Raw genomic sequence first — 576,716 nt, 5'->3', positions numbered from 1 at the left:
CAGGAATCTGTAGGAAGTTCTTGAAGAATCCGACTCCTCAAATCCACACTAAGAGTCATCAATGATAACACATGTCTCCTGCGACTCAAAGCATCTACCACCACATTCTCCTTACCCTGAATGTACTTAACCTCAAAATCATACTCGCATAGAAATTCCATCCATCGTCTCTAGCGAGCATTCAAATTAGGCTGAGTAAAAATATACTGAAGACTACGATGATCGCTATGTAGCTCAAACCTGTGCCCCAAAAAGAAATGTCTCCATCTTTTCAAAGCATGAACTACTGCTACTAACTCAAGATCATGCGTAGGATAATTTAACTCATGATCCTTAAGCTTGTGTGATTCATATGCAATCACTCGTTCATTCTGCATCAGCACTGCCCCAATTCCTTCAAGAGAAGCATCTGTACACACCATGAAATCACCTTTTGGATCAGGTACAGCTAAAATCGGTGCACTAGTCAAAAGCTCCTTGAGCCTCTGAAAAGCATCCTCACATTTCTCTATCCACACAAACTTCTTTCCTTTCCTATGAAGAGAAGTGATAGGATGTGCTATCCTGGAGAAGTTCTGGACAAATCTGCGATAATAATCAGCTAGGCCCATGAAACTATGAATCTCTAACACATTAGTCAGTATAGGCCACTCTATTATCACCTGAATCTTTGCAGGATCCACTGAAATACCATCACCTGAGATGAAATGCCCTAAATGTTGAATCTTCAATTTGAAGAATTCACACTTAGCTGCATATGCATAAAGCTGATTGTCTCTCAAACACTATAAAACTAACCGCAGGTGTTCCTCATGCTCCTTCTGAGTCTTAGAATATATCAATATGTGATCAAGAAAAACGAGAACAAACCTATCAAGATATGATCGAAAAACACCATTCATCAAACTCATGAACACTGATGGAGCGTTAGTCAACCCAAAAGGTACCACTGTGAACTCGTAATGCCCATAGCAAGTTGGAAAAGCGGTCTTGTGAATGTCTGCTTCCTTAATACGAAGCTGGTGGTATCCTGACTTAAGGTCACTCTTGGAGAATACTTTAGCTCCCTTGATCTGATCAAATAAGTCATCAATCCTAGGAAAAGGATACTTGTTCTTAATAGTCACCTTGTTCAACTATCTATAGTCGATACAAAGGCGTAAAGAACTATCTTTCTTCTTCACAAAGAGTACCGGAGCTCCCCATGGTGATACGCTAGGTTGAATGCTCCCTTTGGCTAGAAGTTCCTCTAGCTGAAGACATAGCTCACCCAATTCCTGAGTAGTCATACGATAAGGAGCTTTAGAGATAGGCTCCGCTCCAGGAATCAGATCAATACTAAAATCAATGTCCCTCTTTTGAGGCATGCCTAGAATCTCACTCGGAAAGACATCTACATACTCATAAAAAATTGGGTGATCTAAAGTCTTTCTCCTAGGATCTTCCTCATCAAGATCATTTACCATAACAACAAATATCTAACATCCCTTACGGAAACTCTGCTTCATTTGCATAGCAGAAATCATCTGCAGAGATATAGGCCTCAGTATCCCAACTATCTTCACATCATTCCCTTGGTCATCTTGGCACAAAATAATCTTCTTCCTGCAATCTATACTGGCTCTATGAGATCCAAGCCAGTCCATGCCTAAAACCACATCATAGGAACCAAGGGGTATGACTCGAAGATCCACTTTCTTATTAAAGCTTCCTAAGCTAAGCCCACACTTATGAACTACAGAGTCCGTGGAGACCTTTATGGCTGAGGCTAGTTCCACTTGCCAACCATGATCTTGCTTCACCGCATCCAACTTACACTTAGAAACTATAGATGGTGAAATAAATGAATCTGTAGCTCCTGAATCAAACAATACTGAAAGAGATATACCTCGAATAGCACCTGTGGTCTCAACCACTGTTCCCTAATAATCTGCTTGACGCTGATCAACTGCTGCAAAAACTCTATGAGCTCTACCTGCATCACCAACTATGGGTTCTGAAGCTGTACGTCTAGGTCCTAAAAACTAAGGTTCTCACTGTGGACACTGAGCTACATAATGTCCAATCTATCCACATGAAAAACATTCTGTATTCTTGCTAGATCCTCTTCCCATAGGTGGTACATTAGATTGCTGGCGACTGTTCCTCCTAACAAAAGATTGGCTACTCTGAGCTGGCTGATTGGGTTGATTCTATTTATTGCGTTGAGCATTACGGTTGTTCTTAAAGTTAGAACCTTTGCGACCACCTTGAGCTTGAGAATTCGATCCTTTCTACTGCTGCATCTTCTGAGACTGTTGCTGATACTATTTTCCCTTAGAAAAGAAAGGCTTCTTGTTACCAGCTGAATTGAAGTTGCCTTTAGATCCTGATGTTGCTGGTGCTCCTACAAAACCACCTTGACCAAGGTTGACACTTTTCTCAACAAGGATTGCTTAATGTACCACATCCTTGAGAGTTTTTGGCTCAAATACCTTGACACCCCCAATTATACGGTTATTCAAACCCCTAATAAAGTGTTGTGTCAACTGAGCTGAATTTTCATTGAACCCTGAAAAAGACATGAGCTCATAAAAATTACGCTCATACTCAGTCACTGACATAGTTTACTGCTTGAGATTATAAAACTCATCTGCCCTTTGCTACTTCCATTCCTCTGGTAGGAATCGTTCACGGAAACTCTCTAAGAATAGTTCCCATGTGACACTGCTCATATCGATTCCCAGCTTCTTCTCCTCAATCGTCCACCAAATGGCCCCAAAATTCTCCAAATTAGTGATCAAAAATCTTGCCTTAACATTGCTATCGAACTCCTGCATAACAAAAATCCTGTCGAGGGAAATAAGTCATTTCTCGGCCACATAACCAGAACTTTTCCCATTGAAAGGCTTGACCTTGGATCTTGACAATGGACCTCTAACGATCCTTCTAAGGACTCCTAGACCTGGGTCTATGCTCTTGTTCTGTCTGATGCACTTTAGGCTATTCTTGAACAGGAGGTAAATGTTCTAGAATAGTCTACATCATCTATCTCAAACTAACCTCATCCGACTCAGCTTGGTCCTCTCTTCGGGACTCTTCCTGCTGCCTACTAGAGTGCTCTTCCCTCCTTTCTACATGAGCTGATCCCTCATGGGCAGAATCATGGGCACTGACAGCTCTGCCACGACCACGACCTCTTCCACGGGCTCTACCATGGCCTCTAACAGAAGACCTAGTCCCAGATACCATCCTATAATAGTACAAAGTACTATTAAAAACCAAAAGACACATGTTTGCAATAGACTAAGTTCAATTCTATGTTTAGGTTTAAGTAAAATTTCCAGTTTTGAAAACTAAGTGTTGAAGTATGAAAAATATTCAAGTAACAGTTCAGGTTCTATTTTAGTTCACCTACTTTCAAGTTGAAGAGATACACTTAATAGTTCACAGTTCTAGTTGTTCCAAAATACCTAGAGCTCCCAATGTAGAAACTCAGGCTCTGATACCAAATGTAACACCCCGCCAAGGGATCCAAAGAATTAACCTAGAGTTTCACTAAGTTTGGTAACATTTTTTTTTTTTTTACATGAAAGCAAATACCATACATAACTTATTCACAATAACGGAAGCAATGGTAATATCCATCTGAAAGTAAACATAACATACATAACAAATTACATTCTTTAAAAATCCCTTAACGTTGAATTACATACAAGAATCCATCTAGTACAACATCCATATGATATAATAATGATAAGTCCAATGTTTGAACATTACATTTCCAAATGCTCAATCATCCTCTGTACATGTCACAAGGTATGACAAGCTCAAAGAATATACATAAGTAGAATAAGGTACATCATCCTATTCTAATCCATGATACATCAAAGTAGAGATAATCACATGATACATCCATCATAAAGATCAAACAAAATAAACTAAGTGCACGGTTCCTCCCAACCGTTAATAGCATCATTAGACCATCAAGGGCCCTAGCCATCCCTTCATGCGTAACATCCCAAATCATCGAAGAGATCATCGGTATTAACATAGTAGGAATGTCACTCCTAACATATACAACATCATATGTAGAAAGTAATATAACATGCAAATATAAGCATAAGATAACATCATCTAACATATGCTAATCATCAATGAAAGGATACATATCCACCATCATGAAAGATGCATCAGCCACGATGTCTCAATGAGTCTCAAATGATAAGAGTGGAAAATACACTACCACCCAACCGCGTGGTACCTAAGTGGTCCACTCCCACCGTGCTAAGGAGATAATCTCAAGTCCCAAACAAGTTGTCAAAATCTCATAGCATAAATCTCTATAGTCCAGGAATCTTAAAAGTATACTAACTCAAAGGTTCCAATCACAAACTGAAATCTAATCCCAGAGGCACACAATGACATGTAGGAACCTACTATGCAAGTGGAAAAGTGTCATCACATTTATCACGTACAAGTTACCCTGAAAGTTAGCTAAACTCCACGGGTCCATACTGATCTCATGCGGCCACTAGTATCCTCTCATATTGACAAGGCATACTATGGAATGCAAGGTTGCAACCATGCGTCTCACTACTCCCATCCTAGCCTATACAAGCGCTCAAGGCATGGGCAAGAACAAAACACTTATCATTTTAGGTTCATTCAGTTAGTATTAGGTGTGAATGTTATCACTTATTAATCCAACTTACAATTAGTTACCCTGGCAGCCTCTTAGGGCCCCGACCCCCATTGCAAGCCACTTCCCATCACTACATGCAGATATCCTACCCTAATGCTCATGGAATCATAAATCTCAAAATTAAAAAAGATAATCCATAAAATCATCAAATATCCATAAAAGCATCAAATCTCCATGAGTAAGCATCCATAGAAAATCATGACCACAACAACTCTCTATAGGCAACTGAAGTATCACTGATAATCAAAAGTATCCAATGGTTCTCAATAACCAAAATATATCTCAATCATATTGATCGAAGACTCCAAAAATGGTTGAGTCAAACATATCACAACATGACATCATTAAGAATAAATCCACATTTTAGTCTCATCATGGCGACTAGAAAATAACCAAGGATAACTTATCGATGACCAAAAATAATGGTTAATTCAAGTGTCTCATAAATAAAAAAAATATCGACTATAACAATCAGTATTCACATCCAGTATATAGAGCATTCCATTACATAACCATGGTTGGATTTATAAAGATTGAGATTAAAACATCATCATGACATCACAATCACATAACCCCCAAGCCTCTGGTAGACGTCCTATACTGGTCAACACTAGTCAACTTAAAACTCAAAACAATAGCATAAAGAATACACAATGTACACACATGTTTTGATTTTGCTAAGTTTTCAATTTTGAATTCGAATGCAAAAGTCTCGGTTTACGTTTCCCAAACTATATCAAGTGGAGAAATTTTACGTTTTACCTAACCCATGTATCTATTTGATAGATAAAAAGTTTCTCCATTAGAATCAATTTTCTAATTGATCTAATAATATTTTATTTATATAAACTCTGTTTGAAGATAGACATTTCCTATGAACAAAAGTTTGATTATTTATTCTAATAATTAATCTTAATTAAAACTAAGTTTAATTAAATTAATTATTAATATCTCTTCATAATTGACAAGCTTAATAGCAATATTTTAAATCATTAAAAAGAGTGACCCATTAATTGAGAACTTTATCATTAATTATATAAACATATATACTTATATACATATATATGTATATATATATATATATATATATATACATACATACATACATAAATATATATATATTTAATAGCATTTAATAATTAATAACATTTCAGCATTTAAAACAAAATTGAAACTCAAATCGCATATGAAATAACGTTGCGGATTAAATCTTATATAATCTGAAACCCACATATGACTCAACACGATTTAAAATCGTGCGGCTATTTAAAGTACCACACTGTAGGTACACTGCAGATTGCAGGTACACTACGGTCACAGGTACCCTGCGATCTCGCAGGCCTGCGGTGGGTGGCGTATATGATACTCACCCAACATTTACATATATATATTTTTTTAAACGTTTTCAATGTAACATTTTTTTATAACGTTTTTCCAAAACGAAATTGAAATCGCAAATGTGTTTTAATGAGTATTACTCCGATAACTCGCTCGACTTTCCAATTAATTAAATATATATATATATATATATATATATATATATATATATATATATATATATATATGTATATATATATGCATATGTATGTATATATATATATATATATATATATATACATACATATGCATATATATATACATACATATATATATATATATGTATATATGTATATATATATATGCATATGTATATATATATATAGATATATATATATATATATATATATATATATATATATATATCTATATATATATATACATATGCATATATATATATACATATATACATATATATATATATATGTATGTATATATATATATATATATATATATATATATATATATATATATATATATATATATATATATATATATATATATATATGTATGTATATATATATATATATATATATATATATATATATATATATATATATATATATATATATATATATATATATATGCAGGGTTTTATACAGTATAAATTTATATAAAAAAATACAGATCTGAACTATATATATATATTTTTTCACAAAGAATATATATATATATATATATATATATATAAGTTTCCTACAATTATTTACTCTCTAAATTTTCTCTGTAATTTTTTTTCAATGAATTTGGCTACAATTCAACCCTAGCCCCGTATTTTTTCAAATCTATGCATATAATATTCTCAAATAAATTAACTACCCATAGAGAATGCATACAATAACAATAGGAAATTCCTCAGAAGACATATGGAAGACACAAAGAAGACGGAGAAATGAAAGATACGGAAATAGCATAAATAAAATCACAAGAATCTACTCGGATTCTGATGCTAAATTTCTCTTCCTTAGAAAACCCGTAGAGCAAGCTCCCTTCTTCAGAACTCTCGAATCCTCCAATGCTCCAATTGCAGTCCAAACGCTATATATAAGCTTTTAGGAATGCCTGAATATAAAGAGCTCTCAGGAAACCTCTAGAATGCTTCTAGAAATAGCTAGAAGGTGTCACCAACTAAGCATGGGTCTTTTCAAACCTTCAAGATGAGCCATAGGGTTGTAGACACCATGTGCTTAATTAATGCACTAACCCCCATGTTGTTGACACATGAGAAATAGAAAAGTGCGTTAATTCCCATGCAAGCTTATAACTCCAATTTACTTTTTAAATAATTTCTATTTAAATTTTATAACTTTCATTTTAATTTTTATAACTTTTATTATTATTATTTTATTTATTACTTTATTATTATTTTATAATTATTATTTATTTTAATTTACTAATTTTCTTTTATTTAATTCTTTTTCCTCAATTAATTCTCATTTAATTAATTATAATCAAAATATCAAAGATCATGATATTTAATTTTCTCAAATAATTAATTTATTAATTGAATCTATTTATTAAGACTTAATTAATAGAAAATTCACCATGGACCTCCAAGATAAAATATGAAAACCCATCATAGAACAAATCATACAAAATCGGTCTAAAGGGTTAAAAATTATGAAATATGTCATCCGACACATTCGATGGGTATTCAACTCTGATACTTGTCCTAACTCACTAGGACAAATAGTTTTAGGGTTTGGGATTTAGACTTGAGAATTTATCTCCCTTCTCTTATCATTGAGATAGTATAATAGGTTACGCTCATCCTAGCAATTCAGAGAAGTCGATACCTAGTACCTGCAACCTAAAAAAAAACTATGCATGTACATACAATATATAATGCTAAGCTAAACAGACAATGGCAGGAAGTGGTGCATCATGTAGATCCTGACTAAGCAGGTGACTACGACTCCCTTCCTTAACCACATCAGAAATGCCATACAATAAGAAAACATGCACACCATACACATGCAATTAAGGGGTAAGTATCTATAATAAAACACATGAGATAATAAACCATCTAATTAATCATCATTAATAACTGAAAACAATATAATGATCATCATACATACATGAAATGTAAAGTCTAAATGATCTCATCATATATCAACTGAATCCATATCATAATATCTGATAGTGTCAAAACAATACTACTAAACCATCAACATAAAACTAGTCCATCAAAGTCTGATAATAATAGCAACAATAAGTCTAGAAAAGATGTGAATGAGGGTAGGCACTACATCAACCGTGGTTAAATCTGGTCAACTTTTGGTCAAACTTGATCTTTGCATATGTGAATATGAGCAAATGTGAGTATGAATTCCAGCAACAATTCGATGCAAATTCTCATTCAACCTTTCAAAATGAAAAAATGAGGGTCTCTTAAATAGACTTTCCTGCAATTCATCAATAGTTGAGATCGATTTTAATCAACAGTCAGGATTAAAGGTGAAGTTCAATTATAAAGGGAGATTTCCAAATTAAAAAGAGTTAAAAGATTTAATTTGAGTACAATAAGGAGTTAACTTATTCAATTTGAGTAGAAAAAGGAGTTAACTAATTTAACTCATTTTTTATCAATAGTGAACTGGAAATTTCCCTTTTTCAACTAAAGAGAGATTTTGTTGAAATATTTAATTTAATAAAATGAGATATGCACTCATAATTACTTTTTCTATTTAATTAAATAATCTTTAATTAATTAGAGACACATTTCTTATTTAATTAAATAACTTCATTTAATTAATTAGGAATGGCTTCTCATTTAATTAAATAACTTTGTTTAATTAATTAGAAGTACGTACTCCATTTAATTAAATATTTTCATTTAATTATTTCAAATTTTTTTTCAAAACTAGTCAACCATGGTTAAATTTGGTCAACTTTTGGTCAAACTTGATCTTTGCGTATGTGAATACGAGCAAATGTGAGTATGAATTCCAGCAACAATTCGATGCAAATTCACGTTCAACCTTTCAACATGAAGAGTTGAGGGTCTTTTAAATAGACTTTCCTGCAATTCATCAACGGTTGAGATCCATTTCAATCAACGGTCAGAATTAAAGGTGAAGTTCAGTCATAAAGGGAGATTTCCAAATTAAAGGGAGTTAACAGATTTAATTTGAGTAACATAAGGAGTTAACTAATTCAATTTGAGTAGAAAAAGAAGTTAATTGATTTAACTCATTTTTGATCAACAGTGAACTGAAAATTTCCCTTTTAGAACTGAAGAGAGATTTTGTTGAGATATTTAATTTAATAAAATGAGATATGCTCTAATAATTAATTTTTCTATTTAATTAAATAATCTTTAATTAATTAGAGACACTTTTCTTATTTAATTAAATAACTTCATTTAATTAAATAGGAATGGCTTCTCATTTAATTAAATAACTTTGTTTAATTAATTAGAAGTAAGTACTCCATTTAATTAAATAATTTCGTATAATTATTTCAAAATTCATTTCCAAATTAGTCAACTGAAGTCAACCGTGGTTAAATTTGGTCAACTTTTGGTCAAACTTGATCTTTGCGTATGTGAATATGAGCAAATGTGAGTATGAATTCTAGCAACAATTCGATGCAAATTTTCATTCAACCTTTCAAAATGAAGAGATGGTGGTCTCTTAAATAGACTTTCCTGGAATTCATCAACGGTTAAGATCGATTTCAATCAACAGTCAGGATTAAAGGTAAAGTTCAGTCATAAAGGGAGATTTCAAAAGTAAAGGGAGTTAACAGATTTAATTTGAGTAAAATAAGGAGTTAACTGATTCAATTTGAGTAGAAAAAGCAGTTAACTGATTTAACTCATTTTTGATCAATAGAGTACTGGAAATTTCCATTTTTGAACTGAAGAGAGATATTGTTGAGATATTTAATTTAATAAAATGAGATATGGTCTCATAATTACCTTTTCTATTTAATTAAATAATCTTTAATTAATTAGAGACAGTTTTCTTATTTAATTAAATAACTTCATTTAATTAATTAGGAATGGCTTGTCATTTAATTAAATAACTTTGTTTAATTAATTAGAAGTAAGTACTCCATTTAATTAAATAATTTCGTTTAATTATTTCCAATTTTTTTTGAAACTAGTCAATTCAAGTCAGTCGTGGTTAAATTTGGTCAACTTTTGGTCAAACTTGATCTTTGCATATGTGAATATGAGCAAATGTGAGTATGAATTCCAGAAACAATTCGATGCAAATTCTCATTCAACATTTCAAAATGAAGAAATGTGAATCTCTTAAATAGACGTTCTTGGAATTCATCAACGGTTGAGATGGATTTCAATCAACGGTTAGGATTAAAGGCGAAGTTCAGTCATAAAGGGAGATTCCCAAATTAAAGCGAGCTAACAGATTTAATTTGAGTAAAATAATCAGTTAACTTATTCAATTTGAGTAGAAAAAGGAGTTAACTGATTTAACTCATTTTTGATCAATAGTGAACCTAAAATTTCCCTTTTTGAACCGAAGAGAGATTTTGTTGAGATATTTAATTTAATAAAATGAAATATGTTCTCATAATTACTTTTTCTATTTAATTAAATAATCTTTAATTAATTAGAGACACTTTTCTTATTTAATTAAATAACTTCATTTAATTAATTAGGAATGGCTTCTCATTTAAATAAATAACTTTGTTTAGTTAATTAGAAGTAAGTAATCCATTTAATTAAATAATTTTATTTAATTATTTCAAAATTCTTTTCGAAATTAGTCAACTCAAGTCAACCGTGGTTAAATCTGGTCAACTTTTGGTCAAACTTGATCTTTGCATATGTAAATATTAGAAAATGTGAGTATGAATTCCAGCAACAATTCGATGCAAATTCTCATTCAACCTTTCAAAATGAAGAGATGAGTGTCTCTTCAATAGACTTTCCTGGAATTCATCAGCGGTTGAGATCGATTTTAATCAACGGTCAGGATTAAAGGTGACGTTCAGTCATAAAGGGAGATTTCCAAATTAAAGAGAGTTAACAAATTTAATTTGAGTAAAAGAGGGAGTTAACTTATTCAATCTGAGTAGAAAAAGGAGTTAACTGATTTAACTCATTTTTTATCAATAGTGAACTAAAAATTTCCCTTTTTGAACTGAAGAGAGATTTTATTGAGATATTTAATTTAATAAAATGTGATATGCTCTCATAATTACTTTTTCTATTTAATTAAATAATCTTTAATTAATTAGAGACACTTTTCTTATTTAATTAAATAACTTCATTTAATTAATTAAGAATGGCTTCTTATTTAATTAAATGACTTTGTTTAATTAATTAGAAGTAAGTACTCCATTTAATTAAATAATTTCGTTTAATTATTTCAAAATTCTTTTCGAAACTAGTCAACTCAAGTCAACCGTGGTTAAATCTAGTCAACTTTTAGTCAAATCTGATCTTTGCGTATGTGAATATGAGCAAATATGAGTATGAATTACAATAATAATTCGATGCAAATTCTCATTCAACCTTTCAAAATTAAGAGATGAGGGTCTCTTAAATAGAATTTCCTAGAATTCATCAACGGTTGAGATTGATTTCAATCAACGGTCAAGATTAAAGGTGAAGTTTAGTCATAAATGGAGGTTTCCAAATTAAAGGGAGTTAAAAGATTTAAGTTGAGTAAAATAAGGAGTTAACTGATTCAATTGGAGTAGAAAAAAGAGTTAACTGATTTAACTCATTTTTAATCAATAGTGAACTAGAAATTTCCCTTTTTGAACTAAAGAGAGATTTTGTTGAGATATTTAATTTAATAAAATGAGATATTCTCTCATAATTACTTTTTCTATTTAATTAAATAATTTCGTTTAATTATTTCAAATTTTTTTTCGAAACTAGTCAACTCAAGTCAACCGTGGTTAAATTTGGTCAAATTTTGATCAAACTTGATCTTTGTGTATGTGAATATGAGCAAATGTGAGTATAAATTCCAACAACAATTCGATGCAAATTCTCATTCAACCTTTCAAAATGAAGAGATGAGGGTCTCTTAAATAGACTTTCTTGGAATTCATCAACGATTGAGATCGATTTCAATCAATGGTCAGGATTAAAGGTGAAGTTCAGTCATAAAGGGAGATTTCCAAATAAAAGAGAGTTAACAGATTTAATTTGAGTAAAGTAAGGAGTTAACTGATTCAATTTGAGTAGAAAAAGGAGTTAACTGATTTAACTAATTTTTGATCAATAGTGAATTGAAAATTTCTTTTTTTGAACTAAAGAGAGATTTTGTTGAGATATTTAATTTAATAAAATGAGATATGCTCTCATAATTACTTTTTCTATTTAATTAAGTAATCTTTAATTAATTAGAGACACTTTTCTTATTTAATTAAATAACTTCATTTAATTAATTAGGAATGGCTTCTCATTTAATTAAATAACTTTTTTTAATTAATTTGAAGTAAGTACTCCATTTAATAAAATAATTTCGTTTAATTATTTCAAAATTGTTTTCGAAACTAGTCAACTCAAGTCAACCGTGGTTAAATCTAGTCAACTTTTGGTCAAACTTGATCTTTGCATATGTGAATATGAGCAAATGTGAGTATGAATTCCAGCAACAATTCGATGCAAATTCTCATTCTACCTTTCAAAATGAAGAGATGAGGGTCTCTTAAATAGACTTTCCTGGAATTCATCAACGGTTGAGATCGATTTCAATCAACGGTCAGGATTAAAGGTGAAGTTCAGTCATAAAGGAAGATTTCCAAATTAAAGGGAGTTAACAGATTTAATTTGAGTAAAATAAAGAGTTAACTGATTCAATTTGAGTAGAAAAAGGAGTTAACTGATTTAACTCATTTTTTTATCAATAGTGAACTGGAAATTTCTATTTTTGAACTGAAGAGAAATTTTGTTGAGATATTTAATTTAATAAAATGAGATATGCTCTCATAATTACTTTTTCTATTTAATTAAATAATCTTTAATTAATTAGGGACACTTTTCTTATTTAATTAGGAATGGCTCCTCATTTAATTAAATAACTTTGTTTAATTAATTAGAAATAAGTACTCCATTTAATTAAATAATTTTGTTTAATTATTTCAAAATTATTTTCGAAACTAGTTAACTCAAGTCAACTGTGGTTAAATCTGGTCAACTTTTGGTCAAACTTGATCTTTGCGTATGTGAATATGAGCAAATGTGAGTATGAATTCCAGCAACAATTCGATGCAAATTCTCATTCAACCTTTCAAAATGAAGAGATGAGGGTCTCTTAAATAGACTTTCCTGGAATTCATCAACGGTTGAGATCGATTTCAATCAACGGTCAGGATTAAAGGTGAAGTTCGATCATAAAGGGACATTTTGAAATTAAAGGGAGTTAACAGATTTAATTTGAGTAAAATAAGGAGTTAACTGATTCAATTTGAGTAGAAAAAGGAGTTAACTGATTTAACTCATTTTTGATCAATAGTGAACTGGAAATTTCCCTTTTTGAACTGAAGAGGGATTTTGTTGAGATATTTAATTTAATAAAATGAGATATGCTCTCATAATTACTTTTTTTATTTAATTAAATAATCTTTAATTAATTAAAGACACTTTTCTTATTTGATTAAATAACTTCATTTAATTAATTAGGAATGGCTTCTCATTTAATTAAATAAATTTGTTTAATTAATTAGAAGTAAGTACTCCATTTAATTAAATAATTTCATTTAATTATTTCAAAATTCTTTTCGAAACTAGTCAACTCAAGTCAACCGTGGTTAAATCTGGTCAACTTTTTGTCAAACTTGATCTTTGCGTATGTGAATATGAGCAAATGTGAGTATGAATTCCAGCAACAATTCGATGCAAATGTAGTGCCTACCCTCATCCACATCTTTTCTTGACATTTTTATTATTATCAGACTATGATAGACTAGTCTTATTTTGATGGATTAGTGGTATTGTTTTGACACTATCAGACATTATGTTATGGATTCAGTGGTTATATGATGAGATCATTTAGATTTTACATTTCATGCATACATGATAATCATTATACTATTTTCAGTTATTATTGACGATTAGATGAATGGTTTATTGTCTTATGTGTTTTATTATGGATACTTACCCCATACTTGCATGTGTATGGTGTGCGTGTTTTCTTATTGTATGGCGTGTCTGATGTGGTTAAAGAAGGGAGTCGTAGTCACCTGCTTAGTTGAGATCTACATGATGCACCACTTCCTGCCATTGTCTGTTTAGCTTAGCATTATATATATTGTATGTACATGCATAGTTTTTCTGCAGGTTGCAGGTATCGGGTATCGACTTCCCTGAATTGTCAGGATGAGCATACCATATTATACTATCTCAATGATAAGAGAAGGGAGATAAATTCTCAAGTCCAAATCCCAAACCTTTAAGCCAATTGTCCTAGTGAGGTAGGACAAGTATCTGGATATTTTACCCGCTGAATGTGTCAGATGACATAATTTGTGATTTTTAACCCTTTAGACTGATTTTGAGTGATTTTCTCTATCATGGGTTTTCATATTTTATCTTGGAAGTCTATAGTAAATTTTCTATTAATTAAGTCTTAATAAATAGATTTAATTAATAAATTAATTATTTGAGAAAATTAATATAAAATATCATGTTATTTAATATTTTGATTGTAATTAATTAAATGTGAATTATTGAGGAAAAATGAATTAAATAAAAAGAAACTAGAAATTAAAATTAATAATAATAATAAAATAATAATAAAGTAATAAATAAATAATAATAATAAAAGTTATAAAAGTTAAAATGAAAGTTACAAATATTTAAATAGAAATTATATAAAAAGTGAATTGGAGTTATAAGCTTGCATGGGAGTTAGCGCACTTCTCTATTTCTCAAGTGTCAACAACACGGGGGTTAGTGCATCAATTAAGCACATGGTGTCTACAACCCTATTGCTTATCTTGAAGGTTGGAAAAGACCCATGCTTAGTTGGTGACACCTTCTAGCTATTTCTAAAAGCACTCTAGATGTTTCTTGAAAGCTCTTTATATGCAGGCATTCATAGAAGCTTAGACATGGTGTTGGGAGAGAAATTGGAGCATTGGAGGACTCGAGAATTCTGAAGAAGGGAGGAGCTTGCTCTGCAGATTTTCTAAGGAAGAGCGATTTAGCATCAGAATCTGGGTAGATTCTAATGATTTTATTTATGCTATTTTCACATCATGCATTCCCTGTCTTCTTCGTGTCTTCCATATGTCTTCTAAGAAATTTCATATTTATATGCATTCTCAATATGGGTAGATTAATTTTATTGGAGAATCTGATATGCATTCTATAATGCAAATATTTTATTCTTAATTGTAGATATAATCTTTGTGGAAAAAAAAAAGAGCCATACATGGTTATATGTTTAGATCTGCATACATATATATATATATATATATACATATATATATATATATATATATATACATACATATATATATATATAGATACATATATATATATATACACATATATATATATAGATACATATATATATACCTATGTATATAATGCACCAAATTGAACGATTGATAAAATCGCAGTGGAGAATTTATTAAATCGCATCGTGATTCATATCGCATGAAACAACTATATATATTATATGCCCTGGGCACGATTCGTACCCCGTGCCGGCAGAAGGCAGAGACTTGCCGTCGCAGGTCTGCGACGACAGGGGTACTATGTACCTGCTTTCGACGCAGTGCCTACGATTGCAGGTACTACGTACCGCAACAAGTGTTTTGGGGGTTATTAATGTTAATGTGACGCAAGGAAAAACCATTTAGGTTAAAACATTTATAAACAATCGATTTCTCATTGCTATATAATATGAAGTCAATCAAAATTGTTAAATCGATTTTATGAAAACGTATTAATATATTTACATATGTATGTATGTATATATATATATATATTTAAATATATATATGTATGTGTGTGTGTGTGTGTGTGTGTAATATGTAAATATGTTATTTATAAATTTAAGTTATTTTTATTTGATAAATGATTTATATTGAAGGTTTATTTTCATAAGGTGACTCTTTAATAACTTTCAACTATTTAATAATTTAAATGTTTTAAATTATTAAATAAGGAATTGATAGTTGGGTGGGGGATGTATCAAACAAATGTTATTAATTGGAAAATGCATTTTTAGTTCTAATAAGGAAAACTTTTTATTTATCCAAAAACAATATATGTGTTCCTCCATTCATTCTTCAGACTTGGAAACATAAACTGAGATCTCTACATTTAAACTCAAGTTGTAAAACCAAAACATGTGTTTGCATTATGTATTCTTTATGCTATTGTTTTGGGTTTTGGTTGACTATTGTTGACTAGTATAGGACGTCTACCAGAGGCTTGGGGGTTATGTGATTGTGGAGACATGGTGATGTTTTCATCTCGATCTTTATAAACCCAACCATGGTTATGTGATGGAATGCTCTATGTATTGGTTGTGATTACTGATTGTTATAGTTGAGATTCTTATGTATGAGACACTTGACTTAACCATTATTTTTGGTCATCGATCAGTTATCCTTGGTTTATTTTCTAGTCGCCATGATGGGACTGAAATGTGAATTTATTTTTTATGATGTTTTGTTGTGACATGTTTGACTCAACCATTTTTGGAGTCTTCAATCAGTATGATTGATATATATATAAATATTGGTTATTGAGAACCATTGGATATTTGATTATCAGTGATAATTCAGTTGCCAATAGAGAGTTGTTGTGTTCATGATTTTCTATGGATGTTAGCTCATGGAGATTTGATGCTTTTATGCATATTTGATGATTTTATGGATTATCTTTTGTGATATTGAGATTTATGATTCCATGAGCATTAGGGTAGGATATCTTCATGTAGTGACAAGAAGTGGCTGTCAATGGAGGTCGGGGCCCTAAGAGGCTGCCAGGGTAACTCATTGTAAGTTGGATTAATAAGCGATAACATTCACACCTAATACTAACTGAATGAACCTAAAAAGATAAGTTTTTTGTTCTCGCCCATGCCTTGAGTGCTTGTATAGACTAGGATGGGAGTAGTGAGACACTTGGTTGCGACCTTGCATTCTGTAGTATGCCTCATCAGTATGAGAGGATACTAGTGGCCGCATGAAATTAGTATGGACCCGTGGAGTTTAGCTAACTACCAGGGTAGCTTGTACATGATAATTACGATGACACTTTCCCGCTTGCATGGTAGGTTCCTACATGTCATTGTGTGCCTTTGGGATTAGATGTCAAATTTTGTGTTTGGAACCTTTGAGTTAGTATACTTTTAGGATTCCTGGACTTATAGAGATATGTGCTATGTGATTTTGATAGCCTGTTTGGGACTTGAGATTATCTCCTTATCACGGTGGGAGTGGACCACTTATGTACCACGCAGTTGGGTGGTAGTGTATTTTCCACTCTTATCATTTTGAGATTCATTGAGACATTGTGGCTGTTGTGTCCTTCATAATGGTGGATATGTATCCTTTTTCATTGATGATTGGCATATGTTAGATGATGTTATCTTATGCTTTAAATTGCATGTTAGATTACTTCTATATATGATGTTGTATTTATTAGGAGTGACATTCCTACTATGTAATACCGATGATCTCTTCGGTGATTTGGAATGTTACGCACGGAGGGATGGCTAGGATCCACGATGGTCTAATGATGCTATTGACGGTTGGGAGACACTGTTCACTTAGTTTATTATGTTTGATCTTTATGATGGATGTATATGTTTTCTAATATGTTGTATCATGTGTATCATGTGATTATCTCTACTTTGATGTATCATGGATTAGAATAGGATGATGTACCTTATTCTATGTATGTATATTCTTTTGAGCTTGTCATACCCTGTGACATGTACAGTGGATGATTAAGTATTTGAAATGTAATGTATAAACATTGGACTTATCATTATTATTTCATGTGGATGTTGTACTAGATGGATTCATGTATGTAATTCAACATTAAGGGATCTTAAAGAATGTAATTTGTTATTTATGTTATGTTTAATTTTCAGATGGACATTGCTATTGCTTCTATTATTGTGCATAAGTTATATGTGGTGTTTACTTGTATAAAACAAAAATGCTACTAATCTTAGTGAAATTCTAGGTTAATTCTTTGGATCCCTTGGCGGGGCATTACATTTGGTATCAGAGCCTGGTTTCTACATTGGGAGCTCTGGGTATTTTGGAACAACTAGGACTATGAACTATTAAGTGTAACTTTCCAAACTTGATCTAGGTGAATTGAAATAGGACTCAAACTGTTACTTGAATATTTTTCATACTTCAACACTTAGTTTCAAAACTGAAAATTTTACTTAAACCTAGACATAGAACTAAACTTAGTACCTTTTACTATTGTAGGATGGTATCTAGGACTAGGTCTTCTGTTAGAGGCCATGGTAGAGGTTGTGGTAGAGGCTGTGGATGTGGCAGAACTATCAGTGTCCATGGGTCTGCCCATGAGGGATCGGCTCATGTAGAGAGCAAGGAAGAGCACTCTAGTAGGCAGTAGGAAGAGAGCCGTAGAGAGGACCAAGCTGAGTCTGAAGAGGTCGGTTTGAGGTAGATGATGTAGACTATTCTAGAACGTCTTCCTCTTGTTCAAGAACAGCCTAAAGTGCATCAGACAGAACAAGAGCACAGACCCAGATCTAGAAGTCCTAAGAAGGAACGTTAGAGGCCCATTGTGTCCACTCAGATGAAGGATCTTTCAAGATCCAAGGTTAAGCCTTTCAATGGGCAAGGTTCTGGTTATGTGGCCGAATAGTGGCTTATTTCTCTCGACAGGATTTTTGCCATGCAGGAGTTCGACAACAATGTTAAGGCAAGGTTTGCAATCACCAATCTAGAGAATTTTGGGGCCACTTGGTGGATGATAGAGGAGAAGAAGTTGGGAATTGATATGAACAGTGTCACATGGGAGTTATTCCTAAAGAGTTTCCGTGAATGATTCCTACCAGAGGAATAGAAACAACAAAGGGTTGATGAATTTCATAATCTCAGACAATACACTTTGTCAGTGATCGAGTATGAGCGTAAGTTTTATGAGCTTATGCCTTTTTCAGGGTTCGGTGAAAATTCAGCTCAGTTGACACAGCATTTTATTAGGGGTTTGAATAACCATATTATTGGGGGAGTTAAGGTATTTGAACCAAAAACCCTCAAGGATGCTGTGCATTGAGCTATCCTTGTTGAGCAAAGTGTCAACCTTGGTCAAGGTGGTTTTGTAGTAGCGCCAACAGCATCAAGATCTAAAAGCAACTACAATTCAGGTGGTAACAAGAAGTTTTCTTTCTCTAAGGGGAAATAGTATTAGCAGCAGTCTCAACAGACACAGCAACAGAAGGGCTCAAATTCTCAAGCTCAAGGCGGTGGCAAAGGTTCTAACACCAAGAACAATCGTAATGCTCAATGCAATAAATAGAATCAGACCAAACAGCCAGCTCAGAGTAGCCAATCTTTTGTGAGCAGGAACAGTCGTCAGCAATCAAATGTACCACCTATGGGAAGAGGTTCTGGCAAAAATACGAAATGCTTTTCATGTGGTCAGATTGGACATTATGCAGCTCAGTGTCCTCAATGAGCACCTCAGTTTTTAGGACCTAGACCTACCATTTCAGAGCCTACAGTTGGTGATGCCGGTAGAGCTCATAGAGTTTTTGCAGCAGTTGATCAGCGTCAGGCAGATCATCAGGGAATAGTGGTTGAGACCATAGGTGCTATTAGAGGTATATCTCTTTCAGTATTGTTGATTCAGGAGCTACAGATTCATTTATTTCACCATCTATAGTTTCTAAGTGTAAGCTGGATGTAGTGAAGCAAGATCGTGGATGGAAAGTGGAACTAGCGTCAGGCATTAAGGTCTCTGCAGATTCTGTAGTTCATAAGTGTGGGCTTAGTTTAGGAAGCTTCGATACAGTAGTGGATCTTCGAGTCATACCCCTTGGTTCTTATGATTTTGTTTTAGGTATGGACTGGCTTGGATCTCATAGAGCCAGTATAGATTGCAGGAAGAAGATTATTAGGTGTCAAGATGACCAAGGGAATGATGTGCAGATAGTTGGGATACCGAGGCCTATATCTCTGCGGATGATTTCTGCTATGCAATTGAAGTGAAGTTTCTGTAAGGGATGTCAGATATTTTTTGTTATGGTAAATGATCTTGATGAGGAAGATTCCATGAGGGAGACTTTAGATCACCCGATTTTGTAGGAGTATGCAGATGTTTTTCCAAGAGAGATTCCAGGCATGCCTCCAAAGAGAGACATTGACTTTAGTATTGATCTGATTCCTGGAGTGGAGCCTATCTATAAAGCTTCTTATTGCATGACTACTCAGGAATTGGGTGAGCTACGTCTTCAACTAGAGGAACTTCTGGCCAAAGGGAGCATTCGACCTAGTGTATCACCATGGGGAGCTCCAGTGCTCTTCTTGAAGAAGAAAGACGGTTCTTTGCGCCTTTGTATTGATGATAGACAGTTGAATAAGGTGACTATTAAGAATAGGTATCCTTTGCCTAGGATTCATGACTTATTGAATCAGCTCAAGGGAGCTACAGTATTCTCCAAGATTGATCTTAAGTTAGGATACCACCAGCTTCCCATTAAGGAAGCAGATATTCACAAGACTGCTTTTCGAACTTGTTATGGGCATTATGAGTTCACAGTGGTACCTTTTGGATTGACTAATGCTCCATTGGTTTTCATGAGTTTGATGAATGGTGTGTTTTGATCTTATCTGGATAGGTTTGTACTCATGTTTCTTGATGACATATTGATATATTCTAAGACTAAGAAGGAGCATGAGGAACACCTACGGTTGGTATTGCGGTGTTTAAGGGACAATCAACTTTATTCTAATGCGGCTAAGTGTGAATTATTCAAAATGGAGATTCAATATTTAGGGCATGTTATTTCAGGTGATGGTATTTTAGTGGATCCTGCAAAAATTCAGGAGATAATAGATTGGCTGACACTGACTAATGTGTCAGAGATTCATAGTTTCATGGGTTTAGTTGGTTATTATCGTAGATTTGTCAAAAACTTCTCTAGGATAGCACATCCTATCACTTCTCTTCAAAGGAAAGGAAAGAAATTCATATGGACAGAGAAATGTGAGGAATCTTTTCAGAAGCTCAAGGAGCTATTGACCAGTGCACTGATTCTAGTTGTACCTGATCCAGAAGGTAATTTCATGGTATGTACAGATGCTTCTCTTGAAGGGATTGGGGCAGTGTTAATGTAGAATGGACGGGTGATTGCGTATGAATCATGCAAGCTCAAGGATCATGAGTTAAATTATCCTACAGATGATCTTGGGTTAGTAGCAGTAGTTCATGGTTTGACAAGGTGGAGACATTTCTTGTTGGGGCACAGATTTGAGCTACATAGCGATCATCTTAGTCTTCAGTACATTTTTACTCAGCCTAATTTGGATTCTCTCTAGAGGCAATGGATGGAGCTTCTATGCGAGGATGATTTTGAGATTAAGTACATTTAGGGTAAGGAGAATGTGGTGGCGGATGCTTTGAGTCGCAGGAGACATGTGTTATCATCGATGACTCTTAGTGTGAATTTGAGGAGTCGGATTCTTCAGGCACTTACTATGGATTTTTGGTATCAGGAAGTGTGCAGAGAGATTGATTCAAGAAGATCTTTGGAAGGTAAGTTTGCAAGTTACGTTCGAGAGTCAAATGGTCTTTTGAGACATTCGGGGAGGATTTATATGCCATTTTCAGATGAGCTTCGCACCTTGATTTGAGACGTTTGTTCTTTTTCTCTGGGATGAAGCGAGATATTGCTGATTTTGTGGCTAGGTGCCTTGAGTGTCAGAGAGTTAAGGCAGAACATCGGCAGCCGGCTAGACTTTTGCAGACAATATATTATTCCTTCTTGGAAGTGGGATATCATCTCCATGGATTTTATTGTGGGATTACCTATGATAGCTCGACGTCATGATGCTATCATGGTCACCGTTGATCGGTTGACTAAGGTGGCACATTTTTCACCGATTAGGTCTTCCTACATAGCAACTTCTGTAGGTAATGTCTTTATGCATGATATTGTGAGGTTACATGGTATTCCTAGAAAGATCATTTCTGACAGGGATCTTGTATTCACATCTGCATTCTGGACATCGCTATAGCATGAGCTTGGAGCGCAGTTAAACTTCAGTTCGACATATCATCCAGAGACCGATGGTCAAACAGAGAGGGTGAATCAAGTTTTGGAGGATATGTTACAAATGTATGTGATGGATATGTAGACACATTAGGAGGACTATCTCTACTTAGTGGAGATTGCTTACAACAACGGGTATCATAGTTCTATTGGTATGACTCCATTTCAAGCATTATATGGGCGTCCTTATTATACACCATTGAGTTGGGACAGCCTTGAGGATTGCATCCTATTGGGTCCTAAGATGCTTCATGATATGGAGCAATAGGTAGTGTGTATCAGTGAGCATTTGACTACGGTACAGGATAGGCAGAAGAAGTATGCCGATGCTCATAGGACTGATAAGCAGTTTGATGTGGGTGATAAGGTTTTCTTGAGAGTGCGACTGTGAAAGAGTCTGATCTGATATGGAAAGGGTTCTAAGCTAGCACCTTGCTTTGTGGGACCATTCAAGATTTTGGAGAGGATTGGCTCGGTTGCTTACCGTCTTGCTCTACCACCCAGCCTAGCTTGCATTCATGATATTTTCCATGTTTCAGTGCTTTGGCAGTATATTCCTGATATTGTACATGTCCTTTATTGGAATGTGTTGCAGGTAGAGGACAGGTAGCTGGCTTTGGAGCCGGTTCGTATTCTGGAGCAGCGAGAATTGACCCTCAGGGGTCAAACCATTGAGCAGGTAAGGGTCCAATGGGACCCTACTGATGATTCTTCAGCTACTTGGGAGGATGCAGCTAGATTGAGGGAGTTATATCCCTACTTGTTTGTAGGCTTCCAGGAGTAAGCTTAACGCAAGGGGGGGTGGATGTAGTGCCTACCTTCGTCCACATCTTTTCTGGACATTGTTATTATTATTAGACTATGATAGACTAGTCTTATGTTGATGGATTAGTGGTATTGTTTTGACACTATCAGACATTATGTTATGGATTCAATGGTTATATGATGAGATCATTTAGATTTTACATTTCATGCATACATGATGATCATTATACTATTTTCAGTTATTATTGATGATTAGATGGATGGTTTATTATCTTATGTGTTTTATTATGGGTACTTACTCCATACTTGCATGTGTATGGTGTGCATGTTTTCTTATTGTATGGCGTGTCTGATGTGGTTAAGGAAGGGAGTCGTAGTCACCTGCTTAGTTAGGATCTACATGATGCACCACTTCTTGTCATTGTCTGTTTAGCTTAGCATTATATATATTGTATGTACATGCATAGTTTTTGTGCAGGTTGCAGGTACCGGATATCGACTTCCCTGAATTGCCAAGATGAACATACCCTATTATACTATCTCAATGATAAGAGAAGGGAGATAAATTCTCAAGTCCAAACCCCAATCCTTTAAGCCAATTGTCCTAGTGAGGTAGGACAACTATCTAGATATTTTACCCGCCGAATGTGTCGAATGACATAATTCATGATTTTTAACCCTTTAGACTGATTTTGAGTGATTTTCTCTATGATGGGTTTTCATATTTTTTCTTGGAAGTCTATGGTGAATTTTCTATTAATTAAGTCTTAATAAATAGAATTAATTAATAAATTAATTATTTGAGAAAATTAATATAAAATATCATGTTATTTGATATTTTGATTGTAATTAATTAAATGTGAATTATTGAGGAAAAATGAATTAAATAAAAGAAAATTAGAAATTAAAATTAAGAATAATAATAAAATAATAATAAAGTAATAAATAAATAATAATAATAAAAATTATAAAAGTTAAAATGAAAGTTATAAATATTTAAATAGAAATTATATAAAAAGTGAATTGTAGTTATAAGCTTGCATGGGAGTTAGCGCACTTCTCTATTTCTCAAGCGTCAACAACACGGGAGTTAGTGCATCAATTAATCACATGGTGTCTACAACCCTATGGCTTATCTTGAAGGTTGGAAAAGACCCATGCTTAGTTGGTGACACCTTCAAGCTGTTTCTAGAAGCATTCTAGATGTTTCCTGAAAGCTCTTTATATTCAGGCATTCATAGAAGCTTAGACATGGCATTGGGAGAGCAATTGGAGCATTGGAGGACTCGAGAATTCTGAAGAAGGGAGGAGCTTTCTCTGCGGATTTTCTGAGGAAGAGCAATTTAGCATCAAAATCCAGGTAGATTCTCATGATTTTATTTATGTTATTTTCGCATCATGCATTCCCTATCTTCTTCGTGTCTTCCATATGTCTTCTGAGAAGTTTCATATTTATATGCATTCTCAATATGGGTAGATTAATTTTATTGGAAAATCTTATATGCATTCTATAATGCAAATATTTTATTCTTAATTGTAGATATAATCTTTGTGGAAGAAAAAAAGAGACATACATAGTTATATGTTCAGATTTGCATATATATATATATATATTTATATTTATATTTATATATATGCATATGTATACATTTATTATGAATCAATTATAAAATTTGAATATATATATATATATATACATACATACACACACACACACACACACATATATATATACTGATACATATATATACATATATATATGTATATATACGTATGTATATAATGCACCGAATTGAGCGATTGATAAAATCGCAATGGAAAATTTATTAAATCGCATCGCGATTCATATCACATGAAACAAGTATATATATTATATTGCATGGGCACGATTTGTACTCCGCGCCGGTGGAAGGCAGAGACCTGCCATCGCAGGTTTGCGGTGACAGGGGTACTACGTACCCGCTTTCGGCGCAGTGCCTACGACCACAAGTACTGCGTATCGCAACAAGTGTTTTGGGGGTTATTAATGTTAATGTGACGCAAGAAAAAAATGTTTATGTTAAAATGTTTATAAACAATCGATTTCTCATTGCTATATTAATGTTTTAAATTATTAAATAAGGAATTGATAGTTGGGTGGGGGATGTATCAAACAAATGTTATTAATTAGAAAATGGATTTTTAGTTCTAATAAGGAAAACCTTTATTTATCCAAAAACAATATATGCGTTCCTCCATTCATTCTTCAGACTTGGAAACTTAAACTGAGATCTCTACATTTAAACTCAAGTTGTAAAACCAAAACATGTGGTTGCATTGTGTATTCTTTATGCTATTGTTTTGGGTTTTGGGTTGACTAGTGTTGACCAGTATAGGACGTCTACCAGAGGCTTGGGGGTTATGTGATTGTGGAGATATGGTGATGTTTTAATCTCGATCTTTATAAACCCAACCATGGTTATGTGATGGAATTCTTTATGTATTGGTTGTGATTACTGATTGTTATAGTTGAGATTCTTATGTATGAGACACTTGACTTAACCATTATTTTTGGTCATCAATCAGTTATCCTTGGTTTATTTTCTAGTCGCCATGATGGGACTGAAATGTGGATTTATTTTTGATGATGTCATATTGTGACATGTTTGACTCAACCACTTTTGGAGTCTTCGATAAGTATGATTGATATATATATATATATATATATATAGGTTATTGAGAACCATTGGATATTTGATTGTCAGTAATACTTCAGTTGCCAATAGAGAGCTATTGTGTTCATGATTTTCTATGGATGTTAGCTCATGGAGATTTGATGCTTTTATGCATATTTGATGATTTTATGGATTATCTTTTGTGATATTGAGATTTATGATTCCATGAGCATTAGGGTAGGATATCTGCATGTAGTGACGGGAAGTGGCTTGCAATGTGGGCTGAGGCTTGAAGAGGCTGCCAGGGTAACTCATTGTAAGTTGGATTAATAAGCGATAACATTCACACCTAATACTAACTGAATGAACCTAAAAAGGTAAGTGTTTTGTTCTCGCCCATGCCTTGAGTGCTTGTACAGACTAGGATGGGAGTAGTGAGACGCATGGTTGCGACCTTGCATTCTGTAGTATGCCTCGTCAGTATGAGAGGATACTATTGGCCGCATGAAATAAGTATGGACCCATGGAGTTTAGCTAATTGCCAGGGTAACTTGTACGTGATAATTGCGATGACACTTTCCCACTTGCATAGTAGGTTCCTACATGTCATTGTGTGCCTCTGGGATTAGATGTCAGATTTTGTGTTTGGAACCTTTGATTTAGTATACTTTTAGGATTCTTTGACTTATAGAGATATGTGCTATGTGATTTTGATAGCCTGTTTGGGACTTGAGATTACCTCCTTAGCACGGTGGGAGTGGACCACTTAGGTACCACGCGGTCGAGTGGTAGTGTATTTTCCACTCTTATCATTTTGAGATTCATTGAGACATCATGGCTGATGTGTCCTTCATAATGGTGGATATGTATCCTTTTTCATTGATGATTGGCATATGTTAGATGATGTTATCTTATGCTTTTATTTGCATGTTAGATTACTTCTATATATGATGTTGTATTTATTAGGAGTGACATTCCTACTATGTAATACCAATGATCTCTACGACGATTTGGAATGTTATGCACGGAGGGATGGTTAGGATCCACGATGGTCTAATGATGCTATTGACGGTTGGGAGGAACCGTGCACTTAGTTTATTATGTTTGATCTTTATGATGGATGTATATGTTTTCTATGATGTTGTATCATGTGTATCATGTGATTATCTCTACCTTAATCTATCATAGATTAGAATAGGATGATGTACCTTATTCTATGTATGTATATTCTTTTGAGCTTGTCATACCCTGTGACATGTATAGTGGATGATTAAGTATTTGAAATGTAATGTATAAACATTGGACTTATAATTATTATTTCATGTGGATGTTGTACTAGATGGATTCATGTATGTAATTCAACATTAAGGGATCTTAAAGTATATTTCTGTTATTTATGTTATGTTTAATTTTCAGATGGACATTGCTATTGCTTTCGTTATTGTGCATAAGTTATATGTGGTATTTACTTGCATAAAAAAAAAATGCTACTAATCTTAGTGAAATTCTAGGTTAATTCTTTGGATCCCTTGGCTGGGCATTACAGCAAATTTCATTCAACCTTCCAAAATGAAGAGATTAGGGTCTCTTAAATAGACTTTTCTGAAATTCATCAACGGTTGAGATTGATTTTAATCAATAGTTAGGATTAAAGCTGAAGTTCAGTCATAAAGGGAGATTTCAAAATTAAAGGGAGTTAACAGATTTAATTTGAGTAAAATAAGGAGTTAATTGATTCAGTTTGAGTAGAAAAAGGAGTTTACTGATTTGACTCATTTTTGATCAATAATGAACTGGAAATTTCCCTTTTTGAAATGAAGAGAGATTTTGTTGAGATATTTAATTTAATAAAATGAGATATTCTCTCATAATTAATTTTTCAGTTTAATTAAATAATCTTTAATTAATGAGAGACACTTTTCTAATTTATTTAAATAACTTCATTTAATTAATTAGGAATGGCTTCTCATTTAATTAAAAAACTTTGTTTAATTAATTGAAATTAAGTACTCCATTTAATTAAATAATTTCGTTTAATTATTTCAAAATTCTTTTCAAAACTAGTCAACTCAAGTCAACCGTGGTTAAATCTGATCAACTTTTGGTCAAACTTGATCTTTGCGTATGTGAATATGAGCAAATGTGAGTATGAATTCTAGCTACAATTCAATGCAAATTCTCATTCAACCTTCCAAAATGAAGAGATGAGGGTCTCTTAAATAGACTTTCCTAGAATTCATCAATGGTTGAGATCGATTTCAATCAACGGTCAGGATTAAAGTTGAAGTTCATTCATAAAGGGAGATTTCTGAATTAAAGGGACTTAACAGATTTAATTTGAGTAAAATAACGAGTTAACTCATTCAATTTGAGTAGAAAAAGAAGTTAACTGATTTAACTCATTTTTTATCAATATGAACTGAAAATTTCTCTTTTTGAACCGAAGAGAGAATTTTTTGAGATATTTAATTTAATAAAATGAGATATGCTCTCATAATTACTTTTTCTATTTAATTAAATTATCTTTAATTAAGTAGAGACACTTTTCTTATTTAATTAAATAATTTCATTTAATTAATTAGGAATGGCTTCTCATTTAATTAAATAATTTTGTTTAATTAATTAGAAGTAAGTACTCCATTTAATTAAATAATTTTGTTTAATTATTTCAAAATTCTTTTCGAAACTAGTCAACTCAAGTCAACCGTGGTTAAATCTGGTCAACTTTTGGTCAAACTTGATCTTTGCGTATGTGAATATGAGCAATTGTGAGTATGAATTCCAGCAACAATTCGATGCAAATTCTCATTCAACCTTTCAAAATGAAGAGATGAGGGTGTTTTAAATAGACTTTCCTAGAATTCATCAACGGTTGAGATTGATTACAATCAACGGTCAGGATTAAAGGTGAAGTTCAGTCATAAAGGGAGATTTCTAAATTAAAGGGAGTTAACAGATTTAATTTGAGTAAAATAAGGAGTTAACTGATTCAATTTGAGTAGAGCAAGGAGTTAACTGATTTAACTCATTTTTGATCAATAGTGAACTGGAAATTTCTGTTTTTGAACTGAAGAGAGATTTTCTTGAGATATTTAATTTAATAAAATGAGATATGCTCTCATAATTACTTTTTCTATTTAATTAAATAATCTTTAATTAATTAGAGACACTTTTCTTATTTAATTAAATAACTTCATTTAATTAATTAGGAATGGCTTCTCATTTAATTAAATAACTTTGTTTAAGTAATTAGAAGTAAGTACTCCATTTAATTAAATAATTTTGTTTAATTATTTCAAAATTCTTTTCGAAACTAGTCAACTCAAGTCAACCGTGGTTAAATTTTGAAACACACCACCATAAAAATGTGAACAAAGAATGAACAATGATTGCGATAATTTTTTTTTTAATTTGAAATCATCTTTGCGTATGTGAATATGAGCAAATGTGAGTATGAATTTCAGGAACAATTCGATGCAAATTCTTATTCAACCTTTCAAAATGAAGAGATGAGGGTCTCTTAAATAGACTTTCCTGGAATTCATCAATGGTTGACATCGATTTCAGTCAATGGTTAGGATTAAAGGTGAAGTTCAGTCATAAAGGGAGATTTCCAAATTAAAGGGAGTTAACATATTTAATTTGAGTAAAATAAGGAGTTAACTTATTCAATTTGAGTAGAAAAAAGAATTAATTGATTTAACTCATTTTTTATCAATAGTGAACTGGAAATTTTACTTTTTGAACTGAAGAGAGATTTTGTTGAGATATTTAATTTAATAAAATGAGATATGCTCGCATAATTACTTTTTCTATTTAATTAAATAATCTTTAATTAATTAGAGACACTTTTCTTATTTAATTAAATAACTTCATTTAATTAATTAGGAATGGCTTCTCATTTAATTAAATAACTTTATTTAAATTAATTAGAAGTAAGTACTTCATTTAATTAAATAATTTCATTTAATTATTTCAAAATTCTTTTCGAAACTAGTCAACTCAAGTACACCGTGGTTAAATCTGGTCAACTTTTGGTCAAACTTCATCTTTGCATATGTGAATATGAGCAAATGTGAGTATGAATTCCAGCAACAATTCGATGCAAATTCTTATTCAACCTTTCAAAATGAAGAGATGAGGGTCTCTTAAATAGACTTTCTTGGAATTCATCAACGGTTGAGATCGATTTCAATCAACGGTCAGGATTAAAGGTGAAGTTCAGTCATAAATCGAGATTTCCAAATTAAAGGGAGTTGACAAATTTAATTTGAATAAAATAAGGAGTTAACTGATTCAATTTGAGTAGAAAAAGGAGTTAAGTGATTTAACTAATTTTGGATCAATAGTGAACTGGAAATTTTCCTTTTTGAACTGAAGAGAGATTTTGTTGAGATATTTAATTTAATAAAATGAGATATGCTCTCATAATTACTTTTTCTATTTAATTAAATAATCTTTAATTAATTAGAGACACTTTTCTTATTTAATTAAGAATGACTTCTCATTTAATTAAATAACTTTGTTTAATTAATTAGAAGTAAGTACTCCATTTAATTAAATAATTTCGTTTAATTATTTCAAAATTCTTTTTGAAACTAGTCAACTCAAGTCAACCATGGTTAAATCTAGTCAACTTTTGGTCAAACTTAATCTTTGCATATGTGAATATGAGCAAATGTGAGTATGAATTCCAGCAACAATTCAACGCAAATTCTCATTCAACCTTTCAAAATGAAGAGATTAGGGTCTCTTAAATAGACTTTCCTAGAATTCATCAACAGTTGAGATCGATTTCAATCAACGGTCAGGATTAAAGGTGAAGTTCAATCATAAAGGGAGATTTCAAAATTAAAGGCAGTTAACATGTTTAATTTGAGTAAAATAAGGAGTTAACTAATTCAATTTGAGTAGAAAAATGAGGTAGCTCATTTAACTCATTTTTTATCAATAGTGAACTGGAAATTTCTCTTTTTGAACTGAAGAGAGATTTTGTTGAGATATTTAATTTAATAAAATGAGACATGCTCTCATAATTACTTTTTCTATTTAATTAAATAATCTTTAATTAATTAGAGACACTTTTTTGATTTAATTAAATAACTTCATTTAATTAATTAGGAATGGCTTCTCATTTAATTAAATAACTTTGTTTAATTAATTAGAAGTAAGTAGTCCATTTAATTAAATAATTTCGTTTAATTATTTCAAAAAAAAATTTGAAACTAGTCAACTCAAGTCAACTGTGGATAAATCTGGTCAACTTTCGGTCAAACTTGATCTTTGCATATGTGAAAATGAGGAAATGTGAGTATGAATTACAGCAACAATTTGATGCAAATTCTCATTCGACCTTTCAAAATGAAGAGATGAAGGTCTCTTAAATAGACTTTCCTAGAATTCATCAATGGTTGAGATCGATTTCAATCAACGGTCAGGATTAAAGGTGAAGTTCAGTCATAAAGGGAGATTTCCAAATTAAAGGGAGTTAACAGATTTAATTTGAGTAAAATAAGGAGTTAACTGATTCAATTTGAGTAGAAAAAGTAGTTAACTCATTTAACTCATTTTTTATCAATACTGAACTGGAAATTTCTCTTTTGCAACTGAAGAGAGATTTTGTTGAGATATTTAATTTAATAAAATGAGATATGCTCTCATAATTACTTTTTCTATTTAATTAAATAATCTTTAATTAATTAGAGACACTTTTCTTATTTAATTAAATAACTTCATTTAATTAATTAGGAATGGCTTCTCATTTAATTAAATAACTTTGTTTAAGTAATTAGAAGTAAGTACTCCATTTAATTAAATAATTTCATTTAATTATTTCAAAATTCTTTTCGAAACTAGTCAACTCAAGTCAACCGTGGTTAAATTTTGAAACACACCACCATAAAAATGTGAACAAAGAATGAACAATGATTGCGATAATTTTTTTTTGTTTTTGAAATCATCTTAATTCAAGTACCAATACATAGCCTTAACCCATCTTAATCTGAAAATCTGAATATGCAATAGGATGTCGTCCAAATACATAACCATTACAATAAGAATACAAAAAGAGTTCATTACAATCATGAAGTACAATTTCATCTCTAGACACCTATGTCCAACATAGGAACCCTAAATACTGATTCAATAAGTAACTTCAATAAACATCCTTAGCTACTTGAAACTCGGAGCACTTGAAAATCACACAGAATACAACATAACACAAACAAGGGCTCAGTACATACTGAGTTTAAAAGAGAAATCCATCTACGTACATGTTAGTACCAACATATAGATATCCAAAAGCAGATCTCTAATCCATCTAATGTAATGCCAATCTGATATTATTATGCAAGAAGTAAACAATTACTTAACAATGTAAAATTAAACTTGCACTAAGAATAACACGTAAATGAAACATATATATACTGAGGTGTCATCATTATGGCACTACGATTTTGCATCCATGTATGGTATGCTCATAGTCAACACATAACAGGTTTCTCTATTTTACTTGTCCATGACAGAATAGAGATAGACCTTGTACTCCATCCTTAATGATGGGGTACAACCCAACAACCAGAATAGACACAATAGAAAGGGGAAATTATATTAACTGAGAAAATAAGTTGGTACAAACAGTGCAGAGAAAATAACTCAAAACATGCCCTGCGGGCTTACAATAGCATAAATCTGGAGAATATTTCTCCTTTTAGCACCTCCTCTCAAGCTCCAATCCGAACTGCCTTTTACAATACCAGAAATCTCCTTAAATAGACCCCGGAGGGTTAAGGACTAGGAGTACATTCTAGAAAGTGCTAGTAGGCATCCACCGACAAAATAGAAGGTTCCGGATGCTGCGTTAGAAGTCGTTGCAATTCTAGAAGAATCCAGAAACGGTAGCCGAACTTCCGGGAGGCATAACTTTTGAACCGTAACTCCGATTGACAAACCGTTTATATTTTCAGAAAGCTCTCAAAGCGCTCTATAGCCCTATGGACCAGCTTCGCTCATCCCCCATTTTTTGACCCTTTTTGAGGTCATTTAATGCCCCAAACCTGACTTTGAAGCATTCTTAGGGGGTCTCCAAAACCTGAAAAACTGCAATAACTTTCAAACTGTGGGGCCTTTTGACCTGATTCTTTTTCTGGAATGCTCTAAATCTCGATTACATTCATCTGGCCAAGTCACACCTTCTAGGTCACCAAAATGATGGTCAAATTGCATGCTCCTATTTTTTCGGGATTTTTAAATGCACTGATAGTTGAACTATGAGAGTTGGAACCTTTATTTGAGCCAAATGGGTATCCAAAAATGCAAAGACATAAAATAGAAACTAAGTATAAGTACATTTTTTTGGGTGACACAGGATTGCCCTTATACCTCTGGATGCTCCTGCATCAGACACCCAGGGTAGATTGAAAAGTGACCCTGTCACTTTATGGATGGTAGAGGAAATCCCAAATGGGAAACCTCAGCTGCTGAAATCCAAGTTGAGTCTTCGATCGGTCGTCCTTTCCATTTGACCAAATACTCTTCATACTGCCTGTTTCTGGTACTCCTACCCACACGATGATCTAGAATGTCTTCTATCTCCTCCTTCTTAGAAGCAGGAATTGGACATGGCTCTAAAACTAGCTCCTCATCAGTACCATCATCATGATACTCTGTCAAATCTGCAATGTTGAAAATGGGAGAAATGTGAATACCATCTGGCAGCTCCACCTCATATGCATTTCCTGAGTTATGTTTCTTCAAAATTTTGCAGGGGCCAAATTTCTTCATTTTCAGCTTGTTGTAAGTACCAACTGGAAATATTTCTTTTCGTAAGTGCACCATGAAAAGATCCCCTACTTGGAATTCCTTATGTCTTCTCCTTTGATCAGCCCTGGCTTTATACTCTTGATTCATCTTGATAATGTGTGCTTGGACCTCCTCATGTAGACGCTTGATGTGTTCAGCAAAATCCTCAGCTTCAGCACTTGTTCTCTCCCCTTGTTCTATCTTCCTCAATTCTGGTGCAGTCCTTGGGCTATTTCCATATACAATTTGAAATGGCGATTTTCCAGTACTCCTATTTACAGAGTTATTATAAGCAAACTCTGCCTGTGGTAGAATAAAATCCCATCCCTTAGGCTTATCTCCAACTAAACATCTCAGCAAATTGCCCAGACTTCTATTTACCACTTCTGTTTGGCCATCAGTCTGTGGGTGATGCGTAGAACTAAATTTCAAGTCTGTTCTCAACTTCTTCCACAATGTCCTCCAGAAATACCCCACAAATTTAGTATCTCGATCAGAAACTATACTCCTTGGAAGACCATGTAGTCTTACCACCTCTTTGAAAAACAAGTCTGCAATATGGACAGCATCATGAGTTTTATGGCATGGAATGAAATGTGCCATTTTGGAGAACCTATCAACCACCACAAATACTGAGTCATTACCCCTTTGTGTCCTTGGCAATCCAAGAACAAAATCCATACTTATGTCCTCCCATGGCCTTGATGGAACAGGCAATGGCTGATATAGGCCAGTATTTTGACTAAACCCCTTGGCAACTTGACAAACCTGGCAACTCTGTACAAACTTCTTCACATCCTGTGTAATTTGAGGCCAAAAATAATGTTCTCTAAGAATGGCAATGGTCTTATCCCGACCAAAATGTCCTGCCATCCCTCCACTGTGTTTCTCCTTAATCAAATTTTCCCTCATGGAACTCCTTGGAATGCACAATTGACTACCTTTGAACAACATGCCATCCTAAATCAAATAGTCTAACCACTTGGTTCTATCTACAGCAACAGGTTCTTTACAAGCTTTCCATGCTTTAGCAAAATCAGGATCCTCGGGGTACAAATTCTTGAGTTCATCAAACCCAACTACTTCAACCTGCATTGTTGTAAGCAACAACTGTCTCCTACTTAATGCATCTGCAACCTTGTTAGATTTTCAACTTCTATGCTTCAATACAAATGTATAACTCTGCAAGAATTCTACCCACTTCATATGCCTCTGATTCAATTTACCTTGGCTATTTAGGTACTGTAATGCCTGATGATCAGTATACAAAACAAATTCCTTTGGCAATAGATAATGCCTTCATTTCTTTAAGGCCTGAACTATCGCATAGAACTCTTGATCATAAACAGAATACTTCTTCTTTGCATCATTCAATTTTTCACTAAAATATGCAATAGGCTTACCTTCTTGGCTTAATACAGCCCCAATAGCGCTACCACTAGCATCACAGTCCACCTGGAATACTTTTCTGAAATCTGGAAGTGCCAACACAGGCTGTTCAGTCACCTTCTTCTTCAGCAATTCAAAACTTCTCGCAGCTACTGCAGTCCATTTGAACTCTTTTCTATCCCCTCTTATTGTATCAGTCAGGGGTGCACATATGCCACTGAAATTCTTAATAAACTTCCTGTAAAAACTAACCAGACCATGAAATGATCTTACCTCAGTAGCAGACCTTGGAGTAGGCCATTCCAAGATGGCTTTTACCTTCTCTGGATCCATTTTGAGACCTTCAGGTGATATAACAAATCCCAAATAGACTAACTCCCTTTTTGCAAAGACACACTTCTTTAGATTAATTAACAATTTCTCTTCCCTTAGCCTTTCAAAGACACTACGAATATGCAGTAAATGTTCTTCCAAAGTCTTGCTGAAAATTAAAATATCATCCAAATAGACAATAACAAATTTTCCCAAGAACTTCTTAAGTACCTCATTCATGAGCCGCATGAAGGTGCTTGGGGCGTTCGTCAATCCAAAGGGCATGACTAACCACTCATAAAGACCCTCCTTGGTCTTGAAGGCTATTTTCCACTCATCTCCTTCTCGAATCCGTATCTGATGATAGCCACTCTTCAGATCTATCTTTGTGAAGTACTGAGCTCCACTCAAGTAGTCCATAAGATCATCCATCCTTGGTAAAGGAAATCGGTACTTGATGGTTATCCTATTTATAGCTCGAGAATCTGTACACATCCTCCACTCTCCATCCTTCTTTGGTGCAAGTACTGCAGGTACTGCACATGGACTCAGGCTCTCTCGAATCAAGCCCTTCCTCAACAGCTCCTGAACCTGTCTATTTAGCTCCTCTGTTTCAGTAGGAGTCATCCTGTGAGCAGCCTTGTTAGGCAAACTAGCTCCTGGAATTAGATCTATCTGATGACTGATTTTCCTTACTGGTGGCAATCCATCTGGAACATTATCAGAGATAATATCTCCAAATTCTCCTAGTAAATCTGAAACTTCAAATGGTATTTCACTACTACCTTCTTTATCTTTCCTAGGAATCAAAGCATAGCACATACGCTGATGTTTCATGCCATATAAAAACTTCCTTCCATCAACAAGACAAATCCTAGCACTACTACATACCTTTTCACCTTCCTTTTTCATGGGCTTCAATTTGTGGTGAACTCCATCCTTTGTCAGAGAGTATGTGTTCGCATGTCCATCATGTATTGCATGTCTATCAAACTGCCATGGTCTACCCAACAATAGATGGCAAACATCCATCGAAATAACATCACAGAGAACTTCATCATGGTAACTCCCAATTTTGAATTTTACTAAACATTGTTCACTTACTAGGACCTTATGATCATCTTTTACCCAAGAAATCCGATAGGGCTGGGGATGTTTCTCTCTCTTGAGCTTCAGCTTAGAGACCATCTCTTCTGATACCAGGTTATCAGTGCTACCACCATCAATGATCACATCACAACATTTATCCTCACACTTGTATCTGGTACGGAACAGACTCCTCTGTTGCCCTGGTTCATTCTCACCACTTAGTAGGACTCTTTCATTTACCAAGGTCTCTCCTCTTTCTGCATCCTCTGAATGTGATGATTGTGCATCCTCATCCACATGAGCAACCCTAGCTTGGCCCTCAGCTCTCCTATCTGTCCTTCCTTGTCATTGAGGGCATTCAAAGGCACGATGACCTTCTTCATTGCAATGGAAACAAGTACCACGGAAGCCTCCTCTTCCTTGTCCACGTCCTCTACCTCTTCCTCTTTGATTTCCAAAGTCTTGATCACGGGAGCGGTTGAAACCCTCATTCCTCTGGTTCCTGCTAGTACCCTCATCTTCATTTTTCTTTTGAGTTTCATTGCGGCCTCCAGATGATCTACCGCTTCCCCTTCCTCCTTGACCGCGCCCTCTTTGTCTTCCTTCAAACCTTTTACTTAGCTTCTCTTCAACTCGTAGGGCAAACTGGTATGCTTCTTCAATGTTGGTCATTCTTACCAGACTTAGTTCTTCCTGGATGCTAGGTCGTAACCCACTGATATAACGAGAAACCTTCTCCTTATTTGCTTCTACATGCCCCACTCTAATCAGGAGTCGGTAAAACTCCTCTGTATATTCTTGGACTGATCTTCCTGCTTGCTTTAACCCATGCATCTTCTTAAACAGATCAAGCTCGTAGTCCACAGGAATGAACTGCTTCTTCAATTTGTCCACCATGCGATCCCATCTTGTCATCTTCTCCTTTCCTCTTCTAAGTCTTTCCAGTTGAATCTCTTGCCACCAGATTTTGGCATGGCCTTTTAGTTTGGCCTTTGCAAACTTAACCCTATCTGGGTCCCTTATATCCTCATATTCAAAGTATTCGTCCAGTTCATTGATCCAATCGATCAACTCATCTGGTTTCAAATTTCCCAAAAATATACCCACTTCAATTATAGGTCTTTTCCCAAACCTAGAAATGGCCCTAAAAAGCCTTTCCTCTACAGGATTCAGAACTTCCCCGTCAACTTCCATTACTTCCTCTTCATTGTCATCCTCACTATTATCATCTGCGGCAATATTTGCTCCTCTACGAAGCTCCTCTTGCAATGCTTGTACCTGTCTCTGGAGGGCTCTAACCTCCTCAGGATCAACAGCTCTGGCCCTTCCACCATGCTCTCTTCGTGGAGGCATCTTCTAACTCGAACCCACAACCACACAGTCCTGGTGCAAACTGCCTCACAGTCGGCGCTCTGTCTACACACTCAGGAAAACCCGCTCTGATACCACTTGATGGGGTACAACCCAACAACCAGAATAGACACAATAGAAAGGAGAAATTATATTAACTGAGAAAATAAGCTGGTACAAACAGTGCAGAGAAAATAACTCAAAACATGCCCTGCGGGCTTACAATAGCATAAATCTGGAGAATATTTCTCCTTTTAGCACCTCCTCTCAAGCTCCAATCCGAACTGCCTTTTACAATGCCATAAATCTCCTTAAATAGACCCCAGAGGATTAAGGACTAGGAGTACATTCTAGAAAGTGCTAGTAGGCATCCACCGACAAAATAGAAGGTTCCGGATGCTGCGTTAGAAGTCGGTGCAATTCTAGAAGAATCCAGAAACGGTAGCCGAACTTCCGGGAGGCATAACTTTTGAATCGTAACTCCGATTGACGAACCGTTTACATTTTCGAAAAGCTCTCGAAGCGCTCTATAGCCCTATGGACCAGCTTCGCTCGTCCCCCATTTTTTGACCCTTTTCAAGGTCATTTAATGCCCCAAACCTAACTTTGAAGCATTCTTAGGGGGTCTCCAAAACCCAAAAAACTGCAATAACTTTCAAACTGTGGGGCCTTTTGACCTGATTCTTTTTCTGGAATGCTCTAAATCTCGATTAAATTCATCTAGCCAAGTCACACCTTCTAGGTCACCAAAATGATGGTCAAATTGCATGCTCCTATTTTTTCAGGATTTTTAAATGCACTGATAGTTGAACTATGAGAGTTGGAACCTTTATTTGAGCCAAATGGGTATCCAAAAATGCAAAGACATAAAATAGAAACTAAGTATAAGTACATTTTTTTGAGTGACACAGGATTGCCCTTATACCTCTGGATGCTCCTGCATCACTTAACCTTATAGGTTAAGTCATAGGTAAGGCCAATTATCTTATATGTAATTAACCCACCCAATTCATTTTATAATTTTCACTGAATTAATTAACTGAATAGGATAAACCGAATTCAGCCACCCCGATATACGTTCACCACAGCTATTCTTATAAATACACATCAAACAGATTTTCTAAGAATGTACATGCTTCAGTTATAATTCAGTATTCAACATGATACTACATGCTATAATCTATTTGAGCACATCTTAACTTGCCTATTTCCAAGGTAAATCTAGACTACTATAACAAAGTTGTCATATGGGTTTGAGTATTCATTCAATTCAATATGATTTCTTTTCTACTCATAAAAAAATTCTAAATTTAAATAAAATTTTACAACACAGTCATTTACACCATATAACTATCAGTAGAGACTATGTTCTCATTATAAAAAAAAATATTTCTTTTTTAAAACTTACAACACCATCCTACAACATTCCTTGCTGTTATCTCAATAACTAGCCTCTATTTTCTTCATCTTTACAATACTATATAGTCTACTGTTTATAAATGAGTGAAATAAAACTATCCAAAGAATCGACAATTATCAAATAAACAAAAACTATTGTTATATCAAATAAATCAAATATCAGCATTTTACTAATTGTCCTCCAATAATCACTGTCAACTAAAAGTTTCCCAATTATCATATGACTGTCAAATGATCATAAGCCGTTTTATATCCTATTCAATATAGAAAATGTTCAACTATCAGCTGGGGGTTTTAGCTATCATAGACAGTGAAATAATGAAGGAATGTTGTTTTGGACAGCTAATTTGAACATTCCAAATTGATAGTTCTTGCAAACTATCTCAACCAAATCCCTAGTTTCCCTAATCCAAAGAAACTACCATTCTTTACTAAAAACAACACATATCGACAGAGATACGACTGTTTGTCCAAACAGAACAAAAATCACAGAGTATGCAAATGGTTTTTCCATAATGACATTGTCAAAACCATATTACCGACTATCCACAATTTCCTATATTATGCAACCAAAGTAGAATTCTATACTATTTATCTCACAACAGTATAGTTTATGACAATAGAGTGATAAAATCATAAGATAACCCGAATTGCTAAACCTAGCATCTCATTGAAGCATCTTAAACCTTACTTCAAGCAAACTATATGACAAAATGACTATGCCAAGAATTCCATAAACATCCTTTTCTTAAGACTTAACCCTCGGTCTTATAAAGTTAACAATGTCAACATAACAAATCTAAAATACTGCATAAACATATAAACTATGGCAAATCTGAAACACATTACTAAATCTCCCATTTAGGTATGGGCACACATAGAGCTACGCCATAACATAGAGTCCAACTCTGCCTCTCCCCACTCATAAATGACAGACACTTCTACAATGTAACTAATAAACATGTGTGTACAACAAGACGAATTACAAATGCAAATAAAAAGAGAGTGAAGGGTAAGAAATTGCCCCTACGTGAGGTAAGAAGACACAACTATTCAACACAGTCCCTGCTATGCAACCTGATGCGAAGCCCAAAACGCCAAATCCGACCAAAGCTCAAAATACAGAGATGGAAGAGCTTGATAAACAAACTGGATGTGAGTAATATCTCAACGCTCAGCCTCATATACATGAAAATAGTTCCAACAAACACTTTCATGTTTCCAAAAATCACTGCAACTATGTTCACAAGTGTATGCCAAACAGAGCACGGCGGCCATGATTCTGGCCAAACTTTAACAGAAAACCCTCTTGCAAATGAAATGATCAACAGAACACCGAGTGCCATAATACCTCTTTAATATTGCTTTTAATGCTACAGTGACACATAGTGATACTGGGTACAATAAAACAGACCCATTACCACCGCCATTTTGGCATTTTAAAACAATGCGAAATTCACATCTTATAAGCATTAAAGACTAAATTACCAAAACAAAGTAATATGCATGTTCTATCATTTGCAGTTAGTAAGACCCTAACTTAAACAAGTGAACCATTGACATGAAACCAAAACCAATTTAGGGTAAGATGCAATAAAATATATTTAACCCTATTCAGAACATCTCCAAATATACCAAGTCAAAATCACCTCTAAGGAAGTAATTAATCTTTCAACTTTATATGCATAAACCTTGTAAAGTTTATCCTCATGAACACTTAATACCCTCACATTATAACTTCATATAATCATGTTTTCAAACCTTAAAAACTCAAATTAAATTAAGAATTTAAAACATTTACTCCTTCAAAGCAATCTAATATATGCAACTGAAAAAGTCAGGTATTTAAAACCTCTTAATAAAACATATTAAAATCATAAGTCATCTGTCATATCTAGATAAAGTAGTGCTGATACCGGAAACACACTCAACAAAAGTTTTATGTTCTGGCTAAACAGAATATAACCAAGTTCTGACTGAACAATCCACGTATCAAACTGGAAGCAATTAGATCACAGCTAAGTCGTAAAAATAGAATAACCAAAAGAAGGAGTCGGACATGACACATATGGTCAACTTTTAGTCAAACTTGATCTTTGCATATGTGAATATGAGCAAATGTGAGTATCAATCCCAGCAACAATTCGATGCAAATTCTCATTCAACCTTTCAAAATAAAGAGATGAGGGTCTCTTAAATAGACTTTTCTGGAATTCATTAACGGTTCAGATCGATATGAATCAACGGTTAGGATTAAAGGTGAAGTTCAGTCATAAAGGGAGATTTCCAAATTAAAGGGAGTTAACATATTTAATTTGAGTAAAATAAGGAGTTAACTGATTCAATTTCAGTAGAAAAATGAGTTAACTGATTTAACTCATTTTTGAACAATAGTGAACTGGAAATTTCCCTTTTTGAACTAAAGAGAGATTTTGTTGAGATATTTAATTTCATAAAATGAAATATGCTCTCATAATTACTTTTTCTATTTAATTAAAAAATCTTTAATTAATTAGAGACGCTTTTATTATTTAATTAAATAACTTCATTTAATTAATTAGGAATGGCTTCTCATTTAATTAAATAACATTGTTTAATTAATTAGAAGTAAGTAGTCCATTTAATTAAATAATTTCGTTTAATTATTTCAAAATTCTTTTCGAAAATAGTCAACTCAAGTCAACTCTGGTTAAATCTTGTCAACTTTTGGTCAAACTTGATCTTTGCGTATGTGAATATGAGCAAATGTGAGTATGAATTCCAGCAACAATTCAATGCAAATTCTCATTCAACCTTTCAAAATGAAGAGACGAGGGTCTCTTAAATAGACTTTCCTAGAATTCATCAACGGTTGAGATCGATTTCAATCAACGGTCAGGATTAAAGGTGAAGTTCAATCATAAAGGGAGATTTCTAAATTAAAGGGAGTTAACAGATTTAATTTAAGTAAAATAAGGAGTTAACTGATTCAATTTGAGTAGAAAAAGGAGTTAACTGATTTAACTCATTTTTGATCAATAGTGAACTGGAAATTTCCCTTTTTGAACTGAAGAGAGATTTTGTTGAGATATTTAATTTAATAAAATGAGATATGCTCTCATAATTACTTTTTCTATTTAATTAAATAATCTTTAATTAATTAGAAACACTTTTCTTATTTAATTAAATAACTTCATTTAATTAATTAGCAATAGCTTCTCATATAATTAAATAACTTTGTTTAATTAATTAAAAGTAAGTACTCCATTTAATTAAATAATTTCGTTTAATTATTTAAAAATTCTTTTCGAAACTACTCAACTCAAGTCAACCGTGGTTAAATCTGGTCAACTTTTGGTCAAACTTGATCTTTGCGTATGTGAATATGAGCAAATGTGAGTATGACTTCCAGCAACAATTCGATGCAAATTCTCATTCAACCTGTCAAAATGAAGAGATGAGGGTCTCTTAAATAGACTTTCCTCGAATTCATCAACGGTTGAGATCGATTTGAATCAACAGTCAAGATTAAAGGTGAATTCAGTCATAAACGGAGATTTCCAAATTAAAGGGAGTTAACAGATTTAATTTAAGTAAAATAAAGAGTTAACTGATTCAATTTGAGTAGAAAAAGCAGTTAACTGATTTAACTCATTTTTGATCAATAGTGAACTGAAAATTTCTCTTTTTGAACAGAATTTGTTGAGATATTTAATTTAATAAAATGAGATATGCTCTCATAATTACTTTTTCTATTTAAATAAATAATCTTTAATTAATTAGAAACAATTTTCTTATTTAATTAGGAATGGCTTCTCATTTAATTAAATAACTTTGTTTAACTAATTAGAAGTAAGTACTTCATTTAATTAAATAATTTCGTTTAATTATTTCAAAATTATTTTCGAAATTAGTCAACTCAAGTCAACCGTGGTTAAATCTGGTCAACTTTTGGTCAAACTTGATCTTTGTGTATGTGAATATGAGCAAATGTGAGTATGAATTCCAGCAACAATTCGATGCAAATTCTCATTCAACTTTTCAAAATGAAGAGATGAGAGTCTCTTAATTAGACTTTCCTAGAATTCATCAACGGTTGAGATCAATTTCAATCAACAGTCAGGATTAAAGGTGAAGTTCAATCATAAAGGGACATTTCCAAATTAAAGGGAGTTAACAGATTTAATTTGAGTAAAATAAGAAGTTAATTGATTCTATTTAATTAAATAATCTTTAATTAATTAGAGACACTTTTCTTATTTAATTAAATAACTTCATTTAATTAATTAGGAATGGCTTCTCATTTAATTAAATAATTTTGTTTAATTAATTATAAGTAAGTACTCCATTTAATTAAATAATTTCTTTTAATTATTTCAAATTCTTTTCTAAATTAGTCAACTCAAGTCAACCGTGGTCAAATCTGATCAAATTTTGATCAAGCTATATTTTTGCGTATGTGAATATGAGCAAATGTGAGTATGAATTCCAGTAACAATTCGATGCAAATTCTCATTCAACCTTTCAAAATGAAGAGATGAGAGTCTCTTAAATAGACTTTCCTAGAATTCATCAACAGTTGAGATCGATTTCAATCAACGGTCAACATTAAATGTGAAGTTCAGTCATAAAGGGAGATTTTCAAATTAAAGGGAGTTAACAGATTTAATTTGAGTAAAATAAGGAGTTAACTGATTCAATTTGAGTAGAAAAAGGATTTAACTGATTTAACTCATTTTTGATCAATAGTGAACTGGTAATTTCTCTTTTTGAACTGAAGAGAGATTTTTTTGAGATATTTAATTTAATAAAATGAGATATGCTCTCATAATTACTTTGTCTATTTAATTAAATAGTCTTTAATTAATTAGAGACACTTTTCTTATTTATTTAAATAACTTCATTTAATTAATTAGGAATGGCTTCTCATTTAACTAATTAACTTTGTTTAATTAATTAGAAGTACGTACTTCATTTAATTAAATAATGTTGTTTAATTATTTCAAAAAAAAATTTGAAACTAGTCAACTCAACTCAATCGTGGTTAAATCTGATCAACTTTTGGTCAAACTTGATCTTTGCATATGTGAATATTAGCAAATGTGAGTATGAATTCTAGCAACAATTCGATGCAAATTCTCATTCAACCTTTCAAAATGAAGAGATGAGGGTTTCCTAAATAGACTTTCTTTGAATTCATCAACTGTTGAGATCGATTTCAATCAACAGTCAGGATTAAAGGTGAAGTTCAGTCATAAAAGGAGATTTTTAAATTAAAGGGATTTAACTTATTTAATTTCAGTAAAATTAGGAGTAAACAGATTCAATTTGAGTAGAAAAAGGAGTTAACTGATTTAACTGATTTAACTGATTTTTGATCAACAGTGAACTGGAAATTTCCATTTTTGAACTGAAGAGAGATTTTTGTGAGATTTTTAATTTAATAAAATGAGATATGCTCTCATAATTACTTTTTCCATTTAATTAAATAATCTTTAATTAATTAGACACACATTTCTTATTTAATTAAATAACTTCATTTAATTAATTAGGAATGGCTTCTCATTTAATTAAATAACTTTGTTTTATTAATTAGAAGTAAGTACTCCATTTAATTAAAAAATTTCGTTTAATTATTTCAAAATTCTTTTAGAAACTAGTAAACTCAAGTCAACCGTGGTTAAATTTGGTCAACTTTTGGTCAAACTTGATCTTTGCGTATGTGAATATGAGCAAATGTGAGTATGAATTCCACCAACAATTCGATGTAAATTCTCATTCAACTTTTCAAAATGAAGAAATGAGGGTCTCTTAAATAGACTTTCCTGAAATTCATCAACGGTTGAGATCGATTTCAACCAACGGTCAGAATTAAAAGTGAAGTTCAGTCATAAAGGGAAATTTTCAAATTAAAGGGAGATAACCGATTTAATTTGAGTAAAATAAAGAGTTAAATGATTCAATTTGAGTAGAAAAAGGAATTAACTTATTTAACTAATTTTTTATCAATAGTGAATTGAAATTTTTCCTTTTTGAACTGAAGAGAGATTTTGTTGAGATATTTAATTTAATAAAATGAGATATGCTCTCATAATTACTTTTTCTATTTAATTAAATAATCTTTAATTAATTAGAGACACTTTTCTTATTTAATTAAATAACTTCATTTAATTAATTAGGAACGGCTCCTCATTTAATTAAATAACTTTGTTTAATTAATTAAAAGTAAGTACTTCATTTAATTAAATAATTTCGTTTAATTATTTCAAAATTCTTTTCGAAACTAGTCAACTCAAGTCAACCGTTGTTAAATCTGGTCAACTTTTGGTCAAAATTGATCTTTGCGTATGTGAATATGAGAAAAAATGAGTATAAATTCCACCAACAATTCGATGCAAATTCTCATTCAACTTTTCAAAATGAAGAGATGAGGGTCTCTTAATTAGACTTTCCTAGAATTCATCAACGGTTGAGATCAATTTCAATCAAAAGTCAGGATTAAAGGTGAAGTTCAATCATAAAGGGACATTTCCAAATTAAAGGGAGTTAACAGATTTAATTTGAGTAAAATAAAGAGTTAACTGATTCAATTTGAGTAGAAAAAGGAGTTAACTGATTTAACTTATTTTTGATCAATAGTGTACTGAAAATTTTCGTTTTTGAACTAAAGAGAGATTTTGTTGAGATATTTAATTTAATAAAATGAGATATGCTCTCATAATTACTTTTTCTATTTAATTAAATAATCTTTAATTAATTAGAGACACTTTTCTTATATAATTAAATAACTTCATTTAATTAATTAAGAATGGCTTCTCATTTAATTAAATAACTTTGTTTAATTAATTAGAAGTAAGTACTCCATTTAATTAAATAATTTCGTTTAATTATTTCAAAAAAAAATTTGAAACTAGTCAACTCAAGTAAATCGTAGTTAAATTTGGTCAACTTTTGGTCAAACTTGATCTTTGCATATTTGAATATGAGCAAATTGATAATGAATTCCAGCAACAATTCGATGCAAATTCTCACTCAACCTTTCAAAATGAAGAGATGATGGACTCTTAAATAGACTTTCCTAGAATTCATCAACGGTTGAGATTGATTTCAATCAACGGTCAGGATTAAAGGTGAAGTTCAGTCATAAAAGGAGATTTCTAAATTAAATTGAGTTAACAGATTTAATTTGAGTAGAATAAGGAGTTAACTGATTCAATTTGAGTACAAAAAAGAGTTAACTAATTTAACTCATTTTTTATCAATAGTGAACTGGAAATTTCCCTTTTTGAAACTAAGAGAGATTTTGTTGAGATATTTAATTTAACAAAATGAGATATGCTCTCATAATTACATTTTCCATTTATTTAAATCATCTTTAATTAATTAGAGACACTTTTATTATTTAATTAAATAACTTCATTTAATTAATTAGGAATGGCTTCTCATTTAATAAATAACTTTTTTTAATTAATTATAAGTAAGTACTCTATTTAATTAAATAATTTCATTTAATTATTTCAAAAAAAAATTTGAAACTAGTCAACTCCAGTCAACCGTGGTTAAATCTGGTCAACTATTTGTCAAACTTGATCTTTGCATATGTGAATATGAGAAAATGTGACTATAAATTCCAGCAACAATTCGATGCAAATTCTCACTCAACCTTTCAAAATGAAGAGATGAGGGTCGCTTAAATAGACTTTCCTGGAATTCATCAATGGTTGAGATCGATTTCAATCAACGGTCAGGATTAAAGGTGAAGTTCAATCATAAAGGAAAATTTCCAAATTAAAGCGAGTTAACAGATTTAATTTGAGTAAAATAAAGAGTTAACTGATTCAATTTGAGTAGAAAAAGGAGTTAACTGATTTAACTCATTTTTTATCAATAGTTAATTTGAAATTTCCCTTTTTGAACTGAAGAGAGATTTTGTTGAGATATTTAATTTAATAAAATGAGATATGCTCTCATAATTATTTTTTCTATTTAATTAAATAATCTTTAGTTAATTAGACACACATTACTTATTTAATTAAATAACTTCATTTAATTAATTGGGAATGGCTTCTCATTTAATTAAATTACATTGTTTAATTAATTAGAAGTAAGTACTCTATTTAATTAAATAATTTTGTTTAATTATTTCAAAATTGTTTTCGAAACTATTAAACTGAAGTCAACAGTGGTTAAATATGGTCAACTTTTGGTCAAACTTGATCTTTCTATATGTGAATATGAGCAAATGTGAGTATGAATTCCAACAACAATTCGATGCAAATTCTCATTCTAGCTTTCAAAATGAAGAGATGACGGTCTCTTAAATAGACTTTCCTAGAATTCATCAACGTTTGAGATCGATTTCAATCGACAGTCAGGATTAAAGGTGAAGTTCAGTCATAAAGGGAGATTTTCAAATTAAAGTGAGTTAACAAATTTAATTTGAGTAAAATAAGGAGTTAACTGATTCAATTTGAGTAGAAAAAAGAGTTAACTGATTTAACTCATTTTTTATCAATAGTGAATTGGAAATTTCCCTTTTTGAACTGAAGAGAGATTTTGTTGAGATATTTATTTTAATAAAATGAGATATGCTCTCATATTTACTTTTTCTATTTAATTAAATCATCTTTAATTAATTAGAGCCACTTTTATTATTTAATTAAATAACTTCATTTCATTAATTAGGAATGGCTTCTCATTTAATTAAATAACTTTTATTAATTAATTAAAAGTAAGTAATGCATTTAATTAAATAATTTCGTTTAATTATTTCAAAATTCTTTTCGAAACTAGTCAACTCGAGTCAACCGTGGTTAAATTTGGTCAACTTTTGGTCAAACTTGATCTTTGTGTATGTGAATATGAGCAAATATGAGTATGAACTCCAGCAACAATTCGATGCAAATTCTCACTCAACCTTTCAAAATGAAGAGATGAGGCTTTCTCAAATAAACTTTCATGGAATTCATCAATGGTTGTGATCGATTTCAATCAACGGTCAGGATTAAAGGTGAAGTTCAGTCATAAAGGGAGATTTCCAAATTAAAGGGAGTTAATAGATATAAATTGAGTAAAATAAGAAGTTAATTGATTCAATTTGAGTAGAAAAAAGAGTTAACTCATTTAACTCATTTTTTATCAATAGTTAATTGAAAATTTCCCTTTTTGAACTGAAGAGAGATTTTGTTGAGATATTTAATTTAATAAAATGAGATATGCTCTCATAATTACTTTTTCTATTTAATTAAATAATCTTTAGTTAATTAGACACACATTTCTTATTTAATTAAATAACTTCATTTAATTAATTAGGAATGGCTTCTCATTTAATTAAATAACTTTGTTTAATTAATTAGAAGTAAGTACTCCATTTAATTAAATAATTTTGTTTAATTATTTCAAAATTCTTTTCGAAACTATTAAACTGAAGTCAATAGTGGTTAAATCTGGTCAACTTTTGGTCAAACTTGATCTTTGCGTATGTGAATATGAGAAAATGTGAGTATGAATTCCAACAACAGTTCGATGCAAATTCTCATTCCACCTTTCAAAATGAAGAGATGACGGTCTCTTAAATAGACTTTCTTAGAATTCATCAACGTTTGAGATCGATTTCAATCAACAGTCAGGATTAAAGGTGAAGTTCAGTCATAAAGGAAGATTTTCAAATTAAAGTGAGTTAACAGATTTAAATTGAGTAAAATAAGGAGTTAACTGATTCAATTTGAGTAGAAAAAGGAGTTAACTGATTTAACTCATTTTTGATCAATAGTGAACTGAAAATTTCCCTTTTTGAACTGAAGAGAGATTTTTTTGAGATATTTAATTTAATAAAATGAGATATGCTCTCATATTTACTTTTTCTATTTAATTAAATCATCTTTAATTAATTAGAGCCACTGTTATTATTTAATTAAATAACTTCATTTAATTAATTAGGAATGGCTTCTCATTTAATTAAATAACTTTGTTTAATTAATTAAAAGTAAGTAATGCATTTAATTAAATAATTTCGTTTAATTATTTCAAAATTCTTTTCGAAACTAGTCAACTCAAGTCAACTGTGGTTAAATTTGGTCAACTTTTGGTCAAACTTGATCTTTTTGTATGTGAATATGAGCAAATGTGAGCATGAACTCCAGCAACAATTCAATGCAAATTCTCACTCAACCTTTCGAAATGAAGAGATGAGGCTCTATTAAATAAAATTTCGTGGAATTCATCAATGGTTGTGATCGATTTCAATCAACGGTCAGGATTAAAGGTGAAGTTCAATCATAAAGGGAGATTTCCAAATTAAAAGGAGTTAACAGATATAATTTGAGTAAAATAAGTAGTTAACTGATTCCATTTGAGTAAAAAAAAGAGTTAACTGATTTAACTCATTTTTGATCAATAGTGAACTGAAAATTTCCTTTTTTGAACTGAAGAGAGATTTTGTTGAGATATTTAATTTAATAAAATGAGATATGCTCTCATAATTGCCTGTTCAGTTTAATGAAATCATCTTTAATTAATTAGAGACACTTTTCTTATTTAATTAAATAACTTCATTTAATTAATAAGGAATGACTTCTCATTTAATTAAATAACTTTGTTTAATTAATTAGAAGTAAGTACTCTATTTAATTAAATAATTTTGATTAATTATTTCAAAATTATTGTTGAAATTAGTCAACTCAACTCAACTACGGTTAAATCTGGTCAACTTTTGATCAAACTTGATCTTTGCGTATGTGAATATGAGCAAATGTGAGTATGAATTCCAGCAACAATTCAATGCAAATTCTCATTCAACCTTTCAAAATGAAGAGATGAGGGTGGCTTAAATAGACTTTTCTGAAATTCATAAATGGTTCAAATCGATTTCAATCAACGGACAGGATTAAACATGAAGTTCAGTCATAAACGGAGACTTCCAAATTAAAGGGAGTTAACAGATTTAATTTGAGTAAAATAAGGAGTTAACTGATTAAATTTGAGTAGAAAAAGGGGTTAACTGATTTAACTAATTTTTGATCAATAGTGAACTGAAATTTTCCCTTTTTGAACTAAAGAGATATTTTGTTGAGATATTTAATTCAATAAAATGAGATATGCTATCATAATTACTTTTTCTATTTAATTAAATAATCTTTAATTAATTAGAGACACTTTTCTTATTTAATTAAATAACTTCATTTAATTAATAAGGAATGGCTTGTCATTTAATTAAATAACTTTGTTTAATTAATTAAAAATAAGTACTCCATTTAATTAAATAATTTCGTTTAATTATTTCAAAATTCTTTTCGAAACTAGTCAACTCAAGTCAACCGTGGTTAAATCTGGTCAACTTTTGGTCAAACTTGATCTTTGCGTATGTGAATATGAGAAAATGTGAGTATAAATTCCACCAACAATTCGATGCAAATTCTCATTCAACTTTTGAAAATGAAGAGATGAGGGTCTCTTAAATAGACCCTATTTGAATTCATCAACGGTTGAGATCGATTTCAATCAATGATCAGGATTAAAGGTGAAGTTTAGTCATAAAGGGAGATTTCATAATTAAAGTAAGTTAACAGATTTAATTTGAGTAAAATAAGGAGTTAACTGATTCAATTTGAGTAGAAAAAGGAGTTAACTGATTTAACTCATTTTTTATCAATAGTGAATTAGAAATTTTTTTTTTGAAATGAAGAGAGATTTTGTTGAGATATTTAATTGAATAAAATGAGATATGCTCTCATAATTACTTTTTCTATTTAATTAAATAATCTTTAATTAATTAGAGACACTTTTCTTATTTAACTAAATAACTTCATTTAATTATTTAGGAATGGCTTCTCATTTAATTAAATAACTTTATTTAATTAATTAGAAGTAAGTACTCCATTTAATTAAATAATTTCGTTTAATTATTTCAAAGTTCTTTTCAAAAATAGTCAACTGTGGTTAAATCTGGTCAACTTTTTGTCAAACTTGATCTTTGGGTATGTGAATATGAGCAAATGTGAGTATGAATTCCAGCAACAATTCGATGCAAATTCTCACTCAACCTTTCAAAATGAAGAGATGAAGGTCTCTTAAATAGACTTTCTTGGAATTCATCAACGGTTGAGATCGATTTCAATCAACGGTCAGGATTAAAGGTGAAGTTCAGTCATAAAGGGAGATTTCTAAATTAAATGGAGTTAACAGATTTAATTTGAGTAAAATAAGGAGTTAACTGATTCAATTTGAGTAGAAAAAAGTGTTAACTGATTTAACTCATTTTTGATCAATAGTGAACTGGAAACTTCCCTTTTTGAACTGAAGAGAGATTTTGTTGAGATATTTAATTTAATAAAATGAGATATGCTCTCATAATTACATTTTTCATTTAATTAAATCATCTTTAATTAATCAGAGACACTTTTCTTATTTAATTAAATAACTTTATTTAATTAATTAGGAACGGCTTGTCATTTAATTAAATAATTTTGTTTAATAATTAGAAGTAAGTACTCTATTTAATTAAATAATTTTGTTTAATTATTTTAAAATTCTTTTCGAAACTAGTCAACTCAAGTCAATCGTGGTTAAATCTGGTCAACTTTAGGTCAAACTTGATATTTGCGTATGTGAATATGAGAAAATGTGAGTACAAATTCCTGCAACAATTCGATGCAAATTCTCATTCAACCTTTCTAAATTAAGAGATGAGGGTCTCTTAAATAGACTTGCCTGTAATTAATCAACGGTTGATATCGATTTCAATCAATGGTCAGGATTAAAGGTGAAGTTCATTCATAAAGGGAGATTTCCAAATTAAAGGGAGTTAACAGATTTAATTTGAGTAAAATAAGGAGTTAACTGATTCAATTTGAGTAGAAAATGTAGTTAACTGATTTAACTCATTTTTTATCAATAGTGAACTGGAAATATTCCTTTTTCAACTGAAGAGAGATTTTGTTCAAATATTTAATTTAATAAAATGAGATACGCTCTCATAATTACTTTTTCTATTTAATTAAATAATCTTTAATTAATTAGAGACACTTCTCTTATTTAATTAAATAACTTCATTTAATTAATTAGGAATGACTTCTCATTTAATTAAATAACTTTGTTTAATTAATTAGAAGTAAGTACTTCATTTAATTATATATTTTTGTTCAATTATTTCAAAATTCTTTGCAAAACTAGTCAACTCAAGTTAACCGTGGTTAAATCTGGTCAACTTTTGGTCAAACTTGATCTTTGCATATGTGAATATGAGCAAATGTGAGTATGAATTCCAGCAACAATTCGATGCAAATTCTCACTCAACCTTTCAAAATGAAGAGATGAGGGTCTCTTAAATAGACTTTCCTGGAATTCATCAACGGTTGAGATCGATTTCAATCAACGGTCAGGATTAAAGGTGAAGTTCAGTTATAAAGGGAGATTTCTAAATTAAATGGAGTTAACAGATTTAATTTGAGTAAAATAAGGAGTTAACTGATTCAATTTGAGTAGAGAAAAGAGTTAACTGATTTAACTAATTTTTGATCAATAGTGAACTGGAAATTTCTCTTTTTGAACTGAAGAGAGATTTTCTTGAGATATCTAATTTAATAAAATGAGATATGCTCTCGTAATTACTTTTTCCATTTAATTAAATCATCTTTAATTAATCAGTGACACTTTTCTTATTTAATTAAATAACTTCATTTAATTAATTAGGAATGGCTTCTCATTTAATTAAATAACATTGTTTAGCAATTAGAAGTAAGTACTCTATTTAATTAAATAATTTCGTTTAATTATTTCAAAATTCTTTTCGAAACTAGTCAACTCAAGTCAACCGTGGTTAAATCTGGTCAACTTTAGGTCAAACTTGATATTTGCGTATGTGAATATGAGCAAATGTGAGTATGAATTCCTGCAACAATTCGATGCAAATTCTCATTCAACCTTTCTAAATGAAGAGATGAGGGTCTCTTAAATAGACTTGCCTATAATTAATCAACCGTTGATATCGATTTGAATCAACGGTTATGATTAAAGGTGAAGTTCATTCATAAAGGGAGATTTCCAAATTAAAGAGAGTTAACAGATTTAATTTGAGTAAAATAATGAGTTAACTGATTCAATTTGAGTAGAAAATGTAGTTAACTGATTTAACTCATTTTTTATCAATAGTGAACTGGAAATTTTCCTTTTTGAACTGAAGAGAGATTTTGTTGAGATATTTAATTTAATAAAATTAGATATGCTCTCATAATTAGTTTTTCTATTTAATTAAATAATCTTTAATTAATCAGAGACACTTCTCTTATTTAATTAAATAACTTCATTTAATTAATTAGGAATGACTTCTCATTTAATTAAATAACTTTGTTTAATTAATTAGAAGTAAGTACTCCATTTAATTATATAATTTTGTTTAATTATTTCAAAATTCTTTGCAAAACTAGTCAACTCAAGTTAACCGTGGTTAAATCTGGTCAACTTTTGGTCAAACTTGATCTTTGCATATGTGAATATGAGCAAATGTGAGTATGAATTCCAACAACAATTCGATGCAAATTCTCATTCAACCTTTCAAAATGAAGAGATGAGGGTCTCTTAAATAGACTTTCTTTAAATTCATCAACGGAGATCGATTTCAATCAACGGTCGGGATTAAAGGTGAAGTTCAGTCATAAAGGGAGATTTCAAAATTAAAGGGAGTTAAAAAATTTAATTTGAGTAAAATAAGGAGTTAACTGATTCAATTTGAGTAGAAAAAGGAGTTAACTAATTTAACTAATTTTTGATCAATAGTCAACTGGAAATTTCTCTTTTGGAACTGAAGAGAGATTTTGGTTAGATATTTAATTTAATAAAATGAGATATGCTCTCATAATTACTTTTTCTATTTAATTAAATAATCTTTAATTAATTAGAGACACTTTTCTTATTTAATTAAATAACTTCATTTAATTAATTAGGAATGGCTTCTCATTTAATTAAATAACTTTGTTTAACTAATTACAAATGAGTATTCCATTTAATTAAATAATTTCTTTTAATTATTTCAAAAAGAAATTTAGAACTAGTCAACTCAAGTCAACCATGGTTAAATCTGGTCAACTTTTGGTCAAACTTGATATTTGTGTATGTGAATATGAGAAAATGTGAGTATGAATTCCAGCAACAATTCGATGCAAATTCTCATTCAACCTTTCAAAATGAAGAGATGAGGGTCTCTGAAATAGACTTTCCTGGAATTCATCAACAGTTCAGATCGATTTCAATCAACGGTCAAGATTAAAGGTGAAGTTCAGTCATAAATGGAGATTTTCAAATTAAAGGGAGTTAACAGATTTAATTTGAGTAAAATACGAAGTTAACTGATTCAATTTGAGTAGAAAAAGGAGTTAACTAATTTAACTCATATTTGATTAATAGTGAACTGGAAATTTCCCTTTTTGAACTGAAGAGAGATTTTGTTGAGATATTTAATTTAATAAAATGAGATATGCTCTCATAATTACTTTTTCTATTAAATTAAATAATCTTTAATTAATTAGAGACACTTTTCTTATTTAATTAAATAACTTCATTTAATTAATTAGGAATGGCTTCTTATTTAATTAAATAACTTTGTTTAATTAGTTAGAAGTAAGTACTCTATTTAATTAAATCATGTCATTTAATTATTTCAAAATTCTTTTCGAAACTAGTCAGCTCAGGTCACTTGTGGTTAAATCTGGTCAACTTTTGGTGAAACTTGATCTTTGTGTATGTGAATATGAGCAAATGTGAGTATGAATTCCAGCAACAATTCGATGCAAATTCTCATTCAACCTTTCAAAATGAAGAGATGAGGGTCTCTGAAATAGACTTTCCTGGAATTCATCAACGGTTGAGATCGATTTCAATCAATGGTCAGGATTAAAGGTGAAGTTCAGTCATAAAGGGAGATTTCCAAATTAAAGGAAGTTAAAAGATTTAATTTGAGTAACATAAGAAGTTAACTGATTCAATTTGAGTAGAAAAAGGAGTCAACTGATTTAAATCATTTTTGATCAATAGTGAAGTGGAAATTTCCCTTTTTGAACTAAAGAGAGATTTTGTTGAGATATTTAATTTAATGAAATGAGATATGCTCTCATTATTACTTTTTCTATTTAATTAAATAATCTTTAATTAGTTAGAGACACTTTTCTTATTTAATTAATTAGGAATGGCTTCTCATTTAATTAAATAACTTTGTTTAATTAATTAAAATTAAGTACTGTATTTAATTAAATAATTTTGTTTAATTATTTCAAAATTATTTTCGAAACTAGTCAACTCAAGTCAACCGTGGTTAAATCTGGTCAACTTTTGGTCAAACTTGATCTTTGCGTATGTGAATATGAGCAAATGTGAGTATGAATTCTAGCAATAACTCAATGCAAATTCTCATTCAACCTTTCAAAATGAAGAGATGAGGGTCTCTTAAATAGACTCTCTTGGAATTCATCAACTGTTGAGATCAATTTCAATCAACGGTCAGGATTAAAGGTGAAGTTCAGTCATAAAGGTAGATTTCTAAACTAAAGGGATTTAACAGATTTAATTTGAGTAAAATAAGGAGTTAACTGATTTAATTTGAGTAGAAAAAAGAGTCAATTGATTTAACTCATTTTTGATCAATAGTGAACTGAAAATTTTTCTTATTGAACTGAAGAGAGATTTTGTTGAGATATTTAATTTAATAAAATGAGATATGCTCTCATAATTACTTTTTCTATTTAATTAAATAATCTTTAATTAATTAGAGACACTTTTCTTATTTAATTAAATAACTTCATTTAATTAATTAGGAATGGCTTCTCATTTAATTAAATAACTTTTTTTAATTAATTAGAAGTAAGTACTCTATTTAATTAAATAATTTCATTTAATTATTTCAAAATTCTTTTCGAAACTAGTGAACTCAAGTCAACCGTGGTTAAATCTGGTTAACTTTTGGTCAAACTTGATTTTTGCGTATGTGAATATAAGCAAATGTGAGCATGAATTCCAGCAACAATTCGATGCAAATTCTCATTCAACGTTTCAAAATGAAGAGATGAGGGTCTCTTAAATAGACTTTCTTGATATTCATCAACGGTTGAGATCGTGTAATGCCCGGCCAAGGGATCCAAAGAATTAACCTAGAATTTCACTAAGTTTGGTAACATTTTTTTTTTTTTAAACATGAAAGTAAATACCACATATAACTTGTACATAATAACGAAAGAAATAGAAATTTCCATCTAAAAGTAAACATAACATACATAACCAATTTCATTTTTTAAGAATCCCTTAACATTGAGTTACATCTAAACTAACTAATATACATGAATCCATCTAGTACAACATCCACATGAATAATAATGATTAGTCCAATGTTCATACATTACATTTCTAAATGCTTAGTCATCCACTGTACATATCATAAGGTATGAAGGCTTAAAAGAATATACATATGTGAAATAAAGTACATCATCCTATTCCAATCCATGATACATCAAAGTAGAGATAATCACATGATACATCATCATAGAAGACATATACATCTATCATAAAGATCAAAAAAAAAAAAAAACTAAGTGCATGGTTCCTCCCAACCATTAATAGCATCATTAGACCATCGTGGATCCTAGCCATCCCTCCATGCGTAACATTCGAAAGCACTGAAGAGATCATCGGTATAAACATAGTAGGAATGTCACTCTTAAAACATCCTACTAACATACAAAGTAACGCATGGGATACCATCATCTAACATATGCAAATCATCAATATAAGAAACATACCAATAAATACATTCATCATAAGGTATATCATCTATCATAATGCTGCAAGAGTGTAATGAAGATAAATACCAACCAAGAATGCTCCAACCACGATGTCTCAGACGGATCTCAAATGATAAGAGTGAAAAAATACTACCACCTGACCACGTGGAACCTAAGTGGTCCACTCCCACCGTGTTGAGGAGATAATCTCAAGTCCCAAATAGGCTATCCATAACACATAGCACAAATCTCTATAGTCCAGGAATCTTAAAATTATACTAACTCAAAAGTTTCCATCACACACAAAATCGACATCTAATTTCCAGAGGCACACAATGACATGTAAGAAACCTACTATGCAAGTGGAAAAGTGTCATCGCAATTATCACGTACAAGTTACCCTAGCAGTTAGCTAAACTCCACTGGTCCATACTGATCTCATGTGACCACTAGTATCCTCTCATACTGACGAAGCATACTACGAAATGTAAGGTCGCAACCATGCATTCTCACTACTCCCATTCTAGCCTATACAAGCACTCAAGGCATGGGCGAGAACCAAAACAATTATCTTTTTAGATTCATTTAATCCCCATTTAGTGTGTAAATGTTATCACTTATTAACCAAACTTACAATGAGTTACCTTGGCAGCCACTTAGGGCATCGACCTCCATTGCAAGCCACTTCCCAACACTACAAGTAGATTACCTACCCTAAGCTCATGGAATCATAAATTCACCATAGTCATGTACAAACAACTGTAAAGAAAATCCAAAAGATAATCCATAAAAAGAATCATCAAATATCCACAATAAAAGCATCAAATATCCATAATAAGAATCATCAAATCTCTAACATAAGAATCATCAAATCTCCATGAGCATCTAAAAAACATCCATAGAAAATCATGACCACAACAGTTCTCTATTGACAACTGAAGACATCACTGATAATTATAAGTATCCATTAGTTCTCAACAAGCAACCAAGAATATCTCAAAATCATACTGATCGAAGACTCAAAAATGGTTGAGTCAAACATGTCACAACATGACATCATCATGAAATAAATCAACATTTCAGTCCCATCATGGCGACTAGAAAGTAAACCAAAGATAACTGATCGATGACTCAAAAATGATTAGCTCAAGTGTCTCATACACATACATTTCAGCTTCACACATGAAGACTAAGGAACAAATACAAACAGTAAATACAAACATTTCATAGAGCACACGATCACATAACCATGGTTGGGCTTATAAAGATCGAGACCAAATAAGATCAACATGCCAACACATCTCATAACCCCCGAGCCTCTGGTCACAACCTAGGATTGTTCAACACTAGTTAACCCAAAATCCAAAACACGAAGCATATAGAATACATGATGCAAACACATGTTTTGGTTTTGCTATCTTACATAGTTGAATCAAGTGTAGAGGTTTCTAGTTTTCTGTTTGCAAGTATACTTTCAAGTGTCTTAAGTTCTATCATTTGACCTACAAGTCAACCCAATTATTCCTCGATAGCATTATCCTTCTATTATTTAAAATAATATTCTAAGAATAGCTTAAGGGTAAATATTAAATCATTTGACACTTAGTAAAATCATTCACTCAATGTTACAAATTGAATGACTCTTCTTAATGTTACTTCAACTTTTAACATAAATCAAGGATCATTAATCATCTAAATTATAAGAGAGCCAATTACTAATCTTCGAATAAGAAGATTATAACTTTATTAAAATAATCAATTAAATCCACCAATTAACTTAGGTACACAATTCCATGACCTAATATTTAATTATATGTTACTAAGTCTTCACCATTAGAATATCTAAAATCATAATTCAAGTCATAAGACTTATCAACTTCAATATAGATACTCTACAATCTCGTTAAAAGAATTATATTAAATAAATCTCTATTACATGACTTAATTATTAATTAAATCTAATTAACTATCATTAATTGATTTAGTTAATAATTGCATAACCATAGCAACGTTCCAATTAATATCAGTTGACTAATAACTAACAATGGTTCAAAGTTCACTATGATCCAATTCCCTTAATACTCATATTAATAGCTCAATAATGACTTGTTATTGTCTAATAACAAGTTACATTTGGAAATCTATAATGATCACATTCGTCATTCTTATATGAATACTAATATTTTCTTAATTAATCTGTATTATCAATAATCATTTAGATCATTATACTATTATTTATTAATAATTTGCTAGACCCAACAAACATTAAATAATAAACTCATCCAAAGCTATTATCACTCGATCTATAAAAAGTTCCATAACTATTTTTTGATGTATTCCAACTGATATAAAGTTAACTATCTCTCAATCTCATTACCTAATACCTATTTTACCCTTACGTCATATATCTCCCGAAATTTTGTCTAAACCAATTATTGATCTATAACTTATTGCTATACTTCAATTATTAACTATTCTCAACTTGAATTTAACTAAATTAATTAATAGTTATACTAACTATACTTATCGGTCATGAATAATTGCTAACCTTAACAATTATTAATAAATAATAAACCCATTAATAATTTCATTATTATAATGATCAATATTTAAATCAGATTCATCACTCATTCAATCATTCAATGAATATCAAGTAAATCTTAATATCTCTAAGAAGAATTGTTCTTTTAAAAATCATATATAATTTTCTCAACTAAATATCTCTTATGTTAGTTGATAAATAGATTAATTATACTTCTTCTACTATTAACTAATCTTAATTAAATTAGATTAGTATATAAAATTTTACTAAGGGAAGATTGCAATAATATCTTTAATTCATTCCATGCTTTGATATATTATTTTTGTGAAGTTTAAGCATAAAGAACTTTTGGTTATGAGAAATGGAGAAATATCTGTCTTTGAATAAAATAGTCTCAGTACGATGGTCATATCTCCCTAATGAACCGTTGGATCGGGCTGAAATTAAAATATGTTTGAGAGGGCCAAGTTGCGCCAATTCTGACCGAAGTGATTGAATAAATTCGATCACGATAAAAAGTTAGGGATGACTGAGTTTGGATCTATCTAAGGGGCAGCAATAGGACAATTTGTGATAAATTAAGAATTTTCTGTTAAAATAATTGTTCTCTAAATTTAACCATAAAAGGGTTTGTTCATATGCATCTAAAAATATAATTGATAGAAAGATTACATCTAATCATTCGAATTCTCACCATAAAATTTCTATTTCAATTCCAAATCTTATCTTTCTAATTTAATATAAATTCGAACTCAAACTCAATTCATATCTAATTATTTCTCCTTAATTGGATCTAAGGTTTTTCTATTTTTTTCTTCTCAACCAAATAAAATATTTAGATTCCAATTCATATCATAGATTCAATCATAAAGAAGATTCAAACACATATAATAGACACGATGAAGACATGAATGCATGATGCGGAAATAGCATAAGTAAAATCACAAGAATCTACCAGAGTTTTGATGCTAATTCGCTCTTCTTTAGAAAACCCAAAGAGCAAGCTCCCTTCTTCAGAGTTCTTGAGTCCTCCCATGCTCCAATTGCTCTCCACGCTATCTCTAAGCTTCTATGAATGCCTGAATATAAAGAGCTCTCAAGAAACCTTTGGAATGCTTCTTGAAACAGTTGGAAGGTGTCACCAACTAAGCATGGGTCTTTTCCAACTCTTTTGATGAGTCATAGAGTTGTAGACACCTTGTGCTTAATTGATGCACTAACCCCCATGTTGTTGACACATGTTAATTCCCATGCAAGATTATAACTCCAATTTACTTTACTCTTTCTAATTTAATTAATTAATTTATTAAGTCTCATTCACTAACTTTAATATCTCCACTTTTCAATCTTAATATATTTATATTTTAATCACATAAGATTTATAATCTTTTAATAATTTAAATATATTTTTCACTTTTAAATTTTAAAATAAATATCGTCACATTCCAAATTTAAACCTTTAACTTTTATTATTAAAATAAATATCGTCACATTCCAAATTTAAAGTTTAAACTTTTATTTTCAAATTTAATTATTTAATTTAATTAATTTCTCAATTAATTAAATAAAATAAATATTAAAATAACATATTAATTTTTTATTTAATTAAACCATTAATTAAATATTTTAATTAGGCTTAATTAATAGAAAATACTCCAAAGACTCACAAAGGTAAAAATACGAAAAACCCATCATAGCCAAAATACATACAAATCAAACCAAGGGGTTTATATCACGAATTACATCATTTGACGCATTCGGAGGGTACTCAAATTAGATACTTGTCCTAATTTTCTAATTATAACAAATGACTTAAAGGATTGAGATTTGGACTTGAGAATTTATCTCCCCTCTCTTATTATTGAGATAATGTGATAGGGTACGCTCATCTTAGCAATTCAGGGAAGTCGATACCCGGTACCTACAACTTGCATGAAAACTACGTATGTACAAGCACAATATATATTAAAATAAACAAGCAATGGCAGGAAGTGGTGCATCGTGTAGATCCCGACTAAGCAAGTGACTACGACTCCCTTCCTTAACCACATCAGACACGTCATACAAAAGCAAACACGCAAAGAAAACACACACACCATACACATGCAAGTATGGGGTAAGTATCCATAAAAAAACACATATGATAATAAATCATCTTACCAATCATCATTAATAACTACAAATACTGAAAATAATCATCATGTATACATGAAATACAAAATCTAAGTAATCTCATCATATAATAAACTGAATCTATAGCACAATAACAGATAATCTCAAAAGAATGTTGCTGACCAACAACATAAAACTAGCTCTCAAAGAGTTCAGCAATGATAACAAAATGCAAACAAGGGGTAGGCACTACAGATCGACTTCAATCAATGGTCAGGATTAAAGGTGAAGTTCAGTCATAAAGTGAGATTTTTAAATTAAAGGGAGTTAACAGATTTAATTTGAGTAAAATAAAGAGTTAATTGATTCAACTTTAGTAGAAAAAGGAGTTAACTAATTTAACTCATTTTTTATCAATAGTGAACTGAAAATTTCCCTTTTTCAACTGAAAAGAGATTTTGTTGAGATATTTAATTTAATAAAATGAGATATGCTCTCATAATTACTTTTTCTATTTAATTAAATAATCTTTAATTAATTAGAGACACATTTCTTATTTAATTAAATAACTTCATTTAATTAATTAGGAATGGCTTCTCATTTAATTAAATAACTTTGTTTATTTAATTAGAAGTAATTACTTCATTTAATTAAATAATTTCATTTAATTATTTTAAAATTCTTTACGAAACTAGTCAACTCAAGTCAACCGTGGTTAAATGTGTTCAACTTTTGGTCAAATTTGATATTTCCATATGTGAATATGAGCAAATGTGAGTATGAATTCCAACAACAATTCGATGCAAATTCTCATTCAACCTTTCAAAATGAAGAGATGAGGGTCTCTTAAATAGACTTTCCTAAAATTCATCAATGGTTGAGATCGATTTCAATCAACGGTCAGCCTTAAAGGTGAAGTTCAGTCATAAAGGGAAATTTCTAAATTAAAGGGAGTTAACAGATTTAATTTGAGTAAAATAAGGAGTTAACTCATTCAACTTGAGTAGAAAAAGGAGTTAACTGATTTAACTCATTTTTGATCAATAGTAAACTGAAAATTTCCCTTTTTGAACTGAAGAGAGATTTTGTTAAGAGATTTAATTTAATAAAATGAGATATGCTCTCATAATTACTTTTTCTATTTAATTAAATAAACTTTAATTAATTAGAGACACTTTTCTTATTTAATTAAATAACTTCATTTAATTAATTAGAAATGGCTTCTCATTTAATTAAATAACTTTGTTTAATGAATTAGAAGTAAGTACTCCATTTAATTAAATAATTTCGTTCAATTATTTCAAAATTCTTTTCGAAACTAGTCAACTCAAGTCAACCATGGTTAAATCTAGTCAACTTTTGGTCAAACTTGATCTTTGCGTATGTGAATATGAGCAAATGTGAGTATGAATTCTAGCAACAATTCGATGCAAATTGTCATTCAAACTTTCAAAATGAAGAGATGAGGGTCTCTTAAATAGACTTTCTTGGAATTCATCAACGGTTGAGATCGATTTCAATCAACGGGTAGGATTAAAGGTGAAGTTCAGTCATAAAGGGCGATTTTCAAATTAAAGGGAGTTAACAGATTTAATTTGAGTAGAATAAGGAGTTAACTGATTCAATTTGAGTAGAAAAAGGCGTTAACTGATTTAACTCATTTTTGATCAATAGTGAACTGAAAATTTCCCTTTTTGAACTAAAGAGAGATTTTGTTGAGATATTTCATTTAATAAAATGATATAAGCTCTCATAATTACTTTTTCTATTTAATTAAATAATCTTTAATTAATTAGAGACACTTTTTTTATTTAATTAAATAGCTTCATTTAATTAATTAAAAATGGCTTCTCATTTAATTAAATAACTTTGTTTAATTAATTAGAAGTAAGTACTCCATTTAATTAAATAATTTCGTTTAATTATTTCAAAATTCTTTTTGAAACTAGTCAACTCAAGTGAACCATGGTTAAATCTAATCAAATTTTGGTCAAACTTGATCTTTGCGTATGTGAATATGAGCAAATGTGAGTATGAATTCTAGCAACAATTCGATGCAAATTCTCATTCAAACTTTCAAAATGAAAAAATGAGGGTCTCTTAAATAGACTTTCTTGGAATTCATCAAGGGTTGAGATCGATTTCAATCAACGGTCAGGATTAAAAGTGAAGTTCAGTCATAAAGGGAGATTTCTAAATTAAAGGGAGTTAACAGATTTAATTTGAGTAAAATAAGGAGTTAACTGTTTCAATTTGATTCGAAAAAGGAGTTAACTGATTTGACTCATTTTTATCAATAGTGAACTGAAAATTTCCCTTTTTGAACTGAAGAGAGATTTTGTTGAGATATGTAATTTAAAAAAATGAGATATGCTCTCATAATTAGTTTTTCTATTTAATTAAATAATCTTTAATTAATTAAAGACAATTTTATTATTTAATTAAATAACTTCATTTAATTAATTAGGAATAGCTTCTCATTTAATTAAATAACTTTGTTTAATTAATTAGAAGTAAGTACTTCATTTAATTAAATAATTTCTTATAATTATTTCAAAATTCTTTTCGAAACTAGTCAACTCAAGTCAACCGTAGTTAAATTTGATCAACTTTTGGTCAAACTTGATCTTTGCATATGTGAATATGAGCAAATGTGAGTATGAATTCCAGCAACAATTCGATTCAAATTCTCATTCAACCTTTCAAAATGAAGAGATGAGGGTCTCTTAAATAGACTTTCCTAGAATTTCTTAATGGTCAAGATCGATTTCAATCAACGGTCAGGATTAAAGGTGAAATTCAGCTATAAAGAGAGATTTTCAAATTAAAGGGAGTTAACAAATTTAATTTGAGTAAAATAAGGAGTTAACTGATTCAATTTGAGTAGAAATCGGAGTTAACTCATTTAACTCATTTTTGATCAATAGTGAACTGAAAATTTCTGTTTTTGAACTGAAGAGAGATTTTGTTGAGATATTTAATTTAATAAAATGAGATATGCTCTCATAATTATTGTTTTTATTTAATTAAGTAATCTTTAATTAATTAGAGACACTTTTCTTATTTAATTAAATAACTTCATTTAATTAATTAGGAATGGCTTCTCATTTAATTAAATAACTTTGTTTAATTAATTAGAAGTATGTACTCCATTTAGTTAAATAATTTTGTTTAATTATTTCAAAATTCTTTTCAAAACTAGTCAACTCAAGTCAATCGTAGTCAAATGTGGTGAACTTTTGATCAAACTTGATCTTTGCGTATGTGAATATGAGCAAATGTGAGTATGAATTTCAGCAACAATTCGATGCAAATTCTCATTCAACCTTTCAAAATGAAGAGATGAGGGTCTCTTAAATAGATTTTCCTAAAATTCATCAATGGTTGAGATCAATTTCAATCAATGGTCAGGATTAAATGTGAAGTTCATTCCTAAAGGGAGATTTTCAAATTAAAGGGAGTTAACATATTTAATTTGAGTAAAATAAGGAGTTAATTGATTCAATTTGAGTAAAAAAAAGGAGTTAACTGATTTAACTCATTTTTTATCAATAGTGAACTGAAAATTTTCCTTTTTGAACTGAAGAGAGATTTTTTTAAGATATTTAATTTAATAAAATGAGATATGCTCTCATAATTACTTTTTCTATTTAATTAAATAATCTTTAATTAATTAGACACACTTCTCTTCTTTAATTAAATAACTTCATTTAATTAATTAGGAATGGCTTCTCATTTATTTAAATAACTTTGTTTAATTAATTAAAATTAAGTACTCTATTTAATTAAATAATATTTTTTAATTATTTCAAAAAAATTTTCAAAACTAGGTAACTCAAGTCAACTGTGGTTAAATCTAGTCAACTTTTGGTCAAACTTGATCTTTGCGTATGTGAATATGAGCAAATGTGAGTATGAATTCCAGCAACAATTCGATGCAAATTCTCATTCAACCTTTCAAAATGAAGAGATGGGGGTCTCTTAAATAGACTTTCGTAGAATTCATGAATGGTTGAGATCTATTTCAGTCAACGGTCAGGATTAAAGGTGAAGTTCAGTCATAAAGGGAGATTTCCAAATTAAAGGGGGTTAACAAATTTAATTTGAGTAAAATAAGGAGTTAACTAATTCAACTTGAGTAGAAAAAGGAGTTAACTAATTTAACTCATTTTTTATCAATAGTGAACTGAAAATTTCCCTTTTTGAACTGACAAGAGATTTTGTTGAGATATTTAATTTAATAAAATCAGATATGCTCTCATAATTACTTTTTCTTTTTAATTAAATAATCTTTAATTAATTAGAGACACTTTTCTTATTTAATCAAATAACGTTATTTAATTAATTAGGAATGGCTTCTCATTTAATTAAATAATTTTATTTAATTAATTAGAAGTAAGTACTCCATTTAATTAAATAATTTCATTTAATTATTTCAAAATTCTTTTCGAAACTAGTTAACTCAAGTCAACCGTGGTTAAATCTGGTCAACTTTTGGTCAAACTTGATCTTTGCGTATGTGAATATGAGAAAATGTGAGTATGAATTACAGCAACAATTCGATGGAAATTTTCATTCAACCTTTCAAAATGAAGAGATGAGGGTCTCTTAAATAGATTTTCCTAAAATTCATCAATGGTTGAGATCGATTTCAATCAATGGTTAGGATTAAAGGTGAAGTTCAGTCATAAAGGGAGATTTACAAATTAAAGTGAGTTAACAGATTTAATTTGAGTAAAATAAGGAGTTAACAGATTCAATTTGAGTAGAAAAAGGAGTTAACTGATTTAACTCATATTTTATCAATATTGAATTGGAAATTTCCCTTTTTGAACTGAAGAGAGATTTTGTTGAAATATTTAATTTAATAAAATGAGATATGCTCTCATAATTACTTTTTCTATTTAATTAAATAATTTTTAATTAATTAGAGACACTTTTCTTATTTAATTAAATAACTTCATTTAATTAATTAGGAATGGCTTCTCATTTAATTAAATAACTTTGTTTAATTAATTAGTAGTAAGTACTCTATTTAATTAAATAATTTCATTTTAATTATTTCAAAATTCTTTTCGAAACTAGTCAACTCAAGTCAACCGTGGTTAAATCTGGTCAACTTTTGGTGAAACTTGATCTTTGTGTATGTGAATATGAGCAAATGTGAGTATGAATTCTAGCAACAATTCGATGTGTGTCATGCCCAAAAACACCAACAAGTTAGGTTTTAAAATTTAGAGGTGATAATAGGATTAAATGTGATAAACAAGTATTCAAGTAAATTCACTTAACTTCCTCACGGACATGTATAATTAGAAAATTTAAACATGACTCAAAAGCAAATTTCTTTAACATAATTATCATTTGAACATATAAGGAACTTGAAAATTTACTCAATTAAACCATCATCAAATCATCTTATTCCTGATGTGCATCCATCTAATTTGAAATTATGATTAAATCATAAGATAAATAATTTTACTCAAACACCAATTTTATTGGCAAACCTGATTCAAAGGCTCAGCCGAGAAAGAATCAGAATGAAAACCCAGCTTCGTTGCCAATCCAACAAAGTTTGAAATACCAATTTACATAGGATATTAATCCCAAATTTCAACATTATAATTGAATTTTCTTCATGACCCTCATCAATGAATTTATAATATTTTTTGCAACACATCTCTAGAACCATGGAGGAAACAAATATCTGATCGGGTGACAACCAAGCATAACCAAGATACAATCAAACAAGCATAATCATAGATGGTTTACACAATAATATTCACAATGAATCAAAATTAGGGAAAGGTGGATTCTTCCAACTAGGAGAAGTCAAGCACAACAGCTAACAGATGCCCAATCGGGGCTATATACCAAAAACTTCCGTTGTTCCATTTCAACATACCATAATCATACAAGGTTTGTGCTGACAGGTAGGGGCCCCCTACACTTTCTCCCTCTTCTCATCCTGAGAAGAGACTCTACACTAGTTGGAGTCTGACTAAATAGACCTTTCTCAAAATTGGTCACTTCTGCCCTCTCCAAGGGTGAGTAATACCAAAACACCCATTTAAGAAAAATCTCAAAATTGCAAACATAAACATGAAAGAAAATCATCCAAAAAAAAAATGGTTTTCAAAGCTTTCCAACATACCCATAAGATACAAACATTGAAACAACAACAAGGTAGCATAAGCATGAAACAAGAATGAAATCTGAACAAGGGAGATGAGAATTCCTACCTGCACAAAGAGGTAATGGCAAATGAACAAGTTTGAGTAAAGCTTTTCCCTTCCTTACTTCAATCTTCCAAGACTCCTCTCTAAATGTAGAGATTGGGTAACAACCTAGACTACTCCAAGAAGGGCCTCTAAATAAGCCTCAAACTCACCCACCAAAAGGAGCAATAACTTCTCTCACCCACCTACAAATCTAGAAGCTCCTAACTCAACCCACACTATGGTTAACCACTAAGGGGAGTTGAGGTGATGCAACTCATGGTAGCCATAGTCAATGTTCGCACAAAGGCAAAAAGAGACTTTTTGAGTGCTCTCAAAAGTCAATAAAAGGGGCTTAGGGGTTGGAAAAGACCCCCAACCCAAACCCATACCCCTTGGGTATAAATATTTCATGTTTTAAAATCTTAGGAATAGGTTGAGAGCCAAACAAAAGCTAAGGATTAATTAGGACCAACTAACAACTCTAAAATGCAAGTTAAGCACTAATCTGGATTAAGGGTGTCTAAACTCGATTAAGAACCAAATTAGCAAAAGACACCAACCTAATTCGACTTAGGTCCAAAGGTTACATAGCGAACCCTAATAGCACACTGAAAAGCATGAACGAATTCACGAGTGTCAAGTGACACTATAAGAACACAGTTACGAACATTAACATGTACTGATCATAGAAAGATACATACATACATCTCACAATAAATTTAATTAAGAATAACAAGGTTTCTAAAATGAGCACATAGGGAACAGTTATGTTCCTCCGTCGGTTATCTGGGCTAAAATATCTGCACAGTAATTGCACACATTAGTAGTCCCGTATAATCACATGTACATATGTATATATGAATCAAAAATTCACATAAATTGAAACATACATTAATCAGGGTTTCTTTCATCCTACTTATATCCTTAATCATAAAGATTCCAAAATCAATGTGTTGATCCTAAATTTTTCTTAATTCATCAACATACATATACATAAAACCTTAAATTATGAATATCAAATATCTAAAAGTAACATCACACAACATGAGATAATAAAATATGTTCAAGCATCAGATAATGTCTCGACATCTTGAGTTGTGAGTATCTAAATAATAGTAATGTATCACTATGCTACGATGGATCAGAGAGAACTCAAAACATAATGCTTCAATTACTTAACTATTTAATTCATTTCTACTCACATTTAATCATCAAAAATTACATCATCAATATGACATATAACTTATTCATTAATTCAGATTAAATATGAGAATAATCATTGTTAGGCATGCATATACCTAAACATCATAACATCACCAGTAGTGAATATTGAACTATCTAAATGCATACAATCCTAATCATTGAGGTAACAAAATCAATAACATCATCATTAAGTGAAACACCATGCATTATTGTTAGTGAAATTTTATGTTTTAAATAGTCGAGACAACATAGTAATTCTCTAACTGTTAAGTATTAAAGCATGGATCTATCTATTGATCTCAATTTTCATTAGGACATCTAAAATCTACAACATTACTCCAAATCTATTCAAATCTCCTACAACAAATTTGACAGAGAAATTCATATTTAATAAATACGTGTGAGGAGGGACCTCACAATGCAAATTCTCATTCAACCTTTCAAAATGAAGAGATGAGGGTCTCTTAAATAGACTTTCTTAGAATTCATCAACGGTTGAGATCAATTTTAATCAACGATTAAAAGTGAAGTTCGGTCATAAAGGGAGATTTCAAAATTAAAGAAAGTTAACAGATTTAATTTGAGTAAAATAAAAGAATTAACTGATTAAATTTAAGTAGAAAAAGGAGTTAACTAATTTAACTCATTTTTTATCAATAGTGAACTGAAAATTTCTATTTTTGAACTGAAGAGAGATTTTGTTAAGATATTTAAATTAATAAAATGAGATATGCTCTCAAATTTACTTTTTGTATTTAATTAAATAATCTTTAATTAATTAGAGACACTTTTCTTATTTAATTAAATAACTTTATTTAATTAATTAGGAATGGCTTCTCATTTAATTAAATAACTTTGTTTAATTAATTAGAATAAGTACTTCATTTAATTAAATAATTTCATTTAATTATTTCAAAATTCTTTTTGAAACTAGTCAACTCAAGTCAACCATGCTTAAATTTGGTCAACTTTTGGTCAAACTTGATCTTTGCGTATGTGAATATGAGCAAATGTGAGTATGAATTCTAGCAACAACTCGATGCAAATTATCAATCAACCTTTCAAAATGAAGAGATGAGGATCTCTTAAATAGGATTTCCTGGATTTCATCAATGGTTGAGATCGATTTCAATCAATGGTTAGAATTAAAGGTGAAGTTCAGTCATAAAGGGAGATTTCTAAATTAAAGGGATTTAACAGATTTAATTTGAGTAAAATAAAGAGTTAACTGATTCAATTTGAGTAGAAAAAGGAGTCAACTGATTTAACTCATTTTTGATGAATAGTGAAATAAAAATTTCCCTTTTTGAACTGAAGAGAGATTTTGTTGAGATATTTAATTTAATAAAATGAGATATGCTCTCATAATTACTTTTTCTATTTAATTAAATAATCTTTAATTAATTAGAGACATTTTTCTTATTTAATTAAATAACTTCATTTAATTAATTAGGAATGGCTTCTCATTTAATTAAATAACTTTGTTTAATTAATTAGAAGTAATTACTCCATTTAATTAAATAATTTTGTTTAATTATTTAAAAATTATTTTCGAAATTAGTCAACTCAAGTCAACTGTGGTTAAATCTGGTCAACTTTTGGTCAAACTTGATCTTTGCGTATGTGAATATGAGCAAATGTGAGTATGACTTCCAGCAACAATTCGATGCAAATTCTCATTCAACCTTTCAAAATGAAGAGATGAGGGTCTCTTAAATAGACTTTCATGGAATTCATCAACTGTTGAGATCGATTTCAATCAACAGTCAGGATTAAAGGTGAAGTTTAGTCATAAAGGGAGATTTCCAAATTAAAGGGAGTTAACAGATTTAATTTGAGTAAAATAAAGAGTTAACTGATTCAAGTTGAGTAGAAAAAGGAGTTAACTGATTTAACTCATTTTTGATCAATAGTGAACTAGAAATTTCCCTTTTTGAACTGAAGAGAAATTTTGTTGAGATATTTAATTTAATAAAATGGGATATGCTCTCATAATTACTTTTTCTATTTAATTAAATAATCTTTAATTAATTAGAGACACTTTTCTTATTTAATTAGGAATGGCTTCTCATTTAATTAAATAATTTTGCTTAGTTAATTAGAAGTAAGTACTCCATTTAATTAAATAATTTTATTTAATTATTTCAAAATTCTTTTCGAAACTAGTCAACTCAAGTCAACCGTGGTTAAATATGGTCAACTTTTGGTCAAACTTGAACTTTGCGTATGTGAATATGAGCAAATGTGAGTATGAATTCCAGCAACAATTCGATGCAAATTCTCATTCAACCTTCTAAAATTAAGAGATGAGGGTCTCTTAAATAGACTTTCCTGAAAATCATCAACGGTTGAGATCTATAGTGCCTGCCCCTAGTTCGCATTTTTACTATCATTGTCAAATTCCTTAGGCTGATTTTATGCTTTGATTAGTTTTAGAGATACTAGAATTGTAATATTATGATATTATTTCATGTTTTGGATTACATATATACTTCTTGATTTCATTTCACATGACGTTAATGATGTCTTAATGATTCCTAATTAGTAAATATGGTTTCTTTTGTAACAATGTTAACATGATGTCTTTAGTGATGATTATGTTGTATTGATAGAGATGCATTATTATATGTACGCATTTGATGTTAGACTTGTGATTTTTATGATACCACATACTTGCATGTGTATGGTGCGCGTTTTTAATTTATCTTTCTCTCTGAAGTGTTTGATGTGGTTAAGGGAGGGAGTCGTAGTCACCTGCTAGTCGGGATCTACATGATGAACCACTCCCCACCATTGTCTATTTAGTTTAGATATAATTATATACATGTACATGCTCGTCTTTTATGCAGGATGCAGGTACCGGGCATCGACTTCCCTGAATTTCCAGGATGAGCATGCCCTATTTAATAAAATGAGAAATGCTCTCATAATTACTTTTTCTATTTAATTAAATAATCTTTAATTAATTAGAGACACTTTTCTTATTTAATTAAATAACTTCATTTAATTAATTAGGATTGGCTTCTCATTTAATTAAATAACTTTGTTTAATTAATTAGAAGTAAGTACTCCATTTAATTAAATAATTTCATTTAATTATTTCAAAATTCTTTTTGAAACTAGTCAACTCAAGTCAACCGTGGTTAAATTTGGTCAACTTTTGGTCAAACCTGAACTTTGCGTATGTCAATATGAGCAAATGTGAGTATGAATTTCAGCAACAATTCGATGCAAATACTCATTCAACCTTTCAAAATGAAGAGATGAGGGTCTCTTAAATAGACTTTCCTAGAATTCATCAACGGTTGAGATCAATTTTAATCAACGGTCAAGATTAAAGGTGAAGTTTAGTCATAAAGGAAGATTTCTAAATTAAAGGGATCTAACGGATTTAATTTGAGTAAAATAAGGAGATAACTAATTCAATTTGAGTAGAAAAAGGAGTTTACTAATTTAACTCATTTTTGATCAATAGTGAACTGGAAATTTCCCTTTTTGAACTGAAGAGAGATTTTTTTGAGATATTTAATTTTATAAAATGAGATATGCTCTCATAATTACTTTTTCTATTTAATTAAATAATCTTTTATTAGTTAGAGACACTTTTCTTATTTAATTAAATAATTTCATTTAATTAATTAGGAATGGCTTCTCATTTGATTAAATAACTTTGTTTAATTAGTTAGAAGTAAGTACTCATTTAATTAAATAATTTCATTTAAATTTTTCAAAATCTTTTTCAAAATTAGTCAACTCAAGTCAACCGTGGTTAAATCTGGTCAACTTTTGGTCAAATTTGATCTTTGCGTATGTGAATATGAGCAAATGTGAGTATGAATTCCAGCAACAATTCGATGCAAATTCTTATTCAACCTTTCAAAATGAAGAGATGAGGGTCTTTTAAATAGACTTTCCTGAAATTCATCAACGGTTGAGATCGATTTCAATCAACGGTCAGGATTAAAAGTGAAATTCAGTCATAAAGGGAGATTTCCAAGTTAAAAGAAGTTTAACAAATTTAATTTGAGTAAAATAAAGAGTTAACTGATTCAATTTGAGTAGAAAAAGGAGTTAAATGATTTAACTCTTTTTTGATCAATAGTGAACTGGAAATTTTCCTTTTTGAACTGAAGAGAGATTTTGTTGAGATATTTAATTTAATAAAATGAGATATGCTCTCATAACTATTTTTTCTATTTAATTAAATAATCTTTAATTAATTAGAGACACTTTTCTTATTTAATTAAATAACTTCATTTAATTAATTAGGAATAACTTATCATTTAATTAAATAACTTTGTTTACTTAATTAGAAGTAAGTACTCCATTTAATTAAATAATTTTGTTTAATTATTTCAATTTTTTTTCGAAACTAGTCAACTCAAGTCAACCGTGGTTAAATCTGGTCAATTTTTGGTAAAACTTTATCTTTGCGTATGTGAGCATATGTGAATATGAGCAAATGTGAGTATGAATTCCATCAACAATTCGATGCAAATTCTCATTCAACCTTTCAAAATGAAGAGATGAGGGTCTCTTAAATAGACTTTCTTGGAATTCATCAACTGTTGAGACCGATTTCAATCAACGGTCAGGATTAAAGGTGATGTTCAGTCATAAAGGGAGATTTCCAAATTAAAGGGAGTTAACCGATTTAATTTGAGTAAAATAAGGAGTTAACTGATTCAATTTGAGTACAAAAAAGAGTTAACTCATTTAACTCATTTTTGATCAATAGTGAACTGAAAATTTCCCTTTTTGAATTGAAGAGAGATATTTTTGAGATATTTAATTTAATAAAATGAGATATGTTCTCATAATTACTTTTTCTATTTAATTAAATAATCTTTAATTAATTAGAGACACTTTTCTTATTTAATTAAATAACTTCATTTAATTAATTAGGAATGGCTTCTCATTTAGTTTAATAACTTTGTTTAATTAATTAGAAGTAAGTACTCCATTTAATTAAATAATTTCATTTAATTATTTGAAAATTATTTTCGAAACTAGTCATCTCAATTCAATCGTGGTTAAATTTGGTCAGCTTTTGGCCAAACTTGATCTTTGTGTATGTCAATATGAGCAAATGTGAGTATGAATTCCAGCAACAATTCGATGCAAATTCTCATTCAACCTTTCAAATTGAAGAGATGAGGGTCTCTTATATAGACTTTCCTGAAATTCATCAACGGTTGAGATCAATTTCAATCAACGGTCAGGATTAAAGGTAAAGTTCAGTCATAAAAAGAGATTTCCAAATTAAAAGGAGTTAATGGATTTAATTTCAGTAAAATAAGGAGTTAACTGATTCAATTTGAGTAGAAAAAGGAGTTAACTGATTTAACTCATTTTTGATCAATAGTGAACTAAAATTTTCCCTTTTTGAATTGAAGAAAGATTTTGTTGAGATATTTAATTTACTAAAATGAGATATGATCTCATAATTACTTTTTCTATTTAATTAAATAATCTTTAATTAATTAGAGACACTTTTCTTATTTAATTAAATAACTTCATTTAATTAATTAGGAATGGCTTCTCATTTAATTAAATAACTTTGTTTAATTAATTAGAAGTAAGTACTCCATTTAATTAAATAATTTCGTTTGATTATTTAAAAATTCTTTTCGAAAGTAGTCAACTCAAGTCAACCGTGGTTAAATCTGGTCAACTTTTGGTCAAACTTGATCTTTGCATATGTGAATATGAGCAAATGTGAGAATGACTTCCAGCAACAATTCGATGCAAATTCTCATTCAAACTTTCAAAATGAAGAGATGAGGGTCTCTTAAATAGACTTTCTTAAAATTCATCAACGGTTGAGATCGATTTCAATCAATAGTCAGGATTAAAGGTCAAGTTCATTCATAAAGGGAGATTTCCAAATTAAAGGGAGTTAACAGATTTAGTTTGAATAAAATAAAGAGTTAACTGGTTCAAGTTGAGTAGAAAAAAGAGTTAACTGATTTAACTCATTTTTGATCAATAGTGAACTAGAAATTTCCCTTTTTGAACTAAAGAGAAATTTTGTTGAGATATTTAATTTAATAAAATGAGATATGCTCTCATAATTACTTTTTCTATTTAATTAAATAATCTTTAATTAATTAGAGACACTTTTCTTATTTAATTAGGAATGGCTTCTCATTTAATTAAATAACTTTGTTTAGTTAATTAGAAGTAAGTACTCCATTTGATTAAATAATTTCATTTAATTATTTCAAAATTCTTTTTGAAACTAGTCAACTCAAGTCAACCGTGGTTAAATATGGTCAATTTTTGGTCAAACTTGAACTTTGCATATGTGAATATGAGCAAATGTGAGTATCAATTCCAGCAACAATTCGATGCAAATTCTCATTCAACCATTCAAAATTAAGAGATGAGGGTCTCTTAAATAGACTTTCCTAAAATTCATCAACGGTTGAGATCTGTAGTGCCTGCCCCTAGTTCACATTTTTGCTATCATTGTCAAATTCCTTAGGCTGATTTTATGCTTTGATTAGTTTTAGAGATATTAGAATTGTAATATTATGATATTATTTCATGTTTTGGATTACATATATACTTGTTGATTTCATTTCACATGACGTTAATGATGTCTTATTGATTCCTAATTAGTAAATATGGTTTCTTTTGTAACAATGTTAACATGATGTCTTTAGTGACGATTATGTTTTATTGATGGAGATGCATTATTATATGTATGCATTTGATGTTAGACTTGTGATTTTTATGATACCACATACTTGCATGTGTATCGTGTGCATGTTTATTTTATCTTTCTCTCTGAAGTGTTTGATGTGGTTAAGGGAGGGAGTCGTAGTCACCTGCTAGTCGGGATCTACACGATGAACCACTCCCCGCCATTGTCTATTTAGTTTAGATATAATTATATACATGTACATGCTCGTCTTTTATGCAGGATGCAGGTATCGGGCATCGACTTCCCTAAATTTCCAGGATGAGCATGCCCTATTTAATAAATTGAGAAATGCTCTCATAATTACTTTTTCTATTTAATTAAATAATGTTTAATTAATTAGAGACACTTTTCTTATTTAATTAAATAAATTCATTTAATTAATTAGGATTGGCTTCTCATTTAATTAAATAACTTTGTTTAATTAATTAGAAGTAAGTACTCCATTTAATTAAATAATTTCGTTTAATTATTTCAAAATTCTTTTTGAAACTAGTCAACTCAAGTCAACCGTGGTTAAATCTGGTCAACTTTTGGTCAAACTTGATCTTTGCGTATGTCAATATGAGCAAATGTGAGTATGAATTTCAGCAACAATTCGATGCAAATACCCATTCAACCTTTCAAAATGAAGAGATGAGGGTCTCTTAAATAGACTTTCCTAGAATTCATCAACGGTTAAGATCAATTTTAATAAACGGTCAAGATTAAAGGTGAAATTCAGTCATAAATGAAGATTTTCAAATTAAAGGGAGCTAACGGATTTAATTTGAGTAAAATAAGGAGATAACTAAATCAATTTGAGTAGAAAAAGGAGTTTACTAATTTAACTCATTTTTTATCAACAGTGAATTGGAAATTTCCTTTTTTGAACTGAAGAGAGATTTTTTTGAGATATTTAATTTAATAAAATGAGATATGCTCTCATAATTACTTTTTCTATTTAATTAAATAATCTTTTATTAGTTAGAGACACTTTTCTTATTTAATTAAATAATTTCATTTAATTAATTAGGAATGGCTTCTCATTTAATTAAATAACTTTGTTTAATTAGTTAGAAGTAAGTACTCATTTAATTAAATAATTTTATTTAAATTTTTCAAAATCTTTTTCAAAATTAGTCAACTCAAGTCAACCGTGGTTAAATCTGGTCAACTTTTGGTCAAATTTGATCTTTGCGTATGTGAATATAAGCAAATGTAAGTATGAATTCCAGCAACAATTCGATGCAAATTCTTATTCAACCTTTCAAAATGAAGAGATGAGGGTCTTTTAAATAGACTTTCCTCAAATTCATCAACGGTTGAGATCGATTTCAATCAACGGTCAGGATTAAAAGTGAAATTCAGTCATAAAGGGAGATTTCCAAGTTAAAGGAAGTTTAACAGATTTAATTTGAGTAAAATAAACAGTTAACTGATTCAATTTGAGTAGAAAAAGGAGTTAAATGATTTAACTCTTTTTTGATCAATAGTGAACTGGAAATTTCCCTTTTTGAACTGAAGAGAGATTTTGTTGAGATATTTAATTTAACAAAATGAGATATGCTCTCATAATTATTTTTTCTATTTAATTAAATAATCTTTAATTAATTAGAGACACTTTTCTTATTTAATTAAATAACTTCATTTAATTAATTAGGAATAACTTCTCATTTAATTAAATAACTTTGTTTACTTAATTAGAAGTAAGTACTCCATTTAATTAAATAATTTTGTTTAATTATTTCAATTTTTTTTTTCGAAACTAGTCAACTCAAATCAACCTTGGTTAAATCTGGTCAATTTTTGGTAAAACTTTATCTTTGCGTATGTGAATATGAGCAAATGTGAGTATGAATTCCATCAACAATTCGATGCAAATTCTCATTCAACTTTTCAAAATGAAGAGATGAGGGTCTCTTAAATAGACTTTCTTGGAATTCATCAACTGTTGAGACCGATTTCAATCAACGGTCAGGATTAAAGGTGATGTTCAGTCATAAAGGGAGATTTCCAAATTAAAGGGAGTTAACCGATTTAATTTGAGTAAAATAAGGAGTTAACTGATTCAATTTGAATAGAAAAAAGAGTTAACTCATGTAACTCATTTTGATCAATAGTGAGCTGGAAATTTCCCTTTTTGAATTGAAGAGACATATTTTTGAGATATTTAATTTAATAAAATGAGATATGTTCTCATAATTACTTTTTCTATTGAATTAAATAATCTTTAATTAATTAGAGACACTTTTCTTATTTAATTAAATAACTTCATTTAATTAATTAGGAATGGCTTCTCATTTAGTTTAATAACTTTGTTTAATTAATTAGAAGTGAGTACTCCATTTAATTAAATAATTTCATTTAATTATTTCAAAATTTTTTTCAAAACTAGTCAACTCAATTCAATCGTGGTTAAATCTGGTCAACTTTTGGTCAAACTTGATCTTTGCGTATGTCAATATGAGCAAATGTGAGTATGAATTCCAGCAACAATTCGATGCAAATTCTCATTCAACCTTTCAAAATGAATAGATGAGGGTCTCTTAAATAGACTTTCCTGAAATTCATCAATAGTTGAGATTAATTTCAATCAACGGTCAGGATTAAAGGTAAAGTTCAGTTATAAAGAGAGATTTCCAAATTAAAAGGAGTTAACGGATTTAATTTGAGTAAAATAAGGAGTTAACTGATTCAATTTGAGGTGAAGTTCGGTCATAAAGGGAGATTTCCAAATTAAAAGGGATTTAACAGATTTGATTTGAGTAAAATAAGGAGTTAACTGAATCAATTCGAGTAGAAAAAAGAGCTAACTGATTTAACAAACTGATTCAATTTGAGTAGAAAATGGAGTTAACTGATTTAACTCATTTTTGATCAATAGTGAACTGAAAATTTCCCTTTTTGAATTGAAGAGAGATTTTCTTAAGATATTTAATTTAATAAAATGAGATATGCTCTCATAATTACTTTTTCTATTTAATTAAATAATTTTTAACTAATTATAGACACTTTTCTTATTTAATTAAATAACTTCATTTAATTAATTAGGAATGGCTTCTCATTTAATTAAATGACTTTGTTTAATTAATTAGAAGTAAGTACTCCATTTAATTAAATAATTTTGTTTAATTATTTTAAAATTCTTTTCAAAACTAGTCAACTCAAGTCAATCGTGGTTAAATCTGGTCAACTTTTGGTCAAACTTGATCTTTGCATATGTGAATATGAGCGAATGTCAGTATGAATTCCAGCAAGAATTCGATGCAAATTCTCATTCAAGATTTCAAAATGAAGAGATGGGGGTCTTTTAAATAGAATTTCTTGGAATTCATCAACGGTTGAGATCGATTTCAATCAACGGTCAGGATTAAAGGTGAAGTTCAGTCATAAATGGAGATTTCCAAATTAAAGGGAGTTAACGGATTTAATTTGAGTAAAATAAGGAGTTAACTAATTCAATCTGAGTAGAAAAAGGAGTTAACTGATTTAACTCATTTTTTATCAATAGTGAACGGAAAATTTCTCTTTTTGAGCTGAAGAGAGATTTTGTTGAGATATTTAATTTAATAAAATGAGATATGCTCTCATAATTACTTTTTCTATTTAATTAAATAATCTTTAATTAATTAGAGACACTTTTCTTATTTAATTAAATAACTTCATTTAATTAATTAGGAATGGCTTCTCATTTAATTAAATAACTTTGTTTAATTAATTAGAAGTAAGTACTCCATTTAATTAAATAATTTTGTTTAATTATTTCAAAATTCTTTTCGAAACTAGTCAACTCAATTCAACCATGGTTAAATCTGATCAACTTTTGGTCAAACTTGATCTTTGCGTATGTGAATATGAGAAAATGTGAGTATGAATTCCAGCAACAATTCGATGCAAATTCTCATTCAACCTTTCAAAATGAAGAGATGAGGGTCTCTTAAATAGACTTTCCTGAAATTCATCAACGGTTGAGTTCGATTTCAATCAACGGTCAGGATTAAAGGTGAAGTTTAGTTATAAATGGAGATTTCAAAATTAAAGGGAGTTAATAGATTTCATTTGAATAAAATAAGGAGTTAACTAATTCAACTTGAGTAGAAAAAGGAGTTAACTGATTTAACTTATTTTTTATCAATAGTGATGTAACGCCCCGCCAAGGGATCCAAAGAATTAACCTAGAGTTTCGTTAAGTTTGGTAACATTTTTCTTTTTAAACATGAAAGTAAATACCATACATAACTTATTCACAATAACGGAAGCAATAGCAATGTCCATCTGAAAGTAAACATAACATACATAACAGATTACATTCTTTAAAGATCCCTTAACGTTGAATTACATACAAGAATCCATCTAGTACAACATCCACATGATATAATAATGATAAGTCCAATTTTTAAACATAACATTTCCAAATGCTCAATCATCCTCTATACATGTCACAAGATATGACAAGCTCTAAGAATATACATAAGTAGAATAAGGTACATCATCCTATTCCAATCCATGATACATTAAAGTAGAGATAATCACATGATACATCATCATAGAAGACATATACACCCATCATAAAGATCAAACAAAATAAACTAAGTGCATGGTTCCTCCCAACCGTTAGTAGCATCATTAGACCATCGTGGGCCCTAGCCATCCCTCCGTGTGTAATATCCTAAATCACCGAAGAGATCATCGGTATTAACATAGTAGGAATGTCACTCCTAACATATACAATATCATATGTAGAAAGTGATCTAACATGCAAATATAAGCATAAGATAACATCATCTAACATATGCTAATCATCAATGAAAGGATACATATCCACCATCACAAAGGACGCATCAACCACGATGTCTCAATGAATCTCAAAATGATAAGAATGGAAAATACACTACCACCCGACTGCGTGGTATCTAAGTGGTCCACTCCCACCTTGCTAAGGAGATAATCTCAAATCCCAAACAAGTTGTCAAAATCTCATAGCATAAATCTCTATAGTCTAGGAATCCTAAAAGTATATTAACTCAAAGGTTCCAATCACAAACTGGCATCTAATCCCAGAGGCACACAATGACATGTAGGAACTTACTATGAAAGCAAGAAAGTGTCATCGCATTTATCACGTACAAGTTACCTTTTCAGTTAGCTAAACTCCATGGGTCCATACTGATCTCATGCGGCCACTAGTATCCTCTCATACTAACAAGGCATACTATGGAATGCAAGGTCGCAACCATGTGTCTCACTACTCCCATCCTAGCCTGTACAACCGCTCAAGTCATGGGTGAGAAAAACACTTATATTTTTGGGTTCATTTGGTTATTATTAGGTGTGAATGTTATCACTTATTAATCCAACTTACAATGAGTTACCCTAGCAGCCTCTTAGGGCCCCGACCCCCATTGCAAGCCACTTCCCGACACTATCTGCAAATATGCTACCCTAATAATCATGGACTCATAAATATCAAAATTATAAAAGATAATCTATAATAAAATCATCAAATATGCATAAAAGCATCAAATCTCCATGAGCAAACATCCATAGAAAATCATGAACACAACAGCTCTCTATTGGCAACTGAAGTATCACTGATAATCAAATGTATCCAATGGTTCTCAATAACCAAAACATATCTCAATCATACTGATCGAAGACTCCAAAAATGGTTGAGTCAAACATGTCACAACATGACATCATCAAGAATAATTCCATATCTCTCTCCCATCATGGCGACTAGAAAATAATCAAGGATAACTGATCGATGACCAAAAATAATGGTTAAGTCAAGTGTCTCATAAATAAGAACCTCAACTATAACAATCAGTAGTACAACCAATACATAGAGCATTCCATCACATAACTATGGTTGGGTTTATAAAGATCGAGATTAAAACATCATCATGACATCACAATCACATAACTCCGAAGCCTCTGGTAGACGTCCTATAACTGGTCAACACTAGTCAACCCAAAACCCAAAACAATAGCAGAAAGAATACACAATGTAAACACATATTTTGGTTTTTGCTAAGTTTTCAATTTCAAATGCAAAAGTCTCAGTTAATGTTTCCCAAACTCTATCAAGTGAAAAAATTTCACATTTTACCTAACTCATGTATTTGTTTGATAGATAAAAAGTTTCTCCATTAGACTCAATTTTCTAATTGATCTAATAATATTTAATTTATATAAACTTTGTTTGAAGATTGACATTTCCTATGAACAAAACTTCGATTATTTATTCTAATAATTAATCTTAATTAAAACTAAGTTTAATTAAATTAATTATTAATATCTCTTCATAATTGACAAGCTTAATAGCAATATTTTAAGTCATTAAAAAGAGTGACCCCTTAATTGAGAATTTTATAATAATCATTTATAATTAATTATATATACATATATACTTATATACATATATATTTATATATATATATATATATATATATATATATATATATATATATACTTAAATACATATATATATATATATATATATATATATACTTAAATACATATATATATATATATATATAAAATAGAATTTAATAATTAATAACATTTCAGCATTTAAAACAAAATTGAAATTCAAATCGCATATGAAATAACGTTGCGGATTAAACCTTATATAATTTGAAACCCACATATGACTCAACGCGATTTAAAATCGCACGGCTATTTAAAGTACCACACCGCAAGTACACTACAGATCGTAGGTACACTAAGATCGCAGGTACCCTGTGATCTTGCAGGCCTGCAGTGGGTGGGGTATATATTTCCCGCCCAACATTTACATATATATCTTTTTAAAATGTTTTCAATGTAACGTTTTCTTTTTATAACATTTTTCTGAAACGAAATTGAAATTGCAAATGCGTTTTAATGAGTATTACTGCGATAACTCACTCGGCTTTTCAATTAATTATATATATATATATATGTGTGTGTGTGTGTGTGTGTATATATATATATGTATATATATATATGCATATGTATGTATATATATATGTATATATATATGTGTGTGTGTGTATATATATATATATATATATATATATACAAATATACGCAGGGTTTTATATAGTATTAATTTATATATGAAAATACAGATTTGAACTATATATATATTTTTTCACAAAGAATATATATATATATATATTTATAAGTTTCCTACAATTATTTACTCTCTAAATTTTCTCTATAATTTTCTTTTTCAATGAATTTGGCTACAATTCAACCCTAGCCCCGTATTTTTTTTCAGATCTATGCATGTAATATTCTCAAATAAATTAACTACCCAATAAAGAATGCATACAATAACAATAGAAAATTCCTCAGACAACATATAGAAGACACCAAGAATACAGGGAAATGAAAGATGCAGAAATAGCATAAATAAAATCACAAGAATCTACCTGGATTTTGATGCTAATTCGCTCTTCCTCAGAAATTCTGCAGAGCAAGCTCCCTTCATCAGAACTCTCAAATCCTCCAATGCTCCAATTGCACTCCAAATGCTATATCTAAGCTTCTATGAATGCTTGAATATAAAGAGCTCTCAGGAAACCTCTAGAATGCTTCTTGAAATAGCTGGAAGGTGTCACCAACTAAGCATGGGTCTTTTCCAACCTTTTTGATAAGTCATAGAGTTGTAGACACCTTGTGCTTAATTGATGCACTAACCCCCGTGTTGTTGAAACATGTTAATTCCCATGCAAGCTTATAACTCCAATTTACTTTTTAAATAATTTCTATTTAAATTTTATAACTTTCATTTAAATTTTTATAACTTTTATTATTATTATTTTATTTATTACTTTATTATTATTTTATAATAATTATTAATTTTAATTTCTAATTTTCTTTTATTTAATTCCTTTCCTCAATAATTCACATTTAATTAATTACAATCAAAATATCAAAGATCGTGATATTTTATTAATTTTTTCAAATAAATAATTTATTAATTAAATCTATTTATTAAGACTTAATTAATGAAAAATTCACCATAGACCTCCAAGATAAAATACGAAAACCCATCATAGAAAAAATCATACAAAATCAATCTAAAGGGTTAAAAATCATGAAATATGTCATCCGACACATTCGGTGGGTATTCAACTCTGATACTTGTCCTAACTCACTAGGACAAATGGTTTTTAGGTTTGGGATTTGGACTTGAGAATTTATCTCCCTTCTCTTATCATTCAGATAGTTTAATAGGGTACGCTCATCCTGGCAATTCAGGAAAGTCGATACCTGGTACCTGCAACCTGCAGAAAAATAATGCATGTACCTACAATATATAATGCTAAGCTAAACAGACAATGGCAGGAAGTGGTGCATCACGTAGATCCTGACTAAGCAGGTGACTACGACTCCCTTCCTTAACCACATCAAAAATGCCATACAATAACAAAACACGCACACCATACACATGCAAGTATGGGGTAAGTAACCATAATAAAACACATGAGATAATAAACCATCTAACTAATCATCATTAATAACTGAAAACAATGTAATGATCATCATACATACATGAAATGTAAAGTCTAAATGATCTCATCATATATCAACTGAATCCATATCATAATATCTGATAGTGTCAAAATAACACCACTAAACCATCAACATAAAACTAGTCTACATAGTCTGATAATAATAGCAACAATAAGTCCAGAAAAGATGTAAACGAGGGTAGGCACTACTTCCACCCCCCCTTGAATTAGGCTTACTCCTGGAAGCTTACAAACAAATAGGGATATAACTCCCTCAATCTAGCTGCATCCTCCCAAGTAGCTGAAGAATCATCAGTAGGGTTCCATTGGACCCTTACTTGCTCGATGGTTTGACCCCTAAGGGTCAACTTCTGCTGCTGCAGAATACAAACTGGCTCCAAAGCCAGCTGCCGGTCCTCTACCTGCAATGCATTCCAATCAATAACATACACAATATCAGGAATATACTAACTAAGCACTGAAACATGGAAAACATCATGAATGCGAGCTAGGGTGGGTGGTAGAGCAAGATAGTAAGCAACCGGACCAATCCTCTCCAAAATCTCGAATGGTCCCACAAAATGAGGTGCTAGCTTAGAACCCTTTCCATATCGGATTGGACTCTTTCATGGTCGCACTCTCAAGAAAACCTTATCACCCACAGTAAATTGCTTATCTGTCCTGTGAGCATCGGCATACTTCTTCTGCCTATCCTGTATCGTAGTCAAATGCTGACGGATACACACTACCTATTGCTCCATATCATGAAGCATCTCAGGACCCAACAGAATGTGATCCTCGAGGTTGTCCCAACTCAATGGTGTACGACAAGGATGTCCATATAATGCCTGAAAAGGTACCATGCCAATAGAACTATGATACCCATTATTGTAAGAAAACTCCACTAGGTAGAGATAGTCCTCCCAATGTGTCTGCCTATCCATCACATACATCCATAACATATCCTCCAAAACCTGGTTCACCCTCTCTGTCTGACCATCAGTCTCTGGATGATATGCCAAACTGAAGTTTAGCTGTGCTCCAAGCTCATGCTGCAACGATGTCCAAAATGCAGATGTGAATACAAGATCCCTGTCAGAAATGATCTTTCTAGGAATACCATGTAATCTCACAATGTCACGCATGAAGACATTCGCTACAGAAGCTACTGGTGCTCCTATAAAACTACCTTGACCAAGGTTGACATTTTTCTCAACAAGGATTGCTTGATGTACCGCATCCTTGAGAGTTTTTGGCTCAAATACCTTGACACTCCCAATTATACGGTTACTCAAACCCCTAATAAAGTGTTGTGTCAACTGAGCTGAATTTTCACTGAACCCTAAAAAATGCATAAGCTCATAAAACTTACGCTTATACTCGATCACTGACAAAGTGTACTGCTTGAGATTATGAAACTCATCTGCCCTTTGTAGTTTCCATTCCTTTGGTAGGAATTGTTCACAGAAACTCTCTAAGAATAGTTCCCATGTGACACTGCTCATATCGATTCCCAGCTTCTTCTCCTCAATCATCCACCAAGTGGCCCCAAAATTCTCTAAACTAGTGATCACAAATCTTGCCTTAACATTGTTGTCAAAATCCTACATGGAAAAAATCCTGTCGAGGGAAATCAGCCACTGCTCGGCCACATAACCAGAACCTTGCCCATTGAAAGGGTTGACCTTGGATCTTGAAAGATCCTTCATCTGAGTAGACACAATGGACCTCTGACAATCCTTCTGAGGACTTCTAGATCTGGGTCTATGCTCTTGTTCTGTCTGATGCACTTTTGGCTTTTCTTGAATAGGAGGTAAATGTTCTAGAATAGTCTACATCATCTATCTCAGACTAACCTCATTAGACTTAGCTTGGTCCTCTCTACGGCTCTCTTCCTACTGCCTACTAGAGTGCTCTTCCCTACTCTCTACCCGAGCCGATCCCTCATGGGTAGACTCATGGGCACTGACAGCTCTTCCATGACCATCGCCTCTTCCTTGGCCTCTACCACGGCCTCTAACAGAAGACCCGGTCCCAGACACTATCCTAGTTTCAAGTTGAAGATACACACTTTATAGTTCAAAGTTCTAGTTGTTCCAAAATACCCAGAGCTCCCAATGTAGAAACTCGGGCTCTGATACCAAATGTAACGCCCCGCCAAGGGATCCAAAGAATTAACCTAGAGTTTCATTAAGTTTGGTAACATTTTTTTTTTTTTAACATGAAAGTAAATACCATACATAACTTATTCACAATAACGGAAGTAATACCAATGTCCATCTGAAAGTAAACATAACATACATAATAGATTACATTCTTTAAAGATCCTTTAACGTTGAATTACATACAAGAATCCATCTAGTACAACATCCACATGGTATAATAATGATAAGTCCAATGTTTAAATATTACATTTCCAAATGCTCAATCATCCTCTATACATGTCACAGGGTATGACAAGCTCAAAGAATATACATAATTAGAATAAGGTACATCATCCTATTCCAATCCATGATACATCAAAGTAGAGATAATCACATGATACATCATCATAGAATACATATACACCCATCATAAAGATCAAACAAAATAAACTAAGTGCACGGTTCCTCCCAACCGTTAATAGCATCATTAGACCATCATGGGCCCAAGCCATCCCTCCGTGCGTAACATCCCAAATCACCGAAGAGATCATTGGTATTAACATAGTAGGAATGTTACTCCTAACATATACAATATCATATGTAGAAAGTCATCTAACATGCAAATATAAGCATAAGATAACATCATCTAACATATGCTAATCATCAATGAAAGGATACATATCCACCATCACGAAGGATGCATCAGCCATGATGTCTCAATAAATCTCAAAATGATAAGAGTGGAAAATACACTACCACCCGATCACGTGGTACCTAAGTGGTCCACTCCCACCGTGCTAAGGAGATAATCTCAAGTCCCAAAAAAGTTGTCAAAATCTCATAGCATAAATTTATATAGTCCAAGAATCCTAAAAGTATACTAACTCAAAGGTTGCAATCACAAACTGACATCTAATCCCAGAGGCACACAATGACATGTAGGAACCTACTATGCAAGCGGGAAAGTGTTATCGCATTTATCACGTAAAAGTTACCCTGGAAGTTAGCTAAACTCCACGGGTCCATACTGATCTCATGCGGCCACTAGTATCCTCTCATACTGGCAAGGCATACTATGGAATGCAAGGTCGCAACCATGCGTCTCACTACTCCCATCCTAGCCTGTACAAGCGCTCAAGGCATAGGCGAGAAAAAAACTTATCTTTTTAGGTTCATTCAGTTAGTATTAGGTGTGAATGTTATCACTTATTAATCCAACTTACAATGAGTTACCCTGGCAGCCTCTTAGGGCCCCGACCCCAATTGCAAACCACTTCCCGACACTACATGAAGATATCCTACCCTAATGCTCATGGACTCATAAATCTCAAAATTACAAAAGATAATCCATAGTAAAATCATCAAACATGCATAAAAGCATCAAATCTCCATGAGCAAACATCCATAGAAAATCATGAACACAACAACTCTCTATTGGCAACTGCAGTATCACTGATAATCAAATGTATCCAATGGTTCTCAATAACCAAAATATATCTCAATCATACTGATCAAAGACTCCAAAAATGGTTGAGTCAAACATGTCACAACATGACATCATCAAGAATAAATCCACATATCTATCCCATCATGGCGACTAGAAAATAATCAAGGATAACTGATCGATGACCAAAAATAATGGTCAAGTCAAGTGTCTCATAAATAAGAACCTCAACTATAAAAATCAGTATTACAACCAATACATAGAGCATTCCATCACATAACCATGGTTGGGTTTATAAAGATCAAGATTAAAACATCATCATGACATCACAATCACATAACTCTCAAGCCTCTGGTAGACATCCTATAACTGGTCAACACTAGTCAACCCAACACCCAAAACAATAGCATAAAGAATACACAATGTAAACACATGTTTTGGTTTTGCTAAGTTTTCAATTTCAAATGCAAAAGTCTCGGTTAACGTTTTCCGAACTCTATCAAGTGGAGAAATTTCACGTTTTACCTAACTCATATATTTGTTTGATAGATAAAAAGTTTCTCCATTAGACTCAATTTTCTAATTGATCTAATAGTATTTAATTTATATAAACTTTGTTTGAAGATTGACATTTCCAATGAACAAAACTTCGATTATTTATTCTAATAATTAATTTTAATTAAAACTAAGTTTAATTAAATTAATTATTAATATCTCTTCATAATTGACAAGCTTAATAGCAATATTTTAAGTCATTAAAAAGAGTGACCCCTTAATTGAGAATTTTATAATAATCATTGATAATTAATTATATATACATATATACTTACACACACACACACACACACACACACACACACACACATACATACATATATATAGATATATTTAATAGCATTTAATAATTAATAACATTTCAGCATTTAAAACAATATCGAAACCCAAATCGCATAAGAAATAATGTTGTGGATTAAACCTTATATAATTTGAAACCCACATATGACTCAACGCGATTTAAAATCGTGGGGCTATTTAGAGTATTGCACTGCAGGTACACTATGGATCACAGGTACACTAAGGTCGCAGGTACCCTGCGATCTCGTAGGCCTGCGGTGGGTGGGGTATATTATTCCCGCCCAATATTTATATATATATATCTTTTTAAAACGTTTTCAATGTAACATTTTCTTTTTATAACATTTTTTCGAAACGAAATTGAAATCACAAATGCTTTTTAATGAGTATTACTGCGATAACTCGCTCGACTTTCCAATTATATATATTTGTGTGTGTGTGTGTGTGTGTCTATATATACAAATATACGCAGGGTTTTATACAGTATAAATTTATATACGAAAATACAGATCTGAACTATATATATATTTTCACAAAAAATATATATATATTTATAAGTTTCTTACAATTATTTACTTTCTAAATTTTCTCTATTTTTTTTTTTTTTCAATGAATTTGGCTACAATTCAACCATAGCCCCGTATTTTTTTTTCAGATCTATGCATGTAATATTCTCAAATAAATTGACTACCCAATAGAGAATGCATACAATAACAATAAGAAATTCCTCAGAAGACATATACAAGACACGAAGAAGATAGAGAAATGAAAGATGCGGAAATAGCATAAATAAAATCACAAGAATCTTCTCGGATTTTGATGCTAATTTTCTCTTCCTCAGAAATTCCGCAGAGCAAGCTCCCTTCTTCAGAACTCTTGAATCCTCCAATGCTCCAATTGCACTCCAAACGCTATATCTAATCTTCTAAGAATGACTGAATATAAAAAGCTCTTAGGAAACCTCTAGAATGCTTTTTGAAATAGCTAGAAGGTGTCACCAACTAAGCATGGGTCTTTTCCAACCTTTTTGATGAGCCATAGAGTTGTAGACACCTTGTGCTTAATTGATGCACTAACCCCCGTCTTGTTGACACATGTTAATTTCCATGCAAGCTTATAACTCCAATTTACTTTTAAAATAATTTCTATTTAAATTTTATAACTTTTATTTTAATTTTTATAATAATAATAATTATTATTTTATAATTATTATTAATTTTAATTTTTAGTTTTCTTTTATTTAATTCCTTTCCTCAATAATTCAAATTTAATTAATTACAATCAAAATATCAAAGATCATGATATTTTATTAATTTTCTCAAATAAATAAATTATTAATTAAATCTATTTATTAAGACTTAATTAATGAAAAATTCACCATAGACCTCCAAGATAAAATATGAAAACTCATCATAGAACAAATCATACAAAATCAATCTAAAGGGTTAAAAATCACAAAATATGTCATCCGACACATTCAATGGGTATTCAACTCTGATACTTGTCCTAACTCACTAGGACAAATGGTTTTTAGGTTTGGGATTTGGACTTGAGAATTTATCTCCCTTCTCTTATCATTGAGATAATATAATAGGGTACTCTCATTCTGACAATTCAGGTAAGTCGATACCTGGTACTTGCAACCTGCAAAAAAACCATGCATGTACCTATAATATATAATGCTAATCTAAACAGACAATGGCAGGAAGTGGTGCATCGTGTAGATCTCGACCAAGTAGGTGACTACGACTCCCTTCCTTAACCACATTAGAAACGCCATACAATAAGAAAACACACACACCATACACATGCAAGTATGGGGTAAGTAATTATAATAAAACACGTGAGATAATAAACCATCTAACTAATCATCATTAATAACTGAAAACAATGTAATGATCATCATACATACATGAAATGTAAAGTCTAAATGATCTCATCATATATCAACTAAATCCATATCATAATATCTGAAAGTGTCAAAAAAACACCACTAAACCATCAACATAAAACTAGTCTACATAGTCTGATAATAATAGCAACAATAAGTCTAGAAAAGATGTGAACGAGGGTAGGCACTACAAGTGAACTAAAAATTTCCCTTTTTGAACTAAAGAGAGATTTTGTTGAGATATTTAATTTAATAAACTAAGATATGCTCTCATAATTACTTTTTCTATTTAATTAAATAATCTTTAATTAATTAGAGACACTTGTCTTATTTAATTAAATAATTTCATTTAATTAATTAGGAATGGCTTCTTATTTAATTAAATAACTTTGTTTAATTAATTAGAAGTAAGTACTCTATTTAATTAAATAATTTCGTTTAATTATTTCAAAATTCTTTTTGAAACAAGTCAACTCAAGTCAACCGTGGTTAAATCTGGTCAACTTTTTGTCAAACTTGATCTTTGCGTATGTGAATATGAGCAAATGTGAGTATGAATTCCAACAATAATACGATGCAAATTCTAATTCAACCTTTCAAAATCAAGAGATGAGCGTCTGTTAAATAGACTTTCTTGGAATTCGTCAATGGTTGAGATCGATTTCAATCAATGGTTAGGATTAAAGGTGAAGTTCAGTCATAAAGGGAGATTTCCAAATTAAAGTGAGATAACAGATTTAATTTGAGTAAAATAAAGAGTTAACTGATTCAATTTGAGTAGAAAAAGGAGTCAACTGATTTAACTCATTTTTGATCAATAGTGAACTGGAAATTTCCCTTTTTGAACTGAAGAGAGATTTTGTTGAGATATTTAATTTAATAAAATGAGATATGCTCTCATAATTACTTTTTCTATTTAATTAAATAATCTTTAATTAAATAGAGACACTTTTCTTATTTAATTAAATAACTTTATTTAATTAATTAGGAATGGTTTCTCATTTAATTAAATAACTTTGTTTAATTAATTAGAAGTAAGTACTCCATTTAATTAAATAATTTCGTTTAATTATTTCAAAATTCATTTCAAAACTAGTCAACTATGGTTAAATCTAGTCAACTTTTAGTCAAACTTGATCTTTGCGTATGTGAATATGAGCAAATGTGAGTATGAATTCTAGCAACAATTCGATGCAAATTCTCATTCAACCTTTCAAAATGAAGAGATCAGGGTCTCTTAAATAGACTTTTCCTGAAATTCATCAATGATTGAGATCGATTTCAATCAACGGTCAGGATTAAAGGTGAAGTTCAATCATAAAGGGATATTTTCAAATCAAAGGGAGTTAACAGGTTTAATTTGAGTAAAATAATGAGTTAACTAATTCAATTTGAGTAGAAAAAGGAGTTAACTCATTTAACTCATTTTTGATCAATACTGAACTGAAAATTTCCTATTTTGAACTGAAGAGAGATTTTGTTGAGATATTTAATTTAATAAAATGAGATATGCTCTTATAATTACTTTATCTATTTAATTAAATAATCTTTAATTACTTATAGACACTTTTCTTATTTAATTAAATAACTTCATTTAATTAATTAGGAATGGCTTCTCATTTAATTAAATGACTTTGTTTAATTAATTAGAACTAAGTACTTCATTTAAATAAATAATTTCATTTAATTGTTTCAAAAAAAAATTTAAAACTAGTCAACTCAAGTCAACTGTGGTTAAATCTGGTCAACTTTTGGTCAAACTTGATCTTTGCGTATGTGAATATGAGCAAATGTGAGTATGAGTTACAGCAACAATTCGATGCAAATTCTCATTCAACCTTTCAAAATGAAGAGATGAGGGTCTCTTAAATAGACTTTCCAGGAATTCATCAACGATTGAGATCGATTTCAATCAACGGTCAGGATTAAAGGTGAAGTTCAGTCATAAAGGGAGATTTCACAATTAAAGGGAGTTAACAGATTTAATTTGAGTAAAATAAGGAGTTAACTAATTCAATTTGAGTAGAAAAAGGAGTTTACTGATTTAACTGAATTTTGTTCAATAGTGAACTGGAAATTTCCATTTTTGGACTGAAGAGAGATTTTTTTGAGATATTTAATTTAATAAAATGAGATATGGACTCATAATTAATTTTTCTATTTAATTAAATAATCTTTAATTAATTAGAGACACTTTTCTTATTTAATTAAATAACTTCATTTAATTAATTAGGAATGGCTTCTCATTTAATTAAATAACTTTGTTTAATTAATTAGAAGTAAGTACTCCATTTAATTAAATAATTTTGTTTAATTATTTCAAAATTCTTTTCGAAACTAGTCAACTCAAGTCAATCGTGGTTAAATATGGTCAACTTTTGGTCAAACTTGATGTTTGCGTATGTGAATATGAGCAAATGTGAGTATGAATTCCAACAACAATTCGATGCAAATTCTCATTCAACCTTTCAAAATGAAGAGATGAGGGTCTCTTAAATAGACTTTCCTGGAATTCATCAACGGTTGAGATTGATTTCAATCAACGGTCAAGATTAAAGGTGAAGTTCAGTCATAAAGGGAGATTTACAAATTAGAGGGAGTTAACGAATTTAATTTGAGTAAAATAAGGAGTTAACTGATTCAATTTGAGTAGAAAAAGGAGTTAACTGATTTAACTCATTTTTTATCAATAGTGAATAGAAAATTTCTCTTTTTGAACTAAAGAGAGATTTTGTTGAGATATTTAATTTAATAAAATAAGATATGCTCTCATAATTACTTTTTCTATTTAATTAAATAATCTTTAATTAATTAGAGACAGTTTAACTTATTTAATTAAATAACTTCATTTAATTAATTAGGAATGGCTTCTTATTTAATTAAATAACTTTATTTAATTAATTAGAAGTAAGTACTCCATTTAATTAAATAATTTCGTTTAATTATTTCAAAATTCTTTTCGAAACTAGTCAACTCAAGTCAACCGTGGTTAAATCTAGTCAACTTTTGGTCAAACTTGATCTTTGCGTATGTGAATATGAGAAAATGTGAGTTTGAATTCTAACAACAATTCGATGCAAATTCTCATTCAACCTTTCAAAATAAAGAGATGGGGGTCTCTTAAATAGACTTTCTTAGAATTCATCAACGGTTGAGATCGATTTCAATCAACGGTCAGGATTAAAGGTGAAGTTCAGTCATAAAGGGAGATTTCTAAATTAAAGAGAGTTAACATATTTTATTTGAGTAAAATAAGGAGTTAACTGATTCAATTTGAGTAGAAAAAGGAGTTAACTGATTCAATTTAAGTAGAAAAAAGAGTTAACTGATTTAACTCATTTTTTATCAATAGTGAACTGAAAATTTCCCTTTTTGAATTGAAGAGAGATTTTGGTGAGATATTTAATTTAATAAAATTTAGATATTTTCTTATAATTACTCTTTCTATTTAATTAAATAATCTTTAATTAATTAGAGACACTTTTCTTATTTAATTAAATAACTTCATTTAATTAATTAGGAGTGGCTTCTCATTTAATTAAATAACTTTGTTTAATTAATTAGAAGTAAGTACTCCATTTAATTAAATAATTTCATTTAATTATTTCAAAATTCTTTTCAAAACTTGTCAACTCAAGTCAACTGTGCTTAAATCTGGTCAACTTTTGGTCAAACTTGATATTTGCGTATGTGAATATGAGCAAATGTGAGTATGAATTCCAACAACAATTCAATGCAAATTCTCATTCAACCTTTCAAAATGAAGAGATGAGGGTCTCTTACATAGATTTTCTTGGAATTCATCAACGGTTGAGATCGATTTCAATCAACGGTAAGGATTAAAGGTGAAGTTCAGTCATAAAGGAAGATTTTCAAATTAAAGAGAGTTAACAGATTTAATTTTAGTAAAATAAGGAGCTAACTGATTAAATTTGAGTAGAAAAAGGAGTTAACTGATTCAACTCACTGTTTATCAATAGTGAGCTAGAAATTTCACTTTTTGAACTGAAGAGAGATTTTGTTGAGATATTTATTATAATAAAATGATATATTGTCTCGTATTTACTTTTTCTATTTAATTAAATAATCTTTAATTAATTAGAGACACTTTTCTTATTTAATTAAATAACTTCATTTAATTAATTAAGAATGGCTTCTCATTTAATTAAATAACTTTGTTTAATTAATTAGAAGTAAGTACTCCATTTAATTAAATAATTTTTTAAAATTATTTTAAAATTTATTTCGAAACTAGTCAACTCAAGTCAACCGTGGTTAAATCTAGTCAACTTTTGGTCAAACTTGATTTTTGCGTATGTGAATATGAGCAAATGTGAGTATGAATTCTAGCAACAATTCGATGCAAATTCTCATTCAACCTTTCAAAATGAAGAGATGAGGGTCTCTTAAATAGACTTTCCTGGAATTCATCAACGGTTGAGATCGATTTCAATAAACTGTCAGGAGTAATCGTGCATTTCAGTCATAAAGAGAGATTTTCAAATTAAAGGGAGTTAAATGACTTAATTTGAGTAAAATAAGGAGTTAACTGATTCAATTTGAGTAGAAAAAGGAGTTAACTGACTTAACTCATTTTTGATCAATAGTGAACTGAAAATTTCTGTTTTTGAACTGAAGAGAGATTTTGTTGAGATATTTAATTTAATAAACTAAGATATGCTCTCATAGTTAACTTTTCTATTTAATTAATTAATCTTTCATTAAATAGAGACACTTTTTTTATTTAATTAGATAACTTTTGGTCAAACTTGATCTTTGCGTATGTGAATATGAGAAAATGTGAGTATGAATTCCACCAACAATTCGATGCAAATTCTCATTCAACCTTTCAAAATCAATAGATGGGGGTCTCTTAAATAGACTTTCCAGAAATTCATCAACGGTTGAGATCGATTTCAATCAACGGTCAATATTAAAGGTGAAGTTCAGTCATAAAGGGAGATTTCCAAATTAAAATAAGTTAACAGGTTTAATTTGAGTAAAATAAGGAGTTAACTGATTCAATTTGAGCAGAAAAAGGAATTAACTGATTTAACTCATTTTTTATCAATAGTGAACTGAAAATTTCCATTTTTGAACTCAAGAGAGATTTTGTCGAGATATTTAATTTAATAAAATGAGATATGCTCTCATAATTACTTTTTCTATTTAATTAAATAATTTTTAATTAATTAGAGACACTTTTCTTATTTAATTAAATAACTTCATTTAATTAATTAGGAATGGCTTCTCATTTAATTAAATAACTTTGTTTAATTAATTAGAAGTAAGTACTCCATTTAATTTAAATAATTTTGTTTAATTATTTCAAAATTCTTTTCAAAATTAGTCAACTCAAGTCAACCATAGTTCAATCTGGTCAACTTTTGCTCAAACTTGATCTTTGCGTATGTGAATATGAGCAATTGTTAGTACGAATTCCAGCAACAATTCGATGCAAATTTTTATTCAACCTTTCAAAACGAAGAGATGAGGGTCTCTTAAATAGACTTTCTTGGAATTCATTAACGGTTGAGATCTATTTCAATCAATGGTCAGGATTAAAGGTGAAGTTTAGTCATAAAGGGAGATTTCCAAATTAAAGGGAGTTAAAAGATTTAATTTCAGTAAAATAAGGAGTTAACTGATTCAATTTGAGTAGAAAAAGGATTTAACTGATTTAACTCATTTTTGATCAATAGTGAACTGGAAATTTCTCTTTTTGAACTGAAGAGAGATTTTGTTGAGATATTTAATTTAATAAAATGAGATATGCTCTCATAATTATGTTTTCTATTTAATTAAATAATCTTTAATTAATTAGAGACAATTTTCTAATTTAATTAAATAACTTCATTTAATCGATTAGGAATGGCTTCTCATTTAATTGAATAACTTTGTTTAATTAATTAAAAGTAAGTACTCCATTTAATTAAATAATTTTGTTTAATTATTTCAATTTTTTTTCAAAACTAGTCAACTCAAGTCAACCGTGGTTGAATCTGGTCAACTTTTGGTCAAACTTGATCTTTGCGTATGTGAATATGAGCAAATGTGAGTATAAATTCCAACAACAATTCGATGCAAATTCACATTCAACCTTTCAAAATGAAGAGATGAGGGTCTCTTAAATAGACTTTCCTGAAATTCATCAACGGTGGAGATCGATTTCAATCAACGGTCAAGATTAAAGGTGAAGTTCAGTCATAAAGGGAGATTTCCAAATTAAAGGGAGTTAACAGATTTAATTTAAGTAAAATAAGGAGTTAACTGATTCAATTTGAGTAGAAAAAGGAGTTAACTGATTTAACGCATTTTTTATCAATAGTGAACTGGAAATTTCCCTTTTCGAACTGAAGAGAGATTTTGTTGAGATATTTAATTTAATAAAATGAGATATGCTCTCATAAAGATTTTTTCTATTTAATTAAAAAATCTTTAATTAATTAGAGACACTTTTCTTATTTAATTAAATAACTTCATTTAATTAATTAGGAATGGCTTCTCATTTAATTAAATAATTTTTTTAAATTAATTAGAAGTAAGTACTCCATTTAATTAAATAATTTCATTTAATTATTTCAAAATTCTTTTTGAAACTAGTCAACTTAAGCCAACAGTGGTTAAATCTTTTCAACTTTTTATCAAACTTGATCTTTGCGTATGTGAATATGAGCAAATGTGATTATGAATTCTAGCAACAATTCGATGCAAATTCTCATTCAACTTTTCAAAATGAAGAGATGAGGGTCTCTTAAATAGACTTTGCTTGAATTCATCAACGGTTGAGATTGATTTCTATCAACGGTCAGGATTAAAGGTGAAGTTCAGTCGTAAAGTGATATTTCCAAATTATAGGGAGTTAAGAGATTTAATTTGCGTAAAATAAGGAGTTAACTGATTCATTTTGGTTAGAAAAAAGAGTTAACTGATTTAACTAATTTTTGATCAATAGTGAACTAGAAACTTCTCTTTTTAAACTGAAGAGAGATTTTGTTAAGGTATTTAATTTAATAAAATGAGATATGCTCTCCTAATTACTTTTTCTATTTAATTAAATAATCTTTAATAAATTTGAGACACTTTTCTTATTTAATTAAATAACTTCATTTAATTAATTAAGAATGGCTTCTCATTTAATTAAATAACTTTGTTTAATTATTAGAAGTAAGTACTCCATTTAATTAAATAATTTTGTTTAATTATTTTAAAATTCTTTTCGAAACTAGTCAACTCAAGTCAACCGTGGTTAAATCTGGTCAACTTTTGGTCAAACTTGATCTTTGCGTATGTGAATATGAGCAAATGTGAGTATGAATTCCAGCAACAATTCGATGCAAATTCTCATTCACCCTTTCATAATGAAGAGATGAGGGTCACTTAAATAGACTTTCTTGAAATTCATCAACGGTTGAGATCAATTTCAATCAACAGTCAGGATTAAAGGTGAAATACAGTCATAAAGGGAGATTTTCAAATTAAAGGGAGTTAACAGATTTAATTTGAGTAAAATAAGAAGTTAACTGATTCAATTTGAGTAGAAAAAGGAGTTAACTAAATTAACTCATTTTTAATCAATAGTGAACTTGAAATTACCCTTTTTGAACTAAAGAGAGATTTTGTTGAGATATTTAATTTAATAAAATAAGATATGCTCTCATAATTACTTTTTCAATTCAATTAAATAATCTTTAATTAATTAGAGACACATTTCTTATTTAATTAAATAACTTTATTTAATTAATTAGGAATGGCTTCTCATTTAATGAAATAACTTAATTTAATTAATTAAAAGTAAGTACTCTATTTAATTAAAAATATTCGTTTAATTATTTCAAAATTCTTTTCAAAAGTAGTGAACTCAAGTCAACCGTGGTTAAGTCTGGTCAACTTTTGGTCAAATTTGATCTTTGTGTATGTCGATATGAGCAAATGTGAGTATAAATTCCAGTAACAATTCGATGCAAATTCTCATTCAACCTTCCAAAATGAAGAGATGAGGGTCTCTTACATAGATTTTCTTGGAATTCATCAACGGTTGAGATCGATTTCAATCAACAGTCAGGATTAAAGGTGAAGTTCAGTCATTAAGGGAGATTTCCAAATTAAAGGGAGTTAAAAGATTTAATTTGAGTAAAAGAAGGAGTTAACTGATTCAATTTGAGTAGAAAAATGAGTTAACTGATTTGACTCATTTTCTATCAATAGTGAACTGGAAATTTCCCTTTTTGAACTGAACAGATATTTTGTTGAGATAATTAATTTAATAAAATAAGATATGCTCTCATAATTACTTTTTCTATTTGAATAAATAATCTTTAATGAATTAGAGACACATTTCTTATTTAATTAGATAACTTCCTTTAATTAATTAGGAATGGCTTCTCATTTAATTAAATAGCTTTATTTAATTAATTAAATGTAAGTACTCCATTTAATTAATTAATTTCCTATAATTATTTAAAAATTCTTTGCAAAACCAGTCAACTCAAGTCAACCGTGATTAAGTCTGGTCAACTTTTGGTTAAATTTGATCTTTGCGTATGTGAATATTAGCAAATGTGATTATAAATTCTAGCAACAATTCGATGCAAATTCTCATTCAACCTTTCAAAATGAAGAGATGAGGGTCTCTTAAATAGACTTTCTTCGAATTCGTCAACGGTTGAGGTGGATTTCAAACAACAGTTAAGAGTAAAGGAGAAGTTCAGTCATAAAGGGAGATTTCCAAATTAAAGGGAATTATCAAATTTAATTTAAGTAAAATAAGGAGTTAAATGATACAATTTGAGTAGAAAAAGTAGTTAACTGATTTAACTCAATTTTTATCAATAGTGAACTGAAAATTTCCCTTTTTGAACTGAAGAGAGATTTTGTTGAGATATTTAATTTAATAAAATGAGATATGCTCTCATAATTACTTTTTCTATTTAATTAAATAATCTTTAATTAATTAGAGACACTTTTTTTATTTAATTAAATAACTTCATTTAATTAATTAGGAATGGATTCTCATTTAATTAAATAACTTTGTTTAATTAATTAGAAGTACTCCATTTAATTAAATAATTTCGTTTAATTATTTCAAAATTTTTTTCGAAACTAGTCAACTCAAGTCAACCGTCGTTAAATCTGGTCAACTTTTTGTCAAACTTGATCTTTACGTATGTGAATATGACCAAATGTGAGTATGAATTCCAGCAACAATTCGATGCAAATTCTCATTCAACTTTTCAAAATGAAGAGATGAGGGTCTCTTGAATAGACTTTTCTGGAATTGATTTCAATCAATGGTCAGGATTAAAAGTGAAGTTCATTCATAAAAGGAGATTTTCAAATTAAAGGGAGTTAATAGATTTAATTTGAGTAAAATAAGCAGTTAACTGATAAAATTTGAGTAGAAAAAGGAGTCAATTGATTTAACTCATTTTTTATCAATAGTGAACTGAAAATTTCCCTTTTTGAACTGAAGAGAGATTTTGTTGAGATATTTAATTTAATAAAATGAGATATGGTCTCATAATTACTTTTTCTATTTAATTAAATAATCTTTAATTAATTAGAGACGGTTTTTTTATTTAATTAAATAACTTCATTTAATTAATTAGGAATGGCTTCTCATTTACATAAATAACTTTGTTTAATTAATTAGAAGTAAGTCCTCCATTTAATTAAATAATTTCGTTTAATTATTTTAAAATTCTTTTCAAAACAAGTCAACTCAAGTCTACCGTGGTTAAATCTGGTCAACTTTTAGTGAAACTTGATCTTTGCATATGTGAATATGAGTAAATGTGAGTATCAATTTCAGTAACAATTCGATGCAAATTCTCATTCAACCTTTCAAAATGAAGAGATGAGGGTCTCTTAAATAGACTTTCCTAGAATTCATCAACGGTTGAGATCGATTTCAATCAACAGTCAGGATTAAAGGTGAAGTTCAATCATAAAGGGAGATTTCTAAATTAAATGGAGTTGACAGATTTAATTTGAGTAAAATAAGGAGTTAACTGATTCAATTTGAGTAGAAAAAGGAGTTAACTGAATTAACTCATTTTTTATCAATAGTGAACTGAGAATTTCCCTTTTTGAACTGAACAGATATTTGGTTGAGATATTTAATTTATTAAAATAAGAAATGCTCTCATAATTACTTTTTCTATTTAATTAAATAATTTTTAAAGAATTAGAGACACATTTCTTATTTAATTAGATAACTTCCTTTAATTAATTAGGAATGGCTTCTCATTTAATTAAATAACTTTATTTAATTAATTAAATGTAAGTACTCCATTCAATTAAATAAGTTGATTTAATTATTTCAAAATTTTTTACAAAACTAGTCAACTCAAGTCAACCGTGATTAAGTCTGGTCAACTTTTGGTCGAATTTGATCTTTGCGTATGTGAATATTAGCAAATGTGAGTATAAATTCTAGCAACAATTCGATGCAAATTCTCATTCAACCTTTCAAAATGAAGAGATGAGGGTCCCTTAAATAGACTTTCCTGAAATTCGTCAACGGTTGAGATGGATTTCAATCAACGGTCAAGATTAAAGGTGAAGTTCAGTCATAAAGAGAGATTTCCAAATTAAAGAGAATTAACAGTTTTCATTTAAGTAAAATAAGGAGTTAACTGATTCAATTTGAGTAGAAAAAGTAGTTACCTGATTTAACTCATTTTTTATCAATAGTGAACTAAAAATTTCCCTTTTTGAACTGAAGAGAGATTTTGTTGAGATATTTAATTTTATAAAATGAGATATGCTCTCATAATTACTTTTTCTATTTAATTAATTAATCTTTAATTAATTAGAGACACTTTTCTTATTTAATTAAATAACTTCATTTAATTAATTAGGAATGGATTCTCATTTAATTAAATAACTTTTTTTAATTAATTAGAAGTACTCCATTTAATTAAATAATTTCATTTAATTATTTCAAAATTCTTTTCGAAACTAGTCAACTCAAGTCAACCGTTGTTAAATCAGGCCAACTTTTTGTCAAACTTGATCTTTTTGTATGTGAATATGAGCAAATGTGAGTATGAATTCCAGCAACAATTCGATGCAAATTCTCATTCAACCTTTCAAGATGAAGAGATGAGGGTCTCTTAAAAGGACTTTGTTGGAATTCATCAACGGTTGAGATTGATTTCTATCAACGGTCAGGATTGAAAGTGAAGTTCAGTCATAAAAGGAGATTTTCAAATTAAAGGGAGTTAAAAGATTTAATTTGAGTAAAATAAGCAGTTAACTGATTAAATTTGAGTAGAAAAAGGAGTCAACTTATTTAACTCATTTTTGATCAATAGTGAACTGCAAATTTCCCTTTTTGAACTGAAGAGAGATTTTGTTGAGATATTTAATTTAATAAAATGAGATATGCTCTCATAATTACATTTTCTATTTAATTAAATAATCTTTAATTAATTAGAGACACTTTTCTTATTTAATTAAATAACTTCATTTAATTAATTAAGAATGGCTTCTCATTTAATTAAATAACTTTGTTTAATTAATTAGAAGTAAGTACTTTATTTAATTAAATAATTTCGTTTAACTATTTCAAAATTCTTTTCGAAACTAGTCAACTCAAGTCAACTGTGGTTAAATCTGGTCAACTTTTGGTCAAACTTGATGTTTGCGTATGTGAATATGAGCAAATGTGAGTATAAATTCAAGCAACAATTTGATGCAAATTCTCATTCAACCTTTAAAAATGAAGAGATGAGGGTCTTTTAAATAGACTTTTATAGAATTCATCAATAGTTGAGATCGATTTCAATCAATTGTCAGGATTAAAGGTGAAGTTCAGTCATAAAGGGAGATTTCCAAATTAAAGGGAGTTAACAGATTTAATTTGAGTAAAATAAGGAGTTAACTGATTCAATTTGAGCAGAAAAGGGAGTTAACTAATTTAACTCATTTTTTACCAATAGTGAACTGGAAATTCGATCAACAATTCGATGCAAATTCTCATTCAACCTTTCAAAAGGAAGAGATGCGGGTCTCTTAAATAGACTTTCCTAGAATTCATCAATGGTTGAGATCGATTTCAATCAACGGTCAGGATTAAAGGTGAAGTTCAATCATAAAGGCACATTTAATTTGAGTAAAATAAGGAGTTAACTGATTCAATTTGAGTAGAAAAAGGAGTCAACTGATTTAACTCATTTTTGATATATAGTGAACTGAAAAATTTCTTTTTTGAATTGAAGAGAGATTTTGTTGAGATATTTAATTTAATAAAATGAGATATGCTCTCATAATTACTTTTTCTATTTAATTAAATAATCTTTAATTAATTAGACACAATTTTCTTATTTAATTAAATAACTTCATTTAATTAATTATGAATGGCTTCTCATTTAATTAAATAACTTTTTTTAATTAATTAGAATTAAGTACTCCATTTAATTAAATAATTTCGTTTAATGATTTCAAAATTCTTTTCGAAACTAGTCAACTCAAGTCAACCGTCGTTAAATCTGGTGAACTTTTGGTCAAACTTGATATTTGTGTATGTGAATATCAGCAAATGTGAGTATGAATTCTAGCAACAATTCGATGCAAATTCTCATTCAACCTTTCAAAATGAAGACATGAGGGTCTCTTAAATAGACTTTATTAGAATTCATCAACGGTTGAGATCGATTGCAATCAACGGTCAGGATTAAAGGTGAAGTTCAGTCATAAAGGGAGATTTTCAAATTAAAGGGAGTTAACATATTTAATTTGAGTAAAATAAGGAGTTAACTGATTCTATTTGAGTAGAAAAAAGGAGTCAACTGATTTCACTCATTTTTGATCAATAGTGAACTGGAAATTTCCCTTTTTGAACTGAAGAGAGATTTTGTTGAGATATTTAATTTAATAAAATGAGATATGCTCTCATAATTACTTTTTCTATTTAATTAAATAATCTTTAATTAATTAGAGACACTTTTCTTATTTAATTAAATAACTTCATTTAATTAATTAGGAATGACTTCTCATTTACATAAATAACTTTGTTTAATTAATTAGAAGTAAGTACTCCATTTAATTAAATAATTTCGTTTAATTATTTCAAAATTCTTTTCAAAACTAGTCAACTCAAGTCAACCGTGGTTAAATTTGGTCAACTTTTGGTCAAACTTGATTTTTGCGTATGTGAATATGACCAAATGTGAGTATGAATTCCAGCAACAATTCGATGCAAATTCTCTTTCAACCTTTCAAAATGAAAAGATGAGGGTGTCTTAAATAGACTTTCCTGGAATTCATCAACGTTTGAGATCGATTTCAATCAACGGTCAGAATTAAAGGTGAAGTTCAGTCATAAAGGGAGATTTCCAAATTAAAGGGAGTTAAGAGATTTAATTTGAGTAAAATAAAGAGTTAACTGATTCAATTTGAGTAGAGAAAAAAGTTAACTAACTTAACTCATTTTTGATCAATAGTAAACAGGAAATTTCCCTTTTTGAACTGAAGAGAGATTTTGTTGAGATATTTAATTTAATAAAATGAGATATGCTCTCATAATTACTTTTTCTATTTAATTAAATAATCTTTAATTAATTAGAGACACTTTTCTTATTTAATTAAATAACTTCATTTAATTAATTAGGAATGGATTCTTATTTAATTAAATAATTTTGTTTAATTAATTAGAAATAAGTACTCCATTTAATTAAATAATTTCGTTTAATTATTTTAAAATTCTTTTTGAAACTAGTCAACTCAAGTCAATCGTGGTTAAATCTGGTCAACTTTTGGTCAAACTTGATCTTTGCGTATGTGAATATGAGCAAATGTGAGTATGAATTCCAGCAACAATTCAATGCAAATTCTTATTCAACTTTTCAAAATGAAGAGATGAGGGTCTCTTAAATAGACTTTCTTGGAATTTATCAATGGTTGAGATCAATTTCAATCAACAGTCAGGATTAAAAGTGAAGTTCAGTGATAAAGGGAGATTTCCAAATTAAATGGAGTTAATATATTTAATTTGAGTAAAATAAGGAGTTAACTGATTCAATTTGAGTAGAAAAAGGAGTTAACTGATTTAACTCATTTTTTATCAATAGTGAACTGAAAATTTCCCTTTTTGAACTAAAGAGAGATTTTGTTGAGATATTTAATTGAATAAAATGAGATATGTTCTTATAATTACTTTTTCTATTTAATTAAATAATCTTTAATTAATTAGAGACACTTTTCTTATTTAATTAAATAACTTTATTTAATTAATTAGGAATAGCTTCTCATTTAATTAAATAACTTTGTTTAATTAATTAGAAGTAATTACTCCATTTAATTAAATAATTTCGTTTAATTATTTCAAAATTCTTTTCAAAACTAGTCAACTCAAGTCAACCGTGGTTAAATCTGGTCAACTTTTGGTCAAACTTGATCTTTACGTATGTGAATATGAGCAAATGTGAGTATGAATTTCAGCAACAATTCGATGCAAATTCTCATTCAACCTTTGAAAATGAAGAGATGAGGGTCTCTTAAATAAACTTTCCTGAAATTCATCAATGGTTGAGATCGATTTCAATCAACGGTCAAGATTAAAGGTGAAGTTCAGTCATAAAGGGAGATTTCCAGATTAAATGGTTTAACAAATTTAATTTGAGTAAAATAAGGAGTTAACTGATTCAATTTGAGTAGAAAAAGGAGTTAACTGATTTGACTCATTTTTTATCAATAGTGAAATGAAAATTTCCCTTTTTGAACTGAAGAGAGATTTTGTTGAGATATTTAATTTAATAAAATGAGATATGCTCTCATAATTACTTTTTCTATTTAATTAAATAATCTTTAATTAATTAGAGACACTTTTCTTATTTAATTAAATAACTTCGTTTAATTAATTAGGAATGGCTTTTCATTTAATTAAATAACTTTGTTTAATTAATTAGAAGTAAGTACTCCATTTAATTAAATAATTTTATTTAATTATTTCAAAATTCTTTTCGAAACTAGTCAACCGTGGTTAAATCTGGTCAACTTTTGATCAAACTTGATCTTTGCGTATGTGAATATGGGCACATGTGAGTATGAATTTCAGCAACAATTCGATACAAATTCTCATTCAACTTTTCAAAATGAAGAGATGAGGTTCTCTTAAATAGACTTTTTTGGAATTCATCAATGGTTGAGATCGATTTCAATCAATGGTCAGGATTAAAGGTGAATTTCAATCACAAAGGGAGATTTCCAAATTAAAGGGAGTTAACAAATTTAATATGAGTAAAATAAGGAGTTAGCTGATTCAATTTGAGTAGAAAAAGGAGTTAACTGATTTAACTCATTTTTGATCAATACTGAATTGGAAATTTTCCTTTTTGAACTGAAGAGAGATTTTGTTGAGATATTTAATTTAATAAAATGAGATATGCTCTCATAATTACTTTTTCTATTTAATTAAATAGTGTTTAATTAATTAGAGACAATTTTCTTATTTAATTAAATAACTTCATTTAATTAATTAGGAATGGCTTCTCATTTAATTAAATAACTTTGTTTAATTAATTAGAAGTAAGTACTCCATTTATTTAAATAATTTCATTTAATTATTTCAAAATTCTTTTCGAAACTAGTCAACTCAAGTCAATCGTGGTTAAATTTGGTCAACTTTTGGTCAAACTTGATCTTTGTGTATGTGAATATGAGCAAATGTGAGTATGAATTCCAGCAACAATTCGATGCAAATTCTCATTCAACCTTTCAAAATGAAGAGATGAGGGTCTCTTAAATAGACTTTCTTGGAATCCATCAACGGTTGAGATCGATTTCAATCAACGATCAGGATTAAAGGTGAAGTTCAATCATGAAGGGAGATTTCCAAATTAAAGGGAGTTAACAGATTTAATTTTTGTAAAATAAGGAGTTAACTGATTCAATTTGAGTAGAAAAAGGAGTTAACTGATTTTGTCATGCCCAAACTACGAGGGCAAAAACACACAAATATATATATATATATATGTATATATATATATATATATATATAATAATTAATAATTAGAAAAGCTCTAGGTTTGGAAAGGTTGAGTTTAAAATCAAATGGTATGATTAGATCGTCAAAATTAGGTCTAATTATTTTGAAACTTTTGTACTAAAAGATATCATTTGATTAAAATAACCTTTCATCCACCATAAAACTCAGATTAAGATTTCAATTTTATTTACATCTATTCTTAAATATAATACATACTTAAACTTTATTTCTAAATAAAAATATCAATTCATTTTGTAATCTAAACAAAATCAACTATACTAACATTACTAGATACAGACATAAACATACTAATTACAATATTGCGTAAAACTATACTTCATTAGAGATTAAAAAGGACTTCCTAAAGTCAAAGTAATTAACTATTAAAGATCACGTCGATCAAAATTATAAATTAGTCATAAAGATATAATTACATTTAAATTTACAATCTAGCTTAATCTAGTCATTTAATAAAACACAACTCATATTAACAACTACTAACATACATACTAAACAACTGAACTATTATTATCTTAATTTAAATATTTAATAATCAAAAAATGAAAACAAATAGAATAAAACCAAACATACTACTAAACCTCATCTATCTCTATTCCTAACCCTGCCTAACACCACTAAGTTAAAACATTTAAAAATGGCCCAAACAAAACTTAAAATAATAGCACATAAACTAAACCTATACCTAACAGCTACTAACTACCTATACTAACCCAAAACCAAAACCTAACCACTAAACATCATCTTAACCCCTCCTGCCATGCGTCCCATCAGCCTCCTCTCAGCCTACACTTCCCCAAGCGCTTGATAGACGCACTGGCCTTAGTACTGACCTTGCGTCAGTACCTCTATCCCAAGGTGGCCGCCCAAATACATAACACTTGGTTTATTTTTCATTTGAAATTTCAAGCACTACTACCCAAAACCAAAGTCTGTGAATTATATGGAGGGACAGAGGATGATGTCATCTGCTATGATGACAAAAGACTTTTCAAATCTGACGTCTACCAAGGGTGAGGAAAAAACATTAATGTTATAAAGTTTAATAGATAGCAAAGATGGATATTTATAAAAGTTATTGCATAAAGTTTAGTTGATAGGAATTAGATTTTTTTTTTTGAATTGATTTATTCAAAATGTATTTAATTCTATTTTGTTTAATCTAAACTTTAAATAAAAAGAATCATTTAAGGAATATTCCCTGTTGCTCAAACCCGTTTAATTTCTACTCCCATACAAAAGGCAGAGAGTTTTACTCTCTTGCAACACACATTTTTTTTTTTTTGATGAAAATCTTTCTAAGTATAGAAATTACCAGGCAAGCAAAATATATATATATTTTTTCAAGGTGTATATTTTTTTGAGAGGCTTTAAACATTGATACAATGGTTTATGTCTAAAAAAAATACATGATTAAATTTGCTCTCCTAACATCCTGAATAGAACTATTACTATAATCCTCTTTTCTTTCCTTAATATAAATTTTCATTTTAATCATATAATGAACATATAAAGAACTTGAAAATTTTCTCAAATCAACTGAATCTACATCCATGGTATAATTTTCGTTTTCAACATAAAGGAAAACCTTGAAATTTTTACAAAATTGAACATCATCAATTCCATCCAAATTTTAAGATTCATCCATCTAAATTTAAAATTTACAATTAAATCACATGACAAGCAATCATACTCAACACCAATTTTATTGGCCAACCTGATTCAAAGGCTCAGTCGAGAAAGAATCAGGAAGAAAACCCGGCTTCATTTCCAATTACAACAAGGTTTAAAATACAATTTACAGTAGGATCTCAATCCCAAATTTCAACAATTTAATCAAATTTTCTTCATGACCCTAATCAAGGGATTTATAATGTTTTCTACAACTCATTTCTAGAACCATGGAGGGAACAGAATCTGATCAAGTGACCAAAAGCATGACCAAGAACAATTCAAAAACATGCATAATTATACAAGCTTTTCATAAGAAGATCTACAATAAATCAACACTAGGGAAAGGTGGATTCTTCCAACCAAGAGAAGTCAAGCACAACACCACCAGATGCCCAATCGGGGCTATAAACAAGAACTTTTATTCTTCCATTTAAACATGCCATACTCATACGAGGTTTGTGCTGACGGGTAGGGGCCCATAACACCCTAACCGCTCTCCCTCTTCTCATCCTGAGAAGAGACTCTACACTGGTTGGAGTCCAACTAAACAGACCTTTTCCAAAATTGGTCACTTTTGCCCTCTCTAAGGGTGAGTAATACCAAAACACCCATGCAAGAAAAAATCTCAAAATTGCAAACATAAACATGAAAGGAAAACATCCAAAATAACATGGTTTTCAAATCTTCCCAACATACCCACAAACATACAAACATTGAAACAACAACAAGGTAGCAAAAGCATGAAACAAACATGAAAACTGAATAAGGGAGATGAGAATTTCTTACCTTCACAAAGAGGTAATGGCAATGAACAGATTTGAGTAGAGTTTTCACTTCCTTCCTTCAATTTTCAAGAACTCCTCTCTAAATGTAGAGATTGGGTAACAAACCCCACAAGTCCAAGAAGGGCCTCTAAATAGGCCTCCAACTCAACCACCCAAGGGCTCAATAACTACCCCCACCCACTTGCAATTCTAGAAACTCCTAACTCAACCTACACTATGATTAAACCCTAAGTGGAGATGAGGTGAAGTAACTCAAGATAATCATGGTCAATTTTCGCACAAAGACAAAAAGAGACTTTTTGAGTGACCTCAAAAGTCAATAAAAGGGGCTTAGGGGTTGGAAAAGACCCCTAACCCATACCCATACCCTTTGGGTATAATTATATCAAGTTTTAAGCCTTAGGAAAAAGTTTAGAGCCAAACAAAATCTAGGAATAAAATAGGACCATCTAACTACTCTAACATTGCAGATTAAACACTAATCCAGATTAAGGGATGAATAATCTCGATTAAGAACCCAATTAGCAAACTGACACCAACTAAACCAACTTGGGTCCAAAGGTTAAACAACTAACCCTAAACAGCACACTGAAGCACATAAACACTTTACGAGCGTCAAGCGACACTAAAAGAACATAATTATGAACATCAACATTCACTGAACAAAGAAGATACATACATACATCTCACAATACAATACGTGAATCACAAACAACAAGGTTTCCAAAAATAACACATAGAGATCAGTTATGTTCCTCTGTAGGGTTTCTCGGCTAAATATATGCACACTCATTGCACACATCAGTAGTCCCGTAAAATCACATGTACATAATTGTATACGTATCAGAAATTCAAATAAATTAAAACATACATCAATAAGGGTTTCTTCATCCTACTTAATTCTAAATCATTTAAAATCTCTTAAATCAAAGTCTCAATCCTACATTTACTGATTTCATCAACATACATATACATGAAACATTAAATGACAATCATCAAATATATCTGAGAGTAACATCACACAACAGGAAATAATAAAGTATGTTCTAAGCATCAGATAATGTCTCGACATCTCGAGTCGTGAATATCAAAATAATAGTAATGTATCACTATGCTATGATGGGTCAAGGCGAGGCCTCACAGATTTAACTCATTTTTTATCAATAGTGAACTGAAAATTTCCCTTTTTGAACTGAAGAGAGATTTTGTTGAGATATATAATTTAATAAAATGAGATATGCTCTCATAATTACTTTTTCTATTTAATTAAATAATCTTTAATTAATTAGAGACAATTTTCTTATTTAATTAAATAACTTCATTTAATTAATTAGGAATGGCTTCTTATTTAATAAAATAACTTTGTTTAATTAATTAGAAGTAAGTACTCCATTTAATTAAATAATTTCGTTTAATTATTTCAAAATTTTTTTCGAAACTAGTTAACTCAAGTCAACTGTGGTTAAATCTGGTCAACTTTTGGTCAAACTTGATCTTTGCGTATGTGAATATGAGCAAACGTGAGTATGAATTCTAGCAACAATTCGATGCAAATTCGCATTCAACCTTTCAAAATGAAGAGATGAGGGTCTCTTAAATAGACTTTCCTGGAATTCATCAACAGTTGAGATCGATTTCAATCAACGGTCAGGATTAAAGGTGAAGTTCAATCATAAAGGGAGATTTCCAAATTAAAGGGAGTTAACAGATTTAATTTGAGTAAAATAAGGAGTTAACTAATTCAATTTGAGTAGAAAAAGGAGTTAACTGATTTAACTAATTTTTGATAAATAGTGAACTGGAAATTTCCCTTTTTGAACTGAAGAGAGATTTTGTTGAGATATTTAATTTTATAAAATGAGATATGCTTTCATAATTACTTTTTCCATTTAATTAAATAATCTTTAATTAATTAGAGACACTTTTCTAATTTAATTAAACAACTTCATTTAATTAATTAGGAATGGCTTCTCATTTAATTAAATAACTTTGTTTAATTAATTAGAAGTAAGTACTACATTTAATTAAATAATTTCGTTTAATTATTTCAAAATTCTTTTCGAAACTAGTCAACTCAAGTCAACCATGGTTAAATCTGGTCAACTTTTGGTCAAACTTGATCTTTGCGTATGTGAATATGAGCAAATGTGAGTATAAATTCTAGCAACAATTCAATGCAAATTCTCATTCAACCTTTCAAAATGAAGAGATGAGGGTCTCTTAAATAGACTTTCCTGGAATTCATCAACGGTTGAGATCGATTTCAATCAACAATCAAGATTAAAGGTGAAGTTCAGTCATAAAGGGAGATTTCCAAATTAAAGGGAATTAACAGATTTAATTTGAGTAAAATAAGGAGTTAACTGATTCAATTTGAGTAGAAAAAGGAGTTAACTGATTTAACTCATTTTTTATCAATAGTAAACTGGAAATTTCCCTTTTTGAACTGAAGAGAGATTTTGTTGAGATATTTAATTTAATAAAATGAGATATGGTCTCATAATTACTTTTTCTATTTAATTAAATAATCTTTAATTAATTAGAGACACTTTTCTTATTTAATTAAATAACTTCATTTAATTAATTAGGAATGGCTTCTCATTTAATTAAATAACTTTGTCTAATTAATTAGAAGTAAGAACTCCATTTAATTAAATAATTTCGTTTAATTAATTCAAAATTCTTTTTGAAACTAGTCAACTCAAGTCAACCTAGGTTAAATCTGGTCAACTTTTGGTCAAACTTGATCTTTGCGTATGTGAATATGAGCAAATGTGAGTATGAATTCCAGCAACAATTCGATGCAAATTCTCATTCAACCTTTCAAAATGAAGAGATGAGGGTCTCTTAAATAGACTTTCCTGGAATTCATCAACGGTTGAGATCGATTTCAATCAGTGGTCAGGATTAAAGGTGAAGTTCAGTCATAAAGGGAGATTTCCAAATTAAAGGGAGTTAACAGATTTAATTTGAGTAAAATAAGGAGTTAACTGATTCAATTTGAGTAGAAAAAGGAGTTAACTGATTTAACTCATTTTTTATCAATAGTGAACTGAAAATTTCCCTTTTTGAACTGAAGAGAGATTTTGTTGAGATATTTAATTTAATAAAATGAGATATGCTCTCATAATTACTTTTTCTATTTAATTAAATAATCTTTAATTAATTAGAGACACTTTTCTTATTTAATTATGTCATGCCCTAAATTTACCCTAAATGTACATTAAGCACAATTTTTTTTTTTTAAATTATTATTATTATTATTCTTAATTAATTAATTTCATAAGCCTAAATAACCTCCAAAATACATATGTGTGTTACAACTATATCATCACTAAGTTGGACATCCCTCTGACATCTACTGACCTAGGGTTTGGAAAGAGAATACTCATACCTACTACTTCAATCTGTACTCCACATTTCAATGTCATCTTTACTAATTTGTCATATGAGTTAACATTTCTTCAATGCATGTAACCCTCGATTAGCCATCCATTAGAGCTATCATCAACTTTGATGCCAACTATGCTACTCTAGGCAATCGATTCAAATAACAATATATACATAATTAACACTCTTCTAGAGTATTTAAAAAGTTCCCAAAATCAATGGGTGTATATTTTTATTTTTTCATATCACAACTTACATCTTTCATTGACATAGTTATTAAGATTGAATTATCTATTTATTATTCATATTATATCTCTAATGCAAGCGACATCACATTTTAATATTAGGGTCAATACCTACTACAATTGAAATTGTAGTGAAAAGAATGATCAATTCATTTATATAAACATATATCATAAAAGAATGATTTTAAAAGATAATCTATCCTTACTAATACTAAGGTAACAAAATGAATGCATATGAACATATTAACTATCCATCTATCTAAAATACCCTATTAGTCATAGTCCATTAACTTGACCCCACTCACATTTCTTTTAAGAAGATGAAATACTTTTTCTCTAACAAAGTTCCAAATCACCCTACTACCCACGCACCACTACCCCATAATCTTCTCCACTTACCCATAGACCAAGTGAATTCCTTGGGTTTCTCTCCATGGTGGACTCACTTACCAAAGTTTTGGCCAAGACAAGCATAGGCGCCTTTTCCATGAGTCAAATCCTATTAATTTTGAGCTAGAAGATATGCATTACGAATTCCCATGTTAAATCGACTTGCTACTTGGTCCCATATTGTTGGTAGCATGGAGTTTATCCTAGTCTTAATTAGGTGGGTGAAGAAAGACATATAAAATGCCATAACTTCTTCCAAGGTAAATCAAGGCATCAAGGACAAAATGGAAGCCATTCCCTCTTGTCAGAATTATGTCATAAACTTGCACGGTATTCCAATATAATATTTGAAGGCACAAAGTGCCTAGGGAATAGGTGGATGAAATAAGTCTTGGTCATGTCAGAGAAATTAAATGCCTTGGTCTCCATAGCATATTAAATTGTTTTCTCATTCATCAAACCATGCTAGCCTAGGGTAGATAATATAGTAGGTTGTTTCTCAAGCTATGTCTTGTTTAAAATATTACTTGGTGCTAGTTTAGGTTTGTTTAACATGAGCATTGTATATATATTTTTTAAAGAGTTTCTTTTGATTTGATAGGGTGTTGACTCAAGTTATGTGTCTCATCTGAGGTCCCTTCTAATGCAATTAATATTATGGTTAGTTTATTATGTTAAAATATGCTTTATAGGTTATAGGGTCCTAGGAGTCTAAGGAATACTCTTGAATATTTTAATGTCTTTATTAAGAGAAGAGATTTATTTTACTTTTTCATAAATTTTCCAGAGGATAAAATGTGCACCTACAACAAGCTTATGTCTTAAGTCTTGTATATTTTATATCATCACTTGATTTTCTTCTTCTATAATCTAGGATATTCAAGGTAAGTTATTGCAAGGATAATTAGGAGATAATTATAAACTAAGTATAGTTTTAAAATTGTGATTCATTTAGCACTCAAAACATTAACTTAATCCAATAACTCAACATTTCATGACAAGACTTTATATGAAGTTATCTGAATTATCCCTATTTATGAATTATGAAATTTAGAAACCATTTTCTCAACATTATATTCTTATGCAGATCTAGATTTGAATGTACATTCACAATTGGTAAACAATGGAACTAAAATGATAATAGCAATCCACCAGGATAATCCTTCCTATGAATATGATCTCTTCTATGATATCAAATTTATTTTGTATTCCACTCAAGAGCATCAAGTAATTTGGATCTCTGATTGGTGTTACCATCCAATAAAACAACAATATTATTACAATGAATTATCTTCAGTGATACCCTCATGATACACAAAAAGATGGTGAAGTCAACATATCATAATATACACAATGGAAAATACTTTTACTACACATGAGCACGCACAACCTTTCCATTGACAATCAAATCAAGACAGTAGCTTTCTCTTAGAATAAATTTAGGCTCACATAACAAAATGGAGTTTTTCTCTCTATCTCATCTCAATGCAATATTGTCTTCTCCTCCTATGCACATGGAAGATAACAAGGACTCCAAGTTTCCAAGATTTTTCTCTAAGAACTTGCAAATGCATCACAACAAAACAACAAGGACCATGGGTGCTTTCCACCCAACCATAGGCCTCAAAGAGACCACCCCCATGCTAGGGGAGCAAGGCTCAAACAAAATCCACATACACACTTGTAAGAAACATATACACCACATAACAAAACTGCAACAAATCCCATCCCAAGGATATTTCACAAAGGCTCACCATTGGAACCTTGAACATAGGGTGAAGGTGGAAACACAAGGAGGTTTACCATTTCATATCATATTTGCCATAAAACTCATGCCCTTTCGGGGCTAAATCAACAAAATACAAGGCCCTTTCGAGGCTTCATAATATCATGCCCTTTTGGGGCTTCATAAACATCTTCCACCACACACACTACCAACACAACATCCTCCACCACACACAACCAACAGCTTTAGCTTCCTACAAACCCATACTTTAGTTACTTCCTTGCTCACCATTTTTTTTTTTTTCTTATCCTCCCCCAAGGAAAAATATGAATATGACAATGGCATACAATGGAGCCCATACTCCAAGGTCCTCAACTATGCAATCCAACTGCTACTCGTTCACCCTGGACTTCTCTTCCCTTCCCACAAGGGTGAGTGTAAGTCCCACACCCATAAGAACACTCAAGCACAATAAGAAAACAAAACCAAGTAGCAATAAAATAATAGATTTTCAAGAGCACATCACATTATCACAACACAATATCAACACCCATAATGCAACAAAGAAATAGAGGAAATCCAAACCTCATACTCACAATACTCCACACAATACAACAAGATGCACAATGGTGTCACACTAATCTACATGGAATGAACACCATTCAAACACTCACATGAATGCTACTCCACAATGCAATGCAATGCATACTCCATTGATAAAATCCACACTTGCAGATTGGCTTAACCATGCTAAAAGAAAGAAAAAGGAAAGGAAGCAAGCTTGAGATACCAACCTTGGTCCAAGCTAGGGTAAGGATAGTTGCAGTAGAGCTACCCTCCTCTTGTTGCAAAACCTAACTGTCTCTAAAATTAAAGAGTGGCCAAGTGGTTTCTCATTTAGCCATACCTCTATTTATATATCCTTCTCATTTTCGGATTCCATAAAGAATGTCATTTTCATGGGGTCTCCTAGGTCCACTAGACACCCTAGAGGTCATTAATAGCTCCCTAGCCTATAGTACTAACATGGGTGGGGTTAATTTTAATCCCAACTTACCTTAAAGTTACTTTATGACCCTCCCAAAGCTAGGTGATTCAAATTTCAAATTCTCCAAGGTGATAACCTTGTCCTTTTACTGACTAAGGCAATAATCAAATTCCTCAATTGAGGCATTTATCATGGAATAAGGTGGCCACATGATCCATTGATGAATAACATGTCATATCACATAACAAGCACAAGTGTCAAGTGACACACACACAAAATATCACATTATATTTAAAAAAATGACTTGTTTTACAATAATACATGAACTAGGCTACTACGCACACATACAATTCGCATATACGAAATAAAACACATTACAATTAGGTTTGTATCTTTTCCACTGATTCAACCTTGGTTATGTCATGTTTGTAGTAGGTTGAGCCTTAATTCCCCTTTAACCCATGGTCAATTTCCTACACACTAAACTCGACCATCAGTAGTCCAAGAAAATCATATAAGCATATGTAAAATAAATCATTATCTCATTCAACATTAGACTTGCATATATTTCATCATCTCAAATTAACTTTTCCTTTCTTAATCATTTCAAATATAACCTTAAAAATATTAAAATATCAAAACTTACATATCACACTCGACATTTGAGTTCCATACTTCATTCCTTATAATTACATTACTTCTTCTAACAATTTCCATGTAAAATATTCAAAATACTATAAAACTAAACTTTACTTATCAACATAACATGGTCAATTTAATATTCTGAATAACTTCATATTCTACGACAAGATGCTGAATCCATAACTATTGAATCCCTAGGTATGCAGGTTAGGTCTCAATGCATAACAAAATTTATCTTTTAACTCTAATTTCCATTTCAACATTACCTTCTTATATTACAAGCATTTCTACCATTCAATTTCTATTAAAGAAATGTCAATAGCTTACAACATGAAATAGAATCATTAAATGCATCAATTAGGTCATAATATGCAGAGGTAATTATGGATCATCACAATGCAGATATTAAAATGACATAACCCTACAATCTTAAAAGTGTATCAAACATAGGATTAAAATCACCATAATGCAATTATCTCATTGGTACTATGACAAATTGGGTGAGGCCGCACATCTTGAAACATGAGTACAAACCTGTCCAGATAAGATCGAAACACACCATTTGTCAAACTCATGAAAACCGATGGAGCATTAGTCAATCCAAAAGGTACCACTATGAACTCATAATGCCCGTAGCGAGTTCGAAAAGCAGTCTTGTGAATATCTGCTTCCTTAATGCAAAGCTGGTGGTATCCTGACTTAAGATCAATCTTGGAGAATACTGTAGCTCCCTTGATTTGATCAAATAAGTCATCAATCCTAGGTAAAGGATACCTGTTCTTAATAGTCACCTTATTCAACTGTCTATAGTCAATACAAAGCTACAAAGAACTATCTTTCTTCTTCACAAAGAGCACTGGAGCTCCCCATGGTGATACACTAGGTCGAATGCTTCCTTTGGCTAGAAGCTCCTCTAGCTGAAGACATAGCTCACCCAATTTCTAAGTAGTCATGCGATAAGGAGCTTTAGAGATAGGCTCTGCTCCAGGAACTAGATCAATACTAAAATCAATGTCCCTCTTCGGAGGCATGCCTGGAATCTCACTTGGAAAAACATTTGCGTACTCCTACAAAATCGAGTGATCTAAAGTCTCCCTCATGGAATCTTCCTCATCAAGATCATTTACCATAACAGCAAATATCTGACATCCCTTACGGAAAATTCACTTCAATTGCATAGCAGAAATCATCCGCAGAGATATAGGCCTCGGTATCCCAACTATTTGCACATCATTCCCTTGGTCATCTTGGCACATAATAATCTTCTTCCTGCAATCTATACTAGCTCTATGAGATCCAAGCCAGTCCATGCCTAGAACCACATCATAGGAACCAATGGGTATGACTCAAAGATCCACTTCCGTATCGAAGCTTCCTAAACTAAGCCCACACTTATGAACTACAGAATCTGTGGAAACCTTAATGCCTGAGGCTAGTTCCACTTGCCAACCATGCTCTTGCTTCACCGCATCCAGCTTACACTTAGAAACTATACTGACAAGGCATACTACGGAATGCAAGGTCGCAACCATGCATCTCACTACTCCCATCCTAGCCTATACAAGCACTCAAGGCATGGGCGAGAACAAAACACTTATCTTTTTAGGTTCATTCAATTAGTATTAGGTGTGAATGTTATCACTTATTAATCCAACTTACAATGAGTTACCCTGGCAGCCTCTTAGGGCCCCGGCCCCCATTGCAAGCCACTTCCTGTCACTACATGTAGATATCCTACCCTAATGCTCATGGAATCATAAATCACAAAATCACAAAAGATAATCCATAACAAAATCATCAAATATGTATAAAAGCATCAAATCTCCATGAGCTAATATCCATAGAAAATCATGAACACAACAACTCTCTATTGGCAACTGAAGTATCACTGATAATCGAATATCCAATGGTTCTCAATAACCAACATATATATATATATATATATATATATATATATATATATATATATATATATCAATCAAATTGATCGAAGACTCCAAAAATGGTTGAGTGAAACATGTCACATCATGACATCATCAAAATAAATCCACATTACAGTCCCATCATGGTGACTAGAAAAATAACCAAGGATAACTGATCGATGACCAAAAATAATGGTTAAGTCAAGTGTCTCATACATAAGAATCTCAACTATAAAAATCAGTAGTCACAACCAATACATTTGTTTGATACATCCTGCACTCAACTATCAATTCTTTATTTAATAATTTAAAATATTTAAATTATTAAATAGTTGAAAATTATTACAGAGTCACCTTTATGAAAATAAACCATCAATATAAGTCATTGATCAAATAATAACTTAAATTTATAAATAACATACATACATACATACATACATACATACATACATACATACATATATATATATATATATATATATATATATATGTATGTATGTATATATATATGTATACATATACATATATATATATATGTATATGTATACATATATATATGTATACATATATGTATATGTATATGTATACATATATATATATATATATATGTATACATATACATATACATATATGTATACATATATATATGTATACATATACATATACATATATGTATACATATACATATATATATATGTGTATACATATACATATATATATATATATGTATATGTATACATATATATGTATATATATATATATAAATAAATATATATACATACATACATATTTAAATACATTTTCATAAAATCGAATTAACAATTTTCGATTGACTTCATATTACATAGTAATGAGAAATTGACTGTATATAAACGTTTTAACATAAACATTATTATTATTTTTTTGCATAACATAAACATCAATTAAAACCCCCCAACTCTTGTTGCGGTACGTAGTACCTATGGTCACAGACACTACGCCGACAGCGGGTACCTAGTACCCCTGTTGTTGCAAACCTGCGACGGCAGGCCTCTGCCTTCCGCCAACGCAGGGTACAAAATGTGCCCACGGCATATAATATATAAACTTTGTTCCATGTGATATAAATCGCGATGCAAATTAATAAATTTTCCATTGCGATTTAATCAATCACTCAATTCGATGCATTATATATATATATATATATATATATATATATATATATATATATATATATATATATATATATATATATATATATATGTATGTATGTATGTATGTATATATATATTCGAATTTTATAATAGATCCATAATAAATGTATACATATGCATATATATAAATATATATTTATATATATGTATATGTACGCAGATCTGAATATATAACCATGTATGTTTTTCACAAAGATTATATCTATAATTAAGAATAAGATATTTGCATTATAGAATGCATATAAAGTTCTCCAATTAAATTAATCTACCCACATTGAGAATGCATATAAATATGAAACTTCTTAGAAGACATATGGAAGACACGAAGAAGACAGGTAATGCATGATGCGAAAATAGCATAAGTAAAATCACAAGAATCTACCCGAATTTTGATGCTAAATCGTTCTTCCTCAGAAAATCCATAGAGCAAGCTCCTCCCTTCTTCAGAATGCTCGAGTCCTCCAATGCTCCAATTGCTCTCCAAACGCTATGTCTAAGCTTCTATGAATGCCTGAATATAAAGAGCTTTCAAGAAACATCTAGAATGCTTCTAGAAATAGCTGGAAGGTGTCACCAACTAAGCATGGGTCTTTTCCAACCTTCAAGATGAGCCTTAGGGTTGTAGACACCATGTGCTTAATTGATGCACTAACCCCCCTGTTGTTGACACTTGAGAAATAGAGAAGTGCGTTAATTCCCATTCAAGCTTATAACTCCAATTCACTTTTTATATAATTTTTATTTAAATATTTATAACTTTCATTTTAACTTTTATAACTTTTATTATTATTATTTATTTATTACTTTATTATTATTTTATTATTATTATTAATTTTAATTTCTAATTTTTTTTTATTTAATTCATTTTCTTCAATAATTCACATTTAATTAATTACAATCAAAATATCAAATAACATGATATTTTATATTAATTTTCTCAAATAATTAATTTGTTAATTAAATCCATTTATTAAGACTAAATTAATAGAAAATTCACCATAGACCTCCAAGATAAAATATGAAAACCCATCATAGAGCAAATCACTCAAAATCAGTCTAAAAGGTTAAAAATCGCAAATCATGTCATCTGACACATTTGGTGGGTAAAATATCCAGATACTTGTCCTACCTCACTAGGACAATTGGTTTAAAGGTTTGGGATTTGGACTTGAGAATTTATCTCCTTTCTCTTATCATTGAGATAGTATAATAGGGTACACTCATCTTGGCAATTTAGGCAAATCGATACCCGGTACCTGCAACCTGCAGAAAAAACATCCATGTACATACAATATATATAATGCTAAGCTAAACAGACAATGGCAGGAAGTGGTGCTTCATGTAGATCCCGACTAAGCAGGTGACTACGACTCCCTTCCTTAACCACATCAGAAATGCCATACAATAACAAAATACGCACACCATACACATGCAAGTATGGGGTAAGTATCCATAATAAAACACATAAGATAATAAACCATCCATCTAATCATCAATAGTAACTGAAAATAGTATAATGATCATCATGTATGCATGAAATGTAAAATCTAAATGATCTCATCATATAACCACTGAATCCATAACATAATGTTTGATAGTGTCAAAACAATACCACTAATCCATCAACATAAGACTAGTCTATCATAGTCTGAAGATAATAACAATGTCCAGAAAAGATGTGAACGAGGGTAGGCACTACATCTCAGAAGGAAACATATGCTTACACAACCTTACTATAGAAATATCGTTTATCAATGATTCAATTTAACATCCTATCCTTGAGTGTAAGAATGATATCTATAAAGTAACATGTAAATTCTTTTTGAAACCTAGATTCCCAATTTGAATTGTGTCCAAATGGATGTGCCTAAATAAGTAATTATCTAGCTTATCCAACATGTACACTGCCCTAATTTATATGCTATATTTTTATGACACCTAGACCCTTCAGCACTATTATTAATGATGATCAATTATAATTGTCATATATGTACAATTAATCATAAATAGTTAATGTTGTTAGTTATAGGAATAGTATTAAATTGGATCATAATATAATGGATAGTATACCTTGTATTTTTATATTTGTAATACCTCAAATTGGTCTCAAAAACTAACTTACTCCTAATCTTTCTAATTATCAACAAAATCCTAATTTATTAGGCATTTCTAGTCCTAATTGACTCTATTTGATTTAAATATCAATTGTAGAAAATCATTAATCTACAAAAATCACTATAAGAATTAATAAAGAAATAAATATAAATAAAATAATAAGCTCATGAATATTGACATCTTGGCTATTAAATCCACTAAATCAATTAATTTAATTAAATTTTCCTAATACTTTGATTATATTAATTTTGATATTTTCTAAAATTACATGCAAAATGAATTTATTAATTATTTGAATTAAATATCTACATATATATATTATTTGAATTTAAATATTCAAAATATGAGACACAATTTTAACAAAATCTCCAAAATCTTCTTTTGATTTGTTTTTATACAAAAAAATGGAAACATTGAGTGATTTTAAAAAGAACAAGGAAACAAATCAATTAACTCTCTCTTAAATGGAAACTTCCATTTCAAAGTGAACATTCATTCAATCTCCACCATTCATCTAATTGATATACACCATTGATTTATTTTGGATTTCTCTATAAATTGGAAACTTATGTCTCTCATTTGAGAGGATGAAATTTGTGAATGAATAAACTCTATCAGTTTGAGTACTCCATTTTTGTGCTTTTTAAAACAGTTTATTACATTCTCATTCAATACTTTCATTTTACATGTTCTAGCTTCAATGTTTTCTTACTAACTCTTAGATTAAATTTTTATTTCATCTAGTTTATATTCATTTACTTGCATAGAAAATCTTAGATAAATCTTGCATTTATTTTCTTTACAATTCCTTCATTCTAGTTCAATCTATGGTCACTAAGCCCTCTTACATGCAGTGTATAGGAACATTTTTGACACATAATATTAACTTAGTATTCCTTTATCAATGGAATGAGTAAAGAAATACAAGTTTAGCTAATGTTAGTTAAAAGCAAAACTGTATAGATTATATTTATTTATTTTTAAAAAAAGAGTAAAATCTTATAAAATAAATTTAATCTTTTAATTGAAATTCAATTCTTGTTTATTGTTGATTTCTTTCTTTTCTTATTTTCACTATAATGATATTAGTAGTGCCTCAGAAAGATCTTTCATCTAGGAATGTTAGAGGTAAATGTTTTTATATATGTCTTATCTTGAAGTTGAGAACGACACTAATGATAGATCATTGTTCACCTATGAGATAAGGAAAATGCTAGCTCCTTGATGCTATCTATATAACTTTTTAGATCTATATGTAAGTCCTTATTTATAGTAATTTTATGAGAATGGCTTGTACTAAATCTATAAGTAGTGAGAGAAGGGTTTGGTGAATGTATTATTAGGGTTAATTATTTTATTTTAGTATTAATGAAATTATTATTATGATGATGAACAAAGTTACCTAGTACTAGGAGAATTATATTGGTTAGTATCATTTAGAATAATCTATTTAATATGATTAAAAGTCATTTATAAAAAAAGTTGGTCAAAGGTTATCTTATCAACAGGTCAAGAACAATAAAGGTGTTATGCTTTAGTTGACTCTCTCATAGCAAATACTAGCTTAAAAGATGAGTCAATTGAAGTTTTTCTCTTTTAAAGGTAACATTTAAATTTTACATTTATTTATGGACCCATCAATGCCCAGTGCTTCAACTAGACTCTGATACCAAAATGTCATGCCCTAAATTTACCCTAAATGTACATTAAGCGCAAATTTTTTTTAAAAAATTATTATTATTATTATTATCATTATTATTATTCTTAATTAATTAATTTCATAAGCCTAAATAACCTCAAAAGACATATGTGTGTTACAACTATATCATCACTGAGTTGGACATCCCTCTGACATCTACTGACCTAGGGTTTGGAAAGAGAATACTCATACCTACTACTTCAATCTGCACTCCACATTTCAATGTCATCTTTACTAATTTTTCATATGAGTTAACATTTCTTCAATGCATGTAACCCTCGATTAACCATCCATTAGAACTATCATCAACTTTGATGCCAACTATGCTACTCTAGGCAATCGATTCAAATAACAATATATACATAATTAACACTTTTCTAGAGTATTTAAAATGTTCCCAAAATCAATGGGTGTATATTTTTATTTTTTTCATATCCCAACTTACATCTTTCATTGACATAGTTATTAAGATTGAATTATCTATTTATTATTCATATTATATCTCTAACGCAAGCGACATCACATTTTAATATTAGGGTCAATACCTACTACAATTGAAATTGTAGTGAAAAGAATGATCAATTCATTTATATAAACAAGCATAGGCGCCTTTTCCATTAGTCGAATCCTATTAATTTTGAGCTAGAAGATATGCATTTCAAATTCCCATGTTAAATTGACTTGCTACGTGGTCCTATATTGTTGGCAGCGTGGAGTTTATCCTAGTCTTAATTAGGTGGGTGAATAAAGACATATAAAATGCCATAACTTCTTCCAAGGCAAATCAAGGTGTCAAGGACAAAATGGAAGCCATTCCCTCTTGTCAGAATTATGTCATAAACTTGCACGGTATTCCAATATAATATTTGAAGGCACAAAGTGCCTAGGGAATAGGTGGATGAAATAAGTCTTGGTCATGTCAGAGAAATTAAATACCTTGGTCTCCATAGCATATTAAATTGTTTTCTCATTCACCAACCCATGCTAGCCTAGGGTAGATAATATAGTAGGTTGTTTGTCACGCTATGTATTGTTTAAAATATTATTTGGTGCTAGTTTAGGTTTGTTTAACATGAGCATTGTATATATTTTTTTTTTAAAGTTTCTTTTGATTTGATAGGGTGTTGACTCGAGTTATGTGTCTCATATGAGGTCCCTTCTAATGTAATTAATATGATGGTTAGTTTATTATGTTAAAATATGCTTTATTAGTTATAGGGTATTAGGAGTCTAAGGAATACTCTTGAATATTTTAATGTCTATATTAAGAGAAGAGATTTATTTTACTTTCTCATACATTTTCTAGAGGATAAAATGTGCACCTACAACAAGCTTGTGTCTTAAGTCTTGTATATTTTATATCATCACTTGATTTTCTTCTTCTGTAATCTAGGATATTCAAGGTAAGTTATTGCAAGGATAATTAGGAGATAATTATAAACTAAGTATAGTTTTAAAATTTTGATTCATTTAGCATTCAAAACATTAACTTAATCCAATAACTCAACATTTCATGACAAGACTTTATATGAAGTTATCTGGATTATCCCTATCTATGAATTATGAAATTTAGAAACCATTTTCTCAACATTATCTTCTTATGCAAATCTAGATCTGAATGTACATTCACAATTGGTAAACAATGGAACTAAAATGATAATAGCAATCCACTAGGATAATCCTTCCTATGAATATGATCTCTTCTATGATATCAAATTTCTTTTGTATTCCACTCAAGAGCATCAAGTAATTTGGATCTCTGATTGGTGTTACCATCCAATAAAACAACAATATTATTACAATGAATTATCTTCAGTGATACCCTCATGATACCCAAAAAGGTGGTGAAGTCAACATATCATAATATACACAATGGAAAATACTTTTACTACACATGAGCACTCACAACCTTTCCATTGACAATCAAACCAAGACAGTAGCTTTCTCTTACAATATATTTAGGCTTACATAACAAAATGGAGTTTTTCTCTCTATCTCATCTCAATGCAATATTGTCTTCTCCTCCTATGCACATGGAAGATAACAAGGACTCCAAGTTTCCAAGATTTTTCTTTAAGCACTTTCAAATGCATCACAACAAAACAACAAGGACCATGGGTGCTTTCCACCCAACCATAGGCCTCAAAGAGACCACCCCCGTGCTAGGGGAACAAGGCTCAAACAAAATCCACATACACACTTGTAAGAAACATATACACCACATAACAAAATTGCAACAAATCCCATCCCAAGGATATTTCACAAAGGCTCACCATTGGAACCTTGAACATAGGCACAAGGAGGTTTACCATTTCATATCATATTTGCCATAAAACTCATGCCCTTTTGGGGCTAAATCAACAAAATACAAGGCCCTTTCGGGGCTTCATAATATCATGCCCTTTTGGGGCTTCATAAACATCTTCTGCCACACACACTACCAACACAACATCGTCCACCACACACAACCAACAGCTTTAGCTTCCTACAAACCCATACTTTGGTTACTTCCTTCCTCACCATTTCTTTTTTCTTTTTTTTCTTATCCTCCCCCAAGGCAAAATATGAATATGACAATGGCATACAATGGAGCCCATACTCCAAGGTCCTCAACTATGCAATCCAACTGTTGCCTGTTCACCCTGGACTTCTCTTCCCTTCCCACAAGGGTGAGTGTAAGTCCCACACCCATAAGAACACTCAAGCACAACAAGAAAACAAAACCAAGTAGCAATAAAACAACAAATTTTCAAGAGCACATCACATTATCACAACACAATATCAACACCTATAATGCAACAAGGAAATAGAGGAAATCCAAACCTCATACTCACAATACTCCACACGATACAACAAGATGCACAATGGTGTAACACTAATCTACATGGAATGAACACCATTCAAACACTCACATGAATGCTACTCCACAATGCAATGCAATGCATACTCCATTGATAAACTCCACACTTGCAGATTGGCTTAACCATGCTAAAAGAAAGAAAAAGGAAAGGAAGCAAGCTTGAGATACAATCCCTAGTCCAAGCTAGAGTAAGGATAGTTGTAGTAGAGCTCCCCTCCTCTCCCTCCAAAACCTAACTGTCTCTAAAATTAGAGAGAGGCCAAGTGGTTTCTTATTTATCCATAACTCTCTCTCTCTCTATATATATATATCCTTCTCATTTTCGGATTCCATAAAGAATGTCATTTTCATGGGGTCTCCTAGGTCCACTAGACACCCTAGAGGTCATTAATAGCTCCCTAACCTATAGTACTAACATGGGTGGGGTTAATTTTAATCCCAACTTACCTTAAAGTTACTTTATGACCCTCCCAAAGCTAGGTGATTCAAATTTCAAATTCCCCAAGGTGATGACCTTGTCCTTTTACTGACTAAGACAATAATCAAATTCCTCAATTGAGGCATTTATCATGGAATAAGGTGGCCACATGATCCATTGACGAATAACATGTCATATCACATAACAAGCACAAGTGTCAAGTGACACACACACAAAATATCACATTATATTAAAAAAAATGACTTGTTTTACAATAATACATGAACTAGGCTACTATGCACACATACAATTCACATATACGAAATAAAACACATTACAATTAGGTTTGTATCTTTTCCACTGATTCAACCTTGGTTATGTCATGTTTGTAGTAGTTTGAGCCTTAATTCCCCTTTAACCCATGGTCAAATTCCTGCACACTAAACTCGAGCGTCAATAGTCCAAGAAAATCATATAAGCATATGTAAAATAAATCATTATCTCATTCAACATTAGACTTGCATATATTTCATCATCTCAAATTAACTTTCCCTTTCTTAATCATTTCAAATATAACCTTCAAAATATTAAAATATCAAAACTTACATATCACATTCGACATTTGAGTTCCATACTTCATTCCTTATAATTACATTACTTCTTCTAACAATTTCCATGTAAAATGTTCAAAATACTATAAAACTAAACTTTACTTATCAACATAACATGGTCAATTTAATATTCTAAATAACTTCATATTCTACGACAAGATGCTGAATCCATAACTATTGAATCCCTAGGTATGTGGGTTAGGTCTCAATGCATAACAAAATTTATCTTTTAACACTAATTTCCACTTCAACATTGCCTTCTTATATTACAAGCATTTCTACCATTCAATTTCTATTAAAGAAATCTCAATAGCTTACAACATGAAATAGAATCATTAAATCCATCAATTAGGTCATAATATGCAGAGGTAATTGCGGATCATCAAAATGCAGATATTAAAATGAAATAACCCTACAGTCTTAAAAGTGTATCAAACATAGGATTAAAATCACCATAATGCAATTATCTCATTGGTACTATGACAAATTAGGTGAGGCCTGACAAATTAAATAAATTCATTTAATTAATTAGGAATGGCTTCTCATTTAATTAAATAACTTTGTTTAATTAATTAGAAGTAAGTACTCCATTTAATTAAATAATTTCGTTTAATTATTTCAAAATTCTTTTTGAAACTAGTCAACTCAAGTCAACCGTGGTTAAATTTGGTCAACTTTTGGTCAAACTTGATCTTTACGTATGTGAATATGAGCAAATGTGAGTATGAATTCGAACAACAATTCGATGCAAATTCTCATTCAACCTTTCAAAATGAAGAGATGAGGGTCTCTTAACTAGACTTTCATAGAATTCATCAATGGTTGAGATCGATTTCAATCAACGGTCAGGATTAAAGGTGAAGTTCAGTCATCAAGGGAGATTTTCAAATTAAAGGGAGTTAACAAATTTAATTTGAGTAAAATAAGGAGTTAACTGATTCAATTTGAGGAGAAAAAGGAGTTAACTGATTTAACTCATTTTTGATCAATAGTGAACTGGAAATTTCTCTTTTTGAACTGAAGAGAGATTTTGTTGAGATATTTAAATTAATAAAATGAGATATGCTCTCATAATTACTTTTTCTATTTAATTAAATAATCTTTAATTAATTAGAGACACTTTTCTTATTTAATTAAATAACTTCATTTAATTAATTAGGAATGCCTTCTAATTTAATTAAATAACTTTGTTTAATTAATTAGAAGTAAGTACTCCATTTAATTAAATAATTTCATTTAATTATTTCAAAATTCTTTTCGAAACTAGTCAACTCAAGTCAACCGTGGTTAAATCTGGTCAACTTTTGGTCAAACTTGATCTTTGCGTATTTGAATATGAGCAAATGTGAGTATGAATTCCAGCAACATTTCGATGCAAATTCTCATTCAACCTTTCAAAATGAAGAGATGAGGGTCTCTTAAATAGACTTTCTTGGAATTCATCAACGGTTGAGATCGATTTCAATCAACGGTCAGGATTAAAGGTGAAGTTCAGTCATAAAGTGAGATTTCCAAATTAAACGGAGTTAATAGATTTAATTTGAGTAAAATAAGAAGTTAACTGATTCAATTTGAGTAGAAAAAGGAGTTAACTGATTTAACTCATTTTTGATCAATAATGAACTGGAAATTTTCCTTTTTGAACTGAAGAGAGATTTTGTTGAGATATTTAATTTAATAAAATGAGCTATGCTCTCATAATTACTTTTTCTATTTAATTAACTAATCTTCAATTAATTAGAGACACTTTTCTTATTTAATTAAATAATTTCATCTAATTAATTAGGAATGCCTTCTCATTTAATTAAATAACTTTTTTTAATTAATTAGAACTAAGTACTCCATTTAATTAAATAATTTTGTTTAATTATTTCAAAATTCTTTTCAAAACTAGTCAACTCAAGTCAACCGTGGTTAAATCTGATCAACTTTTGGTCAAACTTGATCTTTGCGTATGTGAATATGAGCAAATGTGAGTATGAATTCTAGCAACTATTCGATGCAAATTCTCATTCAACCTTTCAAAATGAAGAGATGAGGGTCTCTTAAATAGAATTTCCTGGAATTCATCAATGGTTGAGATCGATTTCAATCAACGGTCAGGATTAAAGGTGAAGTTCAGTCATAAAGGGAGATTTCCAAATTAAAGGGAGTTAATAGATTTAATTTGAGTAAAATAAGAAGTTGACTGATTCAATTTGAGTAGAAAAAGGAGTTAACTGATTTAACTCATTTTTTATCAATAGTGAACTGGAAATTTTCCTTTTTGAACTGAAAAGAGATTTTGTTGAGATATTTAATTTAATAAAATGAGATATGCTCTCATAATTACTTTTTCTATTTAATTAAATAATCTTTAATTAATTAGAGACACTTTTGTTATTTAATTAAATAACTTCATTTAATTAATTAGGAATGACTTTTTATTTAATTAAATAACTTTGTTTAACTAATTAGAAGTAATTACTCCATTTAATTAAATAATTTCATTTAATTATTTCAAAATTCTTTTTGAAACTAGTCAACTCAAGTCAACAGTGATTAAATCTGGTGAACTTTTTGTCAAACTTGATCTTTGCGTATGTGAATATTGTATATGAGCAATGTTAGTATGCTAATAGAAACCAAATTTAAATAAAGGTTCTACAAACTAAACAAAATTCATAAACTTCAAGATAGACTAAGATGAACTCTCAATTGAGAATATGAGCCATTAATGGAATCTCTAAATGAGAAGCTCTCTTGTTGAGTGGCTTTGTCTAAATAGATAGGATGTATGCTCAAGCTTACGCTTCAAAAAGGGCTTCAAATGGAGTTGGAATTTAGGTGTGAGTTTATGGTTTTGATGTAAAATGGCTTCTTAAAATGGCATTATGACTTTACTTCATGGATTGTGTTGTTTTGCAAAGGGGAAGGATCCAATTTATAGGCAAGAGGCTTGAGTGATTGAGGGCTAAGATGCAAGGATGGGAAAAATCTCGTGGAGGGCTCAGATTGCATGAGAGGAGAGCACATGGATTGTGCTTCCTTATAGCCAATCAGAGAGTGACACATGTCACAGGGTGAGAGGATGGAGGAAAGAGGAAGGATGAGTCAACAAAGGAGGCTCAATGGGATAAAATCTTCATAAAGACCCTCATAATGGCTTGTAAGAGAAATAAAAGAGCTTGGAAGAGTCATTTATGGCCTAGTGGGCTTCATAAAGTTTTATGGTTGAGATATTTTGAGGGAGATGAGAGCAATTTCGACTTGGGCTTGATTAGGAGGTTTTTAAGCTTGCTTAGGATTGTGCAAATGATTAGAGGATGGTTTAGGATTAGCTTAGGGATAGGCAAGTGGATAGCATTTAATGAGGGTGGGTGAAGGAGGAGATATTTGTTAACTTTGGCTTGGGTTAGTAAGTTTTAACCCATATTTAGGAAATGTGACAAGGTTAGGAGGGGATTAGGATTAGGTTTAAAGACATCTTCTAGAAGAGTCTAGACTTTGGATGAGGATAAAGACTTTCTAGAATAGTCTAGAATTTCCTAGGATGAGGATAAATTAGATTTTTAGGAAATAAATAAAGTTTTATTTATTTCAAGGGTTTGGGTTGAGGAGATATTTATTAAAACTTTTTTAATAAACATGAGGATTAATATTTAATCTTAATTAAATATTTTGAGTTGGGATTAGGAGTAGGAAATGATGAGATTAGCCTTCAATCAAAATTAAAGAAGGATTAGAAGATTTTGGAAGAGGTTAGTGGTCTTAAGGAAATTGGCCAAGTTTTGGGTAAAAAATAAATTTTTAATTTATTTTTGATTTTTTGGTCAATTTATTAATTAAATAATTAATAAATAAGGAAATAATGTTTAAATAAGATTTAAACATTTTTTGGAGGGATTCCTTAATTAAATATTTTAAATTAAGATAAAGGGATTTAATGGCATAAAAATAAATAAATTAATTAAATAATTAATTAATTAATAAATGATGATGTCATGAGAAATTTTTCAAAAATTAAAAGTACTTTATTTTCTAAAGGTTTTTAGGTGTCTACATTTTGCCCCTCTTTGATGTGATGCCGCAAGTGGCATGGCATCAAAGATAAGAAAATAAGATGCCCAAGGCTAGAGCAAAAAAGGAGAGAATGGACTGCAAGATGCCCCCTCAAGGAGGTGGCAGGAGCAAGGACAATACGACTGAACACATCATGATAGGTTTGGGATTTCATGTTTTGATGATGAGTCAGATGGGGATGGGGTCTTGCATATGGATGAACACAGAAGCTCATGGTTGGATTTGGATTAAGCGCAGATTTTGGATTGGCTGATGAAGGATTTCCTAGGGAGAGTCAAAGCCGTATGATAGACCTAAGGAGGATTGGCTGGAGATTTTTGGCTTTCCCTGTGGATAGAAGACTTCAAGGGCATGCTGTCAAAAAGTGAGAGTTTTGCTTTCCTATGTGCTGGAGTAGTGGAGATTGTGTCAACTTAAGGATAAATTAATGATCCTATGGGCATGACATGAGATTGACCACTTGTGGATCCCAACCTTTAGCTCAAGGTGATGAGGGATAACAAGTGACAAAGCTAGATTACCCTAGACAAAGCTCTATCAAAGGGATAACCTTGGTGAGGCTGGTGGATTGGTCAGATTGATTGGATAGCAAATTCTAGCAGAATGACAACTCTCTAAAGGCTTGGGTGTGATTTTGGATTGGGTTGCTAGCTAGCTGGGGGGATGATTTGGAGAGACTATGCTAAGCATGCCTTGAGTTGGGAGATTTCTGCATTTTTTGGATTTTGACCAAAGTTGGCAAACATTCATTCAAAAGCTATGAACAAACAAGTAGACAAAATTTTGGAGCAAGCATGTCAAACACACCAACATCCTAGGAAGCTTTCTACAAGGATGGAATTTGTTATAGCTAGGGAGTCCTCGATATACACAAGGTACATGAGGTCCAAATCCATAGATGAAACCAAAAAGATGTCACACAGCCGAGAGGAGCGGTAACCCACTTCTCCTCTTTCACTTCTCAAGTGTATAAAGTTCCTTAAGGCTTAGCCTGAGTGACAAAATCTTGATTCCAAGAGAGGTGTCTTTGGATTCACCTCCCAATTTTTATACTCCGTCGGAATGCTGGAGTTGAGGTCGTCCCAACGGGTGATGAAATCCCCAAGCAGGCCTCCTAAAAAGTGTAAAACAAGACCACATACATGATCTTGGGCTTTAAAAGACACACGTTTATTCCAATTGATGATTTAGATTTTGTAAGCTATGATTGAAGACACTTGTGATTATGACATACAATGTTCATTCCAATTTGACAGCATCGTCAGCATAATGAAAGTCGAGAGATCGTCAACATAAGAAATGCGAGCTTCATTGAAAATGTGTCCAAACCATGCAATGTTCATTGATTGTTAGGCATTCAAGATTGAGTGTGAGTTTTTTTTAAGCCCAAAACAAAGATGTGTGAAACTTGATTTCCAAGCGTGCGCCCGGAGGCCCTCCACGTCAAGATTTGTCCAATTTTTATGCCCAAATGAAGTGTTAGTGAGACTAATGCGCATTCAACAAATTTTCTAACTTAGAAAAACCACTAAAAACCCAAGTGAGTGGAGTTTGATTTGTGTGGAGCACTTAACACCCTCTTAGGTGGACCCATCCCCATAGATGGCACTGAGATTGCAACCAATGGTTAAATTGATGGGTGATTAAAGAGGGTGAGTCCAACGACAAACTCACTCAAAGTGTTTTTATTTGTTTTTATAACTTAAAAGATTACAAAAATGTGGATTCTTTTTATGCCCCAAAAGATGATTATTTGATCTATGGCATTCAAGATTGGATTTGTTGTTTTAATCATGCATTCAAAAAAAATTTGATTTTAATCCATGGCATTCAAGAGCGTGTTTAGCAACATGCATTCAAAGACAAGTGATTAAACATTCAAGTTTTTTCCTTTGAACATTCAAGATTGAGATTTTGTGTATTGTTTTAAGAACTTTGAAGTGCTTTGTTTTAACCTTAGATCATTCAAGATTTTTTTGGACTCAAAAGTGAAAATGACTCTTTGGACTTTGGTTTTCATTCAAGATTTTGTGTTTTAGTTTGCATATTTTAAGCCCAAAAATGATATTCCTAGATTGTTTTGATGCATGAAAAACCTAAGAAACATTCAAGATTTTGCAACAAGACATTTGTTTGGAACAAATAACAAAGCTTTTAGGACAATTTTTTGGCAACCATTTAGGACTCTTAGTTTTCATGAAATTTTTAAAAGAACTTTAAAATATTCGCAAATGAGGTTCATTTTATCCTTGATTGATACTTTGAGTTTGATTTAGATTTTAGTGTGCATTTAGTGTTGATTTTGAACCTTTTGAAATGGAAACTTGAAGTTCTTTTTAAATTTCCAAAAATGAAGTGTTCCTAACTTTGCATGAATGCATCTAAAATCTTGATGTTGCAAGGATGCAAATGATTGAATTGATTTTTTTTTTGCAAATTTTTAGTTTTTAATGGATTTAAGTATGATTTAGGGGTTCATTTTAAGCACTAAAAAGAAGAGTGTATGATTTTGCTTCCTTCAAAAAAAAATGGCCAAGATCTCCTAGAAGAAGAAGAAGAAGAAGTAGATGGAATAAGAAGAATATAGACAAGAAGAGGAAGAAGTATTCCAAGTGCTTTGTCCACCTATAAGCTTGAAAAATCTGCAAACACTATGAGATAGATTATGAGTTCTTTTGTCTTTTTCATGCTCATGTGGACCTACAAAACCAATTTATACAATCCTACCAATCACAAAAATAAACAAAATTAGCCAAAATTAGCAAATGACATACAAAACTTGAGTAAAAAAGCTAATGAAGATGACCCATGCGGGGTCCCATCGGGCGTGCCAAAATGCATATGAGCAATGTTAGTATGCTAATAAAAACCAAATTTAAATAAAGCTTCTACAAACTAAACAAAATTCATAAACTTCAAGATAGACTAAGATGAACTCTCAATTGAGAATATGAGCCATTAATGGACTCTCTCAATGAGAAGCTCTCTTGTTGAGTGGCTTTGTCTAAATAGATAGGATGTATGCTCAAGCTTATGCTTCAAAAAAAGCTTCAAATGGAGTTGGAATTTGGGTGTGAGTGTATGGTTTTGATGTAAAATGGCTTCTTAAAATGGCATTATGACTTTACTTCATGGATTGTGTTGTTTTGCAAAGGGGAAGGATCTAATTTATAGGCAAGAGGCTTGAGGGATTGAGGGCTAAGATGCAAGGATGGAAAAAAGCTCATGGAGGGCTCAGATTGCATGAGAGGAGAGCACATGGATTGTGCTTCCTTACAGCCAATCAGGGAGTGACACATGTCATAGGGTGAGAGGATGGAGGAAAGGGGAAAGATGAGTCAACAAAGGAGGCTCAATGGGATAAAATCTTCATAAAGACCCTCATAATGGCTTGTAAGAGCAATAAAAGAGCTTGGAAGAGTCATTTATGGCCTAGTGAGCTTCATAAAGTTTTATGGTTGAGATATTTTGAGGGAGATGAGAGCAATTTCAACTTGGACTTAATTAAGAGGGTTTTAAGCTTGCTTAGGATTGTGCAAATGATTAGAAGATGGGTTAGGATAGTTTAGGATTAGCTTAGGGATAGGCAAGTGGATAGCATTTAATGAGGGTGGGTGAAGGAGGAGATATTTGTTAACTTTGGCTTGGGTTAGTAAGTTTTAACTCATGTTTAGGGAATGTGACAAGGTTAGGAGGGGATTAGGATTAGGTTTAAAAAAATCTTCTAGAAGGGTCTAGACTTTGGATGAGGATAAAGACTTTCTAGAATAGTCTAGATTTTTTTAGGATGAGGATAAATTAGATTTTTAGGAAATAAATAAAGTTTTATTTATTTCAAGGGTTTGGGTTGAGGAGATATTTATTAAAACTTTTTTAATAAACATGAGGATTAATATTTAATCTTAATTAAATATTTTGAGTTGGGATTAGGGGTAGAAAATGATGGGATTAGCCTTTAATCAAAATTAAAGAAAGATTAGAAGATTTTGGAAGAGGTTAGTGGTCTTAAGTAAATTGGCCATGTTTTGGGCAAAAAATAATTTTTTTATTTATTTTGGGTTTTTTGGTCAATTTATTAATTAAATAATTAATAAATAAGGAAATAATGTTTAAATAAGATTTAAACATTTTTGGGAGGGATTCCTTAATTAAATATTTTAAATTAAGATAAAGGGATTTAATGTCATAAAAATAAATTAATTAATTAAATAATTAATTAATTAATAAATGATGATGTCATCAAATTTTTTTCAGAAAATAAAAATACTTTATTTTCTAAAGGTTTTTAGGTGTCTACATTTTGCCCCTCTTTGATGTGATGCCGCAAGTGGCATGGCATCAAAGATAAGAAAATAAGATGCCCAAGGCTAGAGCAGAAGAGGAGAGAATGGACTGCAAGATGCCCTCTCAAGAAGGTGGCAGGGAGAGAAAGATAGGCTCGACAACTTTTTGAAAAGTACAAGAATCTGAAATGAGCAACAAGACTCAGATTGTCTTAAGAGAAGAGGTTTAGTTAGCTCAAACTCTCACTACGGGAGAATGATAAAGGAAGAATTAGAGGCACAAGAGGAAGAAAGCTTCAGTTCTCAGGGATTGCAGAATATGAAGGAGTGGAACACTATAAAAGGAATCCAGGATGGGGAGATGGATCAGGGGATTAAAAAGCTGATGCAATAGGATTTGAAAGAGTAAGATTGGTGGAAGATGGGTTTCAGAGATCCCTAGGACTAGGATTGTGGATCTCGAAAGATGAGGCTTGGTGGATTGATTGGATTGGTGGATCCCTAAGACTAGGATTGTGGATCCCTAAAGCTAAGAGTGATGATTGATTCTGAGAGATACATTTGCACAAGCTAGGGTAGGAGAGACAAATGTTGGATATGGATGGGGGATAATAGAGATGAAGAGATTCCATTGAAACTTTTTGAGCAGGGGGATACTTCAAAGAGAAGTACCACCATGTAGTTGAGCACTAAATTTGCTATAGGACTATTGGTTAATTTCCAAGGTTACCAAGAACATCAAGGCCATGTCACCAACCATCCAGAGGACTGACAGACTCACTCGAAACAAACACACAAGGATTGTCGCAGCATCACACATGAAACCCGGAGGAAACAGTGTGGAACTGACACTGGGTAACCCACAAGCAAAAAATAAACAAACGAAAGACTTGATCAAAATTGTACGCTCAGAGTACCCCATTCGTAGCATACCATGATATGGAAGATCATGGCAACCTTGAGGAGGGAACAAAAAGATTGCTTGGAAAAGATACTTCAACACCCAAAAGGGAAGATTTCAAATCAAAAGAAAGTGAAAATCCAAAAGAGAACCGTTTGCCAACGAGATGAGTAGGACGAGATACTAACAGACCAAGATCAGACATGAGGAAAGCTATATCCTACAAGGATCTATCAGAGAGCACCTAAGCCGATGGATCTGGGTGAGTGATGCGTCTAGCAAGCTGAACTAAGAAGGATAACACTTTGGTGACAGGAGATCTAGCTAAAGGATACATTTGAGTAGAAAAAGCAGTTAACTCATTTAACTCATTTTTTATCAATAGTGAACTGAAAATTTCCCTTTTTGAACTGAAGAGAGATTTTGGCGAGATATTTAATTTAATAAAATGAGATATGCTCTCATAATTACTTTTCTATTTAATTAAATAATCTTTAATTAATTAGAGACACTTTTCTTATTTAATTAAATAACTTCATTTAATTAATTAGGAATGGCTTCTCATTTAATTAAATAATTTTGTTTAATTAATTAGAAGTAAGCACTCCATTTAAGTAAATAATTTCATTTAATTATTTTAAAATTCTTTTCGAAACTAGTCAACTCAAGTCAATTGTAGTTAAATTTGGTCAACTTTTGGTCAAACTTGATCTTTGCATATGTGAATATGAGAAAATGTGAGTATGAATTCCAGCAACAATTCGATGCGAATTCTCATTCAACCTTTCAAAATGAAGAGATGAGGGTCTCTTAAATAGACTTTCCTAAAATTCATCAACAGTTGAGATCAATTTCAATCAACGATCAGAATTAAAGGTAAAGTTCAGTCATAAAGAGATATTTTCAAATTAAAGGGAGTTAACAGATTTAATTTGAGTAAAATAAGGAGTTAACTGATTCAATTTGAGTAGAAAAAGGAGTTAACTGATTTAACTCATTTTTGATCAATAGTGAACTGAAAATTTCCCTTTTTGAACTTAACAGAGATTTTGTTGAGATATTTAATTTAATAAAACGAGATATGCTCTTATAATTACTTTTTCTATTTAATTAAATAATCTTTAATTAATTAGAGACACTTTTCTTATTTAATTAAATAACTTCATTTAATTAATTAGGAATGGCTTCTCATTTAATTAAATAACTTTGTTTAATTAATTAGAACTAAGTACTCCATTTAATTAAATAATTTTGTTTAATTATTTCAAAATTCTTTTCGAAACTAGTCAACTCAAGTCAACCGTGGTTAAATCTGGTCAACTTTTGGTCAAACCTGATCTTTGCATATGTGAATATGAGCAAATGTCAGTATGAATTCCAGCAACAATTTGATGCAAATTCTCATTCAACCTTTCGAAATGAAGAGATGAGGGTCTCTTAAATAGACTTTCTTGGAATTCATCAACGGTTGAGATCGATTTCAATCAACGGTCAGGATTAAAGGTGAAGTTCAGTCATAAAGGGAGATTCCCAAATTAAAGGGACTTAACAGATTTAATTTGAGTAAAATAACGAGTTAACTAATTCAATTTGACTAGAAAAATGAGTTAACTGATTTAATTCATTTTTGATCAATAGTGAACTGAAAATTTCCCTTTTTGAACTGAAGAGAGATTTTGTTGAGATATTTAATTTAATAAAATGAGAAATGCTCTCATAATTACTTTTTCTATTTAATTAAATAATCTTTAATTAATTAGAGTCACTTTTCTTATTTAATTAAATAACTTCATTTAATTAATTAAGAATGGCTTCTCATTTAATTAAATAACTTTGTTTAATTAATTAGAAGTAAGTAATCCATTTAATTAAATAATTTCGTTCAATTATTTCAAAAAAAAATTTGAAACTAGTCAACTCAAGTCAACCGTGGTTAAATCTGGTCAACTTTTGGTCAAACTTGATCTTTGCGTACGTGAATATGAGCAAATGTGAGTATGAGGGTCTCTTAAATAGACTTTCCTAGAATTCATCAACGGTTGAGATCGATTTCAATCAATAGTTAGGATTAAAGATGAAGTTCAGTCATAATGGGAGATTTCCAAATTAAAGGGAGATAATAGATTTAATTTGAGTAAAATAAGGAGTTAACTGATTCAATTTGAGCAGAAAAAGGAGTTAACTGATTTAACTCATTTTTGATCAATAGTGAACTAGAAATTTCCCTTTTTGAACTGAAGAGAGATTTTGTTGAGATATTTAATTTAATAAAATGAGATACGCTCTCATAATTACTTTTTCTATTTAATTAAATAATCTTTAATTAATTAGAGACACTTTTCCTATTTAACTAAATAACTTCATTTAATTAATTAGGAATGGCTTCTCATTTAATTAAATAACTTTGTTTAATTAATTAGAAGTAAGTACTCCATTTAATTAAATAATTTTGTTTAATTATTTCAAAATTCTTTTCAAAACTAGTCAACTCAAATCAATCGTGGTTAAATCTGGTAAACTTTTGGTCAAACTTGATCTTTGCGTATGTGAATATGAGCAAATGTGAGTATGAATTCCAACAACAATTCGATGCAAATTCTCATTCAACCTTTCAAAATGAAGAGATGAGGGTCTCTTAAATAGACTTTCTTGAAATTCATCAGCGGTTGAGATCGATTTCAATCAACGGTCAGGATTAAAGGTGAAGTTCGGTCATAAAGGAAGATTTGCAAATTAAAGGGAGTTAATAGATTTAATTTGAGTAAAATAAAGAGTTAACTGTTTCAATTTGAGTAGAAAAAGGAGTCAACTGATTTAACTCATTTTTTATCAATAGTGAACTGAAAATTTCTCTTTTTGAACTGCAGAGAGATATTGTTCAGATATTTAATTTAATAAAATGAGATATGCTCTCATAATTACATTTTCTATTTAATTAAATAATCTTTAATTAATTAGGAAGGGCTTCTCATTTAATTAAATAACTTGGTTTAATTAATTAAAAGTAAGTACTACATTTAATTAAATAATTTCTTTTAATTATTTAAAAATTCTTTTTGAAACTAGTCAACTCAAGTCAACTGTGGTCAAATCTGGTCAACTTTTGGTCAAACTTGAGCTTTGCATATGTGAATATGAGCAAATGTGAGTATGAATTTTAGCAACAATTCGATGCAAATTCTCATTTAACCTTTCAAAATGAAGAGATGAGGGTCTCTTAAATAGACTTTCCTGAAATTCATCAATGGTTGAGATCGATTTCAATCAACGGTCAGGATTAAAGGTGAAGTTTAGTCATAAAGGGAGATTTTAAAATTAATGGGAGTTAACAGATTTAATTTGAGTAAAATAAAGAGTTAACTGATTCAATTTGAGTAGAAAAAGGAGTGAACTGATTTAACTCATTTTTTATCAATAGTGAACTAGAAATTTCCCTATTTGAACTGAAGAGAGATTTTTTTGAGATATTTAATTTAATAAAATGAGATATGCTCTCATAATTACTTTTTCTATTTAATTAAATAATCTTTAATTAATTAGAGACACTCTTCTTATTTAATTAAATAACTTCATTTAATTAATTAGGAATGGCTTCTTGTTTAATTAAATAACTTTGTTTAATTAATTAGAAGTAAGTACTTCATTTAATTAAATAATTTTCTTTAATTATTTCAAAATTCTTTTCGAAACTAGTCAACTCAAGTCAACCGTGGTTAAATCTAGTCAACTTTTGGTCAAACTTGACCTTTGCGTATGTGAATATGAGCAAATGTGAGTGTGAATTCCAGCAACAATTCGATGCAATTTTTCATTCAACCTTTCAAAATGAAGAGATGATGGTCTCTTAAATAGACTTTCCTGGAATTCATCAACGGTTGAGATCGATTTCAATCAACGGTCAGGATTAAAGGCGAAGTTCAGTCATAAAGGGAGATTTTCAAATTAAAGGGAGTTAACAGATTTAATTTGAGTGAAAGAAGGAGTTACCTGATTCAATTTGAGTAAAAAAAAGAGTTAACTCATTTAACTCATTTTTGATCAATAGTGAACTGGAAATTTCCCTTTTTGAACTGAAGAGAGATTTTGTTGAGATATTTAATGTAATAAAACTACATATGCTCTCGTAATTACTTTTTCTATTTAACTAAATAATCTTTAATTAATTAGAGACACATTTTTTATTTAATTAAATAACTTCATTTAATTAATTAGGAATGGCTTCTCATTTAATTAAATAACTTTGTTTAATTAATTAGAAGTAAGTACTCCATTTAATTAAATAATTTCGTTTAATTGTTTCAAAATTCTTTTCGAAACTAGTCAACTGAAGTCATCTGTGGTTAAATCTGGTCAACTTTTGGTCAAACTTGATCTTTGCGTATGTGAATATGAGCAAATGTGAGTATAAATTCCAGCAACAATTCGATGCAAATTCTCATTCAACCTTTCAAAATGAAGAGATGAGGGTCTCTTAAATAGACTTTCCTGGAATTCATCAACAGTTGAGACCGATTTCAATCAACGGTCTGGATTAAAGGTGAAGTTCAATCATAAAGGGAGATTTCCAAATTAAAGGGAGTTAACAGATTTAATTTGAGTAAAATAAAGAGTTAGCTGATTCAATTTGAGTAGAAAAAGGAGTCAACTGATTTAATTCATTTTTTATCAATAGTGACCTGGAAATTTCCCTTTTTGTACTGAAGAGATTTTTTTTTTAGATATTTAATTTAATAAAATGAGATATGCTCTCATAATTACTTTTTCTATTTAATTAAATAATCTTTAATTAATTAGAGGCACTTTTCTTATTTAGTTAAATAACTCGATTTAATTAATTAGGAATGGCTTCTCATTTAATTAAATAACTTTGTTTAATTAATTAGAAGTAAGTACTCTATTTAATTAAATAATTTCCATTAGTTATTTAAAAAAAAATTTGAAACTAGTCAACTCAATTCAACTGTGGTTAAATCTGGTCAACTTTTGGTCAAACTTGATCTTTGCGTAAATGAATATGAGCAAATGTGAGTATGAATTTCAGCAATAATTCGATGCAAATTCTCATTCAACTTTTCAATATGAAGAGATGAGAGTTTCTTAAATAGACTTTCCTGAAATTCATCAACGCTTGAGATCGATTTCAATCAACGGTCAGGATTAAAGGTGAAGTTCATTCATAAAAAGAAATTTTCAAATTAAAGGGAGTTAACAGATTTAATTTGAGTAAATTATGGAGTTAACTATTTCAATTTGAGTAGAAAAAAGAGTGAACTGATTTAACTCATTTTTGATCAATAGTGAATTGGAAATTTCCCTTTTTGAAGTTAAGAGAGATTTTGTTGAGATATTTAATTTAATAAAATGAGATATACTCTCATAATTACTTTTTCTATTTAATTAAATAATCTTTAATTAATTAGAGATACTTTTCTTATTTAATTAAATAACTTCATTTAATTAATTAGGAATGGCTTATCATTTAATTAAATAATTTTGTTTAATTAATTAGAAGTAAGTACTCCATTTAATTAAATAATTTTATTTAATTATTTCAAAATTCTTTTTAAAACTAGTCAACTCAAGTCAACCGTGGTTAAATTTGGTCAACTTTTGGTCAAAATTGATCTTTGCGTATGTGAATATGAGCAAATGTGAGTATTAATTTCATTAACAATTCGATGCAAATTCTCATTCAACCTTTCGAAATGAAGAGATGAGGGTCTCTTAAATAGACTTTCCTGAAATTCATCAACGGTTGAGATCGATTCCAGTCAATGGTCAAGATTAAAGGTGAAGTTCAATCATAAAGGGAGATTTCCAGACTAAAGGGACTTAACAGATTTAATTTGAGTAAAATAAGGAGTTAACTGATTCAATTTGAGTAGAAAAAAGAGTTAACTCATTTAACTCATTTTTTATCAATAGTGAACTGGAAATTTCCCTTTTTGAACTGAAGAGAGATTTTGTTGAGATATTTAGTTTAATAAAATGAGATATGCTCTCATAATTACTTTTTCTATTTAATTAAATAATTTTTAATTAATTAGAGGCACTTTTCTTATTTAATTAAATAACTTCATTTAATTAATTAGGAACCGCTTCTCATTTAATTAAATAACATTGTTTAATTTATTAGAAGTACTCCATTTAATTAAATAATTTCATTTAATTATTTCAAAAAAAATTTGAAACTAGTCAACTCAAGTCAACTGTGGTTGAATCTAGTCAACTTTTGGTCAAACTTGATCTTTGCGTATGTGAATATGAGCAAATGTGAGTATGAATTCCAGCAACAATTCGATGCATATTCTCATTCAACCTTTCAAAATGAAGAGATGAGGGTTTCTTAAATAGACTTTCCTGGAATTCATCAACGGTTGAGACTGATTTCAATCAACGGTCAGGATTAAAGGTGAAGTTCAATCATAAAGGGAGATTTCCAAACTAAAGGGAGTTAACAGATTGTATAGTAGTTTTCACTTTTCAAACTTCTTTCTGCTCCGTGTCTTTTGCATGTGATGTTTTTTTTTTCTGGTATGCAAATATTTGTTCTTGATTGAGAAATATCTATACATGGATTTAGATGGATACGTAACTGAGTTTACTTTAGAGGGTTGTATTCTAAAATAAATAAGATTTTATAAGAAATCAGACAAATACGAGAATCTATTGGATATTAAAATCAAGCTTGAGATTTAAAAGCTAAACATTGTCCATTTTCAATAGATTTTAAGAACAAAAAATTAATTTGAGAAAAAGTTTGATATAAAAAGATAATTTTGAATTAGAAATTTGAATGGTTAAAATTAGTTTTCCTATTAGAATAATGATGTAAACGTTATAAAAAAAAAAAAAAAAAAAAAAGTATTATTGTGAGATTTATTGAAACTAATATTATAAATTTTAATAAAATAAAAATTATAAATTTATAAAACAATTTTGAAATGTCTTATATAATAATTTTTAAACATATGTATTAATCATACTGAATTTGAAAAGTAATTAAATTTTTTATTTTTTTTTAAATAAATATAATTATAATCAAATGGAAAGTGGGGGCCACGACCTCCCCCACCCCCACAGCGTACGAGCCGTCGACAGTCCTATTGACGTAGGTACTGCGCAGGCGAGCTGCCGCAGGCCCTACGTCAGCAAGCCTACCATCGGCAGTAGCCTTTTATTAAGGCTTGCGATTATGCAAAAGCAAATCGTAGTAAATTAAATTTTTTTAATTTTTTTTGTTAGTAATAAATTTTATTAAATATATATTATTAATTAAATTAAATCATTTTTGTTGTTAATTCTTACTAAGTTTGAATTAGATTAAATTTATATTATTGATTATTAATAATATATTAAAATTCTATTATGAAATTATATTTATAATTAGATAAACTATTAATGAGTGAGATTTAGTAAATGATTATTAATTAGATTAATTAAAATTTTGATTTAATTAAGAATGATTAATACGAAGGTTATGTAACAATGTGTAATTTTATTGAATGTGTAAATTTAATAAAATTGTAAACATTTTATTTAAGTTAGTAAAATGTCACTTTTATAACTTAAATAAATAATCGATTATCTTTAGATAATTCTTTTAGGAAAAATGACTTTTATTATGAAAGTAATTTTACATATTTAAGTCAGACAAATAAATGGGGGTAATTTTATAGAGTTGACTTGTGGAATAAACTGAGAATTCATTCACGTGAAACATACATTGAACACAAAACTGAAACTTTATTTTTGACCTTATTGTGTAATGTCAAATCAAACCCAAACTATGAACTATACTGTTTTCTTGTACTATCTATGCTTTTGGATTTTGGAGTCGATTAGATGTTGACTAGTCTAAGATGTACACCAGAGGCTTGGTCGGATTTCTTTGATACCATTTATGTGGTTGGATGTCATGATGTGTTTTGTGATTCAAATTGAGATTATATTTATGAGGTTACTTTATGGAGCATTTATGTGTACTTGAATGGGAGAACCATCTTATTATCAGATTGCCTCTTAAAGAATCGAATTAATCCTTATGAGTGTTGTGGTATGGGACACAACTGTGGATTATGTGCTTAGGAGAGGTTGTCTAGGTATGTGACTTGGGAGTGGCTTGCAATAGGGGTCCGAGAATCAATGTGGTCAGTGCCAGGGTAACCTAATGCAAGTTATGTAATAAGTGATAATCTTGTAATTAAAACTTTTGGGGGGAAAACACACTAAAAAGATAAGTTAGAGATTTTGATCTACGCATGCCTTGAGTGCTTGTATAGACTAAGGATGGGAATGGGATGAGTGCCTCGTCTTCTTGAGAGGGCTTTCTAGCTTCCACATGTGTGACGTTGAGAGTCTAGAGTTCAGAGTAACCAGTCTAGCGTAACTCAACACTTGAGGGTCTGGGGTCTATTAAGAGGTCAGTCCAGGGTAACTCAAGCAGCCATGTGATGACACTCCCTAGTATGTAGTCTGAGTCTCCTCTATAGATTTGTGTACCTTTGGTGGTGTACTTATTGTTGGTGGTGTATCTATTGTCAGATGTGTTTATTATGGTTATTTACTTTCATTGATGATGATTGGTGACTCGTGGATGATGTACTTTTGACATGTGGCTTTTGACTTGAGGTGATTGTCTTTTGTTGACTTTATCTTGTGATCTTGGTATTTGGTTTATACTTAGTTTGTGTATAATGTTTGGTTATATGGTGTCGGTATTGGATGGAGTGTTCTTTCTTTCTGGATTATTTTATCTTCTTGAGTAGCATGTGTTACCTTTGAGGTAGTTTTGGATATTAGGGGTACCTTGCCTAGGAATGTTTTATGTTTGATAGTCGTATTTGGATCATTCATTATCTTCCCTGCACGGTGGGAGTGGAAGCCTGACTAGGTAACCACACGGTCAGGAGGTAGTTCCTTCTTACCATTTGGGTTCCCCTCACATTGCCAGCTGTTGGATGTTCATTGCAAAAGATGTACCTTTATCATTCATTTTTCATATCTCAGAGACTTCTTTTCAGATGATGTATATATGTTATCATGTATTCTGATGTATTGTATCTATTCTCACATACCCTACGACATGTGCAATGGTTGTTATTTATTGGATGTACTTTCATTATATTAGTTATACTTATGCTTTGCTTATGCGATTATGTATCTGTTATTTTTTTATGATCTTGAGACATTGTACCTGGAACTTAAACTAATTAATTTAAAATTATTAAATGTGACTCAACGTAAAGGAACCCTTGAGGAATTGAAACTATATATGTAATTGATTATGTGTATTTGATATGTATGTTCATGTTGCTTCCGCATTAATGTTATCTTCATGTTGTTTAAACTTTAAAAAAAAAAAAAATAGTTCAGTAAACATTCTAACATGTAGCGGGGCGTTACAAGCAACAATTAGATGCAAATTCTCATTCAACCTTTCAAAATGAAGAGATGAGGGTCTCTTAAATAGAGTTTCTTAGAATTCATCAACGGTTGAGATCGATTTCAATCAACGGTTAGGATTAAAGGTGAAGTTCAGTCATAAAAGGAGATTTCCAAATTAAAGGGAGTTAACAGATTTAATTTGAGTAAAATAAGGAGTTAACTAATTCAATTTGAGTAGAAAAAGGAGTTAACTGATTTAACTCATTTTTTATCAATAGTGAACTGGAAATTTTTTTTTTTGAATTGAAGAGAGATTTTGTTGAGATATTTAATTTAATAAAATGAGATATGCTCTCATAATTATTTTTTCTATTTAATTAAATAATCTTTAATTAATTAGAGACACTTTTCTTATTTAATTAAATAACTTCATTTAATTAATTAGGAATGGCTTCTCATTTAATTAAATAACTTTATTTAATTAATTAGAAGTAAGTTCTCCATTTAATTAAATAGTTTTGTTTAATTATTTCAAAATTCTTTTCGAAGGTAGTCAACTCAAGTCAACCATGGTTAAATCTTGTCAACTTTTGGTCAAACTTGATATTTGCATATGTAAATATTAGTAAATGTGAGTATGAATTCCAGCAACAATTCGATGCAAATTCTCATTCAACCTTTCAAAATGAAGAGATAAGGGTCTCTTAAATAGACTTTCTTGGAATTCATCAACGGTTGAGATCAATTTCAATCAACGGTCAGGATTAAAGGTGAAGTTCAGTCATAAAGGGAGATTTCCAAATAAAAAGGAGTTAACTGATTTAATTTGAGTAAAATAAGGAGTTAACTGATTCAATTAGAGTAGAAAAAGGAGTTAACTAATTTAACTAATTTTTTATCAATAGTGAACTAGAAATTTCCCTTTTTGAACTGAAGAGAGATTTTATTGAGATATTTAATTTAATAAAATGAGATATGCTCCGGTAATTACATTTTCTATTTAATTAAATAATCTTTAATTAATTAGAGACACTTTTCTTATTTAATTAAATAACTTCATTTAATTAATTAGGAATGGCTTCTCATTTAATTAAATGACTTTGTTTAATTAATTAGAAGTACTCCATTTAATTAAATAATTTCATTCAATTACTTCAAAAAAAATTTTGAAACTAGTCAACTCAAGTCAACCATGGTTAAATTTGGCCAACTTTTGGTCAAACTTGATCTTTGCGTATGTGAATATGAGCAAATGTGAGTATGAATTCTAGCAACAATTCGATGCAAATTCTCATTCAACCTTTCAAAATGAAGAGATGAGGGTCTCTGAAATAGACTTTCTTGAAATTCATCAACGGTTGAGATCGATTTCAATCAACGGTCAGGATTAAAGGTGAAGTTCAGTCATAAAGGGAGACTCCCAAATTAAAGGGAGTTAACAGATTTAATTTGAGTAAAATAAGGAGTTAACTGATTCAATTTGAGTAGAAAAAGGAGTTAACTAATGTAACTCATTTTTTATCAATAGTGAACTGGAAATTTCTCTTTTTGAATTGAAGATAGATTTTTTTGAGATATTTAATTTAATAAAATGAGATATGATCTCGTAATTACTTTTTCTATTTAATTAAATAATCTTTAATTAATTAGAGACATTTTTCTTATTTAATTAAATAACTTCATTTAATTAACTAGGAATGGCTTCTCATTTAATTAAATAACTTTGTTTAATTAATTAGAAGTAAGTACTCCATTTAATTAAATAATTTCATTCAATTACTTCAAAAAAAATTTCAAAACTAGTCAACTCAAGTCAACCATGGTTAAATTTGGCCAACTTTTGGTCAAACTTGATCTTTGCGTATGTGAATATGAGCAAATGTGAGTATGAATTCTAACAACAATTCGATGCAAATTCTCATTCAACCTTTCAAAATGAAGAGATGAGGGTCTCTTGAATAGACTTTCCTGGAATTCATCAACGGTTGAGATCGATTTCAATCAACGGTCAGGATTAAAGGTGAAGTTCAGTCATAAAGGGAGACTCCCAAATTAAAGGGAGTTAACAGATTTAATTTGAGTAAAATAAGGAGTTAACTGATTCAATTTGAGTAGAAAAAGGAGTTAACTGATTTAACTCATTTTTGATCAATAGTGAACTGGAAATTTCCCTTTTTGAACTGAAGAGAGATTTTGTTGAGATATTTAATTTTATAAAATGAGATATGCTTCGGTAATTACATTTTCTATTTAATTAAATAATCTTTAATTAATTAGAGACACTTTTCTTATTTAATTAAATAACTTCATTTAATTAATTAGGAATGGCTTCTCATTTAATTAAATAACTTTGTTTAATTAATTAGAAGTAAGTACTCCATTTAATTAAATAATTTCATTCAATTACTTCAAAAAAAATTTTGAAACTAGTCAACTCAAGTCAACCATGGTTAAATTTGGCCAACTTTTGGTCAAACTTGATCTTTGCGTATGTGAATATGAGCAAATGTGAGTATGAATTCTAGCAACAATTCGATGCAAATTCTCATTCAACCTTTCAAAATGAAGAGATGAGGGTCTCTTAAATAGACTTTCCTAGAATTCATGAACGGTTGAGATCAATTTCAATCAACGGTCAGGATTAAAGGTGAAGTTCAGTCATAAAGGGAGACTCCCAAATTAAAGGGAGTTAACAGATTTAATTTGAGCAAAATAAGGAGTTAACTGATTCAATTTGAGTAGAAAAAGGAGTTAACTGATGTAACTCATTTTTTATCAATAGTGAATTGGAAATTTCCCTTTTTGAATTGAAGATAGATTTTTTTGAAATATTTAATTTAATAAAATGAGATATGATCTCGTAATTACTTTTTCTATTTAATTAACTAATCTTCAATTAATTAGAGACACTTTTCTTATTTAATTAAATAATTTCATCTAATTAATTAGGAATGGCTTCTCATTTAATTAAATAACTTTGTTTAATTAATTAGAAGTAAATACTCCATTTAATTAAATAATTTCGTTTAATTATTTCAAAATTCTTTTCGAAACTAATCAACTTAAGTAAATCGTCATTAAATCTGGTCAACTTTTGGTCAAACTTGATCTTTGCGTATGTAAATATGAGCAAGTGTGAGTATGAATTCTAGCAACAATTTGATGCAAATTCTCATTCAACATTTCAAAATGAAAAGATGAGGCTCTCTTAAATAGATTTTCTTGGAATTCATCAACGGTTGAGATCGATTTCAATCAACGGTCAGGATTAAAGGTGTAGTTCAGTCATAAAGGGAGATTTTCAAATTAAAAGGAGTTAACAGATTTAATTTGAGTAAAATAAGGAGTTAACTGATTCAATTTGAGTAGAAAAAGGAGTTAACTGATTTAACTTATTTTTGATAAATAGTGAACTAAAAATTTCCATTTTTGAACTAAAGAGAGATTTTGTAGAGAGATTTAATTTAATAAAATGAGATATGCTCTCGTAATTACTTTTTCTGTTTAATTAAATAATATTTAATTAATTAAAGACACTTTTCTTATTTAATTAAATAACTTCATTTAGTTAATTAGGAATGACTTCTCATTTAATTAAATAACTTTGTTTAATTAATTAGAAGTAAGTACTCCATTTAATTAAATAATTTTGTTTAATTATTTCAAAATTCTTTTCGAAACTAGTCAACTCAAGTCAACCGTGGTTAAATCTGGTGAACTTTTGGTCCAACTTGATCTTTGCGTATGTGAATATGAGCAAATGTGAGTATGAATTCCAGCAACAATTTGATACAAATTCTCATTCAACTTTTCAAAATGAAGAGATGAGGGTCTCTTAAATAGACTTTCCTGAAATTCATTAACAGTTGAGATCGATTTCAATCAACGATCAGGATTAAAGGTGAAGCTCAGTCACAAAGGGAGATTTCCAAATTAAAGGGAATTAACAGATTTAATTTGAGTAAAATAAGGAGTTAACTAATTCAATTTGAGTAGAAAAAAGAGTTAACTGATTTAACAAATTTTTGATCAATAGTGAACTGGAAATTTCCCTTTTTGAACTGAAGAGAGATTTTGTTGAGATATTTAATTTAATAAAATGAGATATGCTCTCATAATTTCTTATTCTATTTAATTAAATAATCTTTAATTAATAAGAGACACTTTTCTTATTTAATTAAATAACTTCATTTAATTAATTAGGAATGGCTTCTCATGTAATTAAATAATTTCATTTAATTATTTCAAAATTCTTTTCGAAACTAGCCAACTCAAGTCAACCATGGTTAAATCTTGTCAACTTTTTGTCAAACTTGATCTTTGTGTATGTGAATATGAGCAAATGTGAGTATGAAATCTAGAAACAATTCGATGCAAATTCTCATTGAACTTTTCAAAATGAAGAGATGATTCTCTCTTAAATAGACTTTCTTGAAATTCATCAACGGTTGAGATCGATTTCAATGAACGGTCAGGATTAAAGGTGAAGTTCAGTCATAAAGAGAGATTTTCAAATTAAAGGGAGTTAACAGATTTAATTTGAGTAAAATAAGGAGTTAACTAATTCAATTTGAATAGAAAAAAGAGTTAACTGATTTAACTCATTTTTTATCAATAGTGAATTGGAAATTTCCCTTTTTGAACTGAAGAGAGATTTTGTTGAGATATTTAATTTAATAAAAAGAGATATGCTCTCATAATTACTTTTTTTGTTTAATTAAATAATTTTTAATTAATTAGAGTCACTTTTCTTATTTATTTAAATAAATTCTTTTAATTAATTAGGAATGGCTTCTCATTTAATTAAATAACTTTGTTTAATTAATTAGAAGTAAGTACTCCGTTTATTAAATGATTTCATTTAATTATTTCAAAATTCTTTTCAAAACTGGTCAACTCAAGTCAACCGTGGTTAAATCTGGTCAACTTTTGGTCAAACTTGATCTTTGCGTATGTGAATATGAGTAAATATGAGTACGAATTGCAGCAACAATTCGATGCAAATTCTCATTCAACCTTTCAAAATAAACAGATGAGGGTCTCTTAAATAGACTTTTTTTTGAATTCATCAACGGTTGAGATCGATTTCAATCAAGGGTCAGGATTAAAGGTGAAGTTCAGTCATAAAGGGAGATTTCCAAATTAAAGGGAGTTAACAGATTTAATCTGAGTAAAATAAGGAGTTAACTGATTCAATTTGATTAGAAAAAGGAGTTAACTGATTTAACTCATTTTTTATCAATAGTGAACTGGAAATTTCTCTTTTTGAACTGAAGAGAGATTTTTTTGAGATATTTAATTAAATAATCTTTAATTAATTAGAGACACTTTTTTTATTTAATTAAATAACTTCACTTAATTAATTAGGAATGGCTTCTCATTTAATTAAATAACTTTGTTTAATTAAACAGAGGTAAGTACTCCATTTAATTAAATAATTTTGTTAAATTATTTTAAAAGTCTTTTCGAAACTAGTCTACTCAAGTCAACCGTGGTTAAATATGGTCAACTTTTGGTCAAACTTGATATTTGCGTATGTGAATATGGAAATTGTGAGTATAAATTCCAACAACAATTCGATGCAAATTCTCATTCAACCTTTCAAAATGAAGAGATGAGGGTCTCTTAAATAGACTTTCCTGGAATTCATCAACGATTGAGATCGATTTCAGTCAACGGTCAAGATTAAAGGTGAAGTTTAGTCATAAATGGAGATTTCCAAATTAAAGGGAGTTAACACTTTTAATTTGAGTAAAACAAGGAGTTAACTGATTCAATTTGGGTTGAAAAAAGAGTTAACTGATTTAACTCATTTTTTATCAATAGTGAACTGGAAATTTCCCTTTTTGAACTAAAGAGAGATTTTGTTGAGATATTTAATTTAATAAAATGAGATATGCTCTCATAATTACTTTTTCTATTTAATTAAATAATCTTTAATTAATTAGAGACACTTTTCTTATTTAATTAAATGACTTCATTTAATTAATTAGGAATAGTTTCTCATTTAATTAAATAACTTTGTTTAATTAATTAGAAGTAAGTATTCCATTTAATTAAATAATTTTGTTTAATTATTTCAAAATTCTTTTCGAAACTAGTCAACTCAAATCAATCGTGGTTAAATCTGATCAACTTTTGGTCAAACTTGATCTTTGCGTATGTGAATATGAGCAAATGTGAGTATGATCTCCAACAACAATTTGATGCAAATTCTAATTCAACCTTTCACAATAAAGAGATGAGGGTCTGTTAAACAGACTTTTCTAGAATTCATCAACGGTTGAGATCAATTTCAATCAACGGTCAGGATTAAAGGTGAAGTTCAGTCATAAAGGGAGATTTCCAAATTAAAGGGAGTTGACACTTTTAATTTGACTAAAATAAGGAATTAACTGATTCAATTTGAGTAGAAAAAGGAGTTAACTGATTTAACTCATTTTTTATCAATAGTGAACTAGAAATTTCCCTTTTTGAACTAAAGAGGGATTTTGTTGAGATATTTAATTTAATAAAATGAGATATGCTCTCATAATTACTTTTTCTATTTAATTAAATAATCTTTAATTAATTAGAGACACTTTTCTTATTTAATTAAATAACTTCATTTAATTAATTAGGAATGGCTTCTCATTTAATTGTATAACTTTGTTTAATTATTTACAAGTAAGTTCTCCATTTAATTAAATAATTTCGTTTAATTATTTCAAAATTCTTTTCGAAACTAATCAACTCAAGTAAATTGTCGTTAAATCTGGTCAACTTTTGGTCAAACTTGATCTTTGCATATGTGAATATGAACAAATGTGACTATGAATTCCAACAACAATTCGATGCAAATACTCATTCAACCGTTCAAAATGAAGAGATGAGGCTCTCTTAAATAGACTTTCTTAGAATTCATCAACGGTTGAGATCGATTTCAATCAACGGTCAGGATTAAAGGTGTAGTTCAGTCATAAAGGGAGATTTCCAAATTAAAAGGAGTTAACAGATTTAATTTGAGTAAAATATGGAGTTAACTGATTCAATTTGAGTAGAAAAAGGAGTTAACTGATTTAACTCATTTTTGATCAATAGTGAACTAAAAAATTCCCTTTTTGAACTATAGAGAGATTTTGTAGAGAGATTTAATTTAATAAAATGAGATATGCTCTCGTAATTACTTTTTCTGTTTAATTAAATAATCTTTAATTAATTAGAGACACTTTTCTTATTTAATTATATAACTTCATTTAGTTAATTAGGAATGGCTTCTCATTTAATTAAATAACTTTATTTAATTAATTAGAAGTAAGTACTCCATTTAATTAAATAATTTCGTTTAATTATTTCAAAACTAGTCAACTCAAGTCAACCGTGGTTAAATCTGGTCAACTTTTGGTCAAACTTGATCTTTGCGTATGTGAATATGAGCGAATGTGAATATGAATTCGAGCAACAATTCGATGTAAATTTTCATTCAACCTTTCAAAATGAAGAGATGAGGGTCTCTTAAATAGACTTTCCTGGAATTCATTAGCGGTTGAGATCGATTTCAATCAATGGTCAGGATTAAAGGTAAAGTTCAGTCATAAAGAGAGATTTTCAAATTAAAGGGAGTTAACAGATTTAATTTGATTAAAATAAGGATTTAACTGATTCAATTTGAGTAGAAAAAGGAGTTAACTGATTTAGCTCATTTTTTATCAATAGTGAATAGGAAATTTCCCTTTTTGAACTGAAGAGAGATTTTGTTGAGATATTTAATTTAATAAAATGAGATATGCTCTGATAATTACTTTTTTTGTTTAATTAAATAATCTTTAATTAATTAGAGACACTTTTCTTATTTAATTAAATAACTTTTTTTAATTAATTAGAAGTAAGTACTCCGTTTATTAAATGATTTCATTTAATTATTTCAAAATTCTTTTCGAAACTAGTCAACTCAAGTCAATCGTGCTTAAATCTGGTCAACTTTTGGTCAAACTTGATCTTTTCGTATGTGAATATGAGCAAATGTGAGTACGAATTCTAGCAACAATTTGATGCAAATTCTCATTCAACTTTTCAAAATGAAGAGATGAGGGTCTCTTAAATAGACTTTCTTGGAATTCATCAACGGTTGAGATCGATTTCAGTCAAGGGTCAGGATTAAAGGTGAAGTTCAGTCATAAAGGGAGATTTCCAAATTAAAGGGAGTTAACAAATTTAATTTGAGTAAAATAAGGAGTTATCTGATTAATTTTGAGTAGAAAAAGGAGTTAACTGATTCAACTCATTTTTTATCAATAGTGAACTAAAAATTTACCTTTTTGAATTGAAGAGAGATTTTGTTGAGATATTTGATTTAATAAAATGAGATATCCTCACATAATTACTTTTTCTATTTTATTAAATAATCTTTAATTAATTAGAGACACTTATCTCATTTAATTAAATAACTTCATTTAATTAATTAGGAATGGCTTCTCATTTAATTAAATAACTTTATTTAATTAAATACAGGTAAGTACTCCATTTAATTAAATAATTTTATTTAATTATTTCAAAATTCTTTTCGAAACTAGTCAACTCAAGTGAACCGTTGTTAACTCTAGTCAACCTTTCATCAAACTTGATCTTTGCGTATGTGAATATGAGCAAATGTGAGTATGAATTTCAGCAACAATTTGATGCAAATTCTCATTCAACCTTTCAAAATGAAGAGGTGAGGGTCTCTTAAATAGACTTTCTTGGAATTTATGAACGGTTGAGATTGATTTCATTCAACGGTCAAGATTAAAGGTGAAGTTCAGTCATAAAGGGACATTTTCAAATTAAAGAGAGTTAACAGATTTAATTTGAGTAAAATAAGGAGTTAACTGATTCAATTTGAGTAGAAAAATGAACTAACTGATTTAACTCATTTTTGATCAATAGTGAAATGAAAATTTCCCTTTTTGAACTGAACAAAGATTCTGTTGAGTTATTTAATTTAATAAAATGAGATATGCTCTCGTAATTACTTTTTCTATTTAACTAAATAATCTTTAATTAATTAGAGACACTTTTCTTATTTAATTAAATAACTTCATTTAATTAATTAGGAATGGCGTCTCATTTAATTAAATAACTTTGTTTAATTAATTAGAAGTAAGTCCTCCTTTAATTAAATAATTTCGTTATATTATTTCAAAAAAAAATTCAAAACTATTCAACTCAAGTCAACCATGGTTAAATCCGGTCAACTTTTGGTCAAACTTGATCTTTGTGTATGTGAATATGAGCGAATGTGAATATGAATTCCAGCAACAATTCGATGCAAATTCTCATTCAACATTTCAAAATGAAGAGATGAGGGTCTCTTAAATAGACTTTCCTGGAATTCATCAACGGTTGAGATCGATTTCAATCAACGGTCAGGATTAAAGGTGAAATTCAGTCATAAAGAGAGATTTCCAAATTAAAGGGAGTTAACAGATTTAATTTGAGTAAAATAAGGAGTTAACTAATTCAATTTGAGTAGAAAAAGGAGTTAACTGATTTACCTCATTTTTGATCAATAGTGAACTGTAAATTTCCCTTTTTGAACTGAACAGAGATTTTGTTGAAATATTTAATTTAATAAAATGAGATATGCTCTCGTAATTACTTTTTCTATTTAACTAAATAATGTTTAATTAATTAGAAACACATTTCTTATTTAATTAAATAACTTCATTTAATTAATTAGGAATGGCTTCTCATTTAATTAAATAACTTTGTTTAATTAATTAGAAGTAAGTACTCCATTTAATTAAATAATTTCGTTATATTATTTCAAAAAAAAATTCAAAACTGGTCAACTCAAGTCAACCGTGGTTAAATCTGGTCAACTTTTGGTCAAACTTGATCTTTGCATATGTGAGTATGAGCAAATGTGCATATGAATTCCAACAACAATTCGATGCAAAGTATCATTCAACCTTTCAAAATGAAGAGATGAGGGTCTCTTAAATAGACTTTCCTGGAATTCATCAATGGTTGAGATCGATTTCAATCAACGGTTAGGATTAAAGGTGAAGTTCAGTCATAAAGGGAGATTTCCAAATTAAAGGGAGTTAACAGATTTAATTTGAGTAAAATAAGGAGTTAACTTATTCAATTTGAGTAGAAAAAGGAGTTAACTCATTTAACTCATTTTTTATCAATAGTGAATTGGAAATTTCCCTTTTTGAACTGAAGCGAGATTTTGTTGAGATATTTGGTTTAATAAAATGAGATATGTTCTTGTAATTACTTTTTCTATTTAATTAAATAATCTTTAATTAATTAGAGACTCTTTTCATATTTAATTAATTAAGAATGGCTTCTCATTTAATTAAATAACTCTATTTAATTAATTAGAAGTAAGTACTCCATTTAATTAAATAATTTCGTTCAATTATTTCAAAATTCTTTTTCAAACTAGTCAACTTAAGTAAACCGTGGTTAAATCTGGTCAACTTTTGGTCAAACTTGATCTTTGCGTATGTGAATATGAGCAATGTGAGTATGAATTTCAGCAACAATTCGACGCAAATTCTCATTCAACCTTTCAAAATGAAGAGTTGAGGGTCTCTTAAATAGACATTCCTAGAATTCATCAGCGGTTGAGATCGATTTCAATCAATGGTCAGGATTAAAGGTGAAGTTCAGTCATAAAAGGAGATTTCCAAATTAGAGGGAGTTAACAGATTTAATTTGAGTAAAATATGGAGTTAACTTATTGAATCTAGTCAACTCAAGTTAACCGTGGTTAAATCTGGTCAACTTTTGGTCAAATTTGATCTTTGCGTATGTGAATATGAGCAAATGTGAATATGACTTCCAGCAACAATTCGATGCAAATTCTCAGTCAACCTTTCAAAATGAAAAGATGAGGGTCTTTTAAATAGACTTTCTTGGAATTCATCAACGGTTGAGATAGATTTCAATCAACGGTCAGGATTAAAGGTGAAGTTCATTCGTAAAGGGAGATTTTCAAAATAAAGGGAGTTAACAGATTTAATTTCAGTAAAATAAGAAGTTAACTGATTCAATTTGAGTAGAAAAAGGAGTTAACTGATTTAACTCATTTTTTATCAATAGTGAACTGGAAATTTTCCTTTTTGAACTGAAGAGAGATTTTGTTGAGATATTTAATTTAATAAAATGAGATATGCTCTCAGTATTACTTTTTCTATTTAATTAAATAATCTTTAATTAATTAGAGACACTTTTCTTTTTTAATTAAATAACTTTATTTAATTAATTAGGAATGGCTTCTCATTTAATTAAATAACTTTGTTTAATTAATTAGAAGTAAGTAATACATTTAATTAAATAATTTTGTTTAATAATTTCAAAATTCTTTTCGAAACTACTCAACTCAAGTCAACTGTGGTTAAATCTGGTCAACTTTTGGTCAAACTTGATCTTTGCATATGTGAATATGAGAAAATGTGAGTATGAATTCTAGCAATAATTCGATGCAAATTCTCAGTCAACCTTTCAAAATGAAGAGATGAGGGTCTTTTAAATAGACTTTCCTGGAATTCATCGACGGTTGAGATCGATTTCAATCAGCGGTCAGGATTAAAGGTGAAGTTCAGTCATAAAGGGAGATTTCCAAATTATAGGGTGTTAACAAATTTAATTTGAGTAAAATAAGGAGTTAATTGATTCAATTTGAGTAGAAAAAGGAGTTAACTGATTTAAGTCATTTTTGATCAATAGTGAACTGGAAATTTCCTTTTTTGAACTGAAGAGAGACTTTGTTGAGATATTTAATTTAATAAAATGAGATATGCTCTGATAATTACTTTTTCTATTTAATTAAATAATATTTAATTAATAAGAGAAACTTTTCTTATTTAATTAAATAACTTCATTTAATTAATTAGGAATGGCTTCTCATTTAATTGAATAACTTTATTTAATTAATTACATGTAAGAACTCCATTTATTTAAATAATTTTGTTTAATTATTTCAAAATTCTTTTCGAAACTAGTCAACTCAAGTCAATCGTGGTTAAATCTGGTCAACTTTTGGTCAAACTTGATCTTTGCGTAGGTGAATATGAGCAAATGTGAGTATGAATTCCAGCAACAATTTGATGCAAATTTTCATTCAGCTTTTAAAAATGAAGAGATGAGGGTCTCTTAAATAGCCTTTCCTAGAATTCATCAAAGGTTGAAATTGATTTCAATCAACGGTCAAGATTAAAGTTGAAGTCCAGTCATAAAGGAAGATTTCCAAATTAAATTGAGTTAACAGATTTAATTTGAGTAAAATAAGGAGTTAACGGATTCAATTTGAGTAGAAAATTGAGTTAACTGATTTAACTCATTTTTTATCAATAGTGAACTAAAAATTTCCCTTTTTGAACTAAAGAGAGATTTTGTTGAGATATTTAATTTAATAAAATGAGATATGCTCTCATAATTACTTTTTCTATTTAATTAAGTAATCTTTAGTTAATTAGAGACACTTTTCTTATTTAATTAAATAACTTTATTTAATTAATTAGGAATGGCTTCTCATATAATTAAATAACTTTTTTTAATTAATTAGAAGTAGGTACTCCATTTAATTAAATAATTTTGTTTAATTATTTCAAAAAAAAATTCAAAACTAGTCAACTCAAGTCAACCGTGGTTAAATCTGGTGAACTTTTCGTCAAACTTGATCGTTGCGTATGTGAATATGAGCAAATGCGAGTATGAATTCTTGCAACAATTTGATGCAAATTCTCATTCAACCTTTCAAAATGAAGAAATGAGGGTCTCTTAAAAAGTCTTTCTTGGAATTAATGAACGATTGAGATCGATTTCAATCAACGGTCAGGATTAAAGGTGAAGTTCAGTCATAAAGGGAGATGTCCAAATTAAAGGGAGTTAACAGATTTAATTTGAGTAAAATAAGGAGTTAACTGATTCAATTTGAGTAGAAAAAGAATTTAACTGATTTAACTCATTTTTTATCAATAGTGAACTGAAATTTCCCTTTTTGAACTGAAGAGAGATTTTGTTGAGATATTTTATTTACTAAAATGAGATATGCTGTCATAATTACTTTTTCTATTGAATTAAGTAATCTTTAATTAATTAGAGACACTTTTTTTATTTAATTAAATAACTTCATTTAATTAATTAGGAATTTCTTCTCATTTAATTAAATAATTTTTTTTAATTAATTAGAAGCAAGTACTCCATTTAATTAAACAATTTCGTTTAACTTTTTTTTTTAAAAATTCGAAACTAGTCAACTCAAGTCAATTGTGGTTAAATCTGTCAATTTTTTATCAAACTTGATCTTTGCATATGTGAATATGAGCAAATGCGAGTATGAATTCTAGCAACAATTCGATGCAAATTCTTATTCAACCTTTCATAATGAAGAGATGAGGGTCTCTTAAATAGACTTTCCTAAAATTCATCAACGGTTGAGATCGATTTCAATCAATGGTAACGATTAAAGGTGAATTTCAGTCATAAAGGGAGATTTCCAAATTAAAGAGAGTTAACAGATTTAATTTGAGTAAAATAAGGTGTTAACTTATTCAATTTGAGTAGAAAAAGGAGTTAACTAATTTAACTCATTTTTGATTAATAGTGAATTGGAAATTTTCCTTTTTGAACTGAAGAGAGATTTTGTTGAGATATTTAATTAAATAAAATGAGATATGCTCTCATAATTACTTTTTATGTTTAATTAAATAATCTTAAATTAATTAGAGATCCTTTTCTTATTTAATTATATAACTTCAGTTAATTAATTAGGAATGGCTTCTCATTTAATAAAATAACGTTGTTTAATTAATTAGAAGGATGTACTCCATTTAATTAATTAATTTTGTTTAATTATTTCAAAATTCTTTTCAAAACTAGTCAACTCAAGTCAACCGTGGTTAAATCTGGTCAACTTTTGATCAAACTTGATCTTTCCATATGTGAAATGACCAAATGTGAGTATGAATTCTAGAAACAATTCGATGCAAATTCTCATTCAACCTTTCAAAATGAAGAGATGAGGGTCTCTTAAATAGACTTTCTTGGAATTCATCAACGGTTGAGATTGATTTCAATCAATGGTTAGAATTAAAGGTGAAGTTCAATAAGAAAGGGAGATTTTAAAATTAAAGGGAGTTAACAGATTTAATTTGAGTAAAATAAGGTGGTAACTGATTCAATTTGAGTAGAAAAAGGAGTTAACTGATTTACTTCATTTTTGATCAATAGTGAATTGGAAATTTCCCTTTTTGAACTGAAGAGAGATTTTGTTGAGATATTTAGTTTAATAAAATGGGATATCCTCTCGTAGTTACTTTTTCTATTTAATTAAATAATCTTTAATTAATTAGAAACACTTTTCTTATTTAATTAAATAACTTCATTTAATTAATTAAGAATGGCTTCTCATTTAATTAAATAACTTTGGTTAATTAATTAGAAGTAAGTACTCCATTTATTAAATGATTTTGTTTAATTATTTCAAAAAAAAATTCGAAACTAGTCAACTCAAGTCAATCGTGCTTAAATCTGGTCAACTTTTGGTGAAACTTGATCTTTGCGTATGTGAATATGAGCAAATGTGAGTACGAATTCCAACAACAATTCGATGCAAATTCTCATTCAACTTTTCAAAATGAAGAGATGAGGGTCTCTTAAATAGACTTTCTTGGAATTCATCAACAGTTGATATCGATTTCAATCAAGGGTCAGGATTAAAGGTGAAGTTCAGTCATAAAGGGAGATTTCCAAATTAAAGGGAGTTAACAAATTTAATTTGAGTAAAATAAGGAGTTAACTGATTCAATTTGAGTAGAAAAAAGAGTTAACTGATTCAGCTCATTTTTTATCAATAGTGAACTGAAAATTTCCCTTTTTGAATTGAAGAGAGATTTTGTTGAGATATTTAATTTAATAAAATGAGATATGCTCTCATAATTACTTTTTCTATTTAATTAAATAATCCTTTATTAATTAGAGACACTTTTCTTATTTTACTAAATAACTTCATTTAATTAATTAGGAATGGCTTCTCATTTAATTAAATAACTTTGTTTAATTAAATAAAAGTAAGTACTCCATTTAATTAAATAATTTTGTTTAACTATTTCAAAATTCTTTTCGAAACTAGTCAACTCAATTCAACCATGGTTAACTCTGGTCAACTTTTGGTCAAACTTGATCTTTGCGTATGTGAATATGAGCAAATGTGAGTATGAATTTCAGCAAAAATTTGATGCAAATTCTCATTCAACCTTTCAAAATGAACAGATGAGGGTCTCTTAAATAGACTTTCCTAGAATTCATCAACGGTTGAGATTGATTTCAATCAATGGTCAAGATTAAAGGTGAAGTTCAATCATAAAGAGAGATTTCCAAATTAAAGGGAGTTAACAGATTTAGTTTGAGTAAAATAAGGAGTTAACTAATTCAAGTTGAGTAGAAAAAGGAGTTAACTGATTTAACTCATTTTTTTATCAATAGTGAACTGGAAATTTTCCTTTTTGAACTGAATAGAGATTTTTTTGAGATATTTAATTTAATAAAATGAGATATGCTCTCGTAATTACTTTTTCTATTTAATCAAATAATCTTTAATTAATTAGAGACAATTTTCTTATTTAATTAAATAACTTCATTTAATTAATTAGGAATGGCTTCTCATTTAATTAAATAACTGTGTTTAATTAATTAGAATTACGTACTCCATTTAATTAAATAATTTCGATATATTATTTCAAATTTTTTTTTGAAACTAGTCAACTCAAGTCAACCGTGGTTAAATCTCATCAACTTTTGGGCAAACTTGATCTTTGTGTATGTGAATATGAGCAAATGTGAGTATGAATTCCAGCAATAATTTGATGCAAATTCTCATTCAACCTTTCAAAATGAAGAGATGAGGGTCTCTTAAATAGACTTTCCTGGAATTCATCAACGGTTGAGATTGATTTCAATCAACGGTCAGGATTAAAGGTGAAGTTCAATCATAAAGAGAGATTTCCAAATTAAAGGGAGTTAACAGATTTAGTTTGAGTAAAATAAGGAGTTAACTAATTCAAGTTGAGTAGAAAAAGGAGTTAACTGATTTAACTCATTTTTTATCAATAGTGAACTGGAAATTTCCCTTTTTGAACTTAAGAGAGATTGTTTTGAGATATTTAATTTAATAAAATGAGATATGCTCTCGTAATTACTTTTTCTATTTAACTAAATAATCTTTTATTAATTAGAGACACTTTTCTTATTTAATTAAATAACTTCATTTAATTAATTAGGAATGGCTTCTCATTTAATCAAATAAATTTGTTTAATTAATTAGAAGTAAGTACTCCATTTAATTAAATAATTTCGTTTAATTATTTCAATTTTTTTTTTAAACTAGTCAAATCAAGTGAACCGTAGTTAAATCTGGTCAACTTTTGGTCAAACTTGATCTTTGCGTATATGAATATGAGCAAATGTGAGTATGAATTCCAGCAACAATTCGATTCAAATTCTCATTCAACCTTTCAAAATGAAGAGATGAGGGTCTGTTAAATAGACTTTCCTAGAATTCATCAATGGTTGAGATCGATTTCAATCAACGTGTAACACCCCGCTCAGGAACCCAAGAGAATTAAACCTAACATGTTACAATGTTTACTGAACTATTTTTTTTTTTAAAGTTTAAACAACATCAAGATAACATTAATGCGGAAGCAACATGAACATACACATCAAATACACATAATCAATTATAGATATAGTTTCAATTCCTCAAGAGTTCCTTTACGTTGAGTCACATTTAATGATTTTAAATTAATTAGTTTAAGTTTCAAGTACAATGTCTCAAGATCATAAAGGAATAACAGATACATGATCGCATAAGCAAATGCATAAGTATAAACAATACAATGAAAGTATATTCAATTAATAACATCCACTGCACATGTCGCAGGGTATGAGAAAATAGATACAATAAATCAGAATACATGATAACATATATACATCATCTGAAAAGAAGTCTTTAAGATAAGAAATAAGAATAATAAAGGTACATCTCCTGCAACGAACATCCAACAGCTAGCAATGTAAAGGGGAACCCAAATGGTAAGAAGGCACTACCTCCCGACCGCGTGGTTACCTAGTCAGGCTTCCACTCCCACCGTGCAGGGAAGATAATGAACGATCCACAAACGGCTATCAAATATAAAATATTCCTAGGCATGGAATACCTACTAGCCAAAACTATCTCAAAGGTAACACATACTACTCAAGAAGATAAAATAACCCAAAGAAAGAACACTCAATCCAATACTGACACCACATAACCAAACATCATACACAAACCAAGTATAAACCAAATACCAAGATCATAAGATAAAGTCAACGAAAGATAATCATCTCAAGTCAAAAGCAACATGTCAAAAGTACAACATCCATGAATCACCAATCATCACTAATGAAAGTAAATAACCATAATAGACACATCTGAAAATAGATACACCACCAGAGGCACACAAAATTCACAAAGATCTACAGAGGAGACTCAGGTTACATACTAGGGAGTGTCATCACATGGCTGCTTGAGTTACCCTGTACTGATCTCTTAATAGACGCCGGACCCTCAAGTGTTAAGTTACCCTGGACTGGTTACTTTGAACCCCAGACCCTCAACATCACACATATGGAAAACTAGAAATCCCTCTCAAGAAGATGAGGCATTCATCTCATTCCCATTCTTAGTCTATACAAGCACTCAAGGCATGGGTGGATCAAATCTCTAACTTATCGTTTTAGTGTGTTTCCCCCCATAAATTTTAATTACTAGATTATCACTTATTACATAACTTGCATTAGGTTACCCTGGTACTGACCACTTTGGGTCCCAAACCCCTACGCAAGCCATGCCCAAGTCATGTACCTAGACAACCTCTCTTAAGCACATAAAAACACAGTTGTGTCCCATACCACAACACCCATAAAGATCAAACTCGGTTCCTTAACAGGCAACCTGATAACAAGAAGGTTCTCCCATTCGAGTACACATAAAAGCTCCACAAATAAAACTCATAAATATAATCTCAAATATGAATGTCAAAACACATCATGACATCCAATCACATAAATGGTAAAACAGAAATTTGACAAAGCCTCTGGTGTACATCCTAAACTGGTCAAACTAGGTCAACTCCAAAATCCACAAGTAAAGACAATACATAGAAAATAGTACAAATTCATAGTTGGGTTTGATTTGAAAAGACATAAAAAAAAGTCAAAAGTAATGTTTTCAATTTGCATTACAATGAACGTTCAAGTGTAGGAGATTCTCGGTTTATTCTACCCATTAACCCATTCATTATTCGACTTAAATATGTAAAATTACCATCATAATAAAATTCATTTCCTAGTAGAATAATCTAGAATAATCGTTTTATTCCATTTAGGTTATTAGAAGAAAATAACAGTTCATTGATTTTAAATAAAATAACCATAATTTTAATAAAATCAATATTATTAAATATGATAAATTAATAACCTCATTAACTAATTCTTATCGTTAATAGATCCTAATTAAATCAAGTTTAATTAGATTAATTAATAATTAATAAAGTTATTTAATTTTATTTAATTACAAAACATTTATATAAATTAATAGTTAAAAATTAATAAATAATTATAAAATTTAATAATACAAAAAAGTTATTAAATTATAAAGTAAATTTATTACAATGTAATTTAAATACATTTTAAAATGTATTAAAATTGAATTAAATAAAAAAAAACAAAATATAAATATTTACATGTTTCAGCGTGTTTAAAGGCCCGTCGGCCTGGTACCTGCGACAGCAGGTAACCTGCTGCGCACAGCAGCAGTTGTACTGCTGCCTGCGGCAGCAGCGGTAGCGGCTGCCGCGGCAGACTCTGCCAGCAGCAGGTACGAGGGGGGGGGGGTATGTCCCCACCCTATAAATTTTATATATTATATTTTTAAAATTTTTAAAATTATAAAATTTCAAACAAACGATTTTTTAGTAATATATAAATATTTTAAACAATCCAAATACATTATAATAAATTAATATTATTTTTAAATATATTTCTTTTAAAAATAATAACAATTTATATATATAAAATAAAACCTCTTTCTTTCTTCTCATTATTTAATTTTTTTATTTTTAAATACTATCTGCAAATATAGTATGGTAGAGAGGACACAACAAATCATTCGAATTTCTAATTTTAAATATTCTTTTCCTTCAAACCCTACATGATTTAATTAATTTCCTCAATGATTCTTCTATATGAATAATGAGAGACTAATTTTAACCAATCAGATCTTGAAAACAATTGAGATGATAAACAAAATTTCAATCACCCAACAATCACGAAGCAAACAGATATTTCCGATTAAAATTGCATTCACGAGATTTCAAAACCCTACCTCGTACTGATGCTAAAACTCTAACAGCTGGATGAAAATTTCTACTGCAAGCAATATCCTTCAAGCTACGAAAAATTCTTTCTTCTCCAAACCCCCTGAATTGCTCTCCAAACCTGTGGATGCCTTTTTTTAAACTTGTGTCTGAAAAACTCCCCCTAAATAATGACCCCAAAACCCTCTAATATAGAATCTAATTACCCTTTAGGGTTTCTGTCACCACCACTTCTAAATTAGAATAATTTTATTTAATTAATTCATTCATGCACAATTAATTTTTTTTTTTTTTAATTAAGATATTCTTTTATTAATCCTACATGCACTTTAAGTGAATCATTAAATTACTTTATTTAACTATCCACTTTACTTCATTTTAAGTTAATTTATTAACTTTAATCTCATGCGCACTAATAAAATATCTTAATCAAGTTCACATATTTTATCTTTTAAATTAATCTCTTATATTTAAAACTCATTCATGCGAACTTAAATCTTTTCGATAAATTAATATCTTTTTCCTTTTTAATATATTTTGAACGTTTAATTTGATAAATATTTATTAACTTAAATAACAATAATATTTAACATTTATTTAAAAATGAACTCTAAATATATTATTATTAAATTAAATTAATATTATCATGTTCTAAATTTAATCTTAAAACTTTTATCTTCCAATTCAATTTTTTATATTTAATTAATTTCTCAATTAATTAAATATAATTAAATATTCAAAAAGTCATAATAATTCTCTATTAAATTAAATTATTAATTTAATCTATTAATTAGACTTAATTAATAGAAATTCATCAAAGACTCACAAAACAACATACGCACAAAAGACTCACGGATTTAAAAAGGGTAGACAGTCTGTTACGAGTCCTCCTTGCAAGACAAGTATTATAGGCTTATGGCTAGGATTGAACCTGATCATTATCTTCCCATTCTCACCATTTGAGTATTTGTAATAGGGCACGATCATCCTGGCTATTCAGGGAAGTCAATGCCCGGTACTTGCATCCTGCATAAAAGACAAGCATGTACATGTATATAATATATCTAAACTAAACAGACAATGGCAAGGAGTGGTTCATCGTGTAGATCCCGATTAGCAGGTGACTACGACTCCCTCCCCTAACCACATCAAACACTTCAGACAGAAAGATAAAATAAATACGCGCACCATACACATGCAAGTATGGGGTAAGTATCATAAAAATCACAAGTCTAACATCAAATGCGTACATATAATACTGATTCAATTTGAGTAGAAAAAGAAGTTAACTGATTTAACTCATTTTTGATCAATAGTGAACTGAAAATTTCCCTTTTTGAATCGAAGAGAGATTTTTTTGAGATATTTAATTTAATAAAATGAGATATGCTCTCGTAATTACTTTTTCTATTTAATTAAACAATCTTTAATTAATTAGAGACACTTTTCTTACTTAATTAAATAACTTCATTTAATAAATTAGAAATGGCTTCTCATTTAATTAAATAACTTTGTTTAATTAATTAGAAGTAAGTACTCCATTTAATTAAATAATTTTTTTAAATTATTTCAAAATTCTTTTTGAAACTAATCAACTCAAGTAAACCGTGGTTAAATCTGATCAACTTTTGGTCAAACTTGATCTTTACGTATGTGAATATGAGAAAATGTGAGTATGAATTCCAACAACAATTCGATGCAAATTCTCATTCAACCTTTCAAAATGAAGAGATGAGGGTCCCTTAAATAGGCTTTCTTGGAATTCATCAACAGTTGAGATCGATTTCAATCAACGGTCAGGATTAAAGGTGAAGTTCAGTCATAAAGGAAGATTTCCAAATTAAAAGGAGTTAACAGATTTAATTTGAGTAAAATAAGGAGTTAACTGATTCAATTTGAGGACAAAAATGATTTAACTGATTTAACTCATTTTTTATCAATAGTGAACTGAAAACTTCCCTTTTTGAGCTGAAGAGAGATTTTGTTGAGATATTTAATTTAATAAAACGAGATATGCTCTTGTAATTACTTTTTCTATTTAATTAAATAATCTTTAATTAACTAGAGACACTTTTCTTATTTAATTAAATAACTTCATTTTATTAATTAGGAATGGCTTCTCATTTAATTAAATAACTTTGTTTAATTAATTAGAAGTAAGTACTCCATTTAATTAAATAATTTCGTTTAATTATTTCAAAATTATTTTCAAAACTAGTCAACTCAAGTCAACCGTGGTTAAATCTGGTCAACTTTTGGTCAAACTTGATCTTTGCGTATGTGAATATGAGCAAATGCGATTATGAATTCCAGCAACAATTCGATGCAAATTCTAATTCAACCATTAAAAATGAAGAGATGGGGGTCTCTTAAATAGACATTTTTGGAATTCATCAACGGTTGAGATCGATTTCAATCAACGATCATGATTAAATGTGAAGTTCAGTCACAAAGGGAGATTTCCAAATTAAAGGGAGTTAACAGATTTAATTTGAGTAAAATAAGGAGTTAACTGATTTAACTCATTTTTGATCAATAGTGAACTGGAAATTTCCCTTTTTGAACTGAAGAGAGATTTTGGTGAGATATTTAATTTAATAAAATGAGATATGCTCTCATAATTACTTTTTCTATTTAATTAAATAATCTTTAATTAATTAGAGACACTTTTCTTATTTAATTAAATAACTTCATTTAATTAATTAGGAATGACTTCTCATTTAATTAAATAACATTGTTTAATTAATTAGAAGTATGTACTCCATTTAATTAAATAATTTTATTTAATTATTTCAAAATTCTTTTCAAAACTAGTCAACTCAAATCAATCGTGGTTAAATCTGGTCAACTTTTGGTCAAACTTGATCTTTGTGTATGTGAATATGACCAAATGTGAGTATGAATTCCAGAAACAATTCGATGCAAATTCTCATTCAACCTTTCAAAATGAAGAGATGAGGTTCTCTTAAATAGACTTTCTTGGAATTCATCAACAGTTGAGATCAATTTCAATCAACGGTCAGGATTAAAGGTGAAGTTTAGTCATAAAGGGAGATTTCCAAATTAAAGAGAGTTAACAGATTTAATTTGAGTAAAATAAGGAGTTAAATGATTCAATTTGAGTAGAAAAAAGAGTTAACTGATTTAACTCATTTTTGATCAATAGTGAACTGAAAATTTCCCTTTTTAAACTGAAGAGAGATTTTGTTGAGATATTTAATTTAATAAAATGAGATAAGCTCTCGTAATTATTTTTTCTATTTAATTTAATAATCTTTAATTAATTAGAGACTTTGCTTATTTAATTAAATAATTTCATTTAATCAAATTAGGAATGACTTCTCATTTAATTAAATAACTTTGTTTAATTAATTAGAAGCAAGTACTCCATTTAATTAAATAATTTCGTTTAATTATTTCAATTTTTTTTTCAAAACTAGTCAACTCAACTCAACCGTGGTTAAATTTTGTCAACTTTTGGTCAAACTTGATCTGTGCGTATGTGAATATGGCAAATGTGAGTATCAATTCCAGCAACAATTCGATACAAATTCTCATTCAGCCTTTCAAAATGAAGAGATGAGGGTCTCTTAAATAGAATTTCTTGGAATTCATAATCGATTGAGATCGATTTCAGTCAACGGTCAGGATTAAAGGTGAAGTTTAGTCATAAACGGAGATTTCCAAATTAAAGGGAGTTAACACTTTTAATTTGAGTAAAATAAGGAGTTAACTGATTCAATTTGAGTAGAAAAAGGAGTTAACTGATTTAACTCAATTTTGATCAATAGTGAACTGGAAATTTTCCTTTTTGAACTAAAGAGAGATTTTGTTGAGATATTTAATTTAATAAAATAAGATATGCTCTCATAATTACTTTTTCTATTTAATTAAATAATCTTTAATTAATTAGAGACACTTTTCTTATTTAATTACGTGACTTAATTTAATTAACTAGGAATGGTTTCTCATTTAATTGAATAACTTTGTTTATTTAATTAGAAGTAAGTACTCTATTTAATTAAATAATTTCGTTTAATTATTTCAAAATTCTTTTCGAAACTAGTCAACTCAAATCAACCGTGGTTAAATCTGGTCAACTTTTGGTCAAACTAGATCTTTGCGTATGTGAATATGAGCAAATGTGAGTATGAATTCCAACAACAATTCGATGCAAATTCTCATTCAACCTTTCAAAATGAAGAGATGAGGGTCTCTTAAATAGACTTTCCTAGAATTCATCAATGGTTGAGATCAATTTCAATCAACGGTCAGGATTAAAGGTGAAGTTCAGTCATAAAGGGAGATTTTCAAATTAAAAGGGGTTAACACTTTTAATTTGAGTAAAATAAGGAGTTAACAGATTCAATTTGAGTAGAAAAAGGAGTTAACTGATTTAACTCATTTTTGATCAATAGTGAACTGAAAATTTCCCTTTTTGAATTGAAGAAAGATTTTTTTGAGATTTTTAATTTAATAAAATGAGATATGCTCTTGTAATTACTTTTTCTATTTAATTAAATAATCTTTAATTAATTAGAGAAACTTTTCTTAATTAAATAACCTCATTTAATTAATTAGGAATGGCTTCTCATTTAATTAAATAACTTTGTTTAATTAATTATAAGTAAGTACTCCATTTAATTAAATAATTTCTTTTAATTATTTCAAAATTCTTTTTGAAACTAATCAACTCAAGTAAACCATGGTTAAATCTGGTCAACTTTTGGTCAAACTTGATCTTTGGGTATGTGAATATGAGCAAATGTGAGTATGAATTTCAGCAAGAATTCGATGCAAATTCTCATTCAACCTTTCAAAATGAAAAGATGAGGGTCTCTTAAATAGACTTTTTTGAAATTCATCAATGCTTGAGATCGATTTCAATCAACGATCAGGATTATAGGTGAAATTGAGTCATAAAGGGAGATTTCAAAATTAAAGGGAGTTAATAGATTTAATTTGAGTAAAATAAGGAGTTAACTTATTCAATTTGAGTAGAAAAATGAGTGAACTGATTTAATTCATTTTTTATCAATAGTGAACTGGAAATTTTCTTTTTTGAACTGATGAGAGATTTGGTTGAGATATTTAATTTAATAAAACGAGATATGGTCTCGTAATTAATTTTTCTATTTAATTAAATAATCTTTAATTAATTAGAGACACTTTTGTTATTTAATTAAATAACTTTATTTAATTAATTAGGAATGGCTTCTCATTTAAGGAAATAATTTTATTTAATTAATTAGAAGTAAGTACTCCATTTAATTAAGTAATTTACTTTAATTATTTCAAAATTCTTTTCGAAACTAGTCAACTCAAGTCAACCGTGGTTAAATCTGGTCAACTTTTGGTCAAACTTGATCTTTGCTTATGTGAATATGAGCAAATGTGAGTATAAATTTTAGCAACAATTCGATGCAAATTCATATTCAACTTGTCAAAATGAAGAGATGAGGGTCTCTTAAATAGACTTTCTTGGTATTTATCAACGGTTGAGATCGATTTCAATCAACGGTCAGGATCAAAGGTCAAGTTCAGTCACAAAGGTAGATTTTCAAATTCAAGAGAGTTAACAAATTTAATTTGAGTAAAATAAGAAGTTAACTGATTCAATTTGAGTAGAAAAAGGAGTTAACTTATTTGACTCATTTTTTATCAATAGTGAACTGGAAATTTTCCATTTTCAATTGAAGAGAGATTTTTTTGAGATATTTAATTTAATAAAATGAGATATACTCTCCTAATTACTTTTTCTATTTAATTAAATAATCTTTAATTAATTAGAGACACTTTTCTTATTTAATTAAATAACTTCATTTAATTAATTAGAATAGCTTCTCATTTAACTAAATAACTTTGTTTAATTAATTATAAGTAAGTACTCCATTCAATTAAATAATTTCGTTTGATTATTTCAAAATTCTTTTCGAAACTTGTCAACTCAAGTCAACTGTGGTTAAATTTGCTCAACTTTTGGTGAAACTTGATCTTTGTGTATGTGAATATAAGCAAATGTGAGTATGAATTTCAGCAACTATTCGATGAATATTCTCATTCAACCTTTCAAAATGAAGAGATGAGGGTCTGTTAAATAGACTTTCTTGGAATTCATCAACGGTTGAGATCGATTTCAATCAATGGTCAGGATTAAAGGTGAAGTTCAGTAAGAAAGGTATATTTTCAAATTAAAGGGAGTTAACAGATTTAATTTGAGTAAAATAAGCAGTTAACTGATTCAATTTGAGTAGAAAAAGGAGTTAACTGATTTACTTCATTTTTTATCAATAGTGAATTGGAAATTTCCCTTTTTGAACTGAAGAGAGATTTTGTTGAGATATTTAATTTAGTAAAATGAGATATGCTCTCGTAATTACTTTTTCTATTTAATTAAATTATCTTTAATTAATTAGAAACACTTTTCTTATTTAATTAAATAACTTCATTTAATTAATTAGGAATGGCTTCTCATTTAATTAAATAACTTTGTTTAATTAATTAGAAGTAAGTACTCCATTTAATTAAATAATTTCATTTAATTATTTTAAAAAAAAATTCAAAACTAGTCAACTCAATTCAACCATGGTTAAATCTGATCAACTTTTAGTCAAACTTGATCTTTGTGTATGTGAATTTGAGCAAATGTGAGTATGGATGCCAGAAACAATTCGATGCAAATTCTCATTCAACCTTTCAAAATGAAGAGATGAGGTTCTCTTAAATAGACTTTCTTGAAATTCATCAACGGTTGAGATCAATTTCAATCAACGGTCAGGATTAAAGGCGAAGTTCAGTCATAAAGGAAGATTTCCAAATTAAAGGGAGTTAATAGATTTAATTTGAGTAAAATAAGTAGTTAAATGATTCAATTTGAGTAGAAAAAGGAGTTAACACATTTAACTCATTTTTTATCAATAGTGAACTGGAAATTTCCCTTTTACAACTAAAGAGAGATTTTTTTGAGATATTTAATTTAATAAAATGAGATATGCTCTCGTAATTACTTTTTCTATTTAATTAAATAATCTTTAATTAATTAGAGACACTTTTCTTATTTAATTAAATAACTTTATTTAATTAATTAGGAATGGCTTCTTATTTAATTAAATAACTTTGTTTAATTAATCAGAAGTAAGTACTCCATTTAATTAAATAATTTTATTTAATTATTTCAATTTTTTTTTAAAAAACTAGTCAACTCAAGTAAACAGTGGTTAAATCTGGTCAACTTTTGGTCAAACTTGATCTTTGCGTATGTGAATATGAGAAAATGTGAGTATGAATTCCAGCAACAATTCGATACAAATTCTCATTCAATCTTTTAAAACGAAGAGATGAGGGTCTCTTAAATAGACTTTCTTGGAATTCATTAACGGTTGAGATCGATTTTAATCAACGGTCAGGATTAAAGGTGAATTTAGTCATAAAGGGAGATTTTCAAATTAAAGGGAGTTAACATATTTAATTTGAGTAAAATAAGGAGTTAACTAATTTAATTTGAGTAGAAAAAGGAGTTAACCGATTTAACTCATTTTTGATCAATAGTGAACTGAAATTTCCCTTTTTGAACTGAAGAGAGAATTTTTTTTGAGATATTTAATTTAATAAAATGAGATATGCTCTCTTAATTACTTTTTCTATTTGATTAAATAATCTTTAATTAATTAGAGACACTTTTCTTATTTAATTAAATAACTTCATTTAATTAAGTACGAATGGCTTCTCATTTAATTAAATAACTTTGTTTAATTAATTAGAAGTAAGTACTACATTTAATTAAATAACTTTGTTTAATTAATTAGAAGTAAGTACTCCATTTAATTAAATAATTTTGTTTAATTATTTCAAAATTCTTTTCGAAACTAATCAACTCAAGTAAACCGTGGTTAAATTTGGTCAACTTTTGGTCAAACTTGATCTTCGTGTATGTGAATATGAGCAAATGTGAGTATGAATTCCAGCAACAATTCGATGCAAATTCTCTTTCAACCTTTCAAAATGAAGAGATGAGGTTCTCTTAAATATACTTTCTTGGAATTTATCAACGGTTGAGATTGATTTCAATCAACGGTCACGATTATAGGTGAAGTTCAGTCATCAAGGGAGATTTCCAAATTAAATGGAGTTAACAGATTTAATTTGAGTAAAATAAGGAGTTAACTGATTCAATTTGAGTACAAAAAGGAGTTAACTAATTTAAGTCATTTTTGATCAATAGTGAACTGGAAATTTCCCTTTTTGAACTGAAGAAAGATTTTGTTGAGATATTTAATTTAATAAAATGAGATATGCTCTTGTAATTACTTTTTCTATTTAATTAAATAATCTTTAATTAATTAGAGACTTTTCTTATTTAATTAAATAACTTCATTTAATCAATTAGGAATGGCTTCTCATTTAATTAAATAACTTTGTTTAATTAATTAGAAGTAAGTACTCCATTTAATTAACTAATTTCTATTATTTATTTCAAAATTCTTTTCGAAACTAATCAACTCAAGTCAACCGTGGTTAAATCTGGTCAACTTTTGGTCAAACTTCATATTTGCGTATGTGAATATGGCAAATGTGAGTATGAATTCCAACAACAATTCAATGCAAATTCTCATTCAACCTGTCGAAATGAAGAGATTAGGGTCTCTTAAATAGACTTTCCTTGAATTCATCAATGGTTGAGATCGATTTCAATCAACGGTCAGGATTAAAGGTGAAGTTCAATCATAAAGGTAGATTTTCAAATTAAAGAGAGTTAACAGATTTAATTTGAGTAAAATAAGAAGTTAACTGATTCAATTTTAGTAGAAAAAGGAGTTAATTGATTTGACTCATTTTTTATCAATAGTGAACTGGAAATTTCCCTTTTTGAACTGAAGAGAGATTTTGTTGAGATATTTAATTTAATAAAATGAGATATGCTCTCCTAATTACTTTTTCTATTTAATTAAATAATATTTAATTAATTAGAGACACTTTTCTTATTTAATTAAATAACTTCATTTAATTAATTAGAAATCGCTTCTCATTTAATTAAATAACTTTGTTTAATTAATTAGAAGTAAGTACTCCATTTAATTAAATAATTTCGTTTGATTATTTCAAAATTCTTTTCGAAACTAGTCAACTCAAGTCAACCGCGGTTAAATTTGGTCAACTTTTGGTCAAACTTGATCTTTGCGTATGTGAATATGAGCAAATGTGAGTATGAATTTCTGCAACAATTCGACGCAAATTCTCATTCAACCTTTCAAAATGAAGAGATGAGGGTCTCTTAAATAGACTTTCTTGGAATTCATCAACGGTTGAGAATGATTTCAATCAATGGTTAGGATTAAAAGTGAAGTTCAGTAAGAAAGGGAGATTTTCAAATTAAAGGGAGTTAACATATTTAATTTGAGTAACATATTTTTCAATAGTGAATTGGAAATTTCCCTTTTTGAACTGAACAGAGATTTTGTTTAGATATTTAATTTAATAAAATGAGATATGCTCTCGTAAGTACTTTTTCTATTTAATTAAATAATCTTTAATTAATTAGAAACACTTTTCTTATTTAATTAAATAACTTCATTTAATTAATTAGGAATGGCTTCTCATTTAATTAAATAACTTTTTTTAATTAATTAGAAGTAAGGACTCCATTTAATTAAATAATTTTGTTTAATTATTTCAAAATTGTTTTCAAAACTAGTCAACTCAAGTCAACCGTGGTTAAATCTGGTCAACTTTTGGTCAAACTTGATCTTTGTATATGTGAATATGAGAAAATGTGAATATGAATTCCAGCAACAATTCGATGCAAATTCTCAGTCAACCTTTCAAAATGAAGAGATGAGGGTCTCCTAAATAGACTTTCCTGGAATTCATCAATGGTCAGGATTACAGGTGAAGTTTAGTCATAAAGGGAGATTTCCAAACTAAAGGGAGTTAACAGATTTAATTTGAGTAAAATAGGGAGTTAACTGATTCAATTTGAGTAGAAAAAGGAGTTAACTGATTGAACTCATTTTTGATCAATTGTGAACTGGAAATTTCCCTTTTGAACTGAAGAGAGACTTTGTTGAGATATTTAATTTAATAAAATGAGATATGCTCTCATAATTACTTTTTCTATTTAATTAAATAATATTTAATTAATTAGAGACACTTTTCTTATTTAATTAAATAACTTCATTTAATTAATTAGGAATGGCTTCTCATTTAATGAAATAACTTTGTTTAATTAATTAGAAGTAAGTATTCCATTTAATTAAATAATTTTGTTTAATTATTTCAAAATTCTTTTCGAAACTAGTCAACTCAAGTCAACCGTGGTTAAATCTGGTCAAGTTTTTGTCAAACTTGATCTTTGCGTATGTGAATATGAGCACATGTGAGTATGAATTTGTAACACCCCGCCAAGGGATCCAAAGTATTAACTTAGAGTTTCTTTAAGTTTGGTAACATTTTTTTTTTTTTTACATGAAAGTAAATACCATACATAACTTATTCACAATAACATTTTTTTTTTTTACATGAAAGTAAATACCATACATGAAATAATAATGATAAGTCCAATGTTTAAACATTACATTTCAAAAGGCTCAATCATCCTCTGTACATGTCACAGGGTATGACAACCTCAAAGAATATACATATGTAGAATAAGGTACATCATCCTATTCCAATCCATGATACATCAAAGTAGAGATAATCACATGATACATCATCATAGAAGACATATACATCCATCATAGAGATCAAACAAAATAAACTAAGTGCACAGTTCCTCCCAACCGTTAATAGCATCATTAGACCATCATGGATCTTAGCCATCCCTCTGTGCGTAACATCCGAAATCACCAAAGAGATCATCGGTATTAACATAGTAGGAATGTCATTCCTAACGTATAGAACATCATATGTAGAAAGTAATCTAACATGCAAATATAAGCATAAGATAACATCATCTAACATATGCTAATCATCAATGAAATGATACATATCCACCATCACGAAGGATGCATCAGCCACGATGTCTCAATGAGTCTCAAATGATAAGAGTGGAAAATACACTACCACCCGACTGCGTGGTACCTAAGTGGTCCACTCCCACCGTGCTAAGGAGATAATCTCAAGTCCCAAACAAGCTATCAAAATCACATAGCACATATCTCTATAAGTCTAGGAATCTTAAAAGTATACTAACTCAAGGTTCCAATCACAAAGATGACATCTACTTTTCAGAGGCACACAATGACATGTAGGAACCTACTATTCAAGCAGGAAAGTGTCATCGCATTTATCACGTACAAGTTACCCTAGCAGTTAGCTAAACTCCATGGGTCTATACTGATCTCATGCGGCCACTAGCATTCTCTCATACTGACAAGACATACTATGGAATGCAAGGTCACAACCATGCATTCTCACTACTCCCATCCTAGCCTATACAAGCACTCAAGGTATGGGTGAGAACAAAAAACTTATCTTTTTAGGTTCATTCAGTTAGTATTAGGTGTGAATGTTATTACTTATTAATCCAACTTACAATGAGTTACCCTGGTAGCCTCTTAGGACCCCGGCCCCCATTGCAAGCCACTTCCCATCACTACATGCAGATATCCAACCCTAATGCTCATGGAATCATAAATCTCATAATCACAAAAAATAATCCATAATAAAATCATCAAATATGCATAAAAGCATCAAATCTCCATGAGCAAACATCCATAGAAAATCATGACCACAACAGCTCTCTATTGGCAACTGAAGTATCACTGATAATCAAATATCCAATGGTTCTCAATAATCAAAATATATCTCAATCATACTGATCGAAGACTCCAAAAATGGTTGAGTCAAACATGTCACAACATGACATCATCAAGAATAAATCCACATCTCAGTCCCATCATGGCGACTAGAAAATAATCACGGATAACTGATCGATGACCAAAATAATGGTTAGGTCAAGTGTCTCATACACAAGAATTTCAACTATAACAATCAGTAATCACATCCAATACATAGAGCATTCCATCACAAAGCATGGTTGGGTTTATAAAGATCGAGATTAAAACATCATCATGAAATCACAATCACATAACCCCCAAGCCTCTGGTAGACGTCCTATACTGGTCAACACTAGTCAACCCAAAACCAAAAATAATAGCATAAAGAATACACAATGTAAACACTTTTTTTGGTTTTGCTAAGTTTTCAAATTTGAATTTAAAAGTCTCAGTTTACGTTTTCCCAAACTATATCAAGTGGAGAAATTTCACATTTTTTCTAACCCATGTATTTGTTTAATAGATAAAAGTTTCTCCATTAGACTCAATTTTCTAGTTGATCTAATAATATTTTATTCATATAAACTTTGTTTGAAAAATGACATTTCCATTGAACAAAATTTGCATATATCAAAACTTATATCACATTCTAATAATTAACCTTAATTAACTAAATTAAGCTAATTATTATTATCTCCTCATTATAATTATTAATTGTATTCTTTTAATCTTTTATCTTTACAAAATGATCCATTTATATAAATCATTTTAAATAAAATAATTATTTATAACTATTATACATATACTTATATATATATATATATACATACATAAATATATATTTATATATGAATATCAATTGATAATAACATTTTTTTAAAAATTATATAAAAATCGATCACAATTTATAACCAAAACCAAAAGCAATTTATATGTTTTGAATCACCACCGATGACGTGCGATCATACCTGTCGCGGGTACCCTGCGACCACTGCCGTATGGCAGTTCTTTTGTTGCGGGTACACTGCGTTGCAGGTACCCTACGACCCATCAATATAAATATCGGTGGATAGATAAAGGTGGGGGGGGCACATACCCGCCCAGACATATTTATTTATTATTATTTTTTAAATATGTATTAAAAAAATCATAGTATATATATATATATATATATATATATATATAATTGCATATATATATAAGTATGTATAAGCAAATTTATGAATACAATCTTCAATTTTCAGAATTTCTTTATAAACCTTTGATTTCCAAAATTTCCAATAATTAATCTAATGGGTTTGACTATGAATTTCAACCCTAGCCCTGTTTTCCTTTTTGATCTATGCATATAAAATTTTCAAATAAATTTAATTGCCCAAATTGAGAATGCATACAATAAAAATATGAAATTCCTCAAAAGACATATGGAAGACACAAAGAAGACAGGGAAAGCAAGATGCAGAAATAGCATAGTAAAATCATGAGAATCTACCTCGATTCTGATGCTAAATCACTCTTCCTCAGAAAACCCGCAGAGCAAGCTCCCTTTTTCAGAACTCTCGAATCCTCCAATGCTCCAATTGTACTCCAAACACTATGTCTAAGCTTCTAAGAATGCTTCAATATATAGAGCTTTCAGGAAACATCTAGAATGCTTCTAAAAATAGCTGGAAGGTGTCACAAACTAAGCATGGGTCTTTTCCAACTTTCAAGATGAGCCATAGGGTTGTAGACACCATGTGCTTAATTGATGCACTAACCCCCGTGTTGTTGACACATGAGAAATAGAAAAGTGCGTTAACTCCCATGCAAGCTTATAACTCCAATTTACTTTTTAAATAATTTCTATTTAAATTTTATAACTTTCATTTTAATTTTTATAACTTTTATTATTATTATTTTATTTATTACTTTATTATTGTGATATGAATATCAGGATTTAACTGTGTGATTTTGAGTCAAACCCGATGACCCATATTTCATGAGTAGTGATTCAACATGAATCCATCTCTCATGAGAATAAATGGAACACTTAGCACTCATTGGATCTAGGTGATGCTCACAGGGGTGAAGCACCGGGATTTCCCGGGAGGTCACCCATCCCAGTACTACTCCAGCCTGAGCGCGCTTAACTACGGAGTTTCCTCCTTAGTTAAACCCAAAGCTTGCAACCACATTTGCAAAACCTTTACCAAGTGTTGTGCCTTATGAACCGTTCATTAGAAAGCCCCTTAAGCTCATCAATTGATAAGTAGGAGATAATTTCCACAGCTAGTCAAATTGTGATATGAATATCAGGATTTAACTGTGTGATTTTGAGTCAAACTTGATGACCCTTATTTCATGAGTAGTGATTCAACATGAATCCATCTCTCATGAGAATAAATGGAACACTTAGCACTCATTGGATCTAGGTGATGCTCACAGGGGTGAAGCACCGGAACTTCTCGGGAGGTCACCCATCCCAGTACTACTCCAGCCTGAGCGCGCTTAACTATGGAGTTTCCTCCTTAGTTAAACCCAAAGCTTGCAACCCCATTTGCAAAACCTTCACCAAGTGTTGTGCCTTATGAGTGCTAAGTGTTCCATTTATTCTCATGAGAGATGGATTCATGTTGAATCACTACTCATGAAATATGGGTCATCGAGTTTGACTCAAAATCACACAGTTAAATCCTGATATTCATATCACAATTTGACTAGCTGTGGAAATTATCTCCTACTTATCAATTGATGAGCTTAAGGGGCTTTCTAATGAACGGTTCATAAGGCACAACACTTGGTGAAGGTTTTGCAAATGGGGTTGCAAGCTTTGGGTTTAACTAAGGAGGAAACTCCGTAGTTAAGTGCGCTTAGGCTGGAGTAGTACTGGGATGGGTGACCTCCCGGAAAGTCCCAGTGCTTCACCCCTGTGAGCATCACCTAGATCCAATGAGTGCTAAGTGTTCCATTTATTCTCATGAGAGATGGATTCATGTTGAATCACTACTCATGAAATATGGTTCATCGAGTTTGACTCAAAATCACACAGTTAAATCCTGATATTCATATCACAATTTGACTAGCTGTGGAAATTATCTCCTACTTATCTACTTTATTATTATTTTATAATTATTATTAATTTTAATTTACTAATTTTCTTTTATTTAATTCTTTTTCCTCAATTAATTCTCATTTAATTAATTATACTAAAAATTTCAAAGATCATGTTATTTTATTAATTTTCTCCAAAATAATTAATTTATTAATTAAATCTATTTATTAAGACTTAATTAATGAAAAATTCACCATAGACCTCCAAAATAAAATATGAAAACCTATCATAGAAAAAATAATACAAAATCAGTCTAAAGGGTTAAAAATCACGAAATATGTCATCCGACATATTCGATGGGTACTCAACTCCGATACTTATCCTAACTCACTAGGACAAATGGTTTAAGGGTTCGGGATTTGGACTTGAGAATTTATCTCCCTTCTCTTATCATTGAGATAGTATAATAGGGTATGCTCATCCTAGCAATTCACAAAAGTCGATACCCGGTACCTGCAACCTACAGAAAAACCATGCATGTACATAAAATATATAATGCTAAGCTAAACAGACAATGGCAGGAAGTGGTGCATCGTGTCGATCACGACTAAGCAAGTGACTATGACTCCCTTCCTTAACCACATCAGAAATGCCATACAATAAGAAAAAATGCACACCATACACATGCAAGTATGGGGTAAGTAACCATAATAAAACACATGAGATAATAAACCATCTAACTAATCATCATTAATAACTGAAAACAATATAATGATCATCATACATACATGAAATGTAAAGTCTAAATGATCTCATCATATATCAACTGAATCCATATCATAATATCTGATAGTGTCAAAACAATACCACTAATCCATCAACATAATACTAGTCCATCAAAGTCTGATAATAATAGCAACAATGAGTCTAGAAAAGATGTGAACGAGGGTAGGATCTACATCCACCCCTCCTTGGATTAGGCTTACTCCTGGAAGCCTACAAACAAGTAGGGATATAACTCTCGTAATCTAGCTGCATCCTCCCAAGTAGTTGAAGAATCATCAGTAGGGTCCCATTGGACCCTTACCTGCTCGATGGTTCGACCCTTGAGAGTCAACCCCCGCTGTTCCAAAATATGAACCGACTCTAAAGCCAGCTGCCTGTCCTCTACCTGCAACCCATTCCAATCAAGAACATGCACAATATTAGGAATATACTGCCTAAGCACTGAAACATGGAAAACATCATGAATGCGAGCTAGGCTAGGTGGTAGAACAAGACGGTAAGCAACCAGGCCAATCCTCTCCAGAATCTTGAATGGTCCCACAAAACGAGGTGCTAGCTTAGAACCCTTTCCATATCGGATCGAACTCTTTCGCGGTCGCACTCTCAAGAAAACCTTATCACCCACAACAAACTACTTATCTGTCCTATGAGCATCGACATACTTCTTCTGCCTATCCTGTGCCGTAGTCAAATGCTCATGGATACACACTACCTGTTGCTCTGTATCACGAAGCATCTTAGGACCCAATAGAATGCGATCCTCGAGGCTATCCCAACTCAATGGTGTATGAAAAGGATGTCCATATAATGCCTAAAAATGTGCCATGCCAATAGAACTATGATACCCATTATTGTAAGCAAACTCCACTAGGTAGAGATAGTCCTTCCAATGTGTCTGCCTATCCATCACATACATCTGTAACATATCCTCCAAAACTTGGTTCACCCTCTCTGTCTGACCATCAGTCTCTGGATGATATGCCGAACTAAATTTTAGCTGCGCTCCAAGCTCATGCTGCAACGATGTCCAGAATGTGGATGTAAATACAAGATCCCTGTCAGAAATGATCTTTCTAGGAATACCATGTAATCTCACAATGTCACGCATGAAGACATTCACTACAAAAGCTACTGTGTAGGAAGACCTGATTAGTGAAAAATGTGCCACCTTAGTCAACTGATCAATGGTAACCATGATAGCATCATGACGTTGAACTGTCATAGGTAATCGTACTATAAAATCCATGGAGATGAGATCCCACTTCCAAGAAGGAATGAGATTTGGCTGCAAAAGTCCATCCGGGTGCTGGTGTTCTACCTTGACTCTTTGACACTCAAAACACCTAGCCACAAAATCAAAAATGTCTCGCTTCATCCTAGACCAAAAGAACAAACATCTCAAATCAACATGCATCTTCTTGACACCTGGATGTGCTGAGTAAGGTGTACGATGGGCTTCTGCCAGAATCAAGGTGCGAAGCTCATCTAGTAATGGCACATAAATCCTCCCCAAATGTCTCAAATGACCATTTGATTCTCGAACATAACCTGAAAACTTACCTTCCAAGGGTATTCCTGAATCTATCTCTCTGCACACTTCCTGATACCAAGAATCCGTAGGAAGTTCCTGAAGAATCCAACTCCTCAAATCCAAACTAAGAGTCACAGATGATAACACATGTCTCCTGTGACTCAAAGCATCTGCCACCACATTCTCCTTACCTTGAATATACTTAACCTCAAAATCATACTCGCATAGAAATTCCATCCATCGTCTCTGGCGAGCATTCAAATTAGGTTGAGTAAAAATGTACTGAAGACTACGATGATCGCTATGTAGCTCAATCCTATGCCCCAACCAGAAATGTCTCCATCTTGTCAAAGCATGAACTATTGCTGCTAACTCAAGATCATGCGTAGGATAATTTAACTCATGATCCTTAAGTTTGCATGATTCATACGCAATCACCCATCCATTCTGCATCAACACTGCCCCAATTCTTTCAAGAGAAGCATTTGTACACACCATGAAATCACCTTCTGGATCAGGTATAGCTAAAATTGGTGCACTAGTCAAAAGCTCCTTGAGCCTCTGAAAAGCTTCCTCACATTTCTCTGTCCACACAAACTTCTTTCCTTTCCTCTGAAGAGAAGTGATAGGATGTGGTATCCTAGAGAAGTTCTGGACAAATCTGTGATAATAACCAGCTAGGCCCATGAAACTATGAATCTCTGACACATTAGTCAGGGTAGGCCAATCTATTATCGCCTGAATCTTTGCAGGATCCACTGAAATACCATCACCTGAAATAACATGCCCTAAATACTGAATCTCCAATTTGAAGAATTCACACTTAGCTGCATTGGCATAAACCTGATTGTCTCTCAAACACTGCAAAACCAACTGCAGGTGTTCCTCATGCTCCTTCTGAGTCTTAGAATATATCAATATGTCATCAAGAAACAAGAGAACAAACCTATAAAGATATGATCGAGAAACACCATTCATCAAATTCATGAACACTAAAGGAGCGTTAGTCAACCCAAAAGGTACCGCTGTGAACTCATAATACCCATAGCAAGTTCAAAAAGCAGTCTTATGAATGTCAGCTTCCTTGATGCGAAGCTGGTGGTATCCTGACTTAAGGTCAATCTTGGAGAATACTGTAGCTCCCTTGATCTGATCAAATAAGTCATCAATCCTAGGCAAAGGATACTTGTTCTTAATAGTCACCTTATTCAACTGTCTGTAGTCAATACAAAGGCGCAAAGAACCATCTTTCTTTTTCACAAAGAGCACTGGAGCTCCCCATGGTGATACACTACGTCAAATGCTCCCTTTGGCCAGAAGTTCCTCTAGCTAAAGACGTAGCTGACCCAATTCTTGAGTAGTCATATGATAAGGAGCTTTAGAGATAGGCTCCGCTCTAGGAATTAGATCAATACTAAAATCAATGTCCCTCTTTGGAGGCATGCCTGGAATCTCACTTGGAAAAACATCTGCATACTCCTGCAAAATTGAGTGATCTAAAGTCTTCCTCATAGGATCTTCCTCATCAAGATCATTTACCATAACAACAAATATCTAACATCTCTTATGGAAACTCTGCTTCATTTGCATAGCAGAAATCATTTGCAGAGATATAGGCCTTGGTATCCCAACTATCTTCACATCATTCCCTTGGTCATCTTGGCACAAAATAATCTTCTACCTGCAATCTATACTGGCTCTATGAGATCCAAGAAAGTCCATTCCTAAAACCACATCATAGGAACCAAGGGGTATGACTCGAAGATCCACTACAGTATTAAAGCTTCCTAATCTAAGCCCACACTTATGAACTATAGAATCTGTGGAGACCTTAATCCCTGAGGCTAGTTCCACTTGCCAACCATGATCTTGCTTTACCGCATCCAGCTTACACTTAGAAACTATAGATGGTGAAATAAATGAATCTATAGCTCCTGAATCAAACAATACTGAAAGAGATATACCTCGAATAGCACTTGTGGTCTCAATTACTGTTCCTTGATGATCTGCCTGACATTGATCAACTGCTGCAAATACTCTATGAGCTCTACCTGCATCACCAACTGTGGGTTCTGAAGCTATAGGCCTAGGTCTTGAAAACTGAGGTGCTCACTGTGGACACTGAGCTGCATAATGTCCAATCTGTCCACATGAAAAACATTCTATATTCCTACCAGATCCTCTACCCATAGGTGGTGCATTAGATTGTTGGCGATTGTTCCTGCTAACAAAAGACTGGCTACTCTGAGCTGGCTGATTTGGTTGATTCTGTTTATTGCGTTGAGTATTGCGGTTGTTCTTAAAGTTAGAACCTTTGCCACCACATTGAGCCTGAGAATTCGATCCTTTCTGTTGCTGTGTCTATTGAGACTGCTGCTGATACTGTTTTCCCTTAGAAAAGAAAGGCTTCTTGTTACCACCTGAATTGAAGTTGCCTTTAGATCTTGATGTTGTTGGTGCTCCTAAAAAACCACCTTGACCAAGGTTGACAATTTTCTCAACAAGGATTGCTTGATGTACCGCATCCTTGAGAGTTTTTGGCTCAAATACCTTGACAACCCCAATTATACGGTTACTCAAACCCCTAATAAAGTGTTGTGTCAACTGAGCTGAATTTTCAATGAACTCTAGAAAAGACATGAGCTCATAAAACTTATGATCATACTTAGTCACTTACATAGTGTACTGCTTGAGATTATGAAACTCATCTGCCCTTTGCTGCTTCCATTCCTCTGGTAGGAATCATTCACGAAAACTCTCTAAGAATAGTTCCCATGTGACACTGCTCATATTGATTCCCAGCTTCTTCTCCTCAATCATCCACTAAGTGGCCCCAAAATTCTCCAAATTAGTGATCACAAATCTTGCCTTAACATTGCTATCGAACTCCTACTTAGAAAAAATCTGTCGAGGGAAATAAGCCACTACTTGGCCACATAACCAGAACCTTGCCCATTGAAAAGCTTGACCTTGGATCTTGAAAGATCTTTCATCTGAGTGGACACAATGGACCTCTAACGATCCTTCCGAGGACTCCTAGACCTGGGTCTATGCTCTTGTTCTATCTGATGCACTTTATGTTGTTCTTGAATAGGAGGTAAACGTTCTAGAATAGTCTGCATCATCTGTCTCAGACTAACCTCATCAAACTCAGCTTGGTCCTCTCTATGGCTCTCTTCCTGCTGCCTACTAGAGTGCTCTTCCCTGCTCTCTACACGAGCTGATCCCTCATGGGCAGACTCATGGGCACTGAAAGCTCTGCCACGACCACGGCCTCTAACAGAAGACCTAGTCCCAGATATCATCCTACAATAGTACAAAGTACTATTAAAATCAAAAGATGCATGTTTGCAATAGACTAAGTTCAATTCTATGTTTAGGTTTAAGTAAAATTTCCATTTTTGAAAACTAAGTGTTGAAGTATGAAAAATATTCAAGTAACAGTTCAGGTTTTGTTTCAGTTCACCTAGTTTCAAGTTGAAGAGATACACTTTATAGTTCAAAATTCTAGTTGTTCCAAAATACCTAGAGCTCCCAATGTAGAAACTCGGGCTCTGATACCAAATGTAACACCCTGCAAGGGATCTAAAGAATTAACCTAGAGTTTCACTAAGTTTGGTAACATTTTTTTTTTACATGAAAGTAAATACCATACATAACTTATTCACAATAATGGAAGCAATAGCAATGTCCATTTGAAAGTAAACATAACATACATAACAGATTACATTCTTTAAAGATCCCTTAACATTGAATTACATACAAGAATCCATCTAGTACAACATCCACATGAAATAATAATGATAAGTCCAATGTTTAAACATTACATTTCCAAATGCTCAATCATCCTCTGTACATGTCACAGGGTATGACAAGCTCCAAGAATATACATATGTAGAATAAGGTACATCATCCTATTCCAATCCATGATACATCAAAGTAGAGATAATCACATGATACATCATCATAGAAGACATATACATCCATCATAGAGATCAAACAAAATAAACTAAGTGCACGGTTCCTTCCAACCATTAATAGCATCATTAGACCATCATGGATCCTAGCCATCCCTCTGTGCGTAACATCCCAAATCATCGAAGAGATCATCAGTATTAACATAGTAGGAATGTCACTCCTAACATATACAACATCATATGTAGAAATTAATCTAACATGCAAATATAAGCAGAAGATAACATCATCTAACATATGCTAATCATCAAAGAAAGGATACATATCCACCATCATGAAGGATGCATCAACCACGATGTCTTAATGAGTCTCAAATGATAAGAGTGGAAAATACACTACCACCTGACTGCGTGGTACCTAAGTGGTCCACTCCCACCGTGCTAAGGAGATAATCTCAAGTCCCAAACAGGCTATCAAAATCACATAGCACATATCTCTATAAGTCTAGGAATCTTAAAAGTATACTAACTCAAGGTTCCAATCACAAAGCTGACATCTACTTTCCAGAGGCACACAATGACATGTACGAACCTACTATGCAAGTGGGAAAGTGTCATCGCATTTATCACGTACAAGTTACCCTAGCAGTTAGCTAAACTCCACGAGTCCATACTGATCTCATGCGGCCACTAGTATCCTATCATACTGACAAGGCATACTATGGAATGCAAGGTCGCAACCATGCATTCTCACTACTCCCATCCTAGCCTATACAAGAACTCAAGGCATGGGCGAGAACAAAACACTTACCTTTTTAGGTTCATTCAGTTAGTATTAGGTGTGAATTTTATCATTTATTAATCCAACTTACAATGAGTTACCCTAGCAGCCTCTTAGGACCTCGGCCCCCATTGCAAGCCACTTCTCATCACTACATGCAGATATCCTACCCTAACGCTCATGGAATCATAAATCTCATAATCACAAAAGATAATCCATAATAAAATCATCAAATATGCATAAAAGCATCAAATCTCCATGAGCAAACATCCATAGAAAATCATGACCACAATAGCTCTCTATTGGCAACTGAAGTATCACTGATAATCAAATATCCAATGGTTCTCAATAACCAAAATATATCTCAATCATACTGATCGAAGACACCAAAAATGGTTGAGCCAAACATGTCACAACATGACATCATCAAGAATAAATCCACATCTCAGTCCCATCATGGTGACTAGAAAATAATCAAGGATAACTGATCGATGACCAAAATAATGGTTAGGTCAAGTGTCTCATACACAAGATTCTCAACTATAACAATCAGTAATCACATCCAATAGATAGAGCATTCCATCACAAACCATGGTTGGGTTTATAAAGATCGAGATTAAAACATCATCATGACATCATAATCACATAACCCCCAAGCTTCTGGTAGACCTCCTATACTGGTCAACACTAGTCAACCCAAAACCCAAAACAATAGTATAAAGAATACACAATGTAAACACATGTTTTGGTTTTGCTAAGTTTTCAAATTTGAATTTAAAAGTCTCAGTTTACGTTTTTCCAAACTATATCAAGTGGAGAAATTTCATGTTTTTTCTAACCCATGTATTTGTTTGATAGATAAAAGTTTCTCCATTAGACTATATTTTCTAATTGATCTAATAATATTTTATTCATATAGACTTTGTTTGAAAAATGACATTTCCATTGAACAAAATTTGCATATATCAAAACTTATATCACGTTCTAATAATTAACCTTAATTAACTAAATTAAGTTAATTATTATTATCTCCTCATTATAATTATTAATCGTATTCTTTTAATCTTTTATCTTTACAAAATTATCCATCTATATAAATCATTTTAAATAAAATAATTATTTATAACTATTATACATATTCTTATATATATAAATATATAGATATATATATATAAATATATATATATATATATATATATATATATAAATATATATATATATATATATACATCCATAAATATATATTTATATATTAATATCAATTGATAATAGCATTTTTTTTAAAATTATATAAAAATCGATCACAATTTATAACCAAAGCAGAAATCAATTTATATGTTTGAATCGCCACCGATGACGTGTGATCATACCTGTCGCGGGTACCCTGTGATCACTGTCGTATGGCAGTTCTTTTGTCGCGGGTACACTGCGTTGCACATACCCGCCTAGACATATTTATTTATTATTATTTTTTAAACAGCATTTTTAAAATGCTTTTCGCAGAGATAAATTGCGATGCAATTTCTAATTTATATATATTATATATATACATATGTATATATATATATATATATATATATATATATGTAAAGGTATATGTGTATATATATATATATATACAAAATTAAAAACATCATAGTATATGAACATATATATATATATATATAATTGCATATATATATATATATATATATATATATATATATATATATATATATATATATATATATATATATATATATATATATATATATATATATATATATATATATATATATATATATATATATATATATATATATATATATATATATATATATATATATATAAGTATGTATAAGCAAATTTATGAATACAATCTTTAATTTTCAAAATTTATTTATGAACCTTTGATTTCAAAAAATTTCAATAATTAATGTAATGGGTTTGACTATGAATTTCAACCCTAGCCCCGTTTTCCTTTTTGATCTATGCATATAAAATTCTCAAATAAATTTAATTGCCCAAATTGAGAATGCATACAATAAAAATATGAAATTCCTTAGAAGACATATGGAAGACACAAAAAAGATAGGGAAAGCAAGATGCGGAAATAGCATAGTAAAATCATGAGAATCTACCCCGATTCTGATGCTAAATCGCTCTTCCTCAGAAAACCCGCAGAGCAAGTTCCCTTCTTCAGAACTCTCGAATCTTCCAATGCTCCAATTGTACTCCAAACGCTGTGTCTAAGCTTCTAAGAATGCTTCAATATATAGAGCTTTCAGGAAACATCTAGAATGCTTCTAGAAATAGCTAGAAGGTGTCACCAACTAAGCATGGGTCTTTTCCAACCTTCAACATGAGCCATAGGGTTGTAGAAACCATGTGCTTAATTGATGCACTAACCCCCGTGTTGTTGACACATGAGAAATAGAAAAGTGCGTTAACTCCCATGCAAGCTTATAACTCCAATTTACTTTTAAAATAATTTTTATTTAAATTTTATAACTTTCATTTTAATTTTTATAACTTTTATTATTATTATTTTATTTATTACTTTATTATTATTTTATAATTATTATTAATTTTAATTTACTAATTTTCTTTTATTTAATTCTTTTTCCTTAATTAATTCTCATTTAATTAATTATACTCAAAATATCAAAGATCGTGTTATTTTATTAATTTTCTCCAAAATAATTAATTTATTAATTAAATCTATTTATTAAGACTTAATTAATGAAAAATTCACCATAGACCTCCAAAATAAAATATGAAAATCCATCATAGAAAAAATCATACAAAATCAGTCTAAAGGGTTAAAAATCATGAAATATGTCATCCGACATATTCGATGGGTAGTCAACTTTGATACTTTTCCTAACTCATTAGGCCAAATGGTTTAAGGGTTTGGGATTTGGACTTGAGAATTTATCTCCCTTCTCTTATCATTGAGATAGTATAATAGGGTATGCTCATCCTGCCAATTCAAAGAAGTCGATATCCGATACCTGCAACCTGTAGAAAAACCATGCATGTACATACAATATATAATGCTAAGCTAAATAGACAATGACAGGAAGTGGTGCATCATGTAGATCCCGAGTAAGCAGGTGACTACGACTCCCTTCCTTAACCACATTAGAAATGCCATACAATAAGAAAACACACACACCATACACATGCAAGTATGGGGTAAGTAACCATAATAAAACACATGAGATAATAAACCATCTAACTAATCATCATTAATAACTGAAAACAATATAATGATCATCATACATACATGAAATGTAAAGTCTAAATGATCTCATCATATATCAACTGAATCCATATCATAATATCTGATAGTGTCAAAACAATACCACTACTCCATCAACATAATACTAGTCCATCAAAGTCTGATAATAATAGCAACAATGAGTCTAGAAAAGATGTGAACGAGGGTAGGCACTACATCTACCCCCCCCTTGGATTAGGCTTACTCCTGGAAGCCTACAAACAAGTAGGGATATAACTCTCATAATCTAGCTGTATCCTCCCAAGTAGATGAAGAATCATCAGTAGGGTCCCATTGGACCCTTACCTGCTCGATGGTTCAACCCCTGAGAGTCAACCCTCGTTGTTCCAGAATATGAATCGACACCAAAGCCAGTTGCCCGTCCTCTACCTGCAATGCATTCCAATCAAGAACATGCACAATATCAGGATTATACTGCCTAAGCACTAAAACATGGAAAACATCATGAATGCGAGCTAGGCTAGGTGGTAGAGCAAGACGGTAAGTAACTGGGCCAATCCTCTCTAGAATCTTGAATGGTCCCACAAAATGAGGTGCTAGCTTAAAACCCTTTCCATATCGGATTGGACTCTTTCGCGGTTGCACTGTCAAGAAAACCTTATCACCCACAACAAACTGCTTATCTATCCTATGAGCATCGGCATACTTCTTCTGCCTATCCTGTGCTGTAGTCAAATGCTCACGGATATGCACTACCTGTTGCTCCATATCACGAAGCATCTCAGGACCCAATAGAATGCGATCCTTGAGGCTATCCCAAGTTAATGGTGTACGACAAGGACGTCCATATAATGCCTGAAAAGGGTCCATGCAAATAGAACTATGATACCCATTGTTGCAAGAAAACTCCACTAGGTAGAGATAGTCCTCCCAATGTGTCTGCCTATCCATCACATACATCCGTAACATATCCTCCAAAACTTGGTTCACCCTCTTTGTCTGACCATCAGTCTCTGGATGATATGCTGAACTAAAGTTTAGCTGCGCTCCAAGCTCATGCTGCAATGATGTCCAGAATGCGGATGTGAATACAGGATCCCTGTCAGAAATGATCTTTCTAGGAATTCCATGTAATCTCACAATGTCACGCATGAAGACATTCGCTATAGAAGCTGCTGTGTAGGAAGACCTGATCAGTGAAAAATGCACCACCTTAGTCAACCAATCAACGGTAACCATAATAGCATCATGACGCCGAACTGTCATAAGTAATCCTATTATAAAATCCATGGAGATGATATCCCACTTCCAAGAAGGAATGAGATTTGGTTGCAAAAGTCCAGTCGGGTGCTAGTGTTCTACCTTGACTCTCTAACACTCAAGACACCTAGCCACAAAATCAGCAATGTCTCGGTTCATCCCAGACAAAAAGAACAAACGTCTCAAATCAGCATGCATCTTCTTGACACCTGGATGTGCTGAGTAAGGTGTACGATGGGCTTCTGCCAGAATCAAGTTGTGAAGCTCATCCAATAATGGCACATAAATCCTCCCCAAATGTCTCAAACAACCATCTGATTCTCGAACGTAACCTGTAGACTTGCCTTCCAAGGGTCTTCCTGAATCTATCTCTCTGCACACTTCCTGATACCAAGAATCTGTAGGAAGTGCCTGAAGAATCCGACTCCTCAAATCCACACTAAGAGTCACAGATGATAACACATGTCTCCTACGACTCAAAGCATCCGGCACCACATTCTCCTTACCCTGAATGTACTTAACCTCAAAATCATACTCGCATAGAAATTCCATCCATCGTCTCTGGCGAGCATTCAAATTAGGTTGAGTAAAAATGTATTGAAGACTACGATGATCGCTATGTAGCTCAAACCTGTACCCCAAGAAGAAATGTCTCCATCTTGTCAAAGCATGAACTACTGCTGCTAACTCAAGATCATGTGTAGTATAATTTAACTCATGATCCTTGAGCTTGCGTGATTCATATGCAATCACTTGTCCATTTTGCATCAACACTGCCCCAATTCCTTCAAGAGAAACATCTGTACACACCATGAAATCACCTTCTGGATCAGGTACAGCTAAAATTGGTGCACTAGTCAAAAGCTCCTTGAGCCTCTAAAAAGCTTCCTCACATTTCTCTGTCCACACAAACTTCTTTCCTTTCCTCTGAAGAGAAGTGATAGGATGTGGTATCCTAGAGAAGTTCTGGACAAATCTGCGATAATAACCAACTAGGCCCATGAAACTATGAATCTCTGACACATTAGTCAGGGTAGGCCAATCTATTATCGCTTGAATCTTTGCAGGATCCACTGAAATACCATCACCTGAAATAACATGCCCTAAATACTGAATCTTCAATTTGAAGAATTCACACTTAGCTGCATTGGCATAAACCTGATTGTCTCTCAAACACTACAAAACCAACTGTAGGTGTTCCTCATGCTCCTTCTAAGTCTTAGAATATATCAATATGTCATCAAGAAAAAAGAGAACAAACCTGTCAAGATATGATCGAGAAACACCATTCATCAAACTCATGAAAACTAAAGGAGCGTTAGTCAACCCAAAAGGTACCACTGTGAACTCATAATACCCATAGCAAGTTCAAAAAGCGGTCTTATGAATGTCAACTTCCTTGATGTGAAGCTGGTGGTATCCTAACTTAAGGTCAATCTTGGAGAATACTGTAGCTCCCTTTGATTTGATTAAATAAGTCATCAATCCTAGGCAAATGATACCCGTTCTTAATAGTCACCTTATTCAACTATCTGTAGTCAATACAAAGGTGCAAAGAATTGTCTTTCTTCTTCACAAAGAGCACTGGAGCTCCCCATGGTGATACACTACGTCGAATGCTCCCTTTGGCCAGAAGTTCCTCTAGCTAAAGACGTAGCTCACCCAATTCCTAAGTAGTCATACAATAAGGAGCTTTAGAGATAGGCTCCGCTCCAGGAATCAAATCAATACTAAAATCAATGTCCCTCTTTGGAGGCATGCCTGGAATCTCACTTGGAAAAACATTTGTGTACTCCTGCAAAATCGAGTGATCTAAAGTATTGCTCACAAGATCTTCCTCATCAAGATCATTTACCATAACAGCAAAAATCATCTGCAGAGATATAGGCCTTGGTATCCCAACTATCTTCACATCATTCCCTTGGTCATCTTGGCACAAAATAATCTTCTTCCTACAATCTATACTGGCTCTATGAGATCCAAGCAAGTCCATGCCTAAAAATACATCATAGGAACCAAGGGGTATGACTCGAAGATCCACTACAGTATTAAAGCTTCCTAATCTAAGCCCACACTTATGAACTATAGAATCTGTGGAGACCTTAATCCTTGAGGCTAGTTCCACTTGCCAACCATGATCTTGCTTCACTGCATCCAGCTTACACTTAAAAACTATAGATGGTGAAATAAATGAATCTATAGCTCCTAAATCAAACAATACTGAAAGAGATATACCTCAAATAGTAGCTGTGGTCTCAAGCATCACCAACTGTGGGTTCTAAAGCTATAGGCCTAGGTCGTGAAAACTAAGGTGCTTGCTGTGGACACTGAGTTGCATAATGTCCAATCTGTCCAGATGAAAAACATTCTATATTCTTGCCAGATCCTCTACCCATAGGTGGTACATTAGATTGTTGGCGATTGTTCCTGCTAACAAAAGACTGGCTACTCTGAGCTGGCTAATTTGGTTGATTCTTTTTATTGCGTTGAGCATTGTGGTTGTTCTTAAAGTTAGAACCTTTTCCACCACCTTGAGCCTGAGAATTCAATCCTTTCTGCTGCTGCGTCTGCTGAGACATCTGCTGATACTGTTTTCCCTTAGAAAAGAAAGGCTTCTTGTTAACACCTGAATTAAAGTTGCCTTTAGATCCTGATGTTGCTAGTGCTCCTACAAAACCACCTTGACCAAGGTTGACACTTTTCTCAACAAGGATTGCTTGATGTACCGCATCCTTGAGAGTTTTTGGCTCAAATACCTTGACACCCCCAATTATACAGTTATTCAAACCCCTAATAAAGTGTTGTGTCAACTGAGCTGAATTTTCACTGAACTCTCAAAAAGACATGAGCTCATAAAACTTACCCTCATACTTAGTCACTGACATAGTGTACTGCTTGAGATTATGAAACTCATCTGCCCTTTGCTGCTTCCATTCCTCTGGTAGAAATCGTTCATGGAAACTCTTTAAGAATAGTTCCCACGTGACACTGCTCATATTGATTCCCAGCTTCTTCTCCTCAATCGTCCACCAAGTGGCCCCAAAATTCTCCAAATTAGTGATCGCAAATCTTACCTTAACATTTCTATCGAACTCCTGCATAGCAAAAATTTTGTTGGGGGAAATAAGCCACTGCTTGGCCACATGACCAAAACCTTGCCCATTGAAAGGCTTGACCTTGGATCTTGAAAGATCTTTCATCTGAGTGGACACAATGGACCTCTGACGATCCTTCTGAGGACTCCTAGACCTATTTCTATGCTCTTATTCTATCTGATGCACTTTAGGCTATTCTTGAACAGGAGGTAAACATTTTAGAATAGTCTACATCATCTATCTCAGACTAACCTCATCAGACTCAGCTTGGTCCTCTCTATGGCTCTCTTCCTACTGCCTACTAGAGTGCTCTTCCCTGCTCTCTACACGAGCTGATCCATCATGGGCAGACTCATGGGCACTGACAGCTCTACAACGACCATGGCCTCTTCCATGGCCTCTAACAGAAGTCCCAGATACCATCCTACAAAAGTACAAAGTACTATTAAAATCAAAATACGCATGTTTGCAATAGACTAAGTTCAATTCTATGTTTAGGTTTAAGTAAAATTTCCAGTTTTGAAAACTAAGTGTTGAAGTATGAAAAATATTCAAGTAACAGTTCAGGTTCTGTTTCAGTTCACCTAGTTTCAAGTTGAAGAGATACACTTTATAGTTCAAAATTCTAGTTGTTCCAAAATACCTAGAGCTCCCAATGTAGAAACTCGGGCTCTGATACCAAATGTAACACCCTGCCAAGGGATCCAAAGAATTAACCTAGAGTTTCACTAAGTTTGGTAACATTTTTTTTTTACATGAAAGTAAATACCATACATAACTTATTCACAATAATAGAAGCAATATCAATGTCCATTTGAAAGTAAACATAACATACATAATAGATTACATTCTTTAAAGATCCCTTAACGTTGAATTACATACAAGAATCCATCTAGTACAACATCCATATGAAATAATAATGATAAGTCCAATGTCTAAACATTACATTTCCAAATGCTCAATCATCCTCTGTACATGTCACAGGGTATGACAAGCTCAAAGAATATACATATGTAGAATAAGGTACATCATCCTATTCCAATCCATGATACATCAAAGTAGAGATAATCACATGATACATCATCATAGAAGACATATACATCCATCATAGAGATCAAACAAAATAAACTAAGTGCACGGTTCCTCCCAACCATTAATAGCATCATTAGAGATAATCACATGATACATCATCATAGAAGACATATACATCCATCATAGAGATCAAATAAAATAAACTAAGTGCACGGTTCCTCCCAACTGTTAATAGCATCATTAGACCAGCATGGATCCTAGCCATCCCTCCATGCGTATCTAAGTGGTCCACTCCCACCGTGCTAAAGAGATAATCTCAAGTCCCAAATAGGCTATCAAAATCACATAGCACATATCTCTATAAGTATAGGAATCATAAAAGTATACTAACTCATGGTTCCAATCTCAAAGCTAACATCTACTTCCCAGAGGCACACAATGACATGTAGGAACCTACTATGCAAGCGAGAAAGTGTCATCACATTTATCACATACAAGTTACCCTAGCAGTTAGCTAAACTCCACGGGTCCATACTGATCTCATGCGGCCACTAGTATCCTCTCATACTGACAAGGCATACTATGGAATGCAAGGTCGCACCATGCATTCTTACTACTCCCATCCTAGCCTATACAAGCACTCAAGGCATGGGCGAGAACAAAACACTTATCTTTTTAGGTTCATTCAGTTAGTATTAGGTGTGAATGTTATCACTTATTAATCCAACTTACAATGAGTTACCCTGGCAGCCTCTTAGGACCTTGGCCCCCATTGCAAGCCACTTCCCATCACTACATGCAGATATCCTACCCTAATGCTCATGAAATCATAAATCTCATAATCACAAAAGATAATCCATAATAAAATCATCAAATATGCATAAAAGCATCAAATCTCCATGAGCAAACATCCATAGAAAATCATGACCACAACAGCTCTCTGTTGGCAACTGAAGTATCACTGATAATCAAATATCCAATGGTTCTTAATAACTAAAATATATCTAAATCATACTGATCGAAGACTCCAAAACTAGTTGATTCAAACATGACATCATCAAGAATAAATCCACATCTCAGTCCCATCATGGCGACTAGAAAATAATCAAGGATAACTGATCGATGACCAAAATAATGGTTAGGTCAAGTGTCTCATACACAAGAATCTCAACTATAACAATCAGTAATCACATCCAATACATAGAGCATTCCATCACAAACCATGGTTGGGTTTATAAAGATCGAGATTAAAACATCATCATGACATCACAATCACATAACCCCCAAGCCTCTGGTAGACGTCCTATACTGGTCAACACTAGTCAACCCAAAACTCAAAACAATAGCATAAAGAATACACAATGTAAACACATGTTTTGGTTTTGCTGAGTTTTCAAACTTGAATTTAAAAGTCTCAGATTACATTTTTTATAACTATATCAAGTGGAGAAATTTCACGTTTTTCCTAACCCATGTATTTGTTTGATAGATAAAAGTTTCTCCATTAGATTCAATTTTCTAACTGATTTAATAATATTTTATTCATATAAACTTTGTTTGAAAAATGACATTTCCATTGAACAAAATTTGCATATATCAAAACTTATATCATGTTCTAATAATTAACCTTAATTAACTAAATTAAGTTAATTATTATTATCTCCTCATTATAATTATTAATCGTATTCTTTTAATCTTTTATCTTTACAAAATGATCCATCTATATAAATTATTTTAAATAAAATAATTATTTAGAACTATTATACATATACTTATATATATATATATACATACATACATACATACATACATACATACATACATACATACATACATACATACATATATATTTATATATTAATATCAATTGATACTAACTTTTTTTAAAAAATTATATAAAAATCGATCACAATTTATAACCAAAGCTGAAAGTAATTTATATGTTTGAATCGCCGCCGATGACGTGCGATCACACCCGTCGCGGGTACCCTGCGACCACTGCAGTATGGCAGTTCTTTTGTCGCGGGTACACTGCGTTGCAGGTACCCTGCAACTCGTCAATATAAATATTGGTGGACAGATAAAGGTGGGGGGGGTACATACCCGCTCAAACATTTTTTTTTTTTTTTTTTTTTAAACAACATTTTTAAAACGCTTTTCACAGAGATAAATTGCGATGCGATTTCTTATTTATATATATTATATATATACATATGTATGTATATATATATATGTAAACGTATATGTATATATATATGTATGTATGTATGTATGTATGTATATATATATAGAATTAAAAACATCATAGTATATGAACATATATATATATATATATATATATATATATATATATATAAGTATGTATAAGCAAATTTATGAATACAATCTTCAATTTTCAGAATTTCTTTATAAACCTTTGATTTCCAAAATTTTCAATAATTAATCTAATGGGTTTGACTATGAATTTCAACCCTAGCCCCGTTTTCCTTTTTGATCTATGCATATAAAATTCTCAAATAAATTTAATTGCCAAAATTGAGAATGCATACAATAAAAATATGAAATTCCTCAGAAGACATATGGAAGACACGAAGAAGACAGGGAAAGCAAGATGCAGAAATAGCATAGTAAAATCAAGAGAATCTACCCCGATACTTATGCTAAATCGCTCTTCCTCAGAAAACCTGTAGAGCAAGCTCCCTTCTTTAGAACTCTCGAATCCTCCAATGCTCCAATTGTACTCCAAACGCTTTGTCTAAGCTTCTAAGAATGCTTCAATATATAGAGCTTTTAGGAAACATCTAGAATGCTTCTAGAAATAGCTGGAAGGTGTCACCAACTAAGCATGGGTCTTTTCAAAAATTCAAGATGAGCCATAGGGTTGTAGACACCATGTGCTTAATTGATGCACTAACCCCCGTGTTGTTGACACATGAGAAATAGAAAAGTGCGTTAACTCCCATGCAAGCTTATAACTACAATTTACTTTTTAAATAATTTCTATTTAAATTTTATAACTTTCATTTTAATTTTTATAACTTTTATTATTATTATTTTATTTATTACTTTATTATTATTTTATAATTATTATTAATTTTAATTTACTAATTTTCTTTTATTTAATTCTTTTTTCTCAATTAACTCTCATTTAATTAATTATACTCAAAATATCAACGATCATGTTATTTTATTAATTTTCTCCAAAATAATTAATTTATTAATTAAATCTATTTATTAAGAATTAATTAATAAAAAATTCACCATAGACCTAAAAAATAAAATGTGAAAACCCATCATAGAACAAATCATACAAAATCAGTCTAAAGGGTAAAAAATCACGAAATATGTCATCCGACATATTCGGTAGGTACTCAACTCTGATACTTGTCCTAACTCACTAGGACAAATGGTTTAAGGGTTTGGGATTTGGACTTGAGAATTTATCTCCCTTCTCTTATCATTGAGATAGTATAATAGTTTACGCTCATCCTGACAATTCAGGGAAGTCGTTACTCGGTAGCTGCAAACTGCAGAAAAACCATGCATGTACATACAATATATAATGCTAAGCTAAACAGACAATGGCAGGAAGTGGTGCATTGTGTAGATCCTGACTAAGCAGGTGACTATGACTCCCTTCCTTAACCACATCAGAAATGCCATACAATAAGAAAACAAACACACCATACACATGCTTGAGTATGGGGTAAGTAACCATAATAAAACACATGAGATAATAAACCATCTAAATAATCATCATTAATAATTTAAAATAATATAATGATCATCATACATACATGAAATGTAAAGTCTAAATGATCTCATCATATATCAACTGAGTCCATATCATAATATCTGATAGTGTCAAAACAATACCACTAATCCATCAACATAATACTAGTCCATCAAAGTCTGATAATAATAGCAACAATGAGTCTAGAAAAGATGTGAACAAAGGTAGGCACTACAAAATTCTAGCAACAATTCGATGCAAATTCTCATTCAACCTTTAAAAATGAAGATATGAGGGTCTCTTAAATAGACTTTCCTCGAATTCATCAACGGTTGAGATCGATTTCAATCAGTGGTCAAGATTAAAGGTGAAGTTCAGTTATAAAGGGAGATTTCCAAATTAAAGGGAGTTAACAGATTTAATTTGAGTAAAATAAGGAGTTAAATGATTCAATCTGATTAGAAAAAGAAGTTAACTTATTTAACTCATTTTTGATCAATAGTGAACTGGAAATTTCCCTTTTTGAACTGAAGAGTTATTTTGTTGAGATATTTAATTTAATAAAATGAGATATGCTCTCATAATTAAATTTTCTATTTAATTAAATAATCTTTAATTAATTAGAGACACTTTTCTTATTTAATTAAATAACTTCATTTAATTAATTAGGAATGGCTTCTCATTTAATTAAATAACTTTTTTTAATTAATTAGAAGTAAGTACTCCATTTAATTAAATAATTTTGTTTAATTATTTAAATTTTTTTTTCGAAACTAGTCAACTCAAGTCAACCGTGGTTAAATCTAGTCAACTTTTGGTCAAACTTGATCTTTGCGTATGTGAATATGAGCAAATGTGAGTATGAACTCCAACAAAAATTCGATGCAAATTCTCATTCAACCTTTCAAAATGAAGAGATGAGGGTTTCTTAAATAGACTTTCCTAGAATTCATCAACGGTTGAGATCAATTTCAATCAGCAGTTAGGATTAAAGGTGAAGTTCAGTCATAAAGGAAGATTTCCAAATTAAAGGGAGTTAATAGATTTAATCTCAGTAAAATAAGGAGTTAACTAATTCAATTTGAGTAGAAAAAGGAGTTAACTCATTTAACTCATCTTTTATCAATAGTGAACTGGAAATTTCCCTTTTTGAACTCAAGAGAGATTTTGTTGAGATATTTAATTTAATAAAATGAGATATGCTCTCATAATTACTTTTTCTATTTAATTAAGTAATCTTTAATTAATTAGAGACACTTTTCTTATTTAATTAAATAACTTCATTTAATTAATTAGGAATGGATTCTCATTTAATCAAATAACTTTGTTTAATTAATTAGAAGTACTCCATTTAATTAAATAATTTCGTTTAATTATTTCAAAAAAAATTTTGAAACTAGTCAACTCAAGTCAACTGTGGTTAAATCTGGTCAACTTTTGGTCAAACTTGATCCTTGCATATGTGAATATGAGCAAATGTGAGTATGAATTCCAACAACAATTCGATGCAAATTCTCATTCAACCTTTCAAAATGAAGAGATGAGGGTCTCTTAAATAGACTTTCCTAAAATTCATCAACGGTTGAGATCAATTTCAATCAGCGGTCAGGATTAAAGGTGAAGTTCAGTCATAAAGGAAGATTTCCAAATTAAAGGGAGTTAACAGATTTAATTTGAGTAAAATAAAGAGTTAACTGATTCAATTTGAGTAGAAAAAGGAGTTAACTGATTTAACTCATTTTTAATCAATAGTGAACTAAAAATTTCCTTTTTTGAACTCAAGAGTGATTTTGTTGAGATATTTAATTTAACAAAATGAGATATGCTCTCATAATTACTTTTTCTATTTAATTAAGTAATCTTTAATTAATTAGAGACATTTTTCTTATTTAATTAAATAATTTCATTTAATTAATTAGGAATGGCTTCTCATTTAATTAAATAACTTTGTTTAATTAATTAGAAGTAAGTACTCTATTTAATTAAATAATTTTGTTTAATTATTTCAAAATTCTTTTTGAAACTAGTCAACTCAAGTCAACCATGGTTAAATCTGATCAACTTTTGGTCAAACTTGATCTTTGCATATGTGCATATGAGAAAATATGAGTACGAATTCCAGCAAAAATTCGATGCAAATTCTCATTCAACCTTTCAAAATGAACAGATGAGGGTCTCTTAAATAGACTTTCCTCGAATTCATTAACGGTTGAGATCGATTCCAATTAACGGTCAGGATTAAAGGTGAAGTTCATTCATAACGAGAGATTTCCAAATTAAAGGGAGTTAACAGATTTAATTTGAGTAAAATATGGAGTTAACTGATTTAATTTGAGTAGAAAAAGGAGTTAACTCATTTAACTCATTTTTTATCAAGAGTGAACTGAAAATTTTCCTTTTCGAATTGAAGAGAGATTTTGTTCAGATATTTAATTTAATAAAATGAGATATACTCTCATAATTGCTTTTTCTATTTAATTAAATAATCTTTAATTAATTAGAGACACTTTTCTTATTTAATTAAATAACTTCATTTAATTAATTAGGAATGGCTTCTCATTTAATCAAATAAATTTGTTTAATTAATTAGAAGTAAGTACTCCATTTAATTAAATAATTTCATTTAATTATTACAATTCTTTTTTTGAAACTAGTCAACTCAAGTCAACCGTGGTTAAATCTGCTCAACTTTTGGTCAAACTTGATCTTTGCATATGTGAATATGAGCAAATGTGAGTATGAATTCCAGCAACAATTCGATGCAAATTCTCATTCAAGTTTTCAAAATGAAGAAATGAAGGTCTCTTAAATAGACTTTCCTAAAATTCATCAACAGTTGAGATTGATTTCAATCAGCGGTCAGGATTAAAGGTGAAGTTCAGTCATAAAGGGAGATTTCCAAATTAAAGGGAGTTAACAGATTTAATTTGAGTAAAATAAGGAGTTAACTGATTCAATTTGAGTAGAAAAAGGAGTTAACTCATTTAACTCATTTTTAATCAATAGTGAACTAGAAATTTCTCTTTTTGAACTGAAGAGAGATTTTTTTGAGATATTTAATTTAATAAAATGAGATATGCTCTCATAATTAGTTTTTCTATTTAATTAAGTAATTTTTAATTAATTAAAAGACACTTTGCTTATTTAATTAAATAACTTCATTTAATTAATTAAGAATGGCTTCTCATTTAATTAAATAACTTTGTTTAATTAATCAGAAGTAAGTACTCCATTTAATTAAATAATTTTGTTTAATTATTTCAAAATTCTTTTCGAAACTAGTCAATTCAAGTAAACCACGGTTAAATCTGGTCAACTTTTTGTCAAACTTGATCTTTGAGTATGTAAATATGAGCAAATGTGAGTATGAATTCTAGCAACAATTCGATGCAAATTCTCATTCAACCTTTCAAAATGAAGAGATGAGGGTCTCTTAAATAGACTTTCCTAGAATTCATCAATGGTTGAGATCGATTTCAATCAGCGGTCAGGATTAAAGGTGAAGTTCAGTCATAAAGGGAGATTTCCAAATTAAAGGGTGTTAACAAATTTAATTTGAGTAAAATAAGGAGTTAACTGATTCAATTTGAGTAGAAAAAGGACTTAACTGATTTAACTCATTTTTGATCAATAGTGAACTGGAAATTTCCCTTTTTGAACTAAAGAGAGATTTTGTTGAGATATTTAATTTAATAAAATTAGATATGCTCTTATAATTATTATTTTTGTTTAATTAAGTAATCTTTAATTAATTAGAGACACTTTTCTTATTTAATCAAATAACTTCATTTAATTAATTAGGAATGGCTTCTCATTTAATTAAATAACTTTGCTTAATTAATTAGAAGTAAGTACTCCATTTAATTAAATAATTTCATTTAATTATTTTAGAATTTTTTTTGAAACTAGTCAACTCAAGTCAACTGTGGTTAAATATGGTCAACTTTTGGTCAAACATGATCTTTGCGTATGTGAATATGAGCAAATGTGAGTATGAATTCCAGCAACAATTCAATGCAAATTCTCATTCAACCTCTCAAAATGAAGAGATGAGGGTCTCTTAAATAGACTTTTTTGGAATTCATCAACAGTTGAGATCGATTTTAATCAGCGGTCAGTATTAAAGGTGAAGTTTAGTCATAAAGGGAGATTTCCAAACTAAAGGGAGTTAAGAGATCTCATTTGAATAAAATAAGGAGTTAACTGATTTAACTCATTTTTTATCAATAGTGAATTGGAAATTTCCCTTTTTGAACTGAAGAGTGATTTTGTTGAGATATTTAATTTAATAAAATAAGATATGCTCTCATAATTACTTTTTCTATTTAATTAAGTAATCTTTAATTAATTAGAGACATTTTTCTTATTTAATTAAATAACTTCATTTAATTAATTAGGAATGGCTTCTCATTTAATTAAATAACTTTGTTTAATTAATTAGAAGTAAGTACTCCATTTAGTTAAATATTTTCGTTTAATTATTTCAAAAAAAAAATTTGAAACTAGTCAACTCAAGTCAACCGTGGTTAAACCTGATCAACTTTTTGTCAAACTTGATCTTTGCGTATGTGAATATGAGCAAATGTGAGTATGAATTCCAGGAACAATTCAATGCAAATTTTCATTCACCCTTTCAAAATGAAGAGATGAGGGTCTCTTAAATAGACTTTCCTGGAATTCATCGGCAGTTGAGATCGATTTCAATCAGCAGTCAGGATTAAATGTGAAGTTCAGTCATAAAGGCAGATTTCCAAATTAAAGGGAGTTAACAGATTTAATTTTAGTAAAAGAAGGAGTTAACTGATTCAATTTGAGTAGAAAAAAGAGTTAACTCATTTAACTAATTTTTGATCAATAGTGAACTGGAAATTTCTCTTTTTGAACTGAAGAGAGATTTTGTTGAGATATTTAATTTAATAAAATGAGATATGCTCTCATAATTACTTTTTCTATTTAATTAAGTAATCTTTAGTTAATTAAAAGACACTTTTCTTATTTAATTAAATAACTTCATTTAATTAATTAGGAATGGCTTCGCATTTAATTAAATAAATTTGTTTAATTAATTAGAAGTAAGTACTTCACTTTGTAGAACTAGAATATTAGTATGCAGGGAACATTAACATTAAAAAAAGCATTCACAAACTAAAACTAAGTTCACATATATGCTTAGACAAAGAAAAAAAACAAGAGGTGCAAACTTCTAAAGAGAAAACACTCCATGCTTTCTTGATTTTGTAGATGTGTGCTTTGATGTGAATGTATGCTCAATTGCTTTCCCAATTGCTTCAATGGTGGACATGGGTAATGGCAAATTGGTAGCCTTGTGAGCTCTCAATTTTGCATTATAAGGTTAAGATTGATGACTTTGGTTCTCAAAATAGCATGGTAACTTTAGCTCAAAGATTGTTGATGAAATGGCTTGGGATGGGATTCAATTTATAGGCCAAGGGGTAGAGGGGTGGAGGGCTTAGATGCAAGGATAGGGAGATAGTTAAGGAGGGCTAAGATGCACTCAAATGGGAGCACATGGATTGTGTTTGTTTAGCAAAAATGGGAAGGTGACAGTTGTCACAAGGAGGATGAGTGTGAGAGGGTAGGTTAAAGGGTTGGTTAAAGGCATGATGAGTGGGGTTGAGTATGTAAGAGAGATGTAAGAGGAATGAATGTGGAAGAGGGAAGAGTGTGGAAGATGGATGTAAGAGTCATGAGTGGACTTGTAAGAGTTTTTTATGCTTTGTAAGAGCACTCATAACTTGGTGGTTGGGATTTTTGAGGGGAGACTTTGATTTGATTTAGGAAAGTCTTAAACTTTTTTAGGGAATGTGACAACATTAGGGGGTGGATTAGGCTTGGGTTTAGGATTAGATTAGGGATGTTAGAGATGTGCAAGTGGATGGCATTAATGAGGGTGGGTGAGTTAGTGGCTAAGCTTGGTTAGTATGGGTGGATGGGGTTGATTAGGCTAAATGGAGGATTAGAGATAAGTTAAGGGTTTTTAGATTTGAGAATTTTATTTATCAAATAGATTTATTTAATAAATGGAGATTTTTGGAATTAGATAGAAGAATAGGATTTAACTGATAAATAATAGGATATTTCATTTATCAAATAGGACTATAGATGATTAATTAAATTAATCAGCTAGGGGATAACAAAGGATTAATTAAATAAGAATTTAATTAATGATGCCTTTAGAGATGGCTAAATTAGATTACCAAAGCGGTGTAATCAAATTTAGGTTTCTACGTTTTGCCCCTCTTTGACATAGTGTTGAGACAACACTATTTCAAAGAAGTTTGAATGAAGACAACATGAGGAAGATGTTTTAGCAACAAGGTTGCCCTAGTCTTGGATAAGAACAGGAGAGACTAGACTTAGATGATGCCCCCTCAATAAGGCGGCATGGGGAGAAATGAGGCTCGACGACTTCTTGAAAAGCATAAGAAATTGAGATGAGCTGAGACATAGGTTGGTAAAGAGAAGGGGCTGAATTAGCTCAAACTCTCACTACGGGAGAATGATAAAGGGAAATCAGGGGCACAAAAGTAAAGCAAGCTTAAGACTTTCTAGGATTGGGGGGGGATATGGAGGAGAGAAGCGCTATAAAAGGAATCCATGGTAGGGAGATGGATGATGGAATGATAAAGCTGATGCAACAGGATTTCAAAGAGTCAGATTGGCAGAAGATGGGTTTTCGGAGATCCCTAGGACTAGGATTGTGGATCTCAAAAGATGAGGCTTGGTGGATTGATTTGATTGGTGTATCCCTAAGACTAGGATTGTGGATCCCTAAAGCTAAGTGTGAGGAGTGATCCAAAGAGATACTGATGCATAAGTTGGGATAGGTGTTGGATATGGACAGGGAATGAAGGGAATCCACTGAAGCTTTTTGAGCAGGGGGATACTTCAAGGAGAAGTACCACCATGTAGTTGAGCACTAGATTTGCTATAGGATTGTTGGTTAATTGCCAAGGTTACCAAGAACATCAAGGCCTTTTCACCAACTGTCCAGAGGACTGACAAACTGACTCAAAACAAACACGCAAGGATTTCCCCAGTATCACACATGAATCCCAGAGGAAGCAGCGTGTAAATGACACCAGGTAACCCGCAAGAAAAAAAAGAAAACAAGAAAAAGACCTGATCAAGACCTTATGCTCTGATTGCCCCATTCGCAGCATACCATGATATGGAAGATCGTGGCAACCTTGAGGAGGGAAAAAGGAGATTGCTTGGAAAAGATATTTCAAAACCCAAAAGGGAAGATCCCAAATAAAAAGAAAGTGAAAATCCAAAAGAGAACCATTTGCCAACAAGATGGGTAGGACGAGGTACTAACAGACCAAGATCAGACATGAGGAAAGCTATATCCTGCAAGGACCTATCGAAGAGTACCTAGGCTGGTGGATTTGGATGAGTGATGCATCTGGCAAGCTGAACTAAGAAGGATAACACCTTGGTGACAGGAAATCTAGCTAAAAGATGCATTGGAATAGCTAACCAAGGTGTGCGATGTGTGCAAGATGTTGATCAAGGATGAACTGACACAAAAGCTGGATAGATACAATGGTACTAAGCTAAAGAGGATGTACAAGCTAACAGACCAAGATATGTTACAAATGTAAAAATTTCTTCATGTTTGGGGTTTGTGAGATAAAAATATTTGTGAAGGGTGGGATGTCTATAATAGTTGATAGGTGGATAGGTAGATGGTTTGTGAAAAGCTTAAGTGAAAATGGGGTTCTTTGTGTGCATGTGATGGGATACAAGCTAGGATACAAGATTATTTACAAGCTAGAATATGGTACAAGCTTTGGACAAGATTTGGATATACAAGGTATGGTACAAGATTTACAAGGTATAATACAAGCTTTGGTACAAGATTTTACAAGCTGAGGTACAGGATTTACAAGATAAGGTACAAGATTTACAAGTTGTACAAGAGGTATTTACAAGCTCCATTAGATTTTGGATATTTGTTTGGAACACCAGGGGAACAAGCAGGTGTGTTATGGGATGGTGAATGGATGGATGAGGGATAGGATAGTGATAGATAATGGATTAGTCTTAGTACACAAGGTACCTAAATTACCAGGTTTTCACCAAAGTACCTATCCAAGGTGCTTGAATTGCCAAGTTTTCACCATTGGACGCTTATTTCTCTTTACTTTTTTTTTTGTATTTTTCAAAAGCTGGGTATACCAAGGATCTTCAAGCATAGAACTTCTTGAGATGAATGATGTTAGTAGGATCATTCAAGAGTTCTCCTTCTAGTGTAGATAACTGATAGGCTCCAGAGCCAAAGGATGCAGTGACAACATAAGGACCAAGCCAGGTAGGTTCAAACTTGCCTTTCTTTTCTCGATCCGCTTGGACTTTCATATTTTCTTTGAGGACCATGTCACCTGGCTGAAAGTGTTGTGGGAGCATGTTCTTATTGAAATTCTTTTTGAGATGAGTTTGGTAGACTATGAGATGGTCATAGGCTTGTTGTCTCTTCTCGTCTAAGAGATCTAACTGGGTGAGCCGAGCTACTCTATATTCTTCATCTGATATTTGCCCTCGCAAAGATATGCGTAGTGAGGGAAGTTCAACTTCTATAGGTAATACCGCTTTGGCACCATAGACTAGGGAGTATGGAGTTGTGCCTGTGGATGTATGGAAGGAAGTTTGATAAGCCCATAGGGCTGGATTTATTTGTAGGTGCCAATCACGGCCGGAATCATTGACAACTTTCTTTAGGATTTTGAGGAGGGTTTTGTTAGTTGCCTCTGCCTAGTTGTTACCTTGTGGGAAATATGGGCTAGAAAAGCGGTGATGGATGCGTAGGGAAGTGCACAATTCTTCCATGTTGAGATTTTCAAAGTTACCTCCGTGGTCAGTGAAGATGGTGGATGGGATGCTGAAGCGGCAAACAATGTGGTATACGATGAACTTGGAGACCTGAACTCCTGTAGCTAAGACTAGGGGGACTGCTTCCACCCATTTAGTGAAATAGTTTGTAGCTGTTATTATCCATTTATGTCCATCAGATGAGAGAGGTGTGATAGTTCCAACTAGATCAAGGCCCCAACAAGAAAAAGGCCAAGGTGGTGAAATAGGCTGTAGATCTTGTGCTAGAGCGTGCACAAGATTTGTGTGCTACTGACATGGGAGACACTTTTTGACAAAGTCACAGGAGTCTTCTTCAATGGTAGGCCAATAGTAACCCACTCTAAGGATTTGTCATGCTAGGACAATACCACTTGTGTGGGCACCACAAAGTCCAAAGTGTACTTCTTTTAACGCCATCGCGGCCTCATTTTTATCTAAACATCGAGAGAGAGTATCATGATAACCCCGACGATATAGGGTATTGGCTATGATAACACAGCGAGATGATTTTTGGATAAGGTTTTGGCGTTGGGTGCATGTGAGGTGAGGGGATATGATACCATCTTGTAAGTAAGCATGAATTTCATGGTACCAAGGGGATTGGGGACCAACCAAGATACAAACACGGTTTGAATCCTCATTCGCATAAGCGGGTGTGAGGAGCTGCTTGACTAAAAACTCATACTGCGTAGCTTCTTAGGGAATTTCCAAGAGCGAGCCGATAGTGGCCATGGCATTTGCTGCCTTGTTCTGCATTTGTGGCACTTGTGTAAACTGAATCTTTGTAAAATGTTGAGTTAGCTGATCAACTAGCTCTTTGTAGGGTAATAGCTTTTCGTCTTTGGTTTGATATTCATTTAGGACTTGCTTGATGACGAGCTAAGAATTGCCAAAGATTTGTAACTCAGTGATATTCCATTCTGCAACTATCTTTAATCCTACTACAAGAGCTTCATATTCTGCTATATTGTTGGTGCTAGGGAATTGTAGCTTGAAGGCTTTTGGAATGTAATCTCCTTGAGGTGTAACTAATAATATTCCTGCCCCTGATCCATGAGATGTGTATGAGCCATCAAAATAAAGCTTCCATGGGGGTTGTTCTTCAATTAGGAAAATATGCTCGTCTGGGAATTCTGTGAGCAAAGGATATGCATCTAATAGAGGTGTATCAGCTAGGTGATCTGCTATAGCTTGCCCTTTGATTGCCTTTCTATCCACATACTGGATGTCAAGCTCACTTAGTAGCATAACCCACTTTGCTAGCCGACCTGTGAGTGCTATTCTAGAGAGCATATACTTGAGAGGATCAATCTTGGAGACTAGTTGGATGGTATGACTTAGCATGTAGTGGCGAAGCTTTTGAGTTGAGAAAACAACTGCCAAACAAGATTTTTCCATAGGAGTATAATTGAGTTCATAACCAACTAGGGTTCTACTAATATAGTAGATGGCTCTTTCTCTGCTATAATCATCATGTTGTGCTAGAAGTGCCCTTAGAGCAGTAGGTGTTTCTGATATGTACAAGATCAAGGGACGACTAGGAACTGGTGGGACCAAGATAGGGGGATTAGCTAGATACTGCTTGAGCTGATCGAAGCTACACTGACATAAAGGATCTCACTTGAAGTTCTCATCCTTCTTTAGTAAATGTGAAAATGGTGTACACTTATCTGCAAGCTGGGAGATGAAGCACCGGACGGATTGAAGCTTTCCCTGAAGAGAGCAAAGCTGTCACAGTGTCTGGGGAGGAGGCATGTCTAAGATAGCCTTGACCTTTTTGGGGTCGATCTCTATACCTCGTTTAGAAACTATGAAGCCCAGAAGCTTGCCAGATGTGACCCCAAAGACACACTTCTTGGGATTTAACATGAGATGATATTGGGCTAACCTATCAAAGACTTTCTCTAGGTCAGCGAGATGATCCATGAAGGTGTGAGATTTGACTAGGATATCATCCACACAATCCTCCAAAATGCTATGGATAAGATCATTGAAAATGGCTGTCACAGCTCTTTGATAGGTAGCCCCAGCATTCTTTAGGCCAAAAGGCATCATGGTGTAGCAAAAGGTTCCCCAAGGGGTAGTGAATGTTGTCTTATGTTGATCCTCTTCTGTAATCTTGATCTGATTATACCTAGAAAATCCATCCATAAGGGATAGAATTTCATGTCCAGCTGTAAGATCTACAATCATATCTATGTTGGGTAAGGGAAAATCATCTTTTGGGAAAGCTTTGTTTAGATCTCTAAAATTAGTGCAGATTCTGATGTCACTGGAAGGCTTAGTGACAGGGACCATGTTGGAGATCCACTCTGAGTAGTCGATAGGTCAGATAACCTTAGCAGCTAACATTCTTTCTAATTCATCTTTGACCAGTAATGCCACCTTGGGGTGCATTTTTCTAAGCTTTTGTATGACGGGCTTGATCTTTGGATCAACTGCAAGATGATGAACTAAAAGCTTTGGATCAAGTTTTGGTATGTCCTGATATGACCATGCAAATCAACCAATGTTCTCACGTAAGACCTCAAAGAGGAGATCAGCTTGGTCTTGTGATAGGGATGCATCAATGTGAACAAGTCTGGGGATCTCTGAAGAATTGATGTTGACTTCTCTAGTATCCTCTATTAGAATAGATGACACCTTTGGCCGATTATCTTGAGGAGGCAATACTAAATCCTCATGTTCTGCTTGTGGCTCTGGATTTTCTTGCTTAGGGGTTCTCTTCGCTACCTTAGCTAGTCCCAGATTCACCTTAGTTCCAGTTTTGGGTGTATTGAAACTAGGTTGGGGATTTTCTCCAAAATACCCCTTGGGATCTAGCTTATAGATATAGGTAGAATCTAGCTTTGTCTGCTTGTGAGGTGTTTCAGCTCCCATGAATCTTAGAAGCACTTCCTCTGATGCAAACTCATCAATGTGTATGACGCTTGGTTGGTCCCAATCTATGAGTTGTGGATGAGTGAGTGGTAGGTCAATGAGATGGATGGATAGTTCTTGGAGAACAAAGTCTCCTAGGGAGATTTGGTCTGGGATATCATCGTAGGCTCTCTTTTCAACTTCTTCAAGAATGTCTTTGATTTCGACAAGGTCGCGATGGATGTTCGAAAAAGTTTGATCGTTCTTGTTGGTGCCCCCAGTTGTGGGTATGCCAAAGCCAAGACCTGACTTTATTTCCCACTTATGTGCTTCGATGGGACATTGCATCCCCCTTTCTTCTGGTCCTAGTCCACCACCTTGATAGTTCCATTTTTTAGTGATGAGCTTATGTTCTTGGGGATACTTCTGGCTGAAGTGATCAAGGCGTGCTTGATTTCTTGGAGGTGCATCCTTATGTAACCAATTGTTGATATCTGGAGTGAGCTCCTTATGAAGAGGGGTTTTTGAGGATACAAAGGTTGTTGGGCCAAACTGTTTGTATCAAGGAGGTGGAATCTCCTTAGCTTTGTGATATGTTGGTCATCCATGGGTATGTGGATCAAGTGGGATTGCTCCAACAATAAATGCATCTAATAGACTATATTCTCCACAGCCTTTGTTGTTGATCTTTACGGTAGATAGGGTGGAGGCGAGGATGGTTTCTGCGTCATTACAAGTGTGGGATGAGCTGGCAATGGCTGTGCCGATGTCTATTCTAGGGCAATGGTTTGTATATGAAGCTTCAACCGCATTGCAGTAAGCAAAGGGTTCTGGATCGACATGGATGGTAACCTCAATGCCTTGATGCGAAAATTTGATGCACTGATGGTAGGTGGATGGAACGACCTTCATAGCATGAATCCATGGGCGATCGAGGAGGATGTTAAATGGTAGGTTTAGATCAACAACATGGCAAACTATCTCTTGGATGACCGGCCCAACCTTGATTGGTAGAAAAATAGTCCCTTCTGTGGTTCTTTCCAAGTTATCATAAGCTTTGATGGTGATAATCTCACTGATCATATCTGCCTCAGTATACCCAGCTTGTTTTATGAATTTTAGGGTGTAAATGTTCAAGGCTGATCCATTATCTATCATTACTCTTTTCACGAAAAAATTGGATACCATGATGGCTATGCGAAGTGGAAGGGTGTGATCTAGCTTGACCGCAGGTATGTCGGTGGGTTTGAATGATAGGGCACATGAGGAGGATACGTGTCGAATGAGATTATGAAAATCAGTAGCATTGATATCAAAAGGGACACGGGATTCTATGAGATCACTGTCAAGGATGTCTTTGTACACAGGACTAGTGCGAAGAAGGTCTAAAATGGAGATTTGGGTTGGCATGTTCCCAAGGTGTTCCAAGATATTGTACCAACTTTTCGATGGAGCTAATGGTGCTGATGAAACTAGTGGTCCTACGATGTTAAATCACGCTCTTCGAGTGGTAACTGCACACTCATTGTCTGGTCCTCGGATATTGATAACATTGACAGAAGGCTCTTTCTCGGATATACAACCTATAAGACTACCATAGTCTATATAGGATGAAGTGTGGTCATTGTTCTTCCCATGCTGTTGGTTTGGCTGGCAGTTGTTGGTGTTGTTTTGGATAGGTTCTTTTCCAGGATTTTGGTTGTTGTGTGGAGGAAAAGCATTTTGATAAATCTGTAAGCCTGCATTGGGAGAGGTTTGGGCACCAACAGTGATTTATTTCTAATCAATGAGGTCCTGCACATAATCTTTCAGTTTCATGCATCTGAGGGTGGTGTGACCATTTACCCTATGGAACTTGCAATACTCATTGTCCTTATACCATGCAGCTTTGGATTGGCTTGGATCAATTTGCTGGGTAGGAGGAAATTTGATGAGGTTTTCCTTAGCCAATTTCTCAAAAATGACATCCAATAGATCACCAAGGGGTGTATAGTTTCTAGGTGTGGGTTGGAATCTGAGTTTTTGCCCTGCAGCTACATTGATGGCGTTAGCTTGATTGTTAGACCCTTGAAAGTTGGGTCTTGTATTGTGGTTTTGATAGCTTTGGTTACTCCATTGTTGGTAATTGATAGCTTGTTGGTTGTTTTTTTGATATGGTGGGTTAGACTAATTTTGGGAAGGACCACCAATATTCACATGTCTGGTGTCACTAACCCCATCTGTTGCAACATGCTTGTTTTTATTCCAATACTTAGACTTGTTATTGGAATGTGATTGATTTTGGTTGGCCTCTTTGTAAATCTTGACCACACCATCTTTAATGAGTCCTTGCTCAAGGATCATTCCTTTCTCTTTGATATCCTTATAGGTCTACAAACAGTTCATGGTCATGTGCTGAGCCAAGTTGGGATGTGCATTATCAATTAACATTTTCACCACATGGAGTTCTAGCAAGGTGCAGGATATGTGGGTGGTAAGGGTTTTCCATCTTTGCAGGTATTCAGCAAGGCTTTCTCCACCTTTTTGCTTGGTGTGGACAAGATCAACTATTGATAGCTCTGTTTCAACAAGATGGGCATATTGGGCTATGAATGCCTCAGTTAATTCAGCAAAGTTTTTAATTGTGCCATAGGGGATTCTCTAAAACCGTTCAAGAGCTGGTCCAGCCAAGCTTTTGGAAAAAAGACGCAAGAGGAAGATATCATTATATGCCACGTCCTAGCAGTGCATGTAAAATTCTTTGATATGTGTGATAGGGTCTCCTTTTCCTCTGAATTTGTCAAATTTGGGTACCTCAAAGTGTTTGGGAAATGGTGTCATGGTAATGGCTCTGTCAAATGGGTAAGGACACACATTCTCAAACTTGAATGTCTTCTGATCATTCCCTTCTTGGATGGCTTTCAGAGCTGTCTTCATTTGCTCCCATTCTGAATTGATAGGTGATGGCTGGGGTGCCCCCAATGTAGGAGTGCCTTGAGGTAGGTATGCACTAGATGGGGCCACTAAATATGGATGGCTATGAGGGATTTGCTGATAGGGATTGTACATTGTTTGGGCAGTTGCATGGTGGATGACAGGTTGCTGAGGGGGAGGTGGCGCATATTGCTACATGTGCTGCGAGGCTTGCTGTTGATATGGGATTTGAGGTTGGGATTGAGGAACATAAGCTGGCTATGGGATAAATGGATTGCTTTGTGGAGGTAAGGTATAAGATGGTTGTGAGGCTTGGGGAAAGGATCGAGGGGCTTGTGGGGTTTGACCAATATATGTGGGTTGTACCCCCATTTGGGATGGTACTTGCAAATAATTGGTGGTTGGCTGGATTGCTGGGTTACCTCCTAGAAGTGGCATTGAAAAGTAGTTGGTAATAGGAGGTAATGGATTAGTTGGTGGTGGAGGTGGTGGGAGTTGAAAGCTTGGAAATGGAACTGATGGGGTTTGATAACTTTGTGGCTGGATTTGGAAGCTTGGTAGAGTGGTGACGGGAGCTAGGGTCACTTGGGAGCTTGGCAGAAAATTGGTAGTAGCTTGTGGGATTTGATAGCTTTGTGGAGTGAGGGTAGTAGCTTGTGGATTTGTGGCTGATGGTATTGAGCTCCCAAGACCTAATGGAAATGATGGGATTGTGCTTTGGGCTATGGTGAACAAGCTGGGGGTGATGAAAGGTTGATTACTTGGCCCCATGGGTGGCATCCCTGTTGTATATTGCTGAGGTTGGCCAAAGATGCTAGCACTAATTTGGGAGATGGGTGGATTTGGAAGGCTGGGTTGGGGAGCAGTAGCAGCAATAGTGAAGGGGGTGAACGGTGAGGTATTTTGGGTGAAGGGGGTTTGGAGTGGAGAGGTATGAACCAAGGGTGGAGTGGTGGTGGTTGGGTTGGCTTGCGGCATGGAGATTTCAACTTGGGTGGATGATGGTATGTTTGGGTCTGTTGGATCATATGGATTGGCTAGAGGCTCTTCTTTTGGCATATATTGAGGATAATTTGGATCATAAGAGCCTATGGGTGGTGGTAGCTGCCCAAACAATGGGTGAGATGGATCTGATAATGGAGGGGTTCTTCCAAAGTCAAAGGTTCCTACATTGTCCCTTCAAAAATTAGCCATGATTATCTCTTTGTTCTTGTCTATAATGGCGTTTACCAATACTGCATTTCCTGGTTGGTTCATGAAAGCTTCAATGTCAATAGGTGATGACATAGCTTTTTCTAGGCTGAAGGATGGCTGAGTGCTCAAGGGGAGTGATGTTGTTCAGTCCAAATGATAGGGCTCCATTGTTTCTTTCTTCTTGGCTAAGCGAGTGACGGGTGGCATGAAGATGCAGAATGTTCCTAGGGATGAGATGCAACAAATTCTGGTGGATGCAAAAGGGGGGAAGGCTTTTCTATGCAAATGATTTCCTAGGTTGAGGCAAAGCTATATGATAAAACCTAAGGAGGATTGGGTTGGGGATTCTAACTTCAAAGATATGCTGCCAAAGCATGAAAGGTCTGCTTTCCTATGTGCAAGCTTGGTGGTTATTGTGTCAACTTAAGGATAGACTGATGATCCTTTAGGAAGAACACGAGATTGACCACTTGTGGATCCCAACCTTTAGCTCAAGGTGATGAGGGATAACAAGTGACAAAACTAGATTACCCTAGACAAAGCTCTATCAAAGGGATAACCTTGGTGAGATTGGTGGATTTGGAAGATTTTAGGAATGGCAAACTTTTGGCAAGGTGACAACAAATTTTGAAGGCTTGGATGTGAATGTTTTTGGAGTGCTGGCTAGATGGTTTGATTCTCAATGAGATGGATGAGCTAAAATGCTTAAGGGGAAGACTAAAGATGGTTGGCTTTGCTACAAAGATGACTCTAAAGTGAAACTTATCCAAGAAGATGTGGAGAAACAAAGGTGTCTAATCATAGAAATCATGCCTAGTTGGTAAGGCATAAGCAGGATTAACTCCTGGATGTTGGCTGAATTTGATAGTGCACTCTAACCAGGCCTCTTGAAGTGCTTTGTCGGTAGCTTTGTCCTCTGCTTTGTGGAGTTTGGCAATCCGCGAGCTTGGTGTTATTTCTTTTCTCTTGGCTAAAAATTCTTGGTATGCCAGAGATGGCTTGAGTTTGACTTTGTGAAACTTCTATTTGGGTTTGGGTTGTTCCGACATAAATTCTTGAATTTGCTTGGCTTTGAGAGATCTCAGTTGTTTTGTTTTGACTCGTTCAACTTCTAAAATAGGTAGTGACTACGCTAAGTGTGCCCTAAGCTAAGATTGACCAAGTTTGGCAAACATTCATTCAACAAGTAAAATAAAATCAAGCAATAGATAGGAACAACCAGATAGAAGTTTGTGGTTCTCAGAATGTGATACTTGCGCCGAGGACTGTGTATGTTCTACAAATGTTTCGATCAATCACTTCAAACACATTAACATCCTAGATGGTTGTCTATAAGGCTGACAGTTGGTTTAGCTAGGGAGTCCTCGATATACACAAGGTACGTGAGGCCCAAATCCGTAGATGAGACCAAAAAGATGTCACACAGCCGAGAGGAGCGGTAACCCACTTCTCCTCTTTCACTTCTGAAGGGTATAAAGTTCTTTGAGGCTTAGCTCGAGTGACAAAATATTGATCCCAAGAGAGGTGTCTTTCGATTCACCTCCCGATTCTTATACTCCGCCAGAACGTTGGAGTTGAGATCGTCCTAGGGGTGATGAAATCCCCAAGCAGGCCTCCTAAAAAGAAACAAGGTTTTGGATCCTAATATTATGCACCCAAGATGGCCTCGAAAGACGACAAGGGGAGAGAAGACTTGGATGACCTTGGGCTAAAAGACATGCTTGTTCTTTTACCGACTCTAATGTGTACTAATCTAGACTTTGTAAGCACTCATGTTTAAGAGACAATGTTCAATTCCAACTTGAAGCGCCAACAAAAGTAAATCGATCGAAGAATGCAAACAAAAAGAAGAGTTAGGGTCAAAAAAAGCAAACTTGCGCGCCCGGAGGCCCTCCACGTCAAGTATTGATTAATTTTCTTTAAGGCATTCAAAATTGAGTGTGAGTTTGTTTTAAGCCCAAAACAAAAGTGTGTGAGATTCAATTTCAAGCGCGCAACAGGAGGCTCTCCACATCAGTTGTTGTTCAATTTTAGTGCCCAAACTTGAAGTGTGATCGATTTAATCTAGAGTTTTGGTCATTTAAGAATTTTGATAAAGTTAAAGCAAATGTTCAAAGACCAAGTGAGTTAGTTAGATTGTGAAAACATTTAACACCTTTTTCAAGTAGACCCATCCCCATAAATGGCGCTGAGATTGCAACCAATGGTTGAATTGATGGGTGATTAGAAAAGAGGTGAGTCCAAGGAACTACTCAAATTGATTTTTGCAAATTTGTATATAACCTAACAAAGTTTCTTAATTGTCCAAAAATCAAACTTTACTTAAATTGCATGTGAAAAAGAGATTTGTTTTGTTCAATTTTAGAAGCTCCAAATGAAGTGTTTGATATTGCAATGGTTAATTGATCCTTGACATTCAAGATTGGATTTTTTGTTTTAAGCATGCATTCTAAGGAAAATTAATTTTAATCCATGGCATTCAAGAGTGTGTTTTGAGCAATAATCATTCAATAGAAAATGTGTTTAACCATTCAAGTTCATTTTAGCAACATGCATTCAAAGACAAATGGTTAAACATTCAAGTTTATTTTTTAGCAACATGAGAACCTGCAAGAAACATGGTTAGTGGTTCCATATGTGCTCCAACCTGCAATGAGACAAAAAAAAAAAACAATTTAGTTAGTTACCCAAAATTTTAAAAAATGAGAGCTTAACTATGGGAATTTTTTTTTTAACTGTTTTTGTTGTTTTTCCTCGAATTCATCAACGGTTGAGATCGATTTCCATTAGCAGTCAAGATTAAAGGTGAAGTTCAGTCATAAAGGGAGATTTCCAAATTAAAAGGAGTTAACAGATTTAATTTGAGTAAAATAAGGAGTTAACTGATTCAATTTGAGTAGAAAAAAGAGTTAACTGATTTAACTCATTTTTTATCAATAGTGAATTGGAAATTTTCCTTTTTGAACTGAAGAGAGATTTTGTTGAGATATTTAATTTAATAAAATGAGATATGCTCTCATAATTACTTTTTCTATTTAATTAAGTAATCTTGAATTAATTAGAGACACTTTTCTTATTTAATAAAATAACTTCATTTAATTAATTAGGAATGGCTTCTCATTTAATTAAATAACTTTGTTTAATTAATTAGAAGTAAGTACTTCATTTAATTAAATTATTTTGTTTAATTATTTCAAAATTCTTTTCGAAACTAGTCAACTCAAGTCAACCGTGGTTAAATTTAGTCAACTTTTGGTCAAACTTGATCTTTGCGTATGTGAATATGAGCAAATGTGAGTATGAATTTCAGCAATAATTCGATGCAAATTCTCATTCAACCTTTCAAAATGAAGAGATGAGGGTCTCTTAAATAGACTTTCTTCGAATTCATCAACGGTTGAGATCGATTTCAATCAGCGGTCAGGATTAAAGGTGAAGTTCAGTCATAAAGGAAGATTTCCAAATTAAAGGGAGTTAAGAGATTTAATTTGAGTAAAATAAGGAGTTAACTGATTCAATTTGAGTAGAAAAAGGAGTTAACTAATTAAACTCATTTTTGATCGATAGTGAACTAGAAATTTCCCTTTTTGAACTGAACAGAGATTTTGTTGAGATATTTAATTTAATAAAATGAGATATGCTCTATAACTTCATTTAATTAATTAGGAATGACTTCTCATTTAATTAAATAAATTTGTTTAATTAATTATAAGTAATTACTTCACTTTGTAGAACTAGAATCTTAGTATGCAAGGAACATTAACATTAAAAAAAGCATTCACAAACCAAAACTAAGTTCACATATATGCTTAGACAAAGAAAACAAACAAGAGATGCAAACTTCCAAAGAGAAAACACTCCATGCTTTCTTGATTTTGTAGATGTGTCCTTTGATGTGGATGTATGCTCAATTGCTTGCCCAATTGTTTCAATGGTGGAGATGGGTAATGGCAAATTGGTAGCTTTGTGAGCTCTCAATTTGGCATTATAAGGTTAAGATTGATGACTTTGGTTCTCAAAATAGCATGGTAAATTTAGCTCAAAGATTGTTGATGAAATGGCTTGAGATGGGATTCAATTTATAGGCCAAGGGGTAGAGGGATGGAGGGCTTAGATGCAAGGATGGGGAGATGGTTAAGGAGGGCTAAGATGCACTCAAAGGGGAGCACATGGATTGTGCTTGTTTAGAAGCGATGGGAAGGTGACAGTTGTCACAAGGAGGATGAGTATGAGAGGGTAGGGTAAAGAGTTGGTTAAAGGCATGATGAGTGGGGTTGAGTATGTAAGAGAGATGTAAGAGGAATGAGTGTGGAAGAGGGAAGAGTGTGGAAGATGGATGTAAGAGTCATGAGTGGGCTTGTAAGAGTTTTTTATGGTTTGTAAGAGAACTCATGACTTGGTGGTTGGGATTTTTGAGGGGAGACTTTGATTTGGTTTAGGAAAGTCTTAAACTTGTTTAGGGAATGTGACAACATTAGGGGGTGGATTAGGCTTGGGTTTAAGATTAGATTAGGGATGTTAGAGATGTGCAAGTGGATGACATTAATGAGGGTGGGTGAGTTAGTGGCTAAGCTTGGTTAGTATGGGTGGATGAGGTGGATTAGGATAAATGGAAGATTAAGGACAAGTTAGGAGTTTTTAGATTTGAAAATTTTATTTATCAAATAGATTTATTTAATAAATGGGGATTTTTGGAATTAGATAGAAGAATAGGATTTAATTGATAAATAATAGGATATTTGATTTATCAATTAGGACTATAGATGATTAATTAAATTAATCAGCTAAGGGATGGCAAAGGATTAATTAAATAGGAATTTAATTAATGATGCCTTTAGAGATGGCTAAATTAGATTGCCAAAGCAGTGTAATTAAATTTAGGTGTCTACACACTTAATTAAATAATTTCGTTTAGTTATTTCAAAATTCTTTTCGAAACGAGTCAACTCAAGTCGAACGTGGTTAAATCTAGTCAAATTTTGGTCAAACTTGATCTTTGCGTATGTGAATATGAGCAAATGCTAGTATGAATTTCAGCAACAATTCGATGCAAATTCTCATTCAACCTTTCAAAATGAAGAGTTGAAGGTCTCTTAAATAGACTTTCCTGGAATTCATCAACGGTTGAGATGGATTTCAATCAACGGTCAGGATTAAAGGTGAAGTTCAGTCATAAAGGGAGATTTGCAAATTAAAGGGAGTTAACAGATTTAATTTGAGTAAAATAAGGAGTTAACTGATTCAATTTGAGTAGAAAAAGGAGTTAACTAATTTAACTCATTTTTTATCAATAGTGAACTAGAAATTTTCCTTTTTGAACTGAAGGAAGATTTTGTTGAGATATTTAATTTAATAAAATGAGATATTCTCTCATAATTACTTTTTCTATTTAATTAAGTAATCTTTAATTAATTAGAGACACTTTTCTTATTTAATTAAATAACTTCATTTAATTAATTAGAAATGGCTTCTTATTTAATTAAATAACTTTGTTTAATTAATTAGAAGTAAGCACTCCATTTAAATAAATAATTTCATTTAATTATTTAAATATTCTATTCAAAACTAGTCAACTCAAGTCAACCATGGTTAAATCAGGTCAACTTTTGGTCAAACTTGATCTTTGCGTATGTGAATATGAGCAAACATGAGTATAAATTTCAGCAACAATTTCATGCAAATTCTCATTCAACCTTTCAAAATGAAGAGATGAGGGTCTCTTAAATAGACTTTACTAGAATTCATCAATGGTTAAGATCGATTTCAATCAGCGGTCAGGATTAAAGGTGAAGTTCAGTCATAAAGGGAGATTTCCAAATTGAAGGGAGTTAACAGATTTAATTTGAGTAAAATAAGGAGTTAACTAATTCAATTTGAGTAGAAAAAGGAGTTAACTGATTTAACTCATTTTTGATCAATAGTGAACTGGAAATTTCCCTTTTTGAAATGAAGAGAGATTTTGTTGAGATATTTAATTCAATTAAATGAGATATGCTCTCATAATTGCTTTTTCTATTTAATTAAGTAATTTTTAATTAATTAGAGACATTTTTCTTATTTAATTAATTAACTTCATTTAATTAATTAGGAATGACTTCTCATTTAATTAAATAAATTTTTTTAATTAATTAGAAGTAAGTACTCCATTTAATTAAATAATTTCAAAATTCTTTTCGAAACTAGTCAACTCAAGTCAACTGTGGTTAAATCTGATCAACTTTTGGTCAAACTTGATCTTTGCGTATCTGAATATGAGCAAATGTGAGTATGAATTCCATCAACAATTCGATGCAAATTCTATTTCAACCTTTCAAAATGAAGAGATTAGGGTCTCTTAAATAGACTTTCCTGGAATTGATCAACGGTTGAGATCAATTTCATTCAGCAGTCAAGATTAAAGGTAAAGTTCAGTCATAAAGGGAGATTTTCAAATTAAAAGGAGTTAACAGATTTAATTTGAGTAAAATAAGGACTTAACTAATTCAATTTGAGTAGGAAAAAGAGTTAACTCATTTAACTCATTTTTGATCAATAGGGAACTGAAAATTTCCCTTTTTGAACTGAAGAGAGATCTTGTTGAGATATTTAATTTAATAAAATGAGATATGCTCTCATAATTACCTTTTCAATTTAATTAAATAATCTTTAATTAATTAGAGACACTTTTCTTATTTAATGAAATAACTTCATTTAATTAATTAGGAATGGCTTCTCATTTAATTAAATAACTTTGTTTAATTAATTAGAAGTAAGTACTCCATTTAATTAAATAATTTCGTTTAATTATTTCAAAATTCCTTTCGAAACTAGACAACTTAAGTCAACCGTGATTAAATCTGGTCAACTTTTCGTCAAACTTGATCTTTGCGTATGTGAATATGAGCAAATGTTAGTATGAATTCCAGCAACAATTCGATGCAAATTCTCATTCGACCTTTCAAAATGAAGAGATGAGGGTCTCTTAAATAGACTTTCCTGGAATTCATCAACGGTTGAGATCGATTTCAATCAACGGTCAGGATTAAAGGTGAAGTTCAGTCATAAAGGAAGATTTTCAAATTAAAGGGAGTTAATAGATTTAATTTGAGTAAAATAAGCAGTTTATAGATTCAATTTGAGTAGAAAAAGGAGTTAACTGATTTAACTCATTTTTTATCAATAGTGAACAGGAAATTTCCATTTATGAACTCAGGAGAGATTTTGTTGAGATATTTAATTTAATAAAATGAGATATGCTCTCATAATTACGTTTTCTCTATAATTAAGTAATCTTTAATTAATTAGAGACACTTTTCTTACTTAATTAAATATCTTCATTTAATTAATTAGGAATGGCTTCTCATTTAATTAAATAACTTTGTTTAATTAATTAGAAGTAAGTACTCCAGTTAATTAAATAATTTTGTTTAATTATTTCATAATTCTTTTCGAAACTAGTCAACTCAAGTCAACCGTGGTTAAATCTGGTCAACTTTTGGTCAAACTTGATCTTTGCGTATGTGAATATGAGCAAATGTGAGTATGAATTCCAGCAAAGTTTCGATGCAAATTCTCATTCAACCTTTCAAAATGAAGAGATGAGGGTCTCTTAAATAGATTTTTCTGGAATTCATCAACGGTTGAGATCGATTTCAATCAACAGTCAGGATTAAAGGTGAAGTTCAGTCATAAAGGGAGATTTCCAAATTAAAGAGAGTTAACAGATTTAATTTGAGTAAAATAAGGAGTTAACTGATTCAATTTGAGTAGAAAAAAGGAGTCAACTGATTTAATTCATTTTTTATCAATAGTGAACTAGAAATTTCCCTTTTTGAACTGAAGAGAGATTTTGTTGAGATATTTAATTTAATAAAATGAGATATGCTCTTATAATTACTTTTTCTATTTAATTAAATAATCTTTAATTAATTAGAGACACTTTTCTTATTTAATAAAATAACTTCATTTAATTAATTAGGAATGACTTCTCATTTAATTAAATAACTTTGTTTAATTAATTAGAAGTAAGTACTCCATTTAATTAAATAATTTCATTTAATTATTTCAATAAAAATTTTGAAACTAGTCAACTCACGTCAATCGTGTATAAATCTGGTCAATTTTTGGTCAAACATGATCTTTGCGTATGTGAATATGAGCAAATGTGAGTATGAATTTCAGCAACAATTCGATGCAAATTCTCATTCCACCTTCCAAAATGAAGAGATGAGGGTCTCTTAAATAGACTTTCCTGGAATTCATGAACGGTTGAGATCGATTTCAATCAACGGTCAGGATTAAAGGTGAAGTTCAGTCATAAAGGGAGATTTCCAAATTGATGGGAGTTAACAGATTTAATTTTAGTAAAATAAGGAGTTAACTGATTCAATTTTAGTAGAAAAAGGAGTTAACTCATTTAACTCATTTTTTATCATTAGTGAACTGGAAATTTCCCTTTTTGAACTAAAGAGAGATTTTTTTGAGATATTTAATTTAATAAAATGAGATATGCTCTCATAATTAAATTTTCTATTTAATTAAATAATCTTTAATTAATTAGAGACACTTTTCTTATTTAATTATATAACTTCATTTAATTAATTAAGAATGGCTTCTCATTTAATTAATTTACTTTATTTTATTAATTAGAAGTAAGTACTCTATGTAATTAAATAATTTCATTTAATTATTTCAAAATTCTTTTCGAAACTAGTCAACTCATGTCAACCGTGGTTAAATCTGGTCAACTTTTGGTCAAACTTGATCTTTGCATATGTGAATATGAGCAAATGTGAGTATGAATTCCAGCAACAATTCGATGAAAATTCTCATTCAACCTTTCAAAATCAAGAGATGAGGGTGTCCTAAATAGACTTTCCTGGAATTCATCAACGGTTGAGATCGATTTCAATCAACGGTCAGAATTAAAGGTGAAGTTCAGTCATAAAGGGAGATTTCCAAATTAAAGGGAGTTAAGAGATTTAATTTGAGTAAAATAAGGAGTTAACTGATTCAATTTGAGTAGAAAAAAGAGTTAACTAACTTAACTCATTTTTGATCCATAGTGAACAGGAAATTTCCCTTTTTGAATTGAAGAGAGATTTTGTTGAGATATTTAATTTAATAAAATGAGATATGCTCTCATAATTACTGTTTCTATTTAATTAAATAATCTTTAATTAATTAGAGACACTTTTCTTATTTAATTAAATAACTTCATTTAATTAATTAGGAATGGCTTCTCATTTAATTAAATAACTTTGTTTAAATAATTAGAAGTAAGTACTCCATTTAATTAAATAATTTTGTTTAATTATTTCAAAATTCTTTTCGAAACTAGTCATCTCAAGTCAACTGTGGTTAAATCTGGTCAACTTTTCGTCAAACTTGATCTTTGCGTATGTGAATATGAGCAAATGTGAGTATGAATTTCAGCAACAATTCGATGCAAATTCTCATTCAACCTTTCAAAATGAAGGGATGAGGGTCTCTTAAATAGACTTTCCTGAAATTCATCAACGGTTGAGATCGATTTCAATCAACGATCAGGATTAAAGGTGAAGTTCAGTCATAAAGGGAGATTTCTAAATTAAAGGGAGTTAAGAGATTTAATTTGAGTAAAATAAAGAGTTAACTGATTCAATTTGAGTAGAAAAAGGAGTTAACTGATTTAGCTCATTTTTTATCAATAGTGAACTGGAAATTTCCATTTTTGAACTGAAGAGAGATTTTGTTGAGATATTTAATTTAATAAAATGAGATATGCTCTCATAATTACTTTTTTTTATTTAATTAAATAATCTTTAATTAATTAGAGACACTTTTCTTATTTAATTATGTCATGCCCTAAATTTACCCTCAATGTACATTAAGCACAAATTTTTTTATTTTTTTAATTATTATTATTATTATTATTATTCTTAATTAATTAATTTCATAAGCCTAAATAACCTCCAAAAGACATATGTGTGTTACAACTGTATCATCACTGAGTTGGACATCCCTCTGACATCTACTAACCTAGGGTTTGGAAAGAGAATACTCATACCTACTACTTGAATCTGTACTCCACATTTCAATGTCATCTTTACTAATTTGTCATATGAGTTAACATTTATTCAATGCATGTAACCCTCAATTAACCATCCATTAGAACTATCATCAACTTTGATGCCAACTATGCTACTCTAGGCAATCGATTCAAATAACAATATATACATAATTAACACTTTTCTAGAGTATTTAAAATGTTCTCAAAATCAATGGGTGTATATTTTTATTTTTTTCATATCCCAACTTACATCTTTCATTGACATAGTTATTAAGATTGAATTATCTATTTATTATTCATATTATATCTCTAATGCAAGCGACATCACATTTTAATATTAGGGTCAATACCTACCACAATTGAAATTGTAGTGAAAAGAATGATCAATTCATTTATATAAACATATATCATAAAAGAATGATTTTAAAAGATAATCTATCCTTACTAATACTAAGGTAACAAAATGAATGCATATGAACATATTAACTATCCATCTATCTAAAATACCCTATTAGTCATAGTCCATTAACTTGACCCCACTCACATTTCTTTTAAGAAGATGAAATACTTTTTTCTCTAGCAAAGTTCCAAATCACCCTACTACCCACGTGTTACTACCCCATAATCTTCTTCACTTACCCATAGACCAAGTGAATTCCTTGGGTTTCTCTCCATGGTGGACTCACTTACCAAAGTTTTGGCCAAGACAAGCATAGGCGCCTTTTCCATGAGTCAAATCCTATTAATTTTGAGCTAGAAGATATGCATTTCGAATTCCCATGTTAAAGTGACTTTCTACTTGGTCCCATATTGTTAGCAGCGTGGAGTTTATCCTAGTCTTAATTAGGTGGGTGAAGAAAGACATATAAAATGCCATAACTTCTTCCAAGGCAAATCAAGGCGTCAAGGACAAAATGGAAGCCATTCCCTCTTGTCAGAATTATGTCATAAACTTGCACGGTATTCCAATATAATATTTGAAGGCACAAAGCACCTAGGGAATAGGTGGATGAAATAAGTCTTGGTCATGTCAGAGAAATTAAATACCTTGGTCTCCATAGCATATTAAATTGTTTTCTCATTCACCAACCCATGCTAGCCTAGGGTAGATAATATAGTAGGTTGTTTGTCACGCTATGTCTTGTTTAAAATATTACTTGGGGCTAGTTTAGGTTTGTTTAACATGAGCATTGTATATATATATTTTAAAAAGTTTCTTTTGATTTGATAGGGTGTTGACTCGAGTTATGTGTCTCATATGAGGTCCCTTCTAATGCAATTAATATGATGGTTAGTTTATTATGTTAAAATATGCTTTATAGGTTATAGGGTCCTAGGAGTCTAAGGAATACTCTTGAATATTTTAATGTCTGTATTAAGAGAAGAGATTTACTTTACCTTCTCATACATTTTCCAGAGGATAAAATGTGCACCTACAGCAAGCTTATGTCTTAAGTCTTGTATATTTTATATCATCACTTGATTTTCTTCTTCTGTAATCTAGGATATTCAAGGTAAGTTATTGCAAGGATAATTAGGAGATAATTATAAACTAAGTATAGTTTTAAAATTGTGATTCATTTAGCATTCAAAAAATTAACTTAATCCAACAACTCAACATTTCATGACAAGACTTTATATGAAGTTATCTGGATTATCCCTATCTATGAACTATGAAATTTAGAAACCATTTTCTCAACATTATCTTCTTATGCAGATCTAGATTTGAATGTACATTCACAATTGGTAAACAATGGAACTAAAATGATAATAGCAATCCACTAGGATAATCCTTCCTATGAATATTATCTCTTCTATGATATCAAATTTATTTTGCATTCCACTCAAGAGCATCAAGTAATTTGGATCTCTGATTGGTGTTACCATCCAATAAAACAACAATATTATTACAATGAATTATCTTCAGTGATACCCTCATGATACACAAAAAGGTGGTGAAGTCAACATATCATAATATACACAATGGAAAATACTTTTACTACACATGAGCACTCACAACCTTTCCATTGACAATCAAACCAAGACAATAGCTTTCTCTTACAATACATTTAGGCTCACATAACAAATGGAGTTTTTCTCTCTATCTCATCTCAATGCAATATTGTCTTCTCCTCCTATGCACATGGAAGATAACAAGGACTCCAAGTTTCCAAGATTTTTCTCTAAGAACTTGCAAATGCATCACAACAAAACAACAAGGACCATGGGTGCTTTCCACCCAACCATAGGCCTCAAAGAGACCACCCCTGCGCTAGGGGAACAAGGCTCAAACAAAATCCACATACACACTCATAAGAAACATATACACCACATAACAAAATTGCAACAAATCCCATCCCAAGGATATTTCACAAAGGCTCACCATTGGAACCTTGAACATAGGGTGAAGGTGGAAACACAAGGAGGTTTACCATTTCATATCATATTTGCCATAAAACTCATGCCCTTTCGAGGCTAAATCAACAAAATACAAGGCCCTTTTGGGGCTTCATAATATCATGCCCTTTCGGGGCTTCATAAACATCTTCCACCACACACACTACCAACACAACATCCTCCACCACACACAACCAACAGCTTTAGCTTCCTACAAACCCATACTTCAGTTACTTCCTTCCTCACCATTTCTTTTTTTTTTTTTTTTCGTAGCCTCCCCCAAGGCTAAATATGAATATGACAATGGCATACAATGGAGCCCACTGCTGCCCATTCACCCTGGACTTCTCTTCCCTTCCCACAAGGGTGAGTGTAAGTCCCACACACATAAGAACACTCAAGCACAACAAGAAAACAAAAAAAAGTAGCAATAAAACAACAGATTTTCAAGAGCACATCACATTATCACAACACAATATCAACACCTATAATGCAACAAGGAAATAGAGGAAATCCAAACCTCATACTCACAATACTCCACACAATACAACAAGATGCACAATGGTGTCACACTAATCTACATGGAATGAACACCATTCAAACACTCACATGAATGCTACTCCACAATGCAATGCAATGCATAATCCATTGATAAACTCCACACTTGCAGATTGGCTTAACCATGCTAAAAGAAAGAAAAAGGAAAGGAAACAAGCTTGAGATACCAACCTTGGTCCAAGCTAGGGTAAGGATAGTTCTAGTAGAGCTCCCCTCCTCTCCCTCCAAAACCTAACTGTCTCTAAAATTAGAGTGGCCAAATGGTTTCTTATTTAGCCATACCTCTATATATATATCCTTCTCATTTTCGGATTCCATAAAGAATGTCATTTTTATGGGGTCTCCTAGGTCAACTAGACATGCTAGAGGTCATTAATAGCTCCCTAGCCTATAATACGAACATGGGTGGGGTTAATTTTAATCCCAACTTCCCTTAAAGTTACTTTATGACCCTCCCAAAGCTAGGTGATTCAAATTTCAAATTCCCCAAGGTGATCACCTTGTCCTTTTACTGACTAAGGCAATGATCAAATTCCTCAATTGAGGCATTTATCAAATTCCTCCATTTAATTAAATAATTTTGTTTAATTATTTCTAAATTCTTTTCGAAACTAGTCAACTGTGGTTAAATCTGGTTAAATTTTGGTCAAACTTGATCTTTGCGTATGTGAATATGAGCAAATGTGAGTATGAAATCTAGCAACAATTCTATGCAAATTCTCATTCTAGGGTCTCTTAAATAGACTTTCCTGGAATTCATCAACGGTTGAGATTGATTTCAATCAACAGTCAGGATTAAAGGTGAAGTTTAGTCATAAAGAGAGATTTCATAATTAAAGGGAGTTAACAGATTTAATTTGAGTAAAATAAAAAGTTAACTGATTCAATTTGAGTAGAAAAAGGAGTTAACTGATTTAACTCGTTTTTGATAAATAGTGAACTGGAAATTTCCCTTTTTCAACTAAAGAGAGATTTTGTTGAGATATTTAATTTAATAAAATGAGATATGCTCTCATAATTACTTTTTCTATTTAATTAAATAATCTTTAATTAATTAGAGACACTTTTTTTATTTAATTAAATAACTTAATTTAATTAATTAAGAATGGCTTCTCATTTAATTAAATAACTTTGTTTAATTAATTAGAAGTAAGTACTCCATTTAATTAACTAATTTCATTTAATTATTTCAAATTTTTTTCGAAACTAGTCAACTCAAGTCAACCATGGTTAAATCTGGTCAACTATTGGTCAAACTTGATCTTTGCGTATGTGAATATGAAAAAATGTGAGTATGAATTCTAGCAATAATTAGATGCAAATTTTTATTCAATCTTTCAAAATGAAGAGATAAGGGTCTCTTAAATAGACTTTCCTGGAATTCATCAACGGTTGAGATCGATTTCAGTCAACGGTCACGATTAAAAGTGAAGTTCAATCATAAAGGGAGATTTCCAAATTAAAGGGAGTTAACATATTTAATTTGTCTAAAATAAGGAGTTAACTAATTCAATTTGAGTAGAAAAAGGAGTTAACTGATTTAATTCATTTTTGATCAATAGTGAACTGGAAATTTCTCTTTTTGACCTGAAGAGAGATTTTGTTGAGATATTTAATTTAATAAAATGAGATATGCTCTCATAATTACTTTTTCTATTTAATTAAATAATCTTTAATTAATTAGAGACACTTTTCTTATTTAATTAAATAACTTCATTTAATTAATTAGGAATGGCTTCTCATTTAACTAATAACTCTGTTTAATTAATTAGAAGTAAGTACTTCATTTAATTAAATAATTTCATTTAATTATTTCAAAATTCTTTTCGAAACTAGTCAACCGTAGTTAGATCTGGTCAACTTTTGGTCAAACTTGGTCTTTGCGTATGTGAATATGAGCAAATGTGAGTATGAATTCCAGCAACAATTCGATGCAAATTCTCATTCAACCTTTCAAAATGAAGCGATGAGGGTCTCTTAAGTAGACTTTCCTAGAATTCATCAACGGTTGAGATCGATTTCAATCAACGGTCAGGATTAAAGGTGAAGTTCAGTCATAAAAGGAGATTTTCAAATTAAAGGCAGTCAACAAATTTAATTTGAGTAAAATAAGGAGTTAACTAATTCAATTTGAGTAGAAAAAAGAGTTAAATGATTTAACTTATTTTTTATCAATAGTGAATTGGAAATTTTTCTTTTTGAACTGAAGAGAGATTTTGTTGAGATATTTAATTTAATAAAATGAGATATGATCTCATAATTACTTTTTCTATTTAATTAAATAATCTTTAATTAATTACAGACACTTTTCTTATTTAATTAAATAACTTCATTTAATTAATTAGGAATGGCTTCTCATTTAATTAAATAACTTTTTTTAATTAATTAGAAGTGAGTACTTCATTTAATTAAATAATTTTGTTTAATTATTTCAAAAATCTTTTCAAAACTAGTCAACTCAAGTCAATTGTGGTTAAATCTAATCAACTTTTGGTCAAACTTGATCTTTGCGTGTGTGAATATGAGCAAATGTGACTATGAATTCCAGCAACAATTTGATGCAAATTCTCATTCAACCTTTCAAAATGAAGAAATGAGGGCCTCTTAAATAAACTTTCTTAGAATTCATCAATGGTTGAGATCGATTTCAATCAACGGTCAGGATTAAAGGTGTAATTCAGTCATAAAGGGAGATTTCCAAATTAAAGGGAGTTAACAGATTTAATTTGAGTAAAATAAGGAGTTAACTGATTCAATTTGAGTAGAAAAAGGATTTAACTGATTTAACTTATTTTTGATCAATAGTGAACTGGAAATTTCCCTTTTTGAACTTAAGAGAGATTTTGTTGAGATATTTAATTTAATAAAATGAGATATGCTTTCATAATTACTTTTTCTATTTAATTAAATAATCTTTAGTTAATTTGAGACAGTTTTCTTATTTAATTAAATAACTTCATTTAATTAATTAGGAATGGCTTCTCATTTAATTAAATAAATTTGTTTAATTAATTAGAAGTAAGTACTCCATTTAATTAAATAATTTTGTTTAATTATTTCAAAATTCTTTTCGAAACTAGTCAACCATGGTTAAATCAGGTCAACTTTTGGTCAAACTTGATATTTGCGTATGTGAATATGAGCAAATGTGAGTATGAATTTCAGCAACAATTTGATGCAAATTCTCATTCAACCTTTCAAAATGAAGAGATGAGGGTCTCTTAAATAGACTTTCTTGGAATTCATCAACGGTTGAGATCGATTTCAATCAACGGTCAGGATTAAAGGTGAAGTTCAGTCGTAAAGGGAGATTTCCAAATTAAAGGGAGTTAAAAGATTTAATTTGAGTAAAATAAGGAGTTAACTGATTCAATTTGAGTAGAAAAATGAGTTAACTCATTTAACTCATTTTTGATCAATAGTGAACTGGAAATTTCCCTTTTTGAACTAAAGAGAGATTTTGTTGAGATATTTAATTTAATAAAATGAGATATGCTCTCGTAATTCCTTTTTCTATTTAATTAAATAATCTTTAAGTAATTAGAGACACTTTTCTTATTTAATTAAATAACTTCATTTAATTAATTAGGGATGGCTTCTCATTTAATTAAATAACTTTGTTTAAGTAATTAGAAGTAAGTACTCCATTTAATTAAATATTTTTGTTAAATTATTTCAAAATTCTTTTCGAAACTAGTCAACTGAAGTCAACCATGGTTAAATCTGGTCAACTTTTGGTAAAATTTGATCTTTGCGTATGCGAATATGAGCAAATGTGAGTATGAATTCCAGCAACAATTCGATGTAAATTCTCATTCAACCTTTCAAAATGAACAGATGAGGGTCTTTTAAATAGACTTTCCTGGAATTCATCAACGGTTGAGATCAATTTCAATCAACGGTCAGGATTAAACGTGAAATTCAGTCATAAAGGGAGATTTCCAAATTAAAGGGATTGAACAGATTTAATTTGATTAAAATAAGGAGTTAACTGATTCAATTTGAGTAGAAAAAGGAGTTGACTGATTTAACTCGTTTTTGATCAATAGTGAACTGGAAATTTCCCTTTTTGAACTGAAGAGAGATTTTGTTGAGATATTTAATTTAATAAAATGAGAAATGCTCTCATAATTACTTTTTCTATTTAATTAAATAATCTTTAATTAATTAGAGACACTTTTCTTATATAATTAAATAACTTGATTTAATTAATTAGGAATGGCTTCTCATTTAATTAAATAACCTTGTTTAATTAATTAGAAGTAAGTACTCCATTTAATTAAATAATTTCATTTAATTATTTTAAAATTTTTTTTGAAACTAGTCAACTCAAGTCAACCGCGGTTAAATCTGGTCAACTTTTAGTCAAATTTGATCTTTGCGTATGTGAATATGAGCAAACGTGAGAATGAATTCCAGCAACAATTCGATGCAAATTCTCATTCAACCTTTCAAAATGAAGAGATGAGGGTCTCTTAAATAGACTTTCCTATAATTCATCAATGGTTGAGATCGATTTCAATCAACGGTCAGGATTAAAGGTGAATTTCAGTCATAAAGGGAGATTTCAAATTAAATGGAGTTAAAAGATTTAATTTGAGTAAAATAAGGAGTTAACTGATTCAATTTGAGTAGAAAAAGGAGTTAACTGATTTAACTTATTTTTTATCAATAGTGAACTGAAAATTTCTCTTTTTGAACTGAAGAGAGATTTTGGTGAGATATTTAATTTAATAAAATGAGATATGCTCTCATAATTACTTTTTCTATTTAATTAAATAATCTTTAATTAATTAGAGACACTTTTCTTATTAAATTAAATAACTTCATTTAATTAATTAGGAATGGCTTCTCATTTAATTAAATAACTTTGTTTAATTAATTAGAAGTAAGTACTCCATTAAATTAAATAATTTCATTTAATAATTTCAAAATTCTTTTTGAAACTAGTCAACTCATGTCAACTGTGGTTAAATCTGGTCAACTTTTGGTCAAACTTGATCTTTGCATATGTGAATATGAGCAAATGCGTGAATGAATTCCAGAAACAATTCGATGCAAATTCTCGTTCAACCTTTCAAAATGAAGAGATGAGGGTCTCTTAAATAGACTTTCTTGGAATTCATCAACTGTTGAGATCGATTTCAATCAAAGGTCTAGATTAAAGGTAAAGTTTAGTCATAAAGGGAGATTTTCAAATTAAATGGAGTTAACAGATTTAATTTGAGTTAAATAAGTAGTTAACTGGTTCAATTTGAGTAGAAAAAGGAGTTAACTGATTTAACTTATTTTTGATCAATAGTGAACTGAAAATTTCCCTTTTTGAGTTGAAGAGAGATGTTGTTGAGATATTTAATTTAATAAAATGAGATATGCTCTCATAAATACTTTTTCTATTTAATTAAATAATCTTTAATTAATTAGAGACACATTTCTTATTTAATTAAATAACTTCATTTAATTAATTAGGAATGGCTTCTCATTTAATTAAATAACTTTGTTTAATTAATTAGAAGTAAGTACTCCATTTAATTAAATAATTTTGTTTAATTATTTAAAAATTCTTTTCGAAACTAGTCAACTCAAGTCAACCGTGGTTAAATCTGGTCAACTTTTGGTCAAACTTGATCTTTGAGTATGTAAATATGAGTAAATGTGAGTATGAATTCCAGCAACAATTCGATGCAAATTCTCATTCAACCTTTCAAAATGAAGAGATGCGGGTGTCTTAAATAGACTTTCCTAGAATTCATCAACTGTTGAGATCAATTTCAATCAATGGTCAGGATTAAAGGTGAAGTTAAGTCATAAAGGGAGATTTCCAAATTAAATGGAGTTAACAGATTTAATTTGAGTAAAATAAGGAATTAACTAATTCAATTTGAGTAGAAAAAGGATTTAACTTATTTAACTTATTTTTGATCAATAGTCAACTCAAGTCAACCGTGGTTAAATTTGGTCAACTTTTGGTCAAACTTAATCTTTGGGTATGTGAATATGAGCAAATGTGAGTAAGAATTTTCAAATAATTAAATGAATATATTTAATTAAATGGATTACTTACTTCTAATTAATTAAACAAAGTTATTTAATTAAATGAGAAGCCATTCCTAATTAATTAAATGAAGTTATTTAATTAAATAAGAAAAGTGTCTCTAAGTAATTAAAGATCATTTAATTAAATGGAAAAAGTAATTATGAGAGCATATCTCATTTTATTAAATTAAATATCTTAACAAAATCTCTCTTCAGTTCAAAAAAGGAAATTTCCAGTTCACTATTGATAAAAAATGAGTTAAATCAATTAACTCTTTTTTCTACTCAAATTGAATCAGTTAACTCCTTAGTTTACTCAAATTAAATTTGCTAACTCTCTTTAATTTGAAAATCTTCATTTATGACTGAACTTCACCTTTAATTCTGACCATTGATTGAAATCGATTTGAACCGTTGATGAATTCTAGGAAAGTCTATTTAAGAGACCCTCATCTCTTCATTTTGAAAGGTTGAACTAGAATTTGCATCGAATTGTTGCTAGAATTCATACTCACATTTGCTCATATTCACATATGCAAAGATCAAGTTTGACCAAAAGTTGACCAGATTTAACCACGGTTGACTTGAGTTGACTAGTTTCAAAAAGAATTTTGAAATAATTAAACAAAATTATTTAATTAAATGGAGTACTTACTTCTAATTAATTAACCAAAGTTATTTAATTAAATGAGAATCCATTCTTAATTAATTAAATGAAGTTATTTAATTAAATAAGAAAAGTGTCTCTAATTAATTAAACATTATTTAATTAAATAGAAAAAGTAATTATGAGAGCATATCTCATTTTATTAAATTAAATATCTCAAAAAAATATCTCTTCAGTTCAAAAAGGGAAATTTTCAGTTCACTATTGATCAAAAATGAGTTAAATGAGTTAACTCCTTTCTCTACTCAAATTGAATTAGTTAACTCCTTATTTTACTCAAATTAAATCTGTTAACTGCTTTTAATTTGGAAATCTCCCTTTATAACTGAACTTCACCTTTAATCCTGACCGTTGATTGAAATCGATCTCAATCGTTGATGAATTTTAGGAAAGTCTATTTAAGAGACCCTCATCTCTTCATTTTGAAAGGTTGAATGAGAATTTGTATCGAATTGTTGCTGAAATTCAAACTCACATTTGCTCATATTCACATACGCAAAGATCAAGTTTGACCAAAAGTTGACCAAATTTAACCACAGTTGACTTGAATTGACTAATTTCGAAAAGAATTTAGAAATAATTAAAAAAAAGTATTTAATTAAATGGAGTACTTACTTCTAATTAATTAAACAAAGTTATTTAAATAAATGAGAATCCATTCTGAATCAATTAAATGAAGTTATTTAATTAAATAAGAAAAGCGTCTCTAATTAATTAAAAATTATTTAATTAAATTGAAAACGTAATTATGAGAGCATATCTCATTTTATTAAATTAAATATCTCAACAAAATCTCTCTTCAATTCAAAAAGGGAAATTTCCAGTTCACTATTGATCAAAAATGAGTTAAAACAGTTAAATCCTTTTTCTACTCAAATTGAATCAGTTAACTCCTTATTTTACCCAAATTAAATCTGTTAACTCCCTTTAATTTGGAAATCTCCCTTTATGACTGAACTTCACCTTTAATCCTGACCGTTGATTGAAATCGATCTCAACCGTTGATGAATTCCAGGAAAGTGTATTTAAGAGACCCTCCTCTCTTCATTTTGAAAGGTTGAATGAGAATTTGCATCGAATTGTTGCTGAAATTCATATTCACATTTGCTCATTCACATACGCAAAGATCAAGTTTGACCAAAAGTTGACCAAATTTAAACACAATTGACTTGAGTTGCTAGTTTCGAAAAGAATTTTGAAATAATTAAACGAAATTATTTAATTAAATGGAGTACTTACTTCTAATTAATTAAACCAAGTTATTTAATTAAATGAGAAGCCATTCCTAATTAATTAAATGAAGTTATTTAATTAAATAAGAAAAGTGTCTATAATTAATTAAAGATTATTTAATTAAATAGAAAAAGTGATTATGAGAGCATATCTCATTTTATTAAATTAAATATCTCAACAAAATCTCTCTTCAATTCAAAAAGGGAAATTTCTAGTTCACTATTGATCAAAAATGAGTTAAATTAGTTAACTCCTTTTTCTGATTAAATTGAATTAGATAACTTCTTATTTTACTCAAATTAAATCTGTTAACTCCTTTTAATTTGGAAATCTCCCTTTATGACTGAACTTCACCTTGAATCCTGACCGTTGATTAAAATCGATCTCAACCGTTCATGAATTCCAAGAAAGTCTATTTAAGAGACCCTCATCCCTTAATTTGTCAAGGTTGAATGAGAATTTGCATCGAATTGTTGCTGGAATTCATACTCACATTTGGTCATATTCACATACGCAAAAATCAAGTTTGACCAAAAGTTGACCAGATTTAACCACGGTTGACTTGAGTTGACAAGTTTCGAAAAAAAATTTCAAATAATTAAATAAAATTATTTAATTAAATGGAGTACTTACTTCTAATTAATTAAACAAATTTATTTAATTAAATGAGAAGCCATTCCTAATTAATTAAATGAAGTTATTTAATTAAATAAGAAAAGTGTCTCTAATTAATTAAAGATCATTTAATTAAATAGAAAAAGTAATTAGGAGAGCATATCTCATTTTATTAAATTAAACATCTCAACAAAATCTCTCTTCAGTTCAAAAAGGGAAATTTCTAGTTCACTATTGATAAAAAATGAGTTAAATCAGTTAACTCCTTTTTCTACTCAAATTGAATCAGTTAACTCCTTATTTTACTCAAATTAAATCTGTTAACTCCCTTTAATTTGGAAATCTCCCTTTATGACTGAACTACACCTTTAATCCTGACCGTTGATTGTAATCGATCTCAACCGTTGATGAATTTCAGGAAAATCTATTTAAGAGACCCTCATATCTTCATTTTGAAAAGTTGAATGAGGATTTCCATCGAATTGTTGTTGGAATTCATACTCACATTTACTCATATTCACATGCACAAAGATCAAGTTTGACCAAAAGATGACCAAATTTAACCATGGTTGACTTGAGTTGACTAGTTTCAAAAAGAATTTTGAAATAATTAAACAAAATTATTTAATTAAATGGAGTACTTACTTCCAATTAATTAAACAAAGTTATTTAATTAAATGTGAAGCCATTCCTAATTAGTTAAATCAAGTTATTTAATTAAATAAGAAAAGTGTCTCTAATTAATTAAAGATGATTTAATTAAATAAGAAAAGTAATTATGAGAGCATATTTCATTTTATTAAATTATATATTTAAACAAAATCTTTCTTCAGTTCAAAAACGGAAATTTCTAGTTCACTATTGATAAAAAATGAGTTATATCAGTTAACTCGTTTTACTACTCAAATTGAATCAGTTAACTCCTTATTTTACGCAAATTAAATATGTTAACTCCCTTTAATTTGGAAATCTTCTTTTATGACTAAACTTCACCTTTAATTCTGACCGTTGATTGAAATCGATCTCAACCGTTGATGAATTCTAGGAAAGTCTATTTAAGAGACCCTCATCTCCTCATTTTGAAAGGTTGAATGAGAACTTGCATCGAATTGTTGCTGGAATTCATACTCACATTTGCTCATATTCACATATGCAAAGATCAAGTTTGACCAAAAGTTGACCAGATTTAACCACGGTTGACTTGAGTTGACTAGTTTCAAAAAAAATTTTGAAATAATTAAACAAAAGTATTTAATTAAATAGAGTACTTACTTCTAATTAATTAAACAAAGTTATTTAATTAAATGAGAAGCCATTCCTAATTAATAAAATGAAGTTATTTAATTAAATAGGAAAAGTGTCTCTAGTTAACTAAAGATTATTTAATTAAATAGAAAGAGTAATTAAGAGAGCATATCTCTTTTTATTAAATTAAATATCTCATCAAAATCTTCCATCAGTTCAAAAAGGGAGATTTTCAGTTCACTATTGATCAAAAATGAGGTAAATCAGTTAACTCCTTTTTCTACTCAAATTGAATCAGTTAACTCCTTATTTTACTCAAATTAAATCTGTTAACTCTCTTTAATTTGGAAATCTTCCTTTATGACTGAACTTCACTTTTAATCCTGACCATTGAATTAAATCGATCTAAACCGTTGATGAATTTCAGGAAAGTCTATTTAAGAGACCCTCATCTCTTCATTTTGAAAGGTTGAATGAGAATTTGCATCAAATTGTTGCTGGAATTCATACTCACATTTGCTCATATTCACATACGCAAAGATCAAGTTTGACCAAAAGTTGACCAGATTTAACCATGGTTGACTTAAGTTGACTAGTTTCAAAAAAAAAATTGAAATAATTAAACGAAATTATTTAATTAAATAGAGTACTTACTTCTAATTAACTAAACAAAGTTATTTAATTAAATGAGAAGCCATTCTTAATTAATTAAATGAAGTTATTTAATCAAATAAGAAAAGTGTCTCTAATTAATTAAAGATTATTTAATTAAATAGAAAAATTAATTATGAGAGCATATCTCATTTTATTAAATTAAATATCTCAACAAAATCTCTCTTCAGTTCAAAAAGGGAAATTTCCAGTTCACTATTGATAAAAAATGAGTTAAATCAGTTAACTTTTTTTTTACTCAAATTGAATCAGTTAACTCCTTATTTTAGTCAAATTAAATCTGTTAACTCTCTTTAATTTGGAAATCTCCCTTTATGACTGAACTTCACCTTTAATCCTGACCATTGATTGAAATCGATCTCAACCATTGATGAATTCTAAAAAAGTCTATTTAAGAGACCCTCATCTCTTCATTTTGAAAGGTTGAATGAGAATTTGCATCGAATTGTTGCTGGAATTCATACTCACATTTGCTTAAATTCACATACATAAAGATCAAGTTTGACCAAAAGTTGACCGGATTTAACCACGGTTGACTAGTTTCGAAAAGAATTTTGAAATAACTAAACAAAATTATTTAATTAAATGGAGTACTTACTTCTAATTAATTAAACAAAGTTATTTAATTAAATGAGAAGCCATTCCTAATTAATTAAATGAAGTTATTTAATTAAATAAGAAAAGTGCCTCTAATTAATTAAAGATTATTTAGTTAAATAGAAAAAGTAATTATGAGAGCATATCTCATTTTATTAAATTAAATATCTCAACAAAATCTCTGCTCAATTCAAAAAGGGAAATTTCGAGTTCACTATTGATAAAAAATGCGTTAAATGTGTTAACTCCTTTTTCTACTCAAATTGAATCAGTTAACTCCTTATTTTACTCAAATTAAATCTATTAACTCCCTTTAATTTGGAAATCTTCGTTTATGACTGAACTTCATCTTTAATCTTGACCGTTGATTGAAATCGATCTCAACCGTTGATGAATTTCAGGAAAGTCTATTTAAGAGACCCTTATCTCTTCATTTTGAAAGGTTGAATGAGAATTTGCATCGAACTGTTGCTAGAATTCATACTCAAATTTGCTCATATTTACATACGCAAAGATCAAGTTTGACCAAAATTTAACCAGATTTTACCACGATGGACTTGAGTTGACTAGTTTCAAAAAGAATTTAAAATAATTAAATGAAATTATTTAATTAAATGGAGTACTTACTTCTAATTAATTAAACAAAGTTATTTAATTAAATGAGAAGCCATTCCTAATTAATTAAATAAAGTTATTTAATTAAATAAGAAGTGTTTCTAATTAATTAAAGATTATTTAATTAAATAGAAAAAGTAATTATGAGAGCATATCTCATTTTATTAAATTAAATATCTCAACAAAATCTCTCTTCAGTTCAAAAAGGGAAATTTCCAGTTCACTATTGATAAAAAATTAGTTAAATCAGTTAACTCCTTTTTCTACTCAAATTGAATCAGTTAACTCCTTATTTTATCCAAATTAAATCTGTTAACTCCCTTTAATTTGGAAATCTTCCTTTATGACTAAAGTTTACCTTTAATTTTGACCGTTGATTGAAATCGATCTCAACCGTTGATGAATTCTAGAAAATTCTATTTAAGAGACCCTCATCTTTTCCTTTTGAAGGGTTGAATGAGAATTTGCATCAAATTGTTGTTGGAATTCATACTGACATTTGCTCATATTCGCATACGCAAAGATCAAATTTCACTAAAAGTTGACCATATTTAAACATGGTTGACCTCAGTTGACTAGTTTCGAAAAGAATTTTGAAATAATTAAACAAAATTATTTAATTAAATGGAGTACTTACTTCTAATTACTTAAACAAAGTTATTTAATTAAATGAGAAGCCATCCCTAATTAATTAAATGAAGTTATTTAATTAAATAAGAAAAATGTCTCTAATTACTTAAAGATTATTTAATTAAATAGAAAAAGGAATTACGATAGCATATCTCATTTTATTAAATTAAATATCTCAACAAAATCTCTCTTCAGTTCAAAAAGGGAAATTTCCAGTTCACTATTGATAAAAAAGGAGTTAAATGAGTTAACTCATTTTTCTACTCAAATTGAATTAGTTAACTCCTTATTTTACTCAAATTAAATCTTTTAACTCCCTTTAATTTGGAAATTAAATCTCTCTTCAGTTCAAAAAGAAATTTTTTTAGTTCACTATTGATCAAAAAAGTAATGCCCCGCCAAGGGATCCAAAGAATTAATCGAGAATTTCACTAAGTTTAGAAACAAATTTTTTTTTTTTTTATGATAGTAAACATTACATATAACTTATGCACAATAACGGAAGCAATAGCATTGTCCATCTGAAAATAAACATAACATAAATAACAGATTACATTCTTTAAGATCCATTAACGTTGAATTACATACATGAATCCATCTAGTACAACATCCACATGAAATAATAATTATAAGTCCAATGATTACACATTACATTTCAAATACTCATTCATCCACTGTACATGTCACAGGGTATGACAAGCTCAAGGAATATACATACATAGAATAAGGTACATCATTCTATTCTAATCCATGATACATCAAAGTAGAGATATTCACACTATACAACTTCATAGAGAACATATACATCCATCATAAAGATCAAACATAATAAACTAAGTGCACGGTTCCTCTCAACCATTAATAGCATCATTAGACCATCGTGGGCCCTAGCCATCCGTCCGTGCGTAACATCCCAAATCAATGAAGAGATCATTGGTATTAACATAGTAGGAATGTCACTCTTAACATATACAACATCATATGTAGAAAGTAATCTAACATGAAAATATAAGCATAAGATATCATCATCTAACATATGCTAATCATCAATGAAATGATACATATCCACCATCACGAAGGACGCATCAGCCATGATGTCTCAATGAGTCTCAAATGATAAAAGTGGAAAATACACTACCACTCGACCGCGTGGTACCTAAGTGGTCCACTCCCACCATGCTAAGGAGATAATCTCAAGTCCCAAACAAGTTCTCAAAATCTCATAGCATAAATCTCTATAGTCCAGGAATCTTAAAAGTGTACTAATTCAAAGGTTCCAATCACAAACTGACATCTAATCCCAGAGGCACAGAATGACATGTAGGAACCTACTATGCAAGCGGAAAAGTGTCATCGCATTTATCACGTACAAGTTACCCTGGCAGTTAGCTAAACTCCATGGGTCCATACTGATCTCATGCAGCCACTAGCATCCTCTCATACTGACAAGGCATACTATGGAATGCAAGGTCGCAACCATGCGTCTCACTACTCCCATCCTAGCCTATACAAGCGCTCAAGGCATGGGCGAGAAAAAAACACTTATCTTTTTAGGTTCATTCAGTTAGTATTAGGTGTGAATGTTATCACTTATTAATCCAACTTACAATGAGTTATCCTGGCAACCTCTTAGGGCCCTGGCCCCCATTGCAAGCCACTTCCCGTCACTACATGCAAATATCCTACCCTAACGCTCATGGACCCATAAATCTCAAAATTACAAAAGATAATCCATAAAATCATCAAATATGCACAAAAGCATCAAATCTCCATGAGCAAACATCCATAGAAAATCATGACCACAACAGATCTCTATTGGCAACTAAAGTATCACTGATAATCAAAAGTATCCAATGGTTCTCAATAACCAAAATATATCTCAATCATACTGATCGAAGACTCCAAAAATTGTTGAGTCAAACATGTTACAACATAACATCATCAAGAATAAATCCACATTTTGGTCCCATCATGGCGACTAGAAAATAACCAAGGATAATTGATCGATGACCAAAAATAATGGTTAAGTCAACTGTCTCATAAATAAAAAAATCTCAACTATAACAATCAGTATTCACATCCAATACATAGATCATTCCATCACATAACCATGGTTGAGTTTATAAAGATCGAGATTAAAACATCATCATGATATCACAATCACATAACCCCCAAGCCTCTGGTAGACGTCCTATACTTGTCAACACTAGTCAACCCAAAACCCAAAACAATAGCATAGAGAATACACAATGTAAACACATGTTTTGGTTTTGCTAAGTTTTCAATTTTGAATTCAAATGAAAAAGTCTAAGTTTACGTTTCCCAAACTATATCAAGTAGAGAAATTTCACATTTTACCTAACTCATGTATTTGTTTGATAGATAAAAAGTTTCTCCATTAGACTCAATTTTCTAATTGATCTAATAATATTTTATTTATATAAACTCTGTTTGAAGATAGACATTTCCTATGAACAAAACTTTGATTATTTATTCTAATAATTAATCCTAATTAAAACTAAGTTTAATTAAATTAATTATTAATATCTCTTCATAATTGACAAGCCTAATAGCAATATTTTAAATCATTAAAAAGAGTGACCCATTAATTGAGAAATTTATCATTAATTATATATACATATATACTTATATACATACATACATATATATATATATATATATATATACATACATAAATATATATATATTTAATAGTATTTAATAATTAATAACATTTCAACATTTAAAACAAAATCAAAACTTAAATCGCATATGAAATAACGTTGCGGATTAAACCTTATATAATCTGAAATCCACATATGACTCAACGCGATTTAAAATCGTGCGGCTATTTAAAGTACCGCACCGCAGGTACACTACGGATCGCAGGTACCTTGCGATCTTGCAGGCTGCAGGTACGAAATTGAAATCGCAAATGCTTTTTAATGAGTATTACTGCGATAACTTGCTCGGCTTTCCAATTAATTATATATATATATATGCATATGTATGTATATATATATATATGTATATATATGTGTGTGTGTGTGTGTGTGTGTGTGTGTGTGTGTGTGTGTGTATACAAATATACGCAGGGTTTTATACAGTATAAATTTATATACGAAAATATAGATCTAAGCTATATATATATATATATATTTGTTTTTTTTCATAAAGAATATATATATATATATATATATATATATATATATATATATATATATATATATATAAGTTTTCTACAATTATTTACTCTCTAAATTTTCTCTATAATTTTTTTTTCAGTGAATTTGGCTACAATTCAACCCTAGCTCTGTATTTTTTCAGATCTATGCATATAATATTCTCAAATAAATTAACTATCCATAGAGAATGCATACAATAACAATAAGAAATTCCTGAAAAGACATATGGAAGACACGAAGAAGACAGGGAAATGAAAGATGCGGAAATAGCATAAATAAAATCACAAGAATCTACCTAGACTCTGATGCTAAATTGATCTTCCTCAGAAAACTCGCAGAGCAAGCTCCCTTCTTCAGAACTCTCGAATCCTCCAATGCTCCAATTGCACTCCAAACGCTATCTCTAAGCTTTTAGGAATGCCTGAATATAAAGAGCTCTCAGAAAACTTCTAGAATGCTTTTAGAAATAGCTGGAAGGTGTCACCAACTAAGCATGAGTCTTTTTCAACTTTCAAGATGAGTCATAGGGTTATAGACACCATGTGCTTAATTAATGCACTAACCTCCATGTTGTATACACATGAGAATAGAAAAGTGCATTAATTCTCATGCAAGCTTATAACTCCAATTTAATTTTTAAATAATTTCTATTTAAATTTTATAACTTTCATTTTTATTTTTATAACTTTTATTATTATTATTTTATTTATTACTTTATTATTATTTTATAATTATTATTATTTTTAATTTACTAATTTTCTTTGGGTTATTATCATACTAAATCAGTCTAAAGGGTTAAAAATCATGAAATATGTCATCCGACACATTCGGTGGGTATTCAACTCTGATACTTGTCCTAACTCACTAGGACAAATGGTCTTAGAGTTTGGAATTTGGACTTGAGAATTTATCTCCCTTCTCTTATCATTGAGATAGTATAATAGGGTACGGTCATTCTAGCAATTCAGAGAAGTTGATACCCGGTACTTGCAACCTGCAGAAAAAATATGCATGTACATACAATATATAATCCTAAGCTCAATAGACAATGACAGGAAGTGGTGCATCATGTAGATCCAGACTAAGCAAGTGACAATGACTCCCTTTCTTAACCACATCAAAAATGCCATACAATAAGAAAACATGCACACCATACACATGCAAGTATGGAGTAAGTATCCATAATAAAACACATGAGATAATAAACCATCTAACTAATCATCATTAATAACTGAAAATAATATAATGATCATCATACATACATGAAATGTAAAGACTAAATGATCTCATCATAAATCAACAAAATCCATATCATAGTATCTAATAGTGTCAAAATAATACCACTAAACAATCAACATAAAACTAGTCCATCAAAGTTTGATAATAATAGCAACAATAAGTCTAGAAAAGATGTGAACGAGGGTAGGCACTACAAAAAATGAGTTAAATAAGTTAACTCCTTTTTCTACTCAAATTGAATCAGTTAACTCATTATTTTACTCAAATTAAATCTGTTAACTCCCTTTAATTTTGAAATATTTTTTGAAATATATTAAATGAAATTATTTAATTAAATGGATTACTTCTAATTAATTAAACAAAGTTATTTGATTAAATGAGAAGCCATTCCTAATTAATTAAATGAAGTACTTTAATTATCTCTAATTAATTAAAGATTATTTAATTAAATAGAAAAAGTAATTATGAGAGCATATCTCATTTTATTAAATTAAATATCTCAACAAAATCTCTCTTCAGTTCAAAAAGAGAAATTTCCAATTCATTACTGATCAAAAATGAGTTAAATCAGTTAACTCTTTTTTTTACTCAAATTGAATCAGTTAACTCCTTATTTTTTTCAAATTAAATCCGTTAACTCCCTTTAATTTGGAAATCTCCCTTTATGACTAAACTTCACCTTTAATCCTAACCGTTGATTGAAATCGATCTCAACAATTGATGAATTCCAGGAAAGTCTATTTAAGAGACCCTCATCTCTTCATTTTGAAAGGTTGAATGAGAATTTACATCGAATTGTTGTTGGAATTCATACTCACATTTGCTCATATTCACATACGCAAAGATTAAGTTTGACCAAAAGTTGACAAAATTTAACCATGGTTGACTTGAGCTGAATAGTTTCGAAATTTTTTTTGAAAAAATTAAACGAAATTACTTAATTAAATGGAGTACTTACGACTAATTAATTAAACAAAGTTATTTAATTAAATGAGAAGTCATTCCTAATTAATTAAATGAAGTTATTTAATTAAATAAGAAAAGTGTCTCTAATTAATTAAAGATTATTTAATTAAATAGAAAAAGTAATTATGAGAGCATATCTCATTTTATTAAATTAAATATCTCAACAAAATCTCTCTTCAGTTCAAAAAGGGAAATTTCCAGTTCACTATTGATCAAAAATGAGTTACATGAGTTAACTCTTTTTTCTACTCAAATTGAGTCAGTTAACTCCTTATTTTACTCAAATTAAATATGTTAACTCCCTTTAATTTGGAAATCTCCCTTTATAACTAAACTTCACCTTTAATTCTAATCATTGATTGAAATCGATCTCAACTGTTGATGAATTCTAGGAAAGTCTATTTAAGAGACCTGCATCTTTTCATTTTAAAAGGTTGAATGAAAATTTGCATCAAATTGTTGCTAGAATTCATACTCACATTTGCTCATGTTCACATACGCAAAGATCAAGTTTGACAAAAAGTTGACCAAATTTAACCACAATTGACTTGAGTTGACTACTTTCGAAAAGAATTTTGAAATTTAAAAAAAAAAATATTTAATTAAATGGAGTACTTATTTTTAATTAATGAAACAAAGTTATTTAATTAAATGAGAAGCCATTCTTAATTAATTAAATGAAGTTATCTAATTAAATAAGAAAAGTGTCTCTAATTAATTAAAGATTATTTAATTAAATAGAAAAGGTAAATATGAGAGCATATCTCATTTTATTAAATTAAATATCTTAACAAAATATCTCTTTAGTTAAAAAAGGGAAATTTCAAGTTCACTATTGATAAAAAATGACTTAAATGAGTTAACTCTTTTTTCTACTCAAATTGAATCAGTTAACTCCTTATTTTACTCAAATTAAATCTGTTAACTCTCTTTAATTTAGAAATCTTCATTTATGACTGAACTTCACCTTTAATCCTGATCGTTGGTTGAAATCGATCTCAACCGTTGATGAATTCTAGGAAAGTCTATTTAAGAGACCCTCATCTCTTCATTTTGAAAGGTTGAATGAGAATTTGCATCGAATTGTTACTGAAATTCATACTCACATTTGCTCATATTAACATATGCAAATATAAAGTTTGACTAAAAGTTGACGAGATTTAACCACGGTTGACTTGAGTTGACTAGTTTCGAAAAGAATTTTAAAATAATTAAACGAAATTATTTAATTGAATAGAGTACTTACTTCTAATTAATTAAACAAAGTTATTTAATTAAACGAGAAGCCAATCCTAATTAATTAAATAAAGTTATTTAATTAAATAAGAAAAGTGTCTCTAATTAATTAAAGATTATTTAATTAAATAGAAAAACTAATTATGAGAGCATATCTCATTTTATTAAATTAAATATGTCAACAAAATCTCTCTTCAGTTCCAAAAGGGAAATTTCCAGTTCACTATTGATAAAAAATGAGTTAAATCAGTTAACTCCTTTTTCTACTTAAATTGAAATAGTTAACTCCTTATTTTACTCAAATTAAATCTATTAACTCTCTTTAATTTAAAAATGTCCCTTTATGACTGAACTTCACCTTTAATCCTGATCCTTGATTGAAATCGATCTCAACAGTTGATGAATTTCAAGAAAGTCTATTTAAAAGACCCTCATCTCTTCATTTTGAAAGGTTGAATGAGAATTTGCATCGAATTGTTTCTGGAATTCATACTCACATTTGCTCATATTGACATATGCAAATATCAAGTTTAACCAAAAGTTGACCAGATTTAACCACGGTTGACTTGAGTTGACTAGTTTCAAAAAGAATTTTGAAATAATTAAACAAAGTTATTTAATTAAATGAGAAGCCATTCCTAATTAATTAAATAAAGTTATTTAATTAAATAAAATAAGTCTTTCTAATTAATTAAAGATTATTTTATTAAATAGAAAAAGTAATTATGAGAGCATATCTCATTTTATTAAATTAAATATCTCAACAAAATCTCTCTTTAGTTAAAAAAGGGAAATTTTCAGTTCACTATTGATCAAAAATGAGTTAAATCAGTTAACTCCTTTTTCTACTCAAATTGAATCAGTTAACTCCTTATTTTACTCAAATTAAATCTGTTAACTCCCTTTAATTTGGAAATTTCTCTTATATGACTGAACTTCACCTTTAATCTTGACCGTTGAATGAAATCGATCTCAATCGTTGATGAATTCAAGGAAAGTCTATTTAAGAGACCCTCATCTCTTCATTTTGAAAGGTTGAATAAAAATTTGCATCGAATTGTTGTTGGAATTCATACTCAGATTTGCTCATATTCACATATGCAAATATCAAGTTTGACCAAAAGTTGACCAGATTTAACCACGGTTGACTTGAGTTGACTAGTTTCGAAAAGAATTTTGAAATAATTAAACAAAATTATTTAATTAAATAGAGTACTTACTTCTAATTAATTAAACAAAGTTATTTAATTAAATGAGAAGCAATTCCTAATTAATTAAATGAAGTTATTAAATTAAATAAGAAAAGTGTCTCTAATTAATTAAAGATTATTTAATTAAATAGAAAAAGTAATTATGAGAGCATATCTCATTTTATTAAATTAAATATTTCAACAAAATCTATCTTTAGTTCAAAAAGGGAAATTTCCAGTTCACTATGGATAAAAAATGAGTTAAATCAGTTAACTAGTTTTTCTACTCAAATTGAATCAGTTAACTCCTTATTTTACTCAAATTAAATCTGTTAACTCTCTTTAATTTGGAAATCTCCCTTTATGACTGAACTTCACCTTTAATCCTGACCGTTGATTGAAATCGATCTGAACCATTGATGAATTCCAAGAAAGTCTATTTAAGATACCCTCATCTCTTCATTTTGAAAGGTTGAATGAGAATTTGCATCGAATTGTCACTGAAATTCATACTCACATTTGCTCATATTCACATACACAAATATCAACTTTGACCAAAAGTTGACTAGATTTAACCACGGTTGACTTGAGTTGACTAGTTTCGAAAAGTATTTTGAAATAATTAAAGAAAATTATTTAATTAAATGGAGTGCTTAATTCTAATTAATTAAATAAAATTATTTAATTAAATGAGAAGCCATTCCTAATTAATTAAATGAAGTTATTTAATTAAATAAGAAAAGTGTCTCTAATTGATTAAAGATTATTTAATTAAATAGAAAAAGTAATTATGAGAGCATATCTCATTTTATTAAATTAAATATCTCAACAAAATCTTTCTTCAGTTCAAAAAAGGAAATTTTCAGTTCACTATTGGTCAAAAATGAGTTAAATTAGTTAGCTCCTTTTTCTACTCAACTTGAATCAGTTAACTCTTTATTTTACTCAAATTAAATCTGTTAACTCCCTTTAATTTGGAAATCTCCCTTTATGATTGAACTTCACCTTTAATCCTGACCATTGATTGAAATCGATCTCAACCGTTGATTAATTTCAGGAAAGTTTATTTAAGAGACACTTATCTCTTCATTTTGAAAGGTTGAATGAGAATTTGCATTGAATTGTTGCTAGACTTCATACTCATATATGCTCATATTCACATAGGCAAAGATCAACTTTGATCAAAAGTTTACTAGATTTAACTAAGGTTGACTTGAGTTGACTAGATTCAAAAAGAATTTTAAAATAATTAAATGAAATTATTTAATTAAATGGAGTACTTACTTCTAATTAATTAAAAAAAGTTATTTAATTAAATGAGAAGCCATTCCTAATTAATTAAATGAAGTTATTTAATTAAATAAGAAAAGTGTCTCTAATTATTTTAACATCATTTAATTAAATAGAAAAAGTAATTATGAGAGCATATCTCATTTTATTAAATTAAATATCTCAACAAAATCTCTCTTCAGTTCAAAAAGGGAAATTTCTAATTCACTATTGATCAAAAATGAGTTAAATGAGTTAAGTCCCTTTTCTTCTCAAATTGAATCAGTTAACTCCTTATTTTACTCAAATTAAATCTGTTAACTCCCTTTAATTTGGAAATCTTTGTTTATGACTGAACTTCACCTTTAATCCTGACTGTTGATTGAAATCAATCTAAACCGTTGATGAGTTCCAGGAAAGTCTATTTAAGAGACCATCATCTCTTCATTTTGAAAGGTTGAATGAGAATTTGCATCGAATTGTTGCTGGAATTCAGAATCACATTTGCTCATATTCACATACGCAAAGATAAAGTTTGACCAAAAGTTGACCAAATTTAACCACGGTTGACTTGAGTTTACTAATTTCGAAAAGAATTTTGAAATAATTAAACAAAATTATTTAATTAAATGGAGTACTGACTTCTAATTAATTAAATAAAGTTATTTAATTAAATGAGAAGCCATTCCTAATTAATTAAATGAAGTTATTTAATTAAATAAGAAAAGTGTCTCTAATTAATTAAATATTATTTAATTAAATAGAAAAAGTAATTATGAAAGGACATCTCATTTTATTAAATCAAACATATCAACAAAATCTCTCTTCAGTTCAAAAAGAAAAATTTCCAGTTCACTATTGATCAAAAATGAGTTAAATCAGTTAACTCTTGTTTCTACTCAAATTGAATCAGTTAACTCCTTATTTTACTCAAATTAAATCTGTTAACTCTCTTTAATTTGGAGATCTCCCTTTATGACTGAACTTTACCTTTAATCCTGACCGTTGATTGAAATCGATCTCAATTGTTGCTGAATTCTAGGAAAGTCTATTTAAGAGACCCTCATCTCTTCATTTTGAAAGGTTGAATGAGAATTTGCATCGAATTGTTGTTGGAATTCATACTTACGTTTGCTCATATTCGCTTATGCAAAGATCAAGTTTGACCAAAAGTTGACCAGATTTAACCACGGTTGACTTGAGTTGACTAGTTTAGAATTTTTTTTTGAAATAATTAAGTGAAATTATTTAATTAAACAGAGTACTTACTTCTAATTAATTAAGCAAAGTTATTTAATTAAATGAGAAGTCATTCCTAATTAATTAAATGAAGTTATTTAATTAAATAAGAAAAGTGTCTCTAATTAATTAAAGATTATTTAATTAAATAGAAAAACTAATTATGAAAGCATATCTCATTTTATTAAATTAAATATCTCAACAAAATCTCTCTTCAGTTCAAAAAGAAAAAATTTCAGTTCACTATTGACCAAAAGTGAGTTAAATGAGTTAACTCATTTTTTTACACAAATTGAATCAGTTAACTCTTTATTTTACTCAAATTAAATATGTTAACTCCCTTTAATTTGGAAATCTCCCTTTATGACTAAACTTCACATTTAATCCTGACCGTTGATTGAAATCAATCTCAACCGTTGATGAATTCTAGGAAAGCCTATTTAATAGACTCTCATCTCTTCATTTTGAAAAGTTGAATGAGAATTTGCATCGAATTGTTACTGGAATTCATACTCACATTTGCTCATATTCACAAATGTAAAGATCAAGTTTGACCAAAATTTGACAAGATTTAACCACGGTTGACTTGAGTTTACTATTTTTGAAATGAATTTTAAAATAATTAAATGAAATTATTTAATTAAATGGAGTACTTACTTTTAATTAATTAAACAAACTTATTTAATTAAATGAGAAGCCATTCCTAATTAATTAAATGAAGTTATTTAATTAAATAAGAAAAGTGTCTCTAATTAATTAAAGATTATTTAATTAAATAGAAAAAGTAATTATGAGAGCAGATCTCATTTTATTAAATCGTATATCTCAACAAAATGTCTCTTCAGTTCAAAAAGGAAAATTTCCAGTTCACTATTGATCAAAAATGAGTTAAATGAGTTAACTCTTTTTTTTACTCAGATTGAATCAGTTAACTTCTTATTTTACTCAAATTAAATCTATTAACTCCCTTTAATTTGGAAATCTCCCTTTATGACTGAACTTCACCTTTAATCCTGACCGTTGATTGATATCGATCTCAACCGTCAATGAGTTTCAAGAAAGTCTATTGAAGAGTCCCTCATCTCTTTATTTTGAAAGGTTGAATGAGTACTTGCATCGAATTGTTGCTGGAATTCATACTCACATTTGCTCATATTCACATACGCAAAGATCAAGTTTAAACAAAACTTGATCAGATTTAACCACGGTTGACTTGAGTTGACTAGTTTCGAAGAAAATTTTGAAATAATTAATGAAATTATTTAATTAAATAGAGTACTTACTTCTAATTAATTAAACAAAGTTATTTAATTAAATAAGAAGCCATTCCTAATTAATTAAATAAAGTTATTTAATTAAATAAGAAAAGTGTCTCTTTTTAATTAAAGATTATTTAATTAAATAGAAAAAGTGATCATGAGAGCATATCTCATTTTATTAAATCAAATATCTCAACAAAATCTCTCTTCAGTTTAAAAAAGGAAATTTTCAGTTCACTATTGATCAAAAATGAGTTAAATGAGTTAACTTCTTTTTCTACTCAAATTGAATCAGTTAACTCCTTATTTATTTCAAATTAAATCTGTTAACTCCATTTAATTTAGAAATCTCCCTTAATGACTGAACTTCACCTTTAATCCTGACCGTTGATTGAAATTGATCTCAACCATTGATGAGTTCTAGGAAAGTCTATTTAAGAGACTCTCATCTCTTCGTTTTGAAAGGTTGAATGAGAATTTGCATTGAATTGTTGCTAGAATTCATACTCACATTTGCTCATATTCACATACGCAAAGATTAAATTTGACCAATAGTTGACCAGATTTAACCACGGTTGACTTGAGTTGACTAGTTTCAATTTTTTTTTAAAATTATTTAATTAAATGGTGTAGTTACTTCTAATTAATTAAACAAATTTATTTAATTAAATGAGAAGCCATTCCTAATTAATTAAATGAAGTTATTTAATTAAATAAGAAAAGTGTCTCTAATTAATTAAAGATTATTTAATTAAATAGAAAAAGTAATTATGAGAGCATATCTCATTTTATTAAATTAAATATTTCAACAAAATCTCTCTTCAGTTCAAAAAGGCAAATTTTCAATTCACTATTGATCAAAAATGAGTTAAATCAGTTAACTCCTTTTTCTACTCAAATTGAATCAGTTAAATCCTTATTTTACTCAAATTAAATTTGTTAACTCTCTTTAATTTGGATATCTCCCTTTATGACTGAACTTCACTTTTAATCCTAACCGTTGATTGAAATCGATCTCAACCGTTGATAAATTCCAGGAAAGTCTATTTAAGAGACCCTCATCTCTTCATTTTGAAAGGTTGAATGAGAATTTGCATCGAATTGTTGCTAGAATACATACTCACGTTTGCTCATATTCACATATGCAAAGATCAAGTTTGACGATAAGTTGACCAGATTTAACCACGGTTGACTTGAGTTGACAAGTTTCGAAAAGAATTTTGAAATAATTAGATAAAATTATTTAATTAAATGGAGTACTTCTAATTAATTAAACAAAGTTATTTAATTAAATGAATTTATTTAATTAAATAAGAAAAGTGTCTCTAAATAATTAAAGATTATTTAATTAAATAGAAAAAGTAATTATGAGAGCATATCTCATTTTATTAAATTAAATATCTCAACAAAATCTCTCTTCAGTTCAAAAAGAAAAATTTTATAGTTCACTATTGATTAAAAATGAGTTAAATTAGTTGACTCATTTTTCTACTCAAATTGAATCAGTTAACTCTTTATTTTACTCAAATTAAATCTGTTAACTTTCTTTAATTTGAAAACCTCCCTTCATGGTTGAACTTCACCTTTAATCTTGACAGTTGATTGAAATCGATCTCAACCGTTGATGAATTATAGGAAAGTCTATTTAAGAGACCTTGATCTCTTTATTTTGAAAGGTTGAATGAGAATTTGCATCGAATTTTTGCTGGAATTCATAGTCACATTTGCTAATATTCACACACGCAAAGATAAAGTTTGACCAAAAGTTGACCATATTTAATCACGGGTGACTTGAGTTGACTAGTTTCGAAAAGAATTTTGAAAAAATTAAATTAAATTATTTAATTAAATGGAGTACTTACTTCTAATTAATTAAACAAAGTTATTTAATTAAATGAGAAGCCATTCCTAATTAATTAAATAAATTTATTTAATTAAATAAGAAAAGTGTTTCTAATTAATTAAAAATTATTTAATTAAATAGAAAAAGTAATTATGAGAGCATATCTCATTTTATTAAATTAAATATCTCAACAAAATCTCTCTTCAGTTCAAAAAGGGAAATTTTCAGTTCACTATTGATAAAAAATTAGTTAAATCAGTGAACTCCTTTTTCTACTCAAATTGAATCAGTTAACTCCTTATTTTACCCAAATTAAATCTGTTAACTCCCTTTAATTTGGAAATCTTCCTTTATGACTGAACTTTACTTTTAATTCTGACCGTTGATTGAAATCGATCTCAACCGTTGATGAAATCTTAGGAAGTCTATTTAAGATACCCTCATCTCTTCATTTTGAAGGGTTGAATGAGAATTTGCATCGAATTGTTGCTGGAATTCATTCTCACATTTGCTCATATTCACATACGTAAAGATCATGTTTCATCAAAGGTTGACCAGATTTAACCACGATTGACTTGAGTTGACTAGTTTCAATTTTTTTTTTGAAATAATCAAATAGAATTATTTAATTAAATGGAGTACTTACTTCTAATTAATTAAACAATGTTATTTAATTAAATGAGAAGCCATTCCTAATTAATTAAATGAAGTTATTTAATTAAATAAAAAAAGTTTTTTTAATTAATTAAAGATTATTTAATTAAATAAAAAAAGTAATTATGAGAGCATATCTCATTTTATTAAATTAAATATCTCAACAAAATCTCTCTTCAATTGAAAAAGGGAAATTCCAGTTCACTATTGATAAAAAATGAGTTAAATCAGTTAACTCATTTTTCTACTCAAACTGAATCAGTTAATGCTTTATTTTACTCAAATTAAATCTGTTAACTCGCTTTAATTTAGAAATCTCTCTTTATGACTGAACTTCACCTTTAATCCTGACCGTTGATTGAAATCGATCTCAACCATTGATGAATTCTAAAAAAGTCTATTTAAGAGACCCTCATCTCTTCATTTTGAAAAGTTGAATGAGAATTTGCATCGAATTGTTGCTGAAATTTATACTCACATTTGCTCATATTCACATACGTAGAGATCAAGTTTGACCAAAAGTTGACTAGATTTAACTATGGTTGACTTGAGTTGACTAGTTTCGAAATTTTTTTTGAAATAATTAAAGAAAATTATTTAAATAAATAGAATACTTACTTCTGATTAATTAAACAAAGTTATTTAATTAAATTAGAAGCCATTCCTAATTAATTAAATGAACTTATTTAATTAAATAAGAAATGTGTCTCTAATTAATTTAAGATTATTTAATTAAATAGAAAAATTAATTATGAGAGCATATCTCATTTTATTAAATTAAATATCTCAACAAAATCTCTCTTCAGTTCAAAAAGGGAAATTTCTAGTTCACTATTGACAAAAAATGAGTTAAATGAGTTAACTCCTTTTTCTACTCAAATTGAATCAGTTAACTCCTTATTTTACTCAAATTAAATATGTTAACTCTCTTTAATTTGGAAATCTCTCTTTATGACTGAACTTCACCTTTAATCCTGACCGTTGATTAAAATCGATCTCAGTCGTTGATGAATTCTAGGAAAGTCTATTTAAGAGACCCTCATCTCTTCATTTTGAAAGGTTGAATGAGAATTTGCATCGAATTGTTGCATCACTTATTAACCAAACTTACAATGTGTTACCCTGACAGCCACTTAGGGCTCTGGCCCCCATTGCAAGCCACTTCCTAACACTACAAGTAGATTACCTACCCTAAGCTCATGGAATCATAAAATCACCGCAGTCCTGTACAAGCGACTGTAAAGAAAATCCAAAAGATAATATAAAAAGAATCATCAAATATCCACAATATAAGCATCAAATATCCATAATAAGAATCATCACATCTCCAAGATAAGAATCATCAAATCTTCATGAGCATCTGAAAAGCATCCATAGAAAATCATGACCACAACAGTTCTCTATTGGCAACTGAAGGCATCACTGATAATCATAATAATCATTTGTTCTCAATAACCAAAATATATCTCAAGATAAATAAAAACATCCATTGGTTCTCAACCAGCAACCAAGAATATCTCAAAATCATACTGATCGAAGACTCCAAAATGGTTGAGTCAAAACATTCACAACATGACATCATCAAGAAATAAATTCATATTTCAATCCCATCATGGTGACTAAAAAATAATCCAAAGATAACTGATAGATGACTCAAAAATAATTAGCTCAAGTGTCTCATACACATACATCTCAGCTTCACACATGAAGACTGATAAACAATAACAATCAGTAAATACAAACATTTCATAGAGCATATGATCACATTACCATGGTTGGGCTTATAAAGATTGAGACCAATTAAGATCAATATGCCAACACATCTCATAACCCCCGAGCCTTTGGTCACAACTTAAGGCTGGTCAACACTAGTCAACCCAAAATCCAGAACAAAAAGCATATAGAATACACGATGCAAACATATCTTTTAGTTTACTAAATTCACATAGTTGAATAATGTGTAGGGGTTTCCAATTTTCTGTTTACAAGTATACTTTCTAGTGTCTTAAGTTTCATCATTTGACCTACAAGTCAACCCAATTGTTTCCTGATAACATTATCCTTCCATTATTAAGAATTACATTCTAAGAATAACTTAAGGATAAATATTCACTAAACTGATCATCATTGACTTTTAATTAAATTGCCCTCTATATTTAACTATGATCCATATTCTAATTGATTAACTCTTCTTTAATGTTACTTCAACTTTTCAACATAATCAAAGATCATTATTCATTATATTATAAGAGGACCAATTATCATTCTTCGAATAAGAGATTATAACTTTATTAGAATGATCAATTAATATCGGTTCATAATCTTTGACCTTTTATCATCTTAATAATTCTCAATTATATATTACTAAGTCTACACCATTAAAATATCTAAAGTCATTATTCAAGTCATCGGAATAAGACCTATCAACTTTGATATCAGTATTTGTACAATCTTATTAAAAGAATTATATCAATTAAATCTATATTACATAACTTAATTATTAATTAAAATCCAATTAGCTCTAGTTAATTGATTTAATTAATAATTTCACAACCAAACCATCAACCCAATGAGTATTAGTGGACTAACAATAGTTTGTACGTCAAAGTCAACTTCAATCCAATACACAAATATTAATATTTTAATAATAATAATATTAATAAGTTATTTTAGAAATCTTATCCATAATGACTACATTCATCTTTCTTAACGATTTCGTATTAATGATAATCATTTCAAGTTAAAACTCTATCACATAATATAATTATATTGACAACTCAATGAATATCAATTGATTAAAATCAATTATAATTCAACTCCAAAAATTATTATCTTTTACAAAACTTCAATCAATAAATAATCTACACTAGATTAATTCTAATCAAATTTGTTGATATCTATTTAAACCATTATTTATTAATAGTTTGTTAGTCCTTACAAATATTAATAAATAATAAACTTCTCAAACTATAAATACTTGATCTATAGAATCTTTCCATAAACTCATTAGTTAATATTTGGCTAACTGTTAACTTCATTAAGGTATTCAAACGCATTAACCAATAACATAATAATTCAGTCTTAATCCAATATCATTTATAGTTTTTAAATTTAAATCAACATAATATAAATTATCATCTTACAAGTATTTAATCAATATTAAAATCAACCATTAGACTCCATTTTCTAATTGTTTTAATAATATTTTGTCTATATAAACATTGTTTGAAAAAGATCCCTATTACAAACTAATAAGACTTATTGTAGATTTTAACATGAATAATCTTCAAATTTTTAACATTATCATCTTCATTAAACAATTCTAAAATTGTTTAATATATATTAAATAGTATTCAATATATATTATAAAAAGTCCACTATATAAACTATATTAAAATATATTTTTTTTAAATTTCTTCTCATTTGAAAATCTATTTACTTAGATTGACTAATAATTAATTACACTTCTTCTACTATTAACTAATCTTAAATAAATTTGATTTAATTAGATTAGATAATAAACTATATAAAACTAATGCATATTAATAAGATTCTAATAAGGGAAGATTGCAATAATATCTTAATTCATTCCATGCTTTGATATATTATTTTTGTGAAGTTTAAGCATAAAGAACTTTTGGTTATGAGAAATGAAAAAATATCTATCTTTGAATAAAATAGTCTCAGTACGATGACCATATCTCCCTAATGAACTGTTGGATCAAGCTAAAATTGAAATATATTGGAGAGGGCCAAGTTGCGCCACTTCTGACCGGAGTGATCGAATAAATTTGGTCACGATAAAAAGTTATGAGTGACTGTGTTCGGGTCTATTCAAAGGGCAGCGATAAGACATTTTTTGATGAAGTAAGAATTTTCTCTTAAAATAATTGTTTATTAATTTCTAAATAGGTTTGACTATAGATTAAGAAATCCTTTTTTCAAATCTATTTATCAATTTGATTCTAATTCAAACTCAAACCCGTTTAGATCTAATTTCTTCTTTAATTGGATCTAAGGTTTTCTAATGTTTTCTTTGCAACTCTACATATCTAGATTCCAATTTAATTGTAGATTCATTCACAAGAGTATACAAACACATATAATAGACATGATGAAGATAGGAAGAGAAATAGTGCAAAGAGAATATGTGATTATCACGAGTGTACCTGGACACTGATGCTAATCCGCTATGCCTTAGAAGTCCATAGAAAATCCCTTCTTTCTCCATCATTCACAATTCCTCCAAGATCCAAGCCAACCGAATCCTCTAAGTGACTAGAAGTGCTAGAAGAAGCATAGAAGCATGTAGCAAATATATGAGCATGTAGAAGCATATGATCTTCTCAATGAATATAAGCTTTGAAGCTTCCATTTTAGCTTGAAGCTTGTAGCTTGCAGCTTCCATTCATCTTGTCCAAACACACTAGGAGAGCCTCTATTTAAAAGCCTCTAAGATGCATCTAGAGTTTCTCTAGAAACAATTAGAAGATAAGCATGACAACCAAGCACGAGTCTTCTCCAACCTTCTAAATGAGTCATAAGGTTGTAGACACCATGTGCTCAAATAAAATGCTAACTCCTAAGTGTTGACAACTTATGCATTCTTAGAGTGCAAACTCCTGTGTTGTCTATATGACATCTTTCGAGAATTTGCCAACTCCTATCTGAACAAATATTAATATAATGCACATTAATTAATTTAATATTTACTTTTACTCTTTCCAATTTAATTTATTTATATATTAAATCTCATGCACTTACTTTAATAATTCCACTTTTCAATCTTAATATATTTATATTTTAATCACATCAAATCTAAAATCTTTTAATAATTTTAAAAATATTTTCCACTTTTAAATTTCATTTTCAAAACTTAATAGCTAAAATATTTGTTAGCTTTAATAATAATATTATTTAGTCATTTATTTAAAAATGAACTCCAAATATATTATTATTAAAATAAATATTGTCACATTCCAAATTTAAACTTTTAACTTTTTATTTTCAAATTTAATCAATTTTTTAATTTATTAAATAAAATAAATATTAAAATATCATATTAATTTTTTATTTAATTAAACTATTAATTAATTTTTTTTAATTAGGCTTAATTAATAGAAAATACATTAAAGACTCATAAGGTAAAAATGTGAAAACCCATCATAGCCAAAATACATACAAAATCAAACCAAGGGTTTAAATCACGAATTATGTCATCCAACGTATTCAGAGGGTACTCAACTCAGATACTTGTCCTAATTTTTCAATTAGAACAAATGGCTTAAAGGGTTGGGATTTGGACTTGAAAATTTATCTCCCCTCTCTTATCATTGAGATAGTGTGATAGGGTATGCTCATCCTAGCAATTTAGAGAAGTCGATACCCGGTACCTGCAATCTACATAAAAACTATGCATGTACAAATATAATATACTAAACTAAACAGGCAATGGCAAGAAGTGGTGCATCGTGTAGATCCCGACTAGCAGGTGACTACGACTCCCTTCTTTAACCACATCAGACACGTCATACAAAAGCAAACACGCAAAACAAACACGCACACCATACACATGCAAGTATGGGGTAAGTATCCATAAGAAAACACATATGATAATAAATCATCTTACTAATCATCATTAATAACTGCAAATACTAAAAATAATCATCATGCATACATGAAATGCAAAATCTAAGTAATCTCATCACATATCAACTGAATCCATAGCACAATATCTGATAGTCTAAAAACAATGCTACTAATCAACAACATAAAACTAGCTCTAAAAGAGTTCAGCAACGAATACAAAATGCGAACTAGAGGCAGACACTACATTTGAAATAATTAAATGAAATTATTTAATTAAATGGAGTACTTACTTCTAATTAATTAAACAAAGTTATTTAATTAAATGAGAAGCCATTCCTAATTAATTAAATGAAGTTATTTAATTAAATAAGAAAAGCATCTCTAATTAATTAAACATTATTTAATTAACTAGAAAAAGTAATTATGAGAGCATATCTCATTTTATTAAATTAAACATCTCAACAAAATCTCTCTTCAGTTCAAAAAGAGAAATTTTCAGTTCACTATTGATAAAAAATGAGTTAAATCAGTTAACTCCTTTTTCTACTGAAATTGAATCAGTTAACTCCTTATTTTACTCAAATTAAATCTGTTAACTCTTTTTAATTTGAAAATCTCCCTTTATGACTGAACTTCACCTTTAATCCTGACCGTTGATTGAAATCGATCTCAACCGTTGATGAATTTTAGGGAAGTCTATTTAAGAGACCCTCATCTCTTAATTTTGAAAGCTTGAATGAGAATTTGCATCAAATTGTTGCTGAAATTCATACTCACATTTGCTCATATTCACATACGCAAAGATCAAGTTTGACCAAAAGTTGACTAGATTTAAACACAGTTGACTAGTTTTGAAAAGAATTTTGAAATAATTAAACAAAATTATTTAATTAAATGGAGTACTTACTTCTAATTGATTAATCAAAGTTATTTAATTAAATGAGAAGTCATTCCTAATTAATTAAATGAAGTTATTTAATTAAATAAGAAAAGTGTCTCTAATTAATTAAACATTATTTAATTAAATAAAAAAAGTAATTATGAGACCATATCTCATTTTATTAAATTAAATATCTCAACAAAATCTCTCTTTAGTTCAAAAAGAAAAATTTTCAATTCACTATTGATCAAAAATAAGTTAAATCAGTTAACTCTTTTTTGTACTCAAATTGAACCAGTTAACTCCTTATTTTATTCAAATTAAATCTGTTAACTCTCTTTAATTTAGAAATCTCCCTTTATGACTGAACTTCACCTTTAATCCTGACCATTGATTGAAATCGATCTCAACCGTTGATGAATTCCAAGAAAGTCGATTTAAGAGACCCTCATCTCTTCATTTTGAAAGATTGAATGAGAATTTGCATCGAATTGTTGCTGAAATTCATACTCACATTTGCTCATATTCACATACGCAAAGATCAACTTTGACCAAAAGTTGACATGATTTAACCATAGTTGACTTGAGTTGACTAGTTTCAAAAAACATTTGAAATAATTAAACAAAATTATTTAATTAAATGTAGTACTTACTTCTAATTAATTAAATAAAATTATTTAATTAAATGAGAAGCCATTCCTAATTAATTAAATGAAGTTATTTAACTAAATAAGAAAAGTGTCTCTAATGAATTACAGATTATTTAATTAAATAGAAAAAATAATTATGAGAGCATATCTCATTTTATTAAATTAAATATCTCAACAAAATCTCTTTTCAGTTCAAAAAGGGAAATTTTTAGTTTGCTATTGAGCAAAAATGAGTTAAATCAGTTAACTCCTTTTTCTACTCAAATTGAATTAGTTAACTCCTTATTTAGTTAACTCCTTATTTTACTCAAATTAAATATATTAACTCCCTTTAATTTTGAAATCTCCCTTTATGACTGAATTTCACCTTTAATCCTGACCGTTGATTGAAATTGATCTCAACCGTTGATGAATTCTAGGAAAGTCTATTTAAGAGACCCTCATCTCTTCACTTTGAAAGGTTGAATAAGAATTTGCATCGAGGTGTTGCTGAAATTCATAGTCACATTTGCTCATATTTACATATGCAAATATCAAGTCTGACCAAAACTTGACCAGATTTAAATACGGTTGACTTGAGTTGACTAGTCTCGAAAAGAATTTTGAAATAATTAAACAAAATTATTTAATTAAATGGAGTACTTACTTCTAATTAATTAAACAAAGTTATTTAATTAAATGAAAAGCCATTCCTAATTAATTAAATGAATCAGTTAACTCCTTATTTTATTCAAATTAAATATGTTAATTCCCTTTAATTTGGAAATCTCCCTTTATGACTGAACTTCACCTTAAATCCTGACCGTTTATTGAAATCGGTCTCAATCGTTAATGAATTCCAGAAAAATCTATTTAAAAGACCCTCATTTCTTCATTTGTAAAGGTTGAATGAGAATTTGCATCAAAGTGTTGCTGGAATTCATACTCACATTTGCTCATATTCACATATGCAAAGATCAAGATTGACCAAAAGTTGACCAGATTTAACTGGGATTGACTTGAGTTGACTAGTTTCGAAAAGAATTTTGAAATAATTAAACAAAATTATTTAATTAAATGAAGTACTAACTTCTAATTAATTTAAAAAAATTATTTAAATAAATTAGAAGCCATTCCTAATTAATTAAATGAAGTTATTTAATTAAATAAGAAAAGTGTCTCTAATTAATTAAAGATTATTTAATTAAATAGAAAAAGTAATTATGTGAGCATATCTTATTTGATTAAATTAAATATCTCAACAAAATCTCTTTTCAGTTCAAAAAGGGAAATTTCTAGTTCACTATGATAAAAAATGAGTTAAATCAGTTAACTCCTTTTTCTACTCAAATTGAATCAGTTAACTCCTTTTTTTACTCAAATTAAATCTGTTAAGTCTCTTTAATTTGGAAATCTCCGTTTATGACTGAACTTCACTTTTAATCCTGACCGTTGATTGAAATCGATCTCAACCGTTGATGAATTCCAGAAAACTCTATTCAAGAGACCCTCATCTCTTCATTTTGAATGGTTGAATGAGAATTTGCATCGAATTGTTGCTGGAATTCATACTCACATTTCCTCATATTCACATACGCAAAGCTTAAGTCTGACCAAAAGTTGACCAGATTTAACCATGGTTGACTTGAGTTGGCTAGTTTTAAAAATAATTTTAAAATAATTTAACGAAATTATTTAAATAAATGGAGTACTTCTAATTAATTAAACAAAGTTATTTAATTAAATGAGAAGCCATTCCTAATTAATTAAATGAAGTTATTTAATTAAATAAGAAAAGTGTCTCTAATTAATTAAAGATTATTTAATTAAATAGAAAAAGTAATTATGAGAGCAGATCTCATTTTATTAAAATAAATATCTCAACAAAATCTCTCTTCAGTTCAAAAAGGGAAATTTCCAATTCACTATTGATCAAAAATGAGTTAAATCAGTTAACTCCTTTTTCTACTCAAATTGAATCAGTTAACTCATTATTTTACTCAAATTAAATCTGTTAACTCTCTTTAATTTGGAAATCTCCCTTTATGATTGAACTTCACCTTTAATCCTGACTGTTGATTGAAATCGATCTCAACCGTTGATGAATTCTCGGAAAGTCTATTTAAGATACCCTCATCTCTTCATTTTGAAAGGTTGAATGAGAATTTGCATCGAATTGTTGCTGAAATTCATACTCACATTTTCTCATATTCACATACACAAAGATTAAGATTGACCAAAAGTTGACCAGATTTAACCACAGTTGACTTGAGTTGTCTAGTTTCGATTTTTTTTTGAAATAATTAAATGAAATTATTTAATTAAATGGAGTACTTACTTCTAATTAATTAAACAAAATTATTTAATTAAATGAGAAGTCATTCCTAATTAATTAAATTGAGTTATTTAATTAAATAAGAAAAGTGTCTCTAATTAATTAAAGATTATTTAATTAAATAGAAAAATTAATTATGAGAGCATATCTCATTTTAATAAATTAAATATTTTAAGAAAATCTCTCTTCCGTTCAAAAAGGGAAATTTCCAGTTCACTATTGATAAAAAATTAGTTAAATCAGTTAACTCATTTTTCTACTCAAATTGAATTGGTTAACACCTTATTTTACTCAAATTAAATCTGTTAACTCCCTTTAATTTGGAAATCTTCCTTTATGAACGAACTTCACCTTTAATCCTGACCGTTGATTGAAATCGATCTCAACCATTGATGAATTCCAAGAAAGTCTATTTAAGAGACCCTCATCTCTTCATTTTGAAAGGTTGAATGAGAATTTGCATCGAATTGTTGCTAGAACTCATACTCACATTTGCTCATATTCACATACGCAAAAATCAAGTTTGACCAAATGTTGACCAAATTTAACCACAGTTGGCTTGAGTTGACTAGTTTCGAAAAGAATTTTGAAATAATTAAACGAAATTATTTAATTAAATGGAGTACTTACTACTAATTAATTAAAGAAAGTTATTTAATTAAATGAGAAGCCATTTCTAATTAATTGAATGAAGTTATTTAATTAAATAAGAAAAGTGTCTCTAATTAATTAAAGATTATTTAATTAAATAGAAAAAATAATTACGAGAGCATATCTCATATTATTAAATTAAATATCTCAACAAAATCTCTCTTCAGTTCAAAAGGAGAAATTTACAATTCATTATTAATAAAAAACTATTTAAATCAGTTAACTCCTTTTTCTACTCAAATTGAATCAGTTAACTCCTTATTTTACTCAAATTAAATCTGTTAACTCCCTTTAATTTGGAAATCTCCCTTTATGACTGAACTTCACCTTTAATCCTGACCGTTGATTGAAATCGATGTAAACTGTTGATAAATTCTAGGAAAGTCTATTTAAGAGACCCTCATCTCTTCATTTTGAAAGGTTGAATGAGAATTTGCATCGAATCGTTGTTAAAATTCATACTCACATTTGCTCATATTCACATACGCAAAGATCAAGTCTGACCAAAATTTGACCAGATTTAACCACGGTTGACCTAAGTTAACTAGTTTCGAAAAAAATTTGAAATAATTAAATGAAATTATTTAATTAAATGGAGTACTTACTTCTAATTAATTAAACAAAGTTATTTAATTAAAAGAGAAGCCATTCCTAATTAATTAAATGAAGTTATTTAATTAAATAAGAAAAATGTTTCTAATTAATTGAAGATTATTTAATTAAATAGAAAAAGTAATTAAAAGAGCATATCTCATTTTATTAAATTAAATATCTCAACAAAATCTCTCTTCATTTCAAAAAGAAAAATTTCCAATTGACTATTGATAAAAAATGAGTTAAATCAGTTAACTCCTTTTTCTACTCAAATTGAATCAGTTAACTCATTATTTTACTCAAATTAAATCTGTTAACTCCATTTAATTTGAAAATCTCCCTTTATGACTGAACTTCACCTTTAATCCTGACCGTTGATTGAAATCGATCTCAACTATTGATGAATTCCAGGAAAGTCTATTTAAGAAACCCTCATCTCTTCATTTTGAAAGGTTGAATGAGAATTTGCATCGAATTGTTGCTGGAATTCATACTCACATTTGCTCATATTGACATACGCAAAAATCACTTTTGACCAAAAGTTGATCAGATTTAACCAGGGTTGACTTGAGATGACTAATTTTGTAAAGAATTTTGAAATAATTAAACAAAATTATTTAATTAAATGGAGTACCTACTTCTAATTAATTGAAGAAAGTTATTTAATTTAATGAGAATCCATTCCTAATTAATTAAATGAAGTTATTTAATTAAATAAGAAAAGTGTTTCTAATTAATTAAAGATTATTTAATTAAATAGAAAAAGTAATTATGAGAGCATATCTAATTTTATTAAATTAAATATCTCAACAAAATCTCTCTTCAGTTCAAAAAGGGAAATTTCTAGTTCACTATTGATCAAAACTGAGTTAAATCAGTTAACTCCTTTTTCTACTCAAATTGAATCAGTTAACTCATTATTTTACTCAAATTAAATCTGTTAACTTCATTTAATTTGAAAATCTACCTTTATGACTGAACTTCACCTTTAATCCTGACCGTTGATTGAAATCGATCTCAACTGTTGATGAATTCCAAGAAAGTCTATTTAAGAGACCCTCATCTCTTCATTTTGAAAGGTTGAATGAGAATTTATATCGAATTGTTGCTGAAATTCATACTCACATTTGCTCATATTCACATACGCAAAGATTAAGTTTAACCAAAATTTGACCTGATTTAACCACGGTTGACTTGAGTTGACTCGTTTCAATTTTTTTTTGAAATAATTAAACGAAATTATTTAATTAAATGGAGTACTTACTTCTAATTAATTAAACAAAGTTATTTAATTAAATGAGAAGCCATTCGTAATTAATTAAATGAAGTTATTTAATTAAATAAGAAAAAAATCTCTAATTAATTAAAGATTATTTAATTAAATAGAAAAATTAATTATGAGAGCATATCTCAATTTAATAAATTAAATATCTCAACAAAATCTCTCTTCAGTTCAAAAAGGGAAATTTTCAGTTCACTATTGATAAAAAATTAGTTAAATCAGTTAACTCCTTTTTCTACTCAAATTGAATCAGTTAACTCCTTATTTTACTCAAATTAAATCTTTTAATTCCATTTAATTTAGAAATCTTTCTTTATGACTGAACTTCACCTTTAATCCTGACCGTTGATTGAAATCGATCTGAACCGTTGATGAATTCCAGGAAAGTCTATTTAAGAGACCCTCATCTCTTCATTTTGAAAGGTTGAATGAGAATTTGCATCGAATTGTTGCTGAAATTCATACTCACATTTGCTCATATTCACATACGCAAAGATCAAGTTTGACCAAAAGTTGACCTGATTTAACCACGGTTGACTTGAGTTGACTAATTTTGAAAAGAATTTTGAGATAATTAAATGAAATCATTTAATTAAATGGAGTTATTACTTCTAATTAATTGAGAAAACTTATTTAATTAAATGAGAACCCATTCCTAATTATATAAATGAAGTTATTTAATTAAATAAGAAAAGTGTCTTTAATTAATTAAAGATTATGTAACTAAATAGAAAAATTAATTATGAGAGCATATCTCATTTTATTAAATTAAATATCTCAACAAAATCTCTCTTTAGTTCAAAAAAGGAAATTTCAAGTTCACTATTGATAACAAATGAAATAAATCAGTTAACTCCTTTTTCTACTCAAATTGAACCAGTTAACTCCTTATTTTACTCAAATTAAATCTGTTAACTCCCTTTAATTTGGAAATCTCCCTTTGTGACTGAACTTCACTTTTAATCCTGACCGTTGATTGAAATTGATCTCAACTGTTAATGAATTCCAAGAAAGTCTAGTTAAGAGACCCTCAGCTCTTCATTTTGAAAGGTTGAATGAGAATTTGCATCGAATTGTTGCTAGAATTCATACTTACATTTGCTCATATTTACATACGCAAAGATCAAGTTTGATCGAATGTTGATCAGATTTAACCATGGTTGACTTGAGTTGACTAGTTTCGAAAAGAATTTTGAAATAATTAAGTAAAATTATTTAATTAAATTGAGTACTTACTTCTAATTAATTAAACAAAGTTATTTAATTAAATGAGAAGTCATTCCCAATTAATTAAATGATGTTATTTAATTAAATAAGAAAAGTGTCTCTAATTAATTAAAGATTATGTAATTAAATAGAAAATGTAATTACGAGAGCATATCTCATTTTATTAAATTAAATATCTCAACAAAATCTCTCTTCAATTCAAAAAGAAAAATTTTCAGTTCACTATTGATAAAAAATGAGTTAAATCAGTTAACTCCTTTTTCTACTCAAATTGAATCAGATAACTCCTTATTTTACTCAAATTAAATCTGTTAACTCCCTTTAATTTGGAAATCTCCCTTTATGACTGAACTTCACCTTTAATCCTAACCGTTGATTGAAATCGATCTCAACCGTTCATGAATTCCAGGAAAGTCTATTTAAGAGACCCTCATCTCTTCAATTTGAAAGGTTGAATGAAAATTTGCATCGAATTGTTACTGGAATTCATACTCACATTTGCTCATATTCACATACACAAAGATCAAGTTTGACCAAAAGTTGACCAGATTTAACTACAGTTGACTTGAGTTGAGCAGTTTCGAAAAGAATTTTGAAATAATTAAACGAAATTATTTAATTAAATGGAGTACCTACTTTTAATTAATTAAACAAAGTTATTTAATTAAATGAGAAGCCATTCCTAATTAATTAAATGAAGTTATTTAATTAAATAAGAAAAGTGTCTATAATTAATTACAGATTATTTAATTAAATAGAAAAAATAATTATGAGAGCATATCTCATTTTCTTAAATTAAATATCTCAACAAAATCTCTCTTCAATTCAAAAAGGGAAATTTTCAGTTCGCTATTGATAAAAAATGAGTTAAATCAGTTAACTCCTTTTTCTACTCAAATTGAATTGGTTAACACCTTATTTTACTCAAATTAAATCTGTTAACTCCCTTTAATTTGAAAATCTCCCTTTATGACAAAACTTCACCTTTAATCCTGACCGTTGATTGAAATTGATCTCAACCGTTGATGAATTCCAAGAAAGTCTATTTAAGAGTCCCTCATCTCTTCATTTTGAAAGGTTGAATGAGAATTTGCATCGAGGTGTTGCTGAAATTCATACTCACATTTGCTCATATTTACATACACAAATATCAAGTTTGACCAAAATTTGACGAGATTTAAGCACGGTTGACTTGAGTTGACTAGTTTCGAAAAAAAATTTGAAATAATTAAATGAAATTATTTAATTAAATGGAGTACTTACTTCTAATTAATTAAAAAAAGTTATTTAATTAAATGAGAAGCCATTCCTAATTAATTAAATAAAGTTATTTAATTAAATAAAAAAAGTGTCTTTAATTAATTAAAAATTATTTGATTAAATAGAAAAAGTAATTATGAGAGCATATCTCATTTTATTAAATTAAATATCTCAACAAAATCTCTCTTCAGTTCAAAAACGGAAATTTTTAGTTTACTATTGATCAAAAATGAGTTAAATCGGTTAACTCTTTTTTCTACTCAAATTGAATCAGTTGACTCGTTATTTTACTCAAATTAAATCTTTTAATTCCATTTAATTTGAAAATCTCCCTTTATGACTGAACTTCACCTTTAATCTTGACCGTTGATTGAAATCGATCTCAACCGTTGATGAATTCTAGGAAAGTCTACTTAAGAGACCCTCATCTCTTCATTTTGAAAGGTTGAATGAGAATTTGCATCGAATTGTTGCTGGAATTCATGCTCACATTTTCTCATAATCACATACGCAAAGATCAAGTTTCACCAAAAGTTGACAGATCTAACCACAGTTGACTTGAGTTGACTAGTTTCGAAAAGAATTTTAAAATAATTAAACGAAATTATTTAATTAAATGGAGTACTCACTTCTAATTAATTAAACAAAGTTATTTAATTAAATGAGAAGTCATTCCTAATTAGTTAAATGAAGTTATTTAATTAAATAAGAAAAGTGTCTCTAATTAATTAAAGATTATTTAATTAAATAGAAAAAGTAATTATGAGAGCATATCTCATTTTATTAAATTAAATATCTCAACAAAATCTCTCTTCAGTTCAAAAAGGAAAATTTCCAGTTCACTATTGATTAAAAATGAGTTAAATCAGTTAACTCCTTTTTCTACTCAAATTGAATCAGTTAACTTCTTATTTTACTCAAATTAAATCTGTTAACTCCCTTTAATTTGGAAATCTCCCTTTATGAAAGAACTTCACATTTAATCCTAACTATTGATTGAAATCGATTTTAACCGTTGACGAATTCTAGGAAAGTCTATTTAAGAGACCCTCATCTCTTCTTTTTGAAAGGTTGAATGAGAATTTGCATCGAATTGTTGCTGGAATTCAAACTCACATTTGCTCATATTCACATACGCAAAGATCAAGTTTGACCAAAAGTTGACCAAATTTAACCACGGTTGACTTGAGTTGAGTAGTTTTGAAAAGAATTTTGAAATAATTAAACGAAATTATTTAATTAAATGGAGTACTTACTTCTAATTAATTAAACAAAGTTATTTAATTAAATGAGAAGCCATTCCTAATTAATTGAATGAAGTTATTTAATTAAATAATGAAATTGTCTCTAATTAATTAAAGATTATTTAATTAAATAGAAAAAGTAATTATGAGAGCATATCTCATTTTATTAAATTAAATATCTCAACAAAATCTTTCTTCATTTAAAAAAGTGAAATTCCTAGTTCACCATTGATAAAAAATGAGTTAAATCAGTTATCTCCTTTTTGTACTCAGATTGAATCAGTTAACTCCTTATTTTACTCAAATTAAAAATGTTAACTCCCTTTAATTTGGAAATCTCTCTTTATGACTGAACTTCACATTTAATCCTGACCGTTGATTGAAATCAATCTCAACCATTGATGAATTACAAGAAAGTCTATTTAAGAGACCCTCATCTCTTCATTTTGAAAGGTTGAATGAGAATTTGCATCAAATTGTTGCTAGAATTCATACTCACATTTGCTCATATTCACATACGCAAAAATTAAGTTTGACCAAATGTTGACCAGATTTAACCACGATTGACTTGAGTTGACTAGTTTTGTAAAGAATTTTGAAATAATTAAACGAAATTATTTAATTAAATGGAATACTTACTTCTAATTAATTGAACAAAGTTATTTAATTTAATGAAAAGCCATTCCTAATTAATTAAATAAAGTTATTTAATTAAATAAGAAAAGTGTCTCTAATTAATTAAAGATTATTTAATTAAATAGAAAAAGTAATTATGAGAGCATATCTCATTTTATTAAATTAAATATCTCAACAAAATCTCTTTTCAGTTCAAAAAGGGAAATTTCCAGTTCACTATTGATCAAAAATGAGTTAAATCAGTTAACTTCTTTTTCTACTTAAATTGAATCAGTTAACTCATTATTTTACTCAAATTAAATCTGTTAACTCCCTTTAATTTGGAAATCTCCCTTTATGACTGAACTTCACCTTTAATACTGACCGTTCATTGAAATCGATCTCAACTGTTGATGAATTTCAGGAAAGTCTATTTAAGAGACCCTCATCTCTTCATTTTGAAAGGTTGAATGAGAATTTGCATCGAATTGTTGCTGAAATTCATACTCACATTTTCTCATATTCACATACGCAAAGATCAAGTTTGACCAAACGTTGACCAAATTTAACCATGGTTGACTTGAGTTCACTAGTTTCAAATTTTTTTTTAAAATAATTAAACAAAATTATTTAATTAAATGGAGTACTTACTTCTAATTAATTAAACAAAGTTATTTAATTAAATGAGAAGCCATTCCTAATTAATTAAATGAAGTTATTTAATTAAATAAGAAAAGTGTCCCTAATTAATTACAGATTATTTAATTAAATAGAAAAAGTAATTATGAGAGCATATCTCATTTTAATAAATTAAATATCTCAACAAAATCTCTCTTCAGTTCAAAAAGGGAAATTTCCAGTTCACTATTGATAAAAAATGAGTTAAATCAGTTAACTCTTTTTTCTACTCAAATTGAATAAGTTAACACCTTATTTTACTCAAATTAAATCTGTTAACTTCCTTTAATTTGAAAATCTCCCTTTATGACTGAACTTCACCTTTAATCATAATCATTGATTGAAATCGATCTCGACCGTTGATGAATTCCAAAAAAGTCTATTTAAGAGACCGTCATCTTTTCATTTTGAAAGGTTGGATGAGAATTTGCATCGAATTATTGTTGGAATTCATACTCACATTTGCTCATATTCACATACACAAAAATCAAGTTTGACCAAAAGTTGACCAGATTTAATCACGGTTGACTTGAGTTGACTAGTTTCAAAAAAAAAATTGAATCATAAATCTCAAAATCACAAAAGATAATCCATAATAAAATCATCAAATATGCATAAAAGCATCAAATATCCACAATAAGAATCATCAAATCTCCAAGATAAGAATCATCAAATCTCCATGAGCATCCGAAAAGCATCCATAGAAAATCATGACCACAACAGTTCTCTATTGAAAACTGAAGGCATCACTGATAATCATAAGTATCAATTGGTTCTCAATAACCAAAATACATTTCAAAATAAATCATCATATCCATTGGTTCTTCAACAAGCAACCAAGAATATCTCAAAATCATACTGATCGAGGACTCCAAAATGGTTGAGTCAAACATGTCACAACATGACATCATCAAAAAATAAATCAACACTTTAGTCCCATCATGGCGACTATAAAGCAATCGAAGGATAACTGATTGATGACTCAAAAATGGTTAGCTCAAGTGTCTCATACACATACCTCTCAGCTTCACACATGAAGACTGATGAAAAAATACAAACATTTCATAGAGCATACGATCACATAACCATGGTTGGGCTTATAAAGATTGAGACCAAATAAGATCAACATGCCATCACATCTCATAACCTCCGAGCCTCTGGTAACAACCTAGGACTGGTCAACACTAGTCAACCCAAAATCCAAAATAAGAAGCATAGAGAATAGACGATGCAAATACATATTTTAGTTTTGCTAAAATCTCATAGTTGAATCAAGTGTAGGGGTTTCCAATTTTCTGTTTGCAAGTATACTTTCAAGTTTCTTAAGTTTCATCATTTGATCTACAAGTCAACCCAATTGTTCTCCAATAGCATTATCCTTCCATTATTAAGAATTATATTCTAAGAATAACTTAAGGATAACTATTTACTCATTAAACTGATCATCATTAAATTTTCTTAATTTATTTATGATTCATATTCTAATTGATTAACCTTTCAAATTTTCTAGGATCATTATTCATTATATTATAAGAGGACCAATTATCATACTTCGAATAAGAGATTATAACTTTATTAAAATGATCAATTTAATCTACCAATTAATATAGGTACACAATCCATGACTCTTTAACATTCTAATGGTTCTCAAGTAAAACTTATCTAAATACTACTAAAGTTTGAGCCTTTTAATTTAATCATTATAATAATTAAATCATCACTAATAACCATTAAAATATCTAAGTCATTAGAATAAGACTTATTAACTTGATATCAATATTTTTACAATCTCATTAAAAGAATTATATCAATTAAATCTCTATTACATAAATTAATTATTATTTAAATCCGATTAGCTCTAGCTAATTGATTTAATTAATAATTTTACAACCAAACCATCAACCCAATGAGTATTAGTTGACTAACAATAGTTTGTATGTCAAAGTCAACTTCAATCCAATACACAAATATTAATATTTTAATGATAATAATATTAAAAAGTTATTTTGAAAATCTTATCCATAATGATTACATTCATCTTTCTTAACGATTTTATATTAATGATAATCATTTCAAGTTAAAATTCTATCGCACGATATAATCATATTGACAACTCAATGAATATCAATTGATTAAAATCAATTATAATCCAACTCCAAAGATTATTATCTTTTACAAAACTTCAATCAATAAATAATCTCCACTAGATTAACTCTAATCAAATTTGTTGATATCTATTTAAACCATTATTTATTAATATTTGCTAATCCTTACAACATTAATAAATAATAAACTCCTCAAACTATAAATACTCAATCTATAGAATCCTTCCATAAACTCATTAGTTAATATTTGGCTAACTCTTAACTCCATTAAGGTATTCAAATGTATTAACCAATAACATAATAATTTAGTCTTAATCCAATATAATTCAGAGTTTCTAAATTTAAATCAACATAATATAAATTATCATCTTACAATTATTCAGTCAATACTAAAATCAACCATTAGACTCCATTTTCTAATTGTTCTAATAATATTTTGTCTATATAAAAATTGTTTGAAAAAGATTCCTATCACAAACCAATAAGACTCATTGTAGATTTTAACATGAATAATTTTCAAATTCTTAGCATTATCATCTTCATTAAACAACTCTAAAATTGTTTAATAGTATTCAATATACATTATAAAAAGTTTACTATATAAACTATATTAAAATCTCTTTTCTTTTAATCTATTTACTTAGATTGACTAATAATTAACTACACTTCTTCTACTATTAACTAATCTTAATTAAATTTGATTTAATTAGATTAGATAATAGACCATATAAAACTAATTCATATTAATAAGATTCTAATAAGGGAAGATTGCAATAATATCTTTAATTCATTCCATGCTTGATATATTATTTTTTTGTAAAGTTTAAGCATAAAGAACTCTTGGTTATGAAAAATGAAGAGATATCCGTTCTTGAATAAAACAGTCCCAGTACGATGGCCATATCTTCCTAATGAACCATTGGATCAGGCTGAAATTTAAATATGTTGGAGAGAGCCAAGTTGCGTCAATTCTGACCAGAGCAATCGAATAAATTATATCATGATAAAAAGTTATGAATGACTAAGTTCGAGTTTATCCAAGGGGCAGCGATAGGACAATTTATGATGAATTAAAAATTTTCTGTTAAAATAATTGTTCTCTAAATTTAACCATAAAAGAGTTTGTTCATATGCATCTAAAAATATAATTGATAGAAAGATTACATCTAATCATTCGAATTTTCACCATAAAATTTTTATTTTAATTCCAAATCTTGTCTTTCTAATTTAATATAAATTCGAACCCAAACCCGATTAAAATCTAATTTCTTTCTCATTTGAAACTAGAGTTTTTCTATTATTTTCTTCTCATCCAAATAAAATATCTAGATTTCAATTTCAAATAGTAGATTCAATCACAGAGAGTATTCAGACACATAAAATAGATATGATGAAGACAGGAAAAGAAAGAGTGCAAAGAGAATATGAGAATATCACGAGTGCACCTGGATACTGATGCTAATTTGTCATGCCTCATAGAAAATCCTTTCCTTCTCCATCATTTGCAATTCTTCCAAGAATCCAAGCCGATCGAATCCTCCAAGTGATTAGAAGTGCTAGGAGCATATAAGCAAGTAGAAAATATATGAGCATATGAATCTTCTCCCATGCATGTAAGCTTTGAAGCTTCTATTTTTTGCTTGTAGCTCATGGCTTCCATTAAGCTTGTAGCTTTCATTAAACTTGTAGCTTCCATTAAGCTTTTTCCTTTAAGCTTCTATGAATGCCTGAATATCAAGAGTTCTCAAGAAACCTTTGGAATGCTTCTTGAAATCGCTGAAAGGTGTCACCAACTAAGCATGGGTCTTTTCCAATCTTTTTTTGATGAGTCATAGAATTGTAGACACCTTGTACTTAATTGATGCACTAACCTCCATGTTGATGACACATGTTAATTCCCATGCAAGCTTATAACTCCAATTTACTTTACTCTTTCCAATTTAATTTATTTATTTATTAAGTCTCATGCACTAACTTTAATATCTCCACTTTAAAATTTCATTTTCCAAAACTTAATTGCTAAAATATTTATTAGCTTTAATAATATTATTATTTAGTCATTTATTTAAAAATGAACTCCAAATATATTATTATTAAAATAAATATTGTCACATTCCAAATTTAATATTATAACTTTTATCTTCCAATTTAATTATTTTATTTAATTAATTTTTTAATTAATTAAATAAAATAAATATTAAAATATCATATTAATTTTTCATTAAATTAACCATTAATTAAATCTTTTAATTAGGCTTAATTAATAGAAAATACTCCAAAGACTCACAAAGGTAAAAATACGAAAAACCTATCATAGCCAAAATATATACAAATCAAACTAAGGGGTTTAAATCACGAATTAAATCATCTGACGCATTCAGAGGGTACTCAACTTAGATACTTTTCTTAATTTTTCAATTAGAACAAATGGCTTAAAGGGTTGAGATTTGGATTTGAAAATTTATCTCCCCTCTCTTATCATTGAGATAATGTGATAGGATACACTCATCTTGGCAATTCAGAGAAGTCGATACCCGGTACCTGCAACCTGCATAAAAAATCATGCATGTACAAGCACAATATATACTAAATTAAATAGGCAATGACAGAAAGTGGTGTATCGTATAGATCCTGACTAGTAGGTGACTATGACTCCCTTCCTTAACCACATTAGACACACCATACAAAAGCAAACACACAAAGCAAACATGCACACCATACACATGCAAGTATGGGGTAAGTATCTATAAGAAAATATATATGATAAAAAATCATCTTACTAATCATCATTAATAACTGCAAACACTGAAAATAATCATCATATATACATGAAATGTAGAGTTTAACTAATCTCGTCACATATCAACTAAATCCATAGCATAATATCTGATAATCTCACAATAATGTTACTAACCATTAACATGAAACTAGCTCTAAAAGCATTCAACAATTATAATAAAATGTGAACCAGGGGCAGGCACTACACTATTGATCAAAAATGAGTTAAATCAATTAACTACTTTTTCTACTCAAATTGAATCAGTTAACTCTTTATTTTATTCAAATTAAATCTCTTAACTTCCTTTAATTTGGAAATCTCCTTTTATGACTGAACTTCACCTTTAATCTTGACCGTTGATTCAAATCGATCTCAATCATTGCTGAATTTCAAGAAAGTCTATTTAAGAGACCCTCATCTCTTCATTTTGAAAGGTTGAATGAGAATTGGAATCGAATTGTTGCTGAAATTCATACTCACACTTGCTCATATTCACATACGCAAAGATCAAGTTTGAACAAAAGTTGATAAGATTTAACTAAAGTAGACTTGAGTTGACTAGTTTCAAAAAAAATTTGAAATAATTAAATGAAATTATTTAATTAAATGGAGTACTTACTTCTAATTAATTAAACAAAGTTATTTAATTAAATGAGAAGCCATTCCTAATTAATTAAATAAAGTTATTCAATTAAATAATAAAAGTGTCTCTAATTAATTAAAGATTATTTAATTAAATAGAAAAAGTAATTATGCGAGCATATCTCATTTTATTAAATTAAATATCTCAACAAAATCTCTCCTCAGTTCAAAAAGGGAAATTTCCAGTTCACTATTGATAAAAAATGAGTTAAATGAGTTAACTCCATTTTCTACTCAAATTGAATCAGTTAACTCCTTATTTTACTCAAATTAAATCTGTTAACTCCCTTTAATTTGGCAATCTCCCTTTATGACTAAACTTCACCTTTAATCCTAACAGTTGATTGAAATCGATCTCAACTGTTGATGAATTCCAAGAAAGTCTATTTAAGAGACCCTTATATCTTCATTTTGAAAGGTTGAATGAGAATTTGCATCGAATTGTTGCTGGAATTCATACTCACATTTGCTCATATTCACATATGCAAAGATCAAGTTTGACAAAAAGTTGACTAGATTTAACCACGGTTGATTTGAGTTGACTAGTTTCGAAAAGAATTTTGAAATAATTGAACAAAATTATTTAATTAAATGAAGTACTTACTTCTAATTAATTAAACAAAATTATTTAATTAAATGAGAAGCTATTCCTAATTAATTAAATGAAGTTATTTAATTAAATAAGAAAAGTGTCTCTAATTAATTAAAAATTATTTAATTAAATACAAAAAGTAATTATGAGAGCATATCTCATTTAATTAAATTAAATATCTCAATAAGATCTCTCTTTAGTTCAAAAAAGAAAATTTCTAGTTCACTATTGATAAAAAATGAGTTAAATCAGTTAACTCCTTTTTCTACTCAAATTGAATCAGTTAACTCCTTATTTTATTTAAATTAAATCTGTTAACTCCCTTTAATTTAGAAATCTCCCTTTATGACTGAACTTCACCTTTAATCCTGACTATTGATTGAAATCGATCTTAACCGTTGATGAATTCCAGGAAAGTCTATTTAAGAGACCCTCATCTCTTCATTTTGAAAGGTTGAATGAGAATTTGGATCGAATTGTTGCTGGAATTTATACTCACACTTACTCATATTCACATACGCAAAGATCAAGTTTGACTAAAAGTTGACCAGATTTAACCATGGTTGACTTGAGTTGACAAGTTTCAAAATAAATTTGAAAATAATTAAATAAAATTATTTAATTAAATGGAGTACTTACTTCTAATTAATTAAACAAAGTTATTTAATTAAATGAGAAGCCATTCCTAATTAATTAAATAAAATTATTTAATTAAATAGAAAAAGTAATTATGAGAGCATATCTCATTTTATTAAATTAAATATATCAACAAAATCTCTCTTCAGTTCAAAAAGAAAAAATTTCGCCTCACTATTGATTAAAAATGAGTTAATCAGTTAACTCCTTTTTCTAATCCAATTGAATCAGTTAACTCCTTATTTTACTCAAATTAAATCTGTTGACTCCCTTTAATTTGAAAATCTCCCTTTATAACTGAACTTCACCTTTAATCCTGACCATTGATTGAAATCGATCTCAACCATTGATGAATTCTAGGAAGGTCTATTTAAAAGACCCTCATCTCTTCATTTTGAAAGGTTGAATGAGAATTTGCATCGAATTGTTGCTGCAATTCATACTCACATTTGCTCATATTAACATACGCAAAGATCAAGTTTGACCAAAAGTTGACCAAATTTAACCACGGTTGACTTTAGTTGACTAGTTTCAAATTTTTTTTTGAAATAATTAAACGAAATTATTTAATTAAATGGAGTACTTACTTCTAATTAATTAAACAAAGTTATTTAATTAAATGAGAAGACATTCCTAATTAATTAGATGAAGTTATTTAATTAAATAAGAAAAGTGTCTCTAATTAATTAAAGATTATTTAATTAAATAGAAAAAGTAATTATGAGAGCATATCTCATTTAATTTAATTAAATATCTCAATAAAATCTCTCTTCAGTACAAAAAGAGAAATTTCCAGTTCACTATTGATAAAAAATGAGTTAAATCAATTAACTCCTTTTTCTACTCAAATTGAATCAGTTAACTCCTTATTTTATTCAAATTAAATCTGTTAACTCCTTTTAATTTGGAAATCTCCCTTTATGACTGAACTTCACCTTTAATCCTGACCGTTGATTGAAATCGATGTCAACCGTTGATGAATTCCAAGAAAGTCTATTTAAGAGACCCTCATTTCTTTATTTTGAAAGGTTGAATGAGAATTTGCATCGAATTGTTACTAGAATTCATACTCGCACTCGCTCATATTCACATATGCAAAGATCAAGTTTGACCAAAAGTTGATCAAATTTAACAAAGGTTGACTTGAGTTGACTAGTTTTAAAAAAATTTGAAATAATTAAGTGAAATTATTTAATTAAATGGAGTACTTACTTCTAATTAAATAAACAAAGTTATTTAATTAAATGAGAAGCCATTCCTAGTTAATAAAATAAACTTATTTAATTAAATAAGAAAAGTGTCTCTAATTAATTAAAGATTATTTAATTAAACAGAAAAAGTAATTATGAGAGCATATCTCATTTTATTAAATTAAATATCTCAACAAAATCTCTCTTCAGTTCAAAAAGGGAAATTTTCAGTTCACTATTGATCAAAAATGAGTTAAATCAGTTAACTCTTTTTTCTTCTCAAATTGAATTAGTTAACTCCTTATTTTACTCAAATTAAATCTGTTAACTCCTTTTAATTTGGAATTATTCCTTTATGAATGAACTTCACCTTTAATTTTGACCGTTGATTGAAATCGATCTCAACTGTTGATGAATTCCAGAAAAGTCTATTTAAAAGACCCTCATCTCTTCATTTTGAAAGGTTGAATGAGAATTTGCATCGAATTGTTGCTGAAATTCACTCACATTTGCTCATATTCACATACGCAAAGATCAAGTTTGACAAAAAGTTGACCAAATTTAACCAACGTTGACTTGAGTTGAATAGTTTCGAAAAGAATTTTGAAATAATTAAATGAAATTATTTAATTAAATGGAGTAATTACTTCTAATTAATTAAACAAAGTTATTTAATTAAATAAAAACCCATTCCTAATTAATTAAATAAAGTTATTTAATTAAATAAAAAAAGTGTCTCTAATTAATTAAATACTATTTAGTTAAATAGAAAAAGAAATTATAAGAACATATCTCATTCTATTAAATTAAATATCTCAACAAAATCTCTCTTTAGTTCAAAAAGGAAAATTTTCAGTTCTCTATTGATAAAAAATCAGTTAAATCAGTTAACTCCTTTTTCTACTCAAATTAAATCAGTTAACTCCTTATTTTACTCAAATTAAATCTGTTAACTCCCTTTAATTTGGAAATCTCCCTTTATGAATGAACTTCACCTTTAATCCTGACCGTTGATTGAAATCAATCTCAACTGTTGATGAATTTCGGAAAAGTATATTTAACATACCCTCATCTCTTCAATTTGAATGGTTGAATGAGAATTTGCATCGAATTGTTGCTGAAATTCATACTCACATTTGCTCATATTCACATATGCAGAGATCAAGTTTAACCAAAAGTTGACCAGATTTAACTACGATTGACTTGAGTTGACTAGTTTCAAAAAGAATTTTGAAATAATTAAACGAAATCATTTAATTAAATGGAGTACTTACTTCTAATTAATTAAACAAAGTTATTTAATTAAATAAGAAGCCATTCCTAATTAATTAAATAAGAAAAGTGTCTCTAATTAATTAAAGATTATTTAATTAAATAAAAAAAGTAATTATGAGAGCATATCTCAATTTATTAAATTAAATATCTCAACAAAATCTCTCTTCATTTCAAAAAGATAAATTTCTAGTTCACTATTGATAAAAAAATGAGTTAAATCAGTTAACTCCTTTTTCTACTCAAATTGAATCAGTTAATTCCTTATTTTACTCAAATTAAATATGTTAACTGCCTTTAATTTGAAAATCTCCCTTTATTACTAAACTTCACATTTAATCTTGACCGTTGATTGAAATCGATCTCAACTGTTGATGAATTCTAGGAAAGTCTATTTAAGAGACCCTCATCTCTTCATTTTGAAAGGTTGAATGAGAATTTGCATCGAATTGTTGCTGGAATTCATACTCACATTTGCTCATATTCACATACGTAAAAATCAAGTTTGACCAAAAGTATACCAGATTTAACCACGGTTGACTTGAGTTGACTAGTTTTGAAAAGAATTTTGAAATAATTAAACGAAAATATTTAATTAAATGGAGTACTTATTTCTAATTAATTAAACAAAGTTATTTAATTAAATGAGAAGTCATTCCTAATTAATTAAATGAAGTTATTTAATTAAATAAAAAAAGTGTCTCTAATTAATTACTGATTATTTAATTAAATAGAAAAAGTAATTATGAGAGCATATCTCATTTTATTAAATTAAATATCTTAACAAAATGTCTCTTCAGTTCAAAAAGGTAAATTTACAGTTCACTATTGATAAAAAATGAGTTAAATGAGTTAACTCCTTTTTCTACTCAAATTGAATCAGTTAACTCCTTATTTTACTCAAATTAAGTCTGTTAACTCTCTTTAATTTTGAAATCTGCCTTTATCACTGAACTTCACCTTTAATCCTGACCGTTGATTGAAATCGATTTCAATCGTAGATGAATTCCAAGAAAGTCTATTTAAGAGACCCTCATCTCTTCGTTTTGAAAGGTTGAATGAGAATTTGCATCGAATTATTGCTGGAATTCATCCTCACATTTGCTCATATTCACATACGCAAAGATCAAGTTTGACCAAGAGTTGACCAAATTTAACCAGGGTTGATTTGAGTTAACTAGTTTCAAAAAGAATTTTGAAATAATTAAACGATATTATTTGATTAAATGAAGTACTTACTTCTAATTAATTCAACAAAGTTATTTAATTAAATGAGAAGCCATTCCTAATTAATTAAATGAATTTATTTAATTAAATAAGAAAAGTGTCTCTAATTCATTAAAGATTATTTAATTAAATACAAAAAGTAAATATGAGAGCATATCTCATTTTATTAAATTAAATATCTGAACAAAATCTCTCTTCAAGTCAAAAAGGGAAATTTCTAGTTCACTATTGATAAAAAATGAGTTAAATCAATTAACTCCTTTTTCTACTCAAATTGAATTGGTTAACTACTTATTTTACTCAAATTAAATCTGTTAACTTCCTTTAATTTGAAAATCTCCCTTTATAACTAAACTTCACCTTTAATCCTAACCGTTGATTGAAATCAATCTCAACCGTTGATGAATTCTATGAATGCCTATTTAAGAGACCCTCATCTCTTCGTTTTGAAAGGTTGAATGAGAATTTGCATCGAATTGTTGCTAGAATTTATACTCACATTTGCTCATATTCACATACGCAAAGATCAAGTTTGACCAAAAGTTGACCAGATTCAACCACGGTTGACTTGAGTTCACTAATTTTGAAATTTTTTTTGAAATAATTAAACGAAATTGTTTAATTAAATGGAGTACTTTCTTCTAATTAATTTAACAAAGTTATTTAATTAAATGAGAAACCATTCCTAATTAATTAAATGAAGTTATTTAATTAAATAAGAAAATTATCTCTGATTACTTAAAGATTATTTAATTAAATAGAAAAAGTAATTATGAGAGCATATCTCATTTTATTAAATTAAATATCTCAAAAAAAATTAACTTCAGTTCAAAAAGGGAAATTTCCAGTTCACAATTTATCAAAAATCAGATAAATCAGTTAACTCCTTTTTCTACTCAAATTGAATTAGTTAACTCCTTATTTTACTCAAATTAAATCTGTTAACTCTCTTTAATTTGGAAATCTTCCTTTATGATTGAACTTCACCTTTAATCCTGACAGTTGATTGAAATCGATCTCAACCGTTGATGAATTCCAAAAAAGTCTATTTCAGAAACCGTCATCTCTTCATTTTGAAAGGTTGAATGAGAATTTGCATTGAATTGTTGCTAAAATTCATACTCACATTTGGTCATATTCACATACGCAAAGATCAAGTTTGACCAAAAGTTGACCAGATTTAGCCACAGTTGACTTGAGTTGACTAGTTTCGAAAAAAAATTGAAACAATTAAATGAAATTATTTAATTAAATGGAGTACTTACTTCTAATTAATTAAACAAAGTTATTTAATTAAATGAGTAGCCATTCCTAATTAATTAAATGAAGTTATTTAATTAAATAAGATAAGTGTCTCTAATTAATTATAGATTATTTAATTAAATAGAAAAAGTAATTATAAGAGCATATCTCATTTTATTAAATTAAATATCTCAACAAAATCTTTCTTCAGTTCAAAAAGGGAAATTTCTAGTTCACTATTGATAAAAAATGAGTTAAATCAGTTAACTCCTTTTTCTACTGAAATTGATTCAGTTAACTCCTTATTTAACTCAAATTAAATCTGTTAACTCCCTTTAATTTGGAAATCTCCCTTTATAACTAAAGTTCACCTTTAATCCTGACCGCTGATTGAAATCAATCTCAATCGTTGATGAATTCCAGAAAAGTCTATTTAAGAGACCCTCATCTCTTCATTTTGAAAGGTTGAATGAGAATTTGCATCGAATTGTTGCTAGAATTCATACTCACATTTGCACATATTCACATACGTAAAGATCAAGTTTGACCAAAAGTTGACCAGATTTAACCACGGTTGACTTGAGTTGAGTAGTTTCGAAAAGAATTTTGAAATAATTAAAAAAATTTATTTAATTAAATGGAGTACTAAATTCTAATTAATTAAACAAAGTTATTTAATTAAATGAGAAGTCATTCCTAATTAATTAAATGAATTTATTTAATTAAATAAGAAAAGTGTCTCTAATTAATTAAAGATTATTTAATTAAAAAGAAAAAGTAATTATGAGAGCATATCTCATTTTATTAAATTAAATATCTCAACAAAATCTCTCTTCAGCTTTAATCCTGACCGTTGATTGAAATCGATCTCAACCATTGTTGAATTTCAGGAAAGTCTATTTGAGAGACTCTCATCTCTTCATTTTGAATGGTTGAATGAGAATTTGCATCAAATTGTTGCTGGAAATCGTACTCACATTGGCTCATATTCACATACTTAGAGATCAAGTTTAACCAAAAGTTGACCAGATTTAACCATGGTTGACTTGAGGTGACTAGTTTCGAAAAGAAACTTGAAATAATTAAACGAAATAATTTAATTAAATAGAGTAGTTACTTCTAATTAATTAAACAAAGTTATTTAATTAAATGAGAAGTCATTCTTAATTAATTAAATGAAGTGACTTAATTAAATAAGAAAAGTGTCTCTAATTAATTAAAGATTGTTTAATTAAATAGAAAAAGTAATTATGAGAGCATATCTCATTTTATTAAATTAAATATCTCAACAAAATCTCTCTTCGGTTCAAAAAGAAAAATTTCCAGTTCACTATTGACCAAAAATGAGTTAAATCAGTTAACTCTTTTTTCTACTCAAATTGATTCAGTTAACTCGTTATTTAACTCAAATTAAATCTGTTAACTCGCTTTAATTTGGAAATCTCTCTTTATGACTAAACTTCACCTTTAATCCTGACCACTGATTGAAATCGATCTCAACCGTTGATGAATTTTAGAAAAGTCTATTTAAGAGACCCTCATCTCTTCATTTTGAAAGGTTGAATGAGAATTTGCATCGAATTGTAGCTAGAAATCATACTCACATTTGCTCATATTCACATACACAAATAATAAGTTTGACCAAAAGTTGACTAGATTTAACCACGGTTGAGTTGAGTTGACTAGTTTTGAAAAAAAAATTGAAATAAATAAACAAAATTATTTAATTAAATGGAGTACTTACTTCTAATTAATTAAAAAAAGTTATTAAATTAAATGAGAAGCCATTCCTAATTAATTAAATGAAGTTATTTAATTAAATAAGAAAAGTGTCTTTAATTAATTTAAGATTATTTAATTAAATAGAAAAAGTAATTATAAGAGCATATCTCATTTTATTAAATTAAATATCTCAACAAAATCTCTCTTCAATTCAAAAAGGGAAATTTCTAGTTCACTATTGATAAAAAATAAGTTAAATCAGTTAACTCCTTTTTCTACTCAAATTAAATCTGTTAACTCTCTTTAATTTGAAAATCTCCCTTTATGACTGAACTTCACCTTTAATCCTGACCGTTGATTGAAATCGATCTCAACCGTTGATGAATTTTAAGAAAGTCTATTTAAGAGACCCTCATCACTTCATTTTGAAAGGTTGAATGAGAATTTGCATCGAATTATTGCTGAAATTCATACTCACATTTGCTCATATTCACATATGCAAACTCAAGTTTGACAAAAAGTTGACCAAATTTGACCACGGTTGATTTGAGTTGACTAGTTTCGAAAAGAATTTTGAAATAATTTAACGAAATTATTTAATTAAATGAAGTACTTACTTTTAATTATTTAAAAAGAGTTATTTAATTAAATGAGAAGCCATTCCTAAGTAATTAAATGAAGTTATTTAATTAAATAAGAAAAGTGTCTCTAAGTAATTAAAGATTATTTATTATATAGAAAAAGTAATTATGAGAGCATATCTCATTTTATTAAATTAAATATCTCAACAAAATCTCTCTTCAGTTCAAAAAGAGAAATTTCCAGTTCACTATTCATAAAAAATGAATTAAATCAGTTAACACATTTTCTACTCAAATTGAATCAGTTAACTCCTTATTTTACTCAACTTAAATCTGTTAACTCGCTTTAATTTGGAAATCTCCATTTATGACTGAACTTCACCTTTAATGCTGACCGTTGATTGAAATCGATCTCAACCGTTGATGAATTCAAAGAAAGTCTGTTTAAGAGACCCTCATATCTTCATTTCGAAAGGTTGAATGAGAATTTGTAACGAATTGTTGCTGGAACTCATACTCACGTTGGCTAATATTCACATCCGCAAAAATCAAGTTTGACCAAAAGTTGACCAGATTTAACCATGGTCGACTTGAGTTGACTAGTTTCGAATTTTTTTTTTGAAATAATTAAACAAAATTAATTAATTAAATGGAGTACTTACTTCTAATTAATTAAACAAAACTTATTTAAATAAATTAGAAGCCATTCCTAATTAATTAAATGAAGTTATTTAATTAAATAAGAAAAATGTCTCTAATTAATTAAAGATTATTTAATTAAATAGAAAAAGTATTTATGAGAGCATATCTCATTTTATTAAATTAAATATCTTTACAAAATCTCTCTTAAGTTCAAAAATGGAAATTTTCAATTCACTATTGATAAAAAATGAGTTAAATCTGTTATCTCCTTTTTGTACTAAAATTGAGTTAGTTAACTCCTTATTTTACTCAAATTAAATCTGTTAACTCCCTTTAATTTGGAAATCTCCCTTTATGACTGAACTTCACCTTTAATCCTGACCGCTGATTGAAATCAATCTCAACCGTTGATGAATTCCAGAAAAGTCTATTTAAGAGACCCTCATCTCTTCATTTTGAAAGGTTGAATGAGAATTTGCATTGAATTGTTGCTTGAATTCATACTCACATTTGCTCATATTCACGTACGCAAAGATCAAGTTTGAACAAAAGTTGACCAGATTTAACCATGGTTGACTTGAGCTGACTAGTTTTGAAAATAATTTTGAAATACTTAAACGAAATTATTTAATTAAATGGAGTACTTACTTCTAATTAATTCAACAAAGTTATTTAATTAAATGAGAAGCCATTCCTAATTAATTAAATGAAGTTATTTAATTAAATAAGAAAAGTGTCTCTAATTAATTAAAGATTATTTAATTAAATAGAAAAAGTAATTATGAGAGCATATCTTATTTTATTAAATTAAATATTTCAACAAAATCTCTCTTTAGTTCAAAAATAGAAATTTCCAGTTCAATATTGATCAAAAATGAGTTAAATCAGTTAACTCCTTTTTCTACTCAAATTGAATCAGTTAACTCCTTATTTTACCAAAATTAAATCTGTTAACTCCCTTTAATTTGAAAATCCCCCTTTATGACTGAACATCACCTTTAATCCTGACCTTTCATTGAAATCAATCTCAACCGTTGATGAATTTCAGGAAAGTCTATTTAAGAGACCCTCATCTTTTCATTTTGAAAGGTTGAATGAGAATTTGCATTGAATTGTTGTTGAAATTCATACTCACATTTGCTCATATTCACATACGCAAAGATCGAGTTTGACATAAAGTTGACTAGATTTATACACGGTTGACTTGAGTTGACTAGTTTAGAAATTTTTTTTGAAATAATTAAATGAAATTATTTAATTAAATGGAGTACTTCTAATTAATTAAACAAAGTTATTTAATTAAATGAGAAGCCATTCCTAATTAATTAAATGAAGTTATTTAATTAAATAAGAAAAGTGTCTCTAATTAATTAAAGATTATTTAATTAAATAGAAAAAGTAATTATGAGAGCATATCTCATTTTATTAAATTAAATATCTCAACAAAATCTCTCTTCAGTTCAAAAAGGGAAATTTCTAGTTCACTATTGATAAAAAATGAATTAAATCAATTAACTCCTTTTTCTACTCAAATTGAATCAGTTAACTCCTTATTTTACTCAAATTAAATATGTTAACTCCCTTTAATTTGGAAATCTCCCTTTATGGCTGAACTTCACCTTTAATCCTGACCGTTGATTGAAATCGATCTCGACCGTTGATGAATTCTAGGAAAGTCTATTTAAGAGACCTTCATCTCTTCATTTTGAAAGGTTGAATGACAATTTGCATCGAATTGTTGCTGGAATTCATACTCACATTTGCTGATATTCACATATGCAAAGATCAAGTTTGACCGAAAGTTGACTAGATTTAACCACGGTTGACTTGAGTTAACTAGTTTTGAAAAGAATTTTGAAATAATTAAACAAAATTATTTAATTAAATGGAGTACTTACTTCTAGTTAATTAAACAAAGTTATTTAATTAAATGAGAAGCCATTCCTAATTAATTAAATGAAGTTATTTAATTTGTGAGGCCTCACCCAATTCGTCATAGTACCAACGAGATAATTGCATTACGGTGATTTTAATCCTATGTTTGATACACTTTTAAGACTTTAGGGTTATGTCATTTTAATATTTGCATTTTGATGATTCGCAATTACCTCTGCATATTATGACCTAATTGATGCATTTAATGATTCTATTTCATGTTGTAAGCTATTGACATTGTTTTAATAGAAATTGAATAGTAGAAATGCTTGTAATATAAGAAGGTAATGGTGAAGTGGAAATTAGAGTTTAGAGATAAATTTTGTTATGCATTGAGACCTAACCCGCATACCTAGGGTTTCAATAGTTATGGATTCAGCATCTTGTCGTAGAATATGAAGTTAGTCAGAATATTAAATTGACCATGTTATGTTGATAAGTAAAGTTTAGTTTTATAGTATTTTGAACATTTTACATGGAACTTATTAGAAGAAGTAATGTAATTATAAGGAATGAAGTATGGAACTCAAATGTTGAATGTGATATGTAAGTTTTGATATTTTAATATTTTGAAAGTTATATTTGAAATGATTAAGAAAGGGAAAGTTAATTTGAGATGATGAAATATATTCAAGTCTAATGTTGAATGAGATAATGATTTATTTTACATATGCTTATATGATTTTCTTTGACTACTGACGCTCGAGTTTAGTGTGCAGGAATTTGACCATGGGTTAAAGGGGAATTAAGGCTCAAACTACTACAAACATGACATAACCAAGGTTGAATCAATGGAAAAGATTTAAACCTAATTGTAATGTGTTTTATTTCGTATATGTGAATTGTATGTGTGCATAGTAGCCTAGTTCATGTATTATTGTAAAACAAGTCATTTTTTTTAATATAATGTGATATTTTGTGTGTGTCACTTGACACTTGTGCTTGTTATGTGATATTACATGTTATTCGTCAATGGATCATGTGGCCAGCTTATTCCGTGATAAATGCCTCAATTGAGGAATTTGATTATTGCCTTAGTCAGTAAAAGGACAAGGTCATCACCTTGGGGAATTTGAAATTTGAATCACCTAGCTTTGGGAGGGTCATAAAGTAACTTTAAGGTAAGTTGGGATTAAAATTAACCCCACCCATGTTAGTACTATAGGCTAGGGAGCTATTAATGACCTCTAGGGTGTCTAGTGGACCTAGGAGACCCCATGAAAATGACATTCTTTATGGAATCCGAAAATGAGAAGGATATATATATAGAGGTATGGCTAAATGAAAAACCACTTGGCCACTCTCTAATTTTAGAGACAGTTAGGTTTTGGAGGGAGAGGAGGGGAGCTCTACTGAAACTATCCTTACCCTAGCTTGGACCAAGGTTGGTATCTCAAGCTTGCTTCCTTTCCTTTTTCTTTCTTTTAGCATGGTTAAGCCAATCTGGAAGTGTGGAGTTTATCAATGGAGTATGCATTGCATTGCATTGTGGAGTGGCATTCATGTGAGTGTTTGAATGGTGTTCATTCCATGTAGATTAGTGTGACACCATTGTGCATCTTGATGTATTGTGTGGAGTATTGTGAGTATGAGGTTTGGATTTCCTCTATTTCCTTGTTGCATTATGGGTGTTGTTATTGTGTTGTGATAATGTGATGTGCTCTTTAAAATCTGTTGTTTTATTGCTACTTGGTTTTGTTTTCTTGTTATGCTTGAGTGTTCTTATGAGTGTGGGACTTACACTCACCCTTGTGGGAAGGGAAGAGAAGTCCAGGGTGAACAGGCAGCAGTTGGATTGCATAGTTGAGGACCTTGGAGTATGGGCTCCATTGTATGCCATTGTCATATTCATATTTTGCCTTGGGGGAGGATAAGAAAAAAAAAAAAAAAAATGGTGAGCAAGGAAGTAACTGAAGTATGGGTTTGTAGGAAGCTAAAGCTGTTGGTTGTGTGTGGTGGAGGATGTTGTGTTGGTAGTGTGTGTGGTGGAAGATATTTATGAAGCCCCGAAAGGGCGTGATATTATGAAGCCCCAAAAGGGCCTTGTATTTTGTTGATTTAGACCTGAAAGGGCATGAGTTTTATGGCAAATATGATATGAAATGGTAAACCTCCTTGTGTTTCCACCTTCACCCTATGTTCAAGGTTCCAATGGTGAGCCTTTGTGACATATCCTTGGGATGAGATTTGTTGCAGTTTTGTTATGTGGTGTATATGTTTCTTACAAGTGTGTATGTGGATTTTGTTTGAGCCTTGTTCCCCTAGCGCGGGGGTGGTCTCTTTGAGGCCTATGGTTGGGTGGAAAGCACCCATGGTCCTTGTTGTTTTGTTGTGATGCATTTGCAAGTTCTTAGAGAAAAATCTTGGAAACTTGGAGTCCTTGTTATCTTCCATGTGCATAGGAGGAGAAGACAATATTGCATTGAGATGAGATAGAGAGAAAAACTCCATTTTGTTATGTGAGCCTAAATGTATTGTAAGAGAAAGCTACTGTCTTGGTTTGATTGTCAATGGAATGGTTGTGAGTGCTCATGTGTAGTAAAAGTATTTTCCATTGTGTATATTATGATATGTTGACTTCACCACCTTTTTGTGTATCATGAGGGTATCACTGAAGATAATTCATTGTAATAATATTGTTGTTTTATTGGATGGTAACACCAATCAGAGATCCAAATTACTTGATGCTCTTGAGTGGAATGCAAAAGAAATTTGATATCATAGAAGAGATAATATTCATAGGAAGGATTATCCTGGTGGATTGCTATTATCATTTTAGTTCCATTTTTTACCAATTGTGAATGTACATTCAAATCTAGATCTGCATAAGAAGATAATGTTGAGAAAATGGTTTTTAAATTTCATAATTCATAGATAGGGATAATCCCGATAACTTCATATAAAGTCTTGTCATGAAATGTTGAGTTATTGGATTAAGTTAATGTTTTGAATGCTAAATGAATCACAATTTTAAAACTATACTTAGTTTATAATTATCTCCTAATTATCCTTGCAATAACTTACCTTGAATATCCTAGATTACAGAAGAAGAAAATCAAGTGATGATATAAAATATACAAGACTTAAGACATAAGCTTGGTGTAGGTGCACATTTTATCCTCTGGAAAATGTATGAGAAAGTAAAATAAATCTCTTCTCTTAATATAGACATTAAAATATTCAAGAGTATTCCTTAGACTCCTAGGACCCTATAACCTATAAAGCATATTTTAACATAATAAACTAACCATCATATTAATTGCATTAGAAGGGACCTCATATGAGACACATAACTCAAGTCAACACCCTATCAAATCAAAAGAAACTTAAAAAAAAAAAAAAACTACAATGCTCATGTTAAACAAACCTAAACTAGCACCAAGTAATATTTTAAACAAGACATAGCGTGGCAAACAACCTACTATATTATCTACCCTAGGCTAGCATGGGTTGGTGAATGAGAAAACAATTTAATATGCTATGGAGACCAAGGTGTTTAATTTCTCTGACATGACCAAGACTTATTTCATCCACCTATTCCCTAGGCGCTTTATGCCTTCAAATATTATATTGGAATACCATGCAAGTTTATGACATAATTCTGACATGAGGGAATGGCTTCCATTTTGTCCTTGACGCCTTGATTTTCCTTGGAAGAAGTTATGGCATTTTATATGTCTTTCTTCACCCACCTAATTAAGACTAGGATAAACTCCACGCTGCCAACAATATGGGACCAAGAAGCAAGTCGATTTAACATGGGAATTCAAAATGCATATCTTCTAGCTCAAAATTAATAGGATTTGACTCATGGAAAAGGCGCCTATGCTTGTCTTGGCCAAAACTTTGGTAAGTGAGTCCACCATGGAGAGAAACCCAAGGAATTCGCTTGGTCTATGGGTAAGTGAAGAAGATTATGGGGTAGTAGCACGTGGGTAGTAGGGTGATTTGGAACTTTGTTAGAGAAAAAGTATTTCATCTTCTTAAAAGAAATGTGAGTGGCGTCAAGTTAATGGACTATTACTAATAAGGTATTTTAGATAGATGGATAGTTAATATGTTCATATGCATTCATTTTGTTACCTTAGTATTAGTAAGAATAGATTATCTTTTAAAATCATTCTTTTATGATATATGTTTATATAAATGAATTGATCATTATTTTCACTACAATTTCAATTGTAGTAGGTATTCACCCTAATATTAAAATGTGATGTTGCTTGCATTAGAGATATAATATGAATAATAAATAGATAATTCAATCTTAATAACTATGTCAATGAAAGATGTAAGTTGAGATATGAAAAAAATAAAAATATACACCCATTGATTTTGGGAATATTTTAAATACTCTAGAAAAGTGTTAATTATGTATATATTGTTATTTGAATCGATTGCCTAGAGTAGCATAGTTGGAATCAAAGTTGATGATAGTTCTAATGGATGGTTAATCGAGGGTTACATGCATTGAAGAAGTGTTAACTCATATGAAAAATTAGTAAAGATGACATTGAAATGTGGACTACAGATTGAAATAGTAGGTATGAGTATTCTCTTTCCAAACCCTGGGTTAGTAGATGTCAGAGGGATGTCCAACTCAGTGATGATATAGTTGTAACACACATATGTCTCTTGGAGGTTATTTAGGCTTATGAAATTAATTAATTTAGAATAACTATAATAATAATTTAGAAAAAAATAAAATTGTGCTTAATGTACATTTAGGGTAAATTTACGGCATGACATAATTAAATAAGAAAAGTGTCTCTAATTAATTAAAGATTATTTAATTAAATAGAAAAAGTAATTATGAGAGCATATCTCATTTTATTAAATTAAATATCTCAACAAAATCTCTCTTCAATTCAAAAAGGGAAATTTTCAGTTCACTATTGATAAAAAATGAGTTAAATCAGTTAACTCCTTTTTCTACTCAAATTGAATCAGTTAACTATTTACTTTACTCAAATTAAATCTATTAACTCCCTTTAATTTGGAAATCTCCCTTTATGACTGAACTTCACCTTTAATACTAAGCGTTGATTGAAATCGATCTCAACCGTTGATGAATTCCAGGAAAGTCTATTTAAGAGACCCTCATCTCTTCATTTTGAAAGGTTGAATGACAATTTGCATCAAATTGTTGTTAGAATTCATACTCACATTTGCTCATATTCACATATGCACAGATCAAGTTTGACCAAAAGTTGACCAGATTTAACCACGGTTGACATGAGTTGACTAGTTTTGAAAAGAATTTTGAAATAATTAAACAAAATTATTTAATTAAATGGAGTACTTACTTCTAATTAATTAAACAAAGTTATTTAATTAAATGAGAAGTCATTCCTAATTAATTAAATGAAGTTATTTAATTAAATAAGAAAAGTGTCTCTAATTAATTAAAGATTATTTAATTAAATAGAAAAAGTAATTATGAGAGCATATCTCATTTTATTAATTTAAATATCTCAACAAAATCTCTCTTCAGTTCAAAAAGGTAAATTTCTAGTTCACTATTGATAAAAAATGAGTTAAATCAGTTAACTCCTTTTTCTACTCAAATTGAATCAGTTAACTCTTTATTTTACTCAAATTAAATCTGTTAACTCCCTTTAATTTGGAAATCTCCCTTTATGACTGAACTTCACCTTTAATCCTGACCGTTGATTGAAATCGATCTCAACCGTTGACGAATTCCAGGAAAGTCTATTTAAGAGACCCTCATCTCTTCATTTTGAATGGTTGAATGAGAATTTGCATCGAATTGTTACTGGAATTCATACTCACATTTACTCATATTCGAATACGCAAAGATCAAGTTTGACCAAAAGTTGACCAGATTTAACCATGGTTGACTTGAGTTGACTAGTTTCGAAAAGAATTTTGAAATAATTAAACAAAATTATTTAATTAAATGGAGTAATTACTTCTCATTAATAAAACATAGTTATTTAATTAAATGAGAAGTCATTCCTAATTAATTAAATGAAGTAATTTAATTAAATAAAAAAAGTGTCTCTAATTAATTAAAGATTATTTAATTAAATAGAAAAAGTAATTATGAGAGCATATCTCATTTTATTAAATTAAATATTTCAACAAAATCTCTCTTCAGTTCAAAAAGAGAAATTTCCAGTTCACTATTGAACAAAAATGAGAAAAAAAAACTTATCTTTTTAGGTTCATTCAGTTAGTATTAGGTGTGAATTTTATCGCTTATTAATCCAACTTACAATGAGTTACCCTGGCAGTCTCTTAGGGCCCCGGCCCCCATTTAAAGCCACTTCCTGTCACTACATGTAGATATCCTACCCTAATGCTCATGGAATCATAAATCTCAAAATAACAAAAGATAATCCATAAAATCATCAAATATGCATAAAAGCATCAAATCTCCATGAGCAAGCATCCATAGAAAATCATGACCACAACAGCTCTCTATTGGCAACTGAAGTATCACTGATAATCAAAAGTATCCAATGGTTCTCAATAACCAAAATATAACTCAATCATACTGATCGAAGACTCCAAAAATGGTTGAGTCAAACATGTCACAACATGACATTATCAAGAATAATTCCACATCTTAGTCCCATCATGGCGACTAGAAAATAACCAAGGATAACTGATCGATGACAAAAAATAATGGTTAAGTCAAGTATCTCATAAATAAAAAATCTCAATTATAACAATCAGTATTCACATCCAATACATAGAGCATTCCATCACATAACCATGGTTGGGTTTATAAAGATCGAGATTAAAACATCATCATGACATCACAATCACATAACCCCCAAGCCTCTGGTAGACGTCCTATACTATTCTACACTAGTCAACACAAAACCCAAAACAATAGCATAAAGAATACACAATGTAAACACATGTTTTGGTTTTGCTAAGTTTTCAATTTTGAATTCAAATGCAAAAGTCTCGATTTACGTTTCCCAAACTATATCAAGTGGAGAAATTTCACGTTTTACCTAACCCATGTATTTGTTTGATAGATAAAAAGTTTCTCCATTAGACTCAATTTTCTAATATGATACCCGCCCAACATTTACATATATATATATATATATATATATATATATATATATATATATATATATATATATATATATATATATATATATATATATATATATATTTCAAATGTTTTCAATGTAACGTTCTTTTATAACATTTTTTCAAAACGAAATTGAAGTCGCAAATGCATTTTAATGAGTATTACTGCGATAACTCGCTCAGCTTTCCAATTATAGATATATATAGATATATATGTATGTATGTATGTATGTATGTATGTATGTATGTATGTATGTATGTATATGTGTGTATATATATATATATATATATATATATATATATGTATGTATGTATGTGTATATATATATACAAATATACGCAAGATTTTATACAGTATAAATTTATATACGAAAATACAGATATGAACTATATATATATTTTTACAAAGAATATATATATATATATATATAAGTTTCCTACAATTATTTACTCTCTAAATTTTCTCTATAATTTTTTTTTCAATGAATTTGGCTACAATTCAAACCTAGCCTTGTATTTTTTCAGATCTATGCATATAATATTCTCAAATAAATTAACTACCCATAGAGAATGCATACAATAACAATAGGAAATTCTTCAGAAGACATATGGAAGACACGAAGAAGACAGGAAAATGAAAGATGTGAAAATAGCATAAATAAAATCACAAGAATCTACTCGGATTCTCATGCTAAATCGCTCTTCCTCAGAAAACTCGCAGAGCAAGCTCCCTACTTCAGAACTCTCAAATCCTCCAATGCTCCAATTGCACTCCAAACGCTATGTCTAAGCTTCTAAGAATGCCTGAATATAAAGAACTCTCAGGAAACCTCTAGAATGCTTCTAGAAACAGCTGGAAGGTGTCACGAACTAAGCATGGGTCTTTTCCAACCTTTTTGATGAGTCATAGGGTTGTAGACACCATGTGCTTAATTAATGCACTAACCCCCGTGTTGTTGACACATGAGAAATAGAAAAGTGCGTTAATTTCCATGCAAGCTTATAACTCCAATTTACTTTTTAAATAATTTCAATTTAAATTTTATAACTTTTATTATTATTATTTTATTTACTACTTTATTATTATTTTATAATTATTATTAATTTTAATTTACTAATTTTCTTTTATTTAATTCTTTTTCCTCAATTAATTCTCATTTAATTAATTATAATCAAAATATCAAAGATCATGATATTTAATTTTCTCAAATAATTAATTTATTAATTGAATCTATTTATTAAGACTTAATTAGTAGCAAATTAACCATAGACCTCCAAGATAAAATATGAAAACCTATCATAGAACAAATCATACAAAATTAGTCTAAAGGGTTAAAAATTACGAAATATGTCATCCGACACATTCGGTGGGTACTCAACTCTGATACTTGTCCTAACTCACTAGGACACATGGTTTTAGGGTTTGGGATTTGGACTTGAGAATTTATCTCCCTTCTCTTATCATTGAGATAGTATAATAGGGTACGCTCATCCTGGCAATTCAGGGAAGTCGATACCCGGTACCTGCAACCTGCAAAAAAAACTATGCATGTACATACAATATATAATGCTAAGCTAAACAGACAATGGTAGGAAGTGGTGCATCGTGTAGATCTCGACTAAGCAGGTGACTACGACTCCCTTCCTTAACCACATCAAAAATGCCATACAATAAGAAAACACGCACACCATACACATGCAAGTATGGGGTAAGTAACCATAATAAAACACATGTGATAATAAACCATCTAACTAATCATCATTAATAACTGGAAACAATATAATGATCATCATACATACATGAAATGTAAAGTCTAAATGATCTCACCATATATCAACTGAATCCATATCATAATATCTGATAGTGTCAAAACAATACCACTAAACCATCAACATAAAACTAGTTCATCAAAGTCTGATAATAATAGCACCAATAAGTCTAGAAAAGATGTGAAGGAGGGTAGGCACTACATCCACCCCCCTTTGGATTAGGCTTACTCTTGGAAGCCTACAAACAAGTAGGGATATAACTCCCTCAATCTAGTTGCATCCTCCCATGTAGCTGAAGAATCATCAGTAGGGTCCCATTGGACCCTTACTTGCTCGATGGTTTGACCCCTAAGGGTCAACCCCCGCTGCTCCAGAATATGAACTGGCTCCAAAGCTAGCTTCCCGTCCTCTACCTGCAACACATTCCAATCAAGAACATGCACAATGTCATGTCCCCTTTTCAAATAATTAAAAAATAATAATCTTTGCTAAGGCAGGCAAGCCCAAGAAGGTGAAGTTTCGGAAAAAGGGGGTTAATCTTTGGAAACCGTTGGACTAATAAATGAAAATTATTATTAAAATATGTTTCATTAACCTCTCTTGGACATGAGTTACGGTTATTCCCTCTTTTAAGGGGTTTGGAGGCATTTTGGGCTGATTCCAGAACTTGATTTTGCTCACTTTCTTTGTTATTCTTCAGAGGCTGCAAAACCTGTGGAGAAGGAGACCTAAGAACGGGAGTTTACAGGTTTCTAGGGAGACCCAAGAATGGGAGTTTGTAGGTTTCCAAGAAGGCTAAGGATGAGAGTTTGAAGCCATTCCATGTGCATGCTCATACAGAGTTTGCCTTTGTGCTGAACAGTGTAGATTTGTGGGTTTTGGGGTGTGTTTTTTGTATGAGTTTGGTGTTTTCAGTTGTGTATTTCATATCAGTTTGGGTTGTTGCTGTATTTCAAAATTTAAGGTGTTAAAATAGAGCTAAATATATGTATTGGGACATGATTAAACTTCTGAGATAGATTATTAGTGTTTTTGTGGTGTTTCCGGGCATTTTTGTGTTAATTTCGGGAGCTCGATGAGCATAGTTTTTGTCCTACATTTGAGAACTGTTGTGTAAAGGCTATACGGATCTAGAAATTTCATTTTGTAGGCTGTTATACTGCTGAAATTTCTGTAAAAATGTCCACTTTTAGATTTATTAATAATAGGTGAAGCTGTGAAGCTTTTGGCACAATTTCTGACATACCCGATTTGGGGTTTCTTGAGAAATTTGTTGGATCTTTGTGATATTAGTTGTTTGATCTTGAAAATATGATTAGAAGTTGGAAATATCATAAAAAATCAGAAAAGGGACATTACAGTGATATCAGAGCCATGATCTTGCCAGCCTGAGGGTTTGTAGAAGTTTTCATGTTAGTTTTGACAACTACCCAGATCTTGCATGTCATAATTTATGGTTGCATGTTGCTTCTAATCAGTTGCATGTCAAAATTTATGGTTGCATTCTACTTCTAATAATTTTCATGTTAGTTCTTGGTGAATTTGGTGGTTGTAGAAGTTTGCATGTCAGTTTTGACAACTACCCAAATCTTGCATGTCAGTTTTGACAACTACCCAGATCTTGCATGTTAGTTTTCACAACTACCCAGATCTTGCATGTCAGTTTTGATAACTACCCAAATCTTGCATGTCAAAATTTATGGTTTAATTCTACTTCTAATCATTTGCATGTTATTTCTTGGTGAATTTGGTGGTTGCATGTTGCTTCTAATCAGCTGCATGTCAAAATTTATGGTTGCATGCAACTAAGTGAAAGAGAAAAAAGATATTTGCAGTGAGAAAAGAATAAAAAAAATTTGATCAAACCTTCAGTTGAAAGTAAAAGTACAAAATCCAAGGAAGGGAAAAGTATGGCTGATCCAAATGAGATGGCAAAGAAATTCTTCCAAGACATCCAAAATACTCAGAAGCAAATAGTGGATAGTTTGGCAGAAACTAGAGAGGCTTTGCGAATATTGACAAAAAAAATACAAGGAGTTGCATCTATTAATGAGAAAGGAAGCACTTCAGAGGAGCCAAGAAATCTGAAATCCACACCATCTAAATCAACCAAAACTATTTTCTTGCCTACAGATGAGCCACCAATACCAAATCCAGCCATTAATCCTGTGGAAGAGGTTACAGGTAACTTGATTACATTAAGAGCTACTTATAATGGCTTAGATGATGACTTTCATAGTTCGGTTCCTTTTAGAGAATATGTGGATATGATGAACACTTTGATGCCCAAGAAAGAGTACAGAAGGGAGAATGACATAAGTGGAAGAGAGCTCAAAATTAAAATAAGCAAGTTTATAGCACCTACTTTTGATGGAACAAATAAAATTTCAGTTAGAGCATGGCTACAAAATTACAGACCTTCTTCACACTTAACCCCATGAAGCAGAGTGATGTTGTTCAAATTGCAAGTCTACACTTGGAAGATGCATTCTATGATTGGTGGTATCATGGAATGACTACTCAAGGTCATGATCAGGTAACTACATTTGATGATTTTAGTCAAAGAGTGATAGATAGATTTGACCTCAAGGATGATGATTATGAGGATGTTGTTGTGCATGATGGTGAGATACCTGGTGGAGATGAGCAGACATTGAGCATTCATGACTTTTTTGAGAGAGAGTATCAGGCACAGTTAGATGCTTCGTCACATGAGGTTGAGGCTAGTAGTACTTCACATGATTTATCCCGCCAGCTGAAGGTGAGTGAAGACAGTATTGTGACTACATTATCTCATCATGATAGGAGCTTATCCGATGTTGGTATTAGTTTTTATACACCGGTGTTGGGCTTTGTTCATATATCCAGTCGACCATACTTGCTAAAATGTGTTGATGATATTTCATATTTGGCAGTGTGTACAGATGAGTCCCAGGATCATATTGGCATTGATGACATCCAGGAGAATGTAGTGGGCAGTTTTGAAGACTTAGTTTCCTTGGGTAAAGAGGAGTTGGACAGCAGTGCTAATGTTTTTGATACTCCATATGTTGATATGAGCTTTAGATTTGATTCATAGGGTATGGATTGTAATACTCTAGAGACTAGTGACTTTGAGGATACTCCTTTAGACAGTGCATCAGAGGAGGTTTGTAGGAGATAGTCGAGCCAGTGCCATCATGTGTCTAATTAGTTAAGAGTTAGTGACCCAGACATTGCTATCACTTGCCAACATTTTGATGCTGCTCGTCAGTTGTTAGCAGTTTATGGATGGGGTTCTCCTACTAGTGATGAGCAGGAAGGAAGTTATCTTTCCTTGACAGAGATCCACTCTTTATGGGAGGCTATTCAAATTTTGAGACAGAATTATATGCAGTTGGTAGCTGATAGAGATTATCTTATGGAGTGGGGTAGTACAACATATGATGCATTGTTGGCCAAGGAAGATGAGGTGAGTGAGCTTACTAAGCAGCTTGAGGTGACTTCTGAGATTCTTGAGAGTACATAGTTGGCTTTCAAGGAGTCACAGTTTCATTTGGCTAAGGTGACCATGGAGTTAGAGCGGCTACAGTCTTTACCTAATTCTATACAGTCACAAGCTATGGTGTTTGGTGATCCGAGGATGTCCATGGCCGAGATTGTCAAAGATAGTGGAGATGGGGATTCATCCATCCTTGATAATAACATTGGCATATCAGGTTCATTCCCACTAGAGTCAAGTTCAGTTGAGTTGGGTGTTGTAGCAAATTGTTGTATGCCTGACATGGTGGTGGCCTCTAGTACTAATGGCACAGAGCCTAGAGATGTATCAAAGATCATGTGTGATGTTGGTGAGTTGACAGTTGGCATGGTTCCTACTAGTAATACTACTCCCTTGGTGATATCTTCGGAGGTAGTAGTCAGTTCCAACATGGTTAATGATCAATTGCAGTTAGTTTCATCTGGATTACAGTTTTAGCCACTGACTGAGATTGGTGCATTCTATCAGCATTACACTATGAGGTACACTCATCAATTTACCTTTGATGACCATGTTGATGAGATTATGATACAGAGATGTACTTTGGTTCCTAGTGCTTATCATCAGTTATGGAATAGTTTGATGCCTCGGGATAAGAGTTGTGATGGGCACGAAATGGTGATAGGTCCTGCAGTTGATAGCTTGATAATACATGACTTAGAGTAGGAGTTTTGGAGTGATGCTTCAGCAGGTGTTGTTATTGATTCTACTCCTTTGGCTATGACATCTCCTAACTTAGCTAGTGATCAGTCACAGTGGGTTGTATCACTTGTTCATGGTGAGCTGTTGACTGAGGTTGGTTTTTTTAATCAACATTATATTGCAGGGTATGTACATCAGTTAGCAATTGATCCTTGTGTTGAGGAGTTGATGGCAGGAAAATTTGGTTTGGATTCCATTTCTTACTCTTTATCTTGTAATGTCTTTTCACCATCAACAGTGCATGGGAGTTATGGTTATGAGATAGTGGCTGGTGATTTGCAGAGTTGTATTGACTGCAAGAGTTGTACAGTGTGTGGATTCTCCATACTTGGTACAGTTTCATTCGAGAGCGTTAACCATTATTGCAGATTTGGATTGTACATTCTGTATAGGTCAGTGGGATGCGTTGATGGTGTTTACTATGTTGGTAGTTTGATTTGTCTAGTTTACTTGGGTTCTGGTATTCTAAGAGTTTGTGTCTTATGGGTTTTTGACTGTGGTAGTGGTGATTTTGGAGTTTGGTTGAGCTATAATTGTCAGTTTGATTATGGATTCCTCTTGGTCATATTGCAGAGGATATTGCAGGAGCCTATGTTAATTGGTAGTAGTATAGTTCATGACTACATTTGGGATCTAGGTGGATTGATTGGTTTATTGTTCAGCCATTGCTTGAGGACAAGCAATGTTTGGGAGGGGAGGACTTGTCATGTCCCCTTTTCAAATAATTAAAAAATAATAATCTTTGCTAAGGCAGGCAGGCCCAAGAAAGTGAAGTTTCGGAAAAAGGGGGTTAATCTTTGGAAACCGTTGGACTAATAAATAAAAATTATTATTAAAATATGTTTCATTAACCTCTCTTGGATGTGAGTTATGGTTATGCCCTCTTTTAAGGGGTTTGGAGGCATTTTGGGCTGATTCCAGAACTTGATTTTGCTCACTTTCTTTGTTATTCTTCAGAGGCTGCAAAACCTGTGGAGAAGGAGACCCAAGAATGGGAGTTTACAGGTTTTCAGGGAGACCCAAGAACGGGAGTTTGCAGGTTTCCAAGAAGGCTAAGGATGGGAGTTTGAAGCCATTCCATGTGCATGCTCATACAGAGTTTGCCTTTGTGCTGAACAGTGCAGATTTGTGAGTTTTGGGGTGTGTCTTTTGTATGAGTTTGGTGTTTTCAATTGTGTATTTCATATCAGTTTGGGTTGCTTCTATATTTCAGACTTTAAGGTGTTAAAATAGAGCTGAATATATATATTGGGATGTGATTAAACTTCTAAGATAGATTATTAGTGTTTTTGTGGTGTTTCCGAGCATTTTTGTGTTAATTTCGGGAGCCCGATGAGCATAGTTTTTGTCCTACATTTGAGAACTATTGTGTAAAGGCTATACGGATCTGGAAATGTCATTTTGTAGGCTGTTATGTTGCTGAAATTTCTGTAAAAATTTCCACTTTCAGATTTATTAATAATAGGTGAAGTTGTGAAGCTTTTGGCACAATTTCTGGCATACCCGATTTGGGGTTTCTTGAGAAATTTGGTGGATCTTTGTGATATTAGTTGTTTGATCTTGAAAATCTGATTAGAGGTTGGAAATATCATACAAAATTAGAAAAGGGACATTACACACAATATCAAGAATATACTGCCTAAGCACTGAAACATGGAAAACATCATGAATGTGAGCTAGGCTGGGCAGTAGAGCAAGACGGTAAGCAACCGGGCCAATATTCTCCAAAATCTTGAATGGTCCCACAAAATGAGGTGCTAGCTTAGAACCCTTTCCATATCGGATTGAACTCTTTTGCAGTTGTCCTCTCAAGAAAACCTTATCACCCACAGCAAACTGCTTATCTGTCCTATAAGCATCGTCATACTTCTTCTGCCTATCATGTGTCGTAGTCAAATGCTCACGGATACACACTACCTGTTGCTCCATATCATGAAGCATATCAGGACCCAACAGAATGTGATCCTTGAGGTTGTCCCAACTCAATGGTGTACGACAAGGACGTCCATATAATGCCTAAAAAGGTGCCATGCCAATAGAACTATGATAACCATTGTTGTAAGAAAACTCCACTAGGTAGAGATAGTCCTCCCAATGTATCTGCCTATCCATCACATACATCCGTAACATATCCTCCAAAACCTAGTTCACCCTCTCTGTCTAACCATCAGTCTCTGGATGATATGCCAAACTGAAGTTCAGCTGCGCTTTAAGCTCTTGCAATGATGTCTAGAATGTGGATGTGAATACAGGATCCCTATCAGAAATGATCTTTCTAGGAATACCATGTAATCTCACAATGTCACGCATAAAGACATTCGCTACAGAAGCTACTATGTAGGAAGACCTGATCGGTGAAAAATGTACCACCTTAGTCAACCGATCAATGGTAACCATGATAGCATCATGACGTCAAATTGTCATAGGTAATCCTACTATAAAATCCATGGAGATGATATCCCACTTCCAAGAAGGAATGAGATTTGGCTGCAATAGTCTAGCTGGGTGTTGATGTTCTGCCTTGACTCTCTAACACTCAAGACACCTAGCCACAAAGTCAGCAATATCACGCTTCATCCCAGACCAAAAGAAAAAATGTCTCAAATCAGCATGCATCTTCTTGACACGTGGATGTGCTGAGTAAGGTGTACGGTGGGCTTCTGCTAGAATCAAGGTGCGAAGCTCATCCACTAATGACACATAAATCCTCCCCAAATGTCTCAAAAGACCATCTAATTCTCGAATGTAACTTGCAAACTTACCTTCCAAGGGTCTTCCTGAATCTATCTCTCTGCACACTTCCTGATACTAGGAATATGTAGGAAGTGCTTGAAGAATCCGACTCCTCAAATCCACACTAAGAGTCATCGATGTTATCACATGTCTCCTGTGACTCAAAGCATCTGCCACCACATTCTCCTTACCCTAAATGTACTTAACCTCAAAATCATACTCGCACAGAGATTCCATCCATCGTCTCTGGCGAGCATTCAAATTAGGTTGAGTAAAAATATACTGAAGACTATGATGATCGCTATGTAGCTCAAACCTGTGCCCCAACAAGAAATGTCTCCATCTTGTCAAAGCATGAACTACTACTGCTAACTCAAGATCATGTGTAGGATAATTTAACTCATGATCCTTAAGCTTGTGTGATTCATATGCAATCACCCATCCATTCTGCATCAACACTGCCCCAATTCCTTCAAGAGAAGCATCTGTACATACAATGAAATCACCTTCTAGATCAGGTATAGCTAAAATCGGTGCACTAGTCAAAAGCTCCTTGAGCCTCTGAAAAGCTTCCTCACATTTCTCTGTCCACACAAACTTCTTTCCTTTCCTCTGAAGAGAAGTGATAGGATGTGCTTATCCTAGAGAAGTTCTAAACAAATCTGCGATAATAACCAGCTAGGTCCATGAAACTACGAATCTCTGACACATTAGTTGGTATAGGCCACTCTATTATCACCTGAATCTTTGCAGATCCATTGAAATACCATCACATGAGATGACATGCCCTAAATACTGAATCTTCGATTTGAAGAATTCACACTTAGCTGCATTGGTATAAAGCTGATTGTCTCTCAAACACTGTAAAACCAACCACAGGTGTTCCTCATGCTCCTTCTGGGTCTTAGAATATATCAATATGTCATCAAGAAACACGAGAACAAACCTATCAAGATATGATCAAAAAATACCATTCATCAAACTCATGAACACTAATGGAGCGTTAGTCAACCCAAAAGGTACCACTGTGAACTCGTAATGCCCATAGCGAGTTCGAAAAGTGATCTTGTGAATGTCTACTTCCTTAATAAGAAGCTGGTGGTATCATGACTTAAGGTCAATCTTGGAGAATACTGTAGGTCCCTTGATCTGATCAAATAAGTCATCAATCCTAGGCAAAGGATACCTATTCTTAATAGTCACCTTGTTCAATTGTCTATAGTCAATACAAAGGTGCAAAGAACCGTCTTTTTTCTTCACAAAGAGCACTGGAGCTCCCCATGGTGATACGCTAGGTCGAATGCTCCTTTTGGCCAGAAGTTCCTCTAGCTGAAGACGTAGCTCACCCAATTCCTGAGTAGTCATAGGATAAGGAGCTTTAGAGATAGGCTCCGCTCTAGGAATCAGATCAATACTAAAATCAATGTCCCTCTTTGGAGGCATGCCTGGAATCTCACTTGGAAAGACATCTGCGTACTCCTGCAAAATTGGGTGATCTAAAGTCTTCCTCACAGGATCTTCCTCATCAAGATCATTTACCATAATAGAAAATATCTGACATCCCTTACGGAAACTCTGCTTCATTTGCATAGCAGAAATCATCCGCAGAGATATAGGCCTCGGTATCCCAACTATCTTCACATCATTCCCTTGGTCATCTTGGCACAAAATAATCTTCTTCCTGCAATCTATACTGGCTCTATGAGATCCAAGCCAGTCCATGCCTAAACCACATCATAGGAACCAAGGGGTATGACTCGAAGATCCACTATCATATTAAAGCTTCCTAAGCTAAGCCCACACTTATGACCTATAGAGTTTGTGGAATCCTTTATGCCTGAGGCTAGTTCCACTTGCCAACCATGATCTTGCTTCACCGCATCCAGCTTACACTTAGAAACTATAGATGGTGAAATAAATAAATTTGTAGCTCCTAAATCAAAAAATACTAAAAGAGATATACCTTGAATAGCACCTATGGTCTCAACCACTGCTCCCTAATGATCTACCTGATGCTGATCAACTACTGCAAAAACTCTATGAGCTCTACCTGCATCACCAACTGTAGGCTCTGAAACTGTAGGCCTAGGTACTGAAAACTAAGGTGCCCACTGTAGACATTGAGCTGCATAATGTCCAATCTGTCCACATGAAAAACATTCTGTATTCCTGCTAGATCCTCTTCCCATAGGTGGTACATTAGATTGCTGGCGACTGTTCCTGCTAACAAAAGACTGGCTACTCTGAGCTGGCTGATTGGGTTGATTCTGTTTATTGCATTGAGCATTGCGTTTGTTCTTAAAGTTAGAACCTTTGCCACCACCTTGAGCCTGAGAAATCGATCCTTTTTGCTGCTGCATCTGCTAAGACAACTGCTAATATTGTTTTCCCTTAGAAAAGAAAGGCTTCTTGTTACCACCTGAATTGAAGTTGCCTTTAGATCCTGATGCTTCTGGTGCTCCTACAAAACCACCTTGACCAAGGTTGACACTTTTCTCAACAAGGATTTCTCTATGTACCGCATCCTTGAGAGTTTTTGGCTCAAATACCTTAACACCCCCAATTATATGGTTATTCAAACCCTTAATAAAGTGTTGTGTCAACTGAGTTGAATTTTCACTGAACCCTGAAAAAGACATGAGCTCATAAAACTTACACTCATACTCGATCACTGACATAGTGTACTGCTTGAGATTATAAAACTCATTTGCCCTTTGGTTCTTCCATTCCTCTAGTAGGAATCATTCACAGAATCTCTCTAGAATAGTTCCCACGTGACACTACTCATATCGATTCCAAGCTTCTTCTCCTCAATCGTCCACCAAGTGGCCCCAAAATTCTCCAAATTAGTGATTGCAAATCTTGCCTTAACATTGCTATCGAACTCCTGCATAGAAAAAATCCTGTTAAGGGAAATAAGCCACTGCTCGGCCACATAACTAGAACCTTGCTCATTGAAAGGCTTGACCCTTGATCTTGAAAGATCTTTCATCTGAGTGGACACAATGGACCTCTGAAAATCCTTCTGAGGACTCCTAGACCTGGGTCTATGCTCTTGTTCTGTCTGATGCACTTTAGGTTATTTTTGAATAGGAGGTAGATGTTCTAGAATAGTTCGCATCATTTATCTCAGACTAACTTCATCAGACTCAGCTTGGTCCTCTCTATGGCTCTCTTCCTGCTGCCTACTAGAGTGCTCTTCCCTACTTTCTACATGAGTTGATCCCTCATGGGTAGACTCATGGGCACTGATAGCTCTGCCATGACCACGGCCTCTACCACGGCCTCTAACAAAAGACCTAGTCCCAGATACCATCCTACAATAGTACAAAGTGCTATTAAAATCAAAAGACACATGTTTGCAATAGACTAAGTTCAATTCTATGTTTAGGTTTAAGTAAAAATTTTAGTTTGTAAAACTAAGTGTTGAAGTATGAAAAAATATTCAAGTAACAGTTCAGGTTCTATTTCAGTTCACCTAGTTCCAAGTTGAAGAGATACACTTAATAGTTCACAGTTTTAGTTGCTCCAAAATACCCAGAACTCCCAATGTAGAAACTCAGGCTCTGATACCAAATGTAACGCCCAGCCAAGAGATCTAAAGAATTAACCTAGAGTTTTACTACATTTGGTAACATTTTTTTTTTACATGAAAGTAAATACCATACATAACTTATTCACAATAACGAAAGCAATGGCAATGTCCATCTAAAAGTAAACATAACATAAATAACAGATTACATTCTTTAAAGATCCCTTAACATTGAATTACATACAAGAATCTATCTAGTACAACATCCACATGATATAATAATGATAAGTCCAATGTTTAAACATTACATTTCCAAATGCTCAATCATCCTCTGTACATGTCACAGGGTATGACAAGCTCAAAGAATATACATATGTAGAATAAGGTACATCATTCTATTCCAATCCATGATACATCAAAGTAGAGATAATCACATGATACATCATCATAGAAGACATATACACCCATCATAAAGTTCAAACATAATAAACTAAGTGCACGGTTCCTCCCAACCGTTAATAGCATCATTAGACCATCGTGGGCCCTAGCCATCCCTCTATGCGTAACATCCCAAATCACCGAAGAGATCATCGGTATTAACATAGTAGGAATGTCACTCCTAACATATACAACATCATATGTAGAAATTAATCTAACATGCAAATATAAGCATAAGATAACATCATCTAACATATGTTAATCATCAATGAAAGGATACATATCCACCATCACGAAGGACGCATCAGCCGCGATGCCTCAATGAGTCTCAAATGATAAGCGTGGAAAATACACTACCACCCGACCGCGTGGTACCTAAGTGGTCCACTCCCACCGTGCAAAGAAGATAATCTCAAGTCCCAAACAAGTTAACAAAATCTCATAGCATAAATCTCTATAGTCCAGGAATCCTTAAAGTATACTAACTCAAAGGTTCCAAACACAAATTGACATCTAATTCCCAAAGACACACAATGACATGTAGGAACCTACTATGCAAGCGAGAAAGTGTCATCACATTTATCACGTACAAGTTACCCTGGCAGTTAGCTAAACTCCATGGGTCCATATTGATGTCATGCGGCCACTAGTATCCTCTCATACTGACAAGGCATATTGTGGAATGCAAGGTCACAACCATGCGTCTCACTACTCTCATCCTAGCCTATACAAGCGCTCAAGGCATGGGTGAGAACAAAACACTTATCTTTTTAGGTTCATTCAGTTAGTATTAGGTGTGAATATTATCACTTATTAATCCAACTTACAATGAGTTACCCTGGTAGCCTCTTAGGGCCTCGGCCCCCATTGCAAGCCACTTCCTATCACTACATGCAGATATCCTACCCTAATGCTCATGGAATCATAAATCTCAAAATTACAAAAGATAATCCATAAAATCATGAAATATGCATAAAAGCATCAAATCTCTATGAGCAACCATCCATAGAAAATCATGACCACAATAGCTCTCTATTGGCAACTGAAGTATCACTAATAATCAAAAGTATCCAATGGTTCTCAATAACCAAAATATAACTCAATCATACTGATCGAAGACTCCAAAAATGGTTGAGTCAAACATGTCACAACATGACATCATCAAGAATAAATGCACATCTCAGTCCCATCATGGCGACTAGAAAATAACCAAGGATAACTGATCGATGACCAAAAATAATGGTTAAGTCAAGTGTCTCATAAATAAAAAATCTCAATTATAACAATCAATATTCACATCCAATACATAGAGCATTCCATCACATAACCATGGTTGGGTTTATAAAGATCGAGATTAAAACATCATCATGACATCAAAATCACATAACCCCCAAGCCTCTGGTAGACGTCCTATACTGGTCTACACTAGTCAACCCAAAACCCAAAACAATAGCATAAAGAATACACAATATAAACACATGTTTTGGTTTTGCTAAGTTTTCAATTTTGAATTCAAATGCAAAAGTCTCGGTTTACGTTTCCCAAACTATATACAGATCTGAACTATATATATATATATATATATATATATAAGTTTCCTACAATTATTTACTCTCTAAATTTTCTCTATAATTTTTTTTTTCAATGAATTTGGCTACAATTCAAACCTGGCCTTGTATTTTTTCAGATCTATGCATATAATATTCTCAAATAAATTAACTACCCATCGAGAATGCATACAATAACAATAGGAAATTCCTCAGAAGACATATGGAAGACATGAAGAAGACAGGAAAATGAAAGATGTGGAAATAGCATAAATAAAATCACAAGAATCTACTCGGATTCTCATGCTAAATCGCTCTTCCTCAGAAAACCCGCAGAGCAAGCTCCCTACTTCAGAACTCTCAAATCCTCCAATGCTCCAATTGCACTCCAAACGCTATGTCTAAGCTTCTAAGAATGCCTGAATATAAAGAACTCTTAGGAAACCTCTAGAATGCTTCTAGAAATAGCTGGAAGGTGTCACGAACTAAGCATGGGTCTTTTCCAACCTTTTTGATGAGTCATAGGGTTGTAGACACCATGTGCTTAATTAATGCACTAACCCCCGTGTTGTTGACACATGAGAAATAGAAAAGTGCGTTAATTTCCATGCAAGCTTATAACTCCAATTTACTTTTTAAATAATTTCAATTTAAATTTTATAACTTTTATTATTATTATTTTATTTATTACTTTATTATTATTTTATAATTATTATTAATTTTAATTTACTAATTTTCTTTTATTTAATTCTTTTTCCTCAATTAATTCTCATTTAATTAATTATAATCAAAATATCAAAGATCGTGATATTTAATTTTCTCAAATAATTAATTTATTAATTGAATCTATTTATTAAGACTTAATTAATAGAAAATTCACCATAGACCTCCAAGATAAAATATGAAAACCTATCATAGAACAAATCATACAAAATCAGTCTAAAGGGTTAAAAATCACAAAATATGTCATCCGACACATTCGGTGGGTACTCAACTCTGATACTTGTCCTAATTCACTAGGACACATGGTTTTAGGGTTTGGGATTTGGACTTGAGAATTTATCTCCCTTCTCTTATCATTGAGATAGTATAATAGGGTACGCTCATCCTGGCAATTCAGGGAAGTCGATACTCGGTACCTGCAACCTGCAGAAAAACCATGCATGTACATACAATATATAATGCTAAGCTATACAGACAATGGCAGGAAGTGGTGCATTCTGTACATCCCGACTAAGCAGGTGACTACGACTCCCTTCCTTAACCACATCAAAAATGCCATACAATAAGAAAACACGCACACCATACACATGCAAGTATGGGGTAAGTAACCATAATAAAACACATGAGATAATAAACCATCTAACTAATCATCATTAATAACTGAAAATAATATAATGATCATCATACATACATGAAATTTAAAGTCTAAATGATTTCATCATGTATCAACTGAATCCATATCATAATATCTGATAGTGTGAAAACAATACCACCAAACCATCAACATAAAACTAGTCCATCAAAGTCTGATAATAATAGAAACAATAAGTCTAGAAAAGATGTGAACGAGGGTAGGCACTACACTATAATTTTAAATGGAGTACTTACTTCTAATTAATTAAAGAAAGTTATTTAATTAAATGAGAAGCCATTCCTAATTAATTAAATGAAGTTATTTAATTAAATAAGAAAAGTGTCTCTAATTAATTAAAGATTATTTAATTAAATAGAAAAAGTAATTATGACAGCATATATCATTTTATTAAATTAAATATCTCAACAAAATCTCTCTTCAGTTCAAAAAGGGAAATTTCGAACTCACTATTGATAAAAAATGAGTTAAATCAGTTAACTCCTTTTTCTAGTCAAATTGAATCAGTTAACTCCTTATTCTACTCAAATTAAATCTGTTAACTCCTTTTAATTTGGAAATCTCACTTTGTGACTAAACTTCACTTTTAATCTTGACCATTGATTGAAATAGATCTCAACCATTGATGAATTCCAGGAAAGTCTCTTTAACAGACCCTCATCTCTTCATTTTGAAAGTTTGAATGAGAATTCGCATCAAATTGTTGCTAGAATTCATACTCACATTTTCTCATATTCGCATAAGCAAAGATCAAGTTTGACCAAAAGTTGACCAGATTTAACCACGATTGACTTGAGTTGACTAGTTTTGAAAAAAAAATTGAAATAATTAAACAAAATTATTTAATTAAATGGAGTACTTACTTCTAATTAATTAAACAAAGTTATTTAATTAAATGAGAAGCCATTCCTAATTAATTAAATGAAGTTATTTAATTAAATAAGAAAAGTGTCTCTAATTAATTAAAGATTATTTAATTAAATAAAAAAAGTAATTATGAGAGCATATCTCATTTTATTAAATTAAATATCCCAACAAAATCTCTCTTCAGTTTAAAAAGGAAAATTTCCAGTTCACTATTGATCAAAAATGAGTTAAATCAGTTAACTCCTTTTTCTACTCAAATTGAATTAGTTAACTCCTTATTTTACTCAAATTAAATCTGTTAACTCCATTTAATTTGGAAATCTCCCTTTATGACTTAACTTCACCTTTAATCCTGACCGTTGATTGAAATTGATCTCAATCGTTGCTGAATTTCAAGAAAGTCTATTTAAAAAGCCCTGATCTCTTCATTTTGAAAGGTTCAATGAGAATTTGCATCGAATTGTTGCTGGAATTCATACTCACATTTGTTCATATTCACATACGCGAAGATCAAGTTTGACCAAAAGTTGACCAGATTTAACCACGGTTGACTTGAGTTGACTAGTTTCGTAAAAAATTTTGAAATAATTAAAAGAAATTATTTAATTAAATGGAGTACTTACTTCTAATTAATTAAATAAGAAGCCATTCCTAATTAATTAAATGAAGTTATTTAATTAAATAAGAAAAGTGTCTCTAATTAATTAAAGATTATTTAATTAAATAGGAAAAGTAATTATGAGAGCATATCTGATTTTATTAAATTAAATATCTCAACAAAATCTCTATTCAGTTCAAAAAAGGAAATTTTCAGTTCACTATTGATCAAAAATGAGTTAAATCAGTTAACTCATTTTTTAACTCAAATTGAATCAGTTAAATCCTTATTTTACTCAAATTAAATCTGTTAACTCCCTTTAATTTGAAAATCTCCCTTTATGACTGAACTTCACCTTTAATCCTGACCATTGATTGAAATCGATCTCAACCGTTGATGAATTCTAAGAAAGTCTATTTAAGAGACCCTCATCTCTTCATTTTGAAACGTCGAATGAGAATTTGCATCGAATTGTTGCTTGAATTCATACTCACATTTGCTCATATTCACATACGCAAACATCAAGTTTGACCAAAAGTTGACCAGATTTAACCACGGTTGAGTTGAGTTGACTAGTTTTGAAAAGAATTTTGAAATAATTAAATGAAATTATTTGATTAAATGGAGTACTTACTTCTAATTAAATAAACAAAGTTATTTAATTAAATGAGAAGCCATTCCTAATTGATTAAATGAAGTTATTTAATTAAATAAGAAAAGTGTCTCTAATTAATTAAAGATTATTTAATTAAATAGAAAACGTAATTATGAGAGCATATCTCATTTTATTAAATTAAATATCTCAACAAAATCTCTCTTTAGTTCAAAAAGGTAAATTTTCAGTTCACTATTGATAAAAAATGGGTTAAATCAGTTAACTCGTTTTTCTACTGAAATTGAATCAGTTAACTCCTTATTTTACTTAAATTAAATATGTTAACTCCGTTGAATTTGGAAATCTCCCTTTATGATTGAACTTCACCTTTAATCCTGACCGATGATTGAAATCGATCTAAACCGTTGATGAATTCTAGGAAAGTCTATTTAAGAGACCCTCATCTCTTCATTTTGAAAGGTTGAATGAAAATTTGCATCGAGTTGTTGCTAGAATTTATACTAACATTTGCTCATATTCACATACGCAAAGATCAAGTTTGACAAAAAGTTGACCAAATTTAACCACAGTTGACTTGAGTTGACTAGTTTCGAAAAGAATTTTGAAATAATTAAACAAAATTATTTAATTAAATGGAGTACTTACTTCTAATTAATTAAACAAAGTTATTTAATTAAATGAGAAGCCATTCCTAATTAATTAAATGAAGTTATTTAATTAAATAAGAAGCGTTTCTTTAATTAATTAAAGATTACTTAATTAAATAGAAAAAGTAATTATGAGAGCATATCTCATTTTATTAAATTAAATATCTCAACAAAATCTCTCTTCAGTTCAAAAAAGGGAAATTTCCAGTTCACTATTGAGAAAAGATGAGTTAAATCAGTTAACTCCTTTTTCTACTCAAATCGAATCAGATAACTCCTTATTTTACTCGAATTAAATCTGTTAACTCCCTTTAATTTAAAAATCTCTCTTTATGACTGAACTTCACCTTTAATCCTGACCGTTGATTGAAACCGATTTAGACCGTTGATGAATTCTAGGAAAGTTTATTTAAGAGACCCTCATCTGTTCATTTTGAAAGGTTGAATAAAAATTTGCATCGAGTTGTTGCTGGAATTCATACTCATATTTACTCATATTCACATATGCAAAGATCAAGTTTGACCAAAAGTTGACCAGATTTAACCACAATTGACTTGAGTTGACTAGTTTCGAAAAGAATTTTGAAATAATTAAACGAAATTATTTAATTAAATAGAGTACTTAATTCTAATTAATTAAACAAAGTTATTTAATTAAATGAGAAGTCATTCGTAAATAATTAAATTAAGTTATTTAATTAAATAAGAAAAGCGTCTCTAATTAATTAAAGATTACTTAATTAAATAGAAAAAGTAATTATGAGAGCATATCTCATTTTATTAAATTAAATATCTCAACAAAATCTCTCTTCAGTTCAAAAAGAGAAATTTCTAATTCACTATTGATCAAAAATGAGTTAAATCAGTTAACTCCTTTTTCTACTCAAATTGAATCAATTAACTCCTTAGTTTACTCAAATTAAATCTGTTAACTCCCTTTAATTTGGAACTCTCTCTTTATGACTGAACTTCACCTTTAATCCTGACTGTTGATTGAAATCGATCTCAACTATTGATGAATTCTAAGAAAGTCTATTTAAGAGACCCTCATCTCTTCATTTTGAAAGGTTGAATGAGAATTTGTATCGAATTTCTACTAGAATTCATATTCACATTTGCTTATATTCACATACGCAAAGATCAAGTTTGACCAAAAGTTGAACAGATTTAACCACAGTTGACTTTAGTTGACTAGTTTCAAAAAGAATTTTGAAATAATTAAACGAAATTATTTAATTAAATGGAGTACTTACTTGTAATTAATTAAATGAGAAGCCATTCCTAATTAATTAAATGAAGTTATTCAATTAAATAGGAAAAGTGTCTCTAATTAATTAAAGATTATTTAATTAAATAGAAAAAGTAATTATGAGAGCATATCTCATTTTATTAAATTAAATATCTCAACAAAATCTCACTTCAGTTCAAAAAGCGAAATTTCCAGTTCGCTATTGATAAGAAATTAGTTCAATCAGTTAACACGTTTTTCTACTCAAATTGAATAAGTTAACTCATTATTTTACTCAAATTAAATCTGTTAACTCCCTTTAATTTGAAAATCTTCCTTTATGACTAAACTTCAGCTTTAATCCTGACCGTTGATTGAGATCGATCTCAACCATTGATGAATTCCAAGAAAGTCTATTTAAGAGACCCTCATCTCTTCATTTTGAAAGGTTGAATTAGAATTTGCGTCGAATTCTTACTGGAATTCATACTCACATTTGCTCATATTCACATACGCAAAGATCAAGTTTGACCAAAAGTTGACCAAATTTAACCATAGTTGACTTGAGTTGACTAGTTTCAAAAATGATTTTAAAATAATTAAACGAAATTATTAAATTAAATTAAACATCTCAACAAAATCTCTCTTCAGGTCAAAAAGGGAAAATTTCAGTTCACAATTGATCAAAAATGAGTTAAATCAGTTAACTCCTTTTTCTACTCAAATTGAATCAGTTAACTCCTTATTTTCCTTGAATGAAATCTGTTAACTCCCTTTAATTTGGAAATCTCCCTTTATGACTAAACTTCACCTTTAATCCTAACCGTTGATTGAAATCGATCTTAACCATTGCTGAATTCCAAGAAAGTCTATTTAAGAGACCCTCATCTCTTCATTTTCAAAGGTTGAATGAGAATTTGCATCGAATTGTTGCTAGAATTCATACTCACATTTGCTCATATTCATATACGCAAAGATCAAATTTGACCAAAAGTTGACCAGATTTAACAATGGTTGACTTGAGATGACTAGTTTTCAAAAGAATTTTGAAATAATTAAACAAAATTATTTAATTAAATGAAGTACTTACTTCTAATTAATTAAACAAAGCTATTTAATTAAATGAGAAGCCATTCCTAATTAATTAAATGAAGTTCTTTATTTAAATAAGAAAATTGTCTCTAATTAATTAAAGATTACTTAATTAAATAGATAAAGTAATTATGAGAGCATATCTCATTTTATTAAATTAAATATCTCAACAAAATCTCCTTTCAGTTCAAAAAGAGAAATTTCCAGTACACTATTCATCGAAAATGAGTTAAATCAGTTAACTCCTTTTTCTACTCAAATTGAATTAGTTAACTCTTTATTTTACTCAAATTAAATCTATTAACTCCATTTAATTTGGAAATCTCTATTTATGACTGAACTTCACTTTTAATCTTGACCGTTGATTGAAATCGATCTCAACTGTTGATGAATTCCAGGAATGTCTTTTTAAGAGACCCTCATCTCTTCATTTTGAAAGGTCAAATGAGAATTTGCATCGAATTGTTGCTGAAATTCATACTCACATTTGCTCATATTCACATACGCAAAGATCAAGTTGACCAGATTTAACCTTGGTTGACTTGAGTTGGCTAGTTTCGAATTTTTTTTTGAAATAATTAAATGAAATTATTTAATTAAATGGAGTACTTACATCTAATTAATTAAACAAAGTTATTTAATTAAATGAGAAGCCATTCCTAATTAATTAAATGAAGTTATTCAATTAAATAAGAAAAGTGTCTCTAATTAATTAAAGATTATTTCATTAAATAGAAAAAGTAATTATGAGAGCATATCTTATTTTATTAAATTAAATATCTCAATAAAATCTCTATTCAGTTCAAAAAGGGAAATTTCCAGTTCATTATTGATTAAAAATCAGTTAAATCAGTTAACTCCTTTTTCTACTCAAATTGAATCAGTTAACTCCTTATTTTATTCAAATTAAATATGTTAACTCTCTTTAATTTGGAAATCTCCCTTTATGACTGAACTTCACCTTTAATCATGACCGTTGATTGAAATCGATCTCAACCGTTGATGAATTCCAGGAAAGTCTATTTAAGAGACCCTCATCTCTTCATTTTGAAAGGTTGAATGAGAATTTGCATCGAGTTGTTGCTGGAATTCATACTCACATTTGCTCATATTCACATATGCAAAGATCAAGTTTGACCAAAAGTTGACCAGATTTAACCATGGTTGACTTGAGTTAACTAGTTTCGAAAAGAATTTTGAAATAACTAAACAAAATTATTTAGTTAAATGGAGTACTTACTTCTAATTAATTAAACAAAGTTATTTAATTAAATGAGAAGCTATTCCTAATCAATTAAATGAATTTTATTTAATTAAATAAGAAAAATGTCTCTAATTAATTAAAGATTATTTAATTAAATAGAAAAAGTAATTATGAGAGCATATCTTATTTTATTAAATTAAATATCTCAATAAAATCTCTATTCAGTTCAAAAAGCGAAATTTCCAATTCACTATTGATCAAAAATGAGTTAAATCAGTTAACTCTTTTTTCTACTCAAATTGAATCAGTTAACTCCTTATTTCACTCAAATTAAATTTGTTAACACCCTTTAATTTGAAAATCTCCCTTTATGACTGAACTTCACCTTTAATCCTAACCGTTGATTGAAATCGATCTAAACCGTTGATGAATTTTAGGAAAGTCTATTTAAGAGACCCTCATCTCTTCATTTTGAAAGGTTGAATGGGAATTTGCATCGAATTGTTGCTGGAATTCAAACTCACATTTGCCCATATTCACATATGCAAAGGTCAAGTTTGACCAAAAGTTGACCAGATTTAACCACCGTTGACTTGAGTTGACTAGTTTCAAAAAGAATTTTGAAATAATTAAACAAAATTATTTAATTAAATGGAGTACATACTTCTAATTAATGAAACAAAGTTATTTAATTTATTGAGAAGCCATTCCTAATTAATTAAATGAAGTTATTTAATTAAATAAGAAAAGTTTCTCTAATTAATTAAAGATTATTTAATTAAATAGAAAAAGTAATTATGAGAGCATATCTCATTTTGTGAAATTAAATATCTCAACAAAATCTCTCTTCAGTGCAAAAAGGGAAATTTCTAGTTCACTATTGATAAAAAATGAGTTAAATCAGTTAACTCCTTTTTCTACTCAAATTGAATTAGTTAACTCCTTATTTTACTCAAATTAAATCTGTTAACTCCCTTTAATTTAGAAATCTATCTTTATGACTGAACTTCACCTTTAATCGTGACCGTTGATTTAAATCTATCTCAACCGTTGATGAATTCCAGTAAAGTCTATTTAAGAGACCCTCATCTCCTCATTTTGAAAGGTTGAATGAGAATTTACATCAAGTTGTTCTTGGAATTCATAGTCACATTTGCTCATATTACCATACGCAAAGATCAAGTTTGACCAAAAGTTGACCAGATTTATCCACGATTGTCTTGAGTTGACTAGTTTGAAAAAGAATTTTTAAATAATTAAAGGAAATTATTTAATTAAATGGAGTACTTACTTCTAATTAATTAAACAAAGTTATTTAATTAAATGAGAAGCCATTCCTAATTAATTAAATGAAGTTATTTAATTAAATAAGAAAAGTGTCTCTAATTAATTAAAGATTGCTTAATTAAATAGAAAAAGTAATTATGAGAGCATATCCCATTTTATTAAATTAAATATCTCAACAAAATATCTCTTTAGTTCAAAAAGGAAAATTTCCAGTTCACTATTGATAAAAAATGAGCTAAATCAGTTAACTCCTTATTTTACTCAAATTAAATCTGTTAACTCCCTGAAATTTGGAAATCTCCCTTTATGACTGAACTTCACCTTTAATTCTGACCGTTGATTGAAATCAATCTCAACCGTTGATGAATTTCAAGAAAGTCTATTTAAGAGAACCTCATCTCTTCATTTTGAAAGGTTGAATGAGAATTTGCATCGAGTTGTTGCTTGAATTCATACTCACATTTGCTCATATTCACATATGCAAAGATCAAGTTTGACCAAAATTTGGCCAGATTTAACCACGGTTGACTTGAGTTGACTAGTTTCGAAAAGAATTTTGAAATAATTAAACGAAATTATTTAATTAAATGGAGTACTTACTTCTAATTAATGAAATAAAGTTATTTAATTAAATGAGAAGCCATTCCTAATTAATTAAATGAAGTTATTTAATTAAATAAGAAAAGTGTCTCTTATTAATTAAAGATTATTTAATTAAATAGAAAAAGTAATTATGAGAGCATATCTCATTTTAATAAATTAAATATCTCAACAAAATCTCTTTTCAGTTCAAAAAGGGAAATTTCCAGTTCACTATTGATCAAAAAAGAGTTAAATCAGTTAACTCCTTTTTCTACTCAAATTGAATCAGTTAACTCCTTATTTTACTCAAATTAAATCTGTTAACTCGCTTTAATTTGGAAATCTCCCTTTATGACTAAACTTCACCTTTAATCTTGACTGTTGATTGAAATCGATCTCAACCGTTGGTGAATTCCAGGAAAGTCTATTTAAGAGACCCTCATCTCTTCATTTTGAAAGGTTGAATGAGAATTTGCATCGAGTTGTTGTTAGAATTCATACTCTCATTTGCTCATATTCACATACGCAAAGATCAAGTTTGACCAAAAGTTGACCAGATTTAACCACAGTTGACTTGAGTTGACTAGTTTCAAAAAGAATTTTGAAATAATTAAATGAAATTATTTAATTAAATGGAGTACTTACTTCTAATTAATTAAATGAAGTTATTTAATTAAATGAGAAGCCATTCCTAATTAATTAAATGAAGTTATTTAATTAAATAAGAAAAGTGTCTCTAATTAATTAAATATTATTTAATTCAATAGAAAAAGTAATTATGATAGCATATCTCATTTTATTGAATTAAATATGTCAACAAAATCTCTCTTCAATTCAAAAAGAGAAATTTCTAGTTCACTATTGATAAAAAATGAATTAAATCAATTAACTCCTTTTTTCTACTCAAATTGAATTAGTTAACTCCTTATTTTACTCAAATTAAATCTGTTAACTCCCTTTAATTTGGAAATCTCTCTTTATGACTGAACTTCACCTTTAATTCTGACCGTTTGTAATGCCCTGCCAAGGGAACCAAAGAATTAACGTAGAATTTCACTAAGTTTAGTAGCATTTTTTTTTTCGTGAAAGTTAACATCACATATAACTTATGCACAATAATGGAAGCAATAGCATTGTCCATTTCAAAGTAAACATAACATAAATAACAGATTACATTCTTTAAGATTCCTTAACGTTGAATCAAAAACATGAATCCATCTAGTACAACATCTTCATGAAATAATAATGATAAGTCTAATGTTTACACATTACATTTCAAATGCTCATTCATCCACTGTGCATGTCATAGGGTATGACAAGCTCAAAGATATACATACATAGAATAAGGTACATCATCCTATTCTAATCCATGATACATCAGAGTAGAGATAGTCACATGATACAACATCATAGAGAACATATACATCCATCATAAAGATCAAACATAATAAACTAAGTGCACGATTTCTCCCAACCGTCAATAGCATCATTAGACCATCGTGGATCCTAGCATTCCCTCCATGCGTAACATTCCAAATCACCGAAGAGATTATCGGTATTACATAGTAGGAATGTCACTCCTAATAAATACAACGTCATATGTAGAAGTAATCTAGCATGCAAATAAAAACATAAGATAACATCATCTAACATATGCCAATCATCAATGAAAAAGGATACATATCCATCATCATGAAGGATGCATCAGCCACGATGTCTCAATGAATCTCAAAATGATAAGAGTGGAGAATACACTACCACCTGACCGCATGGTACCTAAGTGGTCCACTCCCACCGTGCTAAGGAGATAATCTCAAGTCCCAAGCAGGCTATCAAAATCACATAGCACATATCTCTATAAGTCCAGGAATCCTAAAAGTATTCTAACTCAAAGGTTCCAAACATAAAATCCGACATCTAATCTCCAGAAGCACACAATGACATGTAGGAACCTACTATGCAAGCGGGAAAGTGTCATCGCAATTATCACATACAAGTTACCCTGGAATTTAGCTAAAATCCACGGGTCCATACTAATTTCATGCGGCCACTAGTATCCTCTCATACTAATGAGGCATACTACGGAATGCAAGGTCACAACCATGCATCTCACTACTCCCATCCTAGCCTGTACAAGCACTCAAGGCATGGGCGAGAACAAAACACTTATCTTTTTAGGTTCATTCAGTTAGTATTAGGTGTGAATGTTATCACTTATTAATCCAACTTACAATGAGTTACCCTGGCAGCCTCTTAAGGCCCCGGCCCCCATTGCAAGCCACTTCTCGTCACTACATGCAGATATCCTACCCTAATGCTCATGGAATCATAAATCACAAGATCACAAAAGATAATCCATAAAAAAATCATCAAATATGCATAAAAGCATCAAATCTCCATGAGCTAACATCCATAGAAAATCATGAACACAATAGCTCTCTATTGGCAACTGAAGTATCACTGATAATAAAAAGTATCCAATGGTTCTCAATAACCAAAATATATATATCTCAATCAAATTGATTGAAGACTCCAAAAATGGTTGAGTCAAACATGTCACATCATGACATCATCAAAATAAATCCACATTACAGTCTCATCATGGCGACTAGAAAAATAACCAAGGATAACTGATCGATGACCAAAAATAATGGTTAAGTCAAGTGTCTCATACATAAGAATCTCAACTATAATAATCAATAATCACAACCAACACATAGAGCATTCCATCACATCACCATGGTTGGGTTTATAAAGATCGAGATTAAAACATCATCATGTCACCACAATCACATAACCCCCAAGCCTCTGGTAGACGTCCTATACTGGTCAACACTAGTCAACCCAAAACTCAAAACAATAGCATAAAGAATACATGATGTAAACACATGTTTTGGTTTTATAACTTGAATTTAAATGTGGAGATCTCAGTTTAAGTTTTCAAGTTTGAAGAATGAATGGAGGAACACATATATTATTTTGAATAAAAGTTTTCCTTATTAGAACTAAAAAAAAAATCCATTTTCCAATTAATAACATTTGTTTGATACATCCCCCGCTCAACTATCAATTCCTTATTTAATAATTTGAAACATTTAAATAGTTGAAAATTATTAAAGAGTCACCTTTATGAAAATAAACCATCAATATAAGTCATTATCAAATAATAACTTAAATTTATAAATAACATATTTACATAGTACATATTTATATATATATACATACATACATATGTAAATACATTTTCATAAAATTGAATTAACAATTTTTGATTGAATTCATATTACATAGTAATGAGAAATCGACTGTATATAAACGTTATTTTTTTTTTTTTGCTTAACATAAACATCAATTAAAACCGCCCCAACTCTTGCCGTGGTACGCAGTACCTGCGGTTGCACGCACTGGGCCGACAGCGGGTACGTAGTACCCCTGTCGCCGCAGACCTATGACGGCAGGCCTCTACTTTTCGCCGGCGTGGGGTACGAAATGTGCCCACGACATATAATATATATAAACTTTGTTCGATGCGATATAAATCGCGATGCAAATTAATAAATTTTCCACTGCGATTTAATCAAGCACTCAATTCGATGCATTATATATAATTATACATAGGTATATATATGTATTAGTGTATATATATATATATTCAAATTTTATAATAGATCCATAATAAATGTATACATATGCATATATATAAATATAAATGTATATATATGTATATGTATGCAGATCTGAATATATAACCATGTATGTTTTTCACAAATATTATATCTACAACTAAGAATAAGATATTTGCATTATAGAATGCATATAAAGTTCTCCAATTAAATTAATCTACCCACATTGAGAATGCATATAAATATGAAACTTCTTAGAAGACATATGGAAGACACGAAGAAGACAGGGAATGCATGAGGCGAAAATAGCATAAGTAAAATCACAAGAATCTACCCGAATTCTGATGCTAAATCGCTCTTCCTCAGAAAATCTACAGAGCAAGCTCCTCCCTTCTTCAGAATGCTTGAGTCCTCCAATGCTCCAATTGCTCTCCAAACGCTATGTCTAAGCTTCTATGAATGCCTGAATATAAAGAGCTTTCAGGAAACATCTAGAATGCTTCTAGAAACAGCTGGAAGGTGTCACCAACTAAGCATGGGTCTTTTCCAACCTTCAAGATGAGCCTTAGGGTTGTAGACACCATGTGCTTAATTGATGCACTAACCCTCGTGATGTTGACACTTGAGAAATAGAGAAGTGTGTTAATTCCCATGCAAGCTTATAACTCCAATTACTTTTTATATAATTTTTATTTAAATATTTATAACTTTTATTTTAACTTTATAAATTTTATTATTATTATTTATTTATTACTTTATTATTATTTTATTATTATTAATTTTAATTTCTAATTTTCTTTTATTTAATTCATTTTGCCTTAATTAATTATAATCAAAATATCAAATAATATGATATTTTATATTAATCTTCTCAAATACTTAATTTATTAATTAAATCCATTTATTAAGACTTATTTAATAAAAAATTCACCATAGACCTCCAAGATAAAATATGAAAATCCATCATAGAGCAAATCACTCAAAATCAGTCTAAATGGTTAAAAATCACGAATCATGTCATCCGACACATTCGGTGGGTAGAATATCCAGATACTTGTCCTACCTCACTAGGACAATTGGTTTAAAGGTTTGGGATTTGGACTTGAGAATTTATCTCCCTTCTCTTATCATTGAGATAGTATAATAGGGTACGCTCATCCTGGCAATTCAAGGAAGTCGATACCCGGTATCTGCAACCTACAAAAAAACTATGCATGTACATATAATATATATAATGCTAAGCTAAACAGACAATGGCAGGAAGTGGTGCATCGTGTAGATCTCGACTAAGCAGGTGACTACGACTCCCTTCCTTAACCACATCAGAAATGCCATACAATAAGAAAACACGAACACCATACACATGCAAGTATGGAGTAAGTATTCATAATAAAACACATAAGATAATAAACCATCCATCTAATCATCAATAATAACTTAAAATAGTATAATGATCATCATGTATGCATGAAATCTAAAATCTAAATGATCTCATCATATAACCACTGAATCCATAACATAATGTCTGATAGTGTCAAAACAATACCACTAATCTATCAACATAAAACTAGTCCATCATAGTCTGAAAAAATAACAATGTCCTCAAAAGATGTGAACGAGGGTAGGCACTACATCCACCCCCCCTTGGGTTAGGCTTACTCTTGGAAGCCTACAAACAAGTAGGGATATAACTCTCTCAGTCTAGCTGCATCCTCCCAAGTAGCTGAAGAATCATCAGTAGGGTCTCATTGGACCCTTACCTGCTCGATGGTTTGACCCCTGAGGGTCAACTCCTGCTGCTCCAGAATATGAACTGGCTCCAAAGCCAGCTGCCCATCCTCTACCTAAAACGCATTCCAATCAAGAACATGTACAATATTAGGTATATACTGTCGAAGCACTGAAACATGGAAAACATCATAAATGCGAGCTAGGCTAGGCGGTAGAGCAAGGCGGTAAGCAACCGGGCCAATCCTCTCTAGAATCTCGAATGGTCCCACAAAGCAAGGTGCTAGCTTAGAACCCTTTCCATATCAAGTCAGAATCTTTCGCGGTCGCTCTCTCAAAAAAACCTTATCTCCCATAGCAAACTGCTTATCAGTCCTATGAGCATCAACATACTTGTTCTGCCTATCTTGTGTTGTAGTCAAATGCTCACGGATACGCACTACCTATTGCTCCATATCGCGAAGCATCTCAGGACCCAATAGGATGCGATCCTCAAGACTGTCCCAACTCAATGGTGTATGACAAGGACACCCATATAATGCCTAAAATGGTGCCATACAAATAGAACTATGATACCAGTTGTTGTAAGAAACTCCACTAGGTACAGATAATCCTCCCAATGTGTCTGCCTATCCATCACATACATCCATAACATATCCTCCAAAACCTCATTCAACCTCTCTGTCTGACCATCAGTCTCTGGATGATATGCCGAACTGAAGTTTAACTACACTCCAAGCTCATGCTGCAACAATGTCCAGAATGCAGATGTGAATACAGGATCCCTGTCAGAAATGATCTTTCTAAGAATACCATGTAATCTCACAATATCACACATAAAGACATTAGCTATAGAAGTTGCTATGTAGGAAGACCTAATCGGTGAAAAATGCGCCACCTTAGTCAACCGATCAACGGTGACCATGATAGCATCATGACGTCAAATTGTCATAGGTAATCATGCAATGAAATCCATGGAGATGATATCCCACTTCCAAGAAGGAATAAGATTTGGCTGTAAAAGTCCAGCCGGGTGCTGATGTTCTACCTTAACTCTCTGACACTCAAGGCACCTAGCCACAAAATCAGCAATATCTCGCTTCATCCTAGACCAAAAGAACAAACGTCTCAAATCAGCATGCATCTTCTTGACACCTAGATGTGTTGAGTAAGGTGTACGATGGGCTTCTGCCAGTATCAAGGTGTGAAGCTCGTTTGAAAATGGCACATAAATCCTCCCCAAATGTCCCAAAAGACCATCTGACTCTCGAACGTAACCTAAAAACTTACCTTCAAAGATCTTCCTGAATCAATCTCTCTGCACACTTCTTGATACCAGGAATCCGTAGGAAGTGCCTGAAGAATCTGACTCCTCAAATCCACAATAAGAGTCATCGATGATAACACATGTCTCCTGCGACTCAAAGCATCCGCCACCACATTCTCCTTACCCTGAATGTACTTAACCTCAAAATCATAGTCACATAGAAACTCCATCTGTCGCCTCTAGCGAGCATTCAAATTAGGCTGAGTAAAAATGTACTGAAGACTAAGATGATCACTATGTAGCTCAAATCTGTGCCCCAACAAGAAATGTCTCCACCTTGTCAAGGCATGAACTACTGTTTCTAACTCAAGATCATGTGTAGGGTAATTTAACTCATGATCCTTGAACTTGCGTGATTCATACGCAATCACTCGTCCATTCTGCATCAATACTGCCCCAATCCCTTCAAGAGAAGCATCTGTACATACCATAAAATCACCTTTTGGATCAGGTATAGCTAGAATCGATGCACTGGTCAAAAGCTCCTTGAGCTTCTGGAAAGCTTCCTCACATTTCTCTATCCATACGAACTTCTTTCCTTTCCTTTGAAGAGAAGTGATAGGATGTGCTATCCTAGAGAAGTTCTGGACAAATTTGCGATAATAACCAGCTAAACCCATGAAACTACAAATCTCTGACACATTAGTCGGTGCCGACCAATCTATTATCGCCTGAATCTTTGCAGGATCCACTAAAATACCATCACCTAAAATAACATGCCCTAAATACTGAATCTCCATTTTGAAGAATTCACACTTAGCTGCATTAGCATAAAGTTGATTGTCTCTCAAACACTACAAAACCAACCGCAGGTGTTCCTCATGCTCCTTTTGAGTCTTAGAATATATCAATATGGCATCAAGAAACATGAGTACAAACCTATCTAGATAAGATCGGAACACACCATTCATCAAACTCATGAAAATCGATGGAGCATTAGTCAATCCAAAAGGTACCACTGTGAACTCATAATGCCCATAACGAGTTCAAAAAGCAGTCTTGTGAATATCTGCTTCCTTAATGCGAAGCTGGTGGTATCCTGACTTAAGATCAATCTTGGAGAATACTGTAGCTCCCTTGATGTGATCAAATAAGTCATCAATCCTAGGTAAAGGATACCTCTTCTTAATAGTCACCTTATTCAACTGTCTATAGTCAATACAAAGGCGCAAAGAACTGTCTTCTTCACAAAGAGCACTGGAGCTCCCCATGGTGATGCACTAGGTCGAATGCTCCCTTTGGCCAAAAGTTCCTCTAGCTGAAGACATAGCTCACCCAATTCCTGAGTAGTCATGCGATAAGGAGCTTTAGAGATAGGCTTAGCTCTAGGAATTAGATCAATACTAAAATCAATGTCCCTCTTCGGAGGCATGCCTGGAATCTCACTTGAAAAAAAATCTGTGTACTCCTGCAAAATCAGGTGATCTAAAGTCTCCCTCATGGAATCTTCCTCATCAAGATCATTTACCATAACAGAAAATATCTAACATCCCTTACGAAAACTTCGCTTCAATTACATAGCAAAAATCATCCGCAGAGATATAGGCCTCGGTATCCCAACTATCTGCACATCATTCCCTTGGTCATCTTGGCACATAATAATCTTCTTCCTGCAATCTATACTAGCTCTATGAGATCCAAGCCAGTCCATGCCTAGAACCCAATCATAGGAACTAAGGGATATGACTCAAAGATCCACTACCATATCGAAGCTTCCTAAACTAAGCCCACACTTATGAACTATAGAATCTGTGGAAACCTTAATGCCTAAGGCTAGTTCCACTTGCCAACCACGATCTTGCTTCACCGCATCCAGCTTACACTTAGAAACTATAGATGGTGAAATAAATGAATCTGTAGCTCCTGAATCAAACAATACTGAAAGATATATACATCTAATAGCACCTGTGGTCTCAACCACTGTTCCCTGATGATCTACCTGACACTGATCAACTGCTACAAAAACTCTATGAGCTCTACCTACATCACCCACTATAGGCTCTGAAATGGTAGGTCTAGGTCCTAAAAACTAATGTGCTCATTGTGGACATTGAGTTGCATAATGTCCAATCTGACCACATGAAAAGTATTCCATATTTCTGCCAGAACCTCTTCCCATAGGTGGTACATTAGATTGTTGGTGACTGTTCCTGCTAACAAAAGACTGGCTACTCTGAGCTGGCTGATTGGTCCGATTCTGTTTATTACGTTTAGCATTGCAGTTGTTCTTGGTGTTAGAAACTTTTCCACTGCCTTGAGCTTGAGAATTTGAGCCCTTCTGTTGCTGTGTCTATTGAGACTGCTACTGATACTATTTCCCCTTAGAGAAAGAAAACTTCTTGTTACCACCTGAATTGTAGTTGCTTTTAGATCCTGATGCTGCTGGCGCTCCTACAAAACCACCTTGACCAAGGTTGACACTTTTCTCAACAAGGATAGCTCGATGCACCGAATCCTTAGGGTTTTTGGATCAAATACCTTAACTCCCCCAATAATACGGTTATTCAAAGCCCTAATAAAATGTTGTGTCAACAGACCTGAATTTTCACTGAACCTTGAAAAATACATCAGCTCATAAAACTTACGCTCATACTTGGTCACTGACAAAGTGTACTGTCTGAGATTATGAAATTCATTAGCCCTTTGTTGTTTCCATTCCTCTGGTAGGAATCATTTATGAAAACTCTCTAGGAATAACTCCCATGTAACACTGCTCATATCGATACCCAACTTCTTCTCCTCAATCGTCCACCAAGTGGCCCCAAAATTCTCTAAATTAGTGATCACAAACCTTGCTTTAACATTATTGTCGAACTCCTGCATGGCAAAAATCCTGTCCAGAGAAATAAGCCACTGCTCAGCCACATAACCAGAACCTTTCCCATTGAAAGTCTTAACCTTGGATCTTGAAAGATCCTTCATCTGAGTGGACACAATGGACCTCTGACGTTCCTTCCGAGGACTTCTAGATCTAGGTCTATGCTCTTGTTCTGTCTGATACACTTTGGGTTGTTCTTGAACAGGAGGTAGACGTTCTAGAATAGTCTACATCATCTGCCTCAAACCAACCTCTTCAAACTCAGCTTGGTCCTCTCTATGGCTCTCTTCCTGCTGCCTACTAGAGTGCTCTTCCCTGCTCTCTACATGAGCCGATCCCTCATGGGTAGACTCATGGACACTGATAGTTCTACCATGACCACGACCTCTACCATGGCCTCTACCACAGCCTCTAATAGAAGACCTAGTCCCAGATACCATCCTACAACAGTACAAGGTACTAAGTTCAGTTCTATGTCTAGGTTTAAGAAAAAATTTCAGTTTTGAAACTAAGTGTAGAAGTATGAAAAATACTCAAGTAAAAATTTGAGTTCTGTTTCAATTCACCTAGATCAAGTTTGGAAATTTATACTTAATAGTTCAAAGTTCTAGTTGTTCCAAAATACCCAGAGCTCCCAATGTAGAAACTCAGGCTCTAATACCAAATGTAACGCCCCGCCAAGGGATCCAAAGAATTAACCTATAATTTCACTAAGTTTAGTAGCATTTTTTTTTTCATGAAAGTAAACATCACATATAACTTATGCACAATAATGAAAGCAATAGCATTGTCCATTTGAAAGTAAACATAACATAAATAACAGATTACATTCTTTAAGATCCCTTAACGTTGAATTACATACATGAATCCATCTAGTACAACATCCTCATGAAATAATAATGATAAGTCCAATGTTTACACATTACATTTCAAATGCTCATTCATCCACTGTACATGTCACAAGGTATGACAAGCTCAAAAATATACAGACATAGAATAAGGTACATCATCCTATTCTAATCCATGATACATCAGAGTAGAGATAATCACATGATACAACATCATAGAGAACATATACATCCATCATAAAGATCAAACATAATAAACTAAGTGCACGGTTCCTCCCAACCGTCAATAGCATCATTAGACCATCATGGATCCTAGCCATCCCTCCGTGAGTAACATTCCAAATCACTGAAGAGATCATCGATATTACATAGTAGGAATGTCACTCCTAATAAATACAACATCATATGTAGAAGTAATATAGCATGCAAATAAAAGCATAAGATAACATCATCTAACATATGCCAATCATCAATGAAAAAAGATACATATCCATCATCATGAAGGACGCATCAACCACGATGTCTCAATGAATTTCAAAATGATAAGAGTGGAAAATACACTACCACCTGACTGCGTGGTACCTAAGTGGTCCACTCCCACTGTGCTAAGGAGATAATCTCAAGTCTCAAGCAAGCTATCAAAATCACATAGCACATATCTCTATAAGTCCAGGAATTCAAAAAGTATTCTAACTCAAAGGTTCCAAACACAAAATTTGACATCTAATCTCCAGAGGCACACAATGACATTTAGGAAGCTACTATGCAAGCGGGAAAGTGTCATCGCAATTATCACGTACAAGTTATCCTGGCAGTTAGCTAAACTCCATGGGTCCATACTGATTTCATGCAGCCACTAGTATCCTCTCATACTGACGAGGCATACTATGGAATGCAAGGTCGCAACCATGCGTCTCACTACTCCCATCCTAGCCTGTACAAGCACTCAAGGCATGGGCAAGAACAAAACACTTATCTTTTTAGGTTCATTCAGTTAGTATTAGGTGTGAATGTTATCACTTATTAATCTAACTTACAATGAGTTACCCTGGCAGCCTCTTAGGGCCCCGGCTCCCATTGCAAGCCACTTCCTGTCACTACATGCAGATATCCTACCCTAATGCTCATGGAATCATAAATCACAAAATCAAAAAAGATAATCTATAAAAAAATCATCAAATATGCATAAAAGCATCAAATCTCCATGAGCTAACATCCATAGAAAATCATGAACACAATAGCTCTCTATTGGCAACTGAAGTATCACTGATAATCAAAAGTATCCAATGGTTCTCAATAATCAAAAAATATATATCTCAATCAAATTGATCGAAGACTCCAAAAATGGTTGAGTCAAACATGTCACATCATGAAATCATCAAAATAAATCCACATTACAGTCCCATCATGGAGACTAGAAAAATAACCAAAGATAACTGATCGATGACAAAAAATAATGGTTAAGTCAAGTGTCTCATACATAAGAATCTCAACTATAACAATCAATAATCACAACCAATACATAGAGCATTCCATCACATAACCATGGTTGGGTTTATAAAGATCGAGATTAAAATATCATCATGTCACCACAATCACATAACCCCCAAGCCTCTGGTAGACGTCTTATACTGTTTAACACTAGTCAACCTGAAACCCAAAACAATAACATAAAGAATACATGATGTAAACACATGTTTTGGTTTTACAATTTGAATTTAAATGTGGAGATCTCAGTTTAAGTTTTCAAGTTTGAAGAATGAATGGAGGAACACATATATTGTTTTGAATAAAAGTTTTCCTTATTAAAACTAAAAAAAAATCCATTTTCCAATTAATAACATTTGTTTGATACATCACCCACTCAACTATCAATTCTTTATTTAATAATTTGAAACATTTAAATAGTTGAAAATTATTAAGAGTCACCTTTATGAAAATAAACCATCAATATAAGTCATTATCAAATAATAACTTAAATTTATAAATAACATACATATATATATACATACATATATATATATATATACATACATATATATATATATATACATATATATATATATATATACATATATATATATATGTATGTATATATATATACATATACATATATATACATATACATATACATATACACATATATATATATATACATACATATATATATACATACATATATATATACATATATATATATATATATATATATATAGATACATATGTAAATACGTTTTTATAAAATTGAATTAACAATTTTCGATTGACTTCATATTACATAGTAATGAGAAATCCACTGTATATAAATGTTTTAAGATAAACATTATTATTATTATTTTTGCTTAACATAAGCATCAATTAAAACCTCCTCAACTCTTGCTATGGTACGCAGTACCTGCGGTCGCAGGCACTGCGCCGATAGCAGGTACGTAGTACCCCTGTCGTCGCAAACCTGCGACAACAGGCCTCTGCCTTCCGTTGGCGCGGAGTACAAAATGTACCCATGGCATATAATATATATAAACTTTGTTCCATGTGATATAAATTGCGATGCGAATAATAAATTTTCCACTACGATTTAATCAATCGCTCAATTCGATGCATTATATATAAATATACATATATATATACATACACACATATATATATATATAGATATATATATATATTAGTATATATATATATGTATGTATGTATATATATATTCAAATTTTATAATAGATCCATAATAAATGTATACATATGCATATATATAAATATATATCTATATATATGTATATGTATGCAGATCTGAATATATAACCATGTATGTTCTTCTCAAAGATTATATCTACAATTAAGAATAAGATATTTGCATTATAGAATGCATATAAAGTTCTCCAATTAAATTAATCTACCCATATTGAGAATGCATATAAATATAAAACTTCTCAGAAGACATATGGAAGACATGAAGAAGACAGGGAATGCATGAGGCGAAAATAGCATAAGTAAAATCACAAGAATCTACTCGGATTCTGATGCTAAATCGCTCTTCCTCAGAAAATCCATAGAGCAAGCTCCTCCCTTCTTCAGAATGCTCGAGTCCTCCAATGCTCCAATTGATCTCCAAACACTATGTCTAAGCTTCTATGAATGCCTGAATATAAAGAGCTTTCAGGAAACATCTAGAATGCTTCTAGAAACAGCTAGAAGGTGTCACCAACTAAGCATGAGTCTTCTCCAACCTTCAAGATGACCCTTAGGGTTGTAGACACCATGTGCTTAATTGATGCACTAACCCCTGTGATGTTGACACTTGAGAAATAGAGAAGTGTGTTAATTCCCATGCAAGCTTATAACTCCAATTACTTTTTATATAATTTTTATTTAAATATTTATAACTTTTATTTTAACTTTATAACTTTTATCATTATTATTTATTTATTACTTTATTATTATTAATTTTAATTTCTAATTTTCTTTTATTTAATTCATTTTTCCTTAATTAATTCCATTCAATTAATTATAATCAAAATATCAAATAACATGATATTTTATATTAATCTTCTCAAATAATTAATTTATTAATTAAATCTATTTATTAAGACTTATTTAATAGAAAATTCACCATAGACCTCGAAGATAAAATATGAAAACCCATCATAGAGCAAATCACTCAAAATCAGTCTAAAGGGTTAAAAATCATGAATCATGTCATCCGACACATTCGGTGGGTAGAATATCCAGATACTTGTCCTACCTCACTAGGAAAATTGGTTTAAAGGTTTGGGATTTGGACTTGAGAATTTATCTCCCTTCTGTTATCATTGAGATAGTATAATAGGGTACACTCATCCTGGCAATTCAAAGAAGTTGATACCCGGTACCTACAACTTGCAAAAAAATTATGCATGTACATACAATATATATAATGCTAAGCTAAACAGACAATGGCAGGAAGTGGTGCATCGTGTAGATCTCGACTAAGTAGGTGACTACGACTCCCTTCTTTAATGACATCAAAAATGCCATACAATAAGAAAACACGCACACCATACACAAGCAAATATGGGGTAAGTATCCATAATAAAACATGTAAGATAATAAACCATCCATCTAATCATCAATAATAACTAAAAATAGTATAATGACCATCATGTATGCATGAAATGTAAAATCTAAATGATCTCGTCATATAACCACTAAATCCATAACATAATGCCTGATAGTGTCAAACCAATACCACTAATCCATCAACATAAAACTAGTCTATCATAGTTTGAAAATAATAACAATGTCCTAAAAAGATGTGAACGAGGGTAGGCACTACACCGTTGACTGAAATCGATCTCAACCGTTGATGAATTCTAGGAAAGTCTATTTAAAAGACCCTCATATCTTCATTTTGAAAGAATGACCGAGAATTTGTATCGAGTTGTTGCTGGAATTCATATTCACATTTTCTCATATTCACATACGCAAAGATCAAGTTTGACCAAAAGTTGACCAGATTTAACCACGGTTGACTTGAGTTGACTAGTTTCGAAAAGAATTTTGAAATAATTAAACAAAATTATTTAATTAAATAGAGTACTTACTTCTAATTAATTAAACAAAGTTATTTAATTAAATGAGAAACCATTCCTAATTAATTAAATGAAGTTATTTAATTAAAAAAAGTGTCTCTAATTAATTAAATATTATTTAATTAAATAGAAAATGTAATTATGAGAGCATATCTCATTTTATTAAATTAAATATCTCAACAAAATCTCTCTTTAGTTAAAAAAAGGAAATTTCTAGTTCACTATTGATCAAAAATGAGTTAAATCAGTTAACTGCTTTTTCCACTCAAATTGAATCAGTTAACTCACTATTTTACTCAAATTAAATCTGTTAACTCCCTTTAATTTGGAAATCTCCCTTTATGACTGAACTTCACCTTTAATCCTGACCGTTGATTGAAATCGATTTCAACCGTTGATGAATTCCAAGAAAGTCCATTTAAGAGAACCTCATCTCTTCATCTTGAAAGGTTGAATGAGAATTTGCATCGAATTGTTGTTGGAATTCATACTCACATTTGCTCATATTCACATATGCAAAGATCAAGTTTGAACAAAAGTTGACCAGATTTAACCACGGTTGACTTCAGTTGACTAGTTTCGAAAAGAATTTTGAAATAATTAAACGAAATTATTTAATTAAATGGAGAACTTACTTCTAATTAATTAAACAAAATTATTTAATTAAATGAGAAGCCATTCCTAATTAATTAAATGAAGTTATTTAATTAAATAAGAAAAGTGTCTCTAATTAATTAAAGATTATTTAATTAAATAGAAAAAGTAATTATGAGAGAATATCTCATTTTATTAAATTAAATATCTCAACAAAATCTCTCTTCAGTTCAAAGAGGAAAATTTCCAGTTCACTATTGATCCAAAATGAGTTAAATCAGTTAACTCTTTTTTCTACTCAAATTGAATCAGTTAACTCCTTATTTTACTCAAATTAAATATGTTAACTCCTTTTAATTTGGAAATCTCCCTTTATGACTGAACTTCACTTTTAATCCTGACCGTTGATTGAAATCGATCTCAACTGTTGATGAATTCCAATAAAGTCTATTTAAGAGAACCTTGTCTCTTCATTTTGAAAGGTTGAATGAGAATTTGCATCGAGTTATTGCTGGAATTCATACTCACATTTTCTCATATTCACATACGCAAAGATCAAGTTTGACCAAAAGTTGACCATATTTAATCACGGTTGACTTGAGTTGACTAGTTTTGAAAACAATTTTGAAATAATTAAATGAATTTATTTAATTAAATGGAGTACTTACTTCTAATTAATTAAATAAAGTTATTTAATTAAATCAGAAGTCATTCCTAATTAATTAAATGAAGTTATTTAATTAAATAAGAAAAGTGTCTCTAATTAATTAAAGATTATTTAATTATATAAAAAAAGTAATTATGAGAGCATATGTCATTTTATTAAATTAAATATCTCAACAAAATATCTCTTCAGTTGAAAAAGGGAAATTTTCGGTTCACTATTGATAAAAAATGAGTTAAATCAGTTAACTCCTTTTTCTACTCAAATTGAATCAGCTAACTCCATATTTTACTCAAATTAAATCTGTTAACTCCCTTTAATTTGGAAATCTCCCTTTATGACTGAACTTCACCTTTAATCTTGACCGTTGATTGAAATCGATCTTAACCGTTGATGCATTTCAAGAAAGTCTATTTAAGAGACCCTCATCTCTTAATTTTAAAAGGTTAAATGAGAATTTGCATCGAATTGTTGCTGGAATTTATACTCACATTTGCTCATATTCACATACGCAAAGATCAAGTTTGACAAAAAGTTGAGCAGATTTAACAACGGTTGACTTGAGTTGACTAGTTTCGAAAAAAAATTGAAATAATTAAACGAAATTATTTAATTAAATGGAGTACTTCTAATTAATTAAACAAAGTTATTTAATTAAATGAGAAGCCATTCCTAATTAATTAAATGAAGTTATTTAATTAAATAAGAAAAGTGTCTCTAATTAATTAAAGATTATTTAATTAAATAGAAAAAGTAATTATGAGAGCATATCTCATTGTATTAAATTAAATATCTAACAAAATCTCTCTTCAGTTCAAAAAGAGAAATTTTAAGTTCACTATTGATAAAAAATGAGTTAAATCAGTTATATCTTTTTTCTACTCAAATTGATTCAGTTAACTCCTTATTTTACTCAAATTAAATCTGTTAACTCCCTTTAATTTGGAAATCTCCCTTTATGACTGAACTTCACTTTTAATACTGACAATTGATTGAAATCGATCTCAACCATTGATGAATTCCAAGAAAGTCTATTTAAGAGACCCTCATCTCTTCATTTTGAAAGGTTGAATGAGAATTTGCATCGAATTGTTGCTGGAATTCATACTCACATTTGCTCATATTCACATACGCAAAGATCAAGTTTGACCAAAAGTTGACAAGATTTAACCACGGTTGACTTGAGTTGACTAGTTTCAAATTTTTTTTTGAAATAATTAAACGAAAATATTTAATTAAATGGAGTACTTACTTCTAATTAATTAAACAAAGTTATTTAATTAAATGAGAAGCCATTCTTAATTAATTAAATAAAGTTATTTAATTAAATAAGAAAAGTGTCTCTAATTAATTAAAGATTATTTAATTAAATAGAAAATGTAATTACGAAAGCATATCTCATTTTATTAAATTAAATATCTCAACAAAATCTCTCTTCAGTTCAAAAAGGGAAATTTTCAGTTCACTATTGATAAAAAATGAGTTAAATCAGTTAACTTATTCTTTTACTCAAATTGAATCAGTTAACTCCTTATTTTACTCAAATTAAATCTGTTAACTCTATTCAATTTGAAAATCTCCTTTTATGATTGAACTTCACCTTTAATCCTGACCATTGATTGAAATCGATCTCAACCGTTGATGAATTCCAGGAAAGTCTATTTAAGAGACCCTCATCTCTTCATTTTCAAAGGTTGAATGAGAATTTGCATCGAGTTGTTGCTGGAATTCATACTCACATTTGCTCATATTCACATACGCAAAGATCAAGTTTGACCAAAACTTGACCAGATTTAACCACGATTTACTTGAGTTGACTAGTTTTGAAAAGAATTTTGAAATAATTAAACAAAATTATTTAATTAAATGGAGTACTTACTTCTAATTAATTAAACAAAGTTATTTAATTAAATGAGAAGCCATTCCTAATTAATTAAATGAAGTTGTTTAATTAAATAAGAAAAGTGTCTCTAATTAATTAAAGATTATTTAATTAAATAGAAAAATTAATTATGAGAGCATATCTCATTTTATTAAATTAAATATCTCAACAAAATCTCTCTTCAATTCAAAAATGGAAATTTTCAATTCACTATTGATCAAAAATGAGTTAAATCAGTTAACTCCTTTTTCTACTAAAATTGAATCAGTTAACTCCTTATTTTACTCAAATTAAATCTGTTAACTCCGTTTAATTTGGAAATCGCCCTTTATGACTGAACTTCACCTTTAATCCTGACCGTTGATTGAAATCGATCTCTACCGTTGATGAATTCAAGGAAAGTCTATTTAAGAGATCCTCATCTCTTCATTTTGAAAAGTTTAATGAGAATTTGCATCGTGTTGTTGTTGAAATTCATACTCACATTTGCTCATATTCACATACGCAAAGATAAAGTTTGACCAAAAGTTGACCAAATTTAACCATGGTTGACTTGAGTTGACTATTTTTGAAAAGATTTTTGAAATAATTAAACAAAATTATTTAATTAAATGGAGTACTTCTAATTAATTAAAAAAATTTATTTAATTAAATGAGAAGCCATTCCTAATTAATTAAATGAAGTTATTTAATTAAATAAAAAAAGTGTCTCTAATTAATTAAAGATTATTTAATTAAATACAAAAAGTAATTATGAGAGCATATCTCATTTTATTAAATTAAATATCTCAACAACATCTCTCTTCAGTTCAAAAAGAAAAATTTCGAGTTCACTATTGATAAAAAATGAGTTAAATCAGTTAACTCCTTTTTCTACTCAAATTGAATCAGTTAATTCCTTATTTTACTCAAATTAAATCTGTTAACTCCCTTTAATTTGGATATCTCCCTTTATGACTGAACTTCACCTTTAATCCTGACCGTTGATTGAAATCAATCTCAACCGTTGATGAATTCCAAAAAAGTCTATTTAAAAGACCCTCATTTCTTCATTTTGAAAGGTTGAATGAGAATTTGCATCAAGTTGTTGCAGGAATTCATACTCACATTTGCTCATATTCACATACGCAAAGATCAAATTTGACCAAAAGTTGACCAGATTTAACCAAAGTTGACTTGAGTTGACTACTTTCAAAAAAAATTGTGAAATAATTAAATGAAATTATTTAATTAAATGGAGTACTTACTTCTAATTAATTAAATAAAGTTATTTAATTAAATGAGAAGCCATTCCTAATTAATTAAATGAAGTTATTTAATTAAATAAGAAAAGTGTCTCGATTTAATTAAAGATTATTTAATTAAATAGAAAAAGTAATTATGAGAGCATGTCTAATTTTATTAAATTAAATATCTCAACAAAATCTCTTTTTAGTTCAAAAAGGGAAATTTCCAATTCACTATTGATCAAAATGAGTTAAATCAGTTAACTCATTTTTGTACTCAAATTGAATCAGTTAACGTCTTATTTTACTCAAATTAAATTTGTTAACTCCCTTTAATTTGAAAATCTCCCTTTATGACTGAACTTCACCTTTAATCTTGACCATTGATTGAAATCGATCTCAACCGTTGATGAATTCCAAGAAAGTCTTTCTAAGAAACTCTCATCTTTTCATTTTGAAAGGTTGAATGAGAATTTGCATCGAGTTGCTGCTGGAATTCATACTCATATTTTCTCATATTCACATACGCAAAGATCAAGTTTGACCAAAAGTTGACCAGATTTAACCACGGTTGACTTGAGTTGACTGGGTTCAAAATTTTTTTTGCAATAATTAAACGAAATTATTTAATTAAATGGAGTACTTACTTCTAATTAATTAAACAAAGTTATTTAATTAAATGAGAAGCCATTTCTAATTAATTAAATGAAGTTATTTAATTAAATAAGAAAAGTTTCTCTAATTAATTAAAGATTATTTAATTAAATAGAAAAAGTAATTATGAGAGCATATCTCATTTTTATTAAATTAAATATCTCAATAAAATCTCTCTTCAGGTCAAAAAGGAAAATTTCCAATTCACTATTGATCAAAAATGAGTTAAATGAGTTAACTCTTTTTTCTGCTCAAATTGAATCAGTTAACTAAGGATTTTACTCAAATTAAATCTGTTAACTCCATTTAATTTGGAAATCTCCCTTTATGACTGAACTTCAACTTTAATCCTGACCGTTGATTGAAATCGATCTCAACCGTTGATGAATTCTAAGAAAGTCTATTTAAGAGACCCTCGTCTCTTCATTTTGAAAGGTTGAATAAGAATTTGCGTCATGTTGTTGCTGGAAATCATACTCACATTTTCTCATATTCACATACGCAAAGATCCAGTTTGACCAAAAGATGACCAGATCTAACCACGGTTCACTTGAGTTGACTAGTTTCGAAAAGAATTTTGAAATAATTAAATAAAATTATTTAATTAAACGGAGTACATACTACTAATTAATTAAATAAATTTATTTAATTAAATGAGAAGCCATTCCTAATTAATTAAATGAAGTTATTTAATTAAATAAAAAAAGTGTCTCTAATTAATTAAAGATTATTTAATTAAATAGAAAAAGTAATTATGAGAGCATATCTCATTTTATTAAATGAAATATCTCAACAAAATCTCTCTACAGTTCAAAAAGGGAAATTTCCAGTTCAATATCGATAAAAAATGAGTTAAATCAGTTAACTCCTTTTTCTACTCAAATTGAATCAGTTAACTCCTTATTTTACTCAAATTAAATCTATTAACTCCTTTTAATTTGAAAATCTCTCTTTATGACTGAACTTCACCTTTAATCCTGACCGTTAATTGAAATCGATCTCAACCGTTAATGAATTCTAGGAAAGTCTATTTAAGAGACCCTCATCTCTTCATTTTGAAAGGTTGAATGAGAATTTGCGTCGAGTTGTTGCTGGAATTCATGCTCACATTTGTTCATATTCACATACGCAAAGATCAAGTTTGACCAAAAGTTGAGCAGATTTAACAACGGTTGACTTGAGTTGACTAGTTTCGATATTTTTTTTAAAAATATTTTTAAAAAATTATTTAATTAAATGGAGTACTTACTTCTAATTAATAAACAAAGTTATTTAATTAAATGAGAAGCCATTCCTAATTAATTAAATGAAGTTATTTAATTAAATAAGAAAAGTGACTCTAATTAATTAAAGATTATTTAATTAAATAGAAAAAGTAATTATGAGAGAATATCTCATTTTATTAAATTAAATATCTCAACAAAATCTCTCTTCAGTTCAAAGAGGAAAATTTCCAGTTCACTATTGATCAAAAATGGGTTGAATCAGTTAACTCTTTTTTTTACTCAAATTGAATCAGTTAACTCCTTATTTTACTCAAATTAAATATGTTAACTCCTTTTAATTTGGAAATCTCCCTTTATGACTGAACTTCACCTTTAATCCTGACCATTGATTGAAATCGATCTCAACTGTGGATGAATTCTAGGAAAGTCTATTTAATAGACCCTCATCTCTTCATTTTCTAAGGTTGAATGAGAATTTGCATCGAGTTGTTGCTAGAATTCATACTCACATTTTCTCATATTCACATACGGAAAGATCAAGTTTGACCAAAAGTTAACCAGATTTAATCACGATTGACTTGAGTTGACAAGTTTCAAAAAGAATTTTGAAATAATTAAATGAAATTATTTAATTAAATGAGAAGTCATTCCTAATTAATTAAATGAAGTTATTTAATTAAATAAGAAAAGTGTCTCTAATTAATTAAATATTATTTAGTAAAATAGAAAAAGTAATTATGAGAGCATATCTCTTTTTATTAAATTAAATATCTCAACAAAATCTCTCTTCAGTTCAAAGAGGAAAATTTCCAGTTCACTATTGATAAAAAATGAGTTAAATCAGTTAACTCTTTTTTCTACTCAAATTGAATCAGTTAACTCTTTATTTTACTCAAATTAAATATGTTAACTCCTTTTAATTTGGAAATCTCCCTTTATGACTGAACTTCACCTTTAATCCTGACCGTTGATTGAAATCGATCTCAACTGTTGATGAATTCCAAGAAAGTCTATTTAAGAGAACCTCGTCTCTTCATTTTGAAAGGTTGAATGAGAATTTGCATCGAGTTGTTGCTAGAATTCATACTCACATTTGCTCATATTCACATACGCAAAGATCAAGTTTGACCAAAAGTTGACAAGATTTAACCACGATTGACTTGAGTAGACTAGTTTCGAAAAGAATTTTGAAATAATTAAATGAAATTATTTAATTAAATAGAGTACTTACTTCTAATTAATTAAATAAATTTATTTAATTAAATGAAAAGCCATTCCTAATTAATTAAATGAAGTTATTTAATTAAATAAGAAAATTGTCTCTAATTAATTAAAGATTATTTAATTAAATAGAAAAAGTAACTATGAGAGCATATCTCATTTAATTAAATTAAATATCTCAACAAAATCTCTCTTTAGCTCTAAAAGGGAAATTTATAGATCACTATTGATCAAAAATGAGTTAAATCAGTTAACTCCTTTTTCTACTCAAATTGAATCAGTTAACTCCTTATTTTTCTCAAATTAAATCTGTTAACTCCTTTTAATTTGAAAATCTCCCTTTATGACAGAACTTCACCTTTAATCCTGACCGTTGATTGAAATCAATCTCAGCTGTTGATGAATTCCGAGAAAGTCTATTTAAGAGACCCTCATTTCTTCATTTTGAAAGGTTGAATGAGAATTTGCATCGAGTTGTTGCTGGAATTCATCCTCACATTTGGTCATATTGACAAACGCAAAGATCAAGTTTGACCAAAAGTTGACCAGATTTAACCACGGTTGAGTTGAGTTGACTATTTCAAAAAGAATTTTGAAATAATTAAATGAAATTATTTAATTAAATGAGAATCCATTCCTAATTAATTAAATGGAGTTATTTAATTAAATAAGAAAAGTGTCTCTAATTAATTAAAAATTATTTAATTAAATAGAAAGAGTAATTAGGAGAGCATATCTCATTTTATTAAATTAAATATCTCAACAAAATCTCTCTTCAGTTCAAAAAGGAAAATTTCCAGTTCACTATTGATAAAAAATGAGTTAAATCAGTTAACTCCTTTTTGTACACAAATTGAATCAGTTAACGATTTATTTTACTCAAATTAAATTTATTAACTCTTTTTAACTCAGAAATCTCCCTTTATGATTGAACTTCACCTTTAATCCTCACCGTTGATTGAAATTGATCTCAACCGTTGATGAATTCCAAGAAAGTCTTTTTAAGAGACCCTCATCTCTTCATTTTGAAAGGTTGAATTAGAATTTGCATCGAATTGTTGCTGGAATTCATACTCGCATTTGCTCATATTCAAATACGCAAAGATCAAGTTTGACCAAAAGCTAGCCAGATTTAACCACAGTTGACTTGAGTTGACTAGTTTCAAAATTTTTTTTGAAATAATTAAACGAAATTATTTAATTAAATGGAGTACTTACCTCTAATTAATTAAACAAAGTTATTTAATTAAATGAGAAGGCATTCCTAATTAATTAAATGAAGTTATTTAATTAAATTACAAAAGTGTCTCTAATTAATTAAAGATTATTTAATTAAATAGAAAAAGTAATTATGAGAGCATATCTCATTTTATTAAATTAAATATCTCAACAAAATCTCTCTTCAGTTCAAAAAGAAAAATTTCCAGTTCACTATTGATCAAAAATGAGTTAAATGAGTTAACTCCTTTTTCTACTCAAATTGAATAAGTTAACTCCTTATTTTACTCAAATTAAATCTGTTAACTCCCTTTAATTTGAAAATCTCCCTTTATGACTGAACTTCACCTTTAATCTTGACCGTTTATTGAAATTGATCTCAACCGTTGATGAATTCCAGGAAAACTATTTAAGAGACCCTCATCTCTTCATTTTGAAAGGTTGCATGAGAATTTGCATAGAGTTGTTGCTGGAATTCATACTTGCATTTGCTCATATTCACATACGCAAAGATCAAGTTTTACCAAAAGTTGACCAGATTTAACCACGGTTTACTTGAGTTGACTAGTTTCGAAAAAAAATTTGAAATAATTAAACAAAATTATTTAATTAAATGGAGTACTTACTTCTAATTAATTAAACAAAGTTATTTAATTAAATAAGAAGCCATTCCTAATTAATTAAATGAGGTTATTTAATTAAATAAGAAAAGTGTCTCTAATTAATTAAAGATTATTTAATTAAATAGAAAAGGTAATTATGAGAGCATATCTCATTTTATTAAATTAAATATCTCAACAACATCTCTCGTCAGTTCAAAAAAGGAAATTTCCAGTTCACTATTGATAAAAAATGAGTTAAATGAGTTAACTCCTTTTTCTACTCAAATTGAATCAGTTAACTCCTTATTTTACTCAAATTAAATCTGTTAACTCCTATTAATTTGAAAATCTCCCTTTATGACTGAACTTCACCTTTAATCCTGACAGTTGATTGAAATCGATCTCAACCATTGATAAATTCCACGAAATTCTATTTAAGAAACTCTCATCTCTTCATTTTGAAAGGTTGAATGAGAATTTGCATTGAGTTGTAGCTGGAATTCATACTCACATTTGCTCATATTCACATATGCAAAGATCAAGTTTGACCAAAAGTTGACTAGATTTAACCACGATTGACTTGAGCTGACTAGTTTCGTAAACAATTTTGAAATAATTATACGAAATTATTTAATTAAATGGAGTACTTACTTCTAATTAATTAAAATAACTTATTTAATTAAATGAGAAGCCATTCCTAATTAATTAAATGAAGTTATTTAATTAAATAAGAAAAGTGTCTATAATTAATTAAAAATTATTTAATTAAATAGAAAAAGTAATTATGAGAGCATATCTCATTTTATTAAATTAAATATCTCAACAAAATCTCTCTTCAGTTCGAAAAGGAAAATTTCCAGTTCACTATTGATAAAAAATGAGTTAAATCTGTTAACTCCTTTTTTTACTCAAATTGAATCAGTGAACTCATTATTTAACTCAAATTAAATCTTTTAGCTCCCTTTAATTTGGAAATCTACCTTTATGACTAAACTTCACCTTTACTCCTGACCGTTGAGTGAAATCAATCTCAACCGTTGATGAATTCCAGGAAAGTCTATTTAAGAGACCCTCATCTCTTCATTTTGAAAGGTTGAATGAGAATTTGCACCGAGTTGTTGCTGGAATTCATACTCACATTTGCTCATATTCACATACGCAAAGATCAAGTTTGACCAAAAGTTGACCAGATTTAACCTCGATTGACTTGAGTTGACTAGTTTCGAAAAGAATTTTGAAATAATTAAATGAAATTATTTAATTAAATGGAGTAATTACTTCTAATTAATTAAACAAAGTTATTTAATTAAATGAGAAGCCATTCTTAATTAATTAAATGAAGTTATTTAATTAAATAAGAAAAGTGTCTTTAATTAATTAAAGATTATTTAATTAAATAGAAAAAGTAATTATGAGAGCATATCTCATTTTATTAAATTAAATATCTCAACAAAATCTCTCTTCAGTTCAAAAAGGGAAAATTTCAGTTCACTATTGATCAAAAATGAGTTAAATTAGTTGATTCTTTTTTCTACTCAAATTGAATTAGTTAACTTCTTATTTTATTCAAATTAATTCTGTTAACTCCCTTTAATTTGAAAATCTCCCTTTATGACTGAACTTCACTTTTAATCCTAACCGTTGATTGAAATTGATCTCAACCGTTGATGAATTTTAAGAAAATCTATTTAAGAGACCCTCATCTCTTCATTTTGAAAGGTTGAATGAGAATTTGCATCGAATTGTTGCTAGAATTCATACTCACATTTGCTCATATTCACTTACGGAAAGATCAAGTTTGACCAAAAGTTGACTAGATTTAACTACAGTTGACTAGTTTCAAAAAAAATTTTGAAATAATTAAACGAAATTATTTAATTAAACGGAGTACTTACTTCTAATAATTAAACAAAATTATTTAATTAAATGGGAAGCCATTCGTAATTAATTAAATGAAATTATTTAATTAAATAAGAAAAGTGTCTCTAATTAATTAAAGATTATTTAATTAAATAGAAAAAGTAATTATGAGAGCATATCTCATTTTATTAAATTAAATATCTCAACAAAATCTCTCTTTAGTTCAAAAAGGGAAATTTCCAGTTTACTATTGATCAAGAATGAGTTAAATCAGTTAACTCATTTTTCTACTCAAATTGAATCAGTTAACTCCTTATTTTACTCAAATTCAATCTGTTAACTCCTTTTAATTTGGAAATCTTCCTTTATGACTAAACTTCACCTTTAATCCTGACTGTTGATTGAAATCGATCTCAACCGTTGATGAATTCCAGGAAAGTCTATTTAAGACACCCTCATCTCTTCATTTTGAAAGGTTGAATGAGAATTTGCATTGAACTGTTGTTGAAATTCATACTCACATTTGCTCGTATTCATATACGCAAAGATCAAGTTTGACCAAAAGTTGAACAAATTTAACCACGGTTGACTTGAGTTGACTAGTTTCATAAATAATTTTAAAATAATTAAACAAAATTATTTAATTAAATGGAGTACTTACTTCTAATTAATTAAACAAAGTTATTTAATTAAATGAGAAGCCATTGCTAATTAATTAAATGAACTTATTTAATTAAATAAAGAAAGTGTCTCTAATTAATTAAAGATTATTTAATTAAATAGAAAAATTAATTATGAGAGACTATCTCATTTTATTAAATTAAATATCTCAACAAAATCTCTCTTTAGTTCAAAAAGAGAAATTTTCAGTTCATTATTGATAAAAAATGAGTTAAATCAGTTAACTCCTTTTTCTACTCAAATTGAATCAGATAACTCCTTATTTTTCTTAAATTAAATCTATTAACTCAATTTAATTTGAAAATCTTCCTTTATGACTGAACTTCACCTTTAATCCTGACCGTTGATTGAAATCGATATCAACCGTTGATGAATTCCAGGAAAGTCTATTTAAGACACTCTCAGCTCTTCATTTTGAAATGTTGAATGAGAATTTGCATCGACCTGTTGTTTAAATTCATACTCACATTTGCTCTTATTCACATACGCAAAGATCAAGTTTGACCAAAAGTTGATCAGATTTAACAACGGTTGACCTGAGTTGACTAGTTTCGAAAAGAATTCTGAAATCATTAAATGAAATTATTTAATTAAACAGACTACTTACTTCTAATTAATTAAACAAAGTTATTTAATTAAATGTGAAGTCATTCCTAATTAATTAAATGAAGTTATTTAATTAAATAAGAAAAGTGTCTCTAATTAATTAAAGATTATTTAATTAAATAGAAAAAGTAATTATAAGAGTATATCTTATTTTATTAAATTAAATATCTCACCAAAATCTCTCTTCAGTTGAAAAAGGGAAATTTTCAGTTCACTATTGATAAAAAATGAGTTAAATCAGTTAACTCCTTTTTCTACTCAAATTGAATCAGTTAACTACTTAGTTTACTCAAATTAAATATGTTAACTCCCTTTAATTTGGAAATCTCCCTTTATGACTAACTTCACCTTTAAATCCTGACCGTTGATTAAAATCGATCTCAACCGTTGATGAATTTCAAGAAAGTCTATTTAAGAGACTCTCATCTCTTCATTTTGAAAGGTTGAATGAGAATTTGCATTGAACTGTTGCTGGAATTCATACTCACATTTGCTCATATTCATATATGCAAACATCAAGTTTGACCAAAAGTTGACCAGATTTAACCACGGTTGACTTCAGTTGACTAGGTTCAAAAAAAAATTTGAAATAATTAAATAAAATTATTTAATTAAATGGAGTACTTACTTCTAATTAATTAAACAAAGTTATTGAATTAAATGTAAAGCCATTCCTAATTAATTAAATGAAGTTATTTAATTAAATAAGAAAATTGTCTCTAATTAATTAAAGATTATTTAATTAAATAGAAAAAGTAAGTATGAGAGCATATCTCATTTTATTAAATTTAATATCTCAACAAAATTTCTCTTTAGCTCAAAAAGGGAAATTTATAGATCACTATTGATCAAAAATGAGTTAAATCAGTTAACTCCTTTTTCTACTCAAATTGAATCAGTTAACTCCTTATTTTACTCAAATTAAATATGTTAACTCTCTTTAATTTGAAATCTCCCTTTATGACTAAACTTCACCTTTAATCCTGACCGTTGATGGAAATCGATCTCAACCGTTGATGAATTCAAGGAAAGTCTATTTAAGATACCCTCATCTCTTCATTTTGAAAGGTTGAATGAGAATTTGCATCGAATTGTTACTGGAATTCATATTCACATACGCAAAGATCAAGTTTGACCAAAAGTTGACCAGATTTAACCACGGTTGACTTGAGTTGACTAGTTTCGAAAAAAAATTAAAATAATTAAACAAAATTATTTAATTAAATGGAGTACTTACTTTTAATTAATTAAACAAAGTTATTTACTTAAATGAGAAGCCATTCTTAATTATTTAAATGAAGTTATTTAATTAAATAAGAAAAGTGTCTCTAATTAATTAAAGATTATTTAATTAAATAGAAAAAGTAATTATGAGAGCATATCTTATTTTATAAATTAAATATCTCAACAAAATATCTCTTCAGTTCAAAAAGGGAAATTTCCAGTTTACTATTGATAAAAAATGAGTTAAATCAGTTAACTCCTTTTTCTACTCAAATTGAATCAGTTAACTCATTATTTTACTCAAATTAAATCTGTTAACTCCCTTTAATTTAGAAATTTCCCTTTATGACTGAAGTTCACTTTTAATCCTGACAGGTTATTGAAATCGATCTCAACCATTGATGAATTCCAGGAAAGACTATTTAAGAGACTCTCATCTCTTCATTTTGAAAGGTTGAATGAGAATTTGCATTGAATTGTTGCTGGAATTCATACTCACATTTGCTCATATTCACATACGCAAAGATCAAGTTTGATCGAAAGTTGACCAGATTTAACCACGGTTCACTTGACTTAACTAGTTTCAAATTTTTTTTGAAATAATTAAATGAAATTATTTATTTAAATGGTGTACTTACTTCTAATTAATTAAACAAAGTTATTTAATTAAATGAGAAGCCATTCCTAAGTAATTAAATGAAGTTATTTAATTAAATAAGAAAAGTGTCTCTAATTAATTAAAGATTATTTAATTAAATAGAAAAAGTAATTATGAGAGAATGTCTTATTTTATTAAATTAAATATCTCAACAAAATCTCTCTTCAGTTCAAAAAAGGAAAATTTTCAGTTCACTAGTGATAAAAAATGATTTAAATCAGTTAACTCCTTTTTCTAATCATATTGAATCAGTTGACTCCTTATTTTACTCAAACTAAATCTGTTAGCTCTCTTTAATTTGAAAATCTTCCTTTATGACTGAACTTCACCTTTAATCCTGACTGTTGATTGAAATCGATCTCAACCATTGATGAATTCCAGTAAAGTCTATTTAAGACACCCTCATCTCTTCATTTTGAAAGGTTGAATGAGAATTTGCATTGAATTGTTGCTGGAATTCATACTCACATTTGCTCATATTCACATACACAAAGATTAAGTTTGAGCAAAAGTTGACCAGATTTAACCACGATTGACTTGAGTTGACTAGTTTCGAAAAAAAATTTAAAATAATTAAATGAAAGTATTTAATTAAATGGAGTACTTACTTCTAATTAATTAAACAAAGTTATTTAATTAAATGAGAAGCCATTCCTAATTAATTAAATGAAGTTATTTAATTAAATAAGAAAAGTGTCTTTAATTAATTAAAGATTATTTAATTAAATAGAAAAAGTAATTATGAGAGCATATCTCATTTTATTAAATTAAATATCTCAACAAAATCTCTCTTCAGTTCAAAAAGGGAAATTTCCATTAAACTATTGACCAAAAATGAGTTAAATCAATTGACTCCTTTTTCTACTCAAATTGAATCAGTTAACTTCTTATTTTATTCAAATTAAATCTGTTAACTCCCTTTAATTTGGAAATCTCCCTTTATGATAGAACTTCACCTTTAATCCTAACCGTTGATTGAAATTGATCTCAACCGTTGATGAATTTTAGGAAAATCTATTTAAGAGACCCTCATCTCTTCATTTTGAAAGGTTGAATGAAAATTTGCATCGAATTATTGTTGGAATTCATACTCACATTTTCTCATATTCACATACGCAAAGATCAAGTTTGACCAAAAGTTGACTAGATTTAACTACGGTTGACTAGTTTCGAAAAAAAATTTGAACTAATTTAGAGAAATTATTTAATTAAATGGAGTACTTACTTCTAATTAATTAAACAAAGTTATTTAATTAAATGAGAAGCCATTCTTAACTAATTAAATGAAGTTATTTATTTAAATAAGAAAAGTGTCTCTAATTAATTAAAGATTATTTAATTAAATAGAAAAAGTAATTATGAGAGCCTATCTCAATTTATTAAATTAAATATCTCAACAAAATCTCTCTTCAGTTCAAAAAGGGAAATTTCCAGTTCACTATTGATAAAAAATGAGTTAAATCAGTTGACTCCCTTTAATTTGGAAATCTCTCTTTATGATTGAACTTCACCTTTAATCCTGACCGTTGATGAATTTCAAGAAAGTCTATTTAAGAGACCCTCATCTCTTAATTTTGAAAGGTTGAATGAGAATTTGCATCGAATTGTTGCTAGAATTCATACTCACATTTGCTCATATTCACATACGCAAAGATCAAGTTTGACCAAAAGTTGACCAGATTTAACCAAAGTTGACTTGAGTTGACTAGTTTCGAAAAGAATTTTGAAATAATTAAACGAAATTATTTAATTAAATGGAGTACTTACTTCTAATTAATTAAACAAAGTTATTTAATTAAATGAGAAGCCATTCCTAATTAATTAAATGATGTTATTTAATTAAATAAAAAAAGTGTCTTTAATTAAATGAGAATTTGCATCGAATTTGCCGCTGTAGCATGTAGAGTGTGTTTACACATGATTTGTCTCTTAATAACACCTTATAAAAATAGATAAAAGGTAGAGAAATATAAAACATTTTGAGCGGATGGCTCATCCCATGAACATGTCTATGCACATAGTTTCAAACTCTGCTTTATGAGCATTCATGTCCACTTGGACCAATAGAAACGAGGAGAGAATTGATGCAAATATCTAGAATACCATTGAACGATAGTAATGGTATGGAAGAGTTATCAAATATGACCTGGCAGGGATGTGTTGAGGTATGAAAGAGATGTCTTTCTCCGCTCGTAATCGTGAGCTTTAACGTATGGCTTTATTGGCTGCTTGTCAGCGCTTACAACAGTATTTAACTTCTGATAAAAACTTAAAGTGGAATAGCAAAAATTGCAAATGAGAAAGGAGAGAAATGCCCTGAGTGGGACACACTCTTTTCGATTGGTTGTAGGCTTGGTGCTTGTCACATTCTACTTTGTGAACCTGGTTCTCGCCATGGTTTGCAGAAATTACAATTAAACTTCTAACATAAAGAGCAAGACATATATCAAAAGAGCACAAAGTTTCTAATAAGGAAAATCCTTTGGTGGCAAGCCTTCCAAAGGGGGTTAGATGAAAACTAATAGAAAATAAGAATTAACCTACACAAATTAGAGCAAACAAAAGTTAATCGAGTTTGGCAGTAAACCAGCCAAATCCAAAAAAAAAAAAAAAAAAAAAAATTTCGTCCAACTTAAGAAAATTAAAAAAGAAATTAGTGAAATCTCTCTCAAGAGTATCCTTTGAATTGTACCTTCATGCAAACACTCAAAACAAAGATTAAATGGCTCTGATACCATGTTAGAAATGGAAAAAGAAATATGAAAATAAGCAATACCAGGAAAGAATCTAAGAGAGTTAATGCATGAAAGGATATTATAATAAAATAGGAGATATAAAGCTTCAAGATCCAACACCATGAGACAAGATATTTGGAAAGGGGAAAGCAAAGAAAACCTCTTGTGACATTATGAATGAGGCATGAAAAGCCTAAGAAGAGAGAGAGAGAGAGAGAGAGAGAGAGAGAGAGAGAGAGAGAGAGAGAGAGAGAGAGAGCAATCGCTCATACAATAATTGAGAAGAGGAAGAAACCTCATTGTGAAATGAGAGAAGAGGGTCATCTCTTAAATAGAGATGAGAGAGAGGAGTTAGAATGTAACTCCCACGTCTATAAATGCCACCATTCATAAGTGTGTGAGGCCAAGTGTGAGATTTCTCTTAAGGAGGAATAATCTAAAATTAGAAATTACAATAAATATTTGTCCTCACATATTCCACTAGATGACAAAATAAGATGTAGTGGAAAAAGAACAAAAAAGAAATATATTAAGATACCTTGACTTATATCCTAAGTATATTATAACAATAAAGAAAGGAGTTCTAACCTTGGTTTATAAATACACCAAGGAAAGATTACAACATCTAACACTAATTAATTAAATAAAGTTATTTAATTAAATAAGAAAATTGTCTCTAATTAATTAAAGATTATTTAACTAAATAGAAAAATTAATTATGAGAGCATATCTCATTTTATTAAATTAAATATCTCAACAAAATCTCTCTTCAGTTCAAAAAGGGAAATTTTCAGTTCACTATTGATCAAAAATGAGTTAAATCAGTTAACTCCTTTTTCTACTCAAATTGAATCAGATAACTCCTTATTTTACTCAAATTAAATCTGTTAACTCCATTTAATTTGAAAATCTCCCTTTATGACTGAACTTCACCTTTAATCCTGACCGTTGATTGAAATCGATCTCAACTGTTGATGAATTCCAGGAAAGTCTATTTAAGACACCCTCATCTCTTCATTTTGAAAGGTTGAATGAGAATTTGCATCGAATTGTTGTTGAAATTCATACTCACATTTGCTCGTATTCACATACACAAAGATCAAGTTTGACCAAAAGTTGACCAGATTTAATCACAGTTGACTTGAGTTGACTAGTTTCGAAAAGACTTTTAAAATAATTAAACGAAATTATTTAATTAAATGGAGTACTTACTTCTAATTAATTAAACAAAGTTATTTAATTAAATGTGAAGCCATTCCTAATTAATTAAATGAAGTTATTTAATTAAATAAGAAAAGTGTCTCTAATTAAATAAAGATTATTTAATTAAATAGAAAAAGTAATTATGAGAGCATATCTTATTTTATTAAATTAAATATCTCAACAAAATCTCTCTTCAGTTGAAAAAGGGAAATTTTCAGTTCACTATTGATTAAAAATGATTTAAATCAGTTAACTCTTTTTTCTACTCAAATTGAATCAGTTAACTCCTTATTTTACTCAAATTAAATCTGTTAACTCCCTTTAATTTGGAAATCTTCCTTTATGATTGAACTTCACCTTTAATCCTGACCATTGATTAAAATCGATCTCAACTGTTGATGAATTTCAGGAAAGGCTATTTAAGAGACCCTCATCTCTTCATTTTGAAAGGTTGAATGAGAATTTGCATCGAATTGTTGCTGGAATTCATACTCACATTTTCTCATATTCACATACGCAAAGATCAAGTTTGACCAAAAGTTGACTAGATTTAACCACGGTTGACTTGAGTTGACTAGTTTTGAAAAGAATTTTAAAATAATTAAATAAAATTATTTAATTAAATGGATTACTTACTTCTAATTAATTAAACAAAGTTATTTAATTAAATGAGAAGCCATTCCTAATTAATTAAATGAAGTTATTTAATTAAATAAAGAAAGTGTCTCTAATTAATTAAAGATTATTTAATTAAATAGAAAAAGTAATTATGAGAGCATATCTCATTTTATTAAATTAAATATCTCAACAAAATCTCTCTTCAGTTCAAAAAGAGAAATTTCCAATTCATTATTGATTAAAAATGAGTTAAATCAGTTAACACCTTTTTCTACTCAAATTGAATCAGTTAATTCCTTATTTTATTCAAATTAAATCTGTTAACTCCCTTTAATTTGGAAATCTCTCTTTTTGACTAAACTTCACCTTTAATCCTAAGTGTTGATTGAAATCGATCTCAACCGTTGATGAATTCCAGGAAAGTATATTTAAGAGACCCTCATCTCTTCATTTTGAAAGGTTGAATGAGAATTTGCATCGAATTGTTGTTGAAATTCATACTCACATTTGCTCATATTCACATATGCAAAGATCAAATTTGACCAAAAGTTGACCAGATTTAACCACAGTTAACTAGTTTCGAAAAGAATTTTGAAATAATTAAACAAAATTATTTAATTAAATGGAGTACTTACTTATAATTAACTAAACAAAGTTATTTAATTAAATGAGAAGCCATTCCTAATTAATTAAATGAAATTATTTAATTAAATAAGAAAAGTGTCTCTAATTAATTAAAGATTATTTAATTAAATAGAAAAAGTAATTATGAGAGCATATCTGATTTTATTAAATTAAATACCCCAACAAAATCTCTATTTAGTTCAAAAAGGGAAATTTTCAGTTCACTATTGTTAAAAAATGAGTTAAATCAGTTAACTCTTTTTTCTACTCAAATTGAATCAGTTAACTCCTTAGTTTACTCAAATTAAATCTGTTAACTCCCTTTAATTTGGAAATCTCCCTTTATGACTGAACTTCACCTTTAAATCCTGACCGATGATTGAAATCGATCTCAACCGTTGATGAATTCTAGGAAAGTCTATTTAAGAGACCCTCATCTCTTCATTTTGAAAGGTTGAATGAGAATTTGCATCAAATTTTTGCTGGAATTCATACTCACATTTGTTCATATTCACATACGCAAAGATCAAGTTTGACCGAAAGTTGACCAGATTTAACCACGGTTGACTTGAGTTGACTAGTTTCAAAAAGAATTTTGAAATAATTAAACAAAATTATTTAATTAAATGGAGTACTTACTTCTAATTAATTAAACAAAGTTATTTAATTAAATGTGAAATCATTCCTAATTAATTAAATGATGTTATTTAATTAAATAAGAAAAGTGTCTCTAATTAATTAAAGATTATTTAATTAAATAGAAAAAGTAATTATGAGAGCATATTTTATTTTATTTTATTAAATATCTCAACAAAATCTCTTTTTAGTTCAAAAAGCAAAATTTTCAGTTCACTATTGATAAAAAATGAGTTAAATCAGTTAACTCTTTTTTCTACTCAAATTGAATCAGTTAACTCCTTATTTTACTCAAATTAAATCTGTTAACTCCCTTTAATTTGGAAATCTCCCTTTATGACTGAACTTCACCTTTAATCCTGACCGTTGATGAAAATCGATCTCAATCGTTTGTGAATTCCAGGAAAGTTTATTTAAGAGACTCTCATCTCTTCATTTTGAAAGGTTGAATGAGAATTTGCATCGAATTGTTGCTGGAATTCATACTCACATTTGCTCATATTCACATACGCAAAGGTCATGTTTGACCAAAAGTTGACCAAATTTAACTACAGTTGACTTGCGTTGACTAGTTTCAAAAAAAAAATTGAAATAATTAAACAAAATTATTTTATTAAATGGAGTACTTACTTCTAATTAATTAAACAAGGTTATTTAATTAAATGAGAAGTCATTCCTAATTAATTAAATGAAGTTATTTAATTAAATAATAAAAATGTCTCTAATTAAATAAAGATTATTTAATTAAATAGAAAAAGTAATTATGAGAGTATATCTCATTTTATTAAATTAAATATCTCAACAAAATCTCTCTTCAGTTCCAAAAGGGAAATTTCTAGTTCACTATTGATAAAAAATGAGTTAAATCAGTTTACTCTTTTTTCTACTCAAATTGAATCAGTTAACTCCTTATTTTACTCAAATTAAATCCACTAACTCCCTTTAATTTGGAAATCTCTCTTTATGACTGAACTTCACCTTTAAATCCTGACCGTTGATTGAATTCAATCTCAACCGTTGATGAATTCTAGGAAAGTCTATTTAGGAGACCCTCATCTCTTCATTTTGAAAGGTTGAATGAGAATTTGCATCGAATTGTTGCTAGAATTCATACTCACATTTGCTCATATTCACATATTCAAAGATCAAGTTTGACCAAAAGTTGATCAGATTTAACCACGGTTGAGTTGAGTTGACTAGTTTTGAAAAGAATTTTAAAATAATTAAATGAAATTATTTAATTAAATGGAGTACTTACTTCTAATTAATTAAACAAAGTTATTTACTTAAATGAGAAGTCATTCCTAATTAATTAAATGAAGTTATTTAATTAAATAAGAAAAGTATCTCTAATTAATTAAAGATTATTTAATTAAATAGAAAAAGTAATTATGAGAGCATATCTCTTTTTATTAAATTAAATATCTCAACAAAATCTCTCTTCAGTTCAAAAAGGGAAATTTCCAGTTCACTATTGATCAAAAATGAGTTAAATCAGTTAACTCCTTATTTTACTCAAATTAAATCTGTTAACTCCCTTTAATTTGAAAATCTCCCTTTATGACTGAACTTCACCTTTAATCCTGACCATTGATTGAAATCAATCTCAACCGTTGATGAATTCCAGGATAGTCTATTTAAAAGACCCTCATCTCTTCATTTTGAAAGGTTGAATGAGAATTTGCATCGAATTGTTGCTGGAATTCATACTCATATTTGCTCATATTCACATACTATCAGAGCCTAGTTTTCAACACTAGGAACCTTAAACCATTGCGCTTCCTAATCTTAACTCAAACTTTTAATTTTATAGATGTCGCTTGTTACTCGTAGCCGGCGAGGCAGAGGTCATAGGGCTAGGGGTGGTAGAGTGGGACAGGAGGATGGACCACCTCCACCACCACCACCTCCACCACTACTGAACCTGAACCAGGACATTATAGAGGCACTTCAGACTTTGATCTGTGTAGTTTAGCACAGAGTAGTACCTGTAGTTCAGCCAGTTCAGCAGATTCCAGTAGTGGAAGCAGAGAGACCCAAAGGAGGCGGGCCTAGAGTCAGAGAGAGGACTAGGAGTCACCCATCGAGGTAGTTAGAGGGTCAGGGTGAACACGAGGAAGAGTCCATACACCAAAGAGGACCCCCATTTGACAGACCTCCTAGACATGTAGGAGATGATATCAGGGAATTGATTCGACTTGGGCCACCATTATTTATTGGTTCTACTGAGAGAATAGTAGCAGAGGCATGGTTGCAGAGCCTACAACAGTGCTTTGGGTTATGCCCTTATGGGAGTAATCTAAAAGCACGCCCAGCAATTCATCAGTTGAGAGGGGATGCCTCCAACTGGTGGCATCAGGAGGAGATCATAGGTGGAATGGGGATGGACACCCTCACATGGGAATCTTTCCTAGAAAGATTCCAAGAGAGGTACTTGTCAGAGCATTTTTGACAAAAACAAATTGAGAAGTTCCATTCTCTTTATCAGAGAGGCCTTACAGTGGCACAGTACGAGAGCAGGTTTCTCGAGCTCCTTCCTTATGTGGAATACATGAAGGACGAGAAACTACGAGTGCATCACTTTATCATGGGGCTGAATTTCTCTCTTTAGGGACCAGTTCGGATGGCCTTCCCTACCACCTTTAAATAGGCAGTGGAGATAGCACTAGTTGCTGAGGATACTCGAGGTAGGCAGGAGTCATGGGATTGGTCTTAGAACCAAAACTCCTCACAGCAGAAACACCCTTGGAAAGGGAATCAGAACTATACAGCAGGGTCCTCTAAGGGCCAGTAGTCTCAGCAGCCAAAACCCCAGCAGCAGTAGTAGTAGAAACCTTCTCAGGGTTATCAAGGCTCCAAGCCCAAGCAGTGGTAGTCACAGGGACCTAGGAAGGATCAGAAAGTACAAGCCCCATAGTCATAGTCAGTGAAGACTCGGCAGTCTTCTAGGGGTGGATATAGCAGATCTAGTAAGTCAGGAGGCCCACAACAGTCTAGGTCACAGGCTGCACGATCTTATACTCACGAGCCATGCTACACTTGTGGTGGTATGGGTCAGTAGCTAGGGAGTGTCCACAGGGACAGGCATCCAGTGGTCAAAGCAGGGCTTTTTCAGAGCCGACAGTTGGTGACATGGGTAGATCCTATAGAGTTTTTGCAGCAGTTGACAACTGCCAGGCTGAGCATCAGGCCACAGTTATCGAGGCTATAGGTATTATACAGGGCCATATGGTTGTAGTTTTATTTGATTTTGGGGCTACTGACTCTTTTATATCTCCATTTGTGATGGAGCGTTGCGGGCTAGTGGTAGTTAGATAGGATGTTAGTTGGGAGGTAGAGTTAGCCTCAAGAGCCAAAGTGTCAGTTAGTTCCTTGGTGCAGAGTTGTCAGATGTAGATTGGAGACATGTCCACGAGGATTGATCTATGCATTACCCCTCGAGGTTCTTATGATGTTGTTCTTGGCATGGATTGGCTTTATGCCCACAGTGCCAAGATGGATTGTCGATAGAAGAGGGTGGAATGTGTGGATGATGATGGCATCTTTAGGGAGATCTTCGGAGGGAAGAGGCCAATGTCCCTTCGTATGATTTCCGCTATGCAACTTAGACGGTGCATACGAAAGGGTTGTCAGTTGTTTGCTATCACTATTAGTGACAAAGAGGAAGATTCAGAGAGGGAGCCATCCCTTGATGATTTTCCAATCCTTCAGGAGTTTGTAAATGTGTTTCCTTCAGAGCTTCCTGGTATGCCTCCACCTCGAGCAGTAGATTTTCATATAGACCTAGTGCCAAGAGCCAAGCCAGTTTTGACTGCACTGTACAAGATGACTAATCATGAGCTTAGTGAGATAAAAGCTCAGTTCAAGGAACTCTTAGAGAAGGGGCATATTCAACCTAGTGTGTCACCTTGGGGTGCACCAGTGATCTTTGTCAAGAAGAAGGATGGATCACTTAGGTTGTGTATCGATTATCGACAATTGAACAAAGTGACCATCAAGAACCGATATCCTCTTCCCAGAATCGATGACCTCTTTGATCAGTTGCAGGGTGCCCGAGTATTTTCAAAGATTGACCTAAAGTGGGGTTACCATCAGTTGAGGATTGTGCATAGTGATATCCCCAAGACAGCTTTTCATACTAGGTATGGCCACTACGAGTTCATCGTGGTACCTTTTGGGCTTACGAATGTTCCAGCTATATTCATGGGCCTCATGAATGGAGTATTTCATACCTTTTTGGATAAGTTTGTGGTTGTGTTTCTTGATGACATTCTAATTTATTCTCATAATGAGAGAGAGCATGAAGAGCACCTAAGACAGGTATTGCAGAGGTTAAGAGAGAATCAATTGTTTGGCAGCTTGTCGAAGTGTGCATTCTTCAGACCCGAGATACATTATTTGGGTCATGTCATATCAGGTGATGGTGTCTCAGTAGACCCATCAAAGATTAGGGCTATCATGGATTGGCCAGCACCCACCAGTGTTATTGAAGTGAGGAGCTTTATGAGGCTAGCAGGATATTATCGACGCTTCATTTCAGGATTCTCTAGATTGGCACACCCCATCACATCTCTTTATAAAAAGGGGAAGAAGTACGAGTGGACAAAAAAGTGTGATAGAGCTTTTCAAGAGCTCAAGACAGTACCAGATCCTATTCCAGATTTTGTGGTGTGCACCGATGCATCTTTAGATGGTTTAGGGGCAGTCCTTATGCAGGAAGGATGACCTATTTTCTTTGAGTCTAGGAAGTTGAAGACTCATGAACTCAATTATCCTACTCATGACCTAGAACTAGCGGCAGTGGTTCATGCCTTGGTGAGATGGCGACATTTCCTTCTGGGTCATAGATTCGAGCTTCATTCCAATCACCAGAGCTTGCAGTACATATTTTTTTAGCTGAATCTTAATGCTAGGAAAAGAAGGTGGATGGAGTTCCTGTATGAGTATGATTTTGATGTTCATTACATCAAGGAAAAGGAGAATTTGGTTGCAGATGCCTTAAGCAGAAGATGCCATGAGCTTTTATTTGTGACTACTTGCACTGACTTAAGAGAGCAGATCTTACAGCACTTACCAACTGATGAGCTTTATGCAGAAGTTAGTCAGTTAGTACTTTCTCAGAGACCCTTGGAAGGGAAGTTTACAGAGTATTCCTTAGAGTTCAATGGACTTTTGCGTCATAGAGAACGTATGTATGTACCTTCCATTGGGGGTTTGCGCGAGCTCATTGTACTTGAGGCTCACAGAGCATCTTATGTAGCGCACCCCAGTGTTAAGAAGTTACACGCAGATTTGAGAGAGTTGTATCATTGGCCAGGCATGAGAGTGTAGATTGCTAGCATAGTTGTGAGATGCCTTGAGTGCCAGAGGGTGAAGGTGGAGCATCGTCACCCTAGTGGGCTTTTCCAGTCACATGAGATTGTAGTGTGGAAATGGGACACTATAGCTATGTATTTTATTGTTGGTCTTCCTATGTCATCTCATCGCCATGATGCTATTTTAGTGATAGTTGACACATTGACCAAGGTTTTCCATTTCTCACCCGTGCGTACTACATTCACAGCACGAGATATAGCTCAAGTGTTCTTGCGGAACATTGTTAGACTTCATGGTGTTCCCCGTAAGATCATCTCCAATAGAGACTCATTGTTCACTTCTTCATTTTGGAGAGAGTTGCAGTCGGCTTTGGGCACTAGGCTCAATTTTAGTACAGCATACCATCCTCAGACTGATGGCCAGATCGAGCGAGTGAATCAAGTTTTGGAGGACATGCTACATATGTATGTGATGGATCATTAGGTCAAATGGGAGGAATACCTACATCTTGTTAAGTTTGCCTATAAAAATGGGCATCATTCTTCCATAGGTATGCCGCCTTATGAGGCCTTGTATGGGAGACTGTGCAGAGCACCCTTGAGTTGGGACAGGATCGAGGATCGAGTATCTATTGGTCCCCAGTTAGTAAAGGAGATGGAGCAGCAGGTGACCCTGCCTAAGAGAGGCACAGGATAGGCAGAAGAAGTATGCTGATGCGAAGAGGACAAATCAATAGTATCAGGTTGGTGATAGAGTGTTCTTGAGGGTGCGACCACACAAGAGTCCAATTTGATTTGGAAAGGGCTCTAAGTTGGCACTCTATTTTTTTGGGCCGTTCGAGATCCTTGAGAGGATAGGACCTATTGCATACCATTTAGCTTTGCCACCTAGCCTGTCACACATCCACGATGTGTTTCATATTTCAGTACTTAGAGGATACATTTATGATGAGTCTCATATTATAGATTGGGATGCTTTATAGGTGGAGTCGGACGAACAGCTAGCACTGAAGCCTATCTGCATTATTGCTCGACGGACCCTAGCACTTCAAGGCTGAGAGCTAGACCAGGTTAGGGTCCAATGGGATTGTTACGATGAGGTCACGGCTTCATGGGAGGATGTAGCGCAAATGTGATCTCAGTACACGTATCTTTTTGATGAACTCCAGGAAGAAGTTCATGCCTAGTGGGGGAGGATGTGAGGCCTTGCCCTGACCCATCGTAGCATAGTGATACATTACTATTATTTTGATATTCATGACTCGAGATGTCGAGACATTATATGATGCTTAGAACATACTTTATTATTTCATGTTGTGTGATGTTACTTTCAAATATATTTGATGATTGTCATTTAATGTTTCATGTATATGTATGTTGATGAAATCAGTAAATGTAAGATTGAGACTTTGATTTAAGAGATTTTAAATGATTAAGAATTAAGCAGGATGAAGAAACCTTTATTGATGTATGTTTTAATTTATGTAAATTTCTGATACGTATACATTATGTACATGTGATTTTACGGGACTACTGATGTGTGCAATGAGTGTGTAGATATTTATCCAAGAAACCCTACGGAGGAATAGAACTGATCTCCTTGTGCTAATTTTGGAGACCTTGTTGTTCGTAATTCACGTATTGTCTTATGAGATATATGTATGTATCTTTTTTGTTCAGTGAATGTTAATGTTCGTAATTATGTTCTTTTAGTGTTGCTTGACACTCGTAAAATGTTTATGTGCTTTAGTGTGCTTTTTAGGGTTAGTTGTTTAACCTTTAGACCCAAGTTGGTTTAGTTGGTGTCAATTTTCTATTGGGTTCTTAATTGAGGTTAGTCATCCTTTAATCCGGATTAGTGTTTAATCTGCAAAGTTAGAGTAGTTAGATGGTCCTATTTTATTCCTAGATTTTATTTGGCTCTAAACCTCTTTCCTAAGGCTTAAAACTGGATATAATTATACCCAAAGGGTATGAGTATGGGTTAGGGGTCTTTTCCAACCCCTAAGCCCCTTTTATTGACTTTTGAGGTCACTCAAAAAGTCTCTTTTTGCCTTTGTGCGAAAATTGACCATGGTTATCTTGAGTTACTTCACCTCATCTCCACTTAGGGTTTAATCATAGTGTAGGTTGAGTTAGAAGTTTCTAGAATTGCAAGTGGGTTTGGTAGTTATTGAGCCCTTGGGTGGTTGAGTTGGAGGCCTATTTAGAGGCCCTTCTTGGTCTTGTGGAGGTTGTTACCCAATCTCTACATTTAGAGAGGAGTTTTGAAGATTGAAGGAAGGAAGTGGAAACTCTACTCAAACTTGTTCTTTGCCATTACTTCTTTGTGAAGGTAGAAAATTCTCATCTCCCTTATTCAGTTTTCATGTTTGTTTCATGCTTTTGCTACTTTATTTTTGTTTCAATGTTGTTATGTTTGTGGGTATGTTGGAAAGATTTGAAAACCTTGTTATTGTGGATGTTTTCCTTTCTTGTTTATGTTTGCAATTTTGAGATTTTTCTTGCATGGGTGCTTTGGTATTACTTACCCTTGGAGAGGGCAGAAGTGATCAATTTTGAGAAAGGTCTGTTTAGTTGGACTCCAACCAGTGCAAAGTCTCTTCTCAGGATGAGAAGAGGGAGAAAGGGTAGGGTGTTATGGGCCCCTACCCGTCAACACAAACCTCGTATGAGTTTAGCATTTTTAAATGGAAGAACAAAAGTTCTTGGTTAATAGCCCCAATTAGGCATCTGATTTGGTGTTGTGCTTGACTTCTCCTAGTTGGAAGAATCCACCTTTCCCTAGTGTTGATTTATTGTAGATCTTGTTGTGAAAACCTTGTATAAATATGCATGTTTTGAATTGTTCTTGTTCATGCTTTTGGTCACCTGATCAGATTATGTTCCCTCCATGGTTCTAGAAATGAGTTGCAAAAAATATTATAAATCCCTTGAATAGGGTCATGAAGAAAATTTGATTTAATTGTTGAAATTTGGGATTGAGATCCTATTGTAAATTGTATTTTAAACCTTGTTGTAATTGGCAATGAAGTCGGGTTTTCTTCCTGATTCTCTTCAGTTCAAAAAAAGAAATTTCCAATTCATTATTGATCAAAAATGAGTTAAATCACTTAACTCCTTTTTCTACTCAAGTTGAATCAGTTAACTCCTTATTTTACTCAAATCAAATCTGTTAACTCCCTTTAATTTGGAAATCTCTCTTTTTGACTGAACTTCACCTTTAATCCTGACCGTTGATTGAAATCGATCTCAACTGTTGATGAATTCCAGGAAAGTCTATTTAAGAGACCCTCATCTCTTCATTTTGAAAGGTTGAATGAGAATTTGCATCGAATTGTTGCTAGAATTCATACTCACATTTGCTCATATTCACATACGCAAATATCAAATTTCACCAAAAGTTGACCAGATTTAACCACGGTTGACTAGTTTCGAAAAGAATTTTGGAATAATTAAATGAAATTATTTAATTAAATGGAGTACTTACTTCTAATTAATTAAACAAAATTATTTAATTAAATGAGAAGCCATTCCTAATTAATTAAATGAAGTTATTTAATTAAATAAGAAAAGTGTCTCTAATTAATTAAAGATTATTTAATTAAATAGAAAAAGTAATTATGAGAGCATATCTCATTTTATTAAATTAAATATCTCAACAAAATCTCTCTTCGGTTCAAAAAGGGAAATTTCCAGTTCACTATTGATAAAAAATGAGTTAAATCAGTTAACTCCTTTTTCCACTCAAATTGAATCAGTTAACTCCTTAGTTTACTCAAATTAAATTTGTTAACTCCCTTTAATTTGGAAATCTCTCTTTATGACTGAACTTCACCTTTAATCCTGACCGTTGATTGAAATCGATCTCAACTATTGATGAATTCTAGGAAAGTCTATTTAAGAGACCCTCATCTCTTCATTTTGAAAGGTTGAATGAGAATTAGCATTGAATTGTTGCTGGAATTTATACTCACATTTGCTCATATTCTGTAGTGCCTACCCTCGTTCACATCTTTTCTGGACGTCGTTGTTATTATCAGACTATGATGGACTAGTTTTATGTTGATGGATTAGTGTTATTATTTTGACACTATCAGACATTATGTTATGATGAAATGTCCCTTTTCTAATTTTGTATGATATTTCCAACCTTTAATCAGATCTTTAAGATCAAACAACTGATATCACAAAGATCCACCAAATTTTTTAAGAAACCCCAAATCGGGTATGTCGAAAATAGTGACAAAAAGCTTCACAGCTTCACCTGTTATTAATAAATCTGAAAGTAGAATTTTTTACAGAAATTTGAGCAGCATAAAATCCTATAAAATTTCATTTTCAGATCTATATAGCCTTTACAAAATAGCTCACAAATGTAGGACAAAAACTATGCTCATCGGGCTCCCGAAATTAACACAAAAATGCCCGGAAACACCACAAAAACACTAATAAACTATCTCAGAAGTTTAATCACGTCCCAATACATATATTCAACTCTATTTTAACAGCTTAAAGTCTGAAATACAGCAGCAACCAAAACTGATATGAAATGCTAACTGAAAACACCAAACTCATGCAAAAAACCACACCCAAAAACCCACAAATCTACACTGTTCAGCACAAAGGCAAACTCTATATGAGCATGCACATGGAATGGCTTCAAACTCCCATCCTTAGCCTTCCTGGAAACCTACAAACTCCCATTCTTGAGTCTCTCTGGAAACCTGCAAACTCCCGTTCTTGGGTCTCCTTCTCCACAGGTTTGGCAGCCTCTGAAGAATAACAAAGAATGCGCAAAAATCAAGTTCTGGAATGAGCCCAAAATGCCTCCAAACCCCTTAAAAGAGGGCATAACTTTAACTCACGTCCAAGAGAGGTTAATGAAACTTATTTTAATAATAATTTTCATTTATTAGTCCAATGATTTTCAAAGATTAACCCCCTTTTTCCAAAATTTCACTTTCTTGGGCCTGCCTGCCTTAGCAAAGATTTTCTTTTTTAATTATTTGAAAAGGGGACATGACATATGAATTCAAAGGTTATGAGATGAGATCATTTAGACTTTACATTTCATGCATACATGATGATCATTATACTGTTTACAGTTATTATTGATGATTAGTTGATGATTATTATCTCATGTGTTTTATTTTGGATACTTACCTCATACTTGCATGTGTATGGTGTGTGTGTTTTCTTATTGTATGGCATTTTTGATGTGTTTAAGGAAGGGAGTCATTGTCACCTGCTTAGTCGAGATCTATACGATGCACCACTTTTTGCCATTGTCTATTTAGCTTAGCATATATATATATATATATATATATATATATATATATATATATATATATATATATATATATATATATATATATATATATATATATATATATATATATATATATATATTGTATGTACATGCATGGTTTTTTTGCAGGTTGCAGGTACCGGGTATCGACTTCCCTGAATTGCCAGGATGAGCATACCCTATTATACTATCTCAATGATAAGAGAAGGGAGATAAATTCTCAAGTCCAAATCCCAAACCCTTAAACCAATTTTCCTAGTGAGGTAGGACAAGTATCTAAATATTTTACCCACCGAATATGTCAGATGACATAATTCATGATTTTTAACCCTTTAGACTGATTTTGAGTGATTTTCTCTATGATAGGTTTTCATATTTTATCTTGGAAGTCTATGGTGAATTTTCTATTAATTAAGTCTTAATAAATATATTTAATTAATAAATTAATTATTTGAGAAAATTAATATAAAATATCATGTGTCAACAACACGGGGGTTAGTGCATCAATTAAGCACATGGTGTCTACAACCCTATGGCTCATCTTGAAGGTTGAAAAAGACCCATGCTTAGTTGGTGACACCTTCTAGCTATTTCTAGAAGTATTCTAGATGTTTCCTGAAAGCTCTTTATATTCAGGCATTCATAGAAGCTTAGACATAGCGTTGGGAGAGCAATTGGAGCATTGGAGGACTCGAGAATTCTGAAGAAGGGAGGAGCTTGCTCTGCGGATTTTCTTAGGAAGAGCGATTTAGCATTAGAATCTGGGTAGATTCTTGTGATTTTAATTATGCTCTTTTCGCATCACACATTCTCTATCTTCTTCGTGTCTTCCATATGTCTTCTGAGAAGTTTTATATTTATATGCATTCTCAATATGGGTAGATTAATTTATTGGAAAATTTTATATGCATTTTATAATGCAAATATGTTATTCTTAAATTGTAGATATAATCTTTGTGAAAAAAAAAATACATGGTTATATATTCAGATCAACATACATATACATATATATATATATATATATATATATATATATATATTTATATATATGCATATGTATACATTTATTATGAATCTACTATAAAATTCGAATATATATATATAATACGTCGAATGAGCGATTGATAAATCGCAGTGGAGAAATTTAATAAATCACATCGCGATTCATAACGCATGAATCAATGTATATAATGAAATGTTGTGGGCACGAATTGTACCCACACCTGCGGAAGGCAGAGACCTACCGTCACAGGTCTGCGGCGACAGGGGTACTACGTACCCGCTGTCAGCGCAGTGCCTGCGACTGCAGGTACTGCGTACCGCAACAAGTGTTTGGTGGGGTAAATTAATGTTAATGTGATGCAAAAAAAATGTTTATGTTAAAATGTTTATAAACAATCGATTCTCATTACTATATAATATGGTGTCAATCGAAATTGTTAAATTGATTGTATGAAAACGTATTAACTATTTATATATTTACATATGTATGTATGTATGTATGTATATATATATATATATATATAATATGTAACATGTTATTTATAAATTTAAGTTATTATTATTTGATAAATGATATATATTGAAGGTTTATTTTCAAAAAGGTGACTCTTTAATAACTTTCAACTATTTAATAATTTAATTGTTTTAAATTATTAAATAAAGAATTGATAGTTTGGTGAGGAATGTATCAAACAAATATTATTAATTGGAAAATGGATTTTTTAGAGTTCTAATAAGGAAAACTTTTATCCAAAAACAATATATGTGTTCCTCCATTCAAACTTGGAAACTAAAACTGAGATCTCTACATTTTGTAAACTTGGTATAACCAAAACATGTGTTTGCATTGTGTATTCTTTAAGCTATTGTTTTCGATTTTGGGTTGACTAGTGTTGATCAGTATAGGATATCTACCAGAGGCTTGGGGGTTATGTGATTGTGGTGACATGATGATGTTTTAATCTCGATCTTTATAAACCCAACCATGGTTATGTGATGGAATGCTCTATGTATTGGTTGTGATTACTAATTGTTATAGTTGAGATTTTTATGTATGAGACACTTGACTTAACCATTATTTTAATCATCGATCAGTTATCCTTGGTTATTTTCTAGTCACCATGATGGGACTGTAATGTGGATTTATTTTTGATGATGTCATGTTGTGACATGTTTGACTCAACTATTTTTGGAGTCTTCGATGAGTATGATTGACATATATATTTTGGTTATTGAGAACCATTGGATATTTGATTATCAATGATACTTCAGTTGCCAATAAAGAGCTGTTGTATTCATGATTTTCTATGGATGATAGCTCATGGAGATGTGATGCTTTTTATGCATATTTGATGATTTTATTATAAATTATCTTTTGTGATTTTGAGATTTATGATTCCATGAGCATTAGGGTAGGATATCTGCATGTAGTGATGGGAAGTGGCTTGCAATGGGGGTCGGGGCCCTAAGAGGCTACCAGGGTAACTCATTGTAAGTTGGATTAATAAGTGATAACATTCACACCTAATACTAATTGAATGAACCTAAAAAGATAAGTGTTTTGTTCTCGCCCATGCCTTGAGTGCTTGTACAGGCTAGGATGGGAGTAGTGAGATGCATGGTTGCGACCTTGCATTTCGTAGTGTGCCTCGTCAGTATGAGAGGATACTAGTGGCCACATGAAATCAGTATGGACTCATGGATTTTAGCTAACTGCTAGGGTAACTTGTACGTGATAATTGCGATGACACTTTCCCGCTTGCATAGTAGGTTCCTACATGTCATTGTGTGCCTTTGGGATTAGATGTCAGATTTTGTGTTGGAACCTTTGAGTTAGTATACTTTTAGGATTCCTGGACTTATAAAGATATGTGCTATGTGAATTTGATAGCCTGATTAGGACTTGAGGTTATCTCCTTAGCACGGTGGGAGTGGACCACTTAGGTACCACGTGATCGGGTGGTAGTGTATTTTCCACTCTTATCATTTTGAGATTCATTAAGACATCGTGGATGATGCATCCTTCATGATGGTGGATATGTATCTTTTTTCATTGATGATTAGCATATATTAGATGATGTTATCTTATGATTTTATTTGCATGTTAGATTACTTCTACATATGATGTTGTATTTATTAGGAGTGACATTCCTACTATGTAATACCGATGATCTCTTCGATGATTTGGAATGTTACGCATGGAGGGATGGCTAGGATCCACGATGGTCTAATGATGCTATTAACGGTTGGGAGGAACTGTGTACTTAGTTTATTATGTTTGTTCTTTAAGATGGATGTAAATGACTTCTATGATGATGTATCATGTGTATCATGTGATTATCTCTACTTTGATGTATCATGGATTACAATAGGATGATGTACCTTATTCTATGTATGTATATTCTTTTGAGCTTGTCATACCCTGTGACATGTACAGTGGATGATTGAGTATTTGAAATGTAATGTATAAACATTGGACTTATCATTATTATTTCATGTGGATGTTGTACTAAATGGATTCATGTATGTAATTCAACAGTAAGGGATCTTAAAGAATGTAATCTGTTATTTATGTTATCTTTATTTTCATATGGTAATTACTATTGCTTCCGTTATTGTGCATTAGTTATATGTGGTATTTTCTTTCAAAAAAAAAAAAAAATGCTACTAAACTTAGTGCAATTCTAGGTTAATTCTTTGGATCCCTCGGCGGGGCATTACATTTGGTATCAGAGCCCGAGTTTCTACATTGGGAGCTCTAGGTACTTTGGAATAACTAGAACTTTGAACTGTTACGTGTAACTTTTTAAACTTGATCTAGGTGAATTGTTACTTGAATATTTTTCATACTTCAACACTTAGCTTCAACACTGGAAATTTTACTTAAACCTAGACATAGAACTAAACTTAGTGCCTTGTTCTGTTGTAGGATGGTATCTGGGACTAGGTCTTTTGTTAGAGGCCGTGGTCATGGCAGAACTATCAGTGTCCATGAGTCTTCCCATGAGGGATCGGCTCATGTAGAGAGCAGGGAAGAGCACTCTAGTAGGCAGCAAGAAGAGAGCCGTAGAGAGGATCAAGCTGAGTCTGAAGAGGTCGGTTTGAGATAGATGATGCAGACTATTCTAGAACATCTACCTCCTATTCAAGAATAGCCTAAAGTGCATCAGACAAAACAAGAGCATAGACCCAGATCTAGAAGTCCTCGGAAGGATCGCCAGAGGTCCATCATGTCCACTCAGATGAAGGATCTTTCAAGATCCAAGGTTAAGCCTTTCAATGGGCAAGGTTCTGGTTATGTGGCCGAGCAGTGGCTTATTTCCCTCGACAGGATTTTTGCCATGCAAGTGTTCAACAAAAATGTTAAGGAAAGATTTGCAATCACTAATTTAGAGAACTTTGGGGTCACTTGGTGGATGATAGAGGAGAAGAAGTTGGGAATCGATATGAGCAGTGTTACATGGGAGCTATTCCTAGAGAGTTTTCGTGAACAATTCCTACCAAAGGAATGGAAACAGCAAAGGGCTGATGAATTTCATAATCTCAGATAGTACACTTTGTCAGTGATCGAGTATGAGCATGAGTTTTATGAGCTTATGTCTTTTTCAAGGTTCAGTGAAAATTTAGCTCAGTTGACACAACATTTTATTAAGGGATTAAATAACTGTATTATTGGGGGAGTTAAGGTATTTGAGCCAAAAACCCTCAAGGATGCGGTGCATCAAGCTATCCTTGTTGAGCAAAGTGTCAACCTTGGTCAAGGTGGTTTTGTAGGAGCACCAGTAGTATTAGGATCTAAAAGCAACTACAATTTAGGTGGTAACAAGAAGTTTTCTTTCTCTAAGGGGAAACAGTATCAGCAGCAGTCTCAGCAGACACAGCAACAGAAGGGCTCAAATTCTCAAGCTCAAGGTGGTGGAAAAGGTTCTAACAACAAGAACAATCACAATGCTCAACGCAATAAACAAAATCAGACCAATCAGCCAGCTCAGAGTAGCCAGTCTTTTGTGAGCAGGAACAGTCGTCAGTAATCTAATGTACCACCTATGGGAAGAGGTTTCGGCAGAAATATGGAATTTTTTTCATGTGGTCAGATTGGACATTATGAAGCTCAGTGTCCTCAGTGAGCACCTCAGTTCTTAGGACCTAGACCTACAGTTTCAGAGCCTACAGTGGGTGATGCAGGTAGAGCTCATAGATTTTTTGCAACGATTGATCAGCATCAGGCAGATCATCAAGGAATAGTTGTTGAGACCACAGGTGCTATTAGAGGTATATCTCTTTCTATATTGTTTGATTCAGGAGCTATAGATTTATTTATTTCACCATCTATAGTTTTTAAGTGTAAGCTAGATGCGGTGAGGCAAGATCGTGGTTGGCAAGTGGAACTAGCCTTAAGCATTAAGGTTTCCACAGACTTTGTAGTTCATAAGTGCGGGCTTAGCTTAGGAAGCTTTGATACGGCAGTGGATCTTCGAGTCATACCCCTTGATTCCTATGATGTGGTTCTAGGCATGGACTGGCTTGGATCTCATAGAGCCAGTATAGATTGCAGGAAGAAGATTATTATGTGCCAAGATGACCAAGGGAATGATGTGCAGATAGTTGGGATACCGAGGCCTATATCTCTACAAATGATTTTTGCTATGCAATTGAAGCGAAGTTTTCGTAGGGGATGTCATATATTTGTTTTTATAGTAAATGATCTTAATGAAGAAGATCCCATGAGGGAGACTTTGGATCACCCGATTTTGCAGGAGTACGCAGATGTCTTTTCAAGTGAGATTCCAGGCATGCCTCCAAAGAGGGACATTGACTTTAGTATTGATCTGATTCCTAGAGCGGAGCCTATCTCTAAAGCTCCTTATCCCATGACTACTCAGGAATTGGGTGAGCTACATCTTTAGCTAGAGGAACTTCTATCTAAAGGGAGCATTCGACCTAGTGTATCACCATGGGGAGCTCCAGTGCTCTTTGTGAAGAAGAAAGATGGTTCTTTGTGCCTTTGTATTGATTATAGACAGTTGAATAAGGTGACTATTAAGAACAGGTATCCTTTACCTAGGATTGATGACTTATTCGATCAAATCAAGGGAGCTACAGTATTCTCCAAGATTCACCTTAAGTCAAGATACCACCAGCTTCGCATTAAGGAAGCGGATATTCACAAGACTGCTTTTCAAACTCATTATGGGCATTATGAGTTCACAGTGGTGCATTTTGGATTAACTAATGCTCCATCGGTTTTCACAAGTTTGATGAATGGTGTGTTCCGATCTTATCTAGATAGGTTTTTACTCGTGTTTCTTGATGAAATATTGGTATATTCTAAAACTCAAAAGGAGCATGAGGAACACCTGTGGTTGGTATTACAGTGTTTGAGAGACAATCAAGTTTATGCTAATGCAGCTAAGTGCGAATTCTTCAAAATGAAGATTTAGTATTTAGGGCATGTTATTTCAGGTGATGGTATTTCAGTGGATCCTGCAAAGATTCAGGCGATAATAGATTGGCCTACATCGACTAATATGTGAGAAATTCGAAGCTTCATGGGCTTAACGGGTTATTATGCAGATTTGTCCAGAACTTCTCTAGGATAGCACATCTTATCACTTCTCTTCAAAGGAAAGGAAAGAAGTTCATATGGACAAAAAAATGTGAGGAAACTTTTCAAAAGCTCAAAGACCTTTTGACAAGTGCACCGATTCTAGCTGTACCTAATCCAGAAGGTGATTTCATGGTATGTACAAATGCTTCTCTTGAAGGGATTGGGGCAGTGTTGATGCAGAATGGACGGATGATTGCCTATGAATCACGCAAGTTCAAGGATCATGAGTTAAATTATCCTACGCATGATCTTGAGTTAGCAACAGTAGTTCATGCTTTGACAAGGTGGAGACATTTCTTGTTGGGGCACATATTTGAGCTACATAGCGATCATCGTAGTCTTCAGTACATTTTTACTTAGTCTAATTTGAATGCCCACTAGAGGCGATGGATGGAGTTTCTATGCGAGTATGATTTTGAGGTTAAGTACATTTAGGGTAAGGAGAATGTGGTGGTGGATGCTTTGAGTCGCAGGAGACATGTGTTATCATCGATGACTCTTAGTGTGGGTTTGAGAAGTCAGATTCTTCAGGCACTTCCTACAGATTCCTGGTATCAGGAAGTGTGGAGAGAGATTGATTTAGGAAGATCTCTGGAAGGTAAGTTTGCAGGTTATGTTCGAGAGTCAGATGGTCTTTTGAGACATTTGGGGAGGATTTATGTGCCATTTTTGGATGAACTTTGTACCTTGATACTAGCAGAAGCCCATCGTACACCTTACTCAGCACATCTAGGTGTCAAGAAGATGCATACTGATTTGAAACGTTTGTTCTTTTAGTCTGGGATGAATCGAGATATTGCTGATTTTGTGGCTAGGTGCTTTGAGTGTCAGAGAGTTAAGGAAGAACATCAGCACCCAGCTGGACTTTTGTAGCCTAATCTTATTCCTTCTTGGAAGTGGGATATCATCTCCATGGATTTCATTGTGGGATTACCTATGACAGTCTGACGTCATGATGCTATCATGGTCACCATTGACCGGTTGACTAAGGTGGCGCATTTTTCACCGATTAGGTCTTTCTACACAGCAGCTTTTGTAGCTAATGTCTTTATGTGTGATATTGTGAGGTTACATGGTATTCCTAGAAAGATCATTTCTGACAGGGATCCTGTATTCACATCTGTATTCTGGACATCGTTGTAGCATGAGCTTGGAGCGCAGTTAAACTTTAATTTGACATATCATCTACAGACTGATGGTCAGATAGAGAGGGTGAATCAGGTTTTGGAGGATATGTTACAGATGTATGTGATGGATAGGCAAACACATTGGGAGGATTATCTCTACCTAGTGGAGTTTGCTTACAACAACGGGTATCATAGTTCTATTGGCATGGCACCATTTCAGGCATTATATGGACATCCTTGTCATACACCATTGAGTTGGGATAGTCTTGAGGATTGCATCCTATTGGGTCCTGAGATGCTTCGTGATATGAAGCAACAAGTAGTGTGTATCTGTGAGCACTTGACTATAGCACAAGTTAGGCAGAAGAAGTATGCCGATGCTCATAGCATTGATAAACAGTTTTCTATGGGTGATAAGGTTTTCTTGAGAGTGCGACCGCAAAAGAGTCTAATCTGATATGGAAAGGGTTCTAAGCTAGCACCTTGCTTTGTGGGACCATTCAAGATTTTGGAAAGGATTGGCCCAGTTGCTTACTGCCTTGCTCTACCGCCCAGCCTAGCTCACATTCATGATGTTTTCCATGTTTCAGTACTTCGGCAGTATATTCTTGATATTGTATATGTTCTTGATTGGAATGCGTTGCAGGTAGAGGACGGGCAACTGGCTTTGGAGCCAGTTTGTATTCTGGAGCAGCGGGAGTTGACCCTCAGGTGTCGAACCATCGAGCAGGTACGGGTCCAATGGGACCCTACTGATGATTCTTCAGCTACTTGGGAGGATGCAGCTAGATTGAGGGAGTTATATCTCTACTTATTTGTAGGCTTCCAGAAGTAAGACTAACCCAAGGGGGAGTGGATGTAGTGCCTACCCTCATTCACATCTTTTCTGGACATTGTTGTTATTATCAGACTATGATGGACTAGTTTTATGTTGATGGATTAGTGGTATTATTTTGACACTATCAGACATTATGTTATGGATTCAGAGGTTATGAGATGAGATCATTTAGACTTTACATTTCATGCATACATGATGATCATTATACTGTTTACAGTTATTATTGATGTTTAGTTGATGATTATTATCTCATGTGTTTTATTATGGATACTTACCCCATACTTGCATGTGTATGGTGTGCGTGTTTTTTTATTGTATGACGTTTCTGATGTGGTTAGGGAAGGGAGTCGTAGTCACCTGCTTAGTCGGGATCTACACAATGCACCACTTCCTGCCATTGTCTGTTTAGCTTAGCATATATATATATATATATTGTATGTACATGCATGGTTTTTTTGCAAGTTGCAGGTACCGGGTATCGACTTCCCTGAATTGCTAGGATGAGTGTACCCTTTTATACTATCTCAATGATAAGAGAAGGGAGATATATTCTCAAGTCCAAATCCCAAACCCTTAAACCAATTGTCCTAGTGAGGTAGGACAAGTATCTGAATATTTACCCACTGAATGTGCCGGATGACATAATTCGTGATTTTTAACCCTTTAGACTGAATTTGAGTGATTTTCTCTATGATGGGTTTTCATATTTTATCTTGGAAGTCTATGGTGAATTTTTTATTAATTAAGTCTTAATAAATAGATTTAATTAATAAATTAATTATTTGAGAAAATTAATATAAAATATCATGTTATTTGATATTTTGATTATAATTAATTGAATGGGAATTAATTGAGGAAAAATAATTAAATAAAAAAAAATTAGAAATTAAAATTAATAATAATAATAAAGTAATAAATAAATAATAATAATAAAAGTTATAAAAATTAAAATAAAAGTTATAAATATTTAAATAGAAATTATATTAAAGTGAATTGGAGTTATAAGCTTGCATGGGAATTAACGCACTTCTCTATTTCTCATGTGTCAACAACACGGGGGTTAGTGCATCAATTAAGCACATGGTGTCTACAACCCTATGACTCATCTTGAAGGTTGGAAAAGAACCATGCTTAGTTGGTGACACCTTCCAACTGTTTCTAGAAGCATTCTAGATGTTTCTTGAAAGCTCTTTATATTCAGGCATTCATAGAAGCTTAGACCTAGCGTTGGAAGAGCAATTGGAACATTGGAGGACTCGAGAATTCTGAAGAAGGGAGGAGCTTGCTCTGCGGATTTTCTGAGGAAGAGTGATTTAGCATCAGAATCCGGGTAGATTCTTGTGATTTTAATTATGCTATTTTCGCATCACACATTCCCTGTCTTCTTTGTGTCTTCCATATGTCTTCTGAGAAGTTTCATATTTATATGCATTCTCAATATGGGTACATTAATTTATTGGAGAATTTTATATGCATTCTATAATGCAAATATTTTATTCTTAAATTGTAGATATAATCTTTGTGAAAAAAAAAAAAATACATGGTTATATATTCAGATTAGCATACATATACATATATATATATATATATATATATTTATATATATGCATATGCATACATTTATTATATAATGAAATGCTATGGACACAAATTGTACCTACACCTATGGAAGGCAAAGACCTATCGTCGCAGGTCTGTGGCGACAGGGGTATTACATACCCGCTGTCAGCGCAGTGCCTACAACCGCAGGTACTATGCACCACAACAAGTGTTTGAAGGGGTAAATTAATGTTAATGTGATGCAAAATTTTTTTATATGTTAAAACGTTTATAAGCAATCGATTCTCATTGCTATATAATATGGTGTCAATCAAAATTGTTAAATCGATTTTATGAAAACGTATTAACTATTTATACATTTACATATATATATATATATATATATATATATAATATGTAAACATGTTATTTATAAATTTAAGTTATTATTATTTGATAAATGATTTATAATGAAGGTTTATTTTCATAAAGGTGACTCTTTAATAACTTTCAACTATTTAATAATTTAATTGTTTTAAATTATTAAATAAAGAATTGATAGTTTGGTGGGGAATGTATCTAACGAATATTATTAATTGGAAAATGGATTTCTTTTAGTTCTAATAAGGAAAACTTTTATCCAAAAAAAATATATGTGTTCCTCCATTCAAACTTGGAAACTAAAACTGAGATCTCTACATTTTGTAAACTTGGTATAACGAAAACATGTATTTGCATTATGCATTCTTTAACCTATTGTTTTGAGTTTTGGGTTGACTAGTGTTGACCAGTATAGGACATCTACCAGAGGCTTGGGGGTTATGTGATTGTGGTGACATGATGATGTTTTAATCTCGATCTTTATAGACCCAACCATGGTTATGTGATGGAATGCTCTATGTATTGGTTGTGATTACTGATTATTATAGTTGAGATTTTATGTATGAGACACTTGAGTTAACCATTATTTTGGTCATCGATCAGTTATCCTTGGTTATTTTCTAGTCGCCATGATGGGACTGTAATGTGGATTTATTTTTGATGATGTCATGTTGTGACATGTTTGACTCAACCATTTTTGGAGTCTTCGATCAGTATGATTGAGATATATATTTTAGTTATTGAGAATCTTTGGATATTTGATTATCAGTGATACTTCAATTGCCAATAGAGAGTTGTTGTGTTCATGATTTTCTATGGATGATAGCTCATGGAGATTTGATGCTTTTTATGCATATTTGATGATTTTATTATGGATTATCTTTTGTGATTTTGAGATTTATGATTCCATGAGCATTAGGGTAGGATATCTGCATATAGTGACGGGAAGTGGCTTGCAATGGGGGCCGGGGCCCTAAGAGACTGCCAGGGTAACTCATTGTAAGTTGGATTAATAAGTGATTACATTCACACCTAATACTAACTGAATGAACCTGAAAAGATAAGTGTTTTGTTTTCGCCCATGCCTTGAGTGTTTGTATAGGCTAGGATGGGAGTAGTGAGACGCATGGTTGCGATCTTGCATTCTGTAGTATGCCTCATCAGTATGAGAGGATACTAGTGACCACATGAAATCAGTATGGACCCGTGGAGTTTAGCTAACTGCCAGGATAACTTGTACGTGATAATTGCGATGACACTTTCTCGCTTGCATAGTAAGTTCCTACATGTCATTGTGTGCCTCTAGGATTAGATGTCAGATTTTTTGTTGGAACTTTTGAGTTAGTATACTTTTAGGACTCCTGGACTTATAAATATATGTGCTACGTGAATTTGATAGCCTATTTAGGACTTGAGGTTATCTCCTTAGCACGGTGGGAGTGGACCACTTAGGTACCACGCGGTCGGGTGGTAGTGTATTTTCAACTCTTATCATTTTGAGATTCATTGAGATATCGTGGTTGATGCCTCCTTCATGATGGTGGATATGTATCCTTTTTCATTGAAGATTAGCATATGTTAGATGATGTTATCTTATGCTTTTATTTGCATGTTAGATTACTTCTACATATGATGTTGTATTTATTAGGAGTGACATTCCTACTATGTAATACCGATGATCTCTTCGATGATTTGGAATGTTATGTACGAAGGGATGGCTAGGATCCACGATGGTCTAATGATGCTATTAACGGTTCGGAGGAACCGTGCACTTAGTTTATTATGTTTAATTCTTATGATGGATGTATATGACTTCTATGATGATGTATCATGTGTATCATGTTATTATCTCTACTTTGATGTATCACGGATTAGAATAGGATGATGTACCTTATTCTATGTATGTATATTCTTTTGAGCTTGTCATACCCTATGACATGTACAGTGGATGATTGAGTATTTGAAATGTAATGTATAAACATTGGACTTATCATTATTATTTCATGTGGATGTTGTACTAAATGGATTCATGTATGTAATTCAACGTTAAGAGATCTTAAAGAATGTAATCTGTTATTTATGTTATGTTTATTTTCAGATGGACATTACTATTGCTTCCGTTATTGTGTATTACTTATATGTGGTATTTGCTTTCAAAAAAAAAAAAATGCTACTAAACTTAGTGAAATTCTAGGTTAATTCTTTGGATCCCTTGGCGGGGCATTACATATTCACATACACAAAGCTCAAGTTTGACCAAAAGTTGACCAAATTTAACCACGGTTGACTTGAGTTGACTAGTTTTAAAAAGAATTCTAAAATAATTAAACGAAATTATTTAATTAAATGGAGTACTTACTTCTAATTAATTAAACAAAATTATTTAATTAAACAAGAGAAGCCATTCCTAATTAATTAAATGAAGTTATTTAATTAAATAAGAAAAGTGTCTCTAATTAATTAAAGATTATTCAATTAAATAGAAAAAGTAATTATGAGAGTATATCTCATTTTATTAAATTAAATATCTCAACAAAATCTCTCTTCAGTTCAAAAAGGGAAATTTCCAGTTCACTATTGATTAAAACTGAGTTAAATCAGTTAACTCCTTTTTCTACTCAAATTGAATCAGTTAACTCCTTATTTTACTCAAATTAAATCTATTAACTCCCTTTAATTTGGAAATCTCCCTTTATGACTAAACTTCACCTTTAATCCTGACCGTTGATTGAAATCGATCTAAACCGTTGATGAATTCCAAGAAAGTCTATTTAAGAGACCCTCATCTCTTCATTTTGAAAGGTTGAATGAGAATTTGCATCGAATTGTTGTTGGAATTCATACTCACATTTGCTCATATTCACATATGCAAAGATCAAGTTTGACCAAAAGTTGACCAGATTTAACCACGGTTGACTTGAGTTGACTAGTTTCGAAAAGAATTTTGAAATAATTAAACGAAATTATTTAATAAAATGAAGTACTTACTTCTAATTAATTAAAAAAAAGTTATTTAACTAAATGAAAAGCCATTCCTAATTAATTAAATGAAGTTATTTAATTAAATAAGAAAAGTGTCTCTAATTAATTAAAGATTATTTAATTAAATAGAAAAAGTAATTATGAGAGCATATCTCATTTTATTAAATTAAATATCTCAACAAAATCTCTCTTCAGTTCAAAAAGGAAAATTTCCAGTTCACTATTGATCAAAAATGAGTTAAATCAGTTAACTCCTTTTTCTACTCAAATTGAATCAGTTAACTCCTTATTTTACTCAAAATAAATCTGTTAAGTCCCTTTAATTTGGAAATCTCCTTTTATGATTGAACTTCACCTTTAATCCTGACTGTTGGTTGAAATCGATCTCAACCGTTGATGAATTCCAGAAAAGTCTATTTAATAAACCCTCATCTCTTCATTTTGAAAGGTTGAATGAGAAATTGCATCGAATTATTGTTGGAATTCATACTCACATTTGCTCATATTCAACTATGCAAAGATCAAGTTTGACCAAAAGTTGACCAGATTTAACCACGATTGACTTGAGTTGACTAGTTTCGAAAAGAATTTTGAAATAATTAAACGAAATTATTTAATTAAATGGAGTACATACTTCTAATTAATTAAACAAAATTATTTAATTAAATGAGAAGCCAATCCTAATTAATTAAATGAAGTTATTTAATTAAATAAGAAAAGTGTCTCTAATTAATTAAAGATTATTTATTTAAATAAAAAAAGTAATTATGAGAGCATATCTCATTTTATTAAATTAAATATCTCAACAACATCTCTCGTCAGTTCAAAAAGGGAAATTTCCAGTTCACTATTGATCAAAAATGAGTTAAATGAGTTAACTCCTTTTTCTACTCGAATTGAATCAGTTAACTCCTTATTTTACTCAAATTAAATCTGTTAACTCCCTTTAATTTGAAAATCTCCCTCTATGACTGAACTTCACCTTTAATCCTGATCGTTGATTAAAATCGATCTCAACCGTTGATGAATTCTAGGAAAGTCTATTTAAGAGACCCTCATCTCTTCATTTTGAAAGGTTGAATGAGAATTTGCATCGAATTGTTGTTGGAATTCATACTCACATTTGCTCATATTCACATAGGCAAAGATCAAGTTTGACCAAAAATTGAGCAAATTTAACCACGATTGACTTGAGTTGACTAGTTTCAAATTTAAAAAAAAAATAATTAAACGAAATTATTTAATTAAATGGAGTACTTACTTCTAATTAATTAAACAAAGTTATTTAATTAAATAAGAAGCCATTCCTAATTAATTAAATGAGGTTATTTAATTAAATAAGAAAAGTGTCTCTAATTAATTAAAGATTATTTAATTAAATAGAAAAGGTAATTATGAGAGCATATCTCATTTTATTAAATTAAATATCTCAACAACATCTCTCGTCAGTTCAAAAAGGGAAATTTCCAGTTCACTATTGATAAAAAATGAGTTAAATGAGTTAACTCCTTTTTCTACTCAAATTGAATCAGTTAACTCCTTATTTTACTCAAATTAAATCTGTTAACTCCCATTAATTTGAAAATCTCCCTTTATGACTGAACTTCACCTTTAATCCTGACCGTTGATTGAAATCGATCTCAACCGTTGATGAATTCCAAGAAAGTCTATTTAAGAGACACTCATCTCTTAATTTTGAAAGGTTGAATGAGAATTTGCATCGAATTGTTGCTGGAATTCATACTCACATTTGCTCATATTCGCATACGCAAAGATTAAGTTTGCCCAAAAGTTGACCATATTTAACCATGGTTGACTTGAGTTGACTAGTTTCGAAAAGAATTTTGAAATGATTAAATGAAATTATTTAATTAAATGGAGTACTTACTGCTAATTAATTAAACAAAGTTATTTAATTAAATGAGAAGCCATTCATAATTAATTAAATGAAGTTATTTAATTAAATAAGAAAAGTGTCTCTAATTAATTAAAGATTATTTAATTAAATAGAAAAAGTAATTATGACAGCATATCTTATTTTATTAAATTAAATATCTCAACAAAATCTCTTTTCAGTTCAAAAAGGAAAATTTCTAGTTCACTATTGATAAAAAATTAGTTAAATCAATTAACTCATTTTTCTAATCAAATTGAATCAATTAACTCCTTATTTTACTCAAAATAAATCTGTTAACTCCCTTTAATTTGAAAATCTCCCTTTATGACTGTACTTCACCTTTAATTTTGACCGTTGATTAAAATCGATCTCAACCGTTGATGAATTTCAGGAAAGTCTATTTAAGAGACCCTCATCTCTTCATTTTGAAAGGTTGAATGAGAATTTGCATGGAATTGTTGATGAAATTCATACTCACATTTGCTCATATTCACATACGCAAAGATCAAGTTTGACCAAAAGTTGACCAGATTTAACCACGGTTGACTTAAGTTGGCTAGTTTCGAAAAGAATTTTAAAATAATTAAACGAAATTATTTAATTAAATGGAGTACTTACTTCTGTAGAACCAGAATCAGTATGCAAAGAACATTAACAAATGAAGTAAACATTCACAAACCAAAAACTAAATTCACATATATGCTTAGACTAAGAAAGAAAATAAGAAGTGCAAACCTCACAAGAGAAAACACTCCATGCTTTCTTGATTCTGTAGATGTGTCCTTTTGCTGTGGATGTATGCTCAAGATGCTCAAAAGCTGCTTCAATGGAGATGGGTAATGGCAAATTGGTAGCTTTGTGAGCTCTCAATTTGGCATTATAAGGGTATGGTTGATGGCTTTGGTTCTCAAAATAGCATGGTAACTTTAGCTCAAAGATTGTTGATGAAATGGCTTGGGATGGGATTCAATTTATAGGCTAAGGGGTAGAGGGATGGAGGGCTTAGATGCAAGGATGGATGAAGGCTTAAGGAGGGCTAGGATGCACTCAAAGGAGAGCACATGGATTGTGCTTGTTTAGCACCAATGGGAAGGTGACACTTGTCACAAGGAGGATGAGTGTGAGAGGGTAGGGTTAAGGGTTGGTTAAAGTCATGATGAGTGGGGTTGAGTATGTAAGAGGGATGTAAGAGGAATGAGTGTGGAAGAGGGAAGAGTGTGGAAGATGGGTGTAAGAGTCATGAGTGGGCTTGTAAGAGTCTTTATGTTTTGTAAGAGCACTCATGACTTAGTGGTTGGGTTTTTTTGAGGGGAGACTTTGGTTTGGATTAGGAAAGTCTTAAATTTGTTTAAGGAATGTGACAACATTAGGGGGTGGATTAGGCTTGGGTTTAGGATTAGATTAGGGATGTTAGAGATGTGCAAGTGGATGGCATTAATGAGGGTGGGTGAGTTAGTGGCTAAGCTTGGTTAGTATGGGTGGATGGGGTGGATTAGGCTAAATGGAGGATTAGAGATAGGTTAGGGGTTTTTGAATTTGAGGATTTCATTTATCAAATAGATTTATTTAATAAATGGGGATTTTTGGAATTAGATAAAAGAATAGGATTTAATTGATAAATAATAGATTATTTGATTTATCAATTAGGACTATAGATGATTAATTAAATTAATCAACTAGGGGATGACAAACGATTAATTAAATAGAAATTTAATTAATAATGCCTTTTTAGATAACTAAATAGGATTACTAAAATAGTGTAATCAAATTTAGGTGTCTACATTTTGCCCCTCTTTGACATAGTGTTGAGACAACACTATTTCAAAGAAGTTTGAATGAAGACGACATGAGGAAGATGTTTTAGCAACAAGGTTGCCCCAGTCTCGGATAAGAAGAGGAGAGACTAGACTTAGATGATGCCCCCTCAAGAAGGCGACGGGGAGAGAAATGAGGCTTGACGACTTCTTGAAAAGTACAAGAAATTGAGGCGAGCTGAGACGCAGGTTGGCGAAGAGAAGGGGCTGAATTAGCTCAAACTCTCACTATGGGAGAATGATAAAGGGAAATCAGAGGCACAATAGTAAAGCAAGCTTAAGACTTTCCAGGATTGGGGGGGGGAGATGGAGGAGCGGAGCGCTATAAAAGGAATCCATGGTAGGGAGATGGATGATAGAATGATAAAGCTGATGCAACAAGATTTCAAAGAGTCAGGTTGGCGGAAGATGGGTTTCGGGGATCCCTAGGACTAGGATTGTGGATCTCGAAAGATGAGGCTTGGTGGATTTCTAAAGCTAAGCGTGAGGAGTGATTCAAAGAGATACTAATGCATAAGCTGGGGTAGGAGCGACAGATGTAGGATATGGATAGGGGGGATAATGGAGATGAAGGGAATCCATTGAAGCTTTTTGAGCGGGGGGGATACTTCAAAGAGAAGTACCACCATGTAGTTGAGCACTAGATTTGCTATAAGACTGTTGGTTAATTGCCAAGGTTACCAAGAACATCAAGGCCTTTTTACCAACCATCCAGAGGACTGACGAAATGACTCAAAACAAACACACAAGGATTGCCCCAGTATCACACATGAATCCCAGAGGAAGCAGTGTGGAAACGACACTAGGTAACCCACAAGCAGAAAAAGAAAACAAGCAAAAGACCTGATCAAGACCTTATGCTCTAATTGCCCCATTCGCAGCATACCATGATATGAAAGATCATGGCAACCTTGAGGAGGGAACAAGGAGATTGCTTGGAAAAGATATTTCAAGACCCAAAAGGGAAGATCCCAAATCAAAAGAAAGTGAAAATCCAAAAGAGAACTGTTTGCCAACGAGATGGGTAGGACGAGGTACTAACGGACCAAGATCAGACATGAGGAAAGCTATATCCTGCAAAAATCTATTAGAGAGCACCTAAGCTGATGGATCTGGATGAGTGATGCGTCTGGCAAGCTGAACTAAGAAGGATAACACTTTGGTGATAGGAGATCTAGCTAAAGGATGCATTGGAATATCTAAGCAAGGTGTGCGATGTGTGCAAGATGTTGACCAAGGATGAACTAACACGAAAGTCGGATAGATACAATGATACTAAGCTAAAGAGGATGTACAAGCTGACAGACCAAAATATGTTACAAATGTACAAGTTTGTTCATGTTTTGGTTTTTTGTGAGATGGAAATGTTTGTGAAGGATGGGGTGTCTATAATAGTTGATAGGTGGATAGGTAGATGGTTTGTGAAAAGTTTAAGGAAAATGGGATTCTGTGTGTGCATGTGATAGGATACAAGCTAGGATATAAGATCATTTACAAGATGGAATATGGTACAAGCTTTGGACAAGATTCGGATATATACAAGGTATGGTACAAGATTTACAAGGTATAATACAAGCTTTGGTACAAGATTTACAAGCTGTACAGGAGGTATTGACAAGCTCCATCAGATTTTGGATATTTGATTGGAACACCAAGGGAACAAGCAGGTGTTTTATGGGATGGTGGGTGGATGGATGAGGGATAGGATAGTGATAGATAATGGATTAGTCTTTAGCACACAAGGCGCCTGAATTACCAGGTTTTCACCAAGGTACCTATCCAAGGCGCTTGAATTGCCAAGTTTTCACCATTGGACGCTTATTTCTCTTTACTATATTTTTTTTTTTTGTATTTTTTCAGAAGCTGGGTATACCAAGGATCTTCAAGCATAAAACTTCTTGAGATGAATGATGTTAGTGGGATCATTCAAGAGTTCTCCTTCTAGTGTAGATAATTGATAGGCTCCAGAGCCAAAGGAGGCAGTAACCATATAGGGACCAAGCCATGTAGGTTCAAACTTGCCTTTCTTTTCTCGATCTGCTTGGACTTTCATATTTTCTTTGAGGACCATGTCACCTGGCTGAAAGTGTCGTGCGAGCACCTTCTTGTTGAAACTCCTTTTGAGATGAGTTTGATAGACTGTGAGATGGTCATAGGCTTGTTGTCTCTTCTCGTCTAAGAGATCTAGCTGGGTGAGTCGAGCTACTCTGTATTCTTCATCTGAGATTTGCCCTCGCAAAGATATGTGTAGTGAGGGAAGTTCAACTTCTATAGGTAATACCGCTTCGGCACCATAGACTAGGGAGTATGGAGTTGTGCCTGTGGATGTACGGAAGGAAGTTCGATAGGCCCATAGAGCCGAGTTTATTTGAAGGTGCCAATCACGGCTGGAATCATTGACAACTTTCTTTAGGATTTTGAGGAGGGTTTTATTAGTTGCCTCTGCCTGGCCATTACCTTGTGGGAAATATGGGCTAGAAAAGCGGTGATGGATGCAGAGGGAAGTGCATAATTCTTCCATGTTGAGATTTTCAAAATTACCTCCGTGGTCAGTGAAAATGGTGGATGGGATGCCGAAGCGGCAAACAATGTGGTACAAGATGAACTTGGAGACTTGAACTCCTATAGCTGAGACTAGGGGGACTACTTCCACCCACTTAGTGAAATAGTCTATAGCTGTTATTATCCATTTATGTCCATCAGATGAGAGAGGGGTGATAGTTCCAACTAGATCAAGGCCCCAACAAGCGAAAGGCCAAGGTGGTGCAATAGGATGTAGATCCTGTGCTGGAGCGTGCACAAGATTTGCATGCTGCTGACATGGGAGACACTTTCTGACAAAGTCACAAGAGTCTTCTTCAATGGTAGGCCAATAGTAGCCTGCTCTAAGGATTTGTCGTGCTAGGACAATACCACTCGTGTGGGCACCGCAAAGTCCTCAATGTACTTCTTTTAATGCCATCGCGGCCTCATTTTCATCTAAACATCGAGAGAGAGTATCATGATAACCCCGACGATATAGGGTATTGGCTATGATAACATAGCAGGATGATTTTTGAATGAGGTTCTGGCGTTGGCTACGTGTGAGGTGAGGGGATATGATACCATCGTTAAGGTAAGCATGAATTTCATGGTACCAAGGGGATTGGGGACCAACCAAGATACAAACACGGTTTGAATCCTCATTCGCATAGGCAGGTGTGAGGAGCTGCTCAACTAAAAACTCATACTGCGTAGCTTCTTGGGGAATTTCCAAGAGCAAGCCGATAGTGGCCATGGCATCTGCTGCCTTGTTCTGCATTCGAGGCACTTGTGTAAATTGAAGCTTTGTAAAATGCTGGGTCAGCTGATCAACTAGCTCTTTGTAGGGTAATAGCTTTTCATCTTTGGTTTGATGTTCATTTAAGACTTGTTTGATGATGAGTTGGGAATCACCAAAGACTTGTAACTCAGTGATATTCCATTCTGCAGCTATCTTTAATCCTGCTACAAGAGCTTCATATTCTGCTATATTGTTGGTGCTAGGGAATTGTAGCTTGAAGGCTTTTGGAATATAATCTCCTTGAGGTGTAACTAATAATATTCCTGCCCCTGATCCGTGAGAGGTGTATGAGCCATCAAAATAAAGCTTCCATGGGGGCTATTCTTCAATTAGGCAGATATGCTCATCTGGAAATTCTGTGAGCAAAGGATATGCATCTACTAGAGGTGCATCAGCTAGGTGATCTGCTATAGCTTGCCCTTTGATTGCCTTTCTGTCAACATATTGGATGTCAAACTCACTTAGTAGCATAACCCATTTGGCCAAATGGCCTGTAAGTGCTGTTCTGGAGAGCATATACTTGAGAGGGTCAATCTTGGAGACTAGTTGGATGGTATGACTTAGCATGTAGTGGCGAAGCTTTTGAGTTGAGAAAACAACTGCCAAACAAGCTTTTTCCATAGGAGTGTAATTGAGTTCATAACCAACTAGGGTTCTACTGATATAGTAGATGGCTCTCTCTCTGCTATAATCATCATGTTGTGCTAGAAGTGCCCCTAGAGCAGTAGGTGTTGCTGATATATACAAGATCAAGGGACGACCAGGAACTGGTGGAACCAAGATAGGGGGATTGGTGAGATACTACTTGAGCTGATCGAAGTTGCGCTGACATAAAAGATCCCACTTGAAGTTCTCATTCTTCTTTAGCAAGTGTGAAAATGGTGTACACTTATCTACAAGTTGGGAGATGAAGCGTCGGACAGATTGAAGTTTTCCCTGAAGAGAGTGAAGCTGTCGCAGTGTCTGGGGAGGAGGCATGTCTAAGATAGCCTTGACCTTTTTAGGGTCGATCTCTATACCCCGTTTAGAAACTATGAAGCCTAGAAGCTTGCCAGATGTGACCCCAAAGACACACTTCTTGGGATTTAGCATGAGATAATATTGGGCCAACCTATCAAAGACTTTTTCCAGGTCAACAAGATGATCCATGAAGGTGTGAGATTTGACCAGGATATCGTCCACATAATCTTCCAAAATGCTATGGATAAGATCATGGAAAATGGTTGTCATAACTCTTTGATAGGTAGCCCCAGCATTCTTTAGGCCAAAAGGCATCATGGTGTAGCAAAAGGTTCCCCAGGGGGTAGTGAATGCTGTCTTATGCTGATCCTCTTCTGCAATCTTGATCTGATTATACCCAGAAAATCCATCCATAAGGGACAGGATTTCATGTCCAGCTGAAAGATCTACAATCATATCTATGTTGGGCAAGGGAAAATCATCCTTTGGACAAGCCTTGTTAAGATCTCTAAAATCAGTACAGATTCTGATGTCACCAGAAGGCTTAGTGACAGGGACCATGTTGGAGATCCATTCTGAGTAGTCGATAGGTCGGATAACCTTAGCAGCTAACATTCTTTCTAGTTCAGCTTTGACTAGTAATGCCACCTTGGGGTGCATTTTCCTAAGCTTTTGTCTGACGGGCTTGATCTTTGGATCGACTGCAAGATGATGAACTACAAGCTTTGGATCGAGTCCTGGCATGTCCTGATATGACCATGCAAATCGGCCAATGTTCTCTCATAAAACCTCAAAGAGGAGGTCAGCTTGGTCTTGTGATAGGGATGCAACAATGTGAACAATTCTAGGGATCTCTGAAGAACCAATGTTGTCTTCTCTAGTATCCTCTATTAGAATAGAAGACACCTCTGGTCGATTATCTTGAGGAGGCAATACTAAATCCTCATGTTCTGCTTGTGGCTCTGGATTTTCTTGCTGAGGGGTTCTCTTCACTGCCTTAGCTAGTCCCAGATTTACCTTAGTTCCAGTTTTGGGTGTATCGAAACTAGGTTGGGGATTTTCTCCAAAATACCCCTTGGGATCTAGCTTGTAGATGTAGGCAGAATCTGGCTTTGTCTTCTTATGAGGAGTTTCGGCTCCCATGAATCTTAGAAGTGCTTCCTCTGATGCAAACTCATCAATATGTATGACACTTGGTTGGTCCCAATCTATGAGTTGTGGATGAGCAAGTGGTAGGTCAATGAGATGGATGGATAGTTCTCGGAGAATAGAGTCTCCTAGGAAGATTTGGTCTGGGATATCGTCGTAGGCTCTCTTTTCAACTTCCTCAGGAATGTCTTCGATTTCGACAAGGTCGCGGTGGATGTTCAAAAAAGCGTGACCGTTCTCGTTGGTGCCCCCAGTTGTGGGTATGCCAAAGCCAAGACCTAACTTTACTTCCCAATCATGTGCTTCGATGGGACATTGCATGCCCCTTTCTTCTGGTCCTAGTCCACCTCCTTGATAGTTCCATTTTTCAGTGACAAGCTTATGTTGTTTGGGATACTTCTGGCTGAAGTGATCAAGGCGTGCTTGATTTCTTGGAGGTGCATCCTTATGTAGCCAATTGTTGATATCTGGAGTGAGCTCCTCATGAAGAGGGGTTTTTGAGGACACAAAGGTGGTTGGGCCAAACTGTTTGTATCGAGGAGGTGGAATCTCCTTAGCTTTGTGATATGTTGGCCGTCCATGGGTATGTGGATCAAGTGGGATTGCTCCGACAGCAAATGCATCTGATAGACTATATTCTCCACATCCTTTGTTGTTGATCTTTACAGTAGATAGGGTAGAGGCAAGGATGGTTTCTGCGTCATTACAAGTGTGGGATGAGCTGGCGATGGCTGTGCCGATGTCTATTCCAGTGAAATGGTTTGTATATGAAGCTTCAACTGCATTGCAGTAAGCAAAGGGTTCTGGATCGGCATGGATGGTTACCTCAGTGCCTTGATGCGGAAATTTGATGCACTGATGGTAGGTGGATGGAACGGCCTTCATAGCATGAATCCATGGGCGACCGAGGAGGATGTTAAATGGTAGGTTTAGATCAACAACATGGAAAACTGTCTCTTGAATGACTGGCCCAACCTTGATTGGTAGCAAAATAGTCCCTTCTGTGGTCCTTTCCAAGTTGTCATAAGATTTGATGGTGATAACCTCACTGATCATATCTGCCTCAGTATACCCAGCTTGTTTTATGAATTTTAGGGTGCAAATGTTCAAGGCTGATCCATTATCTATCATTACTCTTTTCACAGCAAAATTGGATACCATGATGGCTATGCGAAGTGGAAGGGTGTGATCTGGCTCAACCGCGGGTATGTCGGTGGGTTTGAAAGATAGGGCACATGAGGATGAAAGGTGTCCAACAAGATTACGAAAATCAGTAGCATTGATATCAGAAGGGACACGGGATTCTATGAGAGCACTGTCAAGGATGTCTTTGTACACAGGACTAGTGCGGAGAAGGTCTAAAATGGATATTTGGGCTGGCATGTTCCCAAGGTGTTCCAAGATATTGTACCGGCTTTTTGATGGAGCTGATGGTGTTGATGAAACTGGTGGGCCTGCGATGTTAAATCGTGCTCTTCGAGTGGTGACCGCACACTCATTGTCTGGTCCTCGGATATTGATAACATTGACTGAAGGCTCTTTCTCAAATATACAACCTATAAGGCTACCATAGTCTATATAGGATGAAGTGTGGTCATTGTTCTTCCCATGTTGTTGGTTTGGCTGGCGGTTGTTGGTGTTGTTTTGGATAGGAGCTTTTCCAGGATTTTGGTTGTTGTGTGGAGGAAAAGCATTTTGATAAATCTGTAAGCCTGCATTGGGAGAGGTTTGGGCACCAACAATGATTTCCTTCCGATCAATGAGGTCTTGCACATAGTCTTTTAGTTTCATGCATCTGAGGGTGGTGTGACCGTTTACCCTATGGAACTTGCAATACTCATTGTCCTTGTACCATGCAGCTTTGGATTGGCTTGGATCAATTTGTTGGGTAGGAGGAAATTTGATGATGTTTTCCTTGGCTATTTTCTCAAAAATAACATCCAATGGCTCACCAAGGGGTGTATAGTTTCTAGGTGCAGGTTGGAATCTGGGCTTTTGCCCTGCAGCTACATTGATGGCATTAGCTTGATTGTTAGACCCTTGAAAGTTGGGTCTTGTATTGTGGTTTTGATAGCTTTGGTTATTTCGTTGTTGGTAATTGGTAGCTTGTTGGTTGTTTGTTTGATATGGTGGGTTAGACTAGTTTTGAGAAGGACCAACGATATTCACATGTCTGGTGTCAGTAACCCCATCTGTTGCAACATGCTTGTTTTTGTTCCAATACCTAGACTTGTCATTGGAATGTGATTGATTTTGGTTGGCCTCTTTGTAAATCTTTACCACACCATCTTTTATGAGTCCTTGCTCAAGGATCATTCCTTTCTCTTTGATATCCTTATAGGTCTACAAACAGTTCATGGTCATGTCGTGAGCCAAGCTGGGATGTGCATTATCAATAAACATTTTCACCACATGGCGTTCTGGCAAGGTGCAGGATATGCGGGTGGTAAGGGTTTGCCATCTTTGCAGGTATTCGGTAAGGCTTTCTCCACCTTTTTGCTTGGTGTGGACAAGATCAACTATTGATAGCTCTGTTTCAACAAGATGGGCATATTGGGCTACAAATGCCTCAGATAATTCAGCAAATTTTTTAATTGTGCCATAGGGGATTCTATAAAACCATTCAAGAGCTGGTCCAGCCAAGCTTTTGGGAAAAAGGCGCAAGAGGAAGAAATCATTGTATGCCACGTCCTGGCAATGCATGTAAAATTCTTTGATATGTGTGACAGGGTCTCCTTTTCTTCTGAATTTGTCAAATTTAGGTACCTCAAAGTGTTTGGGAAATGGTGTCATGGTAATGGCTCTGTCAAATGGGTAAGGACACACATTCTCAAACTTGAATGTCTTTGGATCATTCCCTTCTTGGATGGCTTTCAGAGCTGTCTTCATTTGCTCCCACTCTGAATTGATAGGTGATGGTTGGGGTGCCCCCAATGTAGGAGTGCCTTGAGGTAGGTATGTGCTGGATGGGGCCATTGAATATGGATGGTTATGAGGGATTTGCTGATAGGGATTGTACATTGTTTGGGCAGCTGCATGGTGGATGACGGGTTGTTGAGGGGGAGGTGGCGCATATTGCTGCATGTGCTGCGAGGCTTGCTGTTGATATGGGATTTGAGGTTGGGATTGAGGAACATAAGCTGGCTGTGGGATAAATGGATTTCTTTATGGAGGTAAGGTATAAGATGGTTGTGAGGCTTGGGGAAAGGATCGGAGGGCTTGTGGGGTTTGACCAATATATGTGGGTTGTGCCCCCATTTGGGATGGCATCTACAAATAATTGGTGGTTGGCTGGGGTGGTGGATTACCTCCTAGAAGTGGCATTGAAAAGTAGGTGGTAATTGGAGGTAATGGATTAGTTGGTGGTGGAGGTGGTGGGAATTGAAAGCTTGGGAATGGAACTGATGGGGTTTGATAGCTTTGTGGCTGGATTTGGAAGCTTGGTAGAGTGGTGGTGGGAGCTGGGGTCACTTGGGAGCTTGGTAGAAGATTGGCAGTAGCTTGTGGGTTTTGATAGCTTTGTGGAGTGAAGGTAGTAGCTTGTGGATTTATGGCTGGTGGTATTGAACTCCCGAGACCTAATGGAAATGATGGGATTGTGCTTTGGGCTATGGTGAACAAGCTGGGGGCGATGAAAGGTTGATTACTTGGCCCCATGGGTGGCATCCCTGTTGTATATTGCTGAGGTTGGCCAAAGATGCTAGCATTGATTTGGGAGATGGGTGGATTTGGAAGGCTAGGTGTGGGAGCAGCAGCAATAGTGAAGGGGGTGAATGGTGAGATGTTTTGGGTAAAGGGGGTTTGGAGTGGAGAGGTATGAACCAAGGATGGAGTGGTGGTGGCTGGGTTGGCTTGCGGCATGGAGATTTCAACTTCGGTGGATGATGGTATGTTTGGGTCTGTTGGGTCATATGGATTGGCTGGAGGCTCTTCTTTTGGAATATATTGAGGATAATTTGGATCATAAGAGCCTATGGGTGGTGGTAGCTGCCCAAACAATGGGTGAGATGGATCTGATAATGGAGGGGGTCTTCCAAAGTCAAAGGTTCCTACATTGTCCCTTCAAAAATTAGCCATGATTGTCTCTTTGTTTTTGTCTATAATGGCATTTACCAATACTGCATTTCCTGGTTGGTTCATGAAAGCTTCAATGTCAATAGGTGATGGCATAGCTTTCTCTGGGCTGAAGGATGGCTGAGTGCTCAAGGGGGTTGAGGCTGTTTGATCCAAATGATAGGGCTCCATTGTTTCTTTCTTCTTGGCTAAGCGAGTGACGGGTGGCATGAAAAATGCTCCTAGGGATGAGATGCAATAATGCTGATGGATGCAAAAGGGGGAAGGCTTTTCTATGCAAATGATTTCCTAGGTTGAGGCAAAGCTATATGACAAAACCTAAGGAGGATTGGGTTGGGGATTCTAACTTCAAAGATATGTTGTCAAAGTACAAAAGGTCTGCTTTCCTATGTGCAAGCTTGGTGGTGATTGTGTCAACTTAAGGATAGACTGATGATCCTTTAGGAAGAACACGAGATTGACCACTTGCGAATACCAACCTTTAGCTCAAGGTGACGAGGGATAACAAGTGAAAAAGCTAGATTACCCTAGACAAAGCTCTATCAAAGGGATAACCTTGGTGAGATTGGTGGATTTGGAAGATTTTAGGAATGGCAAACTTTTAGCAAGGTGACAACAATTTTGAAAGCTTAGATGTGCAGATTTTCAATTACTAGCTAGATGGTATGATTCTAAATGAGATGGATGAGCTAATAATTCTTAAGGGGATAAGCTAAGATGGCTGGCTCTTCTACAAAGATGACTCTAGAGTGAAGCTTATCCAAGAAGATGTGGAGAAACAAGGGTGTCTAATCATAGAAATCATGCCTAGTTGGTAAGGCATAAGCAGGATTAACTCCTGGATGTTGGCTAAATTTGATGGTGCGCTCTAACCAGGCCTCTTGAAGTGCTTCGTCGGTAGCTTTGTCCTCTGCTTTGTGGAGTTTGGAAATTCGTGGGCTTGGTGTTATTGCTTTTCTCTTGGCTGAAAGTTCTTGGTATGCTAGAGATGGCTTGAGTTTGACCTTGTGAAACTTCTGTTTGGGTTTGGGTTGTTCCGACATAAATTCCTGAATCTGCTTGGCTTTGGGAAAAATCTTAGTTTTTTTGCTTCAACTTGTTCAACTTCCAAAATAGGCAGTGACTACGCTAAGTGTGCCCTAAGCTAGGATTGACCAAGTTTGGCAAACATTCATTCAACAAGTAAAATAAAAACAAGCAATAGATAGGAACACCCAGATAGAAGTTTGTGGTTCTCAGAATGTGGTACTTGCGCCAAGGAGTGTGTATGTTCTACAAATGTTTCGATCAGTCACTCCAAACACATTAACATCCCAGATGGTTTTCTGCAAGGCAGACAATTGGTTTAGCAGAAATAGTAAAGCAGAAATGGAACATAAGCAAGCAGAGAACACAGTCTGCCAAAATACGAAGATGTTGAACTACAGAGGTGCCAAAATATGAAGAGGACAAAATAGATTTGCAGCACAGAACCCAGGTGACAAGCAGAGATGTCGATTTTCGCAGACGCAAATTTTCGCAGACGTCGATTTTCGCAGACGCGGATTTTCGCAGATGTCGATTTGCGCAGACGCGGATTTTCGCAGATGTCAATTTTCGCAGACGCGGATTTTTGCAGATGTCGATTTGCGCAGACGCGGATTTTCGCAGATGTCAATTTTCGCAGATGCGGATTTTCGCAGAAGTCGATTTTCGCAGACAGAACAGGTTGCAGACGCCAAAACCGCGCCAAAAAAGCTGAAAAATCCGAATTTTTATTTTTATTTTTTTAGATGGTATTTCTTCTTCCTAAGTGCGTTCTTTGACCTGCAAAAACAAGCAAAACACCCTCACAACACACTCAAACAACAGCAAACATTAGATGGTTAGAAAAATGACATATAGATAAAAATAGATGATTAAATGACCCATAGTGGGGTCCCACCGGGCGTGCCAAAATGTAGAACCAGAATCAGTATGCAAAGAACATTAACAAATGAAGTAAACATTCACAAACCAAAAACTAAATTCACATATATGCTTAGACTAAGAAAGAAAATAAGAAGTGCAAACCTCACAAGAGAAAACACTCCATGCTTTCTTGATTCTGTAGATGTGTCCTTTTGCTGTGGATGTATGCTCAAGATGCTCAAAAGCTGCTTCAATGGAGATGGGTAATGGCAAATTGGTAGCTTTGTGAGCTCTCAATTTGGCATTATAAGGGTATGGTTGATGGCTTTGGTTCTCAAAATAGCATGGTAACTTTAGCTCAAAGATTGTTGATGAAATGGCTTGGGATGGGATTCAATTTATAGGCTAAGGGGTAGAGGGATGGAGGGCTTAGATGCAAGGATGGATGAAGGCTTAAGGAGGGCTAGGATGCACTCAAAGGAGAGCACATGGATTGTGCTTGTTTAGCACCAATGGGAAGGTGACACTTGTCACAAGGAGGATGAGTGTGAGAGGGTAGGGTTAAGGGTTGGTTAAAGTCATGATGAGTGGGGTTGAGTATGTAAGAGGGATGTAAGAGGAATGAGTGTGGAAGAGGGAAGAGTGTGGAAGATGGGTGTAAGAGTCATGAGTGGGCTTGTAAGAGTCTTTATGTTTTGTAAGAGCACTCATGACTTAGTGGTTGGGTTTTTTTGAGGGGAGACTTTGGTTTGGATTAGGAAAGTCTTAAATTTGTTTAAGGAATGTGACAACATTAGGGGGTGGATTAGGCTTGGGTTTAGGATTAGATTAGGGATGTTAGAGATGTGCAAGTGGATGGCATTAATGAGGGTGGGTGAGTTAGTGGCTAAGCTTGGTTAGTATGGGTGGATGGGGTGGATTAGGCTAAATGGAGGATTAGAGATAGGTTAGGGGTTTTTGAATTTGAGGATTTCATTTATCAAATAGATTTATTTAATAAATGGGGATTTTTGGAATTAGATAAAAGAATAGGATTTAATTGATAAATAATAGATTATTTGATTTATCAATTAGGACTATAGATGATTAATTAAATTAATCAACTAGGGGATGATAAAAGATTAATTAAATAGAAATTTAATTAATAATGCCTTTTTAGATAACTAAATAGGATTACTAAAATAGTGTAATCAAATTTAGGTGTCTACAACTTCTAATTAATTTTAAAAAGTTATTTAATTAAACGAGAAGCCATTCCTAATTAATTAAATGAAGTTATTTAATTAAATAAGAAAAGTGTCTCTAATTAATTAAAGATTATTTAATTAAATAGAAAAAGTAATTATGAGAGCATATCTCATTTTATTAAATTAAATATCTCAACAAAATATCTCTTCAGTTCAAAAAGGGAAAGTTTTAGTTCACTATTGATCAAAAATGAGTTAAATCAGTTAACTCCTTTTTCTACTCAAATTGAATCAGTTAACTCCTTATTTTACTCAAAATAAATCTGTTAATACCCTTTAATTTGGAAATCTCCTTTTATGATTGAACTTCACCTTTAATCCTGACTGTTGGTTGAAATCGATCTCAACCATTGATGAATTCCAGAAAAGTCTATTTAATAGACCCTCATCTCTTCATTTTGAAACGTTGAATGAGAAACTGCATCAAATTATTGCTGAAATTCACACTCACATTTGCTCATATTAAAAGATGCAACGATCAAGTTTGACCAAAAGTTGACCAGATTTAACCACGGTTGACTTGAGTTGACTAGTTTCGAAAAGAATTTTGAAATAATTAAACGGAATTATTTAATTAAATGGAGTAGTTACTTCTAATTAATTAGATAAAGTTATTTAATTAAATGAGAAGCCAATCCTAATTAATTAAATGAAGTTATTTAACTAAATAAGAAAAGTGTCTCTAATTAATTAAAGATTATTTAATTAAACAGAAAAAATAATTATGAGAGCACATCTCATTTTATTAAATTAAATATCTCAACAAAATCTCTCTTCAGTTCAAAAAGGAAAATTTCCAGTTCACTATTGATCAAAAATGAGTTAAATGAGTTAACTCCTTTTTCTACTCAAATTGAATCAGTTAACTCCTTATATTACTCAAATTAAATCTGTTAACTCCCTTTAATTTGGAAATCTCCCTTTATGACTGAACTTCACCTTTAATCCTGACCGTTTATTGAAATCTATCTCAATCGTTGATGAATTCCAAGAAAGTTTGTTTAACAGACCCTCATCTCTTCGTTTTGAAAGGTTGAATTAGAATTTGCATCGAATTGTTGCTGGAATTCATACTCACATTTGCTCATATTCACATACGCAAAGATCAAGTTTGACCAAAAGTTGACCAGATTTAACCACGGTTGACTTGAGTTGACTAGTTTCGAAAAGAATTTTGAAATAATTAAATAAAATTATTTAATTAAATGGAGTACTTACTTCTAATTAATTAAACAAAGTTATTTAATTAAATGAGAAGCCATTCCTAATTAATTAAATGAAGTTATTTAATTAAATAAGAAAAGTGTCTCTAATTAATTAAAGATTATGTAATTAAATAGAAAAAGTAATTATGACAACATATCTCATTTTATTAAATTAAACATTTCAACAAAATCTCTCTCAGTCCAAAAAGGGAAATTTCCAGTTCACTATTGATCAAAAATGAGTTAAATGAGTTAACTCCTTTTTCTACTCGAATTGAATTAGTTAACTCCTTATTTTACTCAAATTAAATCTGTTCACTCCTTTTAGTTTGGAAATCTCCCTTTATGACTGAACTTCACCTTTAATCCTGACCATTGATTGAAATCGATCTCAACCGTTGATGAATTCCAGAAAAATCTATTTAAGAGACACTCATCTCTTCGTTTTGAAAGGTTGAATGAGAATTTGCATCAAATTTTTGATAGAATTCATACTCACATTTTCTCATATTCACAGACGCAAAGATCAAGTTTGACCAAAAGTTGATCAAATGTAACCACGGTTGACTTGAGTTGACTAGTTTCGAAAAGAATTTTGAAATAATTAAACGAAATTATTTAATTAAATCGAGTACCTACTTCTAATTAATTAAACAAAGTTATTTAATTAAATGAGAAGCCATTCATAATTAATTAAATGAAGTTATTTAATTAAATAAGAAAAGTGTCTCTAATTAAATAAAGATTATTTAATTAAATAGAAAAGTAATTATGAGAGCATATCTCATTTTACTAAATTAAATATGTCAACAAAATATCTCTTCAGTTCAAAAAGAGAAATTTCTAATTCACTATTGATCAAAAATGAATTAAATGAGTTAACTCCTTTTTCTACTCAAATTGAATCAGTAAAGTCCTTATTTTACTCGAATTAAATCTGTTAACTCCCTTTAATTTGGAAATCTTCCTTTATGACTGAACTGCACCTTTAATCCTATCATTGATTGAAATCAATGTCAACCGTTGATGAATTCAAGGAAAGTCTATTTAAGAGACCCTCATCTCTTCATTTTGAAAGGTTGAATGAGAATTTGCATCGAATTGTTGCGAGAATTCATACTCACATTTGCTCATATTAACATACGCAAAGATCAAGTTTGACAAAAAGTTGACCAAATGTAACCACGGTTGGCTTGAGTTGACTAGTTTCGAAAAGAATTTTGAAATCATTAAACAAAATTATTTAATTAAATGGAGTACTTACTTCTAATTAATTAAACAAAGTTATTTAATTAAATGGAGTACTTACTTTTAATTAATTAAACAAAGTTATTTAATTAAATGAAAAGCCATTCCTAATTAATTAAATGAAGTTATTTTATTAATTAATTCACTATTGATCAAAAATGAGTTAAATCAGTTAACTCCTTTTTCTACTCAAATTGAATTAGTTAACTCCTTTTTTTAATAAAATTAAATCTGTAAACTATCTTTAATTTGGAAATCTCCATTTATGACTAAACTTCACCTTTAATCCTGACCATTGATTGAAATCGATCTCAACTGTTGATGAATTTCAGGAAAGTCTATTTAAGAGACCCTTATCTCTTCATTTTGAAAGGTTGAATGAGAATTTGCATCGAATTGTTGCTGAAATTCATACTCACATTTGCTCATATTCACATACGCAAAGATAAAGTTTGACCAAAAGTTGACCAAATTTAACCACGGTTGACTTGAGTTGACTAGTTTCGAAAAGAATTTTGAAATAATTAAATGAAATTATTTTATTAAATGGACTACTTACTTCTAATTAATTAAACAAAGTTATTTAATTAAATGAGAAGCCATTCTTAACTAATTAAATGAAGTTATTTAATTAAATAAAAAAAGTGTCTCTAATTAATTAAAGATTATTTAATTAAATAGAAAAAGCAATTATGAGAGCATATCTCATTTTATTAAATTAAATATCTCCACAAAATCTCTCTTCAGTTCAAAATGGGAAATTTCTATTTCACTATTGATCAAAAATCAGTTAAATCAGTTAACTCCTTTTTCTACTCAAATTGAATAAGTTAACTCTTTATTTTACTCAAATTAAATCTGTTAACTCCTTTTAATTTGGAAATCTTCCTTTATGACTGAACTTCACCTTTAATCCTGACCGTTGATTGCAATCGATCTCAACCGTTGATGAATTCTAGGAAAGTCTATTTAAGAGACCCTCATCTCTTCATTTTGAAAAGTTTAATGAGAATTTGCATCGAATTGTTGCTGGAATTCATACTCACATTTGCTCATATTCACATACGCAAAGATCAAGTTTGACCAAAAGTTGACCAGATTTAACCACGGTTGACTTGAGTTGACTAGTTTCAAAAAGAATTTTGAAACAATTAAACGAAATTATTTAATTATATGGAGTACATACTTCTAATTAATTAAACAAAGTTATTTAATTAAATGAGAAGCCATTCCTAACTAATTAAGTAAAGTTAGATAATTAAATAAGAAAAATGTCTCTAAATAATTAAAGATTATTTAATTAAATAAAAAAAGTAATTATGAGAGCATATCTCATTTTAGTAAATTAAATATCTCAACAAAATCTCTCTTCAGTTCAAAAAAGGAAATTTCCAGTTCACTATTGATCAAAAATGAGTTAAATCAATTAACTCCTTTTTCTACTCAAATTGAATCAGTTATTTCTTTGTTTTACTCAAATTAAATCTGTTAACTCCCTTAAATTTGGAAATCTCCTTTTATGACTGAACTTCACCTTTAATCATAACCGTTGATTGAAATTGATCTCAACCGTTGATGAATTCCAGAAAAGTCTATTTAAGAGACCCTCATCTCTTCATTTTGAAAGGTTGAATGACAATTTGCATCGAATTGTTGTTGGAATTCATACTCACATTTGCTCATATTCACATACGCAAAGATCAAGTTTGACCAAAATTTGACCAAATTTAACCACGGTTGACTTGAGTTCACTAGTTTCGAAAAGAATTTTGAAATAATTAAACAAAATTATTTAATTAAATGGAGTACTTACTTTTAATTAATTAAACAAAGTTATTTAATTAAATGAAAAGCCATTCCTAATTAATTAAATGAAGTTATTTAATTAAATAAGAAAAGTGTCTCTAATTAATTAAAGATTATATAATTAAATAGAAAAAATAATTATGAGAGCATATCTCATTTTATTAAATTCAATATTTCAACAAAATCTTTCTTCAGTTCAAAAAGGGAAATTTCCAGTTCATTATTGATAAAAAATGACTTAAATCAGTTAACTCCTTTTTCTACTCAAATTGAATTAGTTAACTCCTTATTTTAATAAAATTAAATCTGTTAACTCCCTTTAATTTGGAAATCTCCTTTTATGACTGAACTTCACCTTTAATCCTGACTGTTGATTGAAATCGATCTCAACCGTTGATGAATTCAAGGAAAGTCTATTTAAGAGATCCTCATCTCTTCATTTTGAAAGGTTGAATGAGAATTTGCATCGAATTGTTGCTGGAATTCATACTCACATTTGCTCATATTCACATACGAAAAGATCAAGTTTGACCAAAAGTTGACCAGATTTAACCATGGTTGACTTGAGTTGACTAGTTTCGAAAAGAATTTTGAAATAATTAAACGAAATTATTTAATTAAATAGAGCACTTACTTCTAATTAATTAAACAAAGTTATTTAATTAAATGAGAAGCCATTGCTAATTAATTAAATGAAGTTATTTAATTAAATAAGAAAAGTGCCTCTAATTGATTAAAGATTCTTTAATTAAATAAAAAAAAGTAATTATGAGAGTATATCTCATTTTATTAAATTAAATATCTCAACAAAATCTCTCTTCAGTTCAAAAAGGGAAATTTTCAGTTCACTATTGATAAAAAATGAGTTAAATCAGTTAACTCCTTTTTCTTTTCAAATTGAATCAGTTAACTCCTTATTTTACTCAAATTAAATCCGTTAACTCCCTTTAATTTGGAAATCTCCCTTTATGACTGAACTTCACCTTTAATCATGATCGTTGATTGAAATCGATCTCAACCGTTGATGAATTTCAGTAAAGTTTATTTAAGAGACCCTCATTTCTTCATTTTGAAAGGTTGAATGAGAATTTGCATCGAATTGTTGCTGGAATTCATACTCACATTTGCTCATATTCACATACGCAAAGATCAAGTTTGACCAAAAGTTGACTAGATTTAACCATGGTTGACTTGAGTTGACTAGTTTCGAAAAGAATTTTCAAATAATTAAATGAAATTATTTAATTAAATGGAGTACTTACTTCTAATTAATTAAACAGAGTTATTTAATTAAATGAGAAGTCATTCCTAACTAATTAATTGATGTTATTTAATTAAATAAGAAAAGAGTCTCTGATTAATTAAAAATTATTTAATTAAATAGAAAAAGTAATTATGAGAGCATATCTCGTTTTATTAAATTAAATATCTCAACAAAATCTCTCTTCAGTTCAAAAAGGGAAATTTCCAGTTCACTATTGATCAAAAATGAGTTAAATCTGTTAACTCCTTTTTCTACTCAAATTGAATCAGTTAAATCCTTATTTTACTCAAATTAAATCTATTAACTCCCTTTAATTTGAAAATCTCCTTTTATGACTGAATTTCATCTTTAATCCTGACCGTTGATTGAAATCGATCTCAACCGTTGATGAATTCCAGGAAAGTCTATTTAAGAAACCCTCATCTCTTCATTTTGAAAGGTTGAATGAGAATTTGCATTGAATTGTTGCTAGAATTCATACTAACATTTGCTCATATTCACATATGCAAAGATCAAGTTTGACCAAAAGTTGATCAGATTTAACCACGGTTCACTTGAGTTGACTAGTTTCGAAAAGAATTTTGAAATAATTAAATACAATTATTTAATTAAATGGAGTACTTACTTCTAATTAATTAAACAAAGTTATTTAATTAAATGAGAAGCCATTTCTAACTAATTAATTGAAGTTATTTAATTAAATAAGAAAAGTGTCTCTAATTAATTAAAGATTATTTAATTAAATAGAAAAAGTAATTATGAGAGCATATCTCATTTTATTAAATTAAATATCTCAACAAAATCTCTCTTTAGTTCAAAAAGGGAAATTTCTAATTCACTATTGATCAAAAATGAGTTAAATCAGTTAACTCCTATTTCTACTCAAATTGAATCAGTTAACTCCTTATTTTACTCAAATTAAATCTGTTAACTCTCTTTAATTTTGAAATCTCCCTTTATGACTAAACTTCACCTTTAATGCTGACCGTTGATTGAAATCGATCTCAACCATTGATGAATTGCAAGAAAGTCTATTTAAGAGACCCCCATCTCTTCATTTTGAAAGGTTGAATGTGAATTTGCATCGAATTGTTGTTGGAATTTAGACTCACATTTGTTAGAATCTGATAAGATTAATAACCCAAAAAACTAGTGCAAGGAGTAAATATCTAAACTATGAATGGAGATGATACAAAATTAAAATAGCAACACAGAGTTAGTCTCCAAGAGAGTAACGCAAATTCTGAAAGCAAAATAGCATTAAGGGGATGCAAAAATAAGAGATACAAATACAAGCCAGGTAGCATACTTATATAGGCTAGGAAGAGGGAGGAGGTGGCAACACCAACCAATGAGGAGCAACCATCTATCAGACTAAAGATAGCAAAGTATCTTCCTAAGATAGCTAATGGATGCTCACATGAAGGAAGGTGACACCTCACAACCATTCACCTAATAAGACATACTTTATTAACCTAAGTGAGATTATTAAAAGTGTAGGAAAAATTTAGCAAAATAAGAAAAATAAAAAATTACACTAACACCCCCCATAAGCTAAGCTTGGGAGGAAGCTATCCTAGAAAAGCTATGAAAGTAGGAAAATGGATCCCGGCAACAAGGCCTGATCAGGTACCCAATACAAGAAAAAGAACTAGATGAAGGAAACTAAGCCTCCAATCTAGGAAATGTCTCAAAAAGAGGAACAAAAAAGAGCATGAAGCATCTCCAAAGCATGAAGCTGCAAACACTATCAGAAGAAACTACTGGAACCCCCACTAAAATAGTGCATGAGCAGGTAGAGAAGACAAAGTCTGAAGAGCTGATCAATTGAAGAGGTGACCTCCAAAAGTAGGAATGAATGAGTATCTATATAGTAGATGAACCATCTCACCGAAATGCATAGGTGCCTAGCCACTACATCTGCCTAGTACATAGGAGCAAAAACTGAATACGTAGATCACTCAACCGAACCAAGGAAGCAAAAGAGCCAACAGGTGAACCCCCCCAATAATGCTGAACAAGGAGAGTGGTGACAGGAACATTGAAATGCAATGCGAAAAACATCTGCAAGAATAAGAATCAAGAACACCAACAGTGCAATAGAAGTACAAGCATAGGATAAAGGGCAGTGTCACCGACACAATGCATGGGCTAATGTCGTGGAAGAAAAATTCACTTGACAAAGGTGGATGAGCACAAAATGGCAAAACATCATGACACCCCATGGCACTTTATAATTGAGTGTGAGTACAAACAAACACAAGGTGTACAAGATCCAAGATATGCAAAAGTAGACACTTTATCTCAATGCGTTTACAGAAAAAGGAATGCAACAGAATAGAAACATACAATGCTCAGAAGTCAAAAAGAAAAGAGCCAAAAGAACAGAAGAAGAGATTCCAAGACCTATAGAAACCAAGTAATCTGCCAGAGTGCGAAAATGCAAAACTCGAAGGAGAAAGAACCTGGAGCAGAATCTGAATAAAACACCTCTGCAACTGAATAACTCATAGAACCATCTTTCCAACGATATCTGGCGAGCCCAGAAAAGAGTTCGAATGAGCGAGATATGGCTCCTGGAAGGCAAAATAGAACATCTGGCTTTAACTGCCAAAACAAGCAACTGGACTGAAGCAAAAATAAAAAACACCTGTACCATCATGTCCGTCTTGGAACCAGATTTTTGATGCATTTTTCAGATCGAAAAAATATGTTTGTATGCTCAAGTTACGGCTAAAAAACCAACAAGGCCTCCTCATGAAGAGCATATGCTAAAAGTGAAACTTGGGCACAATAATCAAGGAAACAAATAGCACCACTGCAATCTACTCAAAAAATCATGCACTTTCAAAAAAAGAATCCCCTTGATACGAGGTCGTATGAGAAAGTTATGATCCTCTGAAGTTTCCAAAATGAAAACTGTGCATAGTCATGACTTAGAATCTGCAATTTCTGAAGAATTCATGCATGAAAATCAAAAAACAACTCCACTAGTGGATAGAGCACAAAAAATAGCCAAGTTCATAATAAGAATCATCAAAATCAGAGTCCGTATGAGCAAGAATGAGACATTTGAAAACTGCATTCAAATCTGCGACTGCCAATGGAGAGGGGTATGGTTGTAGCTTTGCATGCTCGATTCTGCAAAATATACAGCTTGCATGCAAAATCTAAAAGATACCCAAATAGTTTTTCGGGGCTGCTAATAAAACCCAGAAAGCATTTTTCTTCCTGATGTACAAAAGATGTTGCTATAGTGTAAATCAAACGCCTTTAACAGTAAAAAATGGCTCTAAAAATTAAAAAATGACCCCAGCAACTAGAATATGACATAAAAATGCTGGATCAGCTTCCTAAGTCCATCAATGGCATGCTGAAACTTGCAAAACTGATTGAAAACTTCAAATATGCAAGTTGGTTGTCAAATTTGAGATTGAAACCCCAGAGAAAAACTATTTTTGTCAAAACTTTTCTGATTTTCAGGATCACCCAAAGATGCAAGAGAAGAGCATACTTCACTTTTCAAAAAAACTGCAATAAATTTTATTAGCCCCCCCCCTCCCCCCCCCCGAATCTCTCAAATAAAGAAACTAAAATCTACTCTTGCACATAGAAAAGCTCTGATACCATGTTAGAATCTGATAAGATTAATAACCCAGAAAACTAGTGTAAATAGTAAATATCTAAACTGTAAATGCAGATGATACAAAATCAAAATAGCAACACAGAGTTAGTCTCCAAGAGAGTAATGCAAATGCTGGAAGCAAAATAGCATTAAGAGGATGCAAAAACAAGAGATACAAATACAAGTCAGGTAGCATGCTTATATAGGCTAGGAAAAGGGAGGAGGTGGCAACACCAACCAATGAGGAGCAACCATCTATCGGACTAAAGATAGGAAAGAATCTTCCCAAGATAGCTAATGGATGCTCACATGTAGGAAGGTGACAACTCACAACCATTCACCTAATAAGACATGCTTTATTAATCTAAGCGAAATTATTAAAAGTGTAGGAAAAACCTAGCAAAATAGGAAAAATAAAAAATTACACTAACAATATTTGCACATATTCACATATCCAAAGATCAAGTTTGACCAAAAGTTGACCAGATTTAACCATGGTTGACTTGAGTTGACTAGTTTCGAAAAGAATTTTGAAATAATTAAACGGAATTATTTAATTAAATGGAGTACTTCTAATTAATTAAACAAAGTTATTTAATTAAATGAGAAGCCATTCCTAATTAATTAAATGAAGTTATTTAATTAAATAAGAAAAGTGTCTCTAATTAAATAAAGATTATTTAATTAAATAGAAAAAGTAATTATGAGAGCATATCTCATTTTATTAAATTAAATATCTCAACAAAATCTCTCTTCAGTTCAAAAAGGGAAATTTTCAGTTCACTATTGATAAAAAATGAGTTAAATCAGTTAACTCCTTTTTCTAATCAAATTGAATCAGTTAACTCCTTATTTTACTCAAATTAAATCTGACAACTCTCGTTAATTTAGAAATCTCCCTTTATGACTGAACTTCACCTTTAATCCTGACCGTTGATTGAAATCGATCTCAACCGTTGATGAATTCTAGGAAAGTCTATTTAAGAGACCCTCATCTCTTCATTTTGAAAGGTTGAATGAGAATTTGCATCGAATTGTTGCTAGAATTCATACTCACATTTTCTCATATTCACATACCCAAAGACCAAGTTTGACCAAAAGTTGACCAGATTTAACCACGGTTGACTTGAGTTGACTAATTTCAAAAAGAATTTTGAAATAATTAAACGAAATTATTTAATTAAATGGAGTACTTACTTCTAATTAATTAAACAAAGTTATTTAATTAAATGAGAAGCCATTCCTAATTAATTAAATGAAGTTAATTAATTAAATAAGAAAAGTGTCTCTAATTAATTAAAGATTATTTAATTAAATAGAAAAAGTAATTATGAGAGCATATCATATTTTATTAAATTAAATATCTTAACAAAATCTGAAAAAATAAATATCTCAACAAAATCTCTCTTCATTTCAAAAAGGGAAATTTTCAGTTCACTATTGATCAAAAATGAGTTATATCAGTTAACTCCTTTTTCTACTCAAATTGAATCAGTTAACACCTTATTTTACTCAAATTAAATCAGTTAACTCACTTTAATTTGGAAATCTCCCTTTAAGACTGAACTTTAGCTTTAATCCTGACCGTTGATTGAAATCGATCTCAACCATTGATGAATTCCAGAAAAGTCTATTTAAGAGACCCTCATGTCTTCATTTTGAAAGGTTGAATGAGAATTTGCATCGAATTGTTGCTGGAATTCATACTCACATTTGCTCATATTCACATATGGAAAGATCAAGTTTGACCAAAAGTTGACCAGATTTGACCACGGTTGACTTGAGTTGACTAGTTTTAAAAAGAATTTTAAAATAATTAAACAAAATTATTTAATTAAATGGAGTACTTACTTCTAATTAACTAAACAAAGTTATTTAATTAAATGAGAAGCCATTCTTAATTAATTAAATGAAGTTATTTAATTAAATAAGAAAAGTGTCTCTAATTAATTAAAGATTATTTAATTAAATAATAAAAGTAATTATGAGAGCAAATCTCATTTTATTAAATTAAATATCTCAACAAAATCTCTCTTCAGTTCAAAAAGGGAAATTTCTAGTTCACTATTGATCAAAAATGAGTTAAATTAGTTAACTCCTTTTTCTACTCAAATTGAATCAGTTAACTCTTTATTTTACTCAAATTAAATCTGTTAACTCCCTTTAATTTGGAAATCTCCCTTTGTGACTGAACTTCAACTTTAATCCTGACCATTGATTGAAATCGATCTCAATCGTTGATGAATTCTAAGAAAGTCTATTTAAGAGACCCTCATCTCTTCATTTTGAAAGGTTGAATGAGAATTTGCATCGAATTGTTGCTGGAATTCATACTCACATTTGCTCATATTCACATACGCAAAGATTAAGTTTGACAAAAAGTTGACCAGATTTAACCACGGTTGACTTGAGTTGACTAGTTTCGAAAAGAATTTTGAAATAATTAAACAAAATTATTTAATTAAATAGAGTACTTACTTCTAATAAATTAAACAAAGTTATTTAATTAAATGAGAAGCCATTCCTAATTAATTAAATGAAGTTATTTAATTAAATAAGAAAAGAGTCTCTAATTAATTAAAGATTATTTAATTAAATAGAAAAAGTAATTATGAGAGCATATCTCATTTTATTAAATTAAATATCTCAACAAAATCTCTCTTCAGTTCAAAAAGGGAAATTTCCAGTTCACTATTGATAAAAAATGAGTTAAATCAGTTAACTCCTTTTTCTACTCAATTTGAATCAGTTAACTCCTTATTTTACTCAAATTAAATTTGTTAACTCCCTTTAATTTGAAAATCTCCCTTTATGACTAAACTTCACTTTTAATCCTGACCGTTGATTGAAATCGATCTCAACCGTTGATGAATTGCAGGAAATTCTATTTAAGAGACCCTAATCTCTTCATTTTGAAAGGTTGAATGAAAATTTGCAGTAATGCCCTGCCAAGGGATCCAAAGAATTACCCTAGAATTTCACTAAGATTAGTAGCATTTTTTTTTAATGCAGGTAAACACCACATATAACTTATGCACAATAATGAAAGCAATAGCAATGTCCATCTGAAAATTAAACATAATATAAATAACAGATTACATTCTTTAAGATCTCTTAACGTTGAATTACATACATGAATCCATCTAGTACGACATCCACATGAAATAATAAAAGCATAAGATAACTTCATCTAACATATGCCAATCATCAATGAAAAAGGATACATATCCACCATTATGAAGGACGCATCAGCCACGATGTCTCAATGAATCTTAAAATGATAAGAGTGGAAAATACACTACCACCTAACCGCGTGGTACCTAAGTGGTCCACTCCCACCGTGCTAAGGAGATAATCTCAAGTCTCAAACAGGCTATCAAAATCACATAGCACATATCTCTATAAGTCCAGAAATCCTAAAAGTATACTAACTCAAAGGTTCCAAACACAAAATTTGACATCTAATCCTAGAGGCATACAATGACATGTAAGAACCTACTATGCAAGCGGGAAAGTGTCATCGCAATTATCATGTACAAGTTACCCTGGCAGTTAGCTAAACTCCACGGGTCCATACTGATTTCATGCGGCCACTAGTATTCTCTAATACTGACGAGGCATACTACGGAATTTAAGGTCGCAACCATGCATCTCACTACTCCCATCCTAGTCTGTACAAGCACTCAAGGCATGGGCGAGAACAAAACACTTATCTTTTTAGGTTTATTCAGTTAGTATTAGGTGTGAATGTTATCACTTATTAATCCAACTTACAATGAGTTACCCTGGAAGCCTCTTAGGGCCCCAGCCCCCATTGCAAGCCACTTCCCATCACTACATGCAGATATCCTACCCTAATGCTCATGGAATCATAAATCTCAAAATCACAAAAGATAATCCATAAAATCATCAAATATGCATAAAAGCATCAAATCTCCATGAGCTAACATCCATAGAAAATCATGAACACAATAGCTCTCTATTGGCAACTAAAGTATCACTGATAATCAAATATTCAATGGTTCTCAATAACCAAAAAAATATATATATATATATCAATCATACTGATCGAAGACTCCAAAAATGGTTGATTCAAACATGTCACAACATGACATCATCAAAAATAAATCTACATTTCAGTCCCATCATGGTGACTAGAAAATAAACCAAGGATAATTGATCGATGACCAAAAATAATGGTTAAGTCAAGTGTCTCATACATAAGAATCTCAACTATAACAATCAGTAATCACAACCAATACATAGAACATTCCATCACATAACCACGGTTGGGTTTATAAAGATCGAGATTAAAACATCACCATGTCTCCACAATCACATAACCCTCAAGCCTCTGGTAGATGTCCTATACTGGTCAACACTAGTCAACCCAAAACTCGAAACAATAGCATAAAGAATACACAATGCAAACACATGTTTTGGTTTTACAACTTGAGTTTAAATGTAGAGATCTCAATTTAAGTTACCAAGTCTAAAAAATGAATGGAGGAACACATATATTGTTTTTGGATAAATAAAAGTTTTTCTTATTAGAACTAAAAATCCATTTTCCAATTAATAACATTTGTTTGATGCATCTCCCACCCAACTATCAATTCCTTATTTAATAATTTAAAACATTTAAATTATTAAATAGTTGAAAGTTATTAAAGAGTCACCTTATGAAAATAAACCTTCAATATAAATCATTTATCAAATAAAAATAACTTAAATTTATAAATAACATATTGACATATTACATATATATATATATATATACATATGTAAATATATTAATACATTTTCATAAAATCGATTTAACAATTTCGATTGACTTCATATTATATAGCAATGAGAAATCGATTGTTTATAAACAATTTAACATAAACATTTTTTTCTTGCGTCACATTAACATTAATAACCCCCAAAACACTTGTTGCGGTATGCAGTACCTACGGTCGCAGGCACTGCGTCGACAGCGGGTACGTAGTACCCTAGTCGCCGCAGACCTGCGAGGGCAGGTCTCTACCTTCCGTCGGTGCAGGGTACAAATCGTGCCCATGGCATATAATATATATACTTGTTTCATGCGATATGAATCGCGATACGATTTAATAAATTTTTCACTGCAATTTTATCAATCGCTCAATTCCGTGCATTATATACATACATACATATATATATATATATATATATATATATATATATATATATATATATATATATATATATATATATATATGTATCAGTATATATATATGTATGTATGTATGTATGTATGTATGTATATATATAAATTCAAATTTTATAATTGATTCATAATAAATGTATACATATATATATATATATATATATATATATATATATATATATATATATATGTATGTATATATATGTATATGTATGTATATGTATGCAGATCTGAACATATAACTATGTATGTCTCTTTTTTTTTTCCACAAAGATTATATCTACAGTTAAGAATAACATATTTGCATTATAGAATGCATATAAGATTCTCCAATAAAATTAATCTACCCATATTGAGAATGCATATAAATATGAAACTTCTTAGAAGACATATGGAAGACACGAAGAAAACAGGGAATGCATGATGCGAAAATAACATAAATAAAATCATGAGAATCTACCTAGATTCTGATGCTAAATCGCTCTTCCTCAGAAAATCCGCAGAGCAAGCTCCTCCCTTCTTCAGAAATCTTGAGTCCTCCAATGCTCCAATTGCTCTCCCAACGCCATGTCTAAGCTTCTATGAATGCTTGAATATAAAGAGCTTTCAGGAAACATCTAGAATGCTTCTAGAAATAACTGGAAGGTGTCACCAACTAAGCATGGGTCTTTTCCAACCTTTAAGATAAGCCATAGAGTTGTAGACACCATGTGCTTAATTGATGCACTAACCCCCGTGTTGTTGACACTTGAGAAATAGAGAAGTGCGCTAACTCTCATGGAAGCTTCTAACTCCAATTCACTTTTTATATAATTTCTATTTAAATATTTATAATTTTCTTTTTAACTTTTATAACTTTTATTATTATTATTTATTTATTATTTTATTATTATTTTATTATTATTATTAATTTTTAATTTCTAATTTTCTTTTATTTAATTCATTTTTTCTCAATAATTCACATTTAATTAATTACAATCAAAATATCAAATAACATGATATTTTATATTAATTTTCTCAAATAATTAATTTATTAATTAAATCTATTTATTAAGACTTAATTAATAGAAAATTCACCATAGACTTCCAAGACAAAATATGAAAACCCATTATAGAGCAAATCACTCAAAATCAGTCTAAAGGGTTAAAAATCAAGAATTATGTCATCCGACACATTCGGTAGGTAAAATATCCAGATACTTGTCCTACCTCACTAGGACAATTGGCTTTAAGGTTTGGGATTTGGACTTGAGAATTTATCTTCCTTCTCTTTTCATTGAGATAGTATAATAGGGTACGCTCATCCTGGCAATTCAGGGAAGTCGATACCCGGTACCTGCAACCTGCAAAAAAACTATGCATGTACATACAATATATATAATGCTAAGCTAAATAGACAATGGCAGGAAGTGGTGCATCATGTAGATCCCGACTAAGCAGGTGACTAAGACTCCCTTCCTTAACCACATCAGACACGCCATACAATAAGAAAATACGCACACCATACACATGCAAGTATGGGGTAAGTATCCATAATAAAACACATAAGATAATAAACCATCCATCTAATCATCAATAATAACTGAAAACAGTATAATGATCATCATGTATGCATGAAATATAAAATCTAAATGATCTCATCATATAACCACTGAATCCATAACATAATGTCTAATAGTGTCAAAACAATACCACTAATCCATCAACATAATACTAGTCTATCATAGTCTGATAATAATAATAATGTCCATAAAAGATGTGGATGAGGGTAGGCACTACATCCACCCCTCCTTGGGTTAGACGTACTCCTGGAAGCCTACAAACAAGTAGGGATATAACTCCCTCAATCTAGCTGCATCTTCCCAAGTAGCTGAAGAATCATCAGTAGGGTCCCATTGGACCCTTACCTGCTCGATGGTTCAACCCCTAAGGGTCAATTTCCACTGCTCCAGAATACGAACTGGCTCCAAAGGCAACTGCCCCTCCTCTACTTGCAACGCATTCCAATCAAGGACATGTACAATATCAAGAATATACTGTCGAAGTACTGAAACATGGAAAACATTATGAATGCGAGCTAGGCTGGGCGGTAGAGTAAGACGGTAAGCAACCAGGCCAATCCTCTCCAAAATCTTGAATGGTCCCACAAAGTGAGGTGCTAGCTTAGAACCCTTTCCATATCGGATTGGACCCTTTCGCGGTCGCACTCTCAAGAAAACCTTATCACCCACAACAAACTGTTTATCAGTCCTATGAGCATCGACATACTTCTTCTGCCTATCATGTGCCATAGTCAAATGCTCACGGATACACACTACTTGTTGCTCCATATCACAAAGCATCTCAGGACCCAAGAAGATGTGATCCTCAAGGCTGTCCCAACTCAATGGTGTACGACAAGGACGTCCATATAATGCCTGAAATGGTGCCATACCAATAGAACTATGATACCCGTTATTGTAAGAAAACTCCACTAAGTAGATATAGTCCTCCCAATGTGTCTGCCTATCTATCACATACATCCGTAACATATCCTCCAAAACCTGATTCACCCTCTCTGTCTGACCATCAATCTCTGAATGATACGCTGAACTGAAGTTTAACTGTGCTCCAAGCTCATGCTGCAGTGATGTCCAGAATGCAGATGTGAATACAAGATCCCTATCAAAAATGACCTTTCTAGGAATACCATGTAACCTCACAATATCATGCATAAAGACATTAGCTACAGAAGCTGCTGTGTAGAAAGACCTAATCGGTGAAAAATGTGCCACCTTAGTCAACCGATCAATGGTGACCATGATAGCATAATGACGTCAAGCTATCATAGGTAATCCCACAATAAAATCCATGGAGATGATATCCCACTTCCAAGAAAGAATGGGATTTGGCTGCAAAAGTCCAGTTGGGTGCTGATGTTCTGCCTTAACTCTCTGACACTCAAGGCATCTAGCCACAAAATCAGCAATATCTTGCTTCATCCCAGACCAAAAGAACAAACGTCTCAAATCAACATGCATCTTCTTGACACCTAGATGTGCTGAGTAAGGTGTACGATGGGCTTCTGCTAGTATCAAGGTGCGAAGCTCATCCGAAAATGGCACATAAATCCTCCCCAAATGTCTCAAAAGACCATCTGACTCTCGAACGTAACCTGCAAACTTACCTTCCAAAGATCTTCCTGAATCAATCTCTCCGCACACTTACTGATACCAGGAATCCATAGTAAGTGCCTGAAGAATCTAACTCCTCAAATCCACACTAAGAGTCATCAATGATAACACATGTCTCCTGCGACTCAAAGCATCCACCACCACATTCTCCTTACCCTGAATGTACTTAATCTCAAAATCATACTCGCATAGAAAATCCATCCATCGCCTTTGGCGAGCATCCAAATTAGGCTAAGTAAAAATATACTGAAGACTACGATGATCGCTATGTAGCTCAAATCTGTGCCCCAACAAGAAATGTCTCCACCTTGTCAAAGCATGAACTACTACTGCTAACTCAAGATCATGTGTAGGATAATTTAACTCATGATCCTTGAGTTTGCGTGATTCATACGCAATCACCCGTCCATTATGCATTAACACTACCCCAATCCCTTCAAGAGAAGCATCTGTACATACCATGAAATCACCTTCTGGATCAGGTATAGCTAGAATTGGTGCATTGGTCAATAGCTCCTTGAGCTTCTGAAAAGCTTCCTCACATTTCTCTATCCATACAAACTTCTTTCCTTTCCTTTGAAGAGAAGTCATAGGATGTGCTATCCTAGAGAAGTTCTGGACAAATCTTCGATAATAACTAGCTAAACCCATGAAACTATAAATCTCTGACACATTAGTTAGTGTCAGCCAATCTATTATTGCCTAAATCTTTGCAGGATCCACTGAAATACCATCACCTGAAATAACATGCCCTAAATACTGAACCTCCATTTTGAAGAATTCACACTTAGCCACATTAGCATAAAGATGATTGTCCCTTAAACACTGCAATACTAACCGTAGGTGTTCCTCATGCTCCTTTTGAGTCTTAGAATATATCAATATGTCATCAAGAAACACGATTACAAACTTGTCTAGATAAGATCGAAACACACGATTCATCAAACTCATGAAAACCGATGGAGCATTAGTCAATCCAAAAGGTACCACTGTGAACTCATAATGCCCATAACGAGTTCGAAAACCAGTCTTGTGAATATCTGCTTCCTTAATGTGAAGCTGGTGGTATCCTGACTTAAGATCAATCTTGGAGAATACTATAGCTCCCTTGATCTGATTGAATAAGTCATCAATCCTAGGCAAAGGATACCTGTTCTTAATAGTCACCTTATTCAACTGTTATAGTCAATACAAAGGTGCAAAGAACCGTCTTTCTTCTTCACAAAGAGCAATGGAGCTCCCCATGGTGATACACTAGGTCGAATGCTCCCTTTGGCCAGAAGTTCCCCTAGCTGAAGACGTAGCTCACCTAATTCCTGAGTAGTCATGCGTTAAGGAGCTTTAGAGATAGGCTCCACTCCAGGAATCAAATCAATACTAAAGTCAATGTCCCTCTTTGGAGGCATGCCTGGAATCTCTCTTGGAAAAACATCTGCATACTCCTGCAAAATTGGGTGATTTAAAGTCTCCCTCATGGAATCTTCCTCATCAAGATCATTTACCATAACAGCAAATATCTGACATCCCTTACAGAAACTTTGCTTCAATTGCATCGTAAAAATCATCCGCAGAGATATAGGCCTCGTTATCCCAACTAATTGCACATCATTCCCTTGATCATCTTGGAACCTAATAATCTTCTTCCTACAATCTATACTAGTTCTATGAGATCCAAGCCAGTCCATGCCTAAAACCACATCATAGGAACCAAGGGGTATGACTCGAAGATCCACTACCATATCAAAGCTTCCTAAACTAAGCCCACACTTATGAACTATAGAATCTACGGAGACCTTAATGCTTGAGGCTAGTTCCACTTGCCAACCACAATCTTGCTTCACCGCATCTAGCTTACACTTAGAAACTATAGATGGTGAAATAAATGAATCTGTAACTCCTAAATCAACAATACTGAAAGAGATATACCTCTAATAGCACCTGTGGTCTCAACCACTATTCCCTGATGATCTGCCTGACGCTGATCAACTACTGTAAAAACTCTATGAGCTCTACCGGCATCACCAACTGTAGGCTCTGAAATGGTAGGTCTAGGTCCTGAAAATTGAGGTGCTCGCTGAGGACACTGTGCTGCATAATGTCCAATCTGACCACATGGAAAGCATTTCGTATTTTTGCCAGAACCTCTTCCCATAGGTGGTACATTTGATTGCTGACGACTGTTGTTGCTCACAAAAGACTGGCTACTCTGAGCTAGCTAATTGATCTAATTTTGTTTATTGCGTTGAGCATTGCGATTGTTCTTGGTGTTAGAACCTTTGCCACCACCTTGAGCTTGAGAATTCGAGCCCTTCTATTGCTGTGTCTGTTGAGACTGCTGCTGATACTGTTTCCCCTTAGAGAAAGAAAATTTCTTGCTACCACCTGAATTGTAGTTGCTTTTAGTTCCTGATGCCGCTGGTGCTCCTACAAAACCACCTTGACCAAGGTTGACACTTTTCTCAACAAGGATAGCTCGATGCACCACATCCTTGAGGGTTTTTGGTTCAAATACCTTAACTCCCCCAATAATACGGTTATTCAAACCCCTAATAAAATGTTGTGTCAACTGAGCTGAATTTTCACCGAGCCCTGAAAAAGGCATAAGCTCATAAAACTTATGCTCATACTAGGTCATTAACAAAGTGTACTGTCTGAGATTATGAAATTCAACAGCCTTTTGTTGTTTCCATTCTTCTAGTAGGAATCGTTCACGAAAACTCTCTAGGAATAATTCCCATGTGACATTGCTCATATCAATTCCCAACTTCTTCTCCTCTATCGTCCACCAAGTGGCCCAAAAATTCTCTAGATTAGTGATCGCAAACCTTGCCTTAAAATTGTTGTTGAACTCCTACATGGCAAAAATCCTGCTGAGAGAAATAAGCCACTGTTCGGCCACATAACCAGAACCTTGCCCATTGAAAGGCTTAACCTTGGATCTTGAAAGATCCTTCATCTGAGTGGACACAATGGACCTTTGACGTTCCTTCCAAGGACTTCTAGATCTGGGTCTGTGCTCTTGTTCTATCTGATGCACTTTAGGCTATTCTTGAATAGGAGGTAGACGTTCTAGAATAGTCTGCATCATCTGCCTCAAATTGACCTCTTCAGACTCAGCTTGGTCCTCTCTACAGCTCTCTTCCTATTGCCTACTAGAGTGCTCTTCCCTACTCTCTACATGAGTTGATCCCTCATGGGCAGACCCATGGACACTGATAGTTTTGCCACATCCACGGCCTCTAATAGAAGATCTAGTCCCAGATACCATCCTACAATAGTACAAGGTGTTGAGTTCAATTCTATGTCTAGGTTTAAGTAAAATTTCTAGTTTTGAAACTAAGTGTTGAAGTATGAAAAATATTCAAGTAACAGTTTGAGTCCTGTTTCAATTCACCTAGATCAAGTTTGGAAAGTTACACTTAATAGTTCATAGTCCTAGTTGTTCCAAAATACCCAGAGCTCCTAATGTAGGAACCTGGCTCTGATACCAAATGTAATGCCCCACCAAGGGATCCAAAGAATTAACCTAGAATTTCACTAAGATTAGTAGTATTTTTTTTTTTTATACAAGTAAACACCACATATAACTTATGCACAATAACGGAAGCAATAGCAATGTCCATCTAAAAATTAAACATAACATAAATAACATATTACATTCTTTAAGATCCCTTAACGTTGAATTACATACATGAATCCATCTAGTACAACATCCACATGAAATAATAATGATAAGTCCAATGTTTATACATTAAATTTCAAATACTTAATCATCCACTGTACATTTCATAGGGTATGACAAGCTCAAAAGAATATACATACATAGAATACGGTACATCATCCTATTCTAATCCATGATACATCAAAGTAGAGATAATCACATGATACACATGATAGAACATCATAGAAAACATATACATCCATCATAAAGATCAAATATAATAAACTAAGTGCACGGTTTCTCCCAACAGTCAATAGCATCATTAGACCATCATGGATCCTAGCCATCCCTCCGTGCGTAACATTCCAAATCATCAAAGAGATCATCAGTATTACATAGTTACATAGTAGGAATGTCACTCTTAATAAATACAACATCATATATAGAAGTAATCTAACATTCAAATAAAAACATAAGATAACATCATCTAACATATGCCAATCATCAATGAAAAAGGATACATATCCACCATTATGAAGGACGCATCAGCCAAGATGTCTCAATGAATCTCAAAATGATAAGAGTGAAAAATACACTACCACCCGACCGCGTGGTACCTAAGTGGTCCACTCCCATCATGCTAAGGAGATAATCTCAAGTCTCAAACAGGCTATCAAAATCACATAGCATATATCTCTATAAGTCCAAGAATCCTAAAAGTATACTAACTCAAAGGTTCCAAACACAAAATCTGACATGTAATCCCAGAGGCACACAATGACATGTAGGAACCTACTATGCAAGAGGGAAAGTGTCATCGCAATTATCACGTACAAGTTACCTTGGCAGTTAGCTAAAATCCACGGGTCCATACCGATTTCATGTGGCCACTAGTATCCTCTCATACTGACGAGGCATACTATAGAATGCAAGGTCGCAACCATGCATCTCATTACTCCCATCCTAGTCTATACAAGCACTCAAGGCATGGGCGAGAACAAAACACTTATCTTTTTAGGTTTATTCAGTTAGTATTAGTTGTGAATGTTATCGCTTATTAATCCAACTTACAATGAGTTACCCTGGCAGCCTCTTAGGGCCCCAGCCCCCATTGCAAGCCACTTCCCATCACTACATGCAGATATCTTACCCTAATGCTCATGGAATCATAAATCTCAAAATCACAAAAGATAATCCATAAAATCATCAAATATGCATAAAAGCATCAAATCTCCATGAGCTAGCATCCATAGAAAATCATGAACACAACAGTTCTCTATTGGCAACTGAAGTATCACTGATAATCAAATAACATATATATATATATATATATATATATATATATATATATATATATCATACTAATCGAAGACTCCAAAAATAGTTGAGTCAAACACGTCACAACATGACACCATCAAAAATAAATCCACATTTCAGTCCCATCATGGCAACTAGAAAATAAACCAAGGATAACTGATTGATGACCAAAAATAATGGTTAAGTCAAGTATCTCATACATAAGAATCTCAATTATAACAATCAGTAATCACAACCAATACATAGAGCATTCCATCACATAACCATGGTTGGGTTTATAAAGATCGAGATTAAAACATCACCATGTCTTCACAATCACATAACCCCCAAGCCTTTGGTAGACGTCCTATACTGGTCAACACTAGTCAACCCAAAACCCAAAACAATAGCATAAAGAATACACAATGCAAACACATGTTTTGATTTTACAGCATGAGTTTAAATGTAGAGATCTCAGTTTAAGTTTTCAAGTCTGAAGAATGAATGGAGGAACACATATATTGTTTTTGGGTAAATAAAAGTTTTCCTTATTAGAATTCAAAATCCATTTTTCAATTAATAACATTTGTTTGATACATCTCCCACCCAACTATCAATTTCTTATTTAATAATTTAAAACATTTAAATTATTAAATAGTTGAAAGTTATTAAAGAGTCACCTTATGAAAATAAACCTTCAATATAAATCATTTATCAAATAAAAATAACTTAAATTTATAAATAACATATTTACATATTACATATATACATATATATACATACATACATATATACATACATACATACATACATACATACATACATATATATATGCATACATAGATATGTAAATATATTAATACGTTTTCATAAAATCGATTTAAAAATTTTGATTGACTTCATAGTATATAGCAATGAGAAATCGATTGTTTATAAACGTTTTAACATAAACATTTTTTCCTTGCATCACATTAACATCAATAACCCCCAAAACACTTGTTGCGGTGGCAAGCGCTGCCCCAATAGTGGGTACATAGTACCCCTGTCGTCGCAGACTTGCGAAGGCAGGTCTCTGCCTTCCGCCGGTGTGGGTTATGAATCGTGCCCACGACATATAATATATATACTTGTTTCATGCGATATGAATCACAGTGCGATTTAATAAATTTTTCACTGTGATTTTATTAATCGCTCAATTCGGTGCATTATATACATAAGTATATATATATATATATATATATATGTATGTATGTATGTATGTATATATATATAAATTCAAATTTTATAATTGATTCATAATAAATGTATACATATGCATATATATATATATATATATGTATGCAGATCTGAACATATAACCATGTATGTCTCTTTTTTTTTTCCACAAAGATTATATCTACAATTAAGAATAAAATATTTGCATTATAGAATGCATATAAGATTCTCCAATAAAATTAATCTACCCATATTGAGAATGCATATAAATATGAAACCTGTCAGAAGACATATGGAAGACAAGAAGAAGAAAGGGAATGCATGATGCGAAAATAGCATAAATAAAATCACAAGAATCTACCCGAATTCTGATGCTAAATCGCTCTTCCTCAAAACATCCGCAGAGCAAGCTCCTCCCTTCTTCAGAATTCTCGAGTCCTCCAATGCTCCAATTGCTTTCCCAACACCATGTCTAAGCTTCTATGAATGCCTAAATATAAAGAGTTTTCAAAAAACATCTAGAATGCTTATAGAAACAGCTGGAAGGTGTCACCAACTAAGCATGGGTCTTTTCCAACCTTCAAGATAAGCCATAGGGTTGTAGACACCATGTGCTTAATTGATGGACTAACCCCCGTGTTGTTGACACTTGAGAAATAGAGAAGTGCGCTAACTCCCATCCAAGCTTATAACTCCAATTCAATTTTTATATAATTTCTATTCAAATATTTATAACTTTCATTTTAACTTTTATAACTTTTATTATTATTATTTATTTATTAATTTATAATTATTATTAATTTTAATTTCTAATTTTTTTTTATTTAATTCATTTTTCCTCAGTAATTCACATTTAATTAATTATAATCAAAATATCAAATAACATGATATTTTATATTAATTTTCTCAAATAATTAATTTATTAATTAAATCTATTTATTAAGACTTAATTAATAGAAAATTCACCATAGACTTCAAAGATAAAATATGAAAACCCATCATAGAGTAAATCACTCAAAAATAGTCTAAAGGGTTAAAAATCGCAAATTATGTCATCCGACAAATTCGACGAGTAAAATATCCAGATACTTGTCCTACCTCACTAGGACAATTGGCTTAAAGGTTTGGGATTTGGACTTGAGAATTTATCTCCCTTCTCTTATCATTGAGATAGTATAATAGGGTACGCTCATCCTGGCAATTCAGAAAAGTCGATACCCGGTACCTGCAACCTGCAAAAAAACCATGCATGTACATACAATATATATAATACTAAGCTAAACAAACAATGGCAAGAAGTGGCGCATTATGTAGATCCCGACTAAGCAGGTGACTACGACTCCCTTCCTTAACCACATCAGACACGTCATACAATAAACACCATACACATGCAAGTATGGGGTAAGTATCAATAATAAAACACATAAGATAATAAACCTTCCATCTAATCATCAATAATAATTAAAAATAGTATAATGATCATCATTTATGCATGAAATGTAAAATCTAAATGACCTCATCATATAACCACTGAATCCATAACATAATGTCTGATAGTGTTAAAATAATACCACTAATCCATCAACATAAGACTAGTCTATCATAGTCTGATAATAATAACAATGTCAAGAAAAGATGTGGACGAGGGTAGGCACTACATTTGCATCAAATTGTTGCTAGAATTCATACTCACATTTGCTCATATTCACATACGCAAAGATCAACTTTGACAAAAAGTTGAACAGATTTAACCACGATTGACTTGAGTTGACTAGTTTCGAAAAGAATTTTGAAATAATTAAACGAAATTATTTAATTAAATGGAGTACTTACTTCTAATTAATTAAAAAAAGTTATTTAATTAAATGAGAAGCCATTCCTAATTATTTAAATGAAGTTATTTAATTAAATAAGAAAAGTGTCTCTAATTAATTAAATATTATTTAATTAAATAGAAAAAGTAATTATGAGAGCATATCTCATTTTATTAAATTAAATATCTCAACAAAATCTCTCTTCAGTTCAAAAAGGGAAATTTTTAGTTCACTATTGATAAAAAATGAGTTAAATCAGTTAACTCCTTTTTCTACTCAAATTGAATCAGTTAACTCCTTATTTTACTCAAATTAAATCTGTTAACTCCCTTTAATTTAGAAATCTCCCTTTATGATTGAACTTCACCTTTAATCTTGACCGTTGATTGAAATCGATCTCAACCGTTGATGAATTCCAGGAAAGTCTATTTAAGAGACCCTCATATCTTCATTTTAAAAAGTTGAATGAGAATTTGCATCAAATTGTTGCCAGAATTCATACTCACATTTGCTCATATTCACATATGCAAAGATCAAGTTTGACAAAAAGTTGACCATATTTAACCACGGTTGACTTGAGTTGACTAGTTTCGAAAAGAATTTTGAAAAAATTAAACGAAATTATTTAATTAAATGGAGTACTTACTTCTAATTAATTAAACAAAGTTATTTAATTAAATGAGAAGCCATTCCTAATTAATTAAATGAAGTTATTTAATTAAATAAGAAAAGTGTCTCTAATTAATTAAAGATTATTCAATTAAATAGAAAAAGTAATTATGAGAGCATATCTCATTTTATTAAATTAAATATCTCAACAAAATCTCTCTTCAGTTCAAAAAGAGAAATTTCCAGTTCACTATTGATCAAAAATGAGTTAAATCAGTTAACTCTTTTTTCTACTCAAATTGAATCAGTTAACTCCTTATTTTACTAAAATTAAATCTGTTAACTCCCTTTAATTTGAAAATTTCCCTTTATGACTGAACTTCACCTTTAATCCTGACCGTTGATTGAAATAGATCTCAACCGTTGATGAATTCCAGGAAAGTCTATTTAAGAAACCCTCATCTCTTCATTTTGAAAGCTTAAATGAGAATTTGCATCGAATTGTTGTTGGAATTCATACTCACATTTGCTCATATTCACATACGCAAAGATCAAGTTTGACCAAAAGTTGACCAGATTTAACCACAGTTGACTTGAGTTGACTAGTTTCAAATTTTTTTTTGAAATAATTAAACGAAATTATTTATTTAAATGGTGTACTTACTTTTAATTAATTAAACAAAGTTATTTAATTAAATGAGAATCCATTCCTAATTAATTAAATGAAGTTATTTAATTAAATAAGGAAAGTGTTTCTAATTAATTAAAGATTACTTATTTAAATAGAAAAAGTAATTATGAGAGCATATCTCATTTTATTCATTTAAATATCTTAACAAAATATCTCTTCAGTTCAAAAAGGGAAATTTCCAGTTCACTATTGATCAAAAATGAGTTAAATCAGTTAACTCCTTTTTTCTACTCAAACTGAATCAGTTAACTCCTTATTTTACTCAAATTAAATCTGTTAGCTCCCTTTAATTTGAAAATCTCTCTTTATGACAGAACATCACCTTTAATCTTGACCGTTGATTGAAATCGATCTCAACCATTGATGAATTCTAAGAAAGTCTATTTAAGAGACCCTCATCTCTTCATTTTGAAAGGTTGAATGAGAATTTGCATCGAATTGTTGCTGGAATTCATACTCACATTTGCTCATATTCACATACGCAAAGATTAAGTTTGACCAAAAGTTCACCAGATTTAACCACAGTTGACTTGAGTTGACTAGTTTCAAATGTTTTTTGAAATAATTAAACGAAATTATTTAACTAAATGGATTACTTACTTCTAATTAATTAAAAAAAGTTATTTAATTAAATGAGAAGCCATTCCTAATTAATTAAATGAAGTTATTTAATTAAATAAGAAAAGTGTCTCTAATTAATTAAAGATTACTTAATTAAAAATAAAAAGTAATTATGAGAGCATATATCATTTTATTAAATTAAATATCTCAACAAAATCTCTCTTCAGTTCAAAAAGGAAAATTTCCAATTCACTATTGATCAAAAATGAGTTAAATCAGTTAACTCTTTTTTCTACTGAAATTGAATCAGTTAACTCCTTGTTTTACTCAAATTAAATCTGTTAACTCCCTTTAATTTGGAAATCTCTCTTTATGACTGAACTTCACCTTTAATCCTGACAGTTGATTGAAATTGATCTCAACTGTTGATGAATTCCAGGAAAGTCTATTTAAGAGACCCTCATCTCTTCATTTTGAAAGGTTGAATGAGAATTTGCATCGAATTGTTGCTGGAATTCATACTCACATTTGCTCATATTCACATATGTAAAGATCAAGTTTGACCAAAAGTTGACCAGATTTAACCACGGTTGACTTGAGTTGACTAGTTTTGAAAAGAATTTTAAAATAATTAAACGAAATTATTTAATTAAATGGAGTACTTACTTCTAATTAATTTTAAAAAGTTATTTAATTAAATGAGAAGTCATTCCTAATTAATTAAATAAAGTTTTTTAATTAAATAAGAAAAGGGTCTCTAATTAATTAAAGATTATTTAATTAAATGGAGAAAGTAATTATGAGAGCATATCTCATTATATTAAATTAAATACTTCAACAAAATCTCTGTTCAGTTCAAAAAGGGAAATTTTTAGTTCACTATTGATAAAAAAATGAGTTAAATCAGTTAACTCCTTTTTGTACTCAAATTGAATCAGTTAACTCCTTATTTTACTCAAATTAAATTTGTTAACTCCCTTTAATTTGGAAATCTCGCTTTATGATTGAACTTCACCTTTAATCCTGACTGTTGATTGAAATCGATCTTAACCGTTGATGAATTTCAAGAAAGTCTATTTAAGAGACCCTCATCTCTTCATTTTGAAAGGTTGAATGAGAATTTGCATCGAATTGTTGCTGGAATTCATACTCACATTTGCTTATACTCACATACGGAAAGATCAAGTTTGACCAAAAGTTGACCATATTTAACCACGGTTGACTTGAGTTGACTAGTTTCGAAAAGAATTTTGAAATAATTAAACGAAATTATTTAATTAAATGTAGTACTTACTTCTAATTAATTAAATAAAGTTATTTAATTAAATGACAAGTCATTCCTAATTAATTAAATGAAGTTATTTAATTAAATAAGAAAAGTGTCTCTAATTAATTAAAGATTATTTAGTTAAATGGAAAAAGTAATTATGAGAGCATATCTCATTTTATTAAATTAAATATCTCAACAAAATCTCTCTTCAGTTCAAAAAGGGAAATTTTCGGTTCACTATTGATAAAATATGAGTTAAATTAGTTAACTCCTTTTTCTACTCAAATTGAATCAGTTAACTCCTTATTTTACTCAAATTAAATCTGTTAACTCCCTTTATTTTAGAAATCTCCCTTTATGACTAAACTTCACCTTTAATCTTGACCGTTTATTGAAATCGATCTCAACCATTGATGAATTCCAATAAAGTCTTTTTAAGAGACCCTCATCTCTTCATTTTAAAAGATTGAATGAGAATTTGCATCGAATTGTTACTGGAATTCATACTCACATTTGCAGATATTCACATGCGCAAAGACCAAGTTTGACAAAAAGTTGACCAGATTTAACCACGGTTGACTTGAGTTGACTAGTTTCGAAAAGAATTTTGAAATAATTAAACAAAATTATTTAATTAAATGAAGTACTTACCTCTACTTAATTAAACAAAGCTATTTAATTAAATGAGAAGCCATTTCTAATTAATTAAATGAAGTTATTTAATTAAATAAGAAAAGTGTCTATAATTAATTAAAGATTATTTAATTAAATGGAGAAAGTAATTATGAGAGCATATCTCATTTTATTAAATTAAATATCTTAACAAAATCTCTCTTCAGTTCAAAAAGGGAAATTTTCCGTTCACTATTGATGAAAAATGAGTTAAATCAGTTAACTCAAAAAATCAGTTAACTCCTTTTTCTACTCAAATTGAATCAGTTAACTCTTTATTTTACTCAAATTAAATATGTTAACTCCCTTTAATTTGGAAATCTCCCTTTATGATTGAACTTCACCTTTAATCCTAACCGTTGATTGAAATCGATCTCAACCGCTGATGAATTCTAGGAAAGTCTATTTAAGAGACCCTCATCTCTTCATTTTGAAAGATTGAATGAGAATTTACATCGAATTGTTGTTGGAATTCATACTCACATTTGCTTATATTCACATACACAATGATCAAGTTTGACCAAAAGTTGACCAAATTTAACCATTATTGACTTGAGTTGACTAATTTTGAAAATAATTTTAAAATAATTAAATGAAATTATTTAATTAAATGGAGTACTTATTTCTAATTAATTAAACAAAGTTATTTAATTAAATGAGAAGCCATTCCTAATTAATTAAATGAAGTTATTTAATTAAATAAGAAAAGTGTCTCTAATTAATTAAAGATTATTTAATTAAATAGAAAAAGTAATTATGAGAGCATATCTTATTTTATTAAATTAAATATCTCAACAAAATCTCTCTTCAGTTCAAAAAGTGAAATTTCTAGTTCACTATTGATCAAAAATGAGTTAAATCAGTTAACTCTTTTTTTTACTCAAATAGAATCAGTTTGTAGTGCCTGTCCTTAGTTCGCATTTTGCTAACATTGTTCAACTCTTTTAGAGCTAGTTTAATGTTGTTGGTTAGCAACATTCTTTTAAGATTATCAGATATTGTGCTATAGATTCAATTTATTATGTGATGAGATTACTTAGATTCTACATTTCATATATGTATGATGATTATTTTTAGTGTCTGCAATTATTGATGATAATTATTACATTGCTTTCAGTTATTAATGATGATTAGTAAGATGATTTATTATCATATGTGTTTTCTTATGAATACTTACCCCATATTTGCATGTGTATGGTATGCATGTTTGCTTTGCATATTTGCTTTTGTATGACGTGTCTGATGTGGTTAAAGAAGGGAGTCGTAGTTACCTGCTAGTCGGGATCTACACAATGCACCACTTCCTGCCATTGCATGTTTAGTTTAGTATATATTGTGTTTGTACATACATGGTTTTTATGCAAAATGCATGTACCGGGTATCGACTTTCTTGAATTGTCAGGATGAGCGTACCCTATCACATTATCTCAATGATAAGAGAGGAGAGATAAATTCTCAATTCCAAATCCTAACCCTTCAAGCCATTTGTCCTAATTGAAAAATTAGGACAAGTATCTGAGTTGAATACGCTCCGAATACGCTGCATGACGTAATTCATGATATAAACCCTTGATTTGATTTTGTATGTATTTTGGTTGTGATGAATTTTCATATTTTTACCTTATGAGTCTTTGATGTATTTTCTATTAATTAAGCCTAATTAAAAGATTTAATTAATGGTTTAATTAAATGAAAAATTAATATGATATTTTAATATTTATTTTATTTAATTAATTGAAAAATTAATTAAATAAAATAATTAAATTTGAAAATAAAAAGTTAAAAGTTTAAATTTGGAATGTGAAAATATTTATTTTAATAATAATATATTTGGAGTTCATTTTTAAATAAATAACTAAATAACATTATTATTAAAGCTAATAAATATTTTAGCAATTAAGTTTTGGGAGATGAAATTTAAAAGTGAAAAATATATTTAAAATTATTAAAAGATCCTAGATTTCGTGTGATTAAAATATAAATATATTAAGATTGAAAAGTGAAATTATTAAAGTTAGTGCATGAGATTTAATAAATAAATAAATAAAATTGGAAAGGGTTAAGTAAATATTATATTAATGATTGTGCATTATTTTAATATTGAGGAGTTTGCAAATTCTCGAGAGTTGTCATGTAGACAACACAGAAGTTTGCACTCTAAGAATGCACTAGTTGTCTATACTTAGGAGTTAGCATTTTATTTGAGCACATGGTGTCTACAACCTTAAGACTCATTTAGAATGTTGGAGAAGACCCATGCTTGGTTGTCATGCTTATCTTCTAGTTGTTTCTAAAGACACTCTAGATGCATCTTAGAGGCCTTTAAATAGAAGCTCTCCTAGTGTGTTTGGAAAAGCTTAATGGAAGCTACAAGCTTCAAGCTTAAACGAAAGCTACAAGCTACAAGCTTAATGGAAGCTACAAGCTACAAGCTAAATTGGAAGCTTCAAAGCTTACATGCATTGGAGAAGCTCATATGCTCATATGTTTCTATATACTACTATGCTCCTTCTAGCACTTCTAATCACTTAGAGGTTTTCAGTTGGCTTGGATCTTGGAGGAATTGCGAATGATAGAGAAAGAAGATATTTTTTATGGATTTCTGAAGTATGGCAAAATTAGCATTAGTGTTCAGGTGCACTCGTGATATTCGCATATTCTCTTTGCACTATTTCTCTTTTTGTTTTCATCGTGTCTGTTATATGTGTCTGATTATATTTCATGAATGAATTTGCAATTTAAATTAAAACTTAGATATTTTGTTTGGTTGAAAATAAAGCAATAGAAAACACTAGATTCAATTGAGGAAGAAATTAGATCTTAAACGGGTTTGGGTTCGAATTTATATTAATTTAGAAAGACAAGATTTGGAATTAAAATAAAATTTTATGGTAAAAATTTGAATGGTTAGATGTAATCTTTCTATCAAATTATATTTTTAGATGTGTATGAACAAACCCTTTTATTTAATGATTAAATTTAGAGAACAATTATTTGAAGAAAAAAAATTTAATTCATCACAAACTGCCCTGTCGCTGCCCCTTGGATAGACCCAAACTCAGTCATTCGTAACTTTTTATTATGATCGAATTTATTCGATTGCTCTAGTCAAAATTTGCGCAACTTGGCCCTCTCCAACATATTTCAATTTCAACTTGATCCAACGATTCATTAGGGAGATATGGCCATCGTACTAAGACTGTTTTATTCAAAGATAGATATTTCTCCATTTCCCATAATCAAGAGTTCTTTATGCTTAAACTTCACAAAAATAATATATCAAAGCATGGAATGAATTAAAGATATTATTGCAATCTTCCCTTATTAGAATCTTATTAATATGCATTAGTTTTATATGGTTTATTATCTAATCTAATTAAATCAAATCTAATTAAGATTAGTTAATAGTAGAAGAAGTGTAATTAATTATTAGTCAATCTAAGTAAATGAATTTTTAAATGAGAGAAACTTAAAAGAAAAGATATTTTAATATAGTTTATATAGTGGACTTTTTATAATGTATATTAAATACTATTTAATATATATTAAATAGTTAAGAGGTGATAATTATAAAGATGTTTAATGATGATTATTAAGAGACGCAAATTTTAATGATATTGGACAATGGATCATTGTTACATTTTGACCTTGTTATAACATAGCTACGATTTGAATTATTGTTATGATTAATACATTATGTATTATTGATATACCTTAATGGTATTAAGAGTTAGCTAATGAAGTTTATGTAAAGGTTCTCTAGATCGATTATTTATAATTTTGATGAGTTTATTATTTATTAATGTTTGTTGGGTCTAACAAATTATTAATAAGTAATAATATAAATGGTTTAAATAGCTATCAATTAATTCGATTAGAGTAATCTAGTGGAGATTATTTATTAATTGAAATTTGTAAAAGATAATAATTTTTTAATTTGGATTATAATTGATTTTAATCAATTAATGTTCATTGAGTTGACAATATGATTATATGCGATAGAGTTTTAACTTGAAATGATTATCATGATTAATGTGATCTATTAATAAGATTCCCAATATAGCTTGTTATTAATATTAACAAGTTATTATTATTGAATTATTAATATGATCATTTGAGTATTGAATTATAGTTGACTTTTAACTTACAAATTCTAGTTAGTTATTAGTCAACTGATGTTAATTGGAACGTTGCTATGGTTATGAAATTATTAATTAAATCAATTAATGAGAGTTAATTAGATTTAATTAATAATTAAGTTATGTAATAGAGATTTAATTGATATAATTCTTTTAATGAAATACTGATATCAAAATTGATAGGTCTTATTCCGATGACTTGAATAACGACTTTAGATATTTTAATGGTGAGGACTTAGTAATATATAATTAAGAATTATTAGGATGATAAAAGATCAAGGATTGTGAATCGATATTAATTGATCATTCTAATAAAGTTATGATCTCTTATTCGAATAATGATAATTGATCCTCTTATAATATAACGAATAATGATCCTAGAAAAGTTGAAAGGTTAATCAATTAGAATATGGATCATGGCTAATATAGAGGATAATTTAATTAAAGGTCAGTGATGATCAGTTTAGTGAATAATTATCCTTACATTATTCTTAAAATGTAATTCTTAATAATGGAAGGATAATGCTATCGAGAAACAATTGGGTTGACTTGTAGGTCAAATGATGAAACTTAAGACACTTGAAAGTATACTTGCAAACAGAAAACTGAAAACCACTTGAAAGTATACTTGCAAACAGAAAACTGAAAACCCTTACACATTATTCAACTATGTGAATTTAGTAAACCAAAACATGTGTTTGCATTGTGTATTCTATATGCTTCTTGTTTTGGGTTTTTGGGTTGACTAGTGCTGACCAGTCTTAGGTTGTTACCAGAGGCTCGGGAGTTACGAGATATCATGACATGTTGATTTTATTTGGTCTCAATCTTTATAAGCCCAACCATGGTAATGTGATCATGTGCTCTATGAAATGTTTGTATTTACTGATTGTTATTGTTCATCAGTTTTCATGTGTAAAGATGAGATGTATATGTATCTGAGACACTTGAGCTAATCATTTTTGAGTCATCGATCAGTTATCTTTGGATTACTTTCTAGTCGCCATGATGGGACTGAAATGTTGGATTATTTCTTGATGATGTCATGTTGTGACATGTTTGACTCAACCATTTTGGAGTCTTCGATCAGTATGATTTTGAGATATTCTTGGTTGCTTGTTGAGAATCAATGGATATTGTGATTTATTTTAATATATATTTTGGTTATTGAGAACCAATAGATACTTATGATTATCAGTGATGCCTTCAGTTGCCAATAGAGAACTGTTGTGGTCATGATTTTCTATGGATGCTTTTCCAAATGCTCATGGAGATTTGATGATTCTTATCTTGGAGATTTGATGATTCTTATTATGGATATTTGATGCTTTTATTATAGATATTTGATAATTCTTTTTTATGGATTATCTTTTGAATTTTTTTTATAGTCGCTTGTACAGGACTATGGTCATTTATGATTTCATGAGCTTAGGGTAGGTAATCTACTTGTAGTGTCGAGAAGTAGCTTGCAATGGGGGTCGGGGCCCTAAGTGGCTGCCAGGGTAACTCACTATAAATTTTGTTAATAAGTGATAACATTTACACACTAAATGGGGATTAAATGAACCTAAAAGGATAATTGTTTTGATGTTCTCGCCCATGTCTTGAGTGCTTGTACAGGCTAGGATGGGAGTAGTGAGAATGCATGGTTGCGACCGTGCATTCCATAGTATGTCTCGTCAGTATGAGAGGATACTAGTGGCCGCATGAGATTAGTATGGACCCATGGAGTTTAGCTAACTGCCAAGCGATGACACTTTCCCACTTGCAGAGTAGGTTTCCTACATGTCATTATGTGCCTCTAGGAATTAGATGTCAGTTTTGTGTGATTGGAACCTTTGAGTTAGTATACTTTTAGAATCCTTGGACTTATAGAGATTTATGCTTTGTGATTTTGATAGCCTGTTTGGGACTTGAGATTATCTCCTCAGCACGGTGGGAGTGGCCCACTTAGATTCCACGCGGTCAGCTGGTAGTGTATTTTCCACTCTTATCATTTGAGATCCGTCTAAGACACCATGGCTAGAGTATTCTTGATTGGTATTTATCTTCATCATTGTGATAGATGATATACCCTATGATGGATGTATTTACTGGTATGTTTCTTATATTGATGATTTGCATATGTTAGATGATGGTATCCTATGCTTTACTTTGCATGTTAGTAGGATATTTTTAGGAGTGACATTCCTACTATGATAATACTAATGATCTCTTTAGTGCTTTGAAATGTTATGCACAGAGAGATGGCTAGGATCCACGATGGTCTAATGTTGCTATTTACAATTGGGAGGAACCGTGCACTTAGTATTTATGTTTGTGATATATGGTTATCTTTTATGATAGATGTTTAAATCTTTTATGATGTTGTATCATGTATGACATGTGGTTTCATTTATGTTATTGCATCATGAATTAATATTGGATGATGGTGTTCTTTATTTACACAGATGTATGTTCTTTTAAGCTTTTCATACCATGTGTCATGTACAGTGGATGACTTAGCAATTGAAATGTAATTTATGAATATTGGATATATCATTGTTATTTTATAAGGATGTGATGTTAGATGAATGGTTGATTTAGATGTAATTCAACGTTAAGGGATCTTTAAAGAATGTAATCTATTATGTATGTTATGTTTTACTTTCCGTTGGATGTTCTATTGCTTTCGTGAATGTTATGAATGGTTTATCTTTCATGTTTTAAAAAAAAAAATTGTTTAGAAAACTTAGTGAAATTCATTGGATCCCTTGGTGGGGCATTACACAGTTAACTCCTTATTTTACTCAAATTAAATTTGTTAACTCTGTTTAATTTGAAAATCTCCCTTTATGACTAAATCTCACATTTAATCCTAACCATTGATTCAAATCGATCTCAACCGTTGATGAATTCTAAGAAAGTCTATTTAAGAGACCCTCATCTCTTCATTTTGAAAGGTTGAATGAGAATTTGCATCGAATTGTTGCTGGAATTCATACTCACATTTGCTCATATTCACATACGCAAAGATCAAGTTTGACCAAAAGTTGACCTGATTTAACCACAGTTGACTTGAGTTGACTAGTTTCGAAAAGAATTTTAAAATAATTAAATGAAATTATTTAATTAAATGGAGTACTTGCTTCTAATTAATTAAACAAAGTTGTTTAATTAAATGAAAAGCCATTCCTAATTAATTAAATGAAGTTATTTAATTAAATAAGAAAAGTGTCTCTAATTAACTAAAGATTATTTAATTAAATAGAAAAAGTAATTATGAGAGCATATCTCATTTTATTAAATTAAATATCTCAACAAAATCTCTCTTCAATTCAAAAAGGGAAATTTTCAGTTCACTACTGATCAAAAATGAGTTAAATGAGTTATCTCCTTGTTCTACTCAAATTGAATTAGTTAACTCATTTTTCTCAAATTCAATCTGTTAATTACCTTTAATTTTGAAATCTCTCTTTATGACTGAACTTCACTTTTAATCCTGACCGTTGATTGAAATCGATCTCAACCGTTGATGAATTCCAAGAAAGTCTATTTAAGAGACCCTCATCTCTTCATTTTGAAAGTTTGAATGAGAATTTGCATCGAATTATTGCTGGAATTCATACTCACATTTGCTCATATTCACATACTCAAAGATCAAGTTTGACCAAAACTTGACCAGATTTAACCACGGTTGAATTGAGTTGACTAGTTTCAAAACGAATTTTGAAATAATTAAACAAAATTATTTAATTAAATGGAGTAATTACTTCTAATTAATTAAATAAAGTTATTTAATTAAATGAGAAGCCATTCCTAATTAATTAAATGAAGTTATTTAATTAAATAAGAAAAGTGTCTCTAATTAATTAAAGATTATTTAATTAAATAAAAAAAGTAATTATGAGAGCATATCTCATTTTATTAAATTAAATATCTCAACAAAATATCTCTTCAGTTCAAAAAGGAAAATTTTCAGTTCACTATTGATCAAAAATGAGTTAAATCAGTCAACTCCTTTTTCTACTCAAATTGAATTAGTTAACTCATTTTACTCAAATCAAATTTGTTAACTCCTTTTAATTTGGAAATCTCCCTTTATGACTGAACTTCACTTTTAATTCTGACCTTTGATTGAAATCGATCTCAACCGTTGATGAATTCTAGGAAAGTCTATTTAAGAGACCCTCATCTCTTCATTTTTAAAGGTTGAATGAGAATTTGCATCGAATTGTTGTTGGAATTCATACTCACATTTGCTCATATTCACATACGCAAAGATCAGGTTTGACGAAAAGTTGACCACATTTAACCACGGTTGACTTGAGTTGACTAGTTTTGAAATGAATTTTGAAATAATTAAATGAAATTATTTAATTAAATGGAGTACTTACTTCTAATTAATTAAACAAAGTTATTTAATTAAATGAGAAGCCATTCCTAATTAATTAAAGATTATTTAATTAAATAAAAAAAGTAATAATGAGAGCGTATCTCATTTTATTAAATTAAATATCTCAACAAAATCTCTCTTCAGTTCAAAAAGGGAAATTTCTAGTTCACTATTGATAAAAAATGAGTTAAAAGAGTTAACTCCTTTTTCTACTCAAATTGAATCAGTTAACTCCTTATTTTACTCAAATTAACTCTATTAACTCCCTTTAATTTGAAAATCTCCCTTTATAAATAAACTTCAACTTTAATCCTGACCGTTGATTGAAATCGATCTCAACTCTTGATGAATTCTAAGAAAGTCTATTTAAGAGACCCTCATCTCTTCATTTTGAAAGGTTGAATGAGAATTTGCATCGAATTGTTGTTGGAATTCATACTCACATTTTCTTATATTCACATACGCAAAGATCAAATTTGACCAAAAGTTGACCAGATTTAACCACGGTTGACTTGAATTGACTAGTTTCAAAAAGAATTTTGAAATAATTAAACGAAATTATTTAATTAAATGGAGTACTTACTTCTAATTAATTAAACAAAGTTATTTAATTAAATGAGAAGCCATTCTTAATTAACTAAATGAAGTTATTTAATTAAATAAGAAAAGTGTCTCTAATTAATTAAAGATTATTTAATTAAATAGAAAAATTAATTATGAGAGCATATCTCATTTTATTAAATTAAATATCTCCACAAAATCTCTCTTCAGTTCAAAAAGATAAATTTCCAGTTCACTATTGATCAAAAATGAGTTAAATCAGTTAACTCCTTTTTCTACACAAATTGAATTAGTTAACTCCTTATTTTACTCAAATTAAATCTGTTAACTCCCTTTAATTTGGAAATCTCCTTTTATGACTGAACTTCAACTTTAATCCTGACCGTTGATTGAAATCGAACTCAACTGTTCATGAATTCAAGGAAAGTCTATTTAAGAGACACTCATCTCTTCATTTTGAAAGGTTGAATAACAATTTGCATCAAATTGTTGCTGGAATTCATACTCACATTTGCTCGTATTCACATATGCAAAGATCAAGTTTGATAAAAAGTTGACCAGATTTAACCACAATTGACTTGAGTTGACTAGTTTCGAATTTTTTTTTAAAAAAAATTAAATGAAATTATTTAATTAAATAGAGTACTTACTTCTAATTAATTAAACAAAGTTATTTAATTAAATGAGAAGCCATTCCTAATTAATTAAATGAAGTTATTTAATTAAATAAGAGAAGTGTCTCTAATTAATTAAAGATTATTTAATTAAATAGAAAAACTAATTATGAGAGCATATCTCATTTTATTAAATTAAATATCTCAACAAAATCTCTCTTCAGTTCAAAAAGGGAAATTTTTAGTTCACTATTGATAAAAAATGAGTTAAATAAATTAACTGCTTTTTCTACTCAAATTGAATCAATTAACTCCTTATTTTACTCAAATTAAATCTGTTAACTCTCTTTAATTTGGAAATCTCCTTTTATGACTGAACTCCACCTTTAATCTTGACCGTTGATTGAAATCGATCTCAACCGTTGATGAATTCCAAGAAAGTCTATTTAACAGACCTTCATCTCTTCATTTTGAAAGGTTGAATGAGAATTTGCATCGAATTGTTGCTAGAATTCATACTCACATTTGCTTATATTCACATATGCAAAGATTAGGTTTGACCAAAAGTTGACCAAATTTAACCACGATTGACTTGAGTTGACTAGTTTTGAAAAGAATTTTGAAATAATTAAATGAAATTATTTAATTAAATAGAGTACTTACTTTTAATTAATTAAAAAAAGTTATTTAATTAAATGAGAAGCCATTCCTAATTAATTAAATGAAGTTATTTAATTAAATAAGAAAAGTGTCTCTAATTAATTAAAAATTATTTAATTAAATAGAAAAGGTAATTATGAGAGCATATCTCATTTTATTAAATTAAATATCTCACCAAAATCTCTCTTCAGTTCAAAAAGGGAAATTTTCAAATCACTATTGATAAAAAAATGAGTTAAATCAGTTAAATCCTTTTTCTACTCAAATTGAATCAGTTAACTCTTTATTTTACTCAAATTAAATTTGTTAACTCCCTTTAATTTGAAAATCTCCCTTTATGACTAAATTTGACCTTTAATCCTGACCGTTGATTGAAATCGATCTAAACCGTTGATGAATTTCAGGAAAGTTTATTTAAAAGACCCTCATCTCTTCATTTTGAAAGGTTGAATGAGAATTTGCATCGAATAGTTGTTGAAATTCATACTCACATTTGCTCATATTTACATACGCAAAGATCAAGTTTGACCAAAAGTTGACTAAATTTAACCACGGTTGACTTGAGTTGACTAGTTTTGAAAAGAATTTTGAAATAATTAAACGAAATTGTTTAATTAAATGAAGTACTTACTTCTAATTAATTAAACAAAGTTATTTAATTAAATGAGAAGCCATTCCTAATTAATTAAATGAATTTATTTAATTAAATAATAAAAGTGTCTCTAATTAATTAAAGATTATTTAATTAAACAGAGAAAGTAATTATGAAAGCATATCTCATTTTATTAAATTAAATATCTCGTCAAAATCTCTCTTCAGTTCAAAAAAGAAAATTTTCAGTTCACTATTGATAAAAAATGAGTTAAATCAGTTAACTCCTTTTTTTGCTCAAATTGAATCAGTTAACTCCTTATTTTACTCAAATTAAATCTGTTAACTTCCTTTAATTTGGAAATCTCCCTTTATGACTAAACTTCACCTTTAAATCCTGACCGTTGATTGAATTCGATCTCAACCATTGATGAATTCCAGAAAAGTCTATTTCAAAGACCCTCATCTCTTCATTTTGAAAGGTTGAATGAGAATTTGTATCGAATTGTTGCTGGAATTCATACTCACATTTGCTCATATTCACATACGCAAAGATCAAGTTTGACCAAAAGTTGACCAGATTTAACCACGGTTGACTTGAGTTGACTAGTTTCAAAAAGAATTTTGAAATAATTAAACGAAATTATTTAATTAAATGGAGTATTTACTTCTAGTTAATTAAACAAAGTTATTTAATTAAATGAGAAACCATTCCTAATTAATTAAATGAAGTTATTTAATTAAATAAAAAAAGTGTCTCTAATTTATTAAAGATTATTTAATTAAATAGAAAAATTAATTATGAGAGCATATCTCATTTTATTAAATTAAATAGCTCAACAAAATCTCTCTTTAGTTCAAAAAGGGATAATTCCAGTTCACTATTGATCAAAAATGAGTTAAATCAGTTAACTCCTTTTTCTACTCAATTGAATCAGTTAACTCCTTATTTTACTCAAATTAAATCTTTTAAATCTTTTTAATTTGGAAATCTCTCTTTATGATAGAACTTCACCTTTAATCTTGACCGTTGATTGAAATCGATCTCAACCGTTGATGAATATTAGGAAAGTCTATTTAAGAGACCCTCATCTCTTCATTTTGAAAAGTTGAATGAAAATTTGCATCGAATTGTTGTTGGAATTCATACTCACATTTGCTCATATTCACATACGCAAAGATCAAGTTTGACCAAAAGTTGACCAGATTTAACTACGGTTGACTTGAGTTGACTAGTTTCGAAAATTTTTTTTAAATAATTAAACTAAATTATTTAATTAAATGGAGTACTTAATTCTAATTAATTAAACAAAGTTATATAATTAAATGAGAAGCCATTCCTAATTAATTAAATGAAGTTATTTAATTAAATATGAAAAGTGTCTCTAATTAATTAAAAATTATTTAATTAAATAGAAAAAGTAATTATGAGAGCATATCTCATTTTATTAAATTAAATATCTCAACAAAAGCTCTCTTCAGTTCAAAAAGGGAAATTTCCAATTCACTATTGATCAAAAATAAGTTAAATCAGTTAACTCCTTTTTCTACTCAAATTGAATCAGTTAACTCCTTATTTTACTCAAATTAAATTTGTTAACTCTTTTTAATTTGGAAATTTCCCTTTATGACTGAACTTCACCTTTAATCCTCATTGTTGATTGAAATCGATCTCAACCGTTGATAAATTTCAGGAAAGTCTATTTAAAAGATCCTCATCTCTTCATTTTGAAAGGTTGAATGGGAATTTGCATCGAATTGTTGCTGGAATTCATACTCACATTTGCTCGTATTCACATACGCAAAGATCAAGTTTGACCAAAAGTTGACCAAATTTAACCACGGTTGACTTGAGTTGACTAGTTTCAAAAAGAATTTTGAAATAATTTAATAAAATTATTTAATTAAATGGAGTACTTACTTTTAATTAATTAAACAAAGTTATTTAATTAAATGAGAGGCCATTCCTAATTAATTAAATGAAGTTATTTAATTAAATAAGAAAAGTGTCTCTAATTAATTAAAGATTATTTAATTAAATAGAAAAATTAATTATGAGAGCATATCTCATTTTATTAAATTAAATATCTCAACAAAATCTCTATTCAGTGCAAAAAGGAAAATTTCCAGTTCACTATTAATCAAAAATGAATTAAATCAATTAACTCCTTTTTCTACTCAAATTGAATCAGTTAACTCCTTATTTTACTCAAATTAAATTTGTTAACTCCCTTTAATTTGGAAATCTCTCTTTATGACTGAACTTCATCTTTAATCCTGACTGCTGATTGCAATCGATCTCAACCATTGATGAATTCCAAGAAACTTTATTTAAGAGACCCTCATCTCTTCATTTTGAAAGGTTGAATGAGAATTTGCATTGAATTGTTGCTAGAATTCATACTCACATTTGCTCATATTCACATACGCAAAGATCAAGTTTGACCAAAAGTTGACCAGATTTAACCACAGTTGGATTGAGTTGACTAGTTTTAAAAAAAAATTTGAAATAATTAAACGAAATTATTTAATTAAATCAAGTACTTACTTGTAATTTATTAAACAAAGTTATTTAATTAAATGAGAAGCCATTCCTAATTAATTAAATGAAGTTATGTAATTAAATATGAAAAGTGTCTCTAATTAATTAAAGATTATTTAATTAAATAGAAAAAGTAATTATGAGAGCATATCTCATTTTATTAAATTAAATATCTCAACAAAATCTCTCTTCAGTTCAAAAAGGGAAATTTTCAGTTCACTATTGATAAAAAATGAGTTAAATGAGTTAACTCCTTTTTCTGCTCAAATTGAATCAGTTAACTCTTTATTTTACTCAAATTAAATTTGTTAACTCCCTTTAATTTGGAAATTTCCCTTTATGACTGAACTTCACCTTTAATCCTCACCATTGATTGAAATCGATCTCAACCGTTGATAAATTCCAGGAAAGTCTATTTAAAAGACCCTCATCTCTTCATTTTGAAAAGTTGAATGGGAATTTGCATCGAATTGTTGCTGGAATTCACACTCACATTTGCTCGTATTCACATACGCAAAGATCAAGTTTGACCAAAAGTTGACCAAATTTAACCACGGTTGACTTTAGTTGACTAGTTTCAAAAGAAATTTTGAAATAATTTAACGAAATTATTTAATTAAATGTAGTACTTACTTCTAGTTAATTAAACAAAGTTATTTAATTAAATGAGAGGCCATTCCTAATTAATTAAATGAAGTTATTTAATTAAATAAGAAAAGTGTCTCTAATTAATTAAAGATTATTTAATTAAATAGGAAAAGTAATTATGAGAGCATATCTCATTTTATTAAATTAAATATCTCAACAAAATCTCTCTTCAGCTCAAAAAGGGAAATTTTCAGTTCACTATTGATCAAAAATGAGTTAAATCAGTTAACTCTTTTTTCTCTTCAAATTGAATCAATTAACTCCTTATTTTACTCAAATTAAATCTGTTAACTCTCTTTAATTTGAAAATCTCCCTTTATGACTGAACTTCACCTTTAATCTTGACCGTTGATTGAAATTGATCTCAACTATTGATGAATTCCAAGAAAGTTTATTTAAGAGACCCTCATCTCTTCATTTTGAAAGGTTGAATGAGAATTTGCATCGAATTGTTGCTGGAATTCATACTCACATTTTCTCATATTCTATAATGCCTACCCTCGTTCACATCTTTTCTAGACATTTTTGTTATTATCAGACTATGATGGACTAGTTTTATGTTGATGGATTAGTGGTATTGTTTTGACAGTATCAGGCATTATGCTATGGATTCAGAGGTTATGAGATGAGATCATTTAGACTTTACATTTCATGCATACATGATGATCATTATAATTTTTTCAGTTATTATTGATGATTAGTTGATGATTATTATGTCATGTGTTTTATTATGGATACTTACCCCATACTTGCATGTGTATGGTGTGCGTATTTTCTTATTGTATGGTGTTTCTGATGTGATTAAAGAAGGGAGTCATAGTCACCTGCTTAGTCGGGATCTACACGATGCACCACTTCCTGCCATTGTCTTTTTAGCTTAGCATATATATATATATATTGTATGTACATGCGTGGCTTTTCTATAGGTTGCAGGTACCGTGTATCGACTTCCCTGAATTGCCAGGATGAGCGTACCCTATTATACTATCTCAATGATAAGAGAAGGGAGATAAATTCTCAAGTCCAAATCTCAAACTTTTAAACCAATTGTCCTAGTGAGGTAGGACAAGTATCTGGATATTTTACCTGCCGAATGTGTCGGATGACATAATTCATGATTTTTAACTCTTTAGACTGATTTTGAGTGATTTTCTCTATGATGAGTTTTCATATTTTATCTTGGAAGTCTATGGTGAATTTTTTATTAATTAAGTCTTAATAAATAGATTTAATTAATAAATTAATTATTTGAGAAAATTAATATAAAATATCATGTTATTTTATATTTTGATTATAATTAATTGAATGGGAATTAATTGAAGAAAAAGAATTAAATAAAAAAAAATAAGAAATTAAAATTAATAATAATAATAAAATAATAATAAAGTAATAAATAACTAATAATAATAAAAGTTATAAAAATTAAAATAAAAGTTATAAATATTTAAATAGAAATTATATTAAAGTGAATTGGAGTTATAAGCTTGCATAGGAATTAACGCACTTCTCTATTTCTCATGTGTCAACATCATGGGGGTTAGTGCATCAATTATGCACATGGTGTCTACAACCCTATGGCTCATCTTGAAGGTTGGAAAAGATCCATGCTTAGTTGGTGACACCTTCCAGCTGTTTCTAGAAGCATTCTAGATGTTTTTTAAAAGTTTTTTATATTCAGGCATTCATAGAAGCTTAGACATAGCGTTGGGAGAGCAATTGGAGCATTGGAGGACTCAAGAATTCTGAAGAAGGGAGGAGCTTGCTCTGCGGATTTTCTGAAGAAGAGCGATTTAGCATCAGAATCTAGGTAGATTCTTGTGATTTTAATTATGCTATTTTTGCATCACACATTCCCTGTCTTCTTTGTGTCTTTCATATGTCTTCTGAGAAGTTTCATATTTATATGCATTCTCAATATGGGTAGATTAATTAATTGGAGAATTTTATATGCATTCTATAATGTAAATATTTATATATAATACGCTGAATGAGCGATGTATAAATCGTAGTGAAAAAATTTAATAAATTGCATCGCGATTCATATCGCATGAATCAATGTATATAATGAAACGCCATGGGCACGAATTGTACCCATGCTTGCGGAAGGCAGAGACCTACCGTCGCAGGTCTACAGCGACAGGGGTACTACATACCCGCTATCAGCGCAGTGCCTGCGATCGCAGGTACTACATACCGCAACAAGTGTTTGGGGGGGTAAATTAATGTTAATGTGATGCAAAAAAAATGTTTATGTTAAAACATTTATAAGCAATCGATTCTCATTGCTATATAATATGGTGTCAATCGAAATTGTTAAATCGATTTTATGAAAACATATTAACTATTTATATATTTACATATGTATATTTATATATAATACGCCGAATGAGCGATTGATAAATCGTAGTGGAGAAATTTAATAAATTGCATCGCGATTCATATCGCATGAATCAATGTATATAATGAAATGCCGTGGGCACGAATTGTACCCACACCTGCAGAAGGCAGAGATCTGTCGTCGCAGGTCTGCGGCGACAGGGGTACTACGTACCCGCTGTCAGCGCAGTGCCTGCGACCGCAAGTACTGCATACCGCAGCAAGTGTTTGGGGGGGGTAAATTAATGTTAATGTGATGCAAAAAAAATGTTTATGTTAAAACATTTATAAGAAATCGATTCTCATTGCTATATAATATGGTTTCAATCGAAATTGTTAAATCGATTTTATGAAAACGTATTAAATATTTATATATTTACATATGTATGTATGTATGTATATATATATATATATATATATATATATATATGTGTGTGTGTGTGTGTAAACATTTTATTTATAAATTTAAGTTATTATTATTTGATAAATGATTTATATTGAAGGTTTATTTTCATAAAGGTGATTCTTTAATAACTTTCAACTATTTAATAATTTAATAGTTTTAAATTATTAAATAAAAAATTGATAGTTTGGTGGGGAATGTATCAAACAAATATTATTAATTGGAAAATAGATTTTTTTTAGTTCTAATAAGGAAAACTTTTATCCAAAAACAATATATGTGTTCCTCCATTCAAACTTGGAAACTAAAACTGAGATCTCTACATTTTGTAAACTTGGTATAACCAAAACATGTGTTTGCATAGTGTATTCTTTAAGCTATTATTTTGGGTTTTGGGTTGACCAGTATATGACGTCTACTAGAGGCTTGCAGGTTATGTGATTGTGGTGACATGATGATGTTTTAATCTCGATCTTTATAAACCCAACCATGGTTATGTGATGGAATGCTTTATGTATTGGTTGTGATTACTAATTGTTATAGTTGAGATTTTTATGTATGAGACACTTGACTTAACCATTATTTTGGTCATCGATCAGTTATCCTTGGTTATTTTCTAGTCGCCATGATAAGACTGTAATGTGGATTTATTTATGATGATGTCATGTGGTGACAGGTTTGACTCAACCATTTTTGGAGTCTTCGATCAGTATGATTGAGATATATATTTTGGTTATTGAGAACCATTGGATATTTGATTATCAGTGATACTTCAGTTGCCAATAGAGAGCTGTTGTGTTCATGATTTTCTATGAATGATAGCTCATGGAGATTTGATGCTTTTTATGCATATTTGATGATTTTATTATGGATTATCTTTTGTGATTTTGAGATTTATGATTCTATGAGCATTAGGGTAGGATATCTGCATATAGTGACAGGAAGTGGCTTGCAATGGGGGTCGGGGCCCTAAGAGGCTGCCAGGGTAACTATTTAATACCGATGATCTCTTTGGTGATTTGGAATGTTACGCATGGAGGGATGGCTAGGATCCACGATGGTCTAATGATGCTATTAACAGTTGGTAGGAACCGTGCACTTAGTTTATTATGTTTGATCTTTATGATGGATGCATATGACTTCTATGATGATGTATCATGTGTATCATGTGATTATCTCTACTTTGATGTATCACGGATTAGAATAGGATGATGTACCTTATTCTATGTATGTATATTCTTTTGAGCTTGTCATACCCTGTGACATGTACAGTGGATGATTGAGTATTTGAAATGTAATGTATAAACATTAGACTTATCATTATTATTTCATGTGGATGTTGTACTAAATGGATTCATGTATGTAATTCAATGTTAAGAGATCTTAAAGAATGTAATCTTAAAGTCTATTTAAGAGACCCTCATCTCTTCATTTTAAAAGGTTGAATGAGAATTTGCATCGAATTGTTGTTGGAATTCATACTCACATTTGCTCACATTTGCTGGAATTGTATGAATTCTAACAACAATTCGATGCAAATTCTCATTTAATCTTTCAAAATGAAGAGATGAGGGTCTCTTAGATAGACTTTCCTGGAGTTCATCAATGGGTGAGATCGATTTCAATCAACGGTCAGGATTAAAGGTGAAGTTCATTCATAAACGGAGATTTCCAAATTAAAGGGAGTTAACAGATTTAATTTGTGTAAAATAAGGAGTTAACTAATTCAATTTGAGTAGAAAAAGGAGTTAGCTGATTTAACTCATTTTTTATCAATAGTGAACTGGAAATTTCCCTTTTTGAACTGAAGAGAGATTTTGTTGAGATATTTAATTTAATAAAATGAGATATGCTCTCCTAATTACTTTTTCTATTTAATTAAATAATCTTTAATTAATTAGAGACACTTTTCTTATTTAATTAAATAAATTTATTTAATTAATTAGAAATGGCTTCTCATTTAATTAAATAACTTTGTTTAATTAATTAGAAGTAAGTACTCCATTTAATTAAATAATTTTGTTTAATTATTTCAATATTTTTTTTGAAACTAGTTAACTCAAGTCAACCGTGGTTAAATCTGGTCAACTTTTGGTCAAATTTGATCTTTGCGTATGTGAATATGAGCAAATGTGAGTATGAATTCCAACGACAATTCGATGCAAATTCTCATTCAACCTTTCAAAATGAAGAGATGAAGGTCTCTTAAATAGACTTTCTTGAAATTCATCAATGGTTGAGATCGATTTCAATCAACGGTCAGGATTAAAGGTGAAGTTCAGTCATAAAGGGAGATTTTCAAATTAAAGGGAGTTAACAGATTTAATTTGAGTAAAATAAGGAGTTAACTAATTCAATTTGAGTAGAAAAAGGAGTTAACTGATTTAACTCATTTTTGATCAATAATGAACTAAAAATTTCCCTTTTAGAACTGAAGAGATATTTTGTTGAGATATTTAATTTAATAAAATGAGATATGCTCTTGTAATTACTTTTTCTATTTAATTAAATAATCTTTAATTAATTAGAGACACTTTTTTAATTTAATTAAATAACTTCATTTAATTAATTAGGACTGGCTTCTCATTTATTTAAATAACTTTGTTTAATTAATTAGAAGTAAGTACTCTATTTAAGTATTTCAAAATTCTTTTCGAAACTAGTCAACTCAAGTCAACCGCGGTTAAATCTGGTTAACTTTTGGTCAAACTTGATCTTTGCGTATGTGAATATGAGAAAATGTGAGTATGAATTCTTGCAACAATTCAATGCAAATTCTCATTCAACCTTTCAAAATGAAGAGATGAGGGTCTCTTAAATAGACTTTTTTGGAATTCATCAACAGTTGAGATCGATTTCAATGAACGGTCAAGATTAAAGGTGAAGTTCAGTCATAAAGGGAGATTTTCAAATTAAAGGGAGTCAATAGATTTAATTTGAGTAAAATAAGGAGTTTACTGATTGAATTTGGATAGAAAAAGGAGTTAACTGATTTAACTTATTTTTTATCAATAGCGAACTGAAAATTTTCCTTTTTGAACTAAAGAGAGATTTTGTTGAGATATTTAATTTAATAAAATGAGATATGCTCTCATAATTACTTTTTCTATTTAATTAAATAATCTTTAATTAATTAGAGACAATTTTCTTATTTAATTAAATAACTTCATTTAATCAATTAGGAATGGCTTCTCATTTAATTAAATAACTTTGTTTAATTAATTAGAAATAAGTACTCTATTTAATTAAATAATTTCATTTAATTATTTTAAAATTCTTTTCGAAACTAATCAACTCAGGTCAACCATGGTTAAATCTGGTCAACTTTTGGTCAAACTTGATCTTTACGTATGTCAATATGAGCAAATTTGAGTATGAATTTCAGCAACAATTCGATGCAAATTCTCATTCAACCTTTCAAAATGAAGAGATGAGGGTCTCCTAAATAGACTTTCCTAGAATTCATCAACGGTTGAGATCGATTTCAATCAATGGTCAGGATTAAAGGTGAAGGTCAGTTATAAAGGGAGATTTCCAAATTAAAGGGAGTTAATATATTTAATTTGAGTAAAATAAGGAGTTAACTAATTCAATTTGAGTAGAAAAAAGAGTTAACTCATTTAACTCATTTTTTATCAATAGTGAACTGGAAATTTCCCTTTTTGAACTGAAGAGATATTTTGTTGAGATATTTAATTTAATAAAATGAGATATGCTCTTGTAATTACTTTTTCTATTTAATTAAATAATCTTTAATTAATTAGAGACACTTTTCTTATTGTAGTGTCTGCCCCTAGGTTACTTTTTTGTTGTCATTATCAAGCTCTTTTGGGGCTAGTTTCATATTGATTGATAGCAACATTGTTTTGAGACTATTAGATATTGTGCTATGAATTCAATTTATTATGTGATGAGTTCACTTAGATTTTACATTTCATGTATGCATGATGATTATTTTTAGTGTTTGCAGTTATTGATGATGTTTAGATAGATGGTTTATTCTATGTGTTTTCTTATGGTTACTTACCCCATACTTGCATGTGTATGGTGTGCGTGTTTGCTATTATGTATGGCATGTCTGATGTGGTTAAGGAAAAGAGTCATAATCACCTACTAGTCGAGATCTACACGATGCACCACTTCCTACCATTGCCTATTTAGTTTAGTATATATTGTGCTTGTACATGCATGGTTTTTATATAGGTTGCAGGTGTAGACACCTAAATTTGATTACACTATTTTAGTAATCCTATTTAGTTATCTAAAAAGGCATCATTAATTAAATTTCTATTTAATTAATCTTTTCTCATCCCCTAGTTGATTAATTTAATTAATCATCTATAGTCCTAATTGATAAATCAAATAACCTATCATTTATCAATTAAATCCTATTCTTCTATATAATTTCAAAAATCCCCATTTATTAAATATGTCTATTTGATAAATAAAATTCTCAAATCTAAAAACCCCTAACCTATCCCTAATCTTCCATTTAGCCTAATCCACCCCATCCACCCATACTAACCTAGCTTAGCCACTAACTCACCCAACCTCATTAATGCCATCCACTTGCACATCTCTAAAATCCCTAATCTAATCCTAAACCCAAGCCTAATCCACCCCCTAATGTTGTCACATTCCCTAAACAAGTTTAAGACTTTCCTAAACCAAATCAAAGTCTCTCCTCAAAAATCTCAACCACCAAGTCATGAGTGCTCTGACAAACCATAAAAGACTCTTACAAGCCCACTCATGACTCTTACATTCATCTTCCACACTCTTCCCTCTTCCACACTCATTCCTCTTACATCCCTCTTACATACTCAACCCCACTCATCATGCCTTTAACCAACCCTTTACCCTACCCTCTCACACTCATCCTCCGTGTGACAAGTGTCACCTTCCTATTGGTGCTAAACAAACACAATCCATGTGCTCTCCTTTGAGTGCATCCTAGCCCTCCTTAAGCCTTCATCCATCCTTGCATCTAAGCCCTCCATCCCTCTACCCCTTAGCCTATAAATTGAATCCCATCCCAAGTCATTTCATCACAATCTTGGAGCTAAATTTATAATGCCCTTTTAAGATCCAAAAAGCCATCAACCATACTCTTATGATGCCAAATTGAGAGCTCACAAAGCTACCAATTTGCCATTTTTCATCTCCATTGAAGCTAGTTTTTGGGAACCTTGAGCATACATCTCAATCTTTAGACACATCTACCAAGCAAGGAGCTAAATTCCATTGAGAGAGTCCATTCATTTGGCTCAAGTTTCCAATTAGTATTACTTGCTAACATAATTCTCATATACATTTTGGCACGCCTGGTGGAACCCCGCTATGGGTCATTTTTTCATCCATTTCAATTTACATGTTATTTTTAAAAAACTAACAATCTAATGGTTTATGTTGTTTGAGTTGTTGCAAGGTGTGTTTGCTTATTTTTGCAGGTTAAAGAACGCACTTGGGAAGAAGACATACCCTCAAAAATCCGAAAATAACCAAGAGAACAAAAAATTTTGAAAAAAACCCGCGTCCGCCAGTTCACTTCGCATAGTGTCGTCTCCACCTGTCGTCTCCGCAGTTTGGCGTCTGCGCCTGCAAATTGTCATCTTCGTCGGCTACTTTGTCGTCTGCACAACCAAATCGATGTCTCTGTAGTTTGGCATCTCTGCCTGGTTTTCTGTTGTCAGCGCTGCCACTAAACGATCGTCTGTGCATCCTCAACCATCGTCTCCGCAGATCCGCGTCTCTGTCAGCTACTCTGTCATCTCCGAAACCTGTTTTTTCATCTCCGCTACCGCCAACCCAAATTGTCGTTTGCAAAAATCCGCGTCAGCGCAAATCGACGTCTCCACTTGTCACATATTTTTTGCGCCGCAAAATCTGACCTGTTGTCTCTGAATACTAGTGTCTCCCCATTTTAGCGTCTTCATAGTTTGGCGTCTCCGCTTGATAGACTGTCGTCTCTACCTGCTTATGTTGCATTTCTGTTTTAAAATCTTTATTTTTGCACTTTTAGTGGTTCCGTAAGATTTAGACCATCTTAAGCATTTTTACACGTAGGAAAAATAGCAAAAAAAGTTAAATTTTTTTTTTCTCATAGTTAAGCTCTCATTTTTGAAGATTTTGGCTAACTAACTAAATTGTTTTTTTTTGTCTCATTGTAGGTTGGAGCACATATGGAACCACTAACCATGTTTCTTGCAGGTTCTCATGTTGCTAAAAAAATGAACTTGAATGTTTAACCATTTGTCTTTGAATGCATGTTGCTAAAATGAACTTGAATGGTTAAACACATTTTCCATTGAATGAATGTTGCTCAAAACACACTCTTGAATGCCATGGATTAAAATCAACTTTGCTTGGAATGCATGCTTAAAACAAAAAATCCAATCTTGAATGCCAAGGATCAATTAACCATTGCAATATCAAACACTTCATTTGGTGCATTAAAAAGAACAAACAAATTTCTCTTTTGCATGCAATTTAGGTAAAGTTTGATTTTTGGACAATTAAGAAACTTTGTTAAGTTAAATACAAATTTGCAAAAATCAATTTGAGTAGTTCCTTAGAATCACCTCTTTTCTAATCACCCGTCAATTCAACCATTGGTTGCAATCTCAGTGCCATTTATGGGGATGGGTCTACTTGAAAAAGGTGTTAAATGTTCCACAATCTAACTAACTCACTTGGTCTTTGAACGTTTGCTTTAACTTTATCAAAATTTTTAAATTGGCCAAAACTCTAGATTAAATCGATCACACTTCAAGTTTGGACACTAAAATTGAACAACAACTGACGTGGAGAGCCTCCAGGCGCGCACTTGAAATTGAATCTCACACACTTTTGTTTTGGGCTTAAAACAAACTAACACTCAATCTTGAATGCCTTAAAGAAAATTAATCAATACTTGACGTGGAGGGCCTCCGGGCACGTAAGTTTGCTTTTGTTGACCCTAACTCTTCTTATTGTTTGCATTCTTCGATCGATTTACTTTTGTTAGCGCTTCAAGTTGGAATTGAACATTGCCTCTTAAACATGAGTGCTTGCAAAGTCTAGATTAGCACACATAAGAGTCAGTTGGTAAAAGAGCAAGCGTGTTTTTTAGCCCAAGGTCATCCAAGTCTTCTCTCCCCTTGTCGTCTTTCGAGGCCATCTTGGGTGCATAAGATTAGGATCCAAAACCTTGATTCTTTTTAGGAGGCTTGCTTGGGGATTTCATCACCCCTTGGACGACCTCAACTCCAGCGTTCCGGCAGAGTATAAGAATCGAAAGGTGAATCGAAAGACACCTCTCTTGGGATCAAGATTTTTTCATTCAGGCTAAGCCTCAAGGAACTTTATACCCTTGAGAAGTGAAAGAGGAGAAGTGGGTTACCGCTCCTCTCGGCTGTGTGACATCCTTTTGGTCTCATCTATGGATTTGGGCCTCATGTACCTTGTGTATATCGAGGACTCTCTAGCTAAACCAACTGTCAGCCTTGCAAAAAACCATCTAGGATGTTAATGTATTTGGAGTGACTGATCGAAACATTTGTAGAACATACACACTCCTCGACGCAAGTATCACATTCTGAGAACCACAAACTTCTATCTGGGTGTTCCTATCTATTGCTTGATTTTATTTTACTTGTTGAATGAATGTTTGCCAAACTTGGTCAATCCTAGCATAGGGCACACTTAGCGTAGTCACTGCCTATTTTAGAAGTTGAACAAGTTGAAGCAAATTCAGGAATTTATGTTAGAACAACCCAAACACAAACAGAAGTTCCACAAGGTCAAACTCAAGCCATCTCTAGCATACCAAGAACTTTCAACCAAGAGAAAAGAAATAACACCAAGCCCACGAATTGCCAAACTCCACAAAGCAGAGGACAAAGCTACCGACGAAGCACTTCAAGAGGCTTGGTTAGAGCGCACCATCAAATTGAGCCAACAACCAGGAGTTAATCCTGCTTATGCCTTACCAACTAGGCATGATTTCTATGATTAGACACCCTTGTTTCTCCCCATCTTCTTGGATAAGCTTCACTTTAGAGTCATCTTTGTAGAAAAGCCAGCCATCTTAGGTTATCCCCGTAAGCATTATTAGCTCATCCATCTCATTTAGAATCAAACCATCTAGCTAGCAATCAAAAATCTGCACATCTAAGCTTTCAAAATTGTTGTCACCTTGCTAAAAGTTTGCCATTCCTAAAATCTTCCAAATCCACCAATCTCACCAAGGTTATCCCTTTGATAGAGCTTTGTCTAGGGTAATCTAGCTTTGTCACTTGTTATCCCTCATCACCTTAAGCTAAAGGTTGGGATCCACAAGTGGTCAATCTCGTGTTCTTCCTAAAGGATCATCAGTCTATCCTTAAGTTGACACAATCACCACCAAGCTTGCACATAGGAAAGCAGACCTTTTGTGCTTTGACAACATATCTTTGAAGTTAGAATCCCCAACCCAATCCTCCTTAGGTTTTTTCATATAGCTTTTCCTTAACCTAGGAAATCATTTGCATAGAGAAGCCTTCCCCCTTTTGCATCCATCAGCATTATTGCATCTCATCCCTAGGAGCATTTTTCATACCACCTATCACTCGCTTAGCCAAGAAGAAAGAAACAATGGAGCCCTATCATTTGGATCGAATAGCCTCACCCCCCTTGAGCACTCAGCCATCCTTCAGCCTAGAGAAAGCTATGCCATCACCTACTGACATTGAAGCTTTCATGAACCAACCAGGAAATGGAGTATTGGTAAACGCCATTATAGACAAGAACAAAGAGACAATCATGGCTAATTTTCGAAGGGACAATGTAGGAACCTTTGACTTTGGAAGACCCCCTCCATTATCAGATCCATCTCAACCATTTTTTGGGCAACTGCCACCACCCATAGGCTCTTATGATCCAAATTATCCTCAATATATGCCAAAAGAAGAGCCTCTAGCCAATCCATATGACCCAATAGACCCAAACATACCATCATCCACCTAAGTTGAAATCTCCATGTCGCAAGCCAACCCAGCCACCACCACTCCATCCTTGGTTCATACCTCTCTGCTCCAAACCCCCTTTACCCAAAACACCTCACCGTTTACCCCCTTCACTATTGCTGCTACTCCCCAACCCAGCCTTCCAAATCCACCCATCTCCCAAATTAGTGCTAGCATCTTTGGCCAACCTCAGCAATATACAATAGGGATGCCACCCATGGGGCCAAGTAATCAACCTTTCATCGCCCCCAGCTTGTTCACCACAGCCCAAAGCACAATCCCATCATTTCCATTAGGTCTTGGGAGCTCAATATCATCAGCCACAAATCCACAAGCTACTACCTTCACTCCACAAAGCTATCAAATCCCACAAGATACTGCCAATTTTCTACCAAGCTCCCAAGTGACCCCAGCTCCCGCCACCACTCTACCAAGCTTCCAAATCCAACCACCAAGCTATCAAACCCCATCAGTTACATTCCCAAGCTTTCAATTCCCACCACCTCCACCACCAACTAATCCATTACCTCCTATTACCAACTACTTTTCAATGCCACTTCTAGGAGGTAATCCACCACCCCAGCCTACTACCAATTATTTGCAAATACCATCCCAAATGGGGGCACAACCCACATATATTGGTCAAAACCCACAAGCCCCTTGATCCTTTCCCCAAACCTCACAACCATCTTATACCTTACCTCCACAAAGCAATCCATTTATCCCATAGCCAGCGTATGTTCCTCAATCCCAACTTCAAATCCCACATCAACAGTAAGCCTCGCAACACATGCAGCAATATGCGCCACCTCCCCCTCAACAATCTGTCATCCACCATGCAGTTGCCCAAACAATGTACAATCCCTATCAGCAAATCCCTCACAGCCATCCATATTCAGTGGCCCCATCTAGTGCATACCTACCTCAAGGCACTCCTACATTGGGGGCACCCCAGCCATCACCTATCAATTCAGAATGGGAACAAATGAAGACAGCCCTGAAAGCCATCCAAGAAGGGAATGATCCAAAGACATTCAAGTGTGAGAATGTGTGTCCTTACCCATTTGATAGAGCCATTACCATGACACCATTTCCCGAACACTTTGAGGTACCCAAATTTGACAAATTCAGAGGAAAATGAGACCCTGTCACACATATCAAAGAATTTTACATGCATTGCTAGGACGTGGCATACAATGATGTCTTCCTCTTGCGCCTTTTTCCCAAAAGCTTGGTTGGACCAGCTCTTGAATGGTTTTACAGAATCCCCTATGGCACAATTAAAAACTTTGCTGAATTATCTAAGGCATTTGTAGCCCAATATGCCCATCTTGTTGAAACAGAGCTATCAATAGTTGATCTTGTCCACACCAAGCAAAAAGGTGGAGAAAGCCTTGCCGAATACCTGCAAAGATGGAAAACCCTTAGCACCCGCATATCCTGCACCTTGCCAGAACGCCATGTGGTGAAAATGTTTATTGATAATGCACATCCTAGCTTGGCTCACCACATGACCATGAACTATTTGCAGACCTATAAGGATATCAAAGAGAAAGGAATGATCCTTGAGCAAGGACTCATCAAAGATGGTGTGGTCAAGATTTACAAAGAGGCCAACCAAAATCAATCACATTCCAATGACAAGTCTAGGTATTGGAACAAAAATGAGCATGTTGCAACAGATGGGTTTACTGACACCAGACATGTGAATATTGTTGGTCCTTCTCAAAACCAGTCTAACCCACCATATCAACCAAACAACCAACAAGCTATCAATTACCAACAACGAAATAACCAAAGCTATCAAAACCACAACACAAGACCCAACTTTCAATGATCTAACAATCAAGCTAATGCCATCAATGTAGCTGCAAGGCAAAAACTCAAATTTCAACCTACACCTAGAAACTATACGCCCCTTGGTGAGCTATTGGATGTCATTTTTGAGAAATTGGCTAAGGAAAACCTCATCAAATTTCCTCCTACCCAGCAAATTGATCCAAGCCAATCCAAAGCTGCATGGTACAAGGACAATGAGTATTGCAAGTTCCATAGGGTAGATGGTCACACCACCCTCAGATGTATGAAATTGAAAGATTATGTGCAGGACCTCATTGATCGAAAAGAAATCATTGTTGGTGCCCAAACCTCTCCCAATGCAGGCTTACAGATTTATCAAAATTCTTTTTCTCCACATAACAACCAAAATTCTGGAAAAGCACCTATCCAAAACAACACCAACAACCGCCAGCCAAACCAACAACATGGGAAGAAAAATGACCACACTTCATCCTATATAGACTATGGTAGCCTTATAGGTTGTATATCTGAGAAAGAGCCTTCTGTCAATGTTATCAATATCTAAGGACCAGACAATGAGTGTACAGTCACCACTCAAAGAGCGCAATTTAACATCGCAAGCCCACCAGTTTCACCAGCACCATCAGCTCCATCAAAAAGCCAGTACAATATCTTGGAACACCTTAGGAACATGCCAGCCCAAATCTCCATTTTAGACCTTCTCCGCACTAGTCCTGTGTACAAAGACATCCTTGACAGTGCTCTCATAGAATCCCGTGTCCCTTTTGATATCAATGCTACTGATTTTTGTAATCTTGTTGGACACATTTCATCCTCATGTACCCTATCTTTCAAACCCACTGACATACCCGCGGTTGAGCCAGATCACACCCTTCCGCTTCACATAGCCATCATGGTATCCAATTTCGCCATGAAAAGAGTAATGATAGATAATGGATCAGCCTTGAACATTTGCACCCTAAAATTCATAAAATAAGCTAGGTATACTGAGGTAGATTTGATCAGTGAGGTTATCACTATCAAAGCTTATGACAACTTGGAAAGGACCACAGAAGGGACTATTTTGCTACCAATCAAGGTTGGGCCGATCATCCAAGAGATAGTTTTCCATGTTGTTGATCAAAACCTACCATTTAACATCCTCCTCGGTCGCCCATGGATTCACGCTATGAAGGTCGTTCCATCCACCTACCCTCAATGCATCAAATTTTTGCATCAGGGCACTGAGGTAACCATCCATGCCAATCCAGAACCCTTTGCTTACTGCAATGCAGTTGAAGCCTCATATACAAATCATTTCCCTGGAATAGACATCGGCACAGCCATCGCTAGCTCATCCCACACTTGTAATGATGCAGAAACCATCCTTGCCTCCACCCTATCTACTGTAAAGATCAACAACAAAGGCTGTGGAGAATATAGTCTATAAGATGCATTTGCTGTCGGAGCAATCCCACTTAATCCACATACCCATGGACGGCCAACATATCACAAAGCTAAGGAGATTCCACCTCCTCGATACAAACAGTTTGGCCCAACCACCTTTGTGTCCTCAAAAACCCCTCTTCATGAAGAGCTCACTCCAGATATCAACAATTGGTTACATAAGGATGCACCTCCAAGAAATCAAGCATGCCTTGATCACTTCAGCCAGAAGTATCCCTAAGAACATAAGCTCATCACTAAAAAATGGAACTATCAAGGTGGTGGACTAGGACCAGAAGAAAGGGGCATGCAATGTCCCATCGAAGCACATAATTAGGAAACGAAATCAGGTCTTGGCTTTGGCATACCCACAACTGGGGGCACTAATGAGAACGGTCATTCTTTTTTGAACATCCACTGCGACCTTGTCAAAATTGAAGACATTCTTGAGGAAGTTGAAAAGAGAGCCTACAATGATATCCCAGACCAAATCTTCCTCGGAGACTCTGTTCTCCAAGAACTATCCATCCATCTCATTGACCTACCACTCGCTCATCCACATCTCATAGATTGGGACCAACCAAGTGTCATACATATTGATGAGTTCATATCAGAGGAAGCGCTTCTAAGATTCATGGGAGCCGAAACTCCTCATAAGAAGACAAAGCCAGATTCTGCCTACATCTACAAGCTAGATCCCAAGGGGTATTTTGGAGAAAATCCCCAACCTAGTTTTGATACACCCAAAACTGGAACTAAGGTAAATCTGGGACTAGCTAAGGCAGCAAAGAGAACCCCTCAGCAAGAAAATCCAGAGCCACAAGCAGAACATGAGGATTTAGTATTACCTCCTACAGATAATCAACCAGAGGTGTCTTCTATTCTAATAGAGGATACTAGAGAAGTCAACGTTGGTTCTTCAGAGATCCCTAGACTTGTTCACATTGCTGCATCCCTATCACAAGACCAAGCTGACCTCCTCTTTGAGGTTTTATGAGAGAACATTGGCCGATTTGCATGGTCATATCAGGACATGCCAGAACTTGATCCAAAGCTTGTAGTTCATCATCTTGCAGTCGATCCAAAGGTCAAGCCCGTCAGACAAAAGCTTAGAAAAATGCACCCCAAGGTGGCATTACTGGTCAAAGATGAACTAGAAAGAATGTTAGCTGCTAAGGTTATCTATCCTATCGACTACTCAGAGTGGATCTCCAACATGGTCCCTGTCACTAAGCCTTCCGGTGACATCATAATCTGCACTGATTTTAGAGATCTTAACAAAGCTTGTCCAAAGGATGATTTTCCCTTGCCCAACATAGAGATGATTGTAGATCTTATAACTGGACATGAAATTCTATTCCTTATGGATAGATTTTCCAGGTATAATCAGATCAAGATTGCAGAAGAGGATCAACATAAGACAGCATTCACTACCCCTTGGCGAACCTTTTGCTACACCATGATGCCTTTTGGCCTAAAGAATGTTGGGGCTACCTATCAAAGAGCTATGACAGCCATTTTCCATGATCTTATCCATAGCATTTTGAAAGATTATGTGGATGATATCCTAGTCAAATCTCACACCTTTATGGATCATCTTGCTGACCTGGAGAAAGTCTTTGATAGGTTGGCCCAATATCATCTCATGCTAAATCCCAAGAAGTGTGTCTTTGGGGTCACATCTGGCAAGCTTCTAGGCTTCATAGTTTCTAAACGAGGTATAAAGATCGACCCCAAAAAGGTCAAGGCTATCTTAGACATGCCTCCTCCCCAGACACTATGACAGCTTCGCTCTCTTCAGGGAAAACTTCAATCTGTCCGGCTCTTCATCTTCCAGCTTGCAAATAAGTGTACACCATTTTCACACTTGCTAAAGAAGGATGAGAACTTCAAATGGGATCCTTTGTGTCAACATAGCTTCGATCAGCTCAAGCATTATCTAGCCAATCCCCCTATCTTGGTTCCACCAGTTCCTGGTCGTCCTTTGATTTTGTACATATCCACAACACCTACTGCTCTAGGGGCACTTCTAGCACAACATGATGATTATAGCAGAGAAAGAGCCATCTACTATATTAGTATAACCCTAGTTGGTTATGAACTCAATTATACTCCTATGGAAAAAGCTTGTTTGGCAGTTGTTTTCTCAACTCAAAAGCTTCGCCACTACATGCTAAGTCATACCATCCAACTAGTCTCCAAGATTGATCCTCTCAAGTATATGCTTTCTAGAACAACACTCACAGGTCAGCTAGCAAAATGGGTTATGCTACTAAGTGAGTTTGACATCTAGCATATGGATAGAAAGGCAATCAAAGGGTAAGCTATAGCAGATCACCTAGTTGATGCACCTCTAATAGATGCATGTCCTTTGATCACAGAATTTCCAGATGAGCATATCTGTCTAATTGAAGAATAGCCCCCATGGAAACTTTATTTTGATGGCTCATACACCTCTCATGGATCAGGGGCAGGAATATTGTTGGTTACACCTCAAGGAGATTATATTCCAAAAGCCTTCAAGCTACAATTCCCTAGTACCAACAATATAGCAGAATATGAAGCTCTTCTAGCAGGATTAAAGATAGTTGCAGAATGGAATATCACTGAGTTACAAGTATTTGGTGATTCTCAACTCATCATCAAGCAAGTCCTAAATGAATATCAAACCAAGGATGAAAAGCTATTACCCTACAAAGAGCTAGTTGATCAACTGACCTAGCATTTTACAAAGCTTCAGTTTACACAAGTGCCACGAATGCAGAATAAGGCAGCAGATGCCATGGCCACTATCAGTTCTCTCTTGGAAATTCCCCAAGAAGCTATGCAGTATGAGTTTTTGGTTGAGTAGCTCCTCACACCTGCCTATGCGAATGAGGATTCAAACCGTGTTTGTATCTTGGTTGGTCCCCAATCCCCTTAGTACCATGAAATTCACGCTTACCTTAATGATGGTATCATATCCCCTCACCTCACACGTACCCAATGCCAGAACCTCATCCGAAAATCATCCCGCTATGTTATCATAGCCAATACCCTATATCATCGGGGTTATCACGATACTCTCTCTTGATGTTTAGATGAAAATGAGGCCGCGATGGCATTAAAAGAAGTACATTCTGAACTTTGCGGTGCCCACACGAGTGGTATTTTCCTAGCACGACAAGTCCTTAGAGCAGGCTACTATTGGCCTACCATTGAAGAAGACTCCTGTGACTTTGTCAGAAAGTGTCTCCCATGTCAGCATCATGCAAATCTTATGCACGCTCCAGCATAGGATCTACAGCCTATTGCACCACCTTGGCCTTTCACTTGTTGGGGCCTTGATCTAGTTGGAACTATCACACCTCTCTCATCTGATGGACATAAATGGATAATAACAGCTATAGACTATTTCACTAAGTGGGTGGAAGCAGTCCCCCTAGTCTCAGCTATAGGAGTTCAAGTCTCCAAGTTCATCTTGTACCACATTGTTTGTCGCTTCGGCATCCCATCCACTATCTTCACTGACCACGGAGGTAACTTTGAAAATCTCAACATGGAAGAATTATGCACTTCCCTCCGCATCCATCACCGCTTTTCTATCCCATATTTCCCACAAGGTAACAGCTAGGAAGAGGCAACTAACAAAACCCTCCTCAAGATCCTAAAGAAAGTTGTTAATGATTTTGGCCGCGATTGGCACCTACAAATAAATCCAGCCCTATGGGCCTATCAAACTTCCTTTCATACATCCACAGGAACAACTCCATACTCCCTAGTCTATGGTGCTAAAGTGGTATTACCTATAGAAGTTGAACTTCCCTCACTACTCATATCTTTGCGAGGGTGAATCTCAGATGAAGAATATAGAGTAGCTCGGCTCACCCAACTAGATCTCTTAGACAAGAAGAGACAACAAGCCTATGACCATCTCACAGTCTACCAAACTCGTCTCAAAAGGAATTTCAACAATAAGGTGCTCCCACGACACTTTCAGCCAAGTGACATGGTCCTCAAAGAAAATATGAAGGTCCAAGCAGATCGAGAAAAGAAAGGCAAGTTTGAACCTACATGGTTTGGTCCCTATGTGGTTACCGCCTCCTTTGGCTCCGGAGCCTATCAGTTATCTACACTAGAAGGAGAACTCTTGAATTATCCCACTAACATCATTCATCTCAAGAAGTTCTATGCTTGAAGATCCTTGGTAGACCCAGCTTTTGAAAAATACAAAAAAAATAGTAAAGAGAAATAAGTGTCCAATGGTGAAAACTTGGCAATTCAAGCGCCTTGGATAGGTACCTTGGTGAAAACCTAGTAATTCAGGCGCCTTGTGTACTAAAGACTAATCTATTATCTATCACTATCCTATCCCTCATCCAATCAAATATTCAAAATCTGATGGAGCTTGTAAATACCTCCTGTACAGCTTGTAAATCTTGTACCAAAGCTTGTATTATACTTTGTAAATCTTGTACCATACCTTGTATATATCTGAATCTTGTCCAAAGCTTGTACCATATTCCAGCTTATAAATAATCTTGTATCCTAGCTTGTATCCTATCACATGCACACACAAAATCCCATTTTCCTTAAGCTTTTCGCAAACCATCTACCTATCCACCTATCAACTATTATAGACATCCCATCCTTCACAAACATTTCCATCTCACAAAAAACAAAACATGAACAAACTTGTACATTTGTAACATATCTTGGTCCGTCAGCTTGTACATCATCTTTAGCTTAGTATCATTGTATCTATCCGGCTTTCGTGTTAGTTCATCCTTGGTCAACATCTTGCACACATCACACACCTTGGTTAGCTATTCCAATGCATCCTTTAGCTAGATCTCCTATCACCAAAGTGTTATCCTTCTTAGTTCAGCTTGCCAGACGCATCACTCATCCTGATCCACCAGCTTAGGTGCTCTCTGATAGGTCCTTGCAGGATATAGCTTTCCTCATGTCTGATCTTGGTCCATTAGTACCTCGTCCTACCCATCTCGTTGGGAAACGGTTCTCTTTTGGATTTTCACTTTCTTTTGATTTGGAATCTTCCCTTTTAGGTCTTGAAGTATTTTTTCCAAGCAATCTCCTTGTTCCCTCCTCAAGGTTGCCACGATCTTCCATATCATGGTATGCTGCGAATGGGGCAATCAGAGCGTAAGGTCTTGATCAGGTCTTTTGCTTGTTTTCTTTTTCTGCTTGTGGGTTACCTAGTCTCGTTTCCACGTTGCTTCCTCTGGGATTCATGTGTGATACTGGGGCAATCCTTGTGTGTTTGTTTCGAGTCAGTTCGTCAGTCCTCTGGACGGTTGGTGAAAAGGCCTTGATTTTCTTGGTAACCTTGGCAATTAACCAACAGTCCTATAGAAAATCTAGTGCTCAACTACATGGTGGTACTTCTCTTTGAAGTATCCCCCCGCTCAAAAAGCTTCAATGGATTCCCTTCATCTCCATTATCCCCCATCCATATCCTACATCTCTCGCTCCTACCCCAGCTTATGCATCAGTATCTCTTTGAATCACTCCTCACTTTTAGCTTTAGGGATCCACAATCTTAGTCTTAGGGATCCACCAATCAAATCAATCCACCAAGCCTCATCTTTCGAGATCCACAATCCTAGTCCTAGGGATCTCCGAAACCCATCTTTCGCCAATCTGACTCTTTGAAATCCTATTGCATCAGCTTTTATCATCCCATCATCCCTCCCCTCCTCCATGGATTCCTTCTATCGCACTCTGCTCCTCCATCCTCCCCCAATCTTGGAAAGTCTTAAGCTTGCTTTACCATTGTGCCTCTGATTTCCCTTTATCATTCTCCCATAGTGAGAGTTTGAGCTAATTCAGCCCCTTCTCTTTGCCAACCTGTGTCTCAACTCATCTCAATTTCTTGTATTTTTCAAGAAGTCATCGAGCCTCATTTCTCTCCCCGTCACCTTCTTGAGGGGGCATCATCTAAGTCTAGTCTCTCCTCTTCTTATCCGAGATTGGGGCAACCTTGTTGCTAAAACATCTTCCTCGTGTCATCTTCATTCAAACTTCTTTGAAATAGTGTTGTCTCAACACTATGTCAAAGAGGGGAAAAATATCATCTAAGTCTAGTCTCTCCTCTTCTTATCTGAGACTGGGGCAACTTTGTTGCTAAAACATCTTCCTCGTGTCATCTTCATTCAAACTTCTTTGGAATAGTGTTGTCTCAACACTATGTCAAAGAGGGGCAAAATGTAGACACCTAAATTTGATTACACTATTTTAGTAATCCTATTTAGTTATCTAAAAAGGCATTATTAATTAAATTTCTATTTAATTAATCTTTTGTCATCTCCTAGTTGATTAATTTAATTAATCATCTATAGTCCTAATTGATAAATCAAATAACCTATCATTTATCAATTAAATCCTATTCTTCTATCTAATTCCAAAAATTCCCATTTATTAAATAAGTCTATTTGATAAATAAAATTCTCAAATCTAAAAAACCCTAACCTATCCCTAATCCTCCATGTAGCCTAATCCACCCCATCCACCCATACTAACCTAGCTTAGCCACTAACTCACCCAACCTCATTAATGCCATCCACTTGCACATCTCTAACATCCCTAATCTAAACCTAAACCCAAGCCTAATCCACCCCCTAATGTTGTCACATTCCCTAAACAAGTTTAAGACTTTCCTAAACCAAATCAAAGTCTCCCCTCAAAAATCCCAACCACCAAGTCATGAGTGCTCTTACAAACCATAAAAGACTCTTACAAGCCCACTCATGACTCTTACATACATCTTCCACACTCTTCCCTCTTCCACACTCATTCCTCTTACATCCCTCTTACATACTCAACCCCACTCATCATGCCTTTAACCAACCCTTTACCCTACCCTCTCACACTCATCCTCCTTGTGACAAGTGGTAGCTTCCCATTGGTGCTAAACAAGCACAATCCATGTGCTCTCCTTTGAGTGCATCCTAGCCCTCCTTAAGCCTTCATCCATCCTTTCATCTAAGCCCTCCATCCCTCTACCCCTTAGCCTATAAATTGAATCTCATCCCAAGCCATTTCATCAAAATCTTGGAGCTAAAGTTATAATGCCCTTTTGAGAGCCAAAAAGCCATCAACCATACTCTTATGATGCCAAATTGAGAGCTCACAAAGCTACCAATTTTCCATTTTTCATCTCCATTGAAGCTTGTTTTTGAGAACCTTGAGCATACATCCCAATCTTTAGACACATCTACCAAGCAAGGAGCTAAATCCCATTGGGAGAGTCCATTCATTTGGCTCACATTTCCAATTGGGGTTTCCTCTTTAGTCTCTCATTTATGTTATGGTTTATATGCTAGTTAATGCTTTTGTTTTTTAATAGATTAGTATTACTTGCTAACATATTTCTCATATACAGCAGGTACCGGGTATCGACTTCCCTGAATTGCCAAGATGAGCGTACTCTATCACATTATCTCAATGATAAGAGAGGGGAGATAAATTTCAAGTCCAAATCTCAACCCTTTAAGCCATTTCCACTAATTGAAAAATCAGGACAAGTATCTGAGTTGAGTACCCTCTGAATGCATCAGATGACGTAATTCGTGATATTAACCCTTGGTTTGATTTTGTATGTGTTTTGGCTATGATGGGTTTTTCATATTTTATTCTATGAGTCTTTGATATATTTTCTATTAATTAAGCCTAATTAAAAGATTTAATTAAATGAAAAATTAATATGATATTTTAATATTTATTTTATTTAATTAATTGGAAAATTAATTAAATAAAATAATTAAACTTGAAGATAAAAGTTATAAGTTTAAGTTTGGAATATGACAATATTTATTTTAATAATAATATATTTGGAGTTCATTTTTTTATAAATGACTAAATAATATTATTATTAAGCTAATAAATATTTTAGCAATTAAGTTTTGAAAATAAAATTTAAAAGTGAAAAATATATTTAAAATTATTAAAAGATTCTAGATTTCATGTGATTAAAATATAAATATATTAAGATTGAAAAGTAGAGTTATTAAAGTTAGTGCATGAGATTTAATAAATAAATAAATTAAATTGAAAAAAGTAAATTAAATATTATATTAATATTTGCTCACATAGGAGTTGGCAAATTCTCGAGAGTTGTCATGTAGACAACACAAGGGTTTGTACTCTAAGAATGCACAAGTTGTCTACACTTAGGAGTTAGCATTTTATTTGAGCACATGGTGTCTACAACCTTATGACTCATCTAGAAGGTTGGAGAAGACTCATGCTTGGTTGTCATGCTTATCTTCTAGTTGTTTCTAAACACTTTCTAGATGCATCTTAGAGGCCTTTAAATAGAGGCTCTCCTAGTGTGTTTGGACAAGCTTAAATGGAAGCTTAATGGAAGCTACAAGCTACAAGCTTAATGGAAGCTACAAAGCTTCAAGCTAAAATGGAAGCTTCAAGCTTCAAAGCTTATATGCATTTGAGAAGCTCATATGCTTCTACATGCTCATATGATTCTACATTCTCATACTCATATGTTTTTACATGTTCTTATGCTTCTTCAAGCACTTCTTGTCACATGAGAATTTTGGTTGGCTTGGATCATAGAGGAATTGCGAATGTTGGAGAAGGAAGGGATTTTCTATGGACTTCTGAAGCATAGAAAATTAGCATCAGTGTCCAAGTGCACTCGTGATATTCTCATATTCTATTTGCATTATTTCTCTTCCTGTCTTCATCATGTTTGTTATATGTATCTGAATACTCTCTGTGATTAAATCTATGATATGAATTGGAATCTAGATATGTATTTATCTGGTTGCAAAAGAAAACAATAGAGAACTCATTAGAAAACTCTAGATCCAATTAAAGAGAAATTAGATTTGAATCGAGTTTGGGTTCGAATTTATATTGTGAAATTAGATAGACAAGATTTGAAATTAAAATAAAAATTCTAAGTTAAAAATTTGAATGGTTAGATGTAATCTTTCTATCAAATTATATTTTCAGATGTGTATGGACAAACTTATTAGATGGATGAATGGGTAAATTTAGAGAACAATTACCTTTTAGGAAAAATTCTTAATTCATCACAAATTGTCCTGTCGCTGCCCCTTGGATAGACCCGAACTCAGTCATTCATAACTTTTTATTGTGATCAAATTTATTTGATCACTCTAGTCAAAATTGGTGCAACTTGGCCCTCTCCAACATATTTCAATTTCAGCCTGATCCAACAGTTCATTATGGAGATATGGCTGTCGTACTGAGACTATTTTATTCAAGGACAGATATTTTTTCATTTCCCATAACCAAGAGTTCTTTATATTTAAACTTCACAAAAATAATATATCAAAGCATGGAATGAATTAAGATAGTATTGCAATCTTCTCTTAGTAGAATCTTATTTTTATGCATTAGTTTTATATGATTTATTAACTAATCTAATTTAATTAAGATTAGTTAATAGTAGAAGAAGTATAATTAATCTAGTTATCAACCAGCATAGGAGGTATTTAGTTGAGATATTAATATTGGGGATTTATTATAATTTTTTATTAGTAAAGTAATAATTTGAACATTGATGGAATGATACATAATTGACTTTTAATGAACGAAACTATTATTAGCTAATAATCATGTACTTATTGACATAGGTACTAGTTAATTTAATCGTAAAATTAATTAGATTTAATTGATAATAGAGTTTTAATTGTTTTATCAAGAGAATATTAGTATTCATTGAAAGTATGATGAATGTGGATATTACAAGATTATTATTAAGAGTTTCAATATAGCTTGTTATTTATTAACAAGTTATTATTATTGAATTAGTAACATGATCATTGAGTATTGAACTATAGTTGACTTTTATCTTACAGAATTCTAGTTAGTTATTAGTCAACTGATGTTAATTGGAACATTGCCATGGTTATGCAATTATTAATTAAATCAATTAATGAGAGTTAATTAGATTTAATTAATAATTAAGTTATGTAATAGAGATTTAGTTGATATAATTTTTTTAATGAGATTGTAAAAATATTGATATCAAAATTGATAGGTCTTGTTCTGATGACTTAAATAATGACCTTAGATATTTTAGTAGTGAGACTTAGTAATATTTAATTGAGAACTATTAGAATGTTAAAGAGTCATGGATTGTGTACCTATGTTAATTGATTGATTAAATTGTTCATTTTAATTAAGTTATAATCTTCTTATTCGAAGATTGAAAATTGGTTCTTTTATGAAAGAATAATGATCTTTTGATTATCTCGAAAAGTTGTAGTAACATTAGAGAAGAGTTAATCAATTAGAATATGGATCATAGTTAAATAAAGAGAACAAGTTAATTAAGGTTCAATGATGATCAATTTAATGAGTAAAGTATTTATTCTTAAGTTATTCTTAAAATGTAATTCTTAAGAATGTAAGGATAATGTTGTCGGGGAACAAATGGGTTGACCTGTAGGTCAAATGATGAAACTTAAGACAGTTGAAGTATACCTGAAACGAAAATTGGAAACATCTACACATTAATTAAGTATGTGATTTTAATAAATCAAAACATGTGTTTACATTGTGTATTCTATATGCTTCTTGTTTTGGGTTTTGGGTTGACTAGTGTTGACCAGTTATAGGACGTCTACCAAAGGCTCAGGGGTTATGATTGTAATGTCATGATGATGTCATATTATGATCTTTATAAACCCAACCGTGGTTATGTGATGGTATGCTCTATGAGATGATTGTATTACTGATTGTTATTGCTTATCAGTCTTCTTGAGTGAAGCTGAGTTATTTGTATCTGAGACACTTGACTTAACCATTTTTGAGTCGTCGATCAGTTATCCTTGGATTGCTTTCCAGTTGCCATGATGGGACTGAAGTGCTGATTTATTTCTTGATGATGTCATATGATCAGTATTATTTTGAGATATTCTTGGTTGCTTGTTAAGAACCAATGGATATTGTGATTCATATTGGAGATTATATTTATGAGGTTTATTTTGAGGAGCTTTATGTGTTCTTGGATGGAAGAACCATCTTATTATTAGGTTGCCTGTTAAGGAATCGAGTTTGATCTTTATGAGTGTTGTGGTATGGGACACAACTGTGAATTTATGTGCTTAGGAGAGGTTGTCTAGGTACATGACTATGGGAGTGGCTTGCATAGGGGTCCGATGCCCAAAGTGGTCAGTACCAGGGTAACCTAATGCAAGTTATGTAATAAGTGATAATCTAGTAATTAAAATTTATGGGGGAAAAACACACTAAAAAGATAAGTTAGAGATATTTGGACTACTCATGCCTTGAGTGCTTGTATAGACTAAGGATGGGAGAAGTGCTTCATCTTCTTGAGAGAGCTTTGTAGTGCCTGCCCTAGTCTACATTTTTCTAGTTACATTGCTGATATCATTGCCAAACTCTTTTAGGCCAAGTTTTATGTTTGATAATTAGTAGCATTATCTTGATATTATCAGATGTTGTTTTACACTCAGTTTATTATATGATGAGATTACTTGGTACTCTATATTTCAGGCATGTATGATGATTATTCAATGTTCTTAATTATCAATGATGATTAGTTAGATGGTTTATTATCACATGTGCTTTCTTATGGATACTTACCCCATACTGCATGTGTATGGTGTGCGTGTTTCTTTTCTTTATGTATGGTGTTTCTGATGTGGTTAAGGAAGGAAGTCGTAGTCACCTGCTAGTCAGGATCTACACGATGCACCACTTCCTGCCATTGTCTGTTTAGCTTAGAATATTATGTTTGTACATGCATGGATTTTATGTAGGTTGCAAGTATCGGGTATCGACTTCCCTGAATTGCCAGGATGAGCGTACCCTATCGCATTATCTCAATGGTAAGAGAGAGGAGATAAACTCTTAAGTCCAAATCCTAAACCCTTTAGCCAATTGTCCTAAATAATAATTAGGATAAGTATCTGAGTTAAGTACCCTCCGAATGCATCAAATGATGTAATTTCGTGATTATAACCCTTTTGTTTGATTTAGTATGTGTTTTTCTATGATGGGTTTTCGTATGTTACCTTATGAGTCCTTGATGTGTTTTCTATTAATTAATTCTAATTAAAAAGATTAATTAATTATTTAATTTAATAAAAAATTATTATGATATTTTAATATTTAATTATATTTAATTAATTAAGAAATTAATTAAATAAAAAGAATTGATTTAGGAGATAAAAGTTTTAAGTATAATTTTAGAATGTGATAATATTTATTTAATTTAATAATAATATATTTAGAGTTCATTTTAAAATAAATGCTAAATATTATTATTAATTGAATTAATAAATATTTTATCAATTAAAGTTTTTTAAATAAATTAAAAGTGGAAAAGATATTAAATTATTAAAAGTTTCTAGATTGCATCTAAGCATGAGTTTAAATATGAGAAATTAATTAAAAAGATAAAATAAGTGAAAATAATAATGTTATTTTAATTTCATAAAGTGCACATGAGATTAAAGTAATAAATTAATTTAAAATAGAAGTCAAGTGGAATATTAAATAAATTTATTTAATAATTCAGCTTAATGTGCATGAAAAGATGAATGCAAAATAAAATAAAAGATAACAAAAGTTAATTTTGAGTTAACTCAGTTGAGCAAAGAGTCTTCTCAAGTGAACGCACAATTAGTGCCCCAATTTAAGGAGAAAACTTCTTATCACAACTTTGGGGGTTCATTTTTGGGGGGACACAAATTTGGACGAGAATTTTTGGGAGACAACTTTTGGAAGCGAATTTCAGAAGGCTAATTCCAAGAAAGATTTTCAGAAGAAGGTTATTGAAGAGGAGCGAATTCTCTTATAGTTCCTGGGGATTGCATAATAGCATCAGGATTAGGTAGGGTCTTGTGTTTTGATCATCGATTAAATACGCAATTATCCTTTCCTATCTTCTTCGTGTCTGTGGATTGTAAAAGAAAAATCTGTATTCTCTGTGATAGAAGTTTAAGTATTTCAAATATTATAAATTTTTAGATGCTTGTTAATTAATTACTCTATACATAGGGATTAGAAAAGAGAAATGGAGAAACCCTTGTTCTAGAAATCAGAATATAATCAGGAAGGGTAGAGTTTTAAATAAAGTAAAAATTTAAGACTGAAAATTTAGATGGTTAAAAATATTTTCTCTATTAGAGTAATGTAGAAATCAAATTTAAATATATATATATATATATTTTTAAAAAGAATCTCTGTGAAATGAGTATTTAATTGAAATTAACTATATTTAATTAATAAAATATTAGTTAAATATATATATATATATATATATACAATAATAAAATTTAATATATGTATATTTATATTTATCCTTTTAAATGAAGATGTTACCTTTAAAAAAAATAATAAAGAAAATTTTAAAAAATAGTTGGTGGGGAAAATACCCCCACCCATGCCCTTTTTATAAAGGCAAGCCAACTGCTGTGTAGTCGTACCTGCTGACGCAGGCCGACTGCGATAGCAGTCGTGCGCTGCAGCATTACATGGAGGCAGCGATTTAATAAATCGCTATGTGATGCAAAAAATTTTAAAGACTTTATTATGTGCCCTTGCCATATCCAAAATTTGGATTTTGTTATAAGTTATTTTTTTTAAATAATATTAATTGTATTTTATTTTATATAAATTTTAATATTAATTATAATTTTATTAATAAATTTTATTATAATAATTTTATTATTAGTTTTATAATAAATTTTATAATAATTAATTGGAGGATTAAACTCAAATTTTTAGTTGTTAATTAATTAAGTTATTTAACTATATATATATAAAATTAAGGAATTTGTTAATGATTATTGATTACGTAATTAATAATTATTAGATAATTATTAATTTGAAAATGTATATGAAAATTGGAATTGATTTAAGCTAATGATAAATAGTATTTAATAATATTAAGTATATTTATCTTTTAGAAATTCAATTTTTAATGGGTTTGGGTTTATTTATTATTATTTAATAATCAACTATTATTATTATTTAATAAATTAAGAAATAATTATTATTACTTTTAAGTTGTGTTATGATTAATTATGAGAACAGGTTAATTCGTTGGGGTAAGCTGTGAAACTTAGTTTGTTGAAACATACGTTAATCTGCAAACTGAAACCTTTACTTTTAAATTGATAATATACTTTCAAATCAAACCTACTGTGAACTATGATGTTTTCTATGTACTAGTTGTGTTTGGGATTTGGGTGGTCCTAGAGTGTTGACCAGTTTAGGATGTTACCAGAGGCTCTATGATGGGTGTATTTACTGTATGTTATTGCTTTCCAGTTTTCTTGTGTGAAGCTGAGGTGTTTTAAAGTGATTTGTTCTTGATGATGTCATGTTGTGACATGTTTTGACTTGACCATTCTGGAGTCTTCGATCAGTATTGTGATCTATTATTAGGATACCTATTGGTTGCTCGTTGGAGAACCATTAGATATTGTAACTTATCATTAATGCCTTCAGTTGCTGATAGAGAACTGTTGTGATCATTATGATTATCATTTGATGTTTTCCAATCGCTTGTATAGGGCTGAGGTGATATTTGTGATTTGTGATTTCATGAGCCTAGGGTAGGTTATCTATATGTAGTGTCAGGAAGTGGCTTGCGATGGGGGCCGGGGCCCTAAGTGGCTGCCAGGGTAACTCATTGTAAGTTGTTTTAATAAGTGAAAACATCTCACCTAAATACTGACTTAAATGAATCTAATAAGATAACTTTATGTTCTCTCCCATGCCTTGAGTGCTAGTACAGTCTAGGATGGGGTAGAGAGAATGCTTAGTTGCGACCTTGCATTCCGTAGTATGCCTTGTTAGTACGAGAGGATACTAGTGGCTATAGGATCACAGGGGACCCGAGATTCCTAAGGGATTACTCGGGTAACTTCCAACGTGACTTTTTGCGATGACACTTTCTCACTTGCATAGCAGGTTTCCTACATGTCTATGTGGTGCCTTTGGGTCTAGATGTCGATCTATGTGTTGGAACCTTTGAGTTAGTATACTTTTAGGATTTCCTAGACTTAGAGAGTACTTTTGATTATGTGATTTGATATCCTATTTGGGACTTGAGACTATCTCCTCAGCGCGGTGGGAGTGGACCATTTAGGTTCCACGTGGTTGGGTGGTAGTGCTTTTTACTCTTACCATTGAGATCCGTCCGTAGTCGCCGTGGTTGGAGCTTTCTTGGTTGGCATTTACCTTCACTATGTTCTTGGATTATTATGATGGATGGTTAGATTTTATGATAGATATTTTATCATTATGGATGTATGGATGTATCATGTATGGTGAATGGTTTCATATATTTTTACTATACTTTGTATCATGGATTTGTGGAGGTTGATGCATTTCTATTTTTAAATATGTATATTCTTTTAAGCCTTTCATACCTTGTGACATGTACAGTGCATGATTGAGCATTTTGAATTAATTTTCCAAGAGGCATTCAGAACAAATGTGTATTGTGGACATTGGACTTTATTATTATTCTTTCATGTGGATGTGGTAGTTGTTAGACTTAGAATTAATTAAATTTAAAAGTAACTCAACGTCTTGGGATCCTTAAGCAATGTAACCTGTTATGTATGATTGTTGATGATTACATGTTATTGCTTTCGCTACTATGTGTTTGATGTGTATGTTATACATTCTTACTTTTAAAATAAAAAAATGTTTAGCAAACTTAGTAAAACTTTAGGTTAATTCTTTTGGATCTCTTGGCGGGGCGTTACATCTGGTATCAAAGCTCGAGTTTTTACATTGGGAGCTCTGGGTATATTGGAACACCACTAGTGTTAACTAGTTGAACAAGAATGCAAACCTTAAACTGAAACTTGAAACTAGTTAAACTGAAACATGATGTAAACTATTAGTTGCATATTTTTCATACTTCAAAACTTAGACTTTAAAACTGAAAATGACACTTTTACTATTTGGAAAATGTGTGTCTTTTATATATACGATTTACAATTTTATGCTTTATGGTTTTTATAGTATTTTGTATCTTGAATATTATTATAGGATGGTATCTGGGATGAGATCTTCTGTTAGAGGTCGTAGCCTTGGCCATGGCAGAGGCCATGGACGAGGCAAAGATATTAGTGTTCATGAGTCTATCCACGAGAGCCCCATTCAGGAAGAGAATAGGGAAGAGCATGTCAGTGAACATCAGGAAGAGAACCACATAGAGGAACATGCTGACTCTGAGGAGGTTGATCTGAGGCAAATGATGTGAACCATCATTGATCACCTACCTCCTATTCATGAGTAGGATAGAGCACACCAAGCAGGACATGAGGATAGACATAGGTCTAGGAGTCCTCAGAGGGATCGACATAGATCCATTGTATCTTCTTAGATGAAGGACCCTCAGAGGTCCAAGATCAAGCCCTTTAATGGGTAGGGTTCTGGTTATGTAGCTGTGTAGTGGCTTATTGCCCTTGACAGGATTTTTTCTATGCAGGACTTTGACAGTAATGTCAAAGCGAGGTTTGCCATTACCAACCTGGAGTTATTTGGGGCCACTTGGTGGACTATTGAGGAAAAGAAGTTGGGCATTAACATGGGTAGTGTCACTTGGGAGATTTTATTGGAGAGCTTCCATGAGTGTTTCCTACTAGAGGAATGGAAGCAGCATAGAGCCGATGAGTTCCATAACCTGAGACAGTACACTATGACCGTTGTAGAGTATGAGCGCAAGTTCTATGAGCTCATGCCCTTTTTGAGATTTAGTGACAACCCAGCACAGTTGGCACAACATTTCATTTGAGGCTTGAAAAACCATTTTGTTGGGGGTATTAAGGTATTTGAGGCTAAAACCCTCAAGGATGCAGTACATCGAGCTATCCTTGTAGAGCAAAGTGTCAACCTTGGATAGGGGGGTTTTGTGGGAGCTCCTACTACAGCAGGATCTAAGGGCAATCACAATTCCAATAGAAATAGGAAGCCACCCTTTCCTAAGGGGAATCGGTCTCAGCAGCAGTCTGAGCAACAACCTCAGCAGTAGAAGGGATCTTACCCTCAGGCACAAAGTGGTGGCGGTGGTTCCAACTTTAGAAACAATCGCAATGCTCAATGCAATAAACAGAACCAGCAGGCTCAGCCTGCACAGAGCAGCCAGTCTTTTGCTAGCAGGGATAGCCACCAACGGTCGAATGCACAACCTATAGGGAGAGGATATAGTAGGGTCACCAAATGTTATTCATGTGGATAGATTGGTCACATTGCAGCATACTGTCCACATCGAGCGTCTTAGTATTCAGGACCTAGGCCAGCAGCATCTAAGCCTACAGTCGAAGATGCAGGTAGATCTCATAGAGTATTTGCAGTGGTGGATCACCGTCAAGCAGACCATCAGGGGACAGTAGTTGAGACTACAGGAGCTATTCGAGGTACACCTCTCTCTATATTGTTTGATTCAGGTGCTACAGATTCTTTTATTTCTCAATCTCTAGTTGTTAAGTGTAAGCTGGAGTCGGTTAAGCAAGATCATGGTTGGCAAGTGGAACTAGCCTCAGGCGCTAAAGTTTCCACAGATTCTATAGTTCATAAGTGTGGACTTAGCATAGGAGAGTTTGAGACTTCAGTTGACCTTCGAGTTATTCCTCTTGGCTCCTATGATGTGGTCTTAGGTATGGATTGGCTTGGCTCTCATAGGGCTAGTATAGACTGCAGAAAGAAGACCATTATGTGTCAGGATGACCAAGGGAAGGATGTCGAGATTGTGGGGATACCAAGACCTATATCTCTACAGATGATCTCTGTTATGCAATTAAAGTAGAGCTTTCGTAAGGGATGTCAGGTATTTGCCATTACGGTAAATGAGCTAGATGAAGAAGACTCTACGAGGAAGACCCTAGATCACCCTATTTTACAGGAGTATGTAGATGTCTTTCCAAGTGAGATTCCAGGCATGCCTCCGAAGAGAGACATTGATTTTAGCATTGAGCTCACTCCAAGAGCGGAGCCTATCTCTAGAGCTCCTTATCGAATGACCACTCAGGAGTTAAGTGAGTTGCGGTTGTAGTTAGAGGAACTTTTGGGCAAGGGTAGTATTTGACCTAGTGTATCACCATGAGGAGCTCTAGTACTCTTCGTGAAGAAGAAGGATGGTTCTTTGTGCCTTTGCATTGATTACAGACAGCTGAACAAAGTGACAATAAAGAACAGGTATCCTTTGCCAAGGATTGATGATTTATTTGATCAAATCAAGGGAGCTACAGTATTCTCCAAGATTGATCTTAAGTCAGGATACCATCAACTTTGCATCAAGGAGGCTGATATTCATAAGACCACCTTCTGAACTCGCTACAGGCATTATGAGTTCACAGTGGTACCCTTTGGGCTAACGAATGCTCCATTAGTTTTCATGTGCTTAATGAATGGGGTGTTCTGTTTCTATCTTGATAGATTTGTTCTTGTGTTCCTTGATGATATACTGATGTATTCTAGTTCCCAGAAGGAACATGAGGAACATTTGATTTTTGTTTTACAGTGCTTGAGAGATAATCAACTTTATGCCAATGCGACAAAGTGCGATTTCTTTCAATCAGAGATACAGTATTTAGGACACGTTATTTCAGGTGAAGGTATCTCTGTAGACCCTGCAAAGATTCAGGTAATAGTAGATTGGCCTGCACCCACTACTGTGTCGGAGATTCATAGTTTCATGGGTCTAGCTAGTTATTATCGCAGATTTGTCCAAAACTTCTCCAAAATAGCACATCCTATTACCTCCCTTCAGAGGAAAGGAAAGAAGTTTCTATGGACAGAAAAATGTGAAGAAGCATTTCAAAAACTCAAAGAGCTTCTGACTAGTGCACCAATCTTAGCAGTACCTGATCTAGAAGGTGATTTCATGGTGTGTACAGATGCTTCCCTTGAGGGTATTGGAGCAGTTCTAATGTAGAATGGTCGAGTGATTGCATATGAATCATGCAAACTCAAGGATCATGAGTTGAATTATCCTACACATGACCTTGAGTTAGTAGTAGTAGTCCATGCCTTAGTGAGATGGAGACATTTCTTGTTGGGACACAGATTTGAACTACATAGTGATCATCATAGTCTTTAGTACATATTCACGCAACCTAATCTGAATGCTAGGTAGAGGCGTTAGATGGAGTTTTTGTGCGAGTATGACTTTGAAGTGAAGTATATCCAACGGAAGGAGAATGTAGTAGCCGATGCTTTGAGTCACAGGAAACATGTGATATCATCTATGACTCTTAGTGTTGATTTGAGGTGTCAGATACTTCAGGCACTCCCCACCGATTCGTGGTATCTGGAGGTGTCCAGTGAGATCGATTCAGGAAGACCTTTGGAGGGTAAGTTTTCAGGATATGCCCTAGAGTCAGATGGCCTTTTGAGATATTCAAGAAGGATCTATGTGCCGCTACTAGATGAGCTTCGCATATTGATCCTATCAGAGGCCCATCGTGCACCTTACTCGGCACATCCAGGTGTCAAGAAGATGCATGCAGACTTACGACACTTATTCTATTGGTCTGGGATGAAGCGCGACATTGCTAATTTTGTGGCTAGATGCCTTGAGTGTCAGAGAGTCAAGGCAGAACACCAGCATCCGGCAGGACTTTTGCAACCGAATCTCATTCCTTCATGGAAGTGGGACATCATCTCTATGGACTTCATAGTAGGATTACCTATGACTCCTCATCGTCATGATGCTATCATGGTCACCGTTGATCGGTTGACTAAGGTGGCACATTTTTCACCAATCAGTTTTTCCTACACTGCAGCTTCTGTAGCTAATGTCTTCATGCGGGACATTGTGAGACTACATGGTATCCCCTGAAAGATCATTTCGGATAGGGATCATGTTTTCACTTCTGCATTTTGGACATCACTACAGCATGATCTTGGAGCGTAGTTGAATTTCAGTTCAGCATATCACCCAGAGATAGATGGACCGAGAGAGAGTGAATCAAATTCTCAAAGATATGTTGAGGATTTACGTGATGGATAGGCAGACTCATTGGGAGGACTATCTCTACCTAGTGGAGTTTGCTTACAACAACGGGTATCACAGTTCTATTGGCATGGCACCTTTCCAAGCCTTATATGGACGTCCTTGTCGTACACCTTTGAGTTGGGACAATCTTGAGGATTACATCCTGTTGGGTCCTGAGATGCTTCGTGACATGGAACAACAGGTTGAGCGTATCCGAGAGCACTTGACAACGAAACAGGATAGGCAGAAAAAGTATGCTGATGCACATAGGACAAATAAGCAGTTTGCTATGGGAGAGAAGGTTTTCTTGAAAGTACATTCATGAAAGAGTCCGATCCATTATGGAAAGGGCTTGAAGCTAGCACCTCGCTTTGTGGGACCATTCGATATTCTTGACAGGATTGGTCCAGTTGCCTATCGTCTTGCTTTACCGCCCAGCCTTGCTCGCATTCACAATGTTTTCCATGTTTCAGTACTTAGACAATATTTTCCTAATGTTGTACATATTCTTGATTGGAATGCATTGCAGGTAGAGGACGGGCAGTTGGCTTTGGAGCCAGTTCGTATTCTGGAGCAGCAGGAGTTGACTCTCAGGGGTCGAACCATAGAGCAGGTAAGGGTCCAATGGGACCCTACTGATGACTCTTCAGCTACATGGGAGGATGCATCTAGATTACGGGATTTATATCCCTATTTCTTTATAGGCTTCTAGGAGTAAACCTAAGTCTAGGGGGGTGGATCTAGTGCCTACCCTAGTCTACATTTTTCTAGTTACATTGTTGATATCATTGCCAAACTCTTTTAGGCCAAGTTTTATGTTTGATAATTAGTAGCATTATCTTGAGATTATCAGATGTTGTTTTACACTCAGTTTATTATATGATGAGATTACTTGGTACTCTATATTTCAGGCATGTATGATGATTATTCAATGTTCTCAGTTATCGATGATGATTAGTTAGATGGTTTATTATCACATGTGCTTTCTTATGGATACTTACCCCATACTGCATGTGTACGGTGTGCGTGTTTGTTTTCTTTATGTATGGTGTTTCTGATGTGATTAAGGAAGGGAGTCGTAATCACCTGCTAGTCGAGATCTACACGATGCACCACTTCCTGCCATTGTCTATTTAGCTTAGAATATTGTGTTTTTACATGCATGGATTTTATGCAGGTTGCAGGTACTGGGTATCGACTTCCCTGAATTGCCAAGATGAGCGTACCCTATCGCATTATCTCAATGGTAAGAGAGGGGAGATAAAATCTTAAGTCCAAATCCTAAACCCTTTAGCCAATTGTCCTAATTGATAATTAGGACAAGTATCTGAGTTAAGTACCCTCCGAATGCATCAAATGATGTAATTTTGTGATTATAACCCTTTTGTTTGATTTAGTATGTGTTTTTCTATGATGGGTTTTCGTATGTTACCTTATGAGTCCTTGATGTGTTTTCTATTAATTAATTCTAATTAAAAAGATTAATTAATGATTTAATTTAATAGAAAATTATTATGATATTTTAATATTTAATTATATTTAATTAATTAAGAAATTAATTAAATAAAAAGAGTTGATTTAGGAGATAAAAGTTTTAAGTATAATTTTAGAATGTGATAATATTTATTTAATTTAATAATAATATATTTAGAGTTCATTTTAAAATAAATGCTAAATATTATTATTAATTGAATTAATAAATATTTTATCAATTAAAGTTTCTTAAATAAATTAAAAGTGGAAAAGATATTAAATTATGAAAGGTTTCTAGATCGCATGATCTAAGCATGAGTTTAAATATGAGAAATTAATTAAAAAGATAAAATAAGTAAAAATAATAATGTTATTTTAATTTCATAAAGTGCACATGAGATTAAAGTAATAAATTAATTTAAAATAGAAATCAAGTGGAATATTAAATAAAGTTATTTAATAATTCAACTTAATGTGCATGAAAAGATGAATGCAAAATAAAAGAAAAGATAATAAAAGTTAATTTTGAGTTAACTCAGTTGAGCAAAGAGTCTTCCCGGGTGAATGCACAATTAGTGCCCCGATTTAAGGAGAAAACTTCTTATCACAACTTTGGGGGTTCATTTTTGGGAGGACACGAATTTGGACGAGAATTTTTGGGAGACAACTTTTGGAAGCGAATTTTAGAAGGCTAATTCCAAGAAAGATTTTTTGAAGAAGGTTATTGAAGAGGAGTGAATTCTCTTACAGTTCTTGGGGATTGCATAATAGCATCAGGATCAGGTAGGGTCTTGTGTTTTGATCATCGATTAAATACGCAATTATCCTTTCCTGTCTTCTTCGTGTCTGTGGATTGTAAAAAAAAAATCTGTATTCTCTATGATAGAAGTTTAAGTATTTCAAATATTATGAATTTTTAGATGCTTGTCAATTAATTACTCTATATATAGGGATTAGAAAAGAGAAATGGAGAAACCCTTGTTCTAGAAATCAGAATATAATCAGGAAGGGTTGAGTTGTAAATAAATTAAAAATTTGAGATTGAAAATTTGGATGGTTAAAAATATTTTCTCTATCAGAGTAATGTAGAAATCAAATTTAAAAATATATATGTATTTATAAAAAGAATCTCTGTGAAATGAGTATTTAATTGAAATTAACTATATTTAATTAATAAAATATTAGTTAAAATATATATATATATATATATATACAATAATTAAATTTAATATATGTATATTTATATTTATCCTTTTAAATGAAGATGTTACCTTTAAAAAAATAATAAAGAAAATTTAAAAAAAATAGTTGGTGGGGGAAATACCCCCACCCGTGCCCTTTTTATAAAGGCAAGCCGACTGCTGTGCAGTCATACCTGCTGACGCAGGCTGACTGCGACAGCGGTTGTGCGTTCCAGCATTACATGGAGGTAGCGATTTAATAAATCGCTATGTGATGCAAAAAAATTTAAAGACTTTATTATGTGCCCTTGCCATATCCAAAATTTGGATTTTGTTATAAGTTATTTTTTTTAAATAATATTAATTGTATTTTATTTTATATAAATTTTAATATTAATTATAATTTTATTATAATAATTTTATTATTAGTTTTATAATAAATTTTATAATAATTAATTGGAGGATTAAACTCAAATTTTTAGTTGTTAATTAATTAAGTTATTTAACTATATATATATATATATATATATATATATATATATATATATATATATATATATATATATATATATAAAGGAATTTTTTAATGATTATTGATTACGTAATTAATAATTATTAGATAATTATTAATTTGAAAATGTATATGAAAATTGGAATTGATTTAAGCTAATGATAAATAGTATTTAATAATATTAAGTATATTCATCTTTTAGAAATTTGATTTTTAATGGATTTGGGTTTATTTATTATTATTTAATAATCAACTATTATTATTATTTAATAAATTAAAAAATGATTATTATTACTTTTAAGTTGTGTTATGATTAATTATGAGAACGGGTTAATTCGTTGGGGTAAGCTATAAAACTTAGTTTGTTGAAACATACGTTAATCTGCAAACTGAAACCTTTACTTTTAACTTGATAATATACTTTCAAATCAAACCTACTGTGAACTATGATATTTTCTATGTACTAGTTGTGTTTGGGATTTGGGTGGTCCTAGAGTGTTGACCAATTTAGGATGTTACCAGAGGCTCTATGATGGGTGTATTTACTGTATGTTATTGCTTTCCAGTTTCCTTGTGTGAAGCTGTGGTGTTTTAAAGTGATTTGTTCTTGATGATGTCATGTTGTGACATGTTTTGACTTGACCATTTTGGAGTCTTCGATCAGTATTTTGATCTATTATTAGGATACCTATTGGTTGCTCGTTGGAGAACCATTAGATATTGTAACTTATCATTAATGCCTTCAGTTGCTGATAGAGAACTGTTGTGATCATTATGATTATCATTTGATGTTTTCTATTCGCTTGTATAGGGCTGAGGTGATATTTGTGATTTGCGATTTCATGAGCCTAGGGTAGGTTATCTATGTGTAGTGTCGGGAAGTGGCTTGCGATGGGGGTCGGGGCCCTAAGTGGCTGCCAGGGTAATTCATTGTAAGTTGTTTTAATAAGTGAAAACATCTCACCTAAATACTAACTTAAATGAATCTAATAAGATAACTGTATGTTCTCTCCCATGCCTTCAGTGCTAGTATAGTCTAGGATGGGGTAGAGAGAATGCTTGGTTGCGACCTTGCATTCCATAGTATGCCTTGTTAGTACGAGAGGATGCTAGTGGCTGCCGGATCATAGGGGACCCGAGATTCCTAAGGGATTACTCAGGTAACTTCTGACGTGACTTTTTGCGATGACACTTTCCCGCTTGCATAGCAGGTTTCCTACATGTCTGTGTGGTACCTCTGGGTCTAGATGTCGATCTATGTGTTGGAACCTTTGAGTTAGTATACTTTTAGGATTTCCTAGACTTAGAGAGTACTTATGATTATGTGATTTGATATCCTATTTGAGATTTGAGACTATCTCCTCAGCACGGTGGGAGTGGACCATTTAGGTTCCACATGGTCGAGTGGTAGTGCTTTTTACTCTTACCATTGAGATCCGTCCATAGTCGCCGTGGCTAGAGCTTTCTTGGTTGGCATTTACCTTCACTATGTTCTTGGATTATTATGATGGATGGTTAGATTTTATGATAGATGTTTTATCATTATGGATGTATGGATGTATCATGTATGGTGAATGGTTTCATATATTTTTATTGTACTTTGTATCATGGATTTGTGGAGGTTGATGCATTTCTATTTTTACATATGTATATTCTTTTAAGCCTTTCATACCCTGTGACATGTAGAGTGGATGATTGAGCATTTCAAATTAATTTGCCAAGTGGCATTCAGAAAAAATGTTTATTGTGGACATTGGACTTTAGTATTTTTCTTTCATGTGGATGTGTTAGTTTTTAGACTTAGAATTAATTAAATTTAAAAGTAACTCAACGTCTTGGGATCCTTAAGGAATTTAACCTGTTATGTATGATTGTGGATTAATACATGTTATTGCTTTTGCTGCTATGTGTTTGATGTGTATGTTATACATTCTTACTTTAAAAAAAAAATGTTTAGCAAATTTAGTAAACCTTTAGGTTAATTCTTTTGGATCTCTTGGCGGGGCATTACAGGCTTCTTAGTTTCCACATGTGCCACATTGAGGGTCCGGGGTTCAGAGTAACCAGTTTAGGGTAACTCAACGCTTGATGGTCCGAGGTCTAATGAGAGACCAGTCCAGGGTAACTCAAGCAGCCATGTGATGACACTCCCTAGTATGTAGCCTGAGTCTCCTCTATAGATTTTGTGTACCTTTGGTGGTGTACTTATTGTTGTGCCTCTAGGATTAGATGTCGATTTTGTGATTGGAACCTTTGAGTTAGTATACTTTTAGGATTCCTGGACTTAGAGAGTATTCTTATGCTATGTGATTTTGATAGCCTATTTGGAAATTGAGATTATCTCCTCACCATGGTGGGAGTAGACCACTTAGGTTCCATGCGGTCGGGTGGTAGTGTATTTTCCACTCTTACCATTTGAGATCCGTCGGAGACACCGTGGCTGGAGCATTCTTGGTTGGTATTTACCTTCATTATGTTCTTGGAGCATAATGATAGATGATATACCTTATGATGGATGTATTTACTAGTATGTTTTTTATATTGATGATTTGCATATGTTAGATGATGGTATCCTATACTTTGCTTTGCAAGTTAGTAGGATGTTTTAGGAGTGACATTCCTACTATGATAATATCGATGATCTCTTCGGTGCTTTGGAATGTTATGCACAGAGGGATGGCTAGGATCCACGATAGTCTAATGATGCTATTAACAGTTGGGAGGAACCGTACACTTAGTTATTTATGTTTGTGGTATATGGTTATCTTTTATGATGGATGTTTATATCTTTTGTGATGATATATCAAGTGTTGTTTATGGTTTCATTATGATATTGCATCATGGATTAATATTGGATGATGAGGTAGTTTATTTACATGAATGTTTATTCTTTCAAGCTTTTCATACCTTGTAACATGTACAGTGGATGATTTAGCTAAACTAAAATGTATTTACAAAAAAGACACTTGTATATTGTTTAAGAACATTGGATGTATCATGGTTATTTCATAAGGATGTGATGTTAGATGAATAGTTATGATTAGATGCGATTCAATGTTAAGGGATCTTAAAAGAAAGTAATTTGTAATGTTATGTTTACTTTCAGTTGGATGTTACTATTGCTTCCGCAGATGTTATAAATGGTTTTACTTTCATGTTTAAAAAAAAAAAAAATTGTTTGGCAAACTTAGTAAGAATTTAGGTTAATTCTTTTGGGTCCCTTGGTGGGGCATTACACTTATTTAATTAAATAACTTCATTTAATTAATTAGGAATGGCTTCTCATTTAATTAAATAACTTTGTTTAATTGATTAGAAGTAAGTACACCATTTAATTAAATAATTTTATTTAATTATTTCAAAATTCTTTTTGAAACTAGTCAACTCAAGTCAACTGTGGTTAAATCTGGTCAACTTTTGGTCAAACTTCATCTTTGCATATGTGAATATGAGCAAATGTGAGTATGAATTCCAGCAATAATTCGATGCAAATTCTCATTCAACCTTTCAAAATGAAGAGATGAGGGTCTCTTAAGTAGACTTTCCTGGAATTCATCAACGGTTGAGATCGATTTCAATCAATGGTCAAGATTAAAGGTGAAGTTCAGTCATAAAGGGAGATTTTCAAATTAAAGGGAGTTAACATATTTAATTTCAGTAAAATAAGGAGTTAACGGATACAATTTGAGTAGAAAAAGGAGTTAACTGATTTAACTCATTTTTTATCAATAGTGAATTAGAAATTGCTCTTTTTGACCTGAAGAGAGATTTTGTTGAGATATTTAATTTAATAAAATGAGATATGCTCTCGTAATTACTTTTTCTATTTAATTAAATAATCTTCAATTAATTAGAGACACTTTTCTTATTTAAGTAAATAACTTCATTTAATTAATTAGGAATGGCTTCTCATTTAATTAAATAACTTTGTTTAATTAATTAGAAGTAAGTACTCCATTTAATTAAATAATTTCGTTTAATTATTTCAAAATTCCTTTTGAAACTAGTGAACTCAAGTCAACCGTGGTTAAATCTGGTCAACTTTTGGTCAAACTTGATCTTTGCGTATGTGAATATGAGCAAATGTGAGTATGAATTCCAGCAATAATTCGATGCAAATTCTCATTCAACTTTTCAAAATGAAGAGATGAGGGTCTCTTAAATAGACTTTCTTGGAATTCATCAACGGTTGAGATTGATTTCAATCAACGGTCATGATTAAAGGTGAAGTTCAATCATAAAGGGAGATTTCCAAATTAAAGGGAGTTAACAGATTTAATTTGAGTAAAATAAGGAGTTAACTGATTCAATTTGAGTAGAAAAAGGAGTTAATTGATTTAACTCATTTTTGATCAATAGTGAACTAGAAATTTTCCTTTTTGAACTGAAGACAGATTTTTTTGAGATATTTAATTTAATAAAATGAGATATGCTCTCTTAATTACTTTTTCTATTTAATTAAATAACTTCATTTAATTAATTAGGAATGGCTTCTCATTTAATTAAATAACTTTGTTTAATTAATTAGAAGTAACTACCCCATTTAATTAAATAATTTTGTTTAATTATTTCAAAATTTCTTTCGAAACTAGTCAACTCAAGTCAACCGTGGTTAAATCTGGTCAACTTTTGGTCAAACTTGATCTTTGCGTATGTGAATATGAGCAAATGTGAGTATGAATTCCAGCAACAATTCGATGCAAATTCTCATTCAACCTTTCAAAATGAAGAGATGAGGGTCTCTTAAATAGACTTTCCTGAAATTCATCAACGGTTGATATCGATTTCAATCAACGGTCAGGATTAAAGGTGAAGTTCAGTCATAAAGGAAGATTTTCAAATTAAAGGGGGTTAACAGATTTAATTTGAGTAAAATAAGGAGTTAACTAATTCAATTTGAGCAGAAAAATGAGTTAACTTATTTAACTCATTTTTGATCAATAGTGAATTGGAAATTTCCCTTTTTGAACTGAAGAGAGATTTTGTTCAGATATTTAATTTAATAAAATGAGATATGCTCTCGTAATTAATTTTTCTATTTAATTAAATAATCTTTAATTAATTAGAGACACTTTTCTTATTTAATTAAATAACTTCATTTAATTAATTAGAAATGGCTTCTCATTTAATTAAATAACTTTGTTTAATTAATTAGTGTATATGAGCAATGTTAGTATGCTAATAGAAACCAAATTTAAATAAAGCTTCTACAAACTAAACAAAATTCATAAACTTCAAGATAGACTAAGATGAGCTCTCAATTGAGAATATGAGCCATTAATGGACTCTCTCAATAAGAAGCTCTCTTGTTGAGTAGCTTTATCTAAATGGATAGGATGTATGCTCAATATGCGTTCAAAAGCTTCAATGGATGATTGTGGATTTTTGGTGTAGATAGATGGCTTTAGTATGGATTTGGCTCTCAAAATAGCATTATAACTTTACTTCATGGATTGTGTTATTTTGCAAAGGGGAAGGATCCAATTTATAGGCAAGAGGCTTGAGGGTTTGAGGGCTAAGATACAAGGATGGGAAAAAGCTTATGGAGGGCTCAGATTGCATGAGAGGAGAGCACATGGATTGTGCTTCCTTATAGCCAATCAAGGAGTGACACATGTCACATGGTGAGAGGATGGAGGAAAGGGGAAGGATGAGTCAACAAAGGAGGCTCAAGGGATAAAATCTTTATAAAGACCCTCATAATGACTTGTAAGAGCAATAAAAGGGCTTGTAAGAGTCATTTATGACCTAGTGGACTTCATAAAGTTTTATGGTTGAGATATTTTGAGGGTGATGAGAGCAAATTCGACTTGGACTTGATTAGGAAGGTTTTAAGATTGCTTAGGCTTGTGCAAATGATTAGAGGATGGATTAGGATGGTTTAGGATTAGCTTAGGGATAGGCAAGTGGATGGCATTAAATGAGGGTGGGTGAAGGAGGAGATATTTGTTAAGTTTGGCTTGGGTTAGTAAGTCTTAACCCATGTTTAGGGAATGTGACAATGTTAGGAAGGGATTAGGATTAGGTTTAAAGACATCTTCTAGAAGAGTCTAGACTTTGGATGAGGATAAAGACTTTCTAGAATAGTCTAGAATTTCCTAGGATGAGGATGAAGACTTTCTACAAGAGTCTAGAACTTCTTAGGATGAGGATAAATTAGATTTTTAGGAAATAAATAAAGTTTTATTTATTTCAAGGGTTTGGGTTGAGGAGATATTTATTAAAACTTTTTTAATAAACATGAGGATTAATATTTAACTTTAATTAAATATTTTTAGTTGGGATTAGGGGTAGGAAATGATGGGATTAGCCTTTAATCAAAATTAAAGAAGGATTAGAAGATTTTGGAAGAGGTTATTGGTCATAAGGAAATTGGCCAACTTTTGGAAAAAAAATAAATTTTTTATTTATTTTAGGATTTTTGGTCAATTTATTAATTAAATAATTAATAAATAAGGAAATAATGTTTAAATAAGATTTAAACATTTTTGGGAGGGATTTCTTAATTAAATATTTTTAATTAAGATAAAAAGATTTAATGGCATAAAAATTAATTAATTAATTAATTAAATAAATAATTAATTAATAAATGATGATGTCATCAGGAATTTTTCAGAAAATAAAAATACTTTATTTTCTAAAAGATTTTTAGGTGTCTACATTTTGCCCCTCTTTGATGTGATGCCACAAGTGGCATGACATCAAAGATAAGAAAATAAGATGCCCAAGGCTAGAGCAGAAGAGGAGAGAATGGACTATGAGATGCCCCCTCAAGAAGGCAGCGGGGAGAGAAAGCGAGGCTTGGTGGCTTCTTGAAAAATACAATAATCTGGGATGAGCAAGGAGACTCAAATTGGATTAAGAGAAGAGGTTTAGTTAGCTCAAACTCTTACTATGGGAGAATGATAAAGGGAGAATCAGAGGCACAAGAGGAAGCAAGCTTAAGATCTCAGGGATTGCAGAGGATGAAGAAGCGGAGCGCTATAAAAAAGAATCCAGGATAGGGAGATGGATGAGGGGATTATAAAGCTGATGCAATAGGATTTCAAAGAGTTAGATTGGCGGAAGATGGGTTTTGGAGATCCCTAGGACTAGGATTGTGGATCTCGAAAGATGAGGCTTGGTGGGTTGATTTGGATTGGTGGATCCCTAAGACTAGGATTGTGGATCCCTAAAGCTAAGAGTGATGAGTGATTCAAAGAGATACTGATGCATCAGCTGGGGTAGGAGAGACGGATGCTGGATATGGATGGGGGATAATGGAGATGAAGGAAAACCATTGAAGCTTTTTGAGCGGGGGGATACTTCAAAGAGAAGTACCACTATGTAGTTGAGCACTAGATTTGCTATAGGACTATTGGTTAATTGCCAAAGTTACCAAGAACATCAAGGCCTGTTCACCAACTGTCTAGAGGACTAACAAACTGACTCGAAACAAACACGCAAGGGTTGCTCGAGCATCACACATGAATCCCAGAGGAAGCAGTGCGGAATTGACACTAGGTAACCCACAAGCAGAAAAGAAAAACAAAAGAAAGACTTGATCAAGACCTTACACTCTAATTGCCCCATTCGCAGCATACCATGATATGGAAGATCGTGGCAACTTTGAGGAGGGAACAAGGAGATTTCTTGGAAAAGATACTTCAAGACCCAAAAGGAGAGATTCCAAATCAAAAGAAAGTGAAAATCCAAAAGAGAGCCGTTTGCCAACGAGATGGGTAGGACGAGGTTGTAACGGACCAAGATTAGACTTGAGGAAAGCTATATCCTGCAAGGACCTATCGGAGAGCACCTAAGTTGGTGGATCGGGATGAGTGGTGCATCTGGCAAGCTGAACTAAGAAGGATAACACTTTAGTGACAGGAGATCTAGCTAAAGGATGCATTGAAATAGCTAAACAAGCTGTGTGGTGTGTACAAGATGTTGATCAAGGATGAAATGACATGAAAGCTGGATAGATACAATGGTATTAAGTTAAAGAGGATGTACAGGTTGACCGACCAAGATATGTTACAAATGTACAAGTTTTTTCATGTTTTGGTTTTTTGTGAGATGGAAATGTTTGTGAAGGATGGGATGTCTATAATTGTTGATAGGTGGATAGGTAGATGGTTTGCGAAAAGCTTAAGGAAAATGGAATTCTTTGGGTGCATGTGATAGGATACAAGCTAGGATACAAGATTATCTACAATTTGGAGTATGGTACAAGCTTTGGAAAAGATTTGGATATACAAGGTATGGTACGAGATTTACAAGGTATAATACTAGCTTTGGTACAAGATTTTACAAGCTATACAGGAGGTATTTACAAGCTTCATCAGATTTTGGATATTTGGTTGGAACATCAAGGGAACAAGCAAGTGTGTCTAATGGGATGGTGGGTGAATGGATGAGGGATAGGATAGTGATAGATAATGGATTAGTCTTTAGTACACAAGGTGCCTGAATTACCAAGTTTTCACCAAGGTACCTATCCAAGGCCCTTGAATTGCCAAGTTTTCACCATTGGACGCTTATTTCTCTTTACTATTTTTTTTTTTGTATTTTTCAAAAGCTGGGTATACCAAGGATCTTCGAGCATAGAACTTCTTGAGATGAATGATGTTAGTAGGATCATTCAAGAGTTCTCCTTTTGGTGTAGATAGCTGATAAGCTCTAGAGCCAAAGGAAGTAGTGACAACATAAGGACCAAGCCATGTAGGTTCAAACTTGCCTTTCTTTTCTCGATCTTCTTGGACTTTCATGTTTTCTTTAAGGACCATGTCACCAAGCTGAAAGTGTCGTGGAAGCACCTTCTTGTTAAAATTCCTTTTGAGACGAGTTTGATAGACTGTGAGATGATCATAGGCTTGTTGTCGCTTCTCATCTAAGAGATCTAGCTGGGTGAGCCGAGCTACTCTATATTCTTCATCTGATATTTGCCCTTGCAAAGATATGCGCAAGGAGGGAAGTTCAACCTCTATAGGTAGTACTGCTTCGGCACCATAGACTAGGGAGTATGGAGTTGTGCCTGTGGATGTACGGAAGGAAGTTTGATAGGCCCATAGGGCTGGATTTATTTGTAGGTGCCATTCACGGCCGGAATCATTGACAACTTTCTTTAGAATTTTGAGGAGGGTTTTGTTACTTGCCTCTGCCTGGCCGTTACCTTGTGGGAAATATGGGCTAGAAAAGCGGTGATGGATGCGAAGGGAAGTGCATAATTCTTCCATGTTGAGATTTTCAAAGTTACCTCCGTGTTCAGTGAAGATGGTGGATGGGATGCCGAAGCGGCAAACAATGTGGTACAAGATGAACTTGGAGACCTGAACTCCTATAGCTGAGACTAGGGGGACTTCTTCCACCCATTTAGTGAAATAGTCTGTAGCTGTTATTATCCATTTATGTCCATCAGATGAGAGGGGTGTGATAGTTCCAACTAGATCAAGGCCCCAACAAGCGAAAGGCCAAGGTGGTGCAATAGGCTATAGATCCTGTGCTGGAGCGTGCACAATATTTGCATGCTGCTGACATGGGAGACACTTTCTAAAAAATTCACAGGAGTCTTCTTCAATGGTAGGCCAATAGTAGCCTGCTCTAAGGATTTTTCAAGCTAGGACAATACCACTCGTGTGGGCACCGCTAAACATCGAGAGAGAGTATCGTGATAACCCCGACGATATAGGGTATTGGCTATGATAACATAGCGGGATGATTTTCGGATGAGGTTCTGGCATTGGGTACGTGTGAGGTGAGGGGATATGATACCAACGTTAAGGTAAGCGTGAATCTCATGGTACCAAAGGGATTGGGGACCAACCAAGATACAAACACGGTTTGAATCCTCATTCGCATAGGCGGGTGTGAGGAGTTGCTCCACTAAAAACTCATACTGTGTAGCTGCTTGGGGAATTTCCAAGAGTGAGCCTATAGTAGCCATAGCATCTGCTGCTTTGTTCTGTATTCGAGGCACTTGTGTAAACTGAAGCTTTGTAAAATGTTGGGTTAGCTGATCAACTAGCTCTTTGTAGGGTAATAGCTTTTCATCTTTGGTTTGATATTCATTTAGGGCTTGCTTGATGATGAGCTGAGAATCACCAAAGATTTGTAGCTCAACAATGTTCCATTCTATAGCTATCTTTAATCCTGCTATGAGGGCCTCATATTCAGCTATATTGTTGGTGCTAGAGAATTGTAGCTTGAAGGCTTTTGGAATGTAATCTCCTTGAGGTGTGACCAACAATATTCCTGCCCCTGATCCATGAGATGTGTATGAGCCATCAAAATAAAGTTTCCATGGGGGTTGTTGTTCAATTAGACAGATATGCTCATCTGGAAATTCTGTGATCAACGGATAAGCATCTATTAGAGGTGCATCAGCTAGGTGATCTGCTATAGCTTGCCCTTTGATTGCCTTTCTATCCACATACTGGATGTCAAATTCACTAAGGAGCATAACCCATTTGGCCAAACGGCCTGTAAGTGCTGTTCTAGAGAGCATATACTTGAGAGGGTCAATCTTGGAGACTAGTTGGATGGTATGACTTAGCATGTAATGGCGAAGCTTTTGAGTTGAGAAGACAACTGCCAAACAAGCTTTTTCCATAGGAGTGTAATTGAGTTCATAACCAACTAGGGTTCTACTGATGTAGTAGATGGCTCTTTCTCTTTTGTAGTCATCAAGCTATGCTAGAAGTGCCCCTAGAGCAGTAGGTGTTGCTGATATCTACAAAATTAGGGGATGACCAGGAATTGGTGGAACCAAGATAGGGGGATTGATGAGATACTACTTGAGATGGTCGAAGCTGCGCTAACATAAAGGATCCCACTTGAAGTTCTTATCCTTCTTTAGTAAATGTGAAAATGGTGTACACTTATCTCCAAGCTGGGAGATGAAGCGCCGAACAGATTGGAGCTTTCCTTGAAGAGAGCGAAGTTGTCGTAGTGTCTGGGGAGGAGGCATGTCTAAGATAGCCTTGACCTTCTTGGGGTCGATCTCTATACCTCGTTTAGAAACTATGAAGCCTAGAAGCTTGCTAGATATGACCCCAAAGACACATTTCTTGGGATTCAGCATGAGATGATATTTGGCTAACCTATCAAAGACTTTCTCCAAGTCAGCAAGATGATCCATGAAGGTATGAGACTTGACCAAGATATCATCCACATAATCCTCCAAAATGCTATGGATGAGATCATGAAAAATGGCTGTCATAGCTCTTTGATAGGTAGCCCTAGCATTCTTTAGGCCAAAAGGCATCATGTTGTAGCAAAAGGTTCCCCAAGGGGTAGTGAATGCTGTCTTATGCTGATCCTCTTCTGCAATCTTGATTTGATTATACCCAGAAAATCCATCCATGAGGGACAAAATTTCATGTCTAGCTGTAAGATCTATAATCATATCTATGTTGGGCAAGGGAAAATCATCTTTTGGACAAGCTTTGTTAAGATCTCTAAAATCAGTGCAGATTCTGATGTCACCGGAAGGTTTAGTGACAGGGACCATGTTGGAGATCCACTCTGAGTAGTCGATAGGTCGGATAACATTAGCAGCTAACATTCTTTCTAATTCAGCTTTGACCAATAATGCCACCTTGGGGTGCATTTTTCTAAGCTTTTGTCTGACGGGCTTGATCTTTGGATCAACTGCAAGATGATGAACTACAAGCTTTGGATCAAGTCCTAGCATGTCTTGATATGACCATGCAAATCGGCCAATATTCTCTCTTAAGACCTCAAAGAGGAGGTCAGCTTGGTCTTGTGATAGGGATGCAGCAATGTGAACAAGTCTGCGGATCTCTGAAGAACCAATGTTGACTTCTCGAGTATCCTCAATTAGAATAGAAGAAACCTCTGGTCGATTATCTTGAGGAGGTAATGCTAAATCCTCATGTTCTTCTTGTGGCTCTAGATTTTCTTGCTGAGGGGTTCTCTTCGTTGCCTTAGCTAGTCTCAGATTCACCTTAGTTCCAGTTTTGGGTGTATCGGAACTAGGTTGGGGATTTTCTCCAAAATACCCCTTGGTATCTACCTTGTAGATATAGGCAGAATCTGGCTTTGTTTTCTTGTGAGGAGTTTCAGCTCCCATGAATCTTAGAAGTGCCTCCTCTGATGTGAACTCATCAATGTGTATGACACTTGGTTGGTCCCAATCTATGAGTTGTGGATGGGCGAGTGGTAGGTCAATGAGGTGGATGGATAGTTCTTGGAGAACAGAGTCTCTGAGGGAGATTTGGTCTAGGATATCGTCGTAGGCTCTCTTTTCAACTTCCTCAGGAATGTCTTCGATTTCGACAAGGTTGCAGTGAATGTTCAAAAAAGCGTGACTGTTCTCATTGGTGCCCCCAGTTGTGGGTATGCCAAAGCCAAGACCTAACTTTGATTCCCACTTGTGTGCATCGATGGGGCACTGCATGCCTCTTTCTTCTGGTCCTAGACCACCACCTTGATAGTTCCATTTGTCAGTGATGAGCTTATGTTCTTGGGGATACTTTTGGCTAAAGTGATCAAGGCATGCTTGATTTCTTTGAGGTGCATCCTTATGTAACCATTTGTTGATATCTGGAGTGAGCTCCTCATGAAGAGGGATTTTTGAGGATACAAAGGTTGTTGGGCCAAACTGTTTGTATCGAGGAGGTGGAATTTCCTTAGCTTTGTGATATGTTGGTCGTCCATGGACATGTGGATCAAGTGGGAGTGCCCCGACAGCAAATGCATCTGACAGACTATACTCTCCACAACCTTTGTTATTGATCTTCACGGTAGACAGGGTAGAGGCAAGGATGGTTTCTGGGTCATTATAAGTGTGGGATGAGCTGGCGATGGATGTGCCGATATAATTTCCAGGGCAATGGTTTGTATATGAAGCTTCAACCGCATTGCAGTAAGCAAAGGGTTTTGGATCGGCATGGATGGTTACCTCAGTGCCTTGATGCGGAAATTTGATGCACTGATGGTAAGTGGATGGAACGACTTTCATGGCATGAATCCATGGGCGACCGAGGAGGATGTTAAATGGTAGGTTTAGATCAATAACATGGCAGAGTGTCTCTTGGATGACTGGCCCAACCTTGATTGGCAGCAAAATAGTTCCTTCTATGGTTCTTTCCAAGTTGTCATAAGCTTTGATGGTGATAACCTCACTGATGATATCTGCCTCAGTATACCCAGCTTGTTTTATGAATTTTAGGGTGCAAATATTCAGGGCTGATCCATTATCTATCATTACTCTTTTTACAGCAAAGTTGGATACCATGATGGCTATGCGAAGCGGAAGGGTGTGATCTGGGTCGACCACGGGTATGTTGGTGGATTTGAACGATAGGGCACATGAGGATGAGAGGTGTCCAACAAGATTACTAAAATCAGTAGCATTGATATCAGAAGGGACACGAGATTCTATGAGAGCACTGTCAAGGATGTTCTTGTACACAGGACTAGTGCGAAGAAGGTCTAAAATGGAGATTTGGGCTGGCATGTTCCCAAGGTGTTCCAAGATATTGTACTGGCTTTTTGATGGAGCTGATGGTGTTGGTGTAACAGGTGGGCCTGCGATGTTAAATCGCGCTCTTCGAGTGGTGACTGCACACTCATTGTTTGGTCCTTGGATATTGATAACATTGACGGAAGGCTCTTTCTTGGATATACAACCTATAAGGCTACCATAGTCTATATAGGATGAAGTGTGGTCATTGTTCTTCCCATGCTGTTGGTTTGGCTGACGGTTGTTGGTGTTGTTGTTGTTGGTTTGGATAGGTGCTTTTCCAAGATTTTGGTTGTGGTGTGGAGGAAAAGCATTTTGATAGATCTGTAAGCCTGCATTGGGAGAGGTTTGGGCACCAACAGTGATTTCCTTCCGATCAATGAGGTCCTGCACATAGTCTTTCAGTTTCATGCATCTGAGGGTAGTGTGACCTTTTACCCTATGAAATTTGCAGTACTCATTATCTTTGTACCATCCAGCTTTGGATTGGCTTGGGTCAATTTAATGGGTAGGAGGAAATTTGATGAGGTTTTTTTTGACTAATTTCTCAAAAATGACATCCAATGGCTCACCAAGGGGTGTATAGTTTCTAGGTGTAGGTTGGAATCTAGGCTTTTGTCCTGCAGCTACATTGATGGCATTAGCTTGATTGCTAGACCCTTGAAAGTTGGGTCTTGGAGTGTGGTTTTGATAGCTTTGGTTATTCTATTGTTGGTAGTTGATAGCTTGTTGATTTTTTGGTTGATATGGTGGGTTGGACTGGTTGTGAGAAGGACCAACAATATTCACATGTCTGGTGTCAGTGATGCCATCTGTTGCAACGTGCTTGTTTTTGTTCCAATACCTAGACTTGTCATTGGAATGTGATTGATTTTGGTTGGCTTCCTTGTAAAGCTTGACCACACCATCTTTAATGAGTCCTTGCTCAAGGATCATTCCTTTCTCTTTGATATCTTTGTAGATTTGCAAACAGTTCATGGTCATGTGGTGAGCCAAGCTAGGATGGGCATTATCAATAAACATTTTCACAACATGGCGTTCTGGCAAGGTGCAGGATATGCGGGTGGTAAGGGTTTGCCATCTTTGCAGGTATTCGGCAAGGCTTTCTTCACCTTTTTGCTTGGTGTGGACAAGATCAACTATTGATAGCTCTGTTTCAACAAGATGGGCATATTGGGCTACAAATGCCTCAGATAATTCAGCAAAGTTTTTAATTGTACCATAGGGGATTCTATAAAACCATTCAAGAGCTGGTCTAGCTAAGCTTTTGGGAAAAAGGCGCAAGAGGAAGACATTATTGTATGCTACGTTCTGGCAGTGCATATAAAATTCTTTGATATGTGTGATAGGGTCTCCTTTTCCTCTGAATTTGTCAAATTTGGGTACCTCAAAGTGTTTGAGAAATGGTGTCATGGCAATGGCTCTGTCAAATGGGTAAGGACACACATTCTCAAACTTGAATGTCTTCGGATCATTCCCTTCTTGGATGGCTTTCAGAGCTATCTTCATTTGCTCCCATTCTGAATTGATAGGTGATGGCTGGGGTGCCCCCAATGTAGGAGTGCCTTGAGGTAGGTATGTGCTAGATGGGGCCACTGAATATGGATGGCTATGAGGGATTTTCTGATAGGGATTGTATATTGTTTGGGCAGCTGCATGGTGGATGATAGGTTGTTGAGGGGGAGGTGGCGCATATTGTTGCATGTGCTGCGAGGCTTGCTGTTGATATGGGATTTGAGGTTGGGATTGAGGAACATAAGCTGGCTGTGGGATAAATGGATTGCTTTGTGGAGGTAAGGTATAAGATGGTTGAGAGGCTTGGGGAAAGGATCGGGGGGCTTGTGGGGTTTGACCAATATATGTGGGTTGTGCCCCCATTTGGGATGGTATCTGCAAATAATTGGTGGTTGGCTGGGGTGGTGGATTACCTCCTAGAAGTGGCATTGAAAAGTAGTTGGTAATTGGAGGTAATGGATTAGTTGGTGGTGGAGGTGGTGGGAATTGAAAGCTTGGGAATGGAACTGATGAGGTTTGATAGCTTTGTGATTGGATTTGGAAGCTTGGTAGAGTGGTGGCAGGGGCTAGGGTCACTTGGGAGCTTGGTAGAAAATTGGTAGTAGCTTGTGGGATTTGATAGCTTTGTGGAGTGAGGGTAATAGCTTGTAGATTTGTGGCTAATGGTATTGAGCTCCCAAGACCTAATGGAAATGATGGGATTGTGTGTTGGGCTGCAGTGAACAAGCTGGGGGTGATGAAAGGCTGATTACTTGGCTCCATGGGTGGCATCCCTGTTGTATATTGCTGAGGTTGGCCAAAGATGCTAGCACTGATTTGGGAGATGGGTGGATTTGGAAGGCTGGGTTGGGGAGCAACAGCAGCAATAGTGAAGGGGGTGAACGGTGAGCTGTTTTGGGTAAAGGGGGTTTGGAGCGGAGAGTTATGAACCAAGGATGGAGTGGTGGTGGCTGGGTTGGCTTGCGGCATGGAGATTTCAACTTGGGTGGATGATGGTATGTTTGGGTCTGTTGGATCATATGGATTGGCTGGAGGCTCTTCTTTTGGCATATATTGAGGATAATTTGGATCATAAGAGCCTATGGGTGGTGGTAGCTGCCCAAAAAATGGGTGAGATGGATCTGATAATGGAGGGGGTCTTCCAAAGTCAAAGGTTCCTACATTTTCCCTTCGAAAATTAGCCATGATTGTCTCTTTGTTCTTGTCTATAATGGCATTTACCAATACTGCATTTCCTAGTTGGTTCATTAAAGCTTCAATGTCAGTACATGATGGCATAGCTTTCTTTGGGCTGAAGGATGGCTGAGTGCTCAAGGGGGGTGAGGCTGTTCGATCCAAATGATAGGGCTCCATTGTTTCTTTCTTCTTGGCTAAGCGAGTGACGGGTGGCATGAAAAATGCTCCTAGGGATGAGATGCAATAATGCTGATGGATGCAAAAGGGGGAAGGCTTCTCTATGCAAATGATTTCCTAGGTTAAGGCAAAGCTATATGACAAAACCTAAGGAGGATTGGGTTGGAGATTCTAACTTCAAAGATATGTTGCCAAAGCATGAAAGGTCTTCTTTCCTATGTGTAAGCTTGGTGGTGATTGTGTCAACCTAAGGATAGACTGATGATCCTTTAGGAAGAACACGAGATTGACCACTTGTGGATCCCAACCTTTAGCTCAAGGTGATGAGGGATAACAAGTGACAAAGCTGGATCACCCTAGACAAAGCTCTGTCAAAGGGATAACCTTGGTGAGATTGATGGATTTGGAAGATTTCAGGAGTGGCAAACTTTTGGCAAAAGTGACAACAATTTTTAAGGCTTGGATGTGAGATTTTGATTGCTGGCTAGATGGTTTGATTCTAAATGAGATGGATGAGCTAATAATGCTTAAGGGGTTAACCTAAGATGGCTGACTTTTCTACAAAAATGACTCTAAAGTGAAGCTTATCCAAGAAGATGTGGAGAAACAAGGGTGTCTAATCATAGAAATCATGCCTAGTTGGTAAGGCATAAGCAAGATTAACTCCTGGATGTTGGCTAAATTTGATGGTGCGCTCTAACCAGGCCTCTTGAAGTGCTTCATCGGTAGCTTTGTCCTCTACTTTGTGGAGTTTGGCAATTCATGGGCTTGGTGTTATTTCTTTTCTCTTGGCTAAAAGTTCTTGGTATGCTAGAGATGGTTTGAGTTTAACTTTGTGGAACTTCTGTTTGGGTTTGGGTTGCTCTGACATCAATTTTTGAATCTGCTTGGCTTTGAGAGATCTTGGTTGTTTTGCTTCAACTCGTTCAATTTTTGGAATAGGAAGTGACTACGCTAAGTATGCCCTAAGCTAGGATTGACCAAGTTTGGCAAACATTCATTCAACAAATAAAAGATCAAGCAATAGATAGAAACAACCAGATAGAAGTTTTTGATTCTCAGAAAGTGATACTTGCACCAAGGAGTGTGTATGTTTTACAAATGTTTCGATCAGTCACCTCAAACACATTAACATCCTAGATGGTTGTCTACAAGGCTGACAGTTGGTTTAGCTAAGGAATCCTCGATATACCCAAAGTACGTGAGGCCCAAATTCGTAGATGAGACCAAAAAGATGTCACACAGCCGAGAGGAGCGGTAACCCACTTCTCCTCTTTCACTTCTCAAGGGTATAAAGTTCCTTGAGGCTTAGCCCGAGTGACAAAATCTTGATCCCAAGAGAGGTGTCTTTCGATTCACCTTTCGATTCTTATACTCCGCCAGAACGCTGGAGTTGAGGTCGTCCAAGGGGTGATGAAATCCCCAAGCAGGCCTCCTAAAAAGAAACAAGGTTTTGGATCCTAATCTTATGCACCCAAGATGGCCTCGAAAGACGACAAGGGGAGAGAAGACTTGGATGACCTTGGGCTAAAAAACACGCTTGTTCTTTTACCAACTGACGCTTAAGTTTTCTGATCTAGACTTTGCAAGCACTCATGTTTAAGATACAATGTTTATTCCAACTTGAAGCGCCAACAAAAGTAAATCGATCGAAGAATGCAAATAATAAGAAGAGTTAGGGTCAACAAAAGCAAACTCGCGTGCCCAGAGGCCCTCCACGTCAAGTATCGATTAATTATCTTTAAGGCATTCAAGATTGAGTGTGAGTTTGTTTTAAGCCCAAAACAAAACTGTGTGAGATTTGATTTCAAATGCGCGCCCGAAGGCTCTCCACGTCAGTTGTTGTTCAATTTTAGTGCCCAAACTTGAAGTGTGATCGATTTAATCTAGAGTTTTGATCATTTAAGAATTTTGATAAAGTTAAAGCAAAATTTCAAAGACCAAGTGAGTGAGTTAGATTGTGGAACATTTAACACCTTTTTCAAGTAGACCCATCCCCATAAATGGCGCTGAGATTGCAACCAATGGTTAATATTTGATGGGTGATTAGAAAAGAGGTGAGTCCAAGGAACTACTCAAATTGATTTTTGCAAATTTGTATTTTAACTTAACAAGGTTTCTTAAATGTCCAAAAATCAAACTTTACCTAGATTGCATGTGGAAAAGAGATTTGTTTTGTTCAATTTTTAGAAGCTCCAAATGAAGTGTTTGATATTGCAATAGTTAATTGATCCTTAGAATTCAAGATTGGATTTATTGTTTTAACCATGCATTCAAGGAAAATTTGATTTTAATCCATGGCATTCAAGAGTAATTTTAGCAACATGCATTCAAAGAAAAGTGGTTAAACATTCAAGTGTTTTCTTTTGAGCATTCAAGATTGAGATTTTGTGTGTTGTTTTAAGAACTTTGAAGTGCTTTGTTTTAACCTTAGATCATTCAAGATTGTTTTGGACTCAAAAGTTAAAATGACTCTTTGGACTTTGGTTTTCATTCAAAATTTTGTGTTCTAGTTTGCATATTTTAAGTCCAAAAATGATATTCCTAGATTGTTTTGATGCATGAAAATTCTAAGAAACATTCAAGATTTTTCAATAAGACATTTGTTTGGAACAAATAACAAAGCTTTTAAGACAATTTTTGGCAACCATTTAGGACTCTTAGTTTTCATGAGATTTTTTAAAAGAACTTTAGTGTGCACTTAGTGTTGATTTTGAACCTTTTGAAATGGAATCTTGAAGTTCTTTTTAAATTCCCAAAAATGAAGTGTTCCTAATTTTGCATGAATGTATCTAAAACCTTGATGTTGCAAGGATGCAAATGATTAGATTGGTTTAGTTTCACTTGTTAAAAGATTTTTTCTTTTTTGCAAATTTTTAATTTTTCAATGGATTTAAGTATGATTTGGGGGTTCATTTTAAGCACTAAAAAGAAGTGTGTATGATTTTGCTTCCTTAAAAAAAAATGGCCAAGATCTCCCACAAGAAGAAGAAAAAGAAGTAGATGGAATAAGAAGAATATAGACAAGAAGAAGAAGAAGAATTTCAAGTTCTTTGTCCACCTATAAGCTTGAAAAATCTGCAAACACTATGAGATAGACTATGAGTTCCTTTGTCTTCTTCATGCTCATGTGGACCTACAAAACCAATTTATACAATCCTACCAATCACAAAAACAAGAAAAATTAGCCAAAATCAAAAAATGACATACAAAACTTGAGTAAAAAAGCTAATGAAGATGACCCATGCGGGGTCCCATCGGGTGTGCCAAAATGTATATGAGCAATGTTAGTATGCTAATAGAAACCAAATTTAAATAAAGCTTCTACAAACTAAACAAAATTCATAAACTTCAAGATAGACTAAGATGAGCTCTCAATTGAGAATATCAGCTATTAATGGACTCTCTCAATAAGAAGCTCTCTTGTTGAGTAGCTTTATCTAAATGGATAGGATGTATGCTCAATATGCTTCCAAAGGCTTCAATGGATGATTGTGGATTTTTGGTGTGGATAGATGGCTTTAGTATGGATTTGGCTCTCAAAATAGCATTATAACTTTACTTCATGGATTGTGTTATTTTGCAAAGGGGAAGGATCCAATTTATAGGCAAGAGGCTTGAGGGTTTGAGGGCTAAGATGCAAGGATGGAAAAAAGCTTATGGAGGGCTCAGATTGCATGAGAGGAGAGCACATGGATTGTGCTTCCTTATAGCCAATCAAGGAGTGACACATGTCACATGGTGAGAGGATGGAGGAAAGGGGAAGGATGAGTCAACAAAGGAGGCTCAAGGGATAAAATCTTCATAAAGACCCTCATAATGACTTGTAAGAGCAATAAAAGGGCTTGTAAGAGTCATTTATGACCTAGTGGACTTCATAAAGTTTTATGGTTGAAATATTTTGAGGGTGATGAGAGAAAATTCGACTTGGACTTGATTAGGAAGGTTTTAAGCTTGCTTAGGCTTGTGCAAATGATTAGAGGATGGATTAGGATGGTTTAGGATTAGCTTAGGGATAGGCAAGTGGATGGCATTAAATGAGGGTGGGTGAAGGAGGAGATATTTGTTAAGTTTGGCTTGGGTTAGTAAGTCTTAACCCATGTTTAGGGAATGTGACAAGGTTAGGAAGGGATTAGGATTAGGTTTAAAGACATCTTCTAGAAGAATCTAGACTTTGGATGAGGATAAAGACTTTCTAGAATAGTCTAGAATTTTCTAGGATGAGGATGAAGACTTTCTAGAAGAGTCTAGAACTTCTTAGGATGAGGATAAATTAGATTTTTAGAAAATAAATAAAGTTTTATTTATTTCAAGGGTTTGGGTTGAGGAGATATTTATTAAAACTTTTTTAATAAACATGAGGATAAATATTTAACTTTAATTAAATATTTTGAGTTGGGATTAGGGGTAGGAAATGATGGGATTAGCCTTTAATCGAAATTAAAGAAGGATTAGAAGATTTTGGAAGAGGTTATTGGTCATAAGAAAATTGGCCAACTTTTGGGAAAAAAATAAATTTTTTATTTATTTTAGGATTTTTGGTCAATTTATTAATTAAATAATTAATAAATAAGGAAATAATGCTTAAATAAGATTTAAACATTTTTGGGAGGGATTCCTTAATTAAATATTTTTAATTAAGATAAAAAGATTTAATGGCATAAAAATTAATTAATTAATTAATTAAATAATTAATTAATTAATAAATGATGATGTCATCAGGAATTTTTCAAAAAATAAAAATACTTTATTTTCTAAAGGATTTTTAGGTGTCTACAATTAGAAGTAAGTACTCCATTTAATTAAATAATTTTGTTTAATTATTTCAAAAAAAATTTTGAAACTAGTCAACTCAAGTCAACCATGGTTAAATCTGGTTAAATTTTGGTCAAACTTGATCTTTGCGTATGTGAATATGAGAAAATGTGAGTATGAATTATAGCAACAATTCGATGCATATTCTCATTCAACTTTTCAAAATGAAGAGATGAGGGTCTCTTAAATAGACTTTGCTGGAATTCATCAACGGTTGAGATCGATTTCAATCAACGGTCATGATTCAAGGTGAAGTTCAGTCATAAAGGGAGATTTCTAAATTAAAGGAAGTTAACAGATTTAATTTGAGTAAAATAAGGAGTTAACTGATTCAATTTGAGTAGAAAAAGGAGTTAACTGATTTAACTCATTTTTTATCAATAGTGAACTAGAAATTATCCTTTTTGAACTTAAGAGAGATTTTGTTGAGATATTTAATTTAATAAAATGAGATATGCTCTCGTAATTACGTTTTTTATTTAATTAAATAATCTTTAATTAATTAGAGACACTTTTCTTATATAATTAAATAACTTCATTTAATTAATTAGGAATGGCTTCTCATTTAATTAAATAACATTGTTTAATTAATTAGAAGTAAGTACTCCATTTAATTCAATAATTTCGTTTAATTATTTCAAAATTCTTTTCGAAACTAGTCAACTCAAGTCAACCGTGGTTAAATCTGGTCAGCTTTTGGTCAAACTTGATCTTTGCGTATGTGAATATGAGCAAATGTGAATACGAATTCCAGCAACAATTCGATGCAAATTTTCATTCAACCTTTCAAAATGAAGAGATGAGGGTCTCTTAAATAGACTTTCATGGAATTCATCAACGGTTGAGATCGATTTCAATCAATGTTCAGGATTAAAGGTGAAGTTCAGTCATAAAGGGAGATTTTCAAATTAAAGAGAGTAAATAGATCTAATTTGAGTAAAATATGGAGTTAACTGATTCAATTTGAGTTAAAAAAGGTGTTAACTAATTTAACTCAGTTTTGATCAATAGTGAACTGAAAATTTCCCTTTTTGAACTGAAGAGAGATTTATTGAGATATTTAATTTAATAAAATGAGATATGCTCTCATAATTACTTTTTCTATTTAATTAAATAATCTTTAATTAATTAGAGACTCTTTTTTTATTTAATTAAATAACTTCATTTAATTAATTAGGAATGGTTTCTCATTGAATTAAATAACTTTGTTTAAGTAATTAGAAGTAAGTACTCCATTTAATTAAATAATTTCGTTTAATTATTTCAAAATTCTTTTCAAAACTAGTCAACTCAAGTCAACTGTGGTTAAATCTGGTCAACTTTTGGTCAAACTTGATCTTTGCGTATGTGAATATGAGCAAATGTGAGTATGAATTCTAGCAACAATTCGATGCGAATTCTCGTTCAACCTTTCAAAATGAAGAGATGAGGGTCTCTTAAATAGACTTTCCTAGAATTCATCAACGGTTGAGATCGATTTCAATCAACGGTCAGAATTAAAGGTGAAGTTTAGTCATGAAGGGAGATTTCCAAATTAAAGGGAGTTAACAGATTTAATTTGAATAAAATAAGGAGTTAACTGATTCAATTTGAGTAGAAAAAGGAGTTAACTGATTTAACTCATTTTTGATCAATAGTGAACTGAAAATTTCCTTTTTGAACTGAAGAGAGATTTTGATGAGATATTCAATTTAATAAAATGAGATATGCTCTCGTAATTAGTTTTTCTATTTAATTTGATAATCATTAATTAATTAGAGACACTTTTCTTATTTAATTAAATAACTTCATTTAATTAATTAGGAATGGCTTCTCGTTTAATTAAATAATTTTATTTAATTAATTATAAGTAAGTACTCCATTTAATTAAATAATTTCGTTTAATTATTTCAAATTTTTTTTCGAAAGTAGTCAACTCAAGTCAACTGTGGTTAAATCTGGTCAACTTTGTGTCAAGCTTGATCTTTGCGTATGTGAGTATGAGCAAATGTTTGTATGAATTCCAGCAACAATTAGATGCAAATTCTCATTCAACCTTTCAAAATGAAGAGATGAGGGTCTCTTAAATAGACTTTCCTAGAATTCATCAATGGTTGAGATCGATTTCAATCAACGGTTAGGATTAAAGGTGAAGTTCAGTCATAAAGGGAGATTTCTAAATTAAAAGGAGTTAATAGATTTAATTTGAGTAAAATAAGGAGTTAACTGATTCAATTTGAGTAGAAAAAGGAGTTAACTGATTTAACTCATTTTTGATCAATAGTCAAATGGAAATTTTCCTGTTTGAACTGAAAAGAGATTTTGTTGAGATATTTAATGTAATAAAATGAGATATGCTCTCGTAATTACTTTTTCTATTTAATTAAATAATCTTTAATTAATTAGAGACACTTTTCTTATATAATTAAATAACTTCGTTTAATTAATCAGGAATGGCTTCTCATTTAATTAAATAACTTTGTTTAATTAATTAGAAGTAAGTGCTCCATTTAATTAAATAATTTCTTTTAATTATTTAAAAATTCTTTTCAAAACTAGTCAACTCAATTCAACCGTGGTTAAATTTGGTCAACTTTTGGTCAAACTTGATCTTTGCGTATGTGAATATGAGCAAATGTGAGTATGAATTCTAGCAACAATTCGATGCAAATTCTCATTGAACCTTTCAAAATGAAGAGATGAGGGTCTCTTAAATAGACTTTCCTAAAATTAATCAACGGTTGAGATCGATTGCAATCAACGGTCAGGATTAAAGGTGAAGTTCACTCATAAAGGGAGTTTTCTAAATTAAACAGAGTTAACAGATTTAATTTGAGTAAAATATGGAGTTAACTGATTCAATTTGAGTAGAAAAGGGAGTTAACTGATTTAACTCATTTTTTATCAATAGTGAACTGAAAATTTCGCTTTTTGAACTGAAGAGAGATTTTATTGAGATATTTAATTTAATAAAATGAGATATGCTCTCGTAATTACTTTTTCTATTTAATTAAATAATCTTTAATTAATTAGAGACACTTTTCTCATTTAATTAAATAACTTCGTTTAATTAATTAGGAATGGCTTCTCATTTAATTAAATAACTTTGTTTAATTAATTAGAAGTAAGTACTCCATTTAATTAAATAATTTTTTTAAATTATTTTAAAATTCTTTTCGAAATTAGTCAACTCAAGTCAACCGTGGTTAAACCTGGTCATCTTTTTGTCAAACTTGATCTTTGCGTATGTGAATATGAACAAATGTGAGTATGAATTCTAGCAACAATTCGATGCAAATTCTCATTCAATTTTTCAAAATAAAGAGATGAGGGTCTCTTAAATAGACTTTCATGAAATTCATAAATGGTTGAGATCGATTTCAATCAATGGTTAGCATTAAAGGTGAAGTTCAGTCATAAAGCGAGAGTTTCGAATTAAATGGAGTTAACAGATTTAATTTGAGTAAAATAATGAGTTAACTGATTCAATTCGAGTAGAAAATGGAGTTAACTGATTTAACTCATTTTTTATCAATAGTGCACTAGAAATTTCCCTTTTGAACTGAAGAGAGATTTTTTTGAGATATTTAATTTAATAAAATTAGATATACTCTCGTAATTACTTTTTCTATTTAATTAAATAATCTTTAATTAATTAGAAACACTTTTCTTATTTAATTAAATAACTTCATTTAGTTAATTAAGAATGGCTTCTCATTTAATTAAATAATTTTGTTTAATTAATTAGAAGTAAGTACTTCATTTAATTAAATAATTTCGTTTAATTATTTCAAAAAAAATTTGAAACTAGTCAACTGAAGTCAACCGTGGTTAAATCTGATCAACTTTTGGTCAAACTTGATCTTTTTGTATGTGAATATGAGAAAATGTGAGTATGAACTCTAGCAACAATTCGGTGCAAATTCTCATTCAACTTTTCAAAATGAAGAGATGAGGGTCTCTTAGATAGACTTTGCTAAAATTCATCAATGGTTGAGATCGATTTCAATCAGCGGTCAGGATTAAAGGTGAAGTTCAGTCATAAAGAGAGGTTTCCAAATTAAAATGAGTTAACAGATTTAATTTGAGTAAAATAAGGAGATAACTGATTCAATTTGAGTAGAAAAATGAGTTAACTGATTTAACTCATTTTTTATCAATAGTGAATTGGAAATTATCCTTTTTGAACTGAAGAGAGATTTTGTTGAGATATTTAATTTAATAAAATGAGATATGCTCTCATAATTACTTTTTCTATTTAATTAAGTAATCTTTAATTAATTACACTTTTCTTATTTAATTAAATAACTTCATTTAGTTAATTAGGAATGGCTTCTCATTTAATTAAATAACTTTGTTTAATTAATTAGAAGTACTCCGTTTAATTAAATAATTTTATTTAATTATTTCAAAATTCTTTTCGAAACTAGTTAACTCAAGTCAACCGTGGTTAAATCTGGTCAACTTTTGGTAAAACTTGATCTCTGCGTATGTGAATATGAGCAAATGTGAGTATGAATTCTAGCAACAATTCGATGCAAATTCTCATTCAACCTTTCAAAATGAAAAGATGAGGGTCTCTTAAATAGACTTTCCTGGAATTCATCAACGGTTGAGATTGAATTCAATCAGCAGTCAGGATTAAAGGTGAAGTTCAGTCATAAAGGGAGATTTCCAAATTAAAGGGAGTTAACAGATTTAATTTGAGTAAAATAAGGAGCTAACTGATTCACTTTGAGTAAAAAGAGGAGTTAACTGATTTAACACATTTTTTATCAATAGTGAGCTAAAATTTTCCCTTTTTGAATTGAAGAGAGATTTTGTTGAGATATTTAATTCAATAAATGAGATATGATCTCATAATTACTTTTTCTATTTAATTAAATAATCTTTAATTAACTAGAGACACTTTTCTTATTTAATTAAATAACTTCATTTAATTAATTAGGAATGGTTTCTCATTTAATTAAATAATTTTGTTTAATTAATTAGAAGTAAATACTCCGTTTAATTAAATAATTTCATTTAATTATTTCAAAATTCTTTTTAAAACTAGTCAACTGAAGTCAACCGTGGTTAAATCTGGTCAACTTTTGGTCAAACTTGATCTTTGTGTATGTCAATATGAGCAAATGTGAGTATGAATTCCAGCAACAATTCGATGCAAATTCTCATTCAACCTTTCTAAATGGAGAGATCAGGGTCACTTAAATAGACTTTCGTGGAATTCATCAACAGTTGAGATCGATGTCAATCAACGGTCAGGATTAAAGGTGAAGTTCAGTCATAAAGGGAGATTTCAAAATTAAAGGGAGTTAACATATTTAATTTGAGTAAAATAAGGAGTTAACTGATTCAATTTGAGTGGAAAAAGGAGTTAACTGATTTAACTCATTTTTGATCAATAGTGAACTGGAAATTTCTCTTTTTGAATTGAAAAGAGATTTTGTTGAGATATTTAATTTAATAAAATAAGATATGCTCTCATTATTACTTTTTCTATTTATTTAAATAATCTTTAATTAATTAGAGACACTTTTCTAATTTAATTAAATAACTTCATTTAATTAATTAGGAATGGCTTCTCATTTAATTAAATAACTTTTTTTAATTAATTAAAAGTAACTACTCCATTTAATTAAATAATTTCGTTTAATTATTTTTAAAAAAAATTTGAAACTAGTCAACTCAACTCAACCATGGTTAAATCTGGTCAACTTTTGGTCAAACTTGACCTCTGCGTATGTGAATGTGAGCAAATGTGAGTATGAATTCTAGCAACAATTCGATACAAATTCTCATTCAACCTTTCAAAATGAAGAGATGAGGGTCTCTTAAATAGACTTTTCTGAAATTCATCAATGGTTGAGATAGATTTCAATCAACGGTCAGGATTAAAGGTGAAGTTCAATCATAAAGTGAGATTTCCAAATTAAAGGTTGTTAATAGATTTAGTTTGAGTAAAATAAAGAGTTAACTAATTAAATTTGAGTAAAAAAAAGAGTTAACTAATTAAATTTGAGTAAAAAAAAGAGTTAACTCATTTAACTTATTTTTGATCAATAGTGAACTGGAAATTTCCCTTTTTGAACTGAAGAGAGATTTTGTTGAGATATTTAATTTGATAAAATCAGATATGCTCTCATAACTAATTTTTCTATTTAGTTAAATGATCTTTAATTAATTAGAGACAATTTTCTTATTGAATTAAATATCTTCATTTAATTAATTATGAATGGCTTGTCATTTAATTAAATAACTTCGTTTAATTAATTAGAAGTAAGTACTCCATTTAATTAAATAATTTCATTTAATTATTTCAAAATTCTTTTCGAAACTAGTCAACTCAAGTCAACCGCGGTTAAATCTGGTCAACTTTTGGTCAAACTTGATCGTTGCGTATGAGAATATGAGCAAATGTGAGTATGAATTCTGGCAACAATTCGATGCAAATTCTCATTCAACCTTTCAAAATGAAGAGATGAGGGTCTCTTAAATAGACTTTCCTAGAATTCATCAACGATTGAGATCGATTTCAATCAACGGCCAGGATTAAAGGTGAAGTTCAGTCATAAAGGGAGATTTTCAAATTAAAGGGAGTTAACAGATTTAATTTGAGTAAAATAAGGAGTTAACTGATTCAATTTGAGTAAAAAAAGGAGTTAACTGATTTAACTCCTTTTTTATCAATAGTGAACTGGAAATTTCCCTTTGTGAACTGAAGAGAGATTTTGTTGAGATATTTAATTTTATAAAATGAGATATGCTCTCGTAATTACTTTTTCTATTTAATTAAATAATCTTTAATTAATTAGAGACAATTTTCTTATTTAATTAAATAACTTCATTTAATTAATTAGGAATGGCTTCTCGTTTAATTAAATAACTTTGTTTAATTAATTACAAGTAAGTACTCCATTTAATTAAATAATTTCTTTTAATTATTTCAATTTTTTTTTGAAACTAGTCAACTCAAGTCAACCTTGGTTAAATCTGGTCAACTTTTGGTCAAACTTGATCTTTGCGTATGTGAATATGAGTAAATCTGAGTATGAATTCTAGCAACAATTCGATGCAAATTCTCAGTCAACCTTTCAAAATGAAGAGATGAGGGTCTCTTAAATAGACTTTCTTAAAATTCATCAATGGTTCAGATCGATTTGAATCAACGGTCAGGATTAAAGGTGATGTACAGTCACAAAGGGAGATTTCCAAATTAAAGGGAGTTAACAGATTTAACTTGAGTAAAATAAGGAGTTAACTGATTTAACTCATTTTTCTCAATAGTGAACTGGAAATTTCCCTTTTTGAACTGAAGAGAGATTTTGTTGAGATATTTAATTTAATAAAATGAGATATGCTCTCATAATTACTTTTTCTATTTAATTAAATAATCTTAAATTAATTAGAGGCACTTTTCTTATTTAATTAAATAACTTCATTTAATTAGTTAGGAATGGCTTCTCATTTAATTAAATAACTTTGTTTAATTAATTAGAAGTAAGTACTCCATTTAATTAAATAATTTTATTTAATTATTGCAAAATTCTTTTCAAAATTAGTTAACTCAAGTCAACCGTGGTTAAATCTGGTCAACTTTTGTTCAAACTTGATCTTTGCGTATGTGAATTTGAGCAAATGTCTGTATGAATTCCAACAACAATTCCCTGCAAATTCTCATTCTACCTTTATAAATGAAAAGATGAGGGTCTCTTAAATAGACTTTCATGGAATTCATCAATGTTTGAGATCGATTTTAATCAGCGGTCAGGATTGAAGGTGATGTTCAGTCATAAATGGAGATTTCTAAATTAAAGGGAGTTAACAGATTTATTTTGAGTAAAATAATGAGTTAACTGATTCAATTTGAGTAGAAAAAGGAGTTAACTGATTTAACTCATTTTTTATCAATAGTGAACTGGAAATTTCTCTTTTTGAACTGAAGAGAGATTTTGTTGAGATATTTAATTTAATAAAATGAGATATGCTCTCATAATTAGTTTTCTATTTAATTAAATAATATTTAATTAATTAGAGACACTTTTCTTATTTAATTGAATATCTTCATTTAATTAATTAGGAATGGCTTCTCATTCAATTAAATAACTTTGTTTAATTAATTAGAAGTAAGTACTCCATTTAATTAAATAATTTAGTCTGATTATTACAAAAAAAAATTTCAAACTAGTCAACTCAAGTCAACCGTGGTTATATTGGGTCAACTTTTGGTCAAACTTGATCTCTGCGTATGTGAATATGAACAAATGTGAGTATGAATTCCAGCAACAATTTGATGCAAATTCTCATTTAACCTTTCAAAATGAAGAGATGAGGGTCTCTTAAATAGACTTTCCTAGAATTCATCAACGGTTGAGATCGATTTCAATCAACGGTCAGGATTAAAGGTGAAGTTCAGTCATAAAAAGAGATTTCCAAATTAAAACGAGTTAACAGATTTAATTTGAGTAAAATAAGGAGTTAACTGATTCAATTTGAGTAGAAAATGGAGTTAACTGATTTAACTCATTTTTTATCAATAGTGAACCGAAAATTTTCCTTTTTGAACTGAAGAGAGATTTTGTTGAGATATTTAATTTAATAAAATGAGATATGCTCTCATAATTACTTTTTCTATTTAATTAAATAATCTTTAATTAATTAGAGACACTTTTCTTATTTAATTAAATAACTTCATTTAATTAATTAGAAATGGCTTCTCATTTAATTAAATAACTTTATTTAATTAATTAGAATTAAGTACACCATTTAATTAAATAATTTCATTTAATTATTTGAAATTCTTTTCGAAACTAGTCAACCCAAGTCAACTGTGGTTAAATCTGGTCAACTTTTTGTCAAAAATTTGATCTTTGCATATGTGAATTTGAACAAATGTGCGTATGAATTCTAGCAACAATTTGATGCAAATTCTCATTCAACCTTTCAAAATGAAGAGATGAGGGTTTCTTAAATAGAGTTTCTTGGAATTCATCAACGGTTGAGATCGATTTCAATCGACGGTCAGGATTAAAGGTGAAGTTCAGTCATAAAGGGAGATTTCCAAATTAAAGTGAGTTAATAGATTTAGTTTGAGTAAAGTAAGGAGTTAACTGATTCAATTTGAGTAGAAAAAGGAGTTAAATGATTTAACTCATTTTTTATCAATAGTGAACTGATAATTTCCCTTTTTGAACTGAAGAGAGATTTTGTTGAGATATTTAATTTAATAAAATGATATATGCTCTCATAATTACTTTTTCTATCTAATTAAATAATCTTTAATTAATTAGAGACACTTTTCTTATTTAATTAAATAATTTCATTTAATTAATTAGGAATGACTTCTCATTCAATTAAATAACTTTGTTTAATTAATTAGAAGTAAGTACTGCATTTAATTAAATAATTTCGTTTAATTATTTTTAAAAAAATTTTGAAACCAGTCAACTGAAGTCAACTTTGGTTAAATCTGGTCAACTTTTGGTCAAACTTGATCTTTGCGTATGTGAATATGAGCAAATGTGAGTATGAATTCCAGCAACAATTCGATGCAAATTCTCATTCAACCTTTCAAAATGAAGAGATGAGCGTCTCTTAAATAGACTTTCTTGGAATTCAAAAATGGTTGAGATCGATTTCAATCAACGGCCAGGATTAAAGGTGAAGTTCAGTCACAAAGGGAGATTTCCAAATTAAATGGAATTAACAGATTTAATTTGAGTAAAATAAGGAGTTAACTGATTCAATTTGAGTAGAAAAAGGAGTTAACTAATTTAACTCATTTTTGATCAATAGTGAACTGAAAATTTCCCTTTTTGAACTGAAGAGAGATTTTTTTGAGATATTTAATTTAATAAAATTAGATATGCTCTAATATTTATTTTTTTATATTTAATTAAATAATCTTTAATTAATTAGAGGCACTTTTCTAATTTAATTAAATAACTTCATTTAATTAATTAGGAATGGCTTCTCATTTAATTAAATAACTTTGTTTACTTAATTATAAGTAAGTACTCCATTTAATTAAATAATTTCGTTTAATTATTTTAAAATTCTTTTCGAAACTAGTCAACTCGAATCAGCCGTGGTTAAATTTGGTCAACTTTTGGTCAAACTTGATCTTTGTGTATGTAAATATGAGCAAATGTGAGTATGAATTCCAGCAATAATTTGATGCAAATTCTCATTCAACCTTTCAAAATGAAGAGATGAGGGTCTCTTAAATAGACTTTCCTGGAGATCATCAAAGGTTGAGATCGATTTCAATCAACGGTCAGGATTAAAGGTGAAGTTCAGTCATAAAGAGAGATTTCCAAATTAAAGGGAGTTAACAGATTTAATTTGAGTAAAATAAGGAATTAACTAATTCAATTTGAGTCGAAAAAGGAGTCAACCGATTTAACTCATTTTTTATCAATAGTGAATTGAAAATTTTCTTTTTTGAACTGAAGAGAGATTTTGTTGAGATATTTAATTGAATAAAATGAGATATGCTCTCATAATTACTTTTTCTATTTAATTAAATAAACTTTAATTAATTAGAGACACTTTTCTTATTTAATTAAATAACTTCATTTAATTAATTAGGAATGGCTTCTCGTTTAATTAAATAACTTTGTTTAATTAACTAGAAGTAAGTACTCCATTTAATTAAATAATTTCATTTAATTATTTCAAAATTCTTTTCGAAACTAGTCAACTCAAGTCAACTGTGGTTAAATCTGGTCAACTTTTGGTCAAACTTGATCTTTGTGTATGTGAATATGAGCAAATGTGAGTATGAATTCCAGCAACAATTCGATGCAAATTCTCATTCAACCTTTCAAAATGTGAGTATGAAGTTAAGTCATAAAGGGAGATTTCCAAATTAAACGTAGTTAACAGATTTAATTTGAGTAAAATAAGGAGTTAACTGATTCAAATTCAGTAGAAAAAGGAGTCGATTGATTTAACTCATTTTTTATCAATAGTGAATTGAAAATTTCCCTTTTTGAACTGAAGAGAGATTTTGTTGAGATATTTAATTTAATAAAATGAAATATGCTCTCATAATTTCTTTTTCTATTTAATTAAATAATTTTTAATTAATTAGAGACACCTTTCTTAATTAATTAGATAACTTCATTTAATTAATTAGGAATGGCTTCTCATTTTATTAAATAACATTATTTAATTAATTAGAAGTAAGTACTCTATTTAATTAAATAATTTCATTTAATTATTTCAAAATTCTTTTCGAAACTAGGCAACTCCAGTCAACCGTGGTTAAATCTGGTCAACTTTTGGTCAAATTTGATATTTGCGTATGGGAATATGAGCAAATGTGAGTATGAATTCCAGCAACAATTCGATGCAAATTCTCATTCAACCTTTCAAAATGAAGAGATGAGGGTCTCTTAAATAGACTTTCTTAGAATTCATCAACGGTTGAGATCGATTTCAGTCAACGGTCAGGATTAAAGGTGAAGTTGAGTCATAAAGGTAGATTTCCAAATTAAAAAGAGTTAACAGATTTAATTTGAGTAAAATAAGGAGTTAACTGATTCAATTTGAGTAGAAAAAGGAGTCAACTGATTTAACCCATTTTTGATCAATAGTGAACTGGAAATTTCCCTTTTTGAACTGAAGAGAGATTTTGTTGAGATATTTAATTTAATAAAATGAGATATGCTCTCATAATTTCTTTTTCTATTTAATTAAAAAATCTTTAATTAATTAGAGACACTTTTCTTATTTAATTAAATAACTTCATTTAATTAATTAGGAATGGCTTCTCATTTAATTAAATAACTTTGTTTAATTAATTAGAAGTAAGTACTCCATTTAATTAAATAATTTGGTTTAATTATTTCAAAATTCTTTTCAAAACTAGTCAACTCAAGTCAACCATGGTTAAATCTGGTCAACTTTTGGTCAAACTTGATATTTGCGTATCTGAATATGAGCAAACGTGAGTATAAATTCCAGCAATAATTCGATGCAAATTCTCATTCAACCTTTGAAAATGAAGAGATGAGGGTCTCCTAAATAGACTTTCTTGAAATTCATCAACGGTTGAGATCGATTACAATCAACGGTCAGGATTAAAGGTGAAGTTCAGTCATCAAGGGAGATTTCCAAATTAAAGGGAGTTAACAGATTTAAGTTGAGTAAAATAAGGAGTTCACTGATTTAATTTGAGTAGAAAAAGGAGTTAACATATTTAACTCATTTTTTATCAATAGTGAATTGGAAATTTCCCTTTTTGAACTGAAGAGAGATTTTGTTGAGATGTTTAATTTAATAAAATGAGATATGCTTTCATAATTACTTTTTCTATTTAATTAAATAATCTTTAATTAATTAGAGACACTTTTCTTATTTAATTAAATAACTTTGTTTAATTAATTAGAAGTAAGTACTCTATTTAATTAAATAATTTCATTTAATTATTTCAAAATTCTTTTCGAAACTAGTCAACTCAAGTCAACCGTGGTTCAATCTGATCAACTTTTGGTCAAAGTTGATCTTTGTGTATGTGAATATGAGCAAATTTGAGTATGAATTTCAGCAACAATTCGATGCAAATTCTAATTCAACCTTTCAAAATGAAGAGATGAGTGTCTCTTAAATAGACTTTCCTATAATTCATCAACGGTTGAGATCGATTTCAATCAACGGGCAGGACTAAAGGTGAAGTTCAGTCATAAAGGGAGATATCCAAATTAAAGGGAGTTAACAGATTTAATTTGAGTAAAATAAGGAGTTAACTGATTCGATTTGAGTAGAAAAAGGAGTTAACTGATTTAACTCATTTTTGATCAATAGTGAACTGAAAAATTTTCCTTTTTGAACTGAAGAGAGATTTCTTTGAGATATTTAATTTAATAAAATGAGATATGCTCTCATAATTACTTTTTCTATTTAATTAAATTTTCTTTAATTAATTAGAGATACGTTTATTATTTAATTAAATAACTTCATTTAATTAATTAGGAATGGCTTCTCATTTAATGAAATAACTTTGATTAATTAATTAGAAGTAAGTAATCCACTTAATTAAATAATTTTGTTTAATTATTTCAAAATTCTCTTCGAAACTAGTCAACTGTGGTTAAATCTGGTTAACTTTTGGTCAAACCTGATCATTGCGTATGTCAATATCAGCAACTGTGAGTATGAATTCCAACAACAATTCGATGCAAATTCTCATTCCACCTTTCAAAATGAAGAGATGAGGGTCTCTTAAATAGACTTTCCTGAAATTAATCAACGGTTGAGATCGATTTCAATCAACTGTCAAGATTAAAGGTGAAGTTCAATCATAAAGGGAGATATCCAAATTAAAGAGAGTTAACAAATTTAATTTGAGTAAAATAAGGAGTTAACTGATTCAATTTGAGTAGAAAAAAGAGTTAACCGATTTAACTCATTTTTGATCAATTGTGAATTGAGAATTTCCCTTTTTTAACTGAAGAGAGATTTTGTTGAGATATTTAATTTAATAAAATGAGATATGCTCTCATAATTACTTTTTCTATTTAATTAAATAATCTTTAATTAATTAAAGAGACTTTTCTTATTTAATTCAATAACTTTGTTTAATTATTTATAAGTAAGTACTCCATTTAATTAAATAATTTTGTTTAATTATTTTAAAATTCTTCTCGTAACTAGTCAATTCAAGTCCACCGTGGTTAAATCTGGTCAACTTTTGGTCAAACTTAATCTTTGCGTATGTGAATATGAGCAAATGTGAGTATGAATTCCACCAACAATTTGATGCAAATTCTCATTCAACCTTTCAAAATGAAGAGATGAGGGTCCCTCAAATAGACTTTCTTAGAATTCATCAACGATTGAGATCGATTTGAATCAACGGTTCGGATTAAAGGTGAAGTTCAATCATAAAGGGAGATTTTCAAATTAAAGGGAGTTAACAAATTTAATTTGAGTAAAATAAGGAGTTAACTGATTCAATTTGAGTAGAAAAAGGAGTTAATTGATTTAACCCATTTTTTATCAATAGTGAACTGAAAATTTCCCTTTTTGAACAGAAGAGAGATTTTGTTGAGATATTTAATTTAATAAAATGAGATATGCTCTCATAATTACTTTTTCTATTTAATTAAATAATCTTTAATTAATTAGACCCACTTTTCTTATTTAATTAAATAACTTCATTTAATTAATTAGGAATGGTTTCTCATTTAATTAAATAATTTTATTTAATTAATTAGAATTAAGTACTCCATTTAATTAAATAAATTTTTTAAATTATTTTAAAATTCTTTTCGAAACTAGTCAACTGTGGTTAAATCTGGTCAACTTTTGGTCAAACTTGATCCTTGCGTTTGTGAATATGAGAAAATGTGAGTATGAATTCCAGCAACACTTCGATGCAAATTCTCATTCAACCTTTCAAAATTAATAGATGAGGGTCTCTTAAATAGACTTTCCTGAAATTCATCAAAGGTTGAGATCGATTTCAATCAACAGTCAGGATTAAAGGTGAATTTCATTCATAAAGGAAGATTTTCAAATTAAAGGGAGTTAACAGATTTAATTTGAGTAAAATAAGGAGTTAACTGATTCAATTTGAGTAGAAAAAGGAGTTAACTCATTTAACTCATTTTTGATCAATAGTGAACTGAAAATTTCCCTTTTTGAACTGAAGATAGATTTTGTTGAGATATTTAATTTAATAAAATGAGATATGCTCTTATAATTACTTTTTCTATTTAATTAAATAATCTTTAATTAATTAGAGACACTTTTCTTATTTAATTAAATAACTTCATTTAATTAATTAGGAATGGCTTCTCATTTAATTAAATAACTTTACTTAATTAATTAGAAGTAAGTACTCCATTTAATTAAATAATTCTGTTTAATTATTTCAAAATTCTTTTCGAAACTAGCCAACTCAAGTCAACCGTGGTTAAATTTGGTCAACTTTTGGTCAAACTTGATATTTGCATATGTGAATATGAGCAAATGTGAGTATGAATTCCAGCAACAATTTGATGCAAATTCTCATTCAACCTTTCAAAATGAAGAGATGAGGGTCTCTTAAATAGACTTTTTTGGAATTCATCAACGGTTGAGATCGATTTCAATCAACAGTCAGGATTAAAGGTCATGTTCAGTTATAAAGGGAGATTTCCAAATTAAAGGGAGTTAAGAAATTTAATTTGAGTAAAATAAGGAGTTAACTGATTCAATTTGAGTAGAAAAAGGAGTCAACTGATTTAACTCATTTTTGATCAATAGTGAACTGAAAATTTTCTTTTTTGAACTAAGGAAAGATTTTATTGAGATATTTAATTTAATAAAATGAGATATGCTCTCATAATTACTTTTTCTATTTAATTAAATAATCTTTAATTAATTAGAAAAACTTTTCTTATTTAATTAAATAACTTCATTTAATTAATTAGGAATGGCTTCTCATTTAATTAAATAACTTTGTTTAATTAATTAGAAGTAAGTACTCTATTTAATTAAATAATTTCATTTAATTATTTATAAATTCTTTTCGAAACTAGTCAACCGTGGTTAAATCTGGTCAAGTTTTGGTCAAACTTGATCTTTGCATATTTGAATAAGAGCAAATGTGAGTATGAATTCCAGCAACAATTCGATGCAAATTCTCATTCAACCTTTCAAAATGAAGAAATGAGGGTCCCTTAAATAAACTTTCCTTAAATTCATCAACGGTTGAGATCGATTTCAATCAACGGTCAGGATTAAAAGTGAAGTTCAGTCATAAAGGGAGATTTTCAAATTAAAGGGGGTTAACAAATTTAATTTGAGTAAAATAAGGAGTTAACTGATTCAATTTGAGTAAAAAAATGAGTTAACTGATTTAACTCATTTTTGATCAATAGTGAACTGGAAATTTTCCTTTTTGAACTGAAGAGAGATTTTGTTGAGATATTTAATTTAATAAAATGAGATATGCTCTCATAATTACTTTTTCTATTTAATTTAATAATCTTTAATTAATTAGAGACACTTTTCTTATTTAATTAAATAACTTCATTTAGTTAATTAGGAATGGCTTCTCATTTAATTAAATAACTTTGTTTAATTAATTAGAAATAAGTACTCCATTTAATTAAATAATTTTGTTTAATTATTTCAAAAAAAAATTTGAAACTAGTCATCTCAAGTGAACCTTTGTTAAATCTAGTCAACTTTTGGTCAAACTTGATTTTTGTGTATGTGAATATGAGAAAATGTGAGTATGAATTCTAGCAACAATTCGATGCAAATTTCCATTCAACCTTTCAAAATGAAGAAATGAGGGTCTCTTAAATAGACTTTTCTTGAATTCATCAACGGTTGAGATCGATTTCAATCAACGGTCAGGATTAAAGGTGAAGTTCAGTTATAAAGGGAGATTTCCAAATTAAAGGGAGTTAACAAATTTAATTTGAGTAAAATAAGGAGTTAACTGATTCAATTTGTGTAGAAAATAGAGTCAACTGATTTAACTCATTTTTGATCAATAGTGAACTGAAAATTTCCTTTTTTGAACTGAAGAAAGATTTTGTTGAGATATTTAATTTAATAAAATGAGATATGCTCTCATAATTACTTTTTCTATTTAATTAAATAATCTTTAATTAATTAGAGACACTTTTCTTATTTAATTAAATAACTTCATTTAATTAATTAAGAATGGCTTCTCATTTAATTAAATTTTTTTTTTTAATTAATTAGATGTAAGTACTCCTTTTAATTAAATAATTTCGTTTAATTATTTCAAAATTCTTTTCCAAACTAGTCAACTCAAGTCAATCGTGGTTAAATTTGGTCAACTTTTGGTCCAACTTGATCTTTGCGTATGTGAATATGAGAAAATGTGAGTATGAATTCCAGTAACAATTCGATGCAAATTCTCATTCAACCTTTCAAAATGAAGAGATGAGGGTCTCTTAAATAGACTTTCTTGGAATTCATCAATGGTTGAGATTGATTTCAATCAACGGTTAGGATTAAAGGTGAAGTACAGTCATAAAGGGAGATTTCCAAATTAAAAGGAGTTAACAGATTTAATTTGAGTAAATTAAGGAGTTAACTGATTCAATTTGAGTAGAAAAAGGAGTTAACTGATTTAACTCATTTTTTATCAATAGTGGAATGAAAATTGCCCTTTTTGAACTAAAGAGAGATTTTGTTGAGATATTTAATTTAATCTAATGAGATATGCTCTCATAATTACTTTTTCTATTTAATTAAATAATCTTTAATTAATTAGAGACACTTTTCTTATTTAATTAAATAACTTCATTTAATTAATTAGGAATGGCTTATCATTTAATTAAAGAACTTTGTTTAATTAATTAGAAATAGGTACTCTATTTAGTTAAATAATTTCGTTTAATTATTTCAAAATTCTTTTGAAACTTGTCAACTCAAGTCAACCGTGGTTAAATCTGGTCAACTTTTGGTCAAACTTGATCTTTGCGTATGTGAATATGAGCAAATGTGAGTATGAATTCCAGCAACAATTCGATGCAAATTCTCATTCAACCTTTCAAAATGAAGAGATGAGGGTCTGTTAAATAGACTTTCCTGTAATTCATCAATGGTTGAGATCGATTTCAATCAATGGTCAGGATGAAAGGTGAAGTTCAGTCATAAAGGGAGATTTCCTAATTAAAGGGAGTTAATAGATTTAATTTGCGTAAAATAAGGAGTTAACTGATTCAATTTGAGTGGAAAAAGGAGTCCCTTCGTATGATTTCTGCTATGCAGCTTAGACGGTGCATGTGAAAGGGTTGTCAGTTGTTTGCTATCACTATTAGTGATAGAGAGGAAGATTCAGAGAGGGAGCCATCCCTTGATGATTTTTCAATCCTTTAGGAGTTTGCAGATGTGTTTCCTCCAGAGCTTCTTGGTATGTGTCCACCTCAAGCAGTGGATTTTCACATAGACCTAGTGCTAGGAGTCGAGCCAGTTTTGAGAGCATCATACAGGATGACTACTCATGAGCTTAGTGAGCTAAAGGCTTAGTTGGAGGAACTCCTAGAGAAGGGGCATATTCGACTTAGTGTATCACATTGGGGTGCACCGGTGATCTTCGTCAAGAAGAAGGATGGATCACTTAGGTTGTGTATTGATTATCGGCAATTGAACAAAGTGACCATCAAGAATTGATATCCATTTTCCAGAATCGATGATCTCTTTGATCAGTTACAAGGTGCCCGAGTATTTTCAAAGATTGATCTGAAGTTGAGTTACTATCAGTTGAGGATTGTGGATAGTGATGTCCCCAAAATAGCTTTTCGTACTAGGTATGGCCACTACGAGTTCACTGTGGTACCTTTTGGCCTTACGAATGCTCCAGCTATATTCATGAGTCTCATGAATGGAGTATTTCGTACATTTTTGGAAAAGTTTGTGGTTGTGTTTTTTGATGACATTCTGATTTATTCTCATGATGAGAGAGAGCATGAAGAGCACCTGAGACAGGTATTGCAGAAGCTGAGAGAGAATCAATTGTTTGGCAGCTTGTCGAAGTGTGCATTTTTCAGACTCGAGATACATTATTTGGGTCATGTCATATCAGGTGATGGAGTCTCAGTAGACCCATCAAAGATTAGGGCTATCATGGATTGGCCAGTACCGACCAGTGTTACTGAAGTGAGGAGCTTTATGGGGCTAGCAGGATATTAGCGACGAATCATTTTAGGATTCTTTAGATTGGCACACCCCATCACATCTCTTTAGAAAAAGGGGTAGAAGTACGAGTGGACAAAAAAGTGTGATAGAACTTTTCAAGAGCTCAAGAGAGCCCTCACGAGTGCACCGATTCTTGCAGTGCTAGATCCTCTTGCAGAGTTTGTGTTGTGTACTAATGCATCTTTAGATGGTTTAGGGGTAGTCCTTATGCAAGAAAGATGACCTATTTCCTTTGAGTCTAGGAAGTTGAAGACTCATGAACTCAATTATCCTACTCATGACCTAGAACTAGTGGCAGTGGTTCATGCCTTGGTGAGATGGCGACATTTTCTTCTGGGTCATAGATTCGAGCTTCATTCTGATCACCAGAGCTTGCAGTACATATTTTCTTAGCCGAACCTTAATGCTAGGCAAAGAAGGTGGATGGAGTTCCTATGTGAATTGCCAAGATGAGCGTACCCTATTATACTATCTCAATGATAAGAGAAGGGAGATAAATTCTCTAGTCCAAATCTCAAACCTTTAAGCCAATTGTCCTAGTGAGGTAGGACAAGTATCTAGATATTTCATCCGCCGAATGTGTCGGATGACATAATTCGTAATTTTTAACTCTTTAGACTGATTTTGAGTGATTTTCTCTATGATGGGTTTTCATATTTTATCTTGGAAGTCTATGGTGAATTTTCTATTAATTAAGTCTTAATAAATAGATTTAATTAATAAATTAATTATTTGAGAAAATTAATATAAAATATCATGTTATTTGATATTTTGATTGTAATTAATCAAATGTGAATTATTGAGGAAAAATGAATTAAATAAAAGAAAATTAGAAATTAAAATTAATAATAATAATAAAATAATAATAAAATAATAAATAAATAATAATAATAAAAGTTATAAAAGTTAAAATGAAAGTTATAAATATTTAAATAGAAATTATATAAAAAGTGAATTGGAGTTATAAGCTTGCATGGGAGTTAGCACACTTCTCTATTTCTCAAGTGTCAACAACACAGGGGTTGGTGCATCAATTAAGCACATGGTGTCTACAACCCTATGGCTTATCTTGAAAGTTGGAAAAGACCCATGCTTAGTTGGTGACACCTTCCAGCCGTTTCTAGAAGCATTCTAGATGTTTCCTGAAAGCTCTTTATATTTAGGCATTCATAGAAGCTTAGACATGGCATTGGGAGAGCAATTGGAGCATTGGAGGACTCGAGAATTTTGAAGAAGGGAGGAGCTTGCTTTGCAAATTTTTTGAGGAAGAGTGATTTAGCATCAGAATCTAGGTAGACTCTCGTGATTTTATTTATGCTATTTTCGCATCATGCATTCCCTGTCTTCTTCGTGTCTTCCATATGTCTTCTGAGAAGTTTCATATTTATATGCATTCTCAATATGGGTAGATTAATTTTATTGGAGAATCTTATATGCATTCTATAATGTAAATATTTTATTCTTAATTGTAGATATAATCTTTGTGGAAAAAAAAAAGAGACATACATGGTTATATGTTCAGATCTGCATATATATATATATATGCCTATGTATACATTTATTATGAATCAATTATAAAATTCAAATTTATATATATATACATACATATATATATATATACATACATATATATATATATACATACATATATATATATATATATACATACATATATATATATATATATACATACATATATATATATATATATATATATATATATATATATATATATATATACTGATACATATATACATATATATATATATACCTATGTATATAATGCACCGAATTGAGCGATTGATAAAATCGCAGTGGAAAATTTATTAAATCGCATCACGATTCATATCGCATGAAACAAGTATATATATTATATGCCGTTGGCAAGATTCGTACCCCGTGCCGGCGGAAGGCAAAGACCTGTCGTCGTAGGTCTGTGGTGACAGGGGTACTACGTACCCGCTATCGGCGCAGTGCCTGCGACCGTAGGTACTGCGTACTGCAGCAAGTGTTTTGGGGGTTATTAATGTTAATGTGACGCAAGAAAAAAAAGTTTATGTTAAAACGTTTATAAACAATCGATTTCTCATTGCTATATAATATGAAGTCAATCGAAATTGTTAAATCGATTTTATGAAAACGTATTAATATATTTACATATGTATATATATATATATATATATATATATATATATATATATATATATATATATATATATATATATATATATATATATATATATATATATATATATATATATATATATATATATATATATATATATATATATATATACATATGTAATATGTAAATATGTTATTTATAAATTTAAGTTATTTTTATTTGATAAATGATTTATATTGAAGGTTTATTTTCATAAGGTGACTCTTTAATAACTTTCAACTATTTAATAATTTAAATGTTTTAAATTATTAAATAAGGAATTGATAGTTGGGTGGGGGATGTATCAAACAAATTTTATTAATTGAAAAATGGATTTTTAGTTCTAATAAGAAAAACTTTTATTTTTCCAAAAACAATATATGTGTTCCTCCATTCATTCTTTAGACTTGGAAACTTAAACTGAGATCTCTACATTTAAACTCAAGTTGTAAAACCAAAACATGTGTTTGCATTGTGTATTCTTTATGCTATTGTTTTGAATTTTGGGTTGACTAGTGTTGACCAGTATAGGACGTCTACCAGAGGCTTGGGGGTTATGTGATTGTGGAGACATGGTGATGTTTTAATCTCGATCTTTATAAACCCAACGATGGTTATGCGATGGAATGCTCTATGTATTAGTTGTGATTACTGATTGTTATAGTTGAGATTCTTATGCATGAGACACTTGACTTAACCATTATTTTTGGTCATCGATCAGTTATCCTTGGTTTATTTTCTAGTCGCCATGATGGGACTGAAATGTGGATTTATTTTTGATGATGTCATGTTGTGACATGTTTGACTCAACCATTTTTTGAGTCTTCGATCGGTATGATTGATATATATATATTTTGGTTATTGAGAACCATTGGATATTTGATTATCAGTGATACTTCAGTTGCCAATAGAGGGTTGTTGTGTTCATGATTTTCTATGGATGTTAGCTCATGGAGATTTGATGCTTTTATGTATATTTGATGATTTTATGGATTATCTTTTGTTATTTTGAGATTTATGATTCCATGAGCATTAGGGTAGGATATCTGCATGTAGTGACGGGAAGTGGCTTGCAATGGGGGCCGAGGCCCTAAGAGGCTGCTAGGGTAACTCATTGTAAGTTGGATTAATAAGCGATAACATTCACACCTAATACTAACTGAATGAACCTAAAAAGATAAGTGTTTTGTTCTCGCCCATGCCTTGAGTGCTTGTACAGACTAGGATGGGAGTAGTGAGACGCATGGTTGCAACCTTGCATTCTGTAGTATGCCTCGTCAGTATGAGAGGATACTAGTGGCCGCATGAAATCAGTATGGACCCGTGGAGTTTAGCTAACTGCCAGGGTAACTTGTACATGATAATTGCGATGACACTTTCCTTCTTGCATAGTAGGTTCCTACATGTCATTGTGTGCCTCTGGGATTAGATGTCAGATTTTCTATTTGAAACCTTTGAGTTAGTATACCTTTACGATTCCTCGACTTATAGAGATATGTGCTATGTGGTTTTGATAGGCTGTTTGGGACTTGAGATTATCTCCTTAGCATGGTGGGAGTGGACCACTTAGGTACCATGCGGTCGGGTGGTAGTGTATTTTCCACTCTTATCATTTTGAGATTCATTGAGACATCATGGCTGATGTGTCCTTCATAATGGTGGATATGTATCCTTTTTCATTGATGATTGGCATATGTTAGATGATGTTATTTTATGCTTTTATTTGCATGTTAGATTACTTTTATATATGATGTTGTATTTATTAGGAGTGACATTCTTACTATGTAATACCAATGATCTCTTCGATGATTTGGAATGTTACGCACGGAGGGATGGCTAGGATCCATGATGGTCTAAAGATGCTATTGACGGTTGGGAGAAACCATGCACTTAGTTTATTATGTTTGATCTTTATGATGGATGTATATGTTTTCTATGATGTTGTATCATGTGTATCATGTGATTATCTCTACTTTGATGTATCATGGATTAGAATAGGATGATGTACCTTATTCTATGTATGTATATTCTTTTAAGCTTGTCATACCCTGTGACATGTACAGTGGATGATTAAGAATTTAAAATGTAATATATAAACATCGAACTTATCATTATTATTTCATGTGGATGTTGTACTAGATGGATTCATGTATGTAATTCAACATTAAGGGATCTTAAAGAATGTAATCTGTTATTTATGTTATGCTTAATTTTTAGATGGACATTGCTATTGCTTCTGTTATTGTGCATAAGTTATATGTGGTGTGTACTTGCATTAAAACAAAAATTCTACTAATCTTAGTGAAATTCTAAGTTAATTCTTTAGATCCCTTGGCAGGGTATTACGTTTGGTATCAGAGCCAGGTTTCTACATTAGGAGCTCTGGGTATTTTGGAACAGCTAGGACTATGAACTATTAAGTGTAACTTTCCAAACTTGATATAGGTGAATTGAAATAGGACTCAAACTGTTACTTGAATATTTTTCATACTTCAACACTTAGTTTCAAAACTGAAAATTTTACTTAAACCTAGACATAGAACTGAACTTAGTACCTTTAATTGTTGTAGAATGGTATCTGGGACTAGGTCTTCTGTTAGAGGTCGTGGTAGAGGCCATGGACGTGGCAGAACTATCAGTGTCCATGGGTCTGCCCATGAGGGATCAGCTCATGTAGAGAGCAGGGAAGAGCACTCTAGTAGGCAGCAGGAAGAGAGTCGTAGAGAGGACCAAGCTGAGTCTGAAGAGGTTGGTTTGAGGTAGATGATGCAAACTATTCTAGAATGCCTACCTCCTATTCAAGAATAGCCTAAAGTGCATCAGACAGAACAAGAGCACAGACCCAGATCTAGAACTCCTCAAAAGGAACGTCATAATTCCATTGTGTCCACTCAGATGAAGGATCTTTCAAGATCCAAGGTTAATCCTTTCAATGGGCAAGGTTCTGGTTATGTGGCCGAACAGTGGCTTATTTCTCTCGACAAGATTTTTTCCATGCAGGAGTTCGACAACAATGTTAAGGCAAGGTTTGTGATCACTAATCTAGAGAATTTTGGGGCCACTTGGTGGACGATAGAGGAGAAGAAGTTGGGAATTGATATGAGCAATGTCACATGGGAGTTATTCCTAGAGAGTTTCTGTGAACAATTCCTACCAGAGGAATGGAAACAACAAAGGGCTGATGAATTTCATAATCTCAAACAGTACACTTCGTCAATGACTGAGTATGAGCGTAAGTTTTATGAGCTTGTGCTTTTTTCAGGGTTCGGTGAAAATTCAGCTCAGTTGACACAACATTTTATTAGAGGTTTGAATAACCGTATTATTGGGGGAGTTAAGGTATTTGAACCAAAAACCCTCAAGGATGCAGTGCATCGAGCTATCCTTGTTGAGCAAAGTGTCAACCTTGGTCAAGGTGGTTTTGTAGGAGCGCCAGTGGCATCAGAATCTAAAAGCAACTACAATTCAGGTGGTAACAAGAAGTTTTCTTTCTCTAAGGGGAAATAGTATCAGCAACAGTCTCAATAGACACAGCAACATAAGGGCTCGAATTCTCAAGCTCAAGGTGGTGGCAAAGGTTCTTACACCAAGAACAACCGCAATGCTCAACATAATAAATAGAATTAGACCAATCAACCAGTTCAGAGTAGCTAGTCTTTTGTGAGTAGGAAAAGTCATCAGCAATCAAATGTACCACCTATGGGAAGAGGCTCTGGCAGAAATATGGAATGCTTTTCATGTGGTCAGATTGGACATTATGCAGCTCGGTGTCCTCAGCGAGCACCTCATTTTTTAGGACCTAGACCTACCGTTTCAGAGCCAACAGTTGGTGATGTCGTTAGAGCTCATAGAGTTTTTGCAGCAGTTGATCAGTGTCAGGTAGATCATCAGGGAACAGTGGTTGAGATCACAGGTGCTATTAGAGGTATATCTCTTTCAGTATTATTGATTTAGGAGCTACAGATTGATTTATTTCACCATCTATAGTTTCTAAGTGTAAGCTGGATGCGGTGAAGCAAGATCATGGTTGGTAAGTGGAACTAGCCTCAGGCATTAAGGTCTCCACAGATTTTGTAGTTCATAAGTGTGGGCTTAGTTTAAGAACCTTCGATACGGTAGTGGATCTTCGAGTCATACCCCTTGGTTCCTATGATGTGGTTTTAGGCATGGACTGGCTTGGATCTCATAGAGCCAGTATAGATTGCAGGAAGAAGATTATTAGGTGCCAAGATGACCAAGGGAATGATGTGTAGATAGTTGGGATACCGAGGCCTATATCTCTGCAGATGATTTCTACTATGAAATTCAAGCAAAGTTTTCGTAAGGGATGTTAGATATTTGTTGTTATGGTAAATGATCTTGATGAGGAAGATTCCATGAGGGAGACTTTAGATCACCCAATTTTGCAGGAGTATGTAGATGTTTTTCCAAGAGAGATTCCAGGCATGCCTCCAAAGAGGGACATTGACTTTAGTATTGATCTGATTCCTGGAGTGGAGCCTATCTCTAAAGCTCCTTATCGCATGACTACTCAGGAATTGGGTGAGCTACGTCTTCAGCTAGAGGAACTTCTAGCCAAAGGGAGCATTCGACCTAGTGTATCACCATGGGGAGCTCCAGTGCTCTTTGTGAAGAAGAAAGATGGTTCTTTGCGCCTTTGTATTGACTATAGATAGTTGAATAAGGTGACTATTAAGAATAGGTATCATTTGCCTAGGATTGATGAATTATTCGATCAGATCAAGGGAGCTATAGTATTCTCCAAGATTGACCTTAAGTCAGGATACCACCAACTTTGCATTAAGGAAGAAGATATTCACAAGACTGCATTTCAAACTCATTATGGGCATTATGAGTTCACAGTGGTACCTTTTTGATTGACTAATGCTCCATCAGTTTTCATGAGTTTGATGAATGGTGTGTTCCGATCTTATTTGGATAGATTTGTACTCATGTTTCTTGATGACATATTGATATATTCTAAGACTCAGAAGGAGCATGAGGAACACCTATGGTTGGTATTGCAGTGTTTAAGGGACAATTAGCTTTATGCTAATGCGGCTAAGTGCGAATTCTTCAAAATGAAGATTCAGTATTTAGGGCATGTTATTTCAGGTGATGGTATTTTAGTGGATCCTGCAAAGATTCAGGCGATAATAGATTGGCCAACACCAACTAATGTGTCAGTGATTCATAGTTTCATGGGTTCAGCTGGTTATTATCGCAAATTTGTCCAAAACTTCTCTAGGATAGCACATCCTATCACTTCTCTTCAAAGGAAAGGAAAGAAGAATGTATGGACAGAGAAATGTGAGGAAGCTTTTTAGAAGCTCAAGGAGCTATTGACCAATGCACCAATTCTAGCTGTACCTGATCCAGAAGGTGATTTCATGGTATGTACAGATGCTTCTCTTGAAGGGATTGGGGCAATGTTAATGCAGAATGGATGGGTGATTGCATATGAATCACGCAAGCTCAAGAATCATGAGTTAAATTATCCTACACATGATCTTGAGTTAGCAGCAGTAGTTCATGCTTTGACAAGGTGGAGACATTTCTTGTTGGGGCACAGATTTGAGCTACATAGTGATCATCCTAGTCTTCAGTACATTTTTACTCAACCTAATTTGGATGCTCGCCAGAGGTGATGGATGGAGTTTCTATGCGAGTATGATTTTGATGTTAAGTACATTCAGGGTAAGGAGAATGTGGTGGTGGATGCTTTGAGTCGCAGGAGACATGTGTTATCATCGATGACTCTTAGTGTGGATTTGAGGAGTCAAATTCTTTAGGCACTTACTATGGATTCCTGGTATCAGGAAGTGTGCAGAGAGATTGATTCAAGAAGATCTTTGGAAGGTAAGTTTGTAGGTTACGTTTGACAATCAGATGGTCTTTTGAGACATTTGGGGAGGATTTATGTGCCATTTTCGGATGAGCTTCGCACCTTGATACTAGCAGAAGCCCATCGCACACCTTACTCAGCACATCCAGGTGTCAAGAAGATGCATGCTGATTTGAGACGTTTGTTCTTTTGGTATGGGATGAAGCGAGATATTGCTGATTTTGTGGCTAGGTGCTTTGAGTCTTAGAGAGTTAAGGCAGAACATCAACACCTGGCTAAACTTTTGCAGCCAAATCTCATTCCTTCTTGGAAGTGGGATATCATCTCCATGGATTTTATTGTGGGATTACCTATGAAAGCTCGACATCATGATGTTACCATGGTCATCTATGATCGGTTGACTAAGGTGGCACATTTTTCCTCGATTAGGTCTTCCTACACAGCAGCTTCTATAGCTAATGTCTTTATGCGTGATATTATGAGGTTACATGGTATTCCTAGAAAGATCATTTCTGACAGGGATCCTGTATTCACATCTGCATTCTGAACATCGTTGCAGCATGAGCTTGGAGCGCAGTTAAACTCCAGTTCGACATATCATCCAGAGACTAATGGTTAGATAGAGAGGGTGAATCAATTTTTGGAGGATATGTTACGGATATATGTGATGGATAGGCAGACACATTGGGAGGACTATCTCTACTTAGTGGAGTTTGCTTACAAAAATGGGTATCATAATTCTATTCGTATGGCACCATTTCAGGCATTATATGGACGTCCTTGTCATACACCATTTAGTTGGGACAACCTTGAGGATCACATCCTGTTGGGTCCTGAGATGCTTTGTGATATGGAGCAACAGGTAGTGCGTATCCATGAGCATTTGACTACAACACAGGATAGGCAGAAGAAGTATGCCGATTCTCATAGGACTGATAAGAAGTTTGTTGTGGGTGATAAGGTTTTCTTGAGAGTGCGACCGTGAAAGAGTCCGATCTGATATGGAAAGGGTTCTAAGCTAGCACCTCACTTTGTGGGACTATTCGAGATTTTGGAGAGGATTGGCCTGGTTGCTTACCGTCTTGCTCTACCGCCTAGCCTAGCTCGCATTCATGATGTTTTTAATGTTTCAGTGCTTCGGCAGTATATTCTTGATATTGTACATGTCCTTGATTGGAATGCGTTGCAGGTAGAGGACAGGCAGCTGGCTTTGGAGCCGGTTCGTATTTTGGAGCAGCGAGAATTGACCCTCAGGGGTCGAACCATCGAGCAGTTAAGGGTCCAATGGTACCCTATTGATGATTCTTCAGCTACTTGGAAGGATGCAGCTAGATTGAGGGAGTTATATCCCTACTTGTTTGTAGGCTTCCAGGAGTAAGCCTAACCCAAGGGGGGGTGGATGTAGTGCCTACCCTCGTCCACATCTTTTCTGGACATTGTTATTATTATCAGACTATGATAGACTAGTCTTATGTTGATGGATTAGTGGTATTGTTTTGACACTATCAGACATTATGTTATGGATTCAGTGGTTATATGATGAGATCATTTAGATTTTACATTTCATGCATACATGATGATCATTATACTATTTTTAGTTATTATTGATGATTAGATGGATGGTTTATTATCTTATGTGTTTTATTATGGATACTTACCCCATACTTCCATGTGTATGGTGTGTGTATTTTCTTATTGTATGACGTGTCTAATGTGGTTAAGGAAGGGAGTTGTAGTCACTTGCTTAGTTGGAATCTACACGATGCACCACTTCCTGCCATTGTCTGTTTAGCTTAGCATTATATATATTGCATGTACATGCATGGTTTTTCTGCAGGTTGCAGGTATCGGGTATCGACTTTCCTGAATTGCCAAGATGAGCATACCCTATTATACTATCTCAATGATAAGAGAAGGGAGATAAATTCTCAAGTCCAAATCTCAAACCTTTAAGCCAATTGTCCTAGTGAGGTAGGACAAGTATCTAGATATTTTACCCGCTGAATGTGTCGGATGACATAATTCGTGATTTTTAACCCTTTAGACTTATTTTGAGTGATTTTCTCTATGATGGGTTTTCATATTTTATCTTGGAAGTCTATTGTGAATTTTCTATTAATTAAGTCTTAATAAATAGATTTAATTAATAAATTAATTATTTGAGAAAATTAATATAAAATATCATGTTATTTGATATTTTGATTGTAATTAATTAAATGTGAATTATTGAGAAAAAATGAATTAAAAAAAAAAAAAAAAAAAAATTAAAATTAATAATAATAATAAAATAATAATAAAGTAATAAATAAATAATAATAATAATAAAAGTTATAAAAGTTAAAATGAAAGTTATAAATATTTAAATAGAAATTATATAAAAAGTGAATTGGAGTTATAAGCTTGCATGGCCCGAGTTAGCGTACTTCTCTATTTTTCAAGTGTCAACAACAAGGGGGTTAGTGCATCAATTAAGCACATGGTGTCTACAACCCTATGGCTTATCTTGAAGGTTGGAAAAGACCCATGCTTAGTTGGTGACACCTTCCAACTGTTTCTAGAAGCATTCTAGATGTTTCTTAAAAGCTCTTTATATTCAGGCATTCATAGAAGCTTAGACATGGCGTTGGGAGAGCAATTGGAGCATTGGAGGACTCGAGAATTCTAAAGAAGGGAGGAGCTTGCTCTGTGGATTTTATGAGGAAGAGCAATTTAGCATCAGAATACGGGTAGATTCTCGTGATTTTATTTATGCTATTTTCGCATCATGCATTCCCTGTCTTCTTCGTGTCTTCCATATGTCTTCTGAGAAGTTTCATATTTATATGCATTCTCAATATGGGTGGGTAAAAGCACAAACCTGTGTCACCTTTTATAAAGAAAAGTGATATCAGAATGTGACAGTTCAACATTAATGACAAAAAAAATGGTATTTGCGTTTAAAATATGAAGATGATGTAAACTGATGAAATGTGTAGAATTGTATGAATTTTATGCCTATAATTTTTATTATTTTTTTGACTAAGAATATATTCATTTTATTTTATTTTGAAGTCCCTTTTTTAACTGTAAAAAATATAGGATGTAGTTCCCGTCAAACAAGTATGTGCAAATCATCTTTTTTTGTTATGATTTGAAAATATTTTATAGATGACATGTATAGCTAGTGATGTATATTTTCTTTGTTATAAGTACTCAAGTTCGACCTTGTTAGAATCAAACAGTTTTTTGCTCCCATCAAAACTTCCCTATCAAATCTATACCTTCTTGAAAAAAAATTACATATTCATGAAGAGGATTCTCTCCTCTAGTGATAAATATATTTTTTTTATTTTTTTCATATGATTTACTATTTTTTTTCATTTTTTGAGAGAGCATCTTCTGAAATGTTGAAGTATCGACTTATAATATTTTTATATTATAACATATTATAACTAATCAAAACACTCAAAAATTTATATAATGATGACATTGAATCTGAAATCTATAAAAGGGTATTTTTAGTTTTTTTTTTAAATTGAGTTTTGATAGAGAAATGAGATTTCACGAAAACAGGTTTTTGTATCACAAACGGTGACACAGATCTATGCTTTTACCCGGGTAGATTAATTTTATTAGAGAATCTTATATGCATTCTATAATGCAAATATTTTATTCTTAATTGTAGATATAATCTTTGTGGGAAAAAAAAAGAGACATACATGGTTATATGTTTAGATCTGCATACACACACACACACACACACACACACACACACACACACACACACACACATATATGTGCATATGTATACATTTATTATGAATCAATTATAAAATTCGAATTTATATATATATACATACATACATACATACATACATACATATATATATACCTATGTATATAATGCACCGAATTGAGCGATTGATAAAATTGCAATGGAAAATTTATTAAATCGCATTGCGATTCATATCGCATGAAACAAGTATATATATTATATGTCGTGGGCACAATTCGTACCCCGTGTCGGCGGAAGGCAGAGACCTGTCGTCGCAGGTCTGCGGCGACAGGGGTACTACCTACCCACTGTCGGCACAGTGCCTGCGATCGCAGGAACTACGTACCACAGCAAGTGTTTTTGGGGTTATTAATGTTAATGTGATGCAAGGAAAAAATGTTTATGTTAAAATGTTTATAAACAATCGATTTCTCATTGCTATATAATATCAAGTCAATCGAAATTGTTAAATCGATTTTATGAAAACGTATTAATATATTTACATATATATGTATGTATGTATATATATATATATATGTAATATGTAAATATGTTATTTATTGAAATGTCCCTTTTCTGATTTTGTATGATATTTCCAACCTTTAATCAGATCTTTAAGATCAAACAACTGATATCACAAAGATCCACCAAATTTCTTAAGAAACCCCAAATCGGGTATGTCGAAAATAGTGCCAAAAAGCTTCACAGCTTCACCTGTTATTAATAAATTTGAAAGTAGACATTTTTACAAAAATTTGAGCAGCATAACAGCCTATAAAATTTCATTTCCAGATCTATATAGCCTTTACAAAACAGCTCACAAATGTAGGACAAAAACTATGCTCATCGGGCTCCTGAAATTAACACAAAAATGCCCGGAAACACCACAAAAACACTAATAAACTATCTCAGAAGTTTAATCACGTCCCAATACATATATTCAGCTCTATTTTAACAGCTTAAAGTCTGAAATACAGTAGCAACCAAAACTGATATGAAATGCTCAACTGAAAACACCAAACTCATGCAAAAAACCACACCCAAAAACCCACAAATCTACACTGTTCAGCACAAAGGCAAACTCTGTATGAGCATGCACATGGAATGGCTTCAAACTCCTATCCTTAGCCTTCCTGGAAACTTGCAAACTCCTATTCTTGGGTCTCCCTGGAAACCTGCAAACTCTCGTTCTTAGGTCTCCTCCACAGGTTTGGCAGCCTGTGAAGAATAACAAAGAATGAGCAAAAATCAAGTTCTGGAATGAGCCCAAAATGCCTCCAAACCCCTTAAAAGAGGGCATAACTGTAACTCACATCCAAGAAAGGTTAATGAAACTTATTTTAATAATAATTTTCATTTATTAGTCCAACGGTTTCCAAAGATTAACCCCCTTTTTCCGAAACTTCACTTTCTTGGGCCTGCCTGCCTTAGCAAAGATTTTCTTTTTTAATTATTTGAAAAGGGGACATGAAAAGTCCTCCCCTCCCAATCATTGCTTGTCCTCAAGCAATGGCTGAACAATAAACCAATCAATCCACCTGGATCCCAAATGTAGTCATGAACTATACTACTACCAATTAACACAGGCTCCTGCAATATCCTCTGCAATATGACCAAGAGGAATCCATACTCAAATTGAAAATTATAGCTCAACCAAACTCCAAAATCACCACTACCACAATCAAAAACCCATGAGGCACAAACTCTTAGAACATTAGAACCCAAGTAAAGTGGACAAATCAAACTACCAACACAGTAAATACCATCAACGCATCCCACTGGCCTATATGGAATGTACAATCCAACTCTGCAACAATGGTGAACCCTCTCGAATGAAATTGTACCAAGTATGGAGAATCCACACATTGTACAACTCCTGCAGTCAACACAACTCTGCAAATCATCGGCCACTATCTCATAACCATAACTCCCATACACTGCTGATGGTGAAAAGACATTACAAGATAAAGAGTAAGAAATGGAATCCAAACCAAATTTGTCTGCCATCAACTCCTCAGCACAAGGATCTAATGCTAACTGATGTACATACCCTGCAATATAATGTTGATAAAAAAAACCAACCTCAGTCAACAGCTCACCATGAAGAAGTGATACAACCCACTGTGACTGATCACCAGCTAAGTCAAGAGATGTCATAGCCAAAGGAGTAGAATCAATAACAACACCTGCTAAAGCATCACTCCAAAACTCCTGCTCTAAGTCATGTATTATCAACCTGTCAATTGTAGGACCTATCACCATGTCATGCCCATCACAACTCTCATCCCGAGGCATCAAACTATCCCATAACTGATGATAAGCACTAGGAACCAAAGTACATCTCTGTATCATCATCTCATCAACATGGTCATCAAAGGTAGATAGATGAGCATACCTCACAGTGTAATGCCGATAGAATGCACCAATCTCAGTCAGTGGCTCAGACTACAATCCAGATGTAACTAACTGCAATCGATCATTAACCAAGTTGGAACTGACTACTACCTCTGAAGACATTGCGAAGGGAGTAGTATTACTAGTAGGAACCATGCCAACTATCAGCTCACCAATGTCACACATGGTCTTTGATACAACATCTCTAGTCTTCGTGCCATTAGTACTAGAGGTCACCACCATGTCAGGCACACCACAAAAATCTGCTACAGCACCCAACTCAATTGAACTTGACTCTAGTGGGAATGAACCTGATATGCCAATGTTAGTATCAAGGATGGATGCATCCCCATCTCCACTGTCTCTAACAATCTCGGCCATGGACATCCTCGGATCACCAAACACCACAGCTTGTGACTGTATAGAATTAGGTAAAGACTGTAGTCGCTCTAACTCCATGGTCACCTTAGCCAAATGAAACTGTGACTCCTTGAGAGCCAACTGTGTACTCTCAAGAATCTCAGAAGTCACCTTAAGCTGCTCAGTAAGCTCACTCACCTCATCTTCCTTGGCCAACAATGCATCATATGTTGTACTGCCCCACTCCATAAGATAATCTCTGTCGGCTACCAACTGCATATAATTTTGTCTCAAAATTTGAATAGCCTCCCATAAAGAGTGGATCTCTGTCAAGGAAAGATAACTTCCTCCCTGCTCATCACTAGTAGGAGAACTCCATCCATAAACTACTAACAACTGACGAGTAGCATCGAAATGTTGGCAAGTGATAGCAATGTCTTGGTCACTAACTCTCAACTGATTAGACACATGATGGCACTGGCTTGACTGTCTCCTACAAACCTCCTCTGATGCACTGTCTGAAGGAGTGTCCTCAAAGTTACTAGTCTCTAGAGTATTACCATCCATATCCTGTGAATCAAATCTAAAGCTCATATCAACATACGGAGTATCAAAAACATTAGCATTGCTGTCCAACTCCTCTGTACCCAAGGAAACTAAGTCTTCAAAACTGCCCACTACATCCTCCTGGATGTCATCAATGCCAATATGATCCTGGGACTCATCTATACACACTGCCAAATATGAAATATCATCAACACATTCCAGCAAGTATGGTCGACTGGATATATGAACAAAGCCCAACATTGGTGTATAAAAACTAATACCAACATCAAACAAGATACTGGCACAAGAAAAGACAACACCGTGTAATCTGCTAATCAAATCCATGATAGCACCCAAACAAACACTGCTACCAAAAAGTGTTAAAGATCTCCAGTCAACTGAATCCCAAATGCCAATATAACAATCTCGAGTCCATATCCGTAAACTAGAATCAACTGGTAACTCAAGCAAACTCCTCACCTGAGTAATATGACCAATACCAACTAACTCCACATACCTGTCATGATGAGATAATGAAGTCACAATACTATCCTGGTTCACCTTCAGCTGGCTGGACAAATCATGTGAAATACTACCAGCCTCAACCTCATGTGATGAAGCATCTAACTGTGCCTGGTACTCTTTCTCAGCAAATTCATGAATGCTCAATGTCTGCTCATCTCTACCAAGTATCTCACCATCCTACACAACAACATCCTCATAATCATCATCTAAACCCACTACACTGTAGTCACTGCCTGTTGTAACTATACCATCTTGAATACCTGTGGCATCACCCTTTGACGACCTGTAAACAATTGTCTCAATTTGAGTATCAAGTTGACTGTTACTATCAATCTGTGTGATATCCTTTCCCACCACCTCCTGTGGCAGAGTATAATCTGAGACCTCTACCTGGCTATCAGCTAGTTTCTCAAACTCCTCATGTAAGTTCTTGGAAATTGTGTCATCTGTCCTGTGAGAAAATCTGCCAAATAGAAATCCAGTCAACTTATCCACCTTAGCTGGGTCAGATAACATGTCATTTATACGGTGGTGCTCAACCAACTGTTTAGACATGTCATGGCTTATTTTCATAAGTTTATCTCGAATGTCTAAATAACCATCCTTTCTACTATTTTGACTCTGGCTATCAATTGTCCAAGATCGTTCCCTCTGAGACTCTGTACTATACCTGTCCATTCTGGATAAAGTAGAGTGTAACCCCAATAGGATATAACTTCTTCAAGCACCAAGAACTAACATGCAAATGATTAGAAGTAGCATGCAACCATAGATTTGTACATGCAACTGATTAGAAGAAACATGCAACCACTAAATTATGACATGCAAGATCTGGGTAGTTGTCAAAACTGACATGCAAGATCTGGGTAGTTGTCAAAACTGACATGCAAACTTCTACAACCACCAAATTTACCAAGAACTAACATGCAAATGATTAGAAGTAGCATGAAACAATAGATTTGGACATGCAATTGATTAGAAGCAACATGCAACCACCAAATTATGACATGCAAGATCTGGGTACTTGTCAAAACTGACATGCAAGATCTGGGTACTTGTCAAAACTGAAATACAAACTTCTACAACCACCAAATTCACCAAGAACTAACATGAAGATGATTAGAAGTAGAATGTAACCATAAATTTTAACATGAATCTGATTAGAAGAAACATGCAACCATAAATTATGACATGCAAAATCTGGGTAGTTGTCAAAACTGACATGCAAGATCTGGGTAGTTGTCAAAACTGACCTGCAACTTCTACAAACCCTCAGGCTGGCAAAATCATGGCTCTGATACCACTGAAATGTCCCTTTTCTGATTTTTTATGATATTTCCAACCTTTAATCAGATCTTTAAGATCAAACAACTGATATCACAAAGATCCACCAAATTTCTTAAGAAACCCCAAATCGGGTATGTCGAAAATAGTGCCAAAAAGCTTCACAGCTTCACCTGTTATTAATAAATCTGAAAGTAGACATTTTTACAGAAATTTGAGCAGAATAACAGCCTATAAAATTTTATTTCTAGATCTATATAGCCTTTACAAAATAGCTCACAAATGTAGGACAAAAACTATGCTCATCGGGCTCCCGAAATTAACACAAAAATGCCCGAAAACACCACAAAAACACTAATAAACTATCTCAGAAGTTTAATCACGTCCCAATACATATATTCAGATCTAGTTTAACAAATTAAAGTCTGAAATACAATAGCAACCAAAACTGATATGGAATACTCAACTGAAAACACCAAACTCATGCAAAAAACCACACCCAAAAACTCACAAATCTACACTGTTCAGCACAGAGGCAAACTCTGTATGAGCATGCACATGGAATGGCTTCAAACTCCAATCCTTAGCATTCTTAGAAACCTACAAACTCCCATTCTTGGGTCTCCCTGGAAACCTGCAAACTCCCGTTCTTGGGTCTCCTTCTCCACAGGTTTGGCAGCCTCTGAAGAATAACAAAAAATGAGCAAAAATCAAGTTCTGGAATGAGCCCAAAATGCCTCCAAACCCCTTAAAAGAGGGCATAACTGTAACTCATGTCCAAGAGAGGTTAATGAAACTTATTTTAATAATAATTTTCATTTATTAGTCCAACGGTTTCCAAAGATTAACCCCCTTTTTTCGAAACTTCACTTTCTTGAGCTTGCCTGCCTTAGCAAACCTTTTCTTTTTAATTATTTGAAAAGGGGACATGACATTTATAAATTTAAGTTATTTTTATTTGATAAATGATTTATATTGAAGGTTTATTTTCATAAGGTGACTCTTTAATAACTTTCAACTATTTAATAATTTAAATGTTTTAAATTATTAAATAAAGAATTGATAGTTGGGTGGGGGATGTATCAAACAAATGTTATCAATTGGAAAATGGATTTTTAGTTCTAATAAGGAAAACTTTTATTTATCCAAAAACAATATATGTGTTCCTCCATTCATTCTTCAGACTTGGAAACTTAAACTGAGATCTCGACATTTAAACTCAAGTTGTAAAACCAAAACATGTGTTTGCATTGTGTATTCTTTATGCTATTGTTTTGGGTTTTGGGTTGACTAGTGTTGACCAGTATAGGATGTCTACCAGAGGCTTGGGGGTTATGTGATTGTGGAGACATGGTGATGTTTTAATCTTGATCTTTATAAACCCAACGATGGTTATGTGATGAAATGCTCTATGTATTGGTTGTGATTACTGATTGTTATAGTTGAGATTCTTATGTATGAAACACTTGACTTAACTATTATTTTTGGTCATCGATAAGTTATCCTTGGTTTATTTTCTAGTCGCCATGATGGGACTGAAATGTGGATTTATTTTTGATGATGTCATGTTGTGACATGTTTGACTCAACCATTTTTGGAGTCTTCGATCAGTATGAGATATATATATATATATATATTGGTTATTGGGAACCATTGGATATTTGATTATCAGTGATACTTCAGTTGCCAATAGAGAGTTGTTTTGTTCATGATTTTCTATGGATGTTAGCTCATGGAGATTTGATGCTTTAATACATATTTGATGATTTTATGGATTATATTTTGCGATTTTGAGATTTATGATTCCATGAGCATTAGGGTAGCATATCTGCATGTAGTGATGGGAAGTGGCTTGCAATGGGGGCTGGGGCCCTAAGAGGCTGCTAGGGTAACTCATTGTAAGTTGGATTAATAAGCGATAACATTCAAACCTAATACTAACTGAATGAACCTAAAAAGATAAGTGTTTTGTTCTCGCCCATGCTTTGAGTGCTTGTACAAACTAGGATGGGAGTAGTGAGACGCATGGTTGCGACCTTGCATTCTGTAGTATGCCTCATCAGTATGAGAGGATACTAGTGGCCGCATGAAATTAGTATGGACCCGTAGAGTTTAGCTAATTGCCAGGGTAACTTGTATGTGATAATTGCGATGACACTTTCTCACTTGCATAGTAGGTTCCTACATGTCATTGTGTGCCTCTGGGATTAGATGTCAGATTTTCTATTTGGAACCTTTGAGTTAGTATACTTTTAGGATTCCTAGACTTATAAAGATATGTGCTATGTGATTTTGATAACCTGTTTGGGACTTGAGATTATCTCCTTAGCATGGTGGGAGTGGACCACTTAGGTACTACGCGGTTGGGTGGTAGTGTATTTTCCACTCTTATCATTTTGAGATTCATTGAGACATCGTGGTTGATGCGTCCTTCATAATGGTGGATATGTATCCTTTTCATTGATGATTGGCATATGTTAGATGATGTTATATTATGCTTTTATTTGCATGTTAGATTACTTCTATATATGATGTTGTATTTATTAGGAGGGACATTCCTACTATGTAATACCAATGATCTCTTCGGTGATTTGGAATATTACACACAGAGGGATGGCTAGGATCCACGATGGTCTAATGATGCTATTGACAGGTGGGAGGAACCGTGCACTTAATTTATTATGTTTGATCTTTATGATGAATGTATATGTTTTCTATGATGTTGTATCATGTGTATCATGTGATTATCTCTAGTTTGATGTATCATATATTAGAATAGGATGATGTACCTTATTCTATGTATGTATATTCTTTTGAGCTTGTCATACACTATGACATGTATAGTGGATGATTAAGTATTTGAAATGTAATGTATAAACATTGGACTTATCATTATTATTTCATGTGGATGTTGTACTAGATGGGTTCATGTATGTAATTCAACGTTAACGGATCTTAAAGAATGTAATCTATTATTTATGTTATGTTTAATTTTCAGATGGACATTACTATTGCTTCCGTTATTGTGCATAAGTTATATGTGGTGTTTACTTGCATTAAAACAAAAAATGCTACTAATCTTAGTGAAATTCTAGGTTAATTCTTTGGATCCCTCGGCGAGGCATTACCAAAAATTCTCATTCAACCTTTCAAAATGAAGAGATGAGGGTCTTTTAAATAGACTTTCCTGAAATTCATCAACGGTTGAGATCGATTTCAATCAATGGTCAGGATTAAAGGTGAAGTTCAATCATAAAGGGAGATTTTTAAATTAAACGGAGTTAACAGATTTAATTTGAGTAAAATAAGGAATTAACAAATTCAATTTGAGTAGAAAAAGGAGTTAACTGATTTAACTCATTTTTGATCAATAGTGAACTGGAAATTTCCCTTTTTAAACTGAAGAGAGATTTTGTTGAGATATTTAATTTAATAAAATGAGATATGCTCTCATAATTACTTTTTCTGTTTAATTAAATAATCTTTAATTAATTAGAGACACTTTTCTTATTTAATTAAATAACTTCATTTAATTAATTAAGAATGGCTTCTCATTTAATTAAATAACTTTGTTTAATTAATTAGAAGTAAGTACTCTAATTAATTAAATAATTTTGTTTAATTATTTCAAAATTCTTTTCGAAACTAGTCAATTCAAGTTAACCGTGGTTAAATCTGGTCAACTTTTGGTCAAACTTGATCTTTGTGTATGTGAATATGAGCAAATGTGAGTATGAATTCCAGCAACAATTCGATGCAAATTCTCATTCAACCTTTCAAAATGAAGAGATGAGGCTCTCTTAAATAGACTTTCCTGAAATTCATCAACGGCTGAGATCGATTTCAATCAACGGTCAGGATTAAAGGTGAAGTTCAGTCATAAAGGGAGATTTCCAAATTAAAAAGAGTTAACAGATTTAATTTCTGTAAAATAAGGAGTTAACTGATTCAATTTGAATAGAAAAAGGAGTCAATTGATTTAACTCATTTTTGATCAATAGTGAACTAGAAATTTCCCTTTTGAACTAAAGAGAGATTTTGTTGAGATATTTAATTTAATAAAATGAGATATGCTCTGATTATTACTTTTTCTATTTAATTAAATAATCTTTAATTAATTAGAGACACTTTTCTTATTTAATTAAATAACTTCATTTAATTAATTAGGAATGGCTTCTCATTTAATTAAATAACTTTGTTTAATTAATTAGAAGTAAGTACTCCATTTAATTAAATTATTTCGTTTAATTATTTCAAAATTCTTTTCGAAACTAGTCAATTCAAGTCAACCGTGGTTAAATCTGGTCAACTTTTGGTCAAACTTGATCTTTGTGTATGTGAATATGAGCAAATGTGAGTATGAATTCCAGCAACAATTCGATGCAAATTCTCATTCAACCTTTCAAAATGAAGAGATGAGGCTCTCTTAAATAGACTTTTCTGGAATTCATCAACGGTTGAGATCGATTTCAATCAACGGTCAGGATTAAAGGTGAAGTTCAGTCATAAAGAGAGATTTTAAAATTAAAGGGAGTTAACAGATTTAATTTGAGTAAAATAAGGAGTTAACTGATTCAATTTGAGTAGAAAAAGGAGTTAACTGATTTAACTCATTTTCGATCAATAGTGAACTGGAAATTTCTCTTTTTGAATTGAAGAGAGATTTTGTTGAGATATTTAATTTAATAAAATGAGATATGCTCTCATAATTACTTTTTCTATTTAATTAAATAATCTTTAATTAATTAGAGACAATTTTCTTATTTAATTAAATAACTTCATTTAATTAATTAGGAATATCTTCTCATTTAATTAAATAAATTTATTTAATTAATTAAAATTAAGTACTCTATTTAATTAAATAATTTCGTTTAATTATTTCAAAATTCTTTTCAAAACTAGTCACCTCAAGTCAACTGTGGTTAAATTTGGTCAACTTTTGGTCAAACTTGATCCTTGTGTATGTGAATATGAGGAAATGTGAGTATGAATTCCAGCAACAATTAGATGCAAATTCTCATTCAACCTTTCAAAATGAAGAGATGAGGGTCTCTTAAATAGACTTTCCTGGAATTCATCAACGGTTGAGATCGATTTCAATCAACGGTCAGGATTAAAGGTGAAGTTCAATCATAAAGGGAGATTTCCAAATTAAAGGGAGTTAACAAATTTAATTTGAGTAAAATAAGGAGTTAACTGATTCAATTTGAGTAGAAAAAGGAGTTAACTCATTTAACTTTTTTTTTTATCAATAGTGAACTGGAAATTTCTCTTTTTGAACTACAGGGAGATTTTGTTGAGATATTTAATTTAATAAAATGAGATATGCTCTCATAATTACTTTTTCTATTTAATTAAATAACCTTTAATTAATTAGAGATACTTCTCTTGTTTAATTAAATAACATCATTTAATTAATTAGGAATGGCTTCTCATTTAATTAAATAACTTTGTTTAATTAATTAGAAGTAAGTACTCCATTTAATTAAATAATTTTGTTTAATTATTTCAAAATTATTTTCGAAACTAGTCAACCGTGGTTAAATCTGGGCAAGTTTTGGTCAAACTTGATCTTTGCGTATGTGAATATGAGCAAATGTGAGTATGAATTCTAGCAACAATTCGATGCAAATTCTCATTCAACCTTTCAAAATGAAGAGATGAGGGTCTTTTAGATAGACTTTCCTGGAATTCATCAACGGTTGAGATCGATTTCAATCAACGGTCAGGATTAAAGGTGAAGTTCAGTCATAAAGGGAGATTTCAAAATTAAAGGGAGTTAACAGATTTAATTTGAGTAAAATAAGGAGTTAACTGATTCAATTTGAGTAGAAAGAGGAGTTAACTGATTTAACTCATTTTTGATCAATACTGAACTGGAAATTTTCCTTTCTGAACTAAAGAGAGATTTGGTTGAGATATTTAGTTTAATAAAATGAGACATGCTCTCATAATTACTTTTTCTATTTAATTAAATAATCTTTAATTAATTAGAGACACTTTTCTTATTTAATTAAATAAATTTATTTAATTAATTAGGAATATCTTCTCATTTAATTAAATAAATTTGTTTAATTAATTTCAATTAATTACTCCATTTAATTAAATAATTTCATTTAATTATTTTAAAATTCTTTTCGAAACTAGTCAACTCAAGTCAACCGTGGTTAAATCTGGTCAACTTTTGATCAAACTTGATCTTTGCGTGTGTGAATATGAGGAAATGTGAGTATGAATTCCAGCAACAATTAGATGCAAATTCTCATTCAACGTTTCAAAATGAAGAGATGAGGGTCTCTTAAATAGACTTTCCTAGAATTCATCAACGATTGAGATTGATTTCAATCAACGGTCAGGATTAAAGGTGAAGTTCAATCATAAAGGAAGATTTCCAAATTAAAGGGAGTTAATAGATTTAATTTGAGTAAAATAATGAGTTGACTGATTCAATTTGAGTAGAAAAATGAGTTAATTGATTTAACTATTTTTTGATCAATAGTGAATTGGAAATTTCCCTTTTTGAGCTGAAGAGAGATTTTGTTGAGATATTTAATTTACTAAAATGAGATATGCTTTCATAATTACTTTTTCTATTTAATTAAATAATCTTTAATTAATTAGAGACATGTCATAGTTAACCTGAAGTTTTACTAAGTTTGCTAAACAATTTTCTTTTTAAAGTAAGAATGTATAACATACACATCAAACACATAGTAGCGGAAGCAATAACATGTAATCATCAACAACCATACATAACAAGTTACATTCCTTAAGGATCCCAAGGCGTTGAGTCACATTTAAATTTAATTAATTCTAAGTCTAACAACTACCACATCCACATTAAAGAATAATAATAAAATCCACTGTCCACAATATACATTTGTTCCGAATGCCTCTTGGCAAGTTAATTCAGAATGCTCAATCATCCACTGTACATGTCACAGGGTATGAAAAGCTTAAAAGAATATACATATGTAAAAATAAAGATGCATCACCCTCAAATTCATGATACAAAGTACAGTAAAATAAATGAAATCATCCACCATACATAATACATCCATACCTCAAAAGATATACATCCATAATAAAATGATACAATATCCAACATATAATATAACCATCTATCATAATGATCCATGAACAGAATGAAGGTATATGCCAACAAGAATACTCTAGACACAGTGTCTCGAACAGATCTCAATGGTAAGAGTAAAAGCACTACCACCCAACCGCGTGGAACCTAAATGGTCCACTCCCACCGCGCTGAGGAGATAGTCTCAAGTCCCAAATAGGATAACAAAACATATAACATAAATACTCTCTAAGTCTAGGAAATCCTATAATTATGCTAACTCAAAGGTTCCTAAAATAAATTGACATCTAAACCCAAAGGCACCACAAAGACACGTAGGGAACCTACTATGCAAGAGGGAAAGTGTCATCACATGAATCACATTGGAATTTACTTGAGCAATCTCTCAGGAATCTCGGGTCCCCAGTAATCCTTCGGCCATTAGTATCCTCTCGTACTGACGAGGCATAATATGGAATGCAAGGTCGCAACCAAGTGTTCTCTCTACCCCATCCTAGTTTGTACTAGCACTCAAGGCATGGGAGAGAATACATAGTTATCTTATTAGGTTCATTTAAGTAGTATTTACGTGAGATGTTTTCACTTATTAAAATAAATAACTTACAATGAGTCATCCCCAGAGCCACTTCGGGTCTCCCGTCCCTCATTGCAAGCCACTTCCTGACACTACACATAGATAACCTACCCTAGGCTCATGAAATCACAAAACACAAAATCACCTCAGTCCTATACAAGCGACTAGAAAGCATCAAAAGATAAACCCCAATAGTCACATCAGTTCTCCACGAGAAACTGGAAAGCATCAAATAATAATCATAATGATCACAACAGTTCTCTATTAGCAATTGAAGGCATCAATGATAAGTCACAATATCCATTGGTTCTTAGCAAGCAACCGGACAAACTATCCCAATATAAATTACAATACTAATCGAAGACTCCAAAATGGTCGAGTCAAAACATGTCACAACATGACATCATAATAAAAAATAATCACTTAAAACACCTCAGCTTCACACAAGGAAATTTTAAAGCAATAATAACCAGTAATAAACCATACACATCATAGAGCATATCAACACATGACCATGGTTGGGTTTAGATAGATCGAGAATAAGTCATCATAACATCACAATTGCATAACCCCCAGCCTCTGGTAACAACCTAAATCGGTCAACACTAGAACAAACCCCAGAACATAGACAACAGAAAAAGTCACATAGAATAGAATTATCACACTGTTGGACATGAATGATAATATATTGTTGAGTTAATGTAAGGTTTTAAGTTCTAATTTCATGTATGTCTCAAGTATTATGTTTTCGCAACTAACCCTTACCATTAACCCATTCCCGTATTTACAATTACAAACCATAAGATGGCTTAAAAGTAATAATAATCATCTATTAAATTATTACATAAATAATCTATTAATTATTAAATTCAATACTCCCAACTCCATTAATTGAATTATAAAATAATAAATACAACTAACATTATTAATTCATATTTATTATTAATTCAATTAATAATTAATAATTATTTACTAATTATTAATTAATTAATAGACAAAGTTATTTACAAAATTCTTTAATAAATTAAATTAATTAATCTAATAATTAATATTTAAATTAAATCCCATTTTTTTAAATAAATATAACTAACGTTTACTAATTCATTAACTAATTAATAATAAAATTATTAATTAATAATAATAATTACTGAATAAATTTAATTAACCAAATTATAATATTTAAAATGAATTAATACTATATCTAATAATTATATAAAATTAATAATAAACATTAATAAACTTTATTTAAAATTCATATCAATTTAAAAATAATATCTCACACCCCCCACAGATTTCATTAAAACTGGCGTTGTTTTTATTAACAATCGCCGACATGTACTATAGGCCGTTCGACCCATTTAAAGCCCCATCGTAGCAGCGATGTACACTGCGATTCACTGCAGGAGTTCGTGTAGACCGCCGATAGGTAGGTAAGGGTAAGTTCTTTTTAATATATATTTTTTTAATTTTTTTAATTTTAATTTTTTTATTAGTTATGTTTATATTTATTTAAAACACTAAAACAATGCCATCCACACCAAATGTGTAAAAGAATATATATATATATATATATATATATATATATATATATATAATTGCAATTTTTAATCTAATAGGAGAATTAAGTATAACCATTCAATTTTTAATGTAGAATTTTCATTTTCAAAATCAAACCTTTTTCCAAATTTAAATTTCTCAATCGCATTTTAATTCAACCCAAATCTCAATTTAATTACCATTTTTTTTTAATTCTATTGAGGGAGGATTGTAATGATGTTTTAATCTCTCATAACCAGATGAAAACAACATGCATGCCCGAATTTCAATTTACAAGATTGAAAGATTCATTGAAATGAAATACAACTATCAGATGCATAGTCACGAAGAAGACAAGAAAGGATAACTACAAAATTAATCAGCGATCAAAGCACAAGACCCTACCTGATTCTGATGCTAATACGAAAATCCTTGAAAAATTGTGAGAGAATTCGTTCTCCTTCAATAACTTTCCTCTAAAAGTCTTTCCTAGAATTCTCCTTCTAAATTTCGCTACCAAAAGATGTGTTCTAAAATTCCCATCTCCAAAATTCTTTCCCAAATTCGCTGTCTCCCCCAAAAATGAACCCCAAAGTTGTAATAAGGAGTTTTCTCCTCAAATCGGGGCACTAATTGTGCGTTCACCCGAGAGGACTCTTTCCTCAACTGAGTTAACTCTAAAATTAACTTGTATTAATTCTATGCTTTATTTTACATTAATCTTTTCATGCACATTAAGTTGAATTATTAAATAACTTTATTTAATATTCCACTTGACTTCTATTTTAAATTAATTTATTACTTTAATCTCATGTGCACTTTATAAAATTAAAATAATATTATTATTTTCTATTATTTTATTTTTTAATTAATTTCTCATATTTAAACTCATGCTTAGATCATGCGATCTAGAAACCTTAGTAATTTAATATTTTTCAACTTTTAATTTATTTTAGAAACTTAATTGGTAAAATATTGAATTAATTTAAATAACAATAATATTTAACATTTATTTAAAAATGAACTCTAAATATATTATTATTAAATCAAATAAATATGATCATGTTTTAAATTATCCTTAAACTTTTATCTCCAAATTTTAATTCTTTTTATTTAATTAATTTTTCAATTAATTAAATGTTAAAAAAAATATCATATTAATTTTCCATTAAATTAAATCATTAATTAATCTTTTTAATTAGACTTAATTAATAGAAAACACATCAAGGACTCATAAAGCAACATACGAAAACCCATCATAGAAAAACACATACTAAATCAAACAAAAAGGTTATAATCATGAAATTACATCATTTGATGCATTCGGAGGGTACTTAACTCAGATACTTGTCCTAATTATCAATTAGGACAATTGGCTAAAGGGTTTAGGATTTGGACTTAAGAGTTATCTCCCCTCTCTTACCATTGAGATAATGCGATAGGGTACGCTCATCTTGGCAATTCAGGGAAGTCGATACCTAGTACCTGCAACCTATATAAAATCCACGCATGTACAGACACAATATTCTAAGCTAAACAGACAATGGCAGGAAATGATGCATCGTGTAGATCCCGACTAGCAGGTGACTACGACTCCCTTCCTTAACCACATCAGAAACACCATACATAAAGAACAAAAACACGCACACCATACACATGCAGTATGGGGTAAGTATCCATAAGAAAGCACATGTGATAATAAACCATCTAACTAATCATCATTGATAATTGAAAACATTGAATAATCATCATACATGCATGAAATATAGAGTACCAAGTAATCTCATCATATAATAAATTGAGTGTAAAACAACATCTGATAATCTCTAAAATAATAATACTAATGATCAAACATAAAATTGGCCTAAAAGAGTTTGGCAAGGATAACTGAAATGCGACTTAGGGGCAGGCACTACACAATTCGAGTAGAAAAAGGAGTTAACTGATTTAACTCATTTTTTATCAATAGTGAACTACAAATTTTCCTTTTTGAACTGAAGAGAGATTTTGTTGAGATATTTAATTTAATAAAATGAGATATGCTCTCATAATTACTTTTTCTATTTAATTAAATAATCTTTAATTAATTAGAGACACTTTTCTTATTTAATAAAATAACTTCATTTAATTAATTAGGAATGGCTTCTCATTTAATTAAATAACTTTGTTTAATTAATTAGAAGTAAGTACTCCATTTAATTAAATAATTTTGTTTAATTACTTCAAAATTCTTTTCGAAACTAGTCAACTCAAGTCAACCGTGGTTAAATCTGGTCAACTTTTGGTCAAACTTAATCTTTGCGTATGTGAATATGAGAAAAATGTGAGTATGAATTCTAGCAACAATTTGATGGAAATTCTTATTCAACCTTTCAAAATGAAGAGATGAGGATCTCTTAAATAGACTTTCCTGGAATTCATCAACGGTTGAGATCGATTTCAATCAACGGTCAGGATTAAAGGTGAAGTTCAGTCATAAAGGGAGATTTCCAAATTAAAGGGAGTTAACATATTTAATTTGAGTCAAATAAGGAGTTAACTAATTCAATTTGAGTAGAAAAAAGAGTTAACTGATTTAACTCATTTTTTATCAATAGTGAACTGAAAATTTCCCTTTTTGAACTGAAGAGAAATTATGTTGAGATATTTAATTTAATAAAACGAGATATGCTCTCATAATTACTTTTCTATTTAATTAATTTTTCTATTTAATTACATTGTTTAATTAGTTAGAAGTAAGTACTCCATATAATTAAATAATTTTGTTTAATTATTTCAAAATTCTTTTCGAAACTAGTCAACTCAAGTCAACCGTGGTTAAATCTGGTCAACTTTTGGTCAAACTTGATCTTTGCGTATGTGAATATGAGCAAATGTGAGTATGAATTCCAGCAACAATTCGATGCAAATTCTCATTCAACCTTTCAAAATGAAGAGATGAGGGTCTCTTAAATAGACTTTCCTGGAATTCATCAACAGTTGAGATCGATTTCAATCAACGGTCAGGATTAAAGGTGAAGTTCAGTCATAAAAGGAGATTTCCAAATTAAAGGGAGTTAACAAATTATATTTGAGTAAAATAAGGAGTTAACTAATTCAATTTGTGTAGAAAAAGGAGTTAACTGATTTAACTCATTTTTCATCAATAGTGAACTAGAAATTTCTCTTTTTGAACTGAAGAGAGATTGTGTTGAGATATTTAATTTAATAAAATGAGATATGCTCTCATAATTACTTTTTCTCTTTAATTAAATAATCTTTAATTAATTAGAGACACTTTTCTTATTTAATTAAATAACTTTATTTGATTAATTAGGAATGGCTTCTCATTTAATTAAATAATTTTGTTTAATTAATTAGAAGTAAGTACTCCATTTAATTAAATAATTTTGTTTAATTATTTCAAAATTCTTTTCAAAACTAGTCAACTCAAGTCAACCGTGGTTAAATCTAATCAACTTTTCATCAAACTTGATCTTTGTGTATGTGAATATGAGCAAATGTGAGTATGAATTCCTACAATAATTTGATGCAAATTCTCATTCACCCTTTCAAAATGAAGAGATGAGGGTCTCTTAAATAGACTTTCTTGGAATCCATCAATGGTTGAGATCGATTTCAATCAACAGTCAGGATTAAAGGTGAAGTTCAGTCTTAAAGGGAGATTTTCAAATTAAAGGGAGTTAACAGATTTAATTTGAGTAAAATAAAGAGTTAACTGATTCGATTTGAGTAGAAAAAGGAGTTAACTCATTTAAATTATTTTTGATCAATAGTGAACTGAAAATTTCCCTTTTTGAACTGAAGAGAGATTTTGTTGAGATATTTAATTTAATAAAATGAGATATGCTCTCATAATTACTTTTTCTATTTAATTAAATAATCTTTAATTAATTAGAGACACTTTTCTTATTTAATTAAATAACTTCATTTAATTAATTAGGAATGGCTTCTCATTTAATTAAATAACTTTTTTTAATTAATTAGAAGTAAGTAGTCCATTTAATTAAATAATTTCATTTAATTATTTAAAAATTCATTTCGAAACTAGTCAACTCAAGTCAACTGTGGTTAAATCTGGTCAAATTTTGGTCAAACTTGATCTTTGCGTATGTGAATATGAGCAAATGTGAGTATGAATTCCAGCAACAATTCGATGCAAATTCTCATTCAACCTTTCAAAATGAAAAGATGAGGGTCTCTTAAATAGACTTTCCTCGAATTCATCAACACTGGAGATCGATTTCAATCAACGGTCAAGATTAAAGGTGAAGTTCAGTCATAAAAGGAGATTTCCAAATTAAAAGGAGTTAACAGATTTAATTTGAGTAAAATAAAGAGTTAATTGATTCAATTTGAGTAGAAAAAGGAGTTAACTAATTTAACTCATTTTTGATCAATAGTGAACTGGAAATTTCCCTTTTTGAACTGAAGAGAGATTTTGTTGAGATATTTAATTTAATAAAATGAGATATGCTCTCATAATTACTTTTTCTATTTAATTAAATAATCTCTAATTAATTAGAGACACTTTTCTTATTTAATTAAATAACTTCATTTAATTAATTAGGAATGGCTTCTCATTTAATTAAATAACTTTGTTTAATTAATTAGAAGTAAGTACTGCATTTAATTAAATAATTTCATTTAATTATTTCAAAATTTTTTTCAAAACTAGTCAACTCAAGTCAACCGTGGTTAAATTTGGTCAACTTTTGGTCAAACTTGATCTTTGCGTATGTGAATATGAGCAAATGTGAGTATGAATTCCAACAACAATTCGATGCAAATTCTCATTCAACCTTTCAAAATGAAGAGATGAGGGTCTCTTAAATAAACTTTCCTAGAATTCATCAACGGTTGAGATCAATTTCAATCAATGGTCAGGATTAAAGGTGAAGTTCAGTCATAAAGGGAGATTTTCAAATTAAAGGGAGTTAACAGATTTAATATGAGTAAAATAAGGAGTTAATTGATTCAATTTGATTAGAAAAAAGAGTTAACTGATTTAACTCATTTTTTATCAATAGTGAACTAAAAATTTCCCTTTTTAAACTGAAGAGAGATTTTGTTGAGATATTGTAAGGTCCCTACTCGCATGTACTTATTAAATATGAATTTCTCTGTCAAATCTGTTTTAGGAGATTTGAATGGATATGGAGTAATGTTGTAGGTTTTTTTTTTTAGATGTCCTAATGAAAATTGAGAACAACAGATACATCCATGCTTTAATACTTAAAGATTAGAGAACGACTATGTTTTCTCGACTGTTTAAACATTAAATTTGCACTAAGAATAATACAAGGTGTTTCACTTAATGATGATGTTATTGATTTTGTTAGCTCAAGGATTATTCTTGTATTTAATCTGAATTAATGAATAAGTTATATGTCATGTTGATTATGTAATCATTGATGATTAAATGTGAGTAGAAACGAATTAAATAGTTAAGTAATTAAAGCATTACGTTCTAAGTTTGCCCCGATCCATCATAGCATAGTGATACATTACTATTATTTTGATACTCACGAATCGAGATATCGAGACATTATCTGATGCTTGAACATATTGATTTTTTTTCATGGTGTGTGATGTTACTTTTAGATATTTTATATTCGTCATTTAAGGTTTTATGTATATATATGTTGATGAATTAAGTAAAATGTAGGATTAACACATTGATTTTTGGAATCTTGATGATTAAGGATATAAGTAGGATGAAAGAAACCCTTATTGATGTATGTTTCAATTTATGTGGATTTCTGATACGTATACATATATGTACATGTGATTTTACGGGACTATTGATGTGTGCAATGAGTGTGCAGATATTTAGCCAAGAAACTCTATGAAGGAATAGAACTGATCCCTATGTGCTAATTTTGGAAACCTCGTTATTCGTAATTCAAGTATTGTATTGTGATATGTATGTATGTAGCTCTCTGTGTTCAGTAGATGTTAGTGTTCGTAACTATGTTCTTTTAGTGTCGCTTGACACTCGTGAATTGTTTGTGCTCTTTAGCATGCTGGTTAGGGTTAGCTGTGTAACCCATGGACCTAAGTCGGTTTAAGTTAGTGTCAGTTTGCTATTTGGGCTCTTAATCGAGTTTAGTCATCCTTAATCTAGATTAGTGCTTAATTTGCATTTTAGAGTTGTTAGTTGGTCCTAATTATTTTCCTAGCCTTTTTTTGGCTCTAAACCTATTCCTAAGGCTTTAAAACATGAAATATTTATACCCAAGGGGTATGGGTATGGGTTAGGGGTCTTTTCCAACCCCTAAGCCCCTTTTTTTTTAACTTTTGAGGCCACTCAAAAAGTCTCTTTTTGCTTTTGTGTAAAAATTGACTATGGCTACCATGAGTTTCATTACCCCACCTCCACTTAGTGTTTAACCATAACATGGGTTGAGTTAGGAGTTTCTAGAATTATAAGTGGGTGGGAGAAGTTATTGATTCTTTTGGTGGTTGAGTTTGAGGCTTATTTAGAGGCCTTCTTGGACTGGTTGAGGTTGTTACCCAATTTCTACATTTAGAGAGGAGTCTTGGAAGATTGGAGCAAGGAAGGGGAAAGCTCTACTCAAACTTGTTCATTGCCATTACCACTTTGTGAAGGTAGGAATTCTCATCTCCCTTGTTCAAATTTTCGTGTTTGTTTCATGCTTATGCTATTTTGTTGTTGTTTGAATGTTTGTGTGTTTGTGGGTATGTTGGGAAGCTTTGAAAAGCATGTTATTTTGGATGTTTTCTTTTCTTTTCTTTTGTTGAATTTTGAGATGTTCTTGCATGGGTGTTTTGGCATTTCTCACCCTTGGAGAGGGCAGAAGTGGCCAATTTTGGGAAAGGGCATTTTAGTTGGACTCCAACAGTGTAGAGTCTCTTCTCAGGATGAGAAGAGGGAGAAAGGGTAAGGTGCTATGGGCCCCTACCTGTCAGCACATACCTCGTATGAGTATGGCATGTTAAAATGGAAGAAAGGAAGTTCTTGGTTTATAGCCTTGATTGGGCATCTATTTTGGTGTTGTGCTTGACTTCTCCTATTGGAAAAATCCACCTTTCCCTAGTTTTGATTCATTGTGAATCTTATTGTGTAAACCATGTATGAATAAGCATATTTGATTGTCTCTTGGTTATGCTTGGTTGTCACCTGATCAGATTCTGTTCCCTCCATGGTTCTTGAATGTGTTGCAGAATTCGTTTTGAATCCCTTGATGAGGGTGATGAAGAAAATCAAATTAAATTGTTGTAATTGGGATTGATATCCTATGTATTTTGTATTTTAAACTTTGTTGTAAATGGCAACGAAGCCAGGTTTTCTTCTGAGCCTTTGAATCAGGTTTTCCAATAAAATGGTGTTCGAGTTATATGCTTGCATTAAGTCTTATAGCTTGTTTTCAGTTTTGCATATGTAATTTTAAAAAAAAGAAAATCAGATGTGATGGTGTTACCTTACTGCACATTTTTATGATTGGTAATCACATTCGTTTAAATTAGATTAATCAGATAACATGTTGATATATACTTAGCTATGCAATTTTAAGTTTAAAATATGTTAAGAAAATTTGCATTTGAGTTGTGTTTAAATTTTATAGTTATACATGTGCGTGAGGAAGTTAAGTGAATTTATTTGAAAACTTGTTTACTACATTTAATCCTATTATGACTATTAAATATTAAATCATAACTTGTTGGCATTTTTGGGCATGACATTTTTGTATCAAAGCCTAGTTTCATGACACTGGGGCAATAATGGGTCCATGTTAAGTGTGGACATTTATAATTTACTAGATGAAGCTGAGATTTCCCTTGTAGAAATTTAATAAACAAATGCATTCCTTCAAAATTGTGAAACCCATAATTAAACTAAGTTGAGAAAATTCAAGTTTATAAATGGTACTTTCATTTTACATGTTCGTAATTATCAGGAAGCATAACCTTCATATTCAAATATTTAAACAAAATATTAAACCCAATGTTAGAATCAACTTAGAGAAAACAAAATGCTTCCTCTGGTTAACTAAATAGATTGAATAACTCAATACTTAGAAAATAAATAAGAGAGAAAAATATATTCCCCATGGTATGATAATATATTCTACATTCAAAAATTCTACACTTAGAAAATATAATGGACTTGAAAAAAATTACCTCCTAGAGCAAATATGCTCTCTGGAGTTTGTATGGAAAGAAAAAAAATTGATTTCCCTTTTCAACAGAGAATCTTAAAGATTCTTAAGATTCTCTAATTATCTCTTTGAACATAATGAATAATTCAAATAAAGATAAAATAAAATAAATAAAAAAGAGAACACTAAACCAACTATTTTGCCTATTCATAACTCCCCTCTCCAATGTATGACGCAGGCAAGCTTTGAAGGAAGCAAGTCAAACTTAATAATAAATTAAATGTGCAAAGCATTCAAAAAAATTAACTCTTACCCTACATTTCCCTTGCTAGGCATTGAAAAGGGCCTCCAAAATCTGCAACAAAGTACTACACATGCCCCATGTCACCTACATGACAGTTGTATGAGCCAATCAAAATTGGAGGGGCAAAGTATTAAATGCTGCAGGTTTGGTTTTAAAATTCTTTTCTCACAACTTTATCCTTCTCCCATGCTAGGCGTATTTATTCCTTGGGAGACTTGGTTGCTGCGTATGGCAGCCTTGGGCAGCTTTTGTTGAAAACAACAAACTCAAGAAAGAATATTAAAATAACTTGCCAAGCTTTGGGCAGCTTTTGTTGAAAACAGCAAACTCAAGAAAGAATATTAAAATATAGTTATTTTCAAACCATTAAATCTCCTTTTAAGGCTCACGTAATACTTACTAAGAAGGAAGAAGGAACATGCTTCCTTGGGCAGCTTTTGTTTTTCTTGGGCAGCATGCTCTTCATTTGGGAAAGGCCCACGTGAGCCTAGGTAGACTTAGAAATAGTTGGGTTAGAGGAGGATAAGTGTGGGTTAGGAAGTGTGTTAGTTAGTTAGTTAGATTGTTAGTAGTTAGGTGTCATTGAAGTTAGGTTAGGATAAAGTTAGGATTTGTTTTTTTTTATATAGTTTTAATGTTAGAATTATAAATTAGTTTTTTGGGTTAGTATTACATTTTTAGATTGGTATTATGTTATGATGTTAAGATAGGATATGTTAAGAGTTTTTTTTCTGATAGTATGTATTAGTTATTAGATTTTAGTTAGTAAGGTAGAGATAGTTGTAAATTCTTGATGTTAAATTTAGTTTGTTTTAATTTATTAGATAATGTTAATAATTACAGATAGGATATGCATTAAAGTTTAAAGGTTAGGATTTGTATGTTAGATGTCAAATTAGTATACTAAGTTAGCTTTTTTTAATTGTTAGTATTATAATAGTTTGTTTTATATTAATAGTATTCCCTTTGAATAGAGTATATTAATGTTATTAATAAATAAGTCTATGACTTTAAAATGTAATGTTGTCTTTGTTTTATTCAAACTATTTGAAATGTTTAGGCATGGTTGTTCTAAAATTAGGATTATAAATTAGATTGTATTAGATTAATGGATAATAATTCTAATTATTTGTTCTATCATGTTTTGAAGTTGCTTTTAAATATAAAAATATTAGGCTAAAAAGGTAAGTATTTAATAAAAGTTTAGCTTGTATAATGGAAAGAGAAGTAGTTGTATATTTATGATTTTTTAATATGAAATGTGAAATTATATTATTCTCAAAATTAATCCATTTATCATTAAAGATGTATTTAAAAATGCTCTAGGCATATATTAATATTCTAGGTAGAGGATTCCCTTGAGTGAGATAATGCTCTTGTATTTATTCGAAGGCCCTATAGGACAAGAGTTGACATGATAATTTGTTAGGATGATTTAGGTTCTGATAGAAGATGAGTTAATGTTGTGATTGTCTAATCATAAATGTTTAAATGTTTAAATTAGTTCCAATAGGTTATATGGATCACTAAGATCGATTATAAATATGATAGTAGGGTAACCTTTAAGTGCAGAATTAACCCTGCTAGAGAATTGACCTAGTCAAGTGTATTAAGTGTGTAAGTATTAGATTTAATTTAACATAACTTATGTTATTGATCAAATCAAATAATTTGGAATTATTGATAAGGACAATAGCATTTAGTACATTCACAGATGATAATTAGAACTTGTGTAAACAATGAAACAAATAAAACATTGATATATATGTATATGTATACAAGATCATACTAATTTGGTGAGATTGATAACACAACTTCAGCTGATATATTGTGGTGAATTTGACTTTAGAAAGATTATGGGTATGTGCCCTAATTTGTAATTATAGTGAATTGAGGATAAGAAATTTGGTTTTATATTTGCAACTTAGAGTTTAACTCTACTGTCACTAAGGTCCCCACATGTAAGAGTCTTCAAAAAGAAACTAATATAACAAACAAAAGGATTGATGGAGACTCATTTTAATATCCTCATATTTTTTTTTTGGGGTGAGTTTGGATTGGGACAAAACCCTTAGTATAAAAAACCCTAATTATAGGGCAATGTCGACAAAGATAATTATGTACTGAATATGTGAGACCGATCATTGATTGAGAAACATGGTCTTTAGACCAACATCTATATTCAATTCAAGATCCCTGCAATGTATTTGGAAAACCTAAGATCCTCAGTGACCCTGGTATGGCCGCATTACGTCAGGAATGTACATTTTGTAAGTAATTGGATTTATTTTCTTATTTGTTTGATTTCAGATATTGGTAGTTCAATGTTTTTTTCCTTTTTGTCAAATAGCGTGATGTGGGGCTGTTTAGCCCACTGTATTATTGATGATTCTATTTTTGCCTCTAAGTCATGACTTCACTTCTTGATTAAAATTTTACTATTGTGGCCACTCTTTATTTCTTTGATTTTGGACTTTTGTTTTGGATGTTTCATCCTTGATGTTGAATTTAAATTGTGAGGCACTTTTTATATATATATATATATATATATATATAATTGTTGGCAAAGTGATATATGATGGGCCTACCAAAAGGGATTCCTGACGATTAAGTGGATGTTTAACATTAGGGTATGTGGGATTTAGAACATCTTATGATATTATTATTGATAGAAACTCTATAGGTATATTTATATTAGATTAGAAAATTGTTTATATGTGACCTATATGTTTTAAGAAGTGTTTGACCGTGGAAAAATGTAACCATGATAGAGTTATGGAGTAAACTTTGCTTTTAGTAATTGTAATCAGGTAAATAGGTTATTATCCCTATGTATGTGTGTGAGTCATTAATCATTATTTTTATAAAAGTAAATATTGGATAAAGTCTAGACAAGGTTTAGCATAAGATGAACATTTTAATTGTGCGACTTCCAGGAGGAAGTCAAAGGCTAGTGGGGGAGGATGTAAGGTCCCTCCTCGCATGTACTTATTAAATATGAATTTCTTTGTCAAATCTATTGTAGGAGATTTGAATGGATACGGAGTAATGTTGTAGGTTTTTTTTTTTTAGATGTCCTAATGAAAATTGAGAACAACAGATACATCCATGCTTTAATACTTAAAGATTAGAGAATGACTATGTTGTCTCGACTATTTAAACATTAAATTTGCACTAACAATAATACAAGGTGTTTCACTTAATGATGATGTTATTGATTTTGTTAGCTCAAGGATTATTCTTGTATTTAATCTGAATTAATGAATAAGTTATAAGTCATGTTGATTATGTAATCACTGATGATTAAATGTGAGTAGAAATGAATTAAATAGTTAAGTAATTGAAGCATTATGTTCTGAGTTTTCCCTGATCCATCGTAGCATAGTGATGCATTACTATTATTTTGATACTCATGAATCGAGATATCGAGACATTATCTAATGCTTGAACATATTAAATTTTTTTCATGGTGTGTGATGTTACTTTTAGATATTTGATATTCGTCATTTAAGGTTTTATGTATATATATGTTGATGAATTAAGTAAAATGTAGGATTAACACATTGATTTTTGGAATCTTGATGATTAAGGATATAAGTAGGATGAAAGAAACCTTTATTGATGTATGTTTCAATTTATGTGGATTTCTGATACGTATACATATATGTAAATGTGATTTTACAAGAATATTGATGTGTGCAATGAGTGTGCAAATATTTAGCCAAGAAATCCTACAAAGAAACAGAATTGATCCCTATGTGCTAATTTTGGAAACCTTGTTGTTCATAATTCAAGTATTGTATTGTGATATGTATGTATGTAGCTCTCTGTGTTCAGTAAATGTTAGTGTTCATAACTATGTTCTTTTAGTGTCACTTGACATTCGTGAATTGTTTGTGCTCTTTAGCATGCTGGTTAGGGTTAGCTATGTAACCCATGGACCTAAGTCAATTTAAGTTAGTGTCAGTTTGCTAATTGGGTTCTTAATCGAGTTTAGTCATCCTTAATCTAGATTAGTGCTTAATTTGCATTTTAGAGTTGTTAGTTGGTCCTAATTATTTTTCTAGCCTTTGTTTGGCTCTAAACCTATTCCTAAGACTTTAAAACGTGAAATATTTATACCCAAGGGGTATGGTTATGGGTTAGGGGTCTCTTCCAACCCCTAAGCCCCTTTTTTTTTACTTTTGAGGCCACTCAAAAAGTTTCTTTTTGCTTTTGTACGAAAATTGACTATGGCTACCATGAGTTTCATTACCCCACCTCCACTTAGTGTTTAACCATAGCATGGGTTGAGTTAGGAGTTTCAAGAATTATAAGTGGGTGGGAGAAGTTATCGATTCTTTTGGTGGTTGAGTTTGAGGCTTATTTAGAGGCCTTCTTGGACTAGTTGAGGTTGTTACCCAATCTCTACATTTAGAGAGGAGTCTTGGAAGATTGGAGCAAGGAAGGGGAAAGCTCTACTCAAACTTGTTCATTGCCATTACCACTTTGTGAAAGTAGGAATTCTCATCTCCCTTGTTCAGATTTTCGTGTTTATTTCATGCTTATGCTATCTTGTTGTTGTTTGAATGTTTGTGTTTGTGGGTATGTTGGGAAGCTTTGAAAACCATGTTATTTTGGATATTTTCTTTTCTTGTTTTTTGTTGAATTTTGAGATGTTCTTGCATGGGTGTTTTGGCATTACTCACCCTTGAGAGGGCAGAAGTGGCCAATTTTGGGAAAGGGCATTTTAGTTGGACTCCAACAGTGCAGAGTCTCTTCTCAGGATGAGAAGAGGGAGAAAGGGTAGGGTGTTATGGGCCCCTACCTGTCAGCACAAACTTCGTATGAGTATGACATGTTAAAATGGAAGAATGAATGTTCTTGGTTTATAGCCCCGATTGGGCATCTATTTTGGTGTTGTGCTTGACTTCTCCTGTTGGAAAAATCCACCTTTCCCTAGTTTTGATTCATTGTGAATCCTATTGTGTAAACCATGTATGAATAAGCATGTTTGAGTGTCTCTTGGTTATGCTTAGTTGTCACCCGATCAGATTCTGTTCCCTCCATGGTTCTTGAATGTGTTGCAAAATTCACTTTGAATCCCTTGATGAGGGTCATGAAGAAAATTCAATTAAATTGTTGAAATAGGGATTGATATCCTATGTATTTTGTATTTCAAACTTTTTTGTAAATGGAAAAGAAGCCGGGTTTTCTTCCTGGTTCTTTCTTGGCTGAGCCTTTGAATCAGGTTTGCCAATAAAATGGTGTTCGAGTTATATGCTTGCATTGAGTATTATAGTTTGTTTTCAGTTTTGCATATTTAATTTTTAAAAAAAGAAAATCAGATGTGATGGTGTTACCTTACTGCACATTTTTATGATTGGTAATCACATTCGTTTAAATTAGATTAATCAGATAACATGTTGATATATACTTAGCTGTGCAATTTTAAGTTTAAAATATGTTAAGAAAATTTGCATTTGAGTTGTGTTTAAATTTTATAGTTATACATGTTTGTGAGGAAGTTAAGTGAATTTATTTCAAAACTTGTTTACTACATTTAATCCTATTATGACTTTCAAATATTAAATCATAACTTGTTGGCATTTTGGGAATGACAGATATTTAATTAAATAAAATGAGATATGCTCTCATTATTACTTTTTCTATTTAATTAAATATTCTTTAATTAATTAGAGACAATTTTCTTATTTAATTAAATAACTTCATTTAATTAATTAGGAATCGCTTCTCATTCAATTAAATAACTTTGTTTAATTAGTTAGAAGTAAGTAATCCATTTAATTAAATAATTTCGTTTAATTAGTTCAAAATTCTTTTCGAAACTAGTCAACTCAATTCAACTGTGGTTAAATTTGGTCAACTTTTCGTCAAACTTGATCTTTGCGTATGTGAATATGAGCAAATGTGAGTATGAATTCCAGAAACAATTTGATGCAAATTCTCATTCAACCTTTCAAAATGAAGAGATAAGGGTCTCTTAAATAGACTTTCCTAAAATTCACCAACGATTGAGATCGATTCCAATCAACAGTCAGGATTAAAGGTGAAGTTTAGTCATAAAAAGATATTTCCAAATTAAAGGGAGTTAACAGATTTAATTTGAGTAAAATAAGGAGTTAACTGATTCAATTTGAGTAGAAAAAGGAGTTAATTGATTTAACTCATTTTTTATCAATAATGAACTGGAAATTTCCCTTTTTGAACTGAAGAGAGATTTTGTTGAGATATTTAATTTAATAAAATGAAATATGCTCTCATAATTACTTTTTCTATTTAATTAAATAATCTTTAATTAATTAGAGACACTTTTCTTATTTAATTAAATAACTTCATTTAATTAATTAGGAATGGCTTCTCATTTAATTAAATAACTTTATTTAATTAATTAGAAGTACTCCATTTAATTAAATAATTTTGTTTAATTATTTCAAAATTCTTTTCAAAATTAGTCAACTCAAGTCAACCGTGGTTAAATCAGGTCAACTTTTAGTCAAATTTGATCTTTGCGTATGTGAATATGAGCAAATTTGAGTATGAATTCCAGCAACAATTCGATGCAAATTCTCATTCAACCTTTCAAAATGAAGAGATGAGGGTCTCTTAAATAGACTTTCTTGGAATTCATCAACAGTTGAGATCGATTTAAATCAATAGTCAGGATTAAAGGTGAAGTTCAGTCATAAAGGGAGATTTCCAAATTAAAGGGAGTTAACAGATTTAATTTGAGTAAAATAAGGAGTTAACTGATTCAATTTGAGTAAAAAAAGGAGTTAACTCATTTAACTCATTTTTTATCAACAGTGAACTGAAAATTTCCCTTTTTGAACTGAAGAGAGATTTTGTTGAGATATTTAATTTAATAAAATGAGATATGCTCTCATAATTACTTTTTTTATTTAATTAAATAATCTTTAACTAATTAGAGACACTTTTCTTATTTAATTACATAACTTCATTTAATTAATTAGGAATGACTTCTCATTTAATTAAATAACTTTGTTTAATTAATTAGAATTAAGTACTCCATTTAATTAAATAATTTCATTTAATTATTTCAAAATTCTTTTCGAAACTAGTCAATTCAAGTCAACCGTGGTTAAATCTGGTCAACTTTTGGTCAAACTAGATCTTTGCGTATGTGAATATGAGCAAATGTGAGCATGAATTCCAGCAACAATTCAATGCAAATTCTCATTCAACCTTTCAAAATGAAGAGATGAGGGTCTCTTAAATAGACTTTTCTGGAATTCATCAACGGTTTAGATCAATTTAATTCAACGGTCAGGATTAAAGATGAAGTTCAGTCATAAAGGGAGATTTCCAAATTAAAGGGAGTTAACAGATTTAATTTGAGTAAAATAAGGAGTTAACTTATTCAATTTGAATAGAAAAAGGAGTTAACTGATTTAACTGATTTAACTATTTTTTGATCAATAGTGAACTGAAAATTTCCCTTTTTGAACTTAAGAGAGATTTTGTTGAGATATTTAATTTAATAAAATGAGATATGCTCTCATAATTACTTTTTCTATTTAATTAAATAATCCTTAATTAATTAGAGACAATTTTCTTATTTAATTAAATAACTTCAATTAATTAATTAGGAATGACTTCTCATTTAATTAAATAACTTTGTTTAATTAATTAGAAGTAAGTACTCCATTTAATTAAATAATTTCATTTAATTATTTCAAAATTCTTTTCGAAACTAGTCAACAATGGTTAAATCTGGTCAACTTTTGGTCAAACTTGATCTTTGCATATGTGAATATGAGCAAATGTGAGTATTAATTCCACCAACAATTCGATACAAATTCTCATTCAACCTTTCAAAATGAAGAGATGAGGGTCTCTTAAATAGACTTTCCTGAAATTCATCAACACTTGAGATTGATTTCAATCAACGATCGGGATTTAAGGTGAAGTTCAGTCATAAAGGGAGATTTCCAAATTAAAGGGAGTTAACAGATTTAATTTGAGTAAAATAAGCAGTTAACGGATTCAATTTGAGTAGAAAAATGAGTTAACTAATTTAACTCATTTTTGATCAATAGTGAATTGGAAATTTCTCTTTTTGAACTGAAAAGAGATTTTGTTGAGATATTTAATTTAATAAAATGAGATATGCTCTCATAATTACTTTTTCTATTTAATAAAATAATCTTTAATAAATTAGAGACGCTTTTTTTATTTAATTAAAAAACTTTATTTAATTAATTAGGAATGGCTTCTCATTTAATTAAATAAAGTTTGTTAAATTAATTAGAAGTAAGTACTCTATTTAATTAAATAATTTCGTTTAATTATTTCAAAATTCTTTTCGAAACTAGTCAACTTAAGTCAACCGTGGTTATATCTTGTCAACTTTTGGTCAAACTTGGTCTTTGCGTATGTGAATATGAGCAAATGTGAGTATGAATTCTAGCAACAATTCGATGCAAATTCTCATTCAACCTTTCAAAATGAAGAGATGAGGGTCTCTTAAATAGATTTTTCTGAAATTCATCAACGGTTGAGAATGATTTCAATCAACGGTCAGGATTAAAGGTGAAGTTTAGTCATAAAGGGAGATTTCCAAATTAGAGGGAGTTAATGGATTTAATTTGAGTAAAATAAGGAGTTAACTGATTCAGTTTGAATAGAAAAAGGAGTTAACTGATTTAACTCATTTTTTATCAATAGTGAACTGAAATTTTTCTTTTTTGAAATGAAGAGAGATTTTGTTGAGATATTTAATTTAATAAAATGAGATATGCTCTCATAATTACTTTTTCTATTTAATTAAATAATCTTTAATTAATTAGAGACACTTTTCTTATTTAATTAAATAACTTCATTTAATTAATTAGGAATGGGTTCTCATTTAATTAAATATCTTTGTTTAATTAATTAGAAGTAAGTACTCCATTTAAGTAAATAATTTCGTTTAATTATTTCAAAAAAATTTTGAAACTAGTCAACTCAAGTCAACCGTGGTTAAATTTGGTCAACTTTTGGTCAAACTTGATCTTTGCGTATGTGAGTATGAATTCCAACAAGAACTCGATGCAAATTCTCATTCAACCTTTCAAAATGAAGAGATGAGGATCTCTTAAATAGACTTTCCTAGAATTCATCAACGGTTGAGATCGATTTCAATCAACGGTCACGATTAAAGGTGAAGTTCAGTCATAAAGGGAGATTTCCAAATTAAAGGGAGTTAACAAATTTAATTTGTGTAAAATAAAGAGTTAACTGATTCAATTTGAGAAGAAAAAGGAGTTAACTTATTTAACTCATTTTTGATCAATAGTGAAATGGAAATTTCCCTTTTTGAACTAAAGAGAGATTTTGTTGAGATATTTAATTTAATAAAATGAGATATGCTCTCATAATTACTTTTTCTATTTAATTAAATAATCTTTAATTAATTAGAGACACTTTTCTTATTTAATTAAATAACTTCATTTAATTAATTAGGAATGGGTTCTCATTTAATTAAATATCTTTGTTTAATTAATTAGAAGTAAGTACTCCATTTAAGTAAATAATTTCGTTTAATTATTTCAAAAAAATTTTGAAACTAGTCAACTCAAGTCAACCGTGGTTAAATTTGGTCAACTTTTGGTCAAACTTGATCTTTGCGTATGTGAGTATGAATTCCAACAAGAACTCGATGCAAATTCTCATTCAACCTTTCAAAATGAAGAGATGAGGATCTCTTAAATAGACTTTCCTAGAATTCATCAACGGTTGAGATCGATTTCAATCAACGGTCACGATTAAAGGTGAAGTTCAGTCATAAAGGGAGATTTCCAAATTAAAGGGAGTTAACAAATTTAATTTGTGTAAAATAAAGAGTTAACTGATTCAATTTGAGAAGAAAAAGGAGTTAACTTATTTAACTCATTTTTTATCAATAGTGAAATGGAAATTTCCCTTTTTGAACTGAAGAGAGATTTTGTTGAGATATTTAATTTAATAAAATGAGATATGCTCTCATAATTACTTTTTCTATTTAATTAAATAATCTTTAATTAATTAGAGACACTTTTCTTATTTAATTAAATAACTTCATTTAATTAATTAGGAATGGCTTCTCATTTAATTAAGTAACTTGATTTAATTAATTAGAATTAAGTACTCCATTTAATTAAATAATTTTGTTTAATTATTTCAAAATTCTTTTCGAAACTAGTCAACTCAAATCAACCGTGGTTAAATCTGGTCAATTTTTATTCAAACTTGATCTTTGCATATGTGAATATGAGCAAATGTGAGTATGAATTCCACCAACAGCTCGATGCAAATTCTCATTCAACTTTTCAAAATGAAGTGATGAGGGTCTTTTAAATAGACTTTCCTGGAATTCATCAATGGTTGAGATCGATTTCAATCAACAGTCAGGATTAAAGGTGAAGTTCAGTCATAAAGGGAGATTTCTAAATTAAAGGGAGTTAACAGATTTAATTTGAGTAAAATAAAGAGTTAATTGATTCAATTTGAGTAGAAAAAGTAGTTAACTGATTTAACTAATTTTTTATCAATAGTGAACTGGAAATTTCTCTTTTTGAAATGAAAAGAGATTTTGTTGAGATGTTTAATTTAAGAAAATGAGATATGCTCTCATAATTACTTTTTCTATTTAATTAAATAATCTTTAATTAATTACAGACACTTTTCTTATTTAATTAAATAACTTCATTTAATTAATTAGGAATGGCTTCTTATTTAATTAAATAATTTTGTTTAATTAATTAGAAGTAAGTACTCCATTTAATTAAATAATTTCGTTTAATTATTTCAAAATTCTTTTCAAAACTAGTCAACTTGAGTCAACCGTGGTTAAATCTAGTCAGCTTTTGGTCAAAGATAAGAAAATAAGATGCCCAAGGCTAGAGCAGAAGAGGAGAGAATGGGTTGCAAGAGGCTCCCTCAAGAAGGCGGCGGGGAGAGAGAGCGAGGCTCAACGACTTCTTGAAAAGTACAAGAATCCAAGATGAGCAAATAAACTCAGATTGGCAAAGAGAAGGGACTGAATTAGCTCAAACTCTCACTATGGGAGAATGATAAAGGAGAATCAGATGCACCAGAGGAAGCAAGCTTAAGACTTTAGGGAAGGTGGAGAATGAAGGAGCGAAGCGCTATAAAAAGGAATCCAGGATAGGGAGATGGATGAGGGGATGATAAAGCTGATGCAATAGGATTTCAAAGACTCAGATTGGCAAAAGATGAGTTTTGAAGATCCCTAAGACTAGGATTGTGGATCTCGAAAGATGAGGCTTGGTGGATTGATTTGGATTGGTGGATCCCTAAGACTAGGATTGTGGATCCCTAAAGCTAAGAGTGATGATTGATTTTGAGAGATACGGTTGCACAAGCTGGGGTAGGAGAGACAGATGCTAGATATGGATGGGGGATAATGGAGATGAAGGGAAACCATTGAAGCTTTTTGAGCAGGGGGATACTTCAAAGAGAAGTACCACCATGTAGTTGAGCACTAGATTTGCTATAGGACTATTGGTTAATTGCCAAGGTTACCAAGAACCAAGTTTTCACCAAGGTACCTATCCAAGGCGCTTGAATTGCCAAGTTTTCACCATTGGACGCTTATTTCTCTTTACTATTTTTTTTTTTGTATTTTTCAAAAGCTGGGTATACCAAGCATCTTCAAGCATAGAACTTCTTGAGATGAATGATGTTAGTAGGATCATTCAAGAGTTCTCCTTCTAGTGTAGATAGCTGATAGCTCCAGAGCCAAAGAAAGCAGTGACAACATAAGGACCAAGCCATGTAGGTTCAAACTTGCCTTTCTTTTTTCGATGTGCTTGGACTTTCATGTTTTCTTTGAGGACCGTGTCACCTGGCTGAAAGTGTCGTAAAAATACCTTCTTGTTGAAATTCCTTTTGAGACGAGTTTGATAGACTATGAGATGATCATAGGCTTGTTGTCACTTCTCGTCTAAGAGATCTAGCTGGGTGAGCCGAGCTACTCATTATTCTTCATCTGATATTTTCCCTTGCAAAGATATGCGCAAGGAGGTAAGTTCAACCTCTATAGGTAGTACCGCTTTGGCACCATAGACTAGGGAGTATGGAGTTGTGCCTGTGGATGGGATGCCGAAGCAGCAAACAATGTGGTACAAGATGAACTTGGAGACCTGAACTCCTATAGCTAAGACTAGGGGGACTGCTTCCACCCATTTAGTGAAATAGTCTGTAGCTGTTATTATCCATTTATGTCCATCAGATGAGAGGGGTGTGATAGTTCCAACTAGATCAAGGCCCCAACAAGCAAAAGGCCAAGGTGGTACAATAGACTATAGATCTTGTGTTGGAGCGTGCATAAGATTTGCATGCTGCTGACATGGGAGACCCTTTCTGAAAAAGTCACAAGAGTCTTCTTCAATGGTAGGCCAATAGTAGCCTGCTCTAAGGATTTGTCATGCTAGGACAATACCACTCATGTGGGCACCACAAAGTCCAAAGTGTACTTCCATTAACACCATCGCGGCCTCATTTTGGTCTAAACATCGAGAGAGAGTATCGTGATAACCCCGACGATATAGGGTATTGGCTATGATAACATAGCGGGATGATTTTTGGATGAGGTTCTGGCGTTCGGTACGTGTGAGGTGAGGGGATATGATACCATCGTTAAGGTAGGCATGAATCTCATGGTACCAAGGGGATTGGGGACCAACCAAGATACAAACACCATTTGAATCCTTATTCGCATAGGTGGGTGTGAGGAGCTGCTCCACTAAAAACTCATACTGTGTAGCTGCTTGGGGAATTTCCAAGAGCGAGCCTATAGTAGCCATAGCATCTGTTGCTTTGTTATGTATTTGAGGCACTTGTGTAAACTGAAGCCTTGTAAAATGTTGGGTTAGCTGATCAACTAGCTCTTTGTAGGGTAATAGCTTTTCATCTTTGGTTTGATATTCATTTAGGGCTTGCTTGATGATGAGCTGAGAATCGCCAAAGATTTGTAGCTCAACAATGTTCCATTCTGCAGCTATCTTTATTCCTGCTATGAGGGCCTCATATTCAGCTATATTGTTGGTGCTAGGGAATTGTATCTTGAAGGCTTTTAGAATGTGATCTCCTTGAGGTGTGACCAACAATATTCCTACCCCTGATCCATGAGATGTGTATGAGCCATCAAAATAAAGTTTCCATGGGGGTTGTTCTTCAATTAGATAGATATGCTCATTTGGAAATTCTATGATCAACGGATAAGCATCTATTAGAGGTGCATCAACTAGGTGATCTGCTATAGCTTGCCCTTTGATTGCCTTTCTGTCCACATACTGGATGTCAAATTCGCTAAGGAGCATAACCCATTTGGCCAAACGGCCTGTAATTGCTGTTCTGGAGAGCATATACTTGAGATGGTCAATCTTGGAGACTAGTTGGATGGTATGACTTAGCATGTAATGGCGAAGCTTTTGAGTTGAGAAAACAACTGCCAAACAAGCTTTTTCCATAGGAGTATAATTGAGTTCATAACCAACTAGGGTTCTACTGATATAGTAGATGGCTCTTTCTCTGTTATAGTCATCGAGCTATGCTAGAAGTGCCCCTAGAGTAGTAGGCATTGCTGATATGTACAAAATTAGGGGATGACCAAGAACTGGTGGAACCAAGATAGGGGAATTGGTGAGATACTACTTGAGTTGATCAAAGCTGCGCTGACATAAAGGATCCCACTTGAAGCTCTCATCCTTCTTTAGTAAATGTGAAAATGGTGTACACTTATCTGCAAGCTGGGAGATGAAGCGCTGGACGGATTGAAGCTTTCCCTGAAGAAAGCAAAGCTATCGCAGTGTCTGGGGAGGAGGCATGTCTAAGATAGCCTTGACCTTCTTGGGGTTGATCTCTTTACCTCGTTTAGACACTATAAAGCCTAGAAGCTTGCCAGATGTGACCCCAAAGACACACTTCTTGGGATTTAGCATGAGATGATATTTGGCTAACCTATCAAAGACTTTGTCTAGGTCAGCAAGATGATCCATGAAGGTATGAGATTTAACCAAGATATCATCCACATAATCCTCCAAAATGCTATGGATGAGATCATGAAAGATGGTTGTCATAGCTCTTTGATAGGTAGCCCCAGCATTCTTTAGGCCAAAAGGCATCATGTTGTAGCAAAAGGTTCCCCAAGGGGTAGTGAATGCTATCTTATGCTGATCCTCTTCTACAATCTTGATTTGATTATACCCAAAAAATCCATCCATGAGGGACAAAATTTCATGTCCAACTGTAAGATCTACAATCATATCTATGTTGGGCAAGGAAAAATCATCTTTTGGACAAGCTTTGTTAAGATCTCTGAAATCAGTGCAGATTTTGATGTCACCAGAAGGCTTAGTGACGGGGACCATGTTGGAGATCCACTCTGAATATTCGATAGGTCAGATAACCTTAATAGCTAACATTCTTTCTAACTCAGCTTTGACTAGTAATGCCATCTTTGGGTGCATTTTTCTAAGCTTTTGTCTGACGGGCTTGATCTGTGGATTGACTACAAAATGATGAACTACAAGCTTTGGATCAAGCCCTGGCATGTCTTGATATGACCATGCAATTCGGCCAATGTTCTCTCTTAAGACCTCAAAGAGGAGATCAGCTTGGTCTTGTGATAGGGATGGAGCAATGTGAACAAGCCTAGGGATCTCTAAAGAACCGATGTTGACTTCCCTAGTATCCTCAATTAGAATAGAAGATATCTCTGGTTGATTATCTTGAGGAGGTAATGCTAAATCCTCATGTTCTGCTTGTGGCTCTGGATTTTCTTGCTGAGGGGTTCTCTTTGCTACCTTAGCTAGTCTCAGATTCACCTTAGTTCCAGTTTTGGGTGTATCAGAACTAGGTTGGGGATTTCCTCCAAAATACCCCTTGGGATCTAGCTTGTAGATATAGGTAGAATCTAGCTTTGTTTTCTTGTGAGGTGTTTCAGCTCCCATGAATCTCAGAAGCACTTCCTCTGATGTGAACTCATCAATGTGTATGACGCTTGGTTGGTCCCAATCTATGAGTTTTGGATGGGCGAGTGGTAGGTCAATGAGGTGGATGGATAGTTCTTGGAGAACAGAGTCTCTGAGGGAGATTTGGTCTAGGATATCATCATAGGCTCTCTTTTCAACTTCCTCAGGAATGTCTTCAGTTTTGACAAGGTCACGGTGATTGTTCAGAAAAGCGTGACCGTTCGTATTGGTGCCCTCAGTTGTGGGTATGCCAAAGCCAAGACCTGACTTTGATTCCCACTTGTGTGTGTTGATGGGGCACTGCATGCCTCTTTCTTCTGGTCCTAGACCACCACCTTGATAGTTCCATTTGTTAGTGATGAGCTTATATTCTTGGGGATACTTCTAGCTGAAGTGATCAAGGCGTGCCTGATTCCTTTGAGGTGCATCCTTATGTAACCAATTGTTGATATCTGGAGTGAGCTCCTCATGAAGAGGGATTTTTGAGGATACAAAGGTTGTTGGGCCAAACTATTTGTATCGAGGAGGTGGAATCTCCTTAGCTTTGTGATATGTCGGTCGTCCATGGGCATGTGGATCAAGTGGGAGTGCCCTGACAACAAATGCATCCGACAGACTATACTCTCCACAACCCTTGTTATTGATCTTTATGGTAGACAAGGTATAGGCGAGGATGGTTTTTGGGTCATTACAAGTGTGGGATGAGCTGGCGATGGATGTGCCGATATCAATTCCAGGGCAATGGTTTGTATATGAAACTTCAACCACATTGCAGTAAGCAAAGGGTTCTGGATTGGCATGGATGGTTATCTCAGTGCCTTGATGCAGAAATTTGACGCACTGATGGTAAGTGGATGGAACGACTTTCATGGCATGAATCCATGGGCGATCGAAGAGGATGTTGAATGGTAGGTTTAGATCAATAACATGGCAAAGTGTTTCTTGGATGACTAGCCCAACCTTGATTGGCAGCAAAATAGTTCCTTCTGTAGTTCTTTCCAAGTTGTCATAAGCTTTGATGGTGATAACCTCACTAATGATATCTACCTCAGTATACCCAGCTTATTTTATGAATTTTAGGGTGCAAATATTCAAGGCTAATCCATTATCTATCATTACTCTTTTCACGAAAAAATTGGATACCATGATGGATATGTGAAGCGGAAGGGTGTGATATGGCTCGACCACAGGTATGTCGGTGGGTTTGAATGATAGGGCACATGAGGATGAAAGGTGTCCAACAAGATTATGAAAATCAGTAGCATTGATATCATAAGGGACATGGGATTCTATGAGCGCACTGTCAAGGATGTTCTTGTACATAGGACTAGTGCGAAGAAGGTCTAAAAAGGAGATTTGGGTTGGCATGTTCCCAAGGTGTTCCAAGATATTGTACTAGCTTTTTGATGGAGCTGATGGTGCTGGTGAAACGGGCGGACCTGCGATGTTAAATCGCGCTCTTCGAGTGGTGACTGCACACTCATTGTTTGGTCCTTGGATATTGATAACATTGACAGAAGGCTCTTTCTCGGATATACAACATATAAGACTACCATAGTCTATATAGGATGAAGTGTGGTCATTGTTCTTCCCATGCTGTTGGTTTGGCTAACGGTTGTTGGTGTTGTTGTTGTTGGTTTGGATAGGTGCTTTTCCAGGATTTTGATTGTTGTGAGGAGGAAAAGCATTTTGATAGATCTGTAAGCCTGCATTGGGAGAGGTTTGGGCACCAACAGTGATTTCCTTCCGATCAATGAGGTCTTGCACATAGTCTTTCAGTTTCATGCATCTGAGGGTAGTGTGACCTTTTACGCTATGAAATTTGCAGTACTCATTGTCTTTGTGCCATGCAGCTTTGGATTGGCTTGGGTCAATTTGCTAGGTAGGAGGAAATTTGATGATGTTTTCCTTGACTAATTTCTCAAAAAGGACATCCAATGGCTCACCAAGAGGTGTATTGTTTCTAGCTGTAGGTTGGAATCTGGGCTTTTGTCCTGCAACTACATTGATGGCATTAGCCTGATTGCTAGTCCCTTGAAATTTTGGTCTTGGATTGTGGTTTTGATAGCTGTGGTTATTCTGTTGTTGGTAGTTGATAGCTTGCTAATTATTTGGTTGATAGGGTGGGTTGGACTAGTTGTGAGAAGGACCAACAATATTCACATGTCTAGTGTCAGTGATGCCATCTGTCGCAACATGCTTGTTTTTGTTCCAATACCTAGACTTGTCATTGAAATGTGATTGATTTTGGTTGGCTTCCTTGTAAATCTTGACCACATCATCTTTAATGAGTCCTTGCTCAAGGATCATTCCTTTCTCTTTGATATCTTTGTAGGTCTGCAAACAATTCATGGTCATGTGGTGAGCCAAGCTAGGATGGGCATTATCAATAAACATTTTCACCAAATGGCGCTCTGGCAAGGTGCAAGATATGTGGGTGGTAAGGGTTTGCCATCTTTGCAGATATTCATGAAGGCTTTCTCCATCTTTTTGCTTGGTGTGGACAAGATCAACTACTAATAGCTCTGTTTCAACAAGATGGGCATATTGAGCTACAAATGCCTCAGATAATTCAACAAAAATTTTAATTGTGCCATAGGGGATTCTATAAAACCATTTAAGAGATGGTCCAGCCAAGCTTTTGGGAAAGAGATGCAAGAGGAAGACGTCATCGTATGCCACTTCTTGGCAGTGCATGTAAAATTCTTTGATATGTGTGATAGGGTCTCCTTTTCCTCTAAATTTGTCAAATTTGGGTGTCTCAAAATGGTTGGGTAATGGTGTCATGATAATGGCTTTGTCAAATGGGTAAGGGCACACATTCTCAAACTTGAATTTTTTTGGATCATTTCCCTCTTGGATGTTCTTCAAAGCTATTTTCATAGCTTCCCATTCTGAATTAATGGGTGATGGCTGGGGTGCCCCTAGTGTAGGAGTGCCTTGAGATAGGTATGCACTAGATGAGGCCACTGAATATGGATGGTTGTAAGGGATTTGCTGATAGGGATTGTACATTGTTTGGGCAGCTACATGGTGGATGATAGTTTACTGAGGGGGAGGTGGCACATAGTGTTGCATGTGCTGTGAGGCTTGCTATTGATATGGGATTTGAGGTTGGGATTGAAGAACATAAGCTGGCTGTGGGATAAATGAATTGCTTTGTGGAGGTAAGGTATAAGATGGTTTTGAAGCTTGGGGAAAGGATCAGGGGGCTTGTGGGGTTTGACCAAGGTATGTGGGTTGCACCTCCGTTTGGGATGGTACCTGCAAATAATTGGTGGTTGGCTGGATTGGTGGGTTACCTCCTAGAAGTGGCATTGAAAAGTAGTTGGTAATAGGAGGTAATGGATTAGTTGGTGGTGGAGGTGGTGGGAATTGAAAGCTAGGAAATGGAATTGATGGGGTTTGATAGCTTGGTGGGTGGATTTGGAAGCTTGGTAGAGTGGTGGTGAGAGCTTGGGTCACTTGAGAGCTGGGAAGAATATTGGTAGTACCTTGTGGGGTTTGATAGCTTTGTGGAGTGAGGGTAGTAGCTTGTGGATTTGTGGCTGATGGCATAGAGCTCCCAAGACCTAATGGAAATGATGGGATTATGCTTTGGGCTATGGTGAACAAGCTGGGGGTGATGAAAGGTTGATTAATTGGCCCCATGGGCGGCATCCCTGTTGTATATTGCTGAGGTTGGCCAAAGATGCTAGCACTAATTTGGGAGATGGGTGGATTTGGAAGGCTAGGTTGGGGAGCAGCAACAACAATAGTGAAGGGCGTGAATGGTGAGGTGTTTTGGGTAAAGGGGGTTTGGAGCGGAGAGGTATGAACCAAGGATGGAGTGGTGGTGGCTGGGTTGGCTTGCGGCATAGAGATTTCAACTTGGGTGGATGATGGTATGTTTGGGTCTGTTGGATCATATGGATTGGCTAGAGGCTCTTCTTTTGGCATATATTGAGGATAATTTGGATCATAAGAGCCTATGGGTGGTGGCAGCTGCCCAAGCAATGGGTGAGATGGATCTGATAATGGAGGGGGTCTTCCAAAGTCAAAGGTTCCTACATTGTCCCTTCGAAAATTATCCATGATTGTCTCTTTGTTCTTGTCTATAATGGCGTTTACCAATACTGCATTTTCTGGTTGGTTCATGAAAGCTTCAATGTTAGTAGATGATGGTATAGCTTTCTCTGGGCTAAAGGATGGCTGAGTGCTCAAGGGGGTGAGGCTATTCGATCTAAATGATAGGGCTCCATTGTTTCTTTCTTCTTGGCTAAGCGAGTGACAGGTGGCATGAAAAATGCTCCTAGGGATGAGATGCAACAAATGCTAATGGATGCAAAAGGGAGGAAGGCTTTTCTATGCAAATGATTTCCTAAGTTGAGGCAAAGCTATATGACAAAACCTAAGGAGGATCAAAGATATGTTGCGAAAGCACAAAAGGTTTGCTTTCCTATGTGCAAGCTTGGTGGTGATTGTGTCAACTTAAGGATAGAGTGATGATCCATTAGGAAGAACACAAGATTGACCACTTGTGGATCCCAACCTTTAGCTCAAGGTGATTGAGGGATAACAAGTGGAAAAGGTAGATTACCCTAGAAAAAGCTTTGTCAAAGGGATAACCTTGATGAGATTGGTGGTTTTGAAAGATTTTAAGAATGGCAAACTTTTAGCAAGGTGACAACAATTTTTGAAGGCTTGGATGTGAAGATTTTGGATTGCCGGCTAGATGGTTTGGTCCTAAATGAAATGGATGAGCTAATAATGCTTAAGGGGATAACCTAAGATGGCTAACTTTTCTACAAAGATGACTCTAAGGTGAAGCTTATCCAAGAAGGTGTGGAGAAACAAGGGTGTCTAATCATAGAAATCATGCCTAGTTGGTAAGGCATAAGCAGGATTAACTCCTAGATGTTGGCTAAATTTGATGGTGCGCTCTAACCAAGCCTCTTGAAGTGCTTTGTCGACAACTTTATCCTCTGCTTTGTGGAGTTTGGCAATTCGAGGACTTGGTGTTAGTTCTTTTCTCTTGGCTGAAAGTTCTTGGTATGCCTTAGATGGTTTGAGTTTAACTTTGTGGAACTTCTGTTTGGGTTTGGGTTGCTCTGACATCAATTCTTGAATCTTCTTGGCTTTGAGAGACCTCAGTTATTTTACTTCAACTTGTTCAACTTCTGGAATAGGCAGTGACTACGCTAAGTGTACCCTAAGCTAGGATTGACCAAGTTTGGCAAACATTCATTCAACAAATAAAAAAGCAAGCAATAGATAAGAACAACCAGATAGAAGTTTTTGATTCTCAGAATGTGATACTTGCGTTGAGGAGTGTGTATGTTTTACAAATGTTTCAATCAGTCACTTCAAACACATTAACACTCTAGATGGTTGTCTACAAGGCTGACAGTTGGTTTAGCAAGGGAGTCCTCAATATATCCAAAGGTACGTGAGACCCAAATCTGTAGATGAAACCAACAAGATGTCACATAGCCGAGAGGAGCGGTAACCCACTTCTCCTCTTTCAGTTCTCAAGGGTATAAAGTTCCTTGAGGCTTAGCCCGAGTGACAAAAATCTTGATTTCAAGAGAGGTGTCTTTCGATTCACCTCCCGATTCTTATACTCCACCAGAACGCTGGAGTTGAGATCATCCAAGGGGTGATGAAATCCCCAAGCAGGCCTCCTAAAAAGAAACAAAGTTTTGGATCCTAATCTTATGCACCCAAGATGGCCTCAAAAGATGACAAGGGGAGAGAAGACTTGGATGACCTTGGGCTAAAATAAAACACGCTTGTTCTTTTACCAATTGACTCTTATGTGTGCTAATCTAGACTTTGCAAGCACTCATGTTTAAGAGACAATGTTCAATTCCAACTTCAAGCGCCAACAAAAGTAAATCAATCGAAGAATGCAAACAAGAAGAAGAGTTAGGGTCAACAAAAGCAAACTCACACGCCTGGAGGCCCTCCATGTCAAGTATCGATTAATTTCCTTTAAAGCATTCAAGAGTTGGTGTGATTTTGTTTTAAGCCCAAAGAAAAGATGTGTGAGACTCGATTTGTCAAGCGCGCGCCCGGAGGCCCTCCACGTCAATAGTTGTTCAATTTTAGTGCTCAAACTTGAAGCATGATCAATTTAATCTAGAGTTTTGGTCATTTAAACTTTTTGATAAAGTTAAAGAAAACGTTCAAAGACCAAGTGAGTGAGTTATTTTGTGGAACATTTAACACCTTTTTCAAGTAGACCCATCCCCATAAATGACGCTGAGATTGCAACCAATGGTTGAATTGATGGGTGATTAGAAAAGAGGTGAGTCCAAGGAACTACTCAAATTGATTTTTACAAATTTGTATTTAACTTAACAAAGTTTCTTAAATGTCCAAAAATCAAACTTTACCTAAATTGCATGTGGAAAAGAGATTTGTTTTGTTCAATTTTAGAAGCTCCAAATGAAGTGTTTGATATTGCAATGGTTAATTGATCATTGGCATTCAAGATTGGATTTTTTGTTTTAATCATGCATTCAAGGAAAATTTGATTTTAATCCATGGCATTCAAGAGTGTGTTTAGCAACATGCATTCAAAGACAAGTGATTAAGCATTCAAGTTTTTTCCTTTGAGCATTCAAGATTGAGATTTTGTGTGTTGTTTTAAGAACTTTGAAGTGCTTTTTCTTAACGTTAGATCATTCAAGATTGTTTTGGACTCAAAAGTGAAAATGACTCTTTGGACTTTGGTTTTCATTCAAGATTTTGAGTTCTAGTTTGCATATTTTAAGCCCAAAAATGACATTCCTAGATTGTTTTGATGCATGAAAAACCTAAGAAACATTCAAGATTTTGCAACAAGACATTTGTTTGGAACAAATAACAAAGCTTTTAGGACAATTTTTAGCAACCATTTAGGACTCTTAGTTTTAATGAGATTTTTAAAATAACTTTAAAATATTTGCAAATGAGGTTCATTTTATCCTTGATTGATGCTTTGAGTTTGATTTAGATTTTAGTGTGCACTTAGTGTTGATTTTGAACCTTTTGAAATGGAAACTTGAAATTCTTTTTAAATTTCTAAAAATGAAGTGTTCCTAACTTTGCATGAATGCATCTAAAACTTTGATGTTGCAAGGATGCAAATGATTGAATTGGTTTAGTTTCACTTGCTAAAAGGCTTTTTTTTTTTTTTTGCAAATTTTTAGTTTTAATAGATTTAAGTATGATTTAGGAGTTCATTTTAAGCACTAAAAAGAAGTGTGTATGATTTTGCTTTCTTTAAAAAAAAATGGCCAAGATCTCCCACAAGAAGAAAAAGAAGAAGTAGATGGAATAAGAAGAATATAGACAAGAAGAGGAAGAAGAATTCCAAGTGCTTTCTCCACCTATAAACTTGAAAATTTTGCAAACACTATGAGATTGACTATGAGTTCCTTTGTCTTCTTCATGCTCATGTGGACCTACAAAACCAATTTATACAATCCTACCAATCACAAAAACAAGAAAAATTAGCCAAAATTAGCAAATGACATACAAAACTTGACTAAAAAAGCTAATGAAGATGACCCATGCGGGGTCCCACTGGGCGTGCCAAAATGTATATGAGCAATGTTAGTATGCTAATAGAAACCAAATTTAAATAAAGCTTCTACAAACTAAACAAAATTCATAAACTTCAAGATAGACTAAGATGAACTCTCAATTGAGAATATGAGTCATTAATGGACTCTCTCAATGAGAAGCTCTCTTGTTGAGTGGCTTTGTCTAAATAGATAGGATGTATGCTCAAGCTTATGTTTCAAAAAGGGCTTCAAATGGAGTTGGAATTTGGGTGTGAGTGTATGATTTTGATGTAAAATGGCTTCTTAAAATGACATTATGACTTTACTTCATGGATTTTGTTGTTTTGCAAAGGGGAAGGATCCAATTTATAGGCAAGAGGCTTGAGGGATTGAGGGCTAAGATGCAAGGATGGGAAAAAGCTCATGGAGGGCTCAGATTGCATGAGAGGAGAGCACATGGATTGTGCTTCCTTACAGCCAATCAGGGAGTGACACATGTCACAGGGTGAGAGGATGGAGGAAAGGGAAAGGATGAGTCAACAAAAGAGACTCAAGGGATAAAATCTTCATAAAGACCCTCATAATGACTTGTAAGAGCAATCAAAGAGCTTGGAAGAGTCATTTATGGTCTAGTGGGCTTCATAAAGTTTTATGGTTGAGATATTTTGAGGGAGATGAAAGAAATTTCAGCTTGGGCTTGATTAGGAGGGTTTTAAGCTTGCTTAGGATTGTGCAAATGATTAGAGGATGGATTAGGATGATTTAGGATTAGCTTAGGGATAGGCAAGTGGATGGCATTTAATGAGGGTGGGTGAAGGAGGAGATATTTGTTAACTTTGGCTTGGGTTAGTAAGTTTTAACTCATGTTTACGGAATGTGACAAGGTTAGGAGGGGATTAGGATTAGGTTTAAAGACATCTTCTAGAAGAGTCTAGACTTTGGATGAGGATAAAAACTTTCTAGAATAGTCTAGAATTTCTTAGGATGAGGATGAAGACTTTCTAGAAGAGTCTAGAACTTCTTAGGATGAGGATAAATTAGATTTTTAGGAAATAAATAAAGTTTTATTTATTTCAAGGGTTTGGGTTGAGGAGATATTTATTAAAACTATTTTTTAATCAACATGAGGATTAATATTTAATCTTAATTAAATATTTTGAGTTGGGATTAGGGGTAGGAAATGATGGGATTAGCCTTTAATCAAAATTAAAGAAGGATTAGAAGATTTTGGAAGAGGTTACTGGTCTTAAGGAAATTGGCCAAGTTTTGGGCAAAATTTATTATTATTATTTATTTTGAGTTTTTTGGTCAATTTATTAAATAAATAATTAATAAATAAGGAAATAATGTTTAAATAAGATTTAAACATTTTTGAGAGGGATTCCTTAATTAAATATTTTTAATTAAGATAAAGAGATTTAATGGCATAAAAATAAATAAATTAATTAAATAATTAATTGATTAATAAATTATGATGTCATCAAAAAAAATTTAGAAAATAAGAATATTTTATTTTCTAAAGCTTTTTAGGTGTCTACAATTCTCTCATAATTACTTTTTCTATTTAATTAAATAATCTTTAATTAATTAGAGACACTTTTCTTATTTAATTAAATAACTTCATTTAATTAATTAAGAATGGCTTCTCATTTAACTAAATAATTTTGTTTAATTAATTAGAAGTAAGTACTCCATTTAATTAAATAATTTTATTTAATTATTTCAAAAAAAAATTTGAAACTAGTCAACTCAAGTAAATCGTGGTTAAATCTAGTCAACTTTTGGTCAAACTTGATCTTTGCGTATGTGAATATAAGCAAATGTGAGTATGAATTTCAGCAACAATTCGATGCAAATTCTCATTCAACCTTTCAAAATGAAGAGATGAGGGTCTCTTAAATAGACTTTCTTGGAATACATCAATGGTAGAGATCGATTTCAATCAACGGTCAGAATTAAAGGTGAAGTTCAGTCATAAAGGGAGATTTACAAATTATAGGGAGTTAACGGATTTAATTTGAGTAAAATAAGGATTGAACTGATTCAATTTGAGTAGAAAAATGAGTTATCTGATTTAACTCATTTTTGAACAATAGTGAACTGGAAATTTTCCTTTTTGAACTGAAGAGAGATTTAGTTGAGATATTTAATTTAATAAAATGAGATATGCTCTCATAATTACTTTTTCTATTTAATTAAATAATCTTTAATTAATTAGAGACATTTTTCTTATTTAATTAAATACTTTCATTTAATTAATTAGGAATGACTTCTCATTTAATTAAATAACTTTGTTTAATTACTTAGAAGTAAGTACTCCATTTAATTAGATAATTTCGTTTAATTATTTCAAAATTCTTTTAGAAACTAGTCAACTCAAGTCAACCGTGGTTAAATCTGCTCAACTTTTGCTCAAACTTGATCTTTGCGTATGTGAATATGAGAAAATGTGAGTATGAATTACAGCAACAACTCGATGCAAATTCTCATTCAACCTTTCAAAATGAAGAGATGAGGGTCTCTTAAATAGACTTTCCTAAAATTCATCAACGGTTGAGATAGATTTCAATCAATGGTCAGGATTAAAGGTGAAGTTCAGTCATAAAGGGAGATTTCCAAATTAAAGGGAGTTATCGGATTTAATTTGAGTAAAATAAGGAGTTAACTGATTCAATTTGAGTAGAAAAAGGAGTTAACTGATTTAACTCATTTTTGATCAATAGTGAACTGGAAATTTCCCTTTTTGAACTGAAGAGAGATTTTGTTAAGATATTTAATTTAATAAAATGAGATATGCTCTCATAATTACTTTTTCTATTTAATTAAATAATCTTTAATTAATTAGAGACACTTTTCTTATTTAATTAAATAACTTCATTTAATTAATTAGGAATGGCTTCTCATTTAATTGAATAACTTTGTTTAATTAATTAAAAGTAAGTACTCCACTTAATTAAATAATTTTGTTTAATTATTTCAAAATTATTTTCAAAACTAGTCAACTCAAGTCAACCGTGGTTAAATATGGTCAACTTTTGGTCAAACTTGATCTTTGCGTACTTAAATATGAGCAAATGTGAGTATGAATTTCAGCAACAATTCGACGCAAATTCTCATTCAACCTTTCAAAATAAAGAGATGAGGGTCTCTTAAATAGACTTTCTTGGAATTCATCAACAGTTGAGATCGATTTCAATCAACGGTCAGGATTAAAGGTGAAGTTCATTCATAAAGGGAGATTTCCAAATTAAACGAAGTTAACGGATTTAATTTGAGTAAAATAAGGTGCTAACTGATTCAATTTGAGTAGAAAAATGAGTTAGCTGATTTAACTCATTTTTGATCAATAATGAACTGGAAATTTCCCTTTTTGAACTGAAGAGATATTTTGTTGAGATATTTAATTTAATAAAATGAGATATGCTCTCATAATTACTTTTTCTATTTAATTAAATAATCTTTAATTAATTAGAGACACTTTTTTTACTTAATTAAATAATTTCATTTAATTAATTAAGAATGGCTTCTCATTTAATTAAATAACTTTGTTTAATTAATTAGAAGTAAGTACTCCATTTAATTATATAATTTTGTTTAATTATTTCAAAAAAAAATTTGAAACTAGTCAACTCAAGTCAACCATGGTTAAATCTGGTCAACTTTTGGTCAAACTTGATCTTTGCGTATGTGAATATGAGCAAATGTGAGTATGAATTCTAGCAACAATTCGATGCAAATTCACATTCAACCTTTCAAAATGAAGAGATGAGGGTCTCTTAAATAGACTTTCTTTGAATTCATCAACGGTTGAGATCGATTTCAATCAAGGGTTAGGATTAAAGGTGAAGTTCAGTCATAAAGAGAGATTTTCAAATTAAGGAGACTTAACGGATTTAATTTGAGTAAAATAACGAGTTAACTGATTCAATTTGAGTAGAAACAGGAGTTAACAGATTTGACTCATTTTTTATCAATAGTGAAC

This window comes from Cupressus sempervirens, chromosome 9 (genome assembly GCF_028749045.1).
Source record: "Cupressus sempervirens isolate cs-2001-9-10 chromosome 9, ASM2874904v1, whole genome shotgun sequence".
In the NCBI taxonomy this organism is placed as follows: Eukaryota; Viridiplantae; Streptophyta; class Pinopsida; order Cupressales; family Cupressaceae; genus Cupressus; species Cupressus sempervirens.
The sequence above is the reverse complement of the archived record's forward strand: the minus strand, read 5'-3'. Positions refer to the sequence as shown.